The sequence below is a fragment of the Amblyomma mixtum genome, chromosome 8, assembly GCF_055824585.1.
Source record: "Amblyomma mixtum isolate Tamu chromosome 8, ASM5582458v1, whole genome shotgun sequence".
NCBI classification, from domain to species: Eukaryota; Metazoa; Arthropoda; class Arachnida; order Ixodida; family Ixodidae; genus Amblyomma; species Amblyomma mixtum.
Genome location: NC_143019.1, coordinates 34385912 through 34955649, shown reverse-complemented (window position 1 = coordinate 34955649; position 569738 = coordinate 34385912). Strand labels below are relative to the sequence as shown.

The following is a 569738-nucleotide window of genomic DNA, read 5'->3' as shown; positions in this document are numbered from 1 at the left end:
TGTGGGGCCGCCCGACATTTCCAAGCTTCTAAGGCGATCTTCGTTTCTGTCCGTCCGATGAGTTTCGGTGGCTGCCACTTCCATATCAGTGCCCAACTCTGCAGAAAGCCTTCATTACTGGTCCCAAAACACAACCTACAGAGGAGTCTGCACCAGAACGAGACCAGTTTCCTTCGTCAGAGTCGGGTGGTGGAGTCGCTTCTTCAAAAGGTTTCCATGCTCCAAGGGATCTTAGCCCAGCCAGACGCCAGTGTCCCCTGCGTGCGAGTCAAATAAAAACGAAATTTCTTTGGAACGAAAATAGCCTTATGGTTTCAGAAAACTCCTTGCTAAACATATATACTTGCCTTTTGTGCGGTCATGGGCTTGTCTTTTTCGTGCCGATTTTGTTTACGTTCACAGGGAGCCTTGGTATCAGCAAAGATACTGTCTTAGCTTGAGAATTCAAGTGCCTTTGCGTCCGGGTTCTCTTGTCGCTCAGTTGCTGGTGTCAGCTTTGAACGACTCGTAAGATAAGCGCTCGGGCGCTTTGTTCTCGTGCACGGGACTAGAACTGCTCTATGAAGGTCTGACCGCCGCTATGCTTGAGTCCTGGCGCATCTGAACAGTTGTAGCTGCTCTAACTGCGTTACCTTCCGTTCGGTTTTGTGCTCCGCCCTTACAGTGGATTGCTTGCGAATCTGAGCGGCCGATTTTATCCATAGCCTTTGTAAGTACCTGATTTTCCTTCTCTGTGGCTACTAAATTCCCGTTGCCAAAGTTATAACACTGCAGTGTTAAGCATAGATTATTCAGGTTTTACGCGATGGTTTGTGCCGTGGCAGCGCACAAATTATCTTCTGCAAACATTAAAGTATAATGTACCATTTCCTCTAAAGAAGCTGAAAACTCATTTTTTCTGGTTCTATTAACATAACGCGTAAAGCACGTACTGCGACAAATAATTGTTGGTGGACAATTTTTTTAGAATTTAGTTTTGATTTTGTTGCCGAAATTGTGTGGGTGGACAAACGGAGTGAGTGCGTTGTTTGCCTTCTCATAAGAACCTCACATGTAGAACGGTTTATAGTACTAATTCTATTTGCTTGTGTCGCAGTTTTACTGTTATGTTGATCGTTTTCTGTTTTCTAGTTAAATTATGTTAATGAATGGAGTACTGTATTCTATTGCAGTATTCGCTCATGTTTGAACCATTGCATTCTGTATGTAAAGTCGCTGCTACCAAAATGGCTCCCTGACCTTGTCAAGCTATGTTCAAAGCTATTGGTCAGTAAAGCCATCAACATTGTTCCAGCGTTGAATATAAATTGCATTAAATGTCATGAGAAGTTTTTTACTACAAAATTTATTTTGACAACGAGGTCCTGGCAAAAAGGTGACTTCCGCTACCGGGAACTGAATCATTGGCTACTTCCTAGCTCGAACACAGAGCTCAGAAAAGAAATGAGATTAAGCGTAACTGTTGAGAAAAAAAAGATAATGTTGCAGCTCGGTTGATTTTAAGGCTAAGGTTTTAAGGTTGGTTTTAACGCAAGACAAAGGCTTAGGAAAATGCTTCCTGGCGCCAGATACCCGGCACTGGTTTTCTTTTTAGCGGCTGTGTTCGCACCAGAATTCATGGCTTTATGTTCTGGCGAAGGATGGCGTTGAGTTAGGGAAAGTGATAACTTTAGCTTGTAAAAAGCTTTTAACTGCTGACAGATGTGTTCAGGCCGACTCAATTCGCAGGTTAATTTATTAATTTCGGCCTGCGTATCTCTTGCGAAGGGATCACAGCTGAGTTAGGCTGCTTTAAACTTGCTAAGGTTTGGGGCGAAACAACTACAATGTAATTTTCAGCATGTCTGGAGTCCAAACATAGCCAAAGCGTCCATTTGGAGCCACATGCCAGACACACATTTTTGAGGGCACTCTTTGCCTGACCTACTCGGATATTTTCTTTGCCAGCGAGCTCCATCGGACAGTTTTTCTTGGCAATATAGTTTGACGCGTGTGGGTTCTTCTGTGTAGAAATCCTATACATTACTCCACTATACACAGCTACGTACACCAATTGTAAAAATATGAAAAAAGTAGGTTGTTTCTGAGCCATGTATAGGGTATTCCAGTACCTCAAGAAGTCCCAGTCTCCGAATAAAGCACGAGATTTTCTGTTACATTCCAGTGATACAAAACAATCACGAGGCAAAACATGTAAAGTGGAATGGTCCGCGAGCAATCATCGTGGGATGTATCTTTCTAATCAAGCCTGCACTTAGTAGAAGCAAGCGGGCACCTTAAATGTTTTCCAACAAATAGCCTTACCTGGGACGTGTTGCACCGTTTGCGGTGAAGTGTGTTATTGGCACAGTATTGCGTATGTTTAGTATCGTATCAGAGAATTGCCAAAGGTCATTCTTCACTAATAACCGCGATCCAGGTGGGCGCAGAAATCCTTAAGCATACCGGTAACGATAGTTCGCTTCAAAACATGTCTGTACCCTTCTGTCAAGTTCGCTCCGGTTAGGAGTTCGAGCCGCCAGCTGGGAGTGCTGGAACATATTGCTTGTATTCAATATTATCTAACTGTTATATCTGCCTATTTCATTTGCTGTTTGTGTTGTACTGGTTTCGTTGCGAGCTGCCAGCGCGCTTATGTCGGTGTTTGTATGTACGCAGAGTGTTTTTCTAACCACAGGAGTTTCGAGAGTCAGCTAACCTTAGAGTATTAGCGCTGTTACACAGAAGGTTTTAAGTATATATAGCCTATGCAGGGTTTCGCAGGAATGAAAGAGATATCAGGTCTGCGAAAGGCCAAACAAAAATGGCCGTCATTAATTACAGATGGGTTGCACTGAGGGATAGAAGGAGTTAGAAGCTGAGGGATAGGAGGAGTTCCGGTCTGGAGTCGCCTCCAGAGAATTTGTTGGGAGTGGGATAGGCGGGGGTGCGGAGGGGGTAGAGTCGACGGGCAAGGCGTGCTTGTTGAGTCAGTTCTGAGAACGTGTGTGCCCGCTCCTTCGGGAATTCCCGGCTGGGGTCGCCATTTGCCCGGCACATAAGTCCCCGCGCTGTCGGCCTCATTTCCGGGATTGCCAGAGGGAGTCGGAACCCACACGAGCTCAATACGCCTATCAGAATTTAGGGTGCGCATTCTCACTATCTTCCACGCGAGGAGATGGACGCGTCCAAGGGCAAAGTTAAGAATGGCTGTTTCGGAATCGCTAACTATATAAACCGCATTGGTTTGGGCAATGGATATATTGCTATAGCTGCTTCTTCTGCTTCTTCCGGGGTACAAGGGGGGGGGGGGGGGGGCTCTATGAAATGGGTAAGTGGGGGGGGGGGGGGGCTGCTGGATGGTAAGCCACAGCTGCTGAACCGTCTGGAGCACACGCCGCGTCCACTCAGCGCACGTCCTCTGAAGTGCCATATTCTTTGTGGAGAGATTTGGCACGCGCGACTCGGCGGGATTTCTGGTATTCAGGGTGGACATTCTTAGGAAGGGGTTTGAGGAGAAGCGCGGCGTGTATGGCGCAAGGGAGAGAGATTAATTCTGTCGCGGTGCGGATGTGCGAATTCCCAGAGAATCCAGTGTATATCGTCCTGTTTCCGCGCCAGCCAAACGAAGGTATACTGTTTGTGGCGATGTGGGTCTTTTTCATTTTTGACACAGCGCAACAAAGACGGGACGTGGAAACTGAGGGGTAAAGACAAACAGGCGCTGACTAACAGCTGTGTATATATATTTGCGTGTTTTTTTCAATAAACCCAGTTGTTAGTCAGCGCCTGTTTGTCTTTACCCGTCAGTTTCCACGTCCCGTCTTTGTTGCGCTGTTTCAAAAATGAATACGTACCAACTTGCCCAAATTCTTGCTTTACTCGATGTGGATCTATAAGTTCTTTTATAGTGTTGTGCATTCCTAATTTTAAGAGCCTGTCCGTGCTAGCGCTCTTTGGTGGGTTGAGTGGTGCTTTGGTAGCCATGCGGATTAGATTGATCTTATCTTTATCCGTACAGGAGAAGTTCAGGTAAGGAGTGGCGTAAAGAATCGACTAGGCACAAAGGCTTGCAGCACCTTGAGATTGTCTGCCTCGTCAAGACGGCTCGTGTATATGAAACCCTTCTAAGAAGATGGAGGATCGAATAACTGGACTGCTTTAGTGCTTTCAGGCTAAGGTTGTTTTTCCCCATGTCCTGTAAATGCAGGCCAAGAATGCGGAGGCTAGGTGTTTGCGATATGGCAGTGTCACGCAGGTAAATGATGATGGCGCGGTAGGAACGCGCCGCGGGCGGATTGTTAGGAGTGCTGACTCTGTGGGGGAGCATTTTTTGTAGGATGGCGAACCCATCGGTGATCGAAATGCCATTTGTTAGACACGGCATGCCAACAGGTGTGTCGATTGTATATAGGGTATTGTCTCCATGATATCATTGTCATGCCGCCGTTCCTACGTTGGCTGGAGCGAACAATGTGTAAATGACCGGCTGCGTCAGCATGGCAACAAGGTACGAAAGATGCGTGAAATTCTCGCGATTTTCTGTCGCGGCTGTAGCTTCGAGCGTGGTCATCACTCTACTCCTGACTTCAAGAGATGTATAGTTGTTGGCAGCCATCGTAAGTAGATCACAAGAGAAATACTAGAGGCGAAAGAAATAGATAGGACGGGTAATGACTGCTTGAGCACGCCATTAGTTGATCATTCGCGGAAGGAGATCCGGTATCTCTACCCTAACCATGTGAAAACTTTACTTTTCTTTCGTGCCGTAAGCTATTTGAGTTTCCTTTGTTGTCTTTTCTTTTTTTCCTCCCTATCATATTCCTATATATTTCGATGAACCGTTTGAGCACAATTCAGTCGGAAGTTAGGACTTTTATTTTTCATCTCTAGTCTTCGTCAATTTCTGCGCGCTTTGTTCTCAAGAATGGATAACCAACAAGCCCAAACTTGTATAAAATGAAACACAATCTCAGATCTACACAGACTTTTTAGGTTCGCCATAAGTACACTTCGGTAGTTCGTCCTTTTGTGGGTCTGTTCACATTCATTCGTTAGCTGAAAGAATTTTGATCTCGGGGAAATTTCGCGTAGAAAATGAAATATTCCCCATGCAACCCATTTTCAAATTCGTGACGTTCGCCATGAAGGCAAGAGAAATGGAGATTCCTGCTATGTCGCATTCGAGCTGCGACACAGTGACAATATGAGGCTGGAATAAGGAAACCAGAGCGAACGATTTATTCGAGTGGCGTTTTTTATAGTCCGCCGCTGATGTTCTAGTCACGTGGTCATGATAACGTGTTGCGGATGACGCATCAATTCCGGGATGGCTGGATGAATGTGGATGGAGGCGGGATTTAGCCTGAGATGCACGTGTTGTGGATCTAACCTGGATACTACGACGCCAGGATGAAGTACCTTAACCCTTTCAGGCGCCATGTTTTGTTTTGACTGGAATCAATTATTTTTTCACCTAAGTAGTGTATTCAGGGCTTAAGAAAAAAATTTGTTAGCTTTCGAGAGTGAAAGACCAGCAGGTCAGTTCTTACAACGATGTGGAGAATTCCGTACAAAGTGTCAGATTTGTTAGAAATAGTAACATCGAAATGTTCCCATGTGTCAGGTAAACACCCTAGGAACCGCGGAATCACTTTGTCTTTCGAAGATGCACATTAAGCTCGAAACTGAGCAAAAATCGTCGATGTTTTCACTCGCGGCAAAATCTGCCTGCACAAAAACGGCGTGCAAAGTGCTACCTAGCTCAGTGTTCTGTGAAATATTACTTAATGCGTTCGCTACATGGTACCAAAAAAAAAACTTATTTGTAACAAGAAGGGTGCTGAATTTGACTGAAATAACGACATCACTGCTAGGTGCTCCTGTTTCTCAGAAAAAGCTGTAAGTTTGCCGCTTACACAATTGTGCACAAAGCGCCTGAAAGGGTTAAGTCATATGTGACCCCATGCCTCCAAGCAGCACAGGTAATCATCGGTCCAATATTGAAACTGAATGATTTCCTTCCTGACCGGCCTTTTTCAATATATTTCCAATAATGGGACGATTAGCTGTGCTTGAATGGACTGTAGACCGAGCCGCAAATCTTCTGCCCGCCAAGGCCTCCCTTCGTCTAGGAAGCTGCGCGCGAAGCAAATAATCGGCCGTCAAATGTTATCTCCCTCTTTCTACTCAATCCCCCTCTGTGATAGCTAGGCCTTCATGCCAGCGGATTAGAAAAATATCACACGCTCACTCACTCACTTCCTCACCCACTCACTAAATGTCACATCAGTTTGTTGCTGAAAGTGGCATGTTGCGACACCTGCCTCTCAATTTTGGCATTTTCTAGCGCATGAAAGGTCCGTTTTCATTGAAAGCAGCATCTTCGTCATTCGAACCTTGAAACGCATAAAGGCAAGGTACCTTAAATTGGTCCCTAGCATCTTTTTTTGTAATACTATTCTTAAGAAAAACTGCATAATAGCTTGGTGCCCACCACTCATATCACCACCCAAGGCAAATGGTTAAATCTTGGAGCAGCGTAGTAGTATTAGCCTAACATTTTTGACGGGAAACTCCGATGATTTTAAACAATAGTGGATAAGCCAATAACCACGCAACTTCAATATAAAATATTGCCTCTAATTCAGGAACGTTAAATAACGGGGAATAAAATTAGGTTGAAGCGCATTTAAAAGGTGGATTGGTGAGCTAGTTGGTTCATGATCGTATATTTAGCAGCAGAAAGTGAACGAAGACGTTGAAAAAAATTACGAGGAACTTTAGCGGCTAAAGTGGTGAAAGGCGAAAGAAAGCCTGAGAGCTGCATTCTGCTACGCGATTGTTCACTGCACATTTTGTTGGTGCATTAATTAACTGCCAATAAATGACGCTTAAGCTTCGCCTTTAGGAGTGGAACCACACAGCGTGTTGTGGCGCTGCCATGCAGTCCAAGGAACGCCACCACCCGTTCCACAATGCATTGCCCTTGGAACGCAACGCTTTTTGAGGAAAGGAAATGGGGCTGTAATTCTCTGTCATATCGGTGGACACCTGAGCCGCACCGTACAGGAAGGAAGGAAGTGTGAGTGAAAGAAGAAAGAGGGGCCGTAATGAAAAAAATGAAAATTGTATTTGAGGAAAGGAAATTCCGCATTAACTGTCTCACATATCTCAGTAGACACTAGTCGAAAATTGTATTTGAGGAAAGGAAGTTGCGCAGTAACTGTCTCACATATTTCGGTGGACACCCATCAAAATTCCTGCCCGGTGATGTCACGCCAATTTGGACCAATCTGAAACGCGTTCGTTGGTAAATTGGTTTTTGAGGAAAGGAAATGTATCTGTCTCTCAGAACTCGGTGGACACCTAAACCTCGCTGTAACGGAAAGGGAGGAAGATGGGAGTAAACGAAGACACCGTATTCACTAGAGGCACCTTTGTTCATTCGAAACCATCTAGCTGGCATGGCGGAGTGGTAGCGTGCTCGACTCGCACTCCGGAGACCGGGGATCGATTCCCAAGCTGGGCCAATTTCTTACCCAGTTTTATTTATTTATCTGGTCTGACTAGAAAGGTTAGACTAATTGGTTAAGTAAGCAATTAATTAAACTCAGTCAAACTAACTTGGAGCATCACTATACGATCCCTTTAACTGGTTGCATGGTTAGTAGCCAAAGTACAATTGGCCCTGTTTGAAATTCGCGCACTGTGACGCCGCGACCGTTTGGACCAATTGAAAAGCGTGACATTTCTGTCGACAGCTCCTGCTTACAACGATGAGGCATTAAAGGCTTCTGCCTTAAAAACATACAGACGAAGACGATGCTGCACTGACAACTGAAGAATTTATTTGAAAAACCACGTATTTATACTGAATAACGGCCTTTAATGTCTCATCGTTGTAAGCAGCAGTTGTCGACAGAAAATGTCACGCTTTTCAATTGGTGGAAACGGTCGTGACGTCAGAGTGCGCGAATTTCAAACGGGGCCAATTGTACTTTGGCTAGTAACCATGCAACCACTTGAAGGGATCGTATAGTGATGCTCAAATTAAGTGGAACTGAGCTTAGTTAATTGCTTAATTACCCAATTAGCCTAATTAGCTTTACTAGTCAGGTCATATAAATAAATAAAACCGATTAAAAAATTGGTCGAGCTCAGGAATCGAACCCCGGTCTTCGGCGTGAGAGACGAGCATGCGATCCACTCCGCCATGCCAGCTTTTTTTTTTTTATTTATTGCCTGACTTCACACACACAAATACACAAATACACACATACAAATACACAAATACAAATACAGTACACAAATACACTTACAGAGCGCAATGAGCAATAATTAACAACACTATCCGCCCGGGGGTGCGTGGCTTCCTCATATTAAAACTCCTTAAGCGTCACCAAAGGCTCGACTCTTTCGAGCCACTCGGGAGCTTCAGGAGCAAGTTTCTGAACTTCAATATACTTATGCATGCACTCCAGAAAATAGATCCGTGCTGGCCGTGCATCAGGATCGCAATGATATCCTGCCATTCTGGAGCGCCAAATACAATGGAGGCCCATTAGCATAATGAGGTCGAATGGTGTCCCATCCTAACTCTCTACAGGCAAGTACCGGATACCATGAGCGTCGAGCGGAAATTCCTTTTTTAAAGTCCGTTGCAAGATGTCCCAAAAGTATACCCCCTCCCAACAGTGCAAAAAAACGTGGTCTATTGTTTCTGGTTGTTTACAAATTAAACAATGTGATCCCCAAGGTAGAAATAACTGCTTCCTTTCCAAGAATTCCTTTACTGGTAGTGTTCCGGTATGTAATTTAAAGAAAAAAGTTTTTGCACTTGGCGGCACCTGCATCGCCTTCACACGCTTAAGTACGTCGCGTCCCTGGCCTCCATTGTATAAGGCCCTGTACATAGGTTGTGGAAGAACTACATCGCACAAATCTTTATACAACTTTTTCCTGCTAACAGAAGATAAATATTCAGACGAAAATCGAACCGACAGGAATCGAACACTCGCGACAACCTCTCTAAAGTAACCAAAAATACGTCCCGAGAAACTTTCGGTTGTGAGAACAAAGTCCGGCAGTGCATTTCCGAGCCTTAATTGGCACACAGTGCGCAAAAACGGATCGCTTACATCGCGCACAAAACAAAATCTGCTTACTCCGCCATGCCAGCTCGATGGTTTGGAATGAACAAAGGCGCGTCTAGTGAATACAGTGTCTTCACTCACTCTCATCCTCCTGCATTCCCTTCCCGCGAGGTTTAGGTGTCCACCGACAAATGAGAGACAGATACATTTCCTTTCCTCAAAAACCAATTTACTGACGAGCGAGGCGTAGAACCGAATGGGCGATGGCGTTCTATGGACTCCTTGGCAGCGTTGCAAGACGCTGTCGTGTTCCACTCTTAGGGGCATCAGTGACCACACTTTAGGTCAAAAAAGTGCCCCCCCCCCCCTGAATTTTTGAGACAGTTACTGCGTAATTTCCTTTCCTCAAATGCAATTTTCCTTTTCTTCATTACGGCTCCTCTTTATCTATCTTCTTTCACTCCCACTTCCTCCCTTCCTCTACGGTGCGGTTCAGGTGTCCACCGAGATGACAGAGAATTACTGCGCCATTTCCTTTCCTCAAAAAGCGTTGCGTTCAAAGGGCAAGGCATCGCGCTGAACGGGTGGTGTTCCGTGGACTCCCTGGCAGCGCTACAACGTGCTGTCGCGTTCCACTCCTAAAGGCGAAGCTTAAGCGTAACTAATTAGCAGTTAATTAGTATTCAGGTATTAATCAGTAATTAACCATTAATTAGTGATTTGTCATCACTTAGTAATTAGTAGTCAATTATATGTGACGCCACCGGTGCCACAGAAACAGCGAAGGTGGTGCGGACCGCCTCTACCCACTTTAGACAGTCAAAGTGCCCCCTGAATTTTTTTCGATAGGCAAACTGATGGCTTTCTGACGCATTGCTCGCCCGAACAACGGATGGCCCAGCCTTCCAAGATCTCTCGTGTCAGCTGGTCTTTGTTCTTTTTCAGCACCTGCACGTGATGAAGATCAGCGGGGCTTGTTAGCTTCTTGCAGGATTTGCAATATCTGCAGTGGATCGCAAGGTTAGTGCCGGTCTTTACTGCTATCGCTGTGGCGTGCTCTCTCGCTCTGTCATTAAGACACCTCCCGGTTTGTCCTATGTAATGCTTTCCACAGAAAAAAGGGGGATGAGAGACATGACGCCTTGAATGCACTCGAAAAACTTCGTTCTGTGCCGGATTTTACATGCGGATTTGTTTTCTTGCCCATTCACTCACGCACACATGCTCTTCGCTTTGTTAGGCGCTGAGGGAATGATCCTGATATTGAATAACTTTGCAATCTTTTTGAGATTGTGAGTCAGCCCATGAATATAGCCCATGGAAAAAGAATAGCGCTCCCGAAGAAAACATGGAAAGAACGAATTATTCCGTGGTTCCATATATCCATGGGCTGACTCACAATCTCAAAAAGATTGGAAAGAGATACAACATCAAGATCATTACTTCGGCGCCTAACAAAGCGAAAAGCATGTGTGCGCGAGAGAGTGGATAAGAAAACAAATCGGCGTGTAAAATCGGGCACAGAACGAAGTTTTACGAGTGCATTCAAGAAGTCGTGTATCGCATCCCCCTTTTCTGCGGAAAGCATTACATAGGACAAACCGGGATATGTGTTAATGACAGAGCGAGAGAGCACGCCACATAGATAGCGGAAAAGTCCGGCACTAACCTTGCAATCCACTGCAGGGATTGCGAATCATGCAAAGAGCCAACAAGCCCCGCTGACCTTCATCACGTGCAGGTGCTGAAAAAGAACAAAGACCAGCTGACACGAGAGATCTTGGAAGACTGGGCCATCCGTGATTCGGGCGAGCAATGCGTCAGCAAGCTGTCAGTTTGCCTATCGGAAAAAGACGTCAAGTGCCTGCGCGGCGATGTAAGCAGAAGTGAATAGATTATCTTTCGAAGCAATGCCTGTTATTCAGTATAAATATGCGGTTTTTCAAAAAAATTCTTCAGTTGTCAGCGCAGCATCGTCCTCGTCTGTATGTTTCTTCAACGTCGTTGTTCACTTTCTGCTGCTCAAATATACGAAGCGCATTTGCAGCTACTCTGAAACATTAATCGCATTTTGCAATACTCCTCCAGTGGAGAGTATATAATCTCTCTATTTTTTATCAGCACTCATCTTCGAGGCGGAAGCTTTTGAGGAAACTTATCGCTGTCGAAATGGGTGAATTTTAACTTGATGATAGCGCGGCGAGCAATGGGAAGAATATTATAGGTTTAATATTTATAGGAAGTAAGAGAGCGGAATGGGTCAGAAAATAAATATTATTGAATTATAGTCTAGTCAAAATCAATAAGAAATATGCATGGGCACTGCGTGTAAGGTGACTGCAATATAATTAGAAGTCATTAGACGTAACGGATGGGGTTTCAAGAAAAGGCAAACGAAGAAGAGGGTGACAGAAATTCAATAGGGCGCTGTAAATAACGAAGTATGTGCCATTCGGCCCGAGGACATCATCATCATCATCAACAACGAAATTGGGAATTCGGTGGCTGCTGCTACCACAGGACAGGATATCTGAAAGGTCTTTGTCCTCCTGTGGGCATAGTTAGGCTTATGATGATGGTGAACGCACGGTGAAAAAAAGAAAGGAGATTCAGAGACAACACCATGAATACGAGGGGCCAGTTGAAGACAACTGAAGTATTTTGCAACCGTTCATTCCGGTTTTAATTTACTTTGTCTTCGCCCACTGATCGTTGCTTCTCGATGTTGTAGATTGTAGACATAACCTCACCCTTTTCGCGGCATAAACGTTCCAATGACATGCACCAGAGCGTTCGGAGCCCACGTCGCACTGACAGACAAGCGCCAATGTAGACTAATAACGGAACATTAAGCGCTTGGAACACCTGCCCAGATTTACCTGCGCTGACTCTGTCTCGGGTGAGAATGTGTGGAGTAGTTTGGGGTCGAATTAGTTGATCATAATCGCCGTTGATCGGCCGGACTGGTTGCGGTGTCATTGAGGTGGCTGGCGGCTATGGCTGCGACTGGCCGTTTGCATTCCGACCTCTGTTTGACTTTCTGACGACTGGCGTCACGGCCAGACAAACTGAAGCGAAGCGACCTACAAGAACAGCCCACGGACGGAGCTTTGCCCACTGTTTGAAAGACAGTCACTCGCTATATATTGCAGCATAAAATGTATTATGGGGATTGCTTTTCTCTTTGTCGTTGCTGTTCACCATGGGTTTGCTTTTGATTGCTTTCCACATGTGCCGAAATTTTTTGCCTGTTCGTTGGAGGAATTGGATGAGGAATTGGAGGAATTGTGATAGCAATTCCTCACAGCGCATATAAACAAAGATATCAGTTAAAAATGATTGCGCTTACATGAGATGTTCACTACAGCTGAATAACAATAGAGAACAAAGTACACGAGGATAACAGAGGGGCCTCCTAGTATCACACCCGTACACTGCTTGTACAAGTGAGGATAGCGTACTGCGCGCACGCGTGGATAGCAATCTGTTTATCTATTTTATTCTGGATGTTCATGAGCACTTCGAAGATGGAGAGTAGAAATGAGAAGAGTCGAAAAATGTGTCCCTCGATCAATTCATCAATCTTAACAAAGTTAGCTCTTAGATCCACTGGCATAGCATTATGGGTATTGAATGCTCAAGAAAAGGCGACGGACGACAGAACAAGACGACGCCTGTCCGTTTCAATCCTGTCGTTTCTTTCTTTTTCCTGTGCCTTTAATTTCTAGGATAAATGAACTGTTCTGGGAGTCCCGCTGAGAGAAACGAAATGAGAAGGTTCCCCAATGCTTAAAGAAATAACCTACTCCGTGCAAATCATCACTGTAATCTCTGTAATACAAGTAATCCACATTTACTTATCAGCGTCCTTTCCTCTTTTGTTACTATCAAACGGAGTAACAAGAAGCTAAATGCTTTATAACTTTATAAACGTTGCCTTCTTTGACATAGGTTCTTTCCTTACGGAGCGTCCAAGTGTATCAAGTGTATAAATTTTGCTTCTACCAAGTGTTTGAACGGGAAGCCTTGATTTTGCAATCGCCTTTTATAACTGTTTCAGGAACGAACAGTCTGAGGAAGCGATGAACGTTGAGAATTACAAATCCATCGATGGCCTGCAGATGCATCGACTCTTTCACGAGGACACAGTACGCGCAGTATTCTCCTACAGACCACGCCACGACGATGTATTTCTCGCATCATTTCCCAAGTCCGGCACAACCTGGACGCAGTACCTCATCCTGAGTATTCTGTCCAGGGGAAACCCACCAAAAACAGTCGCTGATTTCCTGCTGTCTTCTCCCTATCTCGAGCTCATGGGTGTCGAAGCCGCAGCGAAGATGCCTCGGCCAGGCCTGCTCAAGACTCACCTACCTGCTCACAAGGCTCCTTACTCAGAGGATGCCAAGTACATCTACGTTGCGAGAAACCCTTACGACGTGTGCGTTTCTTTTTACTATCACCTAAAGGGGTTCACTCCAAAAAGGATAAAGGACGTATCGTTCGCGACGTTCCACGAACGATTCATCGCTGGGAAGCTGTCGTATGGAGACTACTTCGACCACCTTCTGTCCTGGTACGAGTACCGCGACAGGTCAAATGTACTGTTCTTCACTTACGAAGAAATGAAGAGGGATACGGGATCGTGGGCTCTGAAGATTGCCGAGTTCCTCGGAGAAGAGTACGCAAGCGACCTTCGAAGTGACCGAGGGCTGCTGGAAAAAGTTTTAAACGCCACAAGTTTTGAGAGTATGAAGGGACTCTTCTTCAGTAACATAAACAATGTATTGATACCGGAGCTGCTTAGTCTGCCGCCCGAGAAAGCCTTGAAGTCTGTCGAAGTGTACCGTGATTCGTGGTTCCAGAGGGAGGAAATGCACGAGTGTGAAAGCTTCATCCGCAAGGGTACAGTGGGTGACTGGAAGGCTCACTTTACTCCCGAGATGATAAGGAAAACTAAAGAGTGGATTAAAAGGAAGACCGAGGGATCTGACATCATGCAGTTCTGGAGCGATATTGAGCTGCCATAATTTTCCTGTTTTATTAAGCAAATACTTTGCATAATGTGCTTACTTCGAAACACAGAGTACGCTTTGCATAGCTGCTTTAAGATTGGAGGTCCAGTGGGAATCTTCAATAAACAGACTTGCCTTCTATTGAAGTCGAAGGGGTAAGCTATGTATGGCCGCCAGTCGTTTGTTGTGAGGCGAAGTGGGCTGGAGTATTTTCTTTATGGACCGAAATTTGCAACAATCGTTACATCTTTCTTTAACTTTAGTTAAAGAGAATTCAGAGAGATAGTTTCTGAAAATTGAGAGGAAACACGTTCGTTCTTTGGCTTTGTAACACAAGCAGCAGATTTATGTGCGTGTGAATGAAAATAAATGCTGCACGCTGCAGCTTTGTTGTCGTTGTTGTGACTGAAGGAAGAATGGAAAGGAAAGTGCACGGGCCTGCCCACTGGCTGGGGCTGTGCGACAATCGCTGCCACGTGCAGACAGAGGAGAGTTGAGACATGAGAGGAACGATTGAAAGAGACGTACTTTTCAAAACTGCGTCCGCCCAAGCGATGACGTCGGTTTTATGAACAGATGAACTAAAGTGGCTGTTTGGGTTTGTTGGTCAGTGATCATGGTTAAAGAATGCAGTGCGAAAAGACAAGGACAAACGAGGAAGTGTACAGGACTCGCGCTGACTGCCAACACATTTATTCAAAGAAAGGATCAGCTTTTATAATGCCATCCAAGACCCACGTGACCAGATAAAGCAGCAGGCGTTTTATGAACAGATGAACTAAAGTGGCTGTTTGGGTTTGTTGGTCAGTGATCATGGTTAAAGAATGCAGTGCGAAAAGACAAGGACAAAGGATGGGCTTGGCAGCACAGCAGCAATGGCCACGTCCGCTCACCTGCGTCGCCTCTTTGTTGCACAGGTACTGGTGCTTGCTCTTGGGCCGCTAGGTCCAATTGAGGGTATCAACGCCGGCATCGAGGGGGTCGTGGGCGCCCCGGTCCTTCCTGCGCCGCCGCCTGTACGTGTCGTCGCTCGGATCCACTTTCCAGCCCGCCTACAATCGCCTGACCCAGCTCAACACTCCCAGTGCCCTCGGCCCCCCCAGCTTTCCGTGTGGCCTGTCTTGGACCGTTGCATCAGCAACGACTCGGCTATCTGGCTGAATGTGGCGCATGCGCGCCTTGGACCACTCCCTCCCCTCTCTACATCGATCATCGGCATACGTGCTACTACGTCACCAACCCGTGAATGGCATAAAAGGACCACTCCACTTCCCGCCGCCTTTTATGGGCTTGGCAGCACAGCAGCAATGGCCACGTCCGCTCACCTGCGTCGCCTCTTTGTTGCACAGGTAAATTACCGCTACCCACTATTTGCAAAGCGTACCGGTCATGCTGCCTTGCTTGTGCTGCCAAGCCCACAGTGTTGTTTAGTGATTGCCCATGACTGTATCAGTGTCATTCATCAATTACTAATCTTGGCAGGTGACGTCGAGGAAAATCCCGGACCTAACACCCGCTCTACTGATGCATCAGATGAAATAATGGAAGCCTTGAACGAAATACGTACTGGGCAAGCAGCTTTGTTAGGAGAAATGAAAAGCATTCGGTCAAAATTGTCCCAGAATGATAAAACATTCGATGAAATTAAAACAAGGCTCGTCAAAATAGAAGAAGATTGTTCAACCTTTGCTGCGATTCGGAAAGATATTAGCGATGTGCGAGCGCTTGCGGAGCAAAATTCAGTTGAAGTTGCTAATCTGTCTTCCAAAATGGCTGATTTTGAAGATAGATCCCGCAGAAACAATTTATTATTTTTCGGCTTGTCAGACACTGACAATGAATTATGGGCCGAGTCTGAAAAGTTGGTTACGGAGTTATGTAGGGATAATCTCGACGTCACAATCTGCCCCATGGATGTTGAAAGAGCGCACAGGCTTGGAAAGTTTCAAAGCGACAAGAAACGACCTATCATCGTCAAATTCGCTCACTTCAAAACTAGAGATAAAGTTCTTTCTTGCGCTAAGAAACTAAAAAACAGTAACTACAGAATCTCGGAAGACTACTCAAAACCAACCCTCTTTGTTAGGAAACAGTTACTGCAATTTGCGAAACTCCAACCACAGACATACAAACTCCGCCATAATAAACTAATTATTGATAACACTGTCTATATTTTCGACCATTCCTCACAGAAAGTAGTCCCCCTCCACCCCCTGCCCTCCTCCCTCCGCACGCCCTCCCCCGTCCGCACTCCCTCCCCCGACCGCACGCCATAGCTACTGCATAAACCTCCCGTCACTCCGAAGCTCTCCTCCTTGTCCTTCCTTTACACTAATATCCGAAGCCTCCTGCCCAAACTTGACGCCCTTGAAAGCCTTACGCGCACAATAGACAGCAACATATTCATACTCACTGAAACTTGGCTAACATCAGCCATACATGACTCTGAAATACTTTCCGTTTTTCCCAACTACACCATTTTCCGTCGCGACAGAACTAATAGACGGGGAGGAGGCGTACTAATAGGAACCCATGATTCGCTTCGTTGTTCTGAAATTAAAACTTCATCCCCTCTAGAAATATTGTTCATTCAGTGCCACGCTTCATTTCCTCCCGTAATCATCGGAGTTTGCTATCGTCCACCTGATTTAACCGATTCTTTTGTTGCTAATTTTCACGAAACACTTCGCGTGATAACAGCGGCTCACCAACATACTCCCATTGTTCTTTTCGGCGACTTTAACTTTCCTGCAATAAACTGGTCCGACCTTTCCACCACTACATGTAAAGATAACATCGAAAGCGATTTTGTCAACACGTGCCTAACCTTTGGTCTGTCCCAGCTCGTATCAAACCCGACAAGACAAAGCAATCATTCCTCCAACATACTCGACCTCGTATTAACTTCTCACCCTGATAACATCCCGCCGCTTCTTCATTTACCAGGACTCAGTGATCATTCCGTAATTCAATCCACGTAGTCCTGCCAGTTGTCACACACAAACAAAATACAAAAAACATTAACTCTATACGACAAAGGTAACTATGCAGCCATTAATTCTGAACTAGCTGATTTTTGCATGTGGTTTCTCCGAGATTTTTCAGCACGATCAATCGAAGATAACTGGTCCCTTTTCAGAAACAAAATGCATCAACTTATAGATAAACATGTCCCTACTATCACCATCACCGAAAAACCATCGTCACCATGGTTCAACAAAGAGCTGAAACGCCTCAGAAACAAAAAGAAAAGGCTTTTTCGATCCGCAAAACGCTTTGACACCGCATCTGCATGGGAAAGATATTATTCTGCAGAAAAAAAATACTCATCTTTAACAGGCAAAACTAAACGTACATTTTTCTCGCCTGTTCTACCGTCCATGTTGCACACTAACCCCCGCAAGTTCTGGAAAACTATAAACCCATCACATTCGAAGCATCTAACATTACATGACGACGACAACAATCTTATCCCGGAACACGAATCTAGCCACGCTCGTAATAACTTTTTTTCTTCAGTTTTTACTAAAGAACCTGACAGTGACTTACCGGATTTCGCAGCTCTCGGCCACCCAGCTATGCCACAGATTACAATTGATGCTAATGGAATCATGAAACTTATTGAATCATTGAAACTTACTTCTTCATCTGGTGTTGACGGCATAAATTCTAAAATCCTAAAAAATACTAAAAACACTGTAAGTGTAATATTGTGCCACCTCTTTCAGCAGTCCATATCAACAGGTGTCCTTCCACAAGATTGGAAAGTTGGTAAGATCATTCCAGTCCCCAAAAAGGGCTCACCTGTTTCATGCAAAAATTACCGCCCCATTTTTCTCACAAGCGTCTGTTCGAAACTAATGGAACATATTATTTATTCGCACATAGTAAAATTCCTTGTCTCCGTAAAATTCTTTCATACTAACCAGCATGGCTTTTTGAAAGGACGCTCATGTGACTCCCAATTGGCTCTCTTTATTAATGACCTAAGCTCCAACCTTGATTTAAACGTTCCTACTGACACTCTCTTCCTTGATTTCGAAAAAGCTTTCGATAAAGTACCGCATAAAAGACTGCTACTAAAGTTATCGTGTCTATATCTTAATTCGTTAGTATTAGAATGGCTTTCTAACTTTTTGACTAACAGAGAGCAATTTGTCTATGCTAACAATCATTCTTCTCCACGTAACTCGGTCATTTCAGGTGTTCCCCAAGGTACAGTTCTAGGACCTTTGCTTTTCCTCATATATATTAACGATCTTCCTTCCAGTATTTCCTCTACCATCCGTTTATTTGCTGACGATTGTGTAATTTACCGCCCAATCATAACAGTACTGACGCTGGCATTCTTCAACAAGATCTTAACCGAATCCAAACTTGGTGCGAACGTTGGTTAATGTCTCTCAATATTTCCAAAACATGTTTAATCTCATTCCATCGTCGGCAGATGCATACTACTTCTAAATACACTCTTTTCGGTTCAGAAGTATCGTCCGTCTCTTCCTGTAAGTACCTGGGTATTACTGTAACGCAAAACCTAACATGGTCATCTCATATCACGAACATCGCTAACGAAGCTAATCGTACCCTTGGTTTCATACGGCGCAATCTACGTTTTGCCACCCCATCCATCAAATCATTAGCATACATAATTTAGTCCGTCCTAAACTAGAATATGCTTCGGCAATATGGGATCCTCACCAGTCTAACCTCTCTTTAACCTTAGAAAAAATACAAAATCGAGCTATCCGTTTCATTTATTCTGACTATTCGTACTACACTAGTGTGTCTGCCTTAAAAACTAAAGCTAACTTACCCAGCCTTGAAACGCGACGAAAAATTTCTCGATTGTGCCTCTTTCATATGTTTTATCATTCATCTTTAGGAGAATCAGTCATATCACCCGCTTATCGCCTCTCAAGCCGTATTAACCACCACAAGGCCGTCTACGCCCCCACCGCAAGAACTACCGCTCATTCTCGATCTTTTTTCGTCACGTCATCCCGGGACTGGAATGATCTACCACAGGACGCCGTGCATCACATCAACGCCATCCATTTTAAGAACGCCATCAAGACCATTATTGTATAACTGTCATGCCCATCCCTCATGTAATGTCCCATACCAGGGGCCTTTGAGGTATCAAATAAAAAAAATAAAATAAATGTATCTAACACTGATACACATCATTGCACACAACATCATGGAAGTAAGAGCACATACAGGCGATGCAACGTCACCCCTGTGCCTAAAAACTGCATAGCTAAATGACCAGGATGAGCTAAAATAAACGAGTAACAAAAGAATGAATTATCGTCTACTGCTGTCCACTCATCGTGAGGCAATTGGCAGAAACAAATAACAAAAGCTAAAACAAAACAATACCGCAAAACTGTGTTAAAGTCGAAGCAAAGCAGAGTCAAAGAGACAATACAACAAAAATGAACGCTACGCGAAAGCTGTGTCAAATGCTGAAAGCCATACAGAGTCTAAGAAAAAGTTAAAAAGTTCTAAGGAACATGTCAAAAAGTTCAAAAGAACAAAAGTCAAGCAAAACAGAGACGTAATTAAAGCGGACCTATAAAACTAAACTCCTTGTCTAAAAGTAAAATTGAAGGGGTGCTTACGCACTTGTCTTCAGCTTTGGCGATCAAAGTGCTTCAATGATGACCCTTTCTATTTCAGTCCTCGCTCGTGCTCTGATGACCGTGCGCTTGAAGAATGGTTCGCACCCTTTGCAAATCTTGCAATGGTCGTCCAGGTGCCCGCCGCTTTTGTTGCGTACCTTCCGGCGGTGCTCAAGCAGTCTCTCGTTGAGGCACCTGCCAGTTTGCCCAATATAAACGCTCCCACACTTCAAAGGTATCTCATAGACGACACATGTAGCACACTGCGTAAACGCATCAACATATCTTACAGGGCCAACCTTTTTATTCCGCTTTGCCAGCAAGGTACAAATTTGTGATAGTTTGCACGGGGCGGAAAAGACGAGATTAACATTGCTTCTTTTTGCGACCTTCTTTAAGTTATGGGACAGCTTGTGAAGATATGGGATTACGGCCAGGGGAGGCCGTTTAGCCTGCTCAGGCTTGCCTGCGTCTTTGCCTTGAACTTTTATCGTCTGTAGAAGGGTCTCAGAAACACTACGCACCAGTGCTGGTGAGTAGCCAGCACCGTAAAGACGTTGGACTTGTTTCGCAACGCTGCTCTGCATCGTATGGGCACAGCTTTTCTTGAGCGCTGCCTGGATGGCGGATGAAACAATGCCTCGCTTAATCAATTTCGTGTGTGTGCTGTCATGCGGAAGAAGTTTCTTCTTAGAGCGAGGGTTATACGTCCAACAGAGGTGATTTTGTCCAAAGCTAAACAACAGGTCGAAAACTGTACAGCCTTGCCGCTCGGAGGTTCGCACGTAAAAATGAGTCCCCCAGAGTGGGATTTGAAAAGAGCGACAATCTCAGCTTTAACACGGTCTACAGAACCAGGCGGGCAGCTTTTGAGGACAATCAGAGAATCATCCACGTACCGGTAGACCGAATGGACCACAGTACTCGGGAGATCCTGGCTAATGCGCTGATCGGCGGCGGCCAGGTAGATGTCGCAGAGGACTGGGGCGATTGACGACCCGATGCAAATGCCATTCTTTTGCACGAAGTACTGACCACTGTGCTGAACAACTGTAGATTCAAGATAGAACTCCAGAAGGCGAAGAAAATGGTCACGGCTCACACCCGAGCTGTTCTGAAAGCGCACTTCACCCGACTTTTGAATCACATCACGCACAGCGGCGTACAGGCCACTATGCGGAACGGAATAAAACAGGTCTTCTACGTCGATAGTGAAGCCAGTCGTAGCGTCTGTACTGCCTTTGAGTCGCTGTATCGCCTCTGACGAGCTACTTACCAGAAAAGGGTCATCTATAGGCAGGCCGTTCAAGTGACGTTGTAGGTATGCACCGACTTCAGCTTGCCACGTACCCTTTTCCGAGATGATGGTCCTCAGAGGGCAGTCGGGCTTATGTGTTTTGCATGTGAAGAAGACTTCCAAGAAAGAGTTTCGTGCCTTCTCAGCCAATGATCGGATTCTATCGAGATGAAAACTCGCCAGTAGGCTTAAAGCAATTGCTTTCTGTCTACTGGCCCGGAACTGGACCTCTTTGAAGTTCTTCTCGAGCGCTACCACAGCCTTTTCCTGGAACAAGTGGTCAGGGAGGATGACAAATCCGCCTTCTTTGTCGCTTTGTAGTGCCATAAGGTTTCTTTCCTTGAGGCGCTTGGCAATGGACACTATGGGAGGCTTAGCCTGCGTGAGCGAAGCCCCACAGCGGCGTAGCACATCGACACCGTCCCCAATGGCGCGCGCCTTGTCTTGCTCCGGAACTTTTTGTGCCATTTGCCGCACCATTGCCAGGAGCTGGTACTTATTTGAAGGTGGTTGAAGGCTGAATTTGGGTCTCTTCTGTAGGACCTTCAAGTCCTCATACGAGATGCAAGCACCTCCGAGAACGGCGACGTTAGTCGTAGGCGGCTTCTTTTCCTTCGTCCTCAATGGAAGGGACAGACGAGACTGGTACCATAAGAATTCAGTCGTTTGCGCAGTCGTTTGTAATTATGAACAAATACCTTCCTAGGAGCAATTTGTGTTGTCGCCAGGCATCACACGGGGGAGCACCAAAATCCTCGACATTTTATATCTTCTGTAATTCCATTTGGGCAACTCGTAAAGAGGGTTGCAGTACAATTGCATGCTTCGTTTACTTTTTTACGCAGCTGTACGCAGCGAGTCGCATAGAATAAAGTACAAGTGTTTTAGAACTTCGTAATCGATTCACAACTTTTTCGAAGCGCTGTGTTCAGGGTAAGTGATATTTTATTCTCAGTGATCAGTTATGCGTATTTAGTTGCCTTTTTTTCGAGAAAAGGTGTAATTAGCTGCACAATTTTCAGAACCTGAGTTTGGCGGCAAGCAATGCCGATTAAGATGTTTTGTTGGTGATAGAGTAAGCACGACCGGACTGCAGAGAAGCCCTGGATTTAAGAATTAAATTAATTGTTTATACAATAAATTATAGCGCCGGAGCCTACTAGCAAAACACGACAAACGTAGGTGTATATCAGTTAGAAGGGTATACTATTGTAAAACCTTATGGATATAAAAACCAAATGATGCTTCCATTAAATGATATACTACAGGGCGAGCCCTGTTTGAAACCTCGAGATGTTTTTAGAAGCGCGTCGTACGTTCTTTATTTTACGCATAAAATAACGCCTTTAAATCTTCTTAAGTTCAGTCGGCGCCTCCTCAGTGGTTTAGGTGACTGGTAGATGTGTTGATACTGCCCTTGTAATAACATTCTGGTCGATTTCATTCGCCTGATTTCGCCGCTCGATGCGCTGTCTCCTGTTGTTGTGCGCGTAGCCGTCTCTATGCCTGTTGCCATGCTTCGCTAAGCCAGGGCTTCACTGAATGCATGTGGCCTTTACTAACGGCTGGCCGCTGTGCCCGAGATGCCCCTCATCTGCTCGCGTGTTTCTGATGAAAGCTTTCACCGTACGGTACGGCGGACTATCGAACAACCTAGCAAGATCTGAGAGCGCGAGCAATGGGAAGAGGATCCTGGAGCTCATCTAACAGCTAAAACATTTATGCTAATAGCACTTCGGTGTTAAATGCAGATAATAATAAAATTTATCGAAGGTGATAGTAAGATTGTTGTTCTACAGTTATACTGCTCTATTCTTCCATCTTTTGTTTCCTATCATAGTGTATGCAACTGCGTTGTTCACTACTGGTGGTGTCACAGCTTGTTTTTCGTCTCTGTCTGTTTATTTTATGCGAAGCATATTAACGTAGGTTTCGGGCCTTCGCGCGACGCCCGGCGGTGGCCACCATTGACCTTGAAGTGAGATCACATGATGTGACGTCACGTGATGACGTCACACCGGCTGCAGATGGGGCCTCATATCGCGCCGTCGGACGTCGCCCGGCGGAGGCCTCCACGCTTCGGTTCGCGCCGTCGCGCGCGACGTGGCGGAGGCGCCACCATCGCTGCATCACGTGATATGTGACGTCACGCCAGGGATGAAGCGGCGCGCGCCCGGCGTCGCGTCAGTCTCTGTGCCCGCAACCGCGCCAGCGTCTTTGCGTCGGGCGTGTATGCGGTCAAGATGCCTCAAACGCTAAGGACGTTAATAATAAGAATGCAAAACGAAGGCTGCTTCGCATCCACTGGGCTTAACCTTGATAAGCCTCCAACTTTTACGTTACATTTTCTGCTCATATAGCGATGTGGACTCGGCCAGACGCGCGAAGGCTGCCGGAAAGTGCCCTTCATAACAAAGGTCTTAGTGTGTGATTAGAGGCTTTAGAAACAACTTGAATAAAATAGCCATACGCCGGCCTCGCAACGGAGACAAAAGTGCGTACCATATACACGGAGAAAAGAAGTGGCGGTGACTGTGTTATGATATTTAAAAAAAAAATGTTCGCTGTTCTGATATTTTATATAAACAAATACCTTATGCACTATATCTTAAGCGATTTCATGAATCACCGCTTTATTTCTCAGAGGCTACTGATGCATTCTCCTGCTCAGTTTGAATTCGTCAGCTCGAACACGGCCGCGACGACTCGCGTTTCGATGGAGGCGAAATGAACATACTTGCGCGTACAGACATTTCTTGGGGTCCCCTCAAATGCTGCTGTCATGATTTAATTTGTTATAGCAATTATTGATAGTACTGAGCCAGGCCTGATTCCTGCTGGCGCGAAGCGTCAGCTATAGTTTGATCGGCCGTTAAAACGCTTCTATTAATGGGTTAGAGGAAAATGTTAACTTTATTGTATTATAGTTTGCCTAGGACTGGATGCACGGAGCTTTTTCAACTCGACGAAATCTCCAGCTCCATTGTAATTCTTAAATAGACAACGGAAGTGTCCCTGCTATAGTATGCAGTCAAGGTGTTCACGTGGCATTCACGAGCCATTCACGTGGCATGCGTCGTTTTTTCAATCGGCTCTTTGCCTTTTGCGTGGGGCATGTGCCTGGGTATCAGGTTTATATGGATCTTCTCTCTTGAAGGTAAAGGAATTTGGGACTTGCTCTCACTAGTTCGTTGTGCCTGCCGTAGCCCTAGTTTCATCAGGAAGAGGACAAAGTCCTGCAACCCTCTGATTGACTCTGAAATAAAGTTTTTCCATCCAACCGTGCTAATTAAAAGTTTTTTGTCTCTCTCCCTCTTCTGCGTAGCTGGCGCGTGCAGCCGTCGTGCATACACCACAGAATGCAGCTGATAGTAGGGCCTCCGTGCGTTCTGTGCGCACCTGCGCTTCGGAGTTCATGGGTTCGAGGACGGCAAAATGACGCTCTTGAAAACGCACGTGGTCATATGCAGGCGGATTTCTGGCAACGCGTCATTGACGCACAGCTGGCCGGTTGGTATATTTAACGGGATGACTGTTGGTGCTAATGATGACGCCTACATCACACCGCTACGAACTGACGAAACCGCTGTACGCGAAGTACGAATACTTCCCGATTATCATGAATCTGATGAAGACGATGAACAGGAGGCCTACCTACCTTCTGCTGCCACGGACTCTTTAACCGCGATGAATTAATCGCATCTCTAGATGGGATTAATCTCTAGATGGGATTAAGGGATTAATCGCGTCTCTAGATGGGATTTTAGCAGGAGTGGCCTCGGCTTGGAGCACATTCCAACGTTGGAGATGCTTCGAACACTTACGAATGTGGTCTATAGACAGTGTATAGACTTTTTATAGACTGCTGCCTTCCTATAAATATTTAATTTTGTCTATTCATAATCTATAACCTGTTTTATCTACTAAAATGTAGGACAGTCAATCTATAGATGGTCTATAGACTGTCTATAGCATTTTTATTGGCCATAGACTACTGTATAGAGGTTGTCTATTAAGAATCTATAGACTTTATGGACAGAAGTCGATAGACAGTCTATAGACTGTCTAAAAGAATTCTAAGGGAAAGCGCCCCTGTACGGGCTGGATTGAAGACGCAGAAAAGCAAAAGCATTACATGCATTTAAAACAAATAGCAGCCAATTTTGACTGACATTGTGTTTTCGGGTGTTGTGTAGGAACTGCGCTTAGTGTACGCACTCTGGCTACAGGAAACGTTATCACGCAACCACCAGATTCAATACCTGTGAGGGGCAAAGCCTCGCCTGAAGAGATGTCTCATACAGTTTTGCACAGGCTCCATCAAAAAAACGAAAGTGTAAACCACATACATATGTCCCTTCGAATACATGTAACAAGGGAGTCCGACCTGTTGCCTGTAAACAACACAAAGACATTCGTCATAACTTTCAGAGTTATTGTTTTCCGATTGCAAGGCAACCTGGGCAAATCACGCGTCAACCATAAATATTGCCATTTCTAAACAGCTCATGTACATTCTTTACCAAAAGTAACGAGGCAGCATGGTTTGCTTCTCAATCCAATAGTAGAACCCTCATGGCTTCCTTGCGGAAGCCTTGATGGCTTCGTTAAGGATAGGGGTTCTCCTTACCATACAGAGATTTAGAGCTTGAGGACTCTCATGATAGCTTTATTATACGGCTGAGAAGGACACTGTACAGCCTGGTTACGTTTGGCAAAGACTCTACATCTTCAAATGTCCAGGATGCAGTCCGCATGTATTAGACATTTTCAGACCAAACTGGGGCCGTGGAAACGCAATCTCTTTGGACCTAACATGTCCTGGCGCGATAATTATAAAGAATCGGATGTCAAAGTTTGGTCTAGTCGCCGGTTTGGTAGGACAAATAAAACTAAACAACAACTATCAACGCCACCTAAATTGCCTAGGTATACTTACATTTTTATTCTCATCTCTACTACTGCGGACTTGTGTGGGCAACCTCAACGCCCTCAAGCTTGCAGCGCATTCATCTCTCGCAGCAAAAAAAACTGTCGTCAAGTTTATAATGAACAACCAACATTAATGTATCTTTCTTTCTCTTATCGCCAACTGTCCCCAATCCAGGTTTCCCGATACGTCTTGTAAACAGGGGGCGAATAGCATCGAAGACATCTAGTCTCACTGCCAGATACCCTTCCTTATTGGAAACTGCGTTCTACAAGTTTAAGAAGGTAGTACGGATACAGAGGCTAGTTAGATTGTGTGCAATTCTCAATCGCCTGATTGATAGTGGGAATGGGGTCTATTGTAGAGTGCTTCACGAAAGCTTGCCTGGTCATTTGCTTAATTGAAGTCTGAGGTTGTCCTCATTCTATTAGCGATCCTCTCAGTAAACACTTTGTAAGGGACGGACAGTAAGCTTATCGCCCTCTAATGTTTCAGGTTTTTGACATCCGCTTCCGCTTTCTTTTATGGATGAAGATGATGTCAGCGTTCTTCTCAGATCGCCTTAAGCGCGAGGCAATTGGCATTGAGTATAAACTGTATTCAGTTTTTCTGGCACAATCTCCCTACACTACTTGAACACATCTGCTGTTACCTGATCCTCACCAACTGTTTTCTCCTTCTGAATTAGCCCTAATTCTTTATTTACTTCTTCTTTCTTTAATGGAGGGAAGTCCAATTGCGGAGCATTGTTGCCTGTGTCATTAGCGTCATGGTCATTAGCTGCCATTTAGAATTGTGGATAACTCCTTTGGTGCTCTGACTGTCTGATCCATATTGCTAACTCCATTGCCTCCGTCAGTAAGCGCATATGTCTGATTTATGACGATGCCTAGTTCCTTTTTGACCGCTCTAGGCTACCTGGTTTTTTAGATAATGCTCGTTTTTCCTATTACACTTCGACGGAGACGAAATTCTAGAGGCCTGTGTACTGTGCGATATCAGTGCAGAACATCACTCTGCCCAAAGAACCCCAGTTGGTCGAAATTTCCGGAGCCCTTCACTACGGCATCTCTCATAGCCTGAGTAGCTTTGGAACGTTAAACTCCCATAAACTAAACTAAAATTCCTTGTGTCGGTTACCATGAGCTTATTCATTCGCTTCGCAGTTGTACTCTGTCTGGGTGTTTACAAGCTTCCTCGCTTTGGCCTTTATTATTCACAACTTTCGCCTAAGAAGAGAGCTTGCTGGTATCCTGTCTAACCATTCTACCGCCTGCTTCTACTGCGCTCTCCGAAATAATAGCAGCGACCATATCGCTAATTTAATGAAGTCTCTTTCATTTTTATTCTCCCTATTGCGGCTTTTCGACGTCTACATCCTGTTCTGCCTCCAATTTCTGAATTAGTTCTCTCCAAAATGTACTAATTATTTTCCCCAGGTATTCATAGAGCTTGCGTAATATGCGCCGGCTGCCTGGTCTCCAATCTGCTTCTTGCTTACTTATATTCATATCGGAGGTTGGGGCCAAGTACTATACCAGGGTAGTGAAATCTTGTCTTGGTGAGGAGTGGGTTGCTGGTTCTGGTCACCGAGATCAGGCCGCATCCGCGTCCTGCGTTAGAATAACGTCTGAAACGCTGATTTTTCTTTTGTAGCGAGAGCTACACTACGCCAGCTCTTTGAGCCCTCAGCGCGGCACCCCTTGAGCTCCGTGGCGGTGCCGTGGCATTGAGAGTATTGGTCACGTGGTGCGGAGCAGCTGCTGCTGCCGGCGGCGCGGCGCGCCGGCAAAACCGAGCTTCAACAGCTGTGCACATGCGCCGTGGCGAGTGGGGTGAGGGAGTGGAGAGGGGGAGAGGGAACCACTTCAGCTCTCGCGTCACTCCAGGTTTAACCAGTGCTAAACTAATGCAAATTTTTTTATCCCGTGAGGAATTGCAGGGCACCGGGCTTGGAACAACTGTCCTCATGCACTCGAGGTGGGTGTCCTACCTCTACGCCACCGCTCCTGTTTGCCATTCTGAACCATATCAAGTAATCTCATAGAGCGTCAAAAATTTAGTAGATGTTAAGGCGTTCGCACAATTCTCTGAAAGCTGTCATTCAACAAGGCAAAGAAGGAAAATATCGTTGCGCTTCTGAAACCATCCGTTATATGGTTCTGGGCGGCATAAAGATGGCGACGTCCATTCGATATATTAAGACAGATTATAGAGCCTCAGAAGCAAGTGGTGTAGCTATCAAAGGACCGACTCTGAAGATGCACACCTTGCTAGGGCATCGTATAACATTCGAGTAGGGATGATACACATCGGCAGTGCGGCGGATTGCTGCAGTAAATATAGGAATCTGAGTCTTGGACATTACTTAAAAACGGCTTCATCCTGCAGATATAAAAATGTGAACATTTTAACCGGCAAGGAGTAATCACAACTTAAAGGAATTTATACCTGTAATGTAATGAAGCTCACTCGTTGCGAGTTATGATTTAATTTTTTTCATTTAATGTGCTATCGCCCGTTATACGCTGCAAGACGCTGGCAAGAAAAAAACCTGGACGCTGTCAGCGCAAGAAAACAGAGAATGATTCTGATGTTAACGCACCCCAAATAAGAAGGATTAAACAAAAGCACTCCACGCAATTTTATTTCTCAACCAATGTTTTAGTATTGCGAAACGTGTTTATGATAGCATTTCTTGTGATATTTTCTGCAGCAATACATATTTAGGTCTGCTGCTTGACTTTTAAACACAGTAAAAAAGTTACTTTTGGGCCGATGTCAATGCGGGATATCCACGTCTTTCCACAACGTCATGACGTCACATCCTTTCGTCTTTTCTTCCATCCAGGCCTTTGTCTTTTCTATCTGTTCCGGTGTGAAGTGACTTTTCCAGTCCCCAACTCTTCCTCTGCGCACATGTGTTGCGCCTTGGTGCATTTCAGGCGCTGCTGCGCTGAATGTTTTGCAGAATTCAAGACACTTTAACGACCTCTTTTGAGCAAGTTCTCCCAGGCTCAGTATTCGTTCCTTAACGCTGTAGCCGAAAATAACTTTCATAGTTTGCAGGCTTGATGATTGCAGAACTCTTTCATAAAAGTCCCGGTCTTCTCTTAGTGCCTTGCTATGCTGTTGACCGAGAAAGTCCGCTATCTTGAGAATCCATAAACCAGTGTCGCTTTTGAGCTGTTCGTATGTGAAAAACAACACATTCGGCTCGTCCCTCATGTTGTACCAAGGCAGGAGATGTTCAAAGAAGCCGCCGGATCGAGTCTTTCCCGCAAGGAACATGTCCAGAAATGTCCCAAAGGACGTGTCCTTGAAGCGTTTGGGAGTGAAACCCAAGAGAAAATAATAGCAGGAAACGCAGCAGTCGTATGGATTCCTAGCTACGTAAATGTACTTGGCTTGCTTAGAAAAGACCATGTTGCTGAATGGCAGGTGGATGATCACGGGACCTTTCCTCTCAAGTCGATTGGCAACTTCGGCTCCCGTCAGTTCGATTAGGGGCGAGAACAACATGTATTCGCCGGGCTCTTCTGGCGTGTTCACTCTGGTGAGGATGTTGGACACGATGTACTGAGTCCACGTAGTTCCACATTTCGGATACGTAGCAATAATGACGTCATTGACACGTGGTCGATACGCCATTGCTGAACGCACGTTCTCTTCGGAGAAAACCTTCATCATGGGAACTCCGCAGATCTCTGCATACACGCTGGGGTCCATTGTCTAAATTAGGCCTCCCCCTGTAAATATGAGGGGCGGTTATTTAAGTATAAGCAAACCTGAGGCTCCATGGCTATTTGAGAAATCAGTACAATTAGAACTACATCTAACGAAACCAGATATTAAGAAGTACTCGTACTAAAGGACAAACTTTGATTCCCCGGACACTGCCCATTCTGTTCAATGTTCTTAATAGCCCGAAATAACGAAACAACGACATCTAAAACCGATCCAACGAAGTTTATCGGAGATTAATTGAGTAAAAAAAGGTGCTTTCCAGTGCACGTAACTAGTCAAAAAAGGCAAATTTTCTGAAGAAAGAAAAGCTGTGAAGAAAGAAAAAAAAAGGAAATTGCAGGATTGCACTGAAGTCTTCTTTAGAGCGAAAATGCGACAGCTTTTCCCCGTCCTCTTTTTCTCGCTAAATTTTTATTATTTTTTATGTCTGAGTTTTTTTCATATCGCTGCGGTGACATGCATTAAAGTAATGTGAAAGCAAAACCTCCCCACTCTCTATCGACGCCATTGCTATTCGGACGTCCAATTGCTGTAACTACGTTCATGGCTTTTGCGACGTCTGTGTGTTTTTGTCGTTTAATTACTTAAACTATTACTCAAAATCAATCAAATTTGAAATTTGGCGAGATTTTTCACAACTACCTAATGCAATCAAGCTTTTTTTCATATATCTTTATAGAACGACTTCAGAGAACGACGAATATAATGCTCTCGCATTAATAAAATGCAGGTGTGACGGAAGCTTTAAAGATCATCTTCGCTGCAGACTGCTACCGAAATCAAGGCGACCACGTGCAACAAGCATTTGGCCATGTTTTAAGTGCGAGGCTTTAAAAACAAAGGCAAGTGTGGTTATCACCGGTTAAACATGTAACTGTAGCTAAAACGGCGCCTAGAAGAGCTCTAAGCTAAGTGTTTATAAGTATTAGAGTCTTTACAGTCATAGGCGATCAGCAGTGTTAGCAATCCAGAAAAATTTCATCCGTTGTTACATAGAAGGCATTTCAGGGAAGACTTTAGAAAATTAAAAAAAACAGGCTTGCTACGTTGAAAATATTTCTTTAGGGGCACGGTATTACCAGTGTTGGCGCACACCGGAATACCGGTGTATTGTATGAAGTAGTACGCTGGTTAACTGATCTCTGGTAATTAGCGTTTCAACAGTCGCAGCTAGGAAACTGGTTGCAATTAGAGATTTGTAGACGGTCGTTAGCAATAGCCGTATTAGTTTTTAGGACTTCGAAAACACAATTATCCTCGGCGCGCTATGTCTCCATAAAATTTGGTTACATAATGCCAAAATACACGCGCTTTCGAAAAGCATGGGGGCAAAACATGCTTTGCAGTGTGCGTAATTAGTCAAAAAAGTAAAAAAATTGTCGAACCTCACCGCCAAAGGTCATCCCGCTTTCTAAATTCTAAAAACTAGCATGGCTGTTACTAACGACCGCTTACACATCTCTAATGGCAACTAGGCGTATAACTGAACTAGTTAAAAAATTAATCACTGCTAATGGCTCAGTGGTTATTAATCAGTGGTTATGGCTCAGTGGTTATGATGCTCGGCTGCTGACCCGAAAGACGCGGGTTGGATCCCGGCCGCGGCGGTAGAATTTCTTTGCGGGAGAAATTCTAGAGGCCCGTGTACTGTGCGATGTCAGTGCACGTTAAAGATCCCCAGGTGGTCGAAATTTCCGGAGCCCTCCACTACGGCGTCTCTCATAGCCTTAGTCGCTTTGGGACGTTAAACTCCATAATCCAAACCCTAAACCAAACCTAAAAATTAATTATTAAAAATCGGTTAACTAACTACTTATCAGTCTACTTAAGGCTATTCACCGTTTTTCTGATGTCCGCCAACAGTGACAATACTATGCTTAAAGCCGTAATTTTAACTCAAAAAACCTATTTGTGAGAGTTACTAGAATTCCTCCCTGAAATACCCATCTAGAGGGTTCCACCGGCTAGACGCACAGGAAGCCAATGGAAATAAAAACTCACCTGACACAGTTCAAGAAAACCAGAGAAGCGATCCCGCGTTCCCACGAGCTGCTAAGAGCTGCTAAAAGTACGATTGAGTGCCGATGCCTTGCCAGCTTCTGTGCAGAGAAAATGGCGTCACTGCGCAGTTGTTACACGTGCAGCGATAAACACACCTGCCTTCTCTTTTGTTATTGTATTTCGTCCTCTGCGCCGCTTGCCACAATTAAATGCGTGGCAGCTGCGAAAAAAAACACGCCGCACGCATGTGTTTTAGAACGCACGCCAGGGTATAATTTAAACTGGCAACGAACCTCCCGTAGGAAAACACATATATTCAAGATGCAACTGTTGAAGGGCACCTTCACCAACTTTAACTCGATGCCATAGCTCCGGTACACCAGGAATAGATTAAACTGAATGACACATCACGTACGAGCAGCGGCGGTAGCTGAGTGGTTATGGTGCTCGACTGCTGTACCGAAAGACGCGGGTTTGATCCCCGCTGGGGTGGTCGGATTTCGATGGTGGCGAAATGCTAGAGGCCCGTTTACTATTTCATATCAGTGCCCGTTAAAGAACCCTAAGTGGTCGTAGTCATCAGGAGCCTTCCACTATGGCGTCCATCGTAGCCTGAGTAGCTTCGGAGCGTTACACCATTTCAAACCAAACCTAAGGCACACGTGCGGAAGCAATAAAACTTAATGACGACAACAGTGCACTCATTCTCACTGCATTGGGAACAAAAGCAAATGACGTGGACTACCGTTTCCTGTACTTCACTGAGAGGAAAGACAGGGAGAAAAAATAATTCGAAACCCGAGCTCGTATTCTATCCATTTCCTGCATAAGTGTCGTCAGTGTGATCAAAGCAAAAGTAGGTAGGAAAGAAAACGGCCCCACACAGACACAACGGGCCACATGCCGCCACATCTAATCCGGATGAGTAACACAGACCACTCCGCTCCAATTCATCGAACATCCGACGCCCAGTATTTCTGTCGGGGCTAAATTAACGGCAATAAAGCTAGTGTGGAGCTTGTGTTCTCGTGCGCCGCCATTTCTGGGCGTCGGTGCCAGTCCGCCACTGAGACAAGGGCTGAAGACGTTTTAAGGCGAAAGCCTTTAATGCCTCATCATTGTCGACAGCAGGTTGTCAGCAGACGTGTCACGCTTTTCGGTTGGTCGAAATGGTTTTCCCGTCAGAGTGCGTGGATTCGAAGTAATGAGGTCGATGGATGGATGGATGGATGGATGGATGGATGGATGGATGGATGGATGGATGGATGGATGGATGGATGGATGGATGGATGGATGGACGGACGGACGGACGGACGGACGGACGGACGGACGGACGGACGGATGGACGGACGGACGGACGGACGGACGGACGGACGGACGGACGGACGGACGGACGGACGGACGGACGGATGGACGGACGGACGGACGGACGGACGGACGGACGGACGGACGACGGACGGACGGACGGACGGACGGACGGACGGACGGACGGACGGACGGACGGACGGACGGACGGACGGACGGACGGACGGACGGATGGATGAATGGATGGATGGATGGATGGATGGATGGATGGATGGATGGATGGATGGATGGATGGATGGATGGATGGATGGATGGATGGATGGATGGATGGATGGATGGATGGATGGATGGATGGATGGATGGATGTATGGATGGATGGGAGCGCTCCCTTTGAAACGGGGTGGCGGTAATTCCCACCATGCTCAGCTCACCTTTCTTTATTTTTTTTCAACTGTGTTGTCAATTCGCATTAAGATTTGCCATCTTCTTTACCAACGGTTTCCTACACTTCTAACCTTATGTCACATCTCTGCTTTTCAGCCACCAATCTTCCAATCGCTTTTTGCTAACTTCCACTGCAGATTTATTTACATGACCATTGTTATCTTTAAACCCTAGGGCCTCCGGAAGAATGACTGTGCCTTCATCGACATCCGGATGGATACATCATATATGAGTATGAGGTGTTCAATTGTTCCCGCAGATCTACCACACACTGCACATCTGTCATGTTCTTCGTTGAATTTCTTTTTGTAGCTGAGCGTTCTAAGACACCCTGACCTAGCTTCATAAAGTAGGGCACAGCCACTTGAGTTATCATAGAAAAATTTTACCTGATCTCCCTTTTCCAGTATTGATATAGTTCTACACTATGTTTCCTTTCCATTGAATTAATCGAATTTTTAACTTCCGCGTTTTTAACCTGTCGTTTAATTCTCTTTCTTTCTTCGTCCTCATGGCCGGCATACTTAACGGTTAGTTTTCTAGTTCTTTTCCGCCACTGGTCACCCACGAATGCCTGAGGCCCCCTTTTGGAGCACATGACAACTAATAAAATAGTTTTCCGCTCCGACAGGGGGCGTAAGGCGTCCGTGGGTGACCATATTACATCGCTCAATGCTGCGAACAGAGCCATGGATACAACCGAACTCATCGAAGCAGAGAGAGTCGTGCTAAAGAAGCAGTCAAAGTCGGCAGTCAAAGTGTATAGTTGTAATGTGTAGGCAAAGTATGTAGTCGAATAAAGCACTAGAACAGCACAAACAGTCTCACATTCAATGCCAAACAGTGCGCCAGGAAGGGCTTTCGCCTTGCAGCACTTTAAACTGCGAAAGTGCCTTCTGAATTTTTTTATGCGAGTAAGCGGCATCAATGGTGCCCTTCTGTCACGATCGGCGTGACATCTATTCGAACGCCCGATGTCAATGGCAGAAGTGACCAATGGCAATGGGAAAGAATTCAAAACAGAATGCATTAAAAAATAGGAAGGGACACTTAGACTCCGCCTTAAGGGTATGACGCGATAGAGGTATGGGTTAATCCCCATTTATGCAGAATTGTTTCGTCCATACGTTTTTGCCGAAATGTGCCTCTACGGCCGTATCTGTAATCATCGCCCAGGAGCATCCAATTCCTACCTACCTAACAGGTGAAGCATTCAGGGCCCATTTCGGAAACATATCCCAGGTTCCCTCTCACCACCTTGCCAGTATTCCTATTACCAGACCGGCACTTCGTTAACAGACACCATTGATGCACATCGCGCCATTCTGCAGTCCCAGTTTACACGCGCCTCTAGACCATCCTCACCACTTTGGAGCCTGGATAATCCCCGTGTCCTTCTTTCAATACCTGGCATCAGAAAGGATAACGATTTACCGCCGATAGAACTGAAACAAGTCACTCTGGAATATTTCCATGAGTAACATTCAAACCGGGCACACGTCTACACCGACGGCACAGTGAACTCTAACAGTTCTTCGGGCTTCGCAGTCATCCCTGCAAGGACTACAAACATTAGAGTTAGGATACATCACCACACTTCTTCGACGGGTGCAGAACTCACCACTCTTCTTGTCGACGCTGAACACATCAATCAGCAGCGCCCTCAGCAGTGGTCTATTTTCATCAATTCCAAAACTGCCCTCCAAGGCTTACAAGCTTCTCTTCGCCGTGAAGCCCATGACCAACTGGTCGCGAAAATTCGACAATTACATCACTCTTCCATCAATGCAGGAGAAGCCTGGCCCGATTATTTCGAGGACAATAAAGATCATCATTGTTTCTCCTCTGCAGGTTTCCAATAAGTGTCGTATCGGGCGGTGCACGATAATCAAGCTATCTCATGTGTGAACTATAAAGTTGTGAAAGGAGCATTCATGCTGATAATCTGCGCGCAACGTATTGAGTTAGAAGAGGCACAGACAGTGCTGCCAACCTCCAGCGCCGCTTGTCCCCCAATTTGCTAAAAAAATTCCCTAGATTTCCCTAGAAAGGAAAAATAGCGCTCAAATGTGAAAAAAAATGTATATTTATGCGTAGTTCAGTAGCATGTTTTATCATGTAGGTACCATATTACCCGACGTTGATAAGCAAATTAGCTGCAAATTTGAAATATAGGATCTAAAATGAACAACTTCTAACTGAAACTACAAGATAAACCGTATAGCGCTCTTTGGAAATTACAAATTAACGGTTCTATATCGTGCATGTGTTTTTTTTTTCACTGCACGCAAGATATTACTAAACATGCATGCATCGGCATTTGGAAATAAATGAATTTTTTTCCCTCATGTTACGTCTGTTTCGACTTCAGCCGAAGGATACCACGTGCAAAATGACTGGAGGTCACTTGAGCATTGTACGGAAACTGCGGTATAAAAGCTGCTTGTCCATTTGCTACGATTGCTCTAGAGGATGGCTGACATAACATTTTGAGTCAATTAAAACAATGAAGCAGTGATTGTTACAGCTTTTGTTCGCCTCATGTGGCCTGAACTCACTTTGTTCGTCGTGGTGGAGCTGGGAATTATGGTTTATGGTTTTGGGGCGTCTAACGTCCCAAAGCGACCCAGGCTAGACGGATGAAATATTGAAGGGCTCCGGAAATATCCACCACCTTCTGTTCCTTGACGTGCACTGACGTCGCGCAGAACACGGGCCTCTAGAATTTCGCCTCCATCGAAATTCCACCGCCGAGGCCCGGCATCGAACCCGCGTCTTTCGGGTCAGCACCCGAGCACCACTACCACTGAGCCACCGCGGCTGCAGAACTGGGAATTGTTTCCCTAATGAGACTAGCTAAGATTTCCAGCAAGGCGCTCCTTTCTCAAAAAAATAAAAAATACGCCATAGTTCTTTCCTATTTATCAAAATAAATATGCAGATATGGTTACTAAATAGGAATTTCACGTCGTGCAGCGACCTCTAAATACAGTATGAGGAAGGGGGCCGCGGGTTGAGGGAAGGCGGTGGCACGCCAGATCACAGCAGCGGATGCCACTGGCCACGTCAGGGACCATACACGTCCAATTACGTCCGTGTAAAGGCTGGTTCGCATGCAAGCGACTGAAAATATAGCAGCGCAGTGGTGCGAAAAATTCGCAAATTGTTGGAAGAATCGCCGCTGCGACTGCTGGAGCCACCGCGATGGCTCTAAACAGCTTTTGCGCCGCAGCAACAAAGCGTTTTCACTTGCATGAGAAACAGGCTTTACCCGAGCGCGCGGCAGTGTTGTGCGGTTTTCTGTCAGTTGTAGAGGAAAAACAACGAAAAGCTTGTACTGTCTTTCCCAATTTGAGAGAGAAAAAAAAAGAACTCTCCGAGCCAATGAAATTTCCCTAGAATATGCAAAAAATCCCTTTCCCCTAAATGACGTCCAAATTCTCTAGATCTACGGAAAAATCTCTAGGGTTGACAGCACTGGGCACAGAACACCAGTACAGCACCAAAGGACAGCAGAATAATAGGAAACACCGCTCTGTGCAGATAGCTGATATCCAGAATAGGAGTCATACGAAAACAAAATGCAGAACGATGCCAGCTGCAGAACAAACAAAAAAAAAAGCTTGAGGAGACACTTAGGCTCCGCCTGAAGGGTACGACGCGATAGCGTCAGTGGGTCTCTTCAGCGGCTTGGGGTCGTGGCGCATCACTTCTCACAGGGGGATACTCTTCTTTCATAACGTTTTTCTTTTTCGCATAACGCTTAGCCTACCTTCAAGAGTACGTTGCAATAGCATTAAATATCCTAACCGCGCAAGTACTCCCTCTATGTCGCCTAGTTCTGCCTACATGACCATATATGCCGAATGGGTCATTCCCTACTTTTCATTCATGGTTCGCGGGGAGTCCTCACACCACTCCCGGCGAGGTGCGGCAGGGTATGAGCTATGTCCCGCTGTGCCGGCAAGTGGCTGTTTCAGACACAGCCGCTGATGTGATGCTTGTGAGACCCAAGTTATTCTCCTAGTCGACTTCTGCGACCAATCGTTACTTCAACTGCCATCTGCAACGGTGGCCAGGTTGTATTGAAGACACAAGGACACGTTGCCTAGATGGCAGGTGGGTCTCTTCCTTTTTCGCTCGAACTGCCGACAACACTGATGGCACCAGATTTTCTGGAGAATAGCAGTCGTGGGAACGTTGGCTAGTGCATAAATTTGTGTAGTACTCACCTGAAACTTTAATTATTTTATCCATATTGCTAATGGGATTGCCCTCCTTGTCTATTAGCACATATATCTAATCTTTACCTACGCCTGGCTTTTGACCGCTTTAAGGCTACCCCCGCTCTATACCGCAAGCTTGATTCACATCATATTAAACTTCCATAGTCGGTCACCTTGCACTCACTGACTAGCTTTGATAGCTTTTGAGGCAGTGTTCATTCTGTAAGGTTGGAGGCTTTCATGTTTTGACACTCCTTAATGAGATCTTTCGTCTCTTTAGTAAGCTTACCGGTATACCGCCTAACCATCTCCCGCCTACTTCCACTGCGCACTTCGTAACGAAAGCTGTCAGCCTGTCGTTCACTGTTGCAGCGAGAACACGAATTTATCCATTTTCCCGCTTCCTGCTAACTCGTTGATAGGGTCGTTGATAGGGACATTGTCCTAAGTATTGATAGGGACATTGTCCTAAGGACATTGTCCTAACCCTCCAAAAACTCCTCTAGAAGTCTTTCTGGCTTCCCCGTTCTTGGAACTGACGGGGGCTGAAGGCGCCGAGAAGATGATCAGGTCAGGCCTTTTGAAGACACATATGCCGTTTCACAAGACGCCTTACGCCGAAAATGTCAAATACATTTACGTTGCCAGGGACCCTTACGACGTTTGCGTTTCCCTTTACTAACAGGTGACGTGTTCCACGCCAAAATCTGTGAATGATGTCTCCTTCACCAGGTTCCACGAAAATGTTCATTAACGGTATGCTGTCGTGGGGCGACTACTTCGACCACCTGATACCCTGGTACGAGCAACGCGGCAGCCCGAACATTGTTTTCATCACCTATGAAATGTTGAAGAAGGACATGATACTCTGGGTGCTAAAGACTGCGCACTTTCCTGGAGAACACTATAGCAACGAGCATCGAAAAGAACCGGTGCGGCTTTGCAATGTCCTTGAAACATGCAGCTCGGAGAATACGAAGAGCTTGTAAGCGAGGACTTCGCGACTGTTCTTTAGGACCTTCTATGCTTGTCACAAGACAATGCTATAAAATCTTTTGAATTCTTCCGTCATGTTCTCGCGCAAATGAGTGAGTTTCATGAAAGAGAACCCCTTATTCGCAAAGGGGTCATTGGGGACTGGAGCAGTCATTTTAAGCCAGAGCAAACCTAAATGACTAAAGCCGGGATAAAGAAAAAAGCTGGCGGATCACATGTGATGCAACTGCGGAGGGACATCGACATCCCCTGATCTCGGCACCCGGCAGACGAACAGAAAAATTCGTTGTTGACTGCACTCGGCACGAAGAAAATGTGGCCTATTCATTTCTCACAGCTTAAAGCACTTAACGCTGTCCGTCTACACATTCAGCCTCCCTCCACTATTAAAAGTCGCGTAAATGGCGCCTTCAGATACCTGAAGAGAAGCTTCAGATACCATTGCTAGGTTTGCAAGGGAAAACGAAATGTAGTGCTCACTTAGAACCCCGAATTTATCTTACTGCTCTTTCTACGATCAAACGGGAGCTTATATCCATCTCGACGGAAAGTGATCCAATTCCACAGAGCGACAAACTCAGGGTACTGGGTATGTGGATGCAGAAAGGAGGCTACAGTCAAGAAAGCAGGAATGAAGAAAAAAGGACGCAGTTAGGATCGTCGCCACTCTTTTCAAGAGGATCTAGTGCGTAATTTGCTAAACTTACGAGATAAGGACGCTGGCGAACCTGACCACGTCTCTCCTCCTGATATGCACTTTGCGGGGGACCTGTGGGCAGCAGCTTGGGTCCAGATGGTAGCACTGCACCTAATATATTTACCCGACACAAGGCCTGTCATGGAGGAACAGGTTTGACAGCCTCGCCTGGGGTGTTTGGTGGAGAGGAATCGTGACGCATGCGTAGAATGTCGCTGGAAAAGTAATTTAAAGGCGCCAGTCTCTGGGCTAGTTGTTTCACCACCCGCCCAAAAAGACAAGGACACAAAGAGAGAAGGAACGCGGACTGTGCTGTAAGTCCGTCTCGTTCCGGGTTCTTGTCTTTTTGAGAACTTTCACGATCTAAGCGCTTTCAAGGGTTTACTCACTCCTATTGACACTGTTCTTCCACGCGTAGCAGTCTGCTACCACAGTGACAGTTCAAGAGGCATAGGCGCTCGTTGGAAGTTGCACTAAACTGGTTCGTCTGACACCCGCATTTTACTGTTCTTCTGTAAACTGTTCTTCTGTAAACTTCTCTTACTGTTCTTTATGTAAAAAATGTCATTAGGACGGCAAGCGCTGAAGAAAAAAAATGAAATTTTCCATGTCTTGGCAACAGCAGTTGCGTACTCGAGCAGTACATATCTTACGGCATGAATTGCATTTTGTGTTCGTCAAATAATGAACACAACCCTCATTAGCCCTGCTTGTGTTGTTTACCCACCATCGTCATATATTTATGATTTGGCGCCGCTTTGTTCCACTAGTACATATGTGACTAAACGTTCATTTCTGAAATAAGGGAAACACTCATTGACGTCCACCCGAGCGCAGCCATACGGCCACAAAGGAAAGCTATACAGCTTTCACAGAAACTTCGTAGTTAAAGAAAAATTCGCCCTGGTCCGAAGTAATTACTCCCTTATTACAAATCTACTCCACCGTGGGGGATTCCCCTAAAATATTTGGTCAACGTTCATTTCTGCTACAGTAAGACTTGGTGGCTCGTTAGTGCGCCACGTAGCCATAATTTTCTGTCTGATGTTAGCACACCGACAAGTCGTCTATACATACTGCCACTTTCTTCTTTACTTCTGCCCTACGTAACCACGTTTACAGCAACTCTGTGGCAAAAGAAGCGCTTCGAGCAGCCACTCAGGTTTGTTTCGGTAAAACGGCGAGTTGAACGAGTTGGTACATATTTGAAGAAAAGAGCGCAGCAAGAGGGACAAGATATAAGACGGGATAGGCGCTTTTTACCAATTAGATGCTAGTCAGCGCCTGTCCCCTCTTCTCTCATGTCCTCGTTGCTGCGCTGTTTTCTTCAAGTTTGTTTCTTTTATCAAAATCAGTTTGTTGCTAGTATCCGCCAAATAAATAAACAGTGTTTTGCCCTTGCCCATGCGAAAATTGGTAATTCACATTTTAATTTATATTCGGTGCTGTACATAGTTAAGAGATATCTGTCACAAGAATTTGCTCCATGCTCTAAGACTTACTCGTGGCACCCAGTATCGATAGCGATAATGGTGACAAAATGGTTCAGCCTACGGCGGCGAATAGATCTCTCTACGTTCCAGGAAACACCTAGGCGTGGAAAGTACGTCTGTGTTAACGCTTGTTAGGGGATGGCTCGCTACGTGAACCGAGTGCCTATGTGGTTGGTACTTCAAAGTTGCTTCCCAATATTTTTTGCACAGTTAAACCTTTTAGGTTCTAATTTCAGCGGAATGTAAGACACAGCAGCCTAACAATGAAAGCGCGAGCCGCAAGCAGCCTCCACGAGTCCACGTGGACTTTTTCAGCTCAGCGTGCGCTAAGAAATAGAAGAGGTAGCTACCGCCCATGCCGGAATCACCGCGAGTCCAACTCAGGCTACAAAATAGGCACATCCAGTTTGCAAACGGAAGATCGATGCTGACCCCAGAGATTAAGACGCCAGAGGACGGCGCACAGAGCCCGGCCGTGGTCATCGGTGGTGAGGATCTCCAAAAAAAAGTCCCGACCGTCGCCGGCCTGGCTGCACAGTCTCCGGGAGCGGCTAAACGAAAAACACCGCGGAAGAGCACCGGCAAACGCCGTCGGAAGGGACGAGACGACTCGCCGGCGCAGGACAAGGTGACGTCGGTGACGAATAGTCCTGTGGCGACGTCGCCGCCTGCTGCAGCATCGGCGGATGCCTTACTAACTGCCGGGCCTTCCCGCCAGGAAACTGAGGGCTCTCTACCGCCGTCCCCGTTTCCTGCAGAAAGCTCTCCTGGATGTTCACCTCAGGTATTGACATACGCCACTGCGCGCGAAACACTCTGAACAGTATCTGTATATTCTCACTACATACGGAGGTCGCGGGTCAGAATCCCTCCAACGCCATATATTTGTTTTTCAGGCTAGTTGCTACTTTATTATCTCTCACGCATAAACTGATTACAGCATTAATACCACATCGATCAAAGCCACACATTGAAAAACAATGTCCCGTATTCTTGGTTTCAGGGACTGTTGGCTTCCGTCATTGGCATATCATAACGACCCCTAGCTTCACTTTCCTTGTGTGCGCTGTAGCTTTAAGTGTACGGAGTAACTCTTAGGCTTACCTAGGTGTATGGGGAGACCACCTGTTGACTGTAATGGATGTCGGTTTACGCACAGGCGGTGAAATGCCGACTATTCGCTGGTTCCTGAAAGCCTCGTAGTCAAAGTTTCAAAAAACGTAGACCATAAGATGCTACCTTGTGAGCGATGTTAGCTCTCATTTTGCAAACATAACTTTTTTAAAAATTCTACACATAAATACAGTAGTCTCCGCGCACTATCAATGCCCGTGCAATTTTCTCAGTGGATTTCTACAAGTACCTAGGTGCCTATATTTCACGCGATATATCTGCGACTGATCATGTCACCCACGTAACTGGGCTAACAGTGTCCCTGGCTACTTGCGGCGCAACCTCGCTTTAGCTACCAGTACTATCGAAGGGACTCTGAAGCTGTTTCCACGCCTACTAACCTACTAGGGTTCTGAAGTAGAATCATTGTTCATCATGTCTGGGAAGTTATTTTTTGACTGTGGCTATAACACCGCGAAATCATCCATAGAAAGAGCGGCGATCAAATAGTCTGCGTCCAGGGCGATTCAATTAATACCGAAGAGCGAAAAGGGAAACCTCGACCATGTCAGTGCACGTTAAAGAACCCCAGGTGGTCGAAATTTCCGGAGCCCTCCACTACGGCGTCTCTCATAGCCTTAGTCGCTTTGGGACGTTAAACCCCATAAAACCAAACCAAACCAAACTCGACCATGTAGGCCAAATTGACGTCACACTGAGCAGTCAGAGATACTCCGGACTACCCCAGCTAGCTTTCAGCTAGTCTTCTTCCTCTTGTCTCGCGCTTTCTGGGCGTCAGAACCCTGTGAGCGAAGATTTGGAACACCAGATTCAACATGCGGTACTTCTCTGCGTTCGACTATGTTGTCTTCCACTGTTTGCCGCAAGATCAAAAGCTCGCAGCACAAAGGGTCGCTACTGTGAAGAGCTACAATTCCAAGCCGACCAAAAGAAAGCGTACCCTGCTCGGAACAAGTATTGCCCGTAATGCGATCTTCATGATTTTCTGTCTAAAGAGCGCAGCTGAAGCAAGACACGGTTCTTTCTTTTTTCTCGCACATAAGAAGCGTGTCACCATTCCCATGATGCGCCTTCCCTAAAGAAAAATCATGGGGAAAGGGCATTTACTTCTTATTCAAATTTCATTACATTACGCCAGTTCCGGCGCCTGTGTGTTTTTGTGCGTGGGCAATGATCAGACCACAGAGGGTGACACGGAGATGGGACACACAAACAACTGAAGTGAATGGCTAACTTGCGTGGCTACTTTTCTCGCTCAACGCGACAAGCGACAGAGTTGCTAATCACCGCATAACTCAGCAGCAGCACGCGCTCATGACTATTCGCATGCGGACAGGCTATTGAGAAAAACTCACTGTTGTTTAGAAGGTCGTGGCGGCTGTCGAAATGTTTTCCCACATGGTACACGCCTGACATGCTCGCGGAGCCTTGGGAAGCTTTACAAAGGCAAAGGCATGTGTCAATTGCCTCAGCAAAAGAGCGACACGACCTTCTGAAGCGGCCTTAGCAAAGTTCGTTTCGACGTTTCCAAGCAAGCTTGAAGCTGTTGATATGCGGCACCTTGTGATTTCACCCTTTGCTTCCCCGTCAATTATTCTAATTTTGCGATAAAAACGATATTGTTCGAGAGAGGATCGTCTGGTTTGGAATGCGAATTGAAGGGAGAAATGAACACGAACACTAACACTGACCTTCATAACCTTCGTACGAACAAAACTCGAGTATCTTGTTTGGGATCCCAACCAGAATAACCTTGTCCATACCAATGAGACAGTTCAGAATTTTCCCTCTGGATTCATCTCATCTGAACAGTCCTATCGGACGAGCTTTTTATGACTGAAATCTCGATTAAGTTTGCCCACGCTGTCCTGTCGTCGCAGAACAGTACGTCTGTATTTATTGCATACCTGCTTTCGCGACGGCCTGGACACACAAATATTCGTCATGGTAAGCCGGGCGTTGAGTTTCGCCATAACTGAAAGAAATGCCAGGGCGCATCGTAGGCCTGGATAAACTCAGCTTGCTGGAAAGTTTGACGCAGCGGTTACGGCAATGTGATGTGAATTTTTAGACAGGTGGTACATAACTGGAGTGTTTTGGGTACGTAATCGCAAACTGATCTTGGCGTGTATAGTGGCAAGCCGATGCAGATTCTGTGAAGAAGGGCTCAGGAGGGACCCAATTATAGCTGAGTACTTAACGTTCACAGGTAGAGTCTTTTGACGCGATTCCTCGCGATGCGTCTCGGGGTGTCGCAGGCGGATGCCGGGGTGCCGCGGCAGGAGCGGGTCCACGACGCAGTCGGAACAGGGTCTACACCAGGCGCAACCATCTCGACCTCAGCGGCCGCCGACAAAGCGAGGCCTCCACTGGAAGAGCGGAAGGCCCCCTCAGTGACCGCCATGAACGCTCTGCTCGAAGACCATCGCTCGCCCGCCACCAGTGCAACGGTGGGTGCAGAAAATTGTTGTGAAACAACACGAGCCCCCCCCTCCCCCCCCCCCCCAAAAAAAAGGCAGGCAAAGCACCCCGCAGGCGTGTGCGCAGAAACCCCAACGAGTACAGCCCCTTTCACTGCATTTCTTATTCCTTTGTTGTCGTGTGAAATTGGAGGTCATAGGCTCAAGCCTTGGTGCCTCATACGCTTTCACCTTGTTCTCTGCGAGCACGCCAGATCGGTGCTCTATTTTGGTATGAGCTGCCATCAGCCCTAAGTTGTTACTCGCCCTACGTTTTTCGCGTTTATCTTGAGTGGCAAAGCGCTATTAACCTTTCTTGCAAACGAACCAAACTGTACAGACTCCGAGAGCTGGCGACAACATCGCTCGGAGGCAGCCCTTGGAAGGAGAGATAGCAGCGAGCATGCCAGATCTCCTCGTTGAATTGGTAAGCAAGCCCTGCCTTTTCGTAGCTCATCTACTTGGATGAATAGAGGTGGATAGCGAATATGGTCATGAAGCAGCCGTCGTCGTCATTTCGATGCGTGGGGTTGCTGGGCCGCGCGTCTTTGTATCTTTCCTATAATATACCTTTTAGTGACTGAAGTTTATGCGCACGGGGTTGTTATAGGGGCTCACTTCAAGCCAGCCAACGGACCACGTGCGTTATCCTTATTTCTCTTCATGCGGTCAGATCTGGAACAGCAGAAAGTCGCATGGGCTGACACACGACATTTAGGAGAAGTAGAGGTGTCATCTGCACGTTGGGCCTCTACTAGCATGGGCAGCGAAATTTTCAGTTATTACATATATTGCAAGCTACGAAGTAATCCCGGCACAATACGTTGGGACAACTCCAATGTGTAATGCCTACCACGCATGCAAGCACAGAATATCTTCAACGACAGGTCTTCTCAGTCATGAAACATAAGGTATGGACAGTGTATAAAACGTAGCGTGTGGACTGGGAGCGCGTCTGGGACAGTGACCTGTCGATGGTCGTGCGTGCCCCACTAACGTAGTTAAAGCTGACGCAATGCTATAGCGTAGACGCCTCGCGCAGGCGGTACGCGTGGAAAACTACGAAAAGTGAAAAGGCGGGAAAAAGCCACAGGTACGGGTTAGGTGGCGCTGCGTATATTTGTCTAATACCCAAACCTCAATGACGTCAGCACGGCGTCCTGATCAAATACGATAATGCAAGGTTTCAACGAAAACGAAACCGTGGAGGCACATAGAGGTCCACGTTAGCTTGGATCGAAATGAGGGAACTTACAAATTATATTAAATGCGGGTTTAACTGCTGAAGGTAAATGTATATATAATTGCCATTAGTGCGACTGAACGAAATTATAAAAAAAAGCTCACCTCAGTTATGTGGCGAGCCAGCGCAGAACATCCTAGCGAGAAAAACGTGCCTTCGAGCGCGGCCAGATAGCGAGGCTGCGAACTTTCGTCTTCACGTCGGCCGCTCTTATAGGTGGCGCTGTGATCGGTCTGCCCGCTCGCAGTCGTGGTGTGCATCCCGTCGGTGTGCGGTACAGTTTGCAGGAAGTGAAGCGCTAAGATTGCTTTGGCAAAAGCCACTTACATTTTTGTTTATACTTTGTTTATGTCTTTGCCAGTTTATGATTTATAGAATGTCTCGGGTTTTCAAGCTTCGGGACAAACTGAGCCCCCTTCTCAGCAAAGTCTTCAAATGTTTCTTTTTCCAAGAAAATGTGTCGGTTTTTTTCCTTTTGTAATGCCTTGCTTGTAATTTTAATTACACAGTCAGCAGAATGGTGGCGCGACAGGTTGAAACTTAAGTTGATGCTGGCGATTAGGAGAGGGCAGGGGATGATAGAGGCTGACGAATAAAATTATTTTATAAGGATGGAAAGAGGGAAAAATTGGTGATAGTTCGTCTTCGGCTTAGAGTGGCCACAAACGACGGCCGACATCGAAGAACAGACGCAGCATGGCTCGCGCCATTCATTTTCTACTCTTGACCTGCGTTCTTGGTCGCGCACTGCCATATGCGAGATGAAACACCGCGCATGCAGCTCGACAGATGACTTCGGATGCGTCCTTATTTTTATTTAGCATTGAATTATAGGTACCAACTCATACACACCTTTTGTCGTCTGTAGCTTCTCACGTCATCGGACTTGGGTGAAACGCAGTTGAGAATATCGCCATTATCCTCTTCAAGCCCCGATGTAGACAATAAGGTTGGAGAACTATATTCAGCTTCTGTCCTTACTAGAAATAGGGGCATTGCCCTTTCTGGTTAGGTCGTCAAAAGAAGCGTTGCTTACGTCGGAGAAACTTGCATTTGAATATGAAACTTTTTTTCTTCGCTGGGCGGTTCAAATCCGCTCCCTCCAGACCTATAATGATATCGTGATTATCTTTTAAATGTGAACAGTGGTGTATCCTCCCCTCGAAAGGCGTGCACGAAAATAATTCTAGGCGCAACGTCGTCTACTTCATAAAAGAGCAGATGGCGGTTACGCACTATATTTCATATTTACGTCTTCTAGCTCATAACAGCTGAATGTATAGCGAAATCAAGCTGCATCTTTGTTCTTAGAAGAAGGTAAACTACCGAAGAAGCCCAAAGTCAGCTCCTCCCCGATACCCCTTGAACGCATGTAACGTTCCTTACGGATCCCTTCGGGCAGCGAGATCGTTTGTTGGCTGATTAGCGACGGTTGGTTAAGTTTACAGTGCAAAGATGGCGCCTATTGCCTTATTATGTTTATGTATGCATCTTCTCTGCTTCCCTTGCTGCAGTCTCCTGGGACGAGTATCCGGGGCGCAGGTGGACAGCGGTACTCGCAGTGGCGGGGCGTCGTGGCAGGGGCCGTATTGGTGGGCGCGTTGCTGCTCGCGTTCCTCTTGTTCCTGAAACACAAAGCGCCTCATCAAACCATGGCCTACTGCCAGACGGACTCATGCTATGAATTCAGGTGAAATAGCGGCGAAGCATTCGACCACTTGAGGGTACTCGCCGAACTAGCGCTGGTTGCAACGCTCGAAGCTACGGAAAGCAACGGCGTCTTAGTGCCATGTTTTAACGCGATATCGTTAAAAACCCACTTCTCCGGAAAATTCGGTTTCGGCCTTGTCGGCGTCGGCGTTGTGAGCGATAAATCACGAGCCTGGCTCTGGCAAGTCGTCCCCAGAGAGCAACCAGGGCGGTAGGTGGGCTACCTTGGTTTATTGACCTTCCGTCGTCATCAGAACCTGCTCACCGGATAGTCAGCGAACTGCCCACCGGGGCCTGTAGCAATTATATTGATTAGTTCGCTTGGGAAGAGCAACCTGGCCGCACAAGGACCAGCGCTGGGAGCACCTGCCATCGCAGGGCTGTGGCGTGTCGCTTAACCGCTGCACCACTGCGTCAGGTGATGTATGAGGACTCACAGGGATCTATAAATACAAAGTAGGGAATGATCAAGTCTGCATATATAAAACTCATTATCACTATGTGAACAACTTCTATCCGTGAACAATGGATCCGAACTCCGAACCCGAGCAGAAACCGTAACGATAGCGCACCTAATAACGCTAAGCTGAACTACGTAATCGAGCCTCATTTTTTTTTTCATGAGCACACGCGTGCTACTCAGGGCTCAGACAGGGGCGTTGGCGAACTAACAGGACTACGATCGATTGAAGGAACGAAAGCTAGATGAGAATTAATGCTTCGGTCCCAAGGTGCCGGCTCTTACCCGTTTATGAGGTAGAAAACAAGTGCAAAAATGAGGTGCTTATCCAAGAGCCTTCGCGTGGCGCCTTGAAAAACTACCGGTGTTCATCTTCCAACGGAACGAGCCACTGTGTCCGCAAATACGTATCCTAAACAGTGCCATTAATGCACGGCCAGTGATCAGCGCTGGCTGACATCCGAACTCACAGTGCGATTCTATTTGTTCTGGGAGTGTTACTGATTTGTACTAAACATCATCATCGTCCTCAGCCTGACTATGCCCACTGCAGGGCAAATGCCACTGCCATGTCTCTAAAATTAACTCTGCCCTTTGCCAGTGGCGGCCACCCTATCCCCGCAAACATCTTAATCTCGTCGGCCCACCTGACTTTCTGCCACCCCCTGCTACATTTGCCTTCTCTTGGAATCCACTTCGTTACTCTTAAGGACCAGCGGTTATGTTCCCTTCGCGTAACATGCCCTTCCCGAGCCCATTTCTTCCTCTTGATTTCGACAGGATGTCATTAACCCGTGTTTGTTCCCTCACCCACTCGGCCCGCTTCCGGTCTCTTAACGTTACACCTACTATCTTTATTTTCATAGTAAGCTGCGTTCCCCTTAACTTAACCATCTTTCTTAGATTCCACGTTTCTGTTCCATAGGGGAGTACGGTAAGATACCGCGGTTGTAGACTTTTCTCCTGAGGGATACTGGCAAACTTACATTCATGATCTTAGAGAACCTGCCAAATGCGCTCCACCCCATCCTTATTCTTCCAGTTATTTCCGTCCCATTATCCGGATCAGCGGTCACTACCTGCCCTAAGTAGACATATTCTCTTACTACTTCCAGCACCTCGCTACATATTGCGAACTGCGGTTTCTTTTGTACACTGTTCAACATTACTTCGGTTTTCTGCATGTTAATTTTAAGCCCCACCGTTCTGCTCTGCCTTTCTAACTCATTGATCGTGTTTTGCAGCATAAGCAACGCTGCACCAAACAGGAAACTATGAAAAACTGATATCATAAGTTGCATATGCGTGACTTCTGAGGTTCGTTTGTTTAGGGGAAGCATATTGTGCATCACAGGTACAGGTCGCAGCATCCTGTGCAAAATGTAGTGCCCAAGTAGGCCTTCGCCGTAGGGTGGCCACAGGCCAGAGGTTAGTACTTTATTTCGCAATGAATAATCGCACACTGGAGCATTCCAACATTTGGGGGCATGCGGACGCCACGAGAAAAACGTGAAACTCGTTCGAAACTGGTAGACCAGCAAAAGAAATATAGTGCTGTAAAAACGTTTGGTGAGCACTTTCGAAAATGCTTGAAAGCAACGCAGGAGCGCCATTGTTAAACCCTGTATACAATGTTACGAATGACACCCATAGTGCTGGATTAACGCATCTGTTCTGTATTCGTCCCAGAAAGCTCCTGCACGACCAGCTGAGCAAGGACATCGACGCATGCGACAACTTCACCGCGTACGTTTGCGGCCAGTGGCGGCCACAAAAGATGTTCGCTTCACGGTCCGATTCTGTCCTGGCCAGCATGGCTATTTCTTGGCGTCAGACTTTCCAGGACATTCTGGAAAGGGGCACCTCCGTACTGCCAGCGGGGCGAAAGGTCGCCGCCATGTTTAACAACTGCGTGACGGAATCTGCGCTGCACGTGGACGTCTTTAAGGAATTCATGCACGCCCGTGGCCTCGTCTGGTGGGAGGACCTTAAAACCAAGCCTCCCCTTGAGATCCTCTTCGACCTGTCCTTCAGCTGGAACGTCGATCTCTGGTTCATGGTCAGGCTTCTTCCAAACACCGCGCAAGGGCCACAGCGCCGACTATTCATCACGCGCAGCCCGCTAGTCCCGATTTGGAACAGTGTGTTTAACACTATACCGAGAGACAAGTTCGCCGCAGTCTACATAGCAATGTTTCAGCTTATCTGGAGTAACAGGAGGACGCCGACTCTCAAGGAAGCCATGAGTGTCTACAGCACACAGGGCGCCGTTCTAGGCCGCCTCATGGAGTCAACACGCTCTGCCCAATCACCTGCGCTCTTCCCACTGGTGGACCTGGCCAACCACACAAGTCTTGCAACGCCCGAGTATTTGGAGGGCATCATGGCCCGGGCTCTACACTTAGACCCTCCCTTCAACCAGAACGACTTCCTAGCCCTGAGCGACACTGCGCTGCTTGACGCCGTCCTTACCATGATCCAAGCCTTCGGCGACTACGCCATGCTCCAGCATTTCGCCTGGTTCGTAATGCAAACTTACGCAGCCGTAGCCGGACCCAGGGACGTCCTCCAAGCCGTGCACGGAAGCTCCGAGAGGGCGAAGGAAATCTGGCCACTGTACTGCGCCGTCCATACAGAGGCCAGCTACAGGCTACTGGCAGTCGCTCTGTCTGCCGTAGCCCAGTTTACTTCAGAGGATCGGAGGCGCATCGACAGCTCTTTGAAGGCAGTACAGCAGGTAAAAATTTCATTATTTGCTCAGCAACAGACATACAAAAAATAGATAAAATATACGTTTGGGCCCTAAGCAATTTGCTAATTCGGCAAATATACAAAATATGCTTCTCTTAAAAGTAATTAAATGGCATAAAAAACGTATCAGTGAAATAAAGCGAATGGTCGGACATGCGACTTAAAAATTGGTAGAGCACATTTCTGATTTAGTAAAGTGTTTAAAACATCCATAAGTGTCTCCTGGGCGTGCAAACAGTTTGTTCTGTCTACTTTTACTCTGGGTTGTGTCCCGCCGCCTTCTGTGACTTGCATGTACACTCTTTGTTATACAGAAGTAATGCATAATAGGGCACCACAGTGCATCACAGTAATGTAAGGCAACGTCCACATATTGCACTGACACCTAGGGAAGGACTAGTTGGCTACCATGACGTTTCAGTAGCGTAAGCTCCCCGGAGACGAAACCAGTGAGCGTTTGTACTGTCTGTTATTGGTGATGTTCAACCTTCCTTTCCTAGCAGAGACATCATGGTAGAACTGCAGGTGAGCGCCTTTGGTAAGGTGGTTATAGCTTGAAGTATTTCAAGTTATCCATTTCATCCAAACTGATGCATAGTCATGTGCCATTCTGTAATCGAAATTATCCTAATTTAGACCCAGATGTAAAACTTTGCGAGCGTTATTGAATACAAAGTCGGGAAAGTAGAAATAATTACGAAGACCAGAGAAATTTGATGTTGACAATTTCTCGAAAGCCCATGCAAATTCCGTTTCACCAAACCTTGCTCCTGAAATTCTCTGAAGAGATGAACATTTCTCCAAGTAAAACATCACTCAAGTGAAAACACAGAACATCTTGAGTTGTCCGAAGACTAACACATTGTCTATTGAAGGCTGCGGTCACTGAAGACGCATTAATACCCTACAACATTAGGAACTGAACTCTTTTTGTTGGCGCACTTTGCGCTACTATTGCTTAGGTTTTTTTTGACCGCAGGGAGAAAATTATATTGTAAGATTTGTGACAGGGACTGGGACGAAAATATCTTGCACAATACGTGACGCTTCTGAAGCACCCGTGTTGTGTCCTCCAGTTTCAAATTTTTTGTTGATATCGAAAACTTCGGTTAGCCCTGGTTAAACTAGAGTAGCTTGGAGACGCCAGTCCATTATTAGAAGTCATACAGCAGGAAACGAGTATAAATTATTTGTTGTATAAAATAGCAGTAATAAAAACGCCCGAATCATCATATACATGTTAGAGGCATTTGTCTCATTAGAGTCCAATAGTCAGCGTGACAACTCTCTTTACTGAGAACGATGTGAACTACGTGGTTATGCGAATGGCAATCCTTCTTGAGATAGTTTGCTTCACCACTGGAGGGTGGCGTTCATTATCTGGCAATATATTGAAGTGGAAGACTTTTTTTGTAGTTAATCAGTTCTAAAAACAGGATGCTTATTTTACATGAAATTTATATCAAATCGATGCATCGTCCAACACACGCAGCGTTGAAATGGTAGTCGCCAAAGCATGGTTAGTTTAAAACGCCCACAGTACCACTGCGGCGACGCGATATAATCGGGATGCGAACCACGTCTTTCTATTTGGTCTCATCCTGCCTTGACCGTTTCACTGCTTCTAACGACTGCAGCCGTCTCTCACTTCTCATTGGCTTTGATAGCGAGTTTGTCGGACCTCAAACTGACCTGCCTTAGTATCGCTGTGGCCAACGGCTGCGGGCGTCTCACACTTCTCAATGGTTTTGATGACGGTGTCTATCACTCGTTATCCCGACCACAGCAAGCGGCGCTTCCAATACGGCAGTTCGAAGTCTCGACTGCCTCGCTGTAGGACATGTGTGAGCTGTAAACAAGTGTTGTCGAATGCAGGTGGCCGCAAACAAGACACATTCTGCCCAGTGGTTGGACGAAGACACGAAGAAGGTCGCCGCTGAGAAGTTGCTGAGCGCACGGACTTTCCTCTGGCCGTCGGAGAAGTACCTCACTAATGATGGCGTCGAGGAGGCGTACAAGGACTTCCCCGAAAGCGGGCCGTCCTTTATCCGCCTCTGGATCGACAGTCGGCAGAGCGGGAGACGGGCGGTCGGCTCCGAGGCGTACTTCGAGGACCAGCGGCTGACAAGCAGCATGTCGCTTCCGTACGCGGAGTACGTTTACATGCTGAACACGGTCAAGCTCGCCGTTGGTGCCATGAGGCCACCGGTGTACTATCCGCATGGCACCAAGGCCATGCTGTACGGCGGCCTTGGTTACTTCTTCGCCAGGGAGCTCACGAAAAGCGTGGACAATGAAGGCGCTAAAGTAAGGGTGATATCCCTGTTTTCTCAAATAATTTGCTAGCAGACTAGATAGATACCACGTTTCTGAAACGAGCAGCAGCGTCGTTAGGCAATATACTTCGGTTAAAAGGGCTCAGCTCTGTAAATTTAACCGATTCATAAGGAAGCAGGTCAAAAAGGCGATTATAAGTTGTGCCAGTCAGAGTTGTGCCCAAAACATTTTTTGGGCTAAATCGCGTAGTCAGCGCCCTCGTCTGGTTTATTCAAGATTAATGCCCCAAAGCGAATCAAGCTATCAGGCGATGCCGTAGGGAATTGCTCCGGAAATTTCGACCACATTGGGTTCGGAAACGTGCACTGACATCGCGCAATACACGAGCCTCTAGAATTTCGCCTCCCTCCAAAATTCGACCGCCGCGGCCGCGGCCATGTCTTTCGGGTCAGCAGCTGAGCGCCATAACCACTGAGCCACCGCGGCGCCAGCAAGCTAGAGTTGACTGAAAATATTTTCCGGCTGATATCTATAGAACGGTTTGGAAAACTTTTTTCGCTTGTAGATTTATTTTATTAACCTTTGAGGCTGCAGGCTTCCAAAGAAAAGATTCTTGCCTTTGTCCACTACCTACCCTAATTGCGTAATAGAGCAAAGCAAGTAGCGGCGAGTCGTTAGCGTTTTGTCGATACTGTCTCAAGATAATACTTCAGTGGCTAGATGTTTTGAAATTTCTATAGAATGGTGTACTCCAAAGATATAATAACCTGTTTTGCTTTTGACAACTACTGACATATGAGAAAAGGAAGTAGCGTTGTCGAAGTCGCCGTCCGAAAAAGCAATCTTTACGATGGGGAGCGTTTTATGCCCAGGAGTAAGCCTGTTCTTAGGGCGTCGATGGGCAGTAATGAAGCGCTGCCGGCGGCGCAGCAGGCCATGTAAATTGGATACATATTTGTTTAAAAAGCTCACGTAGTTGAGCTGAAAGAAGACAAGGCGCAGTTCATGATTGTTCTGCGCTCAGATAACGTGTCTCTCGGTCCTTCACTCAGGTGGACCCGCATGGCCGCATCCTCTCCTCGTGGGTGAGTGAGGCCTCGAGACCGGTCTTCGAAAAACGCCTGCGCGGCTGCCTTGCCGACAACGAAAGCGTCTTCCCCGAGGTGCCGGCACTCGAAGTGTCCTACGCGGCCTTCCGCGAAGACGTGGACAGCACGCAAGACCGCCTCTCGCCGGTTCGTACCGGCGCAAACAGCGCGGACACTGCTGGCCATTTTGCGCTGTATGCAAAAGATGAGGCGCGATTCGTTTCGAAACTTGCCCAGAACATTTTTGATCACCGTGTTGCCGACCAGACACGCACAAACACTGTGCTTCATGCGCATCGTACCATGGGAGTCTTTTCCTCTCTGTCAACAAGCTTTGCATGCTATGTACAGTAGTTGCCCAGTGGTTACGGCGCTCGGCTGCTGACCCGAAAGCCGCGGGTTCGATCCCCGCCGTGGCGGTTGGATTTCGATGGAGGCAAAATTCTAAATGCCCGTGCAATGTGCGATGTCAGTGCACGTTAAAGAACCCCAGGTGGTCAAAATTTCCGGAGCCCTTCACTACAGCGTCCCTCATAGCCCGAGTCGCTTTGAGCGGTGAACCCCATAAACCAAACCAAACGCTACATTACAAAGTTACATTACAACATTACAACACACATTATAAGTATACAACACTTGTATCTTACCGGTACTCACCTATGGGGCAGAAATGTGAAGGCTGACGTAAAGGGTTCACCTTGTGTAAAGGACAATGCACCAAGCTATGGAAAGAGAAATGATAGGGGCAACTTTAAGGGACCGGAAGAAGGCAGAGTGGGTTAGGAACAAATGTGGCATAATGACATCCTAGTGGCAGTGAAGAGGATGAAATGGGCTTGGGTAGGGCATGTGATGCGTAAGCATCACAACCGCTGGTCCTTAAGGCTAACGGACTGGATTCCGAGAGAAGGCAAGCAATGATAGCTGTAACGTTAAGAGGTCGGAAGCGGGCAGAGTGGGTGAGGAACAAACGTGGTATACTGACATCCCAGTGGCAGTGAAGAGGAATGAATGGGCTTGGCCAGGGCATGTGATGCGAAGGCAAGATAACCGCTGGTCCTTAAGGCTGACTGGACTCCGAGAGAAGGCAAGCAATGATAGCTGTAACGTTAAGATATCGGAAGCGGGTAGCTGTAACGTTAAGAGATCGGAAGCGGGCAGAGTGGGTGAGGAACATACGTGGTATAATGACATCCTAGTGGCAGTGAAGAGGAATGAATGGGCTTCGGCAGGGCACGTAATGCGAAGGTAAGATAACCGCTAGCCCTTAAGGCTAACTGACAGGACTCCGAGAGAAGGCAAGCAATGATAGATTTAACGTTAAGAGATCGGAAGCGGGCAGAGCGGGTGAGTAACGAACGCGGTATAATGACATGCTAGTGGCAGTGAAGAGGAAGAAACGGGCTTAGGCAGGGCATGTAATGCGCAGGCATGATAACCGGTGGTCCTTAAGGGTAACGGGTTAACGGTATTGACTCCAAGAGAAGGCAAGCGTAGCAGGAGGCGGCAGAAAGTTATGTGGGCGGATGAGATTAAGAAGTTTGCGGGGACACGATGGACGCTGCTTGCAAAGAATAGGGTTAATTGGAGCGACGTGGCAGAGGATTTTTTCCTGCAGTGGGCATAGTCAGAGTGATGATGATGATGATTTCATTCCATCGGAGTGCTGTCATACTGAGCGAGCCACGCCGTTTTGGAGAGAGGGGGTGCAAGCTTAGGTTAATTTACATTCGCAGCCGCGGAGCAGCGGCCCACGCCGGAGACCGCAACGCGGCCGCTCGGTTACTTTTATCAAAGAGGTTACGTCAAACGGCTGCCTAAAGCAACGGGGTTGTCAACGAATTTGCGGAATTGCAACGCAAATCCAAGCACGGCACATCTCTGTCACTAACGCCACGTAGCTCAAAGCGCGATTGAGGTGTCCGCTTAACTAAGGAGCCAGTTACGCGCGTTTTCTTTCGTTTTGTGATTGCTGCGCACAGATGGAAGTTGACGAAGACGACGACGTGCAATGCACTGCGCGAGAGTTTGTTGCAGTTTAACACGAGGCCTGTTCGACAGCGACGAAAGTATAGAGCTCTCGTGCAGTGGACAGTGAAGCTGATCTGTTCGTTGCACCGCAGGTCCGAAACCCTGTCACAGAATTTATTCTATTTACGCAAGTATCTGAGAAGCTTGAAACATACATCCACTAATCTAGGATTTCTAATGAAGTGCTGCTTTCACACTAAAAGAATGAAATTGAAACAAAAACTGCCCATTTAAAGATCGATGCCTGTCCTAAGTGATGTAGAAAGACGCCGTGTCCACTAATATAAACGTGCAGCTAAATGGCAATATCAGTAACTTCCTAGAGAAAAGCTTGTACTGCAAGTAATTATGCGGCTAGTGATGCTGATGGTCACCTTTAATTCTTGCATTACGCCTGAAGTTTCTGAACTTTAGAGTTGATATTCGCTTGTGACACCCAGTGGAAGGCACCTAAACTAATAACTACTCCCAACCTCTGCATCTTGCAGGAGCTGAGTGAGGACCAGATCTTCTTTATCGCCGCCTGCAGCCCCTGGTGCAGCAAATCGGCGGCCGGAAATGCGCTCTCGGGCGGATGTAACAAGGCGGGGATGAATTTCGCTCCATTCGCCCAAGCATTTGGTTGCCCCCCAGGATCCAGAATGAATCCGGAGAAAAAGTGCGGCTTCTTCGACTGACGCCCTGGAGCGTATTCCTTACTGAGACTATTTCGCATTTTTCGTGGTGAAGTTATCTCTGCTGTACTGTGGGACGTTTTAGGGACACTTTCGGCATTCATCTATTTGTTGTTTATTTCTTTTGTTGCTATTACCTATATGCACGTTGCAAATTATTCTCAATATTGCTCAAGGACAGTCTCCTAGTTTCGCCTCAATGCCGCTGGCAATCTCTGTCTTTTTCGGAGAACTTTATTTTTGCAGCTTGGGAATACCGCATTCCATGCGGCAGCAGTATGTTATTTGGGAGCGAACGTTGCTGGTTTGTATTCGTCGCCATGTTTTGGCGTAATACTGTTTACCTACTTACGTTGGCAACTCCTACAGCGTTAGAGGCTGCGTGAAGATGAAGTTGAAGCTCGATATGATGCGAAAAAAGTGCGGGGATTTGAGGAAAGTAAAGCAAGAAGATACCCAAAAAGTGAAGTACTGCAGTGGTACCTTTTGAAATATAATATGTGTAATTAGTAACCATAAAGCACGGTGTAAAAACCGACTCTTACACCGTGCCATTAAGCATTTAAAGAAATAAATGCGATATGAATTCCAAATGACAAATGACGAAAGCATTAAGCATAGTGCATTATGCTTCAACTAGCATAATAGTGTTAATGATCCGTCCCTCAACTCTGGAATTTCATTTCGTATTGTAATCTTGAAATAGCTTTACTTTAGCATGCTTACAGCAAGAGATCGCATCAGGTGCCCTCAAAGGTCATATTGCTTTTTTTTCCCCGTAATCGAAATCTACAGGTCCCATTTAATGGTCCCAGCTGGAGTTAGCTAGCTTTTGCGGCAATAAAAGCGAATTCACCGAAGCTTCTAAAACACTCAATGGCAATCAAGTGACATGGCTATACAGTATGCGGACTACTCCTTCAGTGTCCGCCATTTTGGCACTCATGAAACACAACGAAATGCCCTCTACGTGTCCACTTGGCTTACAGCAGAAGCTGAGTGCTGCACGCTGAAGTAGCGGCCGTGACTTTACGAGAATACCACCCCGATCAAAACGCACGACAGAATTTTTTGTCGCGTATCTGTCGCGCGACAAAATTTTGTGTCGCGCGACAAGCTCTCTTGTAGTGCATTGTGTCGTGCAACAGGGGCTCGTGTCGTGGGTTCTTTCTCGCGACAAAAGTGTTTGTAGTGGGTTCTGTCGCACGACAGTCATCATTCCTGTATTTTGTAGTGTGCAGAAGGTGCCTGTCGCAGGATTTGTCGCGCGACAGGTTTCTGTCGTAGGTGCTGTCGTGCTTCAGGGAGAGTCGTGCCGCGCGACAGGGCCTGCGTGCCTCGACAGAGTTGCCTGTCGCGGGTTCAGTCGCGCGACACTACAGCCTGTCGAGGTATCTGTCTTGCGACAGATACCTGTCGTGGGTCTGTCTTGCGACAGATACCTGTCGTGGGTTCTGTCTTGGGACAAATATCTGTCGTGGGTTCTGTCTTGGGACAAATATCTGTCGAGGCAAGTGTCGTGTTAGAGGTTGCAGTCGATGGTAATTGTGGTTTTCTACAGAAATCTCGAATTTCTGTAGCGCCATCGTGGGATAGTGATAGGCGGACATTCACCAATTTCGTGTTAAATCGCTTGCACTTTGGCGAGCCACGAAGACGATGCGACTTGCTTTGATCGATTGGCGACGATCATCGAGGGAATTAAATGAAGTGTTAATTCACAAACGCGACTCGAGTTTGCAACTCGCTTCCCTACCTAGCTACCGGCCGCACGAAAATTGGCGGGGATGAGAGGCGCCGCTCGCAATCAATCTTCCCTTCAGTTCGCACATGACAGTGTGAGCGAAAGAAGACCATGCTCAAGAGAAAGCATATGCACCAGCGAGAATGCTAGCGGTGCCTGTGAATGAGGCAGTGCTTGCGGTAGTGGCATGCTGCGAGCCACGCGAGCGTCTTCATTCCATCCGGCGCGGGCATGACGAATAGCGCTACTGAAGGTCAGTGTACTCGTGGCTGCTGTGACCTGTGCGTCTCGCAACATACTGTACCCACTACCACATGCGGAGAAAAGGCTAAGGTCACATATACGCGTCGCTTAACGTCACGTAATGAGAGTAACCTGATGGCGAAAAAGCTGGAAGATTACTCGCAGTAATCGTCCTGCTATCACAAAGGCAGCATGTATGTTACGCACGCATGACGTGTTGCCTGTATAAATTATCAAGGCGACTCCCATATCAAGTTTCCACGTTTCAGCTTTTAGCCGCGCATGCTGCAAGATCATCATACAATATGAAAAAAATATATATATATTCTTACGACTTCGTTCATTGCTTCCATTGAAAATTTCATGACAGTGACACAACCATCTCGCTAAATATAGAGAACAGCGTACGCCTCCTAAGGCCCAGTACAGCCTTGAGCGTGTTTGAACACGGACGCCTAGAAAGGGCGCGCGCGTGGACCGTTGCGTCGCGCCTGCGCTGTAATTTCCCGGAGGAGCAAGAACCCGAATATTTGCCAGTCGACGTGGCGTTACCCCGCGACGCCAAGGATTGGGTGGCGAGTTCTGCGACATGAAGTCGCGCCGCAAGAATTCGGTCAATGAGTGACTTCCCCATCAGGATGTATTAGTTCGGGGCTCCCCCTCCGTGACCAAGGGGCTTAATTAACTCGCGCGAACTCTGTGACTCCCTACTGTAAACGTGCGTTTAATGTCCATTCACACTCGCAATAGCAAAGGCCATGCGGCCAGCAGTCGCTTGCGATCGGGCAGCAGCTCCACGACACTTCCTCACACCTACAAGAGTGACCTGCAGCTCGCCTGCTCGTTTGATTCTCACGTGAAATGAGAAGTATTGGGACTGACGTCAGTCGATCGCGCGCTTTGGTTCAGTCTCCTGCGCCCTCGCGCCTCGTCCTCTAGAGTGTTCTGGTCCCTCACGCTCGGTCCACTAAAGTGTTCTGGTCCCTCGCTATTAACAGTGTGCTACGACAACCTGAGCGAAGAGTAGAATGTCGGGGCGGTTTTGACGTGCCATGCAAGCGTAAGGGCGCTCTTCTCGGGACCGGCCTGCCAGCCTGGAAGCCGGCGTCAGAAAAATTCACTGGTATTGTTTGTTCACGTCCATTTACTAAGCTCTGGGATAGAGTATCGTTAGCCAATATCGAGTTGTTGGTAGAAGCGATAACAGCAAAACAAATTTTCTCCTACAGCCGCTTCTGCTGCCCATTGCAGCTCGCCTGGCTTCTGCTAGCTCTGCTCCTGAAGGGGTCGCGGAAACCGAGCTTATTTCACTATGACGCGGGGCTCACAGTAAAACGGTGGCGAGGGTAGCACCTCAGTGCTAGCCAGTTCCGAATCGCACTCAGCTTAGGCGTCGATGTGCAATCGGCTAAGCTTAGCGACGACAAGGGTAGCTAGAGAGCAGCGCGCAGTTCGTCGGCCGGCGCGCCCGTGGGCGGCGTCGTTGCCGAAAGCTCGGCTCGCTCAATGATTGGCTCAGTAGCTCGCGAACTGAGCAGGCAAGGCTGGAAAATCGAGCAGCGAGCGTCTGTCCTGCGACTGAGCGAGACTTTATTCTCACGTTTGCATGCAGCATAGGTGAACACATTTAGCACACATATATGCATCGAATATCTGCTGCCTTACAGCGTTTATTAAGCTCGTCCTCGACGTCACCGTTAGCGCGGAAACCGCGCATATCTTTATTTCACTACGAGACATGGTTCACAGTACAACGTACAGTGAAGAGAGTAGCACCTCAGCGCTAGCCAGTTCGAAAGCACTCTCAGCTCTGGCACCTGCCAGGCTTAGCGACGAATACGACATCCAGGGAGCAGTGCAAACTTGTCGCCCGGCGCGCTCGCGGGCAGTGTCATTTCTGAAAGCTCAGCTCCCGCAATGCTCAGCAGCCAGCGACTTGGGCTCGCAAGGCTGGAAAACTGAGCAGCTAGCGGCTGGACTGCGACTGAGGCCACGTTTGCAGCACAGGTAAACAACTTTTAGCTCACATATACGCTTGGGATACCGGCTTCGTTGCGGCCACCTTAAGGTGATTCTTACGCTCGTCATCGAGGCCATCGTCACCGCTCGTGACGCACTGGCTGAGAACTACAATTCGAGTGCGTGCTAAAACAAGCTGCTCGTATTTCGCGGAACAATCTGAACTCGAAAACACAGTTGCTTCTATCGGCTTCCATGTGGGCTCTAGCTCAATTGTGAAAGTACACGCGAGCAAGACGCGGCGAGTGCGAGCCGCTGTTGCATATCAGCTAAAGTGTGACGCAACTATCGGCGTAGTTTCGCAAAGCAGTTGATATCAAAGTTATCCGCTTGTACGGGTCACAGTTAAGCCCTTAGTTTCGTGTAAATCTCCATCGAGCATGCCCGCGTCAGTCAAAGTAATGCATCGCAGCTGCTCTCAGTCCTACCGCTCACGTCCAACATATCCTTGATATGCACCAGCTTGAGGTACGGTGCATTTCTTTGCCCGTTTTGTCGCAATTAAGAGATTTTAGCTGGCAGCAAACGAAATTTCATTCCGTCAACAGCGTCGTCTGCGCCGTCGTCTGCTCCGTCGTCTGCTAGAACATCCGGGGCACCCTGGGTGATGGGATCACAGGATCGCAGCTTTTACAAAAGTATTTAAAAGCGCTTTAGTGTTCGCACTTAATAAAAAAATAAATTTAGAAAAATTGAATTATTTTTCTTCTGAACATAATTTAAATATTAGTAGTAAAAAAGCGCATTTGAGTTGCAGTTTTTCAACGACGCAAAAACAAGGGCAAAGCCGCTGGCGCCGGCGCCATGTCAGTGCGTGCGTTGCCTCACGTTTTGTGTTATTTGGATTTTCATGGCATTGTTTGAGTGCTTGTGCGGCGGACATGTGTGAAGAACAGAAGTGTGTTTTGGAAGCCAACGACGAGTATTACGCCCAGTCAACATCGGTGAGTTTGGACGGGCAAAGCCATGAAGAAAGGCAGCGCTACGACGTCTTGTCATCTGGAAAGGCAATGAAGACGACGGCGCGGTTTTACTAAGCCTGGATGAGCTGCATGATTGGTGAGTACCGTCACCGCTTCTCTATTACTGATCTGTATTCACACGCGTTATTAGTGTGCGGCTATATAGGGATGGCAGCGGAGGCAGTCTGCGTGCGGTTGCCTCAGCTATAATGCGTTGCCTGAAAAGAACGGACGGCAATTTCCTCGCTGGCGTCCCAGAACCCTCCTCGCAGCGCCGCCCGTCCTCCTCCTGTTTTTCTCCATTCTCCTCTTTTTTTCTTTCACGGCTGTTGCGCTCTTCGGTCTATTCCTCCGGCGAGTCTGCCTCCGCGCACCGCCGCCGCGAATCTGCGCGTCTTCTGGACCGCGGCCTGGTCAGCGCGCCTCTCAATGTGCTGACGCATGAACACGTAGGTGGTGGCGGAAACGTTTATTGCCAATGATGTAAATCGTAGGGGCGCCTGGTTTGCCGCAAAAGTTTGCATGATGACGAGAATTGGTCTGGGTATCGGGCATGCAGCAGTATTGGGTATTAGAGCAGTCCGGGTTTGTAGTTGTCGCCAATGTGCAGCCTGCGCTATGGTGAGGGACGGAGCGGGGGGTGCGTATTCCCTTCGTTTGTCTCGGTAATACGAGAGAATATCACGGAAGAAGACCAGGTAGTGCGCGAGCCGGCCGCCCTAGAAGCTCGCCAGGAGCAGAACAGCTGTGAAAGAAAATACGAGCAGAATCGCAATCCTTTAATGTCTCATACTGTCGTGAGCAGGGAATGCTAGCAAGTGCGTTCGAGTTCCGGCGAAGAAAAAAAAAAACACTTTATTGAGACTGGGAATCGAACCAGGGCGTTTGGCACTTCAAAGGTAGTCGCTGCCATTGCGCAACGAACACGGTTTGAGCAAGAGTAAAGGCAGATCTAGTGAGCGCGCGGGTTTCGTGAGTGAAATAAAACAAATGAAAAAATTGCGAGTATGAAAAGAAACAAAAATATAAGAAATTAGATCATAAAACACGAAACATATTAGAGAAAAGGCACATCTAGTGAACGCACGGGTTTCGTGAGTGAAAGAAAACAAATAAAAAAATGCAAATATGAAAAGAAACAAAATAATAAAGAAATTAAACTATAAAACATGAAAAATATTAAAGAACACAGACCGCGTGGTCCAGAAAACGCGCAGATTCGCGGCGGCGGTGCGCGGAGGCAGACTCGCCGGAGGAATAGACCGAAGAGCGCAACAGCCGTGAAAGAAAAAAAGAGAACGGAGAAAAACAGGAGGAGGAGGGGCGGCGCTGCGAGGAGGGTTCTGGGACGCCAGTGAGGAAATTGCCATTATTTTGAAGACAGTGATCGCATGTGGAAGGCTGGCGCATATGTACTAGTCATTTGTAAACTTTTTATCTGTGCTTCCCCATTGGAACAGAATTTGGCAATATTATGTCAGTTAGGTCGTTCTTGTGTCTTCCCTGAACTGTAGGCGTCCATGCTTCCTCTCCTTCAGGGCACTGAACTGTTGGGGATGCGACTGCACACTTATTTGGGATTTCAAGCTTTTTGCTGTATGCCTCGCTTATGCGGCCCGCTTTCAGGTCGTTCGCAATTGGTGATGGTTTGTTATTCATTTTCACTTTCTCTTATTTATTCTTGGTTGACTGCCGGCAGCAGTTCTCCGCGCTCGGAACTGTTCCCAGGCACGGAACCCTACCCACAGACCTCCCTGCACCTCACTCACCAGTGTTCTTCGGTATTTTTTTTTTGCTCTTGCCCCTACTTGCATTACCACTCGACAAATGTTTTGCTGTTTTTATTTGTGTGGAATTTGTTAAATGCACTACTAATTTTCGTATCATGCTCAGTTGTGACGTGAGATATCGGGCTCCTTGGTATTGAATGCATGTCTTTTGCATTTTCTCTTCTCATTTATGCAAGGTAAACTGGTCGACTGGGTGCTATGTTCAATTTCAGAATACATTAGACGCTGGTGCAAGGCACCCCTAATAGTAATTAACCAAAGCCTGCGCATGCTGTATTCGAATAGTTGGGCTCTTTTCATCATGCATAAGAATAAAGCGGTATTCCAGCCAGCTCATCTTTCAATGTGGTTATGACAGTCATGTAAATGTACTCAAAGAATGTGTATGGGTGTTTCACATACAATCTCCTTATTTATTTTGTCATGGGCCACCTCATTGCTTTTTGTGTTCCTATATTAATACCTCATTTTAGTTTCTGAAGCAGTCGACAGTTTGTTTTGTCGTCATTCATGACATTGTCACTGGCACTGACAGCTGTTGGTCGGGACGTATTTATCTGCAGTTGCCAGCTGCCAGCATCTGCTGGGCCATGCGTGCTTCCTGCCTTCAGCTGTGCCATCCCTCCAAGCCATTCATGGTAATTATCTTTTTCAGTTACGCATACCTTACCTGCCTGTTTTGAAAAATATTTTCAACATAGGCTCACTGCTGTGTTTAAAAATGCATGCAGAACTCTACATGCACTTTACAGCAGTACCTCAGCTTATTACACAAACTGCAAATTTGTACGAAATATAGCCGCTCATGTAGCTCTTGACACTGCGCTGTTATTATAAAGTTGAGCCTGCTTCAGGTGCAGTGACTATTCCACACCTGTTGCCTTTTATGCATGTGTGTCCTCTAAAAGGGCCAAAATGTTCATTTATCTTTTAAAAACGTGCTGTACAATAATACTTTAATGGTATTTCTTGCTTGTACACTGAAATGTCAGTCAGTAAAGTAACATTGTATGATGACACCAAATCTTGCGTGGCATAGCATCCTTGCAGCGTACTTGGCAAGCTCCTGTCAGCGCAGATGTATTGCTGGTTTATTGCTGTGGCATGTGGTTATACTGTACAGTTTGTACCTCTACGTTCTTGAAAGTATCCTTGAAAAATTTAAAATTGGTTTTTGAGCCAAGGAAGTGACAGAGTAACTGTCTCACATCTTGATAGGCACCTGAACAATGATGCAAGGGAAGGGATAAAGGAGGGAGTTAAAGAAGAAAAGAGGTGCCGTGGCAGAGGGCTGCAGAATAATTTTGGCCACCTGGGGATCTTTATCCTGCACTGACATCAAACAGCATGCAGTTTAGCCTGTGTTCACTTGGGCCTGCATAAAAAAAAAACGAGCAGACCTTCTTAGAACTAACATTTCATTGCACGAGCTACTTTGTAGTTTTGACTGCAGTGACCTGAAATCAACGGTTGTTTACTTTGCACAACCCACATACCCTGAACAAGATGTGATGATGCTAGACGAGGTGACCCTCTCTGCATAGCAGCAGGTTGGTTCAGGAAATGCGAAGACTCATGGAGAACCGCTCAGTTATATTTGATTTCATGTTATTGTAGTATTAATGGTGAGTTGTAGTATAAGTGATTCTCGTGCATTGTTGCGCTTACGAAGGAACTGGGACACAATCAGGGACGACACAGAACAGATGTGCGCAAATCCATGGGAGACAGCGTAGGTGAGAGTTCTTGTTCGGCATCTTGCCTCGGCGATGAGTTCGATGAAAAACCTTATACGGGTGAGCGGGGACACTTGTGGTATGTTAAGGCCCGATGTACACAAAATAAACATTAGGAGAGTTTCAAATTGGGCTAGTTGGTGGTTGTGACCCTGATGTGACCACTGACCACTGACCACTGATGTGACCCGCACATCTGTTCTGTGTCGTCCCTGATTGTGTCCCAGTTCCTTCGTAAGCGCAACAATGCACGAGAATAACAACCACCAACTAGCCCAGTTTGAAACTCTCCTAGTATAAGTGATGAATTCTTGCAAATGATTGAGGACATCAATACTCAGTGTGAAAATGAGAGCTAAATCAATACTTAATAATCAGGAAAGAGGCCTTTTTATGAAATGCAGTAAGGTACTGGAAGTCGAAACAGAATACACCTCGGCCAGGTCATGCACAGATATAGAGCATTTGAAAGAAATGGTTGGGAGAATAAGAAAGGGGTTTATTGCCTTAGGCATGCACTCAGAAGTTACGAGCAGCACCTTGCAGTATGCTCAAAAAGAAATTTTAAACTGCTTTGCCTTTGCTAAGCTGTCGGGAAAAGTGGGGTACTTTACAAAGGGCTTAAAATTGAGAACAGTGCGGTGAACCACTCAGGAAAATCATAGGGTTAATGATAAGAGATTGGGAGAGAACTGAGTTGGTTGGAAATAAATGCGAATTAAAATCTGAGCGGGAATCATAAATGGACATAGGCAGGACATACATTTTTTAAAGAAGCTGGCTATCCTTTTGGATAGTGGAGCGGTTACTCACAGCAGGAAATTGTGCTGTCCTTGCTTTCATTTTATGGACATATGCTTTGTGTCTTACATCTCTTGGCCTGCCATAGGCAGCATATGCTCATAATAAATTTTTACCTGTCTAATTATGTGGCACAGGGAGAATTGAACTATATAACCTCATCAATGCACACCCTCTCTGAAGTGAACTTTGTCAGCCCCGTCAGTCACCACATTGATGCATGTCACCCCAAATGGGAGCCGTCATGGTGGCTGAGTGGTTATTGTGCTTGGCTGCTGACCCGGAAGAGGCAGGTTCGATTCCAGCCAGTTTTGATTCCAGCTGTACTAGTCTCATTTCAATGGAGATGAAATGCTAGAGGCCCAGGTACCGTGTGATGTCAGCACACCTAAAGAATTTTCCAGTCCTCTACAATAGCGCCCTGTATAGCCTGCGCCCCTTTGTGGCATTAAACCCTTTAAAACCAAGTAAAGTAATGGATACATCATTTCCAAAAATTGTTTAAATTTATTATTTTCTAAACGTTAACAATTTTCTGCACCTGTTTTCCTTCGTCTTTCCCTCTTATTTCCTCCCTCATGCTGAGTAACAGGTCAGTGATTTTAAGTAAATATTTTGTTCATTTCATTAGCAAAGTTTCTCTGTTTCTCTCTATTGCTTTGCTTTTTGTATCTGCAGTATAGTATTATGCAGAAATATGTCAAGATTAGATCCTAGAGATATGACCTAGATTTTAAGTTCTATAGTCAACCACACATTACTTATTACGCTATCAAGGCTTTTTTTTGGCATGTGCTACCTGGTACAGAACTGATGTGGCCTACAGCGGTAAATATTGTTTGAATGTGCATAAATTGAATAGGAAGGCAAATTTCCCATTTGAGTATGTAAATAGATTGGGCAATCATGTGCTCACAAAGCTCATAAACTTTTCTGTTTCCAAAACTTTCTGTAAAAGGCACTGACTCACTGAAATACACTACAGTTACTTTTGCCTAATCCTGATATTATTTACTGAAGATTGGTTTGAGGGAAAGTCCACTGAGCTCGAATGAGTGCACGGCAGCTTGTCTTTGTCCAAAGTATTTGGAGAATAATGAATTTTGTTACCTGGCAGAGATAAAGCAAGGATGGCAGTGTTTTGTAATGTCCACAGGGCATTCTTCCAAAGCCCAGTATGCATGTAATTCCTACATTTTGTGCAACATAAAATGTCTTCCCTTTACACTCATGGTTGAAACAAAATGCTATTTGAATACTTCACCACTCAAAAAATGAAGGCCATTGTGCTGCTCTACAAAATATCAGGCTGCAGCGGTTGTTGCGAGGCAAATTCACCAGGTTGTCATCATCATCAGTCTAACACCCAATGCAGGGCAGAGGCCTCTCCCATGTCTCCAATTAACCCTGTCCTTCGCCAGTTGTGGCCACCGTATCCCCACAAACTTCTTAATCTCATCCGCCCGCCTAACTTTCTGCTGCCCCCTGCTACGTTTGCCTTCTCTTGGAATCCACTCTATCACTCTTAAGGACCACTGGTTATCTTGCCTTTGCATTACATCTCCTGCCCAAGCCCATTTCTTCCAAATAACCCACGTTTTTTTCACACCTATTTGTCAGGCTCCGCGTTTTTTTCTCACCTATTCGTCAAGCTGCAAGCCACTTGCACGCTCTACAAACCTATTTAAAGTACATTATCCAGCATTGTTGGCATGGAGTGTGTAGTGCTAAAACAAAAAATAATACAATAGCTGATGATCTGCTAGAGCAACAGAATTCCAAGAGTTTGAGAAGGGCAGTGGGAGAACTAGCAAGGCGGGATAGCGAAATTCGACAAGCAGTGGACAGGGATCCTGCAACTTGTAGAGGACAGGCAAATTGGAGACTTGTGGAAGGGGTTGTAGTCTTGAGTGCGCCTAGCCGGCCTTGTGATGCATTGTATAGGGCCCTTTGTTTTTGAGTAAAACTGGTTTCTCCTGATTGTTGCATTCCAGAAAGATTCATCAAGATTGGGTTAAACCCAAGTTTCGCGTGCAAATGTGCCTGTAAGAAAGTGTAGATTGATAATGCATGAAGCTAAAGAACCACTGGAGAGTAGTGGATACGTCTCGTATTTCTTCGTAGCTATATTGTTTAAACAGTGCTGGCTATTTTAATCCCTTTTTAATGCTTATTGCTTGTCGAGTTGCATAAAATTTTAGGATAAATTGAAAACTGCAGGTAGGTTTAATTACAATAATTATACCCGTATTTCTGAAGCTCTGTTCGAAGAGAGGTCCACATTTTGTGTGCATGCTTTGAATTTGATTATTTTCACACTGCAAAATGGAGGACAGGTCTGCTGTGAGAGTTTTTTTGCAATGAAGCGAGAGCAAGTGGTGCGGAATGCTTGTTACTGTGTCGCCCTGCCAATATTTCTAGAACCCCTGGGACCACTGAGCTTGTGAGTATCTATGACTCAAAAGGTCGGAGCTGATTGCCCATTCCGTGGTTGTCTGTATTAACCGGTGCAAGGCCAAGGGCTCATAGCTAACAAGCATATGACACCATAGAACTAGATGCAGTCAGGCTGGGACTGTGCAGTATGTCAGTGTTAACGAGGTCGTGATAAACGAGGTTTACTCTGCGAAGCTAGTGTGAAATAATAATTGTTCTTATGGAAAATATCGTTTTTTCTTAGTCATTGCAGCAATACAAGCATATCAAATCTGATATCTCTCACTCATCCCTCTATGTTTCAGTTTCAAGGGACCAAGAGTTGCGTGGAAGTCGTGCAAGCCACAAAGTTGCGTGCGGCTTGAGCCAGCAATCAGGAGCAGGCTGGGAATTTGCGAATTGCCAGTTGTATTCGTTCAGTCAAGCAGGCTTTACTGTAAGTACAGTGTTTTCGCCATAGCATTTCTTTGAAAAGTATGCATTGAGCTTGAATAGGACAAGCTGTCGGTCTAGTTGGTCTGATCCTTTGTGGTTGACAGAGCTTAGAAACACAGACTGGGGTCAGAAAGAAAAAATATGAGGGCACAGGTGCTGACTACAGATTTATTCCAGAATCACCGAAACACTGCATATATAACCAAAACACAGGCGCCAACAGGTGGCAATTTTATGCACTCGTGGCAACAATAAGTGATATGGCTAATAGTGGGAAAACAACACAAACTAGAATCAGAAACCAAGACTATAGAGCAGGGAAGGATGAAACCATAACAAGGTTAAAGGAATAGTTTTAAGCAAGTCATTTTTAAGACCACCAGCACGTGAAACAGTGGAACGGTTTGACCAAAATTTTCAAGTACTGGTCTGATAACACGGAACTAAAACACTACACGCAAAAACAGATCAAGGGCAGTGAAATAAAAGTAAAATGGCAAGAAAAAACATGCCGTGAAAAGAAAATGGTGATTGGGCAAGCAAACAAGAATTGGTCTACAAAGGTGAAGTGAGCTAAAAAACTGAAAGAATAAAAGGGGAATAAATGCACATGAGCAACAAAGGTGAAGCCAAGAATTAGCATGGCTACAGGAGGAAGATGAGCTACTGTAAAAATAAGAGAGATAAAATATCAAAATATGAAATTCAATTAGTATTAAAGATAAAAGCAAACGAAAACGCGAAAATAGAGGAGTTGGCAGAAAAGTCAAGGCATGCAAGATGTTTTTAAAACCAGGGCTAGGTCAAACATCCTGAAGAAAGGCAATCTTTTTTTCTGAGGGTGTTCTTGCCCATTAATCCTCGAGCCTCAAAATCCCGGCGGCTCCCACCAGTTCGTCATGTCGGCTTATTCTGGTGCTTTTTTAACACAATGGCACTTTTTCGAACATGGGTGGCATGGCTTTTTTCGGTCACAGTTTTGGCAATGGACTTGCAGATTTAGGACGTGCTTGTAGGCCAGTTGGTTGGAAATCGTTAGAAAAACCGCAAAACAGAATGGGACAAAGGCAGGCAAAACACAAGGCGGTACGACAACTGAACATTTATTGAAGAAATGAGTGCTCATATGGATCAGTTGCGCATGTAATCTGCAAACAATCATTGCAAAAACAACCTAGGGAGGGAAACAAATTCCAATTCTTTCTGAAAAATGGACACAGAAGGCGTGCTATCCCACCTATCTGGCTTCGACCTCAGGATGGCAACAGCCTTGAGAATTTCTTTCCAACTGGCCCTTTATTCATCCAATAATAACGTGCAGTTCAGTTTAGGTTAACAGTCTTTACAACTGGGACAGTGGACAGGCAGGCAAGGTCGTCCGGGCCTACCCAAGGAATGCTAATACTCTTGCAAGGGAGTGTTTCACCATCTACCAATTTGGCCGGTATAAAATCGACCACAGCTGAGAGGAATCGTGTACACCACCCCCGTTGCACATGGCATGAGGCATTCAAAAAGTACCGCCAACGGGCATGTTGTACGAGATTCCCCTCAGCTGTGGCCAGTTTTATATCGTCCAAAGTGGTAGATGTTTACACATTTGTTTGCAAGAGTATGCGTATTCCTTGAGTAGACCCGGAGGCATTTGCCGTCCCACTCACTGTCTCATTGTAGACTGCTATCCCAAACTGAACTGCACACAGATTATTGGATGAAGAAAGAAGCAGTTGGAAAGAGAAATTGTCGAGGCTGTTGCCATCTTGAGGTCAGAGCCAGATAAGTGTGTCAGCACGCCTACTGTGTTCATTTTTCAAGAAAATTAGCGTTTCTGTCTGTGTTTCCCCCGGTTGTTTTTGTTTCGTTTTTGAGCAGGTGATTGCCATATTTGCTCAGCTCTATGGTTGCCATTGAATTTTTTTGCCTCTTTACGATTGTTTGCAGATTACACACGTGACTTGTCTATATAAGCACTGCTGTTCAATAAATTTTCAGTTGTCAGTACGGCCTTGTGTTGTCACCTGCCTCTGTGTGATAGTTTTGTGGTTTTGCTCTTTCCGACTGGCAGATTCCCGAGAAATGTACCCGATAAATCAATCTTATGCTCCCTTATCCTTTCATTGATGCCAATGTATACCTTGCCGCAAGACAAAAGGATTGATTAAATGCCTTCCGCGCATGGCGCTAAGGGTTTTCTGTGCTGCGTGGTGCAGCGTCTTTTTTTTTTCATTAAGGATTCCGCAACTGCAATAGGTGCTAGGGGGTCAGAGAAGGCAATGTCTACTCCTGCTTTCTCTCCGATTTTCTTAAGGTTCTGTGAAATTTACCTTTAGAAAATTCGAGAGATAGAGTAGATGCTTTTTTTGCTGCCGCCCCCCCCCCAATCACCTATCACACCTCTCTAGGATCGTCAATGAAAAAGAAAAAAACAGGCTGCACTGCACTGCACAGAAACCCTTAGTGGCATGCACAAGAAGTGCTTTCTCAATCCCTTTTTCTTGCTGCAAGGTATACATTGGCATCAATGGAAGGCTAAGAGAGCATTACACTGATTTATCGGGTACATCTCTTAGGTACCTGCAAGTCCACTGCTGATAATGGGACGCAAAAAAGCCATGCTGCCCAAAGTTCGAGAAAGCCACTGTGTTAATAGAGCCCCGTAATAAGCTGACGCAATGCAATGGTGGAAGCCGCAGAGATTTTCAGGCTCCGGGGTGAATGTAAAGAACACGCTTGGTTTCACTCGGAGGATTGCCTTTCTTTGTGGACGTACTTGATCTAGCCCTGGTTCTATATGTGTGTTAAATGCCTTGCCTCTTCTGCCAACTTCCCTCTTTTGGTGTTTTTCCTTGATTTTTGCCTTCATACTGGTTATTGAATTTCACTTTTTTATATTTTATCTCTCGGCTTCACTGTACGTCATCTTCCACTTTTAACCATCTTAATTGTTGGCTTCACCTTTGTGGCTCATGCGCGTTTTTATTCCCCTTTTATCCTTTTAATTTTTAGCACACTTCACCTTCGCTTGTTGCTTAATTCTCGTTTGCTTACCCAATCGCCATTTTGCTTCTATTGCGTGTTTTTTCTTGCCATTTCTCCTTCATTTTTTTTTCACTGCGCTTGGTCTGTGTTTGTGTATAAGGTTTTTTAGTTCCATTTTATCAGACCAGTTCTTAAATATTCTTTCGGTCAAACCTATCCACTGTGGGCAGTCTTTTAAAAATGACTTGCTTATAAATTTTTCTCTCACCTTGTTCTGGTTTTATCCTGTGCTGTGTCCTCTGGTTTTTGCTTCTAGCTTTTGTTGTTTTTCCACTACTTCTCATACCACTTCTTGTTACCACGAGTGCATAAATCGCTGCGTGTTGGTGCCTGTGGTGTGGGTATTTATGCAGTATGTCGGCAGTTCTGGGAAAAGTTTTAAGTTCAGTGCCTGTGCCATCATCTTTTTTGTTTCTGTCCCTTGTCTGTATGTCTGAGTGCTGTCAACCACAATCGGTGCATTGAGCTGACTGCTCTGCAGCTACCCATGTGTATGCAATGAAGTGGCTTCAAGAATAATGTACACAAAAAAATTGATTGCTTAAAATTTCTGGCATGTTTTTTAGGAAAACATTTGGCATTTAAAGGGCTAAGAGTGCTCTGAAAATCTAAAAATTATGTGCTTCTTGGGGCCTTTCCTCAAATTTCACATCACCTTGTAGCGTGATGCAAGACGTTCAAGTTGTTACCCACAGTTTACTTTTTTGTTGCCCACTTATTGGCTGCCACCTTCTTTGGGAGGCAGTGTCATGGGGTTTGGGAGACAATCTGATTCCTGTGTGTTGGCTGAAGCTGTCTAAGCTTTTGGATGTGGGGAGCAGGTTCACGGTGCCAACTTTTGGCTGTAACTACAGTTTGGCCATGACTGTTAGTCCTTTTCTGTGATGCAGTGTCATTTATGTAATGCATAATTTGATGATGAAGCAGTCTCGGGGGTTGCGGTGCTCAGCTGTTGACTTCAAAGACACAGGATCGATCCTGGCCGCGGCAGTCGCATTCTGATGGAGACAAAATGCTGGAAGCTTGTGTACTGTGCGATGTCAGTGCACGTGAAAGAACCCCATGTGGATGAAATTATCAGAGCCCTTCACTATGGCATCCCTCATAGCCTGAGTCACTTGGGACATTAAACCCCATAAATCCAAACCCATTTTGGTACTTCTCAGCTTCGCCGCTGGCCTCTGCAGGCCAGCGAAACCTCCCACAAGTTGACGAACGGCAGTTTTTACACCATTCGTAAATGCCTACATAGACGCTACATCATTGGTGGCAAAGGTTGCCAGATGTGCAAGCGTTTCCGGTAGTTTTTCTCTGTTGCTTTCGTCAGGCAGCTTGCAAAAGATGTTTTACTAGGCTAATAAACGGTGAGGTTCATTGTGTTCTTAAGGTGGTGCAGCGTGATAAAACAGACACTTAATAGCCATGCCATGCTTTTTTGTAGCCAAAGGCAATTTTTCGCCTTATTCTCATCATCATTTGCCTTTCATGCTTCCTCGAGGGACGGCAGTTGGAAGAAGGTCTCTAGAGCAGCTCCTTGTCTGAAGAAATGCCGAGTGGCATTCTTCAATCCTAACTGCCCATCAAATGGAAGAGCAGTTGTTTTCTCCACTCCACAGAGTGGAGACGGAGTATCGAGTTGAGGCGCACTTCTGAATTCGGCGGTTAGCCTTTCATAGGCAGCAGATATGCGCACTAAACTTTATTTGCTGTTAATCTTCCAGATAAACACTAAATCCTCCTCATTCCTCATCAGTGCACACACTGTGTAAGGAACTTTTTCACTACATTTGTCACCACTTTGATGTATGCCATCCCTAATTCGGGCTGTATAATTTTTGAAATTTTGTTGAAATTGCTTGAAAACCTTTGCAATTTCCTGCACCTCTCTTTTTCCCCCAAGTCCCAAACCTATGCAGAGTGCAAGTGGGTTTTTAAACTCCAGCTAAATTTTGTTATTCATCAAAGGGCTTTTCTCTCTACTGCTTTGCTGGGTGTATCTGAAGTATAATATTATGCACCAGTGTGTGAAGCTTTGCTCCCAGAGCTATTAGCCCGAGGTAGTAATTTTAGAGCATTGCGTTGCGTTCTCAGCCTGGTTGCGTTTTGAGCCTGAGTTGTGCTGATTCCACGGATAGAACCCAAGTTGGCAGCCTCCAATGCAGCAGTGTATCCCAGTAGTTGCCATGGGAGCCGAGGTGGTTAGATAATGGAATAAAATAATAGCAGGTGGCAGTGTGATGCTCGAGCACCACAGCTCGAAACTAAACTATATCGATCAGTATATGTATATCTGTCTGGCAGGTATTAAAGTCTGGCTGCTTAGTCACGACATTCCTGTAAAATTAGTGGGTGAACCGTTTGGCATGAATGTACCAGATGGTGTCATACGATTCAGCCTGTCGTGCAGCATAAACTTACTAGTTAAGTTAGAGCCTTTCTTGCAGCACGGATTCGAACTGACAACCTATGTTAGGTGTATTAATGCTCATTATTCGATCTGCTCATTTTTTATATTCAACCACACTAACATTACTTATTACCCCATCTGTGCAGATTCCTTCTGGCACTATTTGAAGCTGAAGGGTTGCTCGGCTGAGGATCTCCAAAAGTACCACAAGAAGGTGACGCGCTACCTGGCACAGAAGTGCTGTGGCCTGCGGCGGTAAATATCTGTTCAAGCCAATAGTCTCTTGTTATATGCATGAATAGATTGGGTAAGCTCATGTGCTTACAAAACTCGTAACTTGACTGTATTTCCTAACTGTCTGTATGGTACACTTAGGCACTGGAATAACCTGCAAATCGCACTGGAATTTGCCTACTATAGTGAGATACTGCTTTACCCAAGTTCTGCTTAAGGATAGTCTGCTACTGAGATGACGCACAGAAGATTATATTTATGAACCAGACTGTTAACAGCACTTATGGACCACATTAGCAGACTGTTCTGAGACCGCACGCAGCCAGGCTTTTCAGCGTGGAAGAGGCGGCTTTAGACAAGGCAGGCGAGCGCTCTGTTCCTGCACATTAAGTAGATGTCGGATGAATCTCGAAAAAATATGAACGACGCGCCAGGAATATGACTACTACAACCCTTCGGAGATGTGCAGTGCATAGTATACGGCCATGCCAGCGACATGTCTTTCTGTTCAAACTTTCTCTAAAACCGCTGTCACTACGCAGAAGCAGGTAGCAGTATCTGTACTAAGAATCTCTTAGTGAAGCAGCGCAACGGCACAAGGCCAAGGGAAGAAGGGGACAAAAACAGCGCTGAACTGACAACAAATGTTTATTCCGGATGCTAACAGCATATATATACTCTTTTGCACCTTAGAAAAAACAAAGAAACAGAGAGCAGCAGAAAGTATCAATCCCAGTCATTATGCGCATGCAGCTGTATCGCGTGTACATCGATCATTTGAAATCAGGAAGTTGTGCTCTTTCACCGAGATGGCAACGGAAGGAGTGCTGATACAATTCGCACCCAGCTTCATGATCTCAGATGCCTCAATAATCTCTCGTGTAAGCTTATCCTTGTGTTTGGTAACAACTTGGCTATTTTTGAATTCTGGGTAACATGAACAGTCACGACAGTGAGTACCTATGTGGCGGGCCGCGTTCTTCACATTGTTTGCGTGCTCTTTAAGTCTTTCATTAAGACACCGGCCAGTTTGGCCGATGTATGACCCACCACACTTCAACGGGACTGAGTACACCACGTTGTCTTGGCATGGCACATACTTCATCCTGTGGTTTTTCTTGCAATTATGACCAGATTCCGATCTTTTATCCGGGCGATTAACTCTCGCACACAAGCCACTCAGTCTGACAGGAGCCGAAAAAACATCTACTCCTGCCTTTTTGCCTATTCTCTTCAAATTGTGGGACACAACATGAACATAAGGTATTACTGCCAGATTTTTTTGCTTGGAATGGGGGACAGCTTTGCCCTCCTTCAGCTTTTTCAATATCCCTTCTGCTACTGATGCCAGAATATGAAGGGGGTATTTTTCGTCTGTTAGCCTATCAACCTGATTGGAGAAACTAAATTCAAACTTGTGTGGGCAGGATTTTTGCATGGCATTTTGAAAGCATGACGCCACAATGCCTTTTAACAAGCTTCGAATGGGCTGAGCTGTATGGAAGTAAGGGCTTTTTACCCCTAGGATCAAATGCCCAGCATACATGGAAATCAGTAAAATATAAGGTCAGATCATTCACAGCCACTTCATGCGTAATTTCCAGCGGCGAAAGCACTTCACAGAATATCGCGCCAGGTCATTCACTTCCGCAGCGAAGCTAGCCGGGTCACAATCTAGTAAAATTAGGTAATCATCTACATATCGGAACACTCTTGCAACTGTTGAGCTCATGAGTGATTGTTCGAGTGCCCTGTCAAGCTTAGCAAGGAACATGTCACTTAGCAATGGAGCGATGCAAGATCCTATGCAGATCCCATTCTTTTGAATAAAAACAGTTCAAAAGAATGGGATCTGCATAGGATCTTGCATCGCTCCATTGCTAAGTGACATGTTCCTTGCTAAGCTTGACAGGGCACTCGAACAATCACTCATGAGCTCAACAGTTGCAAGAGTGTTCCGATATGTAGATGATTACCTAATTTTACTAGATTGTGACCCGGCTAGCTTCGCTGCGGAGGTGAATGACCTGTGCGCGATATTCTGTGAAGTGCTTTCGCCGCTGGAAATTACGCATGAAGTGGCTGTGAATGATCGCATTAAGTTCCTTGATCTGACCTTATATTTTACTGATTTCCATGTATGCTGGGCATTTGATCCTAGGGGTAAAAAGCCCTTACTTCCATACAGCTCAGCCCATACCGAAGCTTGTTAAAAGAGGCATTGTGGCGTCATGCTTTCAAAATGCCATGCAAAAATCCTGCCCACACAAGTTAGAATTTAGTTTCTCCAATCAGGTTGATAGGCTAACAGACGCAAAATACCCCTTCATATTCTGGCATCAGTAGCAGAAGGGATATTGAAAAAGCTGAAGGAGGGCAAAGGTGTCCCCCATTCCAAGCAAAAAAATCTGGCAGTAATACCTTATGTTCATGTTGTGTCCCACAATTTGAAGAGAATAGGCAAAAAGGCTGGAGTAGATGTTGTTTTTTCAGCTCCTGTCAGACTGAGTGGCTTGTGTGCGAGAGTTAATCGCCCGGATAAAAGATCGGAATCTGGTCATAATTGCAAGAAAAACCACAGGATGAAGTATGTGCCATGCCAAGACAACGTGGTGTACTCAGTCCCGTTGAAGTGTGGTGGGTCATACATCGGCCAAACTGGCCGGTGTCTTAATGAAAGACTTAAAGAGCACGCAAACAATGTCAAGAACGTGGCCCGCCACATAGGTACTCACTGTCGTGACTGTTCATGTTACCCAGAATTCAAAAACAGCCAAGTTGTTACCAAACACAAGGATAAGCTTACACGAGAGATTATTGAGGCATCTGAGATCATGAAGCTGGGTGTGAATTGTATCAGCACTCCTTCCGTTGCCATCTCGGTGAAAGAGCACAACTTTCTGATTTCAAATGATCGATGTACACGCGATACAGCTGCATGCGCACAATGACTGGGATTGATACTTTCTGCTGCTCTCTGTTTCTTTGTGTTTTCTAAGGTGCAAAAGAGTATATATATGCTGTTAGCATCCGGAATAAACATTTGTTGTCAGTTCAGCGCTGTTTGTCCCCTTCTTCCCTTGGCCTTGTGCCGTTGCGCTGCTTCACTAAGATATGTCAGACCAACTCGCCCACCAGTTCATGTTGTACTAAGAATTCGTATCTTAAAGGAAAAAAGAAAGCGCAATGTCCACCTTTGGCACGATTTCTGCAGTGATGTGCGTTCTGCCGGCTGACAGTACACCGCTTGCTTGGTGTTGTAGGCCTAACATGTGCTTTACTCAAGGTGTAGCGAGAAGCGCTTTTGAACTAGCCACCAGCGATCACAGAAATGTCTACTCTTTTTACCGCCTCTACAATAACTTTATGGTGGTATGAACGTGTAGTTTTTATTCCCGCAACGTCTTCGTAAGTGAAGCGCGCGGAAAAACGGGCCAGGCGGACCGCCTCGCACTGATAGATGCGGGTTGCATGCACGGACTCATTCTGAGCCGTTGGCAGAACAGTCATTACAGGCCATGATGCACTTGGTCACACGTTGCATGCACGTATGCATCTTGATTTCTATCTGGAAACAGCTTGGTTGACGTCACTTCTGTCAGTAAAGTGCTCTGCGTGCCAATGTCTCTCCCATTCCGGACGGTTCCCGCCAGCCATCGTATGAAGCGGCGTGTGCATATTTTTCAGTTGTATAATTGAGGCTTTAATGCATTATTCCTATGGGTTTACGTCGGGCCCGTGCCAATTTGATGTTAAATGTGGATCGTTGCATGAAAGGGGAATGCATAATCAAGATTCCACTGTATGACTTTTGTAACATTTGCATGCATTTGTTGTGTATGCATACTATATATATCACTGTTCTTTTTCTTCACCTAGGACAGTCTGAACAAGAGACCTGCTGAAGAAAAATTCTGTATATATGTAAATAAATAGTCAATTTGCTCCAAGTGAGGTGTTTTTATACCTGGCTGTACTGCAGGAATGCATCGAATGTTCAGTCAGACTGCTGCTCTGTAGCTGCATATTAATTGACAAATAAAGCGTACTTGGTAATGACTACAGGAATACAACACACTACACAAATGCACTACAGAAGGCAGACTACAGAGATACGACACTACAGAATTACGTCACTACAGAAGACAGACTACAGAAATACTACACTACAGAAAGACTACAGAAATACTACACTACAGAAGACAGACTACAGAAATACTACACTACAGAAGACAGACTACAGAAGTACGACACTACAGACTACAGAGGACAGACTACAGAAATACTACATGCCCAAAATACGACAGACTACAGAAGTTTTCTGTCGTAAATTCCTGTAGTGCGTTTTGACTTTACGGCATACACTAATAGATACCTGAATAACACCACTTCCGCGTCATAAAAATGCCTGACCATGCTTAGAAGTTTTTGAAACAAGCTGCTCTTTGAGTAATCCACAAACAGCCAAACGTGACCCATTCTAGGATTCCAGGAGCCGCTAGGAGGATGCTTCATACTCTCAACTCGCGAAACAAAATTCTGATGCTTGACCGCATTATTTAGTGGATCATTAATCCTTTGTTGAGCATAAATGAATTTTGTAAGAGATGCACTGTCGATAAGCGCTTACGAGCATTTATTGTATCGCTGTTATTTTGGGTGATTCCGGCTTAGAGCGAGAACCATGCTTTCCTTGAATAAAGATTGCCATCAAATTCTGCCTGGCCCAAAAATTTACTTCCAATTATAACAAGGCTATAACAAGAGGTCAGCGCTAGCTGGATCAAGAGATATTAACGCAATTGACGCCACAGGTAACGGTACGTCGATTTTAATTATTTATGTTACAGGCTGTCTTAATCACTGGTGTTTTCTCTCCAGAAATTGTGGTCAAAACCAAGCAGATGTCACCGAGCAGCGCGTTATTACGCGGAATCTCAAGAGCCTGCTCCGTCTGAACGCAACATCGAATCCGAATTGCAAGTGCTTTATGACGTCGACGTTCAAGTCCCCAAGAAGCACGATTCGAGGACTATGATTCAAAGCGAAGATGATGTACTTTACGAATATCTGGACACTCTATCGCGAGGTAGTGTTATGCGGGGTCAAACGACCACTAGCAGCGAAGCATAGCCCATGTAAGCGAGGCGGCCGCAGGTCTATGCTCTATGGTCTATGGTTGGCGGGGGATCGCTCGCCCGGTCCGACGAAAACGCGCGTAATGCTATTGAGAACGGTGAGAGTTAACGCCACAGGAGACATGACGCCGCATATATAGGTGGGGAATATCGCAACACAAACTTTGCTTCAAAAAATATTTCTTACGCACAGCAAGCTACCAGTTGCGCCCCTTCCTTCAAATTCACCCTTATGGTTAGCATCTACTCGTATAACAACGATTAACTGAGTACAATGTGTCAGTCAAGTACTATTTTTATAAAATGTATTGTCAGTGGACAACAAACAAGACAGTGCTGGGCTCATGCACGGAGCGCGAAGCGGACGAAGTGTGGTCTGTGCGCCGTTGGCCGGCAACGGTTCGACTGAGCTGCTGTCACCATCCCTCTGTGACTACTCCTTGTGTGCGCACATTTACGTAACAGTATCCTTTAATTATTCTATGCGCTGTATAAAATGCCTAAATCGTGGAATCCTAGTGTCACTCCAGAGGTTCACAACGTCGGACCCTCTGGTCTTACGTTCATCCATTCTTTAGTTTTTGTGATGATCTCCAAGGTAAAGTGGGCCTTCAAGACACCGACGACACCCTCGCGAACAAAGCATCCACACTCGAGCATTGGCTCCATCTCCTCCAGATTATGGGCCTGCTGTAGCACAACGACGGCCGCGTTGCCACAAGTTGCTTCTGAGTTGCATGACGCGCTTTATGCACCTCCAACTCTAAAGGAGGATGTCAGAGCTATCCTAAATTTTATGAAATTAATTAGGATCAGGTATTAGTATAAGTTCTGCGACATCTTCCGTCCGTCTATGACTTCCGTTCTAAGCCGACGATTTCAGAGTTAAGACTTCCTTAATTATTTACGGGCTGGACGAATTGTCCTGGTTCCCAAACGTCACCCGAGGTCCTCTCGGGTACTTTGCATGTACTTTGCAAGGTGTACTTTGCATCATCTGAGTAAGGTACCTTGTGAGCAGGCAGATGAGTCTTGAAGAGGCCAGGCCGGGGCAATTTCTCTACGGCTTCGGCACCTATCAGCTCAAGGTATGGATAAGCCAGCAGGAAATCCTCGAAAGGTCTTGGTGGGTTGCCTTTGGAGCGAATACTCAGTATGGGGTCCTGCGTCCACGTTTTTCCGCATTTAGTATCTGTAGCGATGAATATCTCGTCGCGGCGTGGTTTGTAGATGAACACTGAACGCACAATGTATTCGCGGAAGATTTTTTGCATCCGCAGGCCATCGATGTATATATAATTATCCGTGTTCAGCGCTGCCCCAGAGCGGCGTGCCCTGGGGCAGCCATCCCCAGCCATCCATCGAAATTCGACCACCGCGGCCGGGATCGAACCCGCGTCTTTCGGGTCATCAGACGAGCTCGATCAACATTAAGCCATTGTGGTGCCGGGCTTGCTCTACGACTGCGATGTTTTTCTGTGCAATTGAATATTTAGAGCGGAGTCCGGAAATGGAACTCTGGCCTTAAAATGCAGTACATATAGCATGATATAATTCTTCCTGATTTCTGCTACAAACATATGCGTGAGTAAGCAGAGGGTCCAAGAAGATGCAAACACTTTGTCTACAGTCTCGTTCATGGCTCTTATACTTCCTTTTAGTTGAACGGGGGTCCACCCTTTTTGTGTTTGGCGGTGAGTCCTTTCACGCGGTATACCTTTAGCTGCACAAATAAGCCGCTCCTGTGGCTCAGTGGTTAGCGCGCTCGGCTGCAGACCCGAAAGACGTGGGTTCGATCCTGGCCGGAGCGGTCGAATTTCACTGGAGGCGGAACAAAAGCGACCTGTAAGTTCGCTGCGGAATATTTATGGTTACTTAAATAAAAAGACAGCGGCACGTAATCCTAATAGTCGGCTGTTAATAGAGATGCTTTATTCTCATTAGGCTCGAAGGAAATCCACTATCGAAAGTATCTGGCGAAGCCATTTGCATTACACTTTGAACTGAAGGCATACTCTACACCCCAGATGCATGAATGCGTACTTTACACTCAACACGAGCATTTTTTTTTGTGCGTTTGGCGTCCTTGGAATTGCGGACGCCATGGCCAGAATTTGATGGCACCTCCAAAAGATTTCAAAGTCGTGCAGAATGGTGGGTTGCCCATGTGCGGAGGAAAGGTCCAGCAATTGCCTCATTCAATTTTGATACCTGAACTGCTCCCTGAAGGAGGGACGGAACGACGCAACGAAAGGAAGCATAGTGGAAATCAGATGCGGCGTTCATGGTCTCAAGGCTGTCCTTGGGCTACACCTGACCGCCGCGACCGGGATCGAACCTTTGTCTTTCGGGTCAGCAGCCGAGCTCCATAACCACTGAGCCACCACGGCGGGAATTCGCTCTCTATATACATATGTAAATAGCTGCGATCAAATGAACGCCTCCGCTAAATTTGCGGCTTTCGCAGTTTTCTTGTCAGCATTTCGTCCTCACAACGTGAGATCAAATAAAAGGCGCTTTTTAATAGGGGAGCCGATCCGTACACTGTTTCCAAATACTTTTTTGTCATTATTTGTTTCTAAATTTCGTTTGTACAGCGTGGGTCGAATGTCTTGCGAGCGCTAGTCAACTGGCATTGCCGTTTTCTTGAGTGCAGACACTCGGCAGAGCTCATTAGCTTCAACGTTTTGAAGAATGCCGCCATTTTAGTGCGTAAGCAAGAATCCGGTGGGTACCAACCCGGAGCAAATTCGTCCGTTGCCGCGTTGTCTGTTCGTAGCGGGCCTAGCACGAGCGCTCACTCCCGACGCACTGCCCGCTCATCTTCGTCTTCTGCATAGTAGAATCTGTGCTTTCACGTAGATTTAACATCCACTTTTTTTGTGGGAATCGTCGGAGAGAACTTTCACGTCGGAAAGAACTTCTTGCTCCTTGTCTGTATTCGGGCAAATGAATTTCAAAGGTTGACTTGAGATGAACACTACCTCTACTGGACATTCTTATATAGCGCGACCTTTTTGGATGAAGTATTCACATGAAAGGCTACATCACGCCCAAAATCCACCCCAAAAGAAACCTCCCTCTAATTTTTCATTATATAAGATAGAACCATTCAATCCACATCGAGTTTTAATTGCGCAGCTTGCGGATGCGAAAGATTTTTTTTCTTGGCTCAGCACGATGTCGATGGCGTTCGTTTAGAAGAAAGCCTAGTAAAGCACGCTAATGTTATGCAGAGGAAGGTACAGCGCTTGTAAAAAATTTGCGGCTTGAAGGGTTTATTTGTGAGCGGTGTATTTGGGCTCTCAGTACAATTCCATGCGTGCCAGAGATCCCCAATATACGGCTCCTAAGGTATTGGCAAGACAGACGAATGCTGGTGTCACGCCGATGTGGTTTGGAACAGGGACAATGCGAAACAATGTACACTGCATAATTCAGAAGCAAACTTAGTAGGCCGTAGGTTTTTAACAAAGGCAGTACATATTGCAAGCAAGTGAAACACCTTCGGGTATGTTTCTTGTAATAGCTTTTTCCAGGAGGTTTTCTGGGTAGGTAGAGAGTATGGGAGCAAAACATGGCGACTAATACACATAAGCAATCTCCGCCCCCAAGTCGCAATTGGCTGGTGTATGGGGTGCGGTATTTTTAAGCTCAAAACATAAACTTAACCATAAAAAGGCAGATATTGTTCGTGGCATACAGCCGCAACTACGAGACTTTCCTTGTGCAATATTGAGACTAATCTGCAACGTTCATAGAGGTGCTTGCAACGCAGGAAATAAGGAATAAACTGACGAATGCCGAAATTGTCACTAAAACGTCCCACCGTACTGCAGAGATGACTCCACCACGAAAATTGCAAAACAGTCACAGTAAGGAATAGCGGCGAGGGCCTCAGTCGAAGAAGCGGCACTTCTTCTTCGGGTTCATTGCGGATCCAGGGGGACAACCAAAGGCTTGGGCGAACGGAGCAAAATTCATCACCGCCTTGTTGCACTCGCCCGAGAACGCATTTCCGTCCGCCGGCTTGATACACCAGGGGCTGCAGGCGGCGATAAAGAAGACCTGCTCCTCACTCAGCTCCTGCGAGATGCAGGGGACGGAAGAACTCATTAGCTTACGCGTCTTTCACTAGGAACCGCAAGTGAATTCGCAACACTAGACTGCAGCGCAATGTCAGAATTAAAGGTAACTATCTGCACCACTAGTGAAATGATTTCTCACAGTGCGAGCTTTCTGTATAGGAAGTTGCTTTGCTTGGTATTTAGTCATACGTTTTTACTATTGGACATGGCATTTCGCTATTTCACTGAGGACAAACTTCGATATTTAATTGTGCAGTTTTTGTTTTCGTTTAGGTTTTGAGGTGCTGTATGGTCCCGAATTTATTTCAGGCCTTTGTCTGATGAGCTCCTTAAAGGTTATGCCTGGCAGCGAACTTCCCAAACGGAACTCTTATGAGCCAGGGTTGCATAAAATACTTCGTTTTTCGGACCTTCTACTCAACACTGGCATTCTGCGATACATTTGCTGACTATAGAGAACGCTTGACCTTATGCAACATTGAACTAAGGCGAAATTAGCGCTAAGTGTGTATGCAGTAATTGAAACTACTTTCGCTTGTTTTGCATGAAATAGAATACCAGCCTTATAAATTTCTTCATGATAACTACAGGACTGCAATTTAACTTGACCTAGCAGGTATAGTTCCGGGCTAATTACACAGAAAGGCCTCGTAAAGTTATTCTATTGGTGTTAAACAGTTAAGGAGAACGTGCCCAAGTTTTTATGTTAGTTTATGCACAAAGCCCGTTCCTCTGCAATAAACCTTTTTGTTCCTCTTTCTGAAAGCCAATATGGAGATAGAAGTTATACTGCAGCATGCATATTAAAATGAAGGTTTTGCTTACAAAAATAATTTGCAAAACTTATTGTGACTATACACAGAAAAACAAAGCTTTATTGCGCTCCTAGCAAATCCAAAAATTGATGAAAAAAAATAGTTTTACTGCCTTCGATACGAAATGTCGCAGCACTGAATGATAGCCATCGTGGAAAGAGTGAAAGTTGAGAAAACCAGCTTTAAAATTTATGCCCCCGTTGGCTGCTCAATGGCCTCGTTTGGTTTTGCGTTTCGTTAGAGAAATCGGTCGTTACAACCAGCTAGAGTTGTGATGTCATCTCATTATGGCGACGCTCAGATGGTTGCCCCCCGTCGTGAGATACCCGCGGAATCAGCGATGCGCTGGAAGCATGACACAGCCAATTCACATTTTTCTACTACCATACATATCAAAACACGTAATTTTCTGTATTTTTGCTGCATAGTTAGCAATATTTCATAAAGAGAATGATGAAAGCTGATGCATTCGAAAATAAAAACTCAGCAGTCGCCACATTTAAAGAACTTGGTCACTAAATCTGCCGCGCGTAGCACTAAGTGCAGCGGCGAGCAACGTATTTCACCTCACAGGTATATCTGTGAAAAATTTCTAAGAGCACTGAAGTCTGCTTACGTGGAGGAACGCGAAAGCATGCCTTTTATCTTGATTTTTTTTCTGACTCATAAAGTGGAATGTTGCGTTTCGTGATTTCCGGTTGCGACATATTACACCAGTTCGCCATTTCCGGTTACGACATACTATGGCACTTCGACATTTCCGATTAGGACGTATCACTCATCTTTTCCGGTTACGACATGCTACATCACTTCAGCATTCCAGTTACGACATAGTACACTACTTCGTAATATCATGTTACGTCACAGTTTCAGTATGAAAATGGGTTTTCGAGGAGAGGAAAGGGTGCAGCAGCTTTCATATTTCGACAACTCGGTGGACACCAGAATATTTTTAAATAGAAGAACTGCAATGTTTGGTTTTGTTTATTAGAGATTAACGTCCCATAGCGACTCAGGCTATGAGGGACGCCGTAGTGAAGGGCTCCAGAAATTTTGTCCACCTGAATTTCTTCAACGTGCGCTGATATCGCACAGTACACGGGCCTCTAGAATTCGCCTTCATCGCAATTCGGCCGCTGCGGCTGGGATCGAACCCGCGTTTTTCGGGTCAGCAGCCGAGCGCCGTAACCACTGAGCCACCGCGGCGGGGAACTACTGTGTGTTTCATGTGCTTCTGGAGAGAAGCGAAGCTTCATCGTCCGCATGCCGCAGGAGCGCGAGAAATGTTGTTTAAGGCGAAGTTATCGCTTCGCTAGCCACAATAAGGTTTACTGTGGTTAAATAGAAGAACTACAATGTGCTTCCGGTGAGAAACGAACCTTCACCGTCCGCTTGCCGCAGTAGCGCATGTCCTGTGCTCTTTTGCGTCTCGTGTTCCCGTTTCGCACTGTACTCAAATGGATTCCTGCTGCATGTCGCGTAAATGCAAAATCCAGGCAATGGCTGGTAGGTGGCTCGGAAGCAATTCAATTAGCAAAACTGGATGTTCACATAATGCATGCTTACTGCACCTCCCTATCCAGTGGGTTTTAAAACGCAGCATTGTCTTTACATTCGAATAGCATCCAGCGAAGGAAACGAACACGCGTAAAACGGAATCCGTTGCTTTAAGTGGGCGACTGACATACAAAGCATGCAAAGCTGGCTGAAGAAGATAAATATTTTCCCATGACACGACGCGAGTAAAGAACAGTGTCAGTGCGCAGCTGGGCGGCATTTGCGTTGGGGAGAAACGTCGAAGCGAATCTTGCCTCGTCCTGGCCATACAACGCAAAAGTCGTAGCAGCGTCCCCTCTCTCTGTTCAGGTACGAACCGGCGAGACGCGGTCTTGCGTGTGGTCCACGTCATCGCTGAAGGCCGCGTAGGCCACTTCGAGCGCCGGCACTTCGGGGAAGACGCTCTCGTTCTGGGCTAGGCAGCCTCGCAGGCGTTTCTCGTAGGCCGGTACCGAGGCCTCGGTCACCCATGACGACAGGACGCGGCCCTGAGGGTCCACCTGCATGGAAGACGAGGGCAAGTCGTCAGATCGCAGAACAGACATGAACTGTGCCTTGTGGCCTTTCAGCTGGACTGCATGAGGTAACATGAGGAACCGATATTAAAGCGAGAGCCTTACTAGCCCCGTCAGACGAAGTTTTTTCGGCGACAGTTAAAGAGGCTGAGATAGTCCAAAAAAGATGGCGTCGCAGCAGCCGTCGTGTAGTCACCGAAGCGTCGAGTGCAATGACGGCATGCACAACAGACACCGAGGACATCCGCCTCTCCTCGTAACTTAGATAACCAACATGCATCAGAATGCTACCCACGCATATATGTCATTGGTGTTTGCTGTAAAAGGATAGAACTAACGATTTCCACTAAATTCAGGAAACATCTCTGAATATAATTTTTTAATTTTTATCGGAAGGCATTTCGCGGAGCATTTTTATGGCAAACGTCATTAGTGTGTCCCTAAATCATAATTACATAGCATCGCAGATGTAGCGTTTTCGTAGTGATGCATGTTTTAGAATTCTCCGGGGCGCATGATGAAGCACGCCACAATCTCGTGCTAAAGAGACTAAGACAACTAACAAGACATGAACGGAGGCTGGTCAGTCGTTCTTTATGCAGGTAATTGCGCTACACTCATTGCAAAAGGAGGGGCGCTTCGAAAGTAAAATAGTTCCTTCGTGTAGTATTTGTGCTGGAACCCGATAACTTATTCCCCCGAGCGCTAAAAGAAGTAAACTCTGACTGTTCCCTAAGGCAGCAGTTCCAAAGGACACCGCAGGCGCCTTCTCAGCGGCACCCAACTGCACGGGGAAAGAGGGAAAGGGATAATAAAGGCTACCCTGCTTTTCAAGGAGAGGAGCCAGTCTGACTCCCGCCAGCAACGTATACTGTCGGTTTACGGGGCGTCTCTACCCACGCCCTCCTCAGGGCACGTCGGTGACCCGTTTCGGCATTTCGCTTCCAAGCTCGCCCCCTTACAATACCATAACATAAACGTTGACTGTAACTATCTTTACTGCACTAAATGCCTGCTTACTATTTACTATCAGTTAGCTAAGTGCTTTAACTCATCGATCAACGAAGTACATGCTGATGCCTCTGAGTGTTGGTTTTGGGTCTCGTTGTTGCTTATTTGCAATAATGACGTTCAGCTTGCGCGGAGTAATCAGTGACTATCCTGTACGGAATGACCATATAAGATGCATGGCGAACATAGATACAGTGCTACTATAGGACTTAAGGCTCCTTCGGTCTGTTCATATGAGTTGGATGAAGAATATGTCATAAGAGGAGAGTTACGGATGGGCATTAAAGGGAACAGGGCAAAAGAACTGCCAGTGTGTAGATGTGATATGCTGGATATATAGATATCCAGGGGATAAGTTGGCAGAAGAGGGAGTGTGTGATTCCATTCCCTAATGTGTTGGATAGCTGAAGTGGTTGTTTTGCCTCCCGGTTCGTCTCGATAGTTTTTAAAAGGCGATTTTGGCATTGAAACAGCCGAAAATCTGCTCGAAAATGCAACACATACCACAGACAAACGGAAACTGACCTGCGTGCTGTGAATTCTTGAAGATAAAAAAGTAGAGACCCGGAAATTTATATCTTGCATAGCGAATGGAACCGAGTTCAAAACTGCAGTGGTACTTCATTACGCAAATGGAAATTTTTTTCAAAATAACATTTATTAAAGCGAACAAATCTTTTAAATGTCTTGTGTATATGCGCCGAGAACCGATGAGTATGGAAACTGCGTTTTTGGCCGCCGTCACAAAATTGTTGCTGATAACCTTCAGGTGGCGCTGCTTAAACGAAATCTGTGGGACAATGCCTTGCAGAGAACGGGTGTGTTTGTTTTCATAAGTTTTGCAGGTACACCGGTTAATCCTCTTTAGCTGCCATTATTCCTAAACAAGATTCCCGATCCCCATCCTAGTACCCCTCCCATTTCACCTCCTCATTCCCCCTACCGGGCCTCCCACTTCGCAGTGAAGGCCCTACTTAAAACGTGCCAATGATGATGAATGCTTTGCCCCGACAGGAGACAAGACCTGTTGTCGAAACGTTACAAGTACCGGAAGGCTTTGCCCAGCTTCGTTCACTTTGTGTGTGCCTTAGATAACGAGGATTACCAAAATGGGCTCCTAGAGAAATGTTTAAAGCCCAACAGGGTACGGTATTTACCTGCGTGGTACGAAAAGGCATGCTCGTTCCATTGCCAAGAAAATTTTTTGCGGAGCATAACAAGCGTCTCACTGACTGAGACAGTATTAAACGCAATAAACAAAACATTTATAAACAAAACAAGCATAAACAAAATCAACTAGAAAATAAACAAAATAAGACACAACAGGCTCGTAGCGCAGCTCTGCTCCAAGAGTAGGGGTTTCGCTTTACATTTGGCATGCTTTCGAGAGCGAAGATTTGGGAACCTAAGCGCTACTCTGCTCCCGTGGGGTGCATATCAAGCGGCTCTATTCTCTACTGCTATTTTTGTCTGGTTTGTATTACACGGATTGTGAAGAGCCCTGAAAACGGAATACGCACATGATGGTAGAGAATTGAAGGGGGTAGGTGAACTGAAGAATATAGGTTGCTAAGAGTGAGCCAACGGGACAACCGCCTCTCTCTTATAATCTTCCTCGGAGTGTCCTCGTTAGGTATACATCATCCAAAAACATACTTCTTGCCTACTTTGACTGCAAGGCAAGTTACAGACCATTGAGCACTGACATCCAGTAGAGCGCAAGAAGACTGTTCTATTGATTACAGCATAAAACAGGCATTTACCGATTAATTCAAATAGGCAAACTGAAATGTTCTAGAGGGCTGAGGAGCCCGCGCGCATAGTTCATGTGTGGACCGGCTATGACGCTGACTATGCCATTTAACCCAAATAATGTATTGGGGCAGAGCTGTGCCTCTGCCATAAAGCATGCTCACCATGATGCATGAACATGTTAGTCTCATGTCGTTTAATTAATTACCACTTAGATTAGCCTCATTGAGCTGCCTCCTTATAAATCAGGCAACCTTACGGAGCCGTTCTAATTGAAGGATACTACCTAACGACTCTTCCTACCGTTTCAGAAACGTTGTATTTCTCTAGTCTGCTGCGCAATGATTGACCACAATTCTCAAGGCCCTTACTTTGACGCCTTCATTGTCCACAGCCTTCGTGAGCTCCCTGGCGAAGAAGTAGCCAAGGCCGCCGTACAGCATCGCCTTGGTGCCATGTGGATAGTACACCGGTGGCCTCATGGCACCAACGGCGACCTTGACCGCGTTCAGCATGTGCACGGACTCCGCGTACGGAAGCGACATGCTGCTTGTCAGCCGCTGCTCCTCGAAGTACGCCTCGCAGCCGACCGCCCTTCGCCCGCTCTGCCGGTTATCGATCCAGAGGCGGATAAAGGACGGCCCGCTTTCGGGGAAGTCCTTGTACGCCTCCTCCACGCCATCACTAGGGAGGTACTTCTCCGACGGCCAGAGGAAGGTCCGTGCACTCAGCAACTTCTCAGCGGCTACCTTCCTCGTCTCTTCGTCCAGCCACTGCGCAGCCTGAGTCTTGGTTGCAGCTGCCTGCATCCAACAACACTTGTTTACAGCTCACACCACTATGGGTTAATGAGACAGTCGGGACTTCGAACTGCTCGATTGCGATCGCCGCTTGCCGTGGTAGTGAGGAGGTGCGATAGCTTCTACCATCGAAGCCACTAAGAAGTGCGAGACGGCCGCAGCCGTTGGTCGCACTGATACAGGATGAGGCAGGTTAGTCTAGCTTCGACAAAATTTCCATCGAAGCCAACGAGAAGTTTCAGACGATCCCAGCCGTTGGCAGCAATTATATTGGCAAGGCAGGTTGAGGCGAAAGGGTTCAGACCTGAAGCACACCCTTATTGCATCGTGAAGTCGCAGTGATACACTGAGCGTTATGATGGCGCTCTACTGGCAAAAACCAATGACGTGGCGATCATTCGAACGTTGTGCGTGGCGGACGAATCATCGATTTGTTATACGTTCCGTATTAAATAAGCATCCTCTATCGTGTTTTTAAATCTGGTACCACGTAGTTTGCATTGTTCTGACAGTTCTTCGCCGGCGCAGTAAAAAATTGAGTTTTTTCGAGACATCAATCCTAAAAGCATTGTAATGCAGACTGTGCAACTCTAAAGATGCAGCAATGCCTCTAACTTCTAGGAGAGGATTCGCGTGTTTTCATTAGTGCAGTTTTATCTGTAAAGCAATCTATCTTCATTTCTTACTGTAGGACTTCTACAAAGGGTTCCGGGGTCACCAAGTCACTTGCTTTGTACTCAGGCTAACCCAAGTTTATGATGTCACTAATACCCCTGTAAAGCGGGCAAGTTAAGTGCACTTACGGAGAGTGTACTTCGCTGTAAGTACACTTTGTCGCATCTAAACGACGCAAGTGAGTACCACTCGGGGAAGAGTGCACTCCGCTAGGAGTGCGTTCACGGACCACACTTTGCTAGCCGAGTGCGTAGCCTCGACGCCAAAGGTTCCAATGGTATAAAATTTATAGTGCATAAAAAGTACTTACTACTTTATTTTAGTGCTATAACATTGTTTTCAGAAAAAAGTTCGTTGGTTATAGCTACAAGCGAAGCAACAAAACAAGTAAACGTGATCAGATGCAACGTCACTGCCCGCCGCCATCTTGTTTGTTGTCGAAATTCTGGATAGTCTTGACTGGACTTGGCTTTTCGTCTATTTTTTTTTTTTCATCGTTAATAACTGCTGATTCTCGTTTTATTTGCGCTATCACGTTAAGCAATCAAATATTATGAGTCCTTTTTTCTTTTCCATCGTCCCCTTCAGAAATTCCGCTCATTTTCTGTCGGCATTTTTAAGGCGGAAACCTTTAATGCCTCATCGTTGTAAGCAGGAGCTGTCGACAAGAAATGTCACGCTTTTCAGTTGGTCGAAACGGTCGTAACGTCACAGTGCGCGAATTTCAAACAGGGCCAATTGTACTTTGGCTACTAACCATGCAAACAATTAAAGGGATCGTATAGTGATGCTCCAAGTAAGTTTGAGTTCAGTTAATTGCTTACTTAATCAATTAGTCCAATTAACCTTTCTAGTCAGGCCAGATAAATAAATAAAACCGAGTAAGAAATTGGCCGAGCTTGGGAATCGAACCCCGGTCTCCGGAGTGCGAGTCGAGCACACTACCACTCGGCTATGCCAGCTCGATGGTTTGGAATGAACAAAGGTGCGTCTAGTGAATACGGTGTCTTCGTTCACTCTCACCTTCCTCCCTTCCCGTTACGGCGAGGTTCAGGTGTGCACCGAGATATACGAGACAGATACATTTCCTTTCCTCAAAAAACAATTTACTGACGAGCAAGGCGTATTTGTCCGCGTTCCAGATTGGTCCAAATTGTCGTGATGTCGCCACGCGCGAATTTTGACGGGTGTCCACCGAAATATGCGAGACAGTTAATGCGTAATTTCCTTTCCTCAAATACAATTTTCATTTTCTTCATTACGGCCCCTCTTTCTTCTCTCACTCCACTTCCTCCCTTCCTGTACAGTGCGGCTCAGGTGTCCACCGAGACGACAGAGAATTACTGCGCCATTTACTTTCCTTAAAAAGCGTTGCGTTCGAAGGGCAAGGCATCGCGCCGAACGGGTGGTGGCGTTCAATGGACTCCGTGGCAGCGCTACAACACGCTGTCGCGTTCCACTCCTAAAGGCGAAGCTTAAGCGTCATTAATTGCCAGTTAATTAATGCACCAACAAAATGTGAAGTGAACAATCGTGTAGCAGAATGCAGCACTCAGGCTTTCGCCTTTCAGCACTTTAGCCGCTAAAGTTCCTCGTAATTTTTTTTTTACTACGAGTGCACTTTGCTTTCCCGTTTAGCACTGCGTAGCCCAAAGTGTCACTCGGGATCGATGCCGAAGCGCACTCTTCGTAAGTGCACTTAACTTGCCCGCTTGACAGGGGTATTAATAACTCGAACCTGCAGCGCACATTAGGTGCGTTTCGCAAGCGTCATTTATTGTTCGAGGTATTTTCATCCCAGTCATTTGCATCAATCTTTCTTCACCACGTTCTCCTGCGCTCAAACAAAGTCTAAGAACTAGTAGCGGCAATGCAACTCCACAACAAGAGTTCAATGCCGAGTGTCGTCTGTAGATAAGTGCGCCTGCCCTGATAAATAAACATTGTGCCTCTCTTCCCAAAACTCAACATGTTATGCGTATTCATACATGGTGTTCCATTCGGGGTAATTTCCGTTTCCTCAAGGAATTTCAGCGGCAATGTTTGGTGAAAAGGGAACTTTGGGTGCTTTCTGACAATTTTCAGATTCTAACTTTTATTTTTTTCTAAATAATTGTACATTGCCTAATTTGCATTCAATTGTGTTCACAAATAGATATATCTGGCTCTAATTAAGGATAATTTCAATTATGGTATGGCATCTCTATGCGCCTACTACACTGTAAGAAATGTGTGTGAAATGACAGGCATTTTTACGGAAATTTTCTGTTGTCATACAGAGAATATCTGTTTTGCGCCCTTAACAGAAACACGTTCACGCAAAAGAAAGTAATTTTCTGTTTTTGGAGCCGCAACACGCCCATTTCACCGAAAGTTGGTGACGTAAGCACCGCCGTTACACAAAAAAGTGATCCGAAAAACCTTTGCTACTTTTCATCAATCACGTTACATATTTTAAGCGTCAAAAAGTTTCTACGCGCAATATTAGCGCGCAGAATGAGAAGCAGTACTATTTGCTGCGATCCTGCATTCATCGATTGACGGCATCATGGAGGACGGCATGGACGTGAACCGGGAGCTAGGATAATACCGGCGTGGTGTGTCCGTGATTTTCACTGATCAGACCGTTCGCACACAAGGTGAGTGGTGCACATTTTTACCGGCATGAATGATACGCTTTTTGTCGTCTTTTGGGAGTATTGTTGCGGGCTTGTACTGCTGTTGAACAGGGCAGTGAGGATAAATCGCCGGCGGACATTGAGCGTGCCCACCACAGCCGCTTCACCGCCGATGCGTCACTGCTGCTTTACTGTCTCTCACAAAAGGTGCACAGCGCGCGGAAGAGAGAGGAACACAAGCGAGAAACACGGAAGAGTGCGATAGTTTGCGGGAAAATGCACAAATTTTGCTTTGTCTGGAGATATGCACTCCTAAAAGAACCGAGTGAGTAAGCGCGGGAAATTTTAGGCCAGGGAAGTACGCGATTGGTTAGCGGAGGAGGACGTCAAAGAGCGCGGGATTTTCAAATTCGTTTCTCGTCTAAGAAAGGATGATAAGTGTACGTTGTGTCTTTTTATTTTTATTGACGTTTATTCATGCCGGTACAAGTAATGCAGTAATTGTGTTCATTTTGTAAGATTTAACTGATCTTATCTTTGGGCCGAAATAGCGTTGCACGGGTCAACGCAGGCTGAAAAGTTTCTACACAGGCGTTTCAAATGCCGTACTTGCGCTGTCACAGGGAAGTTTTTCAATGGCACTGATGTCATTGGAGCCGACATTCGAGATTTTTGAGCGCCTTCGACACGCGAGCTCAGTCCATATCCTCCAATGTCAATCGCATCGCTTCGGCCAGCCTGTGGAATAGGTCAAGGGAGGAGTAACTTTATGAAAGATGGCCAAATTATGCATATTAAAATACAAATTAAAAAGGGGGGGGGGGGGGAATCCTAGGCTGGAGGCGCGAGCCACCGCCCGATACGAAGGGTTAAGCCGCTACCATCCATACATCCGCCCGCCCACAACCGTGCCGCGCGTGTCTGCTTGGGCTCTGTGGCTGTTGAATACGATATCTGCTGCTTGCGTTTTTCTGGTGCTTCTATAGTAAATAGTTCGCGTACTCGCTAAATGGGCGCTTTGAGATAACAGTACACCATTCAGCATTCACTACGCGAGCTCGAACTTTCCGCAGCACTGCGCCGATCACGACGACTGCGCACCTTAGTACCTCGTACTATGCTACTTAAAACATAGTCATTTACAAACAATTTGCTCGGTTGCTTGAGATAAAACGTAAGCTCCGCTCTACTTATCTTAAATAATTCCCCTGTGACCTAGTAGTGTGACATTTGAGGGGGCTGGCAGGTGCAAGGTTATTCACTACCGGTCTGCCGGATTAACTGCAGTGCTAGGACAGTCTCTTGACACCACTCGATGGAGGGCCTCTTTTGCTCTTGAGAGGCATTTGCACTGTGTTCTTGGGCTGCATTTGACTAAAACGGTGCAATGTTTATGTATTGTAGATAATCCAGCACTTTTAAATGCCTATGCTGATTTTTAGGGCCTTTATATGTGGTTGACGCTTATTTGTATACACTCCAAAGCATTTCACCACGCATTGTTGGGAAAAATAAGAGCCTGAGCAAGCGCAGAAATGACTTATTTATGCTTGTACTCTGCTGCATGCTTATTTGTAACTGGTTTAAAGTTGCAGCTTTCACATGGTGCTACTTTAGTAGACAATTCTTATACGCATTTAACTCCCTCTTATGCCAGGGATCTGCCAGTGAGGACGACATCGGGGACATGCCATGTTCTCCTTTCATCATTGCAAAAGGTATAACTCTGTGGTACTGCACTCGGGCGAGCATTCCTGATTTAAAACTTGTTTGTGCAGGAGGCAGTTTCCTTACTGCAAGGAGCTTCACCATATGCATCGACACCCTGCCAGTGATGCACGCAGCCAACCCATGCCAGGCTTTCAAGCTCATGTTTTTGGTGCACTTTGCTTTCAATGTTGTGTACCCCAAGGAAACAAGCCTCTGCCTGGAGTTCACACAGCAGTAAGTACATATATCGCTTGTTAACTGAGTTGTGATAACCTTTCTTGTTTTGGTTTTGCCACTTCTCAAATACTGTCACGATATGGTGGGCGGCTAGATGTTTGGTTGGCGCCGAAGTTATAATTAATCCGGCCAACCTGCCCACCACTGCACTCTCCGTAAGTTAGGGGGTGAAGCGACAAACTTCTCCACCCCGCGTGCGGAAGATGAGGTTAGACTGCTGACCGGCGATAGGGGCCACGCCTGATTAGCCGTTGACCGGAGGCATGAGGCGTATAGGCAAGTTTCTTCAGCAACCCCCTTTACTTGGGCAAGAACACGAACAAACGGTTACAAAACAAACCAAGCAAAATAGAGGTAATGCACAGGCGCGATGCGAACAACAAGCACAAAATCAGAACACAAACACAAACTGTTAACAAGAAGAAGGAAAACAACAGGGCGAGAACTATACAACAAGGTTACACGATTAAAGCAATATACAAAAGAACAGGACGAGAACAGCGACAGAACAAAGAAAAAGAGCGGAGCGAGTGGTGAGAATCTGTGACTTAGCTGCGTAGTGGCAAGGTCCGGTCGCAGGGAGCGTCGGGCTGCGGAAGCGCGCAGTGCTGATGGGGGGGGGGGGGGGGGGTGCGGATACGGGCGAACTTGGGCCCCGGGTTACGCGTCTTCCACGCGTCTTTCGGGGCCGCCGTCGCCGCGCTCTACGCGTCAGACACCGCCTAGGCTCGCTTGCCGACCACTGCCCTGGCTGACCCTACACACGTCGGCACGCACCGAAATCTCTAAACCAACTCACTCGGTCGTGATTTTCCCGCCACCGTGTTCACGTGACAAACCACCAAAAAAACAAATAAAAGCAAACGAATCCTCTCGGCTCCGTGCACCAACGATTTACAGATGTTGAGAAGGGGGGAGAAGAAACATGAAGAAACTGAAGGGGATGCGAAGGAAAGGTATGGTCCTAACGAGGAGCGATGTTAACTTCCCAAGGTTGGGACGGGTGCTAGGGCATTCACCGGCCGCTTCCCGTCCCCCCCTCGTGAAAGCACTCGCTTCCCGGAGATAATCCTGAGGAGGGGGGCGGCGTAGTCTTGACCCCCCAGCGTCGCGAGGGGTCAACGCCCACGCGGGGGGAGGCAAAGTCATCGCCGCTGCGTCGCGACATGCCCGCGCACTACCGGCGCCGTGGCCAGCCGTGGCCAATTTGGTCGGAGAAGAAAAAAGAAAGATAAGGCATGCGCGCACTTTGTGACAAATACGCAGTGATAATAAAAGTTATAGGTACATACCACTTTATCATAAGACCTTTTTATGAAAATGCTAACAAAGTGCAAAAGCAATTTTTAAAAAAAGTAAGAAAATGTTTGCTGAACCCAGGCAACGAATCAGCTATGGAATGAAATTTTGCTGCTGCTGCTGCTTGGTTAATGCAGCTGGTAAAATAGCGCTCTGAAAAAATCTGCGGAAAGGAAAGACAGATAAAACTATTTTTTGTGGAGTTGATCTTCAACCACTTCTTCACAGATTATGGCTATACTACCTGCATTGCATGGTGCCCAGTCACTAATATGAAAGGGTTGGAAGGGGTACATGGTACTATATTGCTTATGAGATTATGTAGCAGTATATGGCTATTTTGGTGGTAGTCATACACGTTGCTTGCTCATAGGGGTCATAGATACTTGTCCAGAGGAGCACAGCACCTGGGGGAAAGGGTTTACTGAAGAGTGCATATGTGCATGCAATACCAGTAACCCTTTTGTGGCCATGTAACCATCCATTGTTTATGGATAGATTTGAATGTGTCGCCATGCAGATTTGATGGATTTGACGTCGTAGATGGTACTTCGCAGAAATTGTCAGCATTCTTTCGCTATTATTAAGTACGAGGACTTGTGTTCATGTAACTGTGCGATGAACTTTGTGATGGTTTGATCGCATTTACACTACGGCTGCTGGAGCTTCTTTGATCTTGAGCTCTGGCAGCTGATGTGGTTCTGGCGTTATTTGGAGGGTATGCTATATTTTGTATTTTGTTTTTGTATTTTGTGGTGCTTAATCGGTGTTCGGATAGGATAATTGATGAGGATTTAAATATTTGTCCAATGTCTGGTGCTTTTCATTGCTGTATTATGTGGAAACACATTTGTCTTGTAATCTAAGCCAATTTTTAATACTCTGCACTTTAAAATAAAAGTTTGAAATATGAACACACTTAGTGGAGACAACTTATGCTCAGAAGAATAAAGGTTATGTTAACCATTTGTGTTAGAGAAATGGAACAGAAAAAGCAAAGATAGCTTCATAAGTCGCATTGAAGCTGTACTTTCGTCAAGAAGAAATCAGCTGCCTCAAATAAGAGCAAATCTATTTTGATTGCAGCGTTTGAAGTTTCAGTATATAGTTTTTTGCTGTGAATAGATCATGTATACTGTACATTACCATTGGCCACTGTGTTTTTCCGTCTGTTCAGTATTCAGAGGATTTTGACTTAAATAGTCGGGGAAACCATGGAAAAGTCAGGGAACTGAAAGAAAGTAGCTTGCTTGACACCCTGGTTTAGTGGGGGGTCATGCATGGTGTTTGTACTTATCATGTCAGTCAACATGACTGGAATCATGGTGTAAGTGTACAAGCCTTTGCAACCACAGTGCTACATTTTTGCAGCCAATGTTTTGAGCACACTAAGTCAATGAGGCTTCCTTGTTCACGTTAGCAGTCATTTTGTGAGTTCTGTCAAAAAATAATCTTCTTTAGCTCCAGCATTTTTTGGAATTGCATTCATCTGCTAAGTCTTTTGTCTATATAACTCACAATGGGGTTATTAAATAGAGCAGTGAAATTTTTGTATGGTGTGCTCTCACTACTCACTGCGAGAGGAGGCTGTGGCTAAAGGTACGCCGGATGGACCCGGTGCATTTCCTCTCCTTAGTACGTTGGGTAGACCCGGAGCATTTTTTTTTCCAAATACATCAGACAAATCTGAGAGTGTTTTTCAAAGTCCGGCCATTTGATTTTTGCCTGGCAGTCTGCTCGATTTACTCTCATAGTTCTCCTTTGAATTCTATGAGGATTAGTCATACCTTGGGCTCAAGAATGTTTACTCACTGCCCGGAATGGGCCAATTGGTGTTTGGCGCACATGATCTGAGAGCTCCATGCAATGAACTGCTTGATCGCATGACAAACACCATGTTCTCCGGTTGCACCGTTCACCACATGTCGTTTGATTAGGGTGTGTGAACTGCAAAATTATCCCTGGCTATTTCCATGCAGCATGGTGCACATGTGTGCTTTTCTGTTGTACGGTGAAGTCCGCTATGTGAACTTGAAGGTTTGTTTACTTGCGACGATCCGCTGTCCCTCAGTCGAAGCTGAGTGCGTGTGCAGGATCAGTGCTCCAAATACATGTGTGGTGTGTGGCATTGGCTGAGAAGGGCCCATTGGCTCATGCTAAGCTCGAACCACTCAATATGTGCAAATTTCCGCCTGAAAGACCAAGCAGCGAGCTAGGCACTTTCCTTGTATTCCCCTCAGAAATGTCAATGTTGGCCGGAAGTGGTCTGTACATGCTTCCTGCTTTGTGGTTGCTCCTCCACAATGTTCTTGTGTATTGTGGTGGAGTATCTCTTCGAGTCACCTAGGTCAACGCTGTAAATAAATTCCCCATACTATTGCTTGTGCATGGCTGTGAGGCATAATATAAATATTTTAAAGATGAATATTATATCAGGCCGCCGAGGTGGCTCAGTGGTTATGGTGCTCGGCTGCTGACCCAAAAGACGCGGGTTCGATCCCGGCCGCGGCGGCTGGAATTTCTTTGGAGGAGAAATTCTAGAGGCCCGTGTACTGTGCGATGTCAGTGCACGTTAAAGAACCCCAGGTGGTCGAAATTTCCGGAGCCCTCCACTACGGTATCTCTCTTAGCCTTAGTCGCTTTGGGACGTTAAACCCCATAAACCAACCCAACCAACCAATATTATATCTGGTGATAAAAAAGAGCTAGCATTATGTTTCTTATGTAATACAGATAGGTGCATCTAGGAATATGCGTGCTGTGCAGAGCATAGGTGCTCGATCTAGCAAGCATTCTGCTGCGCTTCAGTGCTGGTGATAACTTGCTTAAATTATGAGCAGAGCTGACAGATTACAAGACCAGTGCGAAAGCACCAAGCCGCTGGTGCACGCCGCGTAGCTTGCTGCTTATATATGTGAACTGGTGCGAGCGATGGTAGTGCTATATGCACGTGCAACCGGGTGTGAAGACATATATCTGAGATTTTTTGGGAGAGCTGGGCTTGTTTTACTGCATCTGAATGACAGCCGGCGATATAAGAATGGGAAAACTTCCATTTGAAACTCCTCACAAGTCACAATATGTGGCATGCAACTTGCAAATGCTTCGCAGAGAAGAGTGTTGCACGCAGCAGTAGTGCACTGGCTGGCAGCATCCACTATCATGTTGGATGAGATTTAGCCATGGGCCGGAAGCTACATCCTCCATACGCTCAGTGAGAATGAACAGTCTTTGAGGTGTATCTTTAGACACTGCAGCGAAAGAAAAGCGGAAATTAGAAAAGCGGAGAGTTTAGTTAGGCTAGTGTTGGATACATTGTGCTGCGGGAAGGACGAAAGAAGAAAAAGATGCAAAAAATTCTTTTTACACTATATGATATATGCAGATGCCTCCAGAGATGCGGAAAAGAGGGAAGTGTGCTTGGTATGCGTCCAATGTCTCATAAACAATGGCCAAGGGCAGATCTCTGAATAACATGCAACTTTTCATTTCCAGCAGTTTGTAGATTTCATGCCAGTGTCCTTGCATGGAGTTAAGGACCCCATATTTAACTAAGTAATCAGTGATGACAGTTACCAAACAACGCTTTGCAAGTAGCTTCCCAGTCTGTGTGCACAGGCGTATACGGTAGCAGAACAGTCCCTCAAAATACACAGTGATTCACAAGTACCACCTTAAGATGTATCCCAGCCTCCGTACTTTCTTAATTTTCTCCTTTCAGTAAGTGTAACCCCTGCAACATTGCCAGGTAATTTTGGCAGTATCACGTTGCCTTAGGGAAGACCTTACCGCACCTTGTGTGAGCCCTTGCTGAGGCCCATACTTGCAAAGCCTCTCATTATTTCCTTTTGTTTATATTACCTTTTTATATTGCAATTTTTTTTCGGTATTTTTCAGAGGGAAGCCTAATTGTAAAACAAAATTGTGCTTTACAGTACATTACCACAAGCTGTGCCCTTAGATGGCTGTAGCCTGAAGGGATACTGCAAACCAATAGCGGCAACCGGAAGTCGCCACCACAATGCCACCGAAGGTCACGGACCACCGACTTTGCAAGCAGATAGTACGGTTTAAAATATAGAAAAGCAAAGAGGCTTGCCACTGAAAGATGAGTTTAGTTACATGAACTGAAAATGCTGACACCTTCAGCTCCTCTTCTAAAAGTGCAGGCATAAGCAATGCATAGATATTATATGTCGGATTAAAATTTCTTTAATAAATCAACCAGTCCGAGGGACATAAATAGAATGGGCATCAAAGTGACACAAATAGTATAGTTATTCAAAGAGAAGTGGCAGCAACAAGATCCCAGTAATGAAAGGACCGATAAAGAGCTTATTTGGTAAGAAACAGTCGCATAGAGTGAGCTCCCGATTTATCCAAGCGAGTCAGTTGTTTCTGTTGCAGTGCCCCAGAAGCACTTGCACTTGCGTTACGGGGAAAAAAAACAATACTTATTAGATGGCGCAGCATGATGCACTTTTCACCAAGGTATCTTTGCCACCGTTGTACACATTTCTTTTTCGGTACTCATGAAATTGCTAGCTAGAAGGGAGGCATCAGAGGCAAAAAAGCACTCACTTCAGTCATTTCATTTTCTGTGAAGTGCTTGATCACATTCTTCACCATCACGTGAAATATTTTATTCTAAATTGTTTTGCTGCAGTAGTGAACTGCCACATCTGGCACACACCTAAATGCTCTTTCATGACTGTCATATTAACCAAGAAGCTCAGGTAATCGCAGAAAGTTTTCGTTCTTTAGAGTGAAAAGCTAGAGCAACACTTTCTGTTGGGCAAAGAGCTGCACAGAAGGCGGCAACGTGGATGCTGAACTGCCAACTTTTATATCAGAAGAAACGGGGACAGCTATTTGTACACCTTCCTAGCTGTCGTATACACGACGAAAAAAGCTAGGCAAAGTCCATTTGATATGAAACCTTGTATCACGGAACAACAAAATAAGACAAAAACATTCGACAAGGAGATTTTTTTTAGGCGGAAAAGACAGGGAATGGGCCAGCAAGAATTTGCGCAGCTGTATCTATGAAGCAGCAAAAATCCAAAGGTTGCGAAGAATGGCCAACAAGAAACATGCCAAAAACCACGATGAAAACAAGTGAAAAAATAAGACATGCTCTTGAAGGTTACAAGTGATAGAAGAGATAAAGAGCTCAGAGGGCAGCAAGTAACAGGCCAAAAAGCTAAAAAGTTAAAAGTGATAAAATTTGACAATGAGGGAAAAGACGAAGTGTAAAACCAGGAGCAAGTGGTGAAGGCAAAAAATTAAAAAAATACTGCTGAAGGCCCAGGATACACATGATAAGACAAGTGTTGTGTAGCTAAAACCAGGCATTGGATGGCAGGTAGGGTAGTTCTTTTTCTGATAATGAATAATGCTGCCATCTTGGCATTCACTGTCGGAACTGTAAAATTTTGGAAACAGGACGTTTATCCGAATTTCAAAGAATGGAATTCATAGCGAAGAACAAGAACTCACTGGCTTGTGAAATCATAAAAGCAGGCAAGGTACTGGCAATGAAGGACCAGTGCATAAGGAAACCTTCAGTTTCATTATTTGAAAAAGTACCAGCCTATTTGTCATGCAATACCAGTTTTTATATATGCAACACTTGTCTCACCATGTGCACCCTCGGCCTTCAGTCGTATTTTTCATTTTTTGCCTTCACCACTTCTGGTTTTACATTTGGTCTTTGACCTCATTGTCACTTTTGCGACTTTAATCTTTTTAGCCTTTTGCCCTGTTATTAATTGGCCTGTGACGTTTTTATCACTTTTATTGGTTTTAGCTTTCAAGACCATGTCTTGTGCACTTGTTTCCACCCTGGTTTCTTCCATGTTCCTTGTTGGCCATTCTTCACTAACTGCTTTTCTGCTGTGTCCTAGAAACAGCTGTGCAGATGCTTACTGGCTTATTCGCTCTGTTTTTTCAGACTAAAAAAACCACTTGTCACATTGTTTCGGGGTATCTCCTGATATGGTTTCACCTTTTTTTGCCATGTGTGCTGACAGGAAACTGTACAAAAGTTGATCATTCAGTGCTTCAGTCCATGTGGTCCTCCTCCTGTGTAGTCTGTTATTTTTTTTGCCCTGGTTCCTCACAGATTGCAAAAAGCCAGTCTGGACAGCCATGAAATACCATATATTCCTTTTATCTTGATGAGGTGCTCTAAGACATTCTTGAAGAGTTTCTTCGCTTGTGCCATGATGAGTTCATGCTCCTTGTCAGTGCATTTGCTATGCTTCATTCTTAGACTTGCCTCTGTGCAAGCTTGATTTGGTGCGAAGTGATTTGTCAAATATTCGAGGTTTCTAAGAATCTGTGCCATGTGCCTCCAGTCATTTTATCCAGTTGCCGCTGGTGATTACATGGGATCCCTGTCAAAGAGCTTGCAGCACAAACAGAATACTCTGTCTTAATAAGTTAAATATCCAGCGTCCACTGAAGACTTGTTTTTGAGGTGTCTTTGAGAAACCTTGTTTAGGATATATGGTAATGCTCACCTAGGAGAAATTGATTAAAAGGAAAGGATTCCCACTGGAAAATATTAAATGACAGCCGTGTTGAACCTCATTTCTTAGATGAAAAATGTCCAAGGAATACATGGTTCTAATGTACCCCACCCCCCTCCTTCAAATCCCCCCCCCCCTTCCAGTTGCACCCATGAATCTGCCCCTGCAATAACCACTAAAATGTCTTGAATGGTTGTAATATTCGGTCACGGACGGGACCGGCCAGATTTACTTTGGTGTTATCGTAGTCAACATGTGTTACGTTGGTGTACATATCCGTGAAGCAGCAGAGAAGTGGTATCCAGATTTTTAAGTTGTGTGTTAGTTTCCTAGAACCATGAGCACAGTCCACCTGTCCCACTTTTCATGCAATCTCTCTTCTCTGGGTTGCTGTCTTTCACGATACTGGCCTTCCCAGGGCATTTCCGCTTCTTTTGAAACCATTATTTAGCTCATGAAGCTGATGTTTTAGTGTTGCCTGCTCCGCTTTTAATAGTGACTACAAAAAAGCCAGCATAACAAAATTTTGATAGCGTTAAATTGGGTGACAGGAAAATTGAAACCTTTTTCCAGTTGGATATGTAGAAAATGGTACAAGCGTTATATTTATCATCACGGATTCCTTCTGTTCCTAATAACAATGCCTTGGCTGCAGATTGGTGTGAAGAAGGTCTGGCGTACCACTTTTCTGCATACACAGGGCAAAAGTTTAGTGGGGCGAAACAGCTATTGTCGACATGAGCAGAACTTATTCAGGTTAAACAGTAGGCCGTGCAAAGTTAGCCAGGCTAGATCAGGTTAGTTTTAACCTTAGTACGATAATTCATCTTGTTCCTGTACATTAAAAAGGGCTTTTTCCATCGTCTCTGCTTTTTCTTGAAAACTGTCACAATGCACCAGCAATTTTAGCACTTCGGCATTCTTTTTCTTTCATAAATTGTCTTGCTTAGAACTGCGCATAAGGCAAGACAGCTTGTTAGGAGAGTTCATTTGCTCAGTCCATGGCTACAATGCAAGAGGCAGGACAGGTGATTGGGTAGAAGTAAACGAATTTCAAAGTAAAAACAAACCATGCCGACATAATGCCAGACACAGGAAATCAAATCTCTGTTTCTAAGATGCCAGAACGCTGCACAAAATTTTTGTCTACATCTATGCACATAGCAACAATAGTAGCACTACAACCATTCTCTACAAAATCATTCAAATTTTCTGTGCCCATTTTCTCACCATTCAGAATTAAAAACATTTTTTTGTCCAAGACAGGTATTTCTTGTGAACGAGTAACTATGGGCTCACAGTCCAAAATCCCGTGAGTCTCAAAGATGATGATTAGCAAAAAGCCCAGTCTACATTTAGGTCTGTAATTAACGCCTAAAATCAAGCAGTGCTGCTCTGCAGCACTGGGTGCCTAAAAGAAGAACTAGCTATAATGAAATTCTCACAGAGCAGAGCATGCGAAAGGGAGAGAAATGGTGCACACATTATTTCCTACCACCATTAAATGCAATACAGCTTGGCACAGTCAGATGTGTTCCGATTTAGATAATGCACAGGGCGTGCTGAAGGCAGTATTAAGTTCAAAGATGGAAAGAATCTGCACAACTGAGACGGGACAAGGGCTAAGCAGTGAACTGACAAAGCTCTCTAAGCACAACTCTCCTCCCCTACCCCTTTCCCTTCTGCCGCAGCAGAGCTTACAGGTGGAAAGAATGTCATTTAGATGGTCCTGCCCGCAACAAACGACACCTGAAACTATGCCGCGTCTGTAAGGTGCATGCACCCTTTGCAACCCTCTACAGTAGCGAGTTATGCACTCATTTTGGCATGCTTCAGGCATACATATTGTCTCCCTCATTTTGAAGAGCTCTGGAAATGTCTCTTTTGAAGGTCAAGGGACAGAGGGAAGGCGGGTAGAGGATGGGAGGATGTAGCATAACACCCACAGGGCAACTCAGCATCCCCATTTTGGTGACGTCTTGTGCGATTGCACCGGTCACCCTCCCCTAAGGCTGGCATTGCTCCCACTTGTCGGAGACAGGTTCACTGCTAATGGGAAGTTTGGGTTTTTTCTCTTCTGTATTTTGATTTGCATTCATTTGAGCGTGAACTGTTAGGCAATGCTTCATATTGTGACTATAGCTGGATACAACTGAAGAATGCAGCAGCAAATGCCCCTATGGTGTTGAATGATTCTGACGACTTCATTGTTAATTCCCATGCACTTGCTAATCCATCACACCAGCTGGCAAAAGGAAAGGATAAACCACAAATTAGCCAAAATAACCACAACATCGTAATGGTTGGTTGGTGCCGTCGACTGGAAGACTTCCTTTTTGCGGCATTTGAGCCTACAGTCTTGAATTGTATACTATGCAAGATAACCCATGCATACAGCATTGCATATTGCTGTGGCATATACCTTGCTATGTGTGCCTCAATAAACTGGCTCCTCAGTCAATTACGTGAGGATTGCTGATGAGAGATACAGCATTGTTATTGCTGCATTTGACATGAAGCTTTCTTGATGGGTGCGCTGTAAGCCGCACATATTTCTTCCAAAGTGCATCTGTAGGGGGGAATTTATATGTGGAAGGAGTGAGGAGCCCAGGATGCTGTACAGACACGCTCAGCTGTGTTGACTAGCCTCGAGGACTGCTATGCGCGATAGTGAAAGTACCTTTTCCTTGCAGCCCAGTTCAAACTGAGCATAAGCCAGGATACTGAAAAAGGCTGTTAGTACTTGCATTGTTGAGGCCTGCATGTGAGCCGTACTAGCGGCGTATGGGGAAAATGCTACAGCACTGAATATGTGCGACTTCCAATGCTCAACGAAAAGTTTTATTCGAAGCTATTGCTTAATTTTGTTTTGATTCTGCCTACAGAGAATATTTTGTGTGCATTCTGCATGTGTCTTTAGCTAGGTTATTGCTTGAGGTTGTGGTCAGAAAAGTTTCATCACTCAGGGCAGCAGGCACTTTGCACTATTCTTGGACAGTGGAAGCTGAGTGCAGATTTAAGAGGGTAACGTCACATTCACGTAACAGCTTGCTCTGCAGCACTAGACCTCATTTTAGACTTCCGTATCACTAGTTGGGCATTAGTAATAGAAACAAGCCTCTGCTCAGTTCTGTTAATTCCATCTTCACTAAAATGTGCATATCCCTCGTCATGCATCTGAATCTCTGTAAAGACAAAACACGTCAATATGTGCTGCAAACTTACTTATTACCTGTCAAAAGATGTTTGCTTACGGCTGTGCTTTCGGGTGACACAGAATAGGCATGCTGATGATTCGGCCTATGTATACATAGACATTGCTACTCTGGTGTCAGAGAGCGCTTTGAAGGAACATTGAATGGAAACTGAAGTTGGCCTTTGTCGAGAGGCTAGTCTGATTGCAAGGAGACTGAAATGGTGCTTTTACAAGCTACATAAAATGAAGAAACAAAGTGCAGGTGTTGTCATCATTGCCTCATTTTCTAAGTAGACTGCAATCTACTGACACGTCAGATTTCTGGGTGCAGATAACAAGGCCCTAAGCAGCCCCGCAACTAACTTCAAAATGTGGTCATGAAGTCCTTTTCGGCGTATACATCAGAATTTGAATTTAGTGACTGGAAAATTTCTAAATGTAGTTTTCTCAGCAATAAATGCATTTTTTCGCTGCCACACTGACATCAACAAAATGGTTTGATTCGATTTATTGGGGGTTAACGTCCCAAAGGGACTTACGCCATGAAGGACGCTGTAGTGAAGGGCTCCGGAAATTTCAACCACCTGGGGTTCTTTAACGTGCACTGAATTTGCACAGCACACGGGCCTATAGAATTTCGCATTCATCGAAATTCGGCTGCCGCGGCCGGTATCAAACCCACGTCTTTCGGGCCAGCAGCCGAGCACCATAACCACTGAGCCACCGCGGCGTGCAACAAATTGGGAAAGTGCAGACAGAATGAATTTTTACCAATAACAACAGGTTTCATGGAGTTGTTTTTGCATCCCATTAAAAACTAGTGTTAGAGTTCAGTGAGCAGCTTTCACGCAAGTAACAAAACACTATGGTTGTTAAAAACCTTATTAAAGTGAACATTTAGGAAAGGTTTATTTTGGCTTGAAGTCTGGTTTTGTACTGAGTACTAAAGACTACTGGATATATTCACTAGTGCACACAATGAAACTGAAACGTGGGCTACAAAGGAATTAAATTTTGGGGTAGGAGGAGGGGCGCTGTCTTCTTGCAATGTTTATTACTTCTTTGAAGACAGTATAGATATGCTCACTGTCCGAGGAGTAACAATGTTCTGTCCTTGTTTCAGGACCATTGCAGCTGTGAATCCTGTCCGGGGAACGAAGGCAGAGCACTCGAAGAAGAAGCAACACTGGCCCTCTTCAAAAGTTCCTTCCCTCATCATGCAAGACTTTGACTTTTAACTGTTCTGAAATCTGACAACTTTTTTAATCAATATTTTGTGTACGCTGTGATAAACCAAACAGCCTGTGGCATGACTTATCATGCAGTAGTCACAAGAGTGGATGTTCTATGTATAGAGAATCAATGTTATATGGTTACACTGATAAGTCAAACAGCTTGTGGCATGCTTTATGTCCTGTTGCTTCTATCTCACTTCATTTCGTACTAGTGTCAGGCAAGACACAATTTGCTTAAGATGCCTTATTTATGCTTATACTTGCTGTTACACTTCAGTGGCTGGTTGTATGAATTGTAGCACTACTTTCTATCTTGTCTGTGTTACTTTTTTCATTTTAAAGTTATTGTAGTCTCAAGATAAGACATACTAACTGGAGTGAAAAAATGTTTTGCAGTTAAACTGTGATAAGGCAAACAACCCGTGGCATGCCTTATGTCCTGTTGCTTTCATCTTCCTGCTTAATGCAGCACTAGTCATGAGCAAAGCATATTTTTCCAATACTCTCCTTTTGCGTATGCTTGCCTTTAGTTTAGTGACTGGTTGTGTTCATTGTTCAGGTATTATTACTTCGTGTCGTATTCATTGTATTTTATTACTATTTTAGAGTGAATCATGCCATTCTGTATGACAGAAAGGCACAGGTTTCGTTTCTACTTTACTTGCCATTACTGCATATTTTGCATGCTTTTACTGTATGCCTGTAGGGCAGGCAGGGCAACGTAAGCTTCTTTTTTTCTTCGGCCACCCTCCTACCGTTTAACTTAAGTGATGCTGAAAGATATTACTGTATAGTAAAATATCAGCCATGATTGCATTGTTTAACACTGCATATTTTGCAATATTCTTGAATACTCACTTGCCTTTGCTTGTGATTGTTTAAAAGCGATGAAATATTTTATTCTATTGAAATGTGGCAGCAGTCCTAATGTTCTGTGTCTGTTTTTATGTCAGTCATTAAAAGATGATGTGAAAGAAATAAAGTGTGTGAAATGACAGAACATGGAGCTTCACTGAAAATTTCTGTGAGTCATGAAAAAAAACCTGTTAAATGACAGAAAAAAGTAATAACAGAAAATTTCTGTCATCCTCACAGACATTTTCTGTTAATTGTTAACAAGAAACCCTGTGAAATGACAGAAAAAGTAAAAACAGAAAACATACAATAACAGAAAATTTCTATCGTCTTAACAGAAATTCTATGTTAGTCGAAAACAGAAAAGATCTGTAAAATGACAGAAAAAGTAAAAAACCGAAAACATAGCATAACAGAAAATTTCTGGCAGGCCAGCTGCCAGAAAATTTGTTTTTTTCAATAAATATTTTTTACAGTGTAGGACGAAACGGTTCAATTGAAATGCTACCTGCTGAAATTATCTTGTAATGTACCAGCACTCAACTGCAGTTTTACCATATTGTTTCAGGGAATGAACACCACGATTAACGGCCCAAAAGCTGCATTGTGTCGTCCCTGGGATGCTTGCGGTGCTGAAACCTCATGGTAACCAACTTCCCCATATCTGTATCCCTCTGCAATACTACGGATATTGCCTAACTTGAATGTGCTGCACTGTGACGCCCTATTCTGAATTACAATTCAAGACCAAATAATATGAACGCAATTAAGGGAAGGCGGCGCGACATAGCAAAGGGTAAAAGTAGACGCAGCGAATGTTTTGAGCGCCCACGAGATATTTATTTACCTTCCAAACAATTCGATAAATGAGGAATGTTTTCTGCTTGTTTTAAATCGCATATCAGGTAATGCACTCCATTCGATGGCGATTTTATCCCTAATTCCATTATATCTAAGGGGTGCTCATTTTATACATTTGCCGGTCCGCATCCATGAAGTAGGAACAAAAATGGCACACCCTGGCCCCGGGAACCAATAAAATTGTTAAGCGTTCTGGTGAAGCGGTTACGAATTTTCTACAGGTCATTACCACCTGCGCCTGGATGCGGCATGCACCCGAAATAGCATATTGCTAAGGGCATAAACGAATTCCTTACCCATTTTTCTGGATGTCTGTTCCTGAGTAAAAAAAAAATAAAGACAATCACCTGCTGCACTGCCTTCAAATAGCTGTCGATGCGCCTCCGCTCCTCGGCAGTAAACAGGGACACGGCAGACAGAGCCGCTGCCAGGAGCCTGTAGCTGGCCTCTGTGTGGAGGGCGCAGTAGCGGGGCCAAATTTGCATTGCCTTCTCGGAGCTTCCGTGCACGGCCCGGAGAACGTCCCTGGGCCCTGCTACGGCTGCGTAAGTTTGCATGAAGAACCAGGTGATATGCTGGAGCACGGCGTAGTCGCCGAAGTCACGGATCACGGTAAGGACGGTGTCAAGCAGCGCCGTGTCGCTAAGGACTAGAAAGTCGTTCTGGTTGAAGGGAGGGTCTAATTGTAGAGCACGGGCCATGATGCCCTCCATATACTCGGGTGTGGCAAGACTTGTGTGGTTGGCCAGGTCCACCAGAGGGAAGAATGCAGGTGAATGGGCAGAGCGTGTCGACTCCATGAGGCGCCCTAGAATAGCGCCCTGGGTGCTGTAGACACTCATGGCTTCCTTGTGCGTCGGCAAGCTCCTGTTAGTCCAGATAAGATTAAACATTGCCATGTAGACTGTGGCAAACTTGTCCCTAGGTATAATGTTAAACACACTGCTCCAAAGCGGGACCAGCGGGCTGCGCGTGATGAATAGTCGGCGCTGTGGCTCTTGCGTGATGTTGGGAAGAAGCCTGATCGTGAACCAGAGATCCACGTTCCAGTTGAAGGACAGGTCGAAGAGGATCTCAAGGGGAGGCTTGCTTCCAAGGTCCTCCCACAACATGAAGCAACGGGCGCGCATAAATTCCTTGAGGACGTCCACGTGCAGCTCAGATTGCGTCACGCAGCTGTTAAACATGGCGGCGACCTTTCGCCCCGCCGGCAGTACGGAGGTGCCCATTTCCAGAATGTCTCGGAATGTCTGACGCCAGGAAAAGGCCATGTCCGACAGGACCGAATCGGATAGCGGAGCGAACATTTTCTGGGGCCGCCACTGTCCGCACACGTACGCGGTGAAGTTGTCGCATGCGTCGACGTCCTTGCTCAGCTGCTCGTGCAGGAGCTTTCTGCATGGAATATAGAACATATGCGTATATCGAGCACTATGAGGATAGTTCTTGGAAATGTAGGAGTCTATAGAGTTTTAAACAAAGGTGCTCGTCAATAGTTCTTAAGCATGATCCGAAGTGTTCAGCAGCAGCTTTTATATTGCTATTTGTATGAGGCTGGTCTTCCAGTTTGCAACAACTGTCTTCTTTTCTTGATCCCGTGTGCATGACTCAAACATACTAATTCGTCCGCGTAAAAATACTCAGAGCGGAAAGATAGTATTACCTGCGGCCTCGAGCAAAAGCCAAATTGGGCACTGGATTCCACACCGGAGGTTCTCACCTTGACAGTGATGCAGAGTGTGTTTCCCATTGCCAACGAACAATCTAAATTTTAACGCGCAGAGGTGAAATTTCCTGTCCAGCGAAAAAAAAAACCGGCGTCGTTGGTGGCTGCGGCGTGAGCGAAAAATCCTCAGATAAGGTGACACATCTGCACCTCAGATTGACTCTCCTCGTTCAGTCAAATTTAGAACACATTGTTGCAATGCTGGCCGCATTAACCTAATCGTGGAACAATGAAGTAGTTTTTGGAAGACGGAGCACCATTTTCTTGTCTGCACGCATATCTAGACCAGCAAACCAAAGTTAGTTTTTTGCAACAATGTGAAAAAGGAGCGGATGTAATTCTGCTTAACAGTGGGTATCTTGGCAGTGCATACTATAACAGTTTGGAATAAGTGCAACGAAAGCACTGAATCCCATAGAGGCATGGAAAAACGTTTCGTACAATTGCCGCACGCATTAAAGCACATCGTGCAAGGCATTCAACAACGTATTCTTACCTGTCTAATATTACGTGCTGGCATATCTTCGACACCATTCCAGTACAGCAGTAGCCTGAGATTCAATCCCGTAATCAAAGGAAAAAAACTTTCGAATCGTTCTCATAACTTACAACTAAGACATCCTGTGTGTTTCTTTGCCGTCTTTTCAAGCATTGTAACCAGCAATACGCCAGCGAGTGCCCTCATGGCGCCAATCACGCCGCCGTATTTTTCACCTGAATTCATAGCATGAGTCCGTCTGGCAGTAGGACATGAGTTGACGCGGCACTTTGGGTTTCAGGAAAGCAAGGAAGGCGACCAGCACCGCACCAAGCAGTACGGCGGCAATCACCACGCCCCGAAACTGCGAGTACCTCCGGCCACCGCCGCCCAGGATACTCGCTCGAGGCGACTGCTGCAAGAGAAAGAACGACATATTTAGATGAGTGAAGAAAGTTAGGCGAGTTGGTACTCGTTCATTATTTACAACAGCGCGCGAAACACGGCCAAAAGAGGGGAGAATAGAAAACACAAGCGCTCGTGTTGTCGATTCTCCCCTCTTTTGTCCGTGTTTCGTGCGCTGTTCTGAATAACGACAATACTTTCACGACCGTCCAGTATCAATACATTCCTTCTTTGCAACGCAAACAATCAACAGTTGCTACACAGCCAACAACTGACCTTGCTGCTCGAAGTGATTGTTGAGGCACGTTACTAACGTTATAGGTACACCAAGGAGAATCCAATGTTAGTCTGTATCGATGGTGCATCTCCTGCTAAGGACAAAGGCATGCGTGCCCCCGCTAAAAAACTCAGCTTTTATGAGGTACAATACGTAAAAAATGAAATATAGTTGTCGCCACAACCAGCTATATTGTGAAGTCGACTATGGCGCTTTAAGAGCTTTTGTCGTGCAGGTATCTGGAGGGTAGGCCACACCCCCATTCAAACTTATACGGTAATGACGATATCATCACAAGTTTTGACAGCAGGCATTGAACCGCTCAGCGAAAAAAAAAAAAGAAGCCATTTTACAAAGGAAATTCTCTCCGCACTAAGCTCAACTTTCGCTACCGAACAAATATGAGCATAAGCAGAAAAGCAACAGCATTGATTTCTAAAAGGACCGAAATTGAATATATACTTCGTCTCACAAGATGTTTGCAGCACTATGGAAGGCGGAGCTCTCTCGTCCAATCAGAGCTGCTGCAACACAAAAAATAGACCCTCGAATATTTGAGCAGTGTAGGACTATTAATCAAACAATGAGCACAGTAATTGAAAACAAAGTTTGGACCGGTCGGTTTAGATGGTATAGAAAGCTTCAGTCACTCGTGAAATTAACAGACAAAGCCCGTACGAACCCAGCTGTGCGGAGGCCTGCTGCGAGGTACTGATGCGTCGCCATTTTCCAACATGGCGTCGGCCGAGTCGGTTGTGTCGCCTGTGTGCCCTACACCAACAGTGCGCTGTTTTCCCACACAGGCGATCGCAGTTGGCTTCTTCAAGTACTTTGCATCGAGAGCGGGGACAGTTCTAGCACGAATGCGCTCATCGGGAGCACGGCAAAACTCACCCACGTGACGAGCGAACGCTTTACCAGTGGAGAACGCAGACGTTGACGGCGGGTCGAGTGTTGTTCCCGAAGAAGCCGGCAGCGTTACAGTGATGGACAACGCGCCATATCATTCTGTGAAGCAGGGTAAAGTGCGGCGGATGAGTAGCCTCAAAAAAAAAAGATGGAAAAGGTGTCGCGTGGAGCAGCGACATGGTGAAGGCCGAGCTCATGAAGCTTGTCAACAACGTGAACACAGGTGGGGACCGATATCGTGTGTACTGCATCGCCGAAGCTGCTGACCATCTCGCTGTGCACCTGCCAGCCTACCACTGCCAACTGAACTCGATAGAGCTTGTATGGAGCGATGTCAACGATTTCGTTGCCAGTCAGAACAAGACGTTTAAGCTCCAAGACGTGAAGGCTCTGGTTTGGCAACGCATCATGCAAGTGACTGCTGAGAAATGTAAGAATTACGTGCAGCATGTTATTCGTGAGGAAGATGTGATGAGGAAACCTTATCACGTCATCGACAATGTTGTTGACCAAGGACTGGCTATTGTTGTCAACCTGGAGGACGATACAGCCAGCAGAGATGAATGGAGTTGTGATGAGGGCGATGAGATGAGCCCCATTAACGTGCTCACCAGCGCACAAAAGTCGGGACCACGCAGTGAGAGAAAATCGTCTCTCATGAGATATGGGAGACGCCGTAGTGGAGGGCTCCGGATTAATTTTGACCCCTAGTGCGTTGACTTTCGTGCAGCGCATGGGGTTGTTTTGCATTTCGCCACCATCGAGATTCGGCTCCCCTGGCCTGCATTCGACCAAGCTTAACAGTGTAGTGACAACGCTAGAATAAATAAATTTATATACACATGACAGGAACATTGAAAATAACTGTGACGTCACAATAGAGGAGGTGATATGGAAAGGTGGCGACAAAAAAAGAAAGAAAAAGTGGGGTCAGTCCCTTTGGAACGGGCGTCCGTCCGCCTGTCCAAAAACAAACAGATGACATAAAAGATATAAAGCGCCACCTGCTAGAGGTAGAAAGAACCTAACTACTAGTATGCCTTCTCTCACAAGTATGGAGCCACCTGTCAGTAATTGGCGGGGATTGAGGCGCGTAGGAACATACTAATGCAGTGCGCGCCATCTTGATTGGAAGAGAGAGCTCTACCTTTCGTAGTGCTGCAAACATCTTGTGAGACGCAGTATAGTTCCTGAACCTCAGTGTACACCAAGGGGCTTTAAGAGGATAGGGGTGATATCCTCAACTTCGTTTCACCGAAGTCGGGGGAAGTGAGCAGCTATCGACAATGACAGAAGGCATCGACGGGTTGTTATATATTATCCAAAATTTAGAAAAGGAACGGCACGCTCGAAGACAGCTGTTGGGCTGTATGCACAAAATTTCTTCTTGCACGTGGCGCTACGTTAACAGGAGCGCGGGCTGACTGTAAAAAATGAGCGGCGAAAGTGATCTGTCGTCCATTCTTAGCTGTCTGCTCTCGTTTGCGTTCGCACTCACCGGTTTGCAAAAAAAAACTGTCACCAATTTTGCCTTCTTTCAAATCTATCGAACTAACATTATCACTCTGCCTCAATTACCCCTCACCCTTTCCTTTCCGAGGGCACCAACCGAAGCTTCGACCTGTTACGTCATCATTCTGGTGACTTCGTAATGGAATTACAATCACCACATTACGCACGAAAAAAACACAACTGACACATTTTTTTTTAACAACAATTTTCGAGGCCCTTACAACGAAGGGGGCTCAATTTGCACAGAAACTTGAAAACCTGGCAGACTATAAATTTTAAACGTGCAAATTCTAAAACATAGTGTAGGCGAGAATGAATCTTTCACTAGCCAAAGTGACATCTGTGCTTCATATCCTCCAAAATATAGTGCACAAAGGGGGAATGCATGCGAGCGTTCTAAGCGAGCAAACCGATGACAGCGCCGCCTACAAGCGCTATCGATGTCGAGGCGAAAATTCGCAGTCTCGTGTCTGACTGCGCTCTAAGGCTCGTTTTCCACACTGGGGTGTTCCGCGCTCACTCATCACATCACAGAGATCAGTTTTTTTCTTACCTTTTCGTTCGGTCGCACTAATGACCACGAAAAATACATTTACGTTTGCCACAGTTACATGTCGCGCATAAATGTTGCAAATTGGCTCATTTCGGTTCAAGTAAGCGTGGACGTGCTACGTGCGTGCACATGTTTCGTCTTCGTTGAAACCCTTAGCTCATGCTGCATTATTGAATTACTGCAGGCAAGTGGACGCAGCGGCGGTGTCACGGAGTTCTGGGAAATGCACATGAATATGCAGCAATTAGAAGAATAAGAATGGGTTGGAGCACATATGGCAGGTTCTCTAATCTCATGAATGGCAGCTTGTCAATATCCATCAAGAGAAAAGTATACAGGAGCTGTGTCATACCGGTCTGTACCTATGAGGAAGAAACGTGGAGGCTAATGAAAAGGATCCAGCTGAAGTTAAGGACCACGCAGCTAGCTATGGAAAAAAAATGATAAGTGTGACGTTAAAGGTGCACTGAAGAGGATTCTGAACGTCTTTTTGCCGCGGGAACTCGATCTACACGTTCCTAGCATTCTTAGAAACTGCGACTTATTGCTCTGTGTGGCCGATTTCCCTAATTAAATCGAATTAACGTCCAGCTCCCGCCTTTATTTTTTGAATTCTCCCCGTACGGTGGGCGGAGTCGACCAACGCGTGAAGTGCCTTTCACCCAGTCCCGTGGAGGCTTTGCTTTCGCTTTATTTTGTTTTTTAGGTTTCCATGAATAAATAGTTTCATTCGCAGATAAAATAGCCGCAAAATAAGCCCGAAGAAATAAAAATACGCGCGGACTATTTGCTACTACGGACTACTACGTATTACTCCGCCGATGGCAGAGCGGCAAGCCGCCACGGGACTGGGGGAAAGGCGCTCCACGCGTTGATCGACTCCGCCCACCGTACGAGGCAGAATTAAAAAAAAAAGGCGGGAGCCGGACGTTAATTCTATTTAATTGGAGAAATCGGGCACACAGGGCAGTAAATCGCAGTTTCTAAGAAAGCTCGGAACGTGTAGATCGAGTTCCCGCGGCAAAAATAGAAGTTCAGATTCCTCTTCAGTGCACCTTTAAGAGACCAGAAGCGGGCAGAGTGTGTGAGGGAACAAACAGAGTTAATGACATCCCAGTCGAAATCAAGAGGAAAAAATCGCCCTGGGCAAGGCAAGTAATGTGAAGGCATTACTTTCAACCGCTGGTCCTTAAGGGTAACGGAGTGCATTCGAAGAGAAGGAGAGCGCGGCAGTGAGCAGCAGAGAGTTAGGCGGGCGGATGAGATCAAGAAGTTTGCGGGGATACGGTGGCCGCAGCTGGCAAAGAACGCGGTTAATTGGAGAGACATGGGAGACGGCTTCGCCCTGATGTGGGCGTAATCAGGCTGATGATGATGATGCAGCGCCGACTACCGAGCAGCCTTAGCTGCTTCTCACCTTTTCGCTACTGGCCATTTTCCTCGAGCACTGCCACCACGAGGCGTACGCTAGAGCATCGCGCTTGCTGAATCTCCACTAGCCAGACGTGCATGATCATCAACCGGTCGCTGTTCCCGTTGATCCATCACATGAGCTCTACGTCCGCATGTCAAGTTTCATACCCCCGTATGCGATGCACGTATCACGAGTTACGCGCTCGCCTCGTCTGACATTACTTGGAGTTTGAAATATTCCGTGCTTTCATTCGCGGTAGGCGTCACACGTCGCAGTGGTCCCATCGCATTGTGCGGGGATTACGTCATAGCCTGCAACATATGTAGTAACTGAAAATTTCGATGCCTACTCTAGAGGCTCAACCAGCGTTTTGCACCACTTCGTCTTCTAAAACTCGTCTGACAGTCCATGCGACATGCTGCTACTGCAGCTGCGACCGCATTATAGAGAGGAGAGAAATGCACAAGGCCTGTTGATTGGCTTCAAATGGGCCCCTCTAACAGCCACGCGCTCGTAAAGCGCAGTTGCTAGAAAGACTTGTTATAGAAAAATTCAACGACGCTCGTGGGATCACCCCGGCCCACTGAAATGACGACGATAGCTGAATAGGCAGCAGGTCGTCCGTGGAATATGGCACGAAAAAGCCAGGACTAAGCTACGAACGCCTCAACAAGAGCAGGTGTGCTCGCACCCAACTATGCTCCTAAGTGTCACCTCCAAGCGATGTGGCGATCAGTTCTCACAATCTGTTCAGTTTGGTTAGTTCGCAAGAAATGGTTAATAGCCATATGCCACCACATATCAACGCAAAAAACGAAAGGCAAGCGAGAACGTAGTGCTGATGGCAAATCGTAGTAAAAAGGGCATCGATACGGAAGGCGCACAGAGAACAAGGCCACCATGTGTGAGGCCTGAAGACGTAAGCCTATGAGGTCCCTCGCACCACAACAAAGGAATAAGAATTCCAGTGAAAGAGGTTGTATTCGTTGGGGTTCCTGCGTAGCCGCCTGCAGTGTTCGGTGCCCGCCATTTTTTGGGCTAGTGTTGTTCAACTATTTTCTGCACCCACCGTTGTGGTGGTGGTGGGCGAGCCACGGCCTTCGAGCAGCGCGTTCATGGCCGTCATTGAGTGGCCCCTCCGCCGTGCTTGCGGAGGCCTCCCTTTTTGGGCGGCCACTGAGGTCGACATGGTTGCGCCCGGAGTAGACCCTGTAACGGCTGCGTCGTGGACCTGTTCCTGGCGCGGAACCCCGGCATCCGCCTGCGACATCCCGTAACACATCGCGAGGAATCGCGTCAAAGATCTCTACCAGTGAACTTTAAGTACTCAACTATAATTGGGTCCCTCCTCAGCCCTTTTTCACGGGATTTACGTCGGCTTGCCACTCTTCACGCGAACAGCAGTTTGCGACTGCGTAACCAAAATTTTCCAGTTATGCACCACCTGTCACAAAATTTCCTTCACATTGCCGGAACAATGGCGTCATTCTTTGGAGCAAGGCTAGTTTACCCGGGCTTATGATGCTCCCTTGCGTTACCCTCAGTTTTGGTTGAGGCCCGACGCCCACTTTACACTGACCGAAATCTGTGGTCCGTCTCATTGCGAGAGCGGACGTCATCGTGGATTAATTTAAATGACTAAAGGATACCGCACAAGTTTCAGGCCAGACCCAATTGAGACAGGTGGCTCAGGTGTCCCTCCTCATTCACTATTCGCGCGCTGCAATACTGACACGTGGTATCTGATCCCGCAACCCACGGAGGGCAATCACGCCTTCTTGCGGCAGAAGTACGGCCTTTCTAAACAAAGATCTATTAATATAAACACTTGTACAGTTCGCACCTCCATTCTTCAAGAGCTAACCATTTCGTGCTTTGAACGCACAATTTTCGCTAGGAAACGCCGTCGGCTAGGAAACACGAAATGGCGCCACTGCTCTGCACAACATTTACATAACCATCGCAGCTGGGTGCTAAAGCTAGAATAGAACTGGGTGGTTGCTCCTCAGAAAATCGAGGGCACTTTTTTCCGAGCTAGTTCTATTGGTAACACGATCACTTCATGTTAAATCATAGAAAATATGAACGTCTAAACAAGTAATCGACAGAGCAATTTAAATGTTTTTTAATGGTGTTTACGGACCTCCATACTTGTTTTCTTAATTTTCAAAAAACCCCGGCACTCCAAGTACTGGCTTAATTGCGGAGCTAGGATCACTTACGAGGTAGCATATTTTGGGCTACGTGCACTTGAGTTGTATAAGACGACGTAATTTCGATCATAATCATTCTCAGCGTTTCCAGGTTGCTTGTAAATAGAGATCAACTTCCGCCCACATGTGTTGCACACATACAGCTATATGAGACGACTTCGGTCTTACACTTATTGCTATCGAGTGCAAAAGGGTATGGAAAGGAGGGACTTTTTATGAATATAGATATGAAGGGAGCCAACAGGCACTCAAACCAAGGAACGCATACAGGAATTTTTTTAAAGTGTGCGGGGTTGATTATTAGGACACTAGCGCTGTAACCAACTAATGCCTGAAAGATGATTGATTAGAAAGTAGGAGAATGAACAGGTACGTAGCGCCAATGGGGTCAGAAATTACGACCTCCGTACGTCGTTCATGGTGCTCTACCAACTGACCTGTAGCTGTGGCTATCGAATCTTCGACTTTTGAGGGTTTTTATATTGCGTAAAACCTGCCTTTCAGAGCGTTGTCCAGCGCTACCATCATTCATAGCGGCGGGTGTGGAATGTCCTGTATCGCAGCAAGTGGCACGTAACCAAGGATTAAGGCAGGAATTTAGTTCAAATTCCTTCCGCAGAGTTTGTATTTCTCTCTCAACCGGTCGCAACGCTGTTGAGAAATTTGTCACGAGCCCTGACTTAGGTTTGTTGCTGCTGCACTTGGAATGCACCTCAGCGAAAGCAGGCCCGAATAGAGGGAATGACAGATACCGCTTAGAGCGTTTCAAAAAGAGCAGGCAATGTCCGTACCTTAGGTGAATCTCCTGGAGAGCTATCTGCAGTGGCCGGGGTCGTCGACGAGGCGCCTACACCTTCCTGCCGGGAAGGCACGGCAGTTGGTATGGCATGCGCTGACGCTGCAGCAGGCACGGACGCCACCTCCGGAGGCTGTATCGCCGGCGTAGCCTTGCCCTGCATCGGCGACGCGTCTCGTCCCTTCCGACGGCGTTTGCCGGCGTTCTTCCGCGGTGTCTTCTGCTGTGGCGCTCCCGAAACCTTGGGAGCCAGGCCACTTTCGGTACGGACATTCTTACGGACATCCGCAACTTCTACGGGAACGGCCAAGCTCGGTGAATCAACCTGTCGCTGCTTGCGTTCTGGGGTTGACATCGAGCTTCAGGTTGTAAAGCGGACGTAAGTATTTTCAGGCTGAGTAAGACTCGCGGCGTTTCCAACATGGACGATGGTTGCTTCTTCTTCTTCTTCTTTGCGCATGCTCTGCTCAAACGGGTCGCGTGTCCTCGTGGAGGCTGCTCGCGGCGTGTGCTTGTATTTGTGGTCTCCCATTTCTTACTATCCGCTCAATTCTTATTTTTATTTCGAACACTTGCCATAAAGGCATAATTTGGGTTCACTCTATATTGAACTTGGAACCTTAAAGGGAAGTAACCATATAAATAACATTGAAAAGCAACTTGGCAACAGTGAAAGCACGAGCCACTCGATCCACGTAGCACGCCATACCCTGGTCAGCTTTAGTAGATATATAGTTCTCAAGGCTTGGTGCCTCCATGAACGCATAGAGTCAAATTTTCAGTTGTAACTCAACAGTTTTCTCGCAATTACCTCTATCAGTATTAGGTGCTATGAGTATCATTTGCTTCGGAAGTTTGCTAGAACTTTTTCTGAACCATATTTACTGAAGTATACGTCCACCACAAAAGAAAAACTAAAATGTAACTTAAAATTTTTTGTATCACGAAGCGCACAGTTCTTTCGAGTTTTTCCGGCTAGTAAAAAGAAGAATATTTCGACTAAATAAACTGTCTTGAATGGCTGCTCAGAAACCTTCACTTGCAGGAGAGTTGCTGTAAACGTTATTACGCGGTTTTGCAGTGTGCGCTATCTGATAACCCATGAGCTTATGCGGGTGAAATCTTAAAAAAAAAACACGGTAAAATATGCTCATTGTAAAGTGCTCTAGGGCTAAAGAAGATAGGACACGAACGATTCATTCAGGAACGATTCCACAAACGATTCATCGCTGGGAAGCTGTCATATGGAGACTACTTTGACCACGTGCTCTCCTGGTACGAGTACGCGACAGGTCAAATGCACTGTTCTTCACTTACGAAGAAATGAAGAGAGATACGGGATCGTGGGTTCTGAAGATTGCCGAGTTCCTCGTAGAGCAGTACGCAAGCGAGCTTCGAAGGGACCCAGAGCTCCTTGGCAGAGTTTTAGACTCCACAAGTTTTGACACTAAGAACGGATTCTTCTTCAGTAACATAAAGAATATGCTGATTCCGGAGCTGCTTAGTCTGCCGCCCGAGAAAGCCTTGAAGTCTGTCGAAGTGTACCGTGATTCGTGGTTCCAGAGGGAGGAAATGCACGAGTGTGAAAGCTTCATCCGCAAGTGTACCGTGGGTGACTGGAAGGCTCACTTCACTCCCGAGATGATAACGAAGACTAAAGAGTGGATTAAACGAAAGACCGAGGGATCCGACATCATCCAGCTCTGGCGCCATATTGAGCTGCCATAATTTTTCTGTTGCATGTAAATTGCATAATGTGCTTATTTCAAAGCCCAGAGTACACTCTGCATAGTTTTAAGATTTGAGGTCCAGTGGGAATATTTAATAAACAGACTCGCCGTCTATTGGAATCAACGGGGCGAGCTATGTATTGCCGCAGTCGTTTGTTCGAAGGCGAAGTGGGCTGGACTATTTTCTTTAAGGACCGAAATTTCCAACAATCGTTACATCTTTCTCTATCTTTCATTAAAGAGAATTCAGAATGATAGTTTTTGAAAATGCAGGAGAAACACGTATTGTTATTTGCCTTTGTGACGCAAGCAGCAGATGTGTGTACGTGAACGCAAATAAATGCTGGACGCTACGCTGCTGTTGTTGTTGTTGTGACTGACGGAAGAGTGGAAAGGAAATTGCACGGGCCTGCCAACTCGCTCGGGCTGAGCCACAATCACTGCCACATGCAGACAGTGTATACTCCGTTTCATACATAGCTGTCAACGCTGCCAAAGGTACGCAAGTAGTCCTCTGCAAAAAACAAGCAAAATGTATCCGTCCGCCTTGCGTCGTGGCTGAGTGGTACGAAGCGCGCGCCTGTGTGTTCATTTTACAAGATGCCAAGGTTGGACTCCCGGCTTTTGCTGTTTTTTTTTTCACTTTTTTTTATTTTTATTAAAATAATCATTAGGTTGAAAGCCGAAACTGTCAAACTCTAATGCCTACCTTGAAAAACACAGCGCTCTTTACTTGCTTCGAAGGGAAAAGGCACTGTATTGTATTGGCGACGGACTTGATTGCGAAGTGCTCTTCTCGGGCAATGAGCGACTTTTTAGCATGCGGCACACAAGGTGATCTTATTCCAGCAGAGAGACCTTCTTTCTTGAACCTCGCAACTGTCCGAGGGCTCACCCCGGTCACCTCGCCCACAGTTTCGAGAACATCACGCGCAGTCTTCTCCGGGAAGCGCTTCCTTACGCTACAGTAAACGTTGACGATCACCTGCTTGCAGTCTTTCGAAATTTTCGGAGGCTTCAGCTTGGAGAATATGCGAGCAGGAGATGTTTTTAAAGCCGCAGTGGGCGAAGAAAACAAGCGAGTAGGAGATAGCGGTGCCATTTTCGCATTCTCGGAAACCGAAAGACGAAAGCAGACGACATCGCCGGCCGGCCTAGCTGCGAAAACCTGATACAGGAGGAGCCGAAAAAAAACCAGAAAACTAAGGCACTCTGTTTTGAAGAACATTAAAGAAAAAGCAATCTTTCTGCAAAATAAAACACCATTATCATTATACTGCAATATTAACCAATAATAACTTTAATTTTGAGTTCTTTACTCTTTTCACTTTTGACGCACCACATTACGATGCATACGAGGAGCGCGAACAGGCGCCGTAGCCTTGGCTGCGTTGACAGCTATGTATGAAACGGAGTATAGAGTTGAAAGACATGAGAGGGAAAATTAAAAGAGACGCACATCTCAAAACCGCGTCCGCCCAAGCGACGACGCCGGTTTTATGAACAGATACCTTCCTAGCAGCTATTTATAAACACTGTGTTGTCACCAGACACCCCACGGGTGAGCACCAAAAAGCTTCGACGTTTTGTAGCTCTGTAATTCCATTTCGGCAACTCGTAAAAAGGGTTGCAGTAAAACTGCATGCTTAGGTTACTTTTGTACGCAGCTGTACGTAACGAGTCGCATAGGATAAAGTACAACAGTTTTAGAACTGCGTAATCGTTTCACTGCTTTTTCTACGAGCTGATATTCATGGTAAGCGATATTTTATTTTGCAGTGATCTGTTAGGCGTATTTTACTGCCTTTTTTTTTAGAAAAGCAGTCACTAGCTGCACAACTTCCGGAACCTGAATTTGGCGGCAAGAAACGGTGATTAAGTTGTTTTGTTGGTGATAGTGTAAGCAGGATCGGGCTGCAGAGAAGCCCCGGATATTGAGAAGTAAATTAATCATTTAAACATTAAGTGATAACGCCGGAGCTTATTAGCGAAACACGACAAACGTAGGTGTATACCTATTAGAAGGGTATACTATTGTAAAACCAGATGGATATAAATACCAAATGATGCTTCTATTCAGGGTTATACTGCAGCGCGACCACTCCTTTAAACCTCGATAACTTTTTAGAAGCGCGTGTTACGTTCTTTTCTTTGCGCGTCAAATAACGCCATGAAATGTTGTACCGCGGAATGCAGGTGATAATAGTGCCTCCGCACGTTCTGAGCACACCTGCGCTTCGCAGACACACAGCTGGCCGGACGTGAAATTTCCCAGAATGACTGTTGGTGCTGATGATGACGCCTACATCGCACCACTACGAGCTGCTGAAGCCCCTGCACCGAAAGTACGAACATTTGCCGGTCACCATGAATCTGATGAAGACCATGAAAAGGAAGCCTACCTACCTTCAGCTCCCGGGGCCGCTTTAACCGCGATCAATTATTCGCGTCTCTAGATGGGATTTTAGCAGGAGTGGCCACGGCTTGGAGCACATTACTGCGTTGTAAATGCTTCGAACACTTACAAAAGGGGGTCTATAGACAGTCTATAGTCTTCTTAAAGACTCTGCTGCCTTCCTATAGATATTTCTTTTTGTGTATTCGTAGTCTATAGCCTGTTTTATCTACTAAATATGCGTGGGAATCAATCTATAGATGGTCTATAGTCTGTCTATAGCATTCGTATTGCCTATAGGCTATTTTATGGACAGAAGTATATAGACAGTAGACTGTCTAAAAAAAATTTTCTAAGGGAAAGCGCCCCTGTACCATCTGGAATGGAGACGCTGAATAGCATTTGACCAAATGTTTAGGGGAATCCCCCAAGGTGGAGTAGATTTGTAATAAGGGAGTAATAGCATTACGTACATTTGAAAGAAATGAAAGCCAATTTTGTCATACAGCGTGTTTTCGGATGTAATATGGGAAGTCCGCTTAGTATACGTACTCCGGCTACAGGTAATTTTATCACGCGGCCGCCAGGTTCAACATAAGTGGGCTCGACTGTGAGGGGCGAAACCTCGCCTGAAGAGATGTCTCGTACAGTTTTACACGTTCTTCCTCACAAAAAAGTAAATGTAAACCGCATATTTACGTCCCATCGAATACATGTAACAAGTGGGACCAAATTGTTACCTGCAAACATCACAAATAAACTCCTCATACCATTAAGAGTTATCGTTTTTCAATTGCAAGGCAACCTAGGCAACTCCAGCCTCAACCATAAATTTTGCCATTTCTAAACAGCTCATGCGCAGTCTTTGCCAAAAGTAAGCAGGCAGCTTGACTTGCTTCTCAATCGTTAAGCAGAGCTCTTATGTCTTCCTTACGGAAACCTTGGCGACTTCCCTAAGGACAGGGGCTCTCCTTACCATACAGAGATACCATACAGAGAAGCAAACCGTACAGCCTGGTTGCGTTTATGGGGGTTATTCTTGTGATAACGCTCAAAGGGCTAGAAGCAGTTGTCGCTCTCTAGCACCAGCGTGCCAGCCCTAGCAGTCAGAGCTGTGACCCCCAACCCGCGGTGTGGTAAGTCGCAACCACGGCGGGTTCGGGCCAGAGGGGACAAACACGAGTATGCTACTCGGATGAGCGTTTATTGCTCCCGAGCAATACAATGCAGCAGCAACAATACAACCGCCGTAACGAGCGAGGGTGTTCCGCTCGCGTACGGGGGTGAAAAACACAAAGGAAAGAACGCACGCAAAAATGTGGGGGAAGAGGGTTCCGCTCACCTCGCGTGGTTCCTCGCTCACGGCCCGCGGCGGTCAAGTCACACACGGTGGCCGGGCGATAAGGGCAGCGGTCTCCGTGGCAGATCTCTGATCCGTGCGTGTGCACGGCTCCCGCCAGAAGACGAGCCAGCCTCGGAAGACACGCGTCTCCTGCCGGGCTGTGGAGAGGAGGTCTCTCCGTTGTAAGAGGGGAAAGAGGGAAAGTCTCCGCGGCGGGGAGCGAAAGGAAGCGGGGGTGGCGAGAGTGCCCTCCCTCGCAAAACCTCCCGAACGGCGCGCGCATAGCATCGCGTGATAATTACGCGCGGCCGTTACAATGGGGCAGGGGATTCATGTGTATCCCCATACGTTTGGCAACGACTTTGCAGATGTCCAGGATGCAGAACATATTAGGCATTTTCAGACTAGCCTGCGGCCGTGGAAACGCAATCTCTTCAGACCTAACATGTCTTGGCACGATCATTACAAAGTATCGGACGTCAAAGTTTGCTCTAGTCGCCGGTTTCATAGGAGTAATAAAACTAAACTGCAACTATCAAAGCCACCTAAATTGCTTACATACTTACCTTTTTATTCTTATCTCAAGTACTGCGAACTAGTGAGGGCAACCTATACGCCCTCAAGCTTACAACGCATTCATCTCTTGCAGCAAAAATACAGTCTTCATGTTTATAATGAACAACCAACATTAATGCGCTTTTCATTTAATCTTATCGCAAACTGTCCCCAATCCAGGTCTCTGGTTACCTCTTGTAAACAGGGGGCGAATAGCATCGAGGAGATCGAGTCTCACTGCCTGATACCCTTCCTTATTGGAAACTGCGTTCTCCTAGTTTATGAAGGCAGTACGTACACAGGGGCTGGTTAGATTGTGCGCAATTCTCAATCAGCTGACTGATAGTGCTAATGCGGCCTTTTGCAGAGTGCCTTCACGAAAACATGCCTGGTCATTTGATTAATTTAAGTCTAAGGTTGTCCTCATTCCTTTAGCGATTCCCTAAGTAAACACTTTGTAAGGGACAGGCATTAAGCTGATCGACCTCTAATTTTTTTTTTTCAAGTTTTTGACATCCGCAACCGCTTTCTTATGGACGAAGATGATGTCAGCGTTCTTCTAAGATTAGCTTAGGCGCGAGGCAATACGGCATTGCATATAAACTGTGTTCAGTTTTTCTAACACAATCTCTCTACACTGCTTTCATATCTGCTAATAACCTGATCCTCACCAGCTGTTTTCTCCTTTTAAATTGCCCCTAACGCTTTCTTTTCTTCTTCTTTTTTTACTGACGGTAATCCAATCGCTGACAATTGTTGCTTGTGTCATTGCGGTCATGCTCAATGGCTGCCACAGCTGCTGCTTGCCATTCTGAGTCACATCAAATGATCCCATAGAGCGTCAAGTATTTAGGAAATGGCAAGGCGTCCGCACAATTCTCTTAAAGCTGCCATTCAAGAAGGAAAAGAAGAAAAATATCGTTGCGTTTCTGAAAACATCCGTTATTGTTCTGGGCTGCATCAGGTTACCTGCGTGCAGGATGCAAGCTGCAGATGAAGAAATAATTTTGAACATGCGTTCAGTACTCATTCGTTCTATAAAAACCCATGGAGACGTCCATTAGATATGCTAATGGACAGAGTCAGAAGATGCACACCTTGCAAAGACATCATATAGCATTCGAGTAAGGATGATACACTTCCGTAGTGCAACGGATTGCTGCAGTAAATATAGGAATGTGAGCCTTGGACATCACTTAAAAACGACTCGGTCCTGCAAATATAAGATTTCAACATTTTAACTGGCAAAAAGTAATAACACATTTACAGGAATTTATACTTTTAATATAGTGAGGCTCACTCGTTCACAGTTATAATTTTATTTTATTTTTTTTCATTTAAGGTGCTATCTGCCGTTATACACTGCAGGAGACGAGTAAGAAAAAACCTGCACACTGTCAGCGCAAGAAAAACAGCGAACGATTCTGATGTTAACACACGCCAAATAAGCGTGTGTTAACACGCCAAATGTTAACACACGTACTTTCTCAACAAACATTTTATTTTTGTGAAACCTGTTTCCCATTCGACTATATGCTCTGTTTATGATAGCATTTCTCATGATATTTTGTACAGCAATACATACTTAGGTCTGCCGCTTGACTTTTGAGCGCAGTAAAAAGTTACTATTGGGCTGATGTCAATGCGGGATATCCACGTCTTTCCACAGCGTCATGACGTCACATCCTTTCGTCTTTTCTTCGATCCAGGCCTTTGTCTTTTCTATCTGTTCCGGTGTGAAGTGACTTTTCCAGTCCCCCACTTTTCCGCTCCGTACAAAAGCTGCGCCTTGGTGCATTTCAGGCGCTCCGACGCTGAATGTTTGGCAGAATTCAAGACACTTTAACGACCTCTTTCGCGAAAGTTCTCCCAGGCTTAGTATTCGTTCGTTAGGAGTGTAGCTGAAAATGACTTTCATAGTTTGCAGGCTTGACGATTGCACAACTCTTTCATAAAAGTCCCGGTCTTCCCTTAGTGCCTTGCCATGCTCTTCACCCAGAAAATCCGCTATCTTCAGAATCCATAAACCAGTGTCTCTTTTGAGCTGTTCGTATGTGAGAAAAAACACATTCGGCTCGTCCCTCATGTTGTACCAAGGCAAGAGATGTTCAAAGAAGCCGCCGCATAGAGTCTTTCCAGCAAGGAACATGTCGAGAAATGTCCCAAAGGACACGTCATTCAAGTTTTTGGGAGTGAGACCCAAAAAGAAGTAATAGCAGGAAATGCAGCAGTCGTATGGGTTTCTCGCAACGTAAATGTACTTTGCTTGCTTAGAGAAAACCATGTTGCTGAATGGCAGGTGGGTGATCACGGGACCTTTCCTCTCAAGTCGATTGGCAACTTCGGCTCCAGTGAGTTCGATTAGGGGCGAGAACAGCATGTATTCGCCGGGCTCATGGGGCGTGTTCACTCTGGTGAGGATGTTTGAGACGATGAACTGAGTCCACGTAGTTCCACATTTCGGATATGTAGCAATAATGACGTCATTCACACGCGGTTCATACTGCATTGCTGAACGCACGTTCTCTTCGGAGAAAATGTTCATCATGGTTACTCCACAGATCTCCGTGTACTCGCTGGGGTCCATTGTCGAACTTAGGCCTCCTCCTGTAAATGTTAAGGGCGGTTATTTAAGTATAAGCAAAACTGAGGCTCGATGACATTTGAGGAGTGAGTGCAGTTAAAACTCGCTCTCACGAAACCGGATTTTACGAAGTTCTCGTACCAACGAACAACTTTTTATTCCCCGGACACTGCCCATGGGGTTCATTATTCTTAATAACCCGAAATAACGAAACAAAAGACAACTAAACCCGAAACAACGAAGTTTATCGGGGAATAATTGAGTAAAAAAAAAGGTGCTTTCCAGTGGGCGTAACTAGTCAAAAAAGCCAAATTTTGTGAAGAATGAAAAGTTAGGCTCATACAGGAAAATTGCAGGATTGCACTGAGGTCTGCTTAAGAGCGGAAATGCGACAGCTTTTCCCCGTCCTCTTTTTCTCTCTGAAGTATGCTATTTTTATTCCTATGTTTTCTTTTAATTTTTGTTTTCAGATCACTGCGGTGACCCGCATTGGAGCACTGTGATAGCAATACATCTACATACTATATCGACGCCATGGCTATTCGGACGTCCAAGTACTATAACTACGTCCATGGCTGTCACGATGTCTAAGTGCCCTTTTGGCGTTTACTTAATTAACTAATTACTCCACATCAAGAAAATTTGGAATTTAGCGAGATGCAATCAAGCTTTTTTTCACATATCCTTATAGAACGTCATGAACGCACGAACAAAATTTGCGTACACTTTTCATGACGCGCTCATACCCATATGGTGCTCTCGTATTAGTAAAATAAACGTGTGACGGAAGCTTTGAAGATCCTTCTCGTTTTAGACTGTTACTGTAATCAAGGAGACCGCGCGTACAAACTATGAGGCTGTGTTATAAGTGCGAGGCTTTAAAGAAAAGGCAAGTGTGGTTAGCACCGGTTAAACATATAACTGCACCGAAAACAGTGCCTGGAACAGCTCTACGCTAAGCTTCAGTTTGGTTTTATAGCCTTGATAGCAACAGATGATCAGCCGTGTTAACAAACCAGGTAAATTTCATGCCTCGTAACATACGAGGCGTTTCAGGGAAGACTTAAAATAATTTCCAAAAATTTCCAGAAATTTCCAAAAAAGAGCTGTATTACTATCCTATTGTGATTTGCGTACTTCAAAGCTAAAGTGAAGTTAATCATAAACGCTTTGCAGAAATGGTGTCATCCTGGTATGTCAGCCAGACGGCTCAATTACTAACAGCGCACTGAGGGGTTAAAGGTTCCCAACTATTTATAATATATTTTTCTTTATGTATGGGACGCTCAAAAGGACTGTGAGAACCGATTGAGTTTGGGTTATATTGATGTATTCTCGTTATCCAGTAACAGAAAGACTTCGCTCACTGACAAACAAATTTTGATAGTCTAAAAGATCTCGAAAATGAAGAACAGATATCCCAGATCTTGCCTTCACTAGTAAAGTACGAGGGCGATAAAGAATTCTTTTTTGCGCATTTCTTAGTTTAAATCTTACCATCATCCGCTTCTATTTATTGATTACGAATGCCCCAGTCATCTCGGCTTCTTAACTCGACGTCACAATATTGAATTGACCAGCGAAAACAAACCTTCGATTATTGAACTTCGACTTTCTCAGCAATGTTTACATCTTTTATAGAAGGCACCAAAGGCGAAAATACTCAGCTGAGGATTATTGTTCGGTGAATTTCACCTCACCACAATCTCCTTGTGTCTTTGGGCAGCAGGTGTGCTATTGAACACCAAACAGTCGATACCTGCTTGTAACTTTTAGCAGCCAATTGTTCCTGAACCTCCGCTGGAATTACGGACTAAACACGGGTTCCCCCGTGTGCAGTGCTTTATACTTCTGGAATCTCAGTTTACTGGTCTCCTTTACTTCCCCTAGATTGCTTCTCTGAAAATTTTCGTGGATTTTTCTGGCATGACCAACGACACCGACGACAACGCCGGCTTATCTGCAGAACATAGCCCTTAACGCTGCCATGCTAAAACAAACGCTTGCGCCGGGACGCCGATAACAAGCGCTGATTCTAAGCACAGGTGGTGTGCACGCTATCGTCGCTAGGCGCTTACAAGTGACGTAACCTAACCAGTGCGTATACTTTCACTCAGAGAGCGACGACGAACACGAACAAGAGGGCTGTGAATGAAAGAATGAAATACCAACTCGCCCAGCAATGGGTTTTAAGGAGTGGATATAAATTTCGTTATTGACAACCTTTTTTTGTGTTGCTTCGTGTGTATGCATGAGATGAAAACATTGACAAGCACGGGTGCGTTACATCAGGGAGGAAATCGGACGTAGCACGAATTGGACAACTAAGTTTTTTAAAGGCGGTCTAGTAAACGCTATCTGAACGAAATGCAAATAAAATTAACTAATCCGCATCCACAGCGCACAGATGGGCCTTACAATTCTTCTCATCGTTTAGGCAATTACATAGAAGAATGTTTTAGTGCTGGGCAATACGTATGCTGGCCTTCGACTCCCAGACTCTAAAACCTTCTTAGCGGCCGACACTTCAGAGAGAATCTTCTTTCACTAAAACCTTTATAAATAGAGGTACAAAATGTCTTAATCCACACCTGTCGAGTAAGAAAGAGCGATAGCTTACGTCTCTTTTTTACCGCGTACTTCTTCTGGCACTCCAAGCAGGGATTGGAAGTGTCTGAACTCGTGAGACAGAAACACCACAGCATAAGCTCTCCACCACAGTCGCTCCTAAGCACTGCGTATGATGTCGTGGCTATATATGAGTCACGAGTGCAATCGGCCACCTGCCACATACGCTTTCTCTCCAAAAGCATTCCAGCATATTAAAAGCAATGTGCGCTTGCGGTTCGTTTTTTTTTTTTTCAAACCGTGTGCATGTCAAGAGGATCCCTTTCACAGCACGTGGACACCTTTATAAAAGTGCGCATTGCAGTTCAAGGACACAACTTATATTTATAACGGCTGCTTGTTCTGGGCTATTTAGTGCGAACTGAGACGCAAAAGTGGCGCGGAAAATAATGAAAGATACTCCACTTATATGCCTTTACTCAGGTATTTTATCGAATCTTTTATGCATAATTGCAAGCGTATAGAAGTGAGCAGACTTATTTAGGTGCTCTAGAGGGTCGCTGTGTACAAGAGTGGAATGTTAAAAAAGGAATCTCCTTCCACTCCAGCAATACCAGGAAGGCGTCTAGGTTTAGCTTAGTGCGAAGCGCCAAAGTGGGCGATTGCAAGAGTCAGTTTAATCCGAAACAGGTCCAAGAGACAAAGCGGTGAATAGAAGAAAAGGCAAATGGAAGTGGAGTCATGAGGTTTTGCAAACGCTTAGATATTCCTTAATGAAATCAACCGAAATTATTTTTTTTTTCTACGTGCAAAACCTATAGCCAAGATCTTAATATGCATTGTCAGACAGAATATGCAAACTAACAGAATTAAAAAATAGCAGTCACTCAGATGGGACACTAAATTAACAAAAAAAATCGCTTAAATAATGAAGTTAGTCGTCACGTCTTATTAATATTAACAATTTTTATGCCTTAGCGAAATCGTCATTAACTGGCTTTCTTGCAGTAATGGTGTACAGGTTTTTTCTTAGAAGTACTCGGCCACATATGCACATCGCGAGAAAGCAAAGTCAAACAGATTTAGTGTTGCAAGTATGTGCACCATAATGAATTTTATATAAAACTTAAGCACTTTATAAGCTGTACTTAATCTTCCTAACATGCAGGTATTTTATAATTATTTTGTCAAAGAAATAAACAGTCCTAAACTTTGAATGCCTAGGTTGGTGCACGCGTCCGCTACCCTGCTGAGGTGTTCCTCCCCTGCTGCAAGGCTATGTCGTGTTTTAAGCGTCTCCATCAGATGACCCTCCCCTCCGAGGAAAAGTCACATGCATTTAGCATCGTCGTTAGTGCCACGTGCATTAATTTGCCGTTGGTTTTCCAGCGGATATCTATCCGGAATATTTATGAGGATTAAAACAAAGCGTACTTAACGCATGTTCACAACAAGTTTTAAAGCTGGAGCTTTTGGGCTTCACACCGGAAACCATTCCCCGCTTGTATTTTAAAACAAAGCTTTAACAAGCATGTCTATGTGTTTAAACTTTTCTTTCTTAGTTTGGCAGCTTTAACTTCCCGATTCAGACACTCAAACAACGAGCTAACACTTCGCACAGCGAAAGACCAGAATTAGTTTTAGTATTCCCGATAGTAGCTTAATACTCGTCTTGGCGGTAGATAACAAGGAATTTCACCATGACAAGAAGGCCTACTTTTAGTCTGTCTTCCGAAACAAGCAGGTTTTTAAATGCCTGTCTGCCTTGTAGCACTGGATATGAGGAAAGCCTACTGCCACCGAAACTAAGGAAAGCATAAGACGATGCTGTTGCTTTGGTTTCAGTTGCTGATCAATGGAAGGCGATTAGCTCGTTCAACATTTACTTGCAGGATAATTGAATAAAAAATAACAAGACCAACATGTCGCCAATAGGATTTGATTCCGCCGCCTCCGTGTATCGTGTACGTTGCTCTATGAGCCAAACTATCCGCGCGGCTGCGGAATTGTGTATTTTCAATTCTATTTGGGCGTCTACCTCTTTTGGCGTTGAGATATCGAGGAAGGCGGATTTTAGCACAGGAACGGCGTGATCGATGTTCATGTCTATGGTTGAAAAGCTCCCACTTGTTTTCTTGTTCTCTTTTTTTTGGTGTTTAGAAGCCCGTGAGATTAGAAAAACCGGAATATTTGTGATCAGCCTGTATGTAAACTGCCTCACTGAGTTAACTGTCTAAGCGAGAGGCGGCCCCGCACTTTTGTGCATTGCTCTAGTGGCATGTTGAAGGACCCTCCTCGAAGGAGAGCACTTGAAGGACCCTCCCCTATTGTATTCGGTGTCTCGTGACGATTACCGTCCTGCTTGTCAAGTTCAGAAAAGGGGGCGGAAGCTGCTGCTGCAGACAGAGGCAGCGGGGGGAATGTGTCAATGGCCGTGTCCAAGAAAGAGCAACGCACTGGGCACGCAGGCCAGTATGAGGCAGGTCGTCTTCGCAAGGCTGTCAGGAGCACACACTTCCGTCGCTCTGGTGACCATGGACGCCGCAGTAAGCACAGAATAATTCCGTGCATTGAGCACGAAAGTTGGCATAAGAGCTGTACGCACGGTACACTCCCTGCATGCCCCGTTAGTTCAATGTGATACGGTGGCCTACGATGCCGACGCAGTTTGGCACAGGATTTTACGGCGTCCTTCTTTACACGAAGGAACCGTGTGCCATTGAGTACACCAGTATCCAACCCGTCTGGCCCATTGTAACCTATAGGATGTTCCCGTGCGGACTATGGCCGTGGACAAGTTCCTCGTTTCACACATAGGAGGCCAAGAAGAGGAAGGTGACGGTTGTGCTCTACTGAAAGTTCGCCTATGACGAATTTCACAATTCCATATGTCTCCACAAGAACTGTTATGCAGTTAGTTGGACCACACGGTGCCGGTATGGGCTATATGGAAGCACGTATAAAATCTCACGGACTCTATATGACGTCATGTACACTGTATAGAAATCGTAAGGAAATTTCGTGGAATGCTTATGAAGTCCCCACACCAGTAATGGAATTGCATATAATTTTCTATATATTACGGGCTCTGTATTCCCTCAACTCCATACAAGCGGCTCGTATGAAGAATTTAAGTAGGGTGTGTTGGGATCCCACAGGAACAACGGGGGTAAATTCACAGCCGGTCCCAGGCAGCCGGTGTCAACAATCGAAGGCGTGGAAGCCGAGCTCTTGACGGGGCTCGGGGATTTGTAGCTCGCATGTCCGTGCAGCGCCGCCCGAGAGCAGGTAATGTCTGTGAAAGAAATTTCTTACGCGATAGCGTATACAGCTGGTTCGATCGAAAAGTCGCGCCCTAATCTAGAATTGACAAGGCCTCAGAAAGGAGAAAGAAATGTTCCCAGAAGTTTCAAATGAAGAAGAGATTCGCCGACAGTGGGGTTCGAGCCTATGCCCTTTGCGCTCCAGGCGGGCACGCAACGCATATGCCGTTTTCTTGGGATGGCGTTGCGCACACGAACAAACATACACAGGAAAAAGCAGAAGACAGGAAGAGCGAACTTTCGAAGCGCCACCCTAGGCCTAGGTTGCATTTGCAGGCGGCGTCCTGAGAACGGTTGTTTGAACCAAGTTAATGCGCCAAAACCGACGTTCATCTTGAACGAGGTTTTCGTAAGTAAGCATTGTAACTGCTTTTATGGGCATTCTATGCTGTTTACTAATGTGTGTTTTGTTTTCAGAAGTACCTACGCCGTGTAAAGCGGGTAAAAACAGTTTAGTATAGTATAGTTTGTGTTTCGCCTAGTTGGTTAACACTAAAGTAAACTGAAAGGAGTTGCATAGTGTTGCTAAAAAAGAAGAGGCGGAACTCACGGTGAACACGATTAGGCGCGCGGCTATGGTTGACAGTCTCTCTGGATCCTCTCCGCTTTTTGAAAAACAATTTTTCAGCTTTTTGGGGCTCTAACGCATAACCCCCGATGATGGCTAGGGGTTGGTTCCCACTAATCAGAATAACCTAGGAGACGGTGCTCACACCAGCGGCAGGAATTTTACCTCGCATGCAACCATCTACCCTTCTTCCGGGACAGCAGCAGCGGGCAGTCCATGCCTCTCGCTTGTTAAAAAGTTGTAGGAGACATCTGAGCTTCGCCTTAAGGCTTTGAGGCGATAGCATTAATGAGCTATTGCCCATATACACAGAATCGGTCATTTTCGTTTGAGCATTCATAGTTCCCTGGCCGTCCTCATACCACTCCTGTTGGTGCTGTTCATCTATGCGTCACTGCCCTTTTCTAGCAGGTGCTGCCATCGTGGGACTTGTACAGCCCATATTGCTCTTCCCCAGCAACCCTTCAAGACAAGTCATTAATTTAACTGGTGCATACCATAGTGCGCAGTTTGATCACAATCCAGTGGGCAGGTTGTGACGACACCAGAAGAAATCTTGGCCTGGGTGGACCACCTGCCTCCTAGGTTGCTTTATTGGGGATTTTTCGTGGATTTTTTGCGCTTGTTGAAAGACGCAGTCGACGACACCGGGTTTTCTGCGACACAAGATCCTCATCGCTATCAGGTTAAAAGGGCGTTTGAGCGGGCTCTGCAGCTTGGTTGCAAAACTCTTGCCACGAATTGCGGGCATGGAACTGTTCCTGCGCAGTCCCGGCTCAAAAGTGCCTAACGTAAGGTTCAAAATCAAGCTCATGTTTTCGCAGCGATTGCCATCACTACCTGGCCTTTCGGATTAGCCAAGTTCGACTGATAGCCGCGCTCAGCCTCTTATGGACGAGTCAGCAGAATGATGGTGAATTTATGCCATTACCTTTTTGCTCCCTAACGCGTACCAAAATGAGTTGCAACAGGGCAGAAAATTGAGCTAGTTGGTATACGTTCATTATCAAAAATCAAGGTGCTAACAAACGACGAAAGGGCTGTGTCCACTGTGTCGTTTGTTAGCGCCTTGATTTTAAAGCGAAAGCTTTACTACTTGCACTTTCAGCCTTTGCCGTGGCGCGGCGGTGCCACCATTGACCTTTAGTTGACCTCTGTGTGACGTCATGTGTGACATCACGCCTAAGTGAAGGGCGACCGACTCGCGCCGTCTCAAGCCGCGGCGGTGACACCACCGGCGCCTAACTCCTGCGCTCTCCGCTAGGAGCGCAACAGGTGCTTTGGGACGTCACACCGAAGAGAAGAGCGACCGACTCGCGCCGTCGCAAGCCGCGGCGGTGCCACCACCGTCGCCTAACTCCTGCGCTCTCCGCTAGGAGCGCAATTGTGGCGTTACGCTGAAGAGATTAGGCTCGACTCACGTCGCTAGAAAGCCGTAGCTGTGCCAACCACCAGCGGCTTAACATTGCTTCGCGATCTCGCGCCGTCCGTGTGCGACGGCGGTGCACATGAATGGCGGCCTGACTGGACTGGATTGTACTGGACTGGATTGGATTGGATTGGATTAGAATAGATTAGATTAGAATAAATTAGATTACATTGAATTGGATTGGATTGCATTGGATTGGATTGTATAACAGATGCATCGCCACAAGTTTAACCACAAGCACCACCACCAGCTACACTACCAGCTGAACCATGGCGTAAGTACGGATATTGCTTTCGCAATTACCGGGCTTACCCAAGCTAAGCCACAGCGTATTTTTTCATAATAATACCAGAATGATTCACGCCTTAGTTTGAAATATTTCAAGTTAATATCCGTAATAATTTTTATTTCGGTAACTTTTAACCATATTAAATTAAAATCTGTATGTAAGACTCATTGAACGCTGCATCGTGTCGCTTAGTGTTTTCAATCCACGGTGTTACCATGCGGAGCCGGTACTACAACAAAGACCTACGACTCAGCGCCGAGCTCGAAAACTTTCTTCCGGAGTAAAGTGCACTTGGATCTCATACAGCCATTGCCATCGTATCCACGGAAACAAGGAGCTGCAATTTGCGTTTTTTCAGTCGAACTTTTTCTTCCCCTGCTTTTCTTTCAGCTTCTATCTATTCGGCTAGCTGCGATAGGGTTACCCAGTCAACACTGCTGTGCAATTCCCTTTTCATTCTTCGTGTGGCCGCTTGCTATACGTTTAGTTTGGTTTATTAGGGTTTAACGTCCCAAAGCGACTAAGGCTTTGAGGGAGGCCGTAGTGGAGGGCTCCGGAAATATCGACCACCTGCGGTTCCTTACGCGCACTGACATTGAACAGTACACGGACCTCTAGAATTTCGCCTCCACCGAAATTCAACTGCGACAGCCGGGACCGAACCCGCGTCTTTCGGATCAACAGCCGAGTTCTGTGAACAATAAACCACCGCGGCGCCGCGCATGCTGTACGACCACGATAATTTTCTGTGCACTTGAATATTTATAGCGGAGTCCGGAAATGAAACTCTGGTATTGAAATGCATAACATATAGCATGCTATAAATTGCTCCAGATTTCTGCTATAAACATATGCCTGAGTAAGAAGAGGGTTAAAAAAGATGCAAACACTTTGCATATCGCCTCGTTCATGGGTCTCATATTTCCTTTTAGTTAAACAGGGGTCCACCCTTTTTCTGCTTGACGGTCTGTCCTTTCATGTGGTATACCTTTAGCTCCACAAATAAGCCGCTGCGGTGGCTCAGTGGTTATGGCGCTCGGCTGCTGACCCGAAAGATGCGGGTCCGATACAGGGCGCGGTGGTAGAATTTCGCTTTAGGCGGAACGAAAGCTGCCAGTAGATTAGCTGCTGAAGATCTATTGTTAATTAAATGAAAATTCAGCGGCACGTAATCTTATTAGTCGGCTGTTAAAAGAGATGTTTTATTCTCATTAAGCTCGAAGGAAATCTACCATCGAAAGCATCTGGCGAAACCATTTGCATTCCACTTGAAACCGAAGGCATACTGTACACCCCAGATGCATGAATGCGTACGTTAAGCTCAACACGAATATTTTTTTGTGTGTGTTTGGCATCCTTGGAAATACGGACGCCATGACCAGAATTTGATGGCACCTCCAAGACATTCCACAGCTTTGAAGTATGGTGGGTCACCCAAGTGCGGAGGAAAGGTCCAGCATTTGTCTCATTCAATTTGGATACCTGAACTGCTCCCCGAAGGCGGGACAGAGTGGTGCAACGAAAGGAAGGATAGTGCAAGTCAGATGCGGCGTTCATAGTCTCAAAGCTGCCCTTGAGCTGCGCCTAACTGGCGGTTCCTGGGAAAGTTAGATCAAGTCAAGTTTTTTGACGTCAACTAACATCACTTTGACGTGCACCGGCATCGCACAGCAAGCGAGAGTTTTTGTACTCCGTCACGAGTGAAATGCGGCCACCGTGGCTTCGATTCGATACCGCTTTCATGGACACATCAGTAAGAGATTATAGCCCCTGGCGCAATTCGGCAAAGCAGGCATACTGGTGAATGCCTAATATGTTTTTATAGTGGCCAAATCACAACAAGGAGGAGTTCTGCGAAGCAATTACTTCATTAAATGAGCGATAAATGGTTGGGGAGCCGCTTCCCCTCATGCCTTTATCAGTTGGCTTTAGGCCTTAGTACCTTCCGTAGTACTGATGTGAACAAATACACGAGACGCCACAGTGCGAACCAAGCACTGCGGTCATGAAGTTCTCCTTGCGAAACCTGGCTTACAGTTATCTCGTCCTCGGCGCACTTTCTTTCGTACGACGTTTTACTTGTATTCTTGGAGGTCGACGTTGTGTCACGAAGATTGTCCTGGCAGGCGCTCTAGGACCATGAAAGATTCTTTTCTTTTGTGTGTCTTATCGAGACGGCTATTTCCTGATATGTTCTTTCAGCGCCTCGTCGTAAATGAGCTCCGTTGTTGTAGTCTGGTCTACGTGACCAGTTGTGGTGCATAGAAGCCTGAGTGCCGCCATATTTAGACAGGGCTAGTGGATTTAACTGTTACACCTTGCGTCTGAAGCGCCGTATCCGCTCGAAGAGTACGCGTCTTACGATTTTGCGAAGGCAGTTGGTCTATAACCTGAGTAAGTACCGAATTTTCTGGCATTGATTGATAATTTGTTCTTGAAAACACACAGCTGCGATGAAATGATTTACGGTTTATGCGACTTAACGTTCCAAAGTGACTCAGGCTATGAGGGGCTCCGTAGTGAAGGACTCCGGAAATTTCGACCACATGGAGTTCTTCAACGTGCACTGACATCACACAGTACAGGGGCCTCTATAAATTCGCCTCCATCCAAATTCGACCGCCGCGGCCGGGATCGAACCCGCGTCTTTCGGGTCAGCGGACGAGTGCCATAACCAGGCTAAGGCAAGTCATAGGAAGTTAGGGCACCAAAGTTGGTCTTCGCCGAGTGTTGCAGATGGGGGGGATCAGGGTGGGGGGGAGTGTCCCTGGGCGGTTTGCTTTGCATATATGTTAATAGCTACGATTAAATGAACGCCTTCACTACATTTGCGGCTTTCGCAGTTTTCTTCCGAGCATTTCGTCCTCACAGATATTGCCTAAGATATTGGCGAGACAGACGAATGCTGCTGTCACGTCAGTGTGGCTTGGAACCGTGTCAACGGGAAACAATGAACATGGAATGATTAAGGAGCAGACTTAGTAGGCCGTAGGCTTTTATCAAAGGCAGTACTTATTAGAAACAAGTGAAACACACTTGGGTATGTTTCTTTAAATAGCTCTTTCCGGGTGGTGTTCTGCTGTTTGTAGTGACGTTATCTGTTATTGTCGCAGTTTTGTGTTGGCGTACACTACCGTAATGAGTCCTCGCAAGTCATCCGTGAGAAATTAATGTGACCAAGGTGTGTGAGCTGCTAAACAAGAATGAAGGTTAATTATTTCACTTCGTTGTAATGACGACATAGGTGCTCCTGTCTTGGTTGCCCCGGGAAACCACGGAAACGTGCCCGCTTATCTGATTCGCTTGCGCAGCCTACAATGTAGTGCCCTTTGAAGGCTTTGCGGGAACCACCGTTACGACGCTGACAAATCAGGTAACAGCCACTGAGAATGTCATGAGGGGCAATTCTGTGTGAACTTTATCTTTCGGCAAGTGGGAAGAGGGCACTCAATATTAAGATAGACATCATAAGCGCGAACCTCCTAATGACGGCACTGCAGTCCACCCAAAAAGCGCTCAGTCCGTTATCTTTATTTCTGACCGACATTTACGGGCAGAGATAGGAACTTTGCGAGTGGAAACAATCTTCACGTGCTCTATTTTATGTCAACATTGGTTAACCCAAGAACAAAGTGCCAGCACTGAGACAGAAACAAGTCCATATGTGTAAAGAGACCATAATATGCATCAGCAAAATCCTCATCCAATGGAACAATATTGAGGCGAAGATATTCTCTAGTCGGTTGTTCACAATGACAACAATTACGTTGCACACGCTTCGCTGTAGGAAATTGTTTCTGCTTTGTTTTAGAATTTGTCTCCTTTTCAAATGTTGTAAAAGAAACTCGGAGTCAGCCGCTTCTAGACCGCTGATAATTATAAACGACCGTAATGCTGGTGAATGAAATAATGATTGCGTCGTGAAGAAACTAAAATGTAATCAGGACTGGAAGAATTACCCGTTAATAACAAACACATACAGTTATTTCCTTAAAAACCGCCTTTTTTTAAGAAAAATTTGTTCAAGCGTTTTTCAGAGGTTGGGCATGGGCTCAGGAAAGACTAACGCTTGCTAGTGTGCGCACGATGAGATGAACGAAGCGATGATGTTGAATCCGTCCTTATTTTAATGGCCATTGTTACTGTGAATATCAGTGTTATTTGCGTTCATCTACATAGCTGTCAACTACGACCCGTAGGGGAAAAGCGCTCTACTACTGCGCGAACGTAGGTGTTTTACTACTGAGTTTGGGATGGTCGGTTTGAAAGCAAGGCCAAGGGGGCCCAAGTTTTTTGCAGGAGCCGAATCTTTGAGCCTCATTCATGCTACGCCTAGATTACCCTGCTCCGTAACCTATGATTTAAACTCATTCATTGAGAGAGAGAGAGAGCTCTTTAATGAAGAACAGAGATTTTAGCCGGCGTGAATATTCGTTGACATGCTACTCTGCGTAGGGGAGGCAACGGGGGAGTAAAGATGGAATAAGGGTGCTAGAAAATAGTGTGGGCATTGAAGAGGGTTGTAATGCAACAGTTCACTGCATGACGGCTTCTTTGGACGAGACCGAAGTCAAGTTCTGCACATGGTAAAGTGTTCGAGCAATTTAGAGTTTGTCAGAAAAAACCTATAGCGTCTAAATAGGCAAATACGAATATCACTGCACGTCGCGGCTGTCTGTAGCAGCCTAAAGGACCTAATATAGGGACCACTGTGGGTGGCACTGGGGTGACGGACTGCTTGCATTGTTCATAGTGCGCACGATGTTTGGCGTACGCTAGACATTCGAGGAGAATATGAAGTACAGTCTCATGTGAGCCACAGTTGACACAGTACGGACTGTGTGCTTGGTTCAAACGCTATCGTAGACTTCGTAACTGCAATATTTAGATGGACGCCATAATAAATTATTTCGGGATGACATGTAAGACAGAGTGGTAGTCATTGCGCTTACCATAGCTGAGGTCGAATAAAAGTCACGTTCCAATAGGTAACATGAATGCGTAGTCACCGTATTAGTTTCCGGCAAGACTTAAGAACTATTTGGTAAAGCAGAGTTTGTTTTTCTCCGTCCAATTTTTCTCCAGAAAAAGATAATCTATAAGAGCTATTGTGTTTTCTCCTTTGAGAACGTATTTAAAAAATGCATAGGTTTTAGTTCTCACCAGCAGTAATTTCTCTTCACTTCACTCAAGCATTTGATTGGTTAAGCGACAGCATTCTTGAAGTAACCCGTGATGGCGTAAATAGCATTCTCCTAGAAATTACTGAAAATTATTCTAAGCACTGTGTCAAGTTCTTCTATTTGGAAATTTCAGTCCAGTGGTAAGGATTTTGCTGTCAAAGTTCCTAATGGCTCCGTCTTGGGGTCATCCCCTTTTTCTGTTTGATATCAATGATTTGCAGTAGGCATTAAACTATGATCAAATCCTGATACACGCCGGGGATACGCTGCTAGTATTAGGAGACGACGTTGCTACGGCCGTAATTAGTAAACACAAAAGTATGAAACATAGAAAAATGATGCCTGGCGACAAAGCCCCAATTCGAGTAAAACATTTTATCTGTTCTAATCAGAAAAATGAATTCTTTCGCACCATTCGGGCTACAATTTTCAAACTCAGGCCTAACCACTAGCCCAAAAGTGTGAGGTCTTGTGATTGATAACCAGCACAAGCTTGACACGTCCGCTGAGTCACTCAAAAAACCTGATATGACTTACACGTCATTTCAAAAGCCAAAATTTTTTTCGAGTACATCTCCTTGTTAATCTTTATCACGCATTCGTTCACTCACATAATATTTGGAGTATGTTTTTTGGGAATACCAGCACTCATCGTATTTGACTTCCTTATAAGCTTCTCACGAAGAAGCGCTTTTAATAGTTGCAAAAAATATTTAGTATTAAGATTCTAAAAAATTTTTTGTAGTTCAGGGTATCTAAGATACATAAGAAACCTAGTAACTTATAACACTGCTTCCTTAATTAACCAAATTGATAAAAATGCATTGCATTTAAGAATTGCACGCTTTCGGCGGTCGCTACGCATCTACGTAACCTTCGCCTGGTATGAACTCCTTCTTGGCGTGAAAGGCAGTAATTACGGTGGAGAAACACTGGAATATAAAGAAACTGCTTCAAACAGTATTCTTGATTATACGGTTCAGTTTTCACCTGTACTTCATGTCATTCAAAGGCAACTAAAACTTTCCCTGCAGCATTCAACGTAGTTCATTTTCTTTAGTGTTTGTAGTCTTGAAAACATGAGTTTATTTTCTGTTTTGAGCAGTGTTCAGTGCCAATACTTTTAATTGCCTTTTAATAAAACATCAGTGTTTCATTTTGCTGCTGGCCGAATAGAGTGTTCCAGTTTACATCAGTAGGGAAACTTAGTTTTATAGCCTCCGAGCAGCGGTAATTTCGTATTGTCATGCGCTGTGGGAAATAAGCAAACTTTCAAAAGAGAGGTAGCTGGGATAAAGTGCATAGGCTTCCAACGAGGTTCGCCTCAACTGCCTAACAATACAAGTAACCTGTCTCCTAATTGACGGAGGAGCCCACAAGTATTCATACGCCTACATACATACGGCCGCGGACATGATACATGAATGCGTAAATACCGGGCTAAGTTATCTATGATATCAAGGAGCCTTGGAGAAAAATGCTGAACTGAAGGCGGTGGTAAACAGGAAGGATAGCCCCGAAAAATACGAGAACATTCTTGGAAGCTCAGTTAATACAATCGCAAAGTGATCCTATCCTTCGAAGGAATAAATGGTAACATAGAATGCCCTAGGTCAAGCAGCCGAAGGATTGATCCACGTGCAAGCTTTTTTCTTTTTATTACAAGTATGACCCTGACGCAATTGAACATTTATTTGAGTCAGAAATATATATATTTACATTAGTTCGGTTCTTATGGAACGAACAAATATTATTTCGAAATTGAACAAGTCCTCGAAATGAACATCATTGTATCGTCACCATTCTTTATTAATGCTGCAGGGAGGGCCACTTTATAGCAGCGATGGACCATGAGAACCACATATGCATTGATGGCCTACGCATGCGGAGGATCTTCCACGAGGACATAGTGCGTCCAGTGTTCGCCTACAAACCACGTCACGACGATGTGTTCGTTGCAACGTATCCCAAATGCGGAACAACCTGAATGCAGTACCTCATCCTCAGTATTTTGTCCAGAGGCAACCCACCAAAAACTCTGCAAGATTTTCTGCTGGCTTCTCCCTTTCTTGAGTTCATGGGTGTCGAAGCTGCAGAGAGGATGCCTCGGCCGGGCCCCATCAAGACTCATCTACCTGCTAACAAGGCACCTTACGCAGAACATGCCAAGTACATCTACGTCGCGAGGAACCCTTACGATGTGTGTGTTTCTTTTTACTACCAGATAAAAGGCTTCACTCCAAAGTCTGTAAAGGATGTATCATTCGCGAGGTTCCATGAACTATTCGTCACAGGGATGCTGCCTTATGGGGACTACTTCGACCATCTACTATCCTGGTACGAGTACCGCGATAGGTCAAATATGCTGTTCTTCACCTACGAGCAAATGAAGAAAGATCCGAACTTTTCGGCTTTGAAGATTGCAGAATTTCTCGGAGAGGATTACGCAAGCGAGCTTCGACGGGACCGAGTGCTGTTTGAAAAAGTTTTAAACGCCACTAGATTGGAGAATATGAATGAACTGTTCAGTGATATGAACAGTAGGTGGGAGACGGAGCTACTGAGTCTGCCGCCGGATAAGGCGTTGAAGTCTGTCGAAGTGTACCGTGATACGCTGTCCCGAAAAGAGGAAATGCACGAATGTGAATGTTTTGTCCGCAAGGGTACTGTGGGTGACTGGAAGGCTCACTTCACTCCGGAGATGATCGCAAAAACTAAAAAGTGGATTGAATGCAAGACCGAAGGGTCCGACGTTATGAAGCTGTGGAGTGATATTGAGATTCCATGATTTAAGAATTTTACTGAGCTTAGAAAATTAATAAACACCATATTTTTTGAGAAGAGTACTTCTTTGGCACACTGTGTTGAGGTCCGGATGGTGATTCACTCTCCAGACTTTCACTCCAGACTAAATAAAAGGGGCAATTTATGGAAAGGAACACAAGTGCTTTGCTATGCATATAAATTGCCTGGTCTCCGCAGATCTTGTTCGGCTTATTTGTCAAAATGTGAAAGGATTATATGGCTCATCTGCAAAGAAACCCTCTATTGTCCTCGTTGACCGGAAAAGTGGTCACGAAAAATCCCAGATGTCGATACCTCTGTATAAAAGAAAAATAAAATTTCTTCTCAAGATGCGAGGAAGTCAACCTTGAAGTCTCAGAATGCGAGGCGAACACGCATTCCACAGGACACAAAACAGCGTTGCTTCTAAAACAGAAAAGGTGAACATAGTACAGGCATTGCCCTACGACTGTATGCTAATGAGTACGGGTGTCACAACGGAAGTTAAAAAAAAGAAAAGTAAAAAAGAAACAAGAATTCAAAACAATGCTTTCCCATTCGAAGCACGCAAGTAGTCTTAAATTACCTCCGTAATTTTTTGTTTTTTTTTGTGAAATTCCTCGCCTAAAGGGCTCCCGGCCTCCTCCTGCATTAACGCCTACCGGGCGGCAAAACTGCGTTTTTGTCGGAGAGGACGAGTGGTCTGGAGAAATGTTGTGGGTTCCTCTTGCACGCAGACCATGTTTCATGTGGTCGTATGACGTTGCACAACATCCAGGAACGGCTCTCGATAATATCACCTGGCATTACTAAGGTCCCTCTTCGATTTGAATCGTACTGCGATAATCGTCCTTACTGGTGACTTAAGCGGCGACGTCAACAAGCGCTTCCAATTCATATTCGTTGTAGCTTTGGATGACTTCATACGGAGCACGCCCTTGAGACGGCACCCACAAAAGTCCTGCTCGATGACACCTGATCGGCTGTGCGCGCATACTGCAGAGACAAAACACCAGTTATTAAAGCCACCCATCAAATAAATATGTACAATCGAAGTGCCGCATCCATGGCGTTAAGTTTTTTTTAGCATCTTTATTTTGGTTTGCGTAACAAAACCGAGGGAGAGCAGGCATAAGGTGTATCAGCACCTTACGAAGGCATACCCACCCTGTTAAGAGACTGTACAAAATGAAAGCAAAAAGCGTCGCATGAAGATATACAATATACTGTACGCAATGCAGATACACGATGCACAATAAGAAATATGCACAGAAGTGTGCAATGGAAAACAGACTATGGAAATAGGTATCTCTGGGAAATCAAGTGTACGCGTAAAACAATATATTAGTCTGAGAAAAATAAAATACACAGAAGGGATGCTTGTAAGAATACAAGGCATCAAAGGGACAAACGTCTCTTGCGTCACGATATTGCGTTAATATCTCCTGGTTCAGCTATCGCTCGATTCTAGGTATTGCCGTTTTATAAACTTATATTTTTTTTAATTTAACAAAAAGTAATGAGCGCGTGGTTGTCGCTAATCGCCTGAATTTCCCAAAACAGCAGAGATGCAACAAACGTTCGCCTGCAGTTAACACCTATCTCTCTCTTTCAAAGTCATTAATGCTCAACTAACCACTAGCGTCGACCAACTAATGTGGACAAGCCTCAAAAAATTATTTCGCGGGTTGAGTACCAAAACGTACTCCAGGCGTCACCTAGAATGGCTCGCATTATGCGTTTGTGAATACCTCAAATGAGGACCTTAGTTCAGAATTTCTGAAGCGTGGTCAGGCGTTCTTTTTATGTGGAAGTGTTGTATTTAAGGTATCGGTTAGTGAATGCCGTGTAGGTGGTATTACCGTAACGTCATGGGTGCGATTTAGGGGTACAGCATTCAGAATCTGCAGTAGCGGCTAGATCAGGTGGCCGTAAGCCGATTGGACACACGTGGAGGGCCTTACTTAGTCTCGTTATATGAGCGCCAAAAATGGGAGTTATCTGCACTATACTGTGGGTGTTATCGGCACACCCTATAGTAACGTCGCTTGCTGGCCACTGAGTGCTTTAAAAGCCTTGATGAATCCGCTTCTAAACTCGCACCAGCTAGCTTTAGCTGGGACCATTAAATCAGACTCACCGATTTCAATTACGGTGAAAAACAAAGAACTGGTACGATCTTTGAGGGCACCGAATATGACCCCTTTCTGTAAGCTTACTGAGTCTAATGTTGTTTCAGGAATATAATAGGAAATGAAATCTCGAAGGTGAGAGAAGGACTAGTAACAGTATAATGATAGTTGAAGCATAACGCATTATGTATCTTTTCAATTTTCACTTTGCATTAATGACATTAATTAATTTAAATGGTTTGTTTACTAATTGTACCTAATTTCTCTTAAAAGGTACCACTACAGTATTTCAAATTTGAAAATATCTGTGATTTACATTCTTTCAAACTTCGCACTTCTTTCGTATCATACTATACTTCAACTTATCTTCACGGAGACTAACGGCGCAGGTGTTGCTTAAGTAGGTAAAGAGTATGCGTTCAAAACATGGAGATTAATACACACCAGCAATGTCCGCCCCCAAGTGTCAGTTGGCTGCTGTATGGGGTGCGGTATTCTTAAGCTGCCAACATAAACTTAACCGAAAAAGACAGACATTGTTCGTAGCATTTAGCCGCAACTACGAGACTTTCCTTGAGCAATATTGAGACTAATCTGCAACGTGCATAGAGGTGATTACAACGTAGGAAATAAACAATAAATCGATCAATGGTGAAAGTGTCACTAAAACGAACCACCGTACTGCAGAGATGACTCCACCACGAAAAATGTACAACAGTCACAGTAAGGAACAGGGCCCAGGGCGTCAGTCGAAGAAGCTGAACTTCCTTTCTGGGTTCATTCCGGATCCTGCGGGGCAACCAAAGGCTTGGGCAAACGGAGCGAAATACATGACCGCCTTGTTGCACTCGCCCGAGAACGCATTTCCGGCCGGCGACTTGGTGCACCAGGGGCTGCAGGCGGCGATAAAGAAGACCTGCTCCACAGTAAGCTCCTACGAGATGCAGGGGACGGAAGAACTCATTAGCTTAGCTGTCTTCCACTAGGAATCGCAAGCGAATTGGCAACTCTAAACAGCAGCGCAAGGTCAGAATTAAAGGTAACTACCTGCATCACTTGTGAAATAATTTCTTGCAGTACGAGCTTTCTGTATAGGAAGTTACTTTGCTTGGAATTTAGTCACACGTTTTTACTACTGGACATGGCGTGTGGCTATTTCACTGAGGACGAATTTTGATCTTTAACTGTGCAGTTTTTGTTTCAATTTAGGTTTTTAGCAGATGTTTGGTCTGGAATTTATTTCAGGCGTTTCTCTGATGAGCTCCTTAAAGATTATGCCTAGCAGTGAATTTGCCAAACGGAACTCAAATGAGTCAGTGTTGCGTAAACTGGTTCTAGTTTTTCGAACCTTCTACTCCACATTGTTAGTCTGCGATACATTTGCTGTCTATAGAGAACGCGTGATCCTTTACGCTGCATCGAAATAAGGCGAAATTAGCGTTAAGTGTGTATGCAGTAATTGAAACCAGTTTCGCTTATTTTGCATGGAATAGAATATCAGCCTTACGTAACTCTTTATGAAAATTACAAAACTGCAATTTAACTTGACTTAGCAGGTATAGTTGCTGAGTAATTGCACTAAAAGGCCTCGGAAAGTTATTCTATGGGCGTTAAAAAGTTAAGGAATGTGACCAAGTTTCTATATTAATTTTGAGCAAAGCCTGTTTCTCGTCTATAAACCTTTTTGTTGCTTTTTCTGATAGTCAATATGTTGATAGAAGTTGTACTCCAACAAGCATATTAAAACGCAAGTGTTTCTAACAAAAATAATTTGAAAAAACTTACTTTGCCTATACATAGAAAAACTGGGCTTTATTGGGCTCCTAGTAAATCTAAAAATTGATGAAAAAAATACAATTTTACTGCCTTCTCTACGAAATGCCGGAGCAATCAGTGATAGCAATCGTGCAAAGAGTGAGAGCTGAGAAAGCCAGTTTTGAAATTTATGCCCGCGTTGGCTCGTCAGTGGCCTCGTTTGGTTTTTTTCGTTTCGTTCGAGAAATCGGTCATTGCAGCCAGCGAGAGTTGTGATGTTAGCTACTTATGGCGACGCTCAGATGGCTGTCCCCCGTCGTGGGATACCCGCGGAATCAGCCATGGGCTGGTAGCATGACACAGCCAATTCGGTCACAATTTTCCTCGAACATAGATATCAAAACGTGTAATTTTCTGCATTTTAGCTGCATATTGTAGAAAGATGAGGATAATGACGGGTACAAAAAAAAACATCCTCAGCAGCCGACACGTTTGAACAACTTGGTCATCCAATTTGCCGTGCGCCCCGCTAAGTTTAGCGGCGAGCAACCTATTTCGCCTTATAGTTGTGCTTCTGAAAAAAAATGGAGAGCACTGAAGTCTGCATACGTGCAGCAATGCGAAAGCACGCCTTTTATCTTCGCTTTTTTCTTACTCATAACGTGGAAGGCTGCACTTAGTAATTACCGGTGAAGACATATTACAACAGTTCGCCATTTCCGGCCACGATATACTACGTCACTTCCGCATTTCAATTAGGACATAGTACACCGCTTCGTAATATCTGGTTACGTCACAATTTCAATATGAAAATGGGTTTTTGAGGAGATAAAAGGGTGCAGTACCTTTTACATTTCGACATCTCGATGGACACCTCCACCACGCCTTTAGGGGAAAAGGTAGGCAAAACTCACTGTGGACACATCTTGCGGACGTGGTTTGCGTTCAACTTCCGGGGACTGCTTTTTGTTGGCATGTGCCATATAATGCCTTCCCATTAAAATATATAGCGTGGATATAATCGCGCACTGGAGTAACCAGCCTCTGCATTAGAATGGAAGACACATATGAAGGTAGAGATGCTAACCACATTTGAAATTAAGGAAATATGAGAAATGTTCTTGAAGGCGAAGTTATCGCTTCGCTACCCAATACAAATAAGGTTTATTGTGGTTAAATAGAAGAACTACAATGTGCTTCCGGTGAGAAGCGAACTTTCACTGTCCGCATGCCGCAATAGCACATGTCCTGTGCTGTTTTGTGTCTCGTGTTCCGGTTTCTCACTGTACTCATATGGATTCCTGGTGCAAAATCCAGGCAGTGGCTGGTAGGTGGGTCGGAGGCGATCCAATTAAAAAAACTGGATGTTCACATGATATATGCTTGCCCCATTTGCCGCTCCAGTTGGGTTTTAAATCGCAGCATTGTCTTTACATTCGAATAGCATCCAGGTTCATACCAGAACTTTATTTTCCCGGGACGCTTCGCGCGAAGGAAACGAAGACGCGTAAAACGGAATCCCCTCTGCTTAAGTGGGCGAATGACATACAAAGCATGCCAAGCTGGCTGAAGAAGACAAATACTTTTTCATGACGCGACGCGCAGTGTCAGTGCGTGGCTGGGCGGCAACGGCGTTGGTGAGAAACTCCGAAACGATTCTCGCCTCTTCCTGGTCATACAGCGCAAAAGTCGCAGCAGCGTCCCCGCTGTCTGTTCTGGTACGAACCGGCGAGACGCGGTCTTGCGTGTGGTCCACGTCTTCGCTGAAAGCCGCCTAGGCCACTTCTAGTGCCGGCACTTCGGGGAAGACGCTCTCGTTCTGGGCTAGGCAGCCTCTTAAGCGTTTCTCGAAGGCCGGTACCGAGGCCTCGCTCACCCATGAAGAGAGGACGCGGCCCTGAGGGTCCACCTGCGTGGAGGACAAGGGGAAGTTGTCAGATCATAGAACAAACATGAACTGAATCTGATGGCTTTTCAGCTGGACGTCGTAAAGGTAACCTCAGGAACAGATATTAAGGCGAGAGCCTTACTATGCCCTTTAGACGTTCTTCATAGACCATTGTTGAGGCCGAGATACTTTGAAAAAGATGGTCCCACAGCAGGCGCCGTCTAGCCACCGAAGCGGCAAGTGCAATGACGGCATGCTGAACAGATACCAGGAGCAACCGCCACTTCTCCTAACTTAAATAACTAACATCAACCAGAACGCTACCGACGCGTATGTCTTATTGGAGTTTGCTGTAAATGTTAGAACCGAAAGTTTTAAATAAATTCAGTGAATATCTCTGGATAAAATTTTCATATTTTCTCAGCACGCATTTCACAGCGCATTCTTGTGGCAAACGCCATTAGTATGTCCCTAAATCATAATTGCATAGCATCGCAGATGTAGCGTCTTCGCAGGGATGCATGTTTTTAGAATGCGCCGAGGCGCATGATGCAGCATGCCAAAAGCTAGTGCTATACAGGCTAAGACATCTAACAAGACAAGAACGGAGGCTAGTCAGTTGTTCTTTATGACAGTAATTGCGCTGAACTCTGCAAAAGGAGGCGCACTTCGTACGTATAATAGTTCCATCATGTAGTCTTCGAGCTGGAACTACATAACCTATTTCCCCGCGCGCTAAGAGCAGTGAACGTTGTCTGCGACCATCTTTACTGCACTAAATGCCTGCTTATATGTCCTGTCATTTAGCTGACTACTTCAAATCATCGATCAACGAATTACGTGCTTGTGCCTCCGAGTGTTAGGTGTTGGGTCCGCTCGTTGCTTAGTTGCGATAATGACGTTCAGCTTGGGCGGAGTAATCAATGACTATTATGTACGGAATGACCGTATAAGATGCATGGCGAACATAAATACAGGGCTACTACAGGTCTCAAGGCTCCTTTGGTCTGTTCATATGAGATGGATGAAGAATTTGTCATAAGAGGAGAGTTACGGATGGGCGCCGGAGGAAACAAGGTAAAAGAACTGCCAATGTGGAGATGTGATATGGTGGATATATAGATATCTAGGTGCATAAGTTGTCAAAGAGCAGAGAGTGCGTGATTCTCACCTCTGAACTGTTAAAAACCTGAAGTGATAGTATCGCCCCACGGCTCGCCTCACAAATCAGTAACAAGGCAAGTCACCGATCTTTGAGCACCGACTTATAATTGAGTGCAAAAGAACTGTACTAGCGATACGAGGGCGTGCGCAATGGCGAGGACCTCGAGGGAGAATTCATCCGAAGGGCCTATATATACGGCCCGCTGGTGTGGGTTTCAGGAGCGTGGAGGTGGGGATGGTACAGGGAGTAGCCGCAGGAATCTTGATGAGCCACGAAGGAGGCATCCGTGTACGCTACACCCTGGGTATCAAAGAGAGGGGAATGGTGCTGCGCGGCCGCATGACGACGGCCGGCGTGCAGGACGGGGGACATGTTGGTCGGGAGTGGGAGGATACGAAGTTTGGGAGCCGCAGTGGGAATTTGAGAGGTAAACGGGGCGATGAGAATGGGCGAGATACCCGCTTGAGTCAGTAACCCCTGACCCTGACGGGTAAGGGAAAGCCGGGCAAGCTGGGAGTCACGATGGAGAGAGTGAAGAGAACGGAAAGGATGAAAGAGACCTGTGGCAAAGATCTTAATGGTAGAGGTAGTGATGGGGAGATTGAGAGCTGCCTTGTAGAGGCCCACAAGGGCAGTCTCGAGATAATTAAGTTGAGTCTGATTGAAGGAAGCGTAGGGTCCAAAGTACAAGACCTTGCTGAGGGCCAGCGCGTGGGCAGCTCGGCCCGCATGAGCCTCGTGGAGACCTGAGCGCCGAGTGACCACGTGCCGCACGAGGTGAGTTACTGAGTGGCAGGTGGTGACAGCGTTGTGGAGGGCTTGCACGTTCTTGGCCGCATGCAAAGGAAAGCCCAGAACTTTGCACTGTGTGACGACAGGAATGGGAGAGCCAGAAAGGTGGAGAGATACGAAGTGGTTGTGCGAACGCTGGTATGAGGAATGGTAGAGAAGGAGAAGCTCTGATTTTTCAGAAGCAGGAGAGAGGCCAGCGGTGGTGAGAAATGAGTCGATGAGATCTAGGCAACGTTGCAGGGTGGAACTGCCGAAATCTGTGCAATAATAAGACCCCCCCTCCGCCAGTATCTACTCACCCGCCCCTCCCTGCCCCATTTTCTCCTTCTCCAGGAGATCGGACGGCCCGCACTGTCCCGGGCTACCGATCCTACCATGCGACTACGGCGACACCACTTGCGTCTATTTATATACGCAGCGTCGTGCTCGTGGAGCGCCTTGTCATCCCCTCCACCCTCCTTAAATATTTAGTTGGTGTGGTCTATTACCACCCTTCATCACCTGGACTTGAGTACTGAAGAGCAGGTCGATATGCTTCTGGAGTGCTTACAAATAGGCTAATGCAAGCCAGGCTATCCCACCCCTGCATGATGAACACACATGTAATCAAGGGAGTCCTAACATGGTAGTTAGAGGGACTGACTTTCAAGCTTACTTGAAACCATAAGCTGTTCTTCCGTTAGATGACTATTGCGCCTATTATGTTTTCAGGGGTGAAATAGGAATTGACTCGGTTTGCCTTACACTCGCTCCGAACACCCAGTGGCGTGAAAAAAAATCAATCGTGGGTTCACAAAGCATCCGATTTCCGATTTCCCCGAGTCGCGTAGCCGTAGCTCCAGATGCAATGGTTTGACCATGCGGCTACCGGTGATCAGCACTGCGAGAAGTGTGGGGCCGCCCGCAATTTCCGAGCTTTTAAGGCGGTCTTCGTTTCAGTCCGTCTGATGAGTTTCGGTGGCTGCCACTTTCATATCAGTGCCCTACTTCGCAGAAAGCCTTCATTACTGGTCTCAAAACACAACCTACAGACGAGTCTGCACCAGAAGAAGACCAGTTTCCTTCGTCAGAGTCGGGTGGTGGAGTCGCTTCTTCAAAAGGTTTCCATGCTGCAAGGGTTCTTAGCCCAGCCAGACGCCACTGTCCACTGCGTGCGAGTCAAATAAAAACGAAATTTCTTTTGAACGAAAATATCCTTACGGTTTCTGAAAACTCCTTGCTAAACATATATACTAGCCTTTTGTGCAGGCATCGGCTAGCCTTTTTCGTGCCGATTTTGCTTGCCTTCAGAGGGAGCCTTGGTATCAGCAAAGATACTGTCTCAGCTTGAGACTTCAAATGCCTTTGCGTCCGGCTTATCTTGTCGCTCAGGTGCTGGTGTCAGCTTTGAACGACTCGTAAGATAAGCGCTCGGGCGCTTTGTTCTCGTGCACGGTACTAGAACTGCTCTATGAAGGTCTGACCGCCGCTATGCTTGAGTCCTGGCGCATATGAACAGTTGTAGCTGCTCTAACTGCGTTACCTTCCGTTCGATTTTGTGCTCCGCCCTTACAGTGGATCGCTTGCGAATCTGAGTGCCCAGTTTTATCCATAGCCTTTGTAAGTACCGGATTTTCCTGCGCTGTGGCTACCAAATTCCTGTTGCCAAAGTCAAAACACAGCAGTGTTAAGCATAGATTATTCAGGTTTTACGCGATGGTTTGTGCCGTGGCAGCGCACAAATTATCTTCTGCAAACATTAAAGTATAATGTACCATTTCCTCTAAAGAATATGAAAGCACATTTTTTGTGGTTCTATTAACGTAACTCGTAAACACGTACTGCGAGAAGTATTTGTTGCTAGACAATTTTCCCTGAATTTAGTTTTGATTTCGTTGCTGAAATTGTGTGGGTGGACATAGGGAGTGAGTGTGTTGTTTGCCTTCTTATAAGAACCTCACATTTAGAACGGTTTATAGTACTAATTCCATTTGCTTGCGTCGCAGTTTTACTCTTATGTTGATCGTTTTCTGTTTTCTAGTTAAATTATGTTGATGAATGGAGTTCTGTATTCTATTGCAATATTCGCTCATGTTTGAACCATTGCACTCTGTATGTAAAGTCGCTGCTGCCAAAATGGCTCCCTGACCTTGTCAAGCTATGTTCAAAGCTATTGGTCAGTGAAGCCATCAACCTTGTTCCAGCGTTGAAAATAAATTGGATTACATTTAATGAGAAGTTTTTTACTACAAAATTTATTTTCACAACGAGGTCCTGGCAAAAAGGTCACTTCCGCCACCAAGAACTGTATCATTGGCTACTTCCCAGCTCGAACACAGAGCTCAGAAAACAAATGAGATTAAGCGTAACTGTTGAGAAAAAAAAAGAGAATGTTGCAGCTCGGTTGGTTTTAAGGCTATCATACGCAAGACAAAGGCTTAGGAAAACCAGTCCTTTGCGCAAAACGTGATTGCAGATTGTCCTCGAACGTGAGGAGGCACGCACGAATATATTTCCTGGCGCCAGATACCCGACACTGGTTTTATTTTTAGCGGGAGCGTTCGCATCAGAATCCATGGCTTTATGTTGTGGCGAAGGATGGCGTTGAGTTAGAGAAAGGGATAACTTTAGCTTGTAAAAAGCTTTTAACTGCTCACAGATGTGTTCAGGCCGACTCAATTCGCAAGTTAATTTATTAATTTCGGCCTGCGTATCCCTTGCGAGGGGATCATAGCTGAGTTAGGCTGCTTTAAACTTGCTAAGGTTTGGGGCGAAAAAACTACAACGAAATTTGCAGCATGTCTGCAGTCCAAACATCACCAAAGCGCCCCTTTGGAGCCACATTCCAGACACATTTTTGAGGGCACTCTTTGCCTGACCTACTCGGATATTTTCGTTGCCAGCGAGCTGCATCGGACAGTTTTTCTTGGCAATATAGTTTGACGCGAGTGGGTTCTTCTGTGTAGAAATCCTATACACTACTCCACTATACGCAGCTACGTACACCATTTGTAAAAATATGAAAAAATACGTTGTTTCTGAGCCATGTATCGGGTATTCCAGTACCTCGAGAAGTCCCAGTCTCCGAATAAAGCACGAAGAGATTTCCTGTTACATTCCAGTGAAACAAAAGAATCACGAGGCAAAACATGTAAAGTGGAATGGTCCGCGAGCAATCCCCGTGGGATGTATCTTTCTAATCAAGCCTGCGCTTAGTAGAAGCAAGCGGGCACCTTAAATGTTTTCCAACCAATAGCCTTACCTGGGACGTGTTGCACCGTTTGCGGTGAAGTATGTTATTGGCACAGTATTTCGTATGTTTAGTATCGTATCAGAGAATTGCCAAAGGTCATTCTTCACTAATAACCGCAATCCAGGCGTGCGCACAACTCCTTAAGCATACCGGTAACGATAGTGCGCTTAAAAACATGTCTGTACCCTTCTGTCAAGTTCGCTCCGGTTAGGAGCTCGAGCCGCCAGCTGGGAGTGCTGGAACATATTGCTTGTATTCACTGTTATCTAACTGTTATATCTGCCTATTTCATTTGCTGTTTGTGTTGTACTGTTTTCGTTGCGAGCTGCCAGCGCGCTTATGTCGGTGTTTGTAACTGTACGCAGAGTGTTTTTCTAACCACAGGAGTTTCGAGAGTCGGCTAACCTTAGAGTATTAGCGCTGTTACACCGTCGGTTTTAAGTATATATAGCCTATGCAGGGTTTCGCAGGAATGAAAGGGATATCAGGTCTGCGAAAAGCCAAAAAAAATGGCCGGCATTAATTACAGATGGGTTGCACTGACTCCGTAGGGAATGTTATGCTGAGTACCAGGGCCATGGCGAGATGACATGCTTTTTTTTTAATTAGCCCATCGCAACCTCCCCCCCCCCCCCCTTCCCCCGGGAAGTTGAGAGGATAGATTTCGACCACTATCATGGTAGTTACGATATGCAGGTTGGCTTGAGCAGCTCCTCCCGAGCAGCGTCTCACTAATAAATGAGCCACTGCCTTACAGGATGGGCAGGCTGACAGGTGTATACAGCTGTCAGGTTGCCCACCACATGGTGGGTAGGTGAGCAGCTTCTTACAGAGAACAGACGGACAAAGAAAGAGGCAAACACACCATGGCTAAGTGTGGGGAATGGCCACTATAAGTGTTAAGGTACCAAAGCCCAAAAGAAAACAGTCGTAGCCTTGAGATACATGCACTCATTGTATAACATTCGTGTGCAGATTGCTCAGAGGATCAATATAACGGCCGTTCTTTCAGCACCCCATAAACCTGTATGAATGAAAAACTCTATTATGCAAGAGAGTTGGGACCGTGCAAGGTCTCAGGGCCACCGCACAGCCCCCACATTACGCGCATGCTTCCAGGCCACGTAGGTCCGCGGCAGTGGCACCCTGATTAACACAGGGAAGTTGCGTGTCCGGGTCCTGAGACGCAAGGAGGGCCTCCCATTCCTCCCATGCTCCGATGGCGGGCTGCCCCTGCGGGGGAGGATCGGCAGGGCAGCCGAAGAGGATGTGATCCAGGGTGGTGTGCGATTCTCCGCAGAGACTGCACTCTGGGGAAACAACGGGGGGGGGGGGGGGGGGGGGGGAGTAGGATAGAAGCTGAGGGATAGGAAGAGTTCCGGTCTGGAGTCACCTCCAGAGAATTTGTTGGGAGTGGGATAGGCGGGGGTGCGGAGGGGGTAGCGTCGACGGTCAAGGCGTGCTTGTTGAGTCAGTTCTGAGAACGTGTGTGCCCGCTCCTTCGAGAATTCCCGGCTGGGGTCGTCATTTCCCGGCAAATAAGTCCTCGCGCTGTCAGCTTCATTTCCGGGATTGCGTGAGGAAGCCGGTACCCACACGAGCTCAATACGCCTATCGGAATTTAGGGTGCACATTCTCACTATCTGCCACTCGAGGAGACGGACGCGACCAAGGCCAAAGTTAAGAATGGCTGTTTTGGAATTGCTAACTATATAAGCCGCATTGGTTTGGGCAATGGCTATTGCTATAGCTGCTTCTTCTGCTTCTTCCGAGGTACAAAGGGGGGGGGGGGGGGAAGGGAGGGGTCTATGAAATGGGTAAGTGGGGGGGGGGGGGGGGCTCCTGGATGGTCAGCCACAGTTGCTGAACCGTCTGGACCACACGCAGCGTCCACTCAGCGCACGTCCTCTGAAGTGCCATATTCTTTATGGAGAGATTTGGCACGCGCGACTCGGCGGGGTTTCTGGTATTCAGGGTGGACATTCTTAGGAAAGGGTTTGAGGAGAAGCGCGTCGTGTATGGCGCGAGGGAGATAGATTAATTCTGTAGCGCGTGCGGATGTGCGAACTCCCAGAGAATCCAGTGTATATCGTCCTGTTTCCGCGCCAGCCAAACGATGGTATACTGTGTGTGGCGATGCGGATCTATAAGTTCTTTTATAGTGTTGTGCATTCCTAATTTTAAGAGCCTGTCCGTGCTAGCGCTCTTTGGTGTGTTGAGCGGTGCTTTGGTAGCCATGCGGATTAGAGCATTGATCTTATCTTTATCTGTACAGGAGAGGTTCAGGTAAGGAGTGGCGTAAAGAATGCGTCTAAGCACAAAGGCTTGCAGCACCTTGAGATTGTCTGCTTCGTCTAGACCGGCTCGTGTATGTGAAACCCTTCTAAGAAGATGGAGGATCGAATAACTGGACTGTTTTAGTGCTTTCAGGCTAAGTTTGTTTTTCCCCATGTCCTGTAAATGCAGGCCAAGAATGCGGAGGCTAGGTGTTTGCGATATGGCAGTATCATGCAGGTAAATCATGATGGGGCGGTAGGAACGCGCCGCGGGCGGATTGTGATGAGTGCTGACTCTGTGGGGGAGCATTTTTTGTAGGCTGGCGAACCCATCGGGGATCGAAATGCCGTTTGTCAGACTGGGCATGCCAACAGGTGTGTCGATTGCATATAGGGTATTGTCTCCATGATATCATTGTCATGCCGCCGTTCCTACGTTCGCTGGAGCGAACAGTGTGTAAATGACCGGCTGCGACAGCATGGCAACAACGTACGAAAGATGCGTGAAAATCTTGCGATTTTCTGCCGCGACTGTAGCTTCGAGCGCGGTCACCACTCTACTCCTGACTTAAGGATATGTGTAGTTCTTGGCAGCCATCGTAAGTAGATCACAAGAGAAATATTAGAGGCGAAAGAAATAGATATGACGGGTAATGAGTGCTTCAGCACACCATCAGTTGATCATACGCGGAAGGAGATCCGGTATCTCTGCCCTAACCATGTGAGAACGTTACTTTTGTTTCGTGCCATAAGCTATTTCAGTTTCCTTTGTTGTCTTTCTTTTCCTTTTTTTCCTCCCTATCATGTTCCTATATATTTCGAGGAACCGTTCGAGCACAATTCAGTCGGAAGTTAGGACTTGTCTGTTTCATCTCTAGTCTTCGTCAATTTCTGCGCGCTTTGTTGTCAAGAATGGATAACCAACAAGCCCAAACTTGTATAAAATTAGACACAATCTCAGATCTACACAGACTTTTTGGGTTCGCCATAAGTACACTTCGGTAGTTCGCCGTTTTGTGGGTCTGTTCACATTCCTTCGTTAGCTGGAAGAATTTTGGTCTGGGAGAAATTTCGCGTAGAAAATGAAATATTCCCCCCGCAACCCTTTTCAAATTCGTGACGTTTGCCATGAAGGCAAGAGAAATGGAGATTCCTGCTATGTCGCATTCGAGCTGCGACACAGTGACAATGTGAGGCTGGAATAAGGAAACCAGAGCGAACGATTTATTCGAGTGGTGTTTTTTATAGTCCGCCACTGATGTTCTAGTCACGTGGGCATGATAACGCGTTGCCGATGACGCATCAATTCCGGGATGTCTGGATGAATGTGGATGGATGCGGGATTTAGCCTGGGAGGCACGTGTTGTGGATCTAACCTCGATACTGCGACGCCGGGATGAAGCACCTTAATTCACATGTGACCCCATGCCTCCAAGCAGCACAGGTAATCGGTCCAATATTGAAACTGGATGGTTTCATTCCTGACCGGCCTTTTCCAATACATTTCCAATAATGGTACGATTAGCTGTTCTTGAATGGACTGTAGACCGAGCCGCAACTCTTCTGCCCGCCAAGGCTTCCCTTCGTCTGGGAAGCTGCGCGCGAAGCAAATCATCGGCCGTCAAATGTTATCGCCCTCTTTCTACTCAATCCCCCTCTGTGATAGCTAGGCCTTCGTGCCAGCCCATTAGAAAAACATCACTCGCTCAGTCACTCACTTCCTCACCCACTCACTAAATGTGACATCAGTTTGTTGCTGAAAGTGGCATGTTGTGACACCTGCCTCTCAATTTTGGCATTTTCTAGCCCATGAAAGGTCCGTTTTCATTGAAAGCAGCATCTTCTTCATTCGAACCTTGAAACGCATAAATGCAAGGTACCTTAAATTGGCCCCTAGCATCTTGTTTTGTAATACTATTCTTAACAAAAACGGCGTAATAGCTTGGTGCCCACCACTCATATCACCACCGAAGGCAAATGGTTAAATCTTGGAGCAGCGTAGTAGTATTAGCCTGACATTTTTGACGGGAAACTTCGATGATTTTAAACAATAGTGGATAAGCCAATAACCACGCAACTTGAATATAAAATATTGCCTCTAATTCAGGAACGTGAACTAACTGGGAATAAAATTAGGTTGAAGCGCATTTAAAAGGTAGATTGGTGAGCTAGTTGGTTCATGATCGTATATTTCAGCAGCAGAAAGTGAACAAAGACGTTGAAGAAACCTACAGACGAAGACAATGCTGCACTGACAACTGAAAAATTGATTTAAAAAGCCGCATATTTATACTCAATAACGGGCATTGCTTCGAAAGCTAATCTATCGACATCTGCTTACATCGCCGCGCAGGCACTTGACGTCTTTTTTCGATAGGCAAACTGATAGCTTGCTGACGCGTTGCTCGCCCGAATCACGGATGGCCCAGGCTTGCAAGATCTCTCGTGTCAGCTGGTCTTTGTTCTTTTTCAGCACCTGCACGTGATGAAGGTCAGTGGGGCTTGTTAGCTTCTTGCATGATTCGCAATCCCTGCAGTTGATCGCAAGGTTAATGCCGGACTTCGCGGCTATCACTGTGGCGTGCTCTCTCGCTCTGCCATTAAGACACCTCCCGGTTTGTCCGATGTAATGCTTTCCGCAGAAAAAAGGGGGATGCGATACATGACGCCTTGAATGCACTCGAAAAACTTCGTTCTGTGCCGGATTTTACATGCGGATTTGTTTTCTTGCCCATTCACTCACGCACACATGCTTTTCGCTTTGTTAGGTGCTGAGGAAATGATCTTGATGTTGTATCTCCTTGCAATCTTTTTGAGATTGTGAGTCAGCCCGTGCATATAGCCCATGGAAAAAGAATAGCGCTCCCGAAGAAACCATGGAAAGAACGAATTATTCCGTGGTTCCATATATCCATGGGCTGACTCACAATCTCAAAAAGATCGAGGCGGAAACTTTTGAGGAAACTTAGCGCTGTCGAAATGGGTGAATTTTAACTTGAGGATAGCGCGGCGAGCAATGGGAAGGATATTTTAGGTTTAATATTAATAGGAAGGAAGAAAGCAGAATGGGTCAGGAAACAAATATTATTAAATTATAGTCTAGTCAAAATCAATAAGAAATATGCATGGGCACTGCATGTAAGGTGAATGCAATATAATTAGAAGTCATTAGGCGTAACGGATGGGGTTTCAAGAAAAGGCAAACGAAGAAGAGGGTGACAGAAATTCAATAGGGCGCTGTAAATAACGAAGTTTAGGGGAATTAGGTGGCTGCTGCTGCCACAGGACAGGATATCTGAAAGCTCTTTGCCCACCTGTGGGCATAGTTAGGCCTATGATGATGGTGAACGCACGATGAAAAGAAAGGGAATTCAGAGACAACGCCATGAATACGAGGGGCTAGTTGAAGACAACTGAAGTATTTTGGAACCATTTATTCAGGTTTTAATTTACTTTGTCTTCGGACACTGATCGCTGCTTCCCGAGTTTGTAGATTGTAGACATAACCTCACCCTTTTCGCGGCATAAACGTTCCAATGACATGCACAAGAGCGTGCGGAGCCCACATCGCACTGACAGACAAGCGTCAATGTGGACTAATAACGGAACATTAAGCGCTTGGAACACCTGCCCAGATTTACCTGCGCTGACTCTGTCTCGGGTGAGAATGTGTGGAGTAGTTTGGGGTCGAATTCGTTGAGCATAATCGCCGTTGATCGGCCGGACTGGTTGCGGTGTCATTCAGGTGGCTGGCGGCTGTGGCTGCGACTGGCCGTTTGCATTCCCACCTCTGTTTGACTTTCTGACGAGTGGCGTTACGGCCAGACAAACTGAAGCGAAGCGACTTACAACACCCCGCGTACGGAGCTTTGCACACTGCTTGAAAGACAATCACTCGCTATATATTGCAGCATAAAATGCATTATAAGGATTGTTTTTCTCTTTGCCGTTGCTGTTCGCCATGGCTTTGATTTTGATTGCTTTCCACATGTGCCGAAATGTTTTGCCTGTTCGTTGGAGGAATTGGATGAGGAATTGGAGGATTTGTGATAGCAATTCCTCACAGCGCATATAAACAAAGATATCAGTTAAAAATGATTGCGCTTACATGAGATGTTCACTACAGCTGAATAACAATAGAGAACAAAGTACACGAGGATAACAGAGGGGCCTCCTAGTATCACACCCGTACACTGCTTGTACAAGTGAGGATAGCGTACTGCGCGCACGCGTGGATAGCAGTCTGTTTATCTATTTTATTCTGGATGTTCATGAGCACTTCGAAGATGGAGAGTAGAAATGAGAAGAGTCGAAAAATGTGTCCCTCGATCAATTCATCAATCTTAACAAAGTTAGCTCTTAGGTCCACTGGCATAGCATTCTGGGTATTGAGTGCTCAAGAAAACGCGACGGACGACAGAACAGGACGACGCCTGTCGGTCCAATCCTGTCGTTTCTTTTTCTTTTCCTGTGCCTTTAATTTCTAGAATAAATGAACTGTTCTGGGAGTCCCGGTGAAAGAAACGAAAAGAGAGGGTTCCCCAATGCTTAAAGAAATAACCTACTCCGTGCAAATCATCACTGTAATCTCTGTAATACAAGTAATCCAGATTTACTTATCAGCGTGCTTTTCTTTTTTGTTACTATCAAACTAAGTAACAAGAAGCTAAATGCTTTATAACTTTAGAAAAGTTGCCTTCTTTGAGATAGGTTTTTTCCTTACGGAGCGTCCAAGTGTATCAAGTGTATAAATTTTGTTTCTACCAAGTGTTTCAACGGGCAGCCTTGGTTTTGCAATCGCCTTTTATAACTGTTTCAGGAGCGAACAGTCCGAGGAAGCGATGAACGTTGAGAATTACAAATCCATCGATGGCCTGCAGATGCATCGACTCCTCCACGAGGACACAGTACGCGCAGTCTTCTCCTACAGACCACGCCACGACGATGTATTTCTCGCATCCTTTCCCAAGTCCGGCACAACCTGGACGCAGTACCTCATCCTGAGTATTCTGTCCAGGGGCAACCCACCAAAAACACTCACTGATTTCCTGCTGGCTTCTCCCTATCTCGAGCTCATGGGCGTCGAAGCCGCAGCGAAGATGCCTCGGCCAGGCCTGCTCAAGACTCACCTACCTGCTCACAAGGCACCTTATTCAGATGATGCCAAGTACATCTACGTTGCGAGAAACCCTTACGACGTGTGCGTTTCTTTTTACTATCACCTAAAGGGGTTCACTCCAAAGACGATAAAGGACGTATCATTCGAGACGTTCCACGAACGATTCATCGCTGGGAAGCTGTCGTATGGCGACTACTTTGACCACCTTCTGTCCTGGTACGAGTACCGCGACAGGTCAAATGTACTGTTCTTCACTTACGAAGAAATGAAGAGGGATACGGGATCGTGGGCTCTGAAGATTGCCGAGTTCCTCGGAGAGGAGTACGCAAGCGAGCTTCGAAGTGACCGAGGGCTGCTGGAAAAAGTTCTCAATGCCACAAGTTTTGAGAGTATGAAGGGACTCTTCTTCAGTAACATAAACAATGTGTTGATACCGGAGCTGCTTAGTCTGCCGCCCGAGAAAGCCTTGAAGTCTGTCGAAGTGTACCGTGATTCGTGGTTCCGGAGGGAGGAAATGCATGAGTGTGAAAGCTTCATCCGCAAGGGTACCGTGGGTGACTGGAAGGCTCACTTTACTCCCGAGATGATAACGAAAACTAAAGAGTGGATTAAAAGGAAGACCGAGGGATCTGACATCATGCAGTTCTGGAGCGATATTGAGCTGCCATAATTCTCCTGTTTTATTAAGCAAATAATTTGCATAATGTGCTTACTTCAAAACACAGAGTACGCTTTGCATAGCTGTTTTAAGATTGGAGGTCCAGTGGGAATATTCAATAAACAGACTTGCCTTCTATTGAAGTCAAAGGGGTGAGCTATGTATGGCCGCCAGTCGTTTGTTGTGAGGCGAAGTGGGCTGGAGTATTTTCTTTATGGACCGAAATTTGCAACAATCGTTACATCTATCTTTATCTTTAGTTAAAGGGAATTCAGAGAGATAGTTTCTGAAAATTCAGAGGAAACACGTTCGTTCTTCGGCTTTGTAACTCAAGCAGCAGATTTCTGTGCGTGTGAATGAAAATAAATGCTGCACGCTGCACCTTTGTTGTCGTTGTTGTGACTGAAGGAAGAATGGAAAGGAAAATGCACGGGCCTGCCCACTGGCTGGGGCTGTGCGACAATCGCTGCCACGTGCAGACAGAGGAGAGTTGAAAGACATGAGAGGAACGATAGAAAGAGACGCACATCTCAAAACTGTGTCCGCCCAAGCGATGACGCCCAAGCGATGACGATGACGTCGGAGCAATTTGTGTTGTCACCAGGCATCACACGGGGGAGCACCAAAAGCCTCGACATTTTATATCCTCTGTAATTCCATTTGGGCAACTCGTAAAGAGGGTTGCAGTACAATTGCATGCTTTGTTTACTTTTGTACGCAGCTGTACGTAGCGAGTCACATAGAATAAAGTACAACTGTTTTAGAACTTCGTAATCGATTCACAACTTTTTCGAAGCGCTGTGTTGAGGTAAGTGATATTTTATTCTCAGTGATCAGTTATGCGTATTTAGTTGCCTTTTTTTTTGAGAAAAGGTGTAATTAGCTGCACAGTTTTAAGAACCTGAGTTTGGCGGCAAGCAATGGAGATTAAGTTGTTTTGTTGGTTATAGAGTAAGCACGATCGGGCTGCAGAGAAGCCCTGGATTTAAGAATTAGATTAATTGTTTAAACAATAAATGATAGCGCCGGGGCCTACTAGCAAAACAGGACAAACGTAGGTGTATATCAATTAGACGGGTATACTATTGTAAAACCTTATGGATATAAAACCAAATGATGCTTCCATTCAATGTTATACTACAGGGCGAGCCCTGTTTGAAACCTCGAGAATTTTAGAAGCGCGTCGTACGTTATTTATTTTACGCATAAAATAACACCTTTAAATCTTCTTAAGTTCAGTCGGCGCCTCCTCAGTGGTTTAGGTGACTGGTAGATGTGTTCATGCTGCCCTTGCAATAACATTCCGGTCGATTTCATTCGCCTGATTTCGCCGCTCGATGCGCTGTCTCCTGTTGTTGTGCCCGTAGCCGTCTCCCTACCTGTTGCCATGCTTCGCCAAGCCAGAGCTTCACTGAATGCATGTGGCCTTTACTAACGGCTGGCCACTGTGCACGAGATGCCCCTCATCTGATCGCGTGTTTCTGATGAAAGCTTTCACCGTACGGTACGGCGTACTATCGAACAACCTAGGAAGATCAGAGAGCGCGAGCAATGGGAAGAGGATCCTCGAGCTCATCTAACAGCTAAAACATTTATGCTAATAGCACTTCGGTGTTAAAATCAAATAATAATAGAATTTATCGAAGGAAATAGTAAGATTGTTGTTCTACAGTTACACTGCTCTACTCCTCCGTCTTTTGTTTCCTATCATAGTGTATGCAACTACGTTTTTCACTACTGGTGTTGTCACAGCTTGTTTTTCTTCTCTGTCTGTTTATTTTTCGTTACATTTTCTGCTCATATAGCAATGTGGACTCGGCCGGACGCACGAAGGCAGACGGAAAGTGCCCTTGATAACAAAGGTCTTAGTGTGTGATTAGAGGCTTTAGAAACAACTTGAATGAAATAGCCATACGCTGGCCTCGCAACGGACACAATAGTGCATACCATATACACGGAGAAAAGAAGTGGCGGTGACTGTGTTATGATATTTAAAAAAAAATTTTCGCTGTTCTGATATTTTCTATAAACAAATACCTTATGCACTATATCTTAAGCGATTTCATGAATCACCGCTATATTTCTCAGAGGCTACTGAGTGCATTCTCCTGCTCATTTTGAATTCGTCAGCTCGAACACGGGCGCGACGACTGGCGTTTCGATGGAGGCGAAATGAAAATACTTGCGCGTACAGAGATTTTTTGCGGTCCCCTCAAACGCTGCTGTCATGATTTCATTTTTTATAGAAATCACTGATAGTATTAAGCCAGGCCTGATTCCAGCTGGCGCGAAGCGTCAGCTATATTTTAATCGGCTGTTAAAGCGCTTCTATTAATGGGTTAAATAAAAATGTTAACTCTATTGTATTATAGTTTGCCTAGGACTGGATGCTCGTAGCTTTTTCAACTCGACGAAATCTCCAGCTCCATTGTAATTCTTAAATAGACAACGGAAGTGTCCCGGCTATAGTATGCCGTCAAGGTGTTGCCATGAACTTAATGGCAAAGTGTGTGTGTGTGTGTGTGTGTGTGTGTGTGTGTGCGTGCGTGCGTGTGCGTGTGTGTGTGTGTGTGTGTGCGCGTGCGTGCGTGCGTGCGTGTGCGTGTGTCTGTGCGTATGTGGGTGTGTACGCGCGAGCGTGTGCGCGTGCGTGCGTGCGTGTGAATGTGTTAGAATAGAAAAACAGAAAGAGATCATCAATTTGACACTCTGACGTCACTCCAGCTATGTTCAATCTGCGTAAACGCGGCCGCCACACACAATCTCAACAGCGGCGAATCCCGCGTCCTCACTGCATGGCAGCCTGCAGTCTGGGCAGTCAACACTCCTGACCTACATTTATGTCTTCAGCTGCGCTGATCTGTTCGTCTGAACGCCGCATCGGGATAGAGGGCTTAGAGAAATCAGTTTTACAGATTTTCAGCTCGTCGTAGATTTGTGTCTTTTGGCGTATTGCCTGCGTGTGGCCTTGACTTCAATGAAAAAATATTGCAAGAAAAGAAAAGAAAACACCAGTTTCCGAGACCTTTCGTGCAGTACGGCCATCACCGTTTATTCCTATGCACTGGACTTGATAGCGTCAGGCAAGGTCGAAGTCGCGGCGCAACTGCGTCACTTCAGATCCTTCCGCTTTTTTTTTCCGGTCGATCTGAATCGTAGGATCTGGAACTGCCCGCAGTCCATGCGCGCGAGTCAGTTCACTACCGACTTTCATCATTGGGAGGCTCAAACGCTCAGCCCTGACCCGGGGGTACAGATCAAGCTCCTCCAGCTGGCTAAAGACGCCGCCGCTGCTGAAGGGATAGCGGCCGTCGTTTAAGCGAGGGGGAGAGGGGGGCGGCTTCAGGTCGCTCGTTTGTATCCGCGGTAATAAAGTCACACCACCACCACCATCACCCAGTATATTCTTGTCGATTTTGTCTTGCGTGCACAATGCCCTGCAGTCACCCAAAACACCCCTGCGAATACATACATCTGTCTACTAAGCAACGTTAAAGTACAGTGGTGAGCAGCCTTGTCTAGAGCGCTCGGGCGGTGCACTTCCTTGCAAACAAATCCAGATTTTGTGGCAGCCTCTAGGGTCCAGCTGCAACGCTTGCACGGAAGTAGCGCCAGATAGCCTCGTAAACAAAGCAGGCACGAAAACTTTGCCCTGTAATGAGGGCCAGCTCTCTAATTTCGGTTTTTGTTACCAAGTGCGCACTGCTCAAGCGCTCTAGACAAGGCTGCTCACCACTGTACTTTACAGAGTTGGTGATCAATCAGAAGGAACAATTTGAGAAGTTTGAACACCATTCTAGAATTCACATGGTATGCTTGGCTGTCCGAGCCATTCACCTGGCATGCGTTGTTTTTTCAATCGGCTCTATGCCTACTGCGTGTGCATGTGCCTGGGTATCAGGTTTACATAGATCTTCTCTCTTGAAGGTGAAGGAATTTGGGACTTTCTCACTAGTTCGTTGTGCCTGCCGTAGCCCCAGCCTCATCAGGAAGAGGACAAAGTCCTGCAACCCTCCGATTTACTCTGAAAGAATGTTTTTCCATCGAACCATGCTAATTAAAAGTTTTTTTGTCTCTCTCCCTCTTCTGCGTAGCTGGCGCGTGCAGCCGTCGCACATACACCGCAGAATACAGCTGATAGTAGTGCCTCCGTACGTTCTGTGCGCACCAGCGCTTCGGAGTATTTGGGAATACATGTAACAAGTGAGACCGAATGTTACCTGCAAACAACACAAATACATTCGTCATACCGTTCAGAGTTATTGTTTTGCGGTTGCAAGGCAACCTGGGCAAATACAGCCTCAACCATTAATTTTGCCATTTCTAAACAGCTTATGTACATTCTTTGCCAAAAGTAACGAGGCAGCACGGTTTGCTTCTCAATCCTATGTACAGCCCTCATGGCTTCTTTATGGAAGCCTTGACGGCTTCGTTAAGGACAGGAGTTCTCCTTACCATAGAGAGATTTAGAGCTTAAGGACTGGCATAATAGCTTTATTATGCGGCTGAGTAGCAAACCGTATAGCCTGGTTACGTTTGGCAAAGACACTACATCTTCAAATGTCCAGGATGCAGTCCGCATGTATTAGACAATTTCAGACCGGACTACGGCCGTCGAGACGCAATCTCTTCGGACCTAACATGTCTTGGCGCGATCATTGTAAAGAATCGGACGTCAAAGTTTGCTCTAGTCGCCGGTTCGGTAGAACAAATAAAACAAAACTACAACTATACACGCCAGCTAAATTGCTTAGGTACTTACCTTTTTATTCTCCTCTCAACTACTGCGTTTCCGCCCTGGGCCGGTTCACTCCTCCTTAGGCGTGGTCATCCCCGCAAGAACTATACAAATTAGAATTAGGACAGCTCACCACACTTCTTCGACGGGTGCAGAACTCACCGCTCTTCGTGCCGCCATTGAACACATCAGTCAGCCGCCCCCTCAGCGCTGTTCTATTTTCACCGACTCCAAACATGCCCTCCAAGGCTTACAAGCTGCTCTTCGCCGTGGAGCCCATGAACAACTGGTCGCAGAAATTCGACAACTACATCACTCTGCCACCAACAAAGGACATGACATCATCTACCAATGGCTACCAGGGCACAGCGGCATAGCAGGCAATCACCGCGCGGATGAGGTCGCACGAACAGTTCACCACGATGGCGATTTTGTGTCGATCCCCCTTTCGAGATCAGACGCAGCGGGCAGGTTTCGCGCACTTGCGCAGGACATCACGCTTGCCGCGTGGAATTCCGGCCAATTCTGCAATTCACGTCTAAAATCTTTGGACACAGATCTGAAGCTCCGGCTACCATCAGGCCTACCACGACGTGAAGAAACTTTGCTGTGTCGCCGCTGGCTTGGTGTAGCTTTCACCAACCATTACTCTTTCTTAATTGGTATGGCTAATAGCCCTGCATGAGCCATTTGCGGGTATGAAAAAATTATAACCCACATTCTTTGTGACTGCCCTGACTACAGCACCGAAAGGCAATCCCTAAGCCGCGCGCTGGACCGCATAGATCCACGCCCACTGACTGAAATGAAGATTCTCGGCCACTGGCCGCTGCGATCGTCGGCGGTGAAAGCCTCCAAGGCACTGCTAATCTTCTTGCGGACTTCTGGCCTGCACGATAGGTTGTGACTTCACCGACCGCTGACTTTTTAGAGTGTCTTCAATTTTCTGTTACTCTCCTTTCTCTCATTTTTTTATCCCCTCACCCCCTTTCCCCCCGTGTAGGGTAGCAAACCGATTATTATTCAGGTTAATCTCCCTGCCTTTCCTCTTCTACCTCCTCTTCCTCCTCCTCAACTACTGCGAACTAGTTTGGGCAACCTCAACGCCATCAAACATGCAACGCATTCATCTCTTGCAGAAAAAATACTGTCGTCATGTTTATAATGAACAACCAACATTAATATATTTTTCTTTCTCTTATCGCCAACTGTCCCCAATCGAGGTTTGTGTGTACCTCTTGTAAACAGGGGGCGAATAGCATCGAAGACATCAAGTCTCACTGCCTGATACCCTTCCGTATTGGAAACCGCGTTCTCCGAGTATAATATTTAAGGTAGTACGTATACAGGGGCTAGTTAGGTTGTGCGCAATTCTGAATCGCCTGATTGATAGTGGGAAAGTGGTCTATTGTAGAGTGCCTTCACGAAAGCTTGTCTGGTCATTTACTTAATCGAAGGCTAAGGTGGTCCTCATTCTATTAGCGATTCTCTCAGTAAACACTTTTTAAGCAATAAACAGTAAGTTTGTCGACCTCTAATGTTTCAGGTTCTTGACATCCGCTTCCGCTTTCTTATGGATGAAGATGATGTCAGCTTTTTTCTCAGATCGCCTTAAGCGCGAGGCAATTGGCATTGCTTATAAACTGTATTAATTTTTCTAGCACAATCTCCCTACACTACTTGAACAGATCTGCTTTTACCTGATCCTCACCAGCTGTTTTCTCCTTTTAAATTGCCCCTAATTCTTTCTTTACACCTCCTTTCTTTAATGGAGGGAAGTCCAATGGCGGAGCATTGTTGCCTGGGTCATAACCATCATGATCATTAGCTGCCATTTAGAATTGTGGATAACTCTTTGGGTGCTTTGACTGTCTGATCCATATTGCTAACGCCATTGCCTCTATCAGTAAGCGCATATGTCTGATTTATGACGATACCTAGTTTCTTTTTGACCGCTTTTAGGCTACCTGCATTTTTAGACAATGCTCGTTTCTCCTATTACACTTCGACGGAGACGAAATTCTAGTGGCCTGTGTACTGTGCGATGTCAGTGCACGTTAAAGAACCCCAGGTGGTCGAAATTTCCGGAGCCCTCCACTACGGCGTCTTTCATAGCCTGAGTAGCTTTGGGACGTTGAACTCCCATAAATTAAACTAAACTTCCTTATGTCGGTTACCATGAGCTTATTCATTCGCTGCGCAGTTGTACTCTGTCTGGGTGTTTGCAAGCTTCCTCTCTTTGGCCTTTATTATTCACAACTTTCGCCTAATAAGCGAACTTGCTGGTATCCTGTCTAACCATTCTACCGCCTGCTTCTACTGCGCTCTCCGAAATAATAGCAGCTACCTTATCGCTACTTTAATGAAGTCTCTTTCATTTTTATTCTCCGCATTGCGGCTTTTCGACGTCTACATCCTGTTCTGCCTCCAATTTCTGAATTAGTTCTCTCCAAATTGTACTAATTATTTTCCCCAGGTATTCATAGAGCTTGTGTAATATTCGCTGGCTGCCTGGTCTCCAATCTGCTTCTTGCTTGCTTATATTCATATCGGAGGTTGTGGCCAAGTACTATACTTGGGTAGTGAAATCCTGTCCTGGTGAGGAGAGGGTTGCTGGTTCTGGTCACCGAGATCAGGCAGCATCCGCGTCCTGCGGTTGAATAACGTCTGAAACGCTGATTTTTTTTTTGTAGCGAGAGCTACACTACGCCAGCTCTTCGAGCCTTCAGCGTGGCACCCCTTGAGCTCCGTGGCGGTGCCGTGGCATTGAGAGTATTGGTCACGTGGTGCGGAGCAGCTGCTGCTGCCGGCGGCTCGGCGCGCCGGCAAAACCGAGCTGCAACAGCTGTGCGCATGCGCCGTGTCGAGTGGGGTGAGCGAGTGGAGACGGGGAGAAGAAACCACTTCAGCTCTCGCGTCACTACAGGTTTCACCAGGGCTAAACTAAAGCAAATTTTTTTTATCCCGTGAAGAATTGCAGGGCACCGGGCTTGGAACAACTGTCCTCATGCACTCGAGGTGGGTGCCCTACCTCTACGCCACCGCTCCTGCTTGCCATTCGGAACCATATCAAGTAATCTCATAGAGCGTCAAGAATTTAGTAGATGTTAAGGCGTCCGCACAATTCTCTGAAAGTTGTCATTCAACAAGGAAAAAAAGGAAAATATCGTTGCGCTTCTGAAACCATCCGTTATGGTTCTGGGTGGCATAAACATGGCGACGTCCATTCGATATATTAAGGCAGATTATAGAGCCTCAGAAGCAAGTGGTGTAGCTGTCAAAGGACAAACTCAGAAGATCCACACCTTTCTAAGGCATCATATAACATTCGAGTAGGGATGATACACATCGGCAGTGCGCGGATTGCTGCAGTAAATATAGGGATCTGAGTCTTGGACATTACTTAAAAACGGCTTCATCCTGCAGATATAAAAATGTGAACATTTTAACCGGCAAGGAGTAATGACAACATAAAGGAATTTATACCTTTAATGTAATGAAGCTCATTCGTTGCGAGTTATGATTTAATTTTTTTCATTTAATGCGCTATCGCCCGTTATACGCTGCAGGACGCTGGCAAGAAAAAAACCTGGACGCTGTCAGCGCAAGAAGAATAGAGAACGATTCTGATGTTAACGCACCCCAAATAAGAAGTATTAAGCAAAAGCACTCCATGCAATTTTATTTCTCAACCAACGTTTTAGTTTTGCGAAACGTGTTTCCCATTAGACTAAGTGCTCTGTTTATGATAGCATTTCTTGTGATATTTTCTGCAGCAATACATATTTAGGTCTGCTGCTTGGCTTTTAAACACAGTAAAAAAGTTACTCTTGGGCCGATGTCAATGCGGGATATCCACGTCTTTCCACAACGTCATGACGTCACATCCTTTCGTCTTTTCTTCGATCCAGGCCTTTGTCTTTTCTATCTGTTCCGGTGTGAAGTGACTTTTCCAGTCCCCCACTCTTCCTCTGCGCACATATGTTGCGCCTTGGTGCATTTCAGGCGCTGCTGCGCTGAATGTTTTGCAGAATTCAAGACACTTTAACGACCTCTTTTGAGCAAGTTCTCCCAGGCTCAGTATTCGTTCCTTAAAGCTGTAGCCGAAAATAACTTTCATAGATTGCAGGCTTGACGATTGCAGAACTCTTTCATAAAAGTCCCGGTCTTCTCTTAGTGCCTTGCTATACTGTTCACCAAGAAAATCCGCTATCTTGAGAATCCATAAACCAGTGCCGGTTTTGAGCTGTTCGTATGTGAAAAACAACACATTCGGCTCGTCCCTCATGTTGTACCAAGGCAAAAGATGTTCAAAGAAGTCGCCGGACCGAGTCTTTCCAGCAAGGAACATATCGAGAAATGTGCCAAAGGACGTGTCCTTGAAGCGTTTGGGAGTGAAACCCAAGAAGAAGTAATAGCTGGAAACGCAGCAGTCGTATGGATTCCTAGCTACGTAAATGTACTTGGCTTTCTTAGAAAAGACCATCTTGCTGAATGGCAGGTGGGTGATCACGGGACCTTTCCTCTCAAGTCGATTGGCAACTTCGGCTCCCGTCAGTTCGATTAGGGGCGAGAACAACATGTATTCGCCGGGCTCTTCTGGCGTGTTCAGTCTGGTCAGGATGTTGGACACGATGTACTGAGTCCACGTAGTTCCGCATTTCGGATACGTAGCAATAATGACGTCATTGACACGTGGTCGATACTCCATTGCTGAACGCACGTTCTCTTCGGAGAAAACCTTCATCATGTGAACCCCGCAGATCTCTGCATACACGCTGGGGTCCATTCTCTAAATTAGGCCTCCCCCTGTAAATATGAGGGGCGGTTTTTTAAGTATAAGCAAACCTGAGGCTCGATGGCTATTTGAGAAATCAGTACAAATAGAACTAGACCTAAGGAAACACGATATTACGAAGTACTCGTACTAAAGAACGAACTTTGATTCCCCGGACACTGCCCATTTTGTTCAAAGTTCTTAATAGCCCGAAATAACGAAACAAACGGCAACTAAACCCGATTCAACGAAGTTTTTCGGACATTAATTGAGTAAAAAAAGGTGCTTTCCAGTGCTCGTAACTAGTCAAAAAAGCCAATTTTTGTGAAGAAAGAAAAGCTGTGAAGAAAGAAAAAAAAAGGAAATTGCAGAATTGCGCTGAAGTCTTCTTTAGAGCGAAAATGCGACAGCTTTGCCCCGTCCTCTTTTTCTGGCTAAATTTTTATTATTTTTTATGTCTGAGTTTTTTTCATATCGCTGCGGTGACATGCATTAAAGTAATGTGAAAGCAAAACCTCCCCCCTCTCTATCGACGCCATTGCTATTCGGACGTCCAATTGCTGTAACTACGTTCATGGCTATTGCGACGTGTCTGTGTGTTTTTGGCGTTTAATTACTTTAACAATTACTCCAAATCAATAAAATTTGAAATTTGGCGAGATTTTTCACAACTACCTAATACAATCAAGCTTTTTTTTCATATATCTTTATAGAACGACTTGAACGAGACGACAAAATTTGCGTAAACTTTTTGATGACACATGCATACGCATATAATGCTCTCTCATTAACAAAATAAAGCTGTGACGGAAGCTTTAAAGATCCTCTTCGCAGCAGACTGTTATCGAAATCAAGGCGACCACGCGCAACAAGCATTTGCCATGTTTTAAGTGCGAGGCTTTAAAAAAGAAGGCAAGTGTGGTTATCACCGGTTAAACATGTAACTGCAGCTAAAGCAGCGTCTAGAAGAGCTCTAAGCTAAGTGTTTATAGGTATTATAGTCTTTACAGTCATAGGCGATCAGCACAATCCAGAAAAATTTCATCTGTTGTAACATAGAAGGTGTTTCAGGGAAGACTTTAGAAAAATAAACAAAACAGGCTTGCTATGTTGAAAATATTTCTTTAGGGGCACGGTATTACCAGTGTCGGCGCACACCGGAATACCGGTGCATTGTCCGAAGTAGTACGCTGGTTAACTGATCTCTGGTAATTAGCATTTCAACAGTCGCAGCTAGGAAACTGGTTGCAATTAGAGATTTGTGGACGATCGTTAGCAATAGCCGTATTAGTTTTTAGGACTTCGAAAACGCAGTTATCCTCGGCACGCTGTGACTCCACATAATTTGGCTACATAATGCCAAAATACATGAGCTTTCGAAAAGCATGGGGGCAAAACATGCTTTGCAGTGTGCGTAATTAGTCAAAAAAGTAAAAAAAATGTCGAACCTCACCGCCAAAGGTCATCCCGCTTTCTAAATTCTAAAAACTGGCATGGCTGTTACTAACGACCGCTTACACATCTCTAATGGCAACTAGGCGTATAACTGAACTAGTTAAAAAATTAATCAGTGCTAATGGCTCAGTGGTTATTAATCAGTGGTTATGGCTCAGTGGTTATGATGCTCGGCTGCTGACCCGAAAGACGCGGGTTCGATCCCGGCCACGGCGGTAGAATTTCTTTGCGGGAGAAATTCTAGAGGCCCGTGTACTGTGCGATATCAGAGCACGTTAAAACACCCCGGGTGGTCAAAATTTCCGGAGCCCTCCACTACGGCGTCTCTCATAGCCTTAGTCGCTTTGGGACGTTAAACTCCATAATCCAAACCCTAAACCAAACCAAAAATTAATTATTAAAAATCGGTTAACTAACTACTTATCTGTCTACTTAAGGCTATTCACCGTTTTTCTGATGTCCGCCAACAGTGACAATACTATGCTTAAAGCCGTAATTTTAACTAAAAAAACCTATTTGTGAGAGTTACTTAAATTCCTCCCTGAAATACCCATATAGAGGGTTCCACCGGCTACACGCACAGGAAGCCAATGGAAATAAAAACTCACCTGACACAGCTCAAGAAAACAAGAGAAGCGATCCTGCGTTCGCACGAGCTGCTAAGAGCTGCTAAAAGTACGATGGAGTGCCGACGCCTTGCCAGCTACTGTGCAGAGAAAATGGCGTCACTGCGCAGTTGTCACATGTGCACCGACAAACACACCTGCCTTCTCCTTTGTTATTGTATTTCGTCCTCTGCGCCGCTTGCCACAATTAAATGCCTGGCAGCTGCGAAAAAAACCACGCCGACCGCATGTGTTTTAGAACGCATGCCAGGGTATAATTTAAACTGGCAACGAACCTCCCGTAGGAAAACACATATATTCAAAATGCAACGGTTCAAGGGCACCTTCACCAACTGTAAATTGATGCCATAGCTCCGGTAGAACAAGAACAGATTAAACTGAATGACACATCACGTACGAGCAGTCGCGGTAGCTGAGTGGTTATGGTGCTCGACTGCTGTCCCGAAAGACGCGGGTTTGATCCCCGCTGGGGCGGTCGGATTTCGGTGGCGGCGAAATGCTAGAGGCCCGTTTACTATTTGATATCAGTGCCTGTTAAAGAACCCTAAGGGGTGGAAGTCATCAGGAGCCTTCCACTATGGCGTCCATGATAGTCTGAGTAGCTTGGGAGCATTAAACCCCTTCAAACCAATCCTAAGGCATCAAGTGCGGAAGCAATGAAACTTAATGACGACAACAGGGCACTGATTCTCACTGCATTGGGTACAAAAGCCAATGACGAGGTCTACCGTTTCCTGCACTTCATTGAGAGGAAACACGGGGAGGAAAAATAACTCGAAAGCCGACGTTCCATTCTGTCCATTTTGTGTAGCCGTGTCGTCAGTGTGATCAAAGCAAAAGTAGGTAGGAAAGAAAACGGTGGGTGTCGGCGCCGGTCCGCCACTGAAACAAGGACTCAAGACGTTTTAAGGCAAAACCTTTAATGCCTCATCGTTGTCGACAGCAGGCTGTCAGCAGACGTGTCACGCTTTTCGGTTGGTCGAAATGGTTGCGACGTCAGAGTGCGTGGATTCGAAGTGATGAGGTCACCCATAGATGCGTGACGCACCCTTTTAGAGCACATGACAACTAATAAAATAGTTGTCCGCTCCGAGAGGGGGCGCAAGGCATTCGTGGCGGACCACATTACGTAGCTCATTGCTGCGAACAGAGCCATGAATATAACCGTACTCATCGAAGCAGAGAGAGTCGTGCTAACGAAGCAATCAAAGTCGGCAGTCAAAGTGTATAGTTGTAATGTGTAGACAAAATGTGTAGTCGAATAAGGCACTAGTAAGCACAAACAGTCTCAAAGTCAATGCCAAACAGTGCGCCAGGAAGGGCTTTCGCCTTGCAGCACTTTAAGCAGCCAAAGTGCCTTCTGAATTTTTTTATGCGAGTAAGCGGCATCAATTGTGCCCTTCTGTCACGATCAGTGTGACGTCTATTCCAACGCCCGACGTCAATGACAGAAGTGACCAATGGCAATGGCAAGGTATTAAAAACAGAATGCATCAATAAATAGCAAGGGACACTTAGACTCCGCCTTAAGGGTATGACGCGATAGAGATATGGGTTAATCCCCATATATGTAGAATTGGTTCGTCCATACGTATTTGCCGAAATGTGCCTCTACGGCCGTATCTATAATCATCGCCCAGGAGCATTAAATCCCTACCTACCTAACAGGTGAAGCATTCAGGGCCCATTTCGGAAACATATCCCAGGTTCCCTCTCACCACCTTGCCAGTATTCCTATTACCAGACCGGCACATCGTTAACAGACACCACTGATGCACATCGCGCCATTCTGCAGTCCCAGTTTACACACGCCTCTAGACCGTCCTCGTCACTTTGGAGCCTGGAAAATCCCCGAGTCCTTCTTTCAATACCTGGCATCAGAAAGGAGACCGATTTACCGCCGATAGAACTGAAACAAGTCACTCTGGAATATTTCCATGAGTACCATTCAAACCGGTTGCACGTCTACACCGACGGCAGAGTGAACCCTAACAGTTCTTCTGGCTTCGTAGTCATCCCTGCAAGGACTACAGAAATCAGTGTTAGAATAGATCACCACACTTCTTCGACGGGTGCAGAACTCACCACTCTTCTTGTCGACGTTGAGCACATCAATCAGCAGCGCCCTCAGCAATGGTCTGTTTTCATCAATTCCAAAGCTGCCCTCCAAGGCTTACAAGCTTCTCTTCGCTGTGAATCCCATGAACAACTGGTCGCGAAAATTCGACATTTACATCACTCTTCCATCAATGCAGGAGAAGCCTGGCCCTATTATTTCGCGGAGAACAAACATCATCACTGTTTTTCCTCGGCAGGTTTCCAATGAGCAATCTCACGTGTGAACTATATACTTGCAAAAGGAGCATTCACACTGATAATTTTTGCGCAGCGTATTGAGTTAGAAGAGGCACAAAACACCAGGCCAGTACTAAAGGACACCAGGATAACAGGAAACAGCGCTGTGTGCAGAGAGCTCATATCCAGGTTAGGAACCATACGAAAACAAAATGCAGCACGCTGCCAGCCGCAAACCAAACACAAAAAAAAGTTGAGGGGACACTTAGCTAAAACAGATGCTTGGGCAAGTTGGTAACTCATTTTCACCGGAACAGCGCGCACTAAGACACGGACAAGAAGGGAGACACGACACACACGAGCGCTGATGTAGTTGACGAGAATACATGGATGGACGGACACACAATTAATAGGGCCCGATGTACTAGAAATGAAATTTGTTAAAACAGATGCTTGGGCAAGTTGGTAACTCATTTTCACCGGAACAGCGCGCACTAAGACAGGGACAAGAAGGGAGACACGACACACACGAGCGCTCGTGTGTGTCGTGTCTCCCTTCTTGTCCGTGTCTTAGTGCGCGCTGTTCCGGTGAAAATGGGACACTTAGGCTCCGCCTGAAAGGTGTGACGCGATAGCGTTAATGGGTCTCTTCGGCGGCTTGGGGTCTGGGCGTATCACTTCGCGCAGGCGGATACTCTTCTTTTATTGCGTTTTTCTTTTTCGCATAACGCTTAACCTGCCTTCAAGAGTACGGTGCAATAACATTAAGTATTGTACCAGAAGAAGAACTCCCTCTCTGTCGCCCAGTTCAGCCTACATGACCATTATCGCGGAATGGGTCATTCCCTGCTCTGCATTCATACATCGCGGGGAGTCCTCACACCACTCCTGCCGAAGTGCAGCAGGACTTAAGCGATGCGCCACTGTGCCGGCAAGTGCCTGTTTCAGACACAGCCGCTGATGTGGGGCTTGTGAGAGCCAGGTTGCTCTCCTAGTCAACTTCTGCCGACCGATCATTGCTTCAACTGCCACCTGCAACGGTGGCCAGGTTGTAATGAAGACACAAGGACACGTGGCCTGGGTGGCAGGTGGGTCTCCTCCTTTTTCGGTCGCAGTGCCGACAACACTGACGACGCCAGATTTTCTGGAGAAAAACAGTCGTGGGAACATTGGATAGTGCGTAAATTTGTGTAGTACTCTCCTAAAACTTTTAACAATCTCATTCATATTGCTAATAACATTGCCCTCGTTCTCTATTAGCGCATATATCTAATTTATACCTACACCTGCTTTCTTGGCCGCTTTAAGGGTACCGCTGTTCTTTAGCGCGTGCTTGATTCACTTCATATTAAACATCTATAGTCGGTCACCTTGCGCTCACTGACCAGCTTTGATAGCTTTTGGAGCTCTATTCTTTCTGTAAGGTTAGAAGCTTTCATTCTTTGGCGTTCCTTAAAGAGATCTTTCGTCTCATTAGTAAGGTTACCGGTATCCTGTCTAACCATTCTACTCCCTACGTCTCCTGCGCACTTCGTAACGACAGCTGTGAGATTATCGTTCATTGCTGCGGCGAGAACCAGAATTCATCCATTATCCCGCTTACTGCTAACTAGTTGATAGGGTGATTGATAAGGACCGCTTTGTTCTATGCATTTTGAGCAAGCGCAACCCTCCAAAACCTCCTGTAGAAGTCTTTCTGGCTTCCACGTTCTTGGAACTGACGGGGCTCAAGGCGCCGAGAAGATGACCAGGCCAGGCCTTTTGAAGACACATATGCCGTTTCACAAGACGCCTTACGCCGAAAATGCCAAATACATTTACGTTGCCAGGGACCCTTACGACGTTTGCGTTTCCCTTTACTATCAGGTGACGTGTTCGACGCCAAAATCTGTGAATGATGTCTCCTTCACCAGGTTCCACGAAATGTTCATTAACAGTATGCTGTCGTGGGGCGACTACTTCGACCACCTGATACCCTGGTACGAGCAACGAGCATAGAAAAGATCCGGTGCGGCTTCGCAATATCCTTGAAACGTCAAGCTTGGAGAATATGAAGAGCTTGTTAAACGAGGACTTCGCGACTGTTCTTAAGGACATTCTGTGCTTGTCACAAGACAATGCTATAAAATCTTTTGAATTCTTTCGTGATGTTCTCGCGCACGTGAATGAGTTTCATGAAAGAGAACCCCTTATTCGCAAAGGGGTCATTGGGGACTGGAGCAGTCATTTTAAGCCAGAGCAAACCTAAATGACTAAAACGTGGATAAAGAAAAAAGCTGGCGGATCACATGTGATGCAACTGCGGAGTGACATCGACATCCCCTGATTTCGGCACCCGGCAGACGAACAGAAAAATTCGTTGTTGACTGCACTCGGCACGAAGAAAATCTGGTCGATTCATTTCTCACAGCTTAAAGCACTTAACGCTGTCCGTCTACACACTCAGCCTCCCTCCACTCTTAACAGTCGCTAAATGGCGCCTTCAGATACCTGAAAAGAAGCTTCAGATACCATTGCTAGGTTTGCAAGAGAAGGCGAAATGCAGCGCTCACTTAGAAGCCCGAATTCATCTTACTGCGCTTTTCACGATCAAGCTGGAGCGTGTATCCATCTTGATGGAACGTGATCCAATACGACAGCGACAAACCTAGGGTACTGGGCATGTGGATCCAGAAAAGAGGCTACAATCAAGAGAGGAGGAATGGAAGAAAAGAACGCAGTAAGGATCGTCGCCACTCTTTTCAAGAAGACCTAGTGCGTAATCTGCTAAACTCTCGAGACAAGGACGCTGGCGAACCTGACCACGTCCCTTCTCCTGATATGCACAGTGCGGGGGACCTGTGGGCACGAGATTGGGTCCTGCTGATAGCACTGTACCTAATATATTATCCCGACACGAGGCCTGTCGTGGAGGAACAGGTTCGATAGCCTCGGCTCGAGTACTTGGCGGAGAGAAGCCGTGATGCTTATGTAGGGTGTCGCTGGAAAAGTAATTCAAAAGCAGCAGTCTTTGGGCTAGTTGGTTAGCCCCACGCTCAAAAAGACAAGCACACAGAAAAAGACGGACGCAGACTGTGCTTTAAGTCCGTCTTTTCCCGTGGACTTTTCTTCTTTAGAACTTTCGCGATGTAAACACTTTCAGGGGTTCTCCCCTAATGACACTGTCCTTCCGCGTGTAGAAGTCTGCTGCCACAGTGACAGTTCAGGAGGCATAGGCGCTTGTTGGAAGTTGCACTAAACTGGCTCCTCTGACACCCGCATTTTACTGTTCTTCTTTTTGCTTGCTTCCTTTATGTAAAAAATGCCATTAGGACGGCAACCGTTAAAGAAACAAAAAATAAAACTTTCCATGTCTTGGCAACAGCTGTTGCGTACTCGAGCAGTACATATCTTACGGCATGCACTGGATTTGGTGTTCGTCACATAATGAAGAGAACCCTCATTAGCCCTGCTTGTGTTGTTTAGCCACCATCGTCATGTATTTATGATTTGGCGCCGCTTTATTCCACTAGGACATATGTGACTAAACGTTCATTTCTGCTACAGTAAAAGTTGATGGCTCGTTAGTGCTCCACGCAGCCATAATTTTCTGTCTGATGTTAGCACAGCGACAAGTCGTCTATACATACTGCCATTTTCTTGTTTACTTCTGCCCTACGTAACCACGTTTACAGCAACTCTGTGGCAAAAGAAGCGCTTCGAGCAGCCACTCAGGTTTGTTTCGGTAAAACGGCGAGTTGAACGAGTTCGTACATATTTGAAGAAAACAGCGCAGCAAAAGGGAGAAGAGATAAGACGGGATAGGCGCTTATTACCAACTAGATGTTAGTCAGCACCTGTCCCGTCTTCTCTCATGTCCTCGTTGCTGCGCTGTTTTCTTCAAGTTTGTTTCTTTTATCAAAATCAGTTTGTTGCTAGTATCCGCCAAATAAATCAACAGTGTTTTGCACTTGGCCATGCGAAAATTTGTAATTCATATTTGAATTTATATTCGGTGCTGTACATAGTTAAGAAATATCTGTCACAAGAAGTTGCTCCATGCTTCTCAAGGCACTAAGACTCACTCGTGGCACCCAGTATCGATAGCGGTAATGGTGACAAAACGGTTCAGCCTACAGCGGCGAATAAATCTCTCTACGTTCCAGGAAACACCTAGGCCTGGAAAGTACCGTCTTTGTCAAAAGTAACCAGGCTGCATGGTTTGCTTCTAGCTTGTATAGTGGAGCCCTTGTTCCTTTCCTAAAGATCAAAAAGTGTTTGAAGGTGAGAATACCCTCAGTCCTTACCTCTAACGACCATTTCAGCTTCAGGGAAGCTGTAAGGGGTCCACTGTAAGAGCTAGAAGCAAACCATGCAGCCTGGTTACTTTTGACAAAGACTGTACATCTGTGACAAAGACTGTACATCTGGGTATGGCGCGCTACGTGAACCGAGTGCCTATGTGGTTGGTACTTCAAAGTTGCTTTCCAAACTTTTTTGCACTGTTAAACCTTTTAGGTTCTAATTTCAGCGGAATATAACGCATGGCAGCCTATCAATAAAAGCGCGAGCCGCAAGCAGCCTCCACGAGTCCACGTGGACTTTTTCAGCACAGCGTACGGGAAGAAGAAGAAGAGGTAGCTATCGTCCATGCCGGAATCACCGCGAGTCCAACTCAGGCTACAAAAAAGGCACATCCAGCTTGCAAACTGAAGATCGATGCCCACCCCAGAGATTAAGACGCCAGAGGACGGCGCACAAAGCCCGGCCGTGGTCATCGGAGGTGAGGATCTCCAAAAAAAAGTCCCGACCGACACCGGCCTGGCTCCACAGTCTCCGGGAGCGGCTAAACGAAAAACACCGCGGAAGAGCACCGGCAAACGCCGTCGGAAGGGACGAGACGACTCGCCGGCGCAGGACAAGGTGACGTCGGTGACGAATAGTCCTGTGGCGACGTCGCCGCCTGCTGCAGCATCGGCGGATGCCTTACGAACTGCCGGGCCTTCCCGCCAGGAAACTGGGGGCTCTCTATCGCCGTCCCCGTTTCCTGCAGAAAGCTCTCCTGGATGTTCACCTCAGGTATTGACTTACGCCACTGCGCGCGAAACACTCTGAACAGTATCTGTATATTCTCACTACATACGGAGGTCGCGGGTCAGAATCCCTCCAGCGCCATATATTTGTTTTTCAGGCTAGTTGCTACTTTATTATCTCTCACGCATAAACTGATTACAGCATTAATACCTCATCGATCAAAGCCACACATTGAAAAACAATGTCCCGTATTCTTGGTTTCAGGGACTGTTGGCTTCCTTAGGCTTACCTTAGGCTTACCTAGGTGTATGGGGAGACCACCTGTTGACTGGAATGGATGTCGGTTTACGCACAGGCGGTGAAATTCCGACTATTCGCTGGTTCCTGAAAGCTTCGTAGTCAAAGTTTCAAACAACGTAGACCATAAGATGCTACCTTGTGAGCGATGTTAGCTCTCATTTGGGCCAGTAGTTTGCAAACATAACTTTTTTAAAAATTCTACACATAAATACAGTAGTCTCCGCGCACTATCAATGCCCGTGCAATTTTCTCAGTGGATTTCTACAAGTACCTAGGTGCCTATATTTCACGCAATATATCTGCGACTGATCATGTCACCCACGTAACTGGGCTAACAGTGTCCCTGGCTACTTGCGGCGCAACCTCGCTTTAGCTACCAGTACTATCGAAGGGACTCTGAAGCTGTTTCCACGCCTACTAACCTACTAGGGTTCTGAAGTAGAATCATTGTTCATCATGTCTGGGAAGTTATTTTTTGACTGTGGCTATAACACCGCGAAATCATCCATAGAAAGAGCGGCGATCAAATAGTCTGCGTCCAGGGCGATTCAATTAATACCGAAGAGCGAAAAGGGAAACCTCGACCATGTCAGTGCACGTTAAAGAACCCCAGGTAGTCGAAATTTCCGGAGCCCTCCACTACGGCGTCTCTCATAGCCTTAGTCGCTTTGGGACGTTAAACCCCATAAAACCAAACCAAACCAAACTCGACCATGTAGGCCAAATTGACGTCACACTGAGCAGTCAGAGATACTCCGGACTACCCCAGCTAGCTTTCAGCTAGTCTTCTTCCTCTTGTCTCGCGCTTTCTGGGCGTTAGAACCCTGTGAGCGAAGATTTGGAACACCAGATTCAACATGCGGTACTTCTCTGCGTTCGACTATGTTGTCTTCCACTGTTTGCAACAAGATCAAAAGCTCGCTGCACGAAGGGTCGCTACTGTGAAGAGCGACAATTCCAAGCCGACCAAAAGAAAGCGTAGCCTGCTCGGAAATGGTATTTTCCGTAATGCGATCTTCATGATTTTCTGTCTAAAGAGCGCAGCTGAAGCAAGAGACGGTTCTTTCTTTTTTCTCGCACATAAGAAGCGTGTCACCATTCCCAAGATGCGCCTTCCCTAAAGAAAAATCATGGGGAAAAGGCGTCTACTTCTTATTCCAATTTCATTACATCACGACAGTTCCGGCGCCTGTGTGTTTTTGTGTGTGGGCAATGATCAGACCACAGAGAGTGACGCTGAGATGGGACACACAAACAACTGAAGTGAATGGCTAACTTGCTTGGCTACTTTTCTCGCTCAACGCTTCAAGCGACAGAGTTGCTAATCACCGCATAACTCAGCAGCAGCACGCGCGCATGACTATTCGCATGCGGACAGGCTATTGAGAAAAGCTCACTGTTGTTTAGAAGGTCGTCGGCTGTCGAAATGTTTTCCCACATGGTACATGCCTGACATGCTCGCGGAGCCTTGGGAAGCTTTACAGCGGCAAAGGAATGTGTCAATAGCCTCAGCAAAAGAGCGACACGAGCTTCTGAAGCGGCCTTAGCAAAGTTCGTTTCGACGTTTCCAAGCAAGCTTGAAGCTGTTGATATGCGGCACCTTGTTATTTCACCCTTTGCTGTCTCGTCAATTACTGTAATTTTGCGATAAGAACGAAATTGTTCGAGAGAGGATCGTTTGGTTTGGAATGCGAATTGAAGGGAGAAATGAACACGAACACTAACACTGACCTTCATAACCTTCGTACGAACAAAACTCGAGTATCTTGTTTGGGATCCCAACCAGAATAACCTTGTCCATACCAATGAGACAATTCAGAATTTTCCCTCTGGATTCATCTCATCTGAACAGTCCTATCGAACGAGCTTTTTATGACTGAAATCTCGATTAAGTTTGCCCACGCTGCCCTGTCGTCGCAGAACAGCACGTTTGTATTTATTGCATACCTGCTCTCGCGACGGCCTAGACACACAAATTTTCGTCACGGTAAGCCGGGCGTTGAGTTTCGCCATAACTGAAAGAAATTCTGGGGCGCATCGTAGGCCTGGATAAACTCAGCTTGCTGGAAAGTTTGACGCAGCGGTTACGGCAATGTGATGTGAATTTTTGGACAGGTGGTACATAACGAGTGTTTTGGGTACGTAATCGCAAACTGATCTTGGCGTGTATAGTGGCAAGCCGATGCAGATTCTGTGAAGAAGGGCTCAGGAGGGACCCAATTATAGCTGAGTACTTAACGTTCACAGGTAGAGTCTTTTGACGCCATTCCTCGCGATGCGTCTCGGGGTGTCGCAGGCGGATGCCGGGGCGCCGCGGCAGGAGAGGGTCCACGACGCAGCCGGAACAGGGTCTAATGCAGGCGCAACCATCTCGACCTCAGCGGCCGCCGACAAAGCGAGGCCTCCACTGGAAGAGCGGAAGGCCCCCTCAGTGACCGCCATGAACGCTCTGCTCGAAGACCATCGCTCGCCCACCACCAGTGCAACGGTGGGTGCAGAAAATCGTTGTGAAACAACACGAGCCCCCTCCCCCCCCCCCCAAAAAAAAAAAAAAAGCGGGCAAAGCACCCCGCAGGCCTGTGCGCAGAAAACCCAACGAATACAGCCCCTTTCACTGCATTTCTTATTCCTTTGTTGTCGTGTGGAATTGGAGGTCATTGGCTCAAGTCTTGGGGCCTCATACGCTTTCACCTTGTTCTCTGCGTGCACGTCGGATCGGTGCTCTATTTTGCTATGAGCTGCTATCAATTCTAAGTTGTTACTCGCCCTACGTTTTTCGCGTTTATTTTGAGAGGCAAAGCGCTATTAACCCTTTCTTGCAAACGAACCAAACTGTACAGACTCCGAGAGCTGGCGACAACATCGCTCGGAGGCAGCCCTTGGAAGCAGAGATACCAGCGAGCATGCCAGATCTGCTCGTTGAATTGGTAAGCAAGCCCTGCCTTTCCATAGCTCATCTACTTGGATGAATAGAGGTGGATAGCAAATATGATCCCGAAGCAGCCGTCGTCGTCATTTCGATGCGTGGGGTTGCTGGGCCGCGCGTCTTTGAATCTTACCTATAATATACCTTTTAGTGACTGAAGTTTATGCGCACGAGGTTGTTATAGGGGCTCACTTCAAGCCAGCCAACGGACCACGTGCGGTATCCTTCTTTCTCTTCAGGCGGTCAGATCTGGAATAGCAGAAAGTCGCATGGGCTTACACACGACATTTAGGAGAAGTAGAGGTGTCATCTGCACGTTGGGCCTCTACTAGCATAGGCAGCGAAATTTTCAGTTATTACATATATTGCAAGCTACGAAGTAATCCCGGCACAATTCTTTGGGACAACTCCAATGTGTAAATCCTACCACGAATGCAAGCACAGAATATCTTCGACAGGTCTTCTCAGTCATGAAACATAAGGTGTGGACTGTGTATAAAACGTAACGTGTGGATTGAGAGCGCGTCTGGGACAGTGACCTGTCGATGGTCGTGCGTGCCCCACTAACGTAGTTAAAGCTAACGCAATGCTATAGCGTATACGCCTCGCGCAGGCGGTACGCGTGGAAAACTACGAAAAGCGAAAAGGCGGGAAAAAGCCACAGGTACGGGTTAGGTGGCGCTGCGTATATTTGTCTAATACCCAAACCTCAATGACGTCAGCGCGGCGTCCTGATCTAATACGACAAGGCAAGGTTTCAACGAAAACGACCTTGGACCAAACATGTCGACTATGCTCAGCAAAAGCTCTCCGAAAGCTCTTTTTTTTTTACGACGCTCGCTTAAGTTAGCGACCCCTGCTACACGCCTTCTTGCCTACAACACTATTATTAGACCAATCTTAAAATATGCAGTGATTATCTGGGACCCGTTCACAAAGGTAAACATAAATAAACTTGAAAGAATCCAAAAGAAAGCAGTAAGGTTTATTTATAACACTTACGGGCGAGCATCAGTCAGTGATCTCCTCAAAAAAAGCGGCTTACCCTCTATTGCTAACATAAATCGCAAATGTCGCTTAAAATTTTTCTTTCAATTAATTAATAATAATGTCAAAGTTGACACCTCTAATATCCTTGCTTATTCCTCGGGGTACCAAACTAGAAATCGCCATTCTCTTTCCATAACGTCATTAAATTCTCGAGTTAATTGTTTTAAATATTCTTTTTTCCAAGGACCATCACTGATTGGAATAACCTTACGGATGATGTTGTAAGGCAGAGATCATTGCATTTTTTTTGAAGAGAACTTGAAATAATTGCTTGTTTATGACCTTGCCACGGTATTTTCTTCCTGATTTTTCTATGTGCAATTCTGTTTTCTTCTATGTGCAATTCTATGTGCAATTCTGTTTTGTTCGTATGTGTCTGTATTTCTGTATCTTAATACATTGTTTCCCACCTGCTATGATCTTGTGTACAAGATCGCAGTATTCATAAAGAAATAAATAAACCGTCGAGGCACATAGAGGTCCTCGATAGCTTGGATCGAAATGAGGGAACTTACAAATTATATTAAACGCGGGTTTAAGTACTAAAGGTAAATGCATATTTAATTGCCATTAGTGCGACTGAACGAAAGTATAACAAAAAGCTCACCTCAGTTATGTGGCGAGCCAGCGCAGAACATCCTCGCGAGAAAAACGTGCCTTCGAGCGCGGCCAGACAGCGAGGCTGCCAACTTTCGTCTCGACATCGGCGTTCTTCTTGGTGGGGCTTCCATCGGTCTGCCCGCTCGCAGTCGTAATGTGCATCCCGTCGGTGTTCGGTAGAGTTTGCAGCAAGTGAAGCGCTAATATTGCTTTGGCAAGAGCCACTTACATTTTTGCTTATATTGTGTTTCTGTCTTTGCCCTGTTATGATTATAGAATGTCTCGGGTTTTCAAGCTTCGGGACAAACTGAGGCCCCTTCTCAGCAAAGGTCTTCAAATGTTTGTTTTTGCAAGAAAATGTGTCTGTTTTTTTTCCTTTTGTAATGCCCTGATTATAAGTTTAATTACGCAGTTACCAGAATGCTGGCGCGACAGGTCGAAGGTTGAGTTCATGCTGGCGATAAGGAGAGGGCAGGCGATGATAGAGGCTGACGAATAAAATTATTTTATAGGATGGAAAGAGGGAAAAAATTCGCTCTGGCTTAGCTTGGTTAAGCCCGGTAATTGCGAAAGCAATATCCGTACCTACGCCATGGTACAGCTGGTAGTGTAGCTGGTGGTGGTGCTTGTGGTTAGACTTGTGGTGATGCATCAGTTATACAATCCAAACCAATCCAATTCAATCCCATCCCATTCAATTCAATCCAATCCAATCCATTCCATTCCATTCCATTCAAATCCAATCCAATCCAATCCAATCCAATCCACTCCAATCCAATCCAATCGAATCCAATCCAATGTAATCTACTCTAATCTAATGTAATCTAATCTAATCTTATTTTATATTATCCAATCCAATCCAATCCAATCAAATCAAATCCAGTCCAGTCCAGTCCATTCCATTCCATTCCATTCCATTCAAATCCAATCCAATCCACTCCAATCCAATCCAATCCAATCGAATCCAATCCAATGTAATCTACTCTAATCTAATGTAATCTAATCTAATCTTATTTTATATTATCCAATCCAATCCAATCCAATCAAATCAAATCCAGTCCAGTCCAGTCCAGTCCAATCCAATCCAGTCCAGTCCAATCCAATTTAATGTAATCCAATGTAATCCACTCCAATCCAACTAATGCAATCAAGGTCAAATGAAGGTCAATGGTGGTCACCGCCGCGGCATGATGGTGGTCACCCTGGAAAGTGCAAGTAGTATTGCTTTCGCAATAAAATTGGTGATAGTTCGTCTTCGGCTTAGAGTGGTTACAAACGACGGCCGACACCGAAGAACGGACGCAACGGGGCTCGCGCCATTCATTTTCTACTCTTTACCTGCGTTCCTGGTCACGCACTGCCACATGCGAGATGAAATACCGCGCATGCAGCTCGACAGATGACTTCGGAGGCGTCCTTTTTTTTATTTGACCTTTGGTTATATGTACCAACTCGTACACACCTGTTGTCTGTAGCTTCTCACGTCACCGGACTTGGATGAAACGCAGTTGAGAATATTGCCAATATTCTCTTCAAGCCCCGATGTAGACAATTAGGTTGGAGAACTATAGTCAGCTTCTGTCCTTACTTGAAATAGGGGCATTGCCCTTTCTGGTTAGGTCCACGTTTGTTCGTCAAAAGAAACGTTGCTTACGTCGGAGAAACTTGCATTTGAATATGAAACTTTTTTTTTTCGCTGGGCGGTTCAGATCCGCTTCCTCCAGACCTATAATATCGTGATTATCTTTTAAATGTGAACAGTGGTGTATCCTCCCCTCGAAACGCGTGCACGAAAATAACTCTAGGCGCAGCGACGTCTACTTCATAAAAGAGCAGGTGGCGGCGACACACTATATTTCATATTTACGCCTTCTAGCTCATAACAGCTGAATGTGTAGCGAAATCAAGCTGCATCTTTGTTCTTAGAAGAAGGTAAACTACCGAAGAAGCCCAAATTCAGCTTCTCCTCTAAAGCCCTTTAACGTATGTAACGTTCCTCGTTAGTTGACTGATTAGCGACGGCCGATTAAGTTTGCACTGCAAAGATGGCGCCTGTTGCCGTTTCATTGTTTTGTATGCATCTTTGCTTATTCCTTTGCAGCAGTCTCCTGGGACGAGTTTCCGAGGCGCCGGTGGACAACGGTACTCGCAGTGGCGGGGCGTCGTGGCAGGGGCCGCATTGGTGGGCGCGTTGCTGCTCGCCTTCCTCTTGTTGCTGAAACACAAAGCGCCTCATCAAACCGTGGCCTACTGCCAGACGGACTCATGCTATGAATTCAGGTGAAATAGCGGCGAAGCATTCGAAAACTTGAGGGCACTCGCCGAAGTAGCGCTGGTTGCAACGCTCGAAGCGACGGAAAGCAACGGCGTCTTAGTGACATGTTTTAACGCGATATCGTTAAAAACCTACTTCTCCTGAAAATTCGGTTTCGGCCTTGTCGGCGTCGGCGTTGTGAGCGTGAAATCACGAGCATGGCTCTGGCAAGTCGTTCCCAGACAGCAACCAGGTCGGTTGTTGGGCTACCTTGCTTCATTGACCTTTCGTCATCATCAGAACCTGCTCACCGGATAGTCAGCGAACTGCCCACCGGCGCCTGTAGCAATTAAATTGATTAGTCGCTCAGGAAGAGCAACCAGGGCCGCAGCAGACCCGGTGCTGGGAGCACTTCCCATCGCAGGGCTGTGGCGTGTCGCTTAACCGCTGCACCACTGCGTCAGGTGACGTATGAGGACTCACAGGGATCTATAAATACAAAGTAGGGAATGATCAAGTCTGCATATATAAAACTCATTATCACTATGTGAACAACTTCTATCCGTGAACAATGGATCCGAACTCCGAAAACGAGCAGAAACCGAAATGATAGCGCACCTAATAACATTAAGCTGAACTACGTAATCGAGCTTCAATTTTTTTTTTCATGAGAACACGCGTGCTACTCAGGGCTCAGACAGGGGCGTTGGCGAACTAACAGCGCTACGATCGATTGAAGGAACGAAAGCTAGATGAGAATTAATGCTTTGGTGCCGAGGTGCGGGCTCGTACGCGTGTATGAGGTAGAACACAAGTGAGAAAATGGGGTGCTTATCGAAGAGCCTTAGCATGGCGCCTAGAAAAACTACGGGAGTTCTTCCAATGGAACGAGCCACTGTGTCCGCAAATACGTATCCTAAACAGTGCCATTAATGTACGACCAGTTATCAGCGCTGGCAGACATCCGAACTCACCGTGCGATTCTATTTGTTCTGCGAGTGTTACTGATTTGTACTAAACATCATCATCATCATCAGCCTGACTATGCCCACTGCAGGACAAAGGCCACTCCCATGTCTCTAAAATTAACTCTGTCCTTTGCCAGTGGCGGCCAGCCTATCCCCACAAACATCTTAATCTCGTCGGATCACCTGACTTTCTGCCACCCCCTGCTACATTTGCCTTCTCTTGGAATCCACTTCGTTACTCTTAAGGACCAGCGGTTATGTTCCCTTCACGTAACATGCCCTTCCCGAGCCCATTTCTTCCTCTTGATTTCGACAGGATGTCATTAACCCGTGTTTGTTCCCTCACCCACTCGGCCCGCTTCCGGTCTCTTAACGTTACACCTACTATCTTTATTTTCATAGTAAGCTACGTTCCCCTTAACTTAACCATCTTTCTTAGATTCCACGTTTCTGTTCCATAGGTGAGTACGGTAAGATACCGCGGTTGTAGACTTTTCTCCTGAGGGATATTGGCAAACTTACATTCATGATCTTAGAGAACCTGCCAAATGCGCTCCACCCCATCCTTATTCTTCCAGTTATTTCCGTCCCATTATCCGGATCAGCGGTCACTACCTGCCCTAAGTAGACATATTCTCTCACTACCTCCAGCACCTCGCTACATATTGCGAACTGCGGTTTCTTTTGTACACTGTTCAACATTACTTCGGTTTTCTGCAGGTTAATTTTAAGCCCCACCATTCTGCTCTGCCTTTCTAACTCATTGATCGTGTTTTGCAGCATAAGCAACGCTGCACCAAACAGGAAACTATGAAAAACAGATATCAGAAGTTGCATATGCGTGACTTCTGAGGTTCGTTTGTTTAGGGGAAGCATATTCTGCATCACAGGTACAGGTCGCAGCATCCTGTGCAAAATGTAGTGCCCAAGTAGGCCTTCGCCGTAGGGTGGCCACACGCCAGAGGTTAGTACTTTCTTTCGCCATGACTAATCGCACAGTGCAGCATTCCAACATTTTGGGGGCATCCCAACGCCACGAGAACAACGTGAAACTCGTTCGAAACTGGGAGACCAGCCCAATAAAAATAGTGCTGTAAAAGCGTTTGGTGAGCACTTTCGAAAATGCTTGAAAGCAACGAAGGAGCGCCATTGTTAAAACCTCTATACAATGCTACGAATGACTCCCATAGTGCTGGATTAACGCATCTGTTCTGTGTTCGTCGCAGAAAGCTCCTGCACAACCAGCTGAGCAAGGACATCGACGCATGTGACAACTTCACCGCGTACGTTTGCGGCCAGTGGCGGCCAAAAAAGATGTTCGCTTCACGGTCCGATTCTGTCCTGTCCGACATGGCCATTTCCTGGCGTCAGACTTTCCAGGTCATTCTGGAAAGGGGCACCTCCGTACTGCCGGCGGGGCGAAAGGTCGCCGCCATGTTTAGCAGCTGCGTGACGGAATCTGAGCTGCACGTGGATGTCTTCAAGGAATTCATGCACGCCCGTGGCCTCGTCTGGTGGGAGGACCTTGGAAGCAAGCCTCCCCTTGAGATCCTCTTCGACCTGTCCTTCAGCTGGAACGTGGATCTCTGGTTCATGGTCAGGCTTCTTCCAAACACCGCGCAAGGGCCACAGCGCCGACTATTCATCACGCGCAGCCCGCTGGTCCCGATTTGGAACAGTGTGTTTAACACCATACCGAGAGACAAGTTCGCCGCAGTCTACATGGCAATGTTTCAGCTTATCTGGAGTAACAGGAGCAAGCCGACTCTCAAGGAAGCCATGAGTGTCTACAGCACACAGGGCGCCGTTCTAGGGCGCCTCATGGAGTTAACACGCTCTGCCCAATCACCTGCGTTCTTCCCACTGGTGGACCTGGCCAAGCACACAAGTCTTGCAACGCCCGAGTATTTGGAGCGCATCATTGCCCGGGCTCTACACTTAGACCCTCCCTTCAACCAGAACGACTTCTTAGCTCTGAGCGACACTGCGCTTCTTGACGCCGTCCTTACCATGATCCAAGCCTTCGGCGACTACGCCATGCTCCAGCATTTCGCCTGGTTCGTAATGCAAACTTACGCAGCCGTAGCCGGACCCAGGGACGTTCTCCAAGCCGTGCACGGAAGCTCCGAGAGGGCAAAGGAAATCTGGCCACTCTACTGCGCCGTCCATACAGAGGCCAGCTACAGGCTACTGGCAGTCGCTCTGTCTGCCGTAGCCCAGTTTACTGTAGAGGATCGGAGGCGCATCGACAGCTCTTTGAAGGCAGTGCAGCAGGTAAAAATTTCATTATTTGCTCAGCAACAGACATACAAAAAATAGATAAAATATAGGTTTGGGCCCTAAGCAATTTGCTAATTCGGCAAATATACAAAATATGCTTCTATTAGAAAGTAATTAAATGGCATAAAAAACGTATCAGTGAAATAAAGCGAATGGTCGGGCATGCGACTTAAAAATTGGTAGAGCACATTTCTGATTTAGTAAAGTGTTTGGAACATCCATAAGTGTCTCCTGGGCGTGCAAAAAGTTTGTTCTGTCTACTTTTACTCTGTGTTGTGTCCCGCCGCCTTCTGTGACTTGCATGTACACTCTTTGTTATACAGAAGCAATGCATAATAGGGCACCACAGTGCATCACAGTAATGTAAGGCAACGTCCACATATGGCACTGAGACCTAGGGAAGGACTAGTTGGCTACCATGACGTTTCAGTAGCGTAAGCTCCCCGGAGACGAAACCAGTGAGCGTTTGTACTGTCTTTTATTGGTGCTCTTCAACCTTCCTTTCCTAGCAGAGACATCATGGTAGAACTGCAGGTGAGCGCCTTTGGTGAGGTTGTTATAGCTTGAAGTATTTCAAGTTATCCATTTCATCCAAACTGATGCATAGTCATGTGCCATTCTGTAATCGAAATTATCCTAATTTAGACCCAGATGTAAAACTTTGCGAGCGTTATTGAATACAAAGTCGGGAAAGTAGAAATAATTACGAAGACCAGAGAAATTTGATGTTGACAATTTCTCTAAAGCCCATGGGAATTCCCTTTTCACCAAACTTTGCTCCTGAAATTCTTTGAAGAGATGAACATTTCCCCGAATAAAACATCACTCAAGTGAAAACACAGAACATCTTGAGTCGTCCGAAGACTAACACATTGTCTGTTGAAGGCTGCGGTCACTGAAGACGCATTAATACACTACAACATTAGGAACTGAACTCTTTTAGTTGGCGCGCTTTGCGCTAATATTGCTTAGATTTTGTTTGACCGCGGGGAGAAAATTATAATGTAAGAGTTGTGACAGGGACTGGGACGAATATATCTTGCACAATAAGTGACGCTTCTGAAACATCCCTGTTGTGTCCTCCAGTTTCAAATTTTTTGTTGATATCGAAAACTTCGGTTAGCTCGGGTTAAACGGGAGTAGCTTGGAGACGCCAGTACCTTTTTAGAAGTCATACAGCAAGAAACGAGGATAAATTATTTGTGTTACAAAATAGCACTAATAAAAACGCCCGAATCATCATATACATGTTAGAGGCATTTCATTCTCATTAGAGTCCAATAGTCTGCGTGACAACTCTCCTTACTGAGAACGATGTGAACTACGTGGTTATGCGAATGGCAATCCTTCTTGAGATAGTTTGTTTCGCCACTGCAGGGTGGCTTTCATTATCTGGCATTATATTGAAGTGGAAGGCTTTTTTTCTAGTTAATCAGTTCTAAAAACAGGATGCAGGATGCTTATTTAACACGCAATTTATATCAAATCGATGCATCGTCCAACACACGCAGCGTTGAAATGGTAGTTGCCAAAGCATGGTTAGTTTAAAGCGCCCACAGTACCACTGCGGCGACGCGATATAATCGAGGTGCGAACCACGTCTTTCTCCTTGGTCTCAACCTGCCTTGACCGTATCACTGCTTCTAACGACTGCAGCCGTCTCTCACTTCGCATTGGCTTTGATAGCGAGTTTGTCGGACCTCAAACTAACCTGCCTTAGTATCACTGCGGCCAACGGCTGCGGGCGTCTCACACTTCTCAATGGTTTTGATGACGGTATCAATCGCTCGTTATCCCAACCACGGCAAGCGGCGCTTCCAGTACGGCAGTTCGAAGTCTCGACTGCCTCGCTGTAGAACTGGTGTGAGCTGTAAACAAGTGTTGTCGGATGCAGGTGGCCGCAAACAAGACGCATGCCGCCCACTGGTTGGACGAAGAGACGAAGAAGGTCGCCGCTGAGAAGTTGCTGAGCGCACGTACTTTCCTCTGGCCGTCGGAGAAGTACCTCACTAAGGATGGCGTGGAGGAGGCGTACAAGGACTTCCCCGAAAGCGGGCCGTCCTTTATCCGCCTCTGGATCGACAGTCGGCAGAGCGAGCGACGGGCGGTTGGCTCCGAGGCGTACTTCGAGGAGCAGCGGCTAACAAGCAGCATGTCGCTTCCGTACGCGGAGTACGTTTACATGCTGAACACGGTCAAGCTCGCAGTTGGTGCCATCAGGCCACCGGTGTACTATCCGCATGGCACCAAGGCCATGCTGTACGGCGGCCTTGGTTACTTCTTCGCCAGGGAGCTCACGAAAAGCGTGGACAATGAAGGCGCCAAAGTAAGGGTGATATCCCTGTTTTCTCAAATAATTTTCTAGTAGACTAGATAGATACGACGTTTTTGAAACAAGCAGAAGCGTCGTTAGGTAATATACTTCGGTTAAAAGGGCTCAGCTCTGTAAATTTGCCCGATTCATAAGGAAGCAGATCAAAAATTCGATTATACAGTGTCTGTTCTGAAAGTAGTAGGACTGGTTTTTTCCTGGGCGAACAGGCGGACGAGAGGCGGTCTGCGCATGGAGGATTGTTGAAGGGGGATATTGGGAATGCTGGGGAAAATAGGCAGTCGGCTCTCGGCCGTTGAAGAGAGCAGGTTGCTTGTACTGTGAACCCCTGTCGAAACGTCTCGTCACGCAGAATCATAGAGCGTTTACTGGATCAGCGATACGCGATCAAGTTTTGTGTAAATGTTGGTAAAACGGGCAAAGAGACTCAAGACGTGATTAAGGAGGCCTACAGTGACGCTGCCATGGGTAGATCAGATGTTTTTTGAGTGGCACAAGCGTTTCCGAGAAGGTCAGGAAAGAGTGGAAGACGACGACCGCTTTTAACTCCTTTTGACCAGCAACACCAACGAAAATGTCTAGCAAGTGAAACGTTTACTAAACAGTGATTGTAGAATGAGTATCAGAATGATTGCTGACGACTTGAGCATTCCTCAAACCCAAGTTTTTGAGATCGTGACAGAAAACTTAGCCGTGAGGAAAGTGTGCGCGAAGTGTGTGCTGGGAGTGTTGTCAGAGGCACAAAAGGCCAACCGGAAAGAAATCTGCCAGGATCTTCTTCATCATGTGAATGAGGACCCCGATTTTTCGCCCAGCACATGGCGGTAACGCTGCCTCAGGCCCCCTACAGCCCTGACTTGGCCCCGGCAGGCTTTTTTCTATTTCCGAGAATAAAATCGACGCTCAAGGGGAAACATCACGGATCGGTAGATGCGGTTCAACCGGCTGTGACGAGGGAGCTAAACAGCATTCTGGTCCAGGCGTACCTGGAGTCGTACGAAAACTGGAAAACTCATTGGCAGCAGCATGTGGGTGCGGAAGGGTGCTAATTTGAAAAATTGTAATCGTTTGTATTATTCTCTTGAATAAATTTTATGAAGAAAAATTAGTCCTACTACTTTTAAAACAGACATGTAAGTTGTGCCAGCCAGAGTTGTGCCCAAAACATTTTTCGGGCTAAGGCGCGTAGTCAGCGCCCTCGTCTGGTTTATTGGCGATTAACGCCCCAAAGCGACTCAAGCTATGAGGGGATGCCGTAGGGAAATGCTCCGGAAATATCGACCACATTGGGTTCGAAAACGTGCACTGACATCGCACAAAACACGAGCCTCTAGAATTTTGCCTCCCTCCAAAACTCGACCGCCGCGGCCGGGATTGAAGCCATGTCTTTCGGGTCAGCAGCTGAGCGCCATAACCACTGAGCCACCGCGGCGCCAGCAAGCGAGAGTGACTGAAAATATTTTTCGGTTGATATCTATAGAACGGTTTGAAAACTTTTTTCGCTTGTAGATTTATTTTATTAACTTTTGAGGCTGCAGGCTTCGAAACAAAAGATTCTTGCCTTTGCCTACTACCTACCCTAAATGCGTAATAGAGCAAGCCAAGTAGCGGCGAGTCGTTAACGTTTTGTCGATAATGTCTCAATACTTCAGTGGCTAGATGTTTTGAGATTTTTATAAAATGGTGTATTCCAAAAATATGATAACCTGTTTTACTTTTGACAACTACTGACATATGAGAAAAGGAAGTAGCGTTGTCGAAGTTGCCGTCCGAAAAAGCATTATTTACGATGGGGAGCGTTTTATGCCCAGGAGTAAGCCTGTTCTTAGCACGTCGATGGGCAGTAATGAAGCGCTGCCGGAGGCGCAGCCGGCCATGTAAATTGGATACATATGTGTTTAAAAAGCTCACGTAGTTCAGCTGAAAGAAGACAAGGCGTAGTTCATGATTGTTCTGCGCTCAGATGACGTGCCTCCCCGTCCTTCACTCAGGTGGACCCGCATGGCCGCATCCTCTCCTCGTGGGTGAGTGAGGCCTCGAGACCGGCCTTCGAAAAACGCCTGCGCGGCTGCCTTGCCGACAACGAAAGCGTCTTCCCCGAGGTGCCGGCACTCGAAGTGTCCTACGCGGCCTTCCGCGAAGACGTGGACAGGACTCAAGACCGCCTCTCGCCGGTTCGTACCGGCACAAACAGCGCTGACACTGCTGGCCATTTTGCGCTGTATGCAAAAGATGAGGCGCGATTCGTTTCGAAACTTGCCCAGAACATTTTTGATCACCGTGATGCCGACCAGACACGCACAAACACTGTGCTTCATGCGCATCGCACCATGGGAGTCTTTTCCTCTCTGTCAACAAGCTTTGCATGCTATGCACAGTAGTTGCCCAGTGGTTACGGCGCTCGGCTGCTGACCCGAAAGCCGCAGATTCGATCCCGGTCGTGGCGGTCGAATTTCGATGGAGGCAAAATTCTAAATGCCCGTGCAATGTGCGATGTCAGTGCGCGTTAAAGAACGCCAGGTGGTCAAAATTTCCGGAGCCCTTCACTACAGCGTCCCTCATAGCCCGAGTCGCTTTGAGCGGTGAACCCCATAAACCAAACCAAACGCTACATTACAAAGTTACATTACAACATTACAACACACATTATAAGTATACAACACTTGTATCTTACCGGTACTCACCTATGGGGCAGAAATGTGAAGGCTGACGTAAAGCGTTCACCTTGTGTAAAGGACAATGCACCAAGCTATGGAAAGAGAAATGATAGGGGTAACTTTAAGTGACCGGAAGAAGGCAGAGTGGGTTAGGAACAAATGTGGCATAATGACATCCTAGTGGCAGTGAAGAGGACGAAATGGGCTTGGGTAGGGCATGTGATGCGTAAGCATCATAACCGCTGGTCCTTAAAGCTAACGGACTGGATTCCGAGAGAAGGCAAGCAATGATAGCTGTAACGTTAAGAGGTCGGAAGCGGGCAGAGTGGGTGAGGAACAAACGTGGTATACTGACATCCCAGTGGCAGTGAAGAGGAATGAATGGGCTTGGGCAGGGCATGTGATGCGAAGGCAAGATAACCGCTGGTCCTTAAGGCTGACTGGACTCCGAGAGAAGGCAAGCAATGATAGCTGTAACGTTAAGAGATCGGAAGCGGGCAGAGTGGGTGAGGAACATACGTGGTATAATGACATCCTAGTGGCAGTGAAGAGGAATGAATGGGCTTCGGCAGGGCACGTAATGCGAAGGTAAGATAACCGCTAGCCCTTAAGGCTCACTGACAGGACTCCGAGAGAAGGCAAGCAATGATAGATGTAACGTTAAGAGATCGGAAGCGGGCAGAGCGGGTGAGTAACGAACGCGGTATAATGACATGCTAGTGGCAGTGAAGAGGAAGAAACGGGCTTGGGCAGGGCATGTAATGCGAAGGCATGATAACCGGTGGTCCTTAAGGGTAACGGGTTAACGGTATTGACTCCAAGAGAAGGCAAGCGTAGCAGGAGGCGGCAGAATGTTATGTGGGCGGATGAGATTAAGAAGTTTGCGGGGACACGATGGACGCTGCTTGCAAAGGACAGGGTTAATTAGAGCGACGTGGCAGAGGATTTTTCCCTGCAGTGGGCATAGTCAGAGTGATGATGATGATGATTTCATTCCTTCGGAGTGCTGTCATACTGAGCGAGCCACGCAGTATTGGAGAGAGAGGGTGCAAGCTTAGGTTAATTTACATTCGCAGCCGCGGAGCAGCGGCCCACGCCGGAGACCGCAACGCGGCCGCTCGGTTACTTTTATCGAAGAGGTTACGTCAAACGGCTGCCTAAAGCAACGGGGTTGTCAACGAATTTGCGGAATTGCAACGCAAATGCAAGCACGGCACATCTCTGTCACTAACGCCACGTAGCTCAAAGCGCGATTGAGGTGTCCGCTTAACTAAGGAGCCAGTTACGCGCGTTTCCTTTCGTTTTGTGATTGCTGCGCACAGATGGAAGTTGACGAAGACGACGACGTGCAATGCACTGCGCGAGAGTTTGTTGCAGTTTAACACGAGGCCTGTTCGACAGCGACGAAAGTATAGAGCTCTCGTGCAGTGGACAGTGAAGCTGATCTGTTCGTTGCACCGCAGGTCCGAAACCCTGTCACAGAATTTATTCTATTTACGCAAGTATCTGAGAAGCTTGAAACATACATCCACTAATCTAGGATTTCTAGTGAAGTGTTGCTTTCACACTAAAATAATGAAATTGAAACAAAAACTGCCCATTTAAAGATCGATGCCTGTCCTAAGTGAAGTAGAAAGACGCCGTGTCCACTAGTATAAACGTGCAGCTAAATGGCAATATCAGTAACTTCCTAGAGGAAAGCTTGTACTGCAAGTAATTATGCGGCTAGCGATGCTGATGGTCACCTTTAATTCTTGCATTACGCCTGAAGTTTCTGAACTTTAGAGTTGATATTCGCTTGTGACACCCAGTGGAAGGCACCTAAACTAATAACTACTCCCAACCTCTGCATCTTGCAGGAGCTGAGTGAGGACCAGGTCTTCTTTATCGCCGCCTGCAGCCCCTGGTGCAGCAAATCGGCGGCCGGAAATGCGCTCTCGGGCGGATGTGACAAGGCGGTGATGAATTTCGCTCCATTCGCCCAAGCATTTGGTTGCCCCCTAGGATCCAGAATGAATCCGGAGAAAAAGTGCGGCTTCTTCGACTGACGCCCTGGAGCCTATTCCTTACAGAGACTATTTCGCATTTTTCGTGGTGAAGTTATCTCTGCTGTACTGTGGGACGTTTTAGGGACACTTTCGGCATTCATCTATTTGTTGTTTATTTCTTTTGTTGCTATTACCTATATGCACGTTGCAAATTATTCTCAATATTGCTCAAGGACAGTCTCCTAGTTTCGCCTCAATGCCGCTGGCAATCTGTCTTTTTCGGAGAACTTTATTTTTGCAGCTTGGGAATACCGCATTCCATGCGGCAGCAGTATGTTATTTGGGAGCGAACGTTGCTGGTTTGTATTCGTCGCCATTTGGCGTAATACTCTTTACCTACTTACGTTGGCAACTCCTACAGCGTTAGAGGCTGCGTGAAGATGAAGTTGAAGCTCGGTATGATGCGAAAAAAGTGCGGGGATTTGAGGAAAGTAAAGCAAGAAGATACCCAAAAAGTGAAGTACTGCAGTGGTACCTTTCAAAATATAATATGTGTAATTAGTAACCATAAAGCACGGTGTAAAAACCGGCTCTTACACCGTGCCATAAAGCATTTAAAGAAATAAATGCGATATGAATTCCAAATGACAAATGACGAAAGCATTAAGCATAGTGCATTATGCTTCAACTAGCATAATAGTGTTAATGATCCGTCCCTCAACTCTGGAATTTCATTTCGTATTGTAATCTTGAAATAGCTTTACTTTAGCATGCTTACAGCAAGAGATCGCATCAGGTGCCCTAAAAGGTCATATTGCTTTTTTTTCGCCGTAATCGAAATCTACAGGTCCCATTTAATGGTCCCAGCTGGAGTTAGCTAGCTTTTGCGGCAATAAAAGCGAATTCACCGAAGCTTCTAAAACACTCAATGGCAATCAAGTGACATGGCTATACAGTATGCGGACTACTCCTTCAGTGTCCGCCATTTTGGCACTCATGAAACACAACGAAATGCCCTCTACGTGTCCACTTGGCTTACAGCAGAAGCCGAGTGCTGCACGCTGAAGTAGCGGCCGTGACTTTACGAGAATACCACCTTTACGGCATACACTAATAGATACCTGAATAACACCACTTCCGCGTAATAAAAATGCCTGACCATGCTTAGAAGTTTTTGAAACAAGCTGCTCTTTGAGTAATCCACAAACAGCCAAACGTGACCCATTCTAGGATTCCAGGAGCCGCTAGGAGGATGCTTCATACTCTCAACTCGCGAAACAAAATTCTGATGCTTGACCGCATTATTTAGTGGATCATTAATCCTTTGTTGAGCATTAATGAATTTTGTAAGAGATGCACTGTCGATAAGCGCTTACGAGCATTTATTGTATCGCTGTTATTTTGGGTGATTCCGGCTTCAAGCGAGAACCATGCTTTCCTTGGATAAAGATTGCCATCAAATTCTGCCTGGCCCAAAAATTTACTTCCAATTATAACAAGGCTATAACAAGAGGTCAGCGCTAGCTGGATCAAGAGATATTAACGCAATTGACGCCACAGGTAACGGTACGTCGATTTTAATTATTTATGTTACAGGCTGTCTTAATCACTGGTGTTTTCTCTCCGAAAATTGTGGTCAAAATCTAGCAGATGTCATCGAGCAGCGCGTTATTACGCGGAATCTCAAGAGCCTGCTCCGTCTGAACACAACATCGTATGCTCCGTCTAACGCAACATCCAATCGGAATTGCAAGTGCTTTATGACGTCGACGTTCAAGTCCCCAAGAAGCACGGTTCGGGGACTACGATTCAAAGCGAAGATGGTGTACTTTACGAATATCTGGACGCACTATCGCGAAGTAGTGTTATGCGGGGTCAAACGACCACTAGCCGCGAAGCATAGCCCATGTAAGCGAGGCGGCCGCAGGTCTATGCTCTATGGTCTATGGTTGACGGGTGATCGCTCGCCCGGTCCGACGAAAACGCGCCTAATGCTATTGAGAACGGTGCGAGTTAACGCCACAGGAGACATGACGCCGCATATATAGGTGAGGAATATCGCAATACAAACTTTGCTTCAAAAAATATTTCTTACGCACAGCAAGCTACCAGTTGCGTCCCTTTCTTCACTTTCACCCTTATGGTTAGCATCTACTCGTATAACAACGATGAACTGAGCCCAATGTGTCAGTCAAGTACTATTTTTATAAAATGTATTGTCAGTGGACAACGAACAAGACAGTGCTGGGCTCGTGCACGGAGCGCGAAGCGGACGAACTGTGGTCTGTGCGCCTTTGGCCGGCAGCGGTTCGAGTGAGCTGCTGTCAACATCCCTCTGTGACTCCTCCTTGTGAGCGTACATTTACGTAACATCTCTTGGTGGAGGTCGCGGGTTCGAGCCGCCATGCCACCGAGCCGACGAGCCAGCCCGTCGAGATAGCTACCGACGCGCCTGCCACGCTAACTGTTGTCCTAGCCCGCCCTCGCGACCCGGGCACATTCTGCGGTACCGATGGCGTGGACGTCGAGGACTGCTCTCGCTGTAGGAGCGTGTGAGCACACACAACAGGTGGGACCCGACGATGAAGTTGGCCAACGTCATTTTCAACTTGACGGGCACCGCAAGGGTCTGGTTCCCACGAGGAAGAACTCCCCAGTTGGGACCTGTGCAAGCAGAAGCTTACCGAACTGTTCGGCAAGCCATTCGGACGTCAGCTGACCGCGAAGAAGGAGCTTGCATGCCGCGCGCAATCGTACACAGAGCCCTATGTGTCTTACATTCAGGACATTTGCATGAAAGTTGATTCCGCCATGTCAGAGAGTGACAAAGTCGGTCACGTTCTCAAGGGAATCGCAGACGACGCCTTCAACTTGCTGGTGTACAAGGACTGTGGAACGGTTGACGCAATCCTAAAAGAATGCCGCCGGTTTGAACAAGCGAAGAGCCGCCGTATTTCCCCTCAGTTCACGCGGTTGACGAACACGGCGGCAACGTCGTCCTGCGTCGGCTCACCCCAACCATGCTCCCTGCCAACATCCGACAGCCTGACCCGACTTGTACGCCGAGAACTACAGGCAGTATCTCCCACAGTTTCCCAATTATCGGTACCGGACAGTGCCCCTGCAGTATCCCTTATACAGGCTGTTGTCCGACAAGAATTCGACTATCTCGGGATCCGACCTGTATGCGCCATTAGTTGGCCAGATGCTCGTCGTGTCTCCGGTGTTCGGTGCCCGACAGCCGTACCACACTCGCCGCCGCCGCAACCTGGATGAGTGGAGAACACCTGACGACAGGCCCATCTGTTTTAACTGCTCCGGAGTTGATCACTTCTCCTGACAGTGCCGAAGCCGTCCGACATCGACCTACCGCCGCTATCCTGATTCTGTCTATTCCCGCCGCTTGTCGTCGCCCGCTGAACCACAGTTCACAAGCTTCGACGCACAGGCCCCTCCCACCAACCGCTCGTCGTCGCCTTACCGTCGTTGATCTCCGTAGTTCCAATCTCACCGCCCGTCATCTCCTGGCCCGTATGCTCGATCCCGTTCGGAAAACTGATGGCTGCTGCGTCTGGAGGTGATGCTGCTCCGACGACCGAACTTGAAAATCCTCCTTTGACTCTCCATGCCCTACGGAACATACTTAGCGTCGACGTGGACGGGATTCCTGTTACCGCTCTCATCGACACGGGAACGCACGGCTCCGTTATGAATGCCCGTCTACGCCGTCGCCTAAGGAAAGTGCTCACTCCTACTCACTCCGCTGTTGTTCGTTTCGCCGATGGCGGTACTTCTGCTGTCGTTGGAGTGTGCACAGCCCGTGTGTCAATCGCGGGCCGCCATACATCGGTTCTATCCACGGTCCTCGAACACTTCACTGCCCTCATGACCTCATCCTTGGCCTTGGCTTACTTTCCGAACATTCTGCCCTCATTGATTGCGCCAGAAGTGTCGGTCAGCTCGCCCTACCTTTCACCGAGGAGCCACCGGCTCCAGTTGTCCACAGCCTATGTACCGTGGATTTTGTCCGCCTGAACCCCGAAGCCGTCATTTAGGTATCATTCTCTTCCGTCCCACCAGTCCCCGATGGCCAATACATCGTTACTCCAGCCCTTGATGTGCCTCTCACACGAAGTGTTGCCCTCGCGCATACAGTGGTCACTATGTTTGCCAATCAAGCGTCCCTTCCGATCCTCAACTTTTCATCGCACGTTCAGCCTCTTTCCAAAGGCATGTTGCTCGCCACGCTGTGCCCTGCTTCCCACTGCGTTGTATCGGCTATTACCGGCTGTGTACTCCCTCGCCGAAATGAGCCGAGTCAGACGTCCCACCGTCTGACGACTGCGCAGAAATGATTGCCCCTGACCTCTTACCAGCACAAACTCACGACCTCAGGTGTGTTCTTTCCTCTTTTCACGACATCTTTGACTTCGAAAACCGCCCTTTGGCTCGGACCTCTGTGGTTACGCATCGCATAAACACCGGTGACGCCGCTGCTATCCACAGACGTCCGTATAGAATCTCCAGTACAGAACGGAACATCATTCAGCAGGAGGTGGACAAAATGCTTACTAAAGACATTATAGAGCCCTCGTCGAGCCCTTGGGCCTGACCAGTTGTCCTAGTTAAAAAGAATGACGGGAGCTGGCGCTTTTTCTTTGATTACAGGCACATTAACCGCATCACGAGAAAGGACGTGTATCCTCTCCCAAGAATTGATGACTCTTGGGATTGCCTTCACGGAGCCAAATTTTTCTCTTTCATCGACCTTGGATCCGACTATTGGAAAATTGCTATAGATGACGAAGACCGCGAAAAGACTGCATTCGTCACACTAGACGGCTTATATCAGTTTAAAGTTATGTCGTTCGGTCTCTGCCATGCGCCAGCTACCTTCGAGAGAATGATGGACTCCTTGCTTCGAGGATTTAAATGTGTTACATGCCTGTGTTACCCAGACGACGTTTTCGTTTTTTCGCCCTCATTTTCCACGCACCTCGAATGACTGACGAGCATTCTCTCTGTCTTCCATCGAAATGCCAATTCCGTCGTCGCCAACTGAACATCCTTGGACATCTGGTCGATGCTTCTGGTCGATGCCTGCTAAAGTCCAAGCCGTCAAGGACTCCCTCTTCTCCAATCGTCCACGGATGTGCGCACTTTGTAAGCCTGTGCTCCTATTTCCGACGTTTCATCGAAAATTTTGCTGGCATCGCTCGTCCCTCCACCGACCTCCTTAAGAAAGACAGCCCTTTTACCTGGAGCCCTGCCCAAGGAAGGGCCTTTTCTTCCTTAGTCCTATTGCTCACTTCACCACCTATGTTGTCCCATTTCGACCCGTCGGCGCCAACTGAAGTTCGCAAAGACGCCAGCGGATATGGTATCGGCGCTGTGCTCGCCCAACGTCACCAAGGTCAAGACCGTGTCATTGCATATGCCAGCGGTCTTCTTTCCACCGCCGAGCGCAAATACTCCATAACTGACCTAGAGTGTCTAGCCCTTGTTTGGGCTGTCGCTAAATTTCGACCCTACCTGTTTGGCCGTCTTTTCTCGGTTGTAACGGACCACCACGCCCTTTGCTGGCTTTCTTCGCTGAAGGAGCCCCGAGGCCGGCTTGGTCGTTGGGCATTGCGCCTGCAAGAGTACTCTTAGACCGTTGTCTACAAGTCCGGCGACTACATCAAGACGCTGACTGCCTGTCTCGTCACCCTGTGGAGCCGCCAGATCCTGGAGACATTGATCTCGGCCCGTGCTTATTCGCTATCCCTGATCTCCTTAACATTGCGGCCGATCAACGGCAAGATTCCTCCTTGCGTCCCCTTATTGACCGCCTCACCTGTGCCAACCCCGATCCTTCGCTCCGACACTTTGTTCTTCAGGATGACATCCTATACCGCCGCAACCTTCGCCGTGACGGCCCTCCGCTCCTGCTCGTCGTTCCTCAGCGTCTCCGATCGTCTGTCCTCGCGGAACTACACGACCTGCCCATCGCGGGCCACCTCGGTGTCTCCCGCACGGACGATCGGGTCTGACGCCGCTTCTTTTGGCCCGGCCTTTACGGTAGTGTTCGGCGTTACGTTGCCAGCTGTGACATCTGTCAACGCAGGAAGCGGCCCTCCACTTTGCCTGCTGGCCTTCTGCAGCCTGTCGACGTACCTTTGGAACCCTTCCATCGTGTAGGACTAGACCTCCTCGGACCTTTTCCTAAGTCCAGTTCCGGCAACCGTTGGATCGCTGTCGCGACTGACTACGCCACTCGGTACGCTATCACGCGTGCATTACCAACCAGTTGCGCTACCGATGTCGCCGATTTACGATTGCAAAATGGCATCCTTCATCACGGTGCCCCACGCTAACTGCTTACAGACCGCAGCCGCTACTTTTTGTCTCGGGTAGTTGACGACATACTCCGGTCCTGTTCTACGCAGCATAAACTGGCTACCTCTTACCATCCTCAAACGAACGGGCTTACCGAGCGCCTGAATCGGACCTGACTCGCATGCTATGTACGTCGCACCAGACCATTGTGATTGGGACATTGCCTTGCGCTATGTAACATTTGCTTACAATTCATCGCAGCATGACACCACGGGCTATTCGCCTTTCTACCTTCTGTATGGCCGGCATCCTGAGTTGCCATTGGATACACTCCTGCCGCCTTCTACGGCCTAGACCACGCAGTACGCACGTGACGCCATTGCCCAAGCAACCATGGCCCGTGAAATCGCCCGCGACCGTCTCACCGCCTCCTAGGCCTACCAGAAGTCCGTTCACGACCGCCGCCATCGCCCAGTACACTACGCGCCAGAATCACTCGTCCTCGTTTGGTCTCCCTCTCGCCGTATCGGTCTTTCCGAGAAACTACTTCGTCAGTATAAGGGCCCTTATCGCGTGCTCCGTCAGGTGACCGACGTGACTTATGAGGTTGTCCCCCTCGATCCTCCGTCGTCATCCACCCCCCATGCCATTGACGTTGTTCACGTAGTTCGCCTCAAGCCGTAACGTGCACCTGCTTTGTCTTCCACTTAGCATCGAGACGATGCTTTCGCCGCCGGGAGTTATGTCACTGGACAACGAACAAGATAGTGCTGGGCTCGTGCACGGAGCGCGAAGAGGACGAAGTGTGGTCTGTGCGCCGTTGGCCGGCACTGGTTCGACTTAGCTGCTGTCAGCATCCCTCTGTGACTACTCCTTGTGTGCGTACATTTGCGTAACAGTATCCTTTAATTATTCTAAGCGCTGTATAAAATGCCTAAATCGTGGAATCCTAGTGTCACTCCGAGAGGTTCATAACGTCGGACCCTCCGGTCTTACGTTCATCCATTCTTTAGTTTTTGTGATGATCTCCAAGGTAAAGTGGGCCTTCAAGACACCGACGACACCCTCGCGAACAAAGCATCCACACTCGAGCATTGGCTCCATCTCCTCCAGATTATGGGGCTGCTGTAGCACAACGACGGCCGCGTTGCCACAAGTTGCTTCTGAGTTGCATGACGCGCTTTATGCACCTCCAACTCTAAAGGAGGATGTCAGAGCTATCCTAAATTCTATGAAATTAATTAGGATCAGGGATTAGTATCAGTTCTGCGACATCTTCCGTCCGTCCATGACTTCCGTTCTAAGCCGATGATTTCAGAGTGAAGACTTCCTTAATTATTTCCGGGCTGGACGAATTGTCCTGGTTTCCAAACGTGACCCGATGTCCTCTCGGGTACTTTGCATGTACTTTGCAAGATGTACTTTGCATCATCTGAGTAAGGTACCTTGTGAGCAGGCAGATGAGTCTTGAAGAGGCCAGGCCGGGGCATTTTCTCTACGGCTTCGGCACCTATGAGCTCAAGGTATGGATAAGCCAGCAGGAAATCCGCGAAAGATCTTGGTGGGTTGCCTTTGGAGTGAATACTCAGTATGGGGTCCTGCGTCCACGTTGTTCCGCATTTAGGATCTGTAGCGATGAATATATCGTCGCGGCGTGGTTTGTAGATGAACACTGAACGCACAATGTATTCGCGGAAGATTTTTTCCATCCCCAGCCATCCATCGAAATTCGACCACCGCGGCCGGGATCGAACCCGCGTCTTTCGGGTCATCAGACGAGCTCGATCGACATTAGGCCACTGTGGTGCCTACGACTGCGATGTTTTTCTGTTCAATTGAATATTTAGAGCGGAGTCCGTAAATGTAACTCTGGCCTTAAAATGCAGTACATATAGCATGATATAATTCTTCCTGATTTCTGCTATAACATATGCGTGAGTAACCAGAGGATCCAAGAAGATGGAAACACTGTCTACAGTCTCGTTCATGGGTCATTTCCTTTTAGTTAAACGGGGGTCCACCCTTTTTGTGTTTGGCGGTGAGTCCTTTCACGCGGTATACCTTTAGCTCCACAAATAAGCCGCTGCTGTGGCTCAGTGGTTAGCGCGCTTCGCTGCAGACCCGAAAGGCGTGGGTTCGATCCCGGCCGGAGCGGTCGAATTTCACTGGAGGCGGAACAAAAGCGACCTGTAAGTTCGCTGCAGAATATTTATGGTTACTTAAATACAAAGACAGCGGCACGTAATCCTAATAGTCGGCTGTTAAAAGAGATGCTTTATTCTCATTAGGCTCGAAGGAAATCCACTATCGAAAGTATCTGGCGAAGCCATTTGCATTACACTTTGAACTGAAGGCATACTCTACACCCCAGATGCATGAATGCGTACTTTACACTCAACACGAGCATTATTTTTTTTTTTTTGCGTTTGCCGTCCTTCGAATTGCGGACGCCATGGCCAGAATTTGATGGCACCTCCAAAAGATTTCAGATTCGTGCAGAATGCTGGGTTGCCCATGTGCGGAGGAAAGGTCCAGCAATTGCCTCATTCAATTTTGATACCTGAACTGCTCCCTGAAGGAGGGACGGAAGGACGGAACGAAAGGAAGCATAGTGGAAATCAGATGCGGCGTTCATGGTCTCAAGGCTGCACTTGGGCTACACCTGACCGCCGCGACCGGGATCGAACCTTTGTCTTTCGGGTCAGCAGCCGAGCTCCATAACCACTGAGCCACCACGGCGGGAATTCGCTCTCTATATACATATGTAAATAGCTGCGATCAAATGAACGCCTCCGCTAAATTTGCGGCTTTCGCAGTTTTCTTGTCAGCATTTCGTCCTCACAACGTGAGATCAAATAAAAGGCGCTTTTTAATAGGGGAGCCGATCCGTACACTGTTTCCAAATACTTTTTTGTCATTATTTGTTTCTAAATTTCGTTTGTACAGCGTGGGTCGAATGTCTTGCGAGCGCTAGTCAACTGGCATTGCCGTTTTCTTGAGTGCAGACACTCGGCAGAGCTCATTAGCTTCAACGTTTTGAAAAATGCCGCCATTTTAGTGCGTAAGCAGGAATCCGGTGGGTACCAACCCGGAGCAAATTCGTCCGTTGCCGCGTTGTCTGTTCGTAGCGGGCCTAGCACGAGCGCTCACTCCCGACGCACTGCCCGCTCATCTTCGTCTTCTGCATAGTAGAATCTGTGCTTTCACGTAGATTTAACATCCACTTTTTTTGTGGGAATCGTCGGAGAGAACTTTCACGTCGGAAAGAACTTCTTGCTCCTTGTCTGTATTCGGGCAAATGAATTTCAAAGTTTGACTTGAGATGAACACTACCTCTACTGGACATCCTTATATAGCGCGACCTTTTTGGATGAAGTATTCACATGAAAGGCTACATCGCGCCCACAATCCACCCCAAAAGAAACCTTCCTCTAATTTTTCATTATATAAGATAGAACCATTCAATCCACATCGAGTTTTAATTGCGCAGCTTGCGGATGCGAAAGATTTTTTTTCTTGGCTCAGCACGATGTCGATGGCGTTCGTTTAGAAGAAAGCCTAGTAAAGCACGCTAATGTTATGCAGAGGAAGGTACAGCGCTTGTAAAAAATTTGCGGCTTGAAGGGTTTATTTGTGAGCGGTGTATTTGGGCTCTCAGTACAATTACATGCGTGCCAGAGATCCCCAATATACGGCTCCTAAGGTATTGGCGAGACAGACGAATGCTGGTGTCACGCCGATGTGGTTTGGAACAGGGACAATGCGAAACAATGTACACTGCATAATTCAGAAGCAAACTTAGTAGGCCGTAGGTTTTTAACAAAGGCAGTACATATTGGAAGCAAGTGAAACACCTTCGGGTATTTTTCTTGTAATAGCTTTTTCCAGGAGGTTTTCTGGGTAGGTAGAGAGTATGGCAGCAAAACATGGCGACTAATACACACAAGCAATCTCCGCCCCCAAGTCGCAATTGGCTGGTGTATGGGGTGCGGTATTTTTAAGCTCAAAACATAAACTTAACCATAAAAAGGCAGATATTGTTCGTGGCATACAGCCGCAACTACGAGACTTTCCTTGTGCAATATTGAGACTAATCTGCAACGTTCATAGAGGTGCTTGCAACGCAGGAAATAAGGAATAAACTGACGAATGCCGAAATTGTCACTAAAACGTCCCACCGTACTGCAGAGATGTCTCCACCACGAAAATTGCAAAACAGTCACAGTAAGGAATAGCGGCGAGGGCCTCAGTCGAAGAAGCGGCACTTCTTCTTCGGGTTCATTGCGGATCCAGGGGGACAACCAAAGGCTTGGGCGAACGGAGCAAAATTCATCACCGCCTTGTTGCACTCGCCCGAGAACGCATTTCCGTCCGCCGACTTGATACACCAGGGGCTGCAGGCGGCGATAAAGAAGACCTGCTCCTCACTCAGCTCCTGCGAGATGTAGGGGACGGAAGAACTCATTAGCTTACGCGTCTTTCACTAGGAACCGCAAGTCAATTCGCAACACTAGACTGCAGCGCAATGTCAGAATTAAAGGTAACTATCTGCACCACTAGTGAAATGATTTCTCACAGTGCGAGCTTTCTGTATAGGAAGTTGCTTTGCTTGGTATTTAGTCATACGTTTTTACTCTTGGACATGGCATTTCGCTATTTCACTGAGGACAAACTTCGATATTTAACTGTGCAGTTCTTGTTTCCGTTCAGGTTTTGAGGTGCTGTATGGTCCCGAATTTATTTCAGGCCTTTGTCTGATGAGCTCCTTAAAGGTTATGCCTGGCAGTGAACTTGCCAAACGGAACTCTTATGAGCCAGGGTTGCATAAGATACTTCTAGTTTTAAAGACCTTCTACTCAACATTGCCATTCTGCGATATATTTGCTGACTATAGAGAACGCTTGACCCTATGCAACATCTGACTAAGGTGAAATTAGCGTTAAGTGTGTATGCAGTAATTAAATCTACTTTCGCTTGTTTTGCATGAAATAGAATACCAATCTTATGTATTTCTTTATGATAACTACAGGAGTGCAATTTAACTTGACCTAGCAGGTATAGTTCCTGGCTAATTACACAGAAAGGCCTCGTAAAGTTATTCTATTGGTGTTAAACAGTTAAGGAGAACGTGCCCAAGTTTTTATGTTAGTTTATGCGCAAAGCCCGTTCCTCTGCAATAAACTTTTTTGTTCCTCTTTCTGATAGCCAATATTGGGATAGAAGTTTTACTGCAGCATGCATATTAAATAGAAGGTTTTGCTTACAAAAATAATTTGCAAAACTTATTGTGGCTATACATAGAAAAACAAAGCTTTATTGCGCTCCTAGCAAATCCAAAAATCGATGAAAAAAACACAGTTTTACTGCCTTCGACACGAAATGTCGCAGCAATGAATGATAGCAATCGTGCAAAGAGTGAACGTTGAGAAAACCAGCTTTAAAATTTATGCCCCCGTACGCTGTTCAATGGCCTCGTTTGGTTTTGCGTTTCGTTAGAGAAATCGGTCTTTGCAGCCAGCGAGAGTTGTGATGTCAGCTAATTATGGCGAAGCTCAGATGGTTGTCCCTCGTCGAGATACCCATGGAATCAGCCATGCGCTGGAAGTATCGACACAGCCAATTCAGTCACATTTTACCACTACCTTACATATCAAAACACGTAATTTTCTGTACTTTCGCTGCATAGTTAGCAATATTTCATAAAGAGAAAGATGAAACCTGATGCATTCGAAAATAAAAACTCAGCAGTTGCCACATTTGAACAACTTGGTGACTAAATCTGCCGTGCGCAGCACGAAGTGTAGCGGCGAGCTACCTATTTCACCTCACAGGTAAATCTGTGAAAAACATTCTAAGAGCACTGAAGTCTGCTTACGTGGAGGAACGCGAAAGCATGCCTTTTATCTTGATTTTTTTTCTGACTCATAAAGTGGAATGTTGCGTTTCGTGATTTCCGGTTGCTACATATTACACCAGTTCGCCATTTCCGGTTACAACATACTATGGCACTTGGACATTTCCGGTTAGGACATACCACTCGTCTTTTCCAGTTACGACATACTACATCACTTCAGCATTCCAGTTACGACATAGTACATCACCTCGTAATATTAGTGACGTAACAAATCAGTATGAAAATGGGTATTTGAGGAGAGGAAAGGGTGCAGTGGCTTTCATATTTCGACAACTCGGTGGACACCTCAATGTTTTTAAATAGAAGAACTGCAATGTTTGGTTTTGTTTATTAGATATTAACGTCCCAAAGCGACTCAGGCTATGAGGGACGCAGTAGTGAAGGGCTCCAGAAATTTTGTCCACCTGAATTTCTTCAACGTGCGCTGATATCGCGCAGTACACGAGCCTCTAGAATTCGCCTTCATCGCAATTCGGCCGCTGCGGCTGGGATCGAACCCACGTCTTTCGGGTCAGCAGCCGAGCTCCGTAAACACTAAGCCACCGCGGCGGGGAACTACTGTGTGTTTCATGTGCTTCCGGAGAGAAGCGAACCTTCACCGCCTGCATGCCGCAGGAGCGCGAGAAATGTTGTTTAAGGCGAAGTTATTGCTTCGCTAGCCAGTACAAATCAGGTTTATTGTGGTTAAATAGAAGAACTACAATGTGCTTCCGGTGAGAAGCGAACCTTCACCGTCCGCTTGCCGCAGTAGCGCATGTCCTGTGCTGTTTTGCGTCTCGTGTTCCTGTTTCGCACTGTACTCAAATGGATTCCTGCTGCATGTCGCGTAAAGGCAAAATCCAGGAAATTGCTGGTAGGTGGCTCGGTAGCGATCCAGTTAACAAAACCGGAGGATCATATGATACATGCTTACTCCACTTGCCCCTCCAGTTGGTTTTAAATCGCAGCATTGTCTTTACATTCGAATATCATCCAGGTTCATCCCAGAACTTTACTTTCCCGGGACGCTTCGCGCGAAGGAAACGAAGACACGTAAAACGGAATCCCTGTTGCTTTAAGTGGGCGACTGACATACAAAGCATGCAAAGCTGGCTGAAGAAGATAAATATTTTCCCATGACACGACGCGCGTAAAGAACAGTGTCAGTGCGCTGCTGGGCGGCATTTGCGTTGGGGAGAAACGTCGAAGCGAATCTTGCCTCGTCCTGGCCATAGAGCGCAAAAGTCGCAGCAGCGTCGTTGCTGTCTGTTCAGGTACGAACCGGCGAGACGCGGTCTTGCGTGTGGTCCACGTCTTCGCTGAAGGCCGCGTAGGCCACTTCGAGCGCCGGCACTTCGGGGAAGACGCTCTCGTTCTGGGCTAGGCAGCCTCGCAGGCGTTTCTCGTAGGCCGGTACCGAGGCCTCGCTCACCCACGAGGAGAGGACGCGGCCCTGAGGGTCCACCTGCATGGAGGACGGGGGCACGTGGTCAGATCGTAGAACAGACATGAACTGTGCCTTGTGGCCTTTCAGCTGGACTGCATGAGGTAACCTCAGGAACAGATATTAAAGCGAGAACCTTACTAGCACCATCAGACGAAGTTCCTTCGGCGACAGTTGTTGAGGCTGAGACAGTCCCAAAAAGATGGTCCCACAGCAGGCGCCGTCTAGCCGCCAAAGCGGCAAGTGCAATGACGGCATGCACAGCAGACACCCAGGACAGCCGCCTCTCCTCCTTACCTTAAATAACCAACATCCGTCAGAATGCTACCGACGCATACATCTCATTGGTGTTTGCTGTAAAATGTTATAACTAACGATTTTCACTAAATTCAGTAAACATCTCTGAATATAAGTTTTCAATTTTTATCGGAAAGCATTTCGCGGAGCATATTTATGGCAAACGCCATTAGTGTGTCCCTAAATCATAATTACATGGTATCGCAGATGTAGCGTTTTCGCAGGCATACATGTTTTTAGAATTCTCCGAGGCGCATGATGAAGCATGCCACAATCTCGTGCTAAAGAGACTAAGACAACTAACAAGACATGAACGGAGGCTGGTCAGTTGTTCTTTATGCAGGTAATTGCGCTACACTCATTGCAAAAGGAGGGGCGCTTCGAAAGTAAAATAGTTCCTTCGTGTAGTATTTGTGCTGGAACCCGATAACTTATTCCCCCGAACGCTAAAAGAAGTAAACTCTGACGGCTCCCCAAGGCAGCAGTCCCGAAGGACACCTCAGGCGCCTTCTCAGTGGCACCCAGCCGCACGGGAAAAAAAGGGAAAGGGAAATGAACGCTTCCCCGCTTTTCAAGGAGAGCAGCCAGTCTGACTCCCGCCAGCAACGTGTACTGTCGGTTTACGGGGCGCCTGTTCCCGCGCCCTCCTCAGGGCACGTCGGTGAGCCGCTTCGGCATTCGCTTCCAAGCTCACCCCTTACAATACCCCCCCCCCCCCTTCCCGTCAAAAGTATACATCCCAAGGTGTTTGATTCTAAGGCGTTTAGCGGGGCTCCCTAGCATATCTAGCAGTCAGGGTTTGGCAGGATTGAGGTCGCGATCTCATTCCTCCTTCGAGAGGTTCCGGTGGCTAAGGATGCATAACGAGGCATGCAGCAGGCTTCAGAAGCAAACCCCTTGGGCTGTGTTCTTTTGACGGGGGCTGTACATGCTGGTGCCTCTGAGTGTTCGTGTTGGGTCTCCGTGTTGCTTATTTGCAATAACGGCGTTGAGCTTGCGCGGAGTAATCAGTGACTATCATGTACGGAATGACCATATAAGATGCATTACGAACATAGATGCAGTTCTACTATAGGACTCACGGCTCCTTTGGTCTGTTCATATGAGATGGATGAAGAATATGTCATCAGAGGAGAGTTACAGATGGGCGCCGGAGGGAACAAGGCAAAAGAACTGCCAGTGTGGAAATGTGATATGCTAGATATATAAATATCCAGGGGCATAAGTTGGCAGAGGAGGGAGTGTGTGATTCAATTCCCTAATGTGCTATATAGGTGAAGTGGTTGTTTTGCCTCTCGGGTCGTCTCGACAGTTTTAAAGGGCGATTTTGGCATTGAAACAATTGAAAATCTGCTCGAAAATGCAACACATACCCCCAAACCGAAACTGACCTGCGTGCTGTGAATTCTTGAAGATAAAAAAATAGAGACCCGGAAATTTAGATCTGTCATAGCGAATGGAACCGAGTTCAAAACTGCAGCGGTACTTCATTACGCCAATGGAAATTTTTTTCAAAATAATATTTATTAAAGCAAACAAATCTTTATAAATGTCTTGTGTATATGCGCCGAGAACCGATGGGTATGGAAACTGTGTTTTTGGCCGCCGTCACAAAATTGTTGCTGATAACCTTCAGGTGGCGCTGCTTAAACAAAATCTGTGGGACAATGCCTTGCAGAGAACGGGTGTGTTTGTTTTCATAAGTTTTGCAGGTACACCGGTTAATCCTCTTTAGCTGCCATTATTCCTAAACAAGATTCCCGAACCCCATCCTAGTACCCCTCCCATTTCACCTCCTCGTTCCCCCTACCGGGCCTCCCTCTTCGCAGTGAAGGCCCTACTTAAAACGCTCCAATGATGATGAATGCTTTGCCCCGAAGGGAGACAAGACCTGTTGTCGAAACGTTACAAGTACCCGAAGGCTTTCCCCAGCTTCGTTCACTTTGTGTGTGCCTTAGATAACGAGGATTACCAAAATGGGCTCCTAGAGAAATGTTTAAAGCCCAACAGGGTACTGTATTTACCTTCGTGGTACGAAAAGGCATGCTCGTTCCATTGCCAAGAAAATTTTTTGCGGAGCATAACAAGCGTCTCACTGACTGAGACAGTATTAAACACAATAAACAAAACATTTATAAACAAAACAAGCATAAACAAAATCAACTAGAAAATAAACAAAATAAGACACAACAGGCTCGTAGCGCAGCTCTGCTCCAAGAGTAGGGGTTTCGCTTTACATTTGGCATGCTTTCGAGAGCGAAGATTTGGGAACCTAAGCGCTACTCTGCTCCCGTGGGGTGCATATCAAGTGGCTCTATTCTCTACTTCTATTTTTGTCTGGTTTGTATTACACGGATTGTGAAGAGCCCTGAAAACGGAATACGCACATGATGGTAGAGAATTCAAGGGGGTAGGTGAACTGAAGAATATAGGTTGCTAAGAGTGAGCCAACGGGACAACCGCCTCTCTCTTATAATCTTCCTCGGAGTGTCCTCGTTAGGTATACATCATCCAAAAAGAACATGCTTCTTGCCTACTTTGACTACAAGGCAAGTTACAGACCATTGAGCACTGACATCCAGTAGAGCGCAAGAAGACTGTTCTATTGATTACAGCATAAAACAGGCATTTACCGATTAATTCAAATAGGCAAACTGAAATGTTCTAGAGGGCTGAGGAGCCCGCGCGCATAGTTCATGTGTGGACCGGCTATGACGCTGACTATGCCATTTAACCCAAAGAATGTATTGGGGCAGAGCTGTGCCTCTGCCATAAAGCATGCTCACCATGATGCATGAACATGTTAGTCTCATGTCGTTTAATTAATTACCACTTAGATTAACCTAATTGAGCTGCCTCCTTATAAATCAGGCAACCTTACGGAGCCGTTCTAATTGAAGGATACTACCTAACGACTCTTCCTACCGTTTCAGAAACGTTTTATTTCTCTAGTCTGCTGCGCAATGATTGACCATAATTCTCAAGGCCCTTACTTTGACGCCTTCATTGTCCACAGCCTTCGTGAGCTGCCTGGCGAAGAAGTAGCCAAGGCCGCCGTACAGCATCGCCTTGGTGCCATGTGGATAGTACACCGGTGGCCTCATGGCACCAACGGCGAGCTTGACCGCGTTCAGCATGTGAACGTACTCCGCGTACGGAAGCGACATGCTGCTTGTCAGCCGCTGCTCCTCGAAGTACGCCTCGGAGCCGACCGCCCGTCGCCCGCTCTGCCGGTTATCGATCCAGAGGCGGATAAAGGACGGCCCGCTTTCGGGGAAGTCCTTGTAAGCCTCCTCCACGCCATCACTAGTGAGGTACTTCTCCGACGGCCAGAGGAAGGTCCGTGCACTCAGCAACTTCTCAGCGGCTACCTTCCTCGTCTCTTCGTCCAGCCACTGCGCAGCCTGAGTCTTGGTTGCAGCTGCCTGCATCCAACAGCACTTGTTTACAGCTCACACCACTCTGGGTTAGTGAGACAGTCGGGACTTCGAACTGCTCGATTGCGATCGCCGCTTGCCGTGGTAGTGAGGAGGTGCGATAGCTTCTACCATCGAAGCCACTAAGAAGTGCGAGACGGCCGCAGCCGTTGGTCGCACTGATACAGGATGAGGCCGGTTAGTCTAGCTTCGACAAAATTTCCATCGAAGCCAACGAGAAGTTTCAGACGATCCCAGCCGTTGGCAGCAATTATATTGGCAAGGCAGGTTGAGGCGAAAGGGTTCAGACCTGAACCACACCCTCATTGTATCGCCAAGTCGCAGTGATACACTTAGCGTTATGATGGCGCTCTACTGGCAAAAACCAATGACGTGGCGATCATTCGAACGTTGTGCGTGGCGGACGAATCATCGATTTGTTATAAGTTCCGTATTAAATAAGCATCCTCTATCGTGATTTTAAATCTGGTACCACATAGTTTGCATTGTTCTGACAGTTCTTCGCCGGCGCAGTTAAAAATTGAGTTTTTTCGAGACATCAATCCTAAAAGCATTGTAATGCAGACTGTGCAACTCTAAAGATGCAGCAATGCCTCTAACTTCTAGGAGAGGATTCGCGTGTTTTCATTAGTGCAGTTTTATCTGTAAAGCAATCTATCTTTATTTCTTACTGTATGACTTCTACAAAGGGTTCCGGGGTCACCAAGTCACTTGCTTTGTACTCAGGCTAACCCAAGTTTATGATGTCACTAATACCCCTGTCAAGCGGGCAAGTTAAGTGCACTTACGGAGAGTGTACTTCGCTGTAAGTACACTTTGTCGCATCTAAACGACGCAAGTGAGTACCACTCGGGGAAGAGTGCACTCCGCTAGGAGTGCGTTCATGGACCACACTTTGCTAGCCGAGTGCGTAGCCTCGACGCCAAAGGTTCCAATGGTATAAAATTTATAGTGCATAAAAAGAACTTACTACTTTATCTTAGTGCTATAACATTGTTTTCAGAAAAAAGTTCGTTGGTTATAGCTACAAGCGAAGCAACAAAACAAGTAAACGTGATCAGATGCAACGTCACTGCCCGCCGCCATCTTGTTTGTTGTCGAAATTCTGGATAGTCTTGACTGGACTTGGCTTTTCTTCTATTTTTTTTTCATCGTTAATAACTGCTGATTCTCGTTTTATTTGCGCTATCACGTTAAGCAATCAAATATTATGAGTCCTTTTTTCTTTTCCATCGTCCCCTTCAGAAATTCCGCTCATTTTCTGTCGGCATTTTTAAGGCGGAAACCTTTAATGCCTCATCGTTGTAAGCAGGAGCTGTCGACAAGAAATGTCACGCTTTTCAGTTGGTCGAAACGTCACAGTGCGCGAATTTCAAACGGGGCCAATTGTACTTTGGCTACTAACCATGCAACCAATTAAAGGGATCGTATAGTGATGCTCCAAGTAAGTTTGAGTTCAGTTAATTGCTTACTTAACCAATTAGTCCAATTAACCTTTCTAGTCAGGCCAGATAAATAAATAAAACCGAGTAAGAAATTGGCCGAGCTTGGGAATCGAACCCCGGTCTCCGGAGTGCGAGTCGAGCACACTACCACTCGGCTATGCTAGCTCGATGGTTTGGAATGAACAAAGGTGCGTCTAGTGAATACGGTGTCTTCGTTCACTCTCACCTTCCTCCCTTCCCGTTACGGCGAGGTTCAGGTGTGCACCGAGATATACGAGACAGATACATTTCCTTTCCTCAAAAAACAATTTACTGACGAGCAAGGCGTATTTGTCCGCGTTTCAGATTGGTCCAAATTGTCGTGATGTCACCACGCGCGAATTTTGACGGGTGTCCACCGAAATATGTGAGACAGTTACTGCGCAACTTTCTTTCGTCAAATACAATTTTCGACTAGTGCTACTGATATATGCGAGACAGTTAATGCGTAATTTCCTTTCCTCAAATACAATTTTCATTTTCTTCATTACGGCCCCTCTTTCTTCTTTCACTCCACTTCCTCCCTTCCTGTACAGTGCGGCTCAGGTGTCCACCGAGACGACAGAGAATTACTGCGCCATTTACTTTCCTTAAAAAGCGTTGCGTTCAAAGGGCAAGGCATCGCGCCGAACGGGTGGTGGCGTTCAATGGACTCCGTGGCAGCGCTACAACATGCTGTCGCGTTCCACTCCTAAAGGCGAAGCTTAAGCGTCATTAATTGGCAGTTAATTAATGCACCAACAAAATGTGAAGTGAACAATCGTGTAGCAGAATGCAGCACTCAGGCTTTCGCCTTTCAGCACTTGAGCCGCTAAAGTTCCTCGTAATTTTTTTTTTACTACGAGTGCACTTTGCTTTCCCGTTTAGCACTGCGTAGCCCAAAGTGTCACTCGGGATCGATGCCGAAGCGCACTCTTCGTAAGTGCACTTAACTTGCCCGCTTGACAGGGGTATTAATAACTCGAACCTGCAGCGCACATTAGGTGCGTTTCGCAAGCGTCACTTATTGTTCGAGGTATTTTCATCCCAGTCATTTGCATCAATCTTTCTTCATCACGTTCTCCTGCGCTCAAACAAAGTCTAAGAACTAGTAGCGGCAATGCAACTCCACAACAAGAGTTCAATGCCGAGTGTCGTCTGTAGATAAGTGCGCCTGCCCTGATAAATAAACATTGTGCCTCTCTTCCCAAAACTCAACATGTTATGCGTATTCATACATGGTGTTCCATTCGGGGTAATTTCCGTTTCCTCAAGGAATTTCAGCGGCAATGTTTGGTGAAAACGGAACTTTGGGTGCTTTCTGACAATTTTCAGATTCTAACTTTTATTTTTTTCTAAATAATTGTGCATTGCCTAATTTGCATTCAATTGTGTTCACAAATAGATATATCTGGCTCTAATTTAGGATAATTTCAATTATGGTATGGCATCTCTATGCGCCTACTAGGACGAAACGGTTCAATTGAAATGCTACCTGCTGAAATCATCTTGTAATGTACCAGCACTCAACTGCAGTTTTACCATATTGTTTCAAGGAATGAACACCACGATTAACGGCCCAAAAGCTGCATTGTGTCGTCCCTGGGGAGCTTGCGGTGCTGAAACCTCATGGTAGCCAACTTCCCCATATCTGTATCCCTGTGCAATACTACGGATATTGCCTAACTTGAATGTGCTGCACTGTGACGCCCTATTCTGAATTACAATTCAAGGCCAAATAATATGAACACAATTAAGGGAAGGCGGCGCGACATAGCAAAAGGTAAAAGTAGACGCAGCGGATGTTTTGAGCGCCCACGAGATATTTATCTACCTTCCAAACAATTCGATAAATGAGGAATGTTTTCTGCTTGTTTTAAATCGCATATCAGGTAATGCACTCCATTCGATGGCGATTTTATCCCTAATTCTATTATATCTAAGGGGTGCTCATTTTATACGTTCGCCTGTCCGCATCCATGAAGTAGGAACAAAAATGGCACACCCTGGCCCCGGGAACCAATAAAATTGTTAAGCGTTCTGGTGAAGCGGTTACGAATTTTCTACAGGTCATTACCACCTGCGCCTGGATGCGGCATGCACCCGAAAGAGCATATTGCTAAGGGCATAAACGAATTACTTACCCATTTTTCTGGATGTCTGTTCCTGAGTAAAAAAAAAATAAAGACAATCACCTGCTGCACTGCCTTCAAATAGCTGTCGATGCGCCTCCGCTCCTCGGCAGTAAACAGGGACACGGCAGACAGAGCCGCTGCCAGGAGCCTGTAGCTGGCCTCTGTGTGGAGAGCGCAGTAGCGGGGCCAAATTTGCATCGCCTTCTCGGAGCTTCCGTGCACGGCCCGGAGAACGTCCCTGGGCCCGGCTACGGCTGCGTAAGTTTGCATGAAGAACCAGGTGATATGCTGGAGCACGGCGTAGTCGCCGAAGTCACGGATCACGGTAAGGACGGCGTCAAGCAGCGCCGTGTCGCTAAGGACTAGAAAGTCGTTCTGGTTGAAGGGAGGGTCTAATTGTAGAGCACGGGCCATGATGCCCTCCAAATACTCGGGCGTTGCAAGACTTGTGTGGTTGGCCAGGTCCAACAGAGGGAAGAATGCAGGTGAATGGGCAGAGCGTGTCGACTCCATGAGGCGCCCTAGAATAGCGCCCTGGGTGCTATAGACACTCATGGCCTCCTTGTCCGTCGGCAAGCTCCTGTTAGTCCAGATAAGCTTAAACATTGCCATGTAGACTGTGGCGAACTTGTCCCTCGGTATAATGTTAAACACACTGCTCCAAAGCGGGACCAGCGGGCTGCGCGTGATGAATAGTCGTCGCTGTGGCTCTTGCGTGATGTTGGGAAGAAGCCTGATCGTGAACCAGAGATCCACGTTCCAGTTGAAGGACAGGTCGAAGAGGATCTCAAGGGGAGGCTTGCTTCCAAGGTCCTCCCACAACATGAAGCCACGGGCACGCATAAATTCCTTGAGGACGTCCACGTGCAGCTCAGATTGCGTCACGCAGCTGCTAAACATGGCGGCGACCTTTCGCCCCGCCGGCAGTACGGAGGTGCCCATTTCCAGAATGTCTCGGAATGTCTGACGCCAGGAAAAGGCCATGTCCGACAGGACCGAATCGGACAGCGGAGCGAACATTTTCTGGGGCCGCCACTGTCCGCACACGTACGCGGTGAAGTTGTCGCATGCGTCGACGTCCTGGCTCAGCTGCTCGTGCAGGAGCTTTCTGCAAGGAATATAGAACACATGCGTATATCGAGCACTATGAGGATAGTTCTTGGAAATGTAGGAGTCTATAGAGTTTTAAACAAAGGTGCTCGTCAATAGTTCTTAAGCATGATCCGAAGTGTTCAGCAGCAGCTTTTATATTGCTATTTGTATGAGGCTGGTCTTCCAGTTTGCAACAACTTTCTTGTTGTCGTGATCCCGTCTGCATGACTCAAACATACTAATTCGTCCGCGTAAAAATACTCAGAGCGGAAAGATAGTATTACCTGCGCCCTCGAGCAAAAGCCAAATTGGGCACTGAATTCCGCACCGGAGGTTCTCACCTTGACAGTGATGCAGAGTGTGTTTCCCATTGCCAACGAACAATCTAAATTTTAACGCGCAGAGGTGAAATTTTCTGCCCAGCGAAAAAAAAAAACCGGCGTCGTTGGTGGCTGCGGCGTGAGCGAAAAATCCTCAGATAAGGTGACACATCTGCACCTCAGATTGACTCTCCTCGATCAGTCAAATTTAGAACACATTGTATGCAATGCTGGCCGCATTAACCTAATCGTGGAACAATGAAGTAGATTTTAGAAGACGGAGCACCATTTTCTTGTCTGCACGCATATCTAGACCAGCAACCAAAGTTAGTTTTTTCCGACAATGTGAAAAAGGAGCGGAGGTAATGCTGCTTAACAGTGGGTATCTTGGCAGTGCATACTATAACAGTTTGGAATAAGTGCAACGAAAGCACTGAATCCCATAGAGGCATGGAAAAACGTTTCGTACAATTGCCGCACGCATTAAAACACATCATGCAAGGCATTCAACAACGTATTCTTACCTGTCTAATATTACGTGCTGACATATCTTCGACACCATTCCAGTACAGCAGTAGCCTGAGATTCAGTCCCGTAATCAAAGGAAAAAAAACTTTCGAATCGTTCTCATAACTTACAACTAAGACATCCTGTGTGTTTCTTTGCCGTCTTTTCAAGCATTGTAACCAGCAATACGCCAGCGAGTGCCCTCATGGCGCCAATCACGCCGCCGTATTTTTCACCTGAATTCATAGCATGAGTCCGTCTGGCAGTAGGACATGAGTTGACGCGGCACTTTGGGTTTCAGGAAAGCAAGGAAGGCGACCAGCACCGCACCAAGCAGTACGGCGGCAATCACCACGCCCCGAAACTGCGAGTACCTCCGGCCACCGCCTCCCAGGATACTCGCTCGAGGCGACTGCTGCAAGAGAAAGAACGACATATTTTGATGAGTGAAGAAAGTTAGGCGAGTTGGTACTCGTTCATTATTTACTACAGCGCGCGAAACACGGCCAAAAGAGGGGAGAATAGAAAACACAAGCGCTTGTGTTGTCGATTCTCCCCTCTTTTGTCCGTGTTTCGTGCGCTGTTCTGAATAACGACAATACTTTCACGACCGTCCAGTATCAATACACTCCTTCTTTGCAACGCAAACTTAATCAACAGTTGCTACACAGCCAACAACTGACCTTGCTGCTCGAAGTGATTGTTGAGGCACGTTACTAACGTTATAGGTACACCAAGGAGAATCCAATGTTAGTCTGTATCGATGGTTCATCTCCTGCTAAGGACAAAGGCATGCGTGCCCCCGCTAAAAAACTCAGCTTTTATGAGGTACAATACGTAAAAAATGAAATATAGTTGTCGCCACAACCAGCTATATTGTGAAGTCGACTATGGCGCTTTAAGAGCTTTTGTCGTGCAGGTATCTGGAGGGTAGGCCACACCCCCATTCAAACTTATACGGTAATGACGATATCATCACAAGTTTTGACGGCAGGCAGTGAACCGCTCAGCGAAAAAAAAAAGAAGCCATTTTACAAAGGCAATTCTCTCCGCACTAAGCTCAACTCTCGCTACCGAACAAATATAAGCATAAGCAGAAAAGCAACAGCATTGATTTCTAAAAGGACCGAAATTGAATATATACTTCGTCTCACAAGATGTTTGCAGCACTATGGAAGGCGGAGCTCTCTTGTCCAATCAGGGCTGCTGGAACACAAAAAATAGACCCTCGAATATTTGAGCAGTGTAGGACTATTAATCAAACAATGAGCACAGTAATTGAAAACAAAGTTTGGACCGGTCGGTTTAGATGGTATAGAAAGCTTCAGTCACTCGTGAAATTAACAGACAAAGCCCGTACGAACCGAGCTGTGCGGAGGCCTGCTGCGAGGTACTGATGCGTCGCCATTTTCCAACATGGCGTCGACCGAGTCGGTTGTGTCGCCTGTGTGCCCTATACCAACAGTGCGCTGTTTTCCCAAACAGGCGATCGCAGTTGGCTTCTTCAAGTACTTTGCATCGAGAGCGGGGGCAGTTCAAGCACGAATGCGCTCATCGGGAGCACGGCAAAACTCAGCCACGTGACGAGCGAACGCTTTATCAGTGGAGAACGCAGACGTTGACGGCGGGTCGAGTGTTGTCCCCGAAGAAGCCGGCAGCGTTACAGTGATGGACAACGCGCCATATCATTCTGTGAAGCAGGGTAAAGTGCGGCGGATGAGTAGCCTCAAAAAAAAAAAAGACGGAAAAGGTGTCGCGTGGAGCAGCGACATGGTGAAGGCCGAGCTCATGAAGCTTGTCAACAACGTGAACACAGGTGGGGACCGATATCGTGTGGACTGCATCGCCGAAGCTGCTGACCATCTCGTTGTGCACCTGCCAGCCTACCACTGCCAACTGAACTCGATAGAGCTTGTATGGAGCGATGTCAACGATTTCGTTGCCAGTCAGAACAAGACGTTTAAGCTCCAAGACGTGAAGGCTCTGGTTTGGCAACGCATCATGCAAGTGACTGCTGAGAAATGTAAGAATTACGTGCAGCATGTTATTCGTGAGGAAGATGTGATGAGGAAACCGTATCACATCATCGACGATGTTGTTGACCAAGGACCGGCTATTGTTGTCAACCTGGAGGACGATACAGCCAGCATAGATGAATGGAGTTGTGATGAGGGCGATGAGATGAGCCCCATTAACGTGCTCACCAGCGCACAAAAGTCGGGACCACGCAGTGAGAGAAAATCGTCTCTCATGAGATATGGGAGACGCCGTAGTGGAGGGCTCCGGATTAATTTTGACCCCTAGTGCGTTGACTTTCGTGCAGCGCATGGGGTTGTTTTGCATTTCGCCACCATCGACATTCGGCTCCCCTGGCCTGCATTCGACCAAGCTTAACAGTGTAGTGACAACGCTAGAATAAATAAATTTATATACACATGACAGGAACATTGAAAATAACTGTGACGTCACAATAGAGGAGCTGATATGGAAAGGTGGCGACAAAAAAAGAAAGAAAAAGTGGGGTCAGTCCCTTTGGAACGGGCGTCCGCCTGTCCAAAAACAAACAGATGAAATAAAAGATATAAAGCGCCACCTGCTAGAGGTAGAAAGAACCTAACTACTAGTATGCCTTCTCTCACAAGTATGGAGCCACCTGTCAGTAATTGGCGGGGATTGAGGCGCGTAGGAACATACTAATGCAGTGTGCGCCATCTTGATTGGAAGAGAGAGCTCTACCTTTCGTAGTGCTGCAAACATCTTGTGAGACGCAGTATAGTTCCTGAACCTCAGTGTACACCAAGGGGCTTTAAGAGGATAGGGGTGATATCCTCAACTTCGTTTCACCGAAGTCGGGGGAAGTGAGTAGCTATCGACAATGACAGAAGGCATCGACGGGTTGTTATATATTATCCAAAATTTAGAAAAGGAACGGCACGCTCGAAGACAGCTGTTGGGCTGTATGCACAAAATTTCTTCTTGCACGTGGCGCTACGTTAACAGGAGCGCGGGCTGACTGTAAAAAATGAGCGGCGAAAGTGATCTGTCGTCCATTCTTAGCTGTCTTCTCTCGTTTGCGTTCGCACTCACCGGTTTGCAAAAAAAAACTGTCACCAATTTTGCCTTCTTTCAAATCTATCGAACTAACATTATCACTCTGCCTCAATTACCCCTCACCCTTTCCTTTCCGAGGGCACCAACCGAAGCATCGACCTGTTACGTCAGCATTCTGGTGACTTCGTAATGGAATTACAATCAGCATATTACGCACGAAAAAAACACAACTGAGAAATTCTAGAGGCCCGTGTACTGTGCGATGTCAGTGCACGTTAAAGAACCCCAGGTGGTCGAAATTTCCGGAGCCCTTCACTACGGCGTCTCTCATAGCCTCAGTCGCTTTGGGACCTTAAACCCCATAAACCAAACCAAACCAAACATTTTTTTTTAACAACAATTTTCAAGGCCCTTACAACGAAGGGGGCTCAGTTTGCACAGAAATTTGAAAACCTGGCAGACTATAAATTTTAAACGTGCAAATTCTAAAACATAGTGTAGGCGAGAATGAATCTTTCACTAGCCAAAGTGACATCTGTGCTTCATATCCTCCAAAATATAGCGCACAAAGGGGGAATGCATGCGAGCGTTCTAAGCGAGCAAACCGATGACAGCGCCGCCTACAAGCGCCATCGATGTCGAGGCGAAAATTCGCAGTCTCGTGTCTGACTGCGCTCTAAGGCTCGTTTTCCACACTGGGGTGTTCCGCGCTCACTCATCACATCACAGAGATCAGTTTTTTTCTTACCTTTTCGTTCGGTCGCACTAATGACCACGAAAAATACATTTACGTTTGCCACAGTTACATGTCGCGCATAAATGTTGCAAATTGGCTCATTTCGGTTCAAGTAAGCGTGGACGTGCTACGTGCGTGCACATGTTTCGTCTTCGTTGAAACCCTTAGCTCATGCTGCATTATTGAATTACTGCAGGCAAGTGGACGCAGCGGCGGTGTCACGGAGTTCTGGGAAATGCACATGAATATGCAGCAATTAGAAGAATAAGAATGGGTTGGAGCACATATGGCAGGTTCTCTAATCTCATGAATGGCAGCTTGTCAATATCCATCAAGAGAAAAGTATACAGGAGCTGTGTCATACCGGTCTGCACCTATGAGGAAGAAACGTGGAGGCTAATGAAAAGGATCCAGCTGAAGTTAAGGACCACGCAGCTAGCTATGGAAAAAAAATGATAAGTGTGACGTTAAAGGTGCACTGAAGAGGATTCTGAACGTCTTTTTGCCGCGGGAACTCGATCTACACGTTCCTAGCATTCTTAGAAACTGCGACTTATTGCCCTGTGTGGCCGATTTCCCTAATTAAATCGAATTAACGTCCAGCTCCCGCCTTTATTTTTTTAATTCTCCCCGTACGGTGGGCGGAGTCGACCAACGCGTGAAGCGCCTTTCACCCAGTCCCGTGGAGGCTTTGCTTTCGCTTTATTTTGTTTTTTAGGTTTCCATGAATAAATAGTTTCATTCGCAGATAAAATAGCCGCAAAATAAGCCCGAAGAAATAAAAATACGCGCGGACTATTTGCTACTACGGACTACTACGTATTACTCCGCCGATGGCAGAGCGGCAAGCCGCCACGGGACTGGGGGTAAGGCGCTCCACGCGTTGGTCGACTCCGCCCACCGTACGAGGCAGAATTAAAAAAAAAGGCGGGAGCAGGACGTTAATTCTATTTAATTAGGGAAATCGGCCACACAGGGCAGTAAATCGCAGTTTCTAAGAAAGCTCGGAACGTGTAGATCGAGTTCCCGCGGCAAAAAGACAAGTTCAGATTCCTCTTCAGTGCACCTTTAAGAGACCAGAAGCGGGCAGAGTGTGTGAGGGAACAAACAGAGTTAATGACATCCCAGTCGAAATCAAGAGGAAAAAATCGCCCTGGGCAAGGCAAGTAATGTGAAGGCATTACTTTCAACCGCTGGTCCTTAAGGGTAACGGAGTGCATTCGAAGAGAAGGAGAGCGCGGCAGTGAGCAGCAGAGAGTTAGGCGGGCGGATGAGATCAAGAAGTTTGCGGGGATACGGTGGCCGCAGCTGGCAAAGAACGCGGTTAATTGAAGAGACATGGGAGACGGCTTCGCCCTGATGTGGGCGTAATCAGGCTGATGATGATGATGCAGCGCCGACTACCGAGCAGCCTTAGCTGCTTCTCACCTTTTCGCTACTGGCCATTTTCCTCGAGCACTGCCACCACGAGGCGTACGCTAGAGCATCGCGCTTGCTGAATCTCCACTAGCCGGACGTGCATGATCATCAACCGGTCGCTGTTCCCGTTGATCCATCACATGAGCTCTACGTCCGCAGGTCAAGTTTCATACCCCCGTATGCGATGCACGTAACCCGAGTTACGCGCTCGCCTCGTCTGACATTACTTGGAGTTTGAAATATTCCATGCTTTCATTCGCGGTAGGCGTCACACATCGCAGTGGTCCCATCGCATTGTGCGGGGATTACGTCATAGCCTGCAACATATGTAGTAACTGAAAATTTCGATGCCTACTCTAGAGGCTCAACCAGCGTTTTGCACCACTTCGTCTTCTAAAACTCGTCTGACAGTCCATGCGACATGCTGCTACTGCAGCTGCGACCGCATGATAGAGAGGAGAGAAATGCACAAGGCCTGTTGATTGGCTTCAAATGGGCCCCTCTAACAGCCACGCGCTCGTAAAGCGCAGTTGCTAGAAAGACTTGTTGTAGAAAAATTCAACGACGCTCGTGGGATCACCCCGGCCCACTGAAATGACGACGATAGCTGATTCGGCAGCACGTCGTCCGTCGAATATGGTACGAAAAAGCCAGGACTAAGCTACGAACGCCTCAACAAGAGCAGGTGCGCTCGCACCCAACTATGCTCCTAAGTGTCACCTCCAAGCGATGTGGCGATCAGTTCTCACAATCTGTTCAGTTTGGTTAGTTTGCAAGAAATGGTTAATAGCCATATGCCACCACATATCAACGCAAAAAACGAAAGGCAAGCGAGAACGTAGTGCTGATGGCAAATCGTAGTAAAAAGGGCATCGATACGGCAGGCGCACAGAGAACAAGGCCACCATGTGTGAGGTCTGAAGACGTAAGCCTATGACGTCCACCGCACCACAACAAAGGAATAAGAATTCCAGTGAAAGAGGTTGTATTCGTAGGGGTTTCTGCGTAACCGCCTGCAGTGTTCGGTGCCCGCCATTTTTTGGGCTAGTGTTGTTTAGCTATTTTCTGCACCCACCGTTGTGGTGGTGGTGGGCGAGCCACGGCCTTCGAGCAGCGCGTTCATGGCCGTCATTGAGTGGCCCCTCCGCCGTGCTTGCGGAGGCCTCCCTTTTTGGGCGGCCACTGAGGTCGACATGGTTGCGCCCGGAGTAGACCCTGTAACGGCTGCGTCGTGGACCTGTTCCTGGCGCGGCACCCCGGCATCCGCCTGCGACATCCCGTAACACATCGCGAAGAATCGCGTCAAAGATCTCTACCAGTGAACTTGAAGTACTCAACTATAATTGGTTCCCTCCTCAGCCCTTTTTCACGGGATTTACATCGGCTTGCCACTCTTCACGCGAACAGCAGTTTGCGACTGCGTAACCAAAATTTTCCAGTTATGCACCACCTGTCACAAAATTCCCTTCACATTGCCGGAACAATGGCGTCATTCTTTAGAGCAAGGCTAGTTTACCCGGGCTTATGGTGCTCCCTTGCGTTACCCTCAGTCTTGGTTGAGGCCCGACGCCCACTTTACACTGACCGAAATCTGTGGTCCGTCTCATTGCGAGAGCGGACGTCATCGTGGATTAATTTAAATGATTAACGGATAGCGCGCAAGTTTCAAGCCAGACCCAATTGAGACAGGTGGCTCAGGTGTCCCTCCTCATTCACTATTCGAGCGCTGCAATACTGACACGTGGTATCTGATCCCGCAACCCACGGAGGGCAATCACGCCTTCTTGGCGGCAGAAGTACGGCCTTTCTAAACAAAAATCTATTAATATAAACACTTGTACAGTTCCGCCTCCGTTCTTCAAGAGCTAACCATTTCGTGCTTTGAACGCACAATTTTCGCTAGGAAACGCCGTCGGCTAGGAAACACGAAATGGCGCCACTGCTCTGCACAACATTTACATAACCATTGAAGCTGGGTGCTAAAGCTAGAATAGAACTGGGTGGTTGCTCCTCAGAAAATCGAGGGCACTTTTTTGCGAGCTAGTTCTATTGGTAACACGATCACTTCATGTTAAATCATAGAAAATATGAACGTCTAAACAAGTAATCAACAGAGCAATTTACATGTTTTTTAATGGTGTTTACGGACCTCCATACTCGTTTTCTTAATTTTCAAAAAACCCCGGCACTCCAAGTACTGGCTTAATTGCGGAGCTAGGATCACTTACGAGGTAGCATATTTTGGGCTACGTGCACTTGAGTTGTATAAGACGATGTAATTTCGATCATAATCATTCTCAGCGTTTCCAGGTTGCTTGTAAATAGAGATCAACTTCCGCCCACATGTGTTGCACACATACAGCTATATGAGACGCCTTCGGTCTTACACTTATTGCTATCGAGTGCAAAAGGGTATGGAAAGGAGGGACTTTTTATGAATATAGATATGAAGGGAGCCAACAGGCACTCAAACCAAGGAACGCATACAGGAATTTTTTTAAAGTGTGCGGGGTTGATTATTGGGACACTAGCGCTGTAACCAACTAATGCCTGAAAGATGATTGATTAGAAAGTAGGAGAATGAACAGACACGTAGCGCCAATGGGGTCAGAAATTACGACCTCAGTACGTCGTTCATGGTGCTCTACCAACTGACCTGTAGCTGTGGCTATCGAATCTTCGACTTTTGAGGGTTTTTATATTGCGTAAAACCTGCCTTTGAGAGCGTTGTCCAGCGCTACCATCATTCATAGCGGCGGGTGTGGAATGTCCTGTATCGCAGCAAGTGGCACGTAACCAAGGATTAAGGCAGGAATTTAGTTCAAATTCCTTCCGCAGAGTTTGTATTCCTCTCTCAACCGGTCGCAACGCTGTTGAGAAATTTGTCACGAGCCCTGACTTAGGTTTGTTGCTGCTGCACTTGGAATGCACCTCAGCGAAAGCAGGCCCGAATAGAGGGAATGACAGATTCCGCTTAGAGCTTTTCAAAAGGAGCAGCCAATGTCCGTACCTGAGGTGAATCTCCTGGAGAGCTATCTGCAGTGGCCGGGGTCGTCGACAAGGCGCCTACAGCTTCCTGGCGGGAAGGCCCGGCAGTTGGTATGGCATGCGCTGACGCTGCAGCAGGCACGGACGCCACCTCGGGAGGCTGTATCGCCGGCGTAGCCTTGCCCTGCATCGGCGAGGCGTCTCGTGCCTTCCGACGGCGTTTGCCGGCGTTCTTCCGCGGTGTCTTCTGCTGTGGCGCTCCCGAAACCTTGGGAGCCAGGCCACCTTCGGTACGGACATTCTTACGGGCATCCGCAACTTCTACGGGAACGGCCAAGCTCGGTGAATCAACCTGTCGCTGCTTGCGTTCTGGGGTTGACATCGAGATTCAGGTTGTAAAGCGGACGTAAGTATTTTCAGGCTGAGTAAGACTCGCGGCGTTTCCGACATGGACGATGGCTGCTTCTTCTTCTTCTTTGCGCATGCTCTGCTCAAACGGGTCGCGTGTCCTCGTGGAGGCTGCTCGCGGCGTGTGCTTGTATTTGTGGTCTCCCATTTCTTACTATCCGCTCAATTCTTATTTTTATTTCGAACACTTGCCATAAAGGCATAATTTGGGTTCGCTGTATATTGAACTTGGAACCTTAAAGGGGAGGAACCATATAAATAACATTGAAAAGCAACTTGGGAATAGTGAAAGCACGAGACACTCGATCCACGTAGCACGCCATACCCTGGTCACCTTTAGTAAACATATAGTTCTCAAGGCTTGGTGCCGCCATGAACGCATAGAGTTTAATTTTCAGTTGTAACTCAACAGTTTTCTCGCAATTACCTCTATCAATATTAGGTGCTATGAGTATCATTTGCTTCGGAAGTTTGCTAGAACTTTTTCTGAACCATATTTACTGAAGTATACGTCCACCACAAAAGAAAAACTAAAAAGTAACTTAAAATTTTTTGTATCACGAAGCGCACAGTTCTTTCGAGTTTTTTCCGGCCAGTAAAAAAAAAGAATATTTCGACTAAATAAACAGTCTTGAATGGCTGCTCAGAAACCTTCACTTGCAGGAGAGTTGCTGTAAACGTTACTACGCGGTTTTGCAGTGTGCGCTATCTGATAACCCATGAGCTTATGCGGGTGAAATCTTAAAAAAAAAAAAACACGGTAAAATATGCTCATTGTAAAGTGCTCTAGGGCTAAAGAAGATAGGACAGGAACGATTCATTCACCAACGATTCCACAAACGATTCATCGCTGGAAAGCTGTCATATGGAGACTACTTTGACCACCTGCTCTCCTGGTACGAGTTCGCGACAGGTCAAATGCACTGTTCTTCACTTACGAAGAAATGAAGAGAGATACGGGATCATGGGTTCTGAAGATTGCCGAGTTCCTCGGAGAGCAGTACGCAAGCGAGCTTCGAAGGGACCCAGAGCTCCTTGGCAGAGTTTTAGACTCCACAAGTTTTGACACTAAGAACGGATTCTTCTTCAGTAACATAAAGAATATGTTGATTCCGGAGCTGCTTAATCTGCCACCCGAGAAAGCCTTGAAGTCTGTCGAGGTGTACCGTGATTCGTGGTTCCGGAGAGAGGAAATGCACGAGTGTGAAAGCTTCATCCGCAAGGGTACCGTGGGTGACTGGAAGGCTCATTTCACTCCCGAGATGATAACGAAAACTAAAGAGTGGATTAAACGAAAGACCGAGGGATCCGACATCATCCAGCTCTGGCGCCATATTGAGGTGCCATAATTTTTCTGTAGCATGTAAATTGCATAATGTGCTTATTTCAAAGCCCAGAGTACACTCTGCATAGTTTTAAGATTTGACGTCCAGTGGGAATATTTAATAAACAGACTCGCCGTCTATTGGAATCAACGGGGCGAGCTATGTATTGCCGCAGTCGTTTGTTCGGAGGCGAAGTGGGCTGGACTATTTTCTTTAAGGACCGAAATTTCCAACAATCGCTACATCTTTCTTTATCTTTCATTAAAGAGAATTCAGAATGATAGTTTTTGAAAATGCAGGAGAAACACGTATTGTTCTTTGCCTTCGTGACGCAAGCAGCAGATTTGTGTACGTGAACGCAAATAAATGCTGGACGCTACGCTGTTGTTGTTGTTGTTGTGACTGACGGAAGAGTGGAAAGGAAATTGCACGGGCCTGCCAACTCGCTCGGGCTGAGCCACAATCACTGCCACGTGCAGACAGAGTTAAGTTTAAAGACATGAGAGGGAAAATTAAAAGAGACGCACATCTCAAAGCCGCGTCCGCCCAAGCGACGACGCCGGTTTTATGAACAGATACCTTCCTAGCAGCCACTTATAAACACTGTGTTGTCACCAGACACCCCACGGGTGAGCACCAAAAAGCTTCGACGTTTTGTAGCTCTGTAATTCCATTTCGGCAACTCGTAAAGAGGGTTGCAGTAAAACTGCATGCTTAGGTTACTTTTGTACGCAGCTGTACGTAACGAGTCGCATAGGATAAAGTACAACAGTTTTAGAACTGCGTAATCGTTTCACTGCTTTTTCTACGTGCTGATATTCATGGTAAGCGATATTTTATTTCCAGTGATCTGTTAGGCGTATTTTACTGCCTTTTTTTTAGAAAACCAGTCACTAGCTGCACAACTTCAGGAACCTGAATTTGGCGGCAAGCAACGGTGAATAATTTGTTTTGTTGGTGATAGAGTAAGCGCGATCGGGCTGCAGAGAAGCCCCGGATATTGAGAAGTAAATTAATCATTTAAACATTAAGTGATAACGCCGGAGCTTATTAGCGAAACACGACAAACGTAGGTGTATACCTATTAGAAGGGTATACTATTGTAAAACCAGATAGATATAAATACCAAATGATGCTTCTATTCAGGGTTATACTGCAGCGCGACCACTCCTTTAAACCTCGATAACTTTTTAGAAGCGCGTGTTACGTTCTTTTCTGTGCGCGTCAAATAACGCCATGAAATGTTGTACCGCGGAATGCAGGTGATAATAGTGCCTCCGCACGTTCTGAGCACACCTGCGCTTCGCAGACACACAGCTGGCCGGACGTGAAATTTCCCAGAATGACTGTTGGTGCTGATGATGACGCCTACATCGCACCACTACGAGCTGCTGAAGCCCCTGCACCGAAAGTACGAACACTTTCCGGTCACCATGAATCTGATGGAGACCATGAAAAGGAAGCCTACCTACCTTCAGCTGCGGGGGCCGCTTTAACCGCGATCAATTATTCGCGTCTCTAGATGGGATTTTAGCAGGAGTGGCCACGGCTTGGAGCACATTACTGCGTTGGAAATGCTTCGAACACTTACAAAAGGGGTCTACAGACAGTCTATAGACTTCTTAAAGACTCTGCTGCCTTCCTATAGATATTTCTTTTTGTGTATTCGTAGTCTATAGCCTGTTTTATCTACTAAATATGCGTGGGAATCAATCTATAGATGGTCTATAGTCTGTCTATAGCATTTGTATTGCCTATAGGCTATTTTGTGGACAGAAGTATATAGACAGTAGACTGACTAAAAAAAAATTTCTAAGGGAAAGCGCCTCTGTACCATCTGGATTGGAGACGCTGAATAGCATTTGACCAAATGTTTAGAGGAATCCCCCAAGGTGGAGTAGATTTGTAATAAGGGAGTAATAGCATTACGTACATTTGAAAGAAATTAAAGCCAATTTTGTCATACAGCGTGTTTTGGGATGTAATATGGGAAGTCCGCTTAGTATACGTACTCCGGCTACAGGTAATTTTATCACGTGGCCGCCAGGTTCAACATAAGTGGGCTCGACTGTGAGGGGTAAAACCTCGCCTGAAGAGATGTCTCGTACAGTTTTGCACGTTCTCCCTCACAAAAAAGTAAATGTAAACCGCATATTTACGTCCCATCGAATACATGTAACAAGTGGGACCAAATTGTTACCTGCAAACATCACAAATAAACTCCTCATACCATTAAGAGTTATCGTTTTTCAATTGCAAGGCAACCTAGGCAACTCCAGCCTCTACCATAAATTTTGCCATTTCTAAACAGCTCATGCGCAGTCTTTGCCAAAAGTAAGCAGGCAGCTTGACTTGCTTCTCAATCGTTAAGCAGAGCTCTTATGTCTTCCTTACGGAAACCTTGGCGGCTTCCCTAATGACAGGGGCTCTCCTTACCATACAGAGATACCATACAGAGAAGCAAACCGTACAGCCTGGTTGCGTTTGGCAACGACTTTGCAGATGTCCAGGATGCAGAACATATTAGGCATTTTCAGACTAGCCTGCGGCCGTGGAAACGCAATCTCTTCAGATCTAACATGTCTTGGCACGATCATTACAAAGTATCGGACGTCAAAGTTTGCTCTAGTCGCCGGTTTCATAGGAGTAATAAAACTAAACTGCAACTATCAAAGCCACCTAAATTGCTTACATACTTACCTTTTTATTCTTATCTCAAGTACTGCGAACTAGTGAGTGCAACCTAAACGCCCTCAAGCTTGCAACGCATTCATCTCTTGCAGCAAAAATACAGTCTTCATGTTTATAATGAACAACCAACATTAATGCGCTTTTCATTTAATCTTATCGCAAACTGTCCCCAATCCAGGTCTCTGGTTACCTCTTGTAAACAGGGGGCGAATAGCATCGAGGAGATCGAGTCTCACTGCCTGATACCCTTCCTTATTGGAAACTGCGTTCTCCTAGTTTATGAAGGCAGTACGTACACAGGGGCTGGTTAGAATGTGCGCAATTCTCAATCAGCTGACTGATAGTGCTAATGCGGTCTTTTGCAGAGTGCCTTCACGAAAACATGCCTGGTCATTTGATTAATTTAAGTCTAAGGTTGTCCTCATTCCTTTAGTGATTCCCTAAGTAAACACTTTGTAAGGGACGGGCATTAAGCTGATCGACCTCTAATTTTTTTTTCAAGTTTTTGACATCCGCTACCGCTTTCTTATGGACGAAGATGATGTCAGCGTTCTTCTAAGATTAGCTTAGGCGCGAGGCAATACGGCATTGCATATAAACTGTGTTCAGTTTTTCTAACACAATCTCCCTACACTACTTTTATATCTGCTAATAACCTGATCCTCACCAGCTGTTTTCTCCTTTTAAATTGCCCCTAACGCTTTCTTTACTTCTTCTTTTTTTACTGACGGCAATCCAATCGCTGACAATTGTTGCTTGTGTCATTACGGCCATGCTCAATGGCTGCCACAGCTGCTGCTTGCCATTCTGAGTCACATCAAATGATCCCATAGAGCGTCAAGTATTTAGGAAATGGCAAGGCGTCCGCACAATTCTCTTAAAGCTGCCATTCAAGAAGGAAAAGAAGAAAAATATCGTTGCGTTTCTGAAACCATCCGTTATTGTTCTGGGCTGCATAAGGTTACCTGCGTGCAGGATGCAAGCTGCAGATGAAGAAATAATTTTGAACATGCGTTCAGTACTCATTCGTTCTATAAAAACCCATGGAGACGTCCATTAGATATGCCAATGGACAGAGTCAGAGGATGCACACCTTGCAAAGACATCATATAGCATTCGAGTAAGGATGATACACTTCCGTAGTGCAACGGATTGCTGCAGTAAATATAGGAATATGAGCCTTGGACATCACTTAAAAACGACTCGGTCCTGCAAATATAAGATTTCAACATTTTAACCGGCAAAAAGTAATAACACATTTACAGGAATTTATACTTTTAATATAGTGAGGCTCACTCGTTCACAGTTATAATTTTATTTTATTTTTTTTTTTTCATTTAAGGTGCTATCTGCCGTTATACACTGCAGGAGGCGAGTAAGAAAAAACCTGCACACTGTCAGCGCAAGAAAAACATCGAACGATTCTAATGCTAACACACGCCAAATAAGCGTGTGTTAACACGCCAAATGTTAACACACGTCATTTCTCAACAAACATTTTATTTTTGTGAAACCTGTTTCCCATTCGACTATATGCTCTGTTTATGATAGCATTTCTCATGATATTTTGTACAGCAATACATACTTAGGTCTGCTGCTTGACTTTTGAGCGCAGTAAAAAAGTTACTATTGGGCTGATGTCAATGCGGGATATCCACGTCTTTCCACAGCGTCATGACGTCACATCCTTTCGTCTTTTCTTCTATCCAGGCCTTTGTCTTTTCTATCTGTTCCGGTGTGAAGTGACTTTTCCAGTCCCCCACTTTTCCGCTCCGTACAAAAGCTGCGCCTTGGTGCATTTCAGGCGCTCCGACGCTGAATGTTTGGCAGAATTCAAGACACTTTAACGACCTCTTTCGCGAAAGTTCTCCCAGGCTTAGTATTCGTTCGTTAGGAGTGTAGCTGAAAATGACTTTCATAGTTTGCAGGCTTGACGATTGCACAACTCTTTCATAAAAGCCCCGGTCTTCTCTTAGTGCCTTGCCATGCTCTTCACCCAGAAAATCCGCTATCTTCAGAATCCATAAACCAGTGTCTCTTTTCAGCTGTTCGTATGTGAGAAACAACACATTCGGCTCGTCCCTCATGTTGTACCAAGGCAAGAGATGTTCAAAGAAGCCGCCGCATAGAGTCTTTCCAGCAAGGAACATGTCGAGAAATGTCCCAAAGGACGTGTCATTGAAGTTTTTGGGAGTGAGACCCAGAAAGAAGTAATAGCAGGAAATGCAGCAGTCCTATGGGTTCCTAGCTACGTAAATGTACTTTGCTTGCTTAGAGAAAACCATGTTGCTGAATGGCAGGTGGGTGATCACGGGACCTTTCCTCTCAAGTCGATTGGCAACTTCGGCTCCAGTGAGTTCGATTAGTGGCGAGAACAACATGTATTCGCCGGGCTCATGGGGCGTGTTCACTCTGGTGAGGATGTTGGAGACGATGTACTGAGTCCACGTAGTTCCACATTTCGGATATGTAGCAATAATGACGTCATTCACACGCGGTTCATACTGCATTGCTGAACGCACGTTCTCTTCGGAGAAAACGTTCATCATGGGAACTCCACAGATCTCCGTGTACTCGCTGGGGTCCATTGTCGAACTTAGGCCTCCTCCTGTAAATATTAAGGGCGGTTATTTAAGTATAAGCAAAACTGAGGCTCGATGACATTTGAGGAGTGAGTGAAGTTAAAACTCGCTCTCACGAAACCGGATTTTACGAAGTTCTCGTACCAACGAACAACTTTTTATTCCCCGGACACTGCCCATGGGGTTCATTATTCTTAATAACCCGAAATAACGAAAAAAAAGAAAACTAAACCCGAAACAACGAAGTTTATCGGGGAATAATTGAGTAAAAAAAAAAGGTGCTTTCCAGTGGGCGTAACTAGTCAAAAAAAGCCAAATTTTGTGAAGAATTAAAAGTTCGGCTCATACAGGAAAATTGCAGGATTGCACTGAGGTCTGCTTAAGAGCGGAAATGCGACAGCTTTTCCCCGTCCTCTTTTTCTCTCTGAAGTATGCTCTTTTTTATTCCTATGTTTTCTTTTAATTTTTGTTTTCAGATCACTGCGGTGACCCGCATTGGAGCACTGTGATAGCAATACATCTACATACTATATCGACGCCATGGCTATTCGGACGTCCAAGTACTATAACTACGTCCATGGCTGTCACGATGTCTAAGTGCCCTTTTGGCGTTTACTTAAGTAACTAATTACTCCACATCAAAAAAATTTGGAATTTAGCGAGATGCAATCAAGCTTTTTTTCACATATCCTTATAGAACGTCATGAACGCACGAACAAAATTTGCGTACACTTTTCATGACGCGCTCATACCCATATGATGCTCTCGTATTAGCAAAATAAACGTGTGACGGAAGCTTTGAAGATCCTTCTCGTTTTAGACTGTTACTGTAATCAAGGAGACCGCGCATACCAACTATGAGGCTGTGTTATAAGTGCGAGGCTTTAAAGAAAAGGCAAGTGTGGTTAGCACCGGTTAAACATATAACTGCACCGAAAACAGTGCCTGGAACAGCTCTACGCTAAGCTTCAGTTTGGTTTTATAGCCTTGATAGCAACAGATGATCAACCGTGTTAACAAACCAGGTAAATTTCATGCCTCGTAACATACGAGGCGTTTCAGGGAAGACTTAAAATAATTTCCAAAAATAGGTGCTTTGGAGTGAAATTACGGCTTTGCGGGCATAGTATCCACCAGTGTCGGCGGACACTGGAATGCGGGGAATTTGTTTTAGGTAGTTAGCTGGTTATCTAATTTCTGATAATCAACTTTTCAACTATCGCAGATAGGCGACTGGTTGCAATTAGAGATTTGTAGAAGATCGTTAGCAATAGCCATATTAGTTTTTAGGATTTCGAAAACGCAATTATCCTCGGCGCGCTGTGGCTCAACCAATTCAGGCTACATTATGCCAGAATACATGCGATTTCCAAAACCACGCAGGCAAAGCAACCTTTACAGTGTGCGTAACTTGTCAAAAGAGCCAAATTTTGTCGAGCCAGAGCGAAAAAGGTGATCGCGTTTTCTAAATTCTAGAAACTGACATGGCTATGACTAGCGGCCGGCTACAAAGTTCAAATTCCAACAAAGTCTATAACTCTACTAGTTATAAAGTTTATTAATAAAATTAATTAGCCATCTACTTGAGGCGATTCACCGTTTTTCTGGTATCCACCAGCATTGCCAATAAAATGTTGAAGAAACGATATTTCGACCTCAAAAAACCACTTTTTGAGAGTTAGTTAAAATCTTCCACGAAACACCCCGTAAAAAGGGTTCCACCGGCTACACGCACATTAAGCCAATGGTCATCAAACTCACCTGACACAGCTCAAGAAAACAAGAGAAGTAATCCTGCGTTCACACGAGCTGCTCAAAGCTGCAGAAAGTACGATGGAGTGTCGGCGGCTTCCTAACTTTTGTGCAGAGAAAATGGGGCCACTGCGCACTTGCTACATGCGCAGTAATAGACACACCTGCCTACTCCTTTTTTTATTGCATTTCGTCCTCTGCGCCGTTTGCCACCATTAATTGCGTGCCAGCTGCGAGAAATACCACACCAACCGCAGGCGTGTAGAACGCAGTCGCTGTATAATTTCAACTAACAACGAACCTCCCGTAGGAAAACACATATGTTCAAAATGGGACAACTCATACAGGCCCCTACACCAAATGTAAATTGATGTCATAGCTCCGGTAAGGCAGGAATAGATTAAACTGAATGACATATCACGTACGAGCCGCCGCGGTGGATCAGTAGATGCTTGGCTGCTGAACAGAAAGACGCCGGTTCGATCCCCGCCGAGGCGGTCGCATTTCGATGGCGGCGAAATGTCAGAAGCCCTTCTCTCACAGAGAAGGGCTCCTGCGTCATTGCGTCATTGGCTTTTGGTCCTAATACCCTTCTCTCACACAGAGCACGACCGCATTGGAGCAATGTGGCGCGTGCGGAGATACGGTGTGCGCAGCTGGCAAAGGACAGGGTTAATTGGAGAGAAATGGCAGTTGCCTTTGCCCTGCTGTGGGCGTATTCAGGGTGATGATGATGATGATGGCGCGGGCTTTGTGCACGCCGCTGCCACTCCCCTCAGACGGTGCCGAGACCGGTGAGTCTAAAAACCGAGCCGCGCAACAGCTAAGGTTGTTCTTCTCAGGATAACCCGCTCTGCTCTCCGGCTACCGGCTTGGACCGCCGCGGGCGGCAAGCCTGCACGATGCTCGAGTGTTACAGTTAAGTTTTTAAGTTAAGTTGCTATGTTGTTACAGGACTGCCTCGACCTGGCGAAAGCTGAGCACCCGCCATTCCGGAGACTGATGAGCGTAACTAGATATACTGCAACGGAGCAGCCTTCGGCTGACCGAATGACTGGCGGGCTCTCGGGCCAATCCAGACGGTCAACGGCACATGTTTGAAGTCCGCGGGGCACCATACAGGTGCGAAAATCGACGCCCTCACGACCACGCAAGCCACCGGTACCCGGTCACGGTGTCGTTTGTGCCGTACGGGACACTCGCCGTAAGGGGTGGTGAGAGGAACGGTGCGTACGGGCGCCAAGCACGACCCCTGACGGTCGAGTACTTAAGCGACGAAAGCCATAAACGCTAGCTTCGCAGGTCTCAAACTCAAATGACTGAATCGGAAGGCGAGGGGTCTGTTTTAAACTCGGTTTGGTCCTGAGCGCACAAAAAAAAATGGCCTGGCTTAGCTTATGGTTAAGCCTAGGATGCGAAGCATACCGCCGGCGGAGGCTGCGCGTCCGCAAGCGAGCGCACGAGTTGAGCCCCAGCTTTCAAAGCTGTTGTGACGTCAGCGCCCCTAGCGGAAGAAGCGGGAGTTAGGCCGCCGGTGGAGGCTGCGCGTCCGCAAGCGAGCGCACGAGTTGAGCCCCAGCTTTCACAGCTGTTGTGACGTCATATCACGTGGTGCGCCGATGTAGGTCAAGTGGTAGCTACGCGGCCGCGCGCGGCGCAGCAAGGAAGAGCTCGGTTGTGCGGCTAGTATGCTTCGCATAAAAACTGGCTGTGGTTTAGTCCTGGTTAAACCTGAAGTGACACGAGAGCGAGCGCTCTCTCCACTCCCCCCTCCCTCTCGCAAGGCGCATGCGCACACCTGTTGCAGCTCGGTTTCGCCGGCGCGCCGCGCCGCCGGCAGCAGCATTTGATCCGCACCACGTGACCAACCATGTGACCAACGGGGCCGCCACGGAGCTCAAGTAAAGCCCCTCGCAAATTATCGAGGGGCTTTAAGCTCAAGGGGTGCCACGTTGAAGGCTCGAAAAGCTGGCGTAGTGTAGCTCTCGCTACAAAAATAAGCGGATCGGGTCCTGTTTCGGGGCCTTCGTCACTGATCTTGTGGCGTTTCGACGGTCCAGCTGAAGTCAACCTGCAGGCTGCGGCACACAAATCATGTTTTTCTCTTCTAGACAGAACTGAAGACTGCAAAACGCACTAAACTCGTTATGAATTCCCCAAGTAATTCGTTTTGAAATTTCTTTTTGTTTATATAGAGCGTGCTGTCTTCGTTTTGGTTGTCATCGTGGTCTTCCGCCCCACATGGAAAAGTATTCGTTCTGATTTGTGCAAATGCCCGGAAATGATATAGCTTCAAGTGTGGTCATAGAGGAAGCTCTTTAGATAAGGTGGAGTTTTCATCAACAACGAATGTGTGTAAAGCTTTATAACTTGCCATCACGGCTGGATAACATAATTAAGAAAATCATCTTCAATACCTTCAGCCGATACCTACAAATATTGTATTTCCGATACCAATCCAAGATACAGATCCGAAATTGATTTCCCATATAGATACTCATAACTGTACCATCGATACTTTTATATGCACGTGGCATTAGACTACAGCCAGTGAAGAATTTCTACTTGAGTTTCTTCTTCATTATTTTTTCTGTTCCGCTTTCATCAACCAAACGATGGCTGTGACGTTTAGTTAGTGTTAAAGTCACGACAGCCGCAAAAAATTTTAAAATATTTTTGCTTTAAAATATAGTCGCCGATACGTAGGTTTAGTTCACTTAAGCCAGCGTGCTTCAACAGCTGGAGTGAGAGTAAAGGACACATCGGCTGTTATATTGCTGTCTTTATCATGCCTCATGTGACCCAAACAAAAACTACACGTCCCACCATCGTTCGGCTTACTAAAACGAAACAAAAACAGCAGCACGAAGCAATTAACTTATAAATTTTTTGGCGGACGTTGCGAACACCATTGCGTGATCATATGTTCTAACGTATAACGCAATTTTTTAAACAAGACAGCTCGCGATAAAAAAAAATGGTGTGTCGGTAGCCTGTTCTGGAATAACGAATGGAATATTTAGCATTTTTAACTTTGTATATACGCTCACATGAGCTAATGAGGTAGGTTTTCCTGGTTAGAACTTAGGCCTAAGTCAGTTTCTATAGTGAAACCTTCGGATAGGGAGACCTGCTGACTATGGTACTCGAGAGGAAAACGAATCGCTTTACCCACTTCTGAAACAGAGTCCAGGTAAATGAGCTTTGCTTGATCTGCACAAGTGGTCAAGGGAAAAAATATTTTAAGCACGCATAACCAGTATCCAAGCGCTCGAATATGAAGCAGGACGCTAGCAGTTCGTGCGACAGCTGTCAGAATAGAGCTCCTGTGTTCCAGCCAAGAGAACCGTGCAGCGGACTGCTGCTGTGCTTGACGAAGAAAGTACCAGTTGTTACACATATTTATAAAGCACAGCTGGCATGTAGCAGTAAGAAGGGGCAGCATCGAATGGAGTGAGCCCTACATCACGCGACCTCTCAGCGTCGGCACTACGCAAGCGTCTTTCGCCAAATCTACGAACAGGACATGTTTGAACGAAATGCTCGAAGGCATTTCGCACAGATTTCACCTGGGAGAAATTCAAAACGTCTCAAGGTTACGATTTCGTCCGAAAACAACCGAACAACATCAACCAGTCCTCTCAACCACAGATGATCTACCTACGACGCGGCTTCTAAATGTGGAAACATGCGCTGGCTAAGTTTCGTTTTGTTTATTTATTTATTTATTTATTTGGGAATACCGTAGCCCTCACTTGAGGGCCATAACAAGAGAGGTTTTTATTTTAATTATCGAGGAACAAAAACGTCAGGCACAGACAAGACACCACAAACATAATCAAAACACGAATACTTAACAACCTAACAAACAAGGATGAGGGAAATCATAACGACAGCATGATCAGTTGTCAATTCCCCTGTTGCCTGTAATATAATTCCGAAAGGTTCTCAAACTCTTTGACATTTTGAGCTGTGACAATGAATTCCGCAAGACCATTCCACATATTAATAGATGAGGGGAAAAATGAGTTTTGAAAAGCACATAGGTGGGTTCTGTACGGCCGTATTGTGGCACTGTGGTTTAAACGCGCACTTTGTTTTAGAGGGGGGTGAATATATGTTTCCTCTATTCATCTACCTCAGTGCGAAATGAAATTTTAAAAAAATAAAACACGGTGCAGCGCCATTTGGTGAAAATCCTTGAGAGTTTACAGCGGGGAAAAAAGAAATAGCACAGAAAAAAAAGACGAAGAAGTCAGCTAAAAAGAAATTGCGCAATTTCACAACGGTTGTGCGGAATAAGCAAAATGACATGGCGTCGTTTCTAGCACTTGGCGTGTTTCCAAACCACAAAACTAGCTTGTGCATTTCCATGGCCGTGTGTGCGCCTGTCTGTTCCACTTTTATATATATATATATATGTATCATGCTGCGGTACGGAAAAATGAGCGTACGCATACGCGCGAGCGGATGCTTACCGCAGCGGCAATGACTGGTGGTGTAGGAATTCAGGCTGTGCGTTTTAGAGCTGCAGCCTATTACTGGCGGCTCTTTTTAACTATAGTATACCTGGACATCTGAGATTGATAAGCATCCCATTCTGAGCCATGGGGCGCATAGCACAGCTGCGTAGCACAGGCACATTCTACCTCTACTTTACAGAGCCACACATCCCGTTGAAAAAAGCCACGTAGTCACTGCAGTGACTGTAGTAGAATCGCGTAGGCACTGCTTTTTGCTTACTGTACCAAAGTCGCCATCACAGCCAGCGTCACCTATTCTCCGTCATGTATTGGCGTCCAGGAAGTTTATACGGGGTATTTCACATAAGGCAACTTAAAAAAAATGGCATTTTGAGTTTGAAGCGCGCTTTCTTCGGCATAGCATTGTCAGCGGTGAAGTACATAAGAATACAGCTAGGACTTGCTAATTATCACGCTGGTGAACTAATATTCCATAGTAATTTTTTTAACTATTACAGTGAGGCTCCTTAATTACTGACAGGCGTGTAGCCCACTGTAAGTAATACTCATAAGAATTTCTAGAATTTTGAAAATGCGGCTATGCTAGGCTCTCTGTCCCTACAAGTTTTAGCTATTTCGATGAGTCACGTGCACTGGAGAGGTTGCCTTGCCTGCAAGCTTCTCGAAAACGCATGTAGTATTTTGGTTTGATGTAGCCAAAAATTGATGGGCCACAGCGCCGAGGGTAACGGCTTTTTTGAAATTCCTGATATGGATATTATTTACGGTTGGCTACACGCTTCTTAGAATTAAGGAGCCTAACAGTAATAGATAAAAGTTAACTATTCAGTATTACTTAACCAGCCTGCTTGTTAGCACGTCCTAGCTGCGCTGTGATGTACTGAACCGCTGACAATGCTATGTCGAAAAAAGCGCGGTTCGAGTTCCACAATTCTATTTTTAAAAACTGCGTAAAGTAGTCGGTGAGACACCCGGTATATACGAGGTACGTTCGTATGGGTTTAGGACGCATCCCTACTGACTGCGCAAGGACTGGAAGCCCGAAGGAGCCTCTAAATGCGAAATTGAAGCACAATGGAGGGAGAAGCCTGGCCACATTATTTTGAAGACACTAAACATCATCATTGTTTTGCCTCAGCAGGTTTCCAATAAGTGTCGTACCGGACGGTGCAGGTGAATCAAGGTATCTCACGTGTAAACTACAAATTTGTAGTAGGAGCATTCATGCTGATAATTTGCGCACAGAGTATTACGTTCCAAGGAGTCACAGAACACCAGGCCAGGACTAAAGGACACCAGGACCACAGGAAACATCGGAAACATCGCTGTGTGCAGATACCTGTATCCAGGTTAGGAATCATACGAAAACAAAATGCAGCACGATACCAGCTTCAAAACAAACACAAAAAATACCGTAGGCACTTAAGTCTGGTTACGTGCTATGGATGCGAAAACATTGTGCACTACTGGTGTTTCCGTTGGCACGTTTGTGTAGCTTAGTCGCGTTGGTCACCAAACCGCACACCATTCGGAGCTCCACGGGCTAATACTCATCAATGCAGAATTGGTCATTCTCTACTTAACATTCATATATGGCGGCGATTCCTCATACCACTACCTGTACAGTGGCGCAGCGGTTAAGCGATGCGCTACTGGAGAGGCAGGTGGCTGTTCTTGTCACAGCCACCCGTATGATGCAGCTCTACAAAGCCTTATTCATCGGATGTCTTCGCTACAGCCTCCCTGCACTTGAAAACATTCGAAAAACAAACATACGAAGTCTGCGAAGCGCCCAAGCTCAAACTCTCCGGACTTGCCTAGGATTGCCAAAATGTGCCTCTACGGCTGCATCTGTACTCATCGCCCAGGAGCATTCAGTCCCCACCTACCTAACAGTTGACGCACTGAGGGCACATTTCCGACACATATCCCGGGTTTTCTCTCACCACCTTGCCGGCCTTGCTTTTACCAGGCCGCGCACATCGTTTACTGACACCATTGATGCACATCGCGCCATTCTGCCGTCCCAGTTTACACCGCCTCTAGGCCATCCTCGACACTTTGGAGCCTGAACAATCCCCGTGTGCTCCTTTCAATACCTGGCGTCAGGAAGAAGACCGATTTCTCGCCCAGAGAACTAAAACAAGTCACTCTTGAATATTAAGCATGAAATGCTTTTAGCTTCCGTTGTCGGCAGAGTGATGACGTCACGACGAGACCGAGAGCCAACATCCGGGCACTGAATTCCACTCATCCGGGCACTTAAACGAGAGCATCCGGGCACTGTACGAGATTTAACGAGACTCTGAGAGGGCCGTTCAGAGCAAGAGGGGAGCTCCAGGGCGAGAAGGGCTTTGTGCGGAAAAACTGCTTCCGCGCCATCCCCAAGGATAGCGCTACGGTCCCACACTCCCGCATGTAAAAGACCGGCCGCTGGGCCTTCAGCTCATGAAGCTTCCCCCTTTGGCAGGGAGATGTATACGCGCTCGCGGAGTATTCGAACGCGCTGCATATATTTCTTGTCAGGCGTGCGTCTCGTCGTGTCCGCATACGCTTCTGCATCGTCCTGCATTTCAATGCCGCCACCGTCACAGCTGCTTAAGCCGAGCAATGGAGCCTGATGAAAGGAGAGGTAGGAAGCGTCTTGCGGAAAGCGATCGCTTTGCGAGTGATACGCCACAGCAGAAGACTGTTCACGCCCCTGCCGACAACGCCATGATTATGCGGCCGCTCCCGAAAGCGACAAGGCCGCCACGGTTCGCGGCTGCCTACCTAAGCCCGCACTACTGCAGGCGATCGCTTCGACGCAACAAGAAGAGTGTGGTGCGGTGTGGTGTGTTGAACACTAGACCCATTTCAAGATTTTTACTAGTACCATCTACAAACAATGTGTTATTCCCGTAAACATTTCATGCTTACTCTACTCTCGGTTACGGAAGAGGCAGAGATTTTTTCATCAGCACTATGCAAACCGCGTGCACATCTACACCGACGGCTCAGTGAACCATAACTGTTATTCGGGCTCCGTGGTCATTCCTGCAAGAACTACAGAAATCAGAGTTAAGATAGCTCCCCAGACTTCTTCGACGGGTGCAGAAATCTCCGCTTTTCGTGTCGCCGTTGAACACATCATTCAGCAGCGCACTCAGCATTGCTCTATTTTCACTGATTTTAAAGCCGCCCTCCAAGGCTTACAGGCTCCTCTTCGCTGTGGAGCCCATGCACAACTGGTCGCGGAAATTCAACAACTGCATCACTCTGCCATCAATGCCGGACATGATATTATCTGCCAATGGCTACCGGGCCACAGCGGCATAGCAGGCAATCATCGCGCGGATGAGGTCGCGCGAACTGATCACCAGGACGGCGACTACCGCGTGGAATTCCGGCCAATTTGCCAATTCACGTTTAAAATCCTTGGACCCAGATCTCAAGCTCCGACTTCCATCCGGCCTACCACGACGTGAAGCAACTTTACTGTGTCGCCTGTGGCTTTGCGTTGCTTTCAGCAACCATTACTCTTTCTTAATAGGAATGGCTGATAGCCCTGCATGTGCCATCCGCGGGTATGACGAGACTATATCCCACATTCTTTGTGACTGCCCTGCCTACAGCGCCGAAAGGCAGTCTCTCAGCCGTGCGCTGGAGCGTATGAATCCACGCCCACTGACGGAAATGAAGATTCTCGGCCACTGGCCACGGCGATCATCGGCGGTGAAGGCCTCCAAGGCACTGCTCCGCTTCTTGAGAACTTCTGACCTGCATGATAGACTGTGACTTTAAAGAACGCTGACTTTCCATGTTACGTCAATTTTCTCTTACTCTCCTTTCTCTTTCTTTTTTTTTATCCCCTCAACCCCTTCCCCCTGTGTAGGGTAAAAAACCGATTATTCTCCGGTTAACCTCCTTGCCTTTCCTCTAATTCCTCCTCCTTCTCCACGCATGAGCAAAAAAAGCTTGCGCATTAAAACAGCGGCGCGGCGCCATCTATTGGAGCGCAGCTGAAGCGGTTGCTAGGCAACGGCGACTCAAGATCCATTGGTAGCCGCACCGCCACGAGCCGAGCTGGGCTCCAGTAGTGTTGCTTTCGCAACAAAAACTTGAGGGGACACTTTGGCTCCGCCTGAAGGGTACGACGCGATAGCGTGAGTGGGTCTCTTCGGCGGCTTGGGGTCTTGGCGTATCACTTCGCAGAGACGGATACTCTTCTTTTATTGCGTTTTTCTTTTTCGCATAACGCTTAACCTACCTTCAGGAATACATTGCAAAAACATTAAATATCCTCCCCGCATAGATACTCCTCTGTCACCTAGTTCTGACTACATGACCATATATGCGGAATGGGCCATTCCTTGCTTTACATTCATATACCGCTGGTAGTCCTCATGCCTCTCCTTGTGAAATGGTGCGGGGGTCAAGCGATGCGCCATTGCGCCATCAAGCGAGTGCTTCAGACACAGCCATTAGTGGGGCTTCTGAGACCCAGGCTACCCTCCTTGTCAACTTCTGGCGACCAATCATACTTCAACTGCCACCCGCAAAGGTGGCCAGGTTGTAACAAAGTGACAAGGAAACGTTACCTAGATGGCAGGAGGGCATCCTGCTTTTTCGCTCATAGTGCCGGCAACACCGATGATGCCAGATTTTCTGGAGAGCGGTGGTCCCTGGAACATTGGCTACTGATTACAAGTACTCTTCGGAAACTTTAATTATCTTATCCATATTGCTAATGACATAGCCCTCGTTGTCTGTTAGCGCATAGGTCTAATATTTACCTACGCCTGGTTTCTTGACCGCTTTAAGGCTACCCCCGTTCTTTAGGGCATGCTTGATTCATTTCATACTAAACTTCCATAGTCGGTCACCTTGCGCTCAATGACTTGCTTTGAGAGCTTTCCAAGCACTATTCTTTCAGTAAGGTTAGAGCCTTTCATGCTTTGGCGTTCCTTAATGAGATCTTTCGTCTCCTTAGTAAGCTTACCGGTATCCTGTCTAACCATTCTACCGCCTACTTCTACTGCGCACTTCTTAACGACAACTGTGAGATTATCGTTCATTACTGCGGCGAGAACAAGAATTCTCCATTTTCCCGCTTGCTGCTAACTCGGTGGTAGGGTCGTGGCTTGCTAGTTCCAGATCTTATCGTCCTAAGGTCGCTACATCCCACTTCGGCGAGGACCTCCGCGTCCTGCACGATTCCAGGGTAAGAGCGGAGTACGAAGCCTATTTCATTTAGATCTGTCTCATGAGGCTCTTTCATGTCCATGACCTGTTCACCCTTTTCCGGAAAAAAGCATTCATTATCCGTAAATTATTTCCCTCACCAAACTCTAGTAATGGCTGCCTCCTCCTCTTTATATAGTCCATATGCCATAGCAGCCCACAGCCTGCTGTCCACCCGTATCCCTTCATATAGCAGGTTTCGGGCAAGTAATATATAAGGGTAGTCACAAACTGTTCTGGTCACGGAGTGCATTTGCGCTTCTGGTAACCGAAGATCAGGCTGCAACCCAGGTTAGGTTATTCAGGTCTATACACGCGCGGAATTTTTTTTATTAGGTGGAGAAATGCACGCCACGGGATTCGAAGCCTTATCAAGTCATCCCGCCAAGACTCAAGTAATCGATAAGTACTGAAGCATCTGTATCATGGGCTTAAAGCTACCAGCCGAGTAAGAAAAGGAGGAAAATGCCTGTGCGTTTTCAAGCTATCCATTAAGCATGGCCAGGGTTAAGGCTACTGGTGCACAGGATATAAGCCGCAGCTGCAGAATTATATTTTAACAGGCTTGTACCATTTGGTGCCATAATGACCTATACGCGGTGCTGAGTAGATCTATGAAGGCGAATTCTAGCGCGCGAAATGCAAGCAGTGTGGTCGCCCAGGGAGAGATTTAAGTGGTACACAGGTTGCAAAGACATCACATCCTTCGAGCAGGGATGGCGCTCCTCGACAAGGCACCGGACTGCTGCAGTTGAGGAATGAAGCCCTGAGATTTTATTTGAATATGATTTGGTCGAAAAATATCAAACTGCCTGCATTTTCAGCAACAAGAATTACAACATACGAGTATTTTATTTTTGTTGCAATGAGGCTCATGCTTTCACATTTTTTTTGTATTTATTGTTCTATTTCACACCATACATTGCAGAATACTGAAACAAAAATAGAAACCTGGACAACATGAAGGCATGAAAAAGCGAACGATTCTCACGCTATCACATCTCGAACCAGAAGGATTAAACAAAAACACTAACTGGAACTTCAATTCCTAACAAACGTATAATTTTTTTGAACCTGTTTGCTGTCAGACTTACTGTTCTGTTTGAGGCGACATTTCTTTGCATGTTTTGTACAGCAATACATGACCGGGTATGCCGCTTAACTATTAAACGCCGTAAAAAAAGTTAGCTTTGGGCTGATGTCAATGAGGAATATCCAAGTCTTTCCACAACGTCATGACGTCAGTTCCTTTCGTCTTTTCTTCTATCCAGGCCTTTGTCTTTTTGATCTGTTCTGGTGTGAAGTGACTTTTCCAGTCCCCCACCTTCCCCTTCCTAACGAAAACTGAGCCTTGGTGCGTTTCAGGCATTGCTGCCCTGAATGTTTGGAAAAATTCAAGACACCTCAGCGACTTCTCCTCTGCAAGGTCCGCCAGGCTTAGTATTTCTTCGTTAGGGCTGTAGTTGAAAATCACTTTCATTTTCTCTATGCTTGCCGACTGCAGAACTCTGTCATAAAAGTCTCGGTCTTCTCTCAGTGCCTGTCCATGCTCTTCGCCAAGAAAATCCGCTATCTTCAGAATCCACAAACCAGTGTCTCTTTTCAGCTGTTCGTATGTAAAAAACAACACATTCAGCTCGTTTCTCATGTTGTACCAAGGCAAGAGATGCTCAAAGAAGCCGCCGCACAGAGTCTTTCCCCCAAGGAACATATCGAGGAATGTGCCAAAGGACGTGTCCTTGAAGCTTTTTGGAGTGAGGCCCAAAAAGAAGTAATAGGAGGAAACGCAGCAGTCGTATGGGTTTCTAGCTACGTAAATGTACTTTGCGTGCTTAGAGAAAACCATGTTGCTGAGTGGCAAGTGCGTGACCACGGGTCCTTTCCGCTCAAGTCGATTGGCAACTTCAGCTCCAGTCAGTTCAATTAGAGGCGAGAACAACATGTACTCGCCTGGCTTTACTGGAGTGTTGTCTCTGGTCAAGATGTTGGAGACAATGTACTGAGTCCACGTAGTTCCACATTTCGGAAATGTAGCTATAATGACGTCATTGACGCGTGGTCGATACTCCATTGCTGAACGCACATTGTCTTCGGAGAATATTCTCATCATGGGAACACCGCGGATCGTCGTGTAACCGCTGGGGTCCATTGTTGGAGTTATGCCTCCTCCTGTAAATGTTGAGAACGTTTAAGTATGAGCAAAACGGGGGTTCGGTGGCATTTAGGAAGTCAGTATCTACAACCGCATGCCGTCGTCTACTTCCCCTCCGAAACTTCGTCTGAAAAAGACCCAAATGGGTGGGGAGCCTTTTAGTGCGCCTTTCCTCGAAGGCCACACTGGTACGTTGAGACGTAAAAATATTTTGCCTGCGAGCCATGTTACTGTTCTTATCTTGCGAGGTTTCGCAGACACACTATTCTACACTGAAGAGGAACAAAAAGCGGTACTGTACCGCTTTTTGGGGCTCTGCAGTGTAGTTCAGAATAGGGTTAAGAGGCGACGGCCAGCAACATCCAGCAGATGTGCAGCTTATCAAATTGTAACGTGTATGTAGAATTAGCAGTGCTGCACTGCGGTTACTTAATTTTCCTCAGCACCGTAAAACTTTTTTACATTCAGTGAGCGCCGCCTTCTCAGAGCAACATACGGTCTTCCTTATCGCGGTAGTTACGTTTTTGAATCATAAGTTGGTACAAAGGTAAATTTCAGAGGGACGCATGCAAATTATGTGCAACACAAAGAGTAACAAGGAAATTAAATGTGACGTTTGCTTATTGTGCCCTGCATTGTATGCCGTGTAATGTCTTAGGATATACTGAATTCAGGTTCAGAATTAAAGCTTTATTTTGGGCCGCCAGGAAGATTAAGCAAAAGCGGGAGGCTGTGGAAGAAATGATACGTGCACTGAAGTCACCTTTTTGCAACACTACTGGCTGCACCCTTGTATCAACTCTTTCTCTTTCGAATACGTTAAACGGTAACATAGAATATCATAAACCTTTTTAGGTATTTACACAGCGTCTTTAGGTTTGAGAGCAATAAAGCTTTGGTGAAGAGCGCAGTTTGAGGCAATTGAAAAAAATTCAAACTTTCTGTAGTGAGTGGCGGTAGTAAGGCTACAGAATTCAGGATGGCTAGCAGACGAACTAGAGCGCCGGACGAAAGCAAAGCCGCTAAAACGCGCGCCGAGCAGGTCTTCTTTTTGTTTGTTCGGTTCAACCCATCCCATTCTTCCCTAGCTCTGACTCCGCCTCCACCGTGCTTAGAAATCATTGTCCCTAGCCAAATTTGTTTCCGTTGTTTGCATAAGACCGATTGCACAAGATGAGATTGCAAAACGATGGTTCTAAATTTTATAGAATGGTTTTTGCATGGTTTTGATTTTAAGCAAATTGAATTTGGCTTTTTATTCGCGCACGATGACTGACTATGTTGTGTCACAGATTTCTTGTTTTGCTTCCTGCTCTATCAGGACAGTGCTGTCACTGTTCTCTAGGGCTGCAATCTTTCTGTGGCACTAATTGTTGTGCATTATAGTATTTGACCGCTGATACGGATCATGAGAGGGAAATAACTAGAAGAATAAGAATGGGGTGGAGCGTATATGGCAGGTTTTCTCAGATCATCAACGGCAGTTTACCAATATCCGTCAAGAAAAAAGTATACAACAATTGTATCTTACCGGTACTCACCTATGGGGCAGAAACGTAGTTAAGGACAACGCAGCGAGCTATGGAAAGAAGAATGATAGGTGTAGCGTTAAAAGATCGGAAGCGGGCGGAGTGGGTGAGAGAACAAACGCGGATTAATGACGTCCTAATGAAATCTGGTTAATTACAACTGGCTAAGGACAGTGTTAATGGGAGAGACATGGGAGAGCCCTTTGCCCTGCAGTGGGCAGTCAGTCTGACGACGATGATGATGATGGTATTTGTTTTGTTTAATTATCGCATTGTTCAGTCTGAGTTCCATTGAGCTTTCTTTTTGGACGTTGCCGTCATGTGCGTTGTGCTGAGTGTGCACTGTTCTTCTACTCTTAGTTTCTGAGTTTCTTAAAATTTACGCCGCCTCACGTTCTTTGCTTTACGCGACAGCGTATACAGCTCGTTCGGTCGAAAAGCCGTTACCTTGACCTAGGAAGCCGTTACCTTGACCTAGGATTGACAGGAAGGCCTCGAAAACGTAACGGAAATATTCCATGAAGTTTGAAAAGAAAAAAGAAATCCGCTGCCATTGGCGGTCGAATCCAGGCTAACCCTCTGCGTGACAGGCGGGAATACAACACATATGCAACAAATAGTTGTTTTGTTTTTTTTACAAAATATATGCCACAAAAGGTATTCAGTTCAAGTGTGTCGGAGGGGCACCAAGTAAACGCGTTGTGGTGTATACGACAGTAAAGTGTGTTGGGGATGTGTACTGACATTATACCAATCACGAAACATAAAACCAAATATAAACACGCGAACAAGACGTCAGAGAAGCAAGAAAAAGCTTTATCGCCTCTACTCTTAAGGCGTAGCTTAACCGTCCTTCTAATTTTAGTTAGCCAATGCGAACTGCGTATGTGTCAATCATGTCTATCACCGAGGTGCCCTCGTAGAAATGGAAGGACTAAGTTTACCATCAGCCGAGTGATCTACGCGAGATACCTGTGCCCTGCATGTGTGCCAAGATGAATTTGCTTTTGAGAATACCCTAAGGAAATTACACCCCCTCCCCCCCCCCCCTCCCCCCCCCCCTCCCCCCCCCCTCCCCCCCGATATTTTGTCCGCCGCCTATCACGCTGCATGTCATACAAGTCCTGGAATCCTAAAGAGGGCAAGTCAAATTGGCCGGTAGCGGCAGACTAAGGATTCCAATATCGAGTATCTGCAATTTGGGATTCGACAATGCTTCAGTCAGCGTAGAAACTGATCAAAGCTGGTCTGGTTCACGAAAATATGGATGCGATTGAGCCGTGTTCAAGAAAACGTGACTGAACTGGCTGACCTGAGTGAAAAATCGTAATTGTTTTAATGTGGAGACGATTTAATAAATAAAGTGTTTTAAGCTTTGTAAATTAAAGCGAAGAGTCACACATATGTGCGACTCAACCCATTAGAGCTGCTGCTTTGTCGAGTACAGTTAAAACGCGATCCAACGAAAGACGATTTTGCCATCTTCCCGATGTAATGAACAAATTTTGATTCCCCGGCAAGTACCCATAGGGTGTCATATTTTCAATAACCTGAAATAACGAAACAAACGACCACCAAATTTGATTTAACGAATTTTTTACGGGAATAAATGAGGAAAAAAAGGCATTTCTCACTTATTTTGGCCACGATATCTTGCAGCTTGTTGGCAGTGTGCTAGCGATAGCTTCTAAGCGCCCAAGCCATGGCCCTGGTATTGTTTCAATGAGGCTGCAAGCTGCGCGGAACAAGGACTCGGCAGTCGGCAGCGCTTTCCGCTTTGGCTTCGAATATGTTTTACCAGATGGCTTTTCCATGGCCGAGAGATTTAGGCTGGTTTCACGGACGTTTCCTACGCGTAGTCGTGGGTTGCCGGCAAATATGATGCCGCGGTAGCTTGTGGGTGCCGCTAAGTAAAGATTTCTATTCCTAAATGCGGAAAAATGCCTTCTTCGATTTTACGAGTTTCCTGATTCGAAGAAATAATTCGTGGCTGCTCTTGACTTCATTACATCGCTTTTTAACTGTAAATGCGAAGCAAGTGCTGAAGTAAGCATTTGTTGACATAATCATTCGCACTGGTGTATCCTTTCTTGTTTTAAAGCATTAAAATTTGAACTGACGATCTGTGAGGTGTGTTCCAGTAATGACTTAATGACGCAACACATGTTTGCATCGCGCTCGTACTTTTAAGCGTTGTTAGATTTGGACACTTAATGCTATATTACATGAGTCAATGCTTCAAAATAATTCTTTTTTTTTTTTCAGCACGGAGCCTCAGGCAGTAAATTATAGCGCTTCAGGCTCTTCCTACAATAACGTTCATCTGCTTCAAGGTGCTCTAATTTCACATTTTTCAATCTTCCAATAATTCGTCCAAACCTCATTTTTTAGTAGAATAAAATATATAATTTTCAACGCGATGTGAACTGACTGACAAATGGATGGACAAAAACGTGCGGACAAGGAAAAGTGAAAATGTATAGGTAAATGCATCACTAGTAGCCATTTCCCCGCCTGATCACCAGTCATCAGTATTAGTACTCATTCTTGTGTAAGACATTCGATTGATGACAACCTACGTACATTGGTAGAGATCTTCCATTATCAAACAGACACTACAACGAATACTGGCCAAGTGCCTTCTCTACACTTTCACCCTGTCTGTGTTAAGAGAAAAAAATATTCGACTCAAATATTCTGCGCGGTTTTGACAACCGAAAGGCTCTGCGAAGTCGATCGCGGTTTTATGAAGGTCAGGTCCGCGACGAACAGAGCAGCCGCGTTTTCCTGGGTCCGGAAACAGAGCTACAACAACAGCCGGTGAGCAAACAGCCGCACCGCATGTGTACGAGAATACCTGAACTTCGCGAATTGCTCTCTCGGCACCACCAGAGTCGCTTGCAAAAAGAGTTCAGATACAGAGAAAACGGAAACACGTTTGCAGACAGATCCTCTGATAACTGCTGCCCTCAGTGCGGACGATGTCAGCTAACCCCCTGGTGAGCATTTTCGGCTACAGAATAGCACATAAAGACGACTTGCAGCGGAGTTTTTTTTTTTTTTAACGTACACAGTATAAGGAACACGCCCAGGTAAACAGAAAATTTGCTTGTTTGCTGCGGCTTGGGCTAGACGCATGACACCAATATTGCGCCTTCACTCCTGATGAGCAGCAATGTGTGCAGTGAATATTTACTATTCAAAAATCTCTTGAGAGTCAAATCTGCTTGATGTTTGTCGCATTGCCCTTTCACTATAGGCTCGTAGCTTGCAAATGTAACAAGTCCACCGCAAAAAGTATTTCATCAGCAGACAAACAAGTACATAAAAAAATTATAACAAGACTTACGAAAACTAAATGTCCGGAAAAAGAAAAACTGGGACGCGGAAGATGCATTTCAAAAGTACAGAGATTGCGCTTGCGCTGTTGAAATGTGCAGAGCAGCCCATTGGAAGTTCCGAGTCACAATTTATTCGAACGTACGCAAATATTTTGGACAAAAGCATTTTTTAGCGGTAAACCCTTGATGAACGCGATTTTTTCATATAATGGAAGATTTCACAATAACAATCAGTGTATCCGCAGATCACCCGATGGCAATCTTGAATTTTTTTTTATTAACGTTGTTTCTATAATCAAAAGCGTTCCCTATTGGTTTTTTATGGGAGCCTTAACTTTTCGATGCGATCGATGGAAACACTTTAAAAGAAAGATTTTACTATATATAAAAATAACAGACGATTACCTTCATTATTTTCGGAAAAGTATCTCGCAATTTTGAAATTTGCAAAATTTTTATCATGAATTTTTGGGCATGGATGACTAGTGCTTTGATAAGCAATCGCCAACGCGATTACCGGCGTTCTCTTTTATCATTCTCTTTTATCATCTCTTGGTTTCAAGCAAAGACGTGGTATGGCCTTCTAAGGTTAAGTTAGTTAGTTGGAAGTAAATATGAGAGGGCTTTGAACTACCGCGGACGTGGTTTAAATGATGATGTTAATGACAAGTATTTGCAGGACGCCAGGAGAGAAAAAGCGAAGGAGCATGAAACGGAGGTTTATCACGAAATAGACGGCTATTTCCTATGCACCGGCTTCGCGGATGATTGCATCCGTGAGGCCCTGCGGTACAAGCCTCGCTCGGACGACCTGTTCATTGCGAGCTACCCGAAATGTGGTACGACGTGGATGCAGCACATCGTGTACAACATCCTCAATGGCCGACCGCCACCGAGGGACCTGATGAAACAGAGTGTTGACATGCCTTTCCTGGAACTACAGGGCACTGAGTGTGCTGATGCTATGCCGAGACCAGGAGCCATTAAAACGCACATGCCGTTTCATCTGCACCCATTCTTAACAGAAGCAAAATGAGCGCTGCGTTCGCTACTTCCTGACATCTTCACTCTTATATTGTCTCATAAGCCTAGCTTTTTCCTAGACTTCTGTTGTGCCTGCAGTCCGGCAGGGTTAAAGTGCCTTTGTTTTATTTTTGGTATAAGACTGAAACAGTTGCACGGACACTTTGAAATCATTGTTCTGCAAGAATGTGATAAACTTAGCAGTCTTCAAAATGTTAACAAAGAAAGAAAATTTATAGTGCCACCGCAGAAACATGCGGCATCCCGATGTGACGCCTGACCGGCAACGGGAGTAATAATTGCGATAGACTGATAGTCAGCTGAATGGGAAAAAAATGAGGAGCGGAAAAAGAAAGGACATTAGCCGGAATTAGAAGCAAAAAAAAATTTCTGCTTATACCACAATCACTTAGTCGAGTCGTCGTGACGTGCCCCTCATAAAAACATAAAAGCCTCTAATACTTGGCGGAAGCTTCCGTATGTGATGGAAGAGTTTTTCACATTTTATCTTTGAGTGACCAGAGGCCGTATTCTATAAGATGTCCACTTTCCGTTGCCCATTTAACGTCCATTCAGTCCTCTGTCTGTGGTCACTCAGATATACCCCCGGCTTTCAAGCGTCTGGGGAAGGCGAACCGGCCATGACGTGGTGGGCAGCCAATCCATTCCATTGGCTTAAATTGGATTCAATGTGCAGCCAATGATGAGGTGCATTGCAGTCCTCTGCCAATAGCAGGAGACCGGGCTTGAACAAAGGCTGTCATTGGCTGCGATATGCAGCCACCGGTGAGGTCCGGTCGCCAACTACCAAAGTGACCGGGTCGCTTGCGCCGGATGCGTGAAAACCACGTACATATAGGAGTGACCACTGACAGAGGACTGAATCTACGTGAAATGGACAATGGAAAATGGGCAGCTTCTAGAATACGGCCCCGGTGCTGCCGACACAGTATACAAGAGTGCACGCGGGAGTTCATGTTTACAAGACCTAATCAAAGCCGGCGTTTTCACCACTTGTACTCAGTATTTGTTCTCGTTTAGTTATAAAATTAGAAGAGGTGCAAAAGTTTTTATATATTGCGACCACGTAATTTTCTATACTCCACTGTAAAACTCTCGCTTCACTGCGATAATTCATGTGCGCACAATATTCGCGGTAGCGCAGAACTATGTGAAAGTTTGAGACGGTAATGCCAGTAAATCGGACAGATTTGACTGCTTCATTTTATCTTGTTTCCCAGGTATATCTATATCACCAGGAATCCGTACGACTGCTGCGTTTCATTTTACTATCACACCAAGAGCGTTCCGGAGTATCACTTCGAAGACGGAACTTTCGACCAGTTTTTTTAAATGTTCCTGGAAGGTCGTGTAGATTTTGGGGACTATTCCCAACATGTCTTGTCCTGGTATGGGCGCAGATCCGACGAAAATGTATTATTTCTGACATACGAAGATTTGAAGCAAAATACGGCTTTCAGGATCCTGAAGATTGCCTGCGGACTTTCTGGGTCAAAAATATGCGGCCAAACTCAGACTTAACGATGATTTGCTTGAAGGTTTGATGCATAACACAAGCCTTGAATATATGAAGGAAACGGTCAATGAGGAGAACCGGAAGATGAACCAAAGCATAAATTCCATTCCAGACGGCAAGAAACTTCGCTGGCTAAATTTGATCCAAGAAACTGTGGACGACGAGACAATGGAAAAGCCTATCGAAGGTGACTTCGTTCGTAAGGGAATGGTAGGTGACTGGAAGAATCATTTTACGTCTCCCCAAGTAGCTCGCATGAAATAAACGATCGCTCTAAAAACAGCCGGAAGTGACGTTATGAGTCTGTGGAAAAGCGCGGACCTGCCCTAGCTGCTGTAAACAACACCGCTGTATTGCAAGCGAATAAAAATTACTTGTTTAATCATATGAAGGTAATGATATAGCCAAAATTAAGAGTATAAAATGACATAGATTACCTAAGAAAAATGTTAACCTTCGCGTAATGTTAATGTTGCTGTGTATCTCGTTTAGACGATAAACGTGCAAGCGTCTGATAATTCAATTTCCACCTCTCACTTTATTACGGGACAGTGGTGGTGGTGGTGAAAAACTTTAATCAAAGAGAGCTTGAGGGTAAAAAAAAAAACCCTTCTGCATGGTCGGTATCCTTAGTCCGGGACACCGCATGGCGAGACGGGACAGTGATCGTCATACGATACGCGCTGGTGACGTGACACGCGGCATATAATGCATTCACAGTGCTCAAGAAAGTACACATCTTTCTAGTGCTTAATTACTTGTACAATGACGATAACGCTTGAAGCGAGAGTGTTTTGTAATGTGGCGTGAACGATGTTGTATTATAAATTTTATACAAAGGAGCACCTTGGAGCGAATCAAGGATAGAACAAAGGAGAGCTACGAAAAGCTTTTGCGCACTGATAAAGACAGGCTCAAGATTCAAGGAAAGAAACCGTCAGTTATGTTCCCTATGTATGCACAGTTAATCGGGGTGATGGTTGCCAGCTCTTTCATTAATCACGTAGAAGAATGGTAATCAGGGCGCGTTGGCCATTATTGATTGTGGTGAATGCAGCGAGAGTAGAAATGCAAGAGAATGCCACTCAAACATGTACAGTTTTTGCCAAAAAAGTTCGGAACACGTGGTTTTCTTTTGGACAATCTCCTTGCAATCTGCAGCACGGTAGAAGTTTCAAAAATTGTCAGCAAGAAGCAAGACAAGACTCATGTTCTCCTTCTTCCCTGCTCTTCGTACTTTCAGACCTGTGAGTGTTTATCTACTTCAAAAACAAGGTCCTGGATAGATGAACCAAAGGGAGATTGACTCTGCCTGACAAGGCCCATGTACGCAATAGATTGCTCTAGGGTGCAACAAGGAAAATGAAGCATCATGCACAATATTAACATTAACATACACAATGGTCGAACGTTTAGGGGAATCCCCCAAGGTGGAGTAGATTCGAGTAGATTCGTTGGTACATTCGACCAACGCTGTTCCCACTTCGAGTTATTGATCAGTTCGCTCTCGCCCTACCATAAGCTTGCCGTCCCGGTGAGCTCAGTTGGTAGAGCGACTGCTCCGGTGAAGCGGTGGTCCCGGGTTCGAACCCCGGACCAGGACGAATTTTTCTTTAACTACGAAGTTTCTGAGAAAGCTGTATAGCTTTCCTTTGTAGCCGTATGGCTGCGCTCGGGTGGATGCCAATGAGTAACTACTCCCTTATAACATACAGAATGGTTTAACACGGAGAAAAAAGAAGAATGAACAGGCATACTTGGGGAACGACAAAGTACAAGGGAAATATTAAAGTACAACAAAAACAAAGAATCAGACACAATCTTTACATGATGGATATACTAACGTAAGCATTGACCAAAAAGGGGTAACAAATATACTTGTGCAATGACCAAATACAACAGCCAAATTACGATGCAAAATTCTCGAGGAGTAAGGAAGGCAAATTCGCATGAATACATAACATCAGCGATGTGATACATATGTACGGATCCTGGGTGACGTAGTCGCCGAATACACGGCTGATACGTAAACCCTGTGACCTAAACTCTTTTTGAACAATCGTGTACAATAATGTAATGATCAACTGCCGATCGGAGAACAGAATCAATAAATATCTCTCTGGATGATGATTTCTTGTTTTCGATTAAACCCGATGGCAAAAGATGACAAAATAAGCGACGGCATTAAACATATATTCTTTAAACTACGTTATAGTTCTAATTGGAGTAGACTGAACCAAAGCAGCGGTTTTTATTCGATTATCACTCACCCGACATGGCCTAAAGCTAGCAATCAACAAACCGGGCTTTATTCGAAGGAGCATATTCATACAACAGGCAGAAAGTGACTTTAGTGTCCCCCGGTTAAACCGAAACCTTGAAAATTGTTTCTGCTAAACGGACCATAACCGAAATGTCACTTCGTGACTTTTGACAGGTTGTAGGATGGAGAAAAGCAGCCACGCCTGGTGGAACAGAATGAAGAAAAAAAAAGTTGAAACGAAACTGCCACTCATATAGACAGTTAATTGCCCTCTCTCTGGGAGATAGCGAAGGGTGGTTCACGAAGTTGGAACCACGTTTTGAAACTCGGTATGCATCCCCAGTCTGTCGGATTGTCTGACCTGTCGTCCGGCAGATAAATGTTTCTCAGCTTTGTTACGCATTTTTTTGTGCTTTTTGCTCCCTCATAAAGAATTTAGACTATTCTCTCGCTGTTCTGCGCAGCATCTGTTTTGTTAACACTGGACGCCCATGTGCCACACTGGTCTGTACACTGAGCAGCCCCCCCCCCCCCCCCCCCCCCCCCTTCAAAATGTCATACACTGCAGATCAAAGCAAAATGACAGACAACTTACATTCCTTTTCCTCGCAAGGCAAGTTTTCTAGTTATTTTGTTTGCCGCCGCTTAATTCTGCGAGCACAACACGAGCGCTCGAAACTTTCACAATATACACGTAAGCGAAACCCAATAATAATATTCTTCCGATGCTACCCGTTTCCTGTGCTCGAGGGCACGCATAAATTAACAAGCGCCTCTCCATAACTGGTGTTGTCGGGCTGCATTTGTGCTGTCAGCAGCAGTGCAACAGAATACTCGTCAGGTACAATGCAATGGTTTCCCAACCTGACGTTGCAGCACGGAAGTGATAGTGCTTTCGCAGGCAGGCGAAGAATATGAAGCACTTTTCAACAGAAATGACGCTTTACCTGGAAACGCTCGCAGATCTCCACTGATGTCAATAGAGCTCTGCTTGAGTCATTGAGACGGCATAGCAGGTTGTAAGAATCAGACAAGTTGCACCATTTTTCGACTAACGTGTTTGTTTATGTATCAATCTATACCATCGTCTTCCTACTACTCAATACCATTGTGTCACACTTCACTTTGGATCTACGGCGGAGATACGACCACATCGATCTTTAATTAACGACAACTTATCATTGCACGTCGTCTGTCTCCTCGGCGACAAGACCAGACGCTAACATTGCAGTTTCTGAGAGCCAAAGCGCCCCTAAGAGACTTGTAAGAGCCGCGCTATCTTTACTGCTTCTACACTCTGTCCACTTTTCTGCGGAACTCCATGAACACAGTTATGCCGCTCCACTTGCTCGGCCGCATTCTACACTTTCTGCTCCCAGGTAAAAATCATCACATCCCAACTACCTTCTTGTATTTTTTCAGGCTTAGTTGATCATCTCCAGGATCAAAATCAGTGATTGCTAACGCCAGACTTCTATTGATACCATTTTCTTGTTTTATTCGTTTGCCTCTTTATCACTGGTACGCCTGGCTGTGACGTAAGGGCTAATAGCTGGAAAGTATTGTGGTTCACCTGCTCCATTGCCTACTTTCAGCAATAGGAAAGACTCAAAAGGAAGAAAGGGAAAGAGCTCCAAAAATTATGGCACCTTAGGCTTTTCACAATGGAGCGTATACCACGCCCAATGTGCAGGTTTCTTTTCCAGACTAGTGTGCATGCCAGCCTTGTTATTAAAGTGAAGGGCTATTTTTTGGTGAGCATTGAATCAATAACCCATTTTTTCTGGGAAGCTTTGTGCAAAAATTTAACTTACGTATGATTGGTTGCCGGAGGAAGAAAAAATAGTAGAATCTAGTTTTTAACGAAGTGGTGAAGAGCATATCATTCATGTAGATATTGTGTACATCACGGTATCATTTCATTTGCTGAAATCGCAAGTTTCATGATAATGAACTTCGGCAATGTGGAAAGACCAACAGACGCGTGATCGTACCAGTTACGTTTTGTGAAAGGGAGCATAAATTGTCGTGCAAATTCTAGAAGAAAATGCACATGCGTACATTGGATTGCATTGAATAGGTTACCAGTGGTAAAAATAAGCAGCGAGCACTCTGTTTTTATTCGCCATTATTTCGCTTGCTTGCGACGTTAAAGCCTATACTTGATTATTTCGTTCTTTTTGCGGAGAAAATGATGCCTTTTTAATTTTAAGACAAGAGTACATACACGTCACGATGCTTTACACACATTCGTTGTTGATTAAAAGCTCCACGTTGTCTAAAAAGCTTCCTCTATGACCACACATGAAAACTCTATCATTTTCGAGCATTTACACAATTAAGGAAGAATACCACACCGTGCGGGGCAGTAGACCACGATGACTACCAAAACGAAGACAGAGAGCTCTGTATGAACAAAAAGAAACTTCAAAACGAATTTTTTAGGGAGTTCATTAAAGGGAGACTGAAGCACTTTTTTCGAAAATCAGGCTGGCAGCGGCATCCTATAGTTTTCCATGCTGTATACTGGAATATCGCATCCAAATAAGGCAAAAACAAGCGCGAATTGCCTTTTTTAGCCGAAATATGCGGCCGGTGCCGCGGGGCACGCCGCGCGGCGCGCCGCCGCCCGTGATTGGTCAAGAGAGGGCGTGACGTCACTTTGAGGACTAGAGAAGCTGCCGATGCGGATCCGGCGCTGCGTTGAGTGCAGATCGCAGCTTTCCGTGTCGTTGTAAAAGCGAATACGGCGGCTATTTTTTTTACTGACCTCCGAAGAAAAGGATACTACCGTTTGCTCATTCCACGTATCGCCTGAAACCAAAAAAGACGCAAGCAAAAAATTCTACGCCTAGCACAAGCGTACGCCAGCGTCACAGACGCGATGCAGACCATGCGTGAAAGGTGCCAGCACAACCTCGGCTCGTATTCTAGGAAAGGAAGGGGGGCGAACAATACTCAAGTCAATTACCACCATCGGACGCCTCCTGGCTCGCCCGAAAGAGCGTCATCCTAAAGAAAAGGCCCAAAGCGCTGTGGACAAAAAATCCTGTTCTCAGTACCCGGCGTTGCAGGTTGGGGCAAGAAAGTATTTCAAGGAAACGATGAAGGAGCAGAGTTGATGTCAAAATTAGCGAAGCGCAGTGGCCAAGCACTGCGAGGCATGTGACCACAGGTTAGTGACGCAATCATTGTGCGCTGGAAACCAAGCCAAATACGCGCACAAGGCAGCTGCTTCACTCGTGGCGCGTTCAGCAGATGCCGGAAAATATTAATCGCTGCCTCGGAAACCTTCACCCTTCCTAGATTTGCTGTTTAGGTTCAGTGAAGTAGTGGCCAACTATATCTGTGTTTAAAATTCTAGCTATCTGCAACTCGCTCGCTGCCACAACTTGATGAAGAAACCGAGTAAGGTTGCGGTGTTTTTTCGCAAAAACTCGGTTGGCATTCATTTCTCTCATAAATTTGCATCCAAAATCAACGTCGAACGCTTTCATTTTAATCGCTTAGCTACGATTAAACGAGATGCCGCATATGAAGAGCTTCGATGCTTGCTTGCTTTGCTTTATTGTGCTTTGCTCTGCTTGCTTGCTTGGACACGTCGAACCGAGTATAAAATCACTAACCGAGCCTTGCTGAGCACGTCTCAGGTGGTCTGGTCGCACCTAAGCTGAGGAGAGCGACACATGCTTAAGCCTCTATAAAGATTCTTCAGGGGCTAAATGAGCATGTTTCTACTTTTAAAAGAGGCGCTTCTTCGGAATCGTGACACGCCTCTCATGCGCGAGAAATCGAAGGAACTGTGTCATGGTTCAGCCACGCCTTTTCGACAGAAATCTCCAGATGTCACATTAGGGACAAGCTCTGCATGTAGCCGCCCTTACGAAAGTGCTTCGAGCAGAATAGGCTTGCTTTGGTCAGCTTGAATTCTTCGTTACAGCAGCGAGCGCTTGCGCTGCGAGCTTATGATCTTGCGAAATGCAGTGGAAGACGACACAGTCTCGGCCGTATTTGTTCATGGACACGAACGCAGAGTAGTACCTCGTGTTGAATCTGATTCTCAACGTCGGCTAACATGCCTTTTTACGTCACAACGCACGCAGCACGAGAAAAAACGAGCGCTGAAAGCTCGCTCGGGCGCGCCGAAGTATCCCCGGCTCCTCAACGTGACGTCACGTCGGCCGACATGGACGAGGTTTCCCTCTCCGCTGTTCTCCTCTCCTACGCTCGCGCGGGGCGCGGGAGATTTGAACATCGCGTTTTTAATTGGTGATTGCGCCACTGTTTTAACCAAAATCGAAAAAATAATTTGATAGACGTGATCAGCAATGACACTACTTCAAAACCCTAAAAAATTAGCTGATTCGAAAACCGCCTCAGTATCCCTTTAAGATTTTATTGCGTTTTTCTGTCTTCAGTTCAATCTAGAAGTGAAAAACATGTGTGTGCCGCAGCCTGAAGGCTGACTTCAGCTGGACCGTCGAAACGGCACGAGATCAGTGACGAAGGCCGCAAAATAGGACCCTATGCGGTTATTTTTGTAGCGAGAGCTACACTATGACAACTGTTCGAGCCTCCAGCGTGGCACCCCTTGAGCTCCGTGGCGGCGCCGTGGACTTGAGCTGGTCGGTCACGTGGTGCGGAGCAGCTCCTGCTGCCGGTGGCGCGGCACGCCGGCGAAACCGAGCTAGCTGCAAAAGCTGTCCGCATGCGCCGTGTCAGGGGGGGGGGGGGGGGGGGGGGGGCGGGAAGTGGAGAGGGAGAGAGCGTTCGCTCTCGCGTCACTCCAGATTTCAACACAGCTAAACCACAGCCAATTTTTTTCTCCACTCAGGACCGAACCAACTTTAAAACAGACCCCTCGCCTCCCGATTCAGTCATTGGAGTTTGGGACCAGCGAAGTTAGTGTTTATGGCTGCTGTCGCACAAGTACTCGACCCGCGGGGGTCGTGCTCACCACTCCCACACACCGTCTCCTTCCACACCCCTTACGGCGAGTGTCAGGCGACGGCACTAAAGACATCGTGACCGGGTACGGGTGGACGGCGGGGCGGTGAGGGCCTCGCTTTTCGCACCTCAACGGTGCCTCGTTGACTTCAAAGATGTGCCGTTGGCCGTCTGGATGGGCCCGAGAGCGCTCCAGTCATTCGTTCAGGGGAAGGCTGCACCGCTGGAGTACGTCTACTGACACTCATCAGTCTTCGGAATGGCGGGTTATCAGTTTTCACCAAGTCGAGGCAGTATTGTAACAACCTGCCGGCTTTCTACACTCGGGCAGCGTGCAGGCTGGCCACCCGCGGCAGTTCAAGCCGGTAGTCAGACAGCAGACGGGGGGGGGGGGGGGGGGGGGGGGGGTTATTCTGGGAAGAACGTTAGCTATTGCGCGGTTCTGTTTTTAGACTGGCCCGTCTCGGCACGGTCTGAGTGGAGTGGCAGCGTCGCGCACAAAGCCCGCGTCGTCATCATCATCATCAACAGCCTGACTACGCCTACTGCAGGGCAAAGGCCACTGCCATGTCTCTCCAATCAACCCTGTCCTTTGCATTTCCGGCCAACGTATCCCCGCACGCGCCACAGTGCTCCAATCCGGTCATGCTCTGGGCGAGAGAAGAGTTTCAGTCGGGGGCTTAGATTCCTCTTACTAAGCTCGTAATCTGAGCTGCGTGAGCAGCCGGTGCGCGGTGTGGGCGCTTACGACTGTGTGGAGTGCATTGGGCTGCTAACTTGAGGGCTTTTTCCCGAAGACGCCGAGCCGTTAACAGGGACAGGGCGCTGGCAGCGTCTTAGGACTGGTACAGTGTCTCTCTCCTTTCTTTTTTTTTTTTTCGAGCAATCACAGAACGCGTGACAGCCACGATGGGGCACGGGACCGCTTATGGCAGGTGCTCTCAGATCATCAATACCAGTTTACCTGTATCCCTCAAGAGGAAAGTATACAACAGATGTATCTTACCGACACTCACCTATGGGGCAGAAACGTGGAGGCTAACAAAGAGGGTTCAATGCAGTGAGGTATGTAAAAAAAAATGATAGGTGTAAGGTTAAGAGACCGGAAGCGGGAGGAGTGGGTGAGGGAACAAACGCGAGTTAATTAGATTCTAGTCGAAATCAAGAGGAAGAATTGTGCTTGGGCAGTGCATGTGATGCCAAGGAAAGATAAACGCTGGTCCTTATAAGGGTAGCGGAGTGGATTTCAAGAGAAGGCAAGCGTAGCAGGGAGCGGCAGAAAGTTAATTGGGCGGACGAGATTAAGATGTTCGCGGGGATAGGGCGGCCGCCACTGGCAAAGGTCAGAGTTAATTTTAGAGATATGGGAGTGGCCTTTCCCCTGCAGTGGGCGTAGTCAGGCTGAGGATGATGATGATGTTTTGCCCAATCCGCTGCTTAAGTCTAACGGTTGGACCGCTGGAGCCTTTGGGCGGGGTTCCCAGATTTCAAGGGAGGGTTCCAAAGGAATGTTGCTTGTTCATTTTTGTTTCTGAGGTTTGATGTCCAGCACCATCAGCCCCACCGAGAGTAGTAGTCTCTCCTATGTGGACCACTCCGGCCCTTTGTCCTCTACTTGTAGAACATTTGTCCTATGAAGTTTTGGTAGTAAATGGACTGTATTTCAGTTATTGCGTACAATTGTTTTCAGTGCTTTCTTCTTTCTGTTGCTGAAATCTCCATCCTTTTCTGAGGAGTACCTGCATTCTGTTTAATCTCTAAACGCTCCCTTCCCTTTCCATCCCATTTGGTCCTCTCTCATTGGTCACTTGTGCCACTGTCCTCGGGCGTTGGAGCAGACGTCACGCCGGTCGTGACAGAAACGCGCCATTGGTGCCACTCACTTGCATGAAGGCGTTTTGAGCCCGTGTCGCAACCAGCGGGCCGGCACCTACACCCAGAAATAGCGGCGCACAAGGACACGAGCTTCACACTAGCTTTATTGCCGCTAATTTAGTCCCGGCAAAAAACGTGACAGTCGCTTGTTCAATGAACTGGAGCAGGGTGGTCCGTGTTACTCAGCAGGACTGGATGGAGCGGCATGTGGCCCGTTGTGTCTTTCTGGGGTCGTTTTCTTTCCTGCCTGCTTTTACTTAATCGCTTCGACGACACGGCTACAGGAAATGGAAAAGAATACAACCTCGAATTTCGAATTGCTTCTTTCCTTTGTGTTTCCTCTCGGTAAAGTACAGGAAACGGTAGACCTCGTCATTGGCTTTTGGTCCTATGGCAGTGAGAATGAGTGCCCTGATGTAGTCATTAAATTTTATTCCTGTCGCACGTGATTCGTTTGGTTTGGTTTTATGGGGTTTAATGCCCGAAAGCAACTCAGGCTATGATGGACGCCGTAGTGGAAGGCTCCGGAGGTTTTTCACCACCTGGGGTTCTTTAACGTGCACCGACATCACATAGTAAACTTAGTAAACTGGCTTCTGACATTTCGCCTCCATCGAAATGCGACCACCACGGTGGGGTTCGAACCAGCGTCTTTCGGGTCAGCAGTCGACCACCATAGCCACTCAACCACCACCGCGGCTCGTACGTGATGTGCCATTCAGTTTAATCTATTCCTGTTTTACCAGTGGTGGTGGTGAAAACTTTTAATTACTGAAATAGAGTTTGGGAGCCACAGAATGGCCCCGCTACATGGTCGGCGTCCCTAGTCCGGGACACCGCATGACAATGCCCCGTCTCTCGCCCGTTTCACCAGGGCCCATTGGGATTCAAACGAGGAGCAGTTGAGGAGGGCTGTCTCCCATGCCTCTCTGGAAGGGGTAGGGGTAGGGGGGAGGTGGGAGGTGGGGATTTTGAGTACATGCCCACACCATGTGGAAGATATCACAGGTCTCCCCACAGTGCGGGCATCGCCCATCCGTGTTAGGATCGTAATGTTTTAAGATTGCAGGACAGAGTAGAGTACCTGTCTGCAGGCGCCTTAAAGTTCGCTCCTCCGTCTTACTCAGCCCCTTTGCAGGGGCCGATAAAAGGCGGTGGATGTCGCTATAATGCGTTATAATTGCCCTGAATCGCAGCAGCGGCTGGTTAGTTTCTGAGCAGCTATGACATCAATTTACATTTGGCGTTGGGGCCCATGAGCTGTCGCATTTTGAACACACGTGTTTTCCTGTGAAAGGTTCGTTGTCAGTTGAAATTATACCTTGACATGCGTTCTGCGCGCATGCGGTTGGTGTGGTTTTTTTCGCAGCTGGCACGTGTTTAATGGCCGCAAACGGCGCAGAGGACGAAATACAATAAAAAAATGAGTAGGTAGGTGTGCTTATTGCTGCTCATGTAGCACGTGCGCAGTGACTCCATTCTCTTCCCACAAAAGTTGGCAAGGCGTCGAAACTCCGTCGCACTTTTAGCAGCTCTTAGCGTCTCGTGTGTACGCAGGATTACTTCTCGTGTTTTCTTGAACTGCATCGGGTGAGTTTGGTGACGACTGGCTTCCTGTGCGTGTAGCTGGTGGAGCCATTCATACGCGGTGTTTCAGGGGAGATTTTAAGTAACTCTAAAACAGATGTTTTTTTTTTTTTGAGGTAGAAATGTCGTTTTATTTCAGCATAGTATTGCCAGTCCTGGCAGACATAACAAGAACGGTGAATCGTCTTAACTGGTTTGGTTTGGTTTATTGGGGTTTAACGTCCCAAAGCGATTGAGGCTATGAGAGAAGCCGTAGTGAAGGGCTCCGGAAATTTCAACCAACTGGGGTTCTTTAACGTGCACTGACATCGCACAGCACACGGGCCTCTAGAATTTCGCCTTCAAGAAATTCAGCCGCCGCGGCCGGGATCGAACCCGCGTCTTTCGGGTCAGCAGCCGAGCGCCGTAACCACTCAGCCACCGCGGCGGGGCAATCGTCTTAACTAGTAAGATGGTTAAATAATATTTATTAATTAATTTCTAACCACTAGAGTTTTAAGCCTAGTTGAAATTAGAGATTTGTAGGCGGTCGTCAGTAATAGTCAGTTTTCAGAATTTAGAAAGCCCGACGACCTTTGGCGCTGTGGCTCGACAAAATTTAGCCTTTTTGACTAGTTACGCGCACTGGAAAGGTTGCTTTGCCTGCAGGCTTTTCGAAAGCGCATGAATTTTTGGCATAAGTAGCCAAATTTTGTCTAGCCACAGCGCGCCGAGGATAACTGCTTTTTTCGAAATCCTAAAAACTAATATGGATATTGCTAACGACCGTCTAAAAATCTCTAATTGCAACACATTTCCTCGCTGCGATTGTTGAAAAGTTAATTACCAGAAATCAGTTAACCAGCTTACTACTTAATACACTTCACTGGTATTCGGGTATCCGCCAACACTGGTAATGCCGTGCCCGTAAAGACATATTTTCAATCCAGAAAGCCTGTTTTTTAAAGTTATTCAAAGTCTTCACCGAAACGCCTTGTATCTTACGACGGTTGAAATTTTCCTGGTTTGTTAACACTGCTGATCGCCTATGACTGCAAAGACTATAAAACATAGCGAGACTTAGCTTAGACCTCTTCTAGACGCCGTGTTAGCTGCAGTTGCATATTTAATCTCTGATCACCACACTTTCCTTTTTTTTTTTCAAAGCCTCGCACTTAAAACATGGCCTAACGCTTAATCCGCGTGGCCGTCTTGATTTCGGTAACAGTCTGCAGTGAGGAGGATCTTCCGTCACTGCTTTGTTTTATTAAAGCGAGAACATTATATGCGTATGCACGCGTCATCAAAAAGTGTACGCTAATTTTGTCTGCTCGTTCATGTCGTTCTATAAAAATATATCAAAAAACCTTGATTGCATTAGGTAATGGTGAAAAATCTCGCTAAATTTCAAATTTTGTTGATGTGGAGTAATTAGTTAATTAAATAAATGCCAAAAGTACACTTAGACCTCACAATTAATAGCCACGGATATAGTTATAGTACTTGGACGTCCGAAAAGCCATGACTTGGATATAGAGTGGGGACGTTTCGCTTTCACATTGCTCCAATGCGGGTCCCCGCGATTATCTGAAAACAAAAATTGAAGAAAAAAAACATAGCAATAAGAAATAAAACAAAAAATTACAGAAAAAAAGAAAACCGGGAAAGCTCTCGCATTTCCGCTCTTAAGGAGACTTCAGTGCAATCTTGTAATTTTCCTGTATTCGCAAAATTCGGCTTTTTTGACTAGTTACGCCCACTGGAAGACACCTTTTTTTTAATTCAATCATTACCGGAAAAACTTCGCTGAATCGGGTTTAGTTGTCGTTTGTTTCGTTATTTCGGGTTATCGAGAACATTGAACCCAATGGGCAGTGTCCGGGCAATCAAAATTTCTTCATTAGTACGAGAACTTCGTAAAATCGGGTTTGGTTAGATCTAGTTCACATTGTACTGATTTTTCAAATGCCATCGAGCCTCCGTAACCACCGTTAATATTTACAGGAGGAGGCCTAAGATCGACCATGGACCCCAGCGAGTACATGGAGATCTGTGGAGTTCCCATGATGAACATTTTCTCCGAAGAGAACGTCCGTTCAGCAATGCAGTATGAACCGCGTGTGAATGACGTCATTATTGCTACATATCCGAAATGTGGAACTACGTGGACTCAGTACATCGTCTCCAACATCCTCACCAGATTGAACACGCCAGAAGAGCGCGGCGAATACGTGCTGTTCTCGCCCCTAATTGAACTCACTGGAGCCGAAGTTGCCAATCGATTTGAGAGGAAAGGTCCCGTTATCACCCACCTGCCATTCAGCAACATGGTCTTTTCTAAGCAAGCAAAGTACATATACGTAGCTAGGAACCCATACGACTGCTGCGTTTCCTGCTATTACTTCTATTTAGGTCTCACTCCCAAAAGGTTCAAGGACACGTCCTTTGGGACATTTCTTGACATGTTCCTTGAGGGAAAGACTCTATGCGGCGGCTTCTTTGAACACCTCCTGCCTTGGTACAACATGAGGGATGAGCCGAATGTGTTGTTTCTCACATACGAACAGCTTAAAAGCGACACTGGTTTGTGGATTCTGAAGATCGCGGATTTTCTCGGTGAAGAGCATGGCAAGGCACTAAGAGAAGACCGGGACTTTTATGAAAGAGTTGTGCAATCGTCAAGCCTGCAAACTATGAAAGTTGTTTTCAGCTACAGTCCTAACGAAAGAATACTAAGCCTGGGGGAACTTGCACAAAAAAGGTCGTTAAAGTGTCTTGACTTCTGCCAAAAATTCAGCGCAGGAGCGCCTGAAATGCACCAAGGCGCAGGTTTTGTACGAAGCGGAAAAGTGGGGGACTGGAAAAGTCGCTTCACACAGGAACAGATAGAAAAGACAAAGGCCTGGATAGAAGAAAAGACGAAAGGAAATGATGTCATGACGTTGTGGAAAGACTTGGACATTCCCCATTGAGATCAGCCCAAAAGTAACTTTTTTACGACGTTTAACAGTCAAGCAGCACAGCTAAATGTGTATTGCTGGGCAAAATATCATAAGAATTGATATCATAAACAGAACGATTATTCGAATAGGGAATAGGCTTCACAAAAATAAAACGGTGGTTGTGAAATGAAATTCCGGGGAGTGCTTTTGTTTATTCCTCCTTATTTGGGGTGTGTTGACGTCAGAATTTTGCGCTGTTTTTCCAGGTGTGACGGTGTCCAGGTTTTTTCTAACCAGAGTCCCGCACCGTATAACGAGAGACAGGGCAATAAATGAAAGAAAATTATATGTGTGAACGCATGAGCCTCATTACATTAAGTGTATAAATTCCTTCTAAGTTGTCATTATTGCTTGCCGGCTAAAACGTAGGCATTTTGATATTTGCATGTCCAATCCGTTTTCAAGTAATGTCCCTGCATCACATTCCTATATTTATTCTATTAATCCGCTGCCCTCTCCATGTGTATCATCCCTACCTGAAGGCTATGATGCACAATTGTGAGACGTCATGATGTCCTAACAACGTTTGTATCTTCTCACTCTGTCCTTTGGCATTTACACCACCTTCTTCTGAGGCGCTATTATTTGCCGTAATATATATCTAATGCACGTCACCATTGGGTATTTAAAGTACGAATCGGTACCTAACACATGTTCAAAATTATTTCTTCAGCTGCAGCTTGCATCCTGCAGGCCGGTAGCCTTATGCTGCCCAGAACCATAACGAATGGTTTCAGAAGCGCAAAGATATTTTCCTTCTTTTCCTTTTTGAACGCCAGCTTTAAAAGAATTTTGCGGATGCCTTCTTAACATCTACTAAATATTTGACGCTTATGGGATCACTTGATGTGGTTCATAATGGTAAACAGCAGCAGTGGCGTAGAGGTAGAGCATACCCCTTGAGTTCATGAGGACCGCCGTTCCAATCCGGGTACCCTGTACTTCTCCACGGCATAAAAGTTTAGCCCTGGTTAAACCTGCAGTAACGCGAGAGCTGGAGTGCTTTCCTCTCCTCCTCTCCACTCCCCCCACCCCACTCGACACGGCGCATGCGCATAGCTGTTGCAGCTCGCCAGCCGGCAGAAGCAGCTGCTCCGCACCACGTGACTAACCCACGTGACCAACGGCGCCGCCACGGAGCTCAAAGAGTGCCACGCTGAAGGCTCGAAGAGCTGGTGTAGTGTAGCTCGCGCTACAAAAGAAAAATCAGCGTTTCAAACCTTATGCTAACGCAGGACTGGGGTGCGGCCTGATCTCGATGACTAGGGCCAGCAACCCACTTCCTCACCAGGAGAAGATTTGACTACCCTGGTGCAGTACTTGGCCACAACCTGTGATACGAATAAGTACACAAGAAGAAGGTTGGAGACCAGGCAGTCGGCTAATATTACACAAGCTCTATAAATATCTGGGGAAAGAAATTAGTACAGCTCGGAAAGAACTAATTCGGAAATCGGAGATAGAACACGACGTAGACGTTGAAGAGCCCCAATGGGGAGAATAAAAATAAAAGAGATTTCATTAAATTGCCGATAGTGTCACTGTTATTATTTCGGAAAGCGAAGTAAAAACAGGGGGTAGAAGAGTTTACTGAGGGAATTGCTAATAGAATGAGGACCACGTTAGACTTCAATTAACGAAATGACCTGGCAGACTTACGTGAAGGCATTCTACAATAGGCTACGCTACCACTATTAATCAGGCGATTGAGAATTGCGCGCAATCTAACCAGCCCCTGTATACGTACAGCCTTCATAAACTTGAGAACGCAGTTTCCAATAAGGAACGGTATCAGGCAGCGAGACTCGATATATTCGATGCTATTCGCCCCCTGTTTACTAGAGATATCCAGAGACCTGAACTGAGGATAGTTGGCGATAAGAGTTAATGAAAAATACATTAATGTTGGTTGTTCATCAAAAACATGGTGACTGTATTTTTGCTGCAAGAGATGAATGCGTTCCAAGCTTAAGGGCGTTTAGGTTGCCCACACTAGTTCGCAGTAGTTGAGATTAGAATAAAAAGGTAAGTATTTAAGTAATTTAGCTGGCCTTGATAGTTGTAGTTTAGTATTATTTGTCCTACAAAACCGGCGACTAGAGCAAACTTTTACGTCCGATACTTTATAATGATCGTGCCAAGATATGTTAGGTCTGAATAGATTGCATTTCCACTACCCCAGACTAGTCTGAAAATGCCTAATACATACGGACTGCATCCTGGAGATTTTAATATGTACAGTTTTTGCCAAATGTAACCAGGCTGTACGATTTGCGTCTCAACCGTATAATAAAGCTATTATGCCAGTCCTCAAGCTCAAAATCTTTATATGGGAAGGAGAACTCCTGTCCTGTCACGGCTTCCATAAGGAAGCCATGAGGGTTCTACTGTACGATTGAGAAGCAAGTCATGCTCCCTGGTTACATTTGGCAAAGACTTTACATGAGCTGTTTAGAAAGACCAAAATTTATGGCTGAGGCTGGATTTGCAGAGGTTGCCTTGCAAGTCGAAAACAATAACCTTGAATGGTATGACGAATGTATTTGTGTTGTTTGCAAGTAACAGTTTGGTCTCACTTGCTACATGTGTATTCGAAGGGACGTAAATATGCTGTTTACACGTACTTTTTTTGCGACAGAGCCCATGTAAAACTGTACGAGAGATCTCTTCAGGCGAGGTTTTGCCCCTCACAGTTGAGTGCACTTATATAGAACCCGGCCGTCGCGTGATAAAGTTTCCTGTAGCCGGAGTACGTATAATAAGCGGACTTCCATATTACATCCGAAAACACACTGTCAGACAAAATTGGCTGTTATTACTTTTAAATGTATGCAATGCTATTCAGCGTCCCCAATCCAGACCGTACAGGGAAGCTTTCCTTTAGAAAATATTTTTTTAGACAGTCTACTGTCTATACATTTCTGTCCATAAAGTAGTCTATAGGCAATACAAATGCTATAGACCGACTATACACCATCTATAGATTGATTCCCATGCATTTTTAGTAAATACAGCAGGCTATAGACTATGAATAGACACAAAAGAAATATTGACACATGCCTTCCTTAGAAGATGAGGAAGAACGCAACGGGCCATTGGAGAAAGACGAAGTGACTCTGCTCCGTCTCGTGCTGACCTGACTGGCTGCCGGTGTTCCTCGGCGCAGGAGACTTCTTTGTAACGTTACGTTACAAATCTGGTGGAGGCAGTGCCGGGTACGCTTCCAGCGCATAATCTACCTCTCACTACGGAGCTTACTCCGGTACATCAGCGCCTCGGCCGCCGCCTACGTGGAGAGCCCCCGGAATTTGGACCCCTTCCGGCCGCTACCAGGTCGACGCAGCCTCGGGCCCCTGTAACACCTGCGGCAATGACATCTGAGAGTAGGCTTCCCGCAAACATCCTCTGCCATCAGCCGCGAACACCACCGTCTTTTCATGGAGACGTGTTTGAGGACGCCGAGGACTGGCTCGAGGCCTTCGAGCGTGTGGCACGTTATAACGGGTGGACCGATGAGCGTAAGCTCCACAACGTCTACTTTGCTCTTGAAGAGTCGGCGCGGACATGGTTTGAAAACCATGAGGCTTCCTTTCCATCCTGGGAAGCCTTCTGTCGTGACTTGAAGACCACTTTTCCAAGCGCCGACCGCCGGGAGCGAGCAGAAGCTGCACTGCACTCGCGGAACCAGCGCCAAAACGAGAGCGTGCGCATGTTTTATGAAGACATGACGCGTCTTTTCAAGCGCGCAGACCCACAGATGCCAGAAGACAAGAAGCTGCGCCACCTGATGCGAGGCGTGAAGCAAGAACTTTTCGCAGGACTAGTGCGCAGCCCACCGCGCACTGTTGCGGAGTTCCTCAGTGAGGCTAGCACCATGGAGACGACGCTGCAACACCGGGCTCGTCAATACAATCGCGACGTGAACATCATTGGGTCCGACGCACTACCTATGCAGGGCGGAAGCGATATGGATGCACTACGCAACCTCGTCCGTGCTGTCGTGCGAGAAGAACTGCAAGCACTCCGGATGCCTTGCAACACGCCGTCCTTTCCATCACTAGCTGAAGTCGTCCGGGACGAGGTGCGTATGGCAGCTGAGCGAGTTCCTGACGTTTCCTACCAGCTCGACGCGAGACCCACCTACGCGTCCGTCCTACGTAGGGCTCCCACGCAAGACAACAGTATCAATACCGCAGCTCCAGCAATGGAGCCGCAGGGTCCTCCTCGCTACACCCCTGCGCCAACCTATCAGCGACCCCGTAAGAGTCAAATATGGCGGGCCCGCGACCGTCGGCCCCTCTGCTTCCATTGCGGTGAAGCAGGTCACCTCTACCGGGCGTGCCCGTGCCGCCGCGTCGGCCTGCGCGGTTTCGCACCGGACGACCCCTGCCCTCAAAATGGCGAGCGGCCTACTGAAATCGAAAGCTACCTTGCTGCGCAACAGCATCCTGTTACGTCCGGCTACCAAGAACGTCGGTCTACGTCCCCAACAAGTTACCGTTCCTCAAGTCCGAGCTATCCCCGACGCCGACGCTCTCCCAGCCCTCGCCGGGAAAACTAATGTCAGCGGCCTTCGGAGGCAGGGTCGCTGATGTCGCGAAATGTGAAGATCCTCCGTCCTCGTCACGCCGGCTCGACGAGATTTCGCTGGGGTCAGGTAGCAACAGCATCCGACGGGCTACCTTCGACCGATATGACGACATTCCGCTTGGGACAGGTGGCGACAGCATCCGACACACTACCTCCGATTTGCGCGTAAAGATTGATGGAGCCGATGTAACGGCGTTACTAGACACCGGTGCAGATTACTCGGTAATGAGCCACGGCCTCGCCCGCGAATTGAAGAAAGTTTTGACGCACTGGTCCGGCCCGAAAATTCGCACGGCGGGAAGTCACTTGATTACCCCTGTAGGCAAGTGCACAGCGCGTGTCGGCATCCGGGGTTTTGTGTATGTCGGAGAATTCGTCGTACTTCGCGAGTGTTCCAAAGACTTGATCCTTGGCCTAGACTTCCTGCAGACTAACGGCGCTGTCATTGACCTGAAAGAAGCGCGTGTGACGTTCTCGACGAAACGGGCCGTGGAGCGCATTGAAATCGAGGATCCGGAACTCAACGTTCTGCGTATTGTCGACGATGATGTGAGGGTGCCAGCACGGTCTAGTGTTCTTGTTCTTGTGCGTCATGACTTGTTTCACGACTACGAGGGCATCGCGGATGGGCACCTCCCGCTACTTCTCGAGAAGGAGATAGCCGTTGCTCGAGGACTCGTTCAACTCCATAACGGTTGTGCTACTGTCCTCCTGACGAATTTTGCTAAGGAGATGCGGCACCTCGCCAAGGAAACGGCTGTTGCCTTCCTTCACGACGTTACTGCCTCGCCTCGTTTATGCACCGCCGGGGCCAACCCTCAAGAGGAGGCTACATCTTGCCGTCTCCTTCAAACCGTTAAAATTAGCCCGGACTTGACGCCCGATCAAAGGAATCTTCTTTCGGCTCTTCTGACTGATTTCGCAGACTGCTTCGCCACTGGCTCCAAGGTCGGTCGTACTCCTGTCGCCAAGCACCGCATCATAACCGATGAGGCCACGTTACCGGTATGCCAACGCCCGTACCGGGTTTCTCCTAAGGAACGTGAAGCCATTCAAACGCAAGTGAATGAGATGCTTGCGGACGACGTAATCCAGCCTTCGACGAGCCCATGGGCGTCGCCAGTAGTCCTCGTCAAGAAGAAAGATGGCACCCTGAGATTCTGTGTCGATTACCGGAAACTAAACAACGTGACCAAAAAGGACGTCTATCCGCTCCCCAGGATTGATGATGCCCTCGACCGTCTGCGCGATGCCAGGTACTTCTCCTCATTAGACCTCAAAAGCGGATACTGGCAAATCGAGGTGGATCAGAGAGACCGAGAGAAGACTGCATTTGTGACGCCCGACGGCCTATACGAGTTTAAGGTACTTCCGTTTGGTCTTTGCTCTGCGCCGGCCACGTTCCAACGTATGATGGACACGGTTTTATCAGGTCTGAAGTGGCAGTCGTGCTTAGTGTACTTAGATGATGTCGTCGTTTTCTCGCCTACTTTCGAGCAATACCTGGACCGGTTGCGCATTGTGCTTCAAGCACTCAAAGGCGCACAATTAACGATCAAGCCGGAGAAATGCCATTTCGCTTTCAAAGAACTTCGCTTTCTCGGCCATGTTGTCAGTGCACAGGGCGTTCTCCCTGATCCCGACAAGACTACCGCAGTGTCAAGTTTTCCACGTCCCAGCGATAAAAAGGCACTTCGGCGATTTCTGGGCCTTTGCTCTTACTACCGACGCTTCGTCCAAGATTTCTCCAAGATAGCTGAACCATTGACAGCACTAACCAGAGAAGACATACCCTTCCTGTGGGGAGGCGATCAAGAACAAGCTTTCCAGGAGCTCCGAAGCCGCCTCCACAGGCCCCCCATACTCGCCCATTTCGATGAAAACGCAGCAACTGACGTCCACACTGATGCCAGCAACGTTGGCCTTGGGGCTGTACTTATCCAGTGGCAAGATGGCGTAGAACGAGTTATAGCTTACGCGAGTCGAACACTATCCCGATCGGAGGCGAACTATTCAACGACCGAGAAGGAGTGTCTTGCGGTAATCTGGGCCATAAGCAAGTTTCGACCATACCTGTATGGAAGACCCTTCCGTATTGTCAGCGACCATCATTCGCTGTGCTGGCTGGCCAGCCTCAAAGACCCGTCTGGACGCTTGGCTCGATGGAGCCTTCGTCTTCAAGAGTATGATGTTACCGTTGTTTATAAGTCGGGACTTAAACACCAAGACGCAGATTGCTTATCACGCGCGCCCTTAGACTCCGCTGCAGTAGAAAACGCCGACGATTTTCCCTTCATTGGGGCCATTACTCAACCCCATATGGCTGACCTTCAACGCAAGGACCAGGAGCTGGCGCCGCTCATCGAGTATCTAGAAGGCCGCGGTGGTCGGGTACCGCCTGTTTTTCGTCGTGGCTTGCAGTCATACATTTTACGAAGTGGGGTTCTCTACAAGCGCAATTTTGAAAGATCACAAGAGACATTCCTGCTCGTAGTACCTATGGACCTACGGCCTGACATCTTGAGCGCTTGTCACGACGAACCATCCGCCGGCCACTTGGGAGTTAGGCGCACGTTTGCCAGAATTCGGGCGAAGTATTATTGGCCGAAATTATTACCTTCAGTACGATCCTATGTTAAAACCTGCCGTGACTGTCAACGTCGAAAATCTCCCCCCATGAAACCAGCCGGATTTCTTCAACCTATTGCTCCACCGAAAACTCCTTTCCAACAAGTGGGAATGGATCTTCTTGGCCCTTTTCCAAAGTCAACTAATGGAAAGCGTTGGATTGTTGTCGCGACGGATTACCTGACCCGGTATTCTGAGACCGCGTCGCTCACAAATGGAACTGCCACCGAAGTCGCCGCATTCTTTGTTCACGACGTCGTATTGCGCCATGGCGCCCCGGCTATTATTATTACCGACCGTGGGGCAGCTTTTACGGCCCGCCTGACTAAGGCAGTGCTGAATCTTACACACACTAGCCGTAGACGGGCCACGGCGAACCACCCGCAGACTAACGGCCTGGTGGAACGGCTAAACAGAACTCTGGCCGACATGCTGTCCATGTACGTGGATATAGAGCATAAGACCTGGGATCAAATTCTCCCATACGCCACGTTCGCATACAATACGGCACTTCAAGAGACGACGCGGATTACTCCCTTCGAGCTTGTCTTCGGCCGCCGAGTGACCACTCCCCTGGATACGATGTTGCCCGTATACCCCGACTGCGAAAGTGAACTTAATATGGACGTCGCTAGTTTTGCTCAGCGTGCAGAAGAAGCGCGGCAGCTGGCACGGCAGCGCATATACCTACAACAGCAACTAGACGCTGATCGCTACAACCAGGGACGGCGCTTCGTTTCCTACGAGCCTGGAGACTATGTATGGATTTGGACACCCGTTCGCCATCGCGGACTGTCTGAAAAATTACTGCTCCGGTACTTCGGACCATACCGTGTCCTCCGCCGCATCAGTGACGTTACTTACGAAGTAGAATCTGCCACCCGAGACCCCTCAAGCCGCATACGACGCAAGCTCACTGACGTTGTACACGTCGTCCGAATGAAACCCTACCACGGCCGCCCTGCTGACCGATCTGGAGACGGATAGTACCCCGTTTTGTGTTGTGCTCCTCCTGTACCAACCTAGCCCACTATCTGTCAGCCCGTAGCTCACCAGTATGCTCCTAGTCGGCCGCATCGAGGCGATGCTGCAAACAAGGGGGGCAATGACACATGCCTTCCTTAGAAGATGAGGAAGAACGCAACGGGCCATTGGAGAAAGACGAAGTGACTCTGCTCCGTCTCGTGCTGACCTGACTGGCTGCCGGTGTTCCTCGGCGCAGGAGACTTCTTTGTAACGTTACGTTACAATATCTATAGGAAGGCAGCAGAGTCTTTAAGAAGTCTATAGACTGTCTATAGGCCCCTTTTGTAAGTGTTCGAAGCATTTACAACGCAGTCATGTGCTCCAAGCTGAGGCCACTCCTGCTAAAATCCCATCTAGAGACGCGATTAATTGATCGCGGTTAAAGCGGCCGCGGCAGCTGAAGGTAGGTAGGCCTCCTATTCATCGCCTTCATCAGATTCATGGTGACCGGGAATGGTTCATACTTTGCTGCAGCGGCTTCGTCAGTTCGTAGTAATGCGATGTAGGCGTCATCATCAGCACCAACAGTCATCCCGGGAAATATCACGTCCGACCAGCTGTGCGTTGACGCGTTGACGAAAATCCACATGCATGCATATGACCACGTGCATTCTGGACAGTGTCATTTGCCGTCCTCTAACCCATATACTCCGAAGTATATACCCATAAACTCAGAATGTACAAAGGCACTACTATCAGCTGCATTCCGCGGTACAACATTTCATGGCGTCATTAGACGCGCAAAAAAAAAACGTAACACGCGCTTCTAAAAAGTTCTCGAGGTTTAAAGCAGTGGTCGCACTGCAGTATAACTCTGAATGGATGCATCATTTGGTATTTATATCTATCTGGTTTCACAATAGTATACCCTTCTAATAGATATACACGTATGTGTGTCGTGTTTCCCTAATAAGCACCGGCGTTATCACTTAATGTTTAAATGATTAATTTACTTCTCAGTGCCGGCGCTTGTCTGCAGCCCGATCATGCTTACTTTATCACCAACAAAACAACTTAATCACCGTTGTTTGCCTCCAAATTCAGGCTCCTGAAGTTGTGCAACTAGTTACAGCTTTTCTGAAAAAAAAAGGCAAACTAAATACGCATAACAGATCACTGAAGATAAAATTCATTTACCATGAACATCAGCGCATAGAAAAAGCAGTGAATTGATCACGAAGTTCTCGAGCAGTTGTACTTTATTCTATGCGACTCGCTACGTAAAGCTGCGTGCAAAAGCAAACTAAGCATGCAATTGTACTGCAACCCATTTTACGAGTTGCTAAAATGGAATTACAGGAGCTATAAAATGTCGAAGCTTTTTGGTGCTCGCCCATGTGGTGTCTGGTGACAAGACAGTGTTTATAAATTGCTGCTAGGGAGGTATCTGTTCATAACACCAGCGTCGTCGCTTGGGCGGACGCGGTTTTGAGATGTGCGTCTCCTTACGTCTTTCCTCTCATGTCTTTCAACTCTGCTCCGTCTGCACGTAGCAGCGATTGTGGCTGAGCCCGAGCCAATGGGAAGGCCCATGCAATTTCCTTTCCATTCTTCCTTCAGTCACAGCAACAACAACAACAACAGCGTGGTGTCCAGCATTTATTTACTACGTTCACACACTCAAATCTGATGCTTGTGTCACGAGGCCAAAGAACAACATGTGTTTCCTCTGCATTTCCAGGAACTATCTTTCTTAATTGTATTTAACTAAAGATAAAGAAAGATGTAGCGATTGCTGCAAATTTCGGTCCATAAAGAAAATATTCCAGCCCACTTCGCCTCAGAACAAATGACTGGCGGCAATGCATAGCTCACCCCGTTGATTCCAATAGACGGCGAGTCTGTTTATTGAATATTCCCGCTGGACCTCAAATCTTAAAACTATGCAGAGTGTGCGCTGTGCTTTGAAATAAGCAAATTATGCGTATTATATGCTACAGAAAAATTATGGCAGCTCAATATCGCGCCAGAGCTGCATGATGTCCGATCGCTCGGTCTTCCGTTTAATCCACTCTTTAGTTTTCGTTATCATCTCGGGAGTGAAATGAGCCTTCCAGTCACCCACAGTACCCTTGCGGATGAAGCTTTCACACTCGTGCATTTCCTCTCTCCGGAACCACGAATCACGGTACACTTCGACAGATTTCAAGGCTTTCTCGGGCGGCAGATTAAGCAGCTCCGGAATCAACATGTTCTTTATGTTACTGAAGAAAAGTCCCTTCATAGTCTCAAAACTTGTGGCGCCTAAAACTCTCCCAAGCACCGCTGGGTCCCTTCGAAGCTCGCTTGCGTACTCCTCTCCGAGGAACTCGGCAATTTTCAGAGCCCACGATCCCGTATCCTTCTTCATTTCTTCGTAAGTGAAGAACAGTACATTTGACCTGTCGCGGTACTCGTACCAGGAGAGCAGGTGGTCGAAGTAGTCTCCATATGACAGCTTCCCAGCGATGAATCGTTCGTGGAACGTCGCGAACGATACGTCCTTTATCCTCTTTGGAGTAAACCCCTTTAGGTGGTAGTAAAAAGAAACGCACACATCGTAAGGGTTCCTTGCGACGTAGATGTACTTTGCATCCTCTGAGTAAGGTGCCTTGTGAGCAGGCAGGTGGATTTTTAGGAGGCCAGGCCGAGGCATCCTGTCTGCGGCTTCGACACCGATGAGCTCGAGGTAGGGAGAAGCCAGCAGGAAATCCGCGAGGGTTCTTGGTGGGTTGCCTCTGGACAGAATACTGAGGACGAGGTACTGCGTCCAGGTTGTTCCGCACTTGGGAAATGATACGAGAAATACATCGTCGGGGCGTGGTCTGTAGGAGAAGACTGCTCGTACTGTGTCCTCGTGGAAGAGTCTATGCATCTGCAAGCCATCGATGGATTTGTAATTCTCAATGTTCATCGCTCCCCCAGCGTGATCGGACCTGAAACAGTTATAAAGAACGAATGTAATTCAAAGCTACCGGTTCAAACACTTAGTAGAAATAAAATTTATTCTTGTCGACGATCGACAACGAATGGGCCTATGTCAAAAAAGGTAACTTTTCTAAGGTTATAAACCATTTAGCCTCTTGATACTGGTTATGATAGTATAAAATAGTGAAGCACACTGATTACTTCGGATTAGTAGGATTACAGGGATTAATGTGATAAATCGCACCGAATATATTAATTCTTTAAGCTTTGGGGAACCTTTTCATTTCGCTTCTCTTACCAGAGCTTCCAGAAGGGTTCATTATCCCGAAATTGAAAGGTCAGGAGAAAGAAAGGGACGACGGGATTGGACCGGACAATCCTTGTCATCTTCGGTCGTCCGTCGCTTTTTCTTGAGCATTCAATACCCGGAATGCTAACCATAGGACCTAAAAGTTAACTTTGTTATGAGTTATTAATTGACAGGGTGCCTTATTTATCAATTATTCTCAATTCTACTCTCCATCTTCGGAGTGCTTGTGAATACCTAGAATAAAATAAATAACTAGACTGCTATCCATGCGTCCGCGTAGTACGCTGTGCTCACTTGAATAAGCAGTGTACGCGTCCGATAATAAAATGCCCACTATTATCCACGTGAACTTGGCTCTTTATTGTTATTCAGCTGGCGTGAACTCTCTTGTAAGCGAAATCATTTTATCTGCTCTCTGTTTTAGATCTCTCTGTGTAACTATAACGGCACCGGAGGGCTATAAAAAACGCCACTCAAATAAATGTTTCGCTCTGGTTGCGTTTTTCTTGCCTCAGGCTGTTAGTGTGTCGCAACTCGAAGGCAACATAGCAAGAACCCGCATCGCTCTTGGGTTCATTGTGAATGTCACGAATTTTAACAGGGATGCGAGCCAAACGATTTCATTTTCGACGCGAAATTTCTCCGCCATCAGCATTCCTTCAGCAAACGAATGAACGTGCAGACCCACAAAACGGCAGACTACCGAAATGTTCCCATGTGGAACCCAGGAGGTCCATGTGGAAATGATATTAAGTGTACAAAGACGATTAAATGGGACATGCAAGCCGTAACTTCCGACTGAATTGAGTTCTAACCTTTGATGAAAATATATAGAAACGTCACAGCAAGAAAAAAAGAGGAAAGAAAAAACATATTACCTACAACAGAAGCTGAAGTGATGTTTTTAAGCAGTTAGGGCAGAGATACCGAATCTCCTTCTGCGAATGATGGAGTGCTTACACTGTCATTACGTACCCTATCTATTTGCTGCGCCTCCAGCACTTCCCTTGTGATCTATGAAAGATGGCTGTCAATAACTATGCATCTCTCGAAATCAGGAGTATAGTGGTCACCGCCCTCGAAGTCACAGTCGCGACAGTGAATCGCAAGAGTTTCAGGTATTTTTCGTCCTTTCCTGGTATGCTCTTGCAGTCGGTCATTTACACGCCGTCCGCTCTGTCCAAAGTAGGAGTAGCCGCCGGACAATGGTATCTTTCAGACAATACTCTTTGTACAATCGACGTACCTTTTTGCATGCCGTGCCTGACATTCAGCATTTCGATCCCCGATGGATTCGTCAGTGTGTGCGTGTGCGTGCGTGCGCGCGTGTGTGTGTGTGTGTGTGTGCGTGTGCGTGTGCGTGTGTGTGTGTGTGTGTGTGTATGTATGTGTGTGTGTGTGTGTGTGTGTGTGTGTGTGTGTGTGTGTGTGTGTGTGTGTGTGTGTGTGTGTGTGTGTGTGTGTGTGTGTGTGTGTGTGTGTGTGTGTGTGTGTGTGTGTGTGTGTGTGTGTGTGTGTGTGTGTGTGTGTGTTTGTGTGTGTGAGAGAGAGAGAGAGAGCGAGCGAGCGAGCTTCGTGTTCCAGCTGGGAAGACGGAGCCAGTGGTTCAGTTTCCGGTGGCGGCAGTCACATTTTTGTCAGGTCCTCGTTGTCAAAATAAATTTCGCAGTAGAAAACTCATCATAAAATCTAATAAAATTTATTTTCAACATTGGTACAATGTTAATAGCTTTCCTGACCAAAAGCTGTGAGCATAGTTTGATAAGGTCACGGAGTCATTTTGGCAACAGCAACTTTGTATGCACAGTGCAATGGTTCAAATGGAAGCCAATTTCGCAATAGAATACATACTTGAAATACAAATACTTCAATTACAATACTTCATGTACAAAAGTATATTTCAGTAGAATACACGCGCTCCATCCATCAACATAATTTAAATAAAAAAAAATCTCGATACCAGCAATTGCGCTACAATCGAATAGAATTAGTACTATCATCATCATCATCATCAGCCTGACTGCGCCCACTGCAGGGCAAAGGCCTCTCCCATGTCTCTCCAATTAACCCTGTCCTTCGCCAGCCGCGGCCACTATATTCCCGCAAATTTCTTAATCTTCTCCGCCCACATAATTTTCTGCCGCCCCCTGCTACGTTTGCCTTCTCTTGAAATCCACTCCGTTACCCTTAAGGACCAGCGGTTATCGTGCCTTCGCATTACATGCCCTGCCCAAGCCCACTTCTTCCTCTTCATTTTAACTAGGATATCATTAACGCGCGTTTGTTCTCTCACCCACTCCGCCCGCTTCCGATCTCTTAACGTCACACCTATCATTTTTCTTTCCATAGCTCGCTGCGTTGTCTTTAACTTAAGCTGAATTAGTACTATAAAGCGTTGTATACATGTGAGGTCCTGATGAGAAGGCAAACAACACATTGACTCCGTTTGTGTAATCACACAATTTCCGCAACGAAGTCAAAACTGAGTACTAATACTAAGAAAACTGTCTAGCAACATATATTTCACGCAATGCTTTACGAGTTAGGTTAATGGAACCATAAAATGCATTTTCACCATGTTTAGCAGAAATGGTACCATATAGTTAATGTTTCCAGAAGTTGATTTGTGCGCAGCCGCGGCACGAATCAACGGCGTAATTAAACCGGGATAATCAATTACAGTGCTTCCGGCAACTGGGGTATAACTTAGACAGGAGGAAACTAGCAGCCAGAGCGCAGGAAAATCCGATACTTACGAAAGCTGTGGACAAAATCGTGCAGTCAGAATCGTAAGTGATCCACTGTAAGGTCGTAACAGGCCATCGGACGGAAGGTCTTGCAGTTAGAGCACCTAGAACTGTGCGAATGCGTCAGGACACACGAGAACAAAGGGCGCGAGCTCTCATAGTACGGGGCGCTCAAAGCGTGCGCAAGCAAATGAGCGACCAAGATAAGACGGACGCAAAAGCACTTGAAGTGTTAGGAGCTGAGACAGTATCTCTGGTGATACTAAGGCTCCCGTGAAAGCAAACAAAACCGGCGGGAAAAGGGCAAGCCGCTGACCGTACAAAAGGGTGATATGTGTAAAACGCAAGGCTATTTTCGTTCCAAATAAATTTCCCTTCCAACGAAATTTCGTACCTTTTTGATAGCAACTCGCACGCAGGGGAGAGTGACGTCTGGCTGGGATCAGGTCCGTCAGAAACATGTTCACTTTTTGTAGAAGAGACTCGAGCACTCGACTTTTACGAAGGAAACTGGTGTCCTTCTGGTGCAGACTCCTCTCTAGGTTGTGTTTTGGGACCAGTAATGAAGACTTTCTGCAAAGTAAGGGCCTGATATGGAAGTGGCAGCCACCGAAACTCATCGGACGGACAGAAACGAAGATCGCATTAGAAGCTTGGAAATTGAGGGCGGCCCCACACTTCTTGCAGCGCTGATCACTAGTGCAATGTATAGCCGCATGGTCAAACCATTATATCTGAAGCAACAGCTGCGCGTCTCGGGGAAATCAGAAATCGGATGCTTTTGAACCCACGATCGATTTTTTTCAGGGCGTTCGGCGTTCGGACCAAATGTCAGCCTAACCGACTTTTTAGATTTCACTGCCCATTTCTTTCCTGGAAGCATAACACGGCGCATTAGTTGCCTCAAGCAAGAACAGCTCATGGTCTCAAGTGAGCTAGAGTGTCGGTCCCTATAACTAACATGTTACGACTCTCTGATTAGATGTGTGTTCATCATGCAGGGGTGGGATAGTCTGGCTTGCATTCCTAGGTAGCTTATTTGGGAGCACTCCAGAAGGCTATCGACCTGCTCTTAAGTACACATATCCAGGTGAAGAGTGCCTTGTGCAGTAAGCCGACTGCGAATCAAAGCTGTCCTTAGCAGTCACCTAAGGGCCACGAACCGCGTGACGTGTTTCGTGGAAAGCTCGCAGGCCAGCTGAAGTGCTTCAGAATGATGCGGCGTGCACCCGAGATCTGCCGGCGTACTTCCAGTCTCAACCTTCTGGTTGAGATTGGGATGGGGGTAAGTCATTACTCGCATGGATGGCTGGACAAGAAAAGATTAAACACAGCAATTGGGCGGGTCTTCATGATTATCTTGAAGCGCTTCTATTCCGACGTCGTAGGTCCGGAGACGGCAGACTTTTGTCGCCTTGTGGGATGTGGTTGCCCGGCACGCAGAGCGGATTCTTCGCTGTCCACAGTCACGTTGAGCCATTAATGAAAACTTTTCCTTGACGAGGGCTGTGCCCGATCTTCTTCAGACCGCTAGCACTTTTTCAAGAGCATCTTTTACCGTGTTTTTTCGCATTTCACCAGCATAAGCTTATAGGATATCAGACAGTGCACACTGCAACCTCGCGTAGTAGCCTTTACAGTAACTGCGGCTAGAGATGCTATCTGAGCAGCCACTCAAGAAGGTTTCTTTAGTCAAAATAATCTTCTTATTAGCCCGGAAAACAACTCGAAAGAGTTGTGCGCTTCCTGATACAAAACAATTACAAGATATATTTTATTTTTTTATTTTGTGGTGGACGCAATTCAATAAATAGGCGTCAGAAAAAGTGCTACCATGCTTCTGAAGCAAATGACACTCATAGCACCTAGTAGTGACAGAGGTAATGGCGAGAAAACTGTTGAGCTTACAACTAAAAATTTGACTCTATGCGTTCATGGAGGCACCGAGCCTTGAAATCTATATATGTATTAAAGCTAACTAGGGTATGGCGTGCTACGTGGATCGAGTGGCTCGTGCTTTCACTGTTACCAAGTTGCTTTTCAATGCTATCGGTTACTTCTCTTTAAGGTTCCAAGTACAGTATACAGTGAGCCACAATTATGCCTTCATGGCAATTGTGCGAAATAAAAACGTTGGTTGGTTGGTTGCCCTCAAATAAAGATGGCACATACCCTCTACGGGGACATGAGCAAGACACAGGTGGTGAATTGGTGGAAACAGGAGCGTTTAGAAGGGGAAAAGGAATAGTAACAGGCTACATTCTGACAATTGAAAAGTAAAGAAGGATGAGACACGGGATCAGCCACCACGTGGACACGCGGCTTCTTTGAGCAGAGCATCAGCGAAGAAGAAGAAGAAGAGGCAGCCATCGTCCTTGCGGAAACGCCACGAGTCTAGCTCTTCTTGCAAATTACTTACGTCCAGTTTACAAACTGAAGCTCGATGTCAACCCCAGACCACAAGAAGCGAAAGGGTGGTGCGCCGAGCTCCACCGTTCTCGTAGAAGTTGCGGATGTCCGTAAGGATGTACCGAGAGTAGCCGGCCTGGCTCCCAAGGCTTCGGGAGCGTCTCAGCAGAATACACCGCGGAAGAACGCCGGCAAACGCCGTCGAAAGGCAAGAAACACCTCGCCGCCGCAGGACAAGGCTGCGCCGGCGATGCAGCCTCCCGAGGTGGTGTCCCCGCCTCGTGCAGCATTGGCGCAGGCTTTACCAACTGCCGAGCCTTCCCGGCAGGAAGCTGTAAGCGCCTTGTCAACGACCCCGGTCACTGCAGACAGCTCTCCTGGAGATTCACCTAAGGTTCGGACGTTGGCTGCTCTTTTTGAAACCCTCTAAGCGGTACCTTTCATTCCCTCTATTGGGGCCTGCTTTCGCTGAGGTGCATTCCAAATGCACCAGCAACAAGCCCAAGTCAGAGCTCGTGACAAGTTTCTGAACAGCGTTGCGACCTGTTGAGGGAAGAATCCAAACTATGCGGAAGAAATTTCAACTAAATTCCTGCTTAATCCTTGGTTACGTGCCACTTGCTGCAATACAGGGCATTCTACGCCCGCCGCTAAAAATGAAATTGGCGCTCAAGAGCGCTCTCAAAGGCAGGTTTTACAGAATATAAAACCCTCGAAAGTAGAAGGTTAGACAGCCACCGCTGCAGGTCGTTTGGTAGACCACCAAGAACGACTTATGCAGGTCGTCATTTCGGATCCCATTGCCACTATGTACCTGTTCATTATCCTACTTTCTAATTAATCATCTTTCAGGCATCAGCTGGTCTGAGTACTAGTGTCCCATTAATCAACCCCACACACTTTAAAAATTTCTGTATGCGTTCCTTCGTTTGAGTGCCTGTTGGCTCCCTTCATGTCTACATGCATAAAGAGCCTCTCATTTCCGTACCCTTCTGTACTCCTTAGCGCAAAGTGTACGACTCAAGTCGTTGTCTCATACAGCTGTATGTGTGCACCACATGGTGGCCGTAGTCGAACTCCTTTCACAAGCAACCTGGAAACGCTGACAATGCTAATGATCCAAATTACACCGTCGTATACATCTCAAGTGCACGTAGCAAAAAATAAGCTACCTCGTAAGCAATGTTAGCTACTCAATTAGGCCAGTACTTCGAGCGCAGGCGTTTTGAATGTTAAGAAACCGAGTATGGAGGTGTCTGCACACCACTGAAAAACATGAAAATTGCTCCGTCGATTCGTACTTGTATAGGTATTCATATTTTCCGGAATTTAACATGAACTCATCATGTTACCAATAGAACAAACTCGGCAAGAAGTTCCTCCGCTTCTCTGTGGCGCAACCTTGCTTTAGCTCCCAGTTCTATTCTAGATCTAGCACCCAGCTTCAATGGTTAGGTAAAGGGTGTGATGAGCAGCGGGGCCATTGCGTGCTTTCGAGCCGACGGGATTTCGTTGCGAAGTTTCCGAGTTCAAAGCACGAACGGGGGTTACCTGTTGAAGAATGGAGGCGCGAAATGTGTAGGTGTTCACATTAATAGGTTTTTGTTCAGAAAGACCGCCCTTCTGCCTCCAAAAAGGCAGGATTGCACTGAGTGGATTGTGGCATCAAAGACCACGGTCCAAGATTGCAGGACGCGAATAGTGATTCAGTAGGGACGCCAGAGTCACGTGTCTCAATTGGGTCTGGCTTGAAACATGTAGGGAATCCATTAATCCTCTAAATTAATCCACGATGACATCTACTCTCGCGACGAGACACAAATTTCTCTCAGGGTAAAATAGGCGTCGGGCCTCACCAAAACTGAAGGTAACACAAGGCCGCATCATAGGTCCTGATAAACTAGCCTTGTTCGAGAGTTTGACGTCATTGTTTCAGAAATGTGATGTGAATTTTACACAGCCGGTGCATAACTGGAATGTTTTAAGTACGCACTCGCAAACTACTCTTGGCGTGTAGAGTGGCAAGCCGATGCAAATCCTGTGAAGAAGGTCTGAGGAGAGACCCAATTATAGCTGTGTACTTAGAGTTCACTGGTAGAGTCCTTTGACACGATTCCTCACGATACACCACGGGGTGTCGCAGGCGGATGCCGGGGCCCAGCGGCAGGAACTTGTCCACGACGCAGCGGGAACAGGGTCTACTCCAGGCGCAACCATGTCGACCTTAGCGGCCGCCCAGAAAGCGAGGCCTCCGCCGGCACGGCGGAAGGACGACTCGATGATGGCCATGAACGCGCTGCTCGAAGGCCGTTGCTCGCCCACCACCAGCACAACGGTGAGTGCAGAAAAAAGTCTCGAAAACACACGAGCACAACAAAAAGATACAGGCAAAGAACACTGTAGAAGGGTACGCAGAAAGACCAACGAATACAGCCTCTTTCAAAGGATTTCATATTCCTTTGTTGTTGTGCAATGGACGTATAGGCTTACGTCTTCAGGCCTCACACATGGTCACCTTGTTCTCTGTGCGCCTGCCGCATCGATGCCCTTTTTACTACGATTTGCCATCAGCACTACGTTCCTGCTTGCCTCTCTCTTTATGCGAAGCATACTAGCCGCACAACCGAGCTCTTCCTTGATGCGCCGCGTGCGGCCGCGTAGCTACCACTTGACCTACATCGGCGCACCACGTGATATGACGTCACAACAGCTGTGAAAGCTGGGGCTCAACTCGTGCGCTCGCTTGCGGACGCGCAGCCTTTGCCGGCAGTATGCTTCGCATCCTAGGCTTATCCATAAGCTAAGCCAGGCCATTTTTTCGCGTTGATATGTGGTGGCATAAGGCTATTGACCCTTTCTTGCAACCTAACCAAACTGAATAGAATTTGAGAGCTGGCCGCCACACAGCTTGGAGGCGGCCTTTAGGAGCATAGATGTGAGCAAGCACACCTGGGCGTTGGTAGCTAAGTCCTAGCTTTTCCGTACCTTATCTACTTGGAGGAATAGGGGTGGATGGACAATTTGCTGCTGAAGCAGCTATGGTCCTGATCTGAGTGCGCCTGAGTGATCCCACGCGCGGCGTTGAATCTTTCTATAACAAATCTTTCTAGAAACTGCACTTTATGAGTCCGCGATGGTTAGAGGGGCCCAGTTCAAGCCAATCAACAGGCCTTGCGCATTTTCCTCCTCTTTCTTCATGCGGTCGCAGCTGCAGCAGCAGCAAGTAGCATGGACTGTCACACGAGTTTTAGAAGACGAAGTGGTGCAAAACGCTCGTTGAGCCTCTAGCGTAGGCATCGAAATGTTCAGTTATTACACATATTGCAGGCTAAGATGCAATCCCCGCACAATGGAATGGGACCATTGCGGCCTGTGACGCCCGCCTCGAATGAAAGCACTGAATATTTCAAACCCCAGGTATTGTCAGACAAGGCGACCGCGTAGCTCGTGATACGTGCCTCCCATACGGGCGTATGCAACTTAACCTGCGGACTTAGAGAACGTGTTGTGGATCAACGGGAACAGCGAGCTGTAGATGATCGTGCACATCCGGCTAGTGGAGATTCAGCAAGCGCGATGCTGTAGCGTACGCCTCGAGGATACACCGGCGGCCACCGTATCCCCGCAAACTTCTTGATCTCATCCGCGCAACTAACTTTCTGCCACTCCCTGCCAGGCTTGCCTCCTCTTGAAATCCACTCCGTTACCCTTAAGGACTAGCAGTTGTATTGCCTTCGCATTACAAGCCCTGCCCAAGCCCATTTCTTCCTCTTGATTTCGACTAGGATATCCTTAACCCGAGTTTGTTCCCTCACCCACTTCGCCCGTTTCCGGTCTCTTAACGTTTCCCCTATCATTTTTCTTTCCACAGCTCATTGCGTCATCCTTAGCTTAAGCTGAACCCTCTTTGTTAGCCTCCACGTTTCATCCCCTTAGGTGAAGACCGGTATGATACAGCTGTTGTGTACGTTTATCTTGATGGATATTGACAAGCTGTCATGCCTGAGATGAGAGAACCTGCCATACATGCTCCAACCCATTCTTATTCTTCTAATCGCTGCACATTCATGTGCATTTGCCAGAACTGAGTGACATCGCCTCTGCGTCCGCTTCCCTACTGCAATTCGATACTGCAGCATGAGCTAATGGTTTCAACGAAGACGAAACACATGCGCGCACGTAGGACGTCCATGCTTTCTTGATCCGAAATGAGCCAATTTGCCGAATTTATGCGCGACATGTAACTGTGGTAATCGTAAATGTATTTTTCGTTGTTATTAGTGCGACTATACGAAAATGAAAGAAAAAAATTGATCTCTCTGATGTGACTAGTCAGCGCCGAACACCCCAGCGCGAAAAACGAGCCTTCTAGCGCAGTAATACACGAGACTACCAATTTTCGCCTCGACATCGGTGGCACTTGTAGGCGGCGCTGTGATCGGTTTGCTCGCGTGGAACGCTCGCGTGCATCCCCCAGTTGTGCGCGATGATTTGCCGGATACGAAGCGCAGATCTCACTTTGGCTAGTGAAAGATTCATTCCCGCCCGCACTTTATTTCAGAATTTGCCCGTTTAAAATATTTATAATGTGTCAGGTTTTCAAGTTTCGGTGCAAATTGAGCCCCCTTCGTAGTAAAGGCCTTCAAAATTGTTATTACAAAAATTATTTGCCTGTTGTTCTTTTTTTTTTGCTTCGTAATGTGCTGATTGTAACTTCGTTTACGAAGTCACCAGAATGCTCACGTAACAGGTCGAAGCTTCGGTTGGTGCCCTCTGAAAGGAAAAGGTAGAGGCTAAATGAGGCAGATAGATATTATTTCGATAGATCTGAAAGACGGCAAAACTGGTGACAGTTTTTTCTTGCAAACGGGGGAGCCCGAACGGATACCAGGGAAGACAGCTAAGAATGGACGGCAGATCACTTTCACCGCTCGTTTTTTCTACAGTCAGCCCGCGCTCCTGTTCCCGTAGCGCCATGTGCAACAAGAAATTTCGTGCATCCAGCCCAACAGCTGTCTTCGAGTCCCTCCTTCCTTTTCTAAATTTTCGATAATGTATAGGAACCCGTAGATGCCTTCTGGCGTTCTCTATAGCTGCTCGATTTTCCCGACTTCGCTGAAACGCAGTTTAGGATATCACCACTATCATCTTCAAGCCTCTTGGTGTACACTGGGATTCAGGAACTATATTCAATTTCTTTTCCAAACCAATCCCATTGCTTCTCTGGTTATGCTCATATTTGTTCGCTTAGTGCAGAGAGAATTGCCTACTACAAATGGAAACTTTGTTTTCGCTGATGGGTTCAAACTTGTGCCGTCAAGACTTTTAGGGATATCGTTATTACCGTAGAAGTTTGAATGTGTGTGTGGCCTACCCCCGAGAGACCTGCACGACAAAGGCTCTTAACGTACCGTAGTCCACTTCAGAATATAGCTGGTAGTGGCGACAAATATATCTCATTTTTTACGTCTTCTAGCTCATAAAAGCTGTGTTTTTAGCGGGAGCACACAATGCCTGTGTCCTTAGAAGAATATGAACCATCGCTGCTGGCCCGAAAGACGTGGGTTCGACCCCGCCGTGGCGGGCGAATTTCGATGGCGAAATTCTAGAGGCCCGTGTACTGTGCGATGCCAGTGCACGTTAAAGAACCACAGGTGGTAGAAATTTCCGGAGCCCTTCACTACGGCGTCCCTCATAGCCCGAGTCGCTTTGGGACGTTAAACCCCAATAAATGAAATGAAATGAACCATCGATACAGACCAACATTGGATTCTCCTTGGTGTACCTTTAACGTTAGTAACGTACCTGTACTAACAATTCGAGCAGCAAGGTCAGTTGTTGGCTGCGTAGCGACGGTTGATTAAGTTTGCATTGCCACTGCACGGTCATGGAAGCACTATTACGCTTTACTTTGCAGCAGTCACCTCGAGCGAGTTTCCTCGCCGGCGGTGGTCGGCGGTACTCGCAGTGGTGGGGCGTGGTGGTTGCCGCCATATTGCTGGTCATGGTGCTGGTTTCCTTCCTATCTTTCCTGAAACCCAAAGCGTCGCGTCAAATCGTTGCCTACTGCCAGACGGACTCGTGCTATGAATTCAGGTGAAATAACGGCGGAGCAGTCGGCCACATGAGTGCGCACGCCGACGTAGCGCTGATTGAAATGCATGAAACGACGTGAAAGAAACCAAGAGGGTGTCTTAGTTCTAAGTTCTTGAGAAAAATTTGAAAGATTTTTGTATAAAGAGACTGAAACGCAGGCTAGTGCTGTACTGGAACTGTCGCGTACTTATCTCAGCAGAGAATATTAGACACTCATACTGGTGAACAGTGCAAAAAGGCGGGACAACGACAAGACAAGCGCTTGTTGTCCCGACTTTTCGCGCTGTTCACCAGTATGAATGCATACCAACTCGCCCAGATCTCAGCTTTACTAAATATTAGACACGCCAGAATGCATTCTTGAAATCCTTGCATGACATGTTTTAATGTGTGCGGCAACTGTACAAAACGTTTTTCCATGCCTATATGACATGTAGTGTTTTCTCTTCACTTTTCCAAACTGTTGTAGTATGCTGTGCACTGGTACACGCTATTAGGCAGCCTTTACTTAAGCTCCTTTTCCACACTGATGAAAAAAAAAAACACTCTGGTTGCTAGTCTAGATATGCGTGCAGACAACGAAATGGCGCTCCGTGTTCTAAAATCTACTTCGTTCGTCCACGGTTCGGTTAACGCGGCCAGCATTGCATGGAGTGTGTTCTAAATGTCACTAAATGAGGAGACTCACACTCAGGTGCCGATGCGAAACCTTATCTCAGGACATTTCTCTTCCGCCGCTGCCACCAACAACGCCATTTTTCTTCCGCGAAACGGGACAATTCTTGGCTGCGGGGTAAAACTCAAATTGTTCCTTATCGAGGAGAAGCATATTCTGCATCACGGTCCAGGCGAGAACCTCCGGTGAGAAATCCAGTGCCCAAGTTGCCGTTTGGTGGAAGCCGGAGGTAATACTAGGATCCGGTCCGGCTCTGAGTATTCTTACGCGCGCGAATTCGCACATTTGAGTCACGCGGATGGGAGGACCACAACAAGAAACTCGTTCGAAATTGGGAGACAAGCCTAATGAAATTAGTGTTGTCAAAATGGCTGGATAGCTCTTTCAAATACGCTTAAAAACTATGAAGGAAAATTATTGCTTAAACCTCTATACCATGATACTTTTCCAAGAATGATTCTAATAGTGGTCGATGTACGCATGTGTTCTATATTCGTCGCAGAAAGCTCCTGCACGAGCAGCTGAGCAAGGACGTCGATGCGTGCGACAACTTCACCGCGTACGTTTGTGGCCAGTGGCAGCCGCGATTGAAGTTTGCTCCACTGTCCGATTCGGTCCTTTCCCACATGGTCATTTCTTGGCGCCAATCATTCCGAGACATTCTGGAAAAGGGCACCTCCATATTGCCGGCGGGCCGAAAGGTCGCCGCCATGTTTAACAGCTGCGTGACGGATTCTGAGCTGCACGTGGACGACCTCAAGGAATTCATGCGCGCCCGTGGCCTGGTCTGGTGGGAGGACAGTGGAAGCAAGTCTCCCCTTGAGATCCTCTTCGACCTGTCCTTCAACTGGAACGTGGATCTCTGGTTCACGGTCAAGCTTCTTCCAAACATCACGCAAGAGCCACAGTACCGGCTGTCCATCACTGGTAGCCCGCTAATCCCACTTTGGACCACAGTTTTTAACAACATACCTAGAGACAAGTTCGCCACAGTCTACGTGGCAATTTTTAAGCTTATCTGGAGTAACAGGAGCGTGCCGACACTCATGGAAGCCATGAATGTCTACAGCACACAGGGCTCCGTTCTAGGGCGCCTCATGGAGTCAACACGCTCTGCCCATTCACCTGCATTCTTCCCACTGGCGGGCCTGGCCAACCATACAAGTCTTGCCGCGGCCAAGTACTTGGAGGGCATCATTAACCGGGCTCTACACTTAGACCCTCCCTTCAACCAGAACGACTTCTTAGCCCTGAGCGACACTTATTTATTTATTTAGGACATACTGCAGGCCCAATGAAGGGCCCTTGCAGGAGGGGCACAATAAACACAATACAAAAAAAGCACAAAACAAAAAGTACAAGGCAAGTAAAAAAAAAAATCAATGAACGGCCTGTTCAATGGCATCAATGTCAACTGTTGATGATGGTGGCAACTGATTCCACTCGTTAATGGTGCGGGGAAAAAAAGAGAATTTGAATATGTTAGTTCTGGCAAAGTAAGGTTTTAACGATTCAGTGTGCCTGTGTCTGGATGACCTGGACGTTATCGGTTGGAGATACAAATCGGGGGCCATTGACAGTTTGTTATTTTTCAATAGAAAGAGAAATCTTAACCTTAGTATTCTACGCCGAATTTCAAGGGACTGCATATTATGTTGAAGCAACAGAGCAGATGGTGAGTCAGTGGTGCGATATTTAGAAAATATAAACCGAACTGCTTTGCGCTGAATTCTTTCAAGGGCATTAATGTTAGTCTTTGTGTGAGGATCCCAAACAGTGCATGCATACTCAAGTTTTGGCCTGATCATGGTGTAATATGCCAATTGCTTAACGTTAGGGGGAGCTTGTTTTAACTTGTGCCTAAGAAAACAGAGATTGCGAAACGAAGAAGAGCATACGGTTTCAATATGTTTATTCCAACTAAGATTATTCGTTAGTGTTACACCTAGGTACTTGTACTCTTTGACTTCTGAAAGGTGCCGAGTGGGAAGATTATATGAAAAGGAATGACTGTTTCTTTTATTAGTGATCCGCATAAATACTGTCTTGTCAGCGTTTAGTTCCATCCCCCATTTAACGCACCATTCACTAACATTCTGTAGGTTATGATTAAGTAAAATCTGGTCGCCTGGAACTTTAACTTCATTAAACAAAACACAATCGTCGGCAAACAACCTAATTTGAACAGGATGAGAGATGATGTCTGTAATGTCATTAATATAGATAAGAAACAGTAATGGCCCAAGGACACTGCCCTGCGGGACACCAGAAGTGACTGGAAGTTTGTTAGAACAATGACCATCGACACTAACATATTGAAATCGGTTAGATAAATAAGCCGCAACCCAATTAACAATAAAAGAAGGAAGACCTATAGTTTCAAGTTTATGGATAAGTTTAATGTGCGGAACTAAATCAAAAGCTTTCTTAAAATCTAGAAATATGACATCTATTTGGCCGGAATTGTCCAGAACTTGAGCGAAATTGTGAATTACGGATGTAAGTTGGGTGACCGTAGAAAAGCCTTTGCGAAAACCATGCTGGGAAGCCGATAATTTGTTGTTGTCATCGAGAAATGTTTTAATGTAATTGGCTACGATATGTTCAAGAAGTTTGCAGCATGAAGAGGTCAACGATATGGGGCGGTAATTATTAAACAATGAGGCATCACCTGTTTTGTGTATGGGAACGACACGGGCCACCCTCCAATCGGCTGGTAGACTTGAAGACAAAAGAGAAGCACGAAAGATGATAGCAAGAAAGTGCGAAACCATCTCAGCATAACGATGTAAAAATGAATTAGGTATTTCGTCAGGCCCAGGGGTTGCTTTTGTTTTAAGATTCAAAAGCATTGCAAAAATACCAGGTTGAGATACGAGATCGTGCACAGGCTGGGAACAAGAATCACGAGTTGTGAAATTATTTGCAGGTTGGGAAAACACACTGTGAAAATATGAATTGAACTTGTCAGCAATATCTCTTTTGTTGGTGAGCAACGTGCCCTCATGCATCATCGCAGGCAGGGATTTTTTTTCTTTGCTTAAAAAATTCCAAAATTTCTGAGGAGCGTTACGAATGAAATTCGGCAAAATGTTTTGAAAGTAATGTCGCTTAGCAGCCGCAACAGCTTTGGTCAAAGAAGCCTGCTTCATTTGAATGATGTTGTGAGGGACACGGGCTCTTCTTAAGCGTTTAAGTTTCCTTTTGAGATGCAAGATTTCTCGCGTAATCCAGGGATTAGATTTGCCACTTTTTTTAGCTCTTGATGGAATAAATTGGTTGATACAATATGTGCATATGTCTTTAAACTTGGTCCAGAGATCAGATGTGTCAGTTCCGACAAAGGTGCTGAGACACAGCTCTAAACAATCTAATACACTCTCATCCCTGGCACGCGAGAAATCTTTTACAAGTACGGTTTTGGACAGTACGGCACATTTATCAGCGACGAAATCGCAAGTGAAATACACCAACTCATGATCAGATAGTCCTTGATGGATCGAAACAGAAAACATTTCAAAAGAGCGGTTCACAAAAATCAAGTCAAGAATGGAAGCAGATGAGCCATGAATACGTGTAGGTTGTCCGACTACCTGTTTCAAATTGTGACACAGCATAATATCAAATAAGTGTTCAGCATTTGCGCAATGTCGTGAATTAGATGAGGCCAACTCCCAATTAGTGTTAGGTAAGTTAAAATCACCGACAAGAACTACGTTTTTATGTTTGAATGATGACATGTGTTCCGACAAATCGCGTAGAAACTGAGGAGGGGAGTCTGGAGCTCGGTAAACAGCAAATAGTAAAATGGAACGGCCCCTAAAAGATAGCTTTAGGGAAATGCTTTCATGGTCATCAAGTTGCCGAGTTAAAGTCGCATGAATATTGTTTTTAACCAAAACCGCCACTCCACCACCTCTTGATAATCTGTCACGCCGATAGATTTGATAAGTTGGAGGGAAAACGTCTTTGTTATCTATTTCATCGCGAAGCCATGTCTCCGTAATGATGACGATATGTGGATTGTACCCAAGAAGAAGTGCCTCAAGCTGTTCGGTTTTGTTGATTATACTCCGCGCATTAATGTTTATAAGTCTTAATTCCTTCTTGATCCGCGCACTACGTCATTCACTTTTTCGTGTGTTCCGCGATGGCAGTTTCACCCTTGTGCTAGTGGTATCATCCCACGAAAACATCTGACCAGCAACGAGCAACTTATCATTGATTAAGGTCACCTTCATTTTCTTGTCTCTCTCAGTTTTAGTACTATCCCATAATAGTTTTCGTTTCCTGAGGGTTTCCTTTGAGTAGTCATTCTGAATAGATACTTTTTTTCCTTTGAGCTTGTGAGCGTTTTTAAGAACTTTTTGCTTTTCATTGTAATCCTGAAAAAATATGATCACAGGCCTGTTGACACTGCGCTGCTTGACGCCGTCCTTACCACGATCCGTGACATCGGCGACTACCCCGTGCTCCAGCATATCACATGGTTCTTCATGCAAACTTACGCAGCCGTAGCCGGACCCAAGGACGTTCTCCCTGCCGTGCACGGAAGCTCCGAGAGGGCGAAAATAATTTGGCCCCGCTACTGCGCCGTCCATACAGAGGCCAGCTACAGGCTCCTGGCAGTCGCTTTGTCTGCCGTGTCCCAGTTTACTGCCGAGGAGCGAAGGCACATCGACAGCTATTTGAAGATAGTGCAGCAGGTGATTGTCTATTTTTTTACTCAGCAACAGACATGCAGAAAAATGAGTGAGGATTTCGTTTGTACCCTCAGCAATATGCTATTTCGGGTGCATGACGTATCGAGGCGCTAGTGGTAATGAACTGTAGAAAATTCGTAACCGCTTCGCCAGAGCGCTTAACAAATTTATTGGTTGTCATTGCCAGGGTGTGCCATTTTTGTTCCTACTTCATGGATGCGGACCAGCAAATGTATAAAATGTGCACCTTTAGATATAATGAATTACGGATAAAATCGCAATCGAGCGGAGTAGATTACCTGATACGCGATAACGAGCAGAACACATTTCTCATTTATTGAAATGTTAGGAACGTAAATAATTATGTCCTGGACGCGCAAAATTTTCGTTGCGTCATCTTTTACTATGTGCTATATCGCGCCGCCTCCCTTTCCTTGCGTCCATATTCTTTAGTCTGCAATTGTAATACAGAATAGGGCGTCACAGTGCATCACGGTCAAGTTAGGGAATGTCCGTAGTATTGCTCTGGTGTACAGGTGACAGCAAGTCGATTACATGAGGTTTCGACAGAGTAAGCACCTCAGGGACGACACCGTGCAGCTTTTGTACAGTCGGTTATTTGTGCTGTTAATTCCTTTCTTTCTCCAGGAGAAACATCATTGTAAAACGGCAGTTTAGTGCCGGTGTTTTACAAAGTTACTTCAGCTGGTAGCACTTCAACTGAACCTTTAGTCCTAGTATGCGCATAGTGATGTTCCATGCCATAATTGAAATTATCCTGAATTAGAGCCACATATATCGATTTGTGAACGTAATACTGAATGCAAATTAGGGAATGTACAAATATTTAGGAAAAAAGAAAAAATTTCGAATCTGAAAATTGCCAGAAAGCACTCAAAAATTCCCTTTAAAGCAAATTTTGCGCCTGAAATTCTTTGAGGAAAGGAAAATTACCCGGAATGAAACACCATGTATGAAGACGCAAAACATGTTGAGCTTTTGGAAGAAAGGCACAATATTTATTGTACAAGGATGTCACGGCAGGCGCACTTGTCTAGAGACGACACTCGGCATTTAAATCTTGTGGGCGTGTTTTGCCGCTAATATTGCTTAGACTTTGTTTTAGTGCTGGAGAACATTATGAAGGAAGAAGGGTGCGGGTGACTGGGATGAAAGTACCTAGAACAATAAGTGACGCTTCCGAAACACACCTGATGTGTGCTGCAGTTTCAAGTTATTTATTGACATCACAGGCTTTGGTTAGCCTCAGCAAAAAGGTTGTCCACGGAGCCCTTTTTAGACCACGGAACCCTTTTTAGAAGTCATAAAGTAAGAAATGAGGATGCATTGCTTTATAGATATTTTAGAAGTCATACAGTAAGAAGTGAGGATACATTGCTTTATAGGTAAAACTGCACTAGTCAAAACACCCCAATGCTCTCCTACAAGTCGGAGGCATTGCTGCAACATTAGAGTTCCACCGGCTGCATTACAACGCTTTTAAGATTGATGTTTGGAAAAAACTCACCTTTTGACTGTTCAGTTCTCAGAACGATGAGAACTACGTGATTTTTTGAGTGGTAAGGGAAGACTTCATGGCGCAGTAAGTGGCGGCTCTGCAGGGTGGCGTTCATTATATGAAACTCTCTAGACGTGAACGGCTTTTTTGTAGGATATCAGTTTTAAAAGAGGGATGCAGAATGCTTAATTAACAGGCAACTTATATCAAATCAGTGCTTCGTGCGCCACCCGCAGCGTTCAAATGATCGTCACCACTACAGGGGTGTTTCACTACAGCGCCATCATAGAGCTCAGCCTATCTCTTCGGCGCCGCGGTACATTTGGAGTGCGAGCCAGGTCTTGTCTTTGGGCTGAACTTGCCTTGCCACTATAACTCCTGCCAACGGCTGCAATCGACTGAAACTTCTCATTGTAGCTTCTCACTAAAAATTTTCCATCCAAGCCACTTTCGATGGAAAATTTGTCGAACCTCGACTAACCTGCACTAGCCTGCATCAGTGCGATCAACGACTGCGGCCGTCCCACACTTCTCAGTGGTTTCGATGATCGTATCTATCGCACCTCATCGCTACTACGGTAACGGCGCTTCCAACCCGGCAGTTTGAAGTCCCCATTATCTCGCTGTCTCGGACTGGTGTGAGCTGTAAACAAGTCTTGTCGGATGCAGGCAGCCGCAAACAAGGCTCAGGCTGCGCAGTGGCTGGACGAAGAGACGAAGAAGGTCGCCGCTGAGAAGTTGCTTAGCGTTCGGACCTTCATCTGGCCGTCGGAAAAGTACCTCACTAGTGACGGCGTCGAGGAGGCGTACAAGGACTTCCCTGAAAGCGGGCCGTCCTTTATCCACCTCTGGATCGACAGCCACCAGAGAGGAAGGCGAACCGTCGGCTCCGAGGCGTACTTCGAGGAGCAGCGGCTGACAAGCAGCATGTCGCTTCCGTACGCAGAGTACGTTTACACGCTGAACACGGTCAAGCTCGCCGTTGGTGCCATGAGGCCACCGGTGTACTATCCACATGGCACCAAGGCCATGCTGTACGGCGGCCTTGGTTACTTCTTCGCCAGGGAGCTCACGAAGGCCGTGGACAATGATGGCGTCAAAGTAAGGGCCATAAGATTTTTGTCAAATCATTGCGCAGCAGACTAGAGAAATACTACGTTTCTGAAACAGTATGAAGAGTCGTTAGGTTGTATCCTTCAATTAAAACGGCTCCGTAAGGTTGCCTGATTCATAAGGACGCAGCTCAATCATGCTAATCTAAGTGGTAATTAATTAAAGGCCATGAGACTAACATCTTCATGCTTCATGGCTAGCATGTATTATGGAACAGGCACAGCTCTGCCCCAATCCATTATTCGGGATAAAAGGCATATTCAGCGTCCTAGCCGGTCCACACACCAACTATTTGCCCGCGGGCTCCTCAGCCCTCTACAACATTTCAGTTTGTCTCTTTGAATTAATCGCTAAATGCCTATTTTATGCTGTAATCATTAGAACGGTTCTCTTGCACTGTACTGGATGTCGGTGCTCAAAGGTCGGTAACTTGCCTTGTAATCAGAACAGGCAATGAGTTTGTTCGTACTAGATGATTTATACCTAACGAGGACACCGTCAGGAAGATTGTAAAAGAGAGCCGGCTGTCCCGTTGGCCAACTCATAGCGACCTGGATTCTTCAATTCACGCACCCCCTTGAATTCTCTGCTATGGGGTACCTATCCGGCGTTCTGGACTCTTCACAATAAGTGTAATACGGACCAGAAAAATAATAGTCGAGTATAGAGTCACTCCATATGGACCCCAGGGAAGCAAGTTAGCGCTTAGGTTCGGCAATCTTCACTCTGCGAAATTTCCAAAATCTAAAGCGAAACTCCTACTCTTAGCGCAGCGCTACGAGCCTGCTCTGTGTTGTTTTCTTCATTTTCGGGTTTATTTTACTTAGTACTGTCTCACTGAGTGAGACGCAGTGGGACGCTTGCTGTACTCCGCGACAACTTTTCTTGGCAATGGAACAAAAGCTTAACAAACAAAACGCGTCTTTTCTTCCCACGCAGCTGAATACGGTACCCTGTTGCGCTTTATAGATTTCTCTAGAAACACATACTGGTAATCCTCGTACTGGTAATCCTATGCTTATAAATCATAGCATTTCTCATTCTTTTGGTTACCCCGCCGAGGTGGCTCAGTGGTTAGGGTGCTCGGCTGCTGGCCCGAACGACGCGGGTTTGATCCTGGCCGCGGTGGCCGCATTTCGAAGGAGGCGAAATTATAGAGGCCCGTGTACTGTGCGATGTCAGTGCCCGTTAAAGATACCCAGGTGGTCGAAATTACTCCGGAGACCTCCACTAGGGCGTCTCTCATAGCCGGAGTCGCTTTGGGACGTAAAACCCTAATAAACCAATAAACAAACCATCTCATATGAACAGGCCAAAGGAGCCTTGAGACCTATAGTAGCACTGTGTCTACGTTCGCCATGCATCTTATATGGTGATTCCGTACACGATAGTCACTGATTACTCCGCGCAAGCTGAACGTCATTATTGCAACTAAGACACGACGGGACCCAACACTCGTAGGCACCAGCATATACTTGTTGATTGATGATTTAAAGTAGTTAGCTAACTGATAGGAACTAGTAAGCAGCCATTTAGTGCAGTAAAGATGGTTGCAGTCCACGTTTATTTCTCTTAGCTTGCGGGGAAACACGTTATCTAGTTCGAACTCGAAGACTGCACGTTGGAACTATTATACGTATGAAGCGCGCCTCCTTTTGCAAAGATTTTAGCGCAATTACAACTGACCAGGCTCCGTTCATGTCTTGCTAGTTGTCTTAGTCTGTTCAGCACGAGCTTATGACATGCTTCATCATGCGCCTCGGAGAATTCTAAAAACGTGCATCCTTGCGAAAACGCTACATCTGCAATGCTATGTAATTATGAGTTAGTGACATACTAATGGCGTTTGCCAGAAAAATGCGCTGCGAAATACGTGCTGTGAAAAAAAGTGAAAATTGTATTCTGCGATATTACACCGAATTTAATGAAAATCGCTAGTTCTAACATTTTACAGCAAACACTAATGAGGTATAACCGTCGGCAGTGTTGTAGCAATCTGGTGGATGTGATTTTGGTTATTTAAGTTACGAGGAGAGGCGGCGGTCCCTGGTATCAGTTGAGCAATCCGTTATTGCACTAACCGCTTCGATGGCTAGCATCTTTTTGGAACTATTTCAGCCTCAACAACTGTCGCCGAAAAAACTTCGCCTAATGAAGCTAGTGAGGCTATTGCCTTGGTATCTCTTCCTGAAGTTACCTCACGAAGTCCAGCTGAAAGGCCATAAGACGCCGTTCATGTCTGTTCTACGATGTGGCAACTTGCCCTCGTCCTCCACGCAGGTGGACCCTCAGGGCCGCGTCCTGTCGTCTTGGGTGAGCGAGGCCTCGGTACCAGCCTTCGAGAAACGCCTACAAGGCTGCCTGGCCCAGAACGAAAGCGTCTTCCCCGAAGTGCCGGCGCTCGAAGTGGCCTACGCGGCCTTCAGCGATGACGTGGACCACACGCAAGACCGCGTCTCGCCGGTTCGTACCTGAACAGACAGCGGCGACGCTGCTGCGGCTTTTGCGCTGTATGGCCAGGACGAGGCGAGAATCTTTTCGACGTTTCTCCCCAACTCAAATACCGCCCAGCTGCGAACTGACACTGCTATTTATGCGCGTCGTGTCATGGGAAAATTTTTGTCTTCTTCAGCCAGCTTTGCATGCTATATACGTCAGAAGCCCACTTAAAGCAGCGGGGTTTCCGTTTTACGCGTTTTCATTTCCTTCGCGCGAAGCGTCCCGGGAAAATAAAGTTGTGGGATTAACCTGGATGATATTCCAATGTAAAAACAGTGCTGCGATTTAAAACCCGCTGGAGAGGCAGGTAGGGTAAGCATGTATCATATGAACATTCAATTTTGTTAATCGGATCGCTTCCGAGCCACCTACCAGCAATTTCCTGGATTTTGCCTTTACGCGACATGCAGCAGGAATCCATATCAGTACAGTGCGAAACGGGAACACGAGACGCAGAACAGCGCACGTGCGGACGGTGAAGGTCCGCTTCTTACGGGAACGACATTGTAGTTCTATTTAACTACAATCAACGTTATTTGTATCGGCTTGCTAAGCGATAACTCCGTCTTAAAAGAGCATTTCTTAGCTTTCCTTAATTTCAGATGCGGTTAGCATCGCTACCTTGATATGTGTCTTCCATTCTGCTAATGCAAATGCTCGGTACTCCAATGCGCCAATATACCCACGCTATATATATGTTAATGGAAAAGCATTATATGGATCATGCGAACAAAAAGCCGTCACCGGAAGTTGTCCGCAAGCCGCGTCCGCAAGATGTGTCCACAGGGAGTGGTACCTCATACATCTCAGTCAGATTTAATTGACTCAGGCTCAAAGTTTATGAAGGTGTTGTTGCGACTGAAACAGGGATGAAAACGAAACTGCACGGGCCTGACGACCGGCTGCAGCTGAACGCCAACCGCTGCCACGTGCAGATTGATGAGAACAGACAAAACTGACGCGCGCCATTGCGAAGATGCAGGCTGTAACAGATACCCCCCGCCCATAATGGTGTAGATGCTTAATGACGGCATCACTGGCGGACCTCAATGTGGTAGCAGCATCCGCGACTACGTTTGCAGCGAAATTTCGAGCAACCGTTCGTCATACAGCATTCTGAGATGTGTCATAGTGTTTCTCTTTGCATATATATAGCTTACATGTTTACTCAAGTTCGAGGTTATCTTGCGACTAGGGTTCGGACGATGACATATGCACCTTCAGTTTCATGCTTTCTGAGACTGCCTTTTCTCTTAAGGCGTGATTGAGGTGTCCACCGACATGTCCAAATGTGAAACCTACTTTTTCTCTCCTTTAAAAGCCATTTTCATATTGAAATTGTGACGTAATCGCATATTACGAAGTGGTGTACTATGTCGTAACTGGAATGCTGAAGTGATGTAGTATTTTGTAACCGGAAATAGCTAGTAGTATGTCGTAACCGGAAATGTCGAAGTGTCATAGTATGTCGTAACCGGTAAAAAATGAAGGTAAAAGGCATGTTTTCGCATTCCTCCACGTAAGCAGACTTCAGTGCTCTCGGAATTTTTTTTTTCACAAATATGCCTGTGGGGTGAAATAGGTTAGCGGGCCGCTACACTTGGTGGGGCGCCCGGCAAATTAAATGACTAAGTTTTCCAAACTGTCGACTGCTGAGTTTTTTATCGAAGCATCAGGTCGTCATCTTTCTCTTTATGAAATATTATTGCTAAATATGCAGCGAGAATACAGAAAATTCCGTGTTTTGATATGTATGGTCGCCGAAATTATGACCGAATTGGCTGTGTCGTGCTACCAGCGCATGAAAGATTCCGCGGGTATCCCACGACGGAGGACAACCATCTGAGCGTCGCCATAAGTAGCTGACATCGGAACTCTCGCTGGTTGCAATGACCGATTTCTCTAACGAAACGCAAAACCAAACGGGGCCATTGACGAGCCAACGGGGGCATAAATTTTAAAGGTGGTTTTCTCAGCTTTCACGATTGCTATCACTCATTGCTTTGGCATTTCGTAGCGAAGGAAGTAAAATTGCCATTTTTTTTCATCGATTTTTAGATTTGCTAGGAGAGCAATAAAGCTCTGTTTTTCTATGTATAGGCAAAATATGTTTTGCAAGTTATTTTTGTTAGAACCACTTTCTTTTTAATATTCATGCTGGAGTACAATTCTATCTCCGTATCGGCTATCAAAAAAAGGAACAAAATGTTTTATTGCAGAGAAATGGGCTTTGCGCACAAACTAACATAAAAACTTGGGCACATTCTCCTTAACTTTTTAACACCCATAGAATAACTTCACGGGGTCCTTCAGTGTAATACTATACCTATACCTACTAAGTCAAGTTATATTCCAGTTCTGTAAATATTCTAAAGAATGATATAAGACTGACATTCTATTCTATTCTATGCAAAACTAGCGAAACTGGTTTATATTACTGCATACACACTTAACGACAATTTCGACTTAGTTCTATGTTGCATAAGGTCACGCGTTCTGTATGCTCAGTGATTGTATCGCAGAATATTAATGTGGAGTAGAAGGTTCGAAAAACTATAAGCATTTTAAGCAACCCTGGCTCATTTGAGTTCCGTTTGGCAAGTTCACTGCCAGGCACAACCTTTAAGAAGCTCATCAGACAAAGGCCTGAAATAAATTCGAGACCATACAGCCCCTCAAAACCTAAATTGAAACAAAAACTGCACAGCTGAAAATCTAAGTTCCTCCTCAGTGAAATAGCCAGAATACATGTCCAATAGTAAAAACGTGTGACTAAATTCCAAGCTAAGTAACTTCCTATACAGAAAGCTCGTACTGCAAGAAATTATTTCACTAGTGATGTAGTGACCTTTAATTCTGACCTTGCTCTGCTGTCTAGAGTTGCCAATTCGCTTGTGATTCCTAGTGGAAGACACCTAAGCTAATGATTTCTTCATTCCCCTGCATCTCGTAGGAGCTGACTGAGGAGCAGGTCTTCTTTATCGCCGCCTGCAGCCCCTGGTGCACCAAATCGGAGGCCGCAAATGCGTTCTCGGGCGAATGTAACAAGGCGGTCATGAATTTCGCTCCGTTCGCCCAAGCCTTTGGTTGCCCCCCAGGCTCCAGAATGAATCCGGAGAGGAAGTGCAGCTTCTTCGACTGATGCCCTGGACCCTATTCCTTACTGTGACTGTTGTACATTTTTCGTGGTGGAGTCATCTCTGCAGTACGGTGGTTCGTTTTAGTGACACTTTCGCCATTGATCAATTTATTGTTTATTTCCTACGTTGTAAGCACCTCTATGCACGTTGCAGATTAGTCTCAATATTGCTCAAGGAAAGTATCGTTGTTGCTGCTGAATGTCGGTGACAATATCTGCCTTTTTCGGGTTAAGTTTATGTTTGCAGCTTAAAAATACCGCACCCCATACACCAGCCAATTGCCACTTGGGGGCGGACATTGCTGATGTGTATTAGTCGTCATGTTTTGCCGCCATACTCTTTACCTACTTAGGCAACTCCTACACCGTTACAGGCTCCGTGAAGATAAGTTAAAGTATGATACGAAAGAAGTGCGAAGTTTCAAAGAATGTAAGTCAGGAATATTTTCAAATTTGAAATACTGTAGTGCTACCTTTTAAGAGAAATTAGGTATAATTAGTAAACACAGCATTCACAAGATTTAATGTGATTTATGCAAAACGAAAATTAAAAAGATTATACATAATGCGTTATGCTTCAACTAGCATTATACTGTTACTGGTCCTCCTCTCACCTTCGAGATTTCATTTCGTATTATATTCCTGAAAGAACATTAGGCTCAGTAAGCTTACAGAAAGTTGTCATATTCAGTGCCCTGAAAGATCGTACTGTTTCTTTTTTTTTTCTCACCGTAATCGAAATGTGTGAGTTTGAATGGTCCCAGCTGAAGGCAGCTGGTGCGATTTTAGAAGCGAATTCATCAAAGCTTTTAAATCACTCAGTGGCGAGCAATCGACGTTGCTATAGGGTGTGCTGATAACACCCGCAGGGGCCGCCATTTTTCGCGCGCATGTGACAAGACTAAGTAAAGCCCTCCACTCGTGTGCAGTCGGCTTTCGGCCACCTTATCGCTTGTACTGCAGATTCTGAGTTTTCTACGTCTTAATGGCGGCCATGACGCTACGATAATACCACCTACACGGCATTCATAACCGATACCTTAAATACAACACTTCCACATAAAAAGAACACCTGACCATGCTTTAGATGTTTTGAAACAAGGTCCTCATTTCAAGAATCCACAAACACAAAATGCGAGCCATTCTAGGTGTCGTTGGAGTACGTTTCGCGAGCTCCAGCCGCGAAATAAAATTTTGAGGCTTGTCCACAATAGTTGGTCGAGCGCTTATGGTGAGCTGAGCATTAATGACTTTGGAAGAGCGACATAGGTGATAAGTTCAGGCGAGCGTTTGCTCCATCTCTGCTCTTTTGGGAAGTTCGGGCGGTGCGGGAGAACCACGTTCTCATTACTTCATGTTAAATTTAAAAAAAAAAAATATTATATCAAGGCTATCGCTAGAGAGAGAGAGAAAAACTTTATTATGGCAAGTGTGTTTAGACCCCCCTTGGGTCCCTGGACCACCGCACGGTCCCACTCTACGTCGGAACGTTCATGTGGTGTTTGTCCATGACGTCGGCACCTCGAAGCACCGCAGCAAGCTGCGATGGCGGGTCCGGAGACGAGAGCACGACCTCCCAGTCCTCCCAACTTGATAACGCGGGCTGTACCTGCGGGGGAGGATCAGCAGGGCAGCCGAAAAGGATGTGGGAGAGTGTGGCGTGAGGGTCGCCGCACAGGGTGCATGCAGGAGAGGTGCCACAGTAGTGGGATAGCAGCTGAGGGGATGAGAGAGAGCGGGTCTGGAGGCGTCTCCAGAGGATCTGTTGGCAATGGGTAAGGGAGGGGTGTGGAGGAGGGTAAGTCCGACGGTCCAAGCGGGGCATTTGCGTGAGCTCTGCAAAGGTGTGCGCCCGTTCTCTCGAGAAACCTGGATCGAGGCCGTCCTTAGCCCGGCAAATCAAACCTCGGGCCAATTTATCGGCCGCCTCGTTTCCTGGATTCCCAGAGTGAGCCGGCACCCACTGGAGCTCTACCCTGCGTGGTAAATTTTTGGTGGGGGTGTTCAACAATTTCCAAGCAGGGGCGTGAATCCTGCCTCTCGCGAAGTTGAACAGAGCCGTTTTGGAATCGCTAAAGATGTAATTTGCATTGGAATGTAGAAGGGCTAGGGCGATGGCGGTTTCCTCTGCCTCCTCAGGCGTACAGCCCGAGGGAAGGCGGTGTGTGAGGGGCTGTGCTAGGGCTGGATTGTAACCAACAGCTACAGCTTCATGAGTTGTGCACGCGGCGTCTACCCAAATTGCGTCCTGGGCTTGTCCGTAATACTTGTGTAGGGCCTCTCCTCTAGGGCGGTTTCCTCTGCCTCCTCAGGCGTACAGCCCGAGGGAAGGCGGTGTGTGAGGGGCTGTGCTAGGGCTGGATTGTAACCAACAGCTACAGCTTCATGAGTTGTGCACGCGGCGTCTACCCAAATGGCGTCCTGGGCTTGTCCGTAATACTTGTGTAGGGCCTTAGCGCGAGCCATGCGGCGAGGGATGTGGTACTGGGGATGAAAGTTCCGAGGAAGGGGTTTCACAACGAGGGGGTATAGCTAGAAGCGAGCGATAACAGAACAACGAGATAATAACGTAATATCTGGACGCAAGGGACATTTGCCCCTTTGAAGCTTGGTATTCATACAAGCATCCTTTCTGTGCATTTTGTTTTTCTCAGACTAACGTCGTGTTTTATCGCGTACATTTGATTACCCAGAGATATGTATTATGCATATCCTGTTTTTCATTGTACACTTTTGTGCATATTTCGTATTGTGTATCTTGTATGTTGTATTGCATACTGTATATCGTATATCTTCATGCGACGCTTTTTGCATTTCTTTTGTACACAATCTCTTTATAGGATGGGTAGGCGTCCGTAAGGTGCTGATACACCTTTTGCCTGCTCTCCCTCAATTTTGTTATGCAAACCAAAATAAACATATTAAAAAATATTGACGCCACTGTTGCGGCACGTCGATTGTAGATATTTATTTGACGGGTGGGTTTTATTAACGGGTGTTTCGTCTCTGAATCGTATGGGCACAGCCTTGCAGGTGTCACCGATCAGGACTTTTGCAGGCGGCGCCTCAAGCACATGCCCCGTGTGAAATCGTCCAAGGCTGCAACCAATGCTATACCGAAGAGCTTTATTACATTGACGCTCAAGTCTCCAGTAACGACGATTAGCGTAGTACGATTCAAATTGAAGAAAATGGACCTTACTAATGTCAGGTGATATTACAGCGAGAGCTACATTGGCCGTATTCTCGCTGTTTCGCTGTGGCCGGTGATCACACCGCAAGCAGAGCCGTTACCTAGCAACCGCCGCAGTTGGCAGCGCCGCTCGCTGCGCCATCTGGCATGACGCCGGTGAAACCGCGTTGCAACAACAGAGGAGCCGGTATTGCATCGTATATATAGAAGGGGCGGCTCGGTGGGATTCGTCGGCAGATAGTCGGAGCCATTGAGACGGCTGCTTGCTACTTCACCGACCATCCGGCCGTCTTTGCAATTCCGAAACAAGATGAAGACTTTGAAAATAAATCCGTTACACTTTAAAAATGCCTAGTCTTTATTGTGACCATAACTTAACGATACGTGGCACCAAAACCTAAACACTGAGTCGTACCAAGCTAAACGATAAAGATGTAGCCGCAGAGATAGCCAAGCTAAACAACAAGTTGAATCGTGCCTCTCGCTACGCACATCCAGGCATAACTGAGTTAAGGCACAGCCAGTTTTTATCCAGAGACTTTCTTGGGTGTGGTGCGGCGTCATACGACCATGGGCCATGAAACACAGTCTGCGTGCAAGAGGAAGCCACAAGATCTCGCCAGACCGCTCTACCTGTCTGAAGAAAACCCAGTATTTCCGACCGGTAGACGTTAACGCAGCAGGAGACCGGGAGACCCATAGGCGAGGAATTTCACAAAACAAACTTTAAAAATTACGGAGAGAATTTAAGACTACTTAAGTGCTTCGAATGCGAAGGCATTGTTTGTCCTTTCTCTTTCCTTTTCTTTTTGCTTTTTTTAGACAGACCTACTCGTTAGCATACAGTCGTAAGGAAACGCATGTATAGGTTCACCTTTGCGAGGAAAGAAGCAACGAGGTTTTGTCACCTAGGAAATCCGTGTTCGGCCCGCTGTCTGAAAGTTCAGGGATAAATTCCAAGCACCTTGAGAAGAAATTTTATTTTTCTTTTATACAAAGGTAACGACATCTCGGATTTTTCGTGACCACTTTCCCAGTCAACGAGGACAACGCTGGGTTTCCTTGCAGAACAGCCATATAGCCTTTTCGCATTCAAATAGATAAGCAGATCAAGATCTGCCAAGTCCAGGCAACTTATATGCATGGCAAAGTAGCTGCGTTCCTTTCCGCAAATTGCCCCTTTTATTTAGCCTGGATTAAAACTCTGGACAGTGAATCACTATCAGGACCTCAACACAATGTACCACAAAAGTACTCTTCCCATAAAATGTGCCGTTTATTAACTTTATGAGCTCAATAAAATTCTTAAATCATGGAATCTCAATATCACTCCAGAGCTTCATAACGTCGGACCCTTTGGTTTTGTATTCAATCCACTTTTTAGTTTTTGTGATCATCTCCGGAGTAAAGTGAGTCTTCCAGTCACCCACAGTACCCTTGCGGACAAAACATTCACGTTCGTGCATTTCCTTTTTTCGGGGCAGCGTATCACGGTACACTTCGACAGACTTCAACGCCTTTTCCCCTGGCAGACTCAGTAGCTCCGCCTCCAACCTACTATACATATCACTGAACAGTTCTCTCATTTTCTCCAATCTAGTGGCGTTTAAAACTTTTTCAAACAGCGCTCGGTCACTTCGAAGCTCGCTTGCGTAATCCTCTCCGAGGAATTCTGCAATCTTCAATGCCGAAAAGTTCGGATCTTTCTTCATTTGCTCGTAGGTGAAGAACAGCATATTTGACCTATCGCGGTACTCGTACCAGGATAGTAGATGGTCCAGGTAGTCGCCATAAGGCAGCATCCCTGTGACGAATAGTTCATGGAATCTCGCGAATGATACATCCTTTACAGACTTTGCAGTGAAGCCTTTTAACTGGTAGTAAAAGGAAACACACACATCGTAAGGGTTCCTCGCGACGTAGATGTACTTGGCATGTTCTGCGTAAGGTGCCTTGTTAGCAGGTAGATGAGTCTTGATGGGGCCCGGCCGAGGCATTTTCTCTGCAGCTTCGACACCCATGAACTCAAGAAAGGGAGAAGCCAGCAGGAAATCTTGCAGAGTTTTTGGTGGGTTGCCTCTGGACAAAATACTCAGGATGAGATACTGCATCCAGGTTGTTCCGCATTTGGGATACGTTGCAACGAACACATCGTCGTGACGTGGTTTGTAGGTGAACACTGAGCGCACTGTGTCCTCGTGGAAGATTCTCCGCATGCGTAGGCCATCAATGCATATGTGGTTCTCAAGGTCCATCGCTGATCTAAAGTCGCCGTCCCTGCAGCAATAATAAAGAATGGCGACGATACAGTGATGTTCATTTAGAGAACTTGCTCAATTCCAAAATAATATTTCGTCATTTCATAAGAACTGAACCAATGTAAATGTAGATATTTCTCACACTAATAATCGTTTACATTCAGGGTCGTATTTGTAGTAAAAAGAAACTTGCATGTGGATCAATCCGTCGGCTGCTTGACCTAAGGCATTCCATGTTACCAGGTGTTCCTTCGAAGAATAGGGCCACTTTTCTTTGCACTTCTATTGGCTGAGCTTCCAAGAATGTTCTCGTATCCTTAAAAGCTATCCTGCCTGTTTACTACTGCCTTCAGTTCAGCATTTTCTATAAAGCTCCTTCATATCATACATAACTTAGCCTGATATTTACGCGTTCACGTATCACGTTGTCTGCGGCCGTATGTAAGAAGTCGGCGTACAAATACTTCTGGGCTCCTCCGTCAATCAGGTGACAGGTTACTTGTATCGTTAGGCAATTGAGGCGAACCTCGTTAGAAGCTTATGCACTTCATGCCAGCTACCTCTTTTTTGAAAGTTTGCTTATTTAGCACAGCGCATGACAATACGAAATTACCACTGCTCGGACGCTTTAAAACTGAGTTTCCCTACTGATGTAAACTGGAACACTCTATTCGGCCAGCAGCAATATCAAGCACTGCTGTTTTATTAAAGGGCACTTAAAAGAGTTGGCCCTAAACGCTGCTCAAAGCAGGAAATAAACTCGTGTTTTCAAGACTACAAACACTAAAGAAAATAAACTACGTTGAATGCTGCAGAGAAAGTTTAAGTTGCCTTTGAATGACATGAAGTACAAGTGAAAACTGAACCTTATAATCAAGACTACTCTTTGAAGCAGATTCTTTCTACTCCAGTGTTTCTCCACCGTAATTAGTGCCTTTGACGCAAAGCAGGCGTCCATACCGTGTGAAAGTCACGTAGACGCGTAGTGACTGCCGAAGGCGTGCGATTCTTAAATGCAATGCATTTTTATTGATTTGATCAATTAAGGAAGCGGTGTTATAAGTTACCAGGTTTCTTATGTATTTAGAATACCCCGGAACTACAAATAATCTTTCAGAATGTTAATACAAATATTTTTGCAACTATTAAAAGCGCTTCTTCGTGAGAAGCTGATAAGGAGGACAAATACGACGAGTGCTTGTATTCCCAAAGAAGATACTCCAATTATTATGTGAATGAATGAATGCTTGATAAGGATTACCAAGGATATGTACTATAAAGAAATTTCGGCTTTTGAAATGACGTGTAAGTCATATGAGGTTTTTTGAGTGACTGAGCGGACGTGTCAATCAAGCTTCTGTTGGTAATCAACCTCAAGACCTCAAACTTTTGGGCTAGTGGTTAGGCCTGAGCTGGAAAATCACAACCCGAATGTTGCGAAACAATTCATTTTTCTGATTAAAGTAGATAAAATGCTTTACTCGAATTGGGGTTTGCTCGCCATGCCCCATTTTTGTATGTTTCATACTTTTTTGTTCTCTAATTACGGCCCTAGCACCGTCATCTACTAATACTAGAAGCATGTCGCCTGCGTGTGGCAGGATTTGATCATAATATAATACTTACTGCAAAACAGTCATATCAAACAGAAAAATAGATGGCCCCAAGACGGAGCCTTTAGGAACCTTGACAACAAGAACCTTACCACTGAACTAAAAACTTACAAATAGAACAACTTGACACGCTGCTTAAAATAATTTTCAGACTTTCCTAGGAGAATGCCATTCACGCCGTCACGCCTTTCTTCAAGAATGCTGTCGTTTAACGAATAAAACGCTTTAGTAAGGTCAAGGAAAATTCGTGCTCGTGAGAACTAAAACCTGTGCATTTTTTACATATGTTCTGAAAAGAAAAAGAACAGTAGCTCTTAATCTTTTTATGAAGAAAAATTGGATGGAGAACAGAAAATTGTGTTTTACCAAATAGTTGTCTTACCGAAAACTAATTCGGTGACTACGCTAGAAAAAGTAATACTTTCTTTCTGCGAAAACTAAATATAAACTTCAAAAAAGGTGAGATGATCTTTTAAATAATGGATTGATGACAATGTAGAACAATGTTTCAGCTGCCTATATGTAGCATCTACTTGAGACTTTGTCCTGTATTTCTATCCTCATTCATGTTACCTATTTGCAGGTTACCTATTGGAAAGCAGCCTCGAAGGTGGCGCTGACTTTTATTCGACCTCAGCTACTGTATGCGCAATGACTACCACTCGGTCTTACACGCCATCTAGGTACAATTTATCACCGCCTCCGTCTTAATATTGCAGTTACGAACAGTCCAAGATACCGTTTCAAGCAAGCAGACAGTCCGTATTGTGGCAACGGCGGCTCAATTGAGTCTGTGTTTCATATTCTCTTCGAATATCGAGCGTACGCCAGCGAACGTGCCCACTTAAAAACAATGCATGCAGTCCGTCACCCAAGTGCCACTCATAGTGCACGGTATTTTAGGTCCTTTAGGCTGCTGCAGACACCAGTGACGTGCAGTGATATTCTTATTTGCCTATTTAGACGCTATTAGTGTTTTAGAGAAACTCTGAATTGCCCCAACACTTGATCATAACTGCAACCCTCTTCAATGCCCGCTATATTTTCTAGCACCCTTCGTCTATGTTTACTCCCTTACTCCCTCTCCTACGCAGAGTAGCATGTCAGCGAATATTCACGCCTGCTAGAATCTGTTTTTCATTAATGAGCTGTGTCTCTCTTTCAATCAATGAGTTGAAAACGTGCCTGATGGAGCAGGGTAATCTAGGCGTAGCATGAATGAGGCTGCAAAGATTTGTCCCTGGTAACTAAACTGGGCCGTCTTGACCTGGCTTTCGAACAGACCATCCCAAACTCAGTAGTAGAACATCTACGTTCACCCTGTGGTAGAACGCTTACCCCTGACGGGTCGTAGTTTTCATTAAGGCATTGTGGCAGCTATTTAGATGAACGCAAATAACACTGATATTCCCAGTAACAATGGCCATTAAAAATAAGGACGAATTCAAAATCATAGCTTCATGCATCGCATCCTGCGCACACTTGCAATCATTAGCCTTTCCTGAGTCCATGTTCAATCTATCAAAAGCGCAGCAACGAATGGTTGTTAATAAAAAGTAATTTTTAGGGAAATAACTCTATGTGTTCGTTATTAACACGTACTTCTCCCAATCTTCACTATATTTTAGTTTCTTCGCGAGGTAATCAATATTTCATTCATGAGCATTAGTGGTCTTGTATATTTATCAGCGATCTAGATACTGCTGACTCCAGATTTTTGTGACCAAGTGTATTTGATACCGTTTCTTTTAGAACACTTGGAAAGGATACAAATTGTAAAACAAAGCAGAAAAAATTTACTACTATGAAGCCTGTGCAACGTAATTGTGGTCATCGTGAAAGACCAAATAGAGATTTTCTTCGTCCGGTAGATGAGGACATTGCTTGTGTATATTTTTGTTTCTTTACACATAAGGATTTGTTTCAGTGCGGGCACCTGTGTTCTTAGTGATAACTGAAGTTGACATAAAATGAACCACGTGAAGATTACGTTTCCACCCGCAAAGCCACTATCTCTGCCCGTAAACGACAGCCAGAAATAAAGATAACCGAACCAGCGTTTCTTGGGTGGACTATAGTGCCGTCACTAGGAGGCTTAGTCGTGATGCCTATCCTAATTTTGAGCGCCATCTTCCCACTTGCCGAAAGATAAAGTTCACACAGAATTGCCCCTAATGACATTCGCAGCGGCTGTTACCTGATTTGTGAGCGTCATAAATGGGGGTCCCCACAAAGCCTTCAAAGTGCACTACATTGTAGGCAGCGCAAGAGGATCAAATAAGCAGGAACGCTTCCGTGGTATCCCGGGCATCCAACATGGGAGCACCTGTGCCGTCATTACAGCCGAAGTGAAATAATTCACCTTCATTTTCGTTCGACAGCTCACACACCTCGGTCACAATAATTTCTCACGGATGACCTGTGAGGACTGTCCGTTACGACAATGTACGCGAACACAAAACTGCAGAAATAACAGATAATGTCACTACAAAGAGCAGAAAATCTCCCGTAAAAAGCTATTTGAAGAAACATATACATGGGTGTTTCACTTGCTTCGAATATGTACTGCCTGTATTAAAAACCTACAGCCTACTAAGTTTGTTTCTGAATCATGCAGGGTTCATTGTTTCCCTTCGTCACTGCTCCAAATCACAGCAGCGCAAAGCCAGCATTGGTCTGTCTCGCCAATACCTTAGGAGCGGTGTATTGGGCATGTCTCGCACGCATGGAATGGTACTGAGAGCCCAAATACTCTGCTCATAAACAAACCCCTCGAGTCGCAATTTTTTTACAAACGCTGTATGTTGCTCTGCATGACATTAGAGGAGTGCTTTGCTAGGGTTTCTTCTAAACCAACGCCATCGACATCGTACTGTCGCGTAAAAAAATCTTTCTAATCCGCAAGTTGCGCAATTAACACTTCGATGTCACCCGAATGGTTGTATCCTAAAGAATCAGTCATTGGAGCAAGCTTACATTTTGGGAGGATTGTGCGCAAGGTGTAGTCCTTAGTGTAACTCCTTCACCCAAAATGTTAGCGCTAAATAAGGATGTCCAATAGAAACAGTGTCCAGCTCAAAACAACCTTTGAAGTTATTAGTTTGCCCGAATAGACACAAATAGTACAAAATTCTTTCCGACGTAAATTACTTGATATGCGCAAAAACGGAGAATGTTTACTGCAGTCTCATAAGTGCGCAAACACCGATTTCTGCTGCGTGGAAAACGACGATGACCGGGAAGTGTCACGTGAAGGAGCACTCGTGACAGGACAGATACGAACAGACAACGCGAAAACGGACAATTTTGCTTGGGGTTGGTACGCGCAGGATTTGTGCTTACGAACTAAAATGGCAGTCTTGTTGAAAATGCGGAAACTAACGAGCCCTGCCGAGTATGTGCACTCGAGGAAATGGCAATGCCAGTCGACTACCGCTCGCAAGAAATTAACAAATGAAATTTAGGAACAAACAATCAGAAAAAAAGTATTTAGAAACAGTTGGTGGGTCGGCTGCCATATCAAAAAACGCCTTCTGTTTAATTATTACATTGCGAGGAGGATATGCACGGAAGAGAATTGTGAAAGCTGAAAATGTCGCGGAGGAGTTCATTTCACTGCAGATATTTACACATATACAAAGCAAACAGACAGGGGACACTCCCTCAAGCCTTAGCCTCAGAAACCTGCAACATTTGGCGAGAGCCAACTTAGGTGACCTAACTTGCCATAACTTGATTACGACACTCGGCTGCTGACCCGAAAGATACCGGCCGTGGCGGTCGAATTTCGATGGAGGCGAGATTCCAGAGGCCCGTGTACTGCGCGATGTCAGTGCACGTTAAAGAACCTCAGGTGTTCGAAATTTCCGGAGCCCTTCACTAAGGCGTCCCCATAGCCTGAGTCGAATTGGGACGTTAAGTTGCATAAACCATAAACCATTTCGTCGCAGCTGCACGTTTTGAACAGTAAATTGCCAGTCAGAGCGGCAGAAAATTTAATACTTACTCAGGTTACGGACCAATTGTCTTCGCAGAATCGTAAGACGCGTACTGTTCGAGCGAATACGGCGTTTCAGACGCAAGGTGGAGCCGTCAAAGCCACTCGCCCTGTCTAAATATGGCGGCACTCAGGTTTCTATGCAGCTTCACTGGTCACGTAGCCCAGACTACAACAACGGAGCTCAACTACGACGAGGCCTTGTAAGAACTTATCAGGAAATAGCTATCTCGATAAGACACACAAAAGAAAAGAATCTTTCATGGTCTTACAGCGCATGCCGAGGCTATCTTGTGACGCAACGTCGTCCAATAATACAAGTAAATAGTCGTACGAAAGAAAGTGCGCCGAGGACGAGATAACTGAAAGACAGGCTTCCCAAGGAGAACTTAAGAACCGCCGCACTTGGTTCGCACTGTGACATCGCGTGTTTTTCTCAACTTTAGTACGACGGAAGGTACTAAGGCCTGGCACCAACTGATAAAGGCGTGAGGTGATGCGTCTGCCCAAAGATTTGTTTCTCATTGGATGAAGTAATTGCTTCGCAGAATTTCTCCTTATTTGGGATTCGGTTTGGTTTGGTTTGGTTTTATGGGGTTTAACGTCCCAAAGCGACTAAGGCTATGAGAAACGCCGTAGTGGAGGGCTCCGGAAATTTCGACCACCTGGGGTTCTTTAACGTGCACTGACATCGCACAGTACACGGGCCTCAAGAATTTCTCCTCCAAAGAAATTCTAGCCCCCGCGGCCGGGATCGAACCCGCGTCTTTTGGGTCAGCAGCCGAGCACCATAGCCACTGAGCCACCGCGGCGGCAATATTTGGGATTCGGTAACTACAAAAACCTATAAGGCCTTAACCAGTATGCCCGGAATAACCACAAAATATTTATTTGGTTAAGCTAATCTGCCTCTTTCGCCGAATTATGCCGCCGCGGTGGCACAGTGGCTATGGTGCTCGGCTGCTGTCCCAAAAGACGCGGGTTCGATCCCGGCCGCGGCGGCTGGAATTTCTTTGGAGGAGAAATTCTAGAGGCCCGTGTACTGTGCGATGTCAGTGCACGTTAAAGAACCCCAGGTGGTCGAAATTTCCGGAGCACTTCACTACGGCGTCTCTCATAGCCTCAGTCGCTTTGGGACGTTAAACCCCATAAACCAAACCAAAACCTTTTGCCGAATTACGCCAGGGGCTATGATCGTTTGTTGCTGTGTCCAAGAAAATGGTATCGAATCAAAGCCACGGTGGCCACATTTCAGTCGTGACGAAGTGCAAAAACTCTCGTGTGCTGTGCGATGTTGGTGCACGTTAGAGTGATGTTAGTGCACGTCGAATCACTTGACTTGATCTAACTTCCGCACGAGCCCCCAGTTAGGTGTATCCCAAGAGAAGCTTGAGTCTGTGAACGCCGCATCTGACTCGCATTCTTCCTTCCTTCCTGAAATCTGAAATACTTCATTTCAATCAAAGGCGTGAACTTATTTTGGTAGGCGTTAGGGAGCAAGAAGATAATGGCACAAATTCACCAGCAATCTGCTGACTCATCCGTAAGAGGCAGAGTGCTGCTATCAGTCGAACTTGTCCAATGCCGAAAGGCCTGGTAGCGATGGCAATCGCTGCGAAAACATGAGCTTGATTGTGAACCTTGCGTGAGGCACTTTTGGGCCGAGACTTTGCAGGAACAGTTCCGCGCCCGCAATTCGGGACAAGAGTTTTGCAACCGAGCTGTAGAGCCCGCTCAAACGCCCTTTTAACGTGATAGCGATGAGGATCTTGTGTCCCACAAAACCCGGTGTCGTCGACGGCGTCTTTGACCAAGCGCAAAAAATCCACGAAAAATCCCCACAAAAGCAACCTTGGAGGCAGGTGGGCCACCCAGGCCAAGATTTCTTCTGACGTCATCACAACCTGCCCACCGGATTGTGATCAAACTGCGCACTATGATATGCACCAGTTAAATTAATGACTTGTCGTGAATGGTTGCTGGGGAAGAGCAATATGGGCAGTACATGTACCACGATGGCAGCACCTGCTAGAGACGGACAGGGGCCCTTAGATGAACCGCTGCACCAGGAGTGGTATGAGGACTGCCAGGGATCTATGAATGCTCAAACGAGAAGGCCCAATTCTGTATATAGGGCCATTAACTCATTAATGATATCGTGTCATAGCCTTAAGGCGGAGCTTACATGTCCCCTACAACTTTTTAACAACCTAGAGGCATGGACTGCCCGCTGCTGCTGCCCCGGAAGGATAGATGGTTGCATGCGAGGTAAAATTCCTGCCGTTTGTGTGAGCGCCGTCTCCTAGGCTATTCTGATTAGTGGGAACCAACCCCTAGCCATCATCGGCGGTTATGCTTTATACCCCCAAGAAGCTGCAAAAAAATTGTTTTTCAAAAAGCGGAGAGGATCGAGGAAAGATTGTCAACCATAGCCGTGCTCCTAATCGTGTTGACCGTCAGTTCCGCCTCCTCTTCTTTTTTTTTAGTAACACTATGCAGCGCCTTTCAGTTTACTTTAATGTTAACTAACTAGGCCAAACACAAACTATACTATACTCAACTGTTTTTATCCGCTTCACACGGTGTAGGTGCTTCTGAAAACAAAACACACATTTGTCAACAGTATAGCATGCTCATAAAACCAGTTGCGATCGTTACTTACGAAAAACTGGTTCAAGATGACCGTCGGTATTGGCGCATTAACTTCGTTCAAACAACCGTTCTACGGAACCAGCCTGCGAACGCAATCTAGGCCTAGGGTGAGGCTTAGAACTTTACGCGTTTGCAGCACTCCGCAGATAAATCACGCCACAAATAGAGCACGGAACAAGCGTACTCTGAACTCGGCCTGAAAACTTGCGTGGTAGGGGTTGTTTTGCAAAAAAAAAAATAAATAAGTCACTCAAGCAGCATGACAGGGGCGCATGCTCACCTTCTCTCCCGGTTTCCGCTCTGCTTCGCATGGGTGCCGCTAGTCGACGCGAGCGCTTTAATTTTAAAAATTAAAAGGTGTACAAAAATCCCGGTGCGACTGGTTCTGACGATCATAAAAAAAAAGAGAGATCATGCTTTGCAAGAGCGAGGTTTGAATTCCCTAGCGAGTAGTTAACCACACATGCGACCGCTTAGCTATTTTTCGAAACCGTCCCAGCGCTTTTGGTTGCCCGTTGCAAACAGCTGTATCTTACCGGTGCCCAACTATGGGGCCGAAATGTGGAGGCTAACAAAGAGGGTTCAGCTTAAGTTAAGGAAAACGTAGCGAGCTATGGAAAGCAAAATGATGGTTGTAACGCTAAGAGATCGAAAGCGGGCGTAGTGGGTGAGGGAACAAACGCGGGTTAATGACATCCTAGTCGAAATCAAGAGGAAGAAATCGGCTTGGGCAGGGCATGTAATGCGAAGGAAAGATAACGAATATTCGCTTAGGGTAACGGAGTGGATTTCAAGAGAAGGTAAGCATAGCAGGGCACGGCAGAAAATCAGGTTGGCGGATGAGATTAAGAAGTTTGCGGGGATATGGTGGCCGCAACTGGCAAAGGACGGGGTTAATTGGGGATGTAATTTAACAGTACTGCATATTGGGCGAGTTGGTTGACATACATCTTGCAAACTTTTTACCGCGAAAAACACGGACGGGAATAGTAGACGAGACGAGCGCTTTGGAGAGACATGGGAGAAGCTTTTGCCCCGCAGTGGGAGTAGTCAGGCTGATGATAATGATGTTGATAATGATAATGATGCAAACACGTTCTTTTGTTCACTCTTAACATCTCCTGAAGCACTGCCACCTCTGCCACCATTGTCTTCCCCAGCACAACAGGTAATCGACCCAATATTGCAAATAGGTGATTTGATTCTGGTTCTTTGTAAGACCGGTCTTGGCCAACATGTTTCCAAAATTGGGTCAATCACCTGTGCTGATTGGGTTGTTCGCATTGCATCATTCTTCTTTCATTGCTATAATACACAACAGGGGCGTGTTTAGACCCTGTTAAAGACACGCCAAGGCAACGCCTGTTTTGCCTGGTCAATGTTTAGCACGAGGCCTACGTGACTGGGCGACACGCCGACGTTTTTAGGCGAGAGCGGGGTAGCCTCCCATGACGTAGACCTTCTGTTCGTTCACGGCAGTTAGGACGACGTCATTGAAAGGTCCGCTGCTACTGCCGCTACATTGCCGCGCAGATTATGTTCTGTTTTATCCATCAAGCAACATGGCACTCCTTTCTTTTTTTTAATCCCACACTTCGACTATACCCGTCAAGGCCTCACTTCACACCAAGGGGACTTTTTTGCCATAGTGTATGAACTGTCGCCTATGCGGCCAACCAGAGACGATAGATCATTGTTTCGCGTGCGGCCGTGATACAGTGCTTTTATGGGACATGCTTCAGCGGACTATCAGAAAGGACATTGAGATATCGCCGCGCACTTTAAGGTTCTTACCTATTCTAAAAGACTCCGGGATTCCGTGCGTTCTGTTAATGCTGATTGGAATCTTAGCCTGTGGACGAGCCGCAAGATGGATCGACACGCAGAGCCACCTTGTTCATCAAAGTCTTTGTTCAGTGAACATTGACCAGCGCGCCTTGGTGCCGGGGGTTTATTCTGCACAGGACCGGAAGCCTGAATGGTTGCCGGTTCTTTACAGATGTGTATGTCTCTCGCAATTTTGATGAACAGGTGGAGTGCAGTGTGTGAAGACATAAGGATGTGTGTGTGCGTTGCGCAATAACACATGTGTACGTAAAGATTTGGGCAGCTCAACGGGATTTATTTCCACGCAATAAAGAAAAAAGAACACTCGTCATGGCTGTGAGGTTCTGTACTCCTTACCCACGAGCAATGCCTGGGTTCGAATCCGACTCGTGGAACTTTTCTTCTGGGATTTTTCCTGTTGTTGTCACTCTCCGCGACCAATAATGCTAAGGCATCAAATCGATTCATAGTTTTAAATGTGTATATTTAAAGCATGGCTGTGTTTCGCATGCACGACTTGCAATCAATCTGTTGTGAAAATGTGAGCTTCAGAAATAGTAATACGAAGCAGAGGTAGAAGGAAGCCTCCAAAATGTAAAAACTCGCCCATGGCCAGTCGATGGGGATTTATTTCCGTTGTATTTTCACCAAACGTTCGGCGGTTATATTTACAAATGTTTACTATAAAGTTCACTTAATTTTCCTTCTGACCCCGTGATGTTCAAAACGAAAATGAAGACCCTCCATATCCATAAGCATACGTTCAGAACAAAAACTTAATACGAAAAAATGCAAGCCAGTTTCTGGTCTGAACGAAACATGTTAGCCACGCACTTTTGGATTTTGGTCGGCCTTGCAGGCATCACAACTTCAAAGCAATGCGTAACGAAAGTTTTAAAGGCACATTAGCAAAATTGTTTACCTTGTTTATGGCACAATTACAAGGGTTCCATCATGCAAAAACTTGCTCTACTCTAAACAAACGCAACAAGCTCACTTTGGTATGTCACTGTCATTCCAGAGCTGCATGATATCCAATCCTTTCTTTTCAGCTATCCATGTTTTAGTTTTCTCGATCTCTTGCGGCGTAAAATGACTCCTCCAGTCACCTACCACACCACTACGCACAAATTCTTCATCGTGCATCTCTGCGTCTACGCGTCGTGATTCGAAGGCTTGAACCGATTTCAGTGCCTTTTCTGGTGGCAGCTCAAGCAACTTTTTGATCACATTGCGCATATCATCGTTGAACACCAGCTTCATGTTGCTCATACTAGACGCTTCTATGACTTTATGAAGAAGCCCTGGGTCCCGTCGAAGGTGTCCACCGTGCTCATGGCCCAAGAAGTCAGCTATCTTCAGTACCCAATAGGCGGGGTCCTTCTTCATCTGTTCGTACGTAAAAAAGAAAATGTTTGGTGAGTCGCGACGTTCAAACCAGGGCAAGATGTGCTCGAAGTATCCACCATATGGCACATGTCCCGCCATAAACACTTCGTGGAACCTCGTGAACGAGACATCCGTCACTGTTTTCGGCGTCAGCCGCCTCAGGTGGTAGTAATAAGACACGCACACATCGTAGGGGTTCCTTGCGATGTATATGTACTTCGATTCGCAGGAGTACGGGACCTTGTGGAACGGCATGTGGAGCTTCATCGGTGCAGGCCTTGCTGCCAGCTTCTCAGCAGCTTCGGCGCCCATCAGTTCAAGGTACGGAGCAGCGAGAAGGAAATCTACCAGCGTTTGCGGAGGCTCGCCCTTGGATAAGATACTGAGCACAGTATACTGCGTCCACGTCGTTCCGGACTTTGGGTAACTGACGACGAAGAGGTCGTCAGGGCGAGGCCGGTACAACATCGCCGACCGAACAACATCTTCGTTTTGAGCCTTGCGAACCAGGACACCGTCTATTTGCTTTAAACAACTGGCATCCATTTCTCAGCCTGGTAACGAGTGTCTGCAAGAATAGGAAGAGGTGGTCTAATGTTAGCATATAAGAATGTAAACAATTATATTCGTTAAAGTGATCTAACAAGCCCTACGTGAACAAAAAGCGACTAAAAGTGTGTCATCTTTATCCTTAACGAAAAACGTTGGCAACGCATGTAGATGCCATCCACAGAACGAAAATGGACCTTAAACTTCTTTGCCCCAGTTAAGGAACTAAATAAAGAATATTGAGGTTCAGAGCAGGAAGCATGCTGCCTTGATCTCTGGATTTGTAAAAGCTACATTGTTTCCTGTACTCCAGATCGAATAATCTGTTCTCAAGAAACCGTTTATAAACGAACGATTCAAATGTCTTCTACGTACATCACCAAAAAAGAAAGGGCGGCAGCTTACCTGTGTTTTTACCGTGCCCGTTTTCAGGGCATTAGGCACTTTACGCTGGGATCAGAACTTTTCATGCACAAGAGATACCAGCCCTACAGCTCAAGCGCTCAACCTTAGTCGTGCCGAAGAGCTGCATGTCGTGACGTGGCTCTATGATATCACGAATGGGATCGGCCACCTGCAGCACACACTTCCTCTCCATAAACGTTCTGAAATTTTGAAAGCAATGTACGCTTGCGCTAATTTTTCTTTTTTGCAAGGTGCGCATGTCGAGGAGATTCCGTTCAAAGCACCTGGGCATCATTCTAACGGTGTCCATTGTAGTATAAGGCAACAGACCTTGAATTCATAGCAGAAGCTTGGTCTGGGCTGTTTGGTAGAAAATGACATGTAAATGTCTCACGACAATTCCACGGAAGAGCATATTCCTGTTCTCTGAGTTTGTGCACGTATTTTAGCGCTCGTTTTATACTTAAGTGCAAACGTATAGAAGTGACCGTGTTTGTTTGAGGGGCTCTAGAAGATGCTCTGTAAAGAAGTGGCAGGTGAAAAAATTAGCAGGACACTTAAGCTTCGCCTTAAGAGTAGATGCGATAGCAACTGTGCCTTCTGCTTTATTATAAAATTACTATAAATGAGCACACATACCCAAAGGCTTTACTTACTGTAGGTTGAGGTCGATAGAAGACCCCGCCCGCAAAACTAAAGTATCGTGAGTGATAAAGACAAACTAATTGAAAATAAACGGAAGGGCCATAGCGAGAAGAAAATAAATCCGTTTCGATAAGATGAAAGGGGGGAAAGGTCCAGAATATGAAAGCAGGAAAGAGATTAAAACACGCTTCACTGTAATATACACCCCACAAAGCGTTGACTTGGTGCCCCTCCAACGCGCTTGAACCAATGGCCTTTAACGTCATATGCGCTGCGTGCCCGCCTGGAACGCAAAGGGCACAGGCTCGAACCCCACTGTCGGCGAATCTCTTCTTCATTTCAAACTTCTGGGAACATTTCTGCCACGTTTCTAAGGCCTTGTCAATTCTAGATCAGGGCGACTGCTCTTCGATCGAACCAGCTGTATACGCTATGGCGTAAGAAATTGCTTTTACAGACATTGCCTGCTCTCGGGCGGCGCTGCACGGACATGCGAGCTACAAATGCTCCAGCACGGTCAAGAACATGTCCTCCATGACTGCGATTGTTGACACCGGCTGCCTGGGACCGGCTGAGAATTTTGTCCCCGTTCTTCCTGTGGAATCACAAGACACCCTAGGGAAATTTTCCATATGAGCCGATTGTATGGAGTTGAGGGAATATAGAGTCCATAATATGTAGAAAATTATATGGAATTCTATTACTCGTGTTTTCGGAGTTCATAAGCACTCCACGAAATTTCCTTACGATTTCTATACAGTGTACACGACGTCATATAGAGTCCGTAAGATTTTATACGTGCTTCTATATAGCACATACCGGCACCATATGCTCCAGCTAATTGCATAAAAGTTCTTGTGGAGACATATGGAATTATGAAATTCGTCATATGCGAACTTTCAGTAGGGCACAACCATCACCTTCCTCTTTTTGGCCTCCTATGTGTGAAACGAGGAACTTGTCCACGACCAGAGACCGCACGGGAACACCGTATATGTTACCATGGGCCAGACGGGTTCGGTAGTGGTGTACTCAATGGCATACAGTTCCTTCGTGTAAAGAAGGGCGCCATAAATTCTTATCCCCATCTGCGTCCGGATCATAGGGCACAGTATCACATTGAACTAGCGGGGCATGCAGTGAGTGTACCATGCGTACAGCTCTTCTGGCAACTTTCGTGCTCAATGCATGGAACTATTCTGTGCTCACTGCGGCGTCCATGGTCACCCGAGCGACGGAAGGGTGCGTTCCTGACAGCCTTGCGAAGACGACCTGCCTCACACTGGCGTGCGTGCCCAGTACGTTGCTCTTGTTTGAACATGGCCATTGTCACATTTCTCCCGCTGGGTCTGTCTGCAGCTGCAGCCTCCGCCCCCTTTTCCGAACTTGACAAGAAGGACGGTAATCGTCAGGCAACACCGAATACAATACAGGAGGGTCCTTCAACTGCTCTCCTTCGAGGAGGGTCCTTCAACATGCCACTGGAGCACTGCACAAAAGTGCGGGGCCGTCTCTCGCTTAGATAGTTAACTCAGTGAGGCCGTTTACAGGCCGTTTCCCAAATATTCCGGTTTTTATAATCTCTCGGGCTTCTAAACACAAAAAAAAATGCAACAAGAAAGCAGTGGGTGCTTTTCAACCATAGACATGAACATCGATCACGCCGTTCCTGTGCTAAAATCCGCCTTCCGCGATATCTCAACGCCAGCAGAGGTAGACGCACAAATAGACTTGATCAAATCCTACTGTCGACATGTCTTGCTTGTTATTTTTTATTCAATTATCCTGCAAGTAAAGGTTGAACGAGCTAATCGCCTTCCATTGATCAGCAGCCCAAACGAAAACAACACCATCCTCTTATACTTTCCTGAGTTTGGGTGGCAATAGGATTTCTTCATATCCAGTGCTCCAAGGCAGACAGACTTTTAAAAACCTGCTTGTTTCGGAAGAGAGACGGAAAGTAGTTTACGAGCGCACGTTGTTGGGCTAGTCGGTCAATCATGGTAAATAAAAGGGGGTACTGCGCACACAAAGGCACGGACAAGAAGATGACACAACAAGCGCAGATTCGCGACTAACTTTATTTGAAAAAAGACACTCCTTTTATAGCTTCAAACTGTCACATCACACCCATGCGGAAACCAAAAACCTGTCTTCATTCTGATAAATTTTGATACAAGGGTCACTTACGCAAAATTTACCCTTCTCTCTGATGCAAAACGCCTCAGCCAACTCACGCGCCACCTGGTCACGGCTCCTCTTCAAAACTTTGGTATCTGTCAGCAAAGGCAGGCATGGCTTATTGCGCGTAGCATCCGGGCATGCGCCACAATGCAGGGGTAAATTCCACCCTGTTCCTGATTTCAGCGAAAGCTGGTGTTCCCTTAAGTCATTCAGACATCGGCCTGTCTGACCGATGTATACCCTGCCACATGTGAGGGGAATGTGGCATACGACACCCGTCTGGCAGCTGACAAAACGAGTGGCATGACGCTTCTCGCAGTCCGCCTTCCTCTTCCCTCCGGACATGACCTGAGGGCACAATGAGGCCAACTTGCACCGGGCGGTAAAAACTACCGGCACGCCGTAGCGTTTCGCCGCATTCTTCAAGTTGAGGGAAATTCTGTGAATATACGGTAGAACCGCTGGCCTCATTTCCTTAGAACGGCCACTATCCCGGCACGTCCGACTTTTCAGTTTGCGCAGAAGCTTCTCTGCCTCTGCAACAATGATTGAAGCAGGAAAACCAGCCTTCGTCATCCTAATGACCTGATTATTGAAGCTCTCGTGCACCAGGTGAGCGCAAGACTTAGACAAGGCGTCCTGCAAGCAATACGTTCCGATGGCCCGTTTAACAGTCTTGGAATGTGCTGACCTGAGCGGTAACAAGTTTTTCTGTGCCCGTGGTAAGTACATCCAGCAAACGTAATCTGGTGTTAAAGTCAGGTTAATATCTAAACACTGTAGCTTGTCATGTTCCGGTAACTAGTCAGTAAAGGTTAGACCCTTCCCATATCGTCTAAAAAGTCGATAAAAATTCTTCCACAGTCACAGTGTGCGTCGCGCCAGGTCGATCTTTAAGAAGCACTAAATAGTCATCAACGTACCTAAATATTTTCAGAGTTGTCTGATCGTCAAAATAGCGCACCAGATCACAGTAAATGCTGAACAAGAAGATGTCAGCCAGTACAGGTGCCACACAGAAACGAATGCAAATTCCTTTGCGCTGAACAAGGACCTGATCGTTAAAAGATACAAAGGTAGAACCAAGATAAAACTCAAGTAAAAACACAAAATTGTTCAGCGTTATACCGCAGGCATTCTGAAAAGCTATTACACCCCTATCTTCAATACAAGACCTGACGGCGCAAAACAGGGCATCATGGGGTATGGGAAAGAACAGGTTTTCGGCGTCAATCGAAAAGGCGTAGCCTACAGGCGGAGCATCCTGTAGGTAGGCGACTATATCATCCGAGGTATAACACTGAACATGTTTGAACTGCGTTACAACCGCAGGCCTAAGAAAATTTAAAATTCCTTAAAATTAGCCCCTTTTGGTCTTTGTTGCTTTGCTGCATAGCGGCACATACGTATACAGGCTCCTGTGTGGTGAGAGCGGTGAAGGTGGAAGAGGGACCAGGGTAGTCTTTAAAGTGCAACACATTGTTGTTAACTACCATCATGGCAAAAAATAAAACGGAGCCCCATGTTTCGGATCCTATAGAAACCTATAATAACTGTAACCGTAACCATAACGCGATGGTGGAAGAGGTGTTTATGTAATGAAGGTTAAGCCTTACCATCATGTGTTTACCAGCACGGCTAAGCACTGTCGTGGACACGGAGAGGGCAGAGATGCGTAAGCGGTTGCATTCACCTTGTTTCATGGTTTCCTGTTCGCCATCATAAATAAAAAAAGCCGAAATAAAATAAAAAAAAAGCCGAGAAGATCAAATAAGCTTAAATAATGATTTTGGCAAGATATCAGAATGGTGTTCGAAGTGGCAAATGGCTCTTAACTTAGCCAAAACTGTTTGAATGACTATAACGAAAAATAAATCCAAACTTAACTTCCCTTACGGTTATAGCAGCACTACACTCAAGACAGCCCCGCCGCGGTGGCTCAGTTGTTAGGGTGCTCGGCTACTGACCCGAAAGACGCGGGTTCGATCCCGGCCACGGCAGCCGAATTTCGATGGAGGCGAAATTCTAGAGGCTCGTGTGCTGTGCGATGTCAGTGCACGTTAAAGAACTCCAGGTGGTCGAAATTTCCGGAGCCCTTCACTACGGCGTCCCTCATAGCCTGAGCTGCTTTGGCACGTTAAACCGCAATAAACCAATAAACCAAACACTCAAGACAGTCACCGAGTACAAATACTTGGACATCATTATATCAGCCAATCTAGGGTGGACAGCTCACGTAGATCACATAACAAACAAAGCGATGTTCCTGAAACGAGCCCCACGGTATTCTACGAAAGAAGCAAAGCTCTTGGCGTATACTACTATCATACGCCCAATAATAGAACACGCAAACGTCGCCTGGTTCCCGTACACGCAAGATAGCATAACTACGATTGAGGCTGTCCAGCGAAAAAGTGTTCGCTTTATCTGCAGCAGATATAGGCGCACCGATTCTCCGATGCAGATGATATCTGAGACTGGGCTTTATACCCTAGCTAGTTGTGCGATGCACCTCCGTCTGAAGTTTCTGTAGATGGTTTTACATAAGAAACTTAAAGTTTATTCTGCTACTACATTACCTTGAACACTTCCAGAGAAACGCGTCACAAAAATGAACTCACCATACAAGAATACTCCTGCGCTAATAATACCTTCGTGTTCTCTTTTTTTTTCCGGGAGCTGCGCGGGAGTGGAACTCTCTTGATGATTCAGTGATTGTACAGATAACTAATGACAAATATTTAGTGCCAGCTGGCGAAAGTGTATTCTCAGAGAAAAAACTGTGATTTTTATTTACTTTTTCTAAGATTTTGGGGGTTTTCCATGTTTTTGTATTTCCATGTATTTGTATTTCCAAGTATTTATTTGTATTTCTCGTCACCATTTATGAAGTGAAAAGTTGATGGTTATTCATGCGTTATCTTTGTATTGCCTTTTTCCAATGTCTCTTCCCATAGTCCCCATGATTTTCACTGTCCTTTTTGGATACTTGAAATAGTGTTTATGCCTGGTCGACTGCTTGTATGCGGCCAGAACCCACTCTTGTAAAAATCCCTGAAAAAGGCATTGGCAGTGTTAAAGGTGCACTGAAGAGCAATCTGAATTCGTCTTTTTTCCGCGTGAACTCGATCTACACGCTCCGAGCATTCTTAGAAACTGCGACTTATTGCCCTGTGTGGCCGATTTTTCTAATTAAATCGAATTAACGTCCGGCTCCCGTCTTACTTTTTTAATTCTCCCCGTACGGTGGGCGGAGTCGACCAACGCGTGGAATGCCTTTCAGCCAGCTCCGTGGAGGCTTTGCTCTCGCTTTATTTTGTTTTCAGGTTTCCGTGAATAAACAGTTTCATTCGCAAATAATATAGCCGCAAAATATGCCCGCATAAATAAAAATACGAGCAGACTATTTGCTTCTACGGATTACTACGTATTACTCCGCCGATGGCAGAGCGGCAAGCCTCCACGGGACTGGGTGAAAGGCACTCCACGCGTTGGTCGACTCCGCCCACCGTACGGGGAGAATTCAAAAAAAAAAAAAAAAACGGCGGGCGCCGGACGTTAATCCGATTTAATTAGGGAAATCGGCCACACAGGGCAATAAATCGCACTTTCTAAGAATGCTCGCAACGTATAGATTGAGTTCCCGCGGCAAAAAGCCGAGTTCAGATTCCTCTTCACTGCACCTTTAATAAATAAATAAATAAATAGTCACGTTGAATGAAGTTAGAAAGGCTACGCATCCTTTAATCTGCCCCTACCCTACACTCAAACGGATTTCGTTTAACCTTACGGCCCAAATAAAGAGCTTGGAAAATAAAAATTTCTAGAACCCTGCCGTTGAGTGCGTTAAAAATGCAACAACCGGGGAAGAAATGAACGAGAGGGATGAAGTAGAAATCATGCACACTATTAGAGCATTTTCGATCACTGGATGAGCATACAGGAGATACAAAAATGCCGCAACATTGGCGTTGGAACCCGTTCAAACATGTTGAAACATAAAATTTCCGTTCTAAAATTTAACAAACACAACCATTTAAAACAGTCATCATCGAATGGCTCCTATGAAGAGAGAGTTTTGCGGAATAAAATTTCATTTCAGAACCTTCATATTTCATTGAAATGTACCTGAACTATGCGGTCGGGTAGACTTGCAGCTGAATCGTGGCGCAACACCTGCAGCTGCGCTTAGTTTCGACTGCCAAAGCTAAACAGTTAAAAGCCGTAAAATGTAGACGGGCCAAATGAGTGCCGTTTGCAGACAGCTGCTTCTGCAGCCGTATTGAAGCGCTTTGCTTGACGCAGCAAACTGCAGCCCGGATCTTCTCACTGGCTCTTAATATCAGCGAAAGCCGAAAGTAAGTTGCTATATCTGCTGTGGTGAAAGTGTACCACAGGTCTACTTTTTCGCGAAGTTTATTCTGAAGTGCAAAATGTGGTCCTGCTTTGAAGCTTGATGGAGGTAAAATACTAGAGGCCCGTGTAATATGCGACGTAACTGCACGTTAAATAACTACAGGTGGCCGAAATTTCCGGAGCTCTGCACAAAGGCATCCCTCATAGCTTGAGTCGCTTTGGGACGTTAAACCGATAAAAACCATACACCTTACTTTTAGCACCGAATCAATGGTGCCGCCGCGGTGGCTCAGCAGTTATTCAGCGGCAGTTGAATTTCTTTGGAGGAGAAATTCTACAGGCCTGTGTACTGTGCGATGTCAGTGCACGTTAAAGAACCCCAGGTGGTCGAAATTTCCGGAGCCCTCCACTACGGCGTCTCTCATAGCCTTAGTCGCTTTGGGACGTTAAACCCGATAAACCAAACCAAACTAAACCGAACCCATGGTGCCCTGCTCTAAACTTTTACTAAAATACATGAAAAGAGTCTGGTGGTGTCAGTCGGTGCACACTTGTCATATCGCTAGGGTGAGAAAGGTAGCTCTTTGCAGACAAACGCGCCGAGTAATGTGAACAACAAAGATGAGCAAGGCAAATTCTGCATTAAAGTGGTGCTTCATGTAATGTGACCTTTTTTTTCTTTCCGCAGTGGGAATCAGATTTTACCCCATCGGAGGAGCTAACGGCTCCAAAAAAGAAAAATGTTTTCGCAAATACCGGTCCTAAGTGACGGAGAAGAAAAAAAAAACACCATGGAATGAAATCCTGTATATAATTCAGCTTTTCCCGCTTAAACTTTTAAGCCTTTTGAAACTTGCTAGAACATTTGAACGAAGTCGTATTTAAAAGCAATGATAAAACATGATTTAAAAATGGCTGGAGTTCAACGTGGCTTGAACCTAGTCCTACAAGCGAAAGCTCTGTTAAGCATGGTCTCCACTGTCTCAAATCAAATGTTGAGGTCAAGGTTTAAGGTCACACCCAGGTACCCAGTGGTCATACCCACATAATCACGTGGTCATACTACCATAGCTTTGGTCATACCACCATGCAGTTGATTTCGGTTTGACCTTGTGAGGCATTCAAGGTCATGGCTGATGTGGTACCCACTGCCTCAAATACCATGTCAAGGGTGAAGGTCAAGGTCGGTCGCCGAATGGTCATAGTTATATGATCACGTGGTCACACAACCATAATTTGGGCCATACCACGCAGTTAAGTTCGGATTGACCTTGTGAGGCATTGAAGGTCACTGCCTCATCCACATCGAAATCAGAAGTTGTGCCATGTGGAGTCGAGCTGTCGCTGGAAAAGCCACAAAAAAAGACATGGTTAACTCAAGAAAGCAACACGGAATCTGCACGCAATCACCTAAGCGCTCACGTCGCGTGGAGATTTTGGTAATGCATGCTCTTAGGTTACTGCGTCATGGAACCTGACGAAATTCTTAACTTTAAACTTTGTTTTTATTGCCACAAAATCTATTTGCTTATGTTGCTCTCGCGTCTGTGGAGAACGCGTGTGATGGCCAAAGCCTTAGTGCACATTTCCAGAAAAGGGTTGTAGCGCCGAAAAGGACAACGCTTTGCAAGCGAGAAGGAACAGGCGCATCCCGTCTCGCTTCTGCGCCTGTACCGTCTCGCTTGCTATGTGTTGTCATTTTAGGCGCTACAATCCTTTTCTGGATATACGCACCAACTAGCCCCCAAAAAAGTATACTCAGTTACCTAAACGCACAGCCTTGGGAATGACAAGTGGCAACCGGTTTTTGGCGCATCGACTGCTGTGCGGAACTCTCCTGGTATGTTGTTGAAGCGCGTAGCCAAACAATAATATCAAAATCTGCCGTATGACAGTGGTAGATCAAACGCTACACCAGCCAGAGGAAAAGAGAGTGTCGTTTGAGTTGTTGTTTTTATTTGGGAGTTGGGGGGGGGGGGGGGGGTACAATTTGCCACTTTTTCTCCTTATGACCTCCTTACGTGAAGCATCCTTTTGAAATGTTGGCGGTCGTTTGTAGCCTCTGATATCCTATATAGCTTACTCGAGGGAAGTTTGCTGTAGTTCCACAGAAAGACGCATCGATGCACATAGCCAACCCGTTTTTGTGTTCTGGGTTGCTTTCTACAGTATTTCTTTTAATTTACGGCCGGCTTTTTCGTTTTGCTTTTGTGTGAGGTGTGGGGTGGGACGGGGGGTTAGTGCCGCTTCTGCTGGAAATGGTAATTCTGGCGGCGCATCAACAATCAGTTGAAATAAAACATTAATAAATTCCTCCTCTGTACCTCTACCTATCCTGTGTTTTATCTGCAATGGGCTGACAATACACCCAGATGTTGTCGGCTCCTCCACCTGATAATTATGTGCATGCCTCCCCACCCGCCATGACGCCACCTGGTGAAAGAATTTTTAAAATTCTACTCCTCCCCCCCCCCCCCCCCTTTTAATCATCGACGAGTGCAACCGCAGTAACTGCACCGCACCATCCCCCTCAGGCTCGTATTTGCAGTAACCAATCCCAGAATGCAGTATGCAGGTCCTGCACAGCTTTTCGTGCCGGAACCTGCTTACGTTGGCGAGAGAGACCGTGAAGTTTTTTTTTTTTTCTGGACGACTAACGCCTCTGCTCACTTCAGAGGACGTGCCGGACATTGGGACCAAAATTAAAGAAACCCCACGCCCCAAGGCCTTATCATCAACCCGTTAGCGATGTCGATCTGATAAGGTTCCTTATTTTATTGTCTTCGGGGACTCAGTATTTTTGTGAAAGGTATCCTTTAAAATTTTCGGTGGTAATAGACGCCATAACCATACCGAGTACCGCATACCATGTGACTGTAACTGGAGGCCCCCACCACCTGTGGATACGCGCTGATTTGTCCCGATGCTGTAGAACGAATGGATGGACGAACGGGCGGATGAGGCTGAACCCTTTAAATTGGCAGGTGGCTTGTGCCACCTATAGCTGTCACTCGTTACATTTCACATTTGTCTTCATTTTAGCGACGAATCAGATTAAATTCTAGCCTATTCTTTCATAATCCTGCGAAAGCTTGATATCCCCTTAGAGAGTATTTGCAAAGTCTGCGAAGTTTTAGCAAACCGTCACATACATGAAATTTTCACCATTAATGTCGCTCGTGGGTCGCATACGGCTTTATCCTCACTATGGATGACTTAATGCAGGTGGGCGCATGCCTAGTACCTTTACTGCATTTGAGCTTCGGTGGACCCTAAGCAGGTCCTTCAGTAATGCGTTTGGATTGGGCTGGAAGGTTATAGCTTGCTTTTATTGCAAATCGTAAAAAGGTAGCATCCGTAATTTCTATTTTATGCTTTTTTTTTCGTGAGGTGTGGAGAGTGTTTCATCATTGCTATTGACGAACTGTGCCTAGTTCGCTGACAATCAGCTATCAATCGTTGCATTTACCGCAAAAAGCTGCAATTTTTTTTTTTCCATTGGGGCTCTGTACTTCATAGTAATAAGACTTATTGCGAGAAAAAGAAAAAAAAACGCATTACATTAGAACAGTGATACTGCGCGTCGAAATGCGTTTACGACCAGCGTTGTGGACAAGCACTTGAGGAAGTGGGTCACCCTCAGTACCTGGCACTAGGAAATTATCAGGTCGGTCATAGCTGCGCGTGACAGGTCAACGGTCGATAAGGAAGAAAGAAACTAATTATCAAAGAAAAGGCAAGCTGCTCCTCTTTTCAGGAGGGTGGTCATAAAGTTTAAGATGGCGAAAATATGAGCGAATGGCTTCCTTTCTCTTTGGCTACTGCAATAAACTGTTCAAGTGTCTTCTCTTCCTGAACGACCTGCACCACATTATTTGCACATTGATACCCACCCTCCGCATAGCCCCTGTGGTCCCGCTGGCCGTCCGCACGGTTGCAAAGCTTATGAGAAGTTGCCATCTCGGAGCAGTTCATCAGTCGGATGATGAAGAGAGCGGCGGATATCTTCACTAACCAGGGTCAATGAAACAGAGATCGGGGTCTGTACATCTTTTTTAATGACCTCAGATTCGTCAGCGGAGCCATCCTTGCCACCTTGCGGTCATCTTGAGAAAAATTCGACGTGAAAGAGAAGGTGAACAATATCGTTTTTCCCTTACTGCTTAGACCAAACTTTCTGAAATGTCAGCCACTTGCGACGTGAGGAAGTGGTCCTTAAATTTTATTAAAGCTATACTACACTACTTGGACCAGCAGCCTTCTATACTCACTCAGCATACTCACCAGGAATTTTTACACACTTGAACAAGGCTAAAAACGATTGATGTCCGTGGCGGAAGGATGTTCTTTAGCTCCTCGTTCACCATCTCAGCAATTCCTTGGAGCTGCCTCTACTTTTACTCTTATATCTCTACGGAATCAGCAGTCATGCGTGGCCACATCTGTTGACCCTGACCTTGGAATAAATTAGGCTGGCCTGCCTTCAAGTAGTACTGTCATCAACTTCCGCTGAATCATTGGCCATCGCAAACTCGCTTAACCGTCCTTCTTTATACGACCCAGAGTGTGTCGTGATTCTGTCTGACTCCAATTCTGCACTATAGCGCCTGAGACGAGAGACTCCGTTGAAAAATTTGCCCCTGGGTTCTGACTTCTCTCAGGAATTTACAGATCTTAAAGGATATGCAGTTTCTTTCTATTCACTGCCACTTCGCGCTTGAGTCGCTTTTAATACGGCTGGAGATCTTGCCCAAGGAGCTTACTCATATCAAACTTCACTTTGTGTCGCTAGGGTCAGGTGCTTCTCAAGGCAGGTATTTGAGCATCATTTTTCTGCGCTGTGGCCGCCTCAGCGAACTCCTTGCGTTACAGGAGGGTTCTTGTGCGAGAGAGGTACTCGCTTGTATCATAATGCGCACGAACTCTACCTATGTGCCGAAATGGCTGGGCAAGATTCACCGGCCCACATCACTTAGGTGCGTCAATGTGTCGCTGTGGATGATATAAGCCATTTCATTTTAGTGCGACCAAGTTTTTTGAAGACAGTGAGACAACCTTGCAGAGCCCGAGGAGAGCGAACGTCCCGTTGTGCGACGTCTCTCGTATCGCGTACCCTCAGGGCTGACGAATTGAGCGTCGAACGCTGACAAAAAAAAAACCAGTTTTTGAGAATAGTGGCCTCATAGGATAACAGTAGAGACACATTCTTTCAATTAAGTGATTGAGGTGGATAAGTCGCCGACAGACAACTATAAGGCTAATCACATTGCTCTGCAAACGACTTCTTCTTTATCCTCTGTGCTTCACCACAAAATACAGATGACATCCAGTGTTTCAACAGAAAAAATTAAAACAAGAGAAGAAATAGCGGACAGCTGATATGACATGCGATAACACTATCCAGGGCAGACGAGGAGGAGAAGGCGAAGGCATTTTATGGGCAGCCAACCAAAATTTCCTGATCCTCGCTTCTTTCTGGCCACTCGTTGTTCTCCGCGGCTGGCAATGTTTGCTCCGCATCTGCGCTCTCTTGAGGGCAGGTCACATGATCTTCATTCCAGAGCAGTATAAGAGGAGATAGCTCGGGCTGGCCATGACTGACATACGAAGGTGACACCCGTGAGTGGCCCACTGATTGCCGACGGGCGCACGAAGTGCAAAGGCGGAGAATGTGTTAATCTTCTTTGATGTACACATCGTAGAAAAATTCCAAAGTGTTAGGCGGAGTCAGTGGGAGAGTACGAAACGGCGCGGCAACTTTAACTTCATCACTGAAGTAAGTGGAAACTTTCGGGCATATTCCCTCTTGGTTGATGGCACATGAAATCTTATCTCGAATTGCAAAGGTATTTTTGTTAAGAACAGCTGTTAGGGAATGTTGCAAGCAAAACACAGTGATTCGATTTATCTACTTACCTAGGTTTTTAGTCAACTTATGGCTGAAGCTTGGTCACAAGGCGAGCAGCAGCATTTGGCGGCACTTTTCAGTGCAGCTTGTATGCAAATATTTGTTGGAAACGCTTGGTTTTTGCAATAGTTCTTTTCAGCCTGGGCTATATAAATTACGAGTCTCGTCTTTTTCCGCGGTGTCCACTGCTTCATTCGCGTTATCTACACCAGAGCCTAAAAAGAGTGGATCTAGGTCTTTCGTTTGCTGGCTCTACAAGTAGTTCAAGTAATGCAGAATTACTAAGTTCTTTGCAATGCACGCACACTCATCGCTGCCAGTGAACTGTGAGCCACACTAGTACTTACATATTCAGTGCATATTTACGTTATGCGTGCACGCTGGAGATTCTCATCTGAACACAGATGGGTCTGAGAGATGGCTCTCAATTTTCCATCCTTCGTACTGCCGGACTCACAATTCAGCAAAAGCATACCTTAGACAAGAAAATACTTTTTTTCATTTTTAGGGACACCTTACGGCTGGTGCGGATTAAGGTTTAATTTCTTGAGGCTCACTGTGTAAAATGACTATGCACCGTTAATACCAAGAGTTCCAGTAAGCATGTGCTAGAAGAAAGCAGTAATAATCATTGCCTCACACGCATACCTCTGGCAGCTCCTGGTCCGATCACCAAATGAATAATGCACTTTGAAGCTGGTGATGAATATTGCGGTGGAGGGGCATCATATTAAGCATAATATTAACCGTCATATTAAGCGACGCCGTGGCAAACACACTTAGTTCGTAAATATTGGTCATATAGATATCTTGCATTTCTGTAGATATTTAGCAGGTATTAAAGGTATCTATGAATGCTATATATTTGCCGTTTCGTTGCAGTTTGTGCCCCTTCTAACCGAAAAGGCTGTCCTCTAATAACACCCGTCATGGACGTCAAGGAGCTCCGAAATATCAATGGCCTCCAGATCCGCTCCTTCTTCCCAGAGGCTCTTGTTCGCTCCACGATGGCCTACCGACCTCGGCCCGACGACGTCTTCATCGTATCATACCCAAAGTGCGGCACAACGTGGACGCAGTACTTGCTGCTTAGCATACTTACCGAAGGAGAGCCGCCTACTGCCCTGGTCGATTTCATGCTGGCGTCGCCGTACATGGAGATGATGGGCGCTGAGGCAGCAGAGAAGTTGAAAGGCCCGCGCCTCCTGAAAACGCACCTCCCCTTCGACAACCATCCATACTCGAAAGAGGCGAAGTACATCTACGTCGCCCGAAACCCGTACGATGTGTGCGTCTCGTACTATTACTTTCTGAGAAGCATGACACCCAAGAGGGTGCAAGACGTGTCTTTTGCAAGGTTCCATGAACTTTTTGTGTCAGGAAAACTGTCTTACGGCGACTACTTCGACCATTTGCTTTCTTGGTACAAGCGTCGCCATGACCCAAACGTGTTCTTCTTGACCTACGAACTCCTGAAGAAGGATCCAAGCTTTTGGACTCTCAAGATGGCCGATTTCATTGATGAAGATAGCGCAGATAAACTTCGCGAGGACCCTGCCCTACTTCGGAAGGTCGTTGACGCCACGAGGTTGGATAAAATGAGAGATGTCTTCAACGGGAAGATGCTCACGGTTATTAAAAGACTGTTGGACCTGCCGCCTCACAGGGCTATCAAGTCTATGGAGGCGTATCGGCATAGAATCGCTCACAAGGAGGAGATGCATGATGATCACGGATTCGTTCGCAAAGGTGTCGTTGGTGACTGGACGGCTCACTTCACTTCTGAACAAATCGAGAAGACAAAGTCATGGATTGCAGCCAAAGCTATGGGTTCAGATGTCATGGCACTGTGGGCGGACTTGGACCTGCCATGAAGGTTTTAAGTTGCACGCACTGAGATCAGGGTTAGCATAAAAGAGCTCTAATGCATGTGAATATCTCTGAACAATAATTGCGTGTGTAGACAATCGCGTATCTTTTACATGTTGGAGTTTATGTGCTTATTGCTGTGGATTGTTAGCCAGCTAATGGTTTTTGACACAGTGAGGCGTTAGACAACTTCTAGGCGGTGGGCTTGCAATGACCCGGGTGGTCAGTGCCGAGGAATACGAGATGGCGCCAGTAGACGCCATACAAAAAGTTTGAACCTTCGCCTCAGCCGGACGATGTAGCCGGCGCTCCGTTAACCTCCATGTCGACGCAAGTGATTAAAAATTCAGAGGGCACTTTGACTCTCTAAAGTGCTGCAAGACGAAAGCTTTTGCTGGCGCACTGTTTGTTTCTTTTTTATTTTTCATATTTAATTTTTTATTTTATTTTTATTTTTGTTTTTTTTCCTATATTTTGTAATTTTATTTCTCACAATTTATTTCCTTCCTTACTTTATAGTGTTTGTTTTCTTTTACTTTCATATTTTTATTTTTATTTTTGTTCCTTTTCTTACTTTTATTTTTCTTTGCGTATTTTTATTATCTTTTACCTTTTATTTTATTTATAAAACCCATGCATTCACTAGATGCACCTTTATTCATGGTCAAACCTGGAGCCTTCGTGGCGGAGTGGTAGCGTCTCTGCTTCAAACGGCGAAGGCCCTGGTTCGATTCCCAGCCTCAACGCAGCTTCTTTTTAAGTAGTGTCACCGAAATGCGGACAAATCTGCCAACACGGCTGCTAACGACAGCATGAGGCATTAAAGGCTTTCGCCTTATTATGTGCGTAGTGCTATGCAGAGGGTCGCTCAGGCTCTTATATGCTATTTCACAAAATATTACAGCGTATTCGCACAACAGACACAAATGAGAACAAGGACACTGTACCAAGGACACAGGGCAAGCGCTTGTCCCTTGTCCTGCCTCTTATTTGCGCCTGTTTTACGAATCTGCTCTACTATACCTGAATCTACAACCGTCTAGCACGTCTACAAGTTCTTTCACACTACCATGCATGCTCATTATAACCTCACCAAAACAATGTCAACAATAAAAGCATTACAAACGCTATTTTACGCGCAAATTTACAACTGTTAATCAACTTTTTTAATTCGTACTGAAAGCCTCAGCTCTACAAGAAGACCTCGCAAGCATTGTGAGGTATGTATATTCCTTTCTTAAATAAAAACTGCACCGTTTTTTTCGCAGAAACGACGAAAGAACAAAGTATAGCCTTTAACTTCGCAAGCAAGGGAAATAATGTTGAATAAAAAGTGATTTATTTTTACTCGCTTATTTTTTTTATCATTGGTCACATATTCAACGCAATCCAATGTACGCATGTGCATTTTCCTCTGGCAGCTGCACAAAAAGTTATACTCCGTTTTCCATAACATAACTGGTACGATCGCGCGTCTGTTGGTTCGTCCACATTGCCGAAGCTCAGAAGCATGAAAATTACGAATGCAGCAGTAGAAATGATACCGTGATGTACACAGTACCTACACAGTTGATATGCTCTTCATTGCTTCGTTAAAAACCAGACGCTAGCCCTTTTTTCTTCTTTCGGCAGCCATGCAGAGGTAAGCAGTAACGAATTTTTAAAATTTTTGTACTAAGTTTTTCCGGAAAAATGCGGTATTGATTCAATGCTCACCTAAAAGGAGCCCTTGAATTTAATAACAAGTCTGGCGTGCACATGCGTCACACACGTGAGGAAAGGAATCCTGAACAGTGGGAGTGCTGTACGCTCCACTGTAAAAAGTCTAAGGTGCAATATTTTTGGAGCTCTTTCTCTTTCTTCCTTTTGCGTCTTTCCCATTGCTGAAGGTAGGCAACGGAGCACGTGAACCACAATTAATTTCCAGCTATTACCCCTTATGTCCCAGCCAGGCGTATCAATGATATAGAGGCAAACGAATACAACAAGAAAACGGTAGCAATAAAAGTCTTTGGCGTTAGCAATCGCTGATTGCTATCCTGGATGTGATCAACTAACACCCCTGTCAAGCACGCAAGTTAAGCGCACTTACCGGGATTGCACTTCGGCATCTCGAGTGACACTGGGCTACGCGGTACTAAACGAGAAAGCAAAGCTCACTGGTAGTAAAAAAAAAATGGCGAAAAAAAAATGAGCGGGATTTATGAAGAGGTCGGTGGAGAAGAAAAAGACTCATAATATTTCATTGCTTAACGTGATAGCGCCAATAGAACGCGCTTCCACAGTTCTTAACGATGAAAAAAAATAGAAATAGAAGAAAAGCCAAGACCAGCCAAGACTATCCAGAATAGCGACCTCAAACAAGATGGCGACGGGCAGCGGTGTTGCATCTGATCTCGTTCCTTTGTTTTATTGCTTCGCTTGTAGCTGTAACGAACGAATTTTTTCGGAAAACGGTATTATAGCATGTAAAATATACTTGTAAGTACCTTTTTATGCTCTATACATATAGCGCCTTTGAAGTAGCTGCTCCCAGTAGCCCTCAAAGTGCATACTGGGAACGTGCGCCGACATGAGTGCGCACTTTGGCGAGTGCACTTCTGTTACGCCGTTTAGCTATGCTAGAGTGCACTTTTAGAAAGTGACCCTCTTCTTAAGTGCACTTCAATTTGCGCGCTTGACAGGGTTGAAGCCTGAAAACAAGAAGGTAGTTGGGATGTGATGACTTTTATCTGGGAACAGAAAGTGTAGAATACGACCCAGCAACTGGCGAGGCATAACTGTGTTCATGGAGTCCGACAGAAAAGAGAACAGACTATATACGCAGTAAAGATAGCGCGGCTGTAATAAGACTCTTAGAGGCACTTTGGCTCCCAGAAACTGCAATGTTAGCGTCTGCTCGTGGCGCCAGGGAGACAGACGACGTGCAATGATAAATCGTCGTCAAGTAATGAACGATATGGTCGTATCTCCGCCGTAGATCCAAGGTGGAGTGCTGCACGATGGCATCGAGTAGTAGGAAGACGAGGTTATGTCCTGATACATAAAAAAAAAACACGTTATTAGGTAAGGTGTAAACTTGTCTTTTTCTTACAGCCTGCTACATCGTCCAAATTTCTTAAGCAGAGCTCTACGAGGCATTAGGTCAGGCCTGATAGCGGTTAAAGTGTCCTATATGTATATAAAGATTGCTTCATATTCTGCGCCCGCCTGGAGTGTCACCATCACTTCATTGCTACAACCTCAGGTTTCTGGCAATATCGATTGCGGTCAAATATGTCACACCGCTGTGTTATGCCTGGAAGGTATTTCTGTGCTGTGTAACTGACAGCACAAATGCGGCCAAAAAAAAAAGCGTTCTGAAGATAGGCTTGCGCATCTATACGTGGTCTGGAGCACAGGAAAGAGGTAGCATCGAACGAATATTATCATGGGGTTTTGCTTAAAGGTGCACTGAAGAGGAATCTGAACTCGTCTTTTTGCCGCGGGAACTCGATCTACACGTTCGGAGCCTTCTTAGAAACTTCGATTTATTGCCCTGTGTGGCTGATTTTTCTAATTAAATCGAATTAACGTCTGTCTCCCGCATTTTTTTTTTAATTCTTCCTCGTACGGTGGGCGGAGTCGACCAACGCGTGGAGTGCCTTGCAGCTAGCTCCGTGGAGGCTTTGCTTACGCTTTATTTTGTTTTTTAGGTTTTCGTGAATAAATATTTTCATTCGGAGATAATATAACCGCGAAATAAGCCCGCTGAAATAAAAATACGCGCGGACTATTTGCTTCTACGGACTACTACGTATTACTCCGCCGATGACAGAGCGGCAAGCCGCCGCGGGACTGGCTGAAAGGCACTCCACGCGTTGGTCGACTCCGCCCACCGTACGAGGGAGAATTTAAAAATAAAAAAGGCGGGAGCCGGACGTTAATTCGATTTCATTAGGAAAATCAGCCACACAGGGCAATAAATCGAAGTTTCTAAGAATGCTCGGAACGTGCAGATTGAGTTCCCGCGGCAAAAAGACGAGTTCAGATTCCTCTTCAGTGCACCTTTAAGTGTTCCCTGTGAAAGTTTAGAGTGCTCGTGTTGTGCTCGCAGAATTAAGCGGCGGCAAGCAAGATACCTAGAAAACTTGCCTTGCGGGGAAAAGGAATGTAAGTGGTCGGTCACGTCATTTTGGTTTTAACTGCAGTGCATGACATTTGGTGGGGCCGTCCAATCTACAGACAGCTGTGGCACGTGGGCGTACATTGTTAATGAAACGGATGCTGTGCAGAACAGCGATAGAATAATATAAATTATTTATGACGAAGGAGGCAGAGCAAAAAAAAATGCAGAACAAAGCTGAGGAATATGTAGATGCGGCACGACAGGCCAGGCTATCCGATAGACTGGGGATCCACACCGAGTTTCAAAACGTGGTTCCAAGTTCGTGAATCACCCTTCTCTATCTCCCTGAGATAGAGCACATGACCATCTGAGTGAGTGGCAGATTCGTCCCGACGTTTTTTTTCTTCAGCCTGTTCTACCAGTGCATGCCTCCATACCCTGCATCCTACAATCTGTCACATGTTGCGAAGTCAAATTTCGGTTATGGTCCGTTTAACACAAACAATTTCCCGGGTCTCGATTTGACCGGGGTACATTAAAGCCACTTGACGTCTATCCTATGAATGTGCTCTTTCAAATAAAACTCGGTTTGTCGATTGTTAGCTTTAGGCCTGTGTGGTGACTGATAATCAAATAAAAAGTGCTCGTTTGCTTTAGTCTACTCCAATTAGAACTCTAACGTATTTAAAAAATACATGTTTAACACTGTGGTTTCGGTTGTCGTCTTTTACCATCGCGTTTATTCGAAAGCAAGAGATCATCATCCAGGGAATATTTATTGGTTTTGTTCTCCGATCCGCAGTTCATCGTTACGTTAATGTACACAACTATATAAAAAAAGGTTTAAGCCACAGGGCTTACGTTTGAGCCCTGTATTCGGGCGACTACGTTCCCCACGACGCGCACATAAGCATTCTATCGCTGGTGTTCTGTAATCATGCGTATTTGCCTCCCTTTCCCTCATTCAGAGAGTTTGCAATGTAATTAGGCTGCTGTATTTTGTCATGCACAAGTATGTGTGTTTAACGCGGAAAATTGGGCGTGTTGGTACATGACTTGAATAAATAAACAGCAGCGCAAGGAGACAAGGACAAGAAGAGTTACCCCTTTGTTTCCAATGCTTACGTTAGTTTATTCTACAATTAGAGATTGTGTATGATTGTTTGTTTCTTTTGTTGTATTGTAATATTACTCTTGTATGTTGTCGCTGCCTAAGTATGCCTCTTCATTATTTGATTTTTTCTCTTTGTGATAAACTATTCTGAATGTTAATATAAGTCATTATTGTAGTGAATTACAATTAACGCGCCTTAACTATTATGAATGCGCCTCAGGTTGCCTCGATGGCAGACGAAGAAGTTGACGACGAAGTGTGCCGGCGCGCGCGGCTCCAGCTCTCTGGCTGTGTAGACTGACTGTGATTTTGCTGCCGTCCGCTCAGCTGTTTGGCGAACTGTATAGCTGAGGTCACTAGTACGCGAACCCCCTTTCATTTGGTGGAGGTTGCGGTCGTCTGACGCCCTGGACCTTCGCAGCCGTCTTCTCCCGCCGCTCACAATGCCTAAGGACTCCGTGCCCAGTCCTGCACCACCCACCCCGACCGTTCTGTGCGCTGGAGCGCTGCGGCAGCGTGATCCCGCTTTCTTCAGTGGCACCGGCGACGATGACGTCGAGGATTGGCTGGCATCGTACGAACGGGTGAGCACCCATAACAAGTGGGACGATGCACTCAAACTTAACAACGTCATCTTCTACCTTTCGGACGTTGCGAACCTATGGTTCAGAAACCACGAATCCGACATCCCCACGTGGTCAGCTTTCAAGTCCAATTTTTCTGATGTATTTGGCAGGCCTGCGGTGCGCAAGCTGCGCGCGGAACAACGCCTGCGGAGTCGGGCGCAGCTGCCTGGTGAAAATTTCACCAGCTACATAGAGGACGTTGTGAACCTGTGCACACGAGTTGACGCCTCTATGTCTGAGCGCGCCAAGATTGAGAACATCTTGAAAGGAATCGACGACGATGCGTTCCAGATGCTTCTGGCACGCAATCCCACCACAGTCGCCGAAGTCATTACTCATTGCCAGAACTTTGACGAACTTCGGAAGCGACGCATCCTCACCCGTTCTCCGCTCTCGCAGCAGGAATCGCTTGCTTCCCTCACATCTGATACCGACCCGGCGCAACTGTCACCGCAGATAAAGCAGTTTGTTCGGGAGGAAGTCGCGCGTCAGCTCTCGTTGATGCCCTCCAGTCACGACGCTGCGACTCCTCTGGTGGCGCCATTGCAGGAGGTCCTCCTCTGCCCACCGCCGCTGCATGCTCATCCGTGCCTGAACCCGTCCTCTCGCCTCTTACCGCCTCTGATATGCTTGCGGAACAGCGCAAAGACCCGTGGCTTGCGTCGATCATCGACGTCGTGACCAACGCTCACACTGCTGTGCCTTCGCGCACTCTACGCCGCCAGGCACCACATTTTGCGTTCCGTGATGGCCTGCTCTACCGCCGTAACTACACGCAAGATGGTAGACGGTGGCTCCTCGCGATACCTCGCCATTTACGTTCTGAGATCTGTGCCTCGTTTCACGCTGACCCACAATGTGCCCACGCCGGTGTGTTGAAGACGTTTCAAAGAATATCTCAGCGTTATTATTGGCGGGGCATGTACGGGTACATTCGCCAATACGTCCGCTCCTGCATCGCCTGTCAGCGACGCAAGTCTCCCGCGCCACGTACGAGCGGCCCCTTGCAGCCATTGCCGTGCCCGGCTCGCTCATTCGATCGTGTTGGCGTCGACCTCTACGGCCCGCTGCCCTACACGTTATCTGGGAACCGCTGGATAATTGTTGGCGTCGACCACCTAACCCGATATGCAGAGACCGCCGCACTACCCGCTGCCACTGCTCGTGACGTTGCCCACTTCCTGCTGCACAATTTTGTTCTCCGCCATGGTGCGCCGCGCGAGTTGCTCAGTGATCGAGGCCGTGTCTTTCTTTCGGACGCGGTGGAAGCCTTCCTCAGAGAGTGTCGCATCATTCATCGGACCACCACTGCCTACCACCCTCAAACTAACGGGCTGACTGAGCGCTTTAATCGCACTCTCGGCGATATGCTCACCATGTACGTCTCGTCAGATCAGTCTAACTGGGACTCTGTGCTGCCTTTTGTGACGTACGCATACAATACCGCCACCCAGTCAACCACCGGATTTTCCCCTTTCTACCTGTTGTATGGCCGTGAGCCGTCCTCCACAATGGACACGGTTTTGCCGTACACTCCGGACGCCTCCGAATGCACGCCCCTTTCCGAACTCGCCAAGCACGCCGAGGAATGTCGCCAACTGGCCCGTTCTTTCACCTCGGACTCCCAAGGTCGCCGAAAGCATGAACTCGATGCCCATCAAACCGCGCACGCTTTCTCTCCAGGTTCATTAGTTTGGCTTTGGGTCCCCTCCACTACACCAGGACAGTCTTCGAAATTTCGCAGAGAACATCATGGCCCTTACCGCGTCGTCGAATCAACATCCCCTGTTAATTATATTGTAGAGCCGCTTACACCCTCTTCGGACTTGCGTCGTCGCGGCCGTGAGCTTGTCCATGTCAGTCGCCTCAAGACTTATTACGACCCGCTCCTCTTGCCAGCACCATAGGTCGCCAGGATGGCTCCTCTTCCATCCCGGGGCCATTGTAGTGAATTACAATTAACGCGCCTTAACTATTATGAATGCGCCTCAGGTTGCCTCGATGGCAGACGAAGAAGTTGACGACGAAGTGTGCCGGCGCGCGCGGCTCCAGCTCTCTGGCTGTGTAGACTGACTGTGATTTTGCTGCCGTCCGCTCAGCTGTTTGGCGAACTGTATAGCTGAGGTCACTAGTACGCGAACCCCCTTTCATTATGTTTTGTTTTCCTTGTTGCGCCCTAGAGCAATCTATCGTATACATGAGCCTTGTCAGGCGAAGTTAATCTGCCTTTGGATCATCTATCCTAGACCTTGCTTTTTTGAAGTAAATACACAGCCACAAACCTGAAAGCTCTAAGAGCAGGGAGGAATGAGGACATGAGCCTTTTCTTGCTTCTTTTTCATAGTTTGTAAAACTTCTACAGGTTGCCAGGGCATTGTCTAAAAGGCAACCACGTGTCCCGTATTTTTTTGGCGAAGGCTGTACATGTTTGAGTGGCGTTTTCTTGCTTTTTTCCTCGCGCTGCATTCACCGCAATCAATGATTTCAAACGGGCCCAAATTACTATTCTTCTACTTGAACAATGCCAGCGCTGGCGACCATCACCACGATGAACACTTTTACATAGGGAACGTGACTGACGGTTTCTTTTCCTGAATCTTGAGCCTGTCTTTCCCCGTGCGCAAAATCTTTTCATAGTTCTCCTTGGTTCTATACTTGATTCGCTTCAATGTGCTCATTTGTATCAAATGTATGATGCAATACCGTTAACGGCACATTACAGAACACGTTCGCTTCAAGCGTTATCGTCATTGTACAAGTAATTAAGCCCTTGAAAGATCAGTACTTTCTTGAGCACTGTTAATGCATTATATTCCGCGTGCCCTGTCACCAGAGCGTAGCGTATGAGGATCACTGTCCCGTAATGGTAGGAATCATAGAGTCAGAGGCGGAAATTGAATTATCAGACACGTGAACATTTATGGTCTAAACCAGATACACAGCAACATTACCATTTTGCGAAGGTTAAGATTGTTTCCTAGGTAATGTGATGTCATTTGATACTCTTTTAATTTTGGCTATATCATTACCTTCACAAGGATAGACAAGTAAATTTTATTGAACTACAAAACAGCGGTGTTGTTTCAAGCAACTAGGGCAGGTCGACGGCTTTCCACAGACTCATAACATCACTTCCAGCTGTTTTGAGAGCAATCGTTTGTTTCATGCGAGCAATCTGCAGAGGCGTGAAATGATTCTTCCAGTCACCGACCATTCCCTTACGAACGAAGTCACCTTCGATAGGCTTTTCCATTGTCTCGTCGTCCACAGTTTCTTGGATCAACTTTATCCAGCGGGGTTTCTTTTCGTCTGGAATGGAATTCATGCATCCGTTCATCTTCCGGTTCTCCTCATTGACCGTTTCCTTCATATATTCTAGGCTTGTGTTATGTATCAAACCTTCAAGCAAACCATCGTTGAGCTTGAGTGTGGCCGCATAATTTTTATCGATAAATCCGGCAATCTTGAGGATCCAGAAATCCGTATTCTGCTTCAAATCTTCGTACGTAAGAAATAATACATTTTCGTCGTATCTGTGCCCATACCAAGATAAGAGATGTTCGAAATAGTCCCCAAAATCTACACGACCTTCCAGGAACATTTCAAGAAACTGGTCGAAAGTGCCGTCTTCGAAGTGATACTCCGGCACGCTCTTGGTGTGGTAGTAAAATGATACGCAGCAGTCGTAAGGATTCCTGGTGATATAGATATACCTGGAAAACAAGATAAGATGACGCCGTCAAATCTCCTGAATTTACTGGCATTGGTGTCTCAAACTTTGACCTAGTGCGGCGTGTCCGTGAAAATTCTGCGCATGTGAGTTATCGCAGTGAAGCGAGCGTTTTACATTGGAGTATACAAAATGATGTTTTAGGAATATAGACAAAATTTGCGCCTCTTATATTTTTATAACAAAACGAGAACAAATACTGAGTACAAGAGTGGTGAAAACGCCGGCTTTGATTGGGTCTTGTAAACATGAACTCCCGTGTTTACTCTTGTATACTGTGTCGGCAGCACAGGCGCCGTATTCTACAAGCTGCCCATTTTCCTTTATCCATTTCACGTACATGCAGTCCTCCGTCAGTGGTCACTCCTATGTGTGCGTGGTTTTCAAGCATCTGTCGGAAGCGACCCGGTCACTTGGGTGGTTGGCGATCGGACCTCACTATTGGCGGTATATCACAGCCAATGACAGCCGGTGTTCAAGACCGGTGACCTCCTATTGGCAGAGCGCTGCGATGCGCCTCACCATTGGCTGCATATTGAATCCAATTTCAGCCAATGGTAAGGTCCGAACGCCAACCATCCAACGGCCGGGTCGCTTGCTCCAGACTCTTGAAAGCCGCAGTTATATATGAGTGACCACTGACAAAGGATCGAATGGATGAGAAATGGACAACAGAAAATGGACACTTTATAAATATGGCCCATGGTCAATCAAAGATAAAATATTAACTGTCATCACGTGCGCAAGCGTTCAAAAAGTATTAAAGGCTCATGTTTTTATGAGCGGCAGGTCACGACATCTTCACTAAGTGATTATTCTATAAGAAGAAAAAAACTTTTTACTTCTAATTCCAGCTAATGTCCTTTCTTTTTCTGCTCATTTTTTTCTTTCAGCTGCCTGTCTATCGCAATTATTACACCCGTTCCCTGTCCGCTGTCACATCGGGATGCCGCATGTCTCTGCGGTGGCGCTATGCGTTTTCTTTTTTTATACAAATTCCAAAACCTACTAACCTTGTCACATTCTTGCCGACCAATGGTTTTAAGGTGTCAGTACTACTCTTTCAGTCTTATACTAAAAATAAAACACAGGCACTTTAACCCTGCCGGCCCACAATCACAACAAAAGTCTGCGAAAAAGCGAAGCTCATGAGACAACATACGAACGAACGCAGTTGTTAGGAAGTAGCGAACGCAGCGCTCACTTTGCTTCTGGTGAGAATGGGTGCAAATGAAACGGCATGTGCGTTTTAATGGCTCCTGGTCTCGGCATGGCATCAGCACACTCAGTTCCCTGTAGTTCCAGGAAAGGCATGAGAGCACTCTGTTCCATGAGGTCCCTCGGTGGCGGTCGGCCATTGAGGATGTTGTACACGATGTGCTGCATCCACGTCGTACCACATTTCGGGTAGCTCACAATAAGCAGGTCATTAGAACGTGGCTTATAACGCAGGGCCTCACGGATGCAATCATTCGCGAAGCCGGTGCATACGAAGTAGCCGTCTATTTCGTGATAAACCTCCGTTTCATGCTCCTTCGCTTTTTCTCCTCTTCCGTGATTGACCTCCTGCAAATACTCATCATTAGCGTCCTCATTTAAACCACGTCCGCTCTAGATCTAAGGACTCCCACATTTACTTCCAATTAACTACATTAACCTGCGAAGGCAATACTACGTTTTTGCTTAAAACCAAGAGATGATAATAGAGAATGATGGTTTTGCAGCCGGTAATCGCGTTGGCGATTGCTTATGAAAGCACTAGTCATCCATGTCGAAAAAGTCTTAACAAATATATTGAAAATTGGAAAATTGCAAGATACTTTTGCGGAAATATTGAAGGTAATCGTCCATTTTTTATGTATAGCAAAATCTTTTTTTAAAGTGTTTCCATCGATCGCATCGACAATTTAAGGCTAACATAAAAAACCAATAGGGAACGCTTTTGATTACAAAAACAACGTTAATACAAAAAAAAATTCAAGATTGCCATCGGGTGATCTGCGGATATACTGATTGTTATAGTGAAATTTTCCATTATATGAAAAAATCGCGTTCATGAAGGATTTACCGCTGAAAAATACTTTTGTCTAGAATTGTTGGCTACGTTCAAATACATTGTGACTCGCGAACTTCCAATGGGCTGCTCTGCACATTTCAACAGCGCAAGTTGACAATCTCCGTACTTTTGAAATTACACTTCCGCGTCACAATTTTTCTTTTCCCGGATATTCAGTGTTCGTAAGCGTCGTCAGAATTTTTTTATATACTTTTTGTTTGCCTGCAGATGAAATACTTTTTGCAGGGGACTTGTTACTTTTGCAAGCTACGAGCCTCTAGTGAAAGGGCAATGCGGCAAACATCAAACAGATTTCACTCTCAAGAGATTTTTGAATATTAAATATTCATTGCACACATTGCTGCTGATCAGGAGTGAAGGCGCAATATTGGTGTCATGCGTCTACCCAAGCCACAGCAAACACGCAAATTTTCTTATTCCCTGGGCGTGTTCCCTATGCTGTGTGCCCTAAAAAACCACAAAAAACTCCACTGCAGGTCGTATATATATGCTATTCTGTAGCCGAAAATGCTCACCGGGGGGCTAGCTGACATCGTCCGCACTGAGGGCAGCGGTTATCAGAGGATCTGTCTGCAAACGTGTTTCCGTTTTCTCTGTATCTGAACTCTTTTTGCAAGCGGCTCCGGTGGTGCCGAGAGAGCAATTCGCGAAGTTCAGGTATTCTCGTACGCATCCGGTGCGGCTGTTTGCTCACCGGCTGTTCTTGTAGTTCTGTTTCCGGACCCAGGAAAACGCGGCTGCTCTATTCGACGCGGACCTGACCTTCATAAAACAGCGATGGACTTCGCTGAGCTCTTCGGTTGTTCATAACACAGACAGGGCGAAAGTGTAGAGAAGGCACTTGGCCAGTATTTGTTATAGTGTCTGTTTGATAATGGAAGTTCTGTACCAGTGTACGTCGGTTCAGTCATCAATCGAGTGTCTTACACAAGAATGACTACTAACACAGATGACTGATGATCATACGGAGAACTGGCGACGACTGATGCATTTACCTCTGCATTTTCACCTGTCTTTGTCCGCACATTTTTTGTCCATCCAACTGTCAGTCAGTTCACATCGCGTTGAAAATTACATAATGATTCTACTAATAAAATGTGGTTTGGAGCAATTTTGGAAGGATTCGAAATTGCGAAGTTGGAGCACTTTGAAGTAGACGACCGTTAACTTAGGAGCAGGGTGAAACATTACAATTTGCTGTCTGAGGCACTTTGAAGAAAGAAAACGTCTATTTAAAACCATTGAGTCATGTAATGTATATATCTATAGCATTAAGTTTCCAAATCTAACAACGCTGGAAACGTTCGAGCATGATGTGAAAATGTGTTGCGTCATTAAGTCATTACTTGCACATGCACCTGACAGATCGCCGATTGAAAGTTTTATGATTTAAACCGAGAAGGGATACACCAGTGCAAAATACTCATATCATCCAGCCCTTACTTGCGCACAGCTAAAAAGCGATGTAAAAAGTCAAGAGGAGCCACGAATTATTTCTTCGAATCGGCAAATTCTTAAGATCGAAGAAGGCATTTTTCCGCACTTCGAAATCTAAAATCCTCACTTAGTTGCACTCAAAAACCACCGCGGCATCATATTTGCCGACAACCCATGACTACGCGTACGAAACGTCTGTGAAAGCAGCACAAATCGCTCGGCTATGAAAACGCCATCTGGTAAAACATATTTGAATGCAAAATGGAGGGCGCCACCGACTTCCGGGTCCATGTTCTGCGCAACTTGCGGCCTCATTAAAACAATACCAGGGCCATGGCTTGGGCGCTTAGATGCTATTGCTAGCACACTGCCATCAAGCTGCAATACATCGTAGCCAAAACAAGTGAGAAATGCCTTTCTTTTACTCATTTATTACAGAAAAAATTCTTTAAATCGAATATAGTGGTCGTTTGTTTGGTCCCCTATGTGTATTTTCCGGGGAATCAATGTTTGTTTATTACACAGAGAAAATGGCGCAATCGAGCTTCGTTGGATTGCGTTTTAACTGAACGCGCCAAAGCAGCAGCTCAAATATGTTGATGTTCGACTCTTAACTTTTATATACAAAGCTTACATCGCTTATTTATTAAATCGTCTCCACATTAAAACAATTCAGATTTTTCGCTTATGTCAGTCAGTTAAGTCACATTTTCTTTGAAACCTGTGTCCTCCTCATGGAGAAGCAATTAATGAGACTCAATCGCTTCCATAGTCTTGTGAACCAGACCAGCCTTGATTGCAGACACTCGATCGTGGAATCCTTAGCCTGCTGCTACCTGCCAGTTTCACTGCCCTCTTCAAGCTGTTGGGACTAGTATGACGAGCAGCGCGATAGGTGACGGTAAAAAAAAAGGGGGAGGGGGTTTCTCCTTGGGGTATTCTCAAAAGCAAATTCAGCTTGGCAGACATTCATGGTAAAGGAACTTATCTCGTGTAGGTTACTCGGCTGGAGGTGGAATTGTTCCGTCCATTCCTACGACGGCACCTCAGTGACAGACACGATTGACACTGACACAGTTCACATTGGCTAACTAAAATTAGAAGGACGGTTATGCTACGCCTTACGAATAGAGGTTATAGCGATTTTTCTTCCTTTTCTCACGCTTTGTTCCCTTGTTTATATTTGGTTTTATGTTTGGTGACTGCTATAATGTAAGTACACATCCCCAACGCTTTACTGTCATACACACCACAACGCGTTCACTTGGTGCCCCTCTAACACATCTGAACGAATGATCTTTTTGTGACATATATTTTCTAAAAAAAAAGACTATTTGTTGCAGCTGTGCTGTATGCCCGCTTGTCACGCAGACAGACTAGATTCGAACGCCAATGTGGCCGAATTTCTTTTTTGTTTTGAAAATTCATGGAATATTTCCGTTACGTTTGCGAGGCCTTCCCGTCAATCCTAGGTTACGGTGACGGCTTTTCGACCGAACGAGCTGTATACGCTGTCGTCGAAAACAACGAACGCACGCTGGCGCAAACGTCAAGAAACTCTGAAACTCGCATGAGTTTCACGATGGCAGTTTTATGATGGGAACATGATGGCAACGGCCAAAGAAAGCTCGACGGAATTGTGACTGAACAATGCGATGATGAAACAGAACAAACACGACATCGCACAGCAATGAGCGCAACAGTAAGAATGCAGCCCAAGAGAACAATTCTCGCGAAACAGAACAGGAAGAAACTCGGCAAATCTGTGAAACAATGCCATCATGTTACAGTGCATGGATAAAAACCAAATTCAATTTACATAAAAACGAAACTATCCAAAAACCGTTCTAAAAATTCAGAAGCATTGTTCTGCAATCTCAATCAATGCAACCAATCTTGTGCGACCAACGCAAGCAAATGTAGCTAGGGACATGGATTTCTAACGACGTTGCTAGTGGAGTCAGAGCTATCAGAGTCAAATTATCAGCATGAATGCTCCAAGTGCAACTTTATAGTTCACACGTGAGATAGCTTGATTCACCTGCACCGCGTGGTACGACACTAATTGGAAACCTTCCGATGCAAAACACTTATGATTACTGCCCTCGAAATAATAGGACCACACTTCCCTCTCTACTCTCTTTCCATTTCACATTTGGATACTTCTCCACACTGCCAGCCATGGCGCAGTGAGTAGAGAATCGTTGTGAATCCACACGGAAGGTACCTCATATAATAGTCAGATGTTTAGGGGAATCCCCCAAAGTTGAGTAGCTTTCCAATAAGCGAGTAATTACTCACTGGCATGAACTGAAGCGCAGCCATACGGCTACAAAGGAAAGCTTTACAGTTTTCTCAGAAAACCTCGTAGCTGAAGAAAAATCCATTCTGGTCCAAGGTTTGAACCTGGGACCACCGCTTCACCGGAGCAGTCGCTCTACCAGTGAGTAATTGCTCTCTTATTACAAAGCTACTCCACCATGGGGAATTTGACCAACACTGCTCCTACTTCGAGTTATTCATCAATTCAATTTGGTTTGGTGTATTATGGTTTGACGTCCCATTGCGACTCAGCCTATAAGGGACGCCGTAGTGAAGGACTCCAGAAATTTCGACCTCTTGGGGTTCTTTAACGTGAACTGACATCGCACAGTACATGAGCCTCTAGAATTTCGCCTCCATCGAAATTCGGCCACCGTGACCGGGATTGAACCCGCGTCTTTCGGTTAAGCAGCCGAGCGCCATAACCCCTGAGCTACCGCGGCGGGTAGATGATCAATTCGGTCTCGCCCTACCATATGCTTGCCGTCCTGGTTAGCTCAGTTGGTAGAGCTACTGCTCCGGTGAAGCAGTGGGCCGAGTTCGAATCCCGGACGACAACGGATTTTTCTTTAAACTACGAGGTTTCTGAGAAAGCTGTATAGCTTTCTTTTGAAGCCGTACGGCTGCGCTTTGGTGAATGCCAATGAGTAATTAGTGCCTTAGTACTTCATATAAACCTCCTCAACGCCAGAACACGACAGAGCAGCGGAGACGCTGGCTCTAGTGGCGACTTTGGTACCTTAGACAAGAAGTACTGCCTACGCGAGTTTGCTAGAGATACTACCTGGACTACGTGGCTGTTTTCAACGTGATTTGTAGCTCTCTAAAGTAGACGTAGCTTGTCCATGAGCTACGCAGCTGTGATCCCCCAGGGCTCGGAATGGGATGTTTATGGATCTCAGATGTTCAGGTATACTATAGATAAAAAGAGGCGCGAGTAATAGGCGGCAGCTCTAAAACGCACAGCCTGAATTCCTACACCACCAGTCATTGCCGCTACGGTAAACATCCATTCGCGGGGAAGCGCACGCATATTTGTCCGTACCGCAGCATGATATATAGAGAAATGGAACAGATCTACAGGTGCACACACGGTCGTGTAAACGCACATCCTTGTTTTGTGGTTTGGAAACCCGCCAAGTGCGGGAAACGAGGCCATGTTGTTTTAGTATATTTTGCGCGACCGGTGCGATATTGCGCAGTTTCTTTTCAGCTGACTTCCTTGTTTTTTTTGTGCGCTATTTGTTTTTTCCACTACAAACTCTCAAGGATCTTTACCGAATGGCACTCCACGGTGTTTCATTTTTTAAAATTTGATTTCGCACTGAAGTAAATAAATAGAAAACGGAACTTCCCATATGACCTAGAGGTGAGGAGACCACCAAAGCAACTTGGCGATTGCAGAAGGTCTGGCTTAAATAATAACTACGAAAGTTCTCTCATGTTCTCTCGTTTCAGCTTGAACAGCCGAGTATGATAATGACTTGAAAGTTAGTGTTCCGCATACATGTGACATGTGGCATAAAAAAAACTGTGGCCTTACTCTGCTTCTTAACTCGGTTTCATTACGCATTTTCGGCCAGGCTGGCATGAAAGTTGTAAACATAAATAAATAAATTGCAGCGAAAAACAAAAAAATCAAAATAACAGAAAAGGGACTTTAAGTAGGTCCTAGCGAATTCAACCGCCGTAACAGCGATCGCACCGCAGATATTGCAGGTCTTACTTGACACGACTTGATGATGGATTGTTATGGCGCACGGGCGTCTGTGGCCAAAGAGCGCCATCGTATAAGGTTTTTTTTTTACTCAAGGTGGGGTCCGAAACCCATTTCCCAAACATTTCACCCTAAATAAGCCGAGCACCAGACCAGCGGAATACTTGTACCCACTGTAACACCGGTGGGTAGCCGGTGGCACTGGGAATCGAACCCCGTACCTGGTTTACACGAACTGAACTCTCCTATCGTGGCTACCATTCCCTGTAGAAATCGAAATAGAAAAAGCATGAAACTCGAAACTCTTTTACAATATTTTTTTCGCACTTACATAAATTGCGCATTATTGTCCGTAGATAACAATATGTTAGTTCCCTAAGCTCCGTTCGAATGAATCAATCCGGAACACAGAAAATAATTTGCGATACTGTTTTAAATACATCTGTTCCAGCTTCAAGAAATCCCCTTGGTACACATAGATAAGCCTAACATTATTGCAAAAATATCTTTCTTGAAGTAAAAAGGCGTTTTATTCAGTGAGGATGACTACCAAGATATGCTCAAGAGTGGCGATATGTGAAATCGCCCTGCCTATTGTGAGTGAGCCTTGAGTTTGTGGACTACACTTTGCTCTGTTTCTTCCCGATGTGAAGAAGAAGTTTCTTTATTTTGCTTGAGCAAAAAAAGGTGACGGAAGAAAAAGCTGCTTAGTTGCAGCTTGACAAAGCTCCCGCCACCCAGACAGCAAGCACTTGCGCAGCACATAGTTTTACAAAAATTGATAAAACAGTCCTCTGAAAAGAGCAGTCAACTGTCAATTGTCACGTGCAGAACAATGAACAAAATAGACACTTGAAACAAGAAAAAAGCGTGAACCATGAGAGCGTGAACCATCTTGCCTTAACTGTATTTTTGAATCAACCTATTTAACACTTTTCCTCAGAATCTCTCACTGGTAGCACGTTGCACGCAAGGCTTCGTGAGGCTGAATGTCGCCATTTCTATGACCTCCTAAATATGGCGACAACTCTCTGGCACAATCTTGCATTGTTTGCGCTTTTGGCACGACACGCGAAATACAAAGATAATATGCCATCTCTGCCAGCCCGGCTAAGATATAGAATAAGCCACAGCATATACCTTATCAGCCTTCCTTGAGGCACCCAGCCCTGTTTTTGGCGGAGGCATCGTTATCTGGAGACGGCATTCTGGGATGCATCTTCTCACTTTGAACGCTCGACTGGAAGACTTCGGGCGCTTCGGGAGGCGTCGCTGTTTGAACTCTGCTCACTAGGCCTGCAGCCCACTTCTCGTAAGTACCGCATTGCGTCACTGCGCAGACTTTCACGCTGTAGTTGACTGAACGTTACTGCTGGCAGCCGGTCTTTTTACACAATACGAGGCCAGAAAATTAATCCGAATGAGTTAAATAAAGTTTCTAAATTATGCATGCAATTTGAACGGCATTTCCTCTACCCGTTTATTGGTTCTCTGTAGAATATGTTGCGCTTGTGACTCAGTAACAACTTGATAAGCGCGGCATGATCTTTTTGGCTCTACATGCACAGTGCATGACAGACGAAATACTCCATGCTGGCTCATGTGGTTACCACACGTAGGGCTTTATGTGTATGAACGAGCAAGAGCAGAAAAATATTTTAATCTATCTAATGAAAACAGTGCTTCTGGAAATTGCGCTGTTCTAATAAAAAAAAACTTTGACTTTCGTGCGTAACGTTTACGAGCTACATAAATACGCCTAGTTGAGTTCATGGTTGTTCAAGGACTACGCTTTCACTGCTCCATTATACTGTGCAGATTACTATGTAAAAATACAGCAATCCGTTAATCCAACTACAACTTAAACATTCGTGGTTAAGCAGACCAGACCTGATGCTTCCCTTGTATTTTCAGTTCAGAAATGTTGTCCATACATTTACTGAGAGAACAAGCCTGAGCACAAAATATGTCGACATGATTGAATTACTTCCGTTTGTAACACGTGTTTATAACTGTTATAAATTTGTTTTACCTTCTTCAGTTCTTACCACAGCGAGTAGGTAACTCTGTTACGCTGCAGACCATGTATGCGAAGTTTGTTTCTTGATGGCGCTTTAGAATAATTTATTACTTTAGAGAATTATTAAATGTTAGTTTAAATACATTGAATATTACTAACATTACTAACAAGCCATCTTCGAGCGCGAGGTATAAAATATGAAGAAAAATATGCAGCAGCTTGCTACACTGAGTTTAATGCTATAAGGGCATGTGTCAGCAAAAAACACCCATTCCGGCTTTTTGGATGAAAAATAGGTGTTATCATAAAATTGATGGTGTCATACCAGAAAGAAATAAGCGAAAAATGCTAACAAATTATGTGAAGGAGGCAAAAATTGAACTGGTCATTCACGCTAAGCTGAAACACGGTGTAAGAAGTAGCTCCTTACACTGTGGGCCCGCGGAAGCGACTGCGCAAAACAAAAAAAAAGATATCTACATTCTCTAATAGGTTACAAAAAATTGTTCTTGTGACACAATTTAACTTAAGTTAATGCAGGTATTTCTTCTTAATGGACGCAACGAGCGTGTTTAAACTCGGAAGGTATATCATATTACTTTAAATTTTTACAAGTGCGACGAATTTTACGGCCGCAATCCGTAAAACAACAAGAAAAAGAAAGAATAAAGTTTCCTAATTTGCAATTTGCGGCGGTGTCTGTTTAAACGTGAAAAATGTCAGTTGAAATAGGTTCTCGACCGTCACTGCACTGTATCTTCACGATCATGACTCCTCTTGAGATGCAACATTTTTAGCTCATAGAAAAACGTTTGCTTGAATCGGATGAGTGGAACATATGAGCCTTCAAACCATGTATTTTGTTTAGTTATCTGAAATGATATATATGCGTCGTATGCGTGTTTCGAAGTTTCGACCAGTTATAATTACTGAATATGAATTAAGTCGAACTACAAAGTGCCCAATGCATCACGTTTATGGACATCGGTGTTTCCAAAAAGGCGTTGCGTACGCACAGTTGTTAATCTGCTGCAAAAGAGTCGAACGTCTCTTTCAAATGACGATTGTTTTCTGTTCTGGTAAGAAAATGTGTTGAATTGCATCGTAAGCACATGGTCATGATTTTACTTTATTACTGCCGTTTACATCAATCAGGCCAGTAGTCGCTGTTTAATTGTCTTTTTATGATAGTGTTCCAGCTTGCACGGCTTTCAAGCCAGCTGCACCGAAACCAGACAATTTCGCATTCACTCTGATGACTTTCAGTAGCAACGACAACCCAAGCCTGCAAGGTGGTCAATTATAAGAGTGCAATAACGTGCCGAGAACGGATAATGAATTCCGCTGTCCTGTCTTACCTGCACATAACATCGAATTTAAGAACAGGTCCTGCGATCCTGCGCTCAGTCTTGCAATATGCCAACCAATACTAGTTTTGAGTTATGGCTGCAGTCTTGTCAGAACATCATTAGGCTTAAAACACTTTTGACCCTACAGAAACTCGTGCTACATCAGAATTGGCCAATCCTTGCGCTTAGAGTCCCGAAGGAAGAGGAGCTGATTTCCTCCTAAACTACGTGTTTATGGTTTTAGAAAAAAGAAAACATCCAGCGCTACAGCTGCTAAGAAACTGGTTAACAGAACTAAAGCAACGTAAATTTATGGAGGAGTTGGTACTACGTAGTTAGCTATCACAAGGACGTGGGAACGTGAGACAAGACACAGCGCTGTGTTGTTACATCTTATCTCATCCTTGTACAGGTGCTGTGTAGCAGCCGTACGGCTACCCAAGTATCAAACTAGATTTATAAACATTTTTTTTCTTTTCATTGCAGAAAGGAGCGCCGAATAAACGCACAATGAACATAGAGTCTTACCGATATGTGGATGGCCTCTGGATGCACAAGATTTTCCACGAGGACAACTTACGTTCTGCGTTTTCTTACAAGCCACGTCCGGACGATATTTTCATCGCGACGTATCCAAAGTGCGGAACTACTTGGACTCAGTACCTTGTCCTTAACATTTTGAAAAAGGGCGACCCCCCGAAAACAACGCTGGACTTTTATCTCACTTCTCCTTTTCTGGAGATGATGGGCGCAGAAGCGGCCGAGAAAATGGTCAGGCCTGGTCTTTTGAAAGTGCATCTGCCTTTTCAGTGGACTTCCTATTCCGCAAATGCAAAGTATATTTGCGTCACCAGGAACCCCTATGACGTTTGCGTCTCTTTTTACTACCACATGAAGGGCTTCACTCCGAAATCTGAGAAAGACGTGTCGTTCGCTAGGTTCCATGAGCTGTTCATCACCGGCAAGCTCTCATGGGGTGACTACTTCGATCACCTCCTCTCTTGTTATGAACAACGGGACAGGGCGAACGTTCTTTTCTTCACTTACGAAAAGTTGAAGAAGGACACAACCAATTGGGTCCTAAAGATTGCGGACTTTCTTGGAGAAGAATATGGCGAAGAGCTCAGAAAAGATTCGACGCTACTTCGCAAGATCATTGACAACTGCAGCTTGGAATATATGAAAGACGTGTTTAATGACACCAAGACTACGCTATTAAAGGACCTGCTCAGTTTGCCTCCAGAGAAGGCTCTTAAGTCTGTGGAAGTTTACCGCGAACGTGACACTCCTGCAGGCGGGTGCCACGAAAGTGAGAAATTTATTCGGAAAGGCACAGTTGGAGACTGGAGGGCCCACTTCACGCCAGACCAAATCGAGAAGACAAAGGAGTGGATTAAGAAGAAAACTGAAGGATCGGACGTGATGGACTTGTGGAGAGATATGGACCTTCCCTGACTCGACCGACTTGTAGGAATCGTAAAGCTGGCCTGGATTCACAGTACCCTGCAGAAAAAAGATGATTTTATTTCAAGATTCATAAACGAATATGGGTCAGGTCGGCTTAGGCGGAGCTCCTAAGCAGCAGCACACGCCGCAAGCCTAGGAATATTAATCCCATATTAGTAGGCAATATTGCATGTTTTTTATATTAAGGTTTGTGATTATCCGACTGGGATTTATCCTTCGGTCTACGTATTCACGTTTTTTTCTCACATAAAGTCAGTTCTCTCTCCACGACACCCTATGGTCCACTGCTAAGCTCCGTTACAGCGCCTTCACACCACTGCAAAAATGTCTGTTACGATCATTAAAAAGAGAAACCCTATAAAAGGCACTGTTCTGTTGCGACCGAGGTTTTCATATTGAAATAAAGGTCTTAGATACTGCTATATTAGCGTTAAAAATACTCCTCTTTCAAAAATCAGAACTAATTTTTATTAAGTTTCGGTAAAATTAAAAACAAACGTACGTAAATGTTAGTGAAACCGCATCTAAAAGAAGGTAGTAAGTATCTCCGTTGAAACACGTAGATATGATCATGTAATCAAATGAAGGCAGTCATCGTGGTTGTTAAGTGCGAGAAAAGAATCAGGAAGAATGATAGAGGTAGGGGCACACCAGTGTTATGTGTGGTGGTTATTTACACTGTCATCGCCTTTATATTGTATGTGGACATAGGGCTAGCACAGATTGAACCAGACAAGTAAGATCCAGCCAGCGCTGTGTGTGTGCCACAGCTGACGTGTACATGCCATCCCAGGGTAAAAAAAAACATTCAAAAGTAACGCCTTGGGTGCTCGTCTGTAAAGCGATCACTCAAGCGAATTGTGACCGGGGATTCCAAACGAAACGTAGTTAGTCTTCATTAAAAAACATACGAAGCTTCATTAAACCCCATTAAACCATAAACAAAACCATCATCATCAGCGTGTGAACCTCTGAAATTCTTTTCTTTGTATACGGCGGCCCCACAGTTCTGCGGGTTGCAGGATTGAATACCATCTATGAATGGATGATTCAAGCGAACAAGCGACTCCCAGTGCTTATTATATCACGAGGTTTTGTGATACCAGCGCTTTGCCTACCCTCAGAGTCTTAAGCACTGGTTGGACACCTTTTGCCTTCGGACTTGTGCAAGGTGCCGTAATGTAGTAAAAAAATATCTGTAAAAAATGAGCCCTTTGGACTGTAAATCGGCGGCGGAATGAATACTGGATATTGGGTATTGGAGCCTACAAAAGCGAAAAAACTGGATTAAATTAAGTCGAAGTGAGCTAAAGAAAACGAAATAGCGACAACATCACAGATTTTGTATGCCTCATTTGACCTTTACAAAACATTTATTACGTCGCTATTCGCCTGAGGAAATCGAAACTGAAACAACATGACACAAGATAATCATTAGGACAGATTTTTTCGTGCGCAGGTAAATTCGACGCGGCGATTCACATATAGTATTGTGCTAATATTATGAGCTCTCTTTTAAAGAAGCAAAAAGACACCGAAAAATTTGAACTAACAAACAATATCAGAAAACAAGGAAGAACAGATGAGGCATACAATAGGCATATGTTTGCAACACGTGCCTTGGAGAAGGCAGCCAACTAGGAGTAAAAACACAAAAACGTTTTTTTCACGATGACAAACGGATGCAAATGTAAATTTTGTGTTGTGATAAGACAAGGAAGCATGCGTGAATTTCTAACAGTTAGAAAGTAAGTAGAAAACATGAACAACTCTTCTTTAGCCTTACGCTTAAAACAACCGGGCGATTAAATTGTAAACATTCGGCGCTTCGTTACGAACGAGCTGCGCGGTGCAGCGTTTTATCTTTATATATTGCATGTATTGTTGTGTTGTGTTGAGTTGAATGGCACATAAGCAGCTAGGGCTATCATGTGCCAAACTCAACGATATTGCATATATTGCTGTTTAATACGCTTAGCAAAAGCTGTGCGCTTGATTCCGCATGGCATATTCTTTTAAGTTTAAAAAAAGTAACGAATGATAATATCCACCGTCCGTAAAAATCTGTAAAAGAGGAAGAATAACGCTACCTAACGTATCACTGGTGCGCGCACCGGTTGAAGGCGGGAACATTTTGAGAGGCATGGCTCCCGCTCATGGCCCTATGTCCCCCAGGTCATACTTTATCCTGAGGTACAAAATTTTTAGCTCAAGGAAAAAAAGCCTTGTTTGAGCCCATAAAATGGAATATGTCAAAAGTTAAAACCACACCTTTTCTTGAATGATCTAAAGGGTTATATTTAGGTGCCGCAGGGGCATCCGTAAGTTTCGGAAGAGTATGGTAAGTGACTGTGAATAGAGGCAAATTAAAAAGTGCCGACTATATTACTGTCAGAGAGCACAGTGTTTGCAGTAAGGCGCAGCGTAGAAATGCTCTTAGAGCCTCGAATTCAAGACCTGACTCCACGCGTCATCAAACCAAGCAGTTTATACGTTCGAACATGGAAGCGTAAGAGTTAAAGTCAAAAGTTTCCTCGAAAACAAAGTTAGACTGGACAGCAAAGTATGGGCGGAATGGCGGAGGGCTATTTACTGAAACCGCACCGGATCATCAAGAAACAGCACCTTGTTACATTTTAACAAAGGCAACTTTATTAGGTGGAATATTTAGACACTGAAAGCAATAAAGCTCACTTAGACCAACTCGCGAATCTGCTGGGTACTTACTGCAATTTTAGCACTCAAAAGATTAATATGGACGCAGCAGTATGTGTGGCACAGGAACCGATGCCGGATGCTACGCTTACAGCGACTTACACTGTCATTGCTTACAAATTCAGTTACTGACGACCCCTATGGGAATTGCAATAGCAGAAGAAAGCATACTTGGTCATATCATTTGAGCTACCTTTGTTCTTCAATAGCAGCCAGAACAATGGCGATTGATGTCACAGACTTTTGCTACTTTTTGCTGCAGATACGCTCTGTAAAAGGCCTGGGAAGTTCCTAGGTATTCGTGTGTTTTAATCTCACCGCAAAACTTTGAGCTATTGATAACTAAAAACAGCGCGAATTCGTCATTGAAATTCAAGTGGCAACGAATAATCCCAGCGCAGGATAGATGTTGCGAGCTGTGCTTTTAACAGGACCTAGTCTAATAAGTCAATATCATTAATTACTGTCAAAAAAGCTGCAATGAAGAATTAGAGTGAAATTAGTGCGGCATTTAATTAAGAAGTGCTGCTGATTCGTGACTATCGCCCAAAAGAAAATTGACGCTACATAATGTTTGATTATAAAGGTAGCAGGAACAATACCTGACTTTTAACAGATAGTACTTAGGTTGACATCTAAAAAACATTCCTAGCTTCTCTGCCACGAAATTGCCTAATGGGTTGAGAGGGGTCACGTGAACTTGTGACGTCTCACAACCTGCCCGCCTGATTGCGAGCACGCTGCCCAGTGTTGCCAAATGCAGTGAAACTGCCACCAGCCAACCGCGGCGCTATGCATCAGCCTTACGTCAGCCCGGGATGGGCAACCTGCGTGTTACTAGCCTGAACGGTGGCTGTGTTTGCAAAAGGCTACCTGCATTGACAGGCGCGGATAGCTAACCGCTGCACCACAGACCCATTACTGGTATGAGAGCTTCCCTCGATCTATGAATGCGAATGAGAGGGTCTTGGGTCATCATATCCACGTGACCACCAATAGACCAATTTTAAGCCACCGCCAAATCTGAAAATCTGAGGATGACAAAAATTTGGAAGTTGGCCCATTCCGAAAAATTACGGAGAACCACTATTATTTTGTGAGGTAGGCGCACCTCAGGAAATGGACTAGATGGATTAGTGGAGACTAGTGGGTATATTAAGGTATGTTAGTGGGTAGGATTAGTACAATCCCATATGATAAATCAATTGAAGGTACCCGAACATTTTCAAGGGCCGAAAACCGGCTCGATTTGGAGGCTGGACGGAAAATTTGCAAAACCTTTAGAAAACCACGTCAGACATCATAGCAGGCAACCTAAATTCCACCGCATTTCCTTCTTTTAGAATGGGGTTTAGAAGGCAGCCATTTTTTTTCACAGCCTGTTATGCCAAAACAAGTGACCGATATTAGCACATCATTGAAATACATAACATCTGTGGGTCATGATAGTCTCGCCTCGTTTTTGCGCAAGAAGTTCTGTGTGAATGTTTGTGAAACCTTAGCACTTGCAACCGATTTGTGCGAAGCACATGCTTCAATCACAAATACAAGTATAAAGTAAAAAATAATAGATGGGACAATTGAAACGCCTTAAGGGTATCCGCGATACCGTAACACGTTGATTCTTATATATGGAGCAGGTCATTCTGTACGCTACATTCATAGATCCTTTGCAGTCCTCGTACCCCTGCTTGCGCAGTTTTGCAGCGGTTAAGCGATGCGCCATCACCTTGCGATGGCAGGTGCTCCCAGAGGCGAGCCTTGCGCGACCCAGGTTCTTATTCCCCAGCGACCAATCATTAATTTAATTTTCCCCTGCCATGGTAAGCAGTTTGACCACTATCCTGCGAGCATGTTTTGGTGATGCCTCAAGGTCACGTGACCTAGACAGCCCACCTGCCTCCTTGGTTGCTCTCTGGAGACCACCTGCCAGAGTGATGCTGGTAATTTTTGGCTCAGAACGCCGACGACGGATTTTGTGAGTAACGCGGACTTGACCTTATCGTGTTAACAGTACAAAAAGAAGCAAGTAAAACTTATTCGGAAAACAACCATGCCACATCAGCTATTTTTCTTTGGCAGAGGTAGCGGGGAAGGTAATTGGTCTGACAAATAATTTTCCAATTGATATAACTTCCACACAAAAGGGAAATATGGATGCATGAAAAGGAATTCAACTGAAGTAGCATTGCCTTTCCTTATTCAAAGTACAAAGCAATATCTTCTCGCCCACGATACATTATACTGTGTGCCTGCAAGCTCTTCCCAAAATGGTGGGCATCGAAGACAGGGGAGACGTATCCTCCCATTGATGAATCTCCCCGGCGCCAGAGCAGGCGTTTGTAATCCGCCAACTTATTCCTTCCTTCCTTCCGAAGAGTCCCTTCGCCTTGTTTGCAAAAAATGTATCGTTGTTTCAAAATGCCTGATTACCGCCATAACAAAATTGCGTGTGAAATCCCCCTAACAAGTGGAACAAGCCATTTACCCCTCGCCGCACAATGCTCAAGTTTTTATTTTTTCTTCATAACAAAGTAAAAGTGCAAAACCTGGCTTCTAGATTATTTAATATGAACGTCTAGCAACGACCGAAAGAGTTTTTGTTCAACAAGCCCAGTTCTAAAATAAATAAGCTGTAATGTGGAAACTCGCACAGTTATTGTGGTCGGGCACAGTCCTTGTCCCAGCAGTGCTGCTCAGCAGGCCGGCGTTCGCAAGCGCGCACCCGAGCTTCGTCAGCTTCGTCTTCTGTCTTCTGTCATCTTCCTCTCCTTCGGCAGCGCTAGCCGTTGAGGCAGCAAACCCCAATTCTCTTTATTACAATACCCCCGGGGTGAAAAGGCGCCATCCTGGCGGCCTAAGGGAACGAGACGAGAGCTGGGTCGTAGTAAGGCTTCGGGCGGTCTAAGTGCACGATTTCACGGCCGCGGCGGCGATGGTCCGACGAAGGCGTGATGGGCTCCACAAGATAATTAACTGGCGATGTCTGCTGAACAACGCGATGGGGGCCCTGGTATTTGCTCAGCAGTTTTGTAGACTGTCCTGGGCTGGAGGAGGGCACCCAAAGCCAAACCAAGGAGTCCGGAAGATAATGCGGCGGCAGACCGGGAGAAGCGGCGCGGGAGCTGTTCTGACGGTGCTGGTCGTGTGAAGTAAAGGAACGCGCGAGTTGACGGCATTCTTCGGCATGCGCAGCGGCCTGAGAGACGGTTGTAAATTCGGACGAATCGGGGCGGTAAGGGAGTATGGTGTCCATGATGGAGGAAGGCTCGCGTCCGTACAGAAGAAAATACGGGGAAAAACCAGTAGTGGCTTGCGTTGCAGAGTTGTAGGCGTATGTAACGAAAGGTAGAACGCGGTCCCAGTCTGAGTGATCGGCAGAAATGTACTTGGCTATCATGTCTCCGAGGGTCCGGTTAAAGCGCTCGGTCATGCCGTTGGTCTGCGGATGGTACGAAGACGTCGTGCGGTGAACGATATGTCACTCCCGAAGGAGGGCTTCCATGACGCCGGACAAGAAGACGCGACCCCGGTCGCTGAGCAATTCCTGAGGCACACCGTGACGAAGAATGAGGTTCTGAAGTATGAAACCGGCTACGTCAGAGGCCGTCGCAGCTGGCAACGAGGCAGTTTCGGCATAGCGCGTGAGATGATCCATGGCGACGATGATCCAGCGGTGCCCCGCGGCAGTGATGGGAAGAGGGCCATAAAGGTCTATTCCAACACGGTCGAATGGCCGGGCGGGACACGGTAAAGGTTGCAGAGGAGCAGGTGAGTGCGGTGGTGGGTTCTTGCGACGCTGACATTCCAGGCAAGAGCGTACGTACAGGCGGACGAAACGGTACATGCCCCGCCAATAATACCGAAGGCGTAGGCGGGTAAAAGTTTTCAGGAGACCGGCATGAGCGCATTGCGGGTCATCGTGGTAACTGGCACAAATGGCGGAGCGGAGATGCCTTGGAATCACGAGCAGCCATTTGCGACCATTGGGGAGGTAGTTCCGACGGTACAGCAGCTGGTCGCGCACGGCAAAGTGATGGGCTTGACGTCGGAGCGCTCGAGAAGGGAGGCGCGCTGAGCAGCAAACCCCAATTCTCTTTATTACAAAGCTTATGGTCAGTGTGTAAGGCATCCTTCTTAACAACAATATTGTCTTGAAATTCTTAGCCATTTCTAGTGTCAATCCATATCATAAAACCTAGATGATGCTCCTCATGAACGACATATTGCTTTCCCGTTCTTTAGTCAGGCTGCACTAGCGATGACCTGCAGCATTCATAATTTCTTACAATTTTTCGAGTACTGGATGTGTGTTATTGCACCTACTCTTCTCAAAGCATAGCAAGGCTCAAAAGGCTAATAACAACGCGCCAACGTGTGGTAGCTCATAATTGCCAAATCTTGCAATTATTGAGAGTGTAGAACAAAAGATAAATGGCTGCTATCACTGCGCCTCAGTGGGTTCAGAAATAAATGTCATCATACGCTAGAGATACAAGACACTCGTCAATGAAGGCTCTAACTGCTTTTTCAACATTCGTTTTTTTTTCAGATTCTAGAAAGCAGCGCAGAGTAAAAGCACCGATGGACCTAAAAACTTACAGATATGTGGACGGCCTCTGGATACACAAGAGTTTCCACGAGGATACCATACGTTCTGTGTTCTCTTACAAGCCTCGTCCGGACGATGTTTTCATCGCGACGTATCCAAAGTGTGGAACGACTTGGACTCAGTACCTGGTCCTCAACATTTTGAGGAAGGGTGAGCCTCCAAAAACAGCACTCGACTTTTATCTCGCTTCTCCTTTCCTGGAGATGATGGGCGCAGAAGCGGCCGAGAAGATGGACAGGCCTGGTCCTTTGAAAGTGCACCTGCCTTTTCAGTGGACGCCCTATTCCGCAAATGCAAAGTATATCTGCGTCACCAGGAACCCCTACGACGTTTGCGTTTCTCTCTACTACCAAAAGAAGGGTTACACGCCGAAATCTGTGGAAGACGTGTCGTTCGCTAGGTTCCATGAGCTGTTCATCAACGGGAAGCTCTCATGGGGAGATTACTTCGATCACCTCCACTCGTGGTATGAGCAACGGGACAGGGCGAACCTTCTATTCCTCACTTACGAAAAGTTGAAGAATGACGCAGCTCACTGGGTCCTAAAGATTGCGGACTTCCTTGGAGAAGAATATGGAAAAGAGCTTCGAAATGACTCGGCCTTACTTCGCAGGATCATGGACAACTGCAGCTTGGAAATTATGAGGGACGTGTTTAACGACAGCATGACCACGCTAATAAAGGACCTGCTCAGTTTGCCTCCAGAAAAGTGTCTTAAGTCTGTGGAATATCTCCGTGAGCTTGGTACTCCTGCGTGCGGGTTCCACAAAAGTGAAGGCTTCATTCGGAAAGGCGTCGTTGGAGACTGGAGGGCACACTTCACGCCCGACCAAATCGAGAAGACAAAGGAATGGATTAAGAAGAAAACTGAAGGATCGGACGTGATGGACTTGTGGAGAGATATGGATCTTCCTTGACGGGGATTGACTTGTAGTAACCGCAAAAGTGGTCTTGTAATCATAAGGTCAAGAAACAGGCCAGTTTATTTCAAAGTGGCTCAATCAACAGGTGTTGGGTTGGCTTCACAGAATTTTATAAACCAGCACAAGGACGAATTCTTCAAATATGAGTTCCTAAAAGTAGGCAACGTGGATTATGTTTTGTTTATAAAAGGTTGTGGCCCGCTTTATTGTTCAATAAATCCATGCAGAACACCGACTTTGCCTAAATTCTCGTTCGACTTATTCATGTTTTGCCCTTCTTATTGTAAACTTGTACCATCCTGCACTAAAGGCCAGATCCTCAGTTCTCTTTCAGTACCTTCACATCCCTGAAAAAAAATGCCTGTTAAAATGGCGATAGGCATTGCGGCTGTTAAAATTGCTACTTGGTTGATAAACCGAGTCAGTGGCTTTGAACAGTTGACAGTCACAGCCAGTGTTGGTCGTTGTTGTACACTGGAGTTTGGGAGATACGCACGTGTGGATTAGCTTCACAGGGATGAGAATATAGCCAGATAATATGAGGCAGAATTTAGGTACAGATAAATATACAAATCCTAAAAGATGTAACCTGAAGTTAGAGTGATGAAGAAAAAATTGCAGGCCACTCTTCAGCTACACTTTAAGGGTATGACGCGATAGCTCAACGAGCTAATAGACACCTTTAGCATATCGTGTACCGTGTTGCCGTTACCGTTACCGGAGTACCGGGAGCCCGCCCACCGGCGGTGAGCACTCGCTGATTGGTCCCGACGCTGCGGGCGCGAGCACAGCTGCCGGGTATGTGGCGCCATCTGGCGACGCCAAGGAGATTTGCGCATGCGTACTGGCTGCGCGCAAGCTCTCGGTACTCCGGTACGGGTACCGGTAACACGGTACACAGTATGCTAAAGGTGCATAATTTCTGTATGTGCCCAAAGTCCCTCTCTACTTTGAATTTATTGATCTCTGGGAGTCCTAATACCTTTCCTGGCTCAGTGGTGCAGTGGTTAAGCACTGTCCTGCAATGGCAGGGGCTCCCAGTGGTGCGCAGTGTGCGCCCCAGGTTGCTCTTCCCCAGCTACCAGTCACGTAAGCATTTTCAGTTGACGAAGTGAATTCATTTACACCGATGGCATTTTAATTTATTTGTTGCCCTGCTGAAGTTGTTCAAATGTTCCGCCGTTCCATGTGAAATGCTGCGTGCTCGACACATGGCAGTTCCTTGGCTCTTTGTTTTCTTGGTCCATGCTGCCGCGTATGTTTGCATTTGGAAGCGGATGAGTATTGATGAAGAAAACGATTTACGAAGCACATGGCGGGAGGCACGGATAAAGGTGGCTGAATATGACGATATTCAAAGTACAGCGTGACAGGCTAGCAGTAAACACGTGGGCCAAAAGGCTGCAGCGACGGACGAGTACTGCATTTGGGAATGTGCATGGAAGAGAGTGCACAGAGCGAGTCTCCTTCGGCAAGTCCGCTGTGGGGAATCCAGTTCGGTTATCTTATACTTGCGATAATTGATCCCCAGATTTCTTTTCTTTCGAGTCGTTTCGGACCCATTCTTGAGAACTTTATATCAATCTAGGCTGGGCAGATATTTACTGAATTTAATTCGCTCAAGCACGCAAATATCTAGTGGATGTTTCGGTTACTTTACAGAGCTGTATTTAGCCTGCCGTTTCCTTAAGCCCGCTTCTGTCATGAGTCTTAGCACTGTATCTCTGAAAAGAAAATTATATGAGGATCTGTGTAATCTTTCCGCAGATCCCGTTACCGGTCCCTGTGGTGTGAAGGCCCTGGCCATAATGCTAGACCCGCGTGCAAAAATCCGCAATTGCGGTGGGATCAAAGTTTTTTTCTTTAAATTACACACGCGCCCTTTAGACTTAAAGACTTATCATGAGGAGAAGGACTTTTTTCGTGTCGGGGAGAACACACATTCTTTTATTTGCCGACTATTGAGCATATTTTTTAGACTGTGGAAGGGTTATTTTTTGTTAGACGTTTTCCAACCGACACTGCAAAAAGACTGTCCAGCAGATGCTATGGAATGAGGTTTTATGTCAGTAGAAGATCTTGATGACATGCCACTAGATATGATAATGCTGCTGGCCTTCACACATTTCGCGATCTAGAATTACAGCTGGACATTCTGATAACGATGCTTGGCCTCTAAATTCATATTTTGAAAAAGCTACCAGAAATGTATTGAAGCGTTGAAGATATAGCAACCTTCAGCAGAAAGTCTTTCGAGAACGGAAGCGTTAACTAATTAACCAAATTTCAGTTTCATTTACAAAGGTTATGTAACGTGCTCTGTCCAAAGGTGTGTTTGGTACATTGATATTTCTTCGTTCCCCAATTTGGCAGCTAACGAAAAAAGCGCCGATGGCTGAGTGGTCTAAACAGTGGCCACCAATCTGATCTGTTCGCGGTGCCGCTGGTTGGAATCGTTCTCGAGGCCGTAAGTACATAGTTTTTATGCGAAGCATACTACTTTAGCTACCACTTCAGCCCTTCACCGTGGTTATGCGCCTCCAAATCACGTGATACATGACGTCACACCACGTGACATGATGACGTCACGGCAGTGGAGAAACGGGGGCCCACCTCGCGCCGTCGCTGTGGTTGTGCGCTTCCAAATCACGTGATACATGCCGTCACACCACGTGACACGATGACGTCACGACAGTGCAGAAATGGCGGCCCACCTCGCGCCGTCGCTGTGGTTGTGCGCCCCCAAATCACGTGATACATGACGTCACACCACGTGACACGATGACGTCACGACAGTGGAGAAACGGGGGCCCATCTCGCGCCGTCGCTGTGGTTGTGCGCCTCCAAATTACGCGACACGATGATGCTTCGCATTCTCCAGGCTTAACCAAGTTAAGCCTCAGCCATTTTTTTTTCTGCTTTCTCGGAGTCTGTTCACCTACCGACGACCACTGCTGGTTTTTCGTCCACATACGCGTTCTAACTATCTGATTAAAAAATCCACTTAGATCGCATGGGCCCACCTCTCGCAAACACTGCGGCCCAAATGTAATGTTTCTGGAACAACGTCAGTGACAGAGTTCTATATTTCTTTTAAGGGAACGAAAGCACCTATCAACATGTCTCTTGAACCGCCATTTCGGCTGGCCGCTATGCCGAGAGACAAACTAGAACCACGACTGCCGTTATCACCGGAACTTCGATACATACTCGCACATTGTGTGGACTCCCTTTTTGCTTTGTGTTCACAGCACACTCAAGACAGGTGGCGATGCGCCATCATCCTCTCAAGAGATAAGGAGTGCTTATCCATATCTTCACCGAACACGCCCACGCCCTTTGACGTCGCGAAACCGCAATTCTCTGGAACCGCCATGGGAAACACCTAATCAAGTTTTGATCATGTGAGCGCGCAAAGCCTGTGCAATCGCAGAGATTTTACTTTGTCGTTTGGGCATTCATAGCAGCTTGGAGTCGTCGCCTATTGTTCTTCAAAAATTCAACCGGCTGGACGTAAGTAATCCATGACCTGTTACTACGCACATTCAGAAACACATAGTCATATTGCTTATTTCATTTATTAGACAGAAATACAAATAGAATTAGACAAAAAAATTTTCTTTACTGTACTAACACAGCCTGCTATTATGCCTTCCCTCTTGGCATGAATGTTTGATGGTTATGTGCTTATTGATGCCCTGAACATGTTTATTTTCGGTGCAATCTGCTCTTCATTTAAATGTGTTACAGGCATAACATGTACTGTAGCGTTGTGTGATTGCGGGTTTTTGTGCACAATGTAGCTGCTGAAGGGGGCGGGGACCTCCGTCAAGCCTCTATAGGCTTTTTGACCCCGCTCCTCACATCCTTGATGTGAAAATAAGCCTGATTGGAAAATAAAACTCTAAGTCTATATATAAATTTATGCTCCACATCTCATCCGACGTCGAAACTACCCTTGATTCGGACTTGGCAGCATTACGACCTTTTATTCTAAGTTTCATTCTGAAATACGTCAGATGTGCACAGTAATCTCGGAAGCAAACGGAATTTACTGCATAAGCGGACGCTAGTTCTTGAAAGACTCAATATGTCGACTTGGCTGAAGTCAAGAATTTGCCGATTTGGCGCTAACGTTCCTAGCTAATCGGAAAACCGCAGCACAGACAACAGAGCTTACCGGGCGATTCTCCTTGATATGTACAGCTTTTTATCTTAAAAAGTCTGCCTGATATGCCAATGCGGTCTCTCCATGAATTACTGGGCCAATGCCTGTTTTATTCACTACTAAGTGTGAATAAAACGTGAAATCTAGGGAACGAAATTTTTTTGGATGATTTCCTTAAATTTTTGTTGATAGCTAAAGCAGGAAAGCCGTGCAACACGCAGTTTGCGACAGTTTGGTGTGGGGTGTATTGGATCATGTCCGCTAGTGCGTAGGCTTTGTACGTATCTATACAGAATGAGAAATTCGTCCCCTTGGCTGAGCTGGCACCGTGGGCCTAGGCCGGGCTGGACTCGGGTGTTATGCAGAGATTTACAAGCTGAGACTGGCCGGGAACAAAGAAAACTCGCCGGGCCTGGGCCGGGCCCGGGATCAAAGCAGCGGACTCGGACCTAAGTTCTCTAGCTTGGACTAGGCGTGGACCTCTGAATCAGACACGCTCAGCGCTCTAATCGGAAGCTAATCCATGAGCAGCTAAGCGTTTTGTTAGTAGTCTTATTGTTGAAATAATAAAAAGCTACCCATTTAAGGAATGAAAGCCTCCTTATGTGGACATTACCCCAATGCACTTGGCAATCAAAGTGGCGATGCTGTCTTGAATGTATTTGTTCCCAAGCGAGAGTTGACTGAAACATTTTCCTGCTGATATCTATAGAATGGATTTGAAAACTCTTTTTTTTCTCTAGTAGATTTTTAGTAGCTCTTGGGGACTCCAGGTATCGAAAGAAAAGAGATTCCTGCCTTTGTCTACTATCCACCCTCAATGCGTTAAAGAAATCGAGTAGTGGCGAGTCGTTAAAATTTAGTCGATAATGCCGCGAGGTAATAATTCAACGGTTAGATGTTTAGAAATGTCTATAAAATGGAGTACACCAAAAAGATATTAACCTATCTTGCATTTGAAAACTAGTGACAGATGAGAAAAGAAAGTAGCGTGTTCGAAGTCGCCGTACGAAAGAACCTTTTTTATGGTGGGGAGCGCGATAAGTTAAGGAGTAAGCCTGTTCTTAGCGCGTCAATGAGGCAGTAATGGAGCACTTGCCGGCGGGGCAACAGGCCATGTAAAGTGGACAAATATGTGTTTCAAAACTTCACGTAGTTCAGCTGAAAGAACACAAGGTGCAGCTCATGTTAGTTCTGCACTCAAAAGACGTGTCTCCGTCTTTCACGCAGGTGGACCCTCATGGCCGCATCCTCTCCTCGTGGGTGAGTGATGCCTCGGCACCGGTCTTCGAGAAACGCCTGCGCGGCTGCCTTGACGACGAAAGCGTCTTCCCTAGGTGCCGGCACTCGAAGTGTCTACGCGGCCTTCCGCCAAGACGTCAACCGCGCGCAAGACCCCCTCTCGCCGGTTCGTACCGGCACAAAGAGCGCGGACACTGCTGGCCATTTTACGCCGTATGCAAACGACGATGGGCGATTTGTTTCCAAACTTGCCCAGAACGCTGTTGAACACCGTGCTGTCGAAGAGCCGCTCACTGACACTCTCCTTCATGCGCTTCGCACCATGGGAGTCTTTTCCTCTCCGTCAACCAGCTTTGGATGCTATGTACCGTAGTTGGCCAGTGGTTATGGCACTCGGCTGCTGACCCGAAAGACGCGGGCTCGATCCCGGCCGCGGCGGCTTAATTTAGATGGAGGCGGAATTATAAAGGACCGTGCAATGTATGATGTCAGTGCACGTTAAAGAACCCCAGGTGGTCGAAATTTCCAGAGCCCTTCACTACGGTGACCCTCATAGCCTGAGTCACTTTGGGCGGAGAACTCCGTAAACCAAACCAAACCACGCCAACCCAAACCAAACCAAACAAAAAGAACCGAGCGGCCACGACGGCGGCCGAAGAGGGTTTGCAGCCGAGCGGTGGCGCAGTGGTCCCCGGCGCTGGCCGTTGCTCCCCAGCATGCTCCCTGGCTGCGAGAGTAAACTGCCTGACGTAAGGCTTCGGCCCCGCTCTCCATCCATGGATGGATAATAAGCGAGCGGGTAGCAATTGCGAGTAGCTATTTCGCGCCCTCTTGAGGGAGATTGGTAAATTGCCATTCATGATCTGAGAGAGCCTGCCATATGCTCTCGACCGCATTCTTGTTTTTCTAGTTATTTCCCTCTCATGATCCGGATCAGCGGTAAATAAATTGGTAAATTGGCTTTTGAGGAAAGGAAATGGCGCAGTATCTGTCTTACATATCTCGGCGGACACCTGAACAGCGGTCCCTACCTGTCCTAAGTAGAAGTATTCTCTTACAACTTCTAGCAGCTCGCTACGAATTGTGGACTGCTCTTTGCTTGCTAGACTGTTCAACATTACTTACAACGCTACATTACAAAATTATATTACAGCATACATTACAACATTACAACACACATTGCAAGTATACAACACTTTTATCTTACTCGTACTCACCTATGGGGCAGAAATGTGGAGGCTAAAGAAAAGGGTTCAGCTTGAGAAAAGACAACGCAGCAAGCTATGTAAAGAAAAATGATAGGTGTAACGTTGAGACCCCAAGCAAGCAGAGGGTGAGGAACAAACGTGGTTTAACGACACCCTAGTGGCACTGAAGAGGAAGAAATGGGCTTGGGCAGGGCATGTAATGCGAAGGCAAGATATCCGCTGGTCCTTAAAGGTGCACTGAAGAGGAATCTAAACTCGTCTTTTTGCCGCGGGAACTCGATCAACAAGTTCATAGTATTCTTAAAAACTGCGACCTATTGCCCTGTGTGGTCGATTTCCCTAATTAAATCGAATTAACGCCCGGCTCCCGCCTTTTTTTTTAATTCTCCCTCGTACGGTGGGCGGAGTCGACCACCGCGGGGAGTGCCTTTCAGCTAGCTCTGTGGAGGCTTTGCTTTTGCTTCATTTTGTTTTTACATTTCCGCGAATAAATAGTTTCATTTGCCGATAATATAACCGCAAAATAAGCTCGCAGAAATAAAAATACGCGCGGTCTATTTGCTTCTAGGGACTACTACGTATTACTCCGCCGATGGCAGAGCGGCAAGCCGCCACGGGACTGGGTGAAAGGCACTCCCCGCGTTGGTCGACTCCGCCCACCGTACGAGGGAGAATTAAAAGAAAAAGGCGGGAGCCGGGCGTTAATTCGATTTAATTAGGGAAATCGGCCACACAGGGCAATAAATCGCAGTTTCTAAGAATGCTCGGAACGTGTACATTGAGTTCCAGCGGCAAAAAGACGAGTTCAGATTCCTCTTCAGTGAACCTTTAAGTGGTAACGGAGTTGATTCCAAGAAAAGGGAAGCTAAGATAGGTGTAACGTTAAGAGACGGAAGTGGACAGAGTGGGCGAGGAACAAACATGGTATAATGACATACTAGTGGCAGTGAAGAGGAAGGTGTGGGCTTGGGCAGGGCATGTAATGCGAAGACAAGATAACCGCTGGTCCTTGAGGGTAACGGACTGGAATCCAAGAGTAGGCAAGCGTAGCAGGAGGCGGCAGAAAGTTAGGCACGCGAATTAGATAAAGAAGAATGCGGAGAGACGGCGGGCGCAGCGGGCAAAGGACAGGTATAATTCGAGCCATATCGCAGAGGCATTTGCCCTGCAGTGGGTGTAGTCAGAGTGATGATGATAATGATTTCGCTCCTTCGGAGTGCTGTCATACGAGCGAGGCACGCGGTGCTGGAGAGAGAGGGTGCCAGCTTACGTCAGTTTACATTCGCAGCCGAGGCGCAGTGGTCAACGCCGGAGACCGCAGCGGGGCCGCTCGGTTACTTATGGCAAAGACGTTGCGTCAAACGGCTGCCTAAAGCAACGGGATTGTTAGCGAAACTGCAGCGCTGCAACGCAGTTGCAAGCAGCGCACATCTCTCTGTCACTACCGCCTCGTAGCTGAGAGCGCGATTGAGGTGTCCACTTAACTGGGAAGCCAGTTAGGCGCGTTTTCTTTCCTTTCGTGACTTCTGCGCACAGATGGAAGTTGATTATGACGACGACGTGCAATGCACTGCGCGAGAGTTTGTTGCAGTTTAACACGAGGCCTGTTCGGCAGCAGCGGAAACGTAGAGTTCTTGCGCCGTGGCCTGCGAAGCTGATCTGTTCGCCGCGCCACAGGTTCGAAATCCAGTCACGGCAATATTTATTTGATTTCTGCAGGTATCTGAGATCCTTCAGAAGAATATCAGGTTTTACAGGATTGCCAGTGAAGTAGGACTTTCGCACTAAAATAATGCAACTGAAAATACAAAAAGTACACAGTTAAGGATCGATGCCTGTTCTATGCGAAATAGCCAGACGTCATGTCCAATATTATAAACGTAGATAAAAATTCCAGTATAAGTAACCTGATATAGAAAAAGCTCGTACTGGAAGCAAATATTTGGCTGGCGATGCAGAAAATTACCTTTATTTACGGCATTGCACTGCAGTTAAGAGTTGTGATATTCGCTTGCGATATCTAGTGAAAGACACCTATACTAATAACTACTCCCAACCCCTGCATCTTGCAGGAGCTGAGTGAGGAGCAGGTCTTTTTTATCGCCGCGTGCAGCCCCTGGTGCAGCAAATCGGCGGCCGGAAATGCGCTCTCGGGCGGATGTGACAAGGCGGTGATGAATTTCGCTCCGTTCGCCCAAGCTTTTGGTTGCTCCCCAGGCTCAAGAATGAATCCGGAGAAAAAGTTTCATCTCTTCGACTGACGCCCTGCAGCCTATTCTTTACTGAGACTATTTTGCATTTTTCGTGGTGAAGTTATCTCTGCTGTACTGTGGGACGTTTTAGGGACACTTCGGCATTCATCTATTTGTTGTTTATTTCCTGCCTTGCTATTACCTATATGCACGTTACAAATTAGTCTCAATATTCCTCAATGACATTCTCTTAGTTCCTCCTCAATGCCTCTGACAATATCTGTCTTTTTCGGAGAAGTTTATTTCTGCAGCTTCAGAATATCGCATTCCATGCGACAGCAAATTACTATTTGCGAGCGAACATTACTGGTTTGTATTAGTCGCAATGTTTAGTCGTAATACTGTTTACCTACCTCTAGCTAGGCAACTCCTAGATCGGTAGAGTGTCCGGGAAGATGAAGTTGAAGCTCGGTATGGTGCGAAAAAAAGTGGGGGATTTGAGGAACGTAAAGCAAGAAGATACCCCAAAAGTGAAGTACTGTACTGGTACCTTTTAAATTAGAATAGGACTAACTAGTAACCACAAGCATTCACAAAAGTAAATTTCATGTGAATTCCAAACGAGAAATAAAAAAAAACGTCATGTACAATTCATTATGCTTCGACTAGCATTATAGTGTTACTTTTCCTTCCCTCAACTCCGAAATTTCATTTCGTTGGTTGGTTGGTTTATGGGGTTTAACGTCCCAAAGCGACTAAGGCTATGAGAGACGCCGTAGTGGAGGGCTCCGGAAATTTCGACCACCTGGGGTTCTTTAACGTGCACTGACATCGCACAGTACACGGGCCTCGAATTTCTCCTCCAAAGAAATTCAGCCGCCGCGGCCGGGATCGAACCCGCGTCTTTCGGGCCATCAGCCGAGCACCATAGCCACTGAGCCACCGCGGCGGCTTTGTGTTGTATTCCTGAAATAGCATTACGTTAACATGCTTACAGGAAGAGATAATATTTCGTGCCCTAAAAGGTCATACTGCTTTCTTTTTTTTCACCGCAATGGAAATCTACAGTTTCGATTTAATGGTCACAGCCGGATATAGCTAGCTGGTGCGCGAATAAAAGCGAATTAACCGAAGCTTCTAAAGCACTCAGTAGCGATCAAGTGATATGGCTACGCAGTGTGCGCACTACTCCCTCAGTGTCCTTCATTTTGTCACTCATGGAACACAACGAAATGCCCTCCACGTGTCCACTTGGCGTACGGTCACCTGACCCGGCATGTAATGCAGAAGCTGAGTGCTGTACACCAAAGTGGCGCCCGTTACGTTACGAGAATACCGCCTTTACGGCATGCACTAATACGAACCTGAATAACACCTCTTCCACATAATAAAAATGCCTGCCCATGCTTAGAAGTTATTGGAGCAAGATGCTCTTTGAGTAATCCTAAACAGCCGAACGCAGCCCATTTTAGGATTCTAGCGGCTGCCTGGACGATACTTTACGATCTTAACTCGCGAAACAAAATTCTGAAGCTTGACCGCATTGTTTAGTGGAGCATTGATTCTTTGTTGAGCATTAATGAATTTGGACGACAGCGAGAGTCGATAAGCTCCGGCAATTCCGGTTTCAAGTGAGAACTATACTTTCTTTGCTTTTTGTCAATCTTCCTTTCTTTCACTGAACTTAAAACAGAACTAAATAAAGATAAAGATTCCTCTGAAATTTTTCCGGGAACAGAAATTTAGTTACAATTATAACAAAGTTCTAACGAGAGGTCAGCGCTAGCTGCGTCAAGACGTTAACGCAATGGACGCCACAGGTAACGGTAGTCGACTGTGCTTATTTATGTTACAGGTTGGCTTAATCACTGGTGTTTTCTCTCCAAAAATTGTGGTCAAAGCGTAGCGGATGTCACCGAGCACCGCGTTATTAGGCGGCATCTCAAGAGCCTGCTCAGTCTGAAGTCCTCTAACGCAACATCGAATCTGAATTGGAAGTGCTTTATGACGTTGACGCTTAAGTGCCCATGAAGGACGATTCGCGTGATACGATTCAAACCGAAGATGATGTACTTTACGAATATCTGCACGCACTACCATGAGCAACGATCTAAAAACGTTGACCATGAGCGGGGTTTTTATGCGTGTCTAAACGAGGCGGCCGCAGGTCTATGCTCTGTGGTCTATCTTGCTTTGTTCTCGTTTTTCTGCGCAATTTTTTCAGTATGCATATCAACCATTTAGCCCAACTTTCTACTCTCCTAACTGTGGTCTATGGTTGGCGAGTGATCGCTCACCCGGTCCGATGAAAACGCGTTCAATGCTATTGAGAACAGTGAGAGTTAACGCCACAGGAGACAGGACGCCGCATATATATGTGGGGAAATTCGCAATACAAACATTTCTTCAAAAATATTTCTGCCGATCAACATCTGCGGCGCTGAGACAGCTGATACGCACAGCAAGCTAGCAGTTGCCTTCCTTTCTACAAATTCACCCTTACGATTAGCATCTACTCGAATAACAATAATAAACTGAACACAACGTGTCAGCCGAGTACTATTTTTATAAAATAAATTCTTTAATTATTTTATGCTCTGAATAAAATGCCTAAATCGTGGAATTCTAGTGTCACTCCAGAGGTTCATAACGTCGGACCCCCCGGTCTTGCGTCCAATCCATTCTTTAGCTTTTGTGATGATCTTCAAAGTAAAGTGAGCCTTCCAGTCACCGACGACACCCTCGCGAACAAAGCGTTCACAATCGAGCATTTCTTCCATTTTCTCCAGATTTTGGGGCTGCTGTTGCACATAGAATGACGGCCGCGTTGCCGCAGGTTGCTTCTCAAATTTCTGAGTTGCATGACTCGTTTTGTGCATCTCCAAATCTAGAGGAGGACGTCAGAGCTGTCCTAAATTCTATGAAATTAGGATCGGGTATTAGAGGTATCAGTATCAGTTCTGCGACATCTTCCGTCCTTCTATGACCTCAGTTCTATGCCGGTGATTCCACAGTTAGGACCTTCCTGATTATTCTCGGGCTGGATGAATTAACCTGGTTCCCAATGGTGATCCAGGGTCCCCTCGGAGGGCTGCAGACTAAGCGCACTTCCTAGCATCGGTTACAAGGTTTTCGAGCCATTGTGGTTCAGCGCCTAATGATTGTGATGGCTACCCTCGCCGATAACCATCAGGCGATCTGCGTCCCTGGTATCGAAATTCAGAACCTGTCAAGTGCAACTCGCAACTGTTTCGACTGCACCCCGGGCTGTTTGGAAAGTGTTCTCCTGGTTTCCTCGAACTAAGAAAAGGCATTTGATAGCTTGCAACATGCCTACATCTTCAGCGTGTTTGAAGCTTTCGGGTTTCCGCCTGAATTTAATGTATACGACGGTATTTGCTGCATTCAGGTTATTGACGCCTGCACTGTAAAAACTAGCCGTCACTTTGACGGTAATCGTTTTGTTTTTGACGGGTCCTCGGCGTCATTCGGAAAAGACGGTGTCTTCGCCGTGAATCAGGGGGAGAGGGCAGCGCAACGAGGAGCGCAAAAAAATAAACAAAATTCTCGGCCTTCTGATTAGCTCTTCTTTGCATACGTCACACGACCGATGACCTATCGCGATGCGGTCGGGTTTGGCGCGGCGCGGACTCTGCTACGTGCGAAGCTTTTTTGGCCTCCTCCTCGTGCGATCTTGGCGTGGTCGGTGTTTGCGGGCCATGTTGCGGGCCTTGTTTTTTTTCGTGTCCTCGCGCCATTTTGTTTTTCCGCGTTGGTGAGATGACGGCGAGGCTTGGATTCATGGAAGCGGCTGCTGTCTCAAGCCAAGTGCGCCTGATTACGGTAGGTGTACTGCATGTTTACTATATTTGCTTACATTTTCCTTTCGGTACGTGTATGACACAAGCTCGGAGAGTCTCGTTCGAGCCGTCGTGGCGTGCACACCGCTGTGGCCGTCGTGCGTGAGCCCGTCGTGGATACGTCTCGCGCTGTGCTCGCCCGCTTTCCTACACAAGCGTTACCATCTCTGCAAACTTTCTTCTGTGCGTTCGTTGTGAGCCCGCTCCTTCCTAACGCGAAAGGTGGCCTTGTATGTTTCTACACACAGGTGGAGGGAACACGCGAGCCCGTTGCGATGCGAGCCGATCACGCGCTTGTGGCTGTTGTAAACAACGCTGTCGCGCGGCTGGCAAGATGTGGCGTGACAGCTATCACCCCATAGTGCTCCTTCGGTGCGTATTCGGCTTTCGAATTAAATCGGCCTCACTGTTTGTAAAACTCTTACTGTTCCAAAAGTATAGCACGCACTCATCATCTTGCTCAAGACGTGGCCTGCATCCAGTTTTTAGAACAGCCGCAGGGGCTCGATTGACCCGCATCGCGATGATCCCGCGTGTTCGCTGCCGTATTGGTTCTACCTGTAGTAAGTGCGTCCGCCTTTCCCTTCGTTTTTTGCCGGGACATCTCGAGCACGCCTGTATCGTTTACGTGCGCGCTCTGCCGCGCCTATTTCATCTGTCCGGAACTGTTCTGCAGCTCTTCGGTCGGCTGTACTCGCCCCGGCTCCTAACGCTGCAGCCATTGCGAGGCGGCGGCGGGCGGCCCGCTGGTTGTTGTATGTTCCTGCTGCACTGGCCGTAGTTTGGCATGATAACTCCGAAGTCCGGTGCACCTGCAGCAAGCTGTGATAGCTTCGTGCAAGCGGACCCCGATTTTCTAGAACGAGCACCTTGTTAGGAATAAATATTCGAAAACAAAAGATCAGGCCAGACCAAGAGCCTTCGCTGTCCTATAACCTTAAGGGTGAACCGAGTATAATTTCTGTCTTTCCTATGGCACAAAGCTTGCCGTATGCGTTGTTTGTGTTAGTCTTGAAATTACACAACAAAACTTTTAATAGTATTACGTGCTAGTAATTTTGTTCCCATGCAGGCTCAGGTGTGGGCGACATCCACCTACTTGCCCTTGCAGTCGACAGGGAGGAGTGCATTTCCAAAACCAGTCTGGACAAGGCAGTGGGACTCCTTCTTGGAGCCTTTCTTGGTTTCAACATCTGGTATCCACCCGGCAGCCCTCTCACTATGGAACGTTTGCAGAGGTAAATGAGTGTGAAATAATTAGAAAGACCCTTTCTATAAAGGTTGGTTGGAATTTCAGGACCAGTAAAAAATTTATTCAAATAATATGCATGACTTAAAATCGAGTACTTCTTCTTCGAACGAAGAAGCTTAGCTGACCTCTGGTCAGCTTCCTTGGCTTTGTGGTCTCATATAGGGTGCTGCAATACAAGGTGCGGGACTGATATCTTTTCTTTCAGGGATTTCTGGTTTATGCACTTGTGAGTAATCTTATAACTTGGCAGCCCTTAGCACAGCAAGCTGGCACTATTCATATCGTGCATCATCGCTTACAATGTTTATCAAATTTGTTACATGTTATTTCGTGTTCTAACAAAGAAAAAAACAGCGAAAACTGAGACACAGGCCGATGAGAAGGTACACACACTACCGCCGAACTTACAGCTGATTTATTTTTGCAAGCCCATATGCAAATGAAACACTCAAGCCCAGTTGTCATTCCATTCCCGATAAAAAGCCCCACTCTTTTTCTGTGATAAGGACAGAGAACCACTTATTCTTTTTTATAATTTGTTAGAAGTGTTTCAAGCAGTTCTTGCTAATGCCTGGACTTACCCCTGCTAATAATGTTCGTGCGGTGAAACAGGCGAGCATTTGCTACAGTCCTTCACATGCAAAGCAAGGTTGCTGCCGGTGCCTGCTTGCAACTTCTTGCCGTGTTCTCTGCGACGTTCATTCGGGCATTGCCGAGTCTGCCTGATGTATACTTTCCCACTGGACATATGGATTTAATACACAACCCTCATTACACACATTGTGAACTCCAATTGGTGGTTGGTCTTGCAGGCTGAAAACACAAACTTGATACCAAAATTTTCGGACACTCTTTCAACCCATGGGAAATTTTATGGAAGCATGGGACAAGAAATACTCAGGTGATCCTGTTCTTCGATAAAATTTCCCATGGGCTGAAGAGAGCAACCGAAAAATTTGGTGTCAACATGGTGTTTTCAGCCCCTCATGAGCTATCTGGTCTTTTCACCCGCATCTCTGGCTGTGCAGAGAACGAGCATGCAAGACCAACCACCAAACAAGGTTCACAAAGTGTGCGGTGGTAGTTGTGTATTCAACCCCATGTGCTGTGGGAAAGTATACATCGAGCAGGCTGAGCAATGCCTGAATGAATGCCTCAGGAAACACATTACATGTGAGCACATTGAGCAACCTGGCATTGCATGTGAGGGACTGTAGCAAATGTTTGCCTCTGTTTCACCGCATGAACATTACTAGCAGGTGGAAGTCCTTCCACGAGCGAGGACTGGTTGAAGCATTTTTAATCAAAAAGAATGAGCGGTCCTGCATAAGCGAGCCATCTATCCTTAGCATAGAGAAAGAGTGCCGCTTTTTGCTGGGGATGGAAAGATGATCGAACTTGATTTTTTTCATTTGCATGGGCGCTTGAGCGAGAAAAAAATGGCTTCAAGTACGTGGATGAGCCCAAAATGAACCATTTGTAAGTCTGTCAAAAGTGTGCGACTTCTTCTGGTCCTATGCCACGGTTTTCAGGACATTGCAGAAAACACCTGGTATAATTGTTTATGTAATTCAAAATATCTTGGGTCATCTATGATGCTCACTCAGACTTGAAGCAAGTAATGCGTAACTCTATCAGTACATTTGTTGTACACCTTGTGATGGTCACAAGTGCTTTCCTCCAGAATGATGCATTGATCCGCAAAAGTTGTCCAGTTGAAAGGAATGCTTCTGATACCTTCCACTTCCAGACCTGCCCTCCTAAGACTGCCTAGATTGGTTTATGTGCTGTTGCCTGCTGATCAAAGCTTTGCCTTGAGGAAATGTGATGTGTACCTCTCTTCAACAAATTAAAGTGCAGTGACTATGTTGCTTTCATGTGGTAAATGTAAAGGTAACGTCGTGTATATAGCCTGAATGGTTACATTTACAAAAGGGTGATGCAATAAGGGAACAAGACAGTGCACCTTTCGAACTACAGTAAAAATTTTCCACAAGGTGCGATATATTACAGTGGTGGGCTGTCGTCGCAACTTGACAAAGCCCATGCCTTGCACGCCAGGTTAAAGAGTCAGGTTAAAATTCATTGTTGTGCATGACAGCTGAAACACAACACAGTTCATAAATGGAAGTTGGACAGATGTGTTATCTCCCTTTTATAGAAAAGAGAATTATGTTTTGATTTCATTTACAAGTATTTAATGATGGCAACAAATTTGTTCCTTGTCATTTTTTGTCTTGGTGTGGCCCTTTTCTCATTGCTTCATATTGTACAATTTTGTACATATTCTTTGTGTATCATCATTGTATCTAACCTGGATATATGTTATTTTCTGTTTTTCAGATGCCATGGTTCATGGATGTTATTGGGGGAAGCACCTAAGGCGATACAGGAGCTGCAAGTTTTGACGCCTATTTTTGTATTTCGGCAAGTAACAAACCACTTATGAGCAATAAATACCTTCAAAGGATATCAATTTTTGCAGCATCTTTCATAAGATATTGCATAATTCAAGCAACTTTAGCTTCAGAAACTAACAAAAGATACAAGCGATCTTGTAGACTTCCAGTATTCTGGGTACCCTTGATCAAGGAAGGAGCAAGAGAAAGTTCAAACAACGGACAGAAACAACAGTTGAGATCGTGTCAAGAATGATGACCATCAGCTCGACCTTGCTTAGGCCTGTAGCAATACACACAAATATGGACCGTAACTGTACAGAATAATAGGTTGACTGTGCAGAAAACACACCAGGCTGTCGTATTAATCTAAGTGTGCTCGAGATTGACACAGAAAAATTTGAAGTATAGACAAATTTCTGCTTGTGTGTTTTCATCTTTAAAATAATGCGTAACACATTAGAACAAATGGATCACCACATGGTATTTAGCTGCAACCGCTACAGATAATCCAGTTTCTTGGTACTATTTTGGTTGCATGAGCCAATTGGTTGCTGTGATGTGTAGAAGTTGTTTAGGTCGCGTGAGGCATGAAAAAAATAATTGCTAATACGTCATTTGTTCTCATATCTTCGTGAATGAACACTATGTGTCAGCCATTATAGTGTAGTTTGATTCATGCCTCACGTGGAATAATCCAAATACATGTCACATGTATTGCTTGGCCGGTGAAACCGAAAGACATCTAGAAATTAACTAGTAAATTGCGGTTATGCACGGATCGCCATGCGTTGATCTATGCATTCTAATGTGTAACACATCGTTTGCAACCAGATTCGAAACTTAAATTTGGTGCCTGTTATTCCGAATTGATTCCACACTTTACATGAAAAGACCTCCGGCTGTCATACTGACGACATAAATGCATTTCAGGTTGACAAAAACACTGTATAATGAATAGACGCCATGCCGTCATATTGACAGCGAACCGTTTAAATGACGCCATACTGTAATATGAAAAGACATGAGGCCATCATTTTGACGGCTCAGTTGTATTCCTAGTTGACAAGCAGAACGTCAAAATGATCAAAAACACCGTCATTTGGAAATGACGGCCGGCTGTCATTTTGACGGTTAGATGCTTGGAAATAGAGCTGCCAAGATATTTACCGTCATTTTGAAGGATTTTTTTTTACAGTGTGGGAGACCTCCCCATCCCCGTCTTCCTGCGCGTTAGGCAGGGCTGTTCGCTCTCACCTCCTTTGTTTGGCTGGCTGGCTTATGGGGTTTAACGTCCCAAAGCGACTGCGGCTATGAGAGACGCCGTAGTGGAGGGCTCCGGAAATTTCGACCACCTGGGGTTCTTTAACGTGCACTGACCTTGCACAGTACACGGGCCTCGAATTTCTCCTCCAAAGAAATTCAACCGCCGCGGCCGGGATCGAACCCGCGTCTTTGGGGCTAGCAGCCGAGCACCATAGCCACTGAGCCACCGCGGCGGCTCTTTTGTTTGCGCTTAGCATTGAGACTCACCTGCGGTTATGGCTTTCGTGGGTTTCATCCAACTTTATTTGGTCGCCACGAGATCACGGGTGACCCCTAACCCCGCCCGATGAACCCAAAAGTGCCGCTTGCGCGCACTGTCGGGGCACATGCCGCTCGTCGGAGGACACCGCGTAAGTGCGGAAATTCGCGATACCAAATTTGTTTTAAACCTCAATCCTGCCGTCCTGCAATCCAGGCAAGACAACTACTATGCATACCAAGCCGGTTGTGTTGCCTCCTACTTCTTTCCCTTATTGTTTAACCTAGACAAAAAAATTCGCTGTCGCTTAGCTTGATTAAGTCCGGTAATTGCGAAAGCAATATCCGTACCTATGCCATGGTACAGCTGGCAGTGTAGCTGCTGGTGGTGCTTGTGGTTAGACTTGTGGTGATGCATGGGTTATAGAATCCAATCCAATTTATTCCAATCCAAACCAATCCAATCCAAAGCAATCCAATTCAATACAATCCACTCCACTCCAATCCAATCCAATGTAATGCTATTCAATGCAATCCAATCCAATGCAATGCAATGCTATCCAATGTAAACCACTACAATCCAATCCAATCCACTCCAATCCAATACAATGTAATGTAATCCAAACTAATCCAATCCAATTCAATGCCATCCAATGCAATCCACTCCAACACAATCCACTCCAATCCAATGCAATCCAAACCAATTCAATACAATCCAATGCAATCCAATCCAATACAATCCACTTCAAGCCAATCCAATGTAATGTAATCCAAACCAATGCAATCCAATCTAATGGAATCTAATCTAACCTAATCTAATCTAATCAATCCAGTTCAGTCCAATCCAATCCAATCTAATCCAATCTAATGCAATCAAGGTCAAATGAGGGTCAATGGTGGTCACCGCCGCGGCACGATGGTGGCCACCGGCCGCGGCACGGCAAATGCATGAAAGTGCAAGTAGTATTGCTTTCGCAATAAAGAAATTAAGCGCCATATCCGCCTTCCTGAACTGGAAACAAAATGCCAGACTATTGCTTCTCTTTAATATGTACGCTTTATTAATTTTATGCGCTGAATTAAACGTTTAAATCACGGAAGCTCAATATCACTCCACAGCTGCATAAAATCGCAGTTGTCGGTCTTGCGGTGAATCCATTCTTTAGTTTTTGTTATCATTTCCAGAGTGAAGTGAGCCTTCCAGTCACCGACAACACCCTTGCGGAGGAAACCTTCACCGTCATGCATTTTCTCCTTTCGTGTCCGTGAATCAGGGCACACTTCGGCAGACTTCAAAACCTCCTCCGGCGGCAGACTCTGCAGCTCCGCCACCAACGTACTGTTCATGTCACAGAAGAGTGCCTTCATAGTTTGAAAACTTGTGGCGTCTGAAACTTTCTGCAACAGCTCTCGGTCATTTCGAAGCTCATTTGCGTACTCCTCTCCGAGAAAGTCGGCAATCTTCAGAATCCAAAAGAGCCGATCCCTTGTCATTTGCTCGTAAGTGAAGAAGAGCACATTGGACTTGTCACGGTACTGATACCAGGAATGCAGATGGTCGAAGTAGTCGCCGTATGACATCTTCCCATTGATGAATAGATCGAGGAACCTCCCGAACGATACGTCCTTTACGCTCTTTGGAGTGAATCCCTTTGAGTGGTAGTAATACGAAACGCATACATCGTAAGGGTTCCTCGCGACGTAGATGTACTTTGCATTCTCTGAGTAAGGTACCTTATGGGCAGGCAGATGAGTTTTGAAGAGGCCAGGCCGGGGCATTTTCTCTGCGGCTTTGGCACCTATGAGCTCAAGGTATGGAGAAGCCAGCAGGAAATCCGGGAAAGATCTTGGTGGGTTGCCTTTGGAGAGAATACTCAGCATGAGGTACTGAGTCCACGTTGTTCCGCATTTAGGATATGTAGCGATGAATATATCGTCGCGGCGTGGTTTGTAAGTGAACACTGAACGCACAATGTCTTCGCGGAAGATTTTTTGCATCCGCAGGCCATCGATGTATATATAATTATCCGGGTTCATCCCAGCCCCAGAGCGGCGTTCTCTGCAAGATATATGAAAAACGGTAAAAATACAAGGCCGTAGTTTTATAGCACTCATTGTATTTCGAAACCCTCTTCGCTGTTTCTTAAGAAGCGAAGCAATGTAAATGCAGGTTTTCTGAGGCTATAACAAACCTCGATTTCATATCCGAGATTGCAGTAAAAAAAGAAACAAAGCTTGCACACTTATCCAAGCTGCGGCCGCGTCTCCATGGTGCAATGTGTGTAAAAGTGTATCCTTTTATCTCTAGAGGAGCTTTCCTTTGACTTTCTGCTGACTGATCTTCCAAAAAGTTCATGCAGTCTTCCAGGCCACACTCTGTTTACTACTTCGACCGATTCGGCATCTTTCTCCTCGATAATTTAACCTCCTCGAAGTACTCCTCGATAATTTAACCTCCAACCTACGCCTTCATGTAGCGCGCTATCAGCGACGGTGTGCACAGTGTACACGTGCTGATACGCTGCTGCTACTCTGTTATCTATGTTACCCTTTAGCTGTGTATTAGAGAAGTGAAAGGAATCCTTTTAGAAGCTCGTGCATTTCATGTCAGTTTCCTTCTTCCTCAAAGTTTATTGAAATGTTCATTACTTGCCACACCACCAACGTGCTAAGGAAGAAGAGCATGGACACAACAAAATTGTTTAAGGATCCCAACTAATGCAGAGTAAAACATTTTCTATAAAGGACAGCAAAAATGAACTCTGCCACTTTCAAAAAGAACACTTTCAGCAGTAGGCACTGAATATTGATGGAAAGATAAAACACTTTTTTTCAAGGCTACAAAAGCAGCCCTGATATAAACCATGTTGAACATAGCAGAGGAAGTTCTGTGTTGAAATGGCTTGAGGCATAGGTAGGCAATTGACTTTGAAATCAAGACTATTTAATAAATAAGCTAACTTAAATTCTAGTATTTGTCGACCGTAATCATTGTTACTACATACACGATACTGCCCACCTTATATGATCCAAGCAGATTGGGCAAAACCAGGAACATACATTATTCTTAACAATGCTAACAGATAATTTCAACAAAAATGAAACTAAATAAAACAGTGTTAATTTTCATAACAAAAACTGCTGATAAGCTGAGTATCAAAGAAATGAATATAAAAACAGTATTTCATTTGTTCGCAAGGGTATTTTCAAATTTCCATTTCCAAACACTTCTTAGTTCTTGGCTTTTCTGGGGTTGGTATACACGTTGGTGTTGCAGTTGTGGAGTTTAATGATAGTGAGTAGAGAGGATTTTGCATGGAATGAGCGAAGTAGGGGTCCCGGTGATACCCATGGTAAGCTTGCACTGTAGAGTGAATATGTAAGTTATAAGGCATTTCTTAGAGCGATAACAATAAGCACACGACATCCTTAAAATTGCTTGAGAAACAAGATACTGCGTTATTTTAAAACATATTGGTTCTTTTCCGACTATTATATTTATTTTCACATTCCAATAAAGCTTCAATATTTCCGACAAGGGCCGTATTACTATCCTATTGTGATTTGCGTACTTCAAAGCTAAAGTGAAGTTAATCATCAACGTTTTGCAGAAATGGTGTCATCTTGGTATGTCAGCCAGACGGCTCAATTACTCACAGCGCACTGAGGGGTTAAAGGTTCCCAACTATTTATAATATATTTTTCTTTATGTATGCGACGCTCAAAAGGACTGTGAGAACCGATTGAGTTTCTGTTATATTGATGTATTCTCGTTATCCAGCAACAGAAAGACTTCGCTCACTGACAAACAAATTTTGATAGTCTAAAAGATCTCGAAAATGAAGAACAGATATCCCAGATCTTGCCTTCACTAGTAAAGTACGAGGGCGATAAAGAATTCTTTTTTGCGCATTTCTTAGTTTAAAGCTTACCATCATCCGCTTCTATTTATTGATTACGAATGCCCCAGTCATCTCGACTTCTTAACTCGACGTCACAATATTGAATTTACCAGCGAAAACAAACCTTCGATTATTGAACTTCGACTTTCTCAGCAATGTTTACATCTTTTCTAGAAGGCACAAAAGGCGAAAATACTCAGCTGAGGATTAATGTTCGGTGAATTTCACCTCACCACAATCTCCTTGTGTCTTTGGGCAGCAGGTGTGCTATTGAACACCGAACAGTCGATACCTGCTTATAACTTTTAGCAGCCAATTAATCCTGAACCTCCGCTGGAATTACGGACTAAACACGGGTTCCCCCGTATGCAGTGCTTTATACGTCTGGAATCTCACTCTACTGGTCTCCTTTACTCCCCCTAGGTTGCTTCTCTGAAAATATTCGTGCATTTTCTGCCATGACCAACGACACCGACGACAACGCCGGCTTATCTGCAGAACACAGCCCTTAACGCTGCCACGCGCCGAGACGCCTAAAACAAGCACTGATTCTAAGCACACGTGTCGTGCACGCTACGTTGTCGCTAGGCGCTTAAAATTGACGTAACGTAAGCAGTGCGTATACTTTCATTCACAGCGCGACGACGAACACGGACAAGAGGGCTGTGAATGAAAGAATGAAATACCCACTCGCGCAGCAAAGGGTTTCAAGCAGTGCATACAATTTTTGTTGTTGAAAACCTTTTTTGTGTTGCTTCGTGTCGTATGCCTGAGATCAAAAACTTTGACAAGCACGGATGTGTTACAACAGGGAGGAAATCAGGCGTAGCACGGATTGGACCACTAAGTTTTTTAAAAGCGGTCTATTAAACGCTATCTGAACGAAATGCAAATAAAATTAACTAATCCGCATCCACAGTGCAAAGATGGGCTTTACAATTCTTCTCATCATTTAAGCAATTACATAGAAGAATGTTTCAGTGCTGGGCAATACGTACGCTGGCCTTCGATTCCCAGACTGTAAAACCTACTTTGCGGCATGCACTTCAGATGGAATGTTCTTCTTTCACTAAAACCTTCATAAATAGAGGTACGAAATGTGTTTTAATCCACACCTGTCGAGTAAGAAAGAGCGATAGCTTACGTCTCTTTTTTACCGCGTACTTCTTCTGGCACTCCAAGCAGGGATTGGAAGTGTCTAAACACGAGAGACACAAACATCACAGCATAAGCTCTCCACCTCAGTCGCTCCTAAGCACTGCGTATGGTGTCTTGGCTGTATATGTGTCACGAGTGACACGGGCCACCTGCCACATACGCTTTCTCTCCAAAAACATTCCAGCATATTAAAAGCAATGTACGCTTGCCGTTCATTTTTTTTTTCAAACTGTGTGCATGTCAAGAGGATCACTTTCACAGCACGTGGACATATTTATAAAAGTGCGCATTCCAGTTCAAGGACACAACTTATATTTATAACGGATGCTTGTTCTGGGCTATTTAGTGCGAACTGAGACGCAAAAGTGGCGCGGAAAATAATGAAAGATACTCCACTTATATGCCGTTACTCAGGTATTTTATCGAATGTTTTATGCATAATTGCAAGCGTATAGAAGTGAGCAGACTTATTTAGGTGCTCTAGAGGGTCGCTGTGTACCAGAGTGGAATGTTAAAAAAGGAATCTCCTTCCACTCCAGCAATACCAGGAAGGCGTCTAGGTTTAGCCTAGTGCGAAGCGGCAAAGTGGGCGATTGCAAGAGTCAGTTTAATCCGAAACAGGTCCAAGAGACAAAGCGGTGAATAGAAGAAAAGGCGAATGGAAGCCACGTCATGAAGTGTTGAAAACACTTAGATATTCCTAAATGAAATCAACGGAAATCATTTTTTCTTCCACGTGCAAAAGCTATACGCCAGATCTTAATATTGATTGTCGGACAGAATATGGAAACTAACAGAATTAAAAAATATCAGTCACTCAGATAGTACACTAAGTTCACAAAAATAAATATCGCTTAAAAATGAAGTTAGGGATCACGTCTGTTTAATATTAACAATTTTCATGCGCTAGCGAAATACTCATTAACTCTCTTTCTTGCAGTAAGGGTGTACGGGTTTTTTCTTAAAAGTGCCCGGCCACGTACATCGAGACAAAGCAAAGTCAAATAAATAAATTTAGTTTTTCAACTATATGCACCGTGAGCGCATTTTATATAAACTTTAAGCACTTTCTAAGCTGTACTTATTCTTCCCAACATGCAGGTATTTTTTAATTATTGTGTCAAAGAAATAAACAGTCCTAAACTTTGAATGCCTAGATTGGTGCAAGCGTCCGCTACCCAGCTGAGGTGTTCCTGCCCTGCTGCAAGGCTATGTCGTGTTTCAAGCGTCTCTATCAGGTGACCCTCCCCTCCGAGGAAACATCACATGCCTTTAGCATCGTCGCTAGTGCCACGTGCATTAATTCGCCGTTGGTTTTCCAGTGGATATCTATCCGGAATATTTATGAGGAATAAAAAAACGCGTACTTAACGCATGTTCCCAACAAGTTTTAAAGCTGTAGCTTTTGGGCTGCACACCGAAAACACTTCCCCGCTTGTATTTTTAACAAAAGCTTTAACAAGCATGTCTATGTGTTTAAATTTTTCTTTCTTAGCTTGGCAGCTTTAACTTCCCGATTCAGACACTCAAACAATGTGCTAACACTTGGCACAGCGAGAGACCAGAACTAGTTCTAGTATTACCGATAGTAGCTTAATACTTGTCTTGGCGGTAGACAACAAGGAATTTCACGATGACAAGGAGGCCTACTTTCCGTCTGTCTTCCGAAACAACAGGTTTTTAAGAGTATCTGCCTTGGAGCACTGGATATGAAGAAAGCCTATTGCCACCCAAACTAAAGAAAGCATAAGAGGATGTTGTTTTGGTTTCGGTTGCTGATCAATGGAAAGCGATTAGCTCGTTCAACCTTTGCCTGAAGTATAATTGAATAAGAAATAACAGAAAAACGACATGTCGCCACCAGGATCTGATTCTGCCGCCTCCGTATATTGTGTACGTTGCTCTGTGAGCCAAACTGTCTGCGCGGCTGCGGAATCATGTATTTTCAAATCTATTTGGGCGTCTACCTTTTATGATGTTTAGATATCGAGAAAGGCGGATTTTAGCACAGGAACGGCGTGATCGATGTTCATATCTATGGTTTAAAAGCTCCCACTGTTTTCTTGTTCTCTTTTTTTGTGTTTAGAAGCCCGTGAGATCACAAAAACCGTAATGTTTGTGAAGCGGCCTGTAAACTTCCTCACTGAGTTAACTTTCTAAGCGAGAGATGGCCCCGCACTTTTGCGGAGTGCTCCGGTGGCATCTTGAAGGACCCTCCTCGAAGGAGAGCACTTGAAGGACCCTCCTCTATTGTATTCGGTGTCTCCTGACGATTGTCGTCCTTCTTGTAAAGTTCGAAAAAGGGGGCGGGAGCTGCAGGTGCCGAAAGAGCCAGCAGGAGGAATTCGACAATGGCTATGTCCAAGCAAGAGCAACGTACAGGGCGCGTACGCCAGTGTGAGGCAGGTCGTCTTCGCAAGGCTGTCAGGAACGCACCCTTCCATCGCTCCGGTGGCCATGGACGCCGCAGTGAGCACAGAATAATTCCGTGCATTGAGCAGGAAACTTGCCAGAAGAGCTGTACGCACGGTACCCTTACTGCAAGCCCCGCTAGGTCAATGTGATACGGTGGGCTACGATGCTGACGCCGATAGGTATAAGAATTTATGGCGCCCTTCTTTATACGAACTAACCGTGTGCCATTGAGTACACCACTACCCAACCCGTCTTGCACATGGTAACATATAGGATGTTCCAGTGCGGACTCTGGCCGTGGACAAGTTCCTCGTTTCACACATAGGAGGCCAAGAAGAGAAAGGTGACGGTTGTGCCCTACTGAAAGTTCGCCTATGACGAATTTCATAATTTCATATGTCTCCACAAGAACTGTTATGCAGTTAGTTGGAGCATATGGTGCCGGTATGGGCTATATGGAAGCACGTATAAAATCTCACGGACTGTATATGACGTTATATACACTGTATAGAAATCGTAAGGAAATTTCGTGGAATGCTTATGAAGTCCGCACACCAGTAATGGAATTGCATATAATTTTCTATATATTACGGGCTCTGTATTCCCTCAACTCCATACAAGCGGCTCGTATGAAAAATTTAAGTAGGGTGTGTTGTGATCCCACAGGAACAACGGGGATACATTCACAGCCGGTCCAAGGCAGCCGGTGTCAACAATCGCAGGCGTGGAAGCCGTGTTCTTGACTGTCCACGAGCATTTGTAGCTCGCATGTCCGTGCAGCGCCGCCCGAGAGCAGGTAATGTCTGTGAAAGAAATTTCTTACGCGATAGCGTATACAGCTGGTTCGATCGAAAAGTCGCGCCCTGATCTAGAATTGACAAGGCCTCAGAAACGTGGCAGAAATGTTCCCAGAAGTTTGAAATGAAGAAGAGATTCGCCGACAGTGGGGTTCGAGCCTATGCCCTTTGCGTTCCAGGCGGGCACGCAACGCATATGCCGTTTTCTTGGGATGGAGTTGCGCACACGAACAAACATACACAGGAAAAAGCAGAAGACAGGAAGAGCGAACTTTCGAAGCGCCACCCTAGGCCTAGGTTGCATTTGCAGGCGGCGTCCTGAGAACGGTTGTTTGAACCAAGCTAATGCGCCAAAACCGACGTTCATTTTGAACGAGGTTTTCGTAAGTATGCATTGTAACTGCTTTTATGGGCATGATATGCTGTTTACTAATGTGTGTTTTGTTTTCAGAAGCACCTACGCCGTGTGAAGCGGATGAAAACAGTTCACTATAGTATAGTTTGTGTATGACCTGGTTGGTTAACACTAAAGTAAACTGAAAGGCGTTGCATAGTGTTGCTAAAAAAGAAGAGGCGGAACTCACGGTGAACACGATTAGGCGCGCGGCTATGGTTGACAGTCTCTCTGGATCCTCTCCGCTTTTTGAAAAACAATTTTTCAGCTTTTTGGGGCTCTAACGCATAACCCCCGATGATGGCTAGGGGTTGGTTCCCACTAATCAGAATAACCTAGGAGACGGCGCTCACACAAGCGGCAGGAATTTTACCTCGCATGCAACCATCTACCCTCCTTCCGGGGCAGCAGCAGCGGGCAGTCCATGCCTCTCGCTTGTTAAAAAGTTGTAGGTGACATCTGAGCTTCGCCTTAAGGCTTTGACGCGATAGCATTAATGAGTTATTGCCCATATACACAGAATTGGTCATTTTCGTTTGAGCATTCATAGATCCCTGGCCGTCCTCATACCACTCCTGTTGGTGCTGTTCATTTATGCGCCACTGCCCTTTTCTAGCAGGTGCTGCCATCGTGGGACTTGTACAACCCATATTGCTCTTCCCCAGCAACCCTTCAAGACAAGTCATTAATTTAACTGGTGCATATCATAGTGCGCAGTTTGATCACAATCCAGTGGGCAGGTTGTGACGACACCAGAAGAAATCTTGGCCTGGGTGGACCACCTGCCTCCTAGGTTGCTTTATTGGGGATTTTTTGTGGATTTTTTGCGCTTGGTCAAAGACGCCGTCGACGGCGCCGGGTTTTCTCCGACACAAGATCCTCATCGCTATCAGGTTAAAAGGGCGTTTGAGCGGGCTCTGCAGCTTGGTTGCAAAACTCTTGCCACTAATTTCGGTCGCGGAACTGTTGCTGCGAAGTCCCGGCCCAAAAGTTCCTAACGCAAGGTTCACAATTAAGCTCGTGTTTTCGCAGCGATTGCCATCGCTACCTCGCCTTTCGGTATTAGACAAGTTCGACTGACAGCAGCACTCTGCCTCTTACGGAGGAGTCAGCAGATTGCTGGTGAATTTGTGCCATTATCTTCTTGCTCCCTAACGCCTACCAAAATGAGTTCACGCCTTTGATTGAAATGAAGTATTTCAGATTACTCTCTGTAATAATTTTTATTTCGGTAAGTTTAAAATGAAGTAGCTAAAGTTTATAAGTTAAACTAGTTGAACGATGCATCGTTTGGCTTAGTTTTTTCAACCCGCTCTGCGACCATTAGGAGCCAGTACTATAAGACAGACGTCTCTGCGCTGAGCTCGAAAACTTTGCTCGGGAGTAAGGTGCAGCTGGATCTTATGCAGCCATTGCCGTCGGATCCACGCATCCGCGGAGCTGAAGTGTGCGCTTGTTCAGTCGAACTTTGTTTTTCCCCTGCTTTTCTTTCAGCTTCCTTCTATTCACCTACAGCTGCGATAGGGTCACCCAGTGAACTCTGCTGTGCAATTCCCTTTTCTTTCATGATGTGGCCGTTTGGTATACATTTAATTTGGTTTTTTGAAATTTAACGTCCCAAAGCGACTAAGGCTATGAGGAACGCCGTAGTGGAGGGCTCCAGAAATAGCGACCACCTGGGGTTCTTTAACGTGCACTGACGTCGCACAGTATACACGGGCCTTTTGAATTTCGCCTCCATCAAAATTCAGCTGCCACGGCCGGGATCGAGCCCGCGTCTTTCTGGTCAGCAGACGAACTCCTTCAACAATAAGCCACCGCGGCGCCGCGCTTGCTCTACGACTACGTTGTTTTTCTGTGCACTTGAATATTTATAGCGGAGTCCGGAAATGGAACTCGGGCATTGAAATTCATAATATATAGCAAGACATAAATTGCTCCAGATTCCTGCAGTAAACATATGCGTGATCAAGAAGAGGGTCCAAGAAGATGTGAACAGTTTGTATACAGACTCGTTCATGGGTCGCGTATTTCCTTTTAGTTCAACGGGGGTCCACACTTTTCCTTTTCGAAGTGTCTAGCGCTCCATCCAGACGGAACATTTGCTGCTGCTGCAGTTCCGTCCAGGCGAAATATTTACTGCAGCTAGAGTTCCGTCCATACAATAGACAGTTTTAGTTTCACGTACGTAGAAGGTTCACGTACGTAGAGCACTTACGGGTCACCAGTGCGCATGCGCAGAACGTGAAGTGTCTGCGTGGGTCGCACGGACGTACGTGAGATTCGGACCTTTGCGTTACGGTCTTCACGTTCCTTGCGTACGTGGCGTTGGCAAGATGGCGGCGACCTGCCCGCCCGCTTTATAACGATAACAGCTTCGTCGCTAATCCCTCGACGTGGTATCGTGCTGTAAACTACTGTATTTGCCTTCAGTTGGTCCATTCTTGCTCTCGCATGAAGTTTTAGGTGAGAACTAGCTTTTGGTTTCCAGATATAAATCCGTTTCAGCAGCTCTTAAGCCTGACGGAGAAGCGTTTGTGGTCGTCATAGCAACGAGTGTGCCGACGGTCTCACGTGACCACGCGGAGCTGAAAACCTCGCGGGATATCGCGAGACCCTCGGCAGAGTCAGCGGGAAAAGCAAAACAGTGCACGTTTTGGCTCCATACGCACACATCAACATGAGTGGGACACCAGCGCGCCTTCGCTTCTCGAAAAGAGATGATTTAAATATGCTGCGGGACATGAAGGAATGCAATTCCTTCGAAGATAACATGCAACATACAGTGCGGTGAACTGAAATCGCTCAACGTTTGTCAGAAGAAAGGGGGAAAGTATTTACCGCCCGCACTGTGGCTTGGACTGGCTCCGCTCCAGGGAGCTCCACTAAACGAAGTTAGTTTTTTCTGTGCCAGATGGCGCGGCACAACATGCTAGCGCATTTTCTAGGTTATATGGCAGATCTACTCAGTTTCCGTCCGATACGTGTAGCTAAAACTGTACGAAGCGACACGAGAGTACGCTACGTAGACTGCTCACGCTTACGTGTGTGAAGGTTCTACGTACGTAAAACAAAAACTGTCTAATGTCCGTACTGTCCATACTATACAAAATGGGTGATTTCTACCCACATAAAGCATTTCTTTGCCTCTGGAATAACCAGCTGACAAAGCTGCATCCAGATGTTCTCTCTATGCATGCATACGGCACTAAAATATCTGTCCGTGTACTGCGTTTAGCTGCATCCACGAAGGTATAACTTCCGTGTATGCATGCAGGATCGGGAAAATTACACTGTTAGAAGCAGAGTGCAGAAACTGTCCGCGAAGTGATGTGAAGCCCTGTCGCTGTTTGTGCTGCAAGATGACGTAGCGCGAAAAAGACTAAAACGTAAAAACAAGCGGTCTAGAAGCATTATACAATTGCACCAACAAACCCAAGCCAAAACTCGTTCTGTTGCCATTTCTCACTGACTGCTTGGAAAATAAAATGACGCAGCAGAATATCTATCCTGTCATAGATTAGGCGGAACAGGATTGCCACTTTTTTAAATGGGCATGCAAAAGTCTGCAAGCAAACTGGTTTCCCAATCCCTAATGCCAGCTTTAATTCCGTCTTGACATAACTCTTGCGGCAGATAATGCTGGACGGAACTGTATGGAGTGAGATACAGTTCCGTCTGGATGGAGCCCCGTCGCTACATGCAGTTACGTCTGGACGGAACTTTAGCGCAAATTGTAGTTCCGTCTAGACGGAACTATAGCCACAGACTTTTCTTTTTGGCGGTCTGTCCTTTCACGCGGTATACCTTTAGCGCCACAAATACGCCGCTGCAGTGGCTCAGTGGTTATGTCGCTCGGCTGCTGGTCCGGTACAATCCCGGCCACAGCGGTAGAATTTCTCTGGAGGCGAAACGAAGAGCTACCTGTAAATTCGCTGCGGAAGATTTATTGTTACTTAAGTAGCAAGACAGTAGCATGTAATCCTAATAACAGCTGTTAAGAGATTATTTAATCTCATTAGGCTCCAAGGACATCCACTATCGAAAGTATGTGTCGAAACCATTTTCATGCCATTTTAAACCAAAGGCACACTTTATATCCTAGATGCATGAATGCATACTTTACACTCTACAAACATTTTTTTTAAGGTCCAGCAATTGTCTCATTAAATTTTGATACCTGAACTGCTCCCCGAAGCTGGGACAAAATGGCGCAGCGAAAGGAAGGATAGAATGCAAGTCAGATACGGCGTTCATAGACTCAAGCTGCCCTTGGGATGCACCTAACTGGTGGCTCCTGAGGAATTTAGATCAAGTCAAGTGATTTCACGTGCTCTAATAACACTCTAACGTGCACCGGCATCTCACAGCACGCGAGAGTTTTTGCACTCCGTCACGACTGAAATGCGGCCACCGTGGCTTCGATTCGGTCCCATTTTCTTGGACACAGCAGCAAAAGAACATAGCCCCTGGCAAAATTCTGCAATGCAGGCAGCTTAGCTTAAACAAATAAATATTTTGTGGTTATCCCGGGCATACTGGTTAATACCTAATAGGCTTTTATAGTTACTGAATCCCAAATAAGGAGAAATTCTGTGAAGCAATTACTTCATCCAATGAGAAAGAAATCTTTGGCCAGCCGCATCACCTCATGTCTTTATCAGTTGGTGCCAGGCCTTAGTACCTTCCATCGTACTAAAGTGGACAAAAACACGCGACGTAACAGTGCGAAACAAACACGGCGGTTCTCCTTGCAAAGCCTGTCTTTCAGTTATCTCGTCCTCGGCGCACTTTCTTTCGTACGACTTTTTACTTATATTCTTGGACGACGTTGCGTCACAAGATAGCCTCGGCATGCGCTGTAAGGCCATGAAAGATTCTTTTCTTTTGTGTGTCTTATCGAGATGGATATTTGCTGATATGTTCTTTCAAAGCCTCGTCGTAGATAAGCTCCGTGGTTGTAGTCTGGGCTACGTGACCAGTGAAGCTGCATAGAAACCTGAGTGCCGCCATATTTAGACAGGGCTAGTGGCTTTAACGGCTCCACCTTGAGTCTGAAGCGCCGTATCCGCTCGAACAGTACGCGTCTTACGATTCTGCGAAGACAATTGGTCCAAAACCTGAGTAAGTAACAAATTTTCTGCCGCTCTGACTGGCAATTTACTCTTGAAAACATGCAGCTGCGACGAAATGGTTTATGGTTTATGCGACTTAACGTCCCAATGCGACACAGGCTATGAGGGACGCCTTAGTGAAGGGCTCCGGAAATTTCGAGCACCTGGGGTTCTTTAACGTGCACTGACATCGTGCAGTACACGGGCCTCTGGAATCTCGCCTCCATCGAAATTCGACCGCCACGGCCGGGATCTTTCGGGACCGCAGCCGAGTGTCGTAATCAAGTTATGTCAAATTAGGTCAAAAAGGTTGGCCCTCGCCGGATGTTGCAGATAGCTGAGGCCATGGCTTGAGGGAGTGTCCCCTGGCCATGTGCTTTGTGTATATGTAAATAGCTGCGGTGAAACGAACGCCTCCGCGACATTTTCAGCTTTCACACTTCTCTTCCGCGCATCTCGTCCTCACAATGAAAGAATTAAATAGGAGGAGGTTTTTGATCTCGCAGCCGACCCACACTGTTTCTAAATACATTTTTTTCTGATTGTTTTTTTTCTAAATTTCATCTGCTAATTTCTTGCGAGCGCTAGTCAACTGGCATTGCCGTTTCCTTGACTTCACACACCGCGCAGGGCTCCTTAGTTTTCGCATTTTGAATAAGACTGCCATTTTAGTGCGTAAGTGGGGTAAGTGTGGGGGGGGGGGGGGGGGGGGGGGGCTGCTGGATGGTAAGCCACAGCTGCTGAACCGTCTGGCTGAGCCACAGCTGCTGAACCGTGTGCTGAACCGTCTGCTGAACCACTCAGCGCACGTCCTCTTCAGGGTGGACATCCTTAGGAAGGGGTTGAGGAGAAGCGCGGCGTTTTGCCTATCGGCGTCAGTTTGCCTATCGAAAAAAGACGTCAAGTGCCTGCGCGGCGATGTAAGCAGAAGTCGATAGATTATCTTTCGAAGCAATGCCTGTTATTCGGTATAAATATGCGGTTTTTCAAATAAATTCTTCAGTAGTCAGCGCAGCATCGCCCTCGTCTTTATGTTATTTCAACGTCCTTGTTCACTTTCTGCTGCTCAAATATACGAAGCGCATTTGCAGCTACTCTGAAACATTAATCGCAGTTTGCCAATACTCCTCCACTGGAGAGCATATAATCTCCCTATTTTTTATCAGCACTCATCTTCGAGGCGGAAACTTTTGAGGGAACTTAGCGCTGTTGAAATGGGTGAATTTTAACTTGAGGATAGCGCGGCGAGCAATGGGAAGGATATTTTAGGTTTAATATTGATAGCAAGGAAGAGAGCAGAATGTTTCAGGAAATAAATATTATTAAATTATAGTCTAGTCAAAATCAATAAGAAATATGCATGGGCACTGCGTGTAAGGTGAATGCAATATAATTAGAAGTCATTAGGCATAACGGATGGGGTTTCAAGAAAAGGCAAACGAAGAACAGGGTGGCAGAAATTCAATAGGGTGCTGTAAATAACGAAGTATGTGCCATTCAGCCCGAGGACATCATCATCATCATCAACGAAGTTGACGGGAATTCGGTGGCTTCTGCGGCCACAGGACAGGATATCTGAAAGGTCATTGTCCTGCTGTGGGCATAGTTAGGCTTATGATAATGGTGAACGCACGATGAAAAGAAAGGGAATTCAGAGACAACGCCATGAATACGAGGGGCCAGTTGAAGACAACTGAAGTATTTTGCAGCCGTTCATTTAGGTTTTAATTTACTTTGTCTTCGGCCACTGATCGCTGCTTCCCGATGTTGTAGATTGTAGACATAACCTCGCCATTTTCGCGGCATAAACGTTCCAATGACATGCACAAGAGCGTGCGGAGCCCACATCGCACTGACAGACAAGCGTCAATGTAGACTAATAACGGAACCTTAAGCGCTTGGAACACCTGCCCAGATTTACCTGCGCTGACTCTGTCTCGGGTGAGAATGTGTGGAGTAGTTTGGGGTCGAATTCGTTGAGCATAATCGCCGTTGATCGGCCGGACTGGTTGCGGTGTCATTCAGGTGGCTGGCGGCTGTGGCTGCGACTGGCCGTTTGCATTCCCACCTCTGTTTGACTTTCTGACGAGTGGCGTTACGGCCAGACAAACTGAAGCGAAGCGACTTACAACACCCCGCGTACGGAGCTTTGCACACTGCTTGAAAGACAATCACTCGCTATATATTGCAGCATAAAATGCATTATAAGGATTGTTTTTCTCTTTGCCGTTGCTGTTCGCCATGGCTTTGATTTTGATTGCTTTCCACATGTGCCGAAATTTTTTGCCTGTTCGTTGGAGTAATTGGATGGCCACGATAATTTCATTCGGAGGGGTGGTATGCAGCAATTGTATTTATATTTAATTTTATTTCGAGCTCATTACCTTTTAAAAGAAGGACTCGGCTGTGACAAAAACATGTGACAGCAATTCCTCCCAGCGCATATAAACAAAGATATCAGTTAAAAATGATTGCGCTTAGATGAGATGCTCACTACCGCTGAATGACAATAGAGAACTAAGTACACGCGGATAAAAGAGGGGCCTCCTAGTATCGCACGCGTACCCTGCTTCTACAAGTGAGGATAGCGTATTGCGCGCACGCGTGGATAGCAGTCTGTTTATCTATTTTACTCGGGATATTCACAAGCACTCCGAAGATGGAGAGTAGAAATGAGGAGAGTCGAGAAATGTGTCCCTCGATCAATTCATCAATCTTAACAAAGTTAGCTCTTAGGTCCTCTGGCATAGCATTCTGGGTATTGAGTGCTCAAGAAAATGCGACGGACGACAGAACAGGACGACGCCTGTCGGTCCAATCCTGTCGTTTCTTTTTCTTTTCCTGTGCCTTTAATTTCTAGAATAAATGAACTGTTCTGGGAGTCCCGGTGAAAGAAACGAAATGAGAGGGTTCCCCAATGCTTAAAGAAATAACCTACTCCGTGCAAATCATCACTGTAATCCCTGTAATACAAGTAATCCAGATTTACTTATCAGCGTGCTTTTCTTTTTTGTTACTATCAAACTAAGTAACAAGAAGCTAAATGCTTTATAACTTTAGAAAAGTTGCCTTCTTTGAGATAGGTTTTTTCCTTACGGAGCGTCCAAGTGTATCAAGTGTATAAATTTTGTTTCTACCAAGTGTTTCAACGGGCAGCCTTGGTTTTGCAATCGCCTTTTATAACTGTTTCAGGAGCGAACAGTCCGAGGAAGCGATGAACGTTGAGAATTACAAATCCATCGATGGCCTGCAGATGCATCGACTCCTCCACGAGGACACAGTACGCGCAGTCTTCTCCTGCAGACCACGCCACGACGATGTATTTCTCGCATCCTTTCCCAAGTCCGGCACAACCTGGACGCAGTACCTCATCCTGAGTATTCTGTCCAGGGGCAACCCACCAAAAACACTCACTGATTTCCTGCTGGCTTCTCCCTATCTCGAGCTCATGGGCGTCGAAGCCGCAGCGAAGATGCCTCGGCCAGGCCTGCTCAAGACTCACCTACCTGCTCACAAGGCACCTTATTCAGATGATGCCAAGTACATCTACGTTGCGAGAAACCCTTACGACGTGTGCGTTTCTTTTTACTATCACCTAAAGGGGTTCACTCCAAAGAGGATAAAGGACGTATCATTCGAGACGTTCCACGAACGATTCATCGCTGGGAAGCTGTCGTATGGCGACTACTTTGACCACCTTCTGTCCTGGTACGAGTACCGCGACAGGTCAAATGTACTGTTCTTCACTTACGAAGAAATGAAGAGGGATACGGGATCGTGGGCTCTGAAGATTGCCGAGTTCCTCGGAGAGGAGTACGCAAGCGAGCTTCGAAGTGACCGAGGGCTGCTGGAAAAAGTTCTAAATGCCACAAGTTTTGAGAGTATGAAGGGACTCTTCTTCAGTAACATAAACAATGTGTTGATACCGGAGCTGCTTAGTCTGCCGCCCGAGAAAGCCTTGAAGTCTGTCGAAGTGTACCGTGATTCGTGGTTCCGGAGGGAGGAAATGCACGAGTGTGAAAGCTTCATCCGCAAGGGTACCGTGGGTGACTGGAAGGCTCACTTTACTCCCGAGATGATAACGAAAACTAAAGAGTGGATTAAAAGGAAGACCGAGGGATCTGACATCATGCAGTTCTGGAGCGATATTGAGCTGCCATAATTCTCCTGTTTTATTAAGCAAATAATTTGCATAATGTGCTTACTTCAAAACACAGAGTACGCTTTGCATAGCTGTTTTAAGATCGGAGGTCCAGTGGGAATATTCAATAAACAGACTTGCCTTCTATTGAAGTCAAAGGGGTGAGCTATGTATGGCCGCCAGTCGTTTGTTGTGAGGCGAAGTGGGCTGGAGTATTTTCTTTATGGACCGAAATTTGCAACAATCGTTACATCTATCTTTATCTTTAGTTAAAGGGAATTCAGAGAGATAGTTTCTGAAAATTCAGAGGAAACACGTTCGTTCTTCGGCTTTGTAACTCAAGCAGCAGATTTCTGTGCGTGTGAATGAAAATAAATGCTGCACGCTGCACCTTTGTTGTCGTTGTTGTGACTGAAGGAAGAATGGAAAGGAAAATGCACGGGCCTGCCCACTGGCTGGGGCTGTGCGACAATCGCTGCCACGTGCAGACAGAGGAGAGTTGAAAGACATGAGAGGAACGATTGAAAGAGACGCACATCTCAAAACTGCGTCCGCCCAAGCGATGACGCCCAAGCGATGACGATGACGTCGGAGCAATTTGTGTTGTCACCAGGCATCACACGGGGGAGCACCAAAAGCCTCGACATTTTATATCCTCTGTAATTCCATTTGGGCAACTCGTAAAGAGGGTTGCAGTACAATTGCATGCTTTGTTTACTTTTGTACGCAGCTGTACGTAGCGAGTCGCATAGAATAAAGTACAACTGTTTTAGAACTTCGTAATCGATTCACAACTTTTTCGAAGCGCTGTGTTGAGGTAAGTGATATTTTATTCTCAGTGATCAGTTATGCGTATTTAGTTGCCCTTTTTTTTTGAGAAAAGGTGTAATTAGCTGCACAGTTTTAAGAACCTGAGTTTGGCGGCAAGCAATGGAGATTAAGTTGTTTTGTTGGTTATAGAGTAAGCACGATCGGGCTGCAGAGAAGCCCTGGATTTAAGAATTAGATTAATTGTTTAAACAATAAATGATAGCGCCGGAGCCTACTAGCAAAACAGGACAAACGTAGGTGTATATCAATTAGAAGGGTATACTATTGTAAAACCTTATGGATATAAAACCAAATGATGCTTCCATTCAATGTTATACTACAGGGCGAGCCCTGTTTGAAACCTCGAGAATTTTTAGAAGCGCGTCGTACGTTATTTATTTTACGCATAAAATAACACCTTTAAATCTTCTTAAGTTCAGTCGGCGCCTCCTCAGTGGTTTAGGTGACTGGTAGATGTGTTCATGCTGCCCTTGCAATAACATTCCGGTCGATTTCATTCGCCTGATTTCGCCGCTCGATGCGCTGTCTCCTGTTGTTGTGCCCGTAGCCGTCTCCCTACCTGTTGCCATGCTTCGCCAAGCCAGAGCTTCACTGAATGCATGTGGCCTTTACTAACGGCTGGCCACTGTGCACGAGATGCCCCTCATCTGATCGCGTGTTTCTGATGAAAGCTTTCACCGTACGGTACGGCGTACTATCGAACAACCTAGGAAGATCAGAGAGCGCGAGCAATGGGAAGAGGATCCTGGAGATCATCTAACAGCTAAAACATTTATGCTAATAGCACTTCGGTGTTAAATTCAAATAATAATAGAATTTATCGAAGGAAATAGTAAGATTGTTGTTCTACAGTTACACTGCTCTACTCCTCCATCTTTTGTTTCCTATCATAGTGTATGCAACTACGTTTTTCACTACTGGTGTTGTCACAGCTTGTTTTTCTTCTCTGTCTGTTTATTTTTCGTTACATTTTCTGCTCATATAGCAATGTGGACTCGGCCGGACGCACGAAGGCAGACGGAAAGTGCCCTTGATAACAAAGGTCTTAGTGTGTGATTAGGGGCTTTAGAAACAACTTGAATGAAATAGCCATACGCTGGCCTCGCAACGGAGACAATAGTGCATACCATATACACGGAGAAAAGAAGTGGCGGTGACTGTGTTATGATATTTAAAAAAATATTTTTCGCGGTTCTGATATTTTCTATAAACAAATACCTGATGCACTATATCTTAAGCGATTTCATGAATCGCCGCTATATTTCTCAGAGGCTACTGAGTGCATTCTCCTGCTCATTTTGAATTCGTCAGCTCGAACACGGGCGCGACGACTGGCGTTTCGATGGAGGCGAAATGAAAATACTTGCGCGTACAGAGATTTTTTGCAGTCCCCTCAAACGCTGCTGTCATGATTTCATTTTTTATAGAAATCACTGATAGTATTAAGCCAGGCCTGATTCCAGCTGGCGCGAAGCGTCAGCTATATTTTAATCGGCTGTTAAAGCGCTTCTATTAATGGGTTAAATAAAAATGTTAACTCTATTGTATTATAGTTTGATGAGGACTGGATGCTCGTAGCTTTTTCAACTCGACGAAATCTCCAGCTCCATTGTAATTCTCAAATAGACAACGGAAGTGTCCCGGCTATAGTATGCCGTCAAGGTGTTGCCATGAACTTAATGGCAAAGTGTGTGTGTGTGTGTGTGTGTGTGTGTGTGTGTGTGTGTGTGTGTGTGTGTGTGTGTGTGTGTGTGTGTGTGTGTGTGTGTGTGTGTGTGTGTGTGCGCGCGCGCGTGCGTGCGTGCGTGTGCGTGTGTCTGTGCGTATGTGGGTGTGTACGCGCGAGCGTGTGCGCGTGCGTGCGTGCGTGTGCGCGTGCGTGCGTGCGTGTGAATGTGTTAGAATAGAAAAACAGAAAGAGATCATCAATTTGACACTCTGACGTCACTCCAGCTGTGTTCAATCTGCGTAAACGCGGCCGCCACACACAATCTCAACAGCGGCGAATCCCGCGTCCTCACTGCATGGCAGCCTGCAGTCTGGGCAGTCAACACTCCTGACCTACATTTATGTCTTCAGCTGCGCTGATCCGTTCGTCTGAACGCCGCATCGGGATAGAGGGCTTAGAGAAATCAGTTTTACAGATTTTCAGCTCGTCGTAGATTTGTGTCTTTTGGCGTATTGCCTGCGTGTGGCCTTGACTTCAATGAAAAAATATTGCAAGAAAAGAAAAGAAAACACCAGTTTCCGAGACCTTTCGTGCAGTACGGCCATCACCGTTTATTCCTATGCACTGGACTTGATAGCGTCAGGCAAGGTCGAAGTCGCGGCGCAACTGCGTCACTTCAGATCCTTCCGCTTTTTTTTTTTCCGGCCGATCTGAATCGTAGGATCTGGAACTGCCCGCAGTCCATGCCCGCGAGTCAGTTCACTACCGACTTTCATCATTGGGAGGCTCAAACGCTCAGCCCTGACCCGGGGGTACAGATCAAGCTCCTCCAGCTGGCTAAAGACGCCGCCGCTGCTGAAGGGATAGCGGCCGTCGTTTAAGCGAGGGGGAGAGGGGGGCGGCTTCAGGTCGCTCGTTTGTATCCGCGGTAATAAAGTCACACCACCACCACCATCACCCAGTATATTCTTGTCGATTTTGTCTTGCGTGCACAATGCCCTGCAGTCACCCAAAACACCCCTGCGAATACATACATCTGTCTACTAAGCAACGTTAAAGTACAGTGGTGAGCAGCCTTGTCTAGAGCGCTCGGGCGGTGCACTTCCTTGCAAACAAATCCAGATTTTGTGGCAGCCTCTAGGGTCCAGCTGCAACGCTTGCACGGAAGTAGCGCCAGATAGCCTCGTAAACAAAGCAGGCACGAAAACTTTGCCCTGTAATGAGGGCCAGCTCTCTAATTTCGGTTTTTGTTACCAAGTGCGCACTGCTCAAGCGCTCTAGACAAGGCTGCTCACCACTGTACTTTACAGAGTTGGTGATCAATCAGAAGGAACAATTTGAGAAGTTTGAACACCATTCTAGAATTCACATGGTATGCTTGGCTGTCCGAGCCATTCACCTGGCATGCGTTGTTTTTTCAATCGGCTCTATGCCTACTGCGTGTGCATGTGCCTGGGTATCAGGTTTACATAGATCTTCTCTCTTGAAGGTGAAGGAATTTGGGACTTTCTCACTAGTTCGTTGTGCCTGCCGTAGCCCCAGCCTCATCAGGAAGAGGACAAAGTCCTGCAACACTCCGATTTACTCTGAAAGAATGTTTTTCCATCGAACCATGCTAATTAAAAGTTTTTTGTCTCTCTCCCTCTTCTGCGTAGCTGGCGCGTGCAGCCGTCGCACATACACCGCAGAATACAGCTGATAGTAGTGCCTCCGTACGTTCTGTGCGCACCAGCGCTTCGGAGTATTTGGGAATACATGTAACAAGTGAGACCGAACTGTTACCTGCAAACAACACAAATACATTCGTCATACCGTTCAGAGTTATTGTTTTCCGGTTGCAAGGCAACCTGGGCAAATCCAGCCTCAGCCATTAATTTTGCCATTTCTAAACAGCTTATGTACATTCTTTGCCAAAAGTAACGAGGCAGCACGGTTTGCTTCTCAATCCTATGTACAGCCCTCATGGCTTCCTTATGGAAGCCTTGACGGCTTCGTTAAGGACAGGAGTTCTCCTTACCATAGAGAGATTTAGAGCTTAAGGACTGGCATAATAGCTTTATTATGCGGCTGAGTAGCAAACCGTATAGCCTGGTTACGTTTGGCAAAGACACTACATCTTCAAATGTCCAGGATGCAGTCCGCATGTATTAGACAATTTCAGACCGGACTACGGCCTTCGAGACGCAATCTCTTCGGACCTAACATGTCTTGGCGCGATCATTGTAAAGAATCGGACGTCAAAGTTTGCTCTAGTCGCCGGTTCGGTAGAACAAATAAAACAAAACTACAACTATACACGCCAGCTAAATTGCTTAGGTACTTACCTTTTTATTCTCCTCTCAACTACTGCGTTTCCGCCCTGGGCCGGTTCACTCCTCCTTAGGCGTGGTCATCCCCGCAAGAACTATACAAATTAGAATTAGGACAGCTCACCACACTTCTTCGACGGGTGCAGAACTCACCGCTCTTCGTGCCGCCATTGAACACATCAGTCAGCCGCCCCCTCAGCGCTGTTCTATTTTCACCGACTCCAAACATGCCCTCCAAGGCTTACAAGCTGCTCTTCGCCGTGGAGCCCATGAACAACTGGTCGCAGAAATTCGACAACTACATCACTCTGCCACCAACAAAGGACATGACATCATCTACCAATGGCTTCCAGGGCACAGCGGCATAGCAGGCAATCACCGCGCGGATGAGGTCGCACGAACAGTTCACCACGATGGCGATTTTGTGTCGATCCCCCTTTCGAGATCAGACGCAGCGGGCAGGTTTCGCGCACTTGCGCAGGACATCACGCTTGCCGCGTGGAATTCCGGCCAATTCTGCAATTCACGTCTAAAATCTTTGGACACAGATCTGAAGCTCCGGCTTCCATCAGGCCTACCACGACGTGAAGAAACTTTGCTGTGTCGCCGCTGGCTTGGTGTAGCTTTCACCAACCATTACTCTTTCTTAATTGGTATGGCTAATAGCCCTGCATGAGCCATTTGCGGGTATGACAAAATTATAACCCACATTCTTTGTGACTGCCCTGACTACAGCACCGAAAGGCAATCCCTAAGCCGCGCGCTGGACCGCATAGATCCACGCCCACTGACTGAAATGAAGATTCTCGGCCACTGGCCGCTGCGATCGTCGGCGGTGAAAGCCTCCAAGGTACTGCTAATCTTCTTGCGGACTTCTGGCCTGCACGATAGGTTGTGACTTCACCGACCGCTGACTTTTTAGAGTGTCTTCAATTTTCTGTTACTCTCCTTTCTCTCATTTTTTTATCCCCTCACCCCCTTTCCCCCCGTGTAGGGTAGCAAACCGATTATTATTCAGGTTAATCTCCCTGCCTTTCCTCTTCTACCTCCTCTTCCTCCTCCTCAACTACTGCGAACTAGTTTGGGCAACCTCAACGCCATCAAACATGCAACGCATTCATCTCTTGCAGAAAAAATACTGTCGTCATGTTTATAATGAACAACCAACATTAATATATTTTCCTTTCTCTTATCGCCAACTGTCCCCAATCGAGGTTTGTGTGTACCTCTTGTAAACAGGGGGCGAATAGCATCGAAGACATCAAGTCTCACTGCCTGATACCCTTCCGTATTGGAAACCGCGTTCTCCGAGTTTAAGAATTAAGGTAGTACGTATACAGGGGCTAGTTAGGTTGTGCGCAATTCTGAATCGCCTGATTGATAGTGGGAAAGTGGTCTATTGTAGAGTGCCTTCACGAAAGCTTGTCTGGTCATTTACTTAATCGAAGGCTAAGGTGGTCCTCATTCTATTAGCGATTCTCTCAGTAAACACTTTTTAAGCAATAAACAGTAAGCTTGTCGACCTCTAATGTTTCAGGTTCTTGACATCCGCTTCCGCTTTCTTATGGATGAAGATGATGTCAGCTTTTTTCTCAGATCGCCTTAAGCGCGAGGCAATTGGCATTGCTTATAAACTGTATTAATTTTTCTAGCACAATCTCCCTACACTACTTGAACAGATCTGCTTTTGCCTGATCCTCACCAGCTGTTTTCTCCTTTTAAATTGCCCCTAATTCTTTCTTTACACCTCCTTTCTTTAATGGAGGGAAGTCCATTGTTGCCTGGGTCATAACCATCATGATCATTAGCTGCCATTTAGAATTGTGGATAACTCTTTGGGTGCTTTGACTGTCTGATCCATATTGCTAACGCCATTGCCTCTATCAGTAAGCGCATATGTCTGATTTATGACGATACCTAGTTTCTTTTTGACCGCTTTTAGGCTACCTGCATTTTTAGATAATGCTCGTTTCTCCTATTACACTTCGACGGAGACGAAATTCTAGTGGCCTGTGTACTGTGCGATGTCAGTGCACGTTAAAGAACCCCAGGTGGTCGAAATTTCCGGAGCCCTCCACTACGGCGTCTCTCATAGCCTGAGTAGCTTTGGGACGTTGAACTCCCATAAATTAAACTAAACTTCCTTATGTCGGTTACCATGAGCTTATTCATTCGCTGCGCAGTTGTACTCTGTCTGGGTGTTGGCAAGCTTCCTCTCTTTGGCCTTTATTATTCACAACTTTCGCCTAATAAGCGAACTTGCTGGTATCCTGTCTAACCATTCTACCGCCTGCTTCTACTGCGCTCTCCGAAATAATAGCAGCTACCTTATCGTTACTTTAATGAAGTCTCTTTCATTTTTATTCTCCGCATTGCGGCTTTTCGACGTCTACATCCTGTTCTGCCTCCAATTTCTGAATTAGTTCTCTCCAAATTGTACTAATTATTTTCCCCAGGTATTCATAGAGCTTGTGTAATATTCGCTGGCTGCCTGGTCTCCAATCTGCTTCTTGCTTGCTTATATTCATATCGGAGGTTGTGGCCAAGTACTATACTTGGGTAGTGAAATCCTGTCCTGGTGAGGAGAGGGTTGCTGGTTCTGGTCACCGAGATCAGGCCGCATCCGCGTCCTGCGGTTGAATAACGTCTGAAACGCTGATTTTTTTTTTTTGTAGCGAGAGCTACACTACGCCAGCTCTTCGAGCCTTCAGCGTGGCACCCCTTGAGCTCCGTGGCGGTGCCGTGGCATTGAGAGTATTGGTCACGTGGTGCGGAGCAGCTGCTGCTGCCGGCGGCTCGGCGCGCCGGCAAAACCGAGCTGCAACAGCTGTGCGCATGCGCCGTGTCGAGTGGGGTGAGCGAGTGGAGACGGGGAGAAGAAACCACTTCAGCTCTCGCGTCACTACAGGTTTCACCAGGGCTAAACTAAAGCAAATTTTTTTTATCCCGTGAAGAATTGCAGGGCACCGGGCTTGGAACAACTGTCCTCATGCACTCGAGGTGGGTGCCCTACCTCTACGCCACCGCTCCTGTTTGCCATTCGGAACCATATCAAGTAATCTCATAGAGCGTCAAGAATTTAGTAGATGTTAAGGCGTCCGCACAATTCTCTGAAAGTTGTCATTCAACAAGGAAAAAAAGGAAAATATCGTTGCGCTTCTGAAACCATCCGTTATGGTTCTGGGTGGCATAAACATGGCGACGTCCATTCGATATATTAAGGCAGATTATAGAGCCTCAGAAGCAAGTGGTGTAGCTGTCAAAGGACAAACTCAGAAGATCCACACCTTTCTAAGGCATCATATAACATTCCAGTAGGGATGATACACATCGGCAGTGCGCGGATTGCTGCAGTAAATATAGGGATCTGAGTCTTGGACATTACTTAAAAACGGCTTCATCCTGCAGATATAAAAATGTGAACATTTTAACCGGCAAGGAGTAATGACAACTTAAAGGAATTTATACCTTTAATGTAATGAAGCTCATTCGTTGCGAGTTATGATTTAATTTTTTTCATTTAATGCGCTATCGCCCGTTATACGCTGCAGGACGCTGGCAAGAAAAAAACCTGGACGCTGTCAGCGCAAGAAGAATAGAGAACGATTCTGATGTTAACGCACCCCAAATAAGAAGCATTAAGCAAAAGCACTCCATGCAATTTTATTTCTCAACCAACGTTTTAGTTTTGCGAAACGTGTTTCCCATTAGACTAAGTGCTCTGTTTATGATAGCATTTCTTGTGATATTTTCTGCAGCAATACATATTTAGGTCTGCTGCTTGGCTTTTAAACACAGTAAAAAAGTTACTCTTGGGCCGATGTCAATGCGGGATATCCACGTCTTTCCACAACGTCATGACGTCACATCCTTTCGTCTTTTCTTCGATCCAGGCCTTTGTCTTTTCTATCTGTTCCGGTGTGAAGTGACTTTTCCAGTCCCCCACTCTTCCTCTGCGCACATATGTTGCGCCTTGGTGCATTTCAGGCGCTGCTGCGCTGAATGTTTTGCAGAATTCAAGACACTTTAACGACCTCTTTTGAGCAAGTTCTCCCAGGCTCAGTATTCGTTCCTTAAAGCTGTAGCCGAAAATAACTTTCATAGATTGCAGGCTTGACGATTGCAGAACTCTTTCATAAAAGTCCCGGTCTTCTCTTAGTGCCTTGCTATGCTGTTCACCAAGAAAATCCGCTATCTTGAGAATCCATAAACCAGTGCCGGTTTTGAGCTGTTCGTATGTGAAAAACAACACATTCGGCTCGTCCCTCATGTTGTACCAAGGCAAAAGATGTTCAAAGAAGTCGCCGGACCGAGTCTTTCCAGCAAGGAACATATCGAGAAATGTGCCAAAGGACGTGTCCTTGAAGCGTTTGGGAGTGAAACCCAAGAAGAAGTAATAGCTGGAAACGCAGCAGTCGTATGGATTCCTAGCTACGTAAATGTACTTGGCTTTCTTAGAAAAGACCATCTTGCTGAATGGCAGGTGGGTGATCACGGGACCTTTCCTCTCAAGTCGATTGGCAACTTCGGCTCCCGTCAGTTCGATTAGGGGCGAGAACAACATGTATTCGCCGGGCTCTTCTGGCGTGTTCAGTCTGGTCAGGATGTTGGACACGATGTACTGAGTCCACGTAGTTCCGCATTTCGGATACGTAGCAATAATGACGTCATTGACACGTGGTCGATACTCCATTGCTGAACGCACGTTCTCTTCGGAGAAAACCTTCATCATGTGAACTCCGCAGATCTCTGCATACACGCTGGGGTCCATTCTCTAAATTAGGCCTCCCCCTGTAAATATGAGGGGCGGTTTTTTAAGTATAAGCAAACCTGAGGCTCGATGGCTATTTGAGAAATCAGTACAATTAGAACTAGACCTAAGGAAACCGATATTACGAAGTACTCGTACTAAAGAACGAACTTTGATTCCCCGGACACTGCCCATTTTGTTCAATGTTCTTAATAGCCCGAAATAACGAAACAAACGGCAACTAAGCCCGATTCAACGAAGTTTTTCGGATATTAATTGAGCAAAAAAATGTGCTTTCCAGTGCTCGTAACTAGTCAAAAAAGCCAATTTTTGTGAAGAAAGAAAAGCTGTGAAGAAAGAAAAAAAAGGAAATTGCAGAATTGCACTGAAGTCTTCTTTAGAGCGAAAATGCGACAGCTTTGCCCCGTCCTCTTTTTCTGGCTAAATTTTTATTATTTTTTATGTCTGAGTTTTTTTCATATCGCTGCGGTGACATGCATTAAAGTAATGTGAAAGCAAAACCTCCCCCCTCTCTATCGACGCCATTGCTATTCGGACGTCCAATTGCTGTAACTACGTTCATGGCTATTGCGACGTGTCTGTGTGTTTTTGGCGTTTAATTACTTTAACAATTACTCCAAATCAATAAAATTTGAAATTTGGCGAGATTTTTCACAACTACCTAATACAATCAAGCTTTTTTTTTCATATATCTTTATAGAACGACTTGAACGAGACGACAAAATTTGCGTAAACTTTTTGATGACACATGCATACGCATATAATGCTCTCTCATTAACAAAATAAAGCTGTGACGGAAGCTTTAAAGATCCTCTTCGCAGCAGACTGTTATCGAAATCAAGGCGACCACGCGCAACAAGCATTTGCCATGTTTTAAGTGCGAGGCTTTAAAAAAGAAGGCAAGTGTGGTTATCACCGGTTAAACATGTAACTGCAGCTAAAGCAGCGTCTAGAAGAGCTCTAAGCTAAGTGTTTATAGGTATTATAGTCTTTACAGTCATAGGCGATCAGCACAATCCAGAAAAATTTCATCTGTTGTAACATAGAAGGCGTTTCAGGGAAGACTTTAGAAAAATAAACAAAACAGGCTTGCTATGTTGAAAATATTTCTTTAGGGGCACGGTATTACCAGTGTCGGCGCACACCGGAATACCGGTGCATTGTCCGAAGTAGTACGCTGGTTAACTGATCTCTGGTAATTAGCATTTCAACAGTCGCAGCTAGGAAACTGGTTGCAATTAGAGATTTGTGGACGATCGTTAGCAATAGCCGTATTAGTTTTTAGGACTTCGAAAACGCAGTTATCCTCGGCACGCTGTGACTCCACATAATTTGGCTACATAATGCCAAAATACATGAGCTTTCGAAAAGCATGGGGGCAAAACATGCTTTGCAGTGTGCGTAATTAGTCAAAAAAGTAAAAAAAATGTCGAACCTCACCGCCAAAGGTCATCCCGCTTTCTAAATTCTAAAAACTGGCATGGCTGTTACTAACGACCGCTTACACATCTCTAATGGCAACTAGGCGTATAACTGAACTAGTTAAAAAATTAATCAGTGCTAATGGCTCAGTGTTTATTAATCAGTGGTTATGGCTCAGTGGTTATGATGCTCGGCTGCTGACCCGAAAGACGCGGGTTCGATCCCGGCCACGGCGGTAGAATTTCTTTGCGGGAGAAATTCTAGAGGCCCGTGTACTGTGCGATATTAGAGCACGTTAAAACACCCCGGGTGGTGAAAATTTCCGGAGCCCTCCACTACGGCGTCTCTCATAGCCTTAGTCGCTTTGGGACGTTAAACTCCATAATCCAAACCCTAAACCTAACCAAAAAATTAATTATTAAAAGTCAGTTAACTAACTACTTATCTATCTACTTAAGGCTATTCACCGTTTTTCTAACGTCCGCCAACACTGACAATGCCATGCCTAAACAGCCGTAATTTTAACTAAAAAAACCTATTTGTGAGAGTTACTAGAATTCCTCCCTGAAATACCCATATAGAGGGTTCCACCGGCTACACGCACAGGAAGCCAATGGAAATAAAAACTCACCTGACACAGCTGAAGAAAACAAGAGAAGCGATCCTGCGTTTCCACGAGCTGCTAAGAGCTGATAAAAGTACGATTGAGTGCCGACGCCTTGCCAGCTACTGTGCAGAGAAAATGGCGTCACTGCGCAGTTGTCACACGTGCAGCGATAAACACACCTGCCTTCTCCTTTGTTATTGTATTTCGTCCTCTGCGCCGCTTGCCACAATTAAATGCGTGGCAGCTGCGAAAAAAACCACGCCGACCGCATGTGTTTTAGAACGCATGCCAGGGTATAATTTAAACTGGCAATGAACCTCCCGTAGGAAAACACATACATTCAAAATGCAACTGTTCAAGGGCACATTCACCAACTGTAAATTGTTGCCATAGCTCGGGTAGACCAGGAATAAATTAAACATAATGACACATCACGTACGAGCAGTCGCGGTAGCTGAGTGGTTATGGTGCTCGACTGCTGTCCCGAAAGACGCGGGTTTGATCCCCGCTGGGGCGGTCGGATTTCGGCGGCGGCGAAATGATAGAGGCCCGTTTACTATTTGATATCAGTGCCTGTTAAAGAACCCTAAGGGGTGGAAGTCATCAGGAGCCTTCCACTATGGCGTCCATGATAGCCTGAGTAGCTTGGGAGCATTAAACCCCTTCAAACCAATCCTAAGGCATCAAGTGCGGAAGAAATAAAACGTAATGACGACATCAGGGCACTGACTCTCACTGCATTGGGTACAAAAGCCAATGACGAGGTCTACCGCTTCCTGAACTTCATTGAGAGGAAACACAGGGAGTAAAAATAATTCGAAAGCCGACGTTCCATTCTTTCCATTTCGTGTAGCCGTGTTGTCAGTGTGATCAAAGCAAAAGTAGGTAGGAAAGAAAACGGTGGGTGTCGGCGTCGCTCCGCCACTGAAACAAGGATTCAAGACGTTTTAAGGCGAAAGCCTTTAATGCCTCATCGTGGTCGACAGCACGCTGTCAGCAGACGTGTCACGCTTTTCGGTTGGTCGACATGGTTATGACGCGAGAGTGCGTGGATTCGATGTGATGGATGCGTGACGCCCCCTTTTAGAGCACATGACAACTAATAAAATAGTTGTCCGCTCCGAGAGGGGGCGCAAGGCATTCGTGGGGGACCACATTACGTAGCTCATTGCTGCGAACAGTGCCATGAATATAACCGAACTCATCGAAGCAGAGAGAGTCGTGCTAAAGAAGCAATCAAAGTCGACAGTCAAAGTGTATAGTTGTAATGTGTAGACAAAATGTGTAGTCGAATAAAGCACTAGTAAGCACAAACAGCCTCACAGTCAATGTCAAACAGTGCGCCAGGAAGGGCTTTCGCCTTGCAGCACTTTAAGCAGCCAAAGTGCCTTCTGAATTTTTTTATGCGAGTAAGCGGCATCAATTGTGCCCTTCTGTCACGATCAGTGTGACGTCTATTCCAACGCCCGACGTCAATGACAGAAGTGACCAATGGCAATGGCAAGGTATTAAAAACAGAATGCATCAATAAATAGCAAGGGACACTTGGACTCCGCCTTAAGGGTATGACGCGATAGAGATATGGGTTAATCCCCATATATGTAGAATTGGTTCGTCCATACGTATTTGCCGAAATGTGCCTCTACGGCCGTATCTATAATCATCGCCCAGGAGCCTTAAATCCCTACCTACCTAAGAGGTGAAGCATTCAGGGCCCATTTCCGAAACATATCCCAGGTTCCCTCTCAACACCTTGCCAGTATTCCTATTACCAGACCAGCACATCGTTAACAGACACCACTGATGCACATCGCGCCATTCTGCAGTCCCAGTTTACACGCGCCTCTAGACCGTCCTCGCCACTTTGGAGCCTGGAAAATCCCCGTGTCCTTCTTTCAATACCTGGCATCAGAAAGGAGACCGATTTACCGCCGATAGAACTGAAACAAGTCACTCTGGAATATTTCCATGAGTACCATTCAAACCGGTTGCACGTCTACACCGACGGCAGAGTGAACCCTAACAGTTCTTCGGGCTTCGTAGTCATCCCTGCAAGGACTACAGAAATTAGAGTTAGGATTGATCACCACACTTCTTCGACGGGTTCAGAACTCACCACTCTTCTTGTCGACGCTGAACACATCAATCAGCAGCGCCCTCAGCAGTGGTCTATTTGCATCAATTCCAAAGCTGCCCTACAAGGCTTACAAGCTTCTCTTCGCCGTGGAGCCCATGAACAACTGGTCGAGAAAATTCGACAATTACATCACTCTTCCATCAATGCAGGAGAAGCCTGACCCTATTATTTCGCGGACAACAAACATCATCACTGTTTTTCCTCGGCAGGTTTCCAATGAGTGTCGTATCGGGTGGTGCAGGATAATCAAGCCATCTCACGTGTGAACTATATAGTTGTAAAAGGAGCATTCACACTGATAATTTTCGCGCAACGTATTGAGTTAGAAGAGGCACAAAACACCAGGCCCGGACTAAAGGACACCAGGATAACAGGAAACAGCGCTGTGTACAGAGAGCTCATATCCAGGTTAGGAACCATACGAAAACAAAATGCAGCACGCTGCCAGCCGCAAACCAAACACAAATAAAACTTGAGAGGACACTTAGCTAAAACAGATGCTTGGGCAAGTTGGTAACTCATTTTCACCGGAACAGCGCGCACTAAGACACGGACAAGAAGGGAGACACGACACACACGAGCGCTCGTGTGTGTCGTGTCTCCCTTCTTGTCCGTGTCTTAGTGCGCGCTGTTCCGGTGAAAATGGGACACTTAGGCTCCGCCTGAAAGGTGTGACGCGATAGCGTTAATGGGTCTCTTCGGCGGCTTGGGGTCTTGGCGTATCACTTCGCAGAGGCGGATGCTCTTCTTTTATTGCGTTTTTCTTTTTCGCATAACGCTTAACCTGCCTTCAAGAGCACGGTGCAATAACATTAAGTATTGTACCAGAAGAAGAACTCTCTCTCTGTCGCCCAGTTCAGCCTACATGACCATTATCGCGGAATGGGTCATTCCCTGCACTGCATTCATACATTGCGGGGAGTCCTCACACCACTCCTGGCGAAGTGCAGCAGGACTTAAGCGATGCGCCACTGTGCCGGCAAGTGCCTGTTTCAGACACAGCCGCTGATGTGGGGCTTGTGAGAGCCAGGTTGCTCTCCTAGTCAACTTCTGCCGACCGATCATTGCTTCAACTGCCACCTGCAACGGTGGCCAGGTTGTAATGAAGACACAAGGACACGTGGCCAAGATGGCAGGTGGGTCTCCTCCTTTTTCGCTCGCAGTGCCGACAACATTGACGACGCCCGATTATCCGGGGAACAGCAGTCGTGGGAACATTGGTTAGTGCATAAATTTGTGTAGTACTCTCCTGAAACTATAATCTTATTCATATTGCTTTATGGCATTGTCCTCCTTGTGTATTAGCGCATATATCTAATTTTTACCTACTTCTGGTTTCTTGACCGCTTTCAGGCTACCGCCGTTCTTTAGCGCATACTTGATTCACTTCATATTAAACTTCCGTAGTCGGTCACCTTGCACTCACTGACTTGCTTTGACAGATTTTCAAGCACAATTCTTTCTGCAAGGTTAGAGGCTTTTATGCTTTGGCGTTTCTTAATGAGATCTTTCGTCTCTTTAGTAAGCTTGCCGGTATCCTGCCTAACCATTCTATCGCCTACTTCTACTGCCCGCTTCGTCACGACAGCTGTGACATCATCGTTCATTGCTGCAATGAAAACCAGAATTCATCCATTTTCCCGCTTACTGCTAACTCGTTGATAAGGTCGTTGATAGGGACTTTGTCCTAAGCATTCTGAGGAAGAGCAACCCTCCAAAAACTCCCGTAGATGACTTTCTGGCTTCCCCGTTCCTGCAATTGACGGGGACTGAAGGCGCCGCGAAGATGAACAGGTCAGGTCTTTTGAAGACAAATTTGCCGTTTAAGAGGACACCTTACTCCGAAAATGCCAAATACATTTAGGTCGCCAGGGATGCGTACAACGTTTGCGTTCCCCTTTACTATCAGGTCGAGGGTTCCGCGCCAAAATCTGTGAAAGATTCATCATCAGGTTTCACGAAATGTTCATTAATGGTATGCTGTCGTGGAGCGACTACTTCGGCCACCTCATACCCTGGTACGAGCACTGCGGCAGCCCGAGCATTGTTTTCATCACCTATAAAAGGTTGAAGAAGGACACGAGCCTCTGAGTGCTAAAGACTGCGGACTTTCTGGGAGAACAATATGGCGACAAGCTTCGAAAAGACCCGGCGGAGCTTCGCAAGATCCTTGACACGTGCAGCTTGGAGAATATGAAGAGATTGTTAAACAAGGACTTCGCGACTGTTCTTAAAGATCTTCTATGTCTGCCGCCAGAAAATGCTATAAAATGTTTAGTAGTCTTTCGTTGTGTTAATGCGCAAATGAATAAGTTTCATGAAAGAGAACCCTTTATTCGGAAAGGAATCATTGGCGACTGAAGGAGGCATTTTAAGCCAGAGCAAATCGAAATGACTAACTCCTGGAGAAAGAAAAAAGCTTGCGGATCAGACGTAATGCACTTGTGGAAGGACATCGACATCCCCTAACTTCAGCACCCTGCAGACGAATAGAAAAATTGTTCTATGAGTTGCGTACACGTCTATTATAGAGCAGGTTTAGTGTCACTTTAGACATGTGACACTCGGCTCTATCCTTATTCGTGTTTTAGCATGCTTTCAACGTCAGTGCCATCCACTGCAGAATACACAAGACGTGAAGAATGTAAGGTAGACTCTCTACTCTCAGCTTAAAGCACTTGACGCTGTCTGGTGGAAGGTAGTTCGGAACATTGCCAGCGTCTTATAGCCAAAGGTTAGCCCGCCCTCTGTGGTAACACGTGCTAAGCACGACGCCGGCAGGATGAAAGGTCTTGAGCAGGTGGGCGGCGTTATTTGATGTAGGTGTCCATTGGCTTCCGCTTGAGCCTTGGCCCGCTCCACCAGACGAAGACGGTCTTTCAGGTCTGACCTGGTTACGAGGGCCTCACACTTTTCTAAACAAAGGCTGAAAAGTATTTGTTAATGGGTTCGCCTTACAGCCCAAGGATGAGGTAATAGTATAGCTGTCTCAAACACCAGTCACAATTGCTACTGAGGGCTATACATTGCATTATAGCCCCTTGTTTGGGTATGTAATGGTTTATAAGCGCCTGTATGTTGTAAGTTTCTGTCGGCTATGTTCTTCGTGGGTGGGGCTGGGGGGCGGGGGGAGGTTTAAACTCTGCTTTTAAGCTTCCGGAAGTGTATATCTTCTGCTTATGTCCTCGGGTTTTGTGAAGCTTCCGATGTCTTCACCGTTGTTCGGAACGTGTACCCTCAGAATATAGCGGCTGCTTTGGCCTCGGTAAACTACACGAAAAATATTCACCACAAGTCTATACAACAATCTGCTGTTGGACATTACGTTCGGCTTCAGGTCCATATTCCTCATCCTCATAGAGGGCGTGTTACTACAGATCAAAGACAAAGTCGTCAGCCACAAATCCGCACTGCATGAGAGCATACTCATGACCATCGACACCAGGGGGGCCTTTGGCAGCATAAGCTACGACACAATTTTGGTGTCCACTACTGGTGCGAATAGCATCGTGAAGCCACGATGATGCCCAGATTTGCAGATTAGAAGAATCTCTAACGGGACACACCATTCTCAGCCAATCGGACACTCACAGTTCAACACGGACTTCCTGAGAACTGCCGAAATTCCTCCAGAAATCAGAAGCTCCAGAGCGGTTCAGCCGATCTCCGCAATACAAACACGGAATTACACGGAAGGAGACTAGCAGCCAGGGTTTTAACCCACAGAAAAAAGCTCGCCAAATTAGATCCAGTGCTGAATCCGCTAAATACACCCCACAAGGACGCTGGCGGCGAACCTGACCACGTGCCTTCTCCTGATGTGGACAATGTGGGGGACTTGCCGGCACCTGCTTTGGTCTAAATTCTAGCACTGCACCTTACATATTTTCCTGACTCAAGGCCTGTCACGGAGGAACAGGTTTCTAGAGCCTCGCCTCGGGAGTTTGTTGGAGAGGAGCCAGAATACATGCGTAGGATGATGCTGGAAAAATAATTCAGCAGCGGCAGTGTTTGAGCTAGTTCGTTAAACCCGCGCTCAAAAAGACAAGGACACATAAAGAGACGGACTTACTGCGCTGTGTGTTGGTCTCATTCTGTGTTCTTGTCTATTCGAGAGCTTTAGCGATCTAAATGCTTCTAATGACACTTACGTTCTGCATGCAGCACTCAGTGGCCAGTGACAGTTCAGGAGGCAAAGGGCGCTTATGGAAGTTGCATTAAACTGGTTTGTCTGACTACAGTATTGAGCTGTTCTTCCTTGTGCTTGTTTCCTTCATGTAATAAATTCTATGAGGACGGAAGCGCTCGAGAGAAAAAATAAAATTCTCATTGTTGACGACCGTCATTGCGCACTCGCGCAGTACATATCTTGCAGCATGCATTATAGTTTGTGTTCGTCAAATGATTAAGGCAACTCCAATTAGCCATGCATGCCTTCTGTAGCTACGATCCTCCTGAAATTATGCTTTGGTGCAGTGGCTCAGTGGTAAGGCGCCCGTCTACCCAGCCGGAGTACCCGGGTTCGAACCCGACCGCGGCGGCCGCGTTTCGATGGAGGCGGAACGCAAGAGGCGCCCGTGTGCTGTGCGATGTCAGTGCACGTTAAAGATCCCCAGGTGGTCGAAATTATTCCGAAGACCTCCACTACGGCACCTCTCTTTTTCTTTCTTCTTTCACTTCTGCCCTCCTCCCTTCCCTTACGGCGCGCCTCAGGTGTCCGCCGAGATTTGTGAGAGAGATACTGCGCCATTTCCTTACCTCAAAAAACCAATTTACCAGTTTATTTTGACGCTTTGTTCCGCTGGGACATAAGTGGCCTAACTTTAATCACTGTTTCAGTAAAACGTGATTGCTTTGTGAGACCACGTAGCCGTGATTTTTAGTCGGATTATGGCACAGGGATAAGTCATCTTTAAATCCTACAGCCTCATAGGATATCGGAGACCATTCATTCTACCCTACGTAGCAAATTTTGCAGCAACTCTGAGACAAGAGAAGAGGGCAAGCTGTGAAGTTTGTTTCTTTTATCAATATATGGTTGTTGCTACTAGCCAGACAAATAACTCGAAAGTGTTTTGCCCTTTCCCATGCGAAAACTTGTAATTTTGATTTTAATGTATGTTCAGTGGTGTACATAGTTCAAGAAATATCTGTCATAAGAATTTCCACCATGCTTCAGATGGCATTAAGATTGACACGTGGCACCCAGTATTCATAGCGGTAATAGTGAGAAAACTGTTCAGCCAACAGCCGCAAATAGATCTCTCCACGTTCCAGAAACACCAAGGCTTGGAAAGTATATCCGTATACACGCTTATTAGGATATGGCGCGCTACGTGAACCGAGTCCCTTTGTGAGTGGTACTTAAAAGTTGATTTCCAATTTTGTTTGCACGGTTAAATCTTTTAGGTTCTAATTTCAGCGGAATATGGGGCACGGCAGTCTATCAATAAAAGCGCAAGCCGCAAGCAGCCTCCACGAGTCCACGTGGACTTTTTCAGCAAAGCGTGCACGAAGCAGAAGAAGAGCTAGCTATCGTCCATGCCGGAATCGCTGCGAGTCCAGCTGAGGCTACAAAATAGACACATCCAATTAGGAAGCTGAAGATCGATGCCAACCCCAGAGATTAAGACGCCAGAGGACGGCGCACAGAGCCCGGCCGTGGGCATCGACGGTGAGGATCTCCAAAAAAAAGTACCGACCGACGCCGGCCTGGCTGCACAGTCTCCGAGAGCGGCTAAACGAAAAACACCGCGGAAGAGCACCGGCAAACGCCGTCGGAAGGGACGAGAGGACTCGCCGGCGCAGGACAAGGTGACGTCGGTGACGAATAGTCCTGTGGCGACGTCGCCGCCTGCTGCAGCATGGGTGGATGCCTTACAACCTGCCGGGTCTTCCCGCCAGGAAGCTGGCTGCTCTTTATCGCCATCCCCGTTTCCTGCAGAAAGCTCTCCTGGATGTTCACCTCAGGTATTGACTTAGGCCACTGCGCACGAAACGCGGCGGACAATATCTGTACATATTGACGACTTACGGAGGTCGGGGATGGAATCACTCCAGCGCCATGTCTTTGATTTTCGTGATATTTTCTAATTTATTTTCCCTCGGGCATAAATTATTTACAGCACTAATGTCTCATCGAACAAAGCCCACATTAAAAAAAGTTCCCGTATTCTGTTCTTGGTTTCAGGGACTGTTGGCTTCCGTCATTAGCATATCATAACGACCCCTAACTTCCCTACCCTTGGGAGCACTGTAGCGTTAAGTGTACGGTATAAGTCGTATTCTTATCTAAGTGTATGGGCAGACAACCTGATCACTGAAATGGATATCACTTCACGCACAGGCGGTGAAATGCTAACAACGCGTTACTCGCGGAAAGCTTCGTAGTCAATATTTCAAACAACGTAGACATTAGATGCTACCTTGTGAGTGATGGTAGCTCTCATTTGGGCTAGTAGTTTGCAAACGTATCTTTTTTTTTCAATTCTGCACATAAATACAGAAGTGTTTGCGCACTATCAATAACCATGCAATTTCCTCCGTAGATTCTTACAAGTACCTAGGCGCCCTTATTTCACGCGATATATCTGGTACTGATCATGTCCCCCACTTAACTAACAGTGTCCCTGGTTATTTGCGGCGCAACCTCGCTTTAGCTACCAGCTACTATCAAAGGGACACTGAAGCGATTTCCCGTCTACTAACCTACTAGGGTTCGGAAGTAGAATCACTGTTGATCACGTCTGGGAAGTTATTCTTGGTTATGGGTGAGACACCGCGAAATCATCCATGGAAAGTGTGGCGATAAAATTTCCCGCGACCGGGGCGAGTGAAGAAATAGAGAAGAGCGAAAACGGAAACCTTGATCATATCGGCCAATTGGACGTCGCACTGAGCAGTCGGAGATACTCGAGTCAACCCCAGCTAACTTTCAGCTAGTATTCTTCCTCTTGTCCCGTGCTTTCTGGTCGTAACAACCGTGTGAGCAGAGTTTTGAATCACCAGATTCAACATGCGGTACTTCTCTGCGTTCGACGATGGTGTCTTCCACTGTTTGCCGCAAGATCAAAAGCTCGCAGCACAAAGGGTCGCTACTGTGAAGAGCTACAATTCCAATCCGACCAAAAGAAAGCGTACCCTGCTCGGAACAAGTATTGCCCGTAATGCGATCTCTATGGTTTTCAATCTAAACAGCGCAGCTGAAGCAAGACACGGTTCTTTCTTTCTTCTCGCACATAAGAAGCGTGTCACCATTCCCAAGATGCGCCTTCCCTAAAGAAAAATCATTGGGAAAGGGCATTTACTTCTTATTCCAATTTCATTACATTACGACAGTTCCGACGCCTGTGTGTTTTTGTGCATGGGCAATGATCAGACCACAGAGAGTGACGCTGAGATGGGACACACAAACAACTGAAGTGAATGGCTAACTTGCGTGGCTAATTTTCTCACTCAACGCGGCAAGCGACAGAGTTGCTAATCACGGCATAACTCAGCAGCAGCACGTGCTCATGACTATTCGCGTGCGGACAGGCTATTGAGAAAAGCTCACTGTTGTTTAGAAGGTCGTGGCGGCTGTCGAAATGTTTTCCCACATGGTACACGCCTGACATGCTCGCGGAGCCTTGGGAAGCTTTACAGCGGCAAAGGAATGTGTCAATAGCCTCAGCAAAAGAGCGACACGAGCTTCTGAAGCAGCCTTAGCAAAGTTCGTTTCGACGTTTCCAAGCAAGCTTGAAGCTGTTGATATGCGGCACCTTGTTATTTCACCCTTTGCTGCCCCGTCAATTATTCTAATTTTGCGATAAAAACGATATTGTTCGAGAGAGGTTCGTTTGGTTTGGAATCCGAATTGAAGGGAGAAATGAACACTAACACTGACCTTCATAACCTTCGTACGAACAAAACTCGAGTATCTTGTTTGGGATCCCAACCAGAATAACCTTGTCCATACCAATGAGAAAGGTTCAGAATTTTCCCTCTGGATTCATCTCATCTGAACAGTCCTATATCGAACGAGCTTTATGACTGAAATCTCGATTAAGTTTGCCCACGCTGCCCTGTCGTCGCAGAACAGCACATCTGTATTTATTGCATACCTGCTGTCGCGACGGCCTAGACAAACAAATTTTCGTCACGGTAAGCCGGGCGTTGAGTTTCGCCATAACTGAAAGAAATCCTGGGGCGCATCGTAGGCCTGGATAAACTCAGCTTGCTGGAAAGTTTGACGCAGCGGTTACGGCAATGTGATGTGAATTTTTGGACTGGTGGTACATAACTGGAGTGTTTTGGGTACGTAATCGCGAACTGCTCTTGGCGTGTATAGTGGCAGGCCGATGCAGAATCCGTGAAGAAGGGTTCAGGAGGGACCCAATTATAGCTGAGTACTTAACGTTCACAGGTAGAGTCTTTTGACGCCATTCCTCGCGATGCGTCTCGGGGTGTCGCAGGCGGATGCCGGGGCGCCGCGGCAGGAGAGGGTCCACGATGCAGTCGGAACAGGGTCTACACCAGGCGCAACCATCTCGACCTCAGCGGCCGCCGACAAAGCGAGGTCTCCACTGGAAGAGCGGAAGGCCCCCTCAGTGACCGCCATGAACGCTCTGCTCGAAGACCATCGCTCGCCCACCACCAGTGCAACGGTGGGTGCCGAAAATCGTTGTGAAACAACACGAGCCCCCCCCCCCCCCCCCCCCCCCCCCCCCCCCCCCCCCCCCCCCCCCCCCCCCACAAAAAAAAAAAGGCGGGCAAAGCACCCCGCAGGCCTGTGCGCAGAAAACCCAACGAATAGAGCCCCTTTCACTGCATTTCTTATTCCTTTGTTGTCGTGTGAAATTGGAGGTCATTGGCTCAAGTCTTGGGGCCTCATACGCTTTCACCTTGTTCTCTGCGTGCACGCCAGATCGGTGCTCTATTTTGCTATGAGCTGCTATCAATTCTAAGTTGTTACTCGCCCTACGTTTTTCGCGTTTATTTTGAGAGGCAAAGCGCTATTAACCCTTTCTTGCAAACGAACCAAACTGTACAGACTCCGAGAGCTGGCGACAACATCGCTCGGAGGCAGCCCTTGGAAGCAGAGATACCAGCGAGCATGCCAGATCTGCTCGTTGAATTGGTAAGCAAGCCCTGCCTTTTCCATAGCTCCTCTACTTGGATGAATAGAGGTGGATAGCGAATATGATCCCGAAGCAGCCGTCGTCGTCATTTCGATGCGTGGGGTTGCTGGGCCACGCGTCTTTGAATCTTACCTATAATATACCTTTTAGTGACTGAAGTTTATGCGCACGAGGTTGTTATAGGGGCTCACTTCAAGCCAGCCAACGGACCACGTGCGTTATCCTTATTTCTCTTCATGCGGTCAGATCTGGAATAGCAGAAAGTCGCATGGGCTGACACACGACATTTAAAAGAAGTAGAGGTGTCATCTGCACGATGGGCCTCTACTAGCATAGGCAGCGAAATTTTCAGTTATTACATATATTGCAAGCTACGAAGTAATCCCAGCACAATTCGTTGGGACAACTCCAATGTGTAAATCCTACCACGAATGCAAGCACAGAATATCTTCGACAGGTCTTCTCAGTCATGAAACATAAGGTGTGGGCTGTGTATAAAACGTAACGTGTGGATTGAGAGCGCGTCTGGGACAGTGACCTGTCGATGGTCGTGCGTGCCCCACTAACGTAGTTAAAGCTGACGCAATGCTATAGCGTAGACGCCTCGCGCAGGCGGTACGCGTGGAAAACTACGAAAAGCGAAAAGGCGGGAAAAAGCCACAGGTACGGATCAGGCGGCGCTGCGTATATTTGTCTAATACCCCAACCTCAATGACGTCAGCGCGGCGTCTTGATCTAATACGACAAGGCAAGGTTTCAACGAAGACGACCTTGGACCAAACATGTCGACTATGTCTCAGCAAAAGCTCTCCGAAAGCTCTTTTTTTACGACGCTCGCTTAAGTTAGCGACCCCTGCTACACGCTTTCTTGCCTACAACACTATTATTAGACCAATCTTAGAATACGCAGTGATTATCTGGGACCCGTTCACAAAGGTAAACAACCCCGCCGCGGTGGCTGAGCGGTTATGGTGCTCGGCTGCTGGCCCGAAAGACGCGGGTTCGATCCCGGCCGCGGCGGCTGGAATTTCTTTGGAGGAGAAATTCTAGAGGCCCGTGTACTGTGCGATGTCACTGCACGTTAAAGAACCCCAGGTGGTCGAAATTTCCGGAGCCCTCCACTATGGCGTCTCTCATAGCCTTAGTCGCTTTGGGACGTTAAACCCCATAAACCAACCAACCAACCAAAGGTAAACATAAATAAACTTGAAAGAATCCAAAAGAAAGCAGTAAAGTTTATAACACTTACGGGCGAGCATCAGTCAGTGATCTCAAAAAAAGCGGCTTACCCTCTATTCCTAACATAAATCGCATATGTCGCTTAAAATTTTTCTTTCAATTAATTAATAATAATTTCAAAGTTGACACCCCTAATATCCTTGCTTATTCCTCGGGGTACCAAACTAGAAATCGCCATTCTCTTTCCATAACGTCATTAAATTCTCGAGTTGATTGTTTTAAATATTATTTTTTTCCAAGGACCATCACTGATTGGAATAACCTTGCGGATGATGTTGTCAGGCAGAGATCATTGCATTTGTTTGAAGAGAACTTGAAATAATTGTTTGTTGTAATTGTAATTGTAATAATTGTACTTGATGCAATTGTTTGCCGCGGTATTTTCTTCCTGATTTTTCTATGTGCAATTCTGTTTTGTTCTATGTGCAATTCTATGTGCAATTCTGTTTTGTTCGTATGTGTCTGTATTTCTGTATCTTAATACATTGTTTCCCACCTGCTATGATCTTGTGTACAAGATCGCAGTATTCATAAAGAAATAAATAAACCGTCGAGGCACATAGAGGTCCTCGATAGCTTGGATCGAAATGAGGGAACTTACAAATTATATTAAACGCGGGTTTAATTGCTAAAGCTAAATGCATATTTAATTGTCATTAGTGCGACTGAACGAAAGTATAACAAAAAGCTCACCTCAGTTATGTGGCGAGCCAGCGCAGAACATCCTCGCGAGAAAAACGTGCCTTCGAACGCGGCCAGACAGCGAGGCTGCCAACTATAATGAGTATTCTAGTTCACTATACTGCCAACTTTCGTCTCGACTATAGTGAACTTGAATACTAGCTCACTATAGTCTCGACATCGGCGTTCTTGTTGTTGGCGCTACCATCGGTCTGCCCGCTCGCAATCGTAATGTGCATCCCGTCGGTGTGCGGTACAGTTGGCAAGAAGTAAAGCGCTAAGATTCCTTTGGCAAGAGCCACTTACATTTTTGCTTATACTGTGCTTCTGTCTTTGCCCGTTTATGATTTATAGAATGTCTCGGGTTTTCAAGCTTCGGGACAAACTGAGCCCCCTTCTCATCAAAGGTCTTCAAATGTTTGTTTTTCCAAGAAAATGTGTCTGTTTTTTTCCTTTTGTAATGCCCCGATTGTAATTTTAATTACGCAGTTACCAGAATACTGGCGCGACAGGTCGAAGGTTGAGTTCATGCTGGCGATAAGGAGAGGGCAGGCGATGATAGAGGCTGACGAATAAAATTATTTTATAGGATGGAAAGAGGGAAAAAATTCGCTCTGGCTTAGCTTGGTTATGCCCGGTAATTGCGAAAGCAATATCCGTACCTACGCCATGGTACAGCTGGTAGTGTAGCTGGTGGTGGTGCTTGTGGTTAGACTTGTGGTGATGCATCGCTTATACAATCCAAACCAATCCAATTCAATCCCATCCCATTCAATTCAATCCAATCCAATCCAATCCAATCCATTCCATTCAAATCCAATCCACTCCAATCCAATCCAATCCAATCGAATCCAATCCAATGTAATCTACTCTAATCTAATGTAATCTAATCTAATCTTATTTTATATTATCCAATCCAATCAAATCCAATCAAATCAAATCCAGTCCAGTCCAATCCAATTTAATGTAATCCAATGTAATCCACTCTAATCCAACTAATGCAATCAAGGTCAAATGAAGGTCAATGGTGGTCACCGCCGCGGCACGTTGGTGGTCACCCTGGAAAGTGCAAGTAGTATTGCTTTCGCAATAAAATTGGTGATAGTTCGTCTTCGGCTTAGAGTGGTTACAAACGACGGCCGACACCGAAGAACGGACGCAACGGGGCTCGCGCCATTCATTTTCTACTCTTTACCTGCGTTCCTGGTCACGCACTGCCACATGCGAGATGAAATACCGCGCATGCAGCTCGACAGATGACTTCGGAGGCGTCCTTTTTTTTATTTGACCTTTGGTTATATGTACCAACTCGTACACACCTGTTGTCGTCTGTAGCTTCTCATGTCACCGGACTTGGATGAAACGCAGTTGAGAATATCGCCAATATTCTCTTCAAGCCCCGATGTAGACAATTAGGCTGGAGAACTATAGTCAGCTTCTGTCCTTACTTGAAATAGGGGCATTGCCCTTTCTGGTTAGGTCCACGTTTGTTCGTCAAAAGAAACGTTGCTTACGTCGGAGAAACTTGCATTTGAATATGAAACTTTTTTTTTTCGCTGGCCGGTTCAGATCCGCTTCCTCCAGACCTATAATATCGTGATTATCTTTTAAATGTGAACAGTGGTGTATCCTCCCCTCGAAACGCGTGCACGAAAATAACTCTAGGCGCAGCGTCGTCTACTTCATAAAAGAGCAGGTGGCGGCGACACACTATATTTCATATTTACGTCTTCTAGCTCATAACAGCTGAATGAGTAGCGAAATCAAGCTGCATCTTTGTTCTTAGAAGAAGGTAAACTACCGAAGAAGCCCAAATTCAGCTTCTCCTATAAAGCCCTTTAACGTATGTAACGTTCCTCGTTAGTTGACTGATTAGCGACGGCCGATTAAGTTTGCACTGCAAAGATGGCGCCTGTTGCCCTTTCATGGTTTTGTATGCATCTTCGCTTATTCCCTTGCAGCAGTCTCCTGGGACGAGTTTCCGAGGCGCCGGTGGACAACGGTACTCGCAGTGGCGGGGCGTCGTGGCAGGGGCCGTATTGGTGGGCGCGTTGCTGCTCGCCTTCCTCTTGTTGCTGAAACCCAAAGCGCCTCATCAAACCGTGGCCTACTGCCAGACGGACTCATGCTATGAATTCAGGTGAAATAGCGGTGAAGCATTCGAAAACTTGAGGGCACTCGCCGAAGTAGCGCTGGTTGCAACGCTCGAAGCGACGGAAAGCAACGGCGTCTTAGTGCCATGTTTTAACGCGATATCGTTAAAAACCTACTTCTCCTGAAAATTCGGTTTCGGCCTTGTCGGCGTCGGCGTTGTGAGCGTGAAATCACGAGCATGGCTCTGGCAAGTCGTTCCCAGACAGCAACCAGGTCGGTTGTTGGGCTACCTTGCTTCATTGACCTTTCGTCATCATCAGAACCTGCTCACCGGATAGTCAGCGAACTGCCCACCGGGGCCTGTAGCAATTAAATTGATTAGTCGCTCGGGAAGAGCAACCAGGGCCGCAGCAGACCCGGTGCTGAGAGCACTTCCCATCGCAGGGCTGTGGCGTGTCGCTTAACCGCTGCACCACTGCGTCAGGTGACGTATGGGGGCTCACAGGTGTCTATAAACACAAAGTAGGGAATGATCAAGTCTGCATATATGAAACTCAATATCGCTATCTGAACAACTTCCATCCGTGAACAATGGAGCCGAACTCCGAACCCGAGCAGAAACCTAAATGATAGCGCACCTAATAACATTAAGCTGAACTACGTAATCGAGCTTCAATTTTTTTTTTCATGAGAACACGCGTGCTACTCAGGGCTCAGACAGGGGCGTTGGCGAACTAACAGCGCTACGGTCGATTGAAGGAACGAAAGCTAGATAAGAATTAATGCTTCGGTCCCAAGGTGCCGGCTCTTACCCGTTTATGAGGTAGAAAACAAGTGCAAAAATGGGGTGCTTATCGAAGAGCCTTAGCATGGCGCCTAGAAAAACTACGGGAGTTCTTCCAATGCAACGAGCCACTGTGTCCGCAAATACGTATCCTAAACAGTGCCATTAATGTACGACCAGTGATCAGCGCTGGCAGACATCCGAACTCACCGTGCGATTCTATTTGTTCTGCGAGTGTTACTGATTTGTACTAACCATCATCATCATCATCAGCCTGACTATGCCCACTGCAGGGGAAAGGCCACTCCCATGTCTCTAAAATTAACTCTGTCCTTTGCCAGTGGCGGCCACCCTATCCCCGCAAACATCTTAGTCTCGTCGGATCACCTGACTTTCTGCCACCCCCTGCTACATTTGCCTTCTCTTGGAATCCACTTCGTTACCCTTAAGGACCAGCGTTTATCTCGCCTTCGGATAGCATGCCCTGCCCGAGTCCATTTCTTCCTCTTGATTTCGACAAGGATGTCGTTAACCCGTGTTTGTTCCCTCACCCACTCGGCCCGCTTCCGGTCTCTAACGTTACACCTACTATTTTTCTTTTCATAGCTCGCTGCGTTGCCCTTAACTTAAACTTGACCCTCTTTCTTAGATTACAAGTTTTTCTTCCATAGGTGAGTAAGGTAAGATACCGCGGCTGTAGACTTTTCTCCTGAGGGATACTGGGAAACTTACGTTCAAGATCTTAGAGAACCTGCCATATGCGCTCCACCCCATTCTTATTCTTCCAGTTATTTCCGTCGCATTATCCGGATCAGCGGTCACTACCTGCCCTAAGTAGACATATTATCTTACTACTTCGAGCACCTCGCTACATATTGCGAACTGCGGTTTCTTTTCTACACTGTTGAAAATTACTTCGGTTTTCTGCATGTTAATTTTAAGCCCCACCGTTCTGCTCTGCCTGTCTAACTCATTGATCATGCTTTGCAGCATAATCAACGCTGCACTAAACAGGAAACTATGAAAAACAGATATCAGAATTTGCATATGCGTGACTTCTGAGGTTCGTTTGTTTAGGGGAAGCATATTCTGCATCACAGGTACAGGTCGCAGCATCCTGTGCAAAATGTAGTGCCCAAGTGGGCCTTCGCCGTAGGGTGGCCACAGGCCAGAGGTGAATACTTTACTTCGCAATGAATAATCGCACACTGGAGCATTCCAACATTTGGGGGCATGCGGACGCCACGAGAAACACGTGAAAGTCGTTCGAAACTGGGAGACCAGCCCAATAAAAATAGTGCTGTAAAAACGTTTTGTGAGCACTTTCGAAAATGCTTGAAAGCAACGAAGGAGCGCCATTGTTAAAACCTCTGTACAATGCTACGAATGACTCCCATAGTGCTGGATTAACGCATCTGTTCTGTGTTCGTCGCAGAAAGCTCCTGCACAACCAGCTGAGCAAGGACATCGACGCATGCGACAACTTCACCGCGTACGTTTGCGGCCAGTGGCGGCCAAAAAAGATGTTCGCTTCACGGTCCGATTCTGTCCTGTCCGACATGGCCATTTCCTGGCGTCAGACTTTCCAGGACATTCTGGAAAGGGGCACCTCCGTACTGCCGGCGGGGCGAAAGGTTGCCGCCATGTTTAGCAGCTGCGTAAAGGAATCTGAGCTGCACGTGGACGTCTTCAAGGAATTCATGCACGCCCGTGGCCTCGTCTGGTGGGAGGACCTTAAAACCAAGCCTCCCCTTGAGATCCTCTTTGACCTGTCCTTCAGCTGGAACGTGGATCTCTGGTTCATGGTCAGGCTTCTTCCAAACTCCGCGCAAGGGCCACAGCGCCGACTATTCATCACACGCAGCCCGCTGGTCCCGATTTGGAACAGTGTGTTTAACACTATACCGAGAGACAAGTTCGCCGCAGTCTACATGGCAATGTTTCAGCTTATCTGGAGTAACAGGAGGAAGCCGACTCTCAAGGAAGCCATGAGTGTCTACAGCACACAGGGCGCCGTTCTAGGGCGCCTCATGGAGTCAACACGCTCTGCCCAATCACCTGCGTTCTTCCCACTGGTGGACCTGGCCAACCACACAAGTCTTGCAACGCCCGAGTATTTGGAGCGCATCATTGTCCGGGCTCTACACTTAGACCCTCCCTTCAACCAGAACGACTTCTTAGCTCTGAGCGACACTGCGCTGCTTGACGCCGTCCTTACCATGATCCAAGCCTTCGGCGACTACGCCATACTCCAGCATTTCGCCTGGTTCGTAATGCAAACTTACGCAGCCGTAGCCGGACCCAGGGACGTCCTCCAAGCCGTGCACGGAAGCTCCGAGAGGGCGAAGGAAATCTGGCCACTCTACTGCGCCGTCCATACAGAGGCCAGCTACAGGCTACTGGCAGTCGCTCTGTCTGCCGTGGCCCAGTTTACTGCAGAGGATCGGAGGAGCATCGACAGCTCTTTTAAGGCAGTGCAGCAGGTAAAAATTTCATTATTTGCTCAGCAACAGACATACAAAAAATAGATAAAATATACGTTTGGGCCCTAAGCAATTTGTTAATTCGGCAAATATACAAAATATGCTTCTCTTAGAAAGTAATTAAATGGCATAAAAAACGTATCAGTGAATAAAGCGAATGGCCGGACATGCGACTTAAAAATTGGTAGAGCACATTTCTGATTTAGTAAAGTGTTTGAAACATCCATAAATGTCTCCTGGGCGTGCAAACAGTTTGTTCTGTCTACTTTTACTCTGGGTTGTGTCCCGCCGCCTTCTGTGACTTGCATGTGCACTCTTTGTTATACAGAAGTAATGCATAATAGGGCACCACAGTGCATCACAGTAATGTAAGGCAACGTCCACATATTGCACTGAGACCTAGGGAAGGACTAGTTGGCTACCATGACGTTTCAGTAGCGTAAGCTCCCCGGCGACGAAACCAGTGAGCGTTTGTACTGTCTGTTATTGGTGATGTTCAACCTTCCTTTCCTAGCAGAGACATCATGGTAGAACTGGAGGTGAGCGCCTTTGGTAAGGTGGTTATAGCTTGAAGTATTTCAAGTTATCCATTTCATCCAAACTGATGCATAGTCATGTGCCATTCTGTAATCGAAATTATCCTAATTTAGACCCAGATGTAAATCTTTCCGACCGTTATTGAATACAAAGTCGGGAAAGTAGAAATAATTACGAAGACCAGAGAAATTTGATGTTGACAATTTCTCGAAAGCCCATGCAAATTCCCTTTTCACCAAACTTTGCTCCTGAAATTCTCTGAAGAGATGAACATTTCCCCGAATAAAACATCACTCAAGTGAAAACACAGAACATCTTGAGTCGCCCGAAGACTAACACATTGTCTGTTGAAGGCTGCGGTCACTGAAGACGCATTAATACACTACAACATTAGGAACTGAACTCTTTTTGTTGGCGCGCTTTGCGCTAATATTGCTTAGATTTCGTTTGACCGTGGGGAGAAAATTATAATGTAAGAGTTGTGACAGGGACTGGGACGAAAATATCTTGCACAATAAGTGACGCTTCTGAAACATCCCTGTTGTGTCCTCCAGTTTCAAATTTTTTGTTGATATCAAAAACTTCGGTTAGCTCGGGTTAAACGGGAGTAGCTTGGAGACGCCAGTACCTTTTTAGAAGTCATACAGCAGGAAACGAGGATAAATTATTTGTGTTATAAAAGAGCACTAATAAACACGCCCGAATCATCATATACATGTTAGAGGCATTTCTCTCTCATTAGAGTCCAATAGTCTGCGTGACAACTCTCCTTACTGAGAACGATGTGAACTACGTGGTTATGCGAATGGCAATCCTTCTTGCGATAGTTTGCTTCTCCACTGCAGGGTGGCTTTCATTATCTAGCATTATATTGAAGTGGAAGACTTTTTTTGTAGTTAATCAGTTCCAAAAACAGGATGCAGGATGCTTATTTAACACGCAATTTATATCAAATCGATGCATCGTCCAACACACGCAGCGTTGAAATAGTAGTCGCCAAAGCATGGTTAGTTTAAAACGCCCACAGTACCACTGCGGCGACGCGATATAATCGGGGTGCGAACCACGTCTTTCTCTTTGGTCTCAACCTGCCTTGACCGTATCACTGCTTCTAACGACTGCAGCCGTCTCTCACTTCGCATTGGCTTTGATAGCGAGTTTCTCGGACCTCAAACTAACCTGCCATAGTATCGCTGCGGCCAACGGCTGCGGGCGTCTCACACTTCTCAATGGTTTTGATGACGGTATCTATCGCTCCTTATCCCTACCACGGCAAGCGGCGCTATCCCTACCACGGCGCTTTCAATACGGCAGTTCGAAGTCTCGACTGCCTCGCTCTCGGATTGGTGTGAGCTGTAGAGAGAGAGAGAGGAGGAATTTTAATGAGGGAAAGGTGGAGAGGTCGGCCGGTGGTAACATGGCCCTGGCCTGCTACTCCACACAGGGGAAAGGGAAGAGGAGGAAAAGGAAAGTGCGAATGAAGGCCGATGATGGCATAATACAATGAGTTTCTCGGGTGATGTCTACACACACACACACCACACACACCACACTGGCTGGCACTCGCATCGCGGTGAGTAGACGCACATAAAACTCATAAAACTGGTGTCAGCAATACAAACACCGACACATGTCATTAACCATGTAGGTTGTGCACAGGCGGTCACAGACGAGTATCCAGGGTGTGAGCTGTAAACAAGTGTTGTCGAATGCAGGTGGCCGCAAACAAGACGCATGCTGCCCACTGGTTGGACGAAGAGACGAAGAAGGTCGCCGCTGAGAAGTTGCTGAGCGCACGTACTTTCCTCTGGCCGTCGGAGAAGTACCTCACTAGTGATGGCGTGGAGGAGGCGTACAAGGACTTCCCCGAAAGCGGGCCGTCCTTTATCCGCCTCTGGATCGACAGTCGGCAGAGCGGACGACGGGCGGTCGGCTCCGAGGCGTACTTCGAGGAGCAGCGGCTGACAAGTAGCATGTCGCTTCCGTACGCGGATTACGTTTACATGCTGAACACGGTCAAGCTCGCCGTTGGTGCCATGAGGCCACCGTTGTACTATCCGCATGGCACCAAGGCCATGCTGTATGGCGGCCTTGGCTACTTCTTCGCCAGGGAGCTCACGAAGGCTGTGGACAATGAAGGCGCCAAAGTAAGGGTGATATCCCTGTTTTCTCAAATAATTTTCTAGTAGACTAGATAGATACGACGTTTCTGAAACAAGCAGAAGCGTCGTTAGGTAATGTACTTCGGTTAAAAGGGCTCAGCTCTGTAAATTTAACCGATTCATAAGGAAGCAGATCAAAAATTCGATTATACAGTGTCTGTTCTGAAAGTAGTAGGACTGGTTTTTTCCTGGGCGAACAGGCGGACGAGAGGCGGTCTGCGCATGGAGGATTGTTGAAGGGGGATATTGGGAATGCTGGGGAAAATAGGCAGTCGGCTCTCGGCCGTTGAAGAGAGCAGGTTGCTTGTACTGTGAACCCCTGTCGAAACGTCTCGTCACGCAGAATCATAGAGCGTTTACTGGATCAGCGATACGCGATCAAGTTTTGTGTAAATCTTGGTAAAACGGGCAAAGAGACTCAAGACGTGATTAAGGAGGCCTACAGTGACGCTGCCATGGGTAGATCAGATGTTTTTTGAGTGGCACAAGCTGTTCCGAGAAGGTCAGGAAAGAGTGGAAGACGACGACTGCTTTTAACTCCTTTTGACCAGCAACACCAACGAAAATGTCTAGCAAGTGAAACGTTTACTAAACAGTGATTGTAGGATGAGTATCAGAATGATTGCTGACGACTTGAGCATTCCTCAAACCCAAGTTTTTGAGATCGTGACAGAAAAAAACTTAGCCGTGAGGAAAGTGTGCGCGAAGTGTGTGCTGGGAGTGTTGTCAGAGGCACAAAAGGCCAACCGGAAAGAAATCTGCCAGGATCTTCTTCATCATGTGAATGGGGACCCCGATTTTTCGCCCAGCACATGGCGGTAACGCTGCCTCAGGCCCCCTACAGCCCTGACTTGGCCCCGGCAGACTTTTTTCTATTTCCGAGAATAAAATCGACGCTCAAGGGGAAACATCACGGATCGGTAGATGCGGTTCAACCGGCTGTGACGAGGGAGCTAAACAGCATTCTGGTCCAGGCGTACCTGGAGTCTTACGAAAACTGGAAAACTCATTGGCAGCAGCGTGTAGGTGCGGAAGGGTGCTAATTTGAAAAATTGTAATCGTTTGTATTATTCTCTTGAATAAATTTTATGAAGAAAAATTAGTCCTACTACTTTTAAAACAGACATGTAAGTTGTGCCAGCCAGAGTTGTGCCCAAAACATTTTTCAGGCTAAGGCGCGTAGTCAGCGCCCTAGTCTGGTTTATTGGGGATTAACGCCCCAAAGCGACTCAAGCTATGAGGGTATGCCGTAGGGAATTGCTCCGGAAATTTCGACCACATTGGGTTCGGAAACGTGCAATCACATCGCACAATACACAAGCCTCTAGAATTTCGCCTCCCTCCAAAACTCGACTGCCGCGGCCGGGATTGAAGCCATGTCCATCGGGTCAGCAGCTGAGCGCCATAACCACTGAGCCACCGCGGCGCCAGCAAGCGAGAGTTGACTGAAAATATTTTCCGGTTGATATCTATAGAACGGTTTGGAAAACTTTTTCGCTTGTAGATTTATTTCATTAACTTTTGAGGCTGCAGGCTTCGAAAGAAAAGATTCTTGCCTTTGTCCACGACCTACCCTAAATGCGTAATAGAGCAAACCAAGTAGCGGCGAGTCATTATTTTTTTCATTTTCATTTTGATTTTATTTGTTCTTCACAACATGACGTACACATTGTGAAAGGGGCCAAGCAGAAAAGCCGTTCCTTTACGGCTTGAAAAATATCTTGGTCCCCCTGGCATTGACGGCAAGGAAGCAACACAAATTAGAAACAAATGTACAAAACAAAATGGACAGAAATATACAGTCGTTAATGTTTTGTCGATAATGTCTCAAGACAATACTTCAGTGGCTAGATGTTTTGAAATTTCTATAGAATGGTGTACTCCAAAGATATAATAACCTGTTTTGCTTTTGACAACTACTGACATATGAGAAAAGGAAGTAGCGTTGTCGAAGTCGCCGTCCGAAAAAGCAATCTTTACGATGGGGAGCGTTTTATGCTCAGGAGTAAGCCTGTTCTTAGGGCGTCGATGGGCAGTAATGAAGCGCTGCCGGCGGCGCAGCAGGCCATGTAAATTGGATACATATTTGTTTAAAAAGCTCACGTAGCTGAGCTGAAAGAAGACAAGGCGCAGTTCATGATTTTTCTGCGCTCAGATGACCTGTCTCCCCGTCCTTCATTCAGGTGGACCCTCATGGCCGCATCCTCTCCTCGTGGGTGAGTGAGACCTCGAGACCGGCCTTCGAAAAACGCCTGCGCGGCTGCCTTGCCGACAACGAAAGCGTCTTCCCCGAGGTGCCGGCACTCGAAGTGTCCTACGCGGCCTTCCGCGAAGACGTGGACAGCACGCAAGACCGCCTCTCGCCGGTTCGTACCGGCACAAACAGCGCGGACACTGCTGGCCATTTTGCGCTGCATGCAAAAGATGAGGCGCGATTCGTTTCGAAACTTACCCAGAATATTTTTGATCACCGTGATGCCGACCAGACACGCACAAACACTGTGCTTCATGCGCATCGCACCATGGGAGTCTTTTCCTGTCTGTCAACAAGCTTTGCATGCTATGCACAGTAGGTTCCCAGTGGTTACGGCGCTCGGCTGCTGACCCGAAAGGCGCGGATTCGATCCCGGCCGTGGCGGTCGAATTTCGGTGGAGGCAAAATTCTAAATGCCCGTGCAATGTGTGATGTCAGTGCGCGTTAAAGAATGCCAGGTGGTCAAAATTTCCGGAGCCCATCACTACAGCGTCCCTCATAGCCCGAGTCGCTTTGAGCGGTGAACCCCATAAACCAAACCAAACCAAAAGTAACAGAGCAACCGCGACCGCGACTGAACGGCCCCGCTGTGGTCCCCTTTGCTGCCCGTTGCTCCACATTGCTCCCCAGCTTGCTCCCTGGCTGCGAGAGTAAACTGGCTGACGTAAGGCTTCACCCTCGCTCTCCATTCATGGATAATAAGCAAGCGGGTGGTAATCGCGGGAACCGATTTCGCTCCCTGTTGTAGGATATTGGTGAATTGCCATTCATAATCTGATAGAACCTGCCATATGCGCTCCACCTCATTCTTATTTTTCTAGTTATTTCCCTCTCATGATCCGGATCAACGGTCACCATTGCCCTAAGTAAATCTATTCCCTTACCACTTCCAGCACCTCGCTTTCAATTGTGAGCTGCTGTTTCCTCGCTAGATGTTTGAACATTCTTACAACGCTACATTACAAAGTTACATTACAACATTACAACACACATTATAAGTATACAACACTTGTATCTTACCGGTACTCACCTATGGGGCAGAAATGTGGAGGCTGACGTAAAGGGTTCACCTTGTGTAAAGGAGAATGGTATGGGAAGCGAAATGATAGGTGTAACTTTAAGGGACCGGAAGAAGGCAGAGTGGGTGAGGAACAAACGTGGCATAATGACATCCTAGTGGCAGTGAAGAGGTAGAAATGGGCTTGGGCAGGGCATGTGATGCGAAAGCAACATAACCGCTGGTCCTTAAGGCTAACGGACTGGATTCCTAGAGAAGGCAAGCAACGATAGCTTTAACGTTAAGAGGTCGGAAGAGGGCAGAGTGGGTGAGGAACAAACGTGGTATAATGACATGCTAGTGGCAGTGAAGAGGAATGAATGGGCTTGGGCAGGGCATGTGATGCAAAGGCAAGATAAACACTGGTCCTTAAGGTTAACTGACTGGACTCGGAGAGAAGGCAAGCAATGATAGCTGTAACGTTAAGAGGTCGGAAGCGGGCAGAGTGGGTGAGGAACAAACGTGGTATAATGACATGCTAGTGGCAGTGAAGAGGAATGAATGGGCTTGGGCAGGGCATGTAATGCGAAGGCAAGATAACCGCTGGTCCTTAAGGCTAACTGACTAGACCCCGAGAGAAGACAGGCATTGATAGCTGTAACGTTAAGAGATCGGAAGCGGGCAGAGTGGGTGAGGAACAAACGTGGTATAATGATATCCTGGTGGCAGTGAAGAGGAATGAATGGATTTGGGCAGGGCATTCAATGCGAAGGCAGGATATCCGCTGGTCCTTAAGGCTAACTGACTGGACTCTGAGAGAAGGCAGGCATTGATAGCTGTAACTTAAGAGATCGGATGCGGGCAGAGTGGGTGAGGAACAAACGTGGTATAATGATATCCTGGTGGCAGTGAAGAGGAATGAATGGATTTGGGCAGGGCATTCAATGCGAAGGCAGGATATCCGCTGGTCCTTAAGGCTAACTGACTGGACTCTGAGAGAAGGCAGGCATTGATAGCTGTAACTTAAGAGATCGGATGCGGGCAGAGTGGGTGAGGAACAAACGTGGTGTAATGACATGCTAGTGGCAGTGAAGAGGAATGAATGGGCTTGAGCAGGGCATGTAATGCGAAGGTAAGATAACCGCTGGTCCTTGAGGCTAACGGACTGGATTCCTAGAGAAGGCAAGCAACGATAGCTTTAACGTTAAGAGGTCGGAAGAGGGCAGAGTGGGTGAGGAACAAACGTGGTATAATGACATGCTAGTGGCAGTGAAGAGGAATGAATGGGCTTGGGCAGGGCATGTGATGCAAAGGCAAGATAAACACTGGTCCTTAAGGTTAACTGACTGGACTCGGAGAGAAGGCAAGCAATGATAGCTGTAACGTTAAGAGGTCGGAAGCGGGCAGAGTGGGTGAGGAACAAACGTGGTATAATGACATGCTAGTGGCAGTGAAGAGGAATGAATGGGCTTGGGCAGGGCATGTAATGCGAAGGCAAGATAACCGCTGGTCCTTAAGGCTAACTGACTAGACCCCGAGAGAAGACAGGCATTGATAGCTGTAACGTTAAGAGATCGGAAGCGGGCAGAGTGGGTGTGGAACAAACGTGGTATAATGATATCCTGGTGGCAGTGAAGAGGAATGAATGGATTTGGGCAGGGCATTCAATGCGAAGGCAGGATATCCGCTGGTCCTTAAGGCTAACTGACTGGACTCTGAGAGAAGGCAGACATTGATAGCTGTAACTTAAGAGATCGGATGCGGGCAGAGTGGGTGAGGAACAAACGTGGTGTAATGACATGCTAGTGGCAGTGAAGAGGAATGAATGGGCTTGGGCAGGGCATGTAATGCGAAGGTAAGATAACCGCTGGTCCTTAAGACTACGTGACTGGACTCCGAGAGAAGGCAAGCAATGATAGATGTAACGTTAAGAGATCGGAAGCGGGCAGAGTGGGTGAGGAACAAACGCGGTATAATGACATGCTAGTGGCAGTGAAGAGAAAGAAACGGGCTTGGGCAGGGCATGTAATGCGAAGGCATGATAACCGGTGGTCCTTAAGGTTAACGGGTTAACGGTCTTGACTCCAAGAGAAGGCAAGCGTAGCAGGAGGTGGCAGAAAGTTATGTGGGCGCGCGGATGAGATTTAGAAGTTTGCGGGGACATGATGGACGCAGCTCGCAAAGGACAGGGTTAATTGAAGCGACGTGGCAGAGGCCTTTACCGTGCAGTGAGCGTAGTCATAGTGATGATGATGATGATTTCGCTCCTTCGGAGTGCTGTCATACTGAGCGAGCCACGCAGTCCTGGAGAGGGTGCAAGCTTAGGTCAATTCACATTCGCAGCCGCGGAGCAGCGGCCCACGCCGGAGACCGCAACGCGGCCGCTCGGTTACTTTTATCGAAGAGGTTACGTCAAACGGCTGCCTAAAGCAACGGGATTCTCAACGAATTTGCAGAATTGCAACGCAAATGTAAGCCCCGTACATCTCTGTCACTAACACCACGTTGCTCAAAGCGCGATTGAGGTGTCCGCTTAACTAAGGAGCCAGTTACGCGCGTTTCCTTTCGTTTTGTGATTGCTGCGCACAGTTGGAAGTTGACGAAGACGACGATGTGCAATGCACTGCGCGAGAGTTAGTTGCAGTTTAACACGAGGCTTGCTCGGCAGCGACGAAAGCATAGAGCTCTTGTGCAGTGGACAGTGAAGCTTATCTGTTCATTGCACCGCAGGTCCGAAACCCTGTCACAGAATTTATTCTATTTACGCAAGTATCTGAGAAGCTTGAAACAGACATCCACTATTCTAGGATTTCTAGTAAAGTATTGCTTTCACCCTCAAATAATGAATTGAAACAAAAACTGACCATTTAAAGATCGATGCCTGTCCTAAGTGAAGTAGAAAGACGCCGTGTCCACTAGTATAAACGTGCAGCTAAATGGCAATATCAGTACCTTCCTAGAGAAAAGCTTGTACTGCAAGTAATTATGTGGCTAGCGATGCAGATGGTCACCTTTAATTCTAGCATTACTCCTGAAGTTTCTGAACTTTAGAGTTGATATTCGCTTGTGACAAGCACTGGAAGGCACCTAAACTAATAACTACTCCCAACCTCTGCATCTTGCAGGAGCTGAGTGAGGACCAGGTCTTCTTTATCGCCGCCTGCAGCCCCTGGTGCAGCAAATCGGCGGCCGGAAATGCGCTCTCGGGCGGATGTAACAAGGCGGTGATGAATTTCGCTCCATTCGCCCAAGCATTTCGTTGCCCCCCAGGATCTAGAATGAATCCGGAGAAAAAGTGCGGCTTCTTCGACTGACGCCCTGGAGCCTATTCCTTACTGAGACTATTTCGCATTTTTCGTGGTGAAGTTATCTCTGCTGTACTGTGGGACGTTTTAGGGACACTTTCGGCATTCATCTATTTGTTGTTTATTTCCTGCTTTGCTATTACCTATATGCACGTTGCAAATTATTCTCAATATTGCTCAAGCACAGCCTCCTAGTTGCGCCTCAATGCCGCTGGCAACATCTGTCTTTTTCGTAGAAGTTTATTTTTGCAGCTTGGGAATACCGCATTCCATGCGGCAGCAATATGTTATTTGGGAGCGAACGTTGCTGGTTTGTATTCGTCGCCATGTTTTGGCGTAATACTGTTTACCTACTTACGTTGGCAACTCCTACAGCGTTAGAGGCTCTGTGAAGATGAAGTTGAAGCTCGGTATGATGCGATAAAAGTGCGGGGATTTGAGGAAAGTGAAGCAAGAAGATACCCAAAAAGTGAAGTACTGCAGTGTTACCTTTTAAAATATAATATGTGTAATTAGTAACCATAAAGCATTTAAAGAAATAAATTCCGTATGAATTCGAAACGCCAAATAACGAAAGCATTCTGCATAGGGCATTATGCTTCAACTAGGATTATAGTGTTACTGATCCGTCCCTCAACTCTGGAATTTCATTTCGTATTGTAATCCTGAAATAGCCTTACTTTAGCATGCTTGCAGCAAGAGATCACATCAGGTGCCCTCAAAGGTCATTGCTTTTTTTTCGCCGTAATCGAAATCTACAGGTCCCATTTAATGGTCCCAGCCGGAGATAGCTAGCTTGTGCGGGAATAAAAGTGAATTCACCGAAGCTTCTAAAGCACTCAGTGGCAATCAAGTGACATGGCTATACAGTATGCGCACTACTCCCTCAGTGTCCGCCATTTTGGCACTCATGAAACACAACGAAATGCCCTCTACGTGTCCACTTGGCTTACTGCAGAAGCTGAGTGCTGCACGCCGAAGTATAGTAGCCGTGACGTTACGAGAATACCACCTTTACGGCATACACTAATAGATACCTGAATAACACCACTTCCACGTAATAAAAATGCCTGACCATGCTTAGTTTTTGAAACAAGATGCTCTTTGAGTAATCCACAAACACCCAAACGTGACCCATTCTAGGATTCCAGGAGCCGCTAGGAGGATGCTTCATACTCTCAACTCGCGAAACAAATTTCTGATGCTTGACCGCATTATTTAGTGGATCATTAATCCTTTGTTGAGCACTAATGAATTTTTTAAGAGATGCACTGTCGATAAGCGCTTACGAGCATTTATTGTATCGCTGTTATTTGGGTGATTCCGGCTTGAAGCGAGAACCATGCTTTCTTTGGTTTTGGTCAAGCTTTTACACTTTCAGTGAACATAAATCTAAGCTAAAGATAAAGATTGTCATTAAATTCTGCCTGGCCCAAAAATTTACTTCCAATTATAACAAGGCTATAACAAGAGGTCAGCGCTAGCTGGATCAAGAGATATTAACGCAATTGACGCCACAAGTAACGGTACGTCGATTTTACTTATTTATGTTACAGGCTGTCTTAATCAATGGTGTTTTCTCTCCGAAAATTGTGGTCAAAACCTAGCAGATGTCACCGAGCAGCGCGTTATTACGCGGAATCTCAAGAGCCTGCTCCGTCTGAACGCAACATCGAATCCGAATTGCAAGTGCTTTATGATGTCGACGTTCAAGTCCCCAAGAAGCACGATTCGGGGACTACGATTAAAAGCGAAGATGATGTACTTTACGAATATCTGGACACACTATCGAGGTAGTGTTATGCGGGGTCAAACGACCACTAGCCGCGAAGCATAGCCCATGTAACCGAGGCGGCCGCAGGTCTATGCTCTATGGTCTATGGTTGGCGGGGGATCGCTCGCCCGGTCCGACGAAAACGCGCGCAATGCTATTGAGAACGATGAGAGTTAACGCCACAGGAGACATGACGCCGCATATATAGGTGGGGAATATCGCAACACAAACTTTGCTTCAAAAAATATTTCTTACGCACAGCAAGCTACCAGTTGCGCCCCTTTCTTCAAATTCACCCTTATGGTTAGCATCTACTCGTATAACAACGATGAACTGAGTACAATGTGTCAGTCAAGTACTATTTTTATAAAATGTATTGTCAGTGGACAACAAACAAGACAGTGCTGGGCTCATGCACGGAGCGCGAAGCGGACGAAGTGTGGTCTGTGCGCCGTTGGCCGGCAGCGGTTCGACTGAGCTGCTGTCAGCATCCCTCTGTGACTACTCCTTGTGTGCGTACATTTACGTAACATCTCTTGGTGGAGGTCGAGGGTTCGAGCCGCCATGCCACCGAGCCGACGAGCCCGCCCGTCGAGATAGCTACCGACGCGCCTGCCACGCCAGCTGTTGTCCTGCCCACCCTCGCGACCCGGGCACATTCTGCGGTACCGATGGCGTGGACGTCAACGACTGCTCTCGCTGTAGGAGCGTGTGAGCACACACAACAGGTGGGACCCGACGATGAGGTTGGCCAACGTTATTTTCAACCTGACGGGCACCGCAAGAGTCTGGTTCCCACGAGCAAGAACTCACCAGTTGGGACCTGTGCAAGCAGAAGCTTACCGCTGTTCGGCAACCCATTCGGACGTCAGCTGACCGCGAAGAAGGAGCTTGCATGCCGCGCACAATCGTCCACAGAGCCCTATGTGTCTTACATTCAGGACATTTTGGCCCTCTTCATGAAAGTTGATTCCACCATGTTAGAGAGTGACAAAGTCGGTCACGTTCTCAAGGGAATCGCAGACAACGCCTTCAACTTGCTGGTGTACAAGGACTGTGGAACGGTTGACGCAATCCTAAAAGAATGCCGCCGGTTTGAACAAGCAAAGAGCTGCCGTATTTCCCCTCAGTTCACGCGGTTGCCGAACACGGCGGCAACGTCGTCCTGCGTCGACCCACCCCAACCGTGCTCCCTGCCGACATTCGACAGCCTGACCCGACTTGTACGCCGAGAACTACAAGCAGTGTCTCCCACAGTTTCCCAATTATCGGTCCTGGACAGTGCCCCGGCAGTATCCCTTATACAGGCTGTTGTCCGACAACAATTCGCTAATCTCGGGATCTGACCTGTATGCTCCATTAGTTGTCCAGATGCTCGTCGTGTCTCCGGTGCTGGGTGCCCGACATCCGTACCACACTCGCCGCCGCCGCAACCCGGATGAGTGGAGAACACCTGACGACACGCCCATCTGTTTTAACTGCTCCCGAGTTGGTCACTTCTCCCGACAGAGCCGAAGCCGTCCGTCATCGACCTACCGCCGCTATCCTGATTCTGTCTATTCCCGCCGCTCGTTGTCGCCCGCTGAACCACAGTTCGCAAGCTTCGACGCACAGTCCTCTCCCACCAACCGCTCGCCGTCGCCTTACCGTCGTCGATCTCCGTCGCCCCAATTTCGCCGCCCGTCATCTCCTGGTCCGTATGCTCGATCCCGTTCGGAAAACTGATGGCTGCAGCGTCTGCAGGTGATGCTGCTCCGACGACCGAACTTGAAAATCCTTCTTTGACTCTCCATGCCCGACGGAACATACTTAGCGTCGACGTGGACGGGATCCCTGTTACCGCTCTCATCGACACGGGAGCGCACGGCTCCGTTATGAATGCCCGTCTACGCCGTCGCCTAAGGAAAGTGCTCACTCCTGCCCACTCCGCTGTTGTCCACCCCCCATCCACACCCATGCCACTGACGTTGTTCACGTAGTTCGCCTCAAGCCGTACCGTGCACCTGCTTTGTCTTCCCCTTAGCATCGAGACGGTGCTTTCGCCGCCGGGATTTATGTCAGTGGACAACGAACAAGACAGTGCTGGGCTCGTGCACGGAGCGCGAAGAGGACGAAGTGTGGTCTGTGCGTCGTTGGCCGGCACTGGTTCGACTGAGCTGCTGTCAGCATCCCTCTGTGACTACTCCTTGTGTGCGTACATTTGCGTAACAGTATCCTTTAATTATTCTATGCGCTGTATAAAATGCCTAAATCGTGGAATCCTAGTGTCACTCCAGAGGTTCATAACATCGGACCCTCCGGCCTTGCGTTAATTCATTCTTTAGTTTTTGTGATGATCTCCAAGGTAAAGTGAGCCTTCCAGAAAGCGACGATACCTTTGCGAACAAAGCATTCACACTCGAGCATTTTCTCCATTTCCTCCAGATTTTGGGGCTGCTGTAGCACATTGACGGCCGCGTTGCCACAAGTTGCTTCTGAGTTGCATGACGCGCTTTATGCACCTCCAACTCTAAAGGAGGATGTCAGAGCTATCCTAAATTTTATGAAATTAATTAGGATCAGGTATTATCAGTTCTGCGACATCTTCCGTCCGTCTACGACTTCCGTTCTAAGCCGATGATTTCAGAGTTAAGACTTCCTTAATTATTTCCGGCCTGGATGAATTGTCCTGGTTCCCAAACGTGCCCCGAGGTCCTCTAGGAGGGCCAGTCCAAGCGCACTTCCTAACATCAGATGCAAGGTTCTCGCCGCCATTGCGGTTCCGCGCCTAATGATTGTGATGGCTACCCTAACTGGTAACCATCAGGCGAACTGTGTCCCTCGTAGAGAAATTGAGAAGATGACAAATGTAACTCGAAACTTTTTCGACTACACCCAGTTGGGCTTGTCAAGTGTTCTCCTGGTTTCCTCGAACTAGGAAAAAGCATTTGATCACCTGGAACATGTCTGCATCTTCAGCGCCTTTCAGGCCATCGGGTTTACGGCTGGATTTATTGTATACGAGGGTATCTGCTGTATTCAGGTTATTGACTGCTAGGATACCTCCCCCTTCCCTATCATCCTGCGCACCAGAGAGGGCTGTTCGCTCTCACCTCTATTGTTTGCTTACCTGTGGTTAAGGCTTTCGTGAGTATCGTCCGACGACAACAAGGCTGCCGCTTGCGCGCACTGTCGATGCTCACGCCGCACGACGGAGGACACCGCATAAGTGCGGAAATTCGCAATACCAAGAATGTTTAAGATCACAATCCTTCAATTTTGTATTTGCCGGGTAAGACAGCCTATATGCATAGAAAGCCGGTTGTGTTGCTTCCCACAGGTTTCCTCTGTTGTTTAACCTAGAAGAGAAATTAAACACCATAACCACATTCCTGAGCTGAAAACAATGTGCGAGACAGTTCTATCCCTTTGAAATGCAATGTTAATTAATTTTATGCGCTGAATAAAATGCCTAAGTCACTGAAGCTCAATATCACTCCAGAGCTGCCTAAAATCGGACTTTTCGGTCTTTCGGTGAATCCATTCTTTAGTTTTTTGTTGTCATCTCGAGAGTAAAGTGAGCCTTCCAGTCACCGACAACACCCTTGTGGAGGAAACCTTCACCGTCATGCATTTCTTCCTTTCGGGTCCATGAGTCAGGGCACACTTCGGCAGACTTCGCAGCTTCCTCCGGCGGCAAACTCTGCAGCTCCACCACCAACATACTGTTCATGTCGCAGAGGAGTGCCTTCATATTTTGAAAACTCGTGGGGTCTAAAACTTTCTGCAACAGCTCTCGGTCATATCGAAGCCCACTTGCGCAATCTTCTCCGAGAAAGTCGGCTATTTTCAGGCTCGTAAGTGAAGAACAGCACATTAGACCTGTCGCGGTACTGATACCAGGAAAGCAGATGGTCGAAGTAGTCGCCGTACGACAGCTTTCCTTTGATGAATAGATCTACGAAACTGTCGAACGATACGTCCTTTACACTTTTTGGAGTGACTCCCTTTGAGTGGTAGTAATACGAAACGCACGCATAGTAAGGGATTCTCGGGACGTAGATGCACTTTGCATCCTCTTAGTAAGGTGCCTTGTGAGCAGGCAGTTGAGTCTTGAAGAGGCCAGGCCGGGCATTTTCTCTACGGCTTCGGCACCTATCAGCTCAAGGTATGGATAAGCCAGCAGGAAATCCGCAAAAGATCTTGGTGGTTTGCCTTTGCAAAGAATACTCAGTACGGGGTCCAGCGTCCTCGTTGTTCTGCATTTAGGATCTGTAGCGATGAATATATCGTCGCGGCCTGGTTTGTAGATGAACACTGAACGCACAATGTATTCGCGCAAGATTTTTTCATCCACAGGCCATCGATGTATATATAATTATCCGTGTTCAGCGCTGCCCCAGAGCGGCGTTTCCTGCAAGATATATGAAAAACGGTAAAAGTACAAGGCTGTACTTTTATAGCACTCATTGGATTTCGAGACCATCTTCGCACTTTCTTACGAAGCGAAGGAAAGTAAATGCAGGTATTTCTGAGGCTGTAACAAACCTTCGATTTTATATCCGGAATTGCAGTAAAAAAAGAAACAAAGCTTGCACACTTATCCAAGCTGCGGCCGCGTCTCCATGGTGCAATGTGTGTAAAAGTGTATCCTTTAATCTCTAGAGGAGCTTTCCTTTGACTTTCTGTTGACTGATCTTCCAAAAATTTCATGCAGTCTTCCAGCCACACTCTGTTTACTACTTCGACCGATTCGGCATATTTCTCTAAGTACTCCTGGATAATTTAACCTGCAACCTACGCCTTCATGTAGCGCGCTATCAGCGACGGTGCGCGTGCTGATACGTTGCTGCTACTCTGTTATCTATGTTACCCTTTAGCTGTGTATTAGAGAAGTTAAATGAATCCTTTTAGAAGCTCGTGCATTTCATCTCAGTTTCCTTCTTTCTCAAAGTTTGATTGAAATGTTCATTATTTGCCACACCACCAACGCGCTAAGCAAGAATAGCATGGACACAGCAAAATTGTTTAAAGAGTCCCAACTAATGCAGAGTAAAACATTTTCTATAAAGGACAGCAAAAATTTACTCTGCTACTTTCAAAACATTTCCAGCAGTAGGCGCTGAACGTTGGTGGAAAGATAACACTTTTTTTTCAAGGCTGCAAACGCAAACCACAATAATAAACAACATAAACTATATTGAACTTACCAGCGGAAGTTCTTAGTTGAACAATCGTGAGGCCTATGTAGCGAATTGACTTTAAAATTACGACTATTTCATAAATTAACTGTCTTAAATTGCTCTATTTGTCGCCCGTAATCATTCTTTCTGTATACACGATACTGCCGACCTTATATGGTCCAAGCAGAATGGGCAAATCTAGAAACATACAATATTATTAACAATGCCAACAGATAATTTTATTAAAAATGGAACTAAAGAAATAGCGTTAATATTCGAAACAAAAACTGCAAACAAGCAGGGTAGCAGAGAAATCAATTTAAAAAGAGTTTACACTTGTTCGCAAGGGTATTTTCAAACTTCCATTTCGAAACACCTTTGGTTTTTGGCTGTGCTGGGGTTGGTATAAATGTTGGTGTTGGAGTTCTAATGTTTACTGATACTGAGTAAAGAGGCTTTTGCATGGCATGACTTAAGTAGTGGACACGGCGAAACCCATGGTAAGCTAGCATTGGAGTGTGAATATGTAACCTAGAATGCATTGCTTTGAGTAATAACAATAAGCACATGACATCCTTAAAACTGCTTGAGAAACAAGATACTGCGTTATTTTAAAACGCGTATCATTGGTTCTTTTCCAACCATTAGAGTTATTTTCACTTTCCAATAAAGCTTCAATACAAGGGCCGTATTGCTATCCTATCCTGATTCATGTACTTCAAAGCTCAACTAAAATTAATCATCAGCGCTTTGCAGAAATAGTATCATCCAGGCATGTCATTGAGGGGTTAAAGGTTCCCAACTATCTATGATATATTTTTCTTTATGTATAGGACGCAGAAAATGACTCTGAGAACGGGCTGAGTTTAGGGTATAATGATGCATTCTCGTTACCCAGTAACAGAGACTTCGCTAACTGACAAGCGAAATTTGAGAGTCTAAAAAGTCTCGAAAATGAACAACAGATATCCCAGATCTTGCCTTCACTACCAAAGCACGATGGCGATAAGGATTTCTTTTTTTGCGCATTTCTTAGTTTAAAGCATACTGTGACGAAGACGAAGCTGGCAGTGGCGCGGGACGCAGCGCTCGCGCTAGGCCAGCAGCCATTAAATCATCTCTTGCTCGTGGTTCACCACGTCTCATTCTTCGGCTGGCCGCCACGTAACATTTGGTGTGAGGTGCTGGGGTCCCTTCATCGCCATCCTGGTCACGGAGCTTCGGCGTCCTGGGCCTGCCGTGGACGTCGGCCGTGAGTACTGGTCAGCGCCGCACGGCCGTGCCCCAGCCCGCCCGACCTGAACAGACCTCGACGCTCACCCCAGCCCCGTCCCCCGCCCGGACCACACTACACGACGACCCAACACCCCACCGACCCAAGACCCCACCGACCCAAGACCCCACTGACCCAAGACCCAAACGTGAAGACACCGTCCCTCTGCCTCTGCCGTTCGGTGCGTCCAGAGACCTCGGCCGTCAGCTCCTGGCACCCTACGGCCCGGATGCTTCGTGGTCCGGGACTCATTCTCTCATCTTTCTCATCGTGGCGGCCAGCACTGCACCATCTTCTGCATACTGTTCAACCCCCCACTCAAGACCATCGCCATTCCGCCCTCTGTTCGTCACCGATCGGGACGATTGCTCGGAGGCCCCGGGTAGTGTGACGAAGACGAAGCTGGCAGTGGCGCGGGACGGAGCGCTCGCGCTAGGCCAGCGGCCATTAAATCATCTCTTGCTCATGGTTCACCACGTCTCATTCTTCGGCTGGCCGCCACGTAACAATACCATCATCCGCTTCTATTTATTGATTACGAATGCCCCAGTCATCTCGACTTCTTAACTCGACGTCACAATATTGAATTCACCAGCGAAAACAAACCTTCGATTATTGAACTCCGACTTTCTCAGCAATGTTTGCATCTTTTCTAGAAGGCACAAAAGGCGAAAATACTCATCTGAGGATTAATGTTCGGTGAATTTCGCCTTACATCAATGTCGTTCTGTCTTTGGGCAGCAGGTGGGAGATTAAACACGAAACAGTCGATACCTGCTTATAACTTTTTGCGGCCAATTGATCCTGAACCTCCCTTATATTTACGTAAAAACACGGGATCACCCCTATGCAGCGCTTTATACGTCCGGAATCTCACTCAACTGTCCCCCTTTACCCTTGTGCGCGCGTTTCAGTCCGTCCGGAGACCAACACTTAGTCTGAATAACAGTTCAAGTTCATAAAAATAAAGAGCACCCGCGAGCTGTCAAGCGCTTCCTGTATAGATAAATACTCATAAGAAACAGTGAGTACATGGACGCGTCGGTAGGACGACAGGGTATTAGTGTCATTGTGGTGCACTACAAAAAGACAGAAAATGATGTAGTGGAAAAACGATTAGACAAACTGGGTAGCGTCCTTCATCTCACCGTCATTTGGATAACGAAGCAGCAGCCATCTACTTAAAAGTGTAGACTTTTTATAGGGACACGGGTAGCGGGCATTTCATTAAGAGCCGCCGTACGCACAGATAGTTTAGCAGGTTAATCTAGTTGGAGCCCAGATGAGCTTGCAACCATGTGCTCTTAGCCTCCAACATCATACAAGCCTACAACGTCACGAAGTAGCCAACGTGAGGCTTCTGGATAATATTGCAGCATTTTTGCATTCGGAGCGCGCCGAGTTTGTTTCTTTGTCGCGCGGTCTCTGTCGCTTTCGAGCTCGAAACTGCAGCCTCCATCGCGCGTGCCCTTGAACGCACTCCCACTTGCTAGCAGTGCCAGCAGGCCGCGCTTCGAGTATGATAGTGTTTCTGTGCTTGGTTCATTGGTCGCCTGCATCAAATCTGCATACGCATGGCTGTGAAAATGCTAGGGCTTACAAGCTGGTTCTTCAGCCCGGTCGCAAAACTCACGCCACAAAGTGCGGGCGCGGAACTGTTCCTGCGATGTCCCGGCCCAAAAGTGCCTAACGCAAGTTTCAAAATCAAGCTCGTGTTTTCGCAGCGATTGCCATCGCTACCTGGCCTTTCGGCATTAAGCAACTTCGAGTAGTACCAGGACTCTGCTTCTTACGGACGAGTCAGCAGAATGCCGGAGAATTTATGCCATTATCTTTTTGCTCCCTAACGCCTACCGAAATGAGTTCACGCATTTTATTTGAAATGAAACATTTCAGATTACTCTCTGTAAATCTTTTTATTTCAGTAAGTTTAAAGCATATTAAATTAAAATTTATATGTCTAAACTCACTGAACGCTGCATCGTTTCGCTTAGTTTTTTTCAACCTGCTGTGCTGCCATTAGGAGCCGGTATTATAACACAGACCTACATCTGAGCGCGGAGCTCAAAAACTTACATCAGGAGTAAAGTGCACCAGGATCTGATGCAGCCATCGCCGTCGCATCCACGCATACGCGGGGCTGCAATGTGCGCTTGTTCAGTCGAACTTTATTCTTCTTCTCAGTTTTTCTTTCAGCTTCCTTCTATTCGCCTACAGCTGCGAGCTCACCCAGTCAACACTGCTGTGCTGTGCAACACTGCGGTGCAACACTTCTGTGCAACGGGGGTCCACCCTGTTTGTTTTTGGCTTTGTGTCCTTTCACGCGGTATACCTTCATCTCCACAAATAAGCCGCTGTGGTGGCTCAGTGGTTATCGCGCTCGGCTGCAGACCCGAAAGACACGGGTTCGATCCCGGCCGCAGTGGTCGAATTTCACTGGAGGCGGAACGAAAGCGACCTGAAAGTTCGCTGCGGAAGATTTATTGTTACTTAAATACAAAGAAAACGGCACGTAATTCTAGTAGTCGGCTGTTAAAAGAGATGTTTTATTCTCATTAGGCTCGAAGGAAATCCACTATTGAAAGTATCTGGCAAAGCCATTTGCATTCCACTTCCAACCGAAGGCATACTCTACACCCCAGATGCATGAATGCGTACTTTACACTCAACACGAGCATTATTTTTTTGTGAGTTTGGCGTCATTGGAATTGCGTACGCCTTGGCCAGAATTTGATTGCACCTCCAGGACATTCCAGAGTCGTGCAGAATGGTGGGTTGCCCAAGTGCGGAAGAAAGGTCCAGCAATTGCCTCATTAAATTTTGATACCTGAACTCCTCCCTGAAGGTGGGACGGTACGACGCAACGAAAGGATAGTGGAAATCAGATGCGTTGTTCATAGTCTTAAAGCTGCCCTTGGCCTACACCTAACTAGCGGCTCCTGAGGAACTTTGATCAAGTCAAGTTATTTGATGTGCACTGGAATCACTCTAACGTGCGCCAACTTCGCACAGCACCCGAGAGTTTTTGCACTCCGTCACGGCTGGAATGCGGCCACCATGGCTGCGATTCGATACCGTTTTCTTGGACACAACAGCAAAAGAACATAGCCCTTTGCGCAATTTGTCAATGGAGGCAGGTTAGCTTGACCAAATAAATATTTTGTGGTTATTCCGGGCATACTGGTTAATGCCTAATAGGTTTTTAGAGTTGCCAAATCACAACAAGGAGAAATTCTGCGAAGCAATTACTTCATCCAATCACCGAGAAATATTGGGCAGCCGCATCCCCTCACGGCTTTATCAGTGGGCGCCAGGCCTTAGTATGTTCCGTAGTACTAAAGTGAACAAAAAAAACGAGGTGCCACAGTGCGAACCAAGCACTGCGGCTATTAAGTTCTCCTTGCGAAGCCTGTCTTTCAGTTATCTCGTCTTCGGCGCCCTTTCGTTCGTACGGCCGCCGCGGTGGCTCAGTGGCTATGGTGCTCGGCTGCTGGCCCGAAAGACGCGGGTTCGATCCCGGCCGCGGCGGCTGAATTTCTTTGGAGGAGAAATTCGAGGCCCGTGTACTGTGCGATGTCAGTGCACGTTAAAGAACCCCAGGTGGTCGAAATTTCCGGAGCCCTCCACTACGGCGTCTCTCATAGCCTTAGTCGCTTTGGGACGTTAAACCCCATAACCAACCAACCAACCAACCTTTCTTTCGTACGACTCTTTTACTTAAAATCTTGGACGACGTTGCGTCACAACATAGTCTTGGCATATGCGCTGTAAGGCCATGAAAGATTCTGTTCTTTTGTGTGTCTTATCGAGATGGCTATTTCCTGATATGTTCTTTCAAATTCTCGTCGTAGATGAGCTCCGCTGTTGTAGTCTGGGCTACGTGACCAGTGAAGCTGCATAGAAACCTGAGTGCCTTGCGTCTGAAGCGCCGTATTCGCTCAAACAGTACGCGTCTTAAGATTCTGTGAAGACAATTGGTCCATAACCTGAGTAAGTACCAAATTTTCTGGCGTTGTGATTGGTAATTTGTTCTTGAAAACGCGCAGCTGCGATGAAATGGTTTATGGTTTATGCGACTTAACGTCCCAAAAAGACTCAAGCTATGAGACACGCCGTAGTGAAGGCCTCCGGGAATTTCGACCAACTGTAGTTCTTTAAGGTGCACTTCACCGCACAGTACACAGGCCTCTACAATTTAAACTCCATCGAAATTCGACCACCGCGACCGGGATAGAACCTTTGTCTTTCGGGTCAGCAGCCGAGCTCCATAACCACTGAGCCACCACAGCGGGGATTCGCTTTCTATATACATATGTAAATAGCTGCGATCAAACGAACGCCTCCGCTAAATTTGCGGCTTTCGCAGTTTTCTTCCGAGCATCTCGTCCTCACAGCGTGAGATCACATAAAAGGCGGTTTTTAATAGGGAAGCCTACCCGTACACTGTTTCCAAATACTTTTTTTCATTATTTGTTTCCAAATTTCGTTTGTACAGCGTGGGCCGAATGTCTTGCGAGCGCTAGTCAACTGGCATTGCCGTTTTCTTGAGTACAGACGCTCGGCAGGGCTCATTAGCTTCAACGTTTTGAAAAAGGCCGCTATTTTAGTGCGTAAGCAGGAATCCAGTGGGTAACATCCCGGACCAAATTCGTCCGTTGCCGCGTTGTCTGTTCGTAGCGGGCCTAGCACGAGCGCTCACTCCCGAAGCGCTGCCTGCTCATCTTCGTCTTCTGCATAGTAGAATCTGTGCTTTCACATAGATTTAACATCCACTTTTTTTTGTGGAAATCGTCGGAAAGAACTTTCACGACGGAAAGGACTTTTTACTGCTTGTCTGTATTCTAGCAAATTAATTTCAAAGGTTGACTTGAGCTGGACACTACCTTTACTGGACATCCTTATATAGCGCGACCTTTTTGGATGAAGTATTCACATGAAAGGCTACATCACGCCCACAATCCACCCCAAAAGAACCCTCCCTCTAATTTTTCATTATATAAGATAGAACCATTCAATCCACATCGAGTTTTAATTGCGCAGCTTGCGGATGCGAAATATTTTTTTTCTCTGCTCAGCACGATGTCGATGGCGTTCGTTTAGAAGAAAGCCTAGTAAAGCACGCTAATGTTATGCAGAGGAAGGTACAGCGCTTGTAAAAAATTTGCGGCTTGAAGGGTTTATTTGTGAGCGGTGTATTTAGGCTCTCAGTACAATTACATGCGTGCCAGAGATCCCCAATATACGGCTCCTAAGGTATTGGCGAGACAGACGAATGCTGGTGTCACGCCGATGTGGTTTGGAACAGGGACAATGCGAAACAATGTACACTGCATAATTCACAAGCAAACTTAGTAGGCCGTAGGTTTTTAACAAAGGCAAGTACATATTGGAAGCAAGTGAAACACCTTCGGGTATGTTTCTTGTAATAGCTTTTTCCAGGAGGTTTTCTGGGTAGGTAGAGAGTATGGCAGCAAAACATGGCGACTAATACACACAAGCAATCTCCGCCCCCAAGTCGCAATTGGCTGGTGTATGGGGTGCGGTATTTTTAAGCTCAAAACATAAACTTAACCATAAAAAGGCAGATATTGTTCGTGGCATACAGCCGCAACTACGAGACTTTCCTTGTGCAATATCTAATCTGCAACGTTCATAGAGGTGCTTGCAACGCAGGAAATAAGGAATAAACTGACGAATGCCGAAATTGTCACTAAAACGTCCCACCGTACTGCAGAGACGACTCCACCACGAAAAATGCAAAACAGTCGCAGTAAGGAATAGCGGCAAGGGCCTCAGTCGAAGAAGCGGCACTTCTTGTTCGGGTTCATTGCGGATCCAGGGGGGCAACCAAAGGCTTGGGCGAACGGAGCAAAATTCATCACCGCCTTGTTGCACTCGCCCGAGAACGCATTTCCGTCCACCGACTTGATACACCAGGGGCTGCAGGCGGCGATAAAGAAGACCTGCTCCTCACTCAGCTCCTGCGAGATGCAGGGGACGGAAGAACTCATTAGCTTACGCGTCTTTCACTAGGAACTGCAAGTGAATTCGCAACACTAGACTGCAGCGCAATGTCAGAATTAAAGGTAACTATCTGCACCACTAGTGAAATGATTTCTCACAGTGCGAGCTTTCTGTATAGGAAGTTGCTTTGCTTGGAATTTAGTCATACGTTTTTACTATTGGACATGGCATTTCGCTATTTCACTGAGGACAAACTTCGATATTTAACTGTGCAGTTCTTGTTTCCGTTCAGGTTTTGAGGTGCTGTATGGTCACGAATTTATTTCAGGCCTTTGTCTGATGAGCTACTTAAAGGTTATGCCTGGCAGTGAAGTTGCCAAACGGAACTCTTATGAGCCAGGGTTGCATAAAATACTTCGTTTTTCGAACCTTCTACTCAACACTGGCATTCTGGGATACATTTGCTGACTATAGAGAACGCTTGACCTTATGCAACATTGAACTAAGGCGAAATTAGCGCTAAGTGTGTATGCACTAATTGAAACTATTTTCGCTTGTTTTGCATGAAATAGAATACCAGCCTTATGAATTTCTTCATGATAGCTACAGGACTGCAATTTAACTTGACCTAGCAGGTATAGTTCCTGGCTAATTACACAGAAAGGCCTCGTAAAGTTATTCTATTGGTGTTAAACAGTTAAGGAGAACGTGCCCAAGTTTTTATGTTAGTTTATGCACAAAGCCCGTTTCTGCAATAAACCTTTTTGTTCCTCTTTCTGATAGCCAATATGGAGATAGAAGTTATACTGCAGCATGCATATTAAAATGAAGGTTTTGCTTACAAAAATAATTTGCAAAACTTATTGTGGCTATACACAGAAAAACAAAGCTTTATTGCGCTCCTAGCAAATCCAAAAATCGATGAAAAAAACACAGTTTTACTGCCTTCGACATGAAATGTCGCAGCAATGAATGACAGCAATCGTGCAAAGAGTGAAAGTTGAGAAAACCAGCTTTAAAATTTATTTCCCCCTTTGGCTGTTCAATGGCCTCGTTTGGTTTTGCGTTTCGTTAGAGAGATCGGTCGTTACAACCAACTAGAGTTGTGATGTCATCTCCTTAGGGCGACGCTCAGATGGTTGCCCCCCGTCGTGAGATACCCGCGGAATCAGCCATGCGCTGGAAGTATGACACAGCCAATTCACTTTTTTCCACTACCATACATATCAAAACACGTAATTTTCTGTACTTTCGCTGCATAGTTAGCAATATTTCATTAAGAGAAAGATGAAACCTGATGCATTCGAAAATAAAAACTCAGCAGTCGCCACATTTAAAGAACTTGGTCACTAAATCTGCCGTGCGCAGCACGAAGTGTAGCGGCGAGCTACCTATTTCACCTCACAGGTAAATCTGTGAAAAACATTCTAAGAGCACTGAAGTCTGCTTACGTGGAGGAACGCGAAAGCATGCCTTTTATCTTGATTTTTTTTCTGACTCATAAAGTGGAATGTTGCGTTTCGTGATTTCCGGTTGCTACATATTACACCAGTTCGCCATTTCCGGTTACAACATACTATGGCACTTCGACATTTCTGGTTAGGACATACCACTCGTCTTTTCCAGTTACGACATACTACATCACTTCAGCATTCCAGTTACGACATAGTACATCACCTCGTAATATTAGTGACTTAACAAATCAGTATGAAAATGGGTATTTGAGGAGAGGAAAGGGTGCAGTGGCTTTCATATTTCGACAACTCGGTGGACACCTCAATGTTTTTAAATAGAAGAACTGCAATGTTTGGTTTTGTTTATTAGAGATTAAGGTCCCAAAGCGACTCAGGCTATGAGGGACGCAGTAGTGAAGGGCTCCAGAAATTTTGTCCACCTGAATTTCTTCAACGTGCGCTGATATCGCGCAGTACACGAGCCTCTAGAATTCGCCTTCATCGCAATTCGGCCGCTGCGGCTGGGATCGAACCCACGTCTTTCGGGTCAGCAGCCGAGCTCCGTAAACACTAAGCCACCGCGGCGGGGAACTACTGTGTGTTTCATGTGCTTCCGGAGAGAAGCGAACCTTCACCGCCTGCATGCCGCAGGAGCGCGAGAAATGTTGTTTAAGGCGAAGTTATTGCTTCGCTAGCCAGTACAAATAAGGTTTATTGTGGTTAAATAGAAGAACTACAATGTGCTTCCGGTGAGAAGCGAACCTTCACCGTCCGCTTGCCGCAGTAGCGCATGTCCTGTGCTGTTTTGCGTCTCGTGTTCCTGTTTCGCACTGTACTCAAATGGATTCCTGCTGCATGTCGCGTAAAGGCAAAATCCAGGAAATTGCTGGTAGGTGGCTCGGTAGCGATCCAATTAACAAAACCGGAGGATCATATGATACATGCTTACTCCACTTGCCTCTCCAGTTGGTTTTAAATCGCAGCATTGTCTTTACATTCGAATATCATCCAGGTTCATCCCAGAACTTTACTTTCCCGGGACGCTTCGCGCGAAGGAAACGAAGACACGTAAAACGGAATCCCTGTTGCTTTAAGTGGGCGACTGACATACAAAGCATGCAAAGCTGGCTGAAGAAGATAAATATTTTCCCATGACACGACGCGCGTAAAGAACAGTGTCAGTGCGCAGCTGGGCGGCATTTGCGTTGGGGAGAAACGTCGAAGCGAATCTTGCCTCGTCCTGGCCATACAACGCAAAAGTCGCAGCAGCGTCCCCTCTCTCTGTTCAGGTACGAACCGGCGAGACGCGGTCTTGCGTGTGGTCCACGTCTTCGCTGAAGGCCGCGTAGGCCACTTCGAGCGCCGGCACTTCGGGGAAGACGCTCTCGTTCTGGGCTAGGCAGCCTCGCAGGCGTTTCTCGTAGGCCGGTACCGAGGCCTCGCTCACCCACGAGGAGAGGACGCGGCCCTGAGGGTCCACCTGCATGGAGGACGGGGGCACGTGGTCAGATCGTAGAACAGACATGAACTGTGCCTTGTGGCCTTTCAGCTGGACTGCATGAGGTAACCTCAGGAACAGATATTAAAGCGAGAGCCTTACTAGCACCATCAGACGAAGTTCCTTCGGCGACAGTTGTTGAGGCTGAGACAGTCCCAAAAAGATGATCCCACAGCAGGCGCCGTCTAGCCGCCAAAGCGGCAAGTGCAATGACGGCATGCACAACAGACACCGAGGACAGCCGCCTCTCGTCCTTACTTTAAATAACCAACATCCGTCAGAATGCTGCCGACGCATATATCTCATTGGTGTTTGCTGTAAAATGTTAGAACTAACGATTTTCACTAAATTCAGTAAACATCTCTGAATATAATTTTTCAATTTCTATCGGAAAGCATTTCGCGGAGCATTTTTATGGCAAACGTCATTAGTGTGTCCCTAAATCATAATTACATGTCATCGCAGATGTAGCGTTTTCGCAGGCATACATGTTTTTAGAATTCTCCGAGGCGCATGATGAGGCATGCCACAAGCTCGTGCTAAAGAGACTAAGACAACTAACAAGACAAGAAAGACAAAAACGGAGGGTGGTCAGTTGTTCTTTATGCAGGTAATTGTGCTAAACTCTGCAAAAGGACGGGCGCTTCGAAAGTAAAATAGTTCCTTCGTGTAGTATTCGTGCTGGAACTTGGTAACGTATTTCCTCGCGCGCTAAGAAAAGTAAACTGTGACGGTTCTCCAAGGCAGCAGTCCGGAAGGACACCTCAGGCGCCTTCTCAGTGGCACCCAGCCGCACGGGAAAAAAAAGGGAAAGGGAAATGAACGCTCCCCCGCTTTTCAAGGAGAGCAGCCAGTCTGACTCCCGCCAGCAACGTGTACTGTCGGTTTACGGGGCGCCTGTTCCCGCGCCCTACTCAGGGCATGTCGGTGAGCCGCTTCGGCATTCGCTTCCAAGCTCACCCCTTACAATAACCCCCCCCCCCCCCCCCCCCCCCGTCAAAAGTATACATCCCAAGGTGTTTGATTCTAAGGCGTTTAGCGGGGCTTCCTAGCATATCTAGCAGTCGAAGGTTTGCCAGGATTGAGGTCGCGATCTCATTCCTCCTTCGAGAGGTTCCGGTGGCTAAGGATGCATAACGAGGCATGCAGCAGGCTTCAGAAGCAAACCCCTTGGGCTGCGTTCTTTTGACGGGGGCTGTACATGCTGGTGCCTCTGAGTGTTCGTGTTGGGCCTCCGTGTTGCTTATTTGCAATAACGGCGTTGAGCTTGCGCGGAGTAATCAGTGACTATCATGTACGGAATGACCATATAAGATGCATGGCGAACATAGATGCAGTTCTACTATAGGACTCACGGCTCCTTTGGTCTGTTCATATGAGATGGATGAAGAATATGTCATCAGAGGAGAGTTACGGATGGGCGCCGGAGGGAACAAGGCTAAAGAACTGCCAGTGTGGAAATGTGATATGCTAGATATATAAATATCCAGGGGCATAAGTTTGCAGAGGAGGGAGTGTGTGATTCAATTCCCTAATGTGCTATATAGCTGAAGTGGTTGTTTTGCCTCCCGGGTCGTCTCGACAGTTTTAAAGGGCGATTTTGGCATTGAAACAATTGAAAATCTGCTCGAAAATGCAACACATACCCCAAACGGAAACTGACCTGCGTGCTGTGAATTCTTGAAGATAAAAAAATAGAGACCCGAAAATTTACATCTGTCATAGCGAATGGAACTGAGTTCAAAACTGCAGCGGTACTTCATTACGCCAATGGAAATTTTTTTCAAAATATTATTTATTAAAGCGAACAAATCTTTATAAATATCTTGTGTATATGCACCGAGAACCGATGGGTATGGAAACTGTGTTTTTGGCCGCCGTCACAAAATTGTTGCTGATAACCTTCTGGTGGCGCTGCTTAAACGAAATCTGTGGGACAATGCCTTGCAGAGAACGGGTGTGTTTGTTTTCATAAGTTTTGCAGGTACACCGGTTAATCCTCTTTAGCTGCCATTAGTCCTAAACAAGATTCCCGAACCCCATCCTAGTACCCCTCCCATTTCACCTCCTCGTTCCCCCTACCGGGCCTCCCTCTTCGCAGTGAAGGCCCTACTTAAAACGCGCCAATGATGATGAATGCTTTGCCCCGAAGGGAGACAAGACCTGTTGTCGAAACGTTACATGTACCGGAAGGCTTTCCCCAGCTTCGTTCACTTTGTGTGTGCCTTAGATGACGAGGATTACCAAAATGTGCTCCTAGAGAAATGTTTAAAGCCCAACAGGGTACTGTATTTACCTGCGTGGTACGAAAAGGCATGCTCGTTCCATTGCCAAGAAAATTTTTTGCTGATCACAACAAGCGTCTCACTGACTGAGACAGTATTAAACACAATAAACAAAATATTTATAAACAAAACAAGCATAAACAAAATCAACTAGAAAATAAACAAAATAAGACACAACAGGCTCGTAGCGCTGCTCTGCTCCAAGAGTAGGGGTTTCGCTTTACATTTGGCATGCTTTCGAGAGCGAAGATTTGGGAACCTAAGCGCTACTCTGCTCCCGTGGGGTGCATATCAAGTGGCTCTATTCTCTACTTCTATTTTTGTCTGGTTTGTATTACACGGATTGTGAAGAGCCCTGAAAACGGAATACGCACATGGTGGTAGAGAATTCAAGGGGGTAGGTGAACTGAAGAATATAGGTTGCTAAGAGTGAGCCAACGGGACAACCGCCTCTCTCTTATAATCTTCCTCGGAGTGTCCTCGTTAGGTATACATCATCCAAAAAGAACATACTTCTTGCCTACTTTGACTACAAGGCAAGTTACAGACCATTGAGCACTGACATCCAGTAGAGCGCAAGAAGACTGTTCTATTGATTACAGCATAAAACAGGCATTTACCGATTAATTCAAATAGGCAAACTGAAATGTTCTAGAGGGCTGAGGAGCCCGCGCGCATAGTTCATGTGTGGACCGGCTATGACGCTGACTATGCCATTTAACCCAAAGAATGTATTGGGGCAGAGCTGTGCCTCTGCCATAAAGCATGCTCACCATGATGCATGAACATGTTAGTCTCATGTCGTTTAATTAATTACCACTTAGATTAGCCTCATTGAGCTGCCTCCTTATAAATCAGGCAACCTTACGGAGCCGTTCTAATTGAAGGATACTACCTAACGACTCTTCCTACCGTTTCAGAAACGTTTTATTTCTCTAGTCTGCTGCGCAATGATTGACCACAATTCTCAAGGCCTTACTTTGACGCCTTCATTGTCCACAGCCTTTGTGAGCTCCCTGGCGAAGAAGTAGCCAAGGCCGCCGTACAGCATCGCCTTGGTGCCATGTGGATAGTACACCGGTGGCCTCATGGCACCAACGGCGACCTTGACCGCGTTCAGCATGTGAACGTACTCCGCGTACGGAAGCGACATGCTGCTTGTCAGCCGCTGCTCCTCGAAGTACGCCTCGGAGCCGACCGCCCTTCGCCCGCTCTGCCGGTTATCAATCCAGAGGCGGATAAAGGACGGCCCGCTTTCGGGGAAGTCCTTGTACGCCTCCTCCACGCCATCACTAGTGAGGTACTTCTCCGACGGCCAGAGGAAGGTCCGTGCACTCAGCAACTTCTCAGCGGCTACCTTCCTCGTCTCTTCGTCCAGCCACTGCGCAGCCTGAGTCTTGGTTGCAGCTGCCTGCATCCAACAACACTTGTTTACAGCTCACACCACTCTGGGTTAGTGAGACAGTCGGGACTTCGAACTGCTCGATTGCGATCGCCGCTTGCCGTGGTAGTGAGGAGGTGCGATAGCTTCTACCATCGAAGCCACTAAGAAGTGCGAGACGGCCGCAGTCGTTGGTCGCACTGATACAGGATGAGGCCGGTTAGTCTAGCTTCGACAAAACTTCCATCGAAGCCAACGAGAAGTTTCAGACGATCGCAGCCGATGGCAGCAGTTATACTGGCAAGGCAGGTTGAGGCGAAAGGGATCAGACCTGAACCACACACTTATTGTACCGCCAAGTCGCAGTGATAGACTGAGCGTTATGATGGCGCTCTGCTGGCAAAAACCAATGACGTGGCGATCATTCGAACGTTGTGCGTGGCGGACGAATCATCGATTTGTTTGCGGCGGGAGCAGACAAGATCCAGAACGCACTCATACGCAACCTCTGCGACGAGGCGGTCGACCAACTGACCACCTTCCTCAACGGGCACTGGGCCGCAGGAACGGTTCCTGAAGAGTGGAAGCATGCAGAGGTCGTAATGATCCCCAAACCGGGTAAGAAACTCCAGATCGAAAATCTCCGACCTATCTCACTCACCTCCTGCCTAGGCAAGCTCTACGAGCGAGTCGTTACTCGGAGGCTCCAAAGCTACATGGAAGACGAGGACGTGTACCCCCACAGTATGTTCGGCTTCCGAGCCCACCTCTCCACCCAGGACATCCTCTTCCTCACCAACGTCCTCACCAACGTCCCGAGCGTAGGCGAGAACGTGGTTATGGCCCTCGACATCAAAGGAGCCTTTGACAACGTTAGCCACACGGCTGTAATGGAAGGACTTGACAACCTCCACTGCGGCGAGAAGATTCACAGCTACGTGAAGGCCTTTCTCTCCAACCGCACTGCAACGGTTGGGCTCGGAGACTTTCGCAGCGCTAAATTTTCGACCCCCAACAAAGGCACACCTCAAGGGTCCGTCATCTCGCCACTACTTTTCAACGTGGCCATGATCGGCCTCGCGAGACAACTCGAGAAGATCGAAGGCATACAGCACGCAATATACGCTGACGACGTCCCGGTCTGGGTTACCACTGGGTCGCTCGGCCAGAAAGAAGAACGACTGCAAGCAGCGGCTACCTGCGTGAAAGAATATGTCAGTGCACGAGGCCTCGCCTGCTCCACCGAAAAATCAGAACTCCTGCGAGTCCACAAAGGGAAACACAAGGAAGGGTCCCTCAATGTCTCCCTCGAAGGACAGCTAATTCTCGAACGAGACAGAATACGAGTCTTGGGAATGTGGCTGCAGAGCAACCAGCGATGCGGCCATACGCTCGGCCTTCTCAAGCAATCGACCACTCAGGTCGCCAGAATGATCACGCGCGTGTCGCAGAAGCGGAGCGGCATGCGAGAGGGGGATACCCTGCGCCTGGTTCAGAGCCTGGTGGTCAGTCGCGTGGGTTACGCCCTCCCGTACTTCAACCTCAACAAAGGAGAAGTGGATAGTGCAGATACCATACTCCGCAAAGCTTACAAGACAGCCCTGCATCTACCAATGAACACCTCCAACGAAAAACTACTGGCTCTTGGAATTCACAACACCTTCGAAGAGATCAAAGAAGCCCAACTGGTCACACAGTTAGCTAGGCTCCAGCAGACTCCTACGGGGCGCTCGCTCCTTAGGCGACTGGGGCTAGGCCGTACGGTGGAATTCGAGAATCGTACTGCGAGCATACCGGACGCAATTCGCCAGACGCTAAAGGTTCGCTCCCTTCCCCGGAACATGGACCCCAACTTGCATGCGGCCCGTAGGGCAGCCCGGGCGAGGTATGTACAACAAAATCTAGCTACAAAATCCACAACGGTATACACGGACGCGGCTCCGTATACAGGAAGCTCACATAACAGCACAGTGGCGGTAGTTATTGATTCGAACTTAAAGGAATTAGGTAGCGCCTCAGTGAGGGATTGCACGGTAACCGAAGGGGAGGAGCTGGCCGTAGCTCTAGCGGCGGTAGCCGGTTATCGAAGCAACATGTCCCTTACCATCCTTACAGATTCGAGAGAAGCGTGCCGTAACTACATGAACGGCCGCATAGGTCGCGCCGCGCTCCGGCTCCTCCAGAGCGCGACCCCACCAAAAGTCACACATAGCATTTACTGGGTGCCAGGACACACCGACATAGCGGGGAACGAACGCGCCGACGAGGTAGCTCGAGGGTATACGAGCCGAGCTTCCTCCCAATCGGACGATCTACCCGACCGAGTCAGCCCTACGTACTCAGACATTCTCAACTACTATAAGGGGGTACGGATCCGCTATCCGCCGCCTCATCCTGATCTAAATCAACTAGAGGCAGTGTATTGGCGAAGATTGCAGACAGGAACATTCCCAAACCTGCATATCCTTAGCAAGATTTACCCGACGCTATATCGGGACACTTGCCCGTGGTGTGGCAGCAAACCATCGTTGTACCACATCACGTGGGAATGCAGTAAAAACGACAACTTTCGCAAAGATCCGAGTGCAGAACAGTGGGAGAGCCGGCTCTCCAGCGGCGATCTGGGTTGCCAACAAGGTCTGATCCAGCACGCCCAACGAGCAGCGAAGCTCAGCGGTGCCCTGGAATAGGGGCACCGACCCTGTGAGAAGAAGGAAGATGGACCTCTTCTTTCTCGTCTGCTACTAGCACCTTTCTAGAGCAATAAAAGTCTTTCCTACCTACCTACCTATAAGTTCCGTATTAAATAAGCATCCTCTATCGTGTTTTTAAATCTGGTACCACGTAGTTTGCATTGTTCTGACAGTTCTTCGCCGGCGCAGTAAAAAATTGAGTTTTTTCGAGACATCAATCCTAAAAGCATTGTAATGCAGACTGTGCAACTCTAAAGATGCAGCAATGCCTCTAACTTCTAGGAGAGGATTCGCGTGTTTTCATTAGTGCAGTTTTATCTGTAAAGCAATCTATCTTCATTTCTTACTGTATGACTTCTACAAAGGGTTCCGGGGTCACCAAGTCACTTGCTTTGTACTCAGGCTAACACAAGTTTATGATGTCACTAATACCCGTGTCAAGCGGGCAAGTTAAGTGCACTTACGGAGAGTGTACTTCGCTGTAAGTACACTTTGTCGCATCTAAATGACGCAAGTGAGTACCACTCGGGGAAGAGTGCACTCCGCTAGGAGTGCGTTCACGGACCACACTTTGCTAGCCGAGTGCGTAGCCTCGACGCCAAAAGTTCCAATGGTATAAAATTTATAGTGCATAAAAAGTACTTACTACTTTATTTTAGTGCTATAACATTGTTTTCAGAAAAAAGTTCGTTGGTTATAGCTACAAGCGAAGCAACAAAACAAGTAAACGAGATCAGATGCAACGTCACTGCCCGCCGCCATCTTGTTTGTTGTCGAAATTCTGGATAGTCTTGACTGGACTTGGCTTTTCGTCTATTTTTTTTTTCATCGTCAATAACTGCTGATTCTCGTTTTATTTGCGCTATCACGTTAAGCAATCAAATATTATGAGTCCTTTTTTCTTTTCCATCGTCCCCTTCAGAAATTCCGCTCATTTTCTGTCGGCATTTTTAAGGCGGAAACCTTTAATGCCTCATCGTTGTAAGCAGGAGCTGTCGACAAGAAATGTCACGCTTTTCAGTTGGTCGAAACGGTCGTAACGTCACAGTGCGCGAATTTCAAACGGGGCCAATTGTACTTTGGCTACTAACCATGCAACCAATTAAAGGGATCGTATAGTGATGCTCCAAGTAAGTTTGAGTTCAGTTAATTGCTTACTTAACCAATTAGTCCAATTAACCTTTCTAGTCAGGCCAGATAAATAAATAAAACCGAGTAAGAAATTGGCCGAGCTTGGGAATCGAACCCCGGTCTCCGGAGTGCGAGTCGAGCACACTACCACTCGGCTATGCCAGCTCGATGGTTTGGAATGAACAAAGGTGCGTCTAGTGAATACAGTGTCTTCGTTCACTCTCACCTTCCTCCCTTCCCGTTACGGCCAGGTTCAGGTGTGCACCGAGATATACGAGACAGATACATTTCCTTTCCTCAAAAAACAATTTACTGACGAGCAAGGCGTATTTGTCCGCGTTTCAGATTTGTCCAAATTGTCGTGATGTCACCACGCGCGAATTTTGACGGGTGTCCACCGAAATATGTGAGACAGTTATTGCGCAACTTTCTTTCGTCAAATACAATTTTCGACTAGTGCTACTGATATATGCGAGACAGTTAATGCGTAATTTCCTTTCCTCAAATACAATTTTCATTTTCTTCATTACGGCCCCTCTTTCTTCTTTCACTCCACTTCCGCCCTTCCTGTACAGTGCGGCTCAGGAGTCCACCGAGACGACAGAGAATTACTGCGCCATTTACTTTCCTTAAAAAGCGTTGCGTTCAAAGGGCAAGGCATCGCGCCGAACGGGTGGTGGCGTTCAATGGACTCCGCGGCAGCGCTACAACACGCTGTCGCGTTCCACTCCTAAAGGCGAAGCTTAAGCGTCATTAATTGGCACTTAATTAATGCACCAACAAAATGTGAAGTGAACAATCGTGTAGCAGAATGCAGCACTCAGGCTTTCGCCTTTCAGCACTTTAGCCGCTAAAGTTCCTCGTAATTTTTTTTTTACTACGAGTGCACTTTGCTTTCCCGTTTAGCACTGCGTAGCCCAAAGTGTCACTCGGGATCGATGCCGAAGCGCACTCTTCGTAAGTGCACTTAACTTGCCCGCTTGACAGGGGTATTAATAACTCGAACCTGCAGCGCACATTAGGTGAGTTTCGCAAGCGTCATTTATTGTTCGAGGTATTTTCATCCCAGTCATTTGCATCAATCTTTCTTCATCACGTTCTCCTGCGCTCAAACAAAGTCTAAGAACCAGTAGCGGCAATGCAACTCCACAACAAGAGTTCAATGCCGAGTGTCGTCTGTAGATAAGTGCGCCTGCCCTGATAAATAAACATTGTGCCTCTCTTCCCAAAACTCAACATGTTATGCGTACTCATACATGGTGTTCCATTCGGGGTAATTTCCGTTTCCTCAAGGAATTTCAGCGGAAATGTTTGGTGAAAAGGGAACTTTGGGTGCTTTCTGACAATTTTCAGATTCTAACTTTTATTTGTTTCTAAATAATTGTACATTGCCTAATTTGCATTCAATTGTGTTCACAAATAGATATATCTGGCTCTAATTTAGGATAATTTCAATTATGGTATGGCATCTCTATGCGCCTACTAGGACGAAACGGTTCAATTGAAATGCTACCTGCTGAAATCATCTTGTAATGTACCAGCACTCAACTGCAGTTTTACCATATTGTTTCAAGGAATGAACACCACGATTAACGGCCCAAAAGCTGCATTGTGTCGTCCCTGGGGTGCTTGCGGTGCTGAAACCTCATGGTAGCCAACTTCCCCTTATCTGTATCCCTGTGCAATACTACGGATATTGCCTAACTTGAATGTGCTGCACTGTGACGCCCTATTCTGAATTATAATTCAAGACCAAATAATATGAACGCAATTAAGGGAAGGCGGCGCGACATAGCAAAGGGTAAAAGTAGACGCAGCGAATGTTTTGAGCGCCCACGAGATATTTATTTACCTTCCAAACAATTCGATAAATGAGGAATGTTTTCTGCTTGTTTTAAATCGCATATCAGGTAATGCACTCCATTCGATGGCGATTTTATTCCTAATTCCATTATATCTAAGGGGTGCTCATTTTATACGTTTGCCAGTCCGCATCCATGAAGTAGGAACAAAAATGGCACACCCTGGCCCCGGGAACCAATAAAATTGTTAAGCGTTCTGGTGAAGCGGTTACGAATTTTCTACAGGTCATTACCACCTGCGCCTGGATGCGGCATGCACCCGAAATAGCATATTGCTAAGGGCATAAACGAATTCCTTACCCATTTCTCTGGATGTCTGTTCCTGAGTAAAAAAAAATAAAGACAATCACCTGCTGCACTGCCTTCAAATAGCTGTCGATGCGCCTCCGCTCCTCGGCAGTAAACAGGGACACGGCAGACAGAGCCGCTGCCAGGAGCCTGTAGCTGGCCTCTGTGTGGAGGGCGCAGTAGCGGGGCCAAATTTGCATCGCCTTCTCGGAGCTTCCGTGCACGGCCCGGAGAACGTCCCTGGGCCCGGCTACGGCTGCGTAAGTTTGCATGAAGAACCAGGTGATATGCTGGAGCACGGCGTAGTCGCCGAAGTCACGGATCGTGGTAAGGACGGCGTCAAGCAGCGCCGTGTCGCTAAGGACTAGAAAGTCGTTCTGGTTGAAGGGAGGGTCTAATTGTAGAGCACTGGCCATGATGCCCTCCATATACTCGGGTGAGGCAAGACTTGTGTGGTTGGCCAAGTCCACCAGAGGGAAGAATGCAGGTGAATGGGCAGTGCGTGTTGACTCCATGAGGCGCCCTAGAATAGCGCCCTGGGTGCTGTAGACACTCATGGCTTCCTTGTCCGTCGGCAAGCTCCTGTTAGTCCAGATAAGATTAAACATTGCCATGTAGACTGTGGCGAACTTGTCCCTCGGTATAATGTTAAACACACTGCTCCAAAGCGGGACTAGTGGGCTGCGCGTGATGAATAGTCGGCGCTGTGGCTCTTGCGTGATGTTGGGAAGAAGCCTGATCGTGAACCAGAGATCCACGTTCCAGTTGAAGGACAGGTCGAAGAGGATCTCAAGGGGAGGCTTGCTTCCAAGGTCCTCCCACAACATGAAGCCACGTGCGCGCATAAATTCCTTGAGGACGTCCACGTGCAGCTCAGATTGCGTCACGCAGCTGTTAAACATGGCGGCGACCTTTCGCCCCGCCGGCAGTACGGAGGTGCCCATTTCCAGAATGTCTCGGAATGTCTGACGCCAGGAAAAGGCCATGTCCGACAGGACCGAATCGGACAGCGGAGCGAACATTTTCTGGGGCCGCCACTGTCCGCACACGTACGCGGTGAAGTTGTCGCATGCGTCGACGTCCTTGCTCAGCTGCTCGTGCAGGAGCTTTCTGCAAGGAATATAGAACACATGCGTATATCGAGCACTATGAGGATAGTTCTTGGAAATGTAGGAGTCTATAGAGTTTTAAACAAAGGTGCTCGTCAATAGTTCTTAAGCATGATCCGGAGTGTTCAGCAGCAGCTTTTAGATTTGTATTTGTATGAGGCTGGTCTTCCAGTTTGCAACAACTTTCTTCTTGTCGTGATCCCGTCTGCATGACTCAAACATACTAATTCGTCCGCGTAAAAATACTCAGAGCGGAAAGATAGTATTACCTGCGCCCTCGAGCAAAAGCCAAATTGGGCACTGAATTCCACACCGGAGGTTCTCACCTTGACAGTGATGCAGAGTGTGTTTCCCATTGCCAACGAGCAATCTAAATTTTAACGCGCACAGGTGAAATTTCCTGTCCAGCGAAAAAAAAAAAAAACCGGCGTCGTTGGTGGCTGCGGCGTGAGCGAAAAATCCTCAGATAAGGTGACACATCTGCACCTCAGATTGACTCTCCTCGTTCAGTCAAATTTATAACACATTGTATGCAATGCTGGCCGCATTAACCTAATCGTGGAACAATGAAGTAGTTTTTGGAAGACGGAGCACCATTTTCTTGTCTGCACGCATATCTAGACCAGCAACCAAAGTTAGTTTTTTCCAACAATGTGAAAAAGGAGCGGAGGTAATGCTGCTTAACAGTAGGTATCTTGGCAGTGCGTACTATAACAGTTTGGAATAAGTGCAACGAAAGCACTGAATCCCATAGAGGCATGGAAAAACGTTTCGTACAATTGCCGCACGCATTAAAACACATCATGCAAGGCATTCAACAACGTATTCTTACCTGTCTAATATTACGTGCTGACGTATCTTCGACGTCATTCCAGTACAGCAGTAGCCTGAGATTCAGTCCCGTAATCAAAGGAAAAAACTTTCGAATCATTCTCATTACTTACAACTAAGACATCCTGTGTGTTTCTTTGCCGTCTTTTCAAGCATTGTAACCAGCAATACGCCAGCGAGTGCCCTTATGACGCCAAATGCGTCGCCGTATTTTTCACCTGAATTCATAGCATGAGTCCGTCTGGCAGTACGACATGAGTGGACGCGGCACTTTGGGTTTCAGGAAAGCAAGGAAGGCGACCAGCACCGCACCAAGCAGTACGGCCGCAATCACCACACCTCGAAACTGCGAGTACCTCCGGCTACCGCCACCCAGGATACTCGCTCGAGGCGACTGCTGCAAAAGAAAGAAAGGTAAGGCTTTCACGACCGTCCATTATCAATACATTCCTTCTTTGCAATGCAAACTTAATCAACCGTCGCTACACAGCCAACAACTGACCTTGCTGCTCGAAGTGATTGTTGAGGCACGTTACTAACGTGAAAGGTACAAGAAGAATTCAATGTTGGTCTGTATGGATGGTTGATCTTCTAAGGATAAAGGCATTGCGTGCTCCTTCTAAAAAACTCAGGTTTTATGAGCTAGAAGACGTAAAAAATAAATGAAGTATAGTTGTCGCCACCACCAGCTGTATTGAGAAGTTGACTACGGTGCGTTAAGAGCTTTTGTCGTGCAGGTATCTGGACGGTAGGCCACACCCCACTTCAAACGTATACGGTAATGACGATATCATCACAAGACTTGACGGCACCAGCGAAAAAAAAAAAGGTCCCATTTTAAGAAGGCAATTCTCTCCGCTCTGAGCGCAACTTTTGCTACCGAACAAATATGAGCCTAAACAGAAAAGCAATAGCATTGATTTGTAAAAGGACCGAAATTGAATATATAATTCGTCTCGCAAGATGTTTGCAACACTACGGAAAGCAGAGCTCTCTAGTCCAATCAGTGCTGCTGGAACACAAAAAATTTTCGCTCGAATATTTGAGCAGTCTAGGACTATTAATCAAACAATAAGTACAGCAATTGAAAGCGTAGTTTGGACTGGTAGGTTTAGATGTTATAGAGTGCTACAATCACTGGGGAAATTAACAAACAAAGCCCGTACGAACACAGCTCTGCGGAGGCCTGCTGCGAGGTAGTGATGCGTCGCCATTATCCAACAGGGCGTCGGCCGAGTCGGTTGTGTGCCCTACACCGACAGTGCGCTGCTTTTCCAAGCAGGCGATCGCAGTTGGCTTCTTCAAGTACTTTGCGTCGAGAGCGGGAACAGTTCAAGCACGAATGCGCTCATTGGGAGCACGGCACGGCTCCCGGTGAGCGGAGCACGGAGCACGGCTCATCGGGAGCACATTAGGCAGGAAAAAAAAACAACTGACACATAATTTTTGTAATAACAATTTTCTAGGCCTTTACTACGAAGGGGGCTCAATTTGCACAGAAACTTGAAAACCTGACACACTGTTCAAAGTTTAAACGTGCAAATTCTAAAACAGAGCGCAGGCGGGAATGAATCTTTCACTAGCCAAAGTGACATCTGCGCTTCATATCCTGCAATATATAGCGCACAGCGGGTGGATGCATGCGAGCGTTCCAAGTGAGCAAACCGATGACAGCGCCGCCTACAAGCGCCACCGATGTCGAGGCGAAAATCAGCAGTCTCCTGTCTGACTACGCTATACGTTACATGTCGCGCTTAAATGTTGCAAATTGGCTCATTTTGGTTCAATTCAGCATGGACGTCCTGCGTGCGTGCACGTGTTTCGTCTTCGTTGAAACCCTCAGGTCATGCTGCAGTATCGAATTGAAGCAACGAAGTGGAGGTAGAGGCGATGTCATTGAGCCCTGGGAAATGCACATGAATATGCAGCGATTAGGAGAATAAGAATCGGTTGGAGCACATATGGGAGGTTCTGTCGTCTCATGCACGGCAGCTTGTCAATATCCGTCACGAGAAAAGTATACAATAGCTGTATCATATCGGTCTGCACCTATGAGGAAGAAACGTGGAGGCTAATGAAAAGGAACCAGCTGAAGTTAAGGACCACGCAGCGAGCTATGGAAAGAAAAATGATAAGTGTGAGTTTAAGAGACCGGAAGCGGGCAGAGTGTGTGAGGGAACAAACAGAGTTAATGACATCCCAGTCGAAATCAAGAGGAAAAAATCGTCTTGGGCAAGGCAAGTAATGCGAAGGCAAGATAACTGCTGCTCCTTTTAAGGGTAACGGAGTGGATTCCAAGAGACGGCAACCGTGGCAAGGAGAGGCAGTAAGTTACGCGGGCGGATGAGATCCAGAAGTTTGCGGGGATACGGTGGCCGCAGCTGGCAAAGAACGCGGTTAATTGGAGAGACATGGGAGACGGCTTTGCCCTGATGTGGGCGTAATCAGGCTGATGATCATGATGCAGCGCCGACTACCGAGCAGCCTTAGCTGCTTCTCACCTTTTCGCTACTGGCCATTTTCCTCGAGCACTGCCACCACGAGGCGTACGCTAGAGCATCGCGCTTGCTGAATCTCCACTAGCCGGACGTGCATGATCATCAACAGATCGCAGTTTCCGTTGATCCACCACACGTGCTCCAAGTCCGCAGGTCAAGTTTCATACCCCCGTATGCGAGGCACGTATCAGGAGTTACACGGTCGCCTCGTCTGACAATACTTGTAGTTTGAAATATTCCGTGCTTTCATGTGCGGTAGGCGTCACACGTCGCAGTGGTCCCATCGCATTGTGCGGGGATTACGTCATAGCCTGCAAGATATGTAGTAACTGAAAATTTCGATGCCTACTCTAGAGGCTCAACCAGCGTTTTGCACCACTTCGTCTTCTAAAACTCGTGTGACAGCCCATGCGACATTCTGCTACTGCAGCTGCGACCGCATTAAGAGAAATCAGGAAAATGCACAAGGCTTGTTGATTGGCTTGAACTGGGCCCCTCTAACAGCCACGCGCTCGTAAAGCGCAGTTGCTAGAAAAACTTGTTATAGAAAAATTCAACGACGCTCGTGGGATAACCCCGGCCCACTGAAATGACGACGATAGCTGCTCCGGCAGCATGTCGTCCGTCCACCTCTATTCCTCCAAAAACAGATACGGTACGAGAAAGCCAGGACTAAGCTACGAACGCCTCAACAAGAGCAGGTGTGCTCGCACCCAACTATTCTCCCAAGTGTCACCTCCAAGCGATGTGACGATCAGTTCTCACAATCTGTTCAGTTTGGTTAGTTTGCAAGAAACGGTTAATAGCCATATGCCACCACATATCAACGCAAAAAACGAAAGGCAAGAGAGAACGTAGTGCTGATGGCAAATCGTAGTAAAAAGGGCATCGATACGGCAGGCGCACAGACAACAAGGCCACCATGTGTGAGGCCTGAAGACGTAAGCCTATGACGTCCACCGCACCACAACAAAGGAATAAGAATTCCAGTGAAAGAGGTTGTATTCGTTGGGGTTTCTGCGCACCCGCCTGCAGTGTTCGGTGCCCGCCATTTTTTGGGCTAGTGTTGTTTAACTATTTTCTGCACCCACCGTTGTGGTGGTGGTGGGCGAGCCACGGCCTTCGAGCAGCGCGTTCATGGCCGTCATTGAGTGGCCCCTCCGCCGTGCTTGCGGAGGCCTCCCTTTTTGGGCGGCCACTGAGGTCGACATTGTTGCACCCGGAGTAGACCCTGTAACGGCTGCGTCATGGACCTGCTCCTGGCGCGGCACCCCGGCATCCGCCTGCGACATCCCGTAACACATCGCGAGGAATCGCGTCAAAGATCTCTACCAGTGAACTTTAAGTACTCAACTATAATTGGGTCCCTCCTCAGCCCTTTTTCACGGGATTTACATCGGCTTGCCACTCTTCACGCGAACAGCAGTTTGCGACTGCGTAACCAAAATTTTCCAGTTATGCACCACCTGTCACAAAATTCCCTTCACATTGCCGGAACAATGGCGTCATTCTTTGGAGCAAGGCTAGTTTACCCGGGCTTATGATGCTCCCTTGCGTTACCCTCAGTTTTGGTTGAGGCCCGACGCCCACTTTACACTGACCGAAATCTGTGGTCCGTCTCATTGCGAGAGCGGACGTCATCGTGGATTAATTTAAATGATTAACGGATACCGCGCAAGTTTCAGGCCAGACCCAATTGAGACAGGTGGCTCAGGTGTCCCTCCACATTTACTATTCGCGCGCTGCAATACTGACACGTGGTATCTGATCCGGCAACCCACGGAGGGCAATCACGCCTTCTTGCGGCAGAAGTACGGCCTTTCTAAACAAAAATCTATTAATATAAACACTTGTACAGTTCGCGCCTCCATTCTTCAAGAGCTAACCATTTCGTGCTTTGAACGCACAATTTTCGCTAGGAAACGCCGTCGGCTAGGAAACACGAAATGCCGCCACTGCTCCGCACAACATTTACATAACCATTGAAGCTGGGTGCTAAAGCTAGAATAGAACTGGGTGGTTGCTCCTCAGAAAATCGAGGGCACTTTTTTCCGAGCTAGTTCTATTTGTAACACGATCACTTCATGTTAAATCATAGAAAATATGAACGTCTAAACAAGTAATCAACAGAGCAATTTACATGTTTTTTAATGGTGTTTACGGACCTCCATACTTGTTTTCTTAATTTTCAAAAAACCCCGGCACTCCAAGTACTGGCTTAATTGCGGAGCTAGGATCACTTACGGGGTAGCATATATTGGGCTACGTGCACTTGAGTTGTATAAGACGATGTAATTTTGATCATAATCATTCTCAGCGTTTCCAGGTTGCTTGTAAATAGAGATCAACTTCCGCCCACATATGTTGCACACATACAGCTATATGAGACGACTTCGGTCTTACACTTATTGCTATCGAGTGCAAAAGGGTATGGAAAGGAGGGACTTTTTATGAATATAGATATGAAGGGAGCCAACAGGCACTCAAACCAAGGAACGCATACAGGAATTTTTTTAAAGTGTGCGGGGTTGATTATTGGGACACTAGCGCTGTAACCAACTAATGCCTGAAAGATGATTGATTAGAAAGTAGGAGAATGAACAGGTACGTAGCGCCAATGAGGTCAGAAATTACGACCTCCGTACGTCGTTCATAGTGCTCTACCAACTGACCTGTAGCTGTGGCTATCGAATCTTCGACTTTTGAGGGTTTTTATATTGCGTAAAACCTGCCTTTGAGAGCGTTGTCCAGCGCTACCATCATTCATAGCGGCGGGTGTGGAATGTCCTGTATCGCAGCAAGTGGCACGTAACCAAGGATTAAGGCAGGAATTTAGTTCAAATTCCTTCCGCAGAGTTTGTATTCCTCTCTCAACCGGTCGCAACGCTGTTGAGAAATTTGTCACGAGCCCTGACTTAGGTTTGTTGCTGCTGCACTTGGAATGCACCTCAGCGAAAGCAGGCCCGAATAGAGGGAATGACAGATACCGCTTAGAGCGTTTCAAAAAGAGCAGGCAATGTCCGTACCTTAGGTGAATCTCCTGGAGAGCTATCTGCAGTGGCCGGGGTCGTCGACGAGGCGCCTACAGCTTCCTGGCGGGAAGGCCCGGCAGTTGGTATGGCATGCGCTGACGCTGCAGCAGGCACGGACGCCACCTCCGGAGGCTGTATCGCCGGCGTAGCCTTGCCCTGCATCGGCGACGCGTCTCGTGCCTTCCGACGGCGTTTGCCGGCGTTCTTCCGCGGTGTCTTCTGCTGTGGCGCTCCCGAAACCTTGGGAGCCAGGCCACCTTCGGTACGGACATTCTTACGGGCATCCGCAACTTCTACGGGAACGGCCAAGCTCGGTGAATCAACCTGTCGCTGCTTGCGTTCTGGGGTTGACATCGAGCTTCAGGTTGTAAAGCGGACGTAAGTATTTTCAGGCTGAGTAACACTCGCGGAGTTTCCAACATGGACGATGGCTGCTTCTTCTTCTTCTTCTTTGCGCATGCTCTGCTCAAACGGGTCGCGTGTCCTCGTGGAGGCTGCTCGCGGCGTGTGCTTGTATTTGTGGTTTCCCATTTCTTACTATCCGCTCAATTCTTATTTTTATTTCGAACACTTGCCATAAAGGCATAATTTGGGTTCGCTGTATATTGAACTTGGAACCTTAAAGGGGAGGAACCATATAAATAACATTGAAAAGCAACTTGGGAACAGTGAAAGCACGAGCCACTCGATCCACGTAGCACGCCATACCCTAGTCAGCTTTAATACATATATAGTTCTCAAGGCTTGGTGCCTCCATGAACGCATAGAGTCAAATTTTCAGTTTTAACTCAACAGTTTTCTCGCCATTACCTCTATCAGTACTAGGTGCTATGAGTATCATTTGCGTCAAAAGCATGGTAGAACTTTTCCTCAACCATATTTATTAAAGTACGTCCACCACAAAAGAAAAACTAAAATCTAACTGAACTTTTTTTGTATCACGAAACGCACAATTCTTCCTGGTTTTGCCGGCTAGTAAAAATAAGAATATTTCGACTAAAGAACCAATCTTCAGTGGCTGCTCAGAAACCTCTTGCTGAAGAGCTGCTGTTAACGTTACTCCGCGAGGTTGCAGTACGCACCATCTGATATTCTATGAGCTTATGCGGGAAAAATGTTAAAAAAGACAGGGTAAAAATGCTCATTGTGAAGTGCTCGAGGGCTAAAAAAGAGGACCCAGCCTTCGTGAAGGAAAAATTTTCATTAACGACTCAACGTGACTATGGACAGCGAAGAATCAGCGTTGCGTGCCGGGCAACCACATCCCACAAGGCGACAAAAGTCTGCAGTCTCCGGGCCTACGACATCGGAATAGAAGCGCTTCAAGGTACTGATGAAGCCCCGCCCAATTGCTGTCTTTAATTCCTTCTTGTCCTGTCATCCATGCGAGTAATGACTTATCCCCTTCCGGATCTCAACCTGCATGTTGAGACTGGAAGTACGTCGGCGGAAGTCGGGTGCACGCCGCATCATTCTGGAGCACTCCAGCTGGCCTTCTAGCTTTCCACGAACCCGATCACGCTGTTCGTGGCCCTTGAGTCACTGCTGGGGACCCCTTCGATTCGTAGTCGGCTTAAGAGTGAAGGCACTCTTCACCTGGATATGAGTATTGAAGAGCAGGCCGATATCCTTCTTGTGTGCTCACAGTTAGGGTACCTAGGAATGCAACCCAGGCTATCCCACCCCTGCATGATGAACACACATGTAATAAAGCGAGTCCTAACATGGTAGTTATAAGGACCGACACTCTGGCTTACTTGACACCATGAGCTATTCGTCCCGTGAGGCAACTAAATCTCCGTGTTATGTTTCCAGGAAAAAAATGGGCAGTGCAATTTAAAAACTCGTTCAGGCTGACATTCGCTCGGAACCAACCCCGAGCGCCCTGAAAAAAATCGATCGTGGGTTCACAAAGCATCCAATTTCTGATTTCCTCAAGACGCATGGCCGTTATTTCAGATGTAATGGTTTGACCATGCGGCTATACATTGCACCAGTGATCAGCACTGCAAGAAGAGTGGGACCGCCCTCAATTTCCAAGTTTCTAAGGCGATCTTCTTTTCTGTTCGTCCGATGAGTTTCAGTGGCTGCCACTTCCATATCAGGGCCTTACATTGCAGAAAGTCTTCATTACTGGCCCAAAAACGCAACCTACAGAGGAGTCTGTACCAGAAGGAGACCAGTTTCCTTCCTCACAGTAGGGTGCCCTAGTCCCTTCTGCAAAAGGCTTCCATTTTCCGAGGGATCTGATCTCAGCCACACGCCACTGTCTCCTGCGTGCGTGTTTCTATCAAATAAAAACGAAATTTCTTTGAAAGGGAAATTTCTTAGGAACGAAACTAGCCTTCCGTTTTATACACATCTCCCTTTCGTACGGTCATCGTCTTGCCTTTTTAATGCCGGTTTTGATTGCCCTCACGGGAGCCTTTGTATCACCAAAGATACTGTCTCAGCTTCTAACACTTCAAGTGCTTTTGCGTCCGGATTATCTTGGTCGCTAAGTTGGCGTACTCTTTGAACGCCTCGCACTATAAGAGCTCAGGCCCTCTGTTGTCTTGTGTCCTGACGCATTTGCACAGTTCTAGCTGCTCTAACTGCAAGACCATCCGTCCGATGTCCTGTTTCAATCTTACAGTGGATCGCTTACGATTTTGACTGCACGATTTTATCCACAGCTTTCGGAAGTTTTGGATTTTTCTGCGCTGCGGCTACTAGTTTCCTCTTGCCAAAGTTATACCACAGCTGCGGGAAGCACTGTAATTGATTATTCCGGTTGAATTACGGCAATGGTTCGTGCCGTGGCCGCTCTAAAGTTATCTTCTGCAAACATTAGGTATAATTAACGGGCTAGTGTAACTGGACTAAAATCTCGACTTGAACTTCGTACCCTAGCATCCCGTCGTCAACTAGCTCGCCTTTCTCTTTATCATACATTTTTTCACAGCTTGCCACCGAACAACGCACTCATCCGCCCAGCCCATCGTTTATCCCGTCACAGCCATCTCAGAGCAGTCTACCCCCAGCGCGCCCACACCACAACGTTCCAAAAATCATTTTTCCTCCGTACTGCCCTGGACTCGAACGATCTTCCCGGCCATATCGCTTCCCTTGAAGATCTTCAACAATTCAAGACTGCCATCGAAAATCATTTTCTTTTGTCATAACTGCCGTACTCCCCGCCCACCCCTCATGTAATACCCCTTAAATGGGGCCTTTGAGGACTTAATAAATGAATGAATGAATGAATGAATGAATGAATGAATGAATGAATGAATGAATGAATGAATGAATGAATGAATGAATGGATGAATGTACCATTTCTGCTAAAGAACCTGAAAACACATTTTTCTGGTTCCATTAACCTCACTCGTAAAGCATTGCGTGAAATATTTGTTGCTAGACAGTTTTCTTAGAATTCAGTTTTGATTTCGTTGCGGAAATTGTGTGACTGGATATACGGAGTGAGTGTGTTGTTTGCCTTTTCATCAGGACCTCACATGTATTCAACGCTTTATAGTACTAATTCCATCCGCTAGAAGCGCAGTTTACTGTTAAGCAGATTGCTTTCTTTTTCCAAGTTAAATTAGGTTGATGAATGTAGGGCGTGTATTCTACTTAAATATACTTTTATATTTCAAGTATTGTATTTTAAGTATTTATGATTCAAGTATTTATATTTCAAGCATTTGTATTTCAAGTATTTGTATTTCAAGTATATATTCTATTACAATATTCGTTTGTATTCGAACCATTGCACTGTGCATGTAAAGCCGCTGCTACCAAAATGGCTCCCTGACCTTGTCAAGCTATGCTCACAGCTTTTGGTCAGGAAAGCCATTAACATTGTATCAATGTTAGAAATAAATTTGATTAGATTTTGTTACGAGTTTCCTACTGTGAAATTTATTTTGACAACGAGGACCTGGCAAAAATGTGATTTCCGTCACCGGGAACTGAACCACTGGCTCCGTGTTCCCAGCCGGAACACGGAGCTCCGAAAATAAATTATGCATAACTGTTGGGGGAAAAAAATCAGAGAATGTTGTTGCTCTGTTGGGTTTAACGCCACATAGGCAACTATAAGGCTATCGTACACAAGACAAAGGCTTAGGAAAACCAGTCCTTTGCGCAAAAAGTGATTGAAGAATGTCCTTGAACGTGATGAGCCATGCAAGAATATCTCCTGGCGCTAGACAGCCGGAACTGGTTTTCTTTTTAGCGGGCGCGCTAGCATCAGAATGCATGGTTCTCTATGTTCTGACAAAGAGTTTTCCAGCTGTTTTCTCCTTTTAAATTGCCCCTAACGCTCTCTTTACTCTTCTTTCTTTACTGAAGGAAATCGAATTGCTGACCATTGTTTCTTGTGTCATTACGGTTATGCTCAATGGCTGCCACAGCTGCTGTTTGCCATTCTGAATACCGACAAGTGATCCCACTGAGCGTCAAGTATTTAGGAAATGTCAAGGCGTTCGCACAATTCTCTTAAAGCTGCTATTCAAGAAGGAAAAGAAGGAAAATATCGTTGCGCTTCTGAAACCATCCATTAGTGTTCTGGGCGGCACAAGGTTACCGGCGTGCAGGATCCAAGCTGCAGCTGAAGAAATAATTTTGAACATGCGTTCAGTACTCATTCGTTCTATAAAAAGCCAATGGCGACGTCGATTAGATATATTAAGGCAAATTATAGCGTCTCGGAAGGAGGTAGTGTAGCTGCCAATGGACAGAGTCAGAAGATGCACACCTTGCTAGGACATCATATAGCATCCGAGTAGGGATGATACACTTTAGTAGTGCAACAGATTGCTGCAGTAAATATAGGAATGTGAGCCTTGGACATCCCTTAAAAACTGCTCGGTCCTGCAAATATAAAATTTCAACATTTTAATCCACAAATAGTAATAACACATTTAAAGGAATTTATACTTTTAATATAGCGAGGCTCACTCGTTCACAGTTATAATTTTATTTTATTTTTTCATTTAAGGTGCTATCTGCCGTATACACTGCAGGAGGCGAGTAAGAAAAAACCTGGACACTGTCAGCGCAAGAAAAATAGCGAACGATTCTAATGTTAACACACGTCATTTCTCAACAAACGTTTTATTTTTGTGAAACCTGTTTCCCATTCGACTAACTGCTCTGTTTATGATAGCATTTCTCGTGATATTTTGTACAGCAATACATATTTAGGTCTGCCGCTTAATGTAAAGAAGTTACTTTTGGGCTGATGTCAATGGGGAATATCCACGTCTTTCCACAGCGTCATGACGTCACATCCTTTCGTCTTTTCTTCGATCCAGGCCTTTGTCTTTTCTATCTGTTCCGGTGTGAAGTGACTTTTCCAGTCCCCCACTTTTCCGCTCCGTACAAAAGCTGCGCCTTGGTGCATTTCAGGCGCTCCGACGCTGAATGTTTGGAAGAATTCAAGACACTTTAACGACCTCTTTCGCGAAAGTTCTCCCAGGCTTAGTATTCGTTCGTTAGGAGTGTAGCTGAAAATGACTTTCATAGTTTGCAGGCTTGACGATTGCACAACTCTTTCATAAAAGTCCCGGTCTTCTCTTAGTGCCTTGCCATGCTCTTCACCCAGAAAATCCGCTATCTTCAGAATCCATAAACCAGTGTCTCTTTTGAGCTGTTCGTATGTGAGAAACAACACATTCGGCTCGTCCCTCATGTTGTACCAAGGCAAGAGATGTTCAAAGAAGCCGCCGCATAGAGTCTTTCCAGCAAGGAACATGTCGAGAAATGTCCCAAAGGACACGTCATTGAAGTTTTTGGGAGTGAGACCCAAAAAGAAGTAATAGCAGGAAATGCAGCAGTCGTATGGGTTTCTCGCAACGTAAATGTACTTTGCTTGCTTAGAGAAAACCATGTTGCTGAATGGCAGGTGGGTGATCACGGGACCTTTCCTCTCAAGTCGATTGGCAACTTCGGCTCCAGTGAGTTCGATTAGGGGCGAGAACAGCATGTATTCGCCGGGCTCATGGGGCGTGTTCACTCTGGTGAGGATGTTTGAGACGATGTACTGAGTCCACGTAGTTCCACATTTCGGATATGTAGCAATAATGACGTCATTCACACGCGGTTCATACTGCATTGCTGAACGGACGTTCTCTTCGGAGAAAACGTTCATCATGGGAACTCCACAGATCTCCGTGTACTCATTGGGGTCCATGGTCGATCTTAGGCCTCCTCCTGTAAATATTGAGGGCGGTTATTTAAGTATAAGCAAAACTGAGGCTCGATGACATTTGAGGAGTGAGTGAAGTTAAAACTCGCTCTCACGAAACCGGATTTTACGAAGTTCTCGTACCAACGAACAACTTTTTATTCCCCGGACACTGCCCATGGGGTTCATTGTTCTTAATAACCCGAAATAACGAAACAAACGAAAACTAAACCCGAAACAACGAAGTTTATCGGGGAATAATTGAGTAAAAAAAGTTGATTTCCAGTGCGCGTAACTAGTCAAAAAAGCCAAATTTCGTGAAGAATGAAAACTTCGGCCCATATAGGAAAATTGCAGGATGGCACTGAAGTCTGCTTAAGAGCGGAAATGAGACAGCTTTTCCCCATCCTCTTTTTTTCTCTCAATTATGTTATTTGTTATTTCTATGTTTTTTTATTTTTGTTTTCAGATCACTGCGGTTACCCTCATTGGAGCAATGTGATAGTAAAACGTCCACATACTATATCGATGCCATGGCTTTTCGGACGTCCAAGTACTATAACTACGTCCATGGCTGTTGAGATGTCTGAGTGCCCTTTTGGCGTTTATTTAATTAACTAATTACATACATCCAAAAAATTTGGAATTTAGAGAGATTTTTCACCAACAACCTAATGCAATCAAGCTTTTTTTCACATATTCTTATAGAACGTCATGAACGCGTGAACAAAATTTGCGTACACTTTAGATGACGCGCACATACCCATATGATGCTCTCGTATGAGTAAAATAAACGCGGGACGGAAGCTTTAAAGATCGTCCTCGTTTTAGACTGTTGCTGTAATCAAGGAGAGACCGCGCGTACCAAGCATGAGGCCGTGTTATAAGTGCGAGGCTTTAGGGAAAAGGCAAGTTTGGTTAGCACCGGTTAAACATCTAACTGCACCTAAAAACAGTGCCTGGAACAGCTCTACGCTAAGCTTCAGTTTAGTTTTATAGCCTTGATAGTCACAGATGATGAGCAGTGTAAACAAACCAGGAAAATTCCATGCCTCGTAACATACGAGGCGTTTCAGGGAAGACTTAAAATAATTTCCAAAAATAGGTGCTTTGGAGTGAAATTACGGCTTTACGGGCATAGTATCCACCAGTGTCGGCGGACACTGGAATGCTGGGAATTTGTTTTAGATAGTAAGCTGGTTATCTAATTTCTGATAATCAACTTTTCAACTATCGCAGATAGGCGACTGGTTGCAATTAGAGATTTGTAGAAGATCGTTAGCAATAGCCATATTAGTTTTTAGGATTTCGAAAACGCAATTATCCTCGGCGCGCTGTGGCTCAACCAATTCAGGCTACATTATGCCAGAATACATGCGCTTTCCAAAACCACGCAGGCAAAGCAACCTTTACAATGTGCGTAACTTGTCAAAAGAGCCAAATTTTGTCGAGCCAGAGCGAAAAAGGTGATCGCGTTTTCTAAATTCTAGAAACTGACATGGCTATGACTAACGGCCGGCTACAAAGTTCAAATTACAACAAAGTCTATAACTCTACTAGTTAAAAAGTTTATTAATAAAATTAATTAGCCATCTACTTGAGGCGATTCACCGTTTTTCTGGTATCCACCAGCATTGCCAATAAAATGTTGAAGAAACGATATTTCGACCTCAAAAAACCACTTTTTGAGAGTTAGTTAAAATCTTCCACGAAACACCCCGTAAAAAGGGTTCCACCGGCTACACGCACAGGAAGCCAATGGTCATCAAACTCACCTGACACAGCTCAAGAAAACAAGAGAAGTAATCCTGCGTTCACACGAGCTGCTCAAAGCTGCAGAAAGTACGATGGAGTGTCGGCGGCTTCCTAACTTTTGTGCAGAGAAAATGGGGCCACTGCGCACTTGCTACATGCGCAGTAATAAACACACCTGCCTACTCCTTTTTTTATTGCATTTCGTCCTCTGCGCCGTTTGCCACCATTAATTGCGTGCCAGCTGCGAGAAATACCACACCAACTGCAGGCGTGTAGAACGCAGTCGCGGTCTAATTTCAACTAACAACGAACCTCCCGTAGGAAAACACATGTGTTCAAAATGGGACAACTCATACAGGCCCCTACACCAAATGTAAATTGATGTCACAGCTCCGGTAAGGCAGGAATAGATTAAACTGAATGACACATCACGTACGAGCCGCCGCGGTGGATCAGTAGATGCTTGGCTGCTGAACAGAAAGACGCCGGTTCGATCCCCGCCGAGGCGGTCGCATTTCGATGGCGGCGAAATGTCAGAAGCCCTTCTCTCACAGAGAAGGGCTCCTGCGTCATTGCGTCATTGGCTTTTGGTCCTAATACCCTTCTCTCACACAGAGCACGACCGCATTGGAGCGATGTGGCGCGTGCGGAGATACGGTGACCGCAGCTGGCAAAGGACAGGGTTAATTGGAGAGAAATGGCAGTTGCCTTTGCCCTGCTGTGGGCGTATTCAGGGTGATGATGATGATGATGATGGCGCGGGCTTTGTGCACGCCGCTGCCACTCCCCTCAGACGGTGCCGAGACCGGTGAGTCTAAAAACCGAGCCGCGCAACAGCTAAGGTTGTTCTTCTCAGGATAACCCGCTCTGCTCTCCGGCTACCGGCTTGGACCGCCGCGGGCGGCAAGCCTGCACGATGCTCGAGTGTTACAGTTAAGTTTTTAAGTTAAGTTAAGTTGCTATGTTGTTACAGGACTGCCTCGACCTGGCGAAAGCTGAGCACCCGCCATTCCGGAGACTGATGAGCGTAACTAGATATACTGCAACGGAGCAGCCTTCGGCTGACCGAATGACTGGCGGGCTCTCGGGCCAATCCAGACGGTCAACGGCCCATGTTTGAAGTCCGCGGGGCACCATACAGGTGCGAAAATCGACGCCCTCACGACCACGCAAGCCACCGGTACCCGGTCACGGTGTCGTTTGTGCCTTCACGGGACACTCGCCGTAAGGGGTGGTGAGAGAAACGGTGTGTACGGGCGCCAAGCACGACCCCTGACGGTCGAGTACTTAAGCGGCGAAAGCCAAAAACGCTAGCTTCGCAGGTATCAAACTCAAATCACTGAATCGGAAGGCGAGGGGTCTGTTTTAAACTCGGTTTGGTCCTGAGCGCACAAAAAAAAATGGCCTGGCTTAGCTTATGGTTAAGCCTAGGATGCGAAGCATACCGCCGGCGGAGGCTGCGCGTCCGCAAGCGAGCGCACGAGTTGAGCCCCAGCTTTCACAGCTGTTGTGACGTCATATCACGTGGTGCGCCGATGTAGGTCAAGTGGTAGCTACGCGGCCGCGCGCGGCGCAGCAAGTAAGAGCTCGGTTGTGCGGCTAGTATGCTTCGCATAAAAACTGGCTGTGGTTTAGTCCTGGTTAAACCTGAAGTGACGCGAGAGCGAGCGCTCTCTCCACTCCCCCCTCCCTCTCGCAAGGCGCATGCGCACACCTGTTGCAGCTCGGTTTCGCCGGCGCGCCGCGCCGCCGGCAGCAGCATTTGATCCGCACCACGTGACCAACCATGTGACCAACGGGGCCGCCACGGAGCTCAAGTAAAGCCCCTCGCAAATTATCAAGGGGCTTTAAGCTCAAGGGGTGCCACGTTGAAGGCTCGAAAAGCTGGCGTAGTGTAGCTCTCGCTACAAAAATAAGCGGATCGGGTCCTGTTTCGGGGCCTTCGTCACTGATCTTGTGGCGTTTCGACGGTCCAGCTGAAGTCAACCTGCAGGCTGCGGCACACAAATCATGTTTTTCTCTTCTAGACAGAACTGAAGACTGCAAAACGCACTAAACTCGTTATGAATTCCCCAAGTAATTCGTTTTGAAATTTCTTTTTGTTTATATAGAGCGTGCTGTCTTCGTTTTGGTTGTCATCGTGGTCTTCCGCCCCACATGGAAAAGTATTCGTTCTGATTTGTGCAAATGCCCGGAAATGATATAGCTTCAAGTGTGGTCATAGAGGAAGCTCTTTAGATAAGGTGGAGTTTTTCATCAACAACGAATGTGTGTAAAGCTTTATAACTTGCCATCACGGCTGGATAACATAATTAAGAAAAGTATCTTCAATACCTTCAGCCGATACCTACAAATATTGTATTTCCGATACCAATCTAAGATACAGATCCGAAATTGATTTCCCATATAGATACTCATAACTGTACCATCGATATTTTTATATGCACGTGGCATTAGACTACAGCCAGTGAAGAATTTCTACTTGAGTTTCTTCTTCATTATTTTTTCTGTTCCGCTTTCATCAACCAAACGATGGCTGTGACGTTTAGTTAGTGTTAAAGTCACGACAGCCGCAAAAAATTTTAAAATATTTTTGCTTTAAAATATAGTCGCCGATACGTAGGTTTAGTTCACTTAAGCCAGCGTGCTTCAACAGCTGGAGTGAGAGTAAAGGACACATCGGCTGTTATATTGCTGTCTTTATCATGCCTCATGTGACCCAAACAAAAACTACACGTCCCACCATCGTTCGGCTTACTAAAACGAAACAAAAACAGCAGCACGAAGCAATTAAATTATAAAGTTTTTGGCGGACGTGGCGAACACCATTGGGTGATCATATGTTCTAACGTATAACGCAATTTTTTAAACAAGACAGCTCGCGATAAAAAAAAATGGTGTGTCAGTAGCCTGTTCTGGAATAACGAATGGAATATTTAGCATTTTTAACTTTGTATATACGCTCACATGAGCTAATGAGGTAGGTTTTGCTGGTTAGAACTTAGGCCTAAGTCAGTTTCTATAGTGAAACCTTCGGATAGGGAGACCTGCTGACTATGGTACTCGAGAGGAAAACGAATCGCTTTACCCACTTCTGAAACAGAGTCCAGGTAAATGAGCTTTGCTTGATCTGCACAAGTGGTCAAGGGAAAAAATATTTTAAGCACGCATAACCAGTATCCAAGCGCTCGAATATGAAGGAGGACGCTAGCAGTTCGTGCGACAGCTGTCAGAATAGAGCTCCTGTGGTCCAGCTAAGAGAACCGTGCAGCGGACTGCTGCTGTGCTTGACGAAGAAAGTACCAGTTGTTACACATATTTATAAAGCACAGCTGGCATGTAGCAGTAAGAAGGGGCAGCATCGAATGGAGTGAGCCCTACATCACGCGACCTCTCAGCGTCGGCACTACGCAAGCGTCTTTCGCCAAATCTACGAACAGGACATGTTTGAACGAAATGCTCGAAGGCATTTCGCACAGATTTCACCTGGGAGAAATTCAAAACATCTCAAGGTTACGATTTCGTCCGAAAACAACCGAACAACATCAACCAGTCCTCTCAACCACAGATGATCTACCTACGACGCGGCTTCTAAATGTGGAAACATGCGCTGGCTACGTTTCGTTTTGTTTATTTATTTATTTATTTGGGAATACTCTAGCCCTCACTTGAGGGCTATAACCGGAGAGGTTTTTATTTTAATTATCGAGGAACAAAAACCTCAGGCACAGACAAGACACCACAAACATAATCAAAACACGAATACTTAACAACTTAACAAACAAGGATGAGGGAAATCATAACAACAGCATGATCAGTTGTCAATTCCCCTGTTGCCTGTAATATAATTCCGAAAGGTTCTCAAACTCTTTGACATTTTGAGCTGTGACAATGAATTCCGCAAGACCATTCCACATATTAATAGATGAGGGGAAAAATGAGTTTTGAAAAGCACATAGGTGGGTTCTGTACGGCCGTATTGTGGCACTGTGGTTTAAACGCGCACTTTGTTTTAGAGGGGGGTGAATATATGTTTCTTCTATTCATCTACCTCAGTGCGAAATGAAATTTTAAAAAAAGAAAACACGGTGCAGCGCCATTTGGTGAAAATCCTTGAGAGTTTACAACGGAGAAAAAAGAAATAGCACAGAAAAAAAAGGCAAAGAAGTCAGCTAAAAAGAAATTGCGCAATTTCACACCGGTTGTGCGGAATAAGCAAAATGACATGGCGTCGTTTCTAGCACTTGGCGTGTTTCCAAACCACAAAACTAGCTTGTGCATTTCCATGGCCGTGTGTGCGCCTGTCTGTTCCACTTTTATATATATATATATATATATATGTATCATGCTGCGGTACGGAAAAATGAGCGTACGCATACGCGCGAGCGGATGCTTACCGCAGCGGCAATGACTGGTGGTGTAGGAATTCAGGCTGTGCGTTTTAGAGCTGCAGCCTATTACTGGCGGCTCTTTTTAACTATAGTATACCTGGACATCTGAGATTGATAAACATCCCATTCTGAGCCATGGGGCGCATAGCACAGCTGCGTAGCACAGGCACATTCTACCTCTACTTTACAGAGCCACACATCCCGTTGAAAAAAGCCACGTAGTCACTGCAGTGACTGTAGTAGACTCGCGTAGGCACTGCTTTTTGCTTACTGTACCAAAGTCGCCATCACAGCCAGCGTCACCTATTCTCCGTCATGTATTGGCGTCCAGGAAGTTTATACGGGGTATTTCACATAAGGCAACTTTAAAAAAATGGCATTTTGAGTTTGAAGCGCGCTTTCTTCGGCATAGCATTGTCAGCGGTGAAGTAGATAAGAATACAGCTAGGACTTGCTAATTATCACGCTGGTGAACTAATATTCCATAGTAAATTTTTTAACTATTACAGTGAGGCTCCTTAATTACTGACAGGCGTGTAGCCCACTGTAAGTAATACTCATAAGAATTTCTAGAATTTTGAAAATGCGGCTATGCTAGCCTCTGTGTCCCTACAAGTTTTAGCTATTTCGATGAGTCACGTGCACTGGAGAGGTTGCCTTGCCTGCAAGCTTCTCGAAAACGCATGTAGTATTTTGGTTTGATGTAGCCAAAAATTGATGGGCCACAGCGCCGAGGGTAACGGCTTTTTTGAAATTCCTGATATGGATATTATTTACGGTTGGCTACACGCTTCTTAGAATTAAGGAGCCTAACAGTAATAGATAAAAGTTAACTATTCAGTATTACTTAACCAGCCTGCTTGTTAGCACGTCCTAGCTGCGCTGTGATGTACTGAACCGCTGACAATGCTATGTCGAAAAAAGCGCGGTTCGAGTTCCACAATTCTATCTTTAAAAACTGCGTAAAGTAGTCGGTGAGACACCCGGTATATACGAGGTACGTTCGTATGGGTTTAGGACGCATCCCTACTGACTGCGCAAGGACTGGAAGCCCGAAGGAGCCTCTAAATGCGAAATTGAAGCACAATGGAGGGAGAAGCCTGGCCACATTATTTTGAAGACACTAAACATCATCATTGTTTTACCTCGGCAGGTTTCTAATAAGTGTCGTATCGGATGGTGCAGGTGAATCAAGGTATCTCACGTGTAAACTACAAAGTTGTAGTAGGAGCATTCATGCTGATAATTTGCGCACAGAGTATTACGTTCCAAGGAGTCACAGAACACCAGGCCAGGACTAAAGGACGGGGAAGACGACGAAGATCTGGTGGGTGCATACGTGTCCGCTTCTAGCTCTTTGTTTTCGAGTTGTTTTGCCTGCTTTCTCGAGTCTTGCGTGGGTGGGACAGTGCCCTCCGTGAGAATGAATGCCGAAGACGCCCCTGCGGAGAGATTCCCGGCCAGGTGGGCAGACTCTCAAGTGAAAAAACTCAGCCGGAACCAGAAGGCGCAAGCTAGGCTTAGCTCGGCGCTGCCGAGCGAGGCCGCGCTACGCGCCTGCATGGATTCTGCGTTGTCGACGACAGCTACGCGGGCGCCCGCTGTGTTACCACCTGACGCGGCCTCCACGTCTACGCTACCTTCAGCGCCTGCGTGTCTCCAACCTGCTCAGTCTCCCGATGCCACGACACTGGTCTGTGCCATGGACTGCTCCACCGCCTCCGTGCCTGTGGCACTCCCTCAAGAAACAGTGCCCGTCACACCTGTTCAGCACTCCCATCAAGGGTCGACACCAGCGTCTGAGCCCCTGCCGCCTCCACTGATGCCTTCCGTGAGTCGAGCCTCGCTTCCACCTGCTGCTCACTCTTTCCGCGTCACCATCAAGCCCACACTGCGCTTTGATATAACTGCAATTCCTGCCCGGTATGTTCAAGCCACAATTGACCACGCTCTTGGCTCTTCGAACTACTGCGGATTCGTCGTTCATCGCCAATCTAACACCATCACGGTAAACTTGCCATCCTTGGTGGACGCCCAGAAAATGTGCGCAGTTACTCAGATCCCCCTGGACAATAGCAAGCATGTCCCGGTGCAAATATATTTTGCATCTAGTCCTGACACCCTCCGCTGCATGGTTTATCATGTTGACAGCACAAGTCCTCCGGAGGAGGTGCGGGCTAACATACGCTGCAAGTCTCACGTAGTACTGCAAGCACGGCCTATGGGACGCCGGGGCTCATACCTGCTCGTTCTGCAAGGCCCTTTGACTCTGCCGGAGTACCTTACTTACTACGGTGCGATTATCAAACCGCAGCCCTTCCGACCACGTCGTATTTTTTGCTATCATTGCCACAAAGAAGGCCATATGCAAACCACCTGCCCTAATCCTGCTGCTGTGGTCGACATGAATGAACCATCAGTTCTTTGCGCCTTATGCAAATCGCCGGACCACGATATACGCTCTCCCGCTTGTCCAAAGAAGAAACGAGCGAAGAAGCTGCACAAGCCATCTGTTAAACAGGATATTCCTACAAGTAATCGTTTTGCTGCCCTCGCATGTGATGACGACGACTTCCGTGAGCTTCCTTCAACTGACCCCGCTGCGCAGCACCCGTCTTCTCAGCACCCGTCTTCTCGGCAGCGTTCATACGCACAAGCGGCTCGCCTTCGTGGATCAAATGATACACCAACACGACCAGTGCATCCCTCACAAGTGGATTCCACAGATAAAGACGCAGCTTTAGAAAATGCTATCGTGGAGGCTCGCCGTCGACTAGACGAACTCACCCAGCGCCGGGAACAGCGTCGTTGTCACTCCTCTAGAAGAACATTAATCACTCGGGAGCAATCTTCACAGGAATCACCCCCAATAACCACTGGACCACAGTCATGTGCCGACTACCCGTTAACCGCGACTACCCCGACAGTGGATAAAATATTGGCGCTCATGAAGCAGTTGACCTCCCTCATCATAGAAGCTCTTCGGCCTCGCCATGGATAGTGCATCATCTATGGTGGTGCAGTGGAACTGTCGAGGCTTTGCTAATAAGGCCACTGAGGTTAATATCCGCCTTCGTGACGGAAAGTTGAAGGCATGGGCGTTCCTGATGCAAGAGCATAATTCACTACCACGCCTTTCGGGATTCTGCGCATACAATTCACCCTCGATCCCTGATCGCCGTTGCATCGCCTCCTCCCTCACCCCAGGTAAATCTGCAATTTATATTCACAGCTCCATTCCTCATACTCCGCTAGACCTCTCACGGTGGTGCAACACACGTCAAGAGGTTGTCGCCCTTCTTGTTAAACCAGCACGCACCCCTCTTATTCTAGTTTCTTTTTATGGCCGTCCTAGCTCCGCATCTCCCAATCTTGGATGGGTACGTTTCCTTCGTGGTACCAACCCGGGTATCCCTATTCTAGTTGGTGGAGACTTCAACGGCGCACACACTTCGTGGGGCTACCCAGCAGATTCCTCAAGGGGTGCGCACATCCAAGGCAGCTTTTCAGATAATTCCTTTCAACTTTTAAACCACCCGAATACTTCTACCCGCCCAAGAGGTGGCCCGTATTCACCTGACTTGACTTGGTGGTTAGGGCCCGGTAACCCTCGTTGGGATGTTGAATCAGATTCTTGGGGTAGTGATCACTGCCCTATTTTTATCTCCCTCACTCCTTCGCGTCTACGGAAAGTACGCCGCAGCGTACGCATAACATCAAGGGACTCTGTACGCGCTGACAATCGTTTATCAACATTCAACCCGTCTTCAGCAGTGTCTACCCTCTCTGATGTTCTTGCAACTCATACTATTACCAGTACTGTAAATGAAGGCGACCCAAACCCGGACATACACCTCCTGAATCTGTGGGCTCTTCGTCGCCAGGCCGATCATTATGCTTCTCGCAACCCTGAAGACCCCTTGGCTCTTCCCTCTCTTCACCGCGCTACCGCCCGAGCGCGGCGTTATGCAAAGCAACTAAGCAGGAAACGCTGGGCTGCATGGTGTGCCCGCCTGTCCTCTACGCAGGGCAATCGACATCTTTGGAGAGTGTTTCACGCCATGGAGCGCCCTTCTCAGGTTGCAGATTACACTGAAAGCATTCGCCTCGCGCTGAATGTGGACGAAGATTCATCTGCACAACAAGCGGCCCGTCAGTTTTTTCCACACCATGACTGCACCCCTACATCTCCTCCAGTCTTATCGGTTACAGAGCCTTCCGATGAGGTTACTTCTGATCTAACTATGGCAGAATTTCTAGCCTCCATTGAACGCCTCAAGACTACCACTTCTCCCGGGCACGACGGCATACCAAACTCTTTATTCCGTAACTTGGATGGGTCTGCTTTGCAAACCCTACTGGATACTTTCAACCAAGTGTGGCGTTCTGGTGTCATCCCTGGAGAGTGGAAGCATTATATTGTGGTCCCAATACCCAAGTCAGGTCAGCCTCCAGTATCTCTTTCGGCCCTTCGTCCAATTTCTCTCACGCCTACCATCTGCAAGCTTTACGAAAGCATTCTCGCTGCACGCTTGTCGCGGTGGCTAGAATCACACGATTGTTACCCAGATTCCCAAATAGGTTTCCATCCCCAAATTGGAACGGAGGATGGTCTTGCTACTTTGGCTACTGACGTGCTTCACCACTCTCCGCAGAGTCACCTCGTTCGAACGGTGATCGCGACAGACATAACAAAGGCATATGATAACATCTTTCACTCTGCCATTCTTGCCTCCCTTCAAACTCTTGGTCTCCCTCACCGGTTTCTCCTATCCATTCACGCCTTTTTAACAAATCGAAGCTTCAGTGTACGGGTCCATGGAAAGCCCTTTGGTAACTTCACTTCCAATAGAGGAGTGCCCCAGGGCTCCGTTCTCGCCCCCACATTATTCAATGTGGCTTTTATTCCTCTTGTTAGAGCCCTAGAAACCATCCCTTCTATCCGTGTGCTTGCGTACGCCGATGACATAACCTTGTGGTGCTGTCACCCAGATGCGTCTATCCATCAGTCGGCCCTCCAACATGCGCTAGATGTCTTGACATCTCGCCTCCCACCTCTGGGTCTAAAACTCTCGCCTACTAAGTCATGTTTCATTCGCATTGGAAACAAAGCCGGCTTACGGAAAGCAGTCCCTTTAAACTTTACAGTAGATAGTTCTCCGATTCCTCAGGTAGAAACTGTTCGTATTCTTGGCCTCCTCCTTCATACCTCTGGGACTGGCACCCCTTGGCTGACAGCCACACGTAAATCAGCTCACGCTACTATAGGTCTGATTCGTCGCATAGCTATGCGATCTGGTGGCGCACGTGCTCATACGGCCCGCCAGCTTGTGCGCTCTATCCTTCAGCCACGGATAATATATCAGGCACAATTTCAACGTCTCGCCCGCAGACAGTGGGGCTCCCTTGAAGCTATCAATCGTGAGGCTATGCGCGCAATAACATTTTTGCCTCGTTTGACACCCATACCCGTGGTTCAGGAGTTCGCCCAAATTAATACTCTCAGTGAACTCATCGACCAGCGGGTGGCAAACAGAGCTCGCAAACAGTCTCTACAACTTCATCGTTTAAAGACGCTCCCTCCGTGGTCGTATTGTCAGCTCACAGACAATCGCCCCACTGTTTCCCCGTCGGTATCAGCCGCGCATCTGCCTGAAGGGTGCATATTGTACACCGATGCATCACATACTGCAGAGCGGGGAGTTACTGCTGTCCCTCCCATCCGCATCTCAACTCTCGTGCGACGTACACCGCAGATACATGTACCTCCCTGGCATTGGAACTTCAAGCCATTTACAATGCCATTGCTTTCCGCTCGTTCCCACATTCAATGCAGTTCATATTTATACAGACTCCCTCGCCGCCCTTAAACAGCTCAAGGCTGTTCGACGCACATTCCAGATTACACAATCAATTCACCTACTCTGCGCAAAATACCCATGTCCTGTACGCATACACTGGATTCGCGGTCATGCTCACGATCCACATAACATTCAAGCAGATGCTATGACTCACATTGACACATCAGACGACCCGCCACCTTCCCCTCTTCCCCCAGATCCGTTCCTGTCCCATGTCTCCGATTCACAAGCTCTGCGCCAGCGAACACGCGCTCTGATTCCTCCGTGTTCGCAACCTCTCCCCCGTAGTCTAACTCGGCAGGAGGAGGTATCAGTGCGCCGGATTCGGGCAGGGGCGGCCCTGACCCCATCTGTCCGTTATCGGTGGGGTGATATATATCTGCCAGCAACTGACAGGTGCCCTCACTGCGGCGCTGCACCGGACATTTGTGATGTGCGGCACCTGTTGTGGACTTGCCCAGCGACGGCCCCTATTAGAAAACGGCTCCTCAGAGAGGTCGGCCTGTGGTGGAACCGCGACGGGGACTATGTGAAGTGGACTATGGACAATCACTTCACCAGCAGTCTATGCGAGTACCTCGCCGAAACTGGTCTACACTCCTTCTTTTAACTTTCTGTAACCTACATTCCACTCCCCCTTTTCTCAACTTATGCCTCAAGGCAGACTTCACGAATAAAAAAAAAAGGACTAAAGGACACCAGGACCACAGGAAACATCGGAAACATCGCTGTGTGCAGATACCTGTATCCAGGTTAGGAATCATACGAAAACAAAATGCAGCACGATACCAGCTTCAAAACAAACAAAAAATACCGTAGGCACTTAAGTCTGGTTACGTGCTATGGATGCGAAAGCATTGTGCACTACTGGTGTTTCCGTTGGCACGTTTGTGTAGCTTAGTCGCGTTGGTCACCAAACCGCATACCATTCGGAGCTCCATGGGCTAATACTCATAAATGCAGAATTGGTCATTCTCTACTTAACATTCATATATGGCGGCGATTCCTCATACCACTACCAGTACAGTGGCGCAGCGGTTTAGCGATGCGCTGCTGGAGAGGCAGGTGGCTGTTCTTGTCACAGCCACCCGTATGATGCAGCTCTACAAAGCCTTATTCATCGGATGTCTTCGCTACAGCCTCCCTGCACTTGAAAACATTTGAAAAACAAACATACGAAGTCTGCGAAGCGCCCAAGCTCAAACTCTCCGGACTTGACTAGGATTGCCAAAATGTGCCTCTACGGCCGCATCTGTACTCATCGCCCAGGAGCATTCAGTCCCCACCTACCTAACAGTTGACGCACTGAGGGCACATTTCCGACACATGTCCCGGGTTTTCTCTCACCACCTTGCCGGCCTTGCTTTTACCAGGCCGCGCACATCGTTTACTGACACCATTGATGCACTTCGCGCTATTCTGCCGTCCCAGTTTACAGCGCCTCTAGGCCGTCCTCGCCACTTTAGAGCCTGTACAATCCCAGTGTGCTCCTTTCAATACCTGGCATCAGGAAGAAGGCCGATTTATCGCCGAGAGAACTAAAACAAGTCACTCTTGAATATTAAGCATGAAATGCTTTTAGCTCCCGTTGTCGGCAGAGTGGTGACGTCACGCCGAGACCGAGAGCCAACATCCGGACACTAAATTCTACTCACCCGGGCACTTAAACGAGAGCATCCGGGCACTGTACGAGATTTAACGAGACTCTGAGAGGGCCATTCAGAGCAAGAGGTGAGCTTCAGGGCGAGAAGGGCTTTGTGCGGAAAAACTGCTTCCGCGCCATCCCCAAGGATGGCGCTGCGGTCCCACACTCCCGCATGTAAAATACCGGCCGCTGGGCCTTCAGCTCATGAAGCTTCCCCCTTTGGCAGGGAGATGTATACGCGCTCGCGGAGTATTCGAACGCGCTGCATATACTTCTTGTAAGGCGTGCGTCTCGTCGTGTACGCGTACGCTTCTGCAACGTCCTGCATTGCAATGCCGCCACCGTCACAGCTGCTTAAGCGGAGCAATCGAGCCTGATGAAAGGAGAGGTAGGAAGCGTCTTGCGGAAAGCGATCGCTTTGCGAGTGATACGCCACAGCAGAAGACTGCTCGCGCCCATGCCGACAACGCCATGATTATGCGGCCGCTCCCGAAAGCGACAAGGCCGCCACGGTTCGCGGCTGCCTACCTAAGCCCGCAGTACTGCAGGCGATTGCTTCGACGCAACAAGAAGAGTGTGGTGTGGTGTGTTGAACACTAGACCCATTTCAACATTTTTACTAGTACCATGTACAACCAATGTGTTATGCCCGTAAACATTTCATGCTTACTCTACTCTCGGTTACAGAAGAGGCATAGATTTTTTTGATCAGCACCATGCAAACCGCGTGGACATCTACACCGACGGCTCAGTGAACCATAACTGTTCTTCGGGCTCCGTGGTCATTCCTGCAAGAACTACGGAAATCAGAGTTAAGATACCTCACCAGACTTCTTCGACGGGTGCAGAACTCTCCGCTCTTCGTGTCGCCTTTGAACACATCATTCAGCAGCGCACTCAGCAGTGCTCTATTTTTACTGATTTTACAGCTGCCCTCCAAGGCTTACAAGCTGCTCTTCGCCGTGGAGCCCATGCACAACTGGGCGCGGAAATTCGACAACTGCATCACTCTGCCATCAATGCAGGACATGATATTATCTACCAATGGCTACCGGGCCACAGCGGCATAGCAGGCAATCATCGCGCGGATGAGGTCGCGCGAACTGCTCACCAGGACGGCGACTGCCGCGTGGAATTCCGGCCAATTTGCCAATTCACGTTTAAAATCCTTGGACCCAGATCTCAAGCTCCGACTTCCATCCGGCCTACCACGACGTGAAGCAACTTTACTGTGTCGCCTGTGGCTTTGTGTTGCTTTCACCAACCATTACTCTTTCTTAATAGGAATGGCTGATAGCCCTGCATGTGCCATCTGCGGGTATGACGAGACTATATTCGACATTCTTTGTGACTGCCCGGCCTACAGCGCCCAAAGGCAGTCTCTCAGCCGTGCGCTGGAGTGTCTGGATCCACGCCCACTGACGGAAATGAAGATTCTCGGCCACTGGCTACGGCGATCATTGGCGGTGAAGGCCTCCAAAGCAATGCTCCGCTTCTTGAGAACTTCTGACCTGCATGATAGGCTGTGACTTTAACGAACGCTGACTTTCCATGTTACTCCAATTTTCTGTTACTCTCCTTTCTCTTTCATTTTCTTTATCCCCCACCCCCTTCCCCCCGTGTAGGGTAGAAAACCAATTATTCTCCGGTTAACCTCCTTGCTTTTCCTCTAATCCTCCTCCTCCTCCACGCATGAGCAAAAAATGCTTACGCATTAAAACAGCGGCGCGGCGCCATCTATTGGAGCGCAGCTGAAGCGGTTGCTAGGCAACGGCGACTCAAGGTCCATTGGTAGCCGCACCACCACGAGCATACGCGACGAGCCGAGCTGGGCTCCAGTAGTGTTGCTTTCGCAACAAAACTTGAGGGGACACTTAGGCTCCGCCTGAAGTTTATGACGCGATAGCCTTAATGGGCCTCTTCAGCGGCTTGGGGTATTGGCGTATCGCTTCGGAGAGACAGATACTCTTCTTTCATAGTGTTTTTCTTTTTCGCATAACGCTAACCTACCTTCAAGAGTACATTAAAATAACACTAAATATCCTTCCCGCACAAGTACACTTTCTCTGTCGCCTAGTTCTGACTACATAACCATATATGCGGAATGGGCCATTCCTTGCTTTACATTCATATACCGCTGGTAGTCCTCATGCCTCTCCTTGTGAAATGGTGCGGGGGTCAAGCGATGCGCCATTGCGCCATCAAGCGAGTGCTTCAGACACAGCCATTAGTGGGGCTTCTGAGACCCAGGTTACCCTCCTAGTCAACTTCTGGCCACCAATCATACTTCAACTGCCACCTGCAAAGGTGGCCAGGTTGTAACAAAGTCACAAGGAAACGCTACCTAGATGGCAGGTGGGTATCCTGCTTTTTCGCTCACAGTGCCGGCAATACCGATGACGCCAGATTTTCTGGAGGGCGGCGGTCCCGGGAACATTGGCTACTGATTACTCTTCGGAAACTTTAATTAACTTATCCATATTGCTAATGACATTGCCCTCGTTGTCTATTAGAGCTTATATCTAATTTTTACCTACGCCTGGTTTTCTGACCGCTTTAAGGCTACCCCCGTTCTTTAGGGCATGCTTGATTCACTTCATATTAAACTTCCATAGTCGGTCGCCTTGCACTCAATGACTTGCATTGACATCTTTTCAAGCACTATTCTTTCTGTAAGGTTAGAGGCTTTCATGTTTTGGCGTTCCTTAATGAGATCTTTCATGTCCTTAGTGAGCTTACCGGTATCCTGTCTAACCATTCTCCCTCCTACTTCCACTGCGCACTTCGTAACGACAGCTGTGAGGTTATTGTTCATTGCTGCGGCAAGAACCAGAATTTATCCATTTTTACCCTTACTGCTAACTCGTTGATAGTGTACTGGCCTGCTAGTTTCTCTCTGTCCTCTTCAATTTAGGCTAATTCTAGACCTTATCGTCTAAAGGGCGCTACATCCCACTTCTGCGAGGACCTCCGCGTCCTGCACGATTCCAGGTTAAGAGCGGAATACGAAGCCTATTTCATTTTGATCTGTCTCATGGGGCTCTTTCATGTCCATGACCTGTTCACCCTTTTCCGGAAGAAAGCATTCATTATCCGTAAATTATTTCCCTCACCAAACTCTACTAATGGCTCCTTCCTCCTCGTTATAGAGCCCATACGCCATAGCAGCCCAAAGCCTGCTGACCACCGGGCTGCCTGTCAATTCATATAGCAGGTTTTGGGCAAGTACTATAGAAGGGTAGTCACAAACTGTTCTGGTGACGGAGTGCATTTGCGGCTCTGGTAACCGAAGATCAGGCTGCAACCCAGGTTTGGTTATTCAGGTCTATACAAGCGCGGAATTTTTATTTTTTTTACTAGGTGCAGAAATGCACGTCACGGGATTCGAACGGCGGTTCTGTTGCCCGTGAGGCGGATGCTCTACCACTACGCCATCGCTCCTGTTTGACATTGTAAGCCTTATCAAATCATCGCGCCAAGACTCAAGTAATCGATAAGTGCTGAAGCATCCGTATCATGGGCTTAAAGCTACCAGCCGAGAAAGAAAAGGAGAAAAATGCCGTTGCGTTTTCAAGCTATCCATTAAGGATCGGGGAGGGTTAAGGTTACTGGTGCGCAGGATGTAAGCCGCAGCCGCAGAATTATTTTTTAACAGGCTTGCAGTACTATTTTGTGCCATAATGACCCAAAGGCGGTGCCCACTAGATCTACGAAGGTGAGTTCTAGCGCGCGAAATGCAAGCAGTGTGGTCGCCCATTGAGAGAGTCAAGTGGTACAGAGGTTGCAAAGACATCACATCCTTCGAGCAGGGATGGCGCTCCTCTACAAGGCACCGGACTGCTGCAGTTGAGGAATGAAGCCCTGAGATTTTATTTGAATATGATTTGGTCGAAAAATATCAAACTGCCTGCATTTCCAGCAGCAAGAATTACAACATAGGAGTATTTTATTTTTATTCCAATGAGGCTCATGCTTTCACATTTTTTGTATTTATTGTTCTGTTTCACACCATACATTGCAGAATACTGAAAAAAAAATAGAAACCTGGACAACATGGAGGCATGAAAAAGCGAACGATTCTCACGCTATCACATCTCGAACCAGAAGGATTAAAGAAAAACACTAACTGGAACTACAATTCCTAACAAACGTACAATTTTTTTGAACCTGTTTGCTGTCAGACTTACTGTTCTGTTTGAGGCGACATTTCTTTGCATGTTTTGTACAGCAATACATGACCGGGTATGCCGCTTAACTATTAAACGCCGTAAAAAAAGTTAGCTTTGGGCTGATGTTAATGAGGAATGTCCAAGTCTTTCCACAACGTCATGACATCACTTCCTTTCGTCTTTTCTTCTATCCAGGCTTTTGTCTTTTTGATCTGTTCCGGTGTGAAGTGACTTTTCCAGTCCCCCACTTTCCCCTTCCTAACGAAAACTGAGCCTTGGTGCGTTTCAGGCATTGCTGCCCTGAATGTTTGGAAAAATTCAAGACACCTCAGCGACTTCTCCTCTGCAAGGTCCGCCAGGCTTAGTATTTCTTCGTTAGGGCTGTAGTTGAAAATCACTTTCATTTTCTCTATGCTTGCCGACTGCAGAACTCGATCATAAATGCCCCGGTCTTCTCTTAGTGCCTTTCCATGTTCTTCACCAAGAAAATCCGCTATCTTCAGAATCCATAAACCAGTGTCGCTTTTGAGCTGTTCGTATGTGAAAAACAACACATTCGGCTCGTTTCTCATGTTGTACCAAGGCAAGAGATGTTCAAAGAAGCCGCCGCACAGAGTCTTTCCTTCAATGAACATCTCGAGAAATGTCCCAAAGGACACGTCATTGAAGCTTTTGGGAGTGAGACCCAAAAAGAAGTAATAGGAGGAAACGCAGCAGTCGTATGGGTTTCTAGCTACGTAAATGTACTTTGCATGCTTAGAAAAAACCATGTTGCTGAATGGCAGGTGCGTGACCACGGGTCCTTTCCGCTCAAGTCGATTGACAACTTCAGCTCCGGTCAGTTCGATTAGGGGCGAGAACAGCATGTACTCGCCTGGCTTTACTGGAGTGTTATCTCTGGTAAAGATGTTGGAGACAATGTACTGAGTCCACGTAGTTCCACATTTCGGAAATGTAGCTATAATTACGTCACTGACACGTGGTCGATACTCCATTGCTGAACGCACATTGTCTTCGGAGAAGATGCTCATCATGGGAACTCCGCGGATCTTTGTGTAACCGCTGGGGTCCATTGTTGGAGTTACGCCTCCTTCTGTAAATGTTGAGAACGTTCAAGTATGAGCCTCACGCCAGCTCTACCCCCCGCCCCACTCCTTCCTAGATAACAAACAAGCAACACTCTGGCGCAGACTACAGACACACTCTCTCCCCTCACCCCTTACCCTAGCCCACTATCATCCCTCCTTCCCCACTCCGGCACGCGCCCTATGCCCAGAACCCTTCGCTTCTTCCCTCCACATCCTTTCCCTCTGCCTGGCGGACCCTCCCCCGCGGGACCTAGAGAACCTCAAGACCTGGGAGGACTGGGAGACCCTGCTGCGCTCGGAGGACCCGGGGGAGGAATTTTCCCCACATTCGTAAAACTTCTTCACATTCAGTGAGCGCCGCCTTCTAAGAGCAACATACGGTCTTCCTGATCGCGGTAGTTATGTTCTTGTATCACAAGTTGGTACAAAAGTAAGTTTCAGAGGATGGCACGCAAATTATGTGCAACACAAAGAGTAACAAGCAAATTGAATGTGACGTTTCTCCATTGTGCCCTGCATTATATGCCGTGTAATTTCTTAGGATACTGAATTCAGGTTCACAATGAAAGCTTTATTTTGGGCGCCCAGGAAGATTAAGCAATAGCGGGAGGCTGTGGAAGAAATGGTACGTGCACTGAAGTCAGCTTAACAGTGGAATACGATCTCATGTTATGTCACCTTCGTCTACCTTCTGTCACGAATCACTGAGTTTTGTCGCACAGAACGGTCCCCTGTTACTGTTGACATAACTGCAATACCTCTTGGCCTCTATCTAGAAACCAGGTAGGCTATTTACAACCAGATGAGTAAGTTTTGATGACATCACATGGTCACGTGACCTTTGTCGACCAGGCAGTAATTTAAGTGCCACCTGCCACGGTGGGTAGGTTGCTCATAATGCGGTGGTAGGTTGCCACCTGTCCCGGTGGATATGTAGAGATGAATGCAGGAAGTTACAAGACCTCTTTAGGCCAATCAACCTCTACAGTTTGGGGAAGCTGGGGTGATATCACAGGACCACGTGACCTCTGTCGACCAGTGAGCGGTTTTCATTACATCAGACGGCGCAATTTGCTTCCGACGTGAACTGTAATGTTCTGGAACGAAGCGTACAACTATGCAAGCAGGCAGGCACGCACACCGTCAATCATTGAAATAAGCATGGTAGTCTCTAGGTTCCTCCCTTCGTGCGGCCAATTTTATTTTGACTACGATGGTGGAAGTGCAATGGCGCGACTAAGGGAACATAGCTATTTTTTTTCGTATGGTCCCTTTTTAAGCTTGGCTGTCCATTGCAAAACATGTGGATTTACGCCTGTCTCTTCTGATAAAGATATGCTATTTAAACGCAAAAATACTTTCACTCAGAAGGTCACAAACGCATTTAATTTTGAGAAGTGACCGGATATGTTTTTCTTCTTGACTTCACGTTGCTTAAAAACGAATGAATGAATAATATCCATTCTTGTATCGAGGGCACCCTTCTTTGGCGGCTGGGAAGTAGACCAGTACAGAGATTGCAGTGCTCTCAACTTGTGCAAGTAATTTTTTTTGGATGCCAGTGAACTTTATTGAGCAAATGTAGCAGTATATTCGAGATTTGAGCCGCCGCGGTGCATGAGTGGTAAATGGCGCTTGAATTCTGACAAGAAAGACGAGAGTTCGATCCCGGCCACGGCCATCGAATTTAGATGGAGGCAAAATTCTAGACGCCTCTGTACTGTGTGATGTCAGTGCACGGTAAAGAACTTAAGGTGGGCGAAATTTCCGGAGCCCTTCACTACGGCGTCCCTCATAGCCTAAGTCACTTTTTGATGTTAAAGCCCCATAAAATGCGAGATTTTTTCTTCAGTTTATTGTTTCTGAGCCATAACATATCATTGCTGAATCTTAACATTTAGTTAAGACTGAATGTTTCCTACATGTGTTCATTCTCCGTGACTCGTCATAATCACTGATGCTTGCACCTTAAAATTATCGGCTAAGCTTGGCCGTAGACGTTGGGATAAATTACTACAAGTCCAAGCATCAGAAAACACATCAATCAAGTGTACCCCTAAAATTGCAAAGGGAAGGGCGTACAGGTAACTAGCAGCACGACCACATGTTAACATTGTATAGCGTGAGCCACATGTTCATAGTGTGGGGCCACAACAATGATGCGAATCAGTGCGACTAAAGTTTATCGCCGAAACGACACAGTTAGTGGGCGAGTGCAAAGTGAGTGAACTGCTTCATAGCGCTTCTACCTGAGGAGACCCCGCATTGACTATAGCGTTATGTTATCGGGGCGAGGCTGTAGGAAGAATGGTACGCTTGCATAGAACTTGGCCCTCTTTGGCCCTTCGCAAGTTTTTAGGTGGCAGCTTTTACCGCGGCATTAAGGTTTTTCACTTGACTGCAAGGAAACCGCGTGTCGGAATACTTTTAGGGTTGCCAAGAGTCCGTCCAGATTTCAGCTACACTCAGCTTTACTACAGCTTTTTTTATATATTTTAAACCCCACGAGTCGCTCTATCACGGAAGATAAATGCTATCAAAAAATGAAAGTGCAGCTCGGAAAAGTTCCGAGAACAATGTAAACGCCCAATGGAGGCATTAAAGATTGTCCTTGCTGCATACTCTTACCGTATTCAAAACAACCCCGTTTACCAAGAATTAGGCCGTCTTTTAGGTGCGAGGCCTTAAAGAAAAGGAAACTTAAAGAAAAAGGAAGACGCAGTAACAAATGTACACGAAGATAAAACAGTGGCCAGGAAAGCTGTACTCCAAGTGCGCCTAAGATTTACAGTTGGGACAGTTGCAGTCGGTGAGCCGTGTTAACAAACGATTACTGTTTTATGCCTGGTAACGTAGAGGGGATTCCACCGGCTGCAGAATGTTCAAATAAGTGCTCATCGCACTCCCCTGCTACAGCTCAGGAAAAGAAGAGAGGAGATCCTCTATTCACACGAGCACCTCAGATCACCTACGAGCCGCCAGGAGCCGCTTTTGTGAATATCCAAAGTACTTACGGCTCACTGGCTACGTGAGCGATAACCATACCTGTGTACTCTCTTTCTATAGTATTTCGTCGTCCGAGGTGTTTGCCGCCAAGAAACACCCGCCACCTGGTGAGAAAAGCCACACCTACCGCATTCTGCCCCGGAATGCCGCCGCGGTACGATTTCTCTACGACCCTCACGCAGGGAAACACATTTTCAATATGCGACAGTTCATGAACCTCCACGTCAGCTGTGAATCGGGGTCATAGCTCCGGTAGAACAAGGATAGAGTAAACGAAAAACCGCATCACGTACTGAAGAAATAAAAACTTAATGCCGACGTCAGGGAACTCATTCTCACTGCAATGCGAGGATCTGCTTGCCTGAAACGGTCCTTACGAGCAGTGTAATCGTTAAAAAGAGCTAATAAAACCAGCGTACAGCGCGACTAATCAATTTCAAACTACGTCTCACCACAAAAGTTCGTTTCGGTGATCTCCAAGTCAAGGCCCCTTCGTGACGTCACTGTCAGTCTTCTGCAGCATCGGTGGTCACGTACACCCGGGAATCAATAACGCAAGAAGATCTGCGTGAGCCTCCAGCATGCACCGGAAAGGAGTCTCCCAGGAGTGTTGTGCAGGAAGGCCCGAGCTCTGCGCTCGCCCGTGTTCTACCTGAGTTTTTGCGAGAGGACAGTCAGTGAACGAAGATAGCGTGGAACATGAGTATAGGCCGCAAAAAATAAAAGGTCGAGGTGTAGCTACGTAAGCCAACACCAGCCCACCCTGTCCGCGCCGCTTCAAACAGAGAAGATTGTGCAGGGCGGGCCCCAGCGACACTGTAAGTTATCAATGCAATATCAGCTATTTCAACATCGTCACTTCTCCGATATCTATTTGCACCACCACCGGACAGGCATTTTCGGGCGCGTGAAGGGCGCGTATCCTCTTTGTGGCTTTATCTGATAATCCATTGTCGAAGGCGAACAGTGCACGCTGGATGCATCCTTCTATCAACTCTTTCTCTTCTTTCGAATACGTTAAACGATAACATGGAGTATCATAAACCTTTTATGTATTTAAACAGTGTTTCAAGGTTTGAGAGCAATAAAGCTTTGAAGAAGAGCGCAGTTCGAGGAAATTTTAAAAAATGGAAACTTTGTGTAGTGAGTGGCGATAGTGAGGCCACAGCTTGCAGGATGACTAGCAGACGAACTAGAGTGCCGGACGAAAGCGACGCCATTAAAACGCGCGCCGAGCAGGTCTTCTTTTTGTTTGTTTTGGTTCAACCCATCCCATTCTTCCCTAGCTCTGACTCCGCCTCCACCGTCCTTAGAAATCGTTCTCCCTAGACAAATTTGTTTGCGTTCTTTGCATAAGTCCGATTGCACAAGATGAGATTGCAAAACAATGGTTCTAAATTTTATATAATTGTTTTTGCATGGTTTTGATTTTAAGCAAATTGAATTTGGCTTTTTATTCGCGCACGATGACTAACAATGTTGTGTAAGATTTCTTGATTTGCTTCCTGCTCTATCGGGAGAGCGCTGTCACTGTTCTCTAGGGCTGCATTCTTTCTGTGGCACGAATGGCTGTGCATTATAGTATTTGAACGCTGGTCCGGATCATGAGATGGAAATAACTATAAGAATAAGAATGGGGTGGAGCGCATATGACAGGTTATCTCAGATCATCAATACCCTCCAGAGAAAAGTATACAACAGGTGTATCTTACCGGTACTCACCTATGGGGCAGAAACGTGGAGGCTAACAAAGATGGTTCAGCTTAAGTTAAGGACAACGCAGCAAGCTATGAAAAGAAAAATTATAGGTGTAGCGTTAAGAGATTGGAAGTGGGCGGAATGGGTGAGAGAACAAACGCGGCTTAATGACATCCTAATGACAACTGGTTAATGACAACTAGCTAAGGACAGGGTTAATTGAAGAGACATGGGAGAGGCCTTTGCCCGGCAGTGGGTGTAGTCAGGCTGACGGCGATGATGATGATAGTTGTAGAGGGCTAGCATGCGCCATGTGAGTTTATTCCCCCCTTCCCCCCTCCTTTCTTCGCGGCTAAGGAAGGGGGGCTTCGTCGTTGAGCGGGCCCCAGGGAGATATGGGGATGCGCGCGGTCTCATTAGGAGCGCCCATCTTTCTGTCGCCTTTGGTGTCGCCGCTGCAGAACCCGGAGAGCCCCCGGCGGCGGGGCTGCGAGGAGAGCAGCAAAGCGGGCTCACCCAAGCCTCCCATTGTCCCCTTTTGGGGAAGGACGCGTGTTCCTCGCCTTTGTGCCAGTGCACAAAGAACCAAGAGCTTAAAAAGGTCAAGCCGCCGTTTCATCTTACGCCGACAGCTCACCGCGGCTCCACAAATACCACTTGCGGCCCAATTAAGTTTCGGACGCTTCGTTCGGAGGTTCGACCGCTTTTCTTTTGAGAAGAGAACACTGCCGAACGAAGCGGGGTCCGGTGCGTCCGGATGAATGGGAGCTGTGGGCGGCGGTGCAGCTGGCTGGCGTCCGGGATAGCCCCGAGGCTCGACGACAACGCGGACTCAAGAAACGGGCCGCGCGCAGAAGACGCCGCCGCACAAAACGAGCACTGCCACCTGCTTAATTGGGGACAGTGGCGGCCGCTTGACTGATGTCGCCGCCCCGACCCCGGAGGACAACTGGCGGCTTCGGCAGTCCATTGTGATCCGACTCTTATCGGAAAGTGGATCTGCGCTCCCTGGCGATGTTTGCGATAGTCGCAGCTGGGTTGGGGCCGACAATTGCCCTAGTGCTGGGAAGCGTCAAGGTCACGGGTACTGGGGAGACAGACGTGGGAGTGTCTTGCTATGTTGTTTTGTGTGTTTTGCTTCTTCCTCTTTAGGGGAGAGAGTTGGTCTGATATAGTGGGAGTGTTTTGCTATGTGGTTTGTAAGTATTTTGCTGTTCTTTCCATAGGGGAGAGAGTTTGTTTAATACGGTGGAAGTGTGGGGCGGGGCGCGTAACCCAGGCAGCCAATCCGTATGTGTGTGAATTCTCGGAATGTACTATGTTTTAAGTGAAAAAGATGCCCTTTTTACAATATGTACATTTGGGAGAGAGTTATGTGCCTTAAGGAAGTTGGAGGGCGGGCCACACGGCTAATAACCAATCGTGTTAAGAGTTTGACACGATTGGATGCTGATGAATGTGGGTCGAGCCCATGTGGCTTTAAAACTGGGTCCCGGAGCCCGGAAAAGAGGTTCTGGGCTACGGAGACAGATGTAACGCATCTTCGGCTATGCCGAGTAGGGGCCTCCCCTAAATGTTAGCCAGTTCCATGTTGTTGTTGTGCTCACTGCTCAACTTGTATATATATGTAAACTATTGTATATAAAGCTTCAATTTATATCCCCTGCAAGTTCTCTGTTGTTTGCAAGTATCATCTCCTATAGACCTTCAGCCTTCAAGTAATAACGAGCCGTCTCCGACGGGGCACCCCTGGTGCAGAAGAAAGAAGAGAAAAAGAACCTATTCGCTTTTGTTTGGTGGACAAGCGAAACTTTACTGGCGCAGTCGACAGGATCCTGTTGCTATCAGAAGGAAGCACAGGAAAAAGGGAAGGCAAAGAAGGGGAGACGTCCAGGCATCAACAAGTCGAACATCGGCGGTTCGAGAGGACAAGGTGCAGGCGGAGAGAAGCGGCAGCCGTCGAGGAAGCCAGGCCTGGTCATCGGAAGTCAACTGACGTCGGCACCAGTGGAGCGGCGACAGTCGAGACCACCGGGCAGCAAGGGACAGCTGATCGCAGGCGGCCGACTTCAGGAGGGACAGCGACGAGCTACGAGGGACAGCAGTGCTCCGCTTCAAAGGGGTGAGTCCTCTTCGTTCTTCGCATTGGTGCGAACGCCGCTGTCCGAATAAGGCTTCCAGCGTGCATGGAAGCACGCTTCGGTCACTTAAACCCCGACAGACAAAAACTCCAGGAAATGAGTGACGAGGAGTACGGTGAGGGGGCCGGGACGAGTGATGTTCCGGTGGAGCCGGTTGCGTCGAGGGACCAGATGTTAGATAAACAGATACTGCTCGTAGAGCGACAAATTGAGCTTGCAAAACTGCAGTCTATGCAGCGGAGAGGCGGAGGAGAGAGCTCGGGCTCGCCAGAGGCATGGGACACGCACGGGGAGTTGAGGCGCTTCTCGAAGCTACTCGCAGGAGCCCTCCCAAAATTTCCGGCGGACGCCGAGGTTCCGGTGTGGTCACCTTCCAAGCGAACTGCCCCCGGTGGCACACGAATGCTGTAAGGGGTTGAGCGGAGGGGGCCATCGGCACCTGCCAGTACCCCCTTCGGAGGTCTAGGAGTGTGATAAATCTCGCCCTACCTACTCTCATTATTAGTTCTCCCGGTGGTTTCATAGGATAGGCGTCTGCGACCGTTCCCGCATTCAGCGTGCGGAAGTCTACGCATAACCTTATGCTGCCATCCCGTTTTGATACGCAGACGACGGGATGGGCGTGCGGGCTCTCGCAGGGGACAATTAAGCCGAGATTCAGCAGCTCATCTACCTGCTTGCTCACCTCCCCTCTCAAGCTGGTTGGCACCCGGTATGCATGCGACGCTCTAGGCGCAAAACCTTCTGCCAGGATTATGTCGTGCTCTTTTACTTTAGCCACCCCGGGTTTCTCGTCGAACAGGTCTCGGTACCTCTTAAATATGTCCCGAATCGCAGTTCGGTCCCTCTCCTGCATGTGGGCGGTCATTTCCGCGGAGAGTATCTCTGTTCCTGGCTGGGAGCTCTTTGGGCTTGGTGCACATTCAACTTCCCCGAACGCGTCGTCCTCCTCGAACATGACGCTGAGCGCCATTACCGTACTCTGATATGCGCGGAGTTTCCCGGCAGGAACGAGCCTTTTACCCCCTTCAGGCATCTCTACAAAGTAGGAATGGTCACGGTACTTGCCGGTGACCGTACCTGGCCCCTTCCACCTTGGGAGCATTTTCCCTCCGCGCTGATCGTCAAACACGAGCACCGCTTCCCCCACCTCGAAGCTTTTGATGGAAGCACGCTGATTATATTGGCGGGCATACACGTTCTGCTGCCTTTCACTGATCAGCTCCGCCGCTTCCGCCGCTTGCTGTAAGTGCGCTTGCAGCTGCCTCAAGTACTCTGTGGGGGACGTAGCTGATGTTGGTGGCAAGTTCGTTTCGCCTGTCCAAGAGCGCTTCAAAATAGATAACGGGCCCGTCGGTTGCCGCCCGTAGAGCAACTGGAAAGGGGCCACCCCGGTCGTGTCATTGGGCACCTCTCTGTAGGCCCACAGAAGGAAAGGAACGTACCTGTCCCAATTTCTGCCCTCCTTCTGTATAACATGATACAGCATGTTCTTAAAAGTCCTGTTGAAGCGCTCCACTGCCCCGTTACTTTCCGGATGGCCCGGGGTTGAGAATCTCGGCGAACAGCCCAATTTTGCCAGAAACTCTTTAGTGAGTTCCGCGGTGAAATTCGTGCCGCAGTCCGACGCGACTACTTCCGGCGCCCCGGTCCTGCTGAACACCGTCAGGAGGGCGTCGCAGGCTGCCCTGGCACTGAGGGAGCGTAGACAAACCACCTCAGGCCAGCGAGTGCACAGATCGATGACGCACAGCGCGTACCTGTGACCTCTCCCTGACGGAGGCTCCAGCGGCCCGATTACATCAATATTCACCTGCTCGAAGGGATAGCGGGGCCTTACTAACGGTTGAATGGGCACGTTGTCCGCCCTGCGTAGGTCTGATCGCGTCTGACAGCTGTGACAGCTATCGCAGTGTAGTCTCACGTCTTCCCGCAGCCCCGGCCAGAAAAAGGTATACTTAATTCTAGCCATTGTTTTCCGAAACCCCAAGTGGCCTCCCCAGCTCGACTCGTGCGCAGTCTGAAGGACCTCTGCACGCCGGGACTTGGGCAGTAACAGCTGCATTACCGGCTGCCCCACTATCCTATCCGTGTGGTAGAGAAGCCCATCGACTACCGTCATACCTCCCTTGCCTGTCTGCGCATCTCTCCATGCCTTCTGTAGAGTCTCATCTTGCCTTTGCTCATCCCTGAACACCTCCGCCATGCTTTTCGCATTCCCTGGCGTTACTGTGGGCTCAGCAATTCCACTCTCCGCAGAGCCTACTCCTTCATCGTGTAGGGAAGTCTGGGCGACTAGCGTACCACTTGTCTCTCCCGCGGCTTGCTCAGTATCACCTGACTGTATGAAGTCCGCGGTTCCCCTTTCAACTGACGCTATAATCCCTTGGGATTTTCCTTCCACCTCGAGGGACTCCCATGCCTCCTGCGACAGAAGGCAATCGGTTTGCGTGACCAACTTTTCAGTGAGGGCGCATAGCACCGGTACGGCTTCCATTACGTCAGCGAAGACTCCTGTGTCCTTGTGCATAGTCATTGGCAATACCGCCAGCTTGGCTTCCACCTTTTCACCGAATGCGGATATTAAATTTATTTTCCCGTGAGGCTTCGTCAGCCCAGGTGGTACGACACTCTCCCTCACAACCGTAATTTCCGCGCCTGTGTCAAGGATAGCGTTTATTTCCTTACCCTTGCAACGGAGTGCCACGGCCGTCAGCTCACTACGCCCGCTTCCTACACACCCCATAGCTACCCGAGCGGACAGGCTATTTGCGTTCTCACTGCGTGCCTTCGGGATGGTCTGGCTTGAGCTATGCGGACAGTTCGATCTCAAATGTCCTGTTGAGCCGCACCTGAAGCAGCTGATGGAGCGCGCCTTAGCACTCGGCAACTGAGAATTTAGCGTCAACGGTCTACCCCTTTCCTTGACTGGCGCGATACCTCGTGCGCTGGGACCCTCGAAATTCTTCTACTCGGACTTTTTGCCGGCGCTATTCTTACCCTCCGCCTCCTCAAACGTTTGAAGGAGCGCGGCCATCTCGGGCGCCTTCACCCACTCCTTCCCTTCTTGAAGGATAATGTACTTTAGAGCTTCCTCCGACAGGTGGCTCTTTACCTGATCCGCCACCAGTAACGCGGTTAGTCCCTCTAGGGTTTTGACTCCTCTAGACTCAAGATACAAGTGGAGGTAACTCTGGATGCGCGTTACAAACGTCCGCCACCCTTCGTTCGCTCTCTTGTGCGAGCCTCGGAAGCGGCTGAGGTATTCTCCAGCGGCAAGCCTCAGCTCTTCCAGCACCGCCCTTTTGAGCGCGTCATAATCTCTATGCTGAGATGGCGTCAGCCTAGTTGAGAGAAACTGCACCTTTTCCGCTATTAGCGGGAAGATGATCTGCCCCCATCGGTCTCTTGGGACGTCGTACGCCTGGAGCGTGTTCTCCGCGGACTCGAACCACACCGGAACCTCAGCGTCCGCCGGAAATTTTGGGAGGGCTCCTGCGAGTACATGCGGAGTACGCGTGTGCGTATCTGGACGATATTTCGGTGTTCAGTGAGACCCTGGAGGAACACCTGCAGCACCTACACAGGGTTTTCGAGACTCTGAGGCGCGTGAACCTGAAGGTAAAGGTAGAAAAGTGTCAGATAGCGCGAGAGTCGATAAGATACCTGGGACACATCGTCGGTTCGGGGAGGCACGCGCCCGACCCAGAGAAGTTAGCCGCAATCCAGGGGCTGAAAGCGCCGACGTCAAAGAAAGAGCTCCGCAGCGTCCTGGGTTTGTGCGGCTACTATCGAGAGTATGTGCGCAACTACGCTGAGGTGGCGAGGCCGTTGACAGAACTGACAGGAAAAAGGGTCGCGAACAAAATTCCGTGGTCTAGCGAGGCCGACAGCGCGTTCCAACGCCTCAAGGCTGCGCTTTGTGAGGCCACTGCTCTTGGGACGCCGGACCCGGACAAGCCATTTTGGCTTTACACAGACGCCTCCGCGTTCGCCGCCGGGGTCTGCCTTTCTCAGCGGGATGAGGACGGTGCGGAGGTCCCGATCGCCTTCGCGAGCCACAAGTTCTCTCCGACGCAAACCCGATGGTCCACTATTGAGAGGGAGGCCTTTGCAGTAATCTGGGGCCTAAATAAGTTCGACATCTGGCTTTTCGGCGCACCGGTCACAGTCGTATCGGATCACAACCCCCTTGCATTTCTAACGCTCAGCACTCCACACGGGGCTAAGCTAACACGTTGGGCGCTAGCGCTGCAAAGGTACAATGTAGTGGTGCAGCACCGCAAAGGGAGCTCGCACAGCAATGCTGACGCATTATCTCGGCTACATAACTGTTGCTGGCATTCGGACGGCGGCGTACGTGTCGTGGCGGAGGACGGGGAGGAACCCCTGGTGTCATCCGCAGCAGTGATGTGAACGTGTGGTGAAAAGTGCGAACTCTGCCAGCGGCACAGTTCAGACATGAGAACACTGTGCCGCGGGCTGCGAAGGACACTGCATGCAGTCCGTGAAGCCGTAGCTTTCATTGTTTGTACGCGCGTTGGTAAGCACGGCTTGAACGGCAATTCCTCGCTGGCATGGACAGCAAGTGCAGAGTGCCGTCTCTATTTGTCACGCGCCATGTGTGTACGCGGCGTCGTTTGTTGGCCACGCGGGAGGGAAACGACCGACCGCAGCCGCAGGGGTAGCGCGTAACGCGGAAGCTGTAACCGAGTTGCGGGACTGCTGGCGTTGTAGTTAAGCCACTAGCCCTTTTGTTTGTGTGTTTTATTCATCTAAGCGTGCTGCAACCCTTAGATGAATTTTGAGGGGGGCGTGTAGAGGGCTAGCATGCGCCATGTGAGTTTATTCCCCGCTTCCCCCCTCCTTTCTTCGCGGCTAAGGAAGGGGGGCTTCGTCGTTGAGCGGGCCCCAGGGAGATATGGGGATGCGCGCGGTCTCATTAGGAGCGCCCATCTTTCTGTCGCCTTTGGTGTCGCCGCTGCAGAACCCGGAGAGCCCCCGGCGGCGGGGCTGCGAGGAGAGCAGCAAAGCGGGCTCACCCAAGCCTCCCATTGTCCCCTTTTGGGGAAGGACGCGTGTTCCTCGCCTTTGTGCCAGTGCACAAAGAACCAAGAGCTTAAAAAGGCCAAGCCGCCGTTTCATCTTACGCCGACAGCTCACCGCGGCTCCACAAATACCACTTGCGGCCCAATTAAGTTTCGGACGCTTCGTTCGGAGGTTCGACCGCTTTTCTTTTGAGAAGAGAACACTGCCGAACGAAGCGGGGTCCGGTGCGTCCGGATGAATGGGAGCTGTGGGCGGCGGTGCAGCTGGCTGGCGTCCGGGATAGCCCCGAGGCTCGACGACAACGCGGACTCAAGAAACGGGCCGCGCGCAGAAGACGCCGCCGCACAAAACGAGCACTGCCACCTGCTTAATTGGGGACAGTGGCGGCCGCTTGACTGATGTCGCCGCCCCGACCCCGGAGGACAACTGGCGGCTTCGGCAGTCCATTGTGATCCGACTCTTATCGGAAAGTGGATCTGCGCTCCCTGGCGATGTTTGCGACAGTCGCAGCTGGGTTGGGGCCGACAATTGCCCTAGTGCCGGGAAGCGTCAAGGTCACGGGTACTGGGGAGACAGACGTGGGAGTGTCTTGCTATGTTGTTTTGTGTGTTTTGCTTCTTCCTCTTTAGGGGAGAGAGTTGGTCTGATATAGTGGGAGTGTTTTGCTATGTGGTTTGTAAGTATTTTGCTGTTCTTTCCATAGGGGAGAGAGTTTGTTTAATACGGTGGAAGTGTGGGGTGGGGCGCGTAACCCAGGCAGCCAATCCGTATGTGTGTGAATTCTCGGAATGTACTATGTTTTAAGTGAAAAAGATGCCCTTTTTACAATATGTACATTTGGGAGAGAGTTATGTGCCTTAAGGAAGTTGGAGGGCGGGCCACACGGCTAATAACCAATCGTGTTAAGAGTTTGACACGATTGGATGCTGATGAATGTGGGTCGAGCCCATGTGGCTTTAAAACTGGGTCCCGGAGCCCGGAAAAGAGGTTCTGGGCTACGGAGACAGATGTAACGCATCTTCGGCTATGCCGAGTAGGGGCCTCCCCTAAATGTTAGCCAGTTCCATGTTGTTGTTGTGCTCACTGCTCAACTTGTATATATATGTAAACTATTGTATATAAAGCTTCAATTTATATCCCCTGCAGGTTCTCTGTTGTTTGCAAGTATCATCTCCTATAGACCTTCAGCCTTCAAGTAATAACGAGCCGTCTCCGACGGGGCACCCCTGGTGCAGAAGAAAGAAGAGAAAAAGAACCTATTCGCTTTTTGGTAGAAGAAAGAAGAGGCGAAACTTTACTATAGTATTTGTTTAATTTAATTATCGCATTGTTTAGTCTGAGTTCCGTTGAGCTGTCTTTTTGGACGTTGCCGTCATGTGCGTTGTGCTGAGTGTGCACTGTTCTTCTACTCTTAGTTTCTGAGTTTCTTCAAATTTACGCCGCCTCACGTTATTTGCTTTACGCGACAGCGTATACAGCTCGTTCGGTCGAAAAGCCGTTACCGTAACCTAGCATTGACAGGAAGGCCTCGAAAACTTAGCGAAAATATTCCCTGAAGTTTCAAAAGAAAAAAGAAATTCGTCGGCATTGGCGTTCGAATCCAGGCTAACTCTTTGCGTGACAGGCGGGAATACAACACATATGCACCAAATAGTTATTATTTTTTTTTACAAAATATATGCCACAAAAGCTATTTAGTTCAAGTGTGTCGGAGGGGCACCAAGGGAACGCGTTGTGCTGTCTATGACAGTAGAGTGTGCTGGGGATGTGTACTGACATTATAGCAATCACGAAACATAAAACCAAATATAAACATGCGAAAAAAAACGTCAGAAAAGGAAGAAAAAGCTCTATCGCCTCTACTCTTAAGGCGTAGCTTAATCGTCCTTCTAATTTCAGTTAGTCAATGCGAACTCTATACGTAATAATCATGTCCATCACCGAGGTGCCCTCGTAAAAATGGAAGCACAAGGTTCACCACCAGCGGAGTGATCTACTCGAGATAAATACCTGTGCCCGGCATGTGTGCCAAGATGAATTTGATTTTTTAAATACCCTAAAGAAATTACACCCCCTCGCCCCCAATATTTTGTCCGCCGCCTATCACGCTGCATGTCATACTAGTCCCGTAATCCTAAAGAGGGCAAATCAAATTGGCCGGTAGCGGCAGGCTCAGGATTCCACTATCGAGTATCTGCAATTTGGGATTCGAAAATGCTTGAGTCAGCGTAGAAACTGATCAAAGCTGGTCTGGTTCACAAAAATATGGATGCGATTGAGCCGTGTGCAAGAAAACGTGACTGAACTGGCTGACCTGAGTGAAAAATCGGAATTGTTTTAATGTGGAGACGTTTTAATAAATAAAGTGGTTTAAGCTTTGTAAATTAAACCGAAGAGTCACACACCAACACATTAGAGCTGGTGTTTTGGCGAGTACAGTTAAAACGCGATCCAACGTAACTCAATTTTGCCATTTTCCCGATGTAATGAACAAATTTTGATTCCCCGGCAAGTCCCCCTACGGTGTTATATTCTCAATAATCTGAAATAACGTGACAAACGACCACTAAATTCGATTTAACGAATTTTTTTCCGGAATATATGAGTAAAGAAAGGCATTTCTCACTTATTTTGGCCACGATGTCTTGCAACTTGTTGGCAGTGTGCTAGCGATAGCATCTAAGCGCTCAAGCCATGGCCCTGGTATTGTTTTAATGGGGATGCAAGCTGCGCGGAACAAGGACTCGGCAGTCGGCGGCGCTTTCTGCTTTGGCTTCGAATGTTTTACCAGATGTCTTTTTCATGGCCGAGAGATTTGGGCTCGTTTCGCAGACTTTTGTTGCGAGCAGGCACAGGTTGACGGCAAATACGATGCCGCGGTAGCTTGTGAGTGCCGCTAAGTAAAGATTTTTATTTCGAAGTGCGGAAAAATGCCTTCTTCGATTTTACGAGTTTGCCGATTAGAAGAAATAATTCGTGGCTCCTCATGACTTTTTACGTCGCTTTTTAGCTGTGCGCAAGTAAGGTCTGGGTGACATGAGTATTTTGCACTGGTGTATCCCTTCTCGGTTTAAATCATAAAACTTTGAATCGACGATTTGTCAGGTCCATGTGCAAGTAATGACTTAATGACGCAACACATTTTCACATCATGCTCAAACGTTTCCAGCGTTGTTAGATTTGGAAACTTAATGCTACAGATATATACATTACATGATTCAATGGTTTTAAATAGACGTTTTTTTTCTCCAAAATGCCTCAGACAGCAAATTGTAATGTTTCACGCTGCTCCTAAGTTAACGGTCGTCGACTTCAAAGTGCTCCAACTTCGCAATTTTGAATCCTTCCAAAATTGCTCCAAACCACATTTTATTAGTAGAATTATTATATAATTTTCAACGCGATGTGAACTGACTGACAGTTGAATGGACAAAAAATGTGCGGACAAAGACAGGTGAAAATGCAGAGGTAAATGCATCAGTCATCCCCAGTTCTCCGTATGATCATCAGTCATTTGTGTTAGCAGTCATTCTTGTGTAAGACGCTCGATTGATGACTGAACCGACGTACACTGGTACAGAACTTCCATTATCAAACAGACACTATAACGAATACTGGCCAAGTGCCTTCTCTACACTTTCTCCCTGTCTGTGTTAAGAGAACAACCGAAGAGCTCAGCGAAGTCGATCGCGGTTTCATGAAGGTCAGGTCCGCGTCGAACAGAGCAGCCGCGTTTTCCTGGGTCCGGAAACAGAGCTACAACAACAGCCGGTGAGCAAACAGCCGCACCGGATGTGTACGAGAATACCTGAACTTCGCGAATTGCTCTCTCGGCACCACCAGAGCCGCTTGCAAAAAGAGTTCAGATACAGAGAATACGGAAACACGTTTGCAGACAGATCCTCTGATAACTGCTGCCCTCAGTGCGGACGATGTCAGCTAACCCCCTGGTGAGCATTTTCGGCTACAGAATAGCACATAAAGACGAGTTGCAGCGGAGTTTTTTTTTTGTTTTTTAACGTACACAGTATAAGGAACACGCCCAGGTAAATTGAAAATTTGCGTGTTTGCTGCGGCTTGGGCTAGACGCATGACACCAATATTGCGCCTTCACTCCTGATGAGCAGCAATGTGTGCAATGAATATTTACTATTCATAAATCTCTTGAGAGTCAAATCTGCTTGATGTTTGTCGCATTGCCCTTTCACTATAGGCTCGTAGCTTGCAAATGTAACAAGTCCACCGCAAAAAGTATTTCATCAGCAGACAAACAAGTACATAAAAAAATTATAACAAGACTTACGAAAACTAAATGTCCGGAAAAAGAAAAACTGGGACGCGGAAGATGCATTTCAAAAGTACAGAGATTGTGAGCTTGCGCTGTTGAAATGTGCAGAGCAGCCCATTGGAAGTTCCGAGGCACAATTTATTCGAACGTACCCAAATATTTTGGACAAAAGCATTTTTTAGCGGTAAACCCTTGATGAACGCGATTTTTTCATATAATAGAAGATTTCACAATAACAATCAGTGTATCCGCAGATCACCCGATGGCAATCTTGAATTTTTTTTATTAACGTTGTTTCTATAATCAAAAGCGTTCCCTATTGGTTTTTTATGGGAGCCTTAACTTTTCGATGCGATCGATGGAAACACTTTAAAAGAAAGATTTTACTATATATAAAAAGAACAGACGATTACCTTCAATATTTTCGGAAAAGTATCTCGCAATTTTGAAATTTGCAAAATTTTTATCATGAATTTTTGGGCATGGATGACTAGTGCTTTGATAAGCAATCGCCAACGCGATTACCGGCGTTCTCTTTTATCATTCTCTTTTATCATCTCTTGGTTTCAAGCAAAGACGTGGTATGGCCTTCTAAGGTTAAGTTAGTTAGTTGGAAGTAAATATGAGAGGGCTTTGAACTACCGCGGACGTGGTTTAAATGATGATGTTAATGACAAGTATTTGCAGGACGCCAGGAGAGAAAAAGCGAAGGAGCATGAAACGGAGGTTTATCACGAAATAGACGGCTATTTCCTATGCACCGGCTTCGCGGATGATTGCATCCGTGAGGCCCTGCGGTACAAGCCTCGCTCGGACGACCTGTTCATTGTGAGCTACCAGAAATGTGGTACGACGTGGATGCAGCACATCGTGTACAACATCCTCAATGGCCGACCGCCACCGAGGGACCTGATGAAACAGAGTGTTGACATGCCTTTCCTGGAACTACAGGGCACTGAGTGTGCTGATGCTATGCCGAGACCAGGATCCATTAAAACGCACATGCCGTTTCATCTGCACCCATTCTCAACAGAAGCAAAATGAGCGCTGCGTTCGCTACTTCCTGACATCTTCACTCTTATATTGTCTCATAAGCCTAGCTTTTTCCTAGACTTCTGTTGTGCCTGCAGTCCGGCAGAGTTAAAGTGCCTTTGTTTTATTTTTGGTATAAGACTGAAACAGTTGCACGGACACTTTGAAATCATTGTTCTGCAAGAATGTGATAAACTTAGCAGGCTTCAAAATGTTAACAAAGAAAGAAAATTTATAGTGCCACCGCATAAATATGCGGCATCCCGATGTGACGCCTGACCGGCAACGGGTGTAATAATAGCGATAGACTGATAGTCAGCTGAATGGGAAAAAAATGAGGAGCGGAAAAAGAAAGGTCATTAGCCGGAATTAGAAGTAAAAAAAAAATTTCTGCTTATACCACAATCACTTAGTCGAGTCGTCGTGACGCGCCCCTCATAAAAACATAAAAGCCTCTAATACTTGGCGGAAGCTTCCGTATGTGATGGAAGAGTTTTTCACATTTTATCTTTGAGTGACCAGAAGCCGTATTCTATAAGATGTCCACTTTCCGTTGCCCATTTAACGTCCATTCAGTCCTCTGTCTGTGGTCACTCATATACCCCCGGCTTTCAAGCGTCTGGGGAAGGCAAACCGGCCATGACGTGGTGGGCAGCCAATCCATACCATTGGCTTAAATTGGATTCAATGTGCAGCCAATGATGAGGTGCATGGCAGTCCTCTGCCAATAGCAGGAGACCGGGCTTGAACAAAGGCTGTCATTGGCTGCGATATGCAGCCACCGGTGAGGTCCGGTCGCCAACTACCCAAGTGACCGGGTCGCTTGCGCCGGATGCGTGAAAACAACGTACATATAGGAGTGACCACTGACAGAGGACTGAATCTACGTGAAATGGACAATGGAAAATGGGCAGCTTCTAGAATACGGCCCCGGTGCTGCCGACACAGTATACAAGAGTGCACGCGGGAGTTCATGTTTACAAGACCCAATCAAATCCGGCGTTTTCACCACTTGTACTCAGTATTTGTTCTCGTTTAGTTATAAAATTAGAAGAGGTGCAAAAGTTTTTATATATTGCGACAACGTAATTTTCTATACTCCACTGTAAAACTCTCGCTTCACTGCGATAATTCATATGCGCAGAATTTTGGCGGTAGCGCAGGACTGTGTCAAAGTTTGAGACACGAATGTCAGGAAATCCGGGAGATTTGACTTCGTCATCTGATCTTGTTTTCCAGGTGTATCTATATCACCAGGAATCCGTACGACTGCTGCGTTTCATTTTACTATCACACCAAGAGCGTTCCGGAGTATCACTTCGAAGACGGCACTTTCGACCAGTTTTTTTTAATGTTCCTGGAAGGTCGTGTAGATTTTGGGGACTATTCCCAACATGTCTTGTCCTGGTATGGACGCAGATCCGACGAAAATGTATTATTTCTGACATACGAAGATTTGAAGCAAAATATGGCTTTCAGGATCCTGAAGGTTGCCTGCGGACTTTCTGGGTCAAAAATATGTGGCCAAACTCAGACTTAACGATGATTTGCTTGAAGGTTTGATGCATAACACATGCCTAGAATATATGAAGGAAACGGTCAATGAGGAGAACCGGAAGATGAACGAAAGCATGAATTCCATTCCAGACGGAAAGAAACCTCGCTAGATAAAGTTGATCAAATAAACTGTGGACGGCGACACAATGGAAAAGCCTATCGAAGGTGACTTCGTTCGTAAGGGATGGTAGGTGACTGGAAGAATCATTTTACGCCTCCGCAAGTGGCTCGCATGAAACAAACGATCGCTCTCAAAACAGCCGGAAGTGTCGTTATGAGTCTGTGGAAAAGCGCGGACCTGCCCTAGCTGCTGTAAACAACACCGCTGTATTGCTAGCGAATGAAAATTACTTGTGTAATCTTATGAAGGTAATTATATAGCCAAAATTAAAAGAGTATAAAATGACATAGATTACCTAAGAAAAATGTTAACCTTCGCGTAATGTTAATGCTGGTGTGGATGCCGTTTAGACGATAAACGTGCACGCGTCTGATAATTCAATTTCCACCTCTGACTCTATTACGGGACAGTGATCCTCATACGATACGCGCTGGTGACGTGACACGCGGCATATAGTGCATTCACAGTGCTCAAGAAAGTACACATCTTTCTAGTGCTTAATTACTTGTACAATGACGATAACGCTTGAAGCGAGAGTGTTCTGTAATGTGGCGTGAACGATGTTGTATGATAAATTTTATACAAAGGAGCACCTTGGAGCGAATCAAGGATAGAACAAGGGAGAGCTACGAAAAGCTTTTGCGCACTGAGAAAGACAGGCTAAAGATTCAAGAAAAGGAACCGTCAGTTATGTTCCCTATGTAAACACAGTTAATTGGGGTGATGGTTGCCAGCTCTTTCATTAATCACGTAGAAGAATGGTAATCTGTTCGCGTTGGCAATCGTTGATTGTGGTGAATGCAGCGCGAGTAGAAAAGCAAGAGAATGCCACTCAAACATGTACAGCTTTTGCCAAAAAAGTTCGGAACACGTGGTTTTCTTTTGGACATTCTCCTTGCAATTTGCAGCACGGTAGAAGTTTCAAAAATTGTCAACAAGAAGCAAGACAAGACTCACGTTCTCCTTCTTCCCTGCTCTTCGTGCTTTCAGACCTGTGAGTGTTTATCTACTTCAAAAACAAGGTCCTGGATAGATGAACCAAAGGGAGATTGACTCTGCCTGACAAGGACCATGTACGCAATAGATTGCTCTAGGGTGCAACAAGGAAAATGAAGCATCATGCACAATATTAACATTAGCATACACAATGGTCGAATGTTTAGGGGAATCCCCCAAGGTGGAGTAGATTCGAGTAGATTCGTTGGTACATTCGACCAACGCTGTTCCCACTTCGAGTTATTGATCAGTTCGCTCTCGCCCTACCATAAGCTTGCCGTCCCGGTGAGCTCAGTTGGTAGAGCGACTGCTCCGGTGAAGCGGTGGTCCCGGGTTCGAACCCCGGACCAGGACGAATTTTTCTTTAACTACGAAGTTTCTGAGAAAGCTGTATAGCTTTCCTTTGTAGCCGTATGGCTCCGCTCGGGTGGATGCCAATGAGTAACTACTCCCTTATAACATACAGAATGGTTTAACACGGAGAAAAAAGAAGAATGAACAGGCATACTTGGGGAACGACAAAGTACAAGGGAAATATTACAGGACAACAAAAAAGAAGAATCAGACACAATCTTTACATGATGAATATACTAACGTAAGCATTGACAACAAAGGGGTAACAAATATACATGTGCAATGACCAAATACAACAGCCAAATTACAATGCAAAATTCTCGAGGAGTAAGGAAGGCAAATTCGCATCGATACATAACATCAGCGATATGATACATATGTACGGATCCTGGGTGACGTAGTCGCCGAATACACGGCTGATACGTAAACCCCGTGACCTAAACTATTTTTGAACAATCGTGTACAATAATGTAATGATCAACTGCCGATCGGAGAACAGAATCAATAAATATCTCTCTGGATGATGATTTCTTGCTTTCGAATAAACGCGATGACCAAAGACGACAAAATAAACCACGGCATTAAACATATATTTTTAAACTACGTTAGGGTTCTAATTGGAGTAGACTGATCCAAACCAGCGCTTTTTATTCGATTATCACCCACCCGACATGGCCTGATGCTAGCTATCAACAAACCGGACTTTATTCGAAACAGCATATTCATACAACAAACAGAAAGTGACTTTAGTGTCCCCCGGTTAAACCGAAACCTTGAAAATTGTTTCTGCTAAACGGACCATAACCGAAATGTCACTTCGTGACTTGTGACAGGTTGTAGGATGGAGAAAAGCAGCCACATCTGGTAGAGCAGAACGAAGAAAAAAAGAGTTGGAATGAAACTGCCACTCATATAGACAGTTATGTGCCCTCTCTGTGGGAGATAGCGAAGGGTGGTTCACGAATTTGGAACCACGTTCTGAAACTCGGTATGCATCCCCAGTCTGTCGGATTGTCTGGCCTGTCGTCCGGCAGATAAATGTTTCTCAGCTTTCTTACGCATTTTGTTTGCTTTTTGCTTACTCATAAAGAATTTAGACTATTCTCTCGCTGTTCTGCGCAGCATCTGTTTTGTTAACACTGGACGCCCATGTGCCACAATGGTCTGTACAGTGAGCAGCCCCCCCCCCCCCCCCCCCTCACCTTAAAATGTCATACACTGCAGATCAAAGCAAAATGATAGACAACTTACATTCCTTTTCCTCGCAAGGCAAGTTTTCTAGTTATTTTGCTTGCCGCCGCTTAATTCTGCGAGCACAACACGAGCGCTCGAAACTTTCACAATATACACGTAAGCGAAACCCAATAATAATATTCTTCCGATGCTACCCGTTTCCTGTGCACGAGCGCACGCATAAATGAACAAGCGCCTCTCCATAACTGGTTTTGTCGGGCTGCATTTGTGCTGTCAGCAACAGTGCAACAGAATACTCGTCAGGTACAATGCAATGGTTTCCCAACCTGAGGTTGCAGCACGGAAGTGATAGTGCTTTCGCAGGCAGGCGAAGAATATGAAGCACTTTTCAACAGAAATGACGCTTTACCTGGAAATGCTCGCAGATCTCCACTCATGTCAATAGAGCTCTGCTTGAGTCATTGAGACGGCATAGCAGGTTGTAAGAATCAGACAAGTTGCACCATTTTTCGACTAACGTGTTTGTTTATGTATCAATCTATACCATCGTCTTCCTACTACTCAATACCATCGTGTCACACTTCACTTTGGATCTACGGCGGAGATACGACCACATCGATCTTTAATTAACGACAACTTATCATTGCACGTCGTCTGTCTCCTCGGCGACAAGACCAGACGCTAACATTGCAGTTTCTGAGAGCCAAAGCGCCCCTAAGAGACTTGTAAGAGCCGCGCTATCTTTACTGCTTCTACACTCTGTACACTTTTCTGCGGAACTCCACGAACACAGTTATGCCACTCCAGTTGCTCGGCCGCATTCTGCACTTTCTGCTCCCAGATAAGAATCATCACATCCCAACCACCTTGTATTTTTTCAGGCTTAGTTGATCATCTCCAGGATCGAAATCAGTGATTGCTAACGCCAAAGACTTCTATTGATACCATTTTCTTGTTGTATTCATTTGCCTCTTTATCACTGGTACGCCTGGCTGTGACTTAACGGCTAATAGCTGGAAAGAATTTTGGTTCACCTGCTCCATTGCCTACTTTCAGCAATAGGAAAGACGCAAAAGGAAGAAAGGGAAAGAGCTCCAAAAATATGGCACCTTAGGCTTTTCACAATGGAGCGTATACCGCGCCCAATGTGCAGGTTTCTTTTCCAGACTAGTGTGCATGCCAGCCTTGTTATTAAAGTCAAGGGCTTTTTTTTGGTGAGCATTGAATCAATACCCCATTTTTCCAGGGAAGCTTTGTGCAAAAATTTAACTTACTTATGCTTGGTTGCCGGAAGAAGAAAAAATAGTAGAATCTAGTTTTTAACGAAGTAATGAAGAGCATATCATTCATGTAGATATTGTGTACTTACATCACGGTACGATTTCTTTTGCTGCAATCGCAAGTTTCACGATAATGAACTTCGGCAATGTGGAAAGACCAACAGACGCGTGATCGTACCAGTTACGTTATGTGAAAGGGAGCATAAATTGTCGTGCAAATTCTAGAAGAAAATGCACATGCGTACATTGGATTGCATTGAATAGGTGACCAGTGGTAAAAATAAGCAGCGAGCCCTCAGTTTTTATTCGCCATTATTTCGCTTGCTTGCGACGTTAAAGGCTATACTTGATTATTTCGTTCTTTTGGCGGAGAAAATGATGCCTTTTTAATTTTAATACAAGAATGCATATACGTGACAATGCTCTACACACATTCGTTGTTGATTAAAAGCTCCACCTTGTATAAAAAGCTTCCTATTGACCACACATGAAAGCTCTATCATTTTCGAGCATTTACACAATTGAGGAAGAATACCTCTCCGTACGGGGCAGTAGACCACGATGACAACCAAAACGAAGACAGAGAGCTCTGTATGAACAAAAACAAATTTCAAAATGAATTTTTTAGCGAGTTCATTAAGATTTTAGTGCGTTTTTTTGTCTTCAGTTCAGTCTAGAAGAGAAAAAAAATTGGCTGTGGCTTAGCTTGGTTGAAGCCTGGTAATTGCGAAGCAATACGTGGTTCTGATGCACCTTGAGCTCGTCGCTTGGAAAGCCGTTCTTCTCGTTCTTCTTCCGTCTCCGTAGCTCGCTGATGCTTTCTCTTTGCAACCTGCCGAAGCGTATAGGCTGGAGGCGGCATCTCATGGGCTTGACGAGAAGAGCGCAGTCAGGCCGCGGCCGTGGCTATGCGCCGCGCAAGGCAACGGCGTGAGATGGGGCCCCGTTTTTAAGCAGATGGTATGACGTCACAAGCGCGGCAGCGCCCCTGGTGAGAGGAGCGGGAGTCAGGCCGTGGCTATGCGCCGCGCAAGGCGACGGCGTGAGTTGGGGCCCCGTTTTTACAAAGATGGTATGACGTCACGCAGCGAGGTCACGCGAAAGGTCAAGCGTGGCTATGCGGCCGCGGCACGGCACGGGCTGAGGTGGTAGCGAAAGTAGTATTGCTTCGCAATAAAACATGTGTGTGCTGCAGCCTAAAGGCTGACTTCAGCTGGACCGTCGAAACGCCACGAGATCAGTGACGAAGGCCGCGAAATAGGATCCGATGCGGTTATTTTTGCAGCGAGGGCTACACTATGACAACTGTTCGAGCCTCCAGCGTGGCAGCCCTTGAGCTCCGTGGCGGCGCCGTGAATTTGAGCTGGTTGGTCACGTGGTGCGGAGCAGCTGCTGCTGCCGGGGGCGCGGCACGTCGGCGAAACCGAGCTAGCTGCAAAAGCTGCACATGCGTCGTGCCGAGTGGGGGGAGGGGAAGTGGAGAGGGCAGAGCGCTCGCTCTCGCGTCACTCCAGGTTTAACCAGAGCTAAATCACAGCCAATTTTTTTTCTCCACTCAGGACCAAACCGACTTTAAAACAGACCCCTCGCCTTCCGATTCAGTCACTGGAGTTTGGGACCAGCGAAGTTAGTGTTTTTGGCTTTTGTCGCACAAGTACTCGACCCGCGGGGGTCGTGCTCACCACCCGCACACACCGTCTCCTTCCACACCCCTTACGGCGAGTGTCCCGCGACGGCACTAAAGACATCGTGACCGGGTACGGGTGGACGGCAGGGCGGTGAGGGCCTCGCTTTTCGCACCTCAACGGTGCCTCGTTGACTTCAAAGATGTGCCGTTGGCCGTCTGGATGGGCCCGAGAGCGCTCCAGTCATTCGTTTAGCGGAAGGCTGCACCGCTGGAGTACGTCTACTGACACTCATCAGTCTTCGGAATAGCGGGTTATCAGTTTTCACCAAGTCGAGGCAGTGTTGTAACAACTTGCCGGCTTTCTACACTCGGGCAGCGCGCAGGCTGGCCACCCGCTGCAGCAGTTCAAGCCGGTAGTCAGAGAGCAGACGGTGCGGGGGGGGGGGGGGGGGGGGGGGGGTTATTCTGAGAAGAACGTTAGCTATTGCGCGGTTCCGTTTTTAGGCTGACCCGTCTCGGCACGGTCTGAGTGGAGTGGCAGCAGCGCGCACAAAGCCCGCGTCGTCATCATCATCGTCATCAGCCTGACATCGCCTACTGCAGGGCAAAGGCCACTGCCATGGCTCTCCTATCTACCCTGTACTTTGCATTTCCGGCCGACGTATCCCCGCACGCGCCACAGTGCTCCAATCGGGCGAGAGAAGAGTTTCAGCCGGGGGCTTAGATTCCTCTTACTAAGCTCGTAATCTGAGCTGCGTGTGCAGCCGGTGCGCGGTGTGGGCACTTACTACTGTGTGGAGTGCATTGTGCTGCTAATTTGGGCGCCTTTCCCCAAAGACGCCGAGCCGTTAACAGGGAAAGGGCGCTGACAGCGTTTTAGGACTCGTACAGTGTTTCTGTCGTTTTTTTTTTTTCGATAAATCACAAACGCGTGACAGCCACGATGGGGCACGGGAACGCTTATGGCAGGTTCTCTCAGATCGTGAATGCCAGTTTACGAGTATCCCTCAAGAGGAAAGTAAAAAACAGCTGTATCTTACCGACACTCACCTATGCGGCAGAAACGTGGAGGCTAACAAAGAGGGTTCAATGCAGTGAGGTATGTAAAAAAAATGATAACTATAAGGTTAAGAGACCGGAAGCGGGAGGAGTGGGTGAGGGAACAAACGCGAGTTAATTAGATTCTAGTCGAAATCAAGAGGAAGAATTCTGCTTGGGCAGTGCATGTGATGCGAACGAAAGATAACCGCTGTTCCTTAAGGGTAACGGAGTGGATTCCAAGAGAAGGCAAGCGTAGCAGGGAGCGGCAGAAAGTTAATTGGGCGGACGAGATTAAGATGTTCGCGGGGATAGGGCGGCCGCCACTGGCAAAGGACAGAGTTAATTTTAGAGATATGGGAGTGGCCTTTCCCCTGCAGTGGGCGTAGTCAGGCTGAGGATGATGACGATGTTTTGCCCAATCCGCTGCTTAAGTCCAACGGTTGGACAGCTGGAGCCTTTGGGCGGGGTTCCCAGATTTCAAGGGAGGGTTCCAAAGGAATGTTGCTTGTTCATTTTTGTTTCTGAGGTTTGATGTCCAGCACCATCAGCCCCACCTATAGTAGTAGTCTCTCCTAAGTAGACCACTCCGGCCCTTTGTCTTCTACTTGTAGAACATTTGTCCTATGAAGTTTTGGTAGTAAATGGACTGTATTTCAGTTATTGCGTACAATTGTTTTCAGTGCTTTCCTCTTTCTGTTGCTGAGATCTCCACTCTTTTCTGAGGAGTACCTGCATTCTGTTTAATCTCTAAACGCACCCTTCCCTTTCCATCCCATTTGGTCATCTCTCATTGGTCACTCGTGCCACTGTCCTCGGGCGTTGGAGCAGACGTCACGCCGGTCGTGAGAGAAACGCGCCATTGGTGCCACTCACTTGCACGAAGGCGTCTTGAGCCCGTGTCGCAACTAGCGGGCCGGCACCTACGCCCAGAAATAGCGTCGCACAAGGACACGAGCTTCACACTAGCTATATTGCCGCTAATTTAGTCCCGGCAAAAAACGTGAGAGTCGCTTGTTCAATGAACTGGAGCAGGGTGGTCCGTGTTACTCAGCAGGACTGGATGGAGCGGCATGTGGCCCATTGTGTCTGTCTGGGGTCGTTTTATTTCCTACCTGCTTTTATTTGATCGCTTCGACGACACGGCTACAGGAAATGAAAAATACGACCTCGGCTTTCGAATTTTTTATTTCCTTTGTGTTTCCTCTCGGTAAAGTACAGGAAACGGTAGTCCTCGTCAATGGCTTTTGGTCCTATGGCGGTGAGAATGAGTGCCCTGATGTCGTCATTAATTTTTATTCCTGCCGCACGTGATGCGTTTGGTTTGGTTTTATGGGGTTTATTGCCCGAAAGCAACTCAGGCTATGATGGACGCCGTAGTTGAAGGCTCCGGAGGTTTGTCACCACCTGGGGTTCTTTAACGTGCGCCGACATCACATAGTAAACTTAGTAAACTGGCTTCTGACATTTCGCCTCCATCGAAATGCGACCGCCACGGTGGGGTTCGAACCATCGTCTTTCGGGTCAGCAGTCGACCACCATAGCCACTCAACCACCACCGCGGCTCGTACGTGATGTGTCATTCAGTTTAATCTATACCTGTTTTACCGAAGCTAAGACATCAATTTACATTTGGCGTCGGGACCCATGAGCTGTCGCATTTTGAACACACGTGTTTTCCTGTGGAAGGTTCGTTATCAGTTTAAATTATATCATGACATGCGTTCTGCACGCATGCGGTTGGTATGTTTTTCTCGCAGCTGGCACGTGTTTAATGGCGGCAAACGGCGCAGAGGACGAAATACAATAAAAAAAGGAGTAGGTAGGTTTGCTTATTGCTGCGCATCTAGCAAGTGCGCAGTGACTCCATTTTCTCCCCACAAGAGTTGGCAAGGCGTCGACACTCCATCGCACTTTTAGCAGCTCTTAGCGTCTCGTGTGTACGCGGGATTACTTCTCGTGTTTTCTTGAACTGCATCGGGTGAGTTTGTTGGCGACTGGCTTCCTGTGCGTGTAGCCGGTGGAGCCCTTTATACGGGGTGTTTCAGGGGAGATTTTAAGTAACTCTGAAACAGATGTTTTTTAGGTAGAAATGTCGTTTTTTTTTTCAGCGTAGTATTGCCAGTCCTGGCAGACATAACAAGAACGGTGAATCGTCTTAAGTAGTAAGATGGTTCAATAATAATTATTAATTAATTTTTAACTAGTAGAGTTTTAAGCCTAGTTGAAATTAGAGATTTGTAGGCGGTCGGTAGTAATGGTCAGTTTTCAGAATTTAGAAAGCGCGACGACCTTTGGCGCTGTGGCTCGACAAAATTTAGCCTTTTTTGACTAGTTACGCGCACTGGAAAGGTTGCTTTGCCTGCAGACTTTTAAATTAAATTTATTTAATTTACCACCTTGTTACAATATGTATGGCCGGAAACTCCTAGAATACAGCGGAGCCCATGTGTGGAATTAAATCCCGAATGAAGTTAAAGAAAAAAATAACTTTTCGGCATCTTTAAAACACTATTTAATTTGCATGGAAATGTAGGAATGAATTCAATTGTGTGTGTTAATCTTGAAGTTTTTTATTTTACACGGTCTGCAGTAATATTGTGCTTGTTTTGTATTTGGACCCCTCACTAGCCGTAAAGGCTATGGGTCCAACCAGCAGTTTGTGTACTGTTTCTGAGAATAAATTAAAACAAAATTCAAAAAAAAAAGCGCATGCATTTTGGCATAAGTAGCCAAATTTTGTCTAGCCACAGCGTGCCGAGGATAATTGTTGTTTCGAAATCCTAAAAACTAATACGGATATTGCTAACGACCGTCTAAAAATCTCTAATTGCAACACATTTCCTAGCTGCGATTGTTGAAAAGTTAATTACCAGAAATCAGTTAACCAGCTTACTACTTAATACACTTCACTGGTATTCGGGTATCCGCCAACACTGGTAATGCCGTGCCCGTAAAGACATATTTTCAATCCAGAAAGCCTGTTTTTTAAAGTTATTCAAAGTCTTCCCCGAAACGCCTTGTATCTTACGACGGTTGAAATTTTCCTGGTTTGTTAACACTGCTGATCGCCTATGACTGCAAAGACTATAAAACATAGCGAGACTTAGCTTAGACCTCTTCTAGACGCCGTGTTAGCTGCAGTTGCATATTTAATCTCTGATCACCACACTTTCCTTTTTTTTTTCAAAGCCTCGCACTTAAAACATGGCCTAACGCTTAATACGCGTGGCCGTCTTGATTTCGGTAACAGTCTGCAGTGAAGAGGATCTTCCGTCACTGCTTTGTTTTATTAAAGCGAGAACATTATATGCGTATGCACGCGTCATCAAAAAGTGTACGCTAATTTTCTCTGCTCGTTTATGTCGTTCTATAAAAATATATCAAAAAGCTTGATTGCATTAGGTAATGGTGAAAAATCTCGCTAAATTTCAAATTTTGTTGATGTGGGGTAATTAGTTAATTAAATAAATGCCAAAAGTACACTTAGACCTCACAATTAATAGCCACGGATATAGTTATAGTACTTGGACGTCCGAAAAGCCATGACTTGGATATAGAGTGGGGACGTTTCGCTTTCACATTGCTCCAATACGGGTCACCGCGATGATCTGAAAACAAAAAGTGAAGAAAAAACATAGCAATAAAAAATGAAACAAAAAATTAGAGAAAAAAAAAGAGAACAGGGAAAGCTCTCGCATTTCTGCTCTTAAGGAGACTTCAGTGCAATCCTGTAATTTTCCTGTATTCGCAAAATTCGGCTTTTCTTGACTAGTTACGCGCACTGGAAATCACCTTTTTTTTTACTCAATCATTGCCGGAAAAACTTCGCTGAATCAGGTTTTGTTGTCGTTTGTTTCGTTATTTCGGGTTATCGAGAACATTAAACCCAATGGGCAGTGTCCGGGCAATCAAAATTTCTTCATTAGTACGAGAACTTCGTAAAATCGGGTTTGGTTAGATCTAGTTCACATTGTACTGATTTTTCAAATGCCATCGAGCCTCCGTAACCACCATTAATATTTACAGGAAGAGGCCTAAGATCGACCATGGACCCCAGCGAGTACATGGAGATCTGTGGAGTTCCCATGATGAACATTTTCTCCGAAGAAAACGTCCGTTCAGCAATGCAGTATGAACCGCGTGTGAATGACGTCATTATTGCTACATATCCGAAATGTGGAACTACGTGGACTCAGTACATCGTCTCCAACATCCTCACCAGATTGAACACGCCAGAAGAGCGCGGCGAATACGTGCTGTTCTCGCCCCTAATCGAACTCACTGGAGCCGAAGTTGCCAATCGATTTGAGAGGAAAGGTCCCGTGATCACCCACCTGCCATTCAGCAACATGGTCTTTTCTAAGCAAGCAAAGTACATATACGTAGCTAGGAACCCATACGACTGCTGCGTTTCCTGCTATTACTTCTATTTAGGTCTCACTCCCAAAAGCTTCAAGGACACGTCCTTTGGAACATTTCTTGACATGTTCCTTGAGGGAAAGACTCTATGCGGCGGCTACTTTGAACACCTCTTGCCTTGGTACAACATGAGGGACGAGCCGAATGTGTTGTTTCTCACATACGAACAGCTTAAAAGCGACACTGGTTTGTGGATTCTGAAGATCGCGGATTTTCTCAGTGAAGAGCATGGCAAGGCACTAAGAGAAGACCGGGACTTTTATGAAAGAGTTGTGCAATCGTCAAGCCTGCAAACTATGAAAGTTGTTTTCAGCCACAGTCCTAACGAAAGAATACTAAGCCTGGGGGAACTTGCACGAAAGAGGTCGTTAAAGTGTCTTGAATTCTGCCAAACATTCAGCGCAGGAGCGCCTGAAATGCACCAAGGCGCAGGTTTTGTACGAAGCGGAAAAGTGGGGGACTGGAAAAGTCACTTCACACAGGAACAGATAGAAAAGGCAAAGGCCTGGATAGAAGAAAAGACGAAAGGAAATGACGTCATGACGTTGTGGAAAGACTTCGATATTCCCCATTGACATCAGCCCAAAAGTAACTTTTTTACGACGTTTAACAGTCAAACACTAGAGATAAATGTGTATTGCTGGGCAAAATATCATAAGAATTGCTGTCATAAACAGAACGATTATTCGAATAGGGAACAGGCTTCACGAAAATAAAACGTTGGTTGCGAAATGAAATTCCTGGGAGTGCTTTTGTTTATTCCTCCTTATTTGGTGTGTGTTGACTTCAGAATTTTTCGCTATTTTGTTGTTGTGACGGTTTCTAGGTTTTTTCTGACCAGAGTACCGCAGCGTTTAACGAGAGACAGGGCAATAAATGAAAGAAAATTATATGTGTGAACGCGTGAGCCTCATTACAATAAGTGTATAAATTTCTTCTAAGTTGTTATTATTGCTTGCCGGCTAAAACGTAGGCATTTTGATATTTGCATGTCCAAATGTTTTCAAGTAATGTCCCTGTATCACATTCCTATGTTCAATGTAGTAATCCGCTGCCCTTTCTATGTGTATCATCCCTACCTGAAGGCTATGATGTACAAATGTGAGACGCTATGATGTCCTCACAACATGTGTATCTTGTGACTTTGTCCTTTGGCATTCACACCACCTGCTTCTGAGCCGCTATAATTTGCCTTAATATATATCTAATGGACGTCACCATCGGGTATTTATAGTACGAATCAGTACCTAACGCACGTTCAAAATTATTTCTTCAGCTGCAGCTTGCATCCTGCAGGCCGGTAGCCTTGTGCCGGCCAGAACCATAACGTATGGTTTCAGAAGCGCAAAGATATTTTCCTTCTTTTCCTTTTTGAGCGCCAGCTTTAAGAGAATTGTGCGGATGCCTTCTTAACATTTACTAAATACTTGACGCTTATGGGATCACTTTATGTGGTTCATAATGGTAAACAGCAGCGGTGGCGTAGAGGTAGAACATCCGCCTCGAGTGCATGAGGACCGCCGTTCCAATTCTGGTGCCCTGTAATCCATCACGGGATAAAAAAATTGGCAGTAGTTTAGCCCTGGTTAATCCTGGAGTAACGCGAGAGCTGGAGAGGCTTGCTCTTCCCCTCTCTACTCCCCCACCCCACTCGACACGGCGCATGCGCACATCTGTTGCAGCTCGGCAGCTGGCAGCAGCAGCTGCTCCGCAACACGGGACTAACCCACGTGACCAACGGCGCCGCCACGGAGCTCAAAGAGTGCCACACTGAAGGCTCGAAGAGCTGGCGTAGTGTAGCTAGTGCTACAAAAGAAAAATCATCGTTTCAACCCTTATGCTAACGCAGCACTGGGGTGCGGCCTGATCTCGATGACCAGAGCCAGCAACCCACTTCCTCACCAGGACAAGATTTGACCACCCTGGTGCAGTACTTGGCCACAACCTGTAATACGAATAAGTAAGAAGAAGGTTGGAGACCAAGTTGTCGGCGCATATTACACAAGCTCTATAAATATCTGGGGAAAATAATTAGTACAGTTCGGAGAGAACTAATTCGGAAATCGGAGATAGAACACGTCGTAGACGTCGAAGTGCCCCAATGGGGAGAGTAAAAATAAAAGAGACTTCATTAAACTGGCGATAATGTCACTGTTATTATTGCGGAGAGCGCAGTAGAAGCAGGTGGTAGTAAATGGTTAAGGCAGGTCTCTTACAAAGAGTTTACTGAGGGAATTGCTAATAGAATGAGGACAACCTTAGACTTCAATTAACCAAATGACCTGGCAGACTTACGTGAAGTCACTCTACAATAGACTACACTAGCACTATTAATCAGGAGATTGAGAATTGCGCACAATCTAATCAGCCCCTGTATACGTACTGCCTTCATAAACTGGAGAACGCAGTTTTCAATAAGGAACGGTATCAAGCAGTGAGACTAGATATATTCGATGCTATTCGCCCCCTGTTTACTAGAGATATCCAGAGACCTGGAGTGGGGATAGTTGGCGATAAGAGTTAATGAAAAATACATTAATGTTGGTTGTTCATCATAAACATGATGACTGTATTTTTGCTGCAAGAGGTGAATGCGTTCCAAGCTTGATTGCGTTTAGGTTGCCCACACTAGTTCGCAGTAGTTGAGAATAAAAAGGTAAGTATCTAAGCAATTTAGCCGGCGTTGTTAGTTGCAGTTAGTTTTATTTGTTCTACCAAACCGGCGACTAAAGCAAACTTTGACGTCCGATACTTTATAATGATCGTGCCAAGATATGTTAGGTCCGAATAGATTGCGTTTACACTACCCCAGACTAGTCTGAAAATGCCTAATACATACGGACTGCATCCTGGACAATTTAATATGTACAGTTTTTGGCAAAAGTAACCAGGCTGTACGGTTTTCGTCTCAGCCGTATAATAAAGCTATTACGCCAGTCCTCAAGCTCAAAACCTCTATATGGTAAGGAGAACCCCTGTCCTTAGGGAAGCCGTCACGGCTTCCGTAAGGGAGTCTTGAGGGTTCTACTATACGATAGAGAAGCAAGTCATGCTCCCTGGTTACATGTGGCAAAGATTGTACATGAGCTGTTTAGAAATGGCAAAATTTATGGCTGAGGCTGGATTTGCACCGGTTGCCTAGCAATTGGAAAACAATAACCCTGAATGGTATGAGGAATGTATTTGGGATGTTTGCAGGTAACAGTTTGGTCTCACTTGTTACATGTATTGGAAGGGACGTAAATATGGTGTTTACACGTACTTTTTTGCGACAGAGCCCGTGTAAAACTGTACGAACATCTCTTCAGACGAGGTTTTACTCTTCACAGTCCAGTACACTCATATTGAACCTGGAGGTCGCGTCATAAAGTTTCCTGTAGCCGGAGTACGTATACTAAGCGGACTTCCCATGTTCATGGGCGTCCGGAGGGGGGGGGCAAGGGGGGGCGGCTGCACCCCCCTGGAAAATCACTCACTCGAACCGTGAGTGATGGCCGCACGTCAGGGGTGGCGGTGCGCTCAGCCAAAAGAGTAAAAGCGGCCCTGCTTCCACGCTTTGGGTCACATCTGCAAAGTGCCGCGTCCGGGGACGCGTCGTTGCAGACATACAGCGGCACCGGCGAGCATGTGTTTCGAGCCGTCTTGAGATGTGTGCCTGTTTCTTTGATCTCTAGAGAGATAGCGACACGGAGGCAGACAGTGCACACCCCGGCCACCGATGAATTCTTCAGGAGGGAGGGACAAATCAGCCGTGTCCATCCCCGCTTTGTCGGACTGCTCAGGGGCAAGCGGGCGATGAGTTGGCGCCGCCGCCGCTCGCTGTCTCCTCCGATCCACGGGAGAGCGCAGTTCGGTACAAGCGCCGCTTTCAGAATTTTCGGCAAAGGGGATTAGCTGCTTTTGTTCACGGCGACGCAGTCTCCAGAGGCGCCCCCACACCAGCGTTCCTTGCGTCTTCTCCGGAAACCAGCGCCTTTGGTCAAGGCAGCCCGATGGCGCCTGCCTGGCTCGCCTGTCACCTCTGGCTGGGCCTCAAATCCCAACAGCGCCCATGTACTGTGCGATGTCAGTGCATGGTAAAGAGACCGTCCGTCCCTCATAGCCTGAGTCGTTTTGGGGCTCTGAACCTCATAAAAACACACAAAACAAATTTTCCGACCGGAGTGGCGAGTGTCCCTTCCCCTCGGAAGTCGCGCGGCGTTCCTTGCGTGTGCGCGCCTCTTTGTTTGTGCTTCGGTGTTTTTAGTGGCCGGTTGTCAACGAAGCTGAGAACAACCAAGACAGCGGACGAGAAAACGACGAGCGGCGAGTAGTGTGTGTGCAAATACTCGACTGTGCGGTTGCGCGAGCAAGATGGAGCAAGATGTATGAAGCTGCGAGCGTGCATTTATCTTGTAAATAAGTTTTCGCTGCATACATAGTCATTTTTTGTTTTCAACGTACGCATTCAACCGTTTTTCCAATCAATGTGTATATATTTTTAACACTACCAACCCCGAGGAACTCCATAGCCAGCTTTGTCTCGCGCGGTCCCGAATGATGGATATTCGACGCTTCTTCAAGCGTCAGCGGTTGTCTGACGAAGCATTATCCAAATGCGCCCCTGCAGATTCTGGTGTGACATTTGACAACGGTGTAGCATTTGAACAGAGTGATGCAAGCTTTTATCACCGGACAGTAGCTGATGTCGTCGACTCCATGGAAGGGACTCTGTCAACAGTGAGTTCAGGTGATGCAGCAGGCCGAGATGATTCCATTTCTCCTTTCTTGGGATTCAAGTCCGGATTTGACCAGAGCGATGCAACCTTTCATCACCGGACAGTAGCCGGCGTCGTCGTCTCCATGGAAGGAACTCCACCAGCGAGCTCCGGTCACGCAGTAAGCCGAAACGATTCCCTTTCTCCTTGCTTGGGATCGAAGTCCGGAGACAACATCAAGAAAACAAATAACTTGCCTCAAGAATATGACTTAGGAGAGTTTCTAGGCAAAGCTAAACTCACTGGCATACCGGACTTTTTGAAGTTACGTCTTCTTACTAAGCCATGGTCGCCAAATGTCACATATGATTTTAAGAAGGATGTAACACCTGGAAAGAGGCCTTTTCGACATCAGTGGCTGGGAGATTACGCCCCCTGGCTTGCGTACTCAGCGACAGCGAAAGGCGCCTTTTGTCGTTTTTGCGTCATTTTTCCTCCGCGTGTTCACCGGGGTACTCAATGTAGTTTTATCGTGCGCGCTTTCAGTAACTACAGAAAAATGCACGAGGCGTGCAGGGATCACGTAAAATCCCAATGGCACCAGGAGGCAATGACGGCCTCACAGAACTTTATGGATGTGATGAAAGGCAAGCAGCTACCCGTTGTACAGCAGCTGAACAGAGCACTGCACGCGCAAGTTGAAAGGAACCGTGAGAAACTATTTCCAATAGTTTCCACCATTGTCTTTTGCGCGACGCATGACTTGCCGATTCGCGGCAAGCAGTCCGATAGTGGAGTCTTCAATGATCTGCTTGACTTTCGTGTAGAAGCTGGAGATACTCTACTTCAGGAGCACTTCGCTTCTTCTGCTGGCAATGCCAAGTACACTTCTGTCCGCGTCCAGAACGAGATCATCACAATCTGTGGCGACATCCTGAGAGAGCAGATAGTTACCGAAACTAACAAAGCGTTTGCTTTTTCCGTTCTTGCTGACGAAACTGCAGATATTTCAGGAAAAGAGCAGATGTCTATAGGCGTTCGCTTTATTGACAAGGCGGAAGTCGAAGTGTGCGTTCGAGAGCAGTTTTTGGGATTTGTAGAGCTGGAGCAATTAAACTCCGCTTGCATCGCCGCGGCAATCTTGAAGCTTTTGACGAATGTCGGACTGATTCTTTCGAACCTCGTTGGACAGGGGTACGATGGATGCTCTACAATGGCTGGAAAAGAAGCAGGAGTGAACAAAATTATACAAAAACAGTTCCCGAAGGCACTATTTTTCCACTGTGCAAGTCACAAACTAAATCTCGTCATCAACGATTTGAACGACGTCTCTGAAATTCGAAACACAATTGGGATAATCAAACAAACCATAAACTTCTTCCGCTAGAGCGTGCTCCGGAGAAAATTGGCGCCCAACATTCCGATGCTGTGTGAGACAAGATGGTCTGCAAAGTACAAGTCTATTAGGATCTTCTCTCAGCATTACGTGGCCATAGTCGAAGCACTCGAGCAGCTCGCGTCCACGGAATCATGCTCGAACGCTGCAACTAGACAACGAGCTCACATCCTCTACTGCGCAACAACAAGCTCATCTTTCATCGTCTGCTTGCATATTGTAGCGAAGTACAGCGCTCGGCTCGAACCAGCTACGAACATTCTGCAAGGTGTATCCATGGACTTCCATTCTGTGCATGGCCACATCACTGAGCTACAACGTATTTTTCGCGGCCACCGGACAAACGCTGTAGAGGAGTTCTCTAACATCATGAATGCAGCAAGGGAGGCAGCCAATCACTTAAATTTGGTGATATCTGTACCAAGACAAGTCTCTCGTCAGGCCCACCGAGACAACTACGGGATTAAGTCGCCAGAGGAATACTACCGTGTGGCAATATATGTGCCGTACTTGGACTCCCTCACTGCTTCTTTAGCTCGGCGCTTTTCTGAAAGCAATGAGAGGAGCTTCAAACTTCTCCAGCTGCATCCATCAAAAATGAAGCACTTGAGCCGTGTTGAGTTCGCTGTTCTCGCCGAAGAACTCCAGTGCTTTTACGGCATCGACAACTTCAAGGAAGAGGCCATCTCTTGGTACTAGATGTGGTGCAACAAAATTGGGGACCCATCAGAAATAACTTACTGCGAGCTTCTACATCAGGCCAAGACATTCTTCCCTGGTGTTGCAAAAGCCATTGAGGTGGCTCTGGCTTTGCCAGTTACTACCTGTACGGTCGAACGCTCCTTCAGTACAATGAGGAGAGTGAAAACGTGGCTACGCTCAACGATGACAAACGACAGACTGGACGGCCTTTGTATGATGAGTGTGCACCGAGAGCGTGTAATGAAGCACAGAAATGAATTTATCACCAGTGTCATCACGCAATTCGCCCAGAAAAATCCGAGGCGTCTACAGTTTCTGTTCAAGGAAGACTGACTGAGTGACTGTCGTTGCGTGTTTGTGAACATATTGTGCTGTGTGCTGGTCATCAATCCGGGTGTGTCGAGAACCCGTATGCAGCAAGACTGAGCACTCTTCTCCACGAAGTGATAGTATCTTTTTGCATTTTTATTAATTTTAATTGTTTCTTCGTTGATAAACTCCAATGTATCTCTCCTAGCCTCGCTTTAATTTGCTGTTTGTAATTTTTCTTTCATGTGTGTATTTTACTTATTTATTTTATTTGTATATAAATAAATAAATTTACTCCGCAAATAGTGCCTTTTTGCTACGAACATACCCCCCCCCCCCTCCGGCGCCAACAACCAATGGGGCCCCCCCCTGCAAAAAATTCTGCGGACGCCCTTGCCCATGTTACATCCGAAAACACACTGTCAGACAAAATTGGCTGTTATTTCTTTTAAATGCATGTAATGCTATTCAGCATCTCCAATTCAGAGCGTACAGGGGCGCTACTGTCTACTGTCTATAGACTTCTGTCCCTAATGTAGCCTATAGCCAATACAAATGCTATAGACATACTACAGACAATCTATAGATTGATTCCCATGCATTTTTGGTAGATAAAAGAGGCTATAGACTATGAATTGACACAAAAGAAATATCTACAGGAAGGCAGCAGAGTCTTTAAGAGGTCTGTAGACTGTCTATAGGCCCCTTTTGTAAGTGTTCGAAGCATTTACAACGCATTCATGTGCTCCAAGCCGAGGCCACTCCTGCGAAAATCCCGTCTAGAGACGCGATTAATTGATCGCGGTTAAAGCGGCCGCGGCAGCTGAAGGTAGGTAGGTCTCTTCTTCATCGTCTTCATCAGATTCATGGTGACCGGGAAGTGTTCGTACTTTGCTACAGAGGCTTCGTCAGTTCGTAGTGGTGCGATGTAGGCGTCATCATCAGCGCCAACAGTCATCCCGGGAAATATCACGTCCAGCCAGCTGTGCGTTGACGCGTTGACGAAAATCCACATGCATGCATATGACCACGTGCATTCTGGACAGTGTCATTTGCCGTCCTCTAACCCATATACTCCGAAGTATATACCCATAAACTCAGAATGTACAAAGGCACTACTATCAGCTGCATTCCACGTTACAACATTTCATGGCGTCATTAGACGCGCAAAAAAAAAAAAAACGTAACACGCGCTTCTAAAAAGTTCTCGAGGTTTAAAGCAGTGGTCGCGCTGCAGTATAACTCTGAATGGATGCATCATTTGGTATTTATATCTATCTGGTTTCACAATAGTATACCCTTCTAATAGATATACACGTATGTGTGTCGTGTTTCCCTAATAAGCACCGGCGTTATCACTTAATGTTTAAATGATTAATTTACTTCTCAGTGCCGGCGCTTGTCTGCAGCCCGATCATGCTTACTTTATCACCAACAAAACAACTTAATCACCGTTGCTTGCCTCCAAACTCAGGCTCCTGAAGTTGTGCAACTAGTTACAGCTTTTCTCAAAAAAAAGGCAAACTAAATACGCATAACAGATCACTGAAGATAAAAATCATTTACCATGAACATCAGCGCATAGAAAAAGCAGTGAATTGATCACGAAGTTCTCAAGCAGTTGTACTTTATTCTATGCGACTCGCTAGGTAAAGCTGCGTGCAAAAGCAAACTAAGCATGCAATTGTACTGCAACCCATTTTACGAGTTGCTAAAATGGAATTACAGGAGCTATAAAATGTCGAAGCTTTTTGGTGCTCGCCCATGTGGTGTCTGGTGACAAGACAATGTTTATAAATTGCTGCTAGGGAGGTATCTGTTCATAAAACCAGCGTCGTCGCTTGGGCGGACGCGGTTTTGAGATGTGCGTCTCCTTACGTCTTTCCTCTCATGTCTTTCAACTCTGCTCCGTCCGCACGTAGCAGCGATTTTGGCTGAGCCCGTAGCCAATGGGAAGGCCCATGCAATTTCCTTTCCATTCTTCCTTCAGTCACAGCAACAACAACAACAGCGCGGTGTCCAGCATTTATTTACTACGTTCACACACACAAATCTGATGCTTGTGTCACGAGGCCAAAGAACAACATGTGTTTCCTCTGCATTTCCAGGAACTATCTTTCTGAATTGTATTTAACTAAAGATAAAGAAAGATGTAGCGATTGCTGCAAATTTCGGTCCATAAAGAAAATATTCCAGCCCACTTCGCCTCAGAACAAATGACTGGCGGCAATGCATAGCTCACCCCGTTGATTCCAATAGACGGCGAGTCTGTTTATTGAATATTCCCGCTGGACCTCAAATCTTAAAACTATGCAGAGTGTGCTCTGTGCTTTGAAATAAGCAAATTATGCGTATTATATGCTACAGAAAAATTATGGCAGCTCAATATCGCGCCAGAGCTGCATGATGTCCGATCGCTCGGTCTTCCGTTTAATCCACTCTTTAGTTTTCGTTATCATCTCGGGAGTGAAATGAGCCTTCCAGTCACCCACAGTACCCTTGCGGATGAAGCTTTCACACTCGTGCATTTCCTCTCTCCGGAACCACGAATCACGGTACACTTCGACAGATTTCAAGGCTTTCTCGGGCGGCAGACTAAGCAGCTCCGGAATCAACATGTTCTTTATGTTACTGAAGAAAAGTCCCTTCATAGTCTCAAAACTTGTGGCGCCTAAAACTCTCCCAAGCACCGCTGGGTCCCTTCGAAGCTCGCTTGCGTACTCCTCTCCGAGGAACTCGGCAATTTTCAGAGCCCACGATCCCGTGTCCTTCTTCATTTCTTCGTAAGTGAAGAACAGTACATTTGACCTGTCGCGGTACTCGCACCAGGAGAGCAGGTGGTCGAAGTAGTCTCCATATGACAGCTTCCCAGCGATGAATCGTTCGTGGAACGTCGCGAACGATACGTCCTTTATCCTCTTTGGAGTAAACCCCTTTAGGTGGTAGTAAAAAGAAACGCACACATCGTAAGGGTTCCTTGCGACGTAGATGTACTTTGCATCCTCTGAGTAAGGTGCCTTGTGAGCAGGCAGGTGGATTTTTAGGAGGCCAGGCCGAGGCATCCTGTCTGCGGCTTCGACACCGATGAGCTCGAGGTAGGGAGAAGCCAGCAGGAAATCCGCGAGGGTTCTTGGTGGGTTGCCTCTGGACAGAATACTGAGGACGAGGTACTGCGTCCAGGTTGTTCCGCACTTGGGAAATGATACGAGAAATACATCGTCGGGGCGTGGTCTGTAGGAGAAGACTGCTCGTACTGTGTCCTCGTGGAAGAGTCTATGCATCTGCAAGCCATCGATGGATTTGTAATTCTCAATGTTCATCGCTCCCCCAGCGTGATCGGACCTGAAACAGTTATAAAGAACGAATGTAATTCAAAGCTACCGGTTCAAACACTTAGTAGAAATAAAATTTATTCTTGTCGACGATCGACAACGAATGGGCCTATGTCAAAGAAGGTAACTTTTCTAAGGTTATAAACCATTTGGCCTCTTGATACTGGTTATGATAGTATAAAATAGTGAAGCACACTGATTACTTCGGATTAGTAGGATTACAGGGATTAATGTGATAAATTGCACCGAATATATTAATTCTTTAAGCTTTGGGGAACCTTTTCATTTCGCTTCTCTTACCAGAGCTTCCAGAAGGGTTCATTATCCCGAAATTGAAAGGTCAGGAGAAATAAAGGGACGACGGGATTGGACCGGACAATCCTTGTCATCTTCGGTCGTCCGTCGCTTTTTCTTGAGCATTCAATACCCGGAATGCTAACCATAGGACCTAAAAGTTAACTTTGTTATGAGTTATTAATTGACAGGGTGCCTTATTTATCAATTATTCTCAATTCTACTCTCCATCTTCGGAGTGCTTGTGAATACCTAGAATAAAATAAATAACTAGACTGCTATCCATGCGTCCGCGTAGTACGCTGTGCTCACTTGAATAAGCAGTGTACGCGTCCGATAATAAAATGCCCACTATTATCCACGTGAACTTGGCTCTTTATTGTTATTCAGCTGGCGTGAACTCTCTTGTAAGCGAAATCATTTTATCTGCTCTCTGTTTTAGATCTCTCTGTGTAACTATAACGGCACCGGAGGGCTATAAAAAACGCCACTCAAATAAATGTTTCGCTCTGGTTGCGTTTTTCTTGCCTCAGGCTGTTAGTGTGTCGCAACTCGAAGGCAACATAGCAAGAACCCGCATCGCTCTTGGGTTCATTGTGAATGTCACGAATTTTAACAGGGATGCGAGCCAAACGATTTCATTTTCGACGCGAAATTTCTCCGCCATCAGCATTCCTTCAGCAAACGAATGAACGTGCAGACCCACAAAACGGCAGACTACCAAAATGTTCCCATGTGGAACCCAGGAGGTCCATGTGGAAATGATATTAACTGTACAAAGACGATTAAATGGGACATGCAAGCCGTAACTTCCGACTGAAGTGAGTTCTAACCTTTGGTGAAAATATATAGAAACGTCACAGCAAGAAAAAAAGAGGAAAGAAAAAACATATTACCTACAACAGAAGCTGAAGTGATGTTTTTAAGCAGTTAGGGCAGAGATACCGAATCTCCTTCTGCGAATGATGGAGTGCTTACACTGTCATTACGTACCCTATCTATTTGCTGCGCCTCCAGCACTTCCCTTGTGATCTATGAAAGATGGCTGTCAATAACTATGCATCTCTCGAAATCAGGAGTATAGTGGTCACCGCCCTCGAAGTCACAGTCGCGACAGTGAATCGCAAGAGTTTCAGGTATTTTTCGTCCTTTGCTGGTATGCTCTTGCAGTCGGTCATTTACACGCCGTCCGCTCTGTCCAAAGTAGGAGTAGCCGCCGGACAATGGTATCTTTCAGACAATACTCTTTGTACAATCGACGTACCTTTTTGCATGCCGTGCCTGACATTCAGCATTTCGATCCCCGATGGATTCGTCAGTGTGTGCGTGTGCGTGCGTGCGTGGCGCGCGCGCGCGCGCGCGTGTGTGTGTGTGTGTGTGTGTGTGCGTGTGTGTGTGTGTGTGTGTGTGTGTGTGTGTGTGTGTGCGTGCGTGCGTGCGTGTTTTTGTGTGTGTGTGTGTGTGTGTGTGTGTGTGTGTGTGTGTGTGTGTGTGTGAGAGAGAGAGAGAGAGAGAGAGAGCGAGTGAGCGAGCTTCGTGTTCCAGCTGGGAAGACGGAGCCAGTGGTTCAGTTTCCGGTGGCGGCAGTCACATTTTTGCCAGGTCCTCGTTGTCAAAATAAATTTCGCAGTAGAAAACTCATCATAAAATCTAATGAAATTTATTTTCAACATTGGTACAATGTTAGTAGCTTTCCTGACCAAAAGCTGTGAGCATAGCTTGATAAGGTCACGGAGCCATTTTGGCAACAGCAACTTTGTATGCACAGTGCAATGGTTCAAATGGAAGCCAATTTCGCAATAGAATACATACTTGAAATACAAATACTTCAATTACAATACTTCAAGTACAAAAGTATATTTCAGTAGAATACACGCGCTCCATCCATCAACATAATTTAAATAAAAAAAAATCTCGATACCAGCAATTGCGCTACAATCGAATAGAATTAGTACTATCATCATCATCATCATCATCATCATCAGCCTGACTGCGCCCACTGCAGGGCAAAGGCCTCTCCCATGTCTCTCCAATTAACCCTGTCCTTCGCCAGCCGCGGCCACTATATTCCTGCAAATTTCTTAATCTTCTCCGCCCACCTAATTTTCTGCCGCCCCCTGCTACGTTTGCCTTCTCTTGAAATCCACTCCGTTACCCTTAAGGACCAGCGGTTATCGTGCCTTCGCATTACATGCCCTGCCCAAGCCCACTTCTTCCTCTTCATTTTAACTAGGATATCATTAACGCGCGTTTGTTCTCTCACCCACTCCGCCCGCTTCCGATCTCTTAACGTCACACCTATCATTTTTCTTTCCATAGCTCGCTGCGTTGTCCTTAACTTAAGCTGAATTAGTACTGTAAAGCGTTGTATACATGTGAGGTCCTGATGAGAAGGCAAACAACACATTGACTCCGTTTGTGTAATCACACAATTTCCGCAACGAAGTCAAAACTGAGTACTAATACTAAGAAAACTGTCTAGCAACATATATTTCACGCAATGCTTTACGAGTTAGGTTAATGGAACCATAAAAATGCATTTTCACCATGTTTAGCAGAAATGGTACCATATAGTTAATGTTTGCAGAAGTTGATTTATGCGCAGCCGCGGCACGAATCAACGGCGTAATTAAACCGGGATAATTAATTACAGTGCTTCCGGCAACTGGGGTATAACTTATACAGGAGGAAACTAGCAGCCAGAGCGCAGGAAAATCCGATACTTACGAAAGCTGTGGACAACATCGTGCAGTCAGAATCGTAAGTGATCCACTGTAAGGTCGGAACAGGCCATCGGACGGAAGGTCTTGCAGTTATAGCACCTAGAACTGTGCGAATGCGTCAGGACACACGAGAACAAAGGGCGCGAGCTCTTATAGTACGAGGCGCTCAAAGCGTGCGCAAGCAAATGAGCGACCAAGATAAGCCGGACGCAAAAGCACTTGAAGTGTTAGGAGCTGAGACAGTATCTCTGGTGATACTAAGGCTCCCGTGAAAGCAAACAAAACCGGCGGGAAAAGGGCAAGCCGCTGACCGTACAAAAGGGTGATATGTGTAAAACGCAAGGCTATTTTCGTTACAAAGAAATTTCCCTTCCAACGAAATTTCGTATCTTTTTGATAGCAACTCGCACGCAGGGGAGAGTGACGTCTGGCTGGGATCAGGTCCGTCAGAAACATGGACACTTTTTGTAGAAGAGACTCGAGCACTCGACTTTTACGAAGGAAACTGGTGTCCTTCTGGTGCAGACTCCTCTCTAGGTTGTGTTTTGGGACCAGTAATGAAGACTTTCTGCAAAGTAAGGGCCTGATATGGAAGTGGCAGCCACCGAAACTCATCGGACGGACAGAAACGAAGATCGCATTAGAAGCTTGGAAATTGAGGGCGGCCCCACACTTCTTGCCGCGCTGATCACTAGTGCAATGTATAGCCGCATGGTCAAACCATTATATCTGAAGCAACAGCTGCGCGTCTCGGGGAAATCAGAAATCGGATGCTTTTGAACCCACGATCGATTTTTTTCAGGGCGTTCGGCGTTCGGACCAAATGTCAGCCTAACCGACTTTTTAGATTTCACTGCCCATTTCTTTCCTGGAAGCATAACACGGCGCATTAGTTGCCTCAAGCAAGAACAGCTCATGGTCTCAAGTGAGCTAGAGTGTCGGTCCCTATAACTAACATGTTACGACTCTCTGATTAGATGTGTGTTCATCATGCAGGGGTGGGATAGTCTGGCTTGCATTCCTAGGTAGCCTATTTGGGAGCACTCCAGAAGGATATCGACCTGCTCTTAAGTACACATATCCAGGTGAAGAGTGCCTTGTGCAGTAAGCCGACTGCGAATCAAAGCTCTCCTTAGCAGTAACCTAAGGGCCACGAACCGCGTGATGTGTTTCGTGGAAAGCTCGAAGGCCAGCTGAAGTGCTTTAGAATGATGCGGCGTGCACCCGAGATCTGCCGGCGTACTTCCAGTCTCAACCTTCTGGTTGAGATTGGGATGGGGGTAAGTCATTACTCGCATGGATGGCTGGACAAGAAAAGATTAAACACAGCAATTGGGCGGGTCTTCATGATTATCTTGAAGCGCTTCTATCCCGACGTCGTAGGTCCGGAGACGGCAGACTTTTGTCGCCTTGTGGGATGTGGTTGCCCGGCACGCAGAGCGGATTCTTCGCTGTCCACAGTCACGTTGAGCCATTCATGAAAACTTTTCCTTGACGAGGGCTGTGCCCGATCTTCTTCAGACCGCGAGCACTTTTTCAAGAGCATCTTTTACCGTGTTTTTTCGCATTTCACCAGCATAAGCTTATAGGATATCAGACAGTGCACACTGCAACCTCGCGTAGTAGCCTTTACAGTAACTGCGGCTAGAGATGCTTTCTGAGCAGCCACTCAAGAAGGTTTCTTTAGTCAAAATAATCTTCTTATTAGCCTGGAAAACAACTCGAAAGAGTTGTGCGCTTCCTGATACAAAACAATTACAAGATATATTTTATTTTTTTATTTTGTGGTGGACGCAATTCAATAAATAGGCGTCAGAAAAAGTGCTACCATGCTTCTGAAGCAAATGACACTCATAGCACCTAGTAGTGACAGAGGTAATGGCGAGAAAACTGTTGAGCTTACAACTAAAAATTTGACTCTATGCGTTCATGGAGGCACCGAGCCTTGAAATCTATATATGCATTAAAGCCAACTAGGGTATGGCGTGCTACGTGGATCGAGTGGCTCGTGCTTTCACTGTTACCAAGTGGCTTTTCAATGTTATATGGTTACTTCTCTTTAAGGTTCCAAGTCCAGTATACAGTGAACCACAATTATGCCTTCATGGCAATTGTGCGAAATAAAAACGTTGGTTGGTTGGTTGCCCTCAAATAAAGATGGCACATACCCTCTACGGGGACATGAGCAAGACACAGGTGGTGAATTGGTGGAAACAGGAGCGTTTAGAAGGGGAAAAGGAGTAGTAACAGGCTGCATTCTGACAATTGAAAAGTAAAGCAGGATGAGACACGGGATCAGCCTCCACGTGGACACGCGGCTTGTTTGAGCAGAGCATGAGCGAAGAAGAAGAAGAAGAGGCAGCCATCGTCCTTGCGGAAACGCCACGAGTCTAGCTCTTCTTGCGAATTACTTACGTCCAGTTTACAAACTGAAGCTCGATGTCAACCCCAGACCGCAAGCAGACAAAGGGTGGTGCACCGTGCTCGGCCGTTCCCGTAGAAGTTGCGGATGTCCGTAAGGATGTACCGACTGTAGCCGGCCTGGCTCCCAAGGCTTCGGGAGCGCCTCAGCAGAATACACCGCGGAAGAACGCCGGCAAACACCGTCGGAAGGCAAGAAACGCGTCGCCGCCACAGGACAAGGCTGCGCCGGCGATGCAGCCTCCCAAGGCGGCGTCCGTGCCTGCTGCAGCATCGGCGCAGGCTTTACCAACTGCCGAGCCTTCCCGGCAGGAAGTTGTAGGCGCCTTGTCAACGACCCCGGTCACTGCAGACAGCTCTCCTGGAGATTCACCTAAGGTTCGCACATTGGCTGCTCTTTTTGAAAACCTCTAAGCGGTACCTTTCATTCCCTCTATTGGGGCCTGCTTTCGCTTAGGTGCATTCCAAATGCACCAGCAAGAAGCCTAAGTCAGGGCTCGTGACAAGTTTCTGAACGGCGTTGCGACCTGTTGAGAGAAGAACTATGCGGCAGAAATTTCAACTAAATTCCTGCTTAATCCTTGGTTACGTGCCACTTGCTGCAATACAGGGCATTATACGTCCGCCGCTAAAAATGAAATTGGCGTTGAAGAGCGCTCTCAAAGCCAGGTTTTACAGAATATAAAACCCTCGAAAGTAGAAAATTAGACAGCCACCGCTGCAGGTCGTTTGGTAGACCACCAAGCACAACTTATGCAGGTCGTGATTTCGGATCCCATTGCCACTATGTTTAGGGGAATGTACCTGTTCATTGTCCTACTTTCTAATTAATCATCTCTCAGGCATCAGCAGGTTTCAGTACTAGTGTCCCATTAATCAACCCCACACACTTTAAAAATTCCTGTATGCGTTCCTTCGTTTGAGTGCTGTTGGCTCCCTTCATGTCTACATCCATAAAGAGCCTCTCATTTCCGTACCCTTCTGTACTCCTTAGCGCAAAGTGTACGACCCAAGTCGTTGTCTCATACAGCTGTATGTGTGCACCACATGGTGGCCGTAGTCGATCTCCTTCCACAAGCAACCTGGAAACGCTGACAATGTTAATGATCCAAATTACACCGTCGTATACATCTCAAGTGCACGTAGAAAAAATAAGCTACCTCGTAAGCAATGTTAGCTACTCAATTAGGCCAGTACTTCGAGCGCAGGCGTTTTGAATGTTAAGCAACCGAGTATGGAGGTGTCGGCACACCACTGAAAAACATGAAAATAGCACCGTCGATTCGTACTTGTTTAGGTATTCATATTTTCCGGAATTTAACATGAACTCATCATGTTACCAATAGAACTAACTCGGCAAGAAGTTCCCCCGCTTTTCTGTGGCGCAACCTTGCTTTAGCTCCCAGTTCAATTCTAGAGTTAGCACCCAGCTTCAATGGTTAGGTAAAGGGTGTGATGAGCAGCGGGGCCATTGCGTGCTTTCGAGCCGACGGGATTTCGTTGCGAAGTTTCCGAGTTCAAAGCACGAACGGGGGTTACCTGTTGAAGAATGGAGGCGCGAAATGTGTAAGTGTTCACATTAATAGGTTTTTGTTCAGAAAGACCGCCCTTCTGCCTCCAAAAAGGCAGGATTGCACTGAGTGGATTGCGGCATCAAATACCACGGTCCAAGATTGCAGGACGCGAATAGTGATTCAGTAGGGACGCCAGAGTCACGTGTCTCAATTGGGTCTGGCTTGAAACATGTAGGGAATCCATTAATCCTCTAAATTAATCCACGATGACATCTACTCTCGCGACGAGACACAAATTTCTCTCAGGGTAAAATGGGCGTCGGGCCTCACCAAAACTGAAGGTAACACAAGGCCGCATCATAGGTCCTGATAAACTAGCCTTGTTCGAGAGTTTGACGTCATTGTTTCAGAAATGTGATGTGAATTTTACACAGCCGGTGCATAACTGAAATGTTTTAAGTACGCACTCGCAAACTACTCTTGGCGTGTAGAGTGGCAAGCCGATGCAAATCCAGTGAAGAAGGTCTGAGGAGAGACCCAATTATAGCTGTGTACTTAGAGTTCACTGGTAGAGTCCTTTGACACGATTCCTCACGATACACCACGGGGTGTCGCAGGCGGATGCCGGGGCCCAGCGGCAGGAACTTGTCCACGACGCAGCGGGAACAGGGTCTACTCCAGGCGCAACCATGTCGATCTTAGCGGCCGCCCAGAAAGCGAGGCCTCCGCCGGCACGGCGGAAGGACGACTCGATGATGGCCATGAACGCGCTGCTCGAAGGCCGTTGCTCGCCCACCACCAGCACAACGGTGAGTGCAGAAAAAAGTCTCGAAAACACACGAACACAACAAAAAGATACAGGCAAAGAACACTGTAGAAGGGTACGCAGAAAGACCAACGAATACAGCCTCTTTCAAAGGATTTCATATTCCTTTGTTGTTGTGCAATTGACGTATAGGCTTACGTCTACAGGCCTCACACATGGTCACCTTGTTCTCTGTGCGCCTGCCGTATCGATGCCCTTTTTACTACGATTTGCCATCAGCACTACGTTCCTGCTTGCCTCTCTCTTTATGCGAAGCATACTAGCCGCACAACCGAGCTCTTCCTTGATGCGCCGCGCGCGGCCGCGTAGCTACCACTTGACCTACATCGGCGCACCACGTGATATGACGTCACAACAGCTGTGAAAGCTGGGGCTCAACTCGTGCGCTCGCTTGCGGACGCGCAGCCTCCGCCGGCGGTATGCTTCGCATCCTAAGCTTATCCATAAGCTAAGCCAGGCCATTTTTTCGCGTTGATATGTGGTGGCATAAGGCTATTGACCCTTTCTTGCAACCTAACCAAACTGAATAGAATTTGAGAGCTGGCCGCCACATCGCTTGGAGGCGGCCTTTAGGAGCATAGATGTGAGCAAGCACACCTGGGCGTTGATAGCTAAGTCCTAGCTTTTCCGTACCTTATCTACTTGGAGGAATAGGGGTGGATGGACAATTTGCTGCTGAAGCAGCTATGGTCCTGATCTGAGTGCGCCTGAGTGATCCCACGCGCGGCGTTGAATCTTTCTATAACAAATCTTTCTAGAAACTGCACTTTATGAGTCCGCGATGGTTACAGGGGCCCAGTTCAAGCCAATCAACAGGCCTTGTGCATTTTCCTCTTCTTTCTTCATGCGGTCGCAGCTGCAGCAGCAGCAAGTCGCATGGACTGTCACACGAGTTTTAGAAGACGAAGTGGTGCAAAACGCTCGTTGAGCCTCTAGCGTAGGCATCGAAATGTTCAGTTATTACACATATTGCAGGCTAAGATGCAATCCCCGCACAATGGAATGGGACCATTGCGGCCTGTGACGCCCGCCTCGAATGAAAGCACTGAATATTTCAAACCCCAGGTATTGTCAGACAAGGCGACCGCGTAGCTCGTGATACGTGCCTCCCATACGGGCGTATGAAACTTGACCTGCGGACTTAGAGCACGTGTTGTGGATCAACGGGAACAGCGACCTGTAGATGATCGTGCACATTCGGCTAGTGGAGATTCAGCAAGCGCGATGCTGTAGCGTACGCCTCGAGGATACAGCTGCGGCCACCGTATCCCCGCAAACTTCTTGATCTCATCCGCGCAACTAACTTTCTGCCACTCCCTGCCAGGCTTGCCTCCTCTTGAAATCCACTCCGTTACCCTTAAGGACTAGCAGATGTATTGCCTTCGCATTACAAGCCCTGCCCAAGCCCATTTCTTCCTCTTGATTTCGACTAGGATATCCTTAACCCGAGTTTGTTCCCTCACCCACTTCGCCCGTTTCCGGTCTCTTAACGTTTCCCCTATCATTTTTCTTTCCACAGCTCGCTGCGTCATCCTTAGCTTAAGCTGAACCCTCTTTGTTAGCCTCCACGTTTCATCCCCTTAGGTGAAGACCGGTATGATACAGCTGTTGTGTACGTTTATCTTGATGGATATTGACAAGCTGTCATGCCTGAGATGAGAGAACCTGCCATACATGCTCCAACCCATTCTTATTCTTCTAATCGCTGCACATTCATGTGCATTTGCCAGAACTGAGTGACATCGCCTCTGCGTCCGCTTCCCTACTGCAATTCGATACTGCAGCATGAGCTAATGGTTTCAACGAAGACGAAACACATGCGCGCACGTAGGACGTCCATGCTGGCTTGATCCGAAATGAGCCAATTTGCCGAATTTATGCGCGACATGTAACTGTGGCAATCGTAAATGTATTTTTCGTTGTTATTAGTGCGACTATACGAAAATGAAAGAAAAAAATTGATCTCTCTGATGTGACTAGTCAGCGCCGAACACCCCAGCGCGAAAAACGAGCCTTCAAGCGCAATAATACACGAGACTACCAATTTTCGCCTCGACATCGGTGGCACTTGTAGGCGGCGCTGTGATCGGTTTGCTCGCGTGGAACGCTCGCGTGCATCCCCCAGTTGTGCGCGATAATTTGCCGGATACGAAGCGCAGATCTCACTTTGGCTAGTGAAAGATTCATTCCCGCCCGCACTTTGTTTCAGAATTTGCCCGTTTAAAATTTTTAGAATGTGTCAGGTTTTCAAGTTTCTGTGCAAATTGAGGCCCCTTCGTAGTAAAGGCCTTCAAAATTGTTATTACAAAAATTATTTGCCTGTTGTTCTTTTTTTTTTTGCTTCGTAATGTGCTGATTGTAACTTCGTTTACGAAGTCACCAGAATGCTCACGTAACAGGTCGAAGCTTCGGTTGGTGCCCTCTGAAAGGAAAAGGTGGAGGCTAAATGAGGCAGATAGATATTATTTCGATAGATTTGAAAGACGGCAAAACTGGTGACAGTTTTTTCTTGCAAACGGGGGAGCCCGAACGGATACCAGGGAAGACAGCTAAGAATGGACGGCAGATCACTTTCACCGCTCGTTTTTTCTACAGTCAGCCCGCGCTCCTGTTCCCGTAGCGCCATGTGCAACAAAAAATTTCGTGCATCCAGCCCAACAGCTGTCTTCGAGTCCCTCCTTCCTTTTCTAAATTTTCGATAATATATAGGAACCCGTAGATGCCTTCTGTCGTTCTCTATAGCTGCTCGATTTTCCCGACTTCGCTGAAACGCAGTTTAGGATATCACCACTATCATCTTCAAGCCTCTTGGTGTACACTGGGATTCAGGAACTATATTCAATTTCTTTTCTTTTCCAAACCAATCCCATTGCTTCTCTGGTTATGCTCATATTTGTTCGCTTAGTGCAGAGAGAATTGCCTACTACAAATGGAAACTTTTTTTTAGCTGATGGGTTCAAACTTGTGCCGTCAAGACTTTTAGTGATATCGTTATTACCGTAGAAGTTTGAATGCGTGTGTGGCCTACCCCCGAGAGACCTGCACGACAAAGGCTCTTAACGTACCGTAGTCCACTTCAGAATATAGCTGGTAGTGGCGACAAATATATCTCATTTTTTTACGTCTTCTAGCTCATAAAAGCTGTGTTTTTAGCGGGAGCACACAATGCCTGTGTCCTTAGAAGAATATGAACCATCGCTGCTGGCCCGAAAGACGTGGGTTCGATCCCGGCCGTGGCGGGCGAATTTCGATGGAGGCGAAATTATAGAGGCCCGTGTACTGTGCGATGCCAGTGCACGTTAAAGAACCCCAGGTGGTAGAAATTTCCGGAGCCCTTCACTACGGCGTCCTTCATAGCCCGAGTCGCTTTGGGACGTTAAACCCCAATAAATGAAATGAAATGAACCATCGATACAGACCAACATTGGATTCTCCTTGGTGTACCTTTAACGTTAGTAACGTACCTGTACTAATACTTCGAGCAGCAAGGTCAGTTGTTGGCTGCGTAGCGACGGTTGATTAAGTTTGCATTGCCACTGCACGGTCATGGAAGCACTATTACGCTTTACTTTGCAGCAGTCACCTCGAGCGAGTTTCCTGGCCGGCGGTGGTCGGCGGTACTCGCAGTGGTGGGGCGTGGTGGTTGCCGCCATATTGCTGGTCATGGTGCTGGTTTCCTTCCTCTCTTTCCTGAAACCCAAAGCGTCGCGTCAAATCGTTGCCTACTGCCAGACGGACTGATGCTATGAATTCAGGTGAAATAACGGCGGAGCAGTCGGCCACATGAGTGCGCACGCCGACGTAGCGCTGATTGAAATGCATGAAACGACGTGAAAGAAACCAAGAGGGTGTCTTAGTTCTAAGTTCTTGAGAAAAATTTGAAAGATTTTTGTATAAAGAGACTGAAACGCAGGCTAGTGCTGTACTGGAACTGTCGCGTACTTATCTCAGCAGGGAATATTAGACACTCACACTGGTGAACAGTGCAAAAAGGCGGGACAACGACAAGACAAGCGCTTGTTGTCCCGACTTTTCGCGCTGTTCACCAGTATGAATGCACACCAACTCGCCCAGATCTCAGCTTTACTAAATATTAGACACGCCAGAATGCATTCTTGAAATCCTTGCATGACATGTTTTAATGTGTGCGGCAACTGTACAAAACGTTTTTCCATGCCTATATGACATGTAGTGTTTTCTCTTCACTTTTCAAACTGTTGTAGTATGCTGTGCACTGGTACACGCTATTAGGCAGCCTTTACTTCCGCTCCTTTTCCACACTGATGGAAAAAAAAACACTGGTTACTAGTCTAGATATGCGTGCAGACAACGAAATGGCGCTCCGTGTTCTAAAATCTACTTCGTTCGTCCACGGTTCGGTTAACGCGGCCAGCATTGCATGGAGTGTGTTCTAAATGTCACTAAATGAGGAGACTCACACTCAGGTGCCGATGCGAAACCTTATCTCAGGACATTTTTCTTCCGCCGCTGCCACCAACAACGCCATTTTTCTTCCGCGAAACGGGACAATTCTTGGCTGCGGGGTAAAACTCAAATTGTTCCTTATCGAGGAGAAGCATATTCTGCATCACGGTCCAGGCGAGAACCTCCGGTGAGAAATCCAGTGCCCAAGTTGCCGTTTGGTGGAAGCCGGAGGTAATACTAGGATCCGGACCGGCTCTGAGTATTCTTACGCGCGCGAATTCGCACATTTGAGTCACGCGGATGGGAGGACCACAACAAGAAACTCGTTCGAAACTGGGAGACAAGCCTAATGAAATTAGTGTTGTCAAAACAGCTGGATAGCTCTTTCAAATACGCTTAAAAACTATGAAGGAAAATATTGCTTAAACCTCTATACCATGTTACTTTTCCAAGAATGATTCTCATAGTGATAGATGTACGCATGTGTTCTATATTCGTCGCAGAAAGCTCCTGCACGAGCAGCTGAGCAAGGACGTCCATGCGTGCGACAACTTCACCGCGTACGTTTGCGGCCAGTGGCAGCCGCGATTGAAGTTTGCTCCACTGTCCGACTCGGTGCTTTCCCACATGGTCATTTCTTGGCGCCAGTCATTCCGAGACATTCTGGAAAAGGGCACCTCCGTACTGCTGGCGGGCCGAAAGGTCGCCGCCATGTTTAACAGCTGCGTGACGGAATCTGAGCTGCACGTGGACGTCCTCAATGAATTCATGCGCGCCCGTGGCCTGGTCTGGTGGGAGGACCTTGGAAGCAAGCCTCCCCTTGAGATCCTCTTCGACCTGTCCTTCAACTGGAACGTGGATCTCTGGTTCACGATCAGGCTTCTTCCAAACATCACGCAAGAGCCACAGTACCGCCTGTCCATCACGGGCAGCCCGCTAATCCCGCTTTGGACCAGAGTTTTTAACAATATACCGAGAGACAAGTTCGCCACAGTCTACGTGGCAATTTTTAAGCTTATCTGGAGTAACAGGAGCGTGCCGACACTCATGGAAGCCATGAGTGTGTACAGCACACAGAGCTCCGTTCTAGGGCGCCTCATGGAGTCAACACGCACTGCCCATTCACCTGCATTCTTCCCACTGGTAGACCTGGCCAACCACACAAGTCTCGCCACGCCCGAGTACATGGAGGGCATCATTAACCGGGCTCTACACTTAGACCCTCCCTTCAACCATAACGACTTTCTAGCCCTGAGCGATACTGCGCTGCTTGACGCCGTCCTTACTACGATCCGTGACATCGGCGACTACCCCGTGCTCCAGCATATCACATGGTTCTTCATGCAAACTTACGCAGCCGTAGCCGGGCCCAGGGACGTTCTCCCTGCCGTGCACGGAAGCTCCGAGAGGGCGAAAATAATTTGGCCCCGCTACTGCGCCCTCCATACAGAGGCCAGCTACAGGCTCCTGGCAGTTGCTCTGTCTGCCGTGTCCCAGTTTACTGCCCAGGAGCGGAGGCGCATCGACAGCTATTTGAAGATAGTGCAGCAGGTGATTGTTTTTTTACTTAGCAACAGACATGCAGAAAAATGAGTGAGGAATTCGTTTGTACCCTCAGCACTCTGCTATTTCGGGGCCATGACGTATCGAGGTGCTAGTGGTAATGAACTGTAGAAAATTCGTAACCGCTTCGCCAGAGCGCTTAACAAAGTTATTGGTTGTCAGGGCCAGGGTGTGCCATTTTTGTTCCTACTTCATGGATGCGGACCAGCAAATGTATAGAATGTGCACCTTTAGATATAATGAATTACGGATAAAATCGCAATCGAGCGGAGTGCATTACCTGATAAGCGATAACGAGCAGAACACATTTCTCATTTATCGAAATGTTTGGAACGTAAATAACTATGTCCTGGACGCACAAAAGTTTCGTTGCGTCGTCCTTTACTCTGTGCTATATCGCGCCGCCTTCCTTTCCTTGCGTCCATATTCTTTAGTCTGCAAATACAGAATAGGGCGTCACAGTGCATCACGGTCAAGTTAGGGAATGTCCGTAGTATTGCTCTGGGGTACAGGCAACAGCAAGTCGATTACCAGGAGGTTTCGACAGCATAAGCACCTCAGGGACGACACCGTGCAGCTGTTGTACAGTCGGTTATTTGTGCTGTTAATTCCTTTCTTTCTCCGGGAGAAACATCATGGTAAAACGGCAGTTTAGTGCCGGTGTTTTACAAGGTTACTTCAGCTGGTAGCACTTCAACTGGACCTTAAGTCCTAGTATGCGCATAGTGATGTTCCATGCCATAATTGAAATTATCCTGAATTAGAGCCACATATATCGATTTGTGAACGCAATACTGAATGCAAATTAGGGATTGTACAATTATTTAGGAAAAAAGAAAAAATTTCGAATCTGAAAATTGCCAGAAAGCACTCAAAAATTCCCTTTAAAGCAAATTTTGCGGTTGAAATTCTTTGAGGAAAGGAAAATTACCCCGAATGAAACACCATGTATGAAGACGCAGAACATGGGGAGTTTTTGGAAGAGAGGCACAATATTTATTGAAGAAGGATGTCACCGCAGGCGTACTTGTCTAGAGACGACACTCGGCATTTAACACTTGTTGTGGGCGTGCATTGCCACTAATATTGCTTAGACTTTGTTTGACTGCAGGAGAACATAATGAAGGAAGATGGGTGCGAGTGACTGGTACGAAAATACGTCGAACAATAAATGACGCTCCCGAAACACACCTGATGTGTGCTGTAGTTTAAGGTTATTTACTGACATCACAGATTTTCGTTAGCCTGAGTAAAAAGACAATGACTTGGAGACCACGGATCCCTTTTTAGAAGTCATACAGTAAGAAATGAGGATACATTGCTTTATAGATAAAACTGCACTAATAAAAACACCTTAATCCTCTCCTACAAGTTAGAGGCGTTGCTGCATAGTTAGAGTTCTGCCGTCTGCATTACAATGGTTTTAGGATTGATGTTTGAAAAAAACTCAGCTTTTGACTGTGCCCGCGAACTCTCAGAATAATGCGAACTACGTGATGCTCTGAGTGGTAAGGCAAGACTTCATGGAGTAGTAAGTGACGGCTCTGCAGGGTGGCGTTCATTATATGAAACTCTCTAGACGTGAACGACTTTTTTTCTAGGATATCAGTTTCAAAAACAGGATGCAGGATGCTTATTTAACAAGCAACTTACATAAAATCGATGGTTCGTGCGCCACTCGCAGCGTTCAAATGATCGTCACCACAACAGGGGTGTTTGTCACTACAGCGCCATCATAGCGCTCGGCGTATCACTTCGGCGTATCGGCGCCGTGGTACATTAGGGGTGCGGGCCAGGTCTCCTCTTTGGGCAGAACTTGCCTTGCCAGTATAACTCCTGCCAACGGCTGCGATCGACTGAAACTTCTCACTGTAGCTTCTGGCTGAAAATTTTCCATCGAAGCCATTTTCGATGAAAAATTTGTCGAACCTCGACTAACCTGCCCTAGCCTGCGTCAGTGCGACCAATGGTTGCGGCCGTCTCCCACTTCTCAGAGGTTTCGATGATCGTATCTATCGCACCTCATCGCTACTACGGTAACGGCGCTTCCAACCCGGCAGTTTGAAGTCCCCATTATCTCGCTGTCTCGGACTGGTGTGAGCTGTAAACAAGTCTTGTCGGATGCAGGCAGCCGCAAACAAGGCTCAGGCTGCGCAGTGGCTGGACGAAGAGACGAAGAAGGTCGCCGCTGAGAAGTTGCTTAGCGTTCGGACCTTCATCTGGCCGTCGGAAAAGTACCTCACTAGTGACGGCGTCGAGGAGGCGTACAAGGACTTCCCTGAAAGCGGGCCGTCCTTTATCCGCCTCTGGATCGACAGCCACCAGAGAGGAAGGCGAACCGTCGGCTCCGAGGCGTACTTCGAGGAGCAGCGGCTGACAAGCAGCATGTCGCTTCCGTACGCGGAGTACGTTTACATGCTGAACACGATAAAACTCGCCGTTGGTGCCATGAGGCCACCGGTGTACTATCCACATGGCACCAAGGCCATGCTGTACGGCGGCCTTGGTTACTTCTTCGCCAGGGAGGTCACGAAGGCCGTGGACAATGATGGCGTCAAAGTAAGGGCCATAAGAATATTGTCAAATCATTGCACAGCAGACTAAAGAAATACTACGTTTCTGAAACAGTATGAAGAGTCGTTAGGTAGTATCCTTCAATTAAAACGGCTCCGTAAGGTTGCCTGATTCATAAGGACGCAGCTCAATCATGCTAATCTAAGTGGTAATTAATTAAAGGCCATGAGACTAACATCTTCATGCGTCATGGCGAGCATGTATTATGGAACAGGCACAGCTCTGCCCCAATCCATTATTCGGGATATATGGCATATTCAGCGTCCTAGCCGGTCCCCACACCAACTATCTGCCCGCGGGCTCCTCAGCCCTCTACAACATTTCAGTTTGTGTCTGAATTAATCGCTCAATGCCTATTTTATGCTGTAATCATTAGAACGGTTCTCTTGCACTGTGGTAGATGTCGGTGCTCAAAGGTCGGTAACTTGCCTTGTAATCAGAACAGGCAATGAGTTTGTTCGTACTAGATGATTTATACCTAACGAGGACACCGTCAGGAAGATTGTAAAAGAGAGCCGGCTGTCCCGTTGGCCAACTCTTAGCGACCTGGATTCTTCAATTCACGCACCCCCTTGAATTCTCTGCTATGGGGTACCTATCCGGCGTTCTGGACTCTTCACAATAAGTGTAATACGGACCAGAAAAATAATAGTCGAGTATAGAGTCACTCTATATGGACCCCAGGGAAGCAAGTTAGCGCTTAGGTTCGGCAATCTTCACTCTGCGAAATATCCAAAATCTAAAGCGAAACTCCTACTCTTAGCGCAGCGCTACGAGCCTGCTCTGTGTTGTTTTCTTCATTTTCGGGTTTATTTAATTAGTACTGTCTCACTGAGTGAGACGCAGTGGGACGCTTGCTGTACTCCGCGACAACTTTTCTTGGCAATGGAACGAAAGCTTAACAAACAAAACGCGTCTTTTCTTCCCACGCAGCTGAATACGGTACCCTGTTGCGCTTTATAGATTTCTCTAGAAACACATACTGGTAATCCTCGTACTGGTAATCCTATGCTTATAAATCATAGCATTTCTCATTCTTTTGGTTACCCCGCCGAGGTGGCTCAGTGGTTAGGGTGCTCGGCTGCTGGCCCGAACGACGCGGGTTTGATCCTGGCCGTGGTGGCCGCATTTCGAAGGAGGCGAAATTATAGAGGCCCGTGTACTGTGCGATGTCAGTGCCCGTTAAAGATACCCAGGTGGTCGAAATTACTCCGGAGACCTCCACTAGGGCGTCTCTCATAGCCGGAGTCGCTTTGGGACGTAAAACCCTAATAAACCAATAAACAAACCATCTCATATGAACAGGCCAAAGGAGCCTTGAGACCTATAGTAGCACTGTGTCTACGTTCGCCATGCATCTTATATGGTGATTCCGTACACGATAGTCACTGATTACTCCGCGCAAGCTGAACGTCATTATTGCAACTAAGACACGACGGGACCCAACACTCGTAGGCACCAGCATATACTTGTTGATTGATGATTTAAAGTAGTTAGCTAACTGATAGGAACTAGTAAGCAGCCATTTAGTGCAGTAAAGATGGTTGCAGTCCACGTTTATTTCTCTTAGCTTGCGGGGAAACACGTTATCTAGTTCGAACTAGAAGACTGCACGTTGGAACTATTATACGTATGAAGCGCGCCTCCTTTTGCAAAGATTTTAGCGCAATTACAACTGATCAGGCTCCGTTCATGTCTTGCTAGTTGTCTTAGTCTGTTCAGCACGAGCTTGTGACATGCTTCATCATGCGCCTCGGAGAATTCTAAAAACGTGCATTCCTGCGAAAACGCTACATCTGCAATGCTATGTAATTATGAGTTAGTGACATACTAATGGCGTTTGCCAGAAAAATGCGCTGCGAAATACGTGCTGTGAAAAAAGTGAAAATTGTATTCTGCGATATTACACCGAATTTATTGAAAATCGCTAGTTCTAACATTTTACAGCAAACACTAATGAGGTATAACCGTCGGCAGTGTTGTAGCAATCTGGTGGATGTGATTTTGGTTATTTAAGTTACGAGGAGAGGCGGCGGTCCCTGGTATCAGTTGAGCAATCCGTTATTGCACTAACCGCTTCGATGGCTAGCATCTTTTTGGAACTATCTCAGCCTCAACAACTGTCGCCGAAAAAACTTCGCCTAATGGAGCTAGTGAGGCTATTGCCTTGGTATCTCTTCCTGAGGTTACCTCACGAAGTCCAGCTGAAAGGCCATAAGACGCCCTTCATGTCTGTTCTACGATGTGGCAACTTGCCCTCGTCCTCCACGCAGGTGGACCCTCAGGGCCGCGTCCTGTCGTCTTGGGTGAGCGAGGCCTCGGTACCGGCCTTTGAGAAACGCCTACAAGGCTGCCTGGCCCAGAACGAAAGCGTCTTCCCCGAAGTGCCAGCGCTCGAAGTGGCCTACGCGGCCTTCAGCGAAGACGTGGACCACACGCAAGACCGCGTCTCGCCGGTTCGTACCTGAACAGACAGCGGCGACGCTGCTGCGGCTTTTGCGCTGTATGGCCAGGACGAGGCGAGAATCTTTTCGACGTTTCTCCCCAACGCAAATGCCGCCCAGCCGCGAACTGACACTGCTCTTTATGCGGGTCGTGTCATGGGAAAATTTTTGTCTTCTTCAGCCAGCTTTGCATGCTATGTACGTCAGAAGCCCACTTAAAGCAGCGGGGTTTCCGTTTTACGCTTTTTTCATTTCCTTCGCGCGAAGCGTCCCGGGAAAATAAAGTTGTGGGATTAACCTGGATGATATTCGAATGTAAAAACAGTGCTGCGATTTAAAACCCGCTGGAGAGGCAGGTAGGGTAAGCATGTATCATATGAACATCCAGTTTTGTTAATCAGATCGCTTCCGAGCCACCTACCAACCACTGCCTAGATTTCACCTATACGCCACATGCAGCAGGAATCCATAGCAGTACAGTGCGAAACGGGAAAACGAGACGCAGAACAACGCATGTGCGGACGGTGAAGGTCCGCTTCTTACGGGAAGAACATTGTAGTTCTATTTAACTACAATGAACGTTATTTGTAACGGCTAGCTAAGCGTAACTCCGGCTCAAAAGAGCATTTCTTAGCTTTCCTTAATTTCAGATGCGGTTAGCATCGCTACCTTGATATGTGTCTTCCATTCTGCTAATGCAAGTGCTCGGTACTCCAATGCGCCAATATACCCACGCTATATATATGTTAATGGAAAAGCATTATATGGATCATGCGAACAAAAAGCCGTCACCGGAAGTTGTCCGCAAGCCGCGTCCGCAAGATGTGTCCACAGGGAGTGGTACCTCATACGTCTCAGTCAGATTTAATTGACTCAGGCTCAAAGTTTATGAAGGTGTTGTTGCCACTGAAAGAGGGATGAAAACGAAACTGCACGGGCCTGACGACTGGCTGGAGCTGAACGCCAACGGCTGCCACGTGCAGATTGATGAGAACAGACACAACTGACGCGCGCCATTGCGAAGATGCAGGCTGTAACAGATACCCCCGCCCATAATGGTGTAGATGCTTAATGACGGCATCACTGGCGGACCTCAATGTGGTAGCAGCATCCGCGACTACGTTTGCAGCGAAATTTCGAGCAACCGTACGTCATACAGCATTCTGAGATGTGTCATAGTGTTTCTCTTTGCATATATATAGCTTACATGTTTACTCAAGTTCGAGGTTAGCTTGCGACTAGGGTTCGGACGATGACATATGCACCTTCAGTTTCATGCTTTCTGAGACTGCCTTTTCTCTTAAGGCGTGATTGAGGTGTCCACCGACATGTCCAAATGTGAAACCTACTTTTTCTCTGCTTTAAAATCCATTTTCATATTGAAATTGTGACGTAATCGCATATTACGAAGTGGTGTACTATGTCGTAACTGGAATGCTAAAGTGATGTAGTATTTTGTAACCGGAAATAGCTAGTAGTATGTCGTAACCGGAAATGTCGAAGTGTCATAGTATGTCGTAACCGGTAATGGCGAACTGGTGTTCGCCAAATTACGAATTGCAGAATCTACGCTATGAGTAAGATAAAAAAAGAAGGTAAAAAGCATGTTTTCGCATTCCTCCACGTAAGCAGACTTCAGTGCTCTCGGAATTTTTTTTTTCACAAATATGCCTGTGAGGTGAAATAGGTTAGCGGGCCGCTAGACTTGGTGGGGCGCCCGGCAAATTAAATGACTAAGTTTTCCAAACTGTCGACTGCCGAGTTTTTTATCGAAGCATCAGGTCGTCATCTTTCTCTTTATGAAATATTATTGCTAAATATGCAGCGAGAATACAGAAAATTCCGTGTTTTGATATCTATGGTCGCCGAAATTATGACCGAATTGGCTGTGTCGTGCTACCAGCGCATGAAAGATTCCGCAGGTATCCCACGACGGAGGACAACCATCTGAGCGTCGCCATAAGTAGCTGACATCAGAACTCTCGCTGGTTGCAATGACCGATTTCTCTAACGAAACGCAAAACCAAACGAGGCCATTGACGAGCCAACGGGGGCATAAATTTTAAAGGTGGTTTTCTCAGCTTTCACGATTGCTATCACTCATTGCTTTGGCATTTCGTAGCGAAGGAAGTAAAATTGTCATGTTTTTTTCATCGATTTTTAGATTTGCTAGGAGAGCAATAAAGCTCTGTTTTTCTATGTATAGGCAAATTATGTTTTGCAAGTTATTTTTGTTAGAAACACTTTCTTTTTAATATGCAGGCTGGAGTACAATTCTATCTCCGTATCGGTAATCAAAAAAAGGAACAAAATGTTTTATTGCAGAGAAACGGGCTTTGCGCACAAACTAATATAAAAACTTGGGCACATTCTCCTTAACTTTTTAACACCCATAGAATAACTTCACGGGGTCTTTCAGTGTAATACTATACCTATACCTACTAAGTCAAGTTATATTCCAGTTCTGTAATTATTGTAAAGAATTATATAAGACTGGCATTCTATTCTATGCGAAACTAGTGCAACTGGTTTATATTACTGCATACACACTTAACGCTAATTTCGACTTAGTTCGCTGTTGCATAAGGTCAGGCGTTCTCTATGCTCAGCGAATGTATTGCAGAATAACAATGTGGAGTAGAAGGTTCGAAAAACTATAAGCATTTTAAGCAACCCTGGCTCATTTGAGTTCCGTTTGGCAAGTTCACTGCCAGGCATAATCTTTAAGGAGCTCATCAGACAAAGGCCTGAAATAAATTCGAGACCATACAGCCCCTCAAAACCTAAATTGAAACAAAAACTGCACAGCTGAAAATCGAAGTTCCTCCTCAGTGAAATAGCCAGAATACATGTCCAATAGTAAAAACGTGTGACTAAATTCCAAGCTAAGTAACTTCCTATACAGAAAGCTCGTACTGCAAGAAATTATTTCACTAGTGATGTAGTGACCTTTAATTCTGACCTTGCTCTGCTGTCTAGAGTTGCCAATTCGCTTGCGATTCCTAGTGGAAGACACCTAAGCTAATGAGTTCTTCATTCCCCTGCATCTCGTAGGAGCTGACTGAGGAGCAGGTCTTCTTTATCGCCGCCTGCAGCCCCTGGTGCACCAAATCGGAGCCCGCAAATGCGTTCTCGGGCGAATGTAACAAGGCGGTCATGAATTTCGCTCCGTTCGCCCAAGCCTTTGGTTGCCCCCCAGGCTCCAGAATGAACCCAGAGAAGAAGTGTAGCTTCTTCGACTGATGCCCTGGACCCTATTCCTTACTGTGACTGTTGTACATTTTTCGTGGTGGAGTGATCTCCGCAGTACGGTGGTTCGTTTTAGTGACACCTTCGCCGTTGACCAATTTATTGTTTATTTCCTACGTTGTAAGCATATCTATGCACGTTACAGATTAGTCTCAATATTGCTCAAGGAAAGTCTCGTAGTTGCGGCTGAATGCCACGAACAATATCTGCCTTTTTCGGTCAAGTTTATGTTTGCAGCTTAAAAATACCGCACCCATACACCAGCCAACTGATACTTGGGGGCGGACATTGCTGATGTGTATTAGTCGTCATGTTTTGCCGCCATACTCTTTACCTACTTAGGCAACTCCTACACCGTTACAGGCTCCGTGAAGATAAGTTGAAGTATGATACGAAAGAAGTGCGAAGTTTCAAAGAATGTAAGTCAGGAATATTTTCAAATTTGAAATACTGTAGTGCTACCTTTTAAGACAAATTAGGTATAATTAGTAAACACAGCATTCACAAGATTTAATGTGATTTATGCAAAACGAAAATTAAAAAGATTATACATAATGCGTTATGCTTCAACTAGCATTATACTGTTACTGGTCCTCCTCTCACCTTCGAGATTTCATTTCGTATTATATTCCTGAAAGAACATTAGGCTCAGTAAGCTTACAGAAAGTTGTCATATTCAGTGCCCTGAAAGATCGTACTGTTTCTTTTTTTTCTCACCGTAATCGAAATGTGTGAGTTTGAATGGTCCCAGCTGAAGGCAGCTGGTGCGATTTTAGAAGCGAATTCATCAAAGCTTTTAAACCACTCAGTGGCGAGCAATCGACGTTGCTATAGGGTGTGCTGATAACACCCGCAGTGGCCGCCATTTTTCGCGCGCATGTGACAAGACTAAGTAAAGCCCTCCACTCGTGTGCAGTCGGCTTTCGGCCACCTTATCGCTTGTACTGCAGATTCTGAGTTTTCTACGCCTTAATGGCGCCCATGACGCTACGATAATACCACCTACACGGCATTCACTAACCGATGCCTT

General features: G+C 46.5%; 31 protein-coding genes, 1 long non-coding RNA gene and 5 pseudogenes across 40 annotated transcripts; 19 read left to right on the top strand and 18 right to left on the bottom strand.

The window, feature by feature from the left end:
- The first annotated feature begins 13143 nt into the window (after nt 1–13143).
- Nucleotides 13144–14236, top strand: LOC149332043 (sulfotransferase 1C2-like). The gene has a single exon (XM_089555669.1). It carries the CDS (start codon nt 13157–13159, stop codon nt 14102–14104), a length of 948 nt encoding a protein of 315 aa, XP_089411795.1. The 5' UTR covers nt 13144–13156; the 3' UTR covers nt 14105–14236.
- Nucleotides 14237–28561: 14325 nt separating this feature from the next.
- On the bottom strand, nt 28562–31840 carry LOC149332042 (sulfotransferase 2A1-like). The gene is made up of 2 exons (XM_089557009.1): nt 31692–31840; nt 28562–29692 (listed from the first exon to the last, which is right to left on the bottom strand). The coding sequence occupies exon 2, from the start codon at nt 29670–29672 to the stop codon at nt 28725–28727; it is 948 nt and encodes a 315-aa protein (XP_089413135.1). The 5' UTR covers nt 29673–29692; nt 31692–31840; the 3' UTR covers nt 28562–28724.
- Nucleotides 31841–47275: 15435 nt separating this feature from the next.
- LOC149332041 (endothelin-converting enzyme 1-like) lies at nt 47276–56782 on the top strand. The gene is made up of 5 exons (XM_089557007.1): nt 47276–47378; nt 49548–50595; nt 52485–52916; nt 53939–54121; nt 56494–56782. Exons 1-5 carry the CDS (start codon nt 47341–47343, stop codon nt 56680–56682), a joined length of 1890 nt encoding a protein of 629 aa, XP_089413133.1. The 5' UTR covers nt 47276–47340; the 3' UTR covers nt 56683–56782.
- A 4619-nt stretch (nt 56783–61401) lies between these two features.
- Nucleotides 61402–78475, top strand: LOC149332040 (uncharacterized). Of its 3 annotated transcripts, none has more exons than XM_089557004.1 (6): nt 61402–61744; nt 63350–63428; nt 64001–64075; nt 68716–68846; nt 74438–74546; nt 78410–78475. In XM_089557004.1, the coding sequence occupies exons 1-6, from the start codon at nt 61729–61731 to the stop codon at nt 78459–78461; spliced, it is 462 nt and encodes a 153-aa protein (XP_089413130.1). In that variant the 5' UTR covers nt 61402–61728; the 3' UTR covers nt 78462–78475. The 3 variants fall into 3 exon arrangements, with proteins under 3 accessions (XP_089413130.1, XP_089413129.1, XP_089413131.1); XM_089557003.1 differs by having other exon boundaries at nt 63347–63428; XM_089557005.1 differs by having other exon boundaries at nt 63347–63428; nt 78405–78475.
- Nucleotides 78476–83560: 5085 nt separating this feature from the next.
- On the bottom strand, nt 83561–90210 carry LOC149332039 (endothelin-converting enzyme-like 1). Its single transcript, XM_089557455.1, has 3 exons — nt 89773–90210; nt 86441–86623; nt 83561–83749 (listed from the first exon to the last, which is right to left on the bottom strand). Exons 1-3 carry the CDS (start codon nt 90208–90210, stop codon nt 83561–83563), a joined length of 810 nt encoding a protein of 269 aa, XP_089413581.1.
- Nucleotides 90211–93094: 2884 nt separating this feature from the next.
- Nucleotides 93095–108251, top strand: LOC149332038 (uncharacterized). Of its 2 annotated transcripts, XM_089555667.1 has the most exons (4): nt 93095–93515; nt 95152–95212; nt 95273–95438; nt 107593–108251. In XM_089555667.1, exons 2-4 carry the CDS (start codon nt 95182–95184, stop codon nt 107705–107707), a joined length of 312 nt encoding a protein of 103 aa, XP_089411793.1. In that variant the 5' UTR covers nt 93095–93515; nt 95152–95181; the 3' UTR covers nt 107708–108251. The 2 variants fall into 2 exon arrangements, with proteins under 2 accessions (XP_089411793.1, XP_089411792.1); XM_089555666.1 differs by having other exon boundaries at nt 95152–95438.
- A 1216-nt stretch (nt 108252–109467) lies between these two features.
- On the bottom strand, nt 109468–120058 carry LOC149332037 (uncharacterized). The gene is made up of 4 exons (XM_089557002.1): nt 119699–120058; nt 117764–117955; nt 111861–112039; nt 109468–110815 (listed from the first exon to the last, which is right to left on the bottom strand). Exons 1-4 carry the CDS (start codon nt 120056–120058, stop codon nt 109636–109638), a joined length of 1911 nt encoding a protein of 636 aa, XP_089413128.1. The 3' UTR covers nt 109468–109635.
- Nucleotides 120059–127227: 7169 nt separating this feature from the next.
- LOC149332034 (sulfotransferase 2A1-like) lies at nt 127228–175160 on the bottom strand. 2 transcript variants are annotated; one of them, XM_089557000.1, is made up of 2 exons: nt 175049–175160; nt 127228–128332 (listed from the first exon to the last, which is right to left on the bottom strand). In XM_089557000.1, exon 2 carries the CDS (start codon nt 128310–128312, stop codon nt 127365–127367), a length of 948 nt encoding a protein of 315 aa, XP_089413126.1. In that variant the 5' UTR covers nt 128313–128332; nt 175049–175160; the 3' UTR covers nt 127228–127364. The 2 variants fall into 2 exon arrangements, with proteins under 2 accessions (XP_089413126.1, XP_089413127.1); XM_089557001.1 differs by lacking the exon at nt 175049–175160 and adding an exon at nt 130930–130981.
- Nucleotides 143497–144528, top strand: LOC149332036 (sulfotransferase 1C2-like; annotated as a pseudogene).
- Nucleotides 162426–163851, top strand: LOC149332035 (sulfotransferase 1C2-like). Its single transcript, XM_089555665.1, has one exon. The coding sequence runs from the start codon at nt 162535–162537 to the stop codon at nt 163480–163482; it is 948 nt and encodes a 315-aa protein (XP_089411791.1). The 5' UTR covers nt 162426–162534; the 3' UTR covers nt 163483–163851.
- Nucleotides 171870–175164, bottom strand: LOC149332033 (sulfotransferase 2A6-like). The gene is made up of 2 exons (XM_089556999.1): nt 175049–175164; nt 171870–173017 (listed from the first exon to the last, which is right to left on the bottom strand). Exon 2 carries the CDS (start codon nt 172995–172997, stop codon nt 172050–172052), a length of 948 nt encoding a protein of 315 aa, XP_089413125.1. The 5' UTR covers nt 172998–173017; nt 175049–175164; the 3' UTR covers nt 171870–172049.
- Nucleotides 175165–182059: 6895 nt separating this feature from the next.
- LOC149332032 (endothelin-converting enzyme 1-like) lies at nt 182060–199789 on the top strand. The gene is made up of 7 exons (XM_089557454.1): nt 182060–182419; nt 184971–185162; nt 189352–189530; nt 191699–192746; nt 194647–195078; nt 197076–197258; nt 199601–199789. The coding sequence occupies exons 1-7, from the start codon at nt 182060–182062 to the stop codon at nt 199787–199789; spliced, it is 2583 nt and encodes an 860-aa protein (XP_089413580.1).
- Nucleotides 199790–209529: 9740 nt separating this feature from the next.
- LOC149332031 (endothelin-converting enzyme 1-like) lies at nt 209530–231441 on the bottom strand. The gene is made up of 7 exons (XM_089555664.1): nt 230852–231441; nt 228917–229108; nt 222872–223050; nt 220777–221824; nt 216675–217106; nt 213223–213405; nt 209530–210482 (listed from the first exon to the last, which is right to left on the bottom strand). Exons 1-7 carry the CDS (start codon nt 231209–231211, stop codon nt 210294–210296), a joined length of 2583 nt encoding a protein of 860 aa, XP_089411790.1. The 5' UTR covers nt 231212–231441; the 3' UTR covers nt 209530–210293.
- Nucleotides 231442–236605: 5164 nt separating this feature from the next.
- LOC149332012 (sulfotransferase 2A1-like) lies at nt 236606–489434 on the bottom strand. Of its 2 annotated transcripts, XR_016285130.1 has the most exons (3): nt 489303–489434; nt 486384–487553; nt 236606–236640 (listed from the first exon to the last, which is right to left on the bottom strand). XR_016285130.1 is itself a non-coding variant. In XM_089556997.1 (2 exons), the coding sequence occupies exon 2, from the start codon at nt 487531–487533 to the stop codon at nt 486586–486588; it is 948 nt and encodes a 315-aa protein (XP_089413123.1). In that variant the 5' UTR covers nt 487534–487553; nt 489303–489434; the 3' UTR covers nt 484570–486585. The 2 variants fall into 2 exon arrangements, 1 of the variants encoding a protein (XP_089413123.1); XM_089556997.1 differs by lacking the exon at nt 236606–236640 and having other exon boundaries at nt 484570–487553.
- LOC149332030 (sulfotransferase 2A1-like) lies at nt 236743–239726 on the bottom strand (annotated as a pseudogene). Its single transcript, XR_016284867.1, has 2 exons — nt 239597–239726; nt 236743–237861 (listed from the first exon to the last, which is right to left on the bottom strand). The product of XR_016284867.1 is annotated as a sulfotransferase 2A1-like (transcript).
- Nucleotides 250340–251443, bottom strand: LOC149332029 (sulfotransferase 2A1-like). Its single transcript, XM_089555663.1, has one exon. The coding sequence runs from the start codon at nt 251441–251443 to the stop codon at nt 250496–250498; it is 948 nt and encodes a 315-aa protein (XP_089411789.1). The 3' UTR covers nt 250340–250495.
- LOC149332028 (sulfotransferase 1C4-like) lies at nt 255957–259206 on the top strand (annotated as a pseudogene).
- Nucleotides 269439–272634, top strand: LOC149332027 (sulfotransferase 2A1-like). Its single transcript, XM_089555661.1, has 2 exons — nt 269439–269551; nt 271532–272634. Exon 2 carries the CDS (start codon nt 271552–271554, stop codon nt 272497–272499), a length of 948 nt encoding a protein of 315 aa, XP_089411787.1. The 5' UTR covers nt 269439–269551; nt 271532–271551; the 3' UTR covers nt 272500–272634.
- LOC149332026 (sulfotransferase 1 family member D1-like) lies at nt 282719–283666 on the bottom strand. Its single transcript, XM_089555660.1, has one exon. The coding sequence runs from the start codon at nt 283664–283666 to the stop codon at nt 282719–282721; it is 948 nt and encodes a 315-aa protein (XP_089411786.1).
- Nucleotides 289181–308894, top strand: LOC149332025 (endothelin-converting enzyme 1-like). Its single transcript, XM_089555659.1, has 8 exons — nt 289181–289540; nt 291290–291481; nt 295064–295242; nt 296421–297181; nt 300338–300624; nt 302810–303241; nt 305534–305716; nt 308706–308894. The coding sequence occupies exons 1-8, from the start codon at nt 289181–289183 to the stop codon at nt 308892–308894; spliced, it is 2583 nt and encodes an 860-aa protein (XP_089411785.1).
- Nucleotides 313185–320072, bottom strand: LOC149332024 (sulfotransferase 1E1-like). The gene is made up of 2 exons (XM_089555658.1): nt 319962–320072; nt 313185–314361 (listed from the first exon to the last, which is right to left on the bottom strand). Exon 2 carries the CDS (start codon nt 314337–314339, stop codon nt 313395–313397), a length of 945 nt encoding a protein of 314 aa, XP_089411784.1. The 5' UTR covers nt 314340–314361; nt 319962–320072; the 3' UTR covers nt 313185–313394.
- On the bottom strand, nt 325425–326366 carry LOC149332023 (sulfotransferase 1E1-like). The gene has a single exon (XM_089557453.1). The coding sequence runs from the start codon at nt 326364–326366 to the stop codon at nt 325425–325427; it is 942 nt and encodes a 313-aa protein (XP_089413579.1).
- On the top strand, nt 339618–341741 carry LOC149332022 (sulfotransferase ssu-1-like). Its single transcript, XM_089555657.1, has 2 exons — nt 339618–339735; nt 340750–341741. The coding sequence occupies exon 2, from the start codon at nt 340797–340799 to the stop codon at nt 341739–341741; it is 945 nt and encodes a 314-aa protein (XP_089411783.1). The 5' UTR covers nt 339618–339735; nt 340750–340796.
- Nucleotides 350676–354081, bottom strand: LOC149332021 (sulfotransferase ssu-1-like). Its single transcript, XM_089555656.1, has 3 exons — nt 353907–354081; nt 352519–352880; nt 350676–351297 (listed from the first exon to the last, which is right to left on the bottom strand). Exons 1-3 carry the CDS (start codon nt 353922–353924, stop codon nt 350676–350678), a joined length of 1002 nt encoding a protein of 333 aa, XP_089411782.1. The 5' UTR covers nt 353925–354081.
- LOC149332019 (sulfotransferase 1C2-like) lies at nt 355164–372188 on the top strand. The gene is made up of 2 exons (XM_089556993.1): nt 355164–355231; nt 370971–372188. Exon 2 carries the CDS (start codon nt 371003–371005, stop codon nt 371945–371947), a length of 945 nt encoding a protein of 314 aa, XP_089413119.1. The 5' UTR covers nt 355164–355231; nt 370971–371002; the 3' UTR covers nt 371948–372188.
- Nucleotides 359934–364453, top strand: LOC149332020 (sulfotransferase 1C2-like). The gene is made up of 2 exons (XM_089555655.1): nt 359934–360179; nt 362723–364453. The coding sequence occupies exon 2, from the start codon at nt 362747–362749 to the stop codon at nt 363689–363691; it is 945 nt and encodes a 314-aa protein (XP_089411781.1). The 5' UTR covers nt 359934–360179; nt 362723–362746; the 3' UTR covers nt 363692–364453.
- Nucleotides 375331–408109, top strand: LOC149332016 (sulfotransferase 1C2-like). 3 transcript variants are annotated; one of them, XM_089556994.1, is made up of 3 exons: nt 375331–375466; nt 377352–377384; nt 406771–408109. In XM_089556994.1, the coding sequence occupies exons 2-3, from the start codon at nt 377362–377364 to the stop codon at nt 407738–407740; spliced, it is 993 nt and encodes a 330-aa protein (XP_089413120.1). In that variant the 5' UTR covers nt 375331–375466; nt 377352–377361; the 3' UTR covers nt 407741–408109. The 3 variants fall into 3 exon arrangements, with proteins under 3 accessions (XP_089413120.1, XP_089413122.1, XP_089413121.1); XM_089556996.1 differs by lacking the exons at nt 375331–375466; nt 377352–377384 and adding an exon at nt 377524–377529; XM_089556995.1 differs by lacking the exons at nt 375331–375466; nt 377352–377384 and adding an exon at nt 403222–403588.
- LOC149332018 (uncharacterized) lies at nt 384295–388314 on the top strand. The gene is made up of 3 exons (XR_016284866.1): nt 384295–384606; nt 385696–385861; nt 388219–388314. It is a non-coding gene; the product is annotated as an uncharacterized LOC149332018 (long non-coding RNA).
- Nucleotides 390850–391835, bottom strand: LOC149332017 (sulfotransferase ssu-1-like). The gene has a single exon (XM_089555654.1). The coding sequence runs from the start codon at nt 391833–391835 to the stop codon at nt 390891–390893; it is 945 nt and encodes a 314-aa protein (XP_089411780.1). The 3' UTR covers nt 390850–390890.
- LOC149332015 (sulfotransferase 2A6-like) lies at nt 416172–419503 on the bottom strand. The gene is made up of 2 exons (XM_089556998.1): nt 419353–419503; nt 416172–417319 (listed from the first exon to the last, which is right to left on the bottom strand). Exon 2 carries the CDS (start codon nt 417297–417299, stop codon nt 416352–416354), a length of 948 nt encoding a protein of 315 aa, XP_089413124.1. The 5' UTR covers nt 417300–417319; nt 419353–419503; the 3' UTR covers nt 416172–416351.
- LOC149332014 (endothelin-converting enzyme 1-like) lies at nt 429941–447247 on the top strand. Its single transcript, XM_089555653.1, has 7 exons — nt 429941–430110; nt 430497–430583; nt 434466–434644; nt 436818–437865; nt 440118–440549; nt 442748–442930; nt 446941–447247. The coding sequence occupies exons 1-7, from the start codon at nt 430063–430065 to the stop codon at nt 447127–447129; spliced, it is 2166 nt and encodes a 721-aa protein (XP_089411779.1). The 5' UTR covers nt 429941–430062; the 3' UTR covers nt 447130–447247.
- On the bottom strand, nt 460766–481716 carry LOC149332013 (endothelin-converting enzyme 1-like). Its single transcript, XM_089555651.1, has 7 exons — nt 481350–481716; nt 479415–479606; nt 476044–476222; nt 473948–474995; nt 467510–467941; nt 464045–464227; nt 460766–461310 (listed from the first exon to the last, which is right to left on the bottom strand). Exons 1-7 carry the CDS (start codon nt 481707–481709, stop codon nt 461122–461124), a joined length of 2583 nt encoding a protein of 860 aa, XP_089411777.1. The 5' UTR covers nt 481710–481716; the 3' UTR covers nt 460766–461121.
- A 15852-nt stretch (nt 489435–505286) lies between the features above and the next one.
- LOC149332011 (sulfotransferase 2A1-like) lies at nt 505287–506430 on the bottom strand. The gene has a single exon (XM_089555650.1). It carries the CDS (start codon nt 506419–506421, stop codon nt 505474–505476), a length of 948 nt encoding a protein of 315 aa, XP_089411776.1. The 5' UTR covers nt 506422–506430; the 3' UTR covers nt 505287–505473.
- A 6947-nt stretch (nt 506431–513377) lies between these two features.
- LOC149332010 (uncharacterized) lies at nt 513378–525514 on the top strand (annotated as a pseudogene).
- Nucleotides 525515–533687: 8173 nt separating this feature from the next.
- On the top strand, nt 533688–536929 carry LOC149332009 (sulfotransferase 2A1-like). The gene is made up of 2 exons (XM_089555649.1): nt 533688–533798; nt 535847–536929. The coding sequence occupies exon 2, from the start codon at nt 535867–535869 to the stop codon at nt 536812–536814; it is 948 nt and encodes a 315-aa protein (XP_089411775.1). The 5' UTR covers nt 533688–533798; nt 535847–535866; the 3' UTR covers nt 536815–536929.
- Nucleotides 536930–545715: 8786 nt separating this feature from the next.
- Nucleotides 545716–546663, bottom strand: LOC149332008 (sulfotransferase 1 family member D1-like). Its single transcript, XM_089555648.1, has one exon. The coding sequence runs from the start codon at nt 546661–546663 to the stop codon at nt 545716–545718; it is 948 nt and encodes a 315-aa protein (XP_089411774.1).
- Nucleotides 546664–552131: 5468 nt separating this feature from the next.
- LOC149332007 (endothelin-converting enzyme 1-like) lies at nt 552132–568712 on the top strand (annotated as a pseudogene).
- Nucleotides 568713–569738: the final 1026 nt, after the last annotated feature.

Coding starts and splice junctions, on each gene's coding strand:
- LOC149332027 (XM_089555661.1), top strand. CDS start 271,552: ATGGACCCCAGCGAGTACATGGAGATCTGTGGAGTTCCCATGATGAAC.
- LOC149332039 (XM_089557455.1), bottom strand. CDS start 90,210: ATGCAGGCAGCTGCAACCAAGACTCAGGCTGCGCAGTGGCTGGACGAA. Junction 86,624..89,772: donor TGGACAATGAAGGCGTCAAA/GTAAGGGCCTTG, acceptor TCTTCCATGCAG/GTGGACCCTCAGGGCCGCGT. Junction 83,750..86,440: donor CGCAAGACCGCGTCTCGCCG/GTTCGTACCTGA, acceptor TGCATCTCGCAG/GAGCTGAGTGAGGAGCAGGT.
- LOC149332016 (XM_089556994.1), top strand. CDS start 377,362: ATGGCCGCATCCTCTCCTCGTGG. Junction 377,385..406,770: donor GCCGCATCCTCTCCTCGTGG/GTGAGTGATGCC, acceptor TAACTGTTTCAG/GAGCGAACAGTCCGAGGAAG.
- LOC149332008 (XM_089555648.1), bottom strand. CDS start 546,663: ATGAACATTGAGAATTACAAATCCATCGATGGCTTGCAGATGCATAGA.
- LOC149332020 (XM_089555655.1), top strand. CDS start 362,747: ATGAACATAGAGTCTTACCGATATGTGGATGGCCTCTGGATGCACAAG.
- LOC149332041 (XM_089557007.1), top strand. CDS start 47,341: ATGGCCTACTGCCAGACGGACTCATGCTATGAATTCAG. Junction 52,917..53,938: donor TGGACAATGAAGGCGCTAAA/GTAAGGGTGATA, acceptor TCCTTCACTCAG/GTGGACCCGCATGGCCGCAT. Junction 54,122..56,493: donor CGCAAGACCGCCTCTCGCCG/GTTCGTACCGGC, acceptor TGCATCTTGCAG/GAGCTGAGTGAGGACCAGAT.
- LOC149332042 (XM_089557009.1), bottom strand. CDS start 29,672: ATGGACCCCAGCGTGTATGCAGAGATCTGCGGAGTTCCCATGATGAAG.
- LOC149332034 (XM_089557000.1), bottom strand. CDS start 128,312: ATGGACCCCAGCGAGTACACGGAGATCTGTGGAGTAACCATGATGAAC.
- LOC149332009 (XM_089555649.1), top strand. CDS start 535,867: ATGGACCCCAGCGAGTACATGGAGATCTGTGGAGTTCCCATGATGAAC.
- LOC149332012 (XM_089556997.1), bottom strand. CDS start 487,533: ATGGACCCCAATGAGTACACGGAGATCTGTGGAGTTCCCATGATGAAC.
- LOC149332017 (XM_089555654.1), bottom strand. CDS start 391,835: ATGAACCCGGATAATTATATATACATCGATGGCCTGCGGATGCAAAAA.
- LOC149332037 (XM_089557002.1), bottom strand. CDS start 120,058: ATGTCAACCCCAGAACGCAAGCAGCGACAGGTTGATTCACCGAGCTTG. Junction 117,956..119,698: donor CTCCAGGAGATTCACCTAAG/GTACGGACATTG, acceptor GGGATGTCGCAG/GCGGATGCCGGGGTTCCGCG. Junction 110,816..111,860: donor GACTCATGCTATGAATTCAG/GTGAAAAATACG, acceptor TATTCCATGCAG/AAAGCTCCTGCACGAGCAGC.
- LOC149332022 (XM_089555657.1), top strand. CDS start 340,797: ATGGACGTCAAGGAGCTCCGAAATATCAATGGCCTCCAGATCCGCTCC.
- LOC149332035 (XM_089555665.1), top strand. CDS start 162,535: ATGAACGTTGAGAATTACAAATCCATCGATGGCCTGCAGATGCATCGA.
- LOC149332015 (XM_089556998.1), bottom strand. CDS start 417,299: ATGGACCCCAGCGTGTATGCAGAGATCTGCGGAGTTCACATGATGAAG.
- LOC149332011 (XM_089555650.1), bottom strand. CDS start 506,421: ATGGACCCCAGCGGTTACACAAAGATCCGCGGAGTTCCCATGATGAGC.
- LOC149332043 (XM_089555669.1), top strand. CDS start 13,157: ATGAACGTTGAGAATTACAAATCCATCGATGGCCTGCAGATGCATCGA.
- LOC149332031 (XM_089555664.1), bottom strand. CDS start 231,211: ATGTCAACCCCAGAACGCAAGCAGCGACAGGTTGATTCACCGAGCTTG. Junction 229,109..230,851: donor CTCCAGGAGATTCACCTCAG/GTACGGACATTG, acceptor GGGATGTCGCAG/GCGGATGCCGGGGTGCCGCG. Junction 217,107..220,776: donor ATTTGAAGGCAGTGCAGCAG/GTGATTGTCTTT, acceptor TGTTGGATGCAG/GCAGCTGCAACCAAGACTCA.
- LOC149332026 (XM_089555660.1), bottom strand. CDS start 283,666: ATGAACATTGAGAATTACAAATCCATCGATGGCTTGCAGATGCATAGA.
- LOC149332038 (XM_089555666.1), top strand. CDS start 95,182: ATGCCATGTTCTCCTTTCATCATTGCAAAAGGTATAACTCTGTGGTAC. Junction 95,439..107,592: donor TGCCTGGAGTTCACACAGCA/GTAAGTACATAT, acceptor TCCTTGTTTCAG/GACCATTGCAGCTGTGAATC.
- LOC149332013 (XM_089555651.1), bottom strand. CDS start 481,709: ATGTCAACCCCAGAACGCAAGCAGCGACAGGTTGATTCACCGAGCTTG. Junction 464,228..467,509: donor TGGACAATGAAGGCGTCAAA/GTAAGGCCTTGA, acceptor TCCTCCATGCAG/GTGGACCCTCAGGGCCGCGT. Junction 461,311..464,044: donor CGCAAGACCGCGTCTCGCCG/GTTCGTACCTGA, acceptor TGCATCTCGCAG/GAGCTGAGTGAGGAGCAGGT.
- LOC149332029 (XM_089555663.1), bottom strand. CDS start 251,443: ATGGACCCCAGCGGTTACACGACGATCCGCGGTGTTCCCATGATGAGA.
- LOC149332019 (XM_089556993.1), top strand. CDS start 371,003: ATGGACCTAAAAACTTACAGATATGTGGACGGCCTCTGGATACACAAG.
- LOC149332014 (XM_089555653.1), top strand. CDS start 430,063: ATGAACGCTCTGCTCGAAGACCATCGCTCGCCCACCACCAGTGCAACG. Junction 434,645..436,817: donor GACTCATGCTATGAATTCAG/GTGAAATAGCGG, acceptor TGTTCGTCGCAG/AAAGCTCCTGCACAACCAGC. Junction 437,866..440,117: donor CTTTTAAGGCAGTGCAGCAG/GTAAAAATTTCA, acceptor TGTCGAATGCAG/GTGGCCGCAAACAAGACGCA.
- LOC149332033 (XM_089556999.1), bottom strand. CDS start 172,997: ATGGACCCCAGCGTGTATGCAGAGATCTGCGGGGTTCACATGATGAAG.
- LOC149332021 (XM_089555656.1), bottom strand. Junction 351,298..352,518: donor CCATTCTCACCAGAAGCAAA/GTGAGCGCTGCG, acceptor CTTGTTTTCCAG/GTATATCTATATCACCAGGA.
- LOC149332032 (XM_089557454.1), top strand. CDS start 182,060: ATGCCCACCCCAGAGATTAAGACGCCAGAGGACGGCGCACAAAGCCCG. Junction 185,163..189,351: donor CGCCCACCACCAGTGCAACG/GTGGGTGCAGAA, acceptor ATTCCTTTGCAG/CAGTCTCCTGGGACGAGTTT. Junction 192,747..194,646: donor CTTTGAAGGCAGTGCAGCAG/GTAAAAATTTCA, acceptor TGTCGGATGCAG/GTGGCCGCAAACAAGACGCA.
- LOC149332023 (XM_089557453.1), bottom strand. CDS start 326,366: ATGGATGCCAGTTGTTTAAAGCAAATAGACGGTGTCCTGGTTCGCAAG.
- LOC149332025 (XM_089555659.1), top strand. CDS start 289,181: ATGTCAACCCCAGACCACAAGAAGCGAAAGGGTGGTGCGCCGAGCTCC. Junction 297,182..300,337: donor CTTAGCCCTGAGCGACACTT/ATTTATTTATTT, acceptor CTGTTGACACTG/CGCTGCTTGACGCCGTCCTT. Junction 305,717..308,705: donor CGCAAGACCGCGTCTCGCCG/GTTCGTACCTGA, acceptor TGCATCTCGTAG/GAGCTGACTGAGGAGCAGGT.
- LOC149332040 (XM_089557003.1), top strand. Junction 64,076..68,715: donor ATCCCTCCAAGCCATTCATG/GTAATTATCTTT, acceptor TCTATGTTTCAG/TTTCAAGGGACCAAGAGTTG. Junction 68,847..74,437: donor TCAGTCAAGCAGGCTTTACT/GTAAGTACAGTG, acceptor CCATCTGTGCAG/ATTCCTTCTGGCACTATTTG.
- LOC149332024 (XM_089555658.1), bottom strand. CDS start 314,339: ATGGACCTTGAGAACCACATATGCATTGATGGCCTACGCATGCGGAGA.